Source organism: Lissotriton vulgaris, chromosome 1_1 (genome assembly GCF_964263255.1).
Source record: "Lissotriton vulgaris chromosome 1_1, aLisVul1.2, whole genome shotgun sequence".
Classification (NCBI taxonomy): Eukaryota; Metazoa; Chordata; class Amphibia; order Caudata; family Salamandridae; genus Lissotriton; species Lissotriton vulgaris.
In genome coordinates, this window is record NC_141685.1 from 146,550,840 (window position 1) to 147,127,555 (window position 576,716).

Sequence of the window (576,716 nt, forward strand, 5' to 3'; positions counted from 1 at the left end):
ACCCTCGTATCAGGTTTTATCTGGGGATTTCTTTTGTGGATATAACTGCTAATTACTGTGTACATTATCTCTTATTACCTCCCAATTTGACCTGCATCAGGTTGGGGTCGGTTTCTGTTCCTTCCGGACACCGAGAGTATTGGTGCTATTTACAATTGAGGGTGTCATGTCCCTGCTTTGATTGTGCAGAGGCTTATCTGCAGCAAAGCCGTGTTCTGATCTTATTTTGAGCTGGGCTGCTTTTCTTTTCTTTTGTGGGTTGGCAGAGGAACGTTAAGTACAGACTTCAATTAGTAGGTGGTGAATGAATCATTAAGGGGTATTTGAACTCATCTGCACACACTGTTTGGATACCTGATATACTTATTGATTATTCCACCTCGGAGGGGATGATGAAGAACCTTTGGTGAAGTAACCAGTATGTTCCTGGAGCTCATTTGTCTAGTCATTGGAGAAGAGTGATAGAAGACCATACAAGTAGTCTTCAGGGCATCCCAGTCTTCCACATTCTAATTAGGGTAGGTCTGCCCCCCATATACTCTCTAACTGATTTAATTACACCAATTGTGGAAGGGAATTCCAATAGTCATGTTCTCATTTATCTATCACATTAGGAAAACCTGGGGAATGAGAAGAAGCATATTCTATTGCTCTCTTACTTCTGTATTCCTGTTTTGTATTACAGGTGAGGAGTGTGGCTCAATGGTTAGAGCGGCAGACCCTGATGCAGAGTTCTGGCCCGGGACCAGGGTTCAATTCCCGCCTCGGTGGGTCTTGGGCTCAGTTTCCTCGGACCAGACAATTCTTGCCTCGGTGCCTATTCTAATCATGGGCCCCAAGCTGCAACTCTGGGCAATAGCTTGCTTAACGTCCACACCGGCCCCTACAGCGCTAGGATGCCTGGCTTCACCCTGGGGGTGCCCAGGAGTGGACACTTCACAGGGAAAGCCAGGAAGGGTTCCACAGCGGTATGAGTAATAGCGCCAGGAAACCGCTTGGTGACAGTGCGCTCTACAAATACCTTGACATTTACATTTACATTTACATTGTATAGCATATCGTTTGCATAGTATTATAGTACTAGGGTGCCAGTACCACTTATTTCGTGCTTTGTATATTTTCAGGTCTCCAGTTCCAGCCGCCCAGCTGTTCCCCTCCGGACCTATTTTTCCCCCGCTTGATCTCCTTAACAGTCTGTGAACACGATTGCCAGACTTGGGACGATCTAGAGGAGGGCCCCTTTTGTAGCATCAATACAATCCTGGGGATTAGCAACGGAAGACCTGACAGAATAATCGGCCCAAGAGTTCTTATCCTCCTGGTTGTATTGATTAAGGGATGGCCTCCATTGATGATGTGATGGCGGCCTTAGGCCTTGTACAGGCAGAACTCGCTGCCTCTCGTCAAGAAACGGCTGCACTTCAAGCTCGGGTTGATGCAATACAGCGAAACCCTTTTGATGTGGGAGCCCCCCAGCCTGCCTCAGTAGTGGTGGAAATGCCTTCCCCTGTTCCGTTAGCTCCCCCGGAACGTTTTCTAGGTGATAGGAAGAAGGTGCAGGTATTCATGACCCAGGTACTGTTGCATTTCACTTGTAAACCCAAATTCTTTCTAACTAATCAAGCAAGGCTTTCCTTTTTGATATCATATCTGGGCGGAGAGGCAGGACAGTGGGCAGTCCCTATAGTTAAGAGTAATGACCCCATCCTTTATGATTGGGATCTGTTTCGAGCAGGATTCAAAAAAACGTTTGACAGGAGAGCCGAAACCTTTTCAGCTGATAAGGAACTGCTCGTACTCAAACAGGAATCTTCCGATTTAGTCACATACTTGAATCACTTTCGGAGATTGATAGCGGAAACGGAATGGCCTGAAGCAAAACAAACAGTCTTGTTCTATCAGGGACTCACTGAGAATCTAAAAGACGTCATAGCTCAGGTCGAACCCCAACCTACAACTTGTGCTGCTCCTATCGATTTGGCATTGAGATTGGATCACAGATTACGAGAACGAAAGGGAGAGCAAGGAAGAAGAGATAGACCGCTAGCCCTGGGTGACAAACCGACCAGTGGGGAAAAACCGGAGGGAAAGATGGAACCGATGGAAATCGGAGCTGTAAGAGCATCTCTGACTCCTAGTGAAAGAGATCGCCGCAAATTTGGGCTTTGTCTTTATTGTGGGAAAAAAGGACACTTCTTGCGTGAATGCCCTGTAAAGCCTAAGGGAGGTCGCTATTATACAGGACAAGTGGCAGTGTCCTCAGTGGAAAAGGGGTCGGAAAACTCCAAAGCTTGAGCCTATTAGAAGGGAGTAACTCAAGCAAGCAATTCATCCCTTCAGTAACAAAAGAAGACTACGTGGGAAACCATCTGTTCTTTCTGGATATGGAATTGTGGATAGACCAAACACCAAAGAACATTAGAGCGATGGTGGACTCAGGTGCTACAGGCTGTTTTATGGATATAGAGGAAGCTCGTAGACTGGGAGTGACTCCTGTCACAAAACAAGTCCCTGAAGCGGTATTCGCTGTGGACGGACACGAATTGGAATCTGGCCCGATCAACCAACATACTCCTGAGTACGAGCTGTGGTATGGGGGTTACCATAAAGAATATCTTTCATTCAACCTTATTCATGCTCCTCATTATGGGGTGATCCTGGGACTCCCCTGGTTGAAGAAACATGAACCAACCATTCGGTGGACGGAACAGTCCTTGGATTTACTCTCCACTTATTGTCAAGAGCAATGCATCGGTGAACATCTCCCACCTTCCACGGTTCTGGCAACTACGCATTGCGTCTCTACTGCAGCAGAAAAGGAAGTGTCACTACCAAGTTGTTACCGGGAGTATGGGGAAGTCTTCAGTAAGAGCAAGGCCGAGGTGCTACCACCGCATCGGGAATATGATTGCCGTATCGAGCTGGTACCGGGGTCTGTGATTCCATGTAGTAGGATATACGCTCTCTCTCAACCCGAAACAGAGCATCTCCGGGAATACTTGGACAACCTCCTAAAGGTGGGATTCATTCGACCTTCACGGTCTCCCGCGGCCTCCCCGCTTTTTTTTATTCCTAAAGCAAACGGGGAGTTACGCTGTTGCATCGACTACAGGGCATTAAATGCCATAACCATCAAGAATCAATACCCGCTCCCCTTGATACCGGTGCTACTGGAACAAGTGCGAACCGCCAACATCTACACGAAATTGGACCTCAGAGGAGCATATCATTTAGTACATATGCGAAGAGTCGACGAGTGGAAAACCGCCTTTAAGACGAGGTACGGGCTCTTCGAATATCTTGTGATGCCCTTTGGGCTCTGTAATGCCCCAGCCTCCTTCCAGTTCTTCCTGAACGAGGTTTTACAGGACTTTTTAGACATCTTTGTAGTAGTCTACATAGATGATATCCTGATTTTTTCAACCGACGAACAGGAACACCAAGGACATGTGTATGCCAAGTCCTCCAAGCGCTACAACGGAATCATCTGTATTGCAAACGGACAAACTGTGAATTCCATGCCACCACAGTAGAGTTCTTAGGGGTCATGCTCACTCCATCAGGTTAAGTGATGGCAGAACGGAAGGTACGAGCAATTGTGGAGTGGCCTAGGCCTAACAGCATCAAAGACATTCAAAGCCTCCTCGGATTTGCAAACTTCTACAGGAGATTCATCTCACATTTCTCCGAAATGGTGACTCCGCTCACTAGGTTGACCAAGAAAAATATCCCATTTCTGTGGGACACAGCAGAACAAACCGCCTTTGACCGACTGAAAACCGCGTTCACTTCCGCACCAGTACTAACACATGCCGATCCGTAGCTCCCCTTTGTGGTGGAAGCCGATGCCTCAGAACTTGCAGTAGGGGCAGTCCTCTCACAAAGAAATGAGAGTATAGGTCATCTTCATCCCATTGCCTTCATGTCTCGCAAATTGAACGCTGCAGAGCAAAATTACACAATTGCTGAAAAAGAACTGTTAGCAATAAAGGAAGCATTCACCGAATGGAGGCATTGGTTGATGGCGCTTCTCATCAAATCACGATGTATTCCGACCATCGAAACTTACAGTTCATGCGAGCAGCCAGACATCTAACCCCAAGACAACTCCGCTGGATGTTGTTCTTTGCTGAATTTAATTTTATGGTCACTTTTCGTCCGGGATGTGAAAACAGGAAGGAGGATGCTCTAACTCGTCAAGAGAATAACCCCATTGTGACACTTGCTCCAGAGAAAAGCATCATTGAACCCAAGAAGGTGGTGGGAGTGATACACACCGAAGATTTCCTTCACATGATCAAGAGGGGTATACAAACTTTTACTTGGAAAACGTGGATCCGAATGCATCCAGAGTGGAGAATCAGACAAGGGTTTCCTAGGTAAAGGCCCACAGGTGCTCCTTCCTACGCTAGCTTTGCGAAAACAGGCTTTCCAATGGTGTCACGATCTTCCCTGTGCCGGACATACTGGAGGAAAGAAAACCCTAGAGAAAATGCTTCGAACATTCTGGTGGCCTACCATTCGGCCTGATGTGTTTGCGTGGGTACAAAGGTGTACCACTTGTTCTCAGGCCAAGAGCGATCATCGTCCTGCACAAGGGCTTCTGCAAAGTATGCCCACTCCTGTGAGTCCGTGGGAGAGCTTCTCTGTAGACTTTGTGGTGGGTCTCCCTAAAGATCAAGGAATGACAGCTATTATAGTGGTCGTGGACTACTTAACCAAGATGGGCCACTTCATTGCGTGTAAAGAGGTACCTACTGCTAGCCAGCTAGCCCATTTCTTGCTCCTTCATGTAGTCACGTTACATGGACTCCCAAGGGTCATAGTGTCAGACAGGGGGGCACAGTTCACAGCACGGTTTTGGAAGGCATGGTGTGACAAGTTAGGCATTGCTTCTTCCCTATCCACCAGCTTCCATCCCCAAACAGACGGCCAGACCGAAAGATTAAATCAAACCCTCAAGCAATAGCTAAGATGTTTTGTGGATACACTACTGAGGCATGGGTTGACTGGTTATGGGCCGCTGAGGTAGCGTATAACGATGCTATACATACCTCTACGCTGTACACCCCGTTTTTCTGTACCTATGGGTTTCACCCTAGGTTTGCCCCTTTGAGTGTCCCTTCCACTGAGGTTAAGATCCCTAAGTTGCGTTCCCGCTTGGTACATTTACGGAAAACTATGATACAAGCACGAAATAACCTAGAGAAAGCAAAACAGAAGTATAAGGCTCAGGCTGATACACATCGCAGATCATGTCCAGAGTACAGCAAAGGGAATTGGGTGTGGTTGTCAACTTGAAACATCCATTTCCGCAAGTATAGTGTATTCAACCCCAGGTTTATTGGCCCTTACAAAGTGATCAGACACATAAACCCCGTAGCTGTAAAATTGCGTCTTCCAGCACATTTCAAGATACATCCGGTGTTTCATGTGTCTCTGCTCAAGCCAGCGAAGTGTCCCCGTAGTAAAACCCCAAGGCCTGTTAGAGTGCATCAAGATGTGGAGTATGAAGTGCGATGCACGTAGAGTGCGTGGTAAGCTCCAATATTTGGTGTCATGGAAGGGTTATAGGCCGGTGGAGGACTCCTGGGAGCCTGTGGCAGCTGTCCATCCCCCCAGATTTGTGTGGAAGTTCCACCTCTCGCATCCTGGCAAACCTGGTGGCAGTCAGTGAATCTTGCAAAGGGGGGGTGTCCTGTCAGGATTCCCCGGCCGCTGGTAAATCAATGCCTGCGGTCCGAGTACTTTACGGGCTCTGAAAACTACAAATCCCATGATTCCTAGCCCGGCGCGTCGGTATGACGCTAGGCTACAGGAAACAGGATAATACGGCACTAACGGAGAGACGCGCTGCTGATTATTCTTAGTATCTGGCAAGCGCGTGTTGTTCTGTGTTCTTGGAATTGGCTAAACTGTGAGCGTGGGCTGAGGTTAAGTTCACGTCGTCTGTTCTTGGTGCCTTCCATACGGATTACTTGGTTGGGCTTCGGAAGCGCCCGTGGTGTTTCGGCAGGGTGCTTACCTCCGTGGAGCATTCGGTGGGACCCTGGATACACCCGCAGCGTTTCGAACTCTGTGCCTCCGGACTATTGGATTACTTGGTGGGGCTTCGGAAGCGCCCGCAGCACGTAAACAGAACCCTCGTATCAGGTTTTCTCCGGGGGTTTCTTTTGTGGATATAACTGCTAATTACTGTGTACATTATCTCTTATTACCTCCCAATTTGACCTGCATCAGGTTGGGGTCGGTTTCTGTTCCTTCCGGACACCGAGAGTATTGGTGCTATTTGCAATTGAGGGTGTCATGTCCCTGCTTTGATTGTGCAGAGGCTTATCTGCAGCAAAGCCGTGTTCTGATCTTATTTTGAGCTGGGCTGCTTTTCTTTTCTTTTGTGGGTTGGCAGAGGAACGTTAAGTACAGACTTCAATTAGTAGGTGGTGAATGAATCATTAAGGGGTATTTGAACTCATCTGCACACACTGTTTGGATACCTGATATACCTATTGATTATTCCACCTCGGAGGGGATGATGAAGAACCTTTGGTGAAGTAACCAGTACGTTCCTGGAGCTCATTTGTCTAGTCATTGGAGAAGAGTGATAGAAGACCATACAAGTAGTCTTCAGGGCATCCCAGTCTTCCTCATTCTAATTAGGGTAGGTCTGCCCCCCATATACTCTCTAACTGATTTAATTACACCAATTGTGGAAGGGAATTCCAATAGTCATGTTCTCATTTATCTATCACATTAGGAAAAGCTGGGGAATGAGAAGAAGCCTATTCTATTGCTCTCTTACTTCGGTATTCCTGTTTTGTATTACAGGTGAGGCATTGTATAGCATATCGTTTGTTTAGTATTATAGTACTAGGGTGCCAGTACCACTTATTTCGTGCTTTGTATATTTTCAGGTCTCCAGTTCCAGCCGCCCAGCTGTTCCCCTCCGGACCTATTTTTTCCCTCGCTTGATCTCCTTAACAGTCTGTGAACACGATTGCCAGACTTGGGACGATCTAGAGGAGGGCCCCTTTTATAGCATCTATACAATCCTGGGGATTAGCAACGGAAGACCTGACAATCTATGCCTTTCAATCTCTGTAGGGGCACGCGCCAGGGTTGCCCTCTATCACCTCTCTTGTTTACTTTGGCCCTCGAACCTCTGGCGACATGGATCCGCTGGGAGCCCTCGATGAGGGGTATTCGGTGGTCCCCGGACTATGAAGACCGGATCTCGTTTTACGCAGATGACATTCTGTTATATCTCACTTCTCCAAGGAAATCGTTGATTGTGCTGTGCGATGTGTTGACCTCCTTTGGCAGGAATTCGGCCGGATTATTAAATGGAACAGATCCTATTTGTATGTTCTCAGTGGGGATACTCCGATTCTCCCGCGCAATTGCCCCATCCAGATCGCTCTGGATGGGTTCAAGTATCTGGGTATCTGAATTTCTATGGATCCTTTAGTGCGGTATGAAAGGAATCTCCTCCCGCCCTTAAATCATTTGAAACGGGATGTTGCGGGTTGGATTTGGCTTCCTCTTTCGTTACTTGGGCGTGCTGCTCTTTTCAAGATGATGTCTCTTCCGCGTTTCTTGTATGCCCTTCAGAATACGCTGGATGTAGTTCCCGTTGGCTATTTCCGAGTGGTGGAGGATCTACAGCGGAAATTGTTGTGGGCTGGCAGGTCGCGAATTGCTCTCACTAAATTAATGATCCCCTGGTATGATGGGGGTATTGCTCTTCCAGACATGAAGAGATATTATTGGGTGTCTCAACTGGGGGCCATAAACCACGGTATTTATGGTCCGGCGTTGAATCCTGGTTTTGCGATGGACAGGTGGCAGCTCCCTGGCGGTAATTATTACAGGGCGCTGTACTCCAAATCGGTTTTGAAATCTTTGACGGGGCCGACGAAAGAAGCTGTGAGGATCTGGGGGGATGCGACTAAATCTTTGGGATGGAGGAACCGCTTGACCCTGGCGACCCCACTTTTCGGTTCCGACAGGCTCGGTAGCCTGTGGAACACTAAGGGGTTTGATAAGTGGGATCTAATTGGTATCTCTAAGGTGGGGGACCTCTGGGTCAAGGGGCAGGTGAAGTCATTTGCGGCCCTACAAACTGAGTTTGAGCTGGATGGATCAAAGTTTTTCCGTTATGTTCTGGTCCGACATGCCTTGAGGTCTGTTTTTTCGGAGGGGGAGGAAATACCGGAGTCCACTCCGTTGGAGGACCGAGTGTTAGATGGTCATATGCCAGATAGCACCATCTCATTGATTTACAAAAAACTGATCAATAATACGGCAGACCTTCTACTTCTTTTGCGGGATCAGTGGACCCGTGATGGCCTCAAACTTGATGATGAGGACTGGCAGTCGGCGATCTCCTCACCTAAGGAGGTGGCGATCCCAGCGAGGCTTAGGCTAGTTCAGCTTAAGATACTGCACAGGGTATATGTCACGGGTCCGCGTTTGGTTCATATGGGTCTGTCTGAGGAGGGACTGTGTAGACGGGGCTGTGGTCTATCGGGGACGTTTCTCCATATCGTTTGGGAATGTCGGGAGGTGGTTGATTATTGGAAAGAAATTCATGAGGTGATGCAGGAAGTGACTGGTGGGGCTCTTGCCCCGGAGGCCAGGCGCTGCTTGTTGAATTTTTGGGAACCTACAGATCATGATGTGTCCCAGACTCAATGGGTGACCTTGGGGACTGTGATTGTCAAGCGAAATATTGCTCAACTGTGGGGATCTCCGAGACCTCCTACTCTTGAGGTTTGAGGTTTGGGTTGAGAATATGGACTGGAGTATGTTTAGAGAGAAAACGGTATATCTAGCCAGGGGCCGTCCCAAAAAATGGCACAGGATATGGGGTCCTTGGAATCGCTATCGTGGGGACATCTGTGTACCACCTGAGATCTTAACTTTTGATATTCCACTTTGCCCCTGACCCTGCATTAGTGGCGATTTATTGTGATGCCCTTTTCCACACTCACCCCCCATCTAGGGATGTTTAGATCGAGGGATTGTGCCAATCAGTTTATTCCATCAAAGGTCACCAAATACTGAAGAAGCACAGGATCTGTTTAGCAACCTTAAAGCAGGGGCTAGTACAGGGAGGGCTACTACTGGTAATGTACCAGCCAAGAGTGTAGGGCTCAGGGACAAATTTTTGAAATTGGAGAACCTAAAAAAGCAAGAGCTTAACAAGTGGTGGGACGCGGCAACTCTCAAACAATATCTTACTCTGAATAGGAAACCAAGGGGTCTTAGATCCCAGATATGCCAATTTATGAGGACCTGGAGCCTGACTTACTTAGTAACTGGGAGAAAGAACTTACTTCTTCCTCCAGGAACCTCATGAATATACTAATAGAAAATGCGGAACGCAAGATTAAGAAGTTACTTGAGGAAATACAAAAAATAGAGGATGAAATTAAAGAAATGAACTTACCGGAGGCAACAATAAAAAATTATACCATTTTGGATAACTTCCTGGCAGACCTCCAAACAGATATAAAACGTAGGAAAGCCAGAAAACTTCAAAGAGATGAAAATGACTATAAAGCAGGTCGCGTGTTCACTTTTGCTAAGCAGTATGATTATCTGATGAAACAAACTAAAGGTCCCAGGACGCAAGTATCGACCACACCAAGCATGAGTGCCAGTGAGACTGATGCATCCTCTATAGTTAGTAGTGAGAATGAGGAGGTAGATGGCCAACCAGTGACCGGGGCTGGGATACAACAGAACAATTTTTTAGAGGAAATGAAATGATTGAGGATAGGCAACAGGGATTCTATGAACAGGGGCAGAGGAGGAGTAGGAACTGCAAAACAAGGAGAGGATTAAGAGGCAAGAGGACAACAAGGTGCGCAAAGGGGAATGAGACTGAGATCGTGGAAGGAGTGAATGTTACATGTGACAATACAGAAAATGAAATAGAGATTATCAACCTTTCTAGTGTGACATCAACACAAGACATGAATACTTTACTTAGAAAAGGTTTGGGATTTTGTCCAACTGCAGCACCAGACTGGTATATGGTGAAAATTGATATCTATAAATATGTTCGTCTCCTGAAATTGAAAAAGTTTTTTGTTCATGTACCAATAAAGTCAAAAACAGGAGATCATATGAAGAGTGTTAGTGATTTGACCATTGAGGAGGCAAATGCCACTAGATTGCTTTTGTCTTTAACAGAAAATGAGGGTGACCCAACTACTATGGCCAAGCTTTTGGATGATTTGGAAATTAACGGGTATCTAAGTGAGAGCAGTGGTCTGAAATTGAAATCTAAGTGGACCCCACAATTGAGTACTCGTAATACAATAGAGGCATTCTATAAGTCTGTAGAATTGGATATTGATAGGCTTATAGACAAGAGGTCTAGAGATGGATATCGTTTGAGGAGGGATAACTTAACCAATGAGGAGAGGCATGCCTTGAAGACACTGAAAGCAAACAACGATATAACCATCCGGGTCGCTGACAAGGGTGGAAATATCGTAGTGATGGATACGTCCAAATATAATGCTGAGATCATGACACAACTGAATGATGTGCGTTATTACGAACATCTATTGGGAAATCCATTAGAAAACTTAAAAATGACAATTAATGCAAGACTAAAACAGTGGTATGACCTATCATTATTGGATATTGATGAATATAACTATATGACCATATCTACACCTAGAGCTCCTTATCTGTACACACTACCTAAGATCCATAAAAATAGGGATAATCCACCAGGCAGACCGATTATTTCGGGAATTGGGGGACCCACGGAAAAAATATATTGACGTATTCATGAGACCCTTTGTTCAGAGTTTACCATCCCATATACAGGATACCAAGCATGTACTGAATATCATGTCTGATTTTACTTGGCAAGAGGGAATGTATTTGGTCACACTTGATGTTGTCTCCCTGTATTCTAATATTGATCATTATCTTTGCTTAGAAGCGGTTGAGACTTTTTTCAACAAAAGACCAGCAGAACTCCTTGAACATACCAGGATGTTGCTACAGATGACTAAGATGGTGTTACAGAACAATGTCTTTATATTTAACCGGAAATGGTACAGACAATGCCTGGGAACTGCGATGGGTTCCAGATTTGCTCCGTCTTTTGCGAACCTCTTTATGGGGTGGTTTGAGGCGGAGTGGATCTGGGGCCATCGTGGTAGGCGGTGGATAGAGCATATCCAATACTGGGGACGTTTTATAGACAATTGTCTTATGATCTGGACCGGTTCCTTGGATGAACTTCTGTCCTTTTTTGATTACCTGAATTCAAATGATGTGAACTTAAGGTTTACTACCCAATTTGACAATCAGAAAATTACTTTCCTTGATGTAGAGCTTTATATTAAAGATATGAAATTGTGCTCTAGAATGTTCAGAAAAGAGACTAGTTGCAATGCGATTCTGCATGCGAGCAGCAGTCATCCGAACTCTCAGATAAGATCGATACCATATGGTGAAATGGTTAGAGCTAGAAGAAACTGCTCTGAAAACGTAGAATTTCTAATGAATGTTGAAGATATGTCAAGGAGATTTGATGCTAGAGGCTATGGCAAGGATGTGATCGCTAAAGCAAAAAGTCGTGTTTGTATGCTACAAAGGCCACATACCTTAAAAGATAAGGTTAAAAAAGATGATAAGACACAGAAAATTAGACTTGTGACGAGTTACAACTCGGAATCCTCAAAATTGTTCAGCATTATTGATAAGCATTGGCATTTACTGAGGGCTGACAAGGACCTAGTTCCATTTATTGGAGAGAGACCTTCGATTTCATATAAGAGAGGGAGAACGCTGGCTAATGATTTGAGTCCGAGCTATCCGATAAGAGTGAAAAAACCTAGACTAGCCAGCGGCACTACAGGTTTTCACAAATGTGGCAGCTGTACTTCCTGCAGATGGGCCAGAAGAAAAGTGCAAAACATTAGTTATAATGGGTCGCAAACATATGAGATTGACTCTTTTATTAATTGTGAAACAACATTTGTGGTGTATGTTATATCCTGCATATGTGGACAAATATATGTTTGTAGTACTATCCGTAGGCTCAGAGACAGGATGATGGAGCACTTCAGAGCATGGAAAAACGGGGATACAAGATACCCTATAGCTGCGCATTTTGTGCAAAATGGTAGGGATTCTGCTCAGCACAGTTTTAGCTATCATGCAATAGATCACATTGCCCAAGACCCCAGAGGAGGTAATAGACTGTTGCGACTGAGGAGGAGAGAGGTACTCTGGATTATGAAGTTGAAAGCGGTGGGGAGAGGTCTGAATATTGATCATGAGTACCGATTTTACCTTGGTCAGGAATAGGAGATTGTAGTGTTAGAAGGTCTCAGTGATAGATGGAACAGACCCATATAATGATACAGTTATTATTATGTATGTATTAAGCTGATGGGATTTTTGATAAATGAATGTGACTTAATGCCAATGTAGCACACATACACAATGTTTTGATGAGACTTCAAAGCTGTGTTAGTAATAGCAATGATTATAATACTTTTTGCTCTGATCACGAATTGCAAATGATGTCTGGAAACCATGAAAGCAGTCTTTAAGATGTGTTAGTAATGGGAAGAGTGATAGAATGAGGAACAAAGAGGGTGAATTGAAATATGATGATTTATGTATAGCTATACATGTTGCTTTGATGGATTTGTGATAAACAATGTATTATATCTTAATTTGTGGTCACTTAGCACACGGTGAACTGGTGACTAGGAGCCTTCCTTTCTTTCTACTTTGCCTCGTTTTCTTCTCGATCTTTTACTCTCTAGTATATTAAGCTAGTACACTGCCGGAAGCGTGTGTGTACCGCCTCCCAGCAAGGAAAGGTATTTGGGAGGCAATTGGTAAAATCTGGAACCATATTATTTATGTCGAGTATTCTGGAAATTTTGTTTTTTAAATACGGAGCCGTAATTTACAAGATCGGCATGGGCTGCAGATCTAGGTTTTACGTGAGCATACCGGTTTGAACTAACTGCTTTAATCTTTTGTACGGTAACAGCACGCGGATAGTACCGTCTAAGACACGAATTTGGATAATATTTGACTTGATTGAGATGAATTAGTGTCACTTACTAATGGCGGTACCGGGATCTAAATAAGTGGAATGTCATAAACGAGCATGTTCCAATATGGCGGGCTCTCGTTGGTGTACAAAAAGCCACTTAGTAATGGCGGCGGTTCTGAACGCGAAGTACCGGACGCGTGAATAGCAGCAAGGATATTTGCTGCTACAGATAAGGTATGTTTACGTTTCCCTGGGTTAGCGAGTCCATGCGTGTGCTGTCCGTAATAGTATTCAGGACATTATTTTAAACGGGCAAACTTTGCGTTTATATTTCGTTATGCAGGTGATTGGAGAGCCCGTATATGCCAGCTTAAATACATTGGTGGTAAGTTATTTATTATTCCAAATAACTTGAATGTAGATACAGGCTGATGGGAGAGTTGACACCAAATAGTGTTTGTGTGTATATTTTCTTCAGAGATCCTTAACTTAGGAGACAGTTCTTTGGATGGGCCTCTCAAGAGAATAAATTCTTTGTGATGATATGGTGAGTCATGAGCAATTCTTTGAAAATATAATATATCAACATATGAGTTTATTGATCATATAATATTTCCTTTTTTTAGATAGGTAACCGGGATTAACATTGTATATTGGGTCTATGAACTTGAGGAACTTGGTGAAGAGACTATCAGGAATAAATACTGATGTAAGAATAGGGGTGAGTGGTACATTTTTAGTGATGTGTAACCAGAGTCATATACTAGAGTATGAGTAAGGTGACGATCTCATTATCTGTCTTCTACAGCATTTTTGTTTATTTTGAGATTCGGTGGAGTGACGAGTGATATTAACTACGTCACAATTGGTGAGTGTGTTTAGACTTAATGCACAGACCCGTGTTTGTGTTCGTGACTCTAAAACTATGAGAGTGATGTAGAGTATTCTTATTTTTTCAGTGGAAGTGGAACACCCACATATACGGCAGTAGATACAAGTGATTAGAATGGTTTGCCACTTGTTTTGATGAGTGTACCGGTTGATTCAATAAGATAATATTATGGACAGAGATATATATAGGTATAACCAAGGGATATTTAGGTTTGGATTTATTTCAAACATGGGATTGAGAATAGTGGGCATGAATATAAGTGTGACATAGGCTACTCCTGCGACGTGTGACGATCACGTGCTTCCCAGATAATTTAGAGTTAGAATGCACTTTAAGTTGTGAGTGCGGTTGACTTATTGGCTTTTCCTTGCAGGTACGCAAGCAGAGAGCAATTCTCATTTTAGAAAGTGAATAGAATATCCGAAAACAGATTTGCAAGGTGAAACTTATCACACTTATTACCTGTGATAATGACTTATTTCTTGATCTTTACTTTTATTTCATTTTCTTATTGGTTATGAGACTAATCTGTAATCACATCTTTGGTGACATATACTTGGAGTGGTATGACTATATAGCAATTTCTGACTTTTGCCCTGCTTTCTATACACTTGAGTGGTCAAACAATACTTTATAAAGATAGTGATTATAGACTACTTTTTTTTGAGTAAGAATATTTTTGTAACTCAAACCTATAGTAATTTTGGGCTTTGTTATATTTTGGTTTCAGCCCTGAAGAAGTCATAGTGTACAATATTACACGACAAAACACGTGTGGATGATGTACCAATGTCTGTGGAATACTGAAGTTGATGTACCAGTATTTGGTGATCTTTGATGGAATAAACTGATTGGCTGATGTACCAATGTCTGTGGAATATTGAAGCTGATATACCAGTATTTGATGACCTTTGATGGAATAAACTGATTTGATAACCTACTTGGATTTATGAACACTTGGAATTGTGGACGCCAGAGGCTATGGTGTACCCTTGCCTGTGGATGAATTAACACGGACTATACTGAACTTGCCTTTATAATTTTGTGTGCTCAGAGAACAAGGTTGTTGTAGTTATTCCCCCCAGGGGGTTTGTAGATGTGGGATACGCATCAGTTCTCTAGATGCACCATATGAGATAATTATTTGATACTACCCAGAATATTGCTGTGCGCTCAGTGTACTTGTATGTATCCAAGAAATTTGTTGGTGCCAGGTGTGTTTCTTGCAACATGGCAATATGAACCTGATGACGGTCCAAGTAAGCAAGGACATTCCGACCCTTACGAGCGTCGTTCAACCCTCTAATGTTCCAGTACATACATGCCAGTTGCAATTCTGTCACTGTCCCTGCCATAACTCGAAAGACAATGTATAACAGCAGCATGCCCTGTACGCATGTTCAATACATATTTCCTTCCAATGAAACTTGTACCTACATAGAACATGCAGCAATCCCACCCCCTGTGGAAAAAAAAATCCCATCAACAGTACACCTCCCCCTCCCACTGCGACACCCCAAACGTGCCAGCAACATCCTACCCCTCCCTCATCCCCCCAACCCAATGTAAGTTCGGAATGCCAAAGGGGTACACCCATTGAGGTAAACACCTAGCTGGTGCACAGAGACCCCATTGGCAAATTGAGACTCCCAAGGTCTGATAGAGTCCCAACGACAGCAGGGGTGTCCGACATAGTATATTAATATTGGCCTTGAACCCCTGAATCGTAGATAACCTTTGCATGCAAGCACCAACAGGCGCACAGCAGCCTATAATAAAACAGGAAAGTTAAACATTACAGTTTGATATCTACGAGAACTCCATCGTGTTGCATCGACTCTGCAGAGATCTGGAGGCATAACAACAGAGACAATCCGCAGTATAGCATCACAACCCCTTTTCACTCCACTCCAGATAGTGCCTCTTCATCAAGTTCCTCTAGATCATTCCGATTAGTAGAACATTTTTTCAATGTTTTGAGGAATTTGTCAACAGATTGCGGCGTGGTGTGGAATGTTTGTGTTCCCTGATGTGTGATACGTAGTTTCTCCGGATATAATAAGGCATAGTCCAATTGAGCCTGTCGCAGTTTCTGCTTCACCCCTGCACTTTGGCAGTGAAGTCAGGGAAGATGGTAAAGGACATGCCATCATCATGGAATTGTTGTTTCTCTTGGGCCACCCGGAGGACAGCATCGCGGTCTCGGTAGTTAAAGAGGTGTGCTATAATGGGTCTTGGAGGCATTCCAGGTTTTGGCCTCGGGCCCAGTGAGCGATGTGCCCGTTCAACTATAAATTGGGCGGAGAAGGCTCCCTCTCCAGCGATGGCCATAAGCAACTTCTCAACATAGATCTCCATCCGACCTGTGTTGGTGCTTTCTGGAATACCTAAAATGCGAACGTTGTTTCTTCGGCTACGCGCTTCTATGTCCTCGTTCTTAGCGTCTATGATGCGTAGCAGCTTGTCCATTTGAGTGACAGCTTTCTTGAGCTGATCATTGACATCTTCCGAGTCAGATATGCATTGTTCAGCCCCCTTAAGCCGCCCTTCGTGCACATCCAGTTTATGTGCTATATTATCCGTGCGGGACTTTAGTGTATCAACTTTATCTGCAATATTCGCAAATCCTTGTCGCATTTCAGTAATGATGGTGCGCAGGTCGGAGTCTGGGGCAGGTGATGACGCACCTGCTGACTCCGATGGTCTCTTTTCCTCCACCTCAGGCCCCTTTTTGACAGATCTTTTAGTTTCAAAGGTAATACGAGGCTGTCTGGGATCAGGCCTACCCATGTTGTCCTGTAAGTCCGAGTATTTGCAGAGCTGAGCACGCTGGGGCGTATTGAGCACTGGAAAGGGGAGCACAGTAGGCGGAGCAGAGCGGCCCAAAGACGCAATCCTCAGCGCACCACAGTTAGATTATCAATAACTCCGATCTGCTGTGTCACTCGAGCAGAGGCCTCGCAGTCTCCAACAACCTGCGCTAGTAGCAATCTAATTTAATTAATCAGCACTGTGCTGCCCCGGCCGCCATCTTGAGTTAGCCCGGTAGTGTAATCCAGTTCAATAGGCTATTGATTAGGAAAGCATCGACATTAAAAATCCTCCCAACTGCCAAGGAGCGAGCGACAATAAAGTCTGTCAATTTGTGCAACACTGTCTGCACCCGGCAGCGACCAATGGTTGAGCGTGAAGTTGTGACGGAAAAGCAAGCAGGGTTGCAGAATTAGCATCGTCGGCAAAGATGGGCTCAAGGTGCACTCTACAAGGCACCGATCAGTAGGTCAATAAAGAGTATTTACAGGCCGCATATATAGGCATGAAGGTATAGGGGCAGCATCCCGTAAGTAATCACAGGCTCGCAAACCTCAGCGCTGTCCGCCATTTTCGCTCCTCTCACCCCAGCCCGTCCAGGGTCCCCCTTCCTTACTTGATGAAGGATTATTGCAGACAGGTCATAAGGGTCAGCAATATAAAGAGCGCAATGTCATCCACCGCTCCGCAACCCTTCAGCTCCGCATTCCTGAGTCGCTAGGTCCCTCCGAGCTCAGGGCCCAAGTGACACGCGTGAGCTCTGTCACTTGCGTAAGGTCGGATGCAGCCGAGAAGCTCCGTCACCTCTGCCAATGCCAGCCGCTCTTCCCGTCGCCGACAGCCAGCAGGTCTATGAGCGAGCCGCAGCCATCCGCCTGCCCGCCCTCCGATGCATGCAGCAGGTTCTAAGGTAGCAGTTTACCGCTTGGACAGCGTTCAGCAGGGTCAATAAACCAGGATTAATGCAGGATGTTCAGCCGGACAGCGGGAGCCTCAGCAATCTGCGGCCATTCCGCTCGAGCGCCACCTAGCGCCCCCTAAGAAACATATATTTAACTTCTAAATGACACCTTCAATTAGGACCATTAGTAAATACGTTCATGCAGAATTTAAAAGACCCTAATTGTAAGGATATCTGTGCAGTCATCCCCATGACAGGAAAGAAGAAATGCAAATGAATGCATAAAATGCTTTAGGAGGCTAAGCATTCTTTTTTTTCTTTTTCTTTTTTTTTAAAACTCTTTTTATTGATTTTTCAAAAAGAAAACCATCACAAACAGAAGACAGAATAAGCAGGGAGGTCCTCCCTCACAACCTTGCAGGGCATCAGTCGGTCAGATCTTAATTACCCAATCATCCATTTGCTAGCTTTCTACCCCGTAGGGTATGTCTAGATATATCTAATACCTGGAATTCCACAGTTTCATAAACCAGTCCTTGTTTTTCAATTGACTTATTCCTTCACAGTAGAACTAGTCTGCGGTTGCGACAATAAGTAACATTGCAGCGGTGCTCAGATGTCCCTGGGCCTAGACGCAGCTGGTAGAAGTTTCACATAGGTCGACAACTGCTCCTGGCAATATATTAAATCCTTAAACAATATCTTAAACTCAGGCGCCCTACTGACCCGATGACCAACCCACCCAACCCTCTGCAGGACCCCCACACCCCTTGAACATCCTCAATGACTGGAACCCAATCTCCACTGAGGACACCATCCGTCTGATGAACTCTATCCACTCAGGATCCCCCACAGACCCATGCCCTCACCACATCTTTAACAAAGCAGACTCCATTATAGCACCGCACCTTCGAGACGTCATCAACTGCTCCCTCAACTCCGCAACCTTCCCGGAAAGTTGGAAGCATGCCGAACTCAGCGCCCTCCTGAAGAAACCCACAGCTGACCCCACCGAACTCAAAAACTACCGCCCTATCTCGCTCCTTCCATTCCCGGCCAAAGTCATCGAGAAAGCGGTCAACAACCAGCTCGCCGCCTTCCTCGAAACCAACAAATCCCTCGACTCCTCACAGTCCGGCTTCCGAGCCAAACACAGCACTGAAACCGCCCTCATCGCAGCAACAGACGACATTCGAACTCTTCTGGACAATGGAGACACAGTCGCCCTCATCCTCCTCGACCTCTCCGCAGCCTTCGACACAGTCTGCCATAGCACCCTTTTACAGCGCCTCAGAAACGTCGGAATCCAAGGAAAAGCACTGGAATGGATCACCTCGTTCCTCACCGGAAGAACCCAGAGAGTCCGCCTCCCACCATTCAAGTCAGAGGCCACTGAAGTCATCTGCGGCGTACCACAAGGATCTTCACTCAGCCCCACCCTCTTCAACGTATACATGAGCCCCCTTGCGGTCATCGCACGCCAACACAACCTCAACATCATCTCCTACGCCGATGACACTCAACTGATCCTATCACTCACCAGAGACCCTAACACTGCCAAAACCAACCTACATGAAGGAATGAAAGAAGTAGCCGACTGGATGAAACACAGCCGTCTGAAACTGAACTCAGACAAAACAGAAGTCCTCATCCTAGGCACCTCCCCCTCCGCCTGGGATGACTCTTGGTGGCCAGAGGCTCTTGGAAAAGCACCCATCCCGACGGACCACGCACGGAACCTGGGCGTCATCCTAGATTCCTCACTCTCGATGAATAGACAAGTCAACGCCGTTTCTTCATCTTGCTTCAACATTCTTCGCATGCTCAAAAAAACATTTCGCTGGATCCCCACCGAAACTAGAAAAACAGTCACCCACGCACTGGTCACGAGCCGCCTGGACTACGGAAACACCCTATACGCCGGTACCACCGCAAAACTCCAGAAAAAACTCCAACGCATCCAGAACACTTCAGCCAGGCTCATATTAGACATCCCGCGTAAAGAACACATCCCTGGTCACCTGAAAAACCTCCACTGGCTCCCCGTCAATAAGAGGATTACTTTCCGCCTCCTAACCCACGCACACAAAGCACTTTACGAAATTGGACCCGAATGCCTCAACACACGACTGTCCTTCTACACCCCCTCCCGCCAGCTACGATCCTCCAACCAAGCCCTTGCCACTGTACCTCGCATCAACAAAACCACCATGGGAGGCAGATCCTTCTCCTACCTGGCAGCTAAAACCTGGAACTCACTTCCCACTCACCTTCGCCTTACTCACAACCACCTAGCATTCAGAAAGCAACTTAAAACGTGGATATTCGACAAGTAATTCCCCACCCTTCTTCAAGCGCCTTGAGACCCTCTGGGTATGTAGCGCGCTATATAAATTTCTTGACTTGACTTGACTACCTCTCCCCATCGGCATGCTACTCTTCTTTTAGCCGGGAGCAGCGCTAAGGCAACAAAGTTACGATGTTCCGGCCGTTGCCTTTTCTACATATCCCAGCAAGGCCATCAGCGGCAACATATCAATCTGGTAATCTATCATAGTGGACAGTGCTTGGAAAACCTGCGTCCAATACTCATTCACCGCTGGGCAGCTCCATGCCACATGTAGGAAATCTGCGCCTTCAGCGTGACATCTATCACAAGAATCCGACTCCCGAAGTTTGTACCTATGCAGTCTGGCTGGTGTATAATACAATCTATGCAGGAATTTATAGTGGATAATCCGTAGCCTACTACTAGCTGAGATTCGTACAATCTGTAGTGAGCAGGACTCCCATTGTTTGTCCGTTAGTAGCATATTCAGTTCACTATCCCATCTCTCCCTTGCCCCTGAAGCTTTCTCAATTTTTTATGTATGTATTGCCTTATATAGTATAGACACCAGGCGTTTGGCTCCCTCGTTCTGCAGTGTCAGATGTAGTGGTATGAAAGTTGGTGTTCCGCAGGGAAATCAGGCGTTACAGAGCGAATTCCCTGCGGTAATCGAATGTACAGGAAGGTATCCAGTGGCGATCGTGTTATATTCTGGAATACATGTTCTACAGAGCAAAATTTGCCCTCGTGGTACATGTCTCCCCACGTCTGTATCCGAGTTAGTGCCTGAAACCTATGGAAGAGTATCTCCTGTAGTAGAGGCATGGTGGGGTGATACACTAATGGTAGAAGTGGCGAATAAAGCATAGGTGCATTCAGTATTGTACTTGCATGTAGGTGCATTCAGTATTGTACTTGCATGTGCCCAGGCAGGCACCGTGCAACTCAACGTAGTTGGCTCTTTATCCCGCGTTGGGACCGTTGTGTATACAGCCCCCTCAATAGGGATAGGTAAGGGTAGCCTATGTTCCGCAGCCACCTGGGGCATATAGCATGGTGGATGTATCCAGAAATGGGCATAATGTGCTTGCGCACTGTAATAATATAATTCAAAATTAGGTACTCTGAACCCTCCTTGCGAATATGGCCTTGTTAACACGTTCCATTGTAGTCTTGCGACTTTACCCCCCCACACTAGTCGTGTCAGTTCTGATCTCAGTTGTTTAAAAAAGAACATTCCCGGGTGGAAAGGTATATTAAGAAACAGGTAAAGTAACTGCGGCAATATGACCATCTTAATTCAAGACACTCGGCCCGCCATAGAAAGAGGGAGGGTGATCCATCTTGATATATTATCTGTGATGGGCATCAGACTAGTACCATAATTGAAATGCATCAATTCCTCTCTCTTCATCTTCACGCGAATACCCAAATACTTCAATTCGTCATCACACCATGCCATTGGGTAATCTAAGGGAAAGCGGCTTGTTGAGTCCGTAAGGGGAAAGATGCAGGATTTTCCCCAATTAATCTGGATTCCCGAGAGCCTACCAAACACTATGAATTCTCTAAGGGTGATATTCAGATTCTGTTGGGGGTCACGTATATAGAGTGTGATGTCATCCGCGTAAAGGGAAACTAAGATTTGCCTCATGTTACATTGCAGTGCCTTGTCCCTGTTGCAATTTAGCCGCCAGTGGTTCCATGGCTATCGCGAATAAGAGGGGCGATAAGGAGCAGCCCTGCCTAGTACCTCTTCTTATCGAGAAACTCTCTGAGGTTTTACCATTAATGACCACTTTAGCCGTGGGTGAACAATATAATAATCGTATCCAGGATAGGAATAGGATGGGGGAATTCCATACGGGACATTACGTCAAAAATGTAGTCTCATTTGATGGAGTCAAAAGCCTTTGTGGCATCCAGAAAAACCGCCGCTAAAGGCAACTCCGAAGATACATTATTCAAGATTGTGAATAGGGTCCTTAGGTTATGAGATGTTGCACGCCCAGGTACAAAGCCCGACTGGTCAGGCAATATTTAATGCTCCATGAGTAGACCAAGGCCAAAATTTTTACATCGCAGTTGAGCAGCGACAGGGGTCTATAGGAATCGCAATTGTGTGGCTCCTTCCCTGGCTCTAAAAGTGAAATGAAAATTGCTTCCCTCAGGGAGGGGGGAAGATGGCCTACTTCCAAGGCATCTTCATATACCTCGCGCAGTATGGGGGCCATCAAGTCGATATAAGTTTTATAAAACTCAACAGGGATACCATCCGATCCTGCAGCCTTACCCGCCTGCATATGCATGATGGCATCCCGGACTTCATCAAGTTCGAACGGGGCACACAGTAATTTCGCTCAGCCAACCCAGCGATACGTCCCCCAAATACTCATCTAGGTTAAGTGTCTCCGTTCTCGTGGTTGTATACAATGCCGTGTAGTGTGCAGTGAAGGTGTTGAGTATGTTGGCAGTGTCCCTGTACATGACGCCATCTAAACCCTCCAACTCCAGTATTATATTCGGACTGCGTAATCTCCTTATTGTCTCCGCCTATGCCTTCCCTGGTCTCTCCCCCTCGCCATAGCGGCGGGCTGTCCAATACCGCCCTCAGTATTTTGCCTCTCTATAAGCCTCTTCCGTATAAGCTGTGAGTTTGGTGTGGAATTGAGATTGAGTTAAGCCATCTGGTCTTATTGCCAATTTCTCCTCCAAAGTTTTGAGTTCGGACTCAAGCGTGTGGAGTGTATTCATAATATCTTTAAGTACCCCAGCTCCTTTCGCAATACAAAAGCCGCGCAACATCACCTTAAACGCCTCCCATACAATTTCCACACTGTCAACCGAGTCTTTGTTACGTAGTCTGTAATTTCCCCCCTAAGTTCTTCCTGGAACACTGTGTCTAACAATATAGTAGGCTGCAATCTCCACCTGTTCCTCGGGGGACCATAGTTTGCAGACGACAGGGTAAGCCGGACCGGCGAGTGGTCCGAGTAAGTCCTGGCCAGGTGTTTCACTTGCATAATAGCCGGACATAGCTCAATGCTCAGGAATATGTAGTCTAGCTGCGCCCATGTTGCTGCGTGCGAGGTAAAATGAGTACCCTCTAGGTCATTGGGGGGTAAGTGCCTCCACGCATCTGTCATATTGTGGTTAGTTAATATGGAGTGGAGCGTGGCGCGGGCCTTTGTATAATGGGGAGCAGGATGAGATCTATCAATGTACGGGGTACGCACAATGTTCAAGTCCCCACCCCATACGATATGGTTGGAGCCAATATCAACAATCTTTGCCCATACTTCCGTGAAGAATTGCGGGTCATCTACATTTGGACCATAGCAGCAGGCTAACATGACTGAGTCCGACCCCAGCCTGCCCCAGGCCAAACAGTATCTCCCCTAGTCATCCCATGTAGCTCCCACTAACGCAAATGGCGTGTTCTTTTTAATCAGAATCACCACTTCTCTAGCATAAGAGGAAAAGGAAGAGAAGATCCTGTGGGCCGCCCACTTACATGCAGACGTGTTGGGGCGCCTCGGGTAAAAGTGCGTCTCTAGCAGCATCGCCACATGAACCTGGTGCCTGTCAAGATAGGACAGTATGTGGCGTCTTTTACGCGGATCCCCCAGCCCCCATATGTTCCACATCAGAATATTCAATGTTGAGCTATTAATGGAGGACATGGGTCAGGCAGTTCATATACCTAAAGTAGTCTATTAGAAGGCAGCATTTCAGTTTCGAGCATGTAACCCATACCCTGTCAGCCTCTACAGTACCAATTCGACAAATAAATCGCATAGTGACAATGCATCGTGTATGTAATCTTAAAAACCAAACAAGAAGATCAATCAGAAACAAGGAAATTATTATTTTCTCCGAGTCGTGTATCGACACCCATGTGCACCAAATAACCCCTCCACCCACCCCCCCAGACAGCCCACCCACTGAAGCAACCCAATCTTGCCAGCATCCTGATCCCACCCCCCACGTCATCCCTCAACTTCAACATACCCCATCTCATCGTCCCCTCACCTATCGTGTGACATACTGCCGATGGGGAATACCCATTTGGGGACATTTCGAGATAGCAGCGCAATACCCCCTCCCCCCCCAATCCACTCTATGATGGTATGACAGGCCCTGGAATGGGGGGAAACGGAGCTTGGGACGTTCATAACATATGCAAATCAATTGGAAAGGTCTCACCGGTCTGCAGGTGGCTCGTGTATTGCAATAAATCTGCCCTCCAGAGGCATCCTGCATTATATAACCATAGTCCTAATCAACGTGATCATTCCACCTCTGCATTGTCTTCAACGTGATCCGGACTCTGCGGGGGTCCTTGGGCCCCTCCTCCTCTGTTCGTACGCCTCACAGTTCATAGGAAATCTTCAACCTGCTGGGGGTTTGTGAAGAATCTGTTTCCCTTGGTGCGTCACCCTGAGTTTTGCGAGTGCATAGTCTATCTGCGCTGTGCGTAGCTTCCTCTTGATGTCTAGAAACTTGCGTTGTTCCTCCTGCACAAGGGGTGTAAAATCAGGGTAGATGGAAAAGGTGTTTCCCTCATATGACTGCCTGCTTGTTGCGTGCCGCTCGGAGGACCACGTCTCGATCTCGGCAGTTTAATAATCTTGCAATAATGGGCCGTGGGGGGTTACCGGGTGTCGGCCTCGGTCCAAGTGACCTATGTGCTCTTTCTACAATGAACTGGGAGGAGAAAGCTTCCTGTCCAATGGTTGCCAGCAGTAATTTCTCTACATATTCCTCCATGCGACCAGTGTTTGTCGATTCCGGTATGCCTATGACGCGGATGTTATTGCGCCGGCTGCGCTCTTCCAAATCTTCGGTTTTGCCCGCTATCGTACGCAACAGATTATCCATTCTCGTGAGCTGCGTTGTGTGGCGGGCAGTGACATTATAAACGTCAGACATGCGGCGTTCCGCTTCTTTAAGCCTGTCTTCGTGCCCGTCCAGTTTATGCGCAATGGCGTCCATCCTGGACGACATGCGGTCCACCTTGTCCACCACTGTCGCAAACCCCTGCCGTATCTCCTGTAAGATATCATTCATGTCCGACGTCTGCGCGCCAGTACCGTCACTGCCATGCGCCATAGTTTCTTGTTCCGGCTCTTCCTGCGCAGTTTTTGTGCCTTTCTTTGTCCGCCTCAAAGTTCAATTTGGGTTCCCTGTTATCCGGTCTCCCCATATTGTAATGAAGATGTTTCTCCTATGGTCTACAGACGTGGTTCTCAGTAGGTCCTCTCCCCACTGGCTCTCGCGGTGTTGGCAGCCTCGAGCTTATGCAGAGACGTCCTGCACTCTTAGTATCTTACCAGCAACGTGGCCCATAATTCAAAGCGATATACCTTGGCGCATGTCGCTCTAGCCTTGTTGCTCACCGTCGCCACTGCTCTTCTGTCTCTCAGGCACATCCACTAACGTAGCTCCAGACTGATCAAGGTGCAGTGATCGTCTCTTGTCGTTTCACTGGGTCCCGCAATTGCCAGCTGTCCGGTCTGGAAGTCACCACTTCCCAAGGAGTTTCCTATAATGGACTACGGTGTAAGCTGCAGGGCTGGCCCCGTGCTCTCGCAAATATAGCGCCTCTTCGCGCCCCTGCAATGATATTCACACTGCCAGGCGGTGGGGGAGGAGGGGCGTGCGGCAACCTACCGTCTCCTGTGCACTGCTCCAGTGGCTTTCGCACTGCTGGCACCCTAACTCCCGATGGCAGCAAACTCTTGTCTGGAGGTGTTGCGCCTCTCTTATTCTGGCCACATAACGTCGCTCCTCTGCAGGGCCTGCCGCTTCCGTGGTGGGCACAATCCTGCCCTACTCCGGTCGTTCCAACACCGATGCTTCTGCTCCAACAACTCCTCCGGGTAGCGTACTGTTTTATAGTCGTTTGCCGGACGTGTGACCTAGCAGCCGCGTGTGTAGCCTTGGTGTCGCGCAGTTACCGTGGCCGAATTTCAGCCCCACTCTGCTTGCAGTCTCACCGGTCCCAGCTTCTGATGTCCGCTACACCCACAGCAATCTCCGATCTCCCTCAAACTTTCACCGAGTGTGCATGAAGACCAGTTCTTCCCGTCACTGAAGTTTCAGCTAACGTTGTGCACATTTGCATAGGATAGTTGGGGGATAATAGTCCCAAGAAGCAGGAGCCTCAACTCAGTGCAGCCATGCTGCTTGCGCGCCCTCTAGCGCCCCGAGGCTAAGCATTCTTACATAAAGAAATGAATGAAAGATAAGCCAGGAATAGAGAGAAACAGAAAAAGAAATAAGAAAGAGAAAAAAAAGAGTAAAATAAAGAAAATAAAAACAAGGGAAATAGAAAGTACGAAAGAAAGAAATGAGGCTCCCCTATACTATATTCAGTAGTGCTTGTAATATGGCGGCCAAGATATCCGTCACGTTTGTGTCCGAGTAACCAAGGCCAGCGAACTCTAAATCAGGCTCTTGACACTTTGAAATGTTACTGCTTTTAACTGTGCACCATTACTTCCTCAGAAGTCACGGGCAAGAGACACCTGGTCGCCTGTAACATACTTTTTATAATTAAAAGGGTGTGACAAGACCACATAACACCGCATAAACAACAAGTGCAAATTAAACCGCAGGGTTCAAATAAACCCACACACACACCGTAAGATTAAACCAGTATTTCAATCATAAGCCTAAGAACAGGTACATCATAGAAAGACTGTTGGACTTAATGAAGCGGACCTAGAGATACATGCATAGCACAGACAAGATAAAGGTCTTGATTTAGAGTTTGGTGAGCAGGGTACTCCTTCACAAGCGTGGTGGAGTATCCTGTCCAACTAACGGATGGTCTGCCTGTAAATACATTGGACGGCCCTTCCTCTTTAGATCAGGCTGTCTGTGGAGTAATTTCAGTCAGCTTACCTTCCCAGCCTAAACACTTGGTAGCCTCTCTCCACACCCTTACCACTGTTTAGGTATGAGTAGTTAGGGTTCACTCATACTTTCTTCGATACAGCACCGGGGTGGGGTAACCTCTCTTGCCCATGGCCAATCTATCTACCCAGTAAGCAGGTCCGCAAGAACGCAGTTGTTGACTGCCATCAGCTGTGTGGCCCAGTAGTACTTGAGAATGCTCCGGACCTCCAGTCCACCTTAAACTCCCCTCTGCACCTTACTCAGCACGAAGTGCCACCATCCCACAACAGGAGCTAATGTTCTCAGTCTACCCTTTGAAAGAAAAAGGACGTTTTCTGCACGATGTACAGGAGACCCTGGAGAGTCATCACTTTAAATAGGATCACCCGGCCCAGTAAGGACCGCAAGTGTGGGGCATCCCAGCAAAGCTGGTCTAATTTCGGAAGTATGTTCCTGCCTGTGGCTCTCTTGTAATAAACACGCCAAAATATTTAAAGCCATGTAGTGCCTCCTGAACTGTGCACGAAGCGTGCAGCTGCAGGGTCCCTACCTCCAGCAGGAATATTAAGGACTTCTTCCAATTGATCTTATATCCTGAATGATCTCTAAATATGTAAAAAATGTGTACGATTTGTTCACTTGAGAAGGCTGATTACATGTCCTACAGCAAAACGTCAGCGTAGAGGGAGATTCTTTCATCCCACTCCTGATCAACTGGAATACCCCATATGAGAGGTCCTGGCGAACCTACGCACGTGTAAAGAGCATAGGAGACAAGGAACATCCCTGCCGGACAGCAAAGACTCAGGAGACTGTATTATTGATGCATGCGCTAGAGGGGCCACATACAAGAGCTTGACAGCAGTGCCACTGGTTCAGCAAAGTAATCCCCTTTTGCATGTGGTACTCCATTAAGGTGTCAGAGATATAAGCGCGTTCCCTGGTGTGGCATAAAGGTCGATTGATCAGGATGATCCACTGTTGCAATTACTGTCTGCAGGCAGATCGCCAGGGCCTACACAAGGACCTTAGTCTCAAAATTAAGCAGGTAGAGAGGTCTATAAGACCCACACTCAGTTGCTGGTTCGTCCTTTTTTAGGATGACCACCACCTCAGACATTCTTTGGTCCTCTGGAAGACACCCATATTTTCAGGCAGTCTTAAACCTCTTCTGGAGGTACTCCCTGATTTTATCCATCATGCTTTTATATAATTCTATGGAGAGCTCATTAGGCCCCGTCGCTTGCCCTACTTGCAAGGTTCTTATTGTCTTATTTATTTAGTCTACTGTCAGGTCTTGCTCTAGTGCGTCTCGGTCCTCATTCATTAGCATTGGCAGGGTCAGGTCTTTCAGGAAGTCTCTCCCAGTATTTCTGTCCCCTTGTTGTCAGTGTTCTCAAGGATCACTGGCTTGAATTCATCCTATAGCACGCAAGCTGATTCAACAGGCTGCCCGTTCTCCTTAAAATAGAAGTCTGCTCCATCTCTCATATGAGCTTTGAACGTCTTGTCTTTTTTAAATATCACGGATCAACCCTTGGGGGTAGCATGAAGTCCACAACTAGACCTTCGAGTTGCACCTACACCAGCGAATGGTCTGAGATTCCCCCTGCTATGTGTGTAGCGGCTCTAAAATCATCTTTATGGACAGTCTGGGTGAAAAGACATGCCAGACTACCATGAGCTACAGACAGGTGCGTCCGGTTCTGATACCGTCTTCCCCTCTAGGGGCATTTAGGAGTATCATGAAAATAGTATAGGTTCAGTTATGTTACTCCAGTCATCCCAATGCGTTTATGCTCTGTCGTAAGCGTCTTACCCTTTCACAGGATGAGTCAGTCTTGTCTGGGTCTCTTTCCTGTTTCCCGCACTTGAATGGCACGCCTGAAGACTCGAGAGAGCAGTGACCCCCGGAGCAGGCTTTTGTGGAGCGCTTTTGTCCTGGATGTAGGGCTGCATTCAGTAGGACACCCACGGTGTCTTTTCATTGCAGGTGCCTGAAGATCAGCAGTCCCAAGGTAGCAGTCACACCTGGCCTGTCTGTAAGTGCATCCCCTCTGGAGGCCCGACCGTCAGCAATTGAGCCCACACTGTGGCTGGCTGGACCACAGGCATAAGGGCAGACAGGGTGTTCGACACTGGAGTAGTTGTAGTCCCTCATGGGCCTCTGACACAGAGTAGCCAGAAATTCAGCAGCTAAAAGCCCAACACAGGCTCTCCAGGAAGTCAGTAGATTCAGACCCTGATGTGTTAGGAATTTGGCAAATGCAACCTTGAACGGGCCTGTTGGCAGCACACACTCTCCTACTGGGCCTCAACAATCATGGTGTCGTAGAGTTTTATTTTCTGCCTTGAACTGCTGGGAGAGTCAGTTGTGGGGGGCGGGTGGGGGGGTCCCTCAGACTAGCTGGTAATGCTGGATGGCTGTCATATATATATATATATAACTACATATAACTGGGATGTGTCAGACCTTGCATCTTCCAGGACCGCCTTGCTGGATTGTCAAACTCCCTTCCCTTTCTTACCAGACAGGCAGGCTTCTAGGCAGACTTTTAGGTTCTTCAGGACAGGTACACAGCTACTCCATTAAGTAATTCAGTCTGCAGGTAATGTCCCTTCAACTTAGATAGGCACCTGAGTACTTTGTAGAGCACTTTATTCGTTGGTAACAGATGACTTTGAACTGGGGTATAAAAGAGGGATAGATGGTCCCACTTGTATACACAACTGGCAGACAGGAGATGCAGTTTACTCTGACGCACTTGCACATTGCATTTATGCTAAGCACTCCAACACCCTAAACACGCACTTGATGTTAGTGCAAAGTCTGGGCGCAGGTATAGAAATGGAGCATTCCATGGGTGTGTCAGTAGGAAGCCACTCCACTGACCATGATGCAAAGATCTCATCAGGCTATTGATCCTTACAACAGGGTGCATTGCCACCACCGCTCTATCTGGTAAACCCATGACAGTCCTCTGCCTTAAATAAAGGCACACTTGGTGTGACCCTCCAGGTCCAAGACCTCTCATAGTCCCGTGTTAGAAGTTGCATAGTACTCGGCTGGCAGAAAAATCTCATGTAATTGTTTTGTGGTAGATTTACCCCAGTAACGTCCAGTTACAAGTTTGACGCCATGGACTGGGGAGTTGCCACAAGGAACAGATTCTCCTGCCTGTCAAACCACATGCCATTCACTATTTCATAGTGTTTTTCTGCTTTTATTTACCACTTGTTTTAAGCAGGTGGTAGATATATGCATGTGGTTGGTTGGGGGGCGATGGGTGAAGCAGGGGAGGGAAGAGGAAAGCATTTTCTAACAGAGGGGAGAATTGCGTGTTTCTCCCAATTAGTAAAAAAACAGCACAAGTCTTGGCTGCTTCTGCTGCACCCAGAGTCTTGTGGGTCTTTTCAGTCTACTTTTTCTGTCTGGAAATAAATTGTGTGCTGTTTTTCTGCAACCGGTAAATCCAGGTGCAGAAAAGCCCAACAACTGATAATCAGGTGGAATAAAATGAACACATGAAAGTACGCCTTCATTTCATTGCCCTTGATTCATAATCTGGACCATAGTTGAGGGATATGTCTAGGCATAGTCCTTGCAATACAAAATAGATTTGCCTGCGGCAGAGGCCAGAACTCAAAAGTCAGGATACCAGATACAAGTAGGTGGTAACTCTGGGCAGGGGAAAACGCCTGTTGTCCATGGAGGGGAAATTCCCATCCCAGAAATCTACATTAAAAATTAATTAATAGTATTCTTTTTTAAATATCTGTTTGGTGCCAGTCCATATGACTTTAATTTCTGCCTTTGGGATTCTATGTTAGAAGTCCATAAGGTACATGTATCCTTTGTGAGCTTAATAAATTATACAAATCCTCACTCCTACATCCAAGTACTCTCAGGCTACCATTCTACAATCTGCTCTGTCTGAAGAACAGCTCAACATTTTCACAATTCTGCATTGATATGGTTTGTAAATTATTTTGGGGGAAATCTACATGTATTAACTATTTAATTTTAATATTATAGGTGATTGAAATTACGGTGAAGAAAGCAAGATTTATCACCAGGCAACTGAATGTCAGTGCCATAAGAAGGATTATTTTGAAAAACTGAAGCACATCCAGCATTCTAAGTTTAATCAATTTCCAAAACCTAGGTCTGGCGAGGAAGTGGGAGCTGAGGAAAGTATTATAACTGTAAGTGAAGTCTATAATTTTGCATTTCATTTACCCAGAGCAAAGCCATATCTGTGCACACAGCTTCGGAAATAATGCCAGAAAGACCAATCACAGCATCCTCATCTGAAATATTATCAGAAAGACAAATTGCCTCAGCATGACTGAATAACGTTCATCTAAAGCATCATGTCATTCTAGAGAGGAAGCACACACTGCATAAAAGAAAGTTATAACAAAAGATTTCTTCTGCAGACCATCAAAGAAAAGACGCTGAAAGAAGACTCCGAAGCTGACACGTTAACAACCAGAAGATTGGAAAATCACCTTTGTTCAACAACCGTTTTTAACCAGTTACGCAAGTTTGAGACTATCTGCCTCTGGATATAACACCACGACCCACTCTGCTCACTCTTGCGAAAACCTTAAAAATCCACCACTTTATTGTGTTCATGACCATCTCAGATTGTTTCCTTTTTATTGTGTACTGTTCTGTAATTCTATGTAAATCACCTCAACCTTATCTGTTGTGCAGGAGTGATATGTAAAACTGATTAAATTAGCACCGTTGCGCTATAGCTAATGTAAATAAATTCTCGTCTTCAGAACTACAAACCGTAACCTTACACCAACAAAGAAAGGGTAAAAGGAGCTGATGTTCTGCGACTAATGATCCACAATAGTTCTGTGCATGTTTTAATGTCCTCAGTTACTGCCATTACGTCAGTGCAAAAAGGGACTTCTCAGTTTAATCATTAAATATCAGACTAACACCTTATCACTGCATTGCTAAGAACCTATACAAATAGATTTGAGAAAAACTTCATTCACAAAATAAGTTGCTGCCGGAGAGGCTATAACCTAAAGACTATTATCTGCTACAAACATTTCGGCAGGTGTTACAGGGCTGCATCCAGACATATTTTGCTCAATTCAAGTGTTAAGAAGATTACTCACAATTTCTTTTAGAGATAAGTGCTGAACATTATCTAAACAAGCCCAACTCTAAAATTGGGTTCACTCTCACTGTGGCATATAAGCAAGCGAAACTAAATGTAACTCTAGGAATACACCTTATAAAAAGACGGGCTGTGAGAACAAATTCAGTGTTCAAACCCGCCCCAATCAAAGCAAAATAACCCAAGTTGCGAAAAAAGTTACCTGTTCCAAAAAAGATTCAGCCATAAATCTCATCTCACTGAATTTGAGAGAATGGACACTGGGAAAAACCTCTCTCAGTGCTCTGATTGCCTAAAAAGTTTCAGCCGTGAATCTCATCTCACTGAGCATATGAGGATCCACACTGGGGAAAAACCTTATCAGTGCTCTGAATGCCAGAAAAGGTTTTGTCACAAACAACATCTTTCTCAACATGTAATAACCCACTCTATGGAAAAACCTTACCAGTGCTCTGAATGCCAGAAATGTTTCAGTGACAAAAACAGGCTCACTCGGCATAGAAGTACCCACACTGGGCATAAATCTTATCAGTGCTCTGAATGCCAGAAATGTTTCAGTGTAAAAAGAGATTTCACACGACATACAAAGATCCACACTGGGGAAAAACCTTTTCAGTGCTCTGAATGCCAGAAATGTTTCAGTGAAAAAGGAGAACTCACACGACATACAAAGATCCACACTGGGGAAAAACCTTATCAGTGCTCTGAATGCCAGAAATGTTTCAGCAAAAAAATCCATCTCATTCATCATATAAGAACCCACACTGGGGAAAAACCTCATCAGTGCTCTGAATGCCCAAAAGATTTCAGACTTAAATCACTTCTAACTGCACATGTGAGATTCCACACTGGGGAAAAACCTTACCAGTGCTCTGAATGCCAGAAATGTTTCCGTGACAAAAGCAAACTCAGTAAACATACAAGGACCCACACTGGGGAAAAACCTTACCAGTGCTCTGAATGCCAGAAATGTTTCCGTGACAAATTCAATCTCACTCTGCATATAAGAACCCACACTGGGGAAAAACCTTATCAGTGCTCTGAATGCCACAAATGTTTCAGTGAAAAAATCAATCTCACTCAGCATATAGGAACCCACACTGGGGAAAAACCTTATCAGTGCTCTGAATGCAAGAAATGTTTCCGTCTAAAAAGCAGTCTCACTCTGCATATAAGAACCCACACTGGGGAAAAACCTTATGAGTGCTCTGAATGCCACAAATGTTTCAGTGACAAAAGCAGTCTCACTAAGCATATAAAAACCCACACTGGGGAAAAACCTTATCAGTGCTCTGAATGCCAGAAATGTTTCAGTGAAAGAAAGGCTCTCGCTAAGCATATAAGCATCCACAGAGAAAAACTTTATCAGTGCTCCGAATGCCAAAGGTGTTTCAGCCAAAAATATCAACTCAATTGTCATGTCAGAATCCATACTGGAGAAAAAAATGTATCAGTGCTCTAAATGTCAGAAAAGATTCAGAGGTAGAGATAGTTACAAGCGCCATAAGAGACAAACCATCAAAATAATTCAGTGCTCCGAATGCCAGAAAAGCATCAATTTTAAACGCAATCTCACTCTACGTGAGCAGACGCACACAAGGAAAAAATATCACCAATGCTCTGAATACCAGAAATTCCTGTTTGAGAGGCACAGCCTCACTAACCATAAGCGACTCCATACTGATGAAAACCTTATGAGTGCTCTGAATGCCAGAAAATCTGCAGAGAAAAACGCTATCTCACCATGAGAAACTCCACACTGGATAAAATCCTTATGCCATAAAAGCTTGAATCTTAAATGAGAATGTAAATGTGTGTATACTTGTAAAAGCGCACTGCCGCCCCATCTCTGGGCATCCTGGCGATGTATACCGCTGTGGAACCCTTCCTGGCTTTCCCTGTGAGATGCCCCCTCCTGATCACCCCCAAGGTGAAGCCAGGAATCCCAGCGCTGTTGGGGCCATTGTGGAGATTAAGCAAGCTATTGCCCAGAGTTGGAGAGTGGAGCCCATGATTAGAGTAGGCACCGAGGCGAGAATTATCGAGTCTGCGGACATTGAGTCCAAGAACCTGCCGCGTCGTGAATTGAACCCTGGAGCCACACTTCTAAAGACAGTGTTATGCTTCATGAGAGATCCCACTCTGGGGAAAAACCTTATGAGTGCTCGAAATGCAAGCAACATTTTGGTTACAAATTACTTCTCACTTGACATGAGCGAACTCACACAGGGAAAAAAAGCCTTATGTGTGATCTGAATGCCAGATTAGGTTTAGTCTTGAATACAATGTAATTTCACATGAGAGAATTCACACTGGACTAAAGCCTTATACAGGAGGGGAAAGCCACAAACGTTATACTCAGAAAGGAGATCTCACTAAACATGAGCAATGCATCCAAATGAGGTGAAAAGTAAGGAGTATCTTGAGTTGCAGAAAAGCTTCTAACAACCTTACTTTACATGAGAGCGCACATATTGTAGTTGCAATAGGATTCATCAAGAAAATCTTGCAGGATAACTTAGGCTGCCCGCATGCAACCGGCAAAGAAATTTCAGGCCTAAAATTTTTTTTAATTGCAACAGAATCCACAATTTCAGTATCTGAAAGTTACAAAACTCTGACGGTCTTACTTTACACAGGTCTTTTGCTCTTTCGATACTTGGGGGCATTTTTTACAAAACTTACCTGCTGTTTCCTTGGTCTCCCTCCGCCGCCGCAGCTCCTTCATACCGCAGCGCGGCCGCTGCGAGGGGGTGACTGGTAGTCCCGGGAGCCTTTGCCGCCAGAAGCTGCCACCGCACAGTCCGCGCCAGGAGGCGCTTAAAGCTGAGGAGAGCGGTCGCGGGAACACACGCGGGCAGTGCCAGACGAAGCCCGGGACAAAGGCGGGGCCATCTGCAGCCATCCGAGGCCAGAAGAGGCCGGGTCGGGCCACCCCCCCTTGGCTTTTAAACTGAAGACTTGGGACCAGCAATACTAGAGAGCTGAATCACTTATAAGCCATGAAATTGCTTTTGCTGAAAGGAGGCTATCTTTGGATCCATCAAAGTTACAAATATATAATGATGCCGGCGCACTGGCTCTTACAGACGCATCACATAAATCTGCGAGCGAGCTGACTACATTCCCTGTGCATATTGTAGAGCCCTACGCAGGGACATCCATTAATAAACAATAGAAATCAGTCGGAGTTAGACGCGTCTCTAATTTCTCTGATGGCAACTAGACAACGTGGGGCTAAACAAGGAATGCAGGAAAAAAGCAAACCAAAGTCTTCATTGCAAGGGAAAATAACCTACAATAAAAAGGGAGGTGTGGGAGGGACAAAGACGCGCCCCAAAAACAGGCAGAATTAAATGAGCATATGAGTCCTAGAAGTAGAACTTTTGGAACCTAAACCGAGATAATTTACCCCCCTGTTCCCAACGGAGCTGACAGTATGGTCGAAACATTAGAATCTACTGTTGCAGATATTTTTAAGTCTACCTTAGAATCAGTACAAGCGCAAATAAATAATCTCATGACCACCGGATTGAAGGACCTGGATGATAAAATTGATAACATAAACTAGATATTATGATCAAAGTGGGGAAAGACAATCTTGAGAATTGCGCCAAATTACTTGTTGATCAAATAACAAACTATGGTAAAAACCAAGAAGTGACCCCAAAAAGAAATTCCCTGACTCAGACAGGGTTAGTTACCATGTCTGAAACAGATACTGTAGGAGAGGGAGCCCAACCACCAAAAAGAAAAATAACTGCGGATTAACGTTCCTGGTTTAGGTGAAAGGATTGACCAGACTATAGGGAGGACAGACTACCTCAGTAATTGTAATTTAGCATTACCCACATCAAATCCTAACAAATTTAATGTAACCCCTAACAGTGATAACCTAGGATTGCCCCCAGCCGCGTGCCCCTATGTTTTAGTACTAACCGGTGTACCTGCTTTAAGGGGGAACCAATCTGAAACATGGTATAGTCTCAGGAATAAGGTGGTGGACTGGCTCCAGAAATATAAAGGATTCAATCCACAAAAAATAAATGAGATCATTATGGTGCGTAGGGTAAGCTGGGTGGGTGAACAGAGGAATGATATTGATGGGGACTGTATAGTTGTTCATTTTAAACGTCCCCATACTGGTCGTCATCCTCTGCGAATATGTGATGAGTCCCAGAAAGCCAATACGAATATTCAAGCCCTCCCATTGGGATACTTTTACAGACCCACTAGTGAGCGAAGGTATAGGAATCCCGAAACCCTCCTTCCTCTCCACACTTCTAATAGATTCCAAGAACTTTCAACTCTGGAGACGGTCGATTGACTATTGTTACCAACGGTCACAGGTGATGATTTGGAGATTGTGGGAGGCTCACTGGATGGGGGGGGGCTGTTTGGCTCTTCCCCTCCGGCGCCTCCGACTTAGGTATGGCAGGTGGTGGGCCTATTGTCAGCCCGAAAGAGTTTGAGGAAAAGGAGATGAATGTCCCACTAGCAACCCAACCACAAATTAATGTCCAGGAGATGGGAAACGATGAATTGGGAGCAGGGCTTATAGAGAGACAAATAACGCCATTGAATTCAGTTGATGAAGGAGTATTACTTGGAGCGGATATTTGTACTAATGATGTAATCATAGATGACCAACAAACAGTCAGTAGTGGAGGTACTCCCTTAAACCAATATCATGTAATATAGCGGGGCTATCGAAAAATCTAATCGACCCAGACTGGTGTAATTACATAGAAACAAGCAATATTTGTTTCCTACAAGAAACTTGGGCGCTAAGTACACCGCACAGAGTAGGATACAGGACCTATAATATTAAGGCAGGCCCTCGGGGGGACTCACAATATGGGTAAAAGCAACACTTGAGGTCCGCATTACAATATTAGATATCGATTCAGTTGATAAACTTGGTTTAAAAATTACTACGAACGAAGGAAGGGTGCTATATTTATTTAATGTTTACAATAGACCCTCCCGTTCGTCCAAGGAGTCAGTGACATTGGAAAAGCTGGATAGCTTCCTAAATAGTTTGGAGGAGAAACCAAGTATGATAAATTGTAATTACGAAACAAATATAGGCCTTGGTGATATCTTAAGGAGGATAGGGTTAATAATATTCCCCTACTGGATAGCATCGAGCCGGTGCATTGTACTGTATTGGCAGTTCAGATTAGGAGGCTCACTAAAATGGGCCCATATATTGGAGCAGGGAGAAGTGCTAGTATGTAATTATACACTCTTAGCTGACACTTTCTCAAGTTATAGAAGTACATCATTGAAGGGCAACACTTTCATCGACTTACACAATGGGTTTTTAAAATCCTTACTATCCTTGGTAACGAAAATGCCAAAAAAAAACGTCAAAAGACAAGTCTATTAAATAGCAAACCATGGTATGGTAAGGATTGCCGTACCAGTAAGGCTAACATTCTAGTGGCAATAAAAAGTAGAACTAACTGGGATGAGGAAAGTTGGTTGGATTTGTTAATGGCAGCTAAAAGCAAGGATCATGTTGGGTTCTGGAGACTGGTGACAAATGGGAATCACACCGGAAGAGTGGTCAAGGATGTGTTCCTTGACGAATTGACCTGAGTTGATCACTTCTCACAACTCTACAAAGCGCCTGAATGTTCAGGGGCATGGGAAAGGGATTCACCTTGGTTTATAATTAGTGAAAGTATGTTAGAGTTTGATATAGAGGAAACAGAGCTAGCAATTAATGCAGTAAAAAGCGTCAAGGCACCAGGCTTAGATAAAGTCCTAGGCGATTTATACAAACATGAAATTTGCGTCTGGGCGCCTTATATTAACCATTTGTGTAATATACTAGTAGTTGGTGCCGATTTTCCGGATAGTTGGAAGGTTGCGGAAATCGTTTTAATTTTTAAAAAGGGCGATAGGACTGAGCCTTCCAACTATAGTTTAATGGATATTTTACAAAAAATATCTGCGAGGCATATTTTAGCATGTATGAACTTATGGTTGGAAGAAAATTCTGTACTCACCAAGTTCCAATCTGGTTTTAGGCGCAGAGTAAGCCCTATTGATCAAGTTTTTAGATTCTGTTGCTTATGTTGGAAGTATGTACACATAAGGAAAGGGCATCTTTACGTAGCTTTTGTAGACCTCAGGGCCGCCTTTGATTTAGATTCACATGATCTTTTATGGGAATCTCTATATTCACAGGGGCTACCGGCCTGTCTGCTTCACCAGATTATAAGATTGCATGCAAATAATTTTGCAAAAGTGAGATGGGGACCAAATGGCGAACTAACAAAAGCTATCCCGATTGAGCGTGGAGTCCACCAAGGATGTGTGTTGGCTCCTACGCTATTTTCACTGTTCGTATACGATATCCCGTCTCACTTAGAGGGCTGTAATAATGATTCGCCCAAGTTAAACGAAGAAAGGGTTTCTGCCCTTTTATTCGCAGATGATACAATATTAATCTCACAGACGCCCGGAGGTCTACAAACCCTTTTAAACTCATTCCAATCATATTGCAATAGTAAGGGCCTAGAGATCAATACAAACAAGACTAAATGTATGGCCATAAACCCTCACAAAACATTTAGGGGGAATCTGCTTTTAAATGATCAAAAACTAGAATTAGAACAGAATTTTACCTACTTGGGAGTCTTGCTTGATTCAAAACTCTCATGGAAGACCCAAGCAGAGAAGAGTAAAATGATCCTTACTCAGAATATTTTACCGATCCTAAAAAAGGATGGGGCGAGCTCTAGTTAAGCTGTTTCCCCGGCACTGGAAGTTTTCAAGTTCAAAGCCCAGTCTGCGGCGTTATATGGGGCCGAAATATGGGGGCTACATCTAGGAATGCTTTCACAATTAGTGAAAATAATTTTTATAGGAGCCTTTTAAAGCTACCAAAAAGTACCCCACTGATACCCTTAATGTTTGATGTAAATATGAAGCGCTCAGATCACTATGCTATTCTACGACCATTATCTTTTTGGGTCAGACTCTGGTGTACACCAGAGTTATCAGACTAGAGAAACAGATTTCAAGAAATAATGAGTTTGGATTTGTATAACACCAATGTTTGGCTAAAACACGTGCTCACATGGTTAAATCGGATTGGGTTGTCCCAGTTTTGGGAAGACCCTTCAAGTGTGACGCTAAATTCAAAAAAATTGTTGAAAATGACCTTTTGGGGCTACATTGCACATAGCTTGTCCAATGACCGCACTGGCGGACCAATGAGAACGAATTTTTTGTAATTCAAGGATACTCGCCGTTTTGAGGCCTTTTTAGACAAGGTCCAACCACCCCTGGCTTAAAGTCTATACATGAAATTTTGATACGGAATGTTGAATAACAACACAACTCTAGCTAGGTGGTCCAGGTTGAGTGAAGCGAGGATTAGTAAGCTATGTACACTGTGCCAAAATTGTACAAAGGAAGATGAACAACATATCCTCTTTTTTTGCCCAGCTTATGAAATAGCAAGGAAAAAAATGGATAAAGCCAGTGTGCAATATTTTAGGAGTGCAATCATGCAGAGGCGTTTAGGATTATTAAGTCGGATACTAGACAAGTGATCGTCTTTGGTGTTAGCAGATTCTTATTTGCAATACGTTTTATACGTAAGAAGAAGGGCTTGAATTTATAAAAGTAATTTTACTGTGAATACTTTCTTTCCCCTGTACTGAATCTTATGTGCTGTACTCTGATCTCATTAACTGGTTGTGTATATCTATGAATTTTACAGTCTATTAGTATTTTTTTAATTGTTGTAAATATTTATTATATGCCTTTTTAACTAAATTATAGATTTTATTATCGATTTCCTAGCCGCACAATATACCTGTAAAATCATTTATTCCTCTATATACAAAATGTATTATGTATTTTTATGTATCTTTCATGGCGCTATTGTGCCGAAATAAAGATTAAATTGAATTGAACTTTACACAGAGAAGTGTTGGTGCTTGCAAACATCAACTAATTGGCAAAAAAATCACAATATTAATGTCTTATTTTTCTCTCAACCCAAAAGGTTTCTACTCACCCTTGTTTCTTAACATATTCACTGGAAACGTGCCACCTCATTCAATAGCAGCCAGACGCTTTACTATGTAAGCAGACTGGTGGTTTACAACTGCGCCTATGTTGGGGCACTACATGTTTTTTCCAGCATAGTCTGGTGTACTCCCCCTGTGTGAGATGATAGCACCCAATGGAAACTGCACCGTTGTGTAGTCTGGGACAGTGCACCTACCATGTAATTCTGAACTGGGCCTTTAAATACGGTACTATTTTGTGTGCCTATTTAATTCAGGTATACAAAGAATGTGGTACTACTTGTATACTAGGGTAGGACAACGAAGATTGAATTTCTAAGGTGGCAGAAATGTTTTGTCAAAGTCCTTTATGCCCTAAACACTCTCCCATAACCTGAACATAATGAGATTACGTAGAAAACACCTCTGCGTGCCTAAGGCTGCAATTTGCATTTCAAGACCAGTGATTAATGTGGCTTTATCAAGTTCAAAGCCGTTAGGCGTTCCCGACTTGTCTGATACTTGCATATGGAAAAGATGGGTCATTTGAACCTAAAGATAGATAAACATATTCTTGGTCACAATTTATGTCTGCATCTAAAATAAAACTGTAAATAAGTAGAGGTGATAAGTTAGAAGTTAAAAGGCAGCCGCTAATCGAGCTGCATTTGTACATAGGCCTTCCTATATTATGATATCTATTTCTGCTTCAGGCTTTAATTGTAATGAATACTTTAATACCCAGGCATGAAGTCATCGTCAAGCTGTTTAGATAATCAACCTGTCTCGCCACCTCTTTCCCACTGCATCCTTAACCAGTGGCCTAGCCAGTGTGCCCTGGGCCCCAAGGCAAGAAAGGAAATGTGACCTCTGCCGTTTATTTGAACTGTGGAAAACAGCAATAATCATTGTTCTGTGGGCCCCTCAGGCCTCTGTTTGAACTGTGACAAACAGCAGTTATCAGGGTTCAGTGGGCCTATAAGGCATCTGGGACCTGGTGCCACTGCACCTGCTGCACCAATGGGAAGCTAAGCCCCTGCCCTTAACAGCTTCTCTTCTAGCCCCACTGGAGAACCGAAACAGCCAAGTACTGATCTGGCCATATATGCAGGCATGCAGCTGCCTCTTCCATGGAAGGGATTTAGTCGCATGAAAGCAGCATGCGAGAAACAACCATTTTCTGAGGTAAAGTCAACCAACACCTCGTCTGTTCCAACCTGAATCCATTTAAAACCAGGGACGAAAAAACGGTTCATCGTCATCCCTTGCTTATCAGAAGGGTAAAACAGATTCATCTAACATTACAGTGTACCACATACAAAATTGTGATTCTGTGTACAAATTAAAACTAGCATGCATAAAGAAAGGGGAGCCTTTGGCCATAATAGCCATTTTCCCTACCCATACTTTTAACACATCCTATACAAAAAATGGTATTTACATTGTCATCCGGAAATAGTCATTAGCGCCTACTCATAACCAAATGCCACTTAGAATTGTCTTTCACTTCAGGCGTTCAAAAGTAAATTGATATAAAAGCAGTATTACATTTTTTGACATGTTGTACACTTACCAAAATTTAGAGCATCAATTTTATATGACACACCATAGAAAAAAGGAGTTGTGTATATATACTAAACCTCCAGAAACATTCAATTAACCAGTTATAAAGTCACGTCTAGCTTAGTTAGTTTATAGTCTTCTTTTTTTTTAATAGAAATTATTTCACATTGTTACTAAATCTGCATGGCTAAACACTTATAAGGTCCCAAAGGCGAGACCTATTGGCTATGACAATGCTTGTTATTGATTGAGTACATTGAGCGGCAGAACTTTTTATTAAGTCCTGAAGAATGCCGCAAACACCTCTTTGGAGGGTTAATAGGCTGAAACATGTTGACCTCTTATTGACACTAACAGTGCATATATATTTCTCCCACAGTGTCCTGCTTTTAATCCTGGCCCAGGGGCGTACAAATAATGGAAACCACATACCCTTTAAGTTTTAACTTTTACTCTGCTGTCCCCACTACCCTGAGCTCATTATTGTGGTATTTAGTATACCTTTCTCTATAACAAAATATGCCTAAACTCCCCCCTCTCAGTAAGGGGGTTGTTTCATGGTGCAAGGAGATTCCCAATAAGGAAGCATGCCAACTATGGTGGGTGAGGGAAATCGTCCCTTTAAAGGGATATTTCATCTTAGCTAGGTCTTCATTTGCAATAAGTAATCCTCAGAGATCCAAGGGTATCTTGATTGTGGTAGAAATGCATTTTTACCCCTTCATTGTACGTTCAAGCACACACCATTGCATGACTTGTTGTGATCTATGTAGGAAAAATAGTCTGAGCACTGAGAAAATGTGTTAAAATAACAGAAAGTTGATAAACGCATTTAATAACTTCTCATACCTGGATTTATCTAGAAGAGAAGTCTGTTAATTCTAGCAGATTTTTGATACCACAAGGTATAAGAAATTAGGGGATCTTTATCTGATATCTTTATTAGTAAATTATCTGAAATTATTGGACATAAAATTTTCCAAGTATTATTTATAAAGACTAAGGAAGTTCTATATTGGTCTTTTCTAAACTACAATAACCACCTCTCTCAAATCAATATTGTGCTTGTTTTAGTGAGAAAACTAAATGATCTAAGAGAAACCAGGAACTGGCATCAGTATTTTTTCTAGGAAGCTTCAAGTTAGAGAGTGAAAACACTTTTGAGAATGCCCCAAAATTTGTGGTAAAGATATTTCAATATGTTTGACTAAAAGAATAGGTAAATTTCATGACAATATTGAAATGGGAACTAACAGGAACAAATATTTACACAACATTACAAGAATATTAGAGACTACATTTCAGCAATATAGGAAATACTGAGGTTCATGTACTAATAATCCATTTGGTAAAAAGTGGTTGCTTGTAGAGTCAGCACACTACTTTGTCTGTGATAGCTTTTAAATAAAGTAGAACAGCCAACAATATCCCAACAGTTAATATTTGGTAGACTATTACATATGTATGTATAAAACATTACAAGAGCTAGAACAAAGGAGACTGGTATTCAATTGGTCTTGTGTAGTTAATCCTATTATATTTGGAAATGTATCATCATATTCATACAGTTAAAGCAGCACTGTATTAAGACAATTTTAGTGACAACCAAATACATACTTGGTGCTCATAAGTGTGTGAGTGAACAGTGGTGACGCAAGTGGTGGGGTAGACAGCGTGAGCGGCGCAATAAAAACAAAAGTGCAAGTATCATACAGTGGGTGGCTGAGTGAAGGGAACAAATCAAGTGACTTCTGTGTTCAATTCACAATTTAAGTAACAGCCACAGTAGAGAAATGCGCCAATTAATGTGCTGTAGAGTCAACGGCGTTTCGATCCTCAATGGTTTGGGATCATCATCAGGACATGGTTGTCATGGTTTGTAGTGCTGCGGGGCGAAAAGAACAAATCAGGGGGGTGAAAGGAAGAAGGAACGCGTCAAAGCGGGAGGATGTCAGGGGGCAGCCACCCACTGTATGATACTTGCACTCTTGTTTTTATTGCGCCGCTGGGTCTGTTAGAACTCTTTTAAAATATGACATTTAAATGTCAAAAAAATCAGGAATTTTAGTTTCAAGTCTGGTCAAACCTTATTGAATGCTACACCAAAAGATGCCCTTCTGTTCCTATATTTTATTGTGCACCATGATTCAGAAATGACATTTTTTTGCTTTCGGAGGTAAAATTCTAAACATATTTATTGTTGTTGCCAGTCGAAACATCACTATTTGGGAAGATAACAACAAGTGGTCTTATGATGCTTGCTGGAATGGGAAGTGTTTAATCAAAAAGTGTATGGAATTCAAGTTTAGGAGACCATTTTACAAAAGTGTATGGATTTGGTATATATTTCAAATTGTTGATCTCCAATATGGCCTAATTCAATACATTGAATTGAAATTCAGGTTTATCATTTGAATCCTATTGTTGGAAAATATGTGATTTTGAACCCCATGAGGCGGTTCCTTTCCAGAAAGCATTCAGGTTGTAATCATTAGTCAAATAATGCTGCGGAGTTTAAAATATTCAACTTGAATTCTAATTACATATGCATTGTTCATTGTTCAATATATTTCTCTTAGTATTTTAATCTGAGGACTTTATTGCTCAAGGAAAATAATTAGTATTTGTTTTTCTATATGTTGGAAGCATTACATTAATGAAATCACTGTATCCCACCTTCTTTGTTTCCTTTCCTGTTCTTTATGAACGTTTCTATTGTTGAACTTTAAAGATTGCCAGAAATTAGGAATTGTGCTCTACATAACTTTGCTGTGTTACAGTATGTTGACTTTTATGTACTACTTTTGTCTCTGATGTGTATGGCAACTGATGTTTTGTTTTGATTTAATAATCAGCTTATGTTTATTAGGTTTTATTAATCAATAAAATGTTTCAAACACAACAAATGGTTGTTGATATTTATTTACAACTGCAGCATTTTTATTGTATGGGCAGTTTCAAAGTGGCTAAAAATATGGTCTGTGGGATGACGGAGGACCACATTGGCATCAACAGGAAGAGGTTTGGACAGGTGATTAGGGGTACATGTAAGGTTGGAAGTAGGGGGAACAAAGCATGTACATTGTGTGGACTGTGACTCCTGGAGGTATTATGAGGGATACCATGCTACCCTGTAAATGAATCCCCTAGTGATTATTATCAACAAACTTTATTCGGTTTTATAAAAGAAAAACAACTTCCAAGTTACAGATTGACAAATATAATATGTACAAGTTAATCAGAACACAAGATAAAAATTCATGAATTACAGCAGTAGCATTTTCCGTCTGTGAGATCTCAATGAATGCCGTCATCAGAATCGGTAGCGGCTGGGGACAACACAGTGCATGGGCCATTACTGGTTCAAGCAAAGTATCAACATCCGTTGGCATGACTGATGGGATTGTGTGAGACATGTGTATAACACACATTCTTCTCCGCATAGCAGGCATCGTAAAACAGGTATGATGCAATCTTGCCAAATTGGTCTGAATGACAGAAACCGTGTGGTATTTAATTCTCTTGGACGAGGTAGTCCCAAAATGTGGACGATGCGCTCACGACACTTCATCGCCAGTAGAGTTGTCTCCATGGAGAACTGGGTGTCGTTTGTGAAATGACTTGCCATATCGCAGCAATAGGAGCAAAAATAGCATTCCTGCAGCGAGTTCCAAAATGAGAGGCAATCCGCCAAATACAGAGTGCACAAAGTTTGGAAATATTCCTAGGACTGCTTCAAAAGGTCAAAACAGTGCTTCAAAACAGTCTAGAAAATATGGTCTTAAATACATGTACAATACCACTCGTATCAGACATGTTTAAGATACGACTTAACATTTCTGAGAAATGTATAGGGCAATTTGTTGTTAGAAGGGCATGTTACTCTGCAGAAGTCCTTGCAACTGCAGATCATAGGTTTGTTTGGCCGAGGTTAGTGGCACAGTTTTTTGCAAAAGAATGGCTTTCATTCTGCTTAAAGTATCAATTCGTATAGAAGAGATGTTCAGTGAAAGCCAAAGTTGCGACTCCCGACTGTCTTGGTTTTAGGAAACAATACTTGCATACAGCACGTGACCTTGGCTGACACAGTTACTAGATATGGTATTCCTGGCAACATGCCACAGCAGCTGCGATCATTCAACATAAGGTAACTCCCATTCAAGAGTTGTCCAACATTGGATCAATCACCGCGGCTGGTAAACCTTTATTTTTATTTATTTTGTGTATTTTGTAAAGCGCGCAGCTACCCCAACGGGGTGTCCCGGCGCTAATTGAACAGACAGCAGATGGTCCAAAGCAGAGACTTACAGGCAGAAAAGTAAGGTTTTAAGGGATTTGCGGAATTCAAGCTCTGACTGGCTCATGCGGAGGTAAGGCGGAAGCTTGTTTCTGGGTGGCACACACTTCGAAACTTGCTTTTTTTAATCTAGGAGTAACTAGTAGCATTTTGTTGTTTGAATGGAGAACTCTGGAATTACTGTATGGGCCGAGACTTGACCTAAGATGGGCTGGTACTTTGCCTTTCATAGACCAATAGGCCAGGGTCATAGCTTTGAACTCAATTCTTTTAGAGATGGGGAGCCAGTGCAGTTTGTGAAGGTATGGGGAGATGTGTTGCCTAAGTGAGATGCCCCCGAACAAACGGGCAGCAGCATTTTGCACTGTCTGGAGTCTGTGGCACAGACCTGCTGTCAAGCCCAGATAAAGTCCGTTGGCATAGTCCAGATGCGAGGTTATAAGTGCGTGGACTATGGTTTTACGGTTATCGCTGGGCAGATAATTTATGAGTTTTTTTATGATTTTGATTTTAAAGAAGCAGGCATCCGAGACTGTTTGTACCTGATACACAAAGGATAAACGGTTGTCCCATCGGACCCCCAGATTTCTAACCGAGTCCTTAGGGAGAGGAGCTTGGCTCAGATCTTCCGGCCACCATAAATTGGAGTCTAATGTGGATGATTGGTTGAAGAACAGGACCTCGGTTTTTCCAGCGTTGAGTCTGAGAAAATTTAAATCCATCCATTTCGCAATATTCCTAAAGCATAACTTCAGGAGGTCGAAAGTGGTGGATGTTGGCTCATCAAAGGAAAAAAGGAGCTGAATATCGTCAGCATATGATGTAATTTTAATGCCCGATTGTGAGATCATTTCGGCCAGAGGGGTAAATACACATTAAAAAGGAGCTGACTCAGCGATGAGTCTTGAGGGACACCCCATTTAAGTGGCCTAACTGAGGAACCGTACCCTGGATACCAATGGATCTCAACCGTCTCAGCAGGATTGAATGAGAGACGGTGTCAAATGCTGCAGATAAATCCAGCAGCACTAACACCGCCTTCGAACCCCGTCAAGAGTCCACCGCACAGAATCTGCCATTTCAATCAGGGCCGACTCTGTGCAGTACCCCGAACAAAATCCAATGTGGAGAATCATGAAGGAGACCATGGGACTCTACAAAGCTGGCAAGATGAGACAGTTTTTCCAGGATCTTGGCCGGGGCTTGAAGAAGGGAGATTGGCCTAGTTTCCTGGGGTCTCTGGATCCGCATTGGCTTTTTTCCAAATAGGGACAAGAAATGCGTGTTTCCAAGCTTCTGGATACATGCCCGATCTCAGGGAGGCATTCCATATGGAGTTAAGATGGGGGTTGAGGAGTGCTGCTAGTGCTTTATATTGTTTTCCTGGCCCAGGGTCACTGGGAGAGCCGGATTTGCATTTGAGCAATTCCTGGAGGAAGGTGTCTTCAGATATTTTCGAGAATTCCGCGAGGATCGGAGCGAAGGTTTTATAAATCTTCTGTTCTTCCTCAATATCAGAGCTATCCTTTGTAGGAAAAGAAGCATAGATAAGAGCAATTTTCTCTTCAAAGAACTCACAGAGAGTTGAGTACAGAGAGACTGAGACACAGGCTGACGCCGATTCAAAGCCTGTGGATCAGTGAAGGATCGAACAATTTTGAAGATCTCTCTGGGGGCATTGCTAGCTTTATCAATTCTGTCTGATAGAAAACTTAGTTTGTGTTTTTTGATTAGTTTACGGTATTCTTTAAGGGCTTTCTGGTACTCAATTTTGCGTTCTGTGGAATACTTCAGTCTCCAGCAGCGTTCCAATATTTTGCAGGTGGACTTTTTCTGTCTCAATTCCTCCGAATCAAAGTCAAAGGAATATCCCTGGACTGACTTTTGAACAGTAATATTCACTCTATTCTTTCCTAATCGCACCATACTCAGTCATATACTCTTTACAAACTGGCCAAAAACTAAAATGTAACGTTTACATTCTTTTATTTAAAACAAAATTCAACTATCTTTTGTTAAAATTTCAGAAGAAATAATTTCTCTGAAAGCAGTTAATGTAAAGACATCTCATACATTGCAATAAGATATATAAAAACAATTGTAAACACAACCAAATTATACAGTAAATATAAAAAACATGTACCCTAGTCTAATAATCAAATGTAATGACACAATTCATTTTCAAGAATAAAAAGAGAAAGACAACAAAAAACCCCTATATTCAATCGATCAGATGATATTTCTACAGATTGATTAGATCCAATAGCCTTTACATGGAATTTATGTGGCTACCAGTATTCAAAATTGAAGTATGTCTGGTGCCCCCTAGGCTCTGCTTGGATTCAATATTACGTGGTGCGTCGACGCGTTTCGGTGTCAGGACCGTGGATATGGTTACACCTTCTTCAGGACAATTTTGAACGGGGTCATCAATTTCTTGTAACTGGTATCCTTCTGTGTATTAGAAAGATATCAATCAGTGCATAATAATGTCTACATTTAGAGATTGTCACGTGATGCTGACATAAACACCTAGTTAGTTAATTTAAACAAGGGGCCAAGGCCCAGTAGGCCTAATGTCTATCACATAAGAAATTCATTCCATTAATGTGCTAATGCACTTATAATCTATACAGTTTGGAAATCATTTTTACAGTAATTCATCTCACAAAGGAGTCTCAAAGGCCCTCCGTTACATTTTAGTTGGTAACCATGGGGAGAAAAAAACAGTCATACCACTCCACCTTTCTACTTTATTTACACTACTGACCTTTATTATTCCTGTTTGGTATTCAGGAGACTCAGTTGAAAGAAATCCTATCCTACTTTTATCCAAATTAGTGTAGGCGGCCACGTCACCTAATGATACAAGGTTCGTAGCTTTTCATATACAGTCTGGGGAGGATAAGAGACAACCGGTGAATGTCCGTTCTATATTTTGCCTCGTCTTTCCTTATATAACTCATAGTTAGGCCACTTCTTACCTTCTATTTCTATGTGTAGTCCCTCTGATCTTGGGTACTAATGGTTATTTCTTTTGTAGCGCAGATTTCTATTGTAGAAGGATAAGCATAGGGTATTTATTATGTGATATTATAGATATAGTCATGCCCCTATCTATCATCCTCCTCCAACGCACCTCTTACCTTCTGTCATAAACAGTGTTTCACTCACCGAGGTTGCACATATGGTGTTGACTGTCTGATGAGTCGTTCAGGGCACTTGTGGAACTGGATATGTTCTATGAGATAAATGACATACATTGATTTCATAATTCATCTAGCAGGACTGTAGGATCACCTATCCTGCCTCTCTTAGTTATATCTCATTGTTTCTCATGCGTTGTTTTGCCCACTCCTGTATGTGACTCTTCTTGGTCGTATTCAGCTGGAGGAGGATGATAGATAGGGGCATGACTATATCTATCTAATGACATAATAAATACCCTATGCGTATCCTTCTACAATAGAAATCTGCTCTACAAAATAAATAACCATTAGTACCCAAGATCAGAGGGACTACACATAGAAGTAGAAGGTCAAGAAACAGTATTTGTAGAAGGTAAGAAGTGGCCTAAACTATGAGTTATATAAGGAAAGACGAGGCAAAATATAGAACGGACATTCACCGGTTGTCTCTTATCCTCCCCAGACCGTATATGAAAACCTACGAACCTCGTATCATTAGGTGACGTGGCCGCCTACACTAATTTGGGTAAAAGTAGGATAGGATTTCTTTCACTGAGTCTCCTGAATACCAAACAGGAATAATAAAGGTCAGTAGTGTAAATAAAGTAGAAAGGTGGAGTGGCATGACTGTTTTTTTCTCCCCATGGTTACCAACTAAAATGTAACGGAGGGCCTTTGAGACTCCTTTGTGAGATGAATTACTGTACAAATGATTTCCAAACTGTGTAGATTATAAGTGCATTAGCACATTAATGGAATGAATTTCTTATGTGATAGACATTAGGCCTACTGGGCCTTGGCTCCTTGTTTAAATTAACTAACTAGGTGCTTATGTCAGCATCACGTGACGATCTCTAAATGTAGACATTATTATGCACTGATTGATATCTTTCTAATACACAGAAGGATACCAGTTACAAGAAACTGATGACCCCGTTCAAATTTGTCCTGAAGAAGGTGTAACCATATCCACGGTCCTGACACCGAAACGGGTCGACGCACCACGTAATATTGAATCCATGCAGAGCCTAGGGGGCACCAGACATACTTCAATTTTGAATACTGGTAGCCACATAAAATCCATGTTAAGGCTATTGGATCTAATCAATCTGTAGAAATATCATCTGATTGATTGAATATTGGGGGTTTTTGTTGTCTTTCTCTTTTTATTCTTGAAAATGAATTGTGTCATTACATTTGATTATTAGACTAGGGTACATGTTTTTTATATTTACTGTATAATTTGGTTGTGTTTACAATTGTTTTTATATATTTTATTGTAATCTATGAGATGTCTTTACATTAACTGCTTTCAGAGAAATTATTTCTTCAGAAATTTTAACGAAAGAAGGTTGAATTTTGTTTTAAATAAAAGAATGTAAATGTTACATTTTAGTTTTTGGCCAGTTTGTAAAGAGTATATGACTGAGTGAGGTGTGATTAGGAAAGAAGAAAGTGAATATTACTGTTCAAAAGTCAGTCCAGGGATATTCCTTTGACTTTGATTGTCTTTAGGACCCTGTTCCCTGGAACCCGTGTGGTCTTCTCTCTCACCGTGACTCAATTCCTCCGAATACCAGGGGGCTGCAGGTAAGGACCTGAAGGTTTTAATTGGTCTGAGAGGGGCTAGTGAGTCAACTGCCTTGCCCATCCAATCATTGAGGTTGGCAATACTTGAGTCCAGGTCAGAAGCTGGGGGCGGGCAGGAGTCTTTTAAATATTCTTGGAGGGATTCAGGGGAAATTTTGCTCCAGTTTCTACCGAATTCCCTAGGGGTTAAAAAGGGTCTATCATGATGGGTCATGTGAATAGAAAAGGGAATAAGATAGTGATCAGACCATATAACTGGTTGGGATCCTCAACCAGAATGTCAGGGAGATTTGAGCAAACTAAATCTAGCGTGTGACCACTCTGTATGTGGGGAGAGCTATTAGTTGGAAAAGATTACCGGCAGCCAATGTGGAGATGAAATTCGAACTGAGGGGACAAGTAGCATCTTCCACATGCAGGTTAAAGTTTCCTAGGACCGTGAAATTGGCATACCGCGTGCATGCTTGGATGATATAATCCGTCAGGGCTGGTAGATGGGAGGAGTCGGAGTGAGGGGGACGATACATCAAAGGGCCAGAACATGAAATAGAGGCCGACAATTTGATGCAGAAGGAAAGACCTTCAATGCAATCAATTTGATCGTAATGGGGAGAAGTAACCGTCCATTTAGATTTATAAATAACTGCCACCCCAACCCCTTGTTTACCATTTTGTCGATTAGCACATATAATACTGTGGCCTTCAGGAATGGCCAAAGTCAGGGCGGGGTTTGTCTCCTCACTTAACCAGGTTTCTGTCAAGAAAAGGAGGTCCCAATCATTATTCTTAAGGGACTGCAGACTATCTAGAGAAAGTTTTACCAGTGATCTGCAGTTTATAAGTGCAGCTTTAAGAGATATTGTCACCCTGGAGCCCAGGGGTAAGGATGAGCTGAGCAAAGATGGATGTCTATCCTGTGTGGTGTATCTGTTCAAGTTAAAACCACAACACTTACATGAGAGATCCAAGCTCTGGGTTGCAGATGTGTGGAGCAGGGCGTGGGGGCGCCAAGTAGGTCTAAGGGCAAGTATCTCCATCTGGCTATATGAAGTCCTATGGGTGATGTTAAATCAAGCAGCGTTTCCGGCCCTGGCCGCGTGCTGGACGCGGACGGGTGCAGGCGGGCTTCCCTTAGGCGCGCCCGCTGCGTGCGTCCGCTGCGCGTCCAGTTAGGTATAGCCATTTTATCCTGGTGAGGGCGGGAGAGGCCAACAACTAGATCTCCACCCCGAGACTTCCCCCAAAATGGCGGCTCTGTAGAGCACAGGTTGCTTGGCTTCCCGCGTCAGCGCCCAAATCGGCTGATGAGGGGAAGTGTGCAAAGCGTGCAGGAAGGTAGGAGCAAGTGCAAATAAGCTGGTGAAAAGAAGTTTAAAATACAATTAAAAATGAAACGCTTGACTATGTTCCCGGCTTCCGCCTCAGAAACTGCTATCAGTGCAATCTGCGCGCGTGAGCCCCAGCGCGTCTTTTATCCTGGTGAGGGCGGGAGAGGCCAACAACTAGACCTCCACCCGAGACTTCCCCCAAAATGGCGGCTCAGTAGAGCACAGGTTGCTTGGCTTCCTGCGTTAGCGCCCAAATCGGCTGATGAGGGGAAGTGTGCAAAGCGTGCAGGAAGGTAGGAGCAACAGCAAATAAGCTGGTGCAAAGAAGTTTAAAATACAATTAAAAACGAAACGCTTGACCTTGCAGGTGGCAGGATACGTTTTTTGAGGAACCATCGCAGGTCCCGTGTAAGTTTATACCCTGACATAGGAGAGAACCGCGTAGTGCGTTTTCACAGCTTTCCCCTCTAAGAAACACTTCACGGCCCCCCATCCAACATCTGTATGTGTACGGCTATTCCCAGTATGTCTTGATGTATTCTTTACCCAACCTTTTATATGTGCCTGCTGGTATATGTTGTAGGCAATATTGAAAATGGAAAATTGTAACAGGCAGAGTGATTGTTCCATGGATAATCCATTCCGTAGCTGGCTTTTCAGCGACAGTAAATGGCAATCTTTCCAGTTTTTCAATGCTCAGCACCGTATTGTCTGCTCCCCTTTGTGCCAATTTTATCTGTTTATCAGTGATATTGAATTCTGAAAACAGTGACATAGTATTGATTAAACGTCAAGACACATAGCCTGAACGAAGGTTTTGCAACGTCCAGCCTAATAGCATGATAGAACGTAATTGCGACTGACCATATTGCAACATGACCAAGTCCTGTTCCATGATGTCTGTGGCAGAAGACACTATGCTGTCTAAAGAATATATCCTGGACCACAGAGTCGTTAACCCATTGTCAACCACAGAGAGAGATTTCTCTAAATGAATATGATCAATTTCTCATATTCGTTCTGCAGTCTCTGCTTGCGTAATTTTCCATGCTTCATTATAAGCAGCATAGATACCGGTATATAGAAAACGTTTATGACGCGGTGTTCTTGGTCCTAGAAACAATTCCCTAAGATCAGGGCCATCTTTAAGTAAAGACAAGTGTTGCTTTACATCCTTAAGTGTAGATCTATGTAGCCAATCAGGGCAAAGTTTCCCTACACTATATGTTGTTACTATATCTGGATGCTGTCTTTGAACATATCTTGGTTCTGGCCTAATGAATGTGAACCCATTTGTTTTATTCAGGAATCTAGCTCGACAGTTGTTTGTGTCTGTGGGCCAGATCAACCATTTATTCCAATCTGGGTCTGTTCTGTTGTGATGCAAAATAATATGTACGTCGATTCCCCCCTCTGAAGTGTTATCACTAACAGGTGTAGGTGTAGGTATAGACGGATTGTTCAAGTCTTTTATCTTGGCTAACCCAAGACAAGACGTCTGTTGAACAGTGTCATTCAAAAACATAATTTTCTCAGGGATGATGCAGGTAAAGCTTCCATCACCTGCACTTGCTAATCTTTTGTGCCCCAGACAGTTTTTGTCTCAATGTTGTCTTTCCAAGATTCAAAACCTAGTCTAGACAGTTGAGCATAAAAGGCTGTAGAGTAAATTTGCTTGGTATTTGTTAACATACTTTTCAGTCCAGTTTTTGTTTACATTTTTAAAGTAAAATGATTCCGGATTGGATACATTGAACCCTGAAAAGTACGGAATTTTCAAAGAAATGTGTTTGAGCTACCCTTTGGTTGCGTAGGACAATGTTCCCATTGGTTACACATTAATACATTTGTAGGATTTGCAGATTTGTGCAAGAAATGATGACCATATTGATTATAACAATACATTTGTTCATAATCTGATGAATCTTCTAAGTATTCATGATGTAAATACGGCACACATTTCTAAGTCTGACATATTATTAACAGTCTCGAAGTCCCAATCATCAGAAAAGGTTCTAGATCAAACAAAGTCATTCAAGGAAATCTTGAACTGGTGTGGAATCTTCAACAGCTCTGACGGGCCAAAAATGTCATAATTAGTTCTGTCCCAAGCTATACCCCCTGGTATAGGAACGGCTGTGATATTCACTGATGACAAGTTCTTTCGAAGTTCTTTTTACTGGCGCAGTTTCAGGTTTGCTTGGATCCTCAGAAAACGTATAAAAGTTAATGAAATAGCCAGAGGCAGTTCTGTCAATTGTTGGGATTGCAACAAGATTCGTTGAAATCGCTGAAACCTCAGGATTACTAGTAACATTTGAGTAGTCAGATGCTACTTCATAGTAGACAGGCGTTTCTTGACAAACTGGTTTTTGGGTTTCAGGAGGAACAAGTTTCATAGCTTTGTTGATTAGTCCTTCATTTTGCACTGCAGATTCTTCAAAGGTGATGAGTCTCTCAGTTTGAACCTCTTGGATAGTAGCCAGAGCTGGACGTCTGCTACATTGGCGAAGTCCACTTGGCCTACTGCTTATGATCGGCCACATGATGTGGTTTGACCAGGTCGATAGACATGAACCGGTTCTCCTTTTTTCCAGTAAGGGCGGCAGTAATACTGTTCTTGATCTGTGGATTGCTAGGACAGGTACTGGTTGTCAGTAAATAGGCACACATTTCTTCTTGTCCGCGATCTTTTCTCTGACCACATCACCAAGCTTTGGGATCCAGACAGGCCTTGCTGGGACGGTCGGTTTCTCTTCAGTGGTGGTTGGCTTCAGGAGCGCGTTACTTTGTTTCGTTCTTATTTCATTTAAGTCCTGAAAGACAGCCAAACGATCTTTAATATCAAAGAGTTTTTGGTCTACCATTGAAGTCTGAAAATCGAAGTCCGCTACTAACATTCTGGTCTCAAAAAGGACTTCATATGGAGTGATACCCCCTAGAGAACTTCTTGGCAGATTGTTAAGACTACGTTGGACACTTATTAGACACTTATTAGATATTTGACCCACCAGTCACCCGAACTAATACCCTACCCTAGCTGTTATAGATTGCTTTATGTCCCGTTTTTTCCTCTCCACTACCAAATTTCCCTCAGTATGGAATGAACTAGAGTACCGCAATGCAACGCCCAGATTGGCCATGACCTCCTTGTAAGCTCGAGAGCTAAACGCAGGACTCTGGTCCGAATGTAGCATGCCAACTGTGTATGTGCCGATAAAGACTCGCAAATCTTTTATAACACTTCGAGCATCAGCCGAGCGCTGAGGCCACAGCCAAATGAATCTTGAACACAAATCCATTGCGATCATGATATATTTATAGTTGCCATCCCTCTGTAAGGGATTGCAGTGGTCCAGGTAAACGCAAGCTAATGGTTTATCTGAAATCAACAGGGGCGCAGGACGTTTCACAGTAGAGACTTTCATCTTTTGGCATATTTCACATTCCAAAACAAAATTTTTTGGTTTGTTTCCTCATGCGCGGCCACCAGTATCTCTGCTTTAATAATGACACTGTGGTGGAAACACCTGCATGTACAAAGGCGAGCCCTTCATGTGCTGCTGAAGATTAGTCCTAATCTATGTTTCATGTTTGAAATTACTCTATCCATCACTCCAGGGATTCGAGCAAATGGAACATTGTTCGCATCAGTTATGTATGAGTATTTGAGTGGAAACCCTTTTGGTAATGTTTTACCACTGTCTTTGCTTGAAGCATTGACAGCCAACATTATTTCAATGTTTATTTTTGCTTCTGAACGAGTGATTGCAGCTACGGAAGCCGTTTGCACAGATGCCTTTGTGGCTTCATCAGCCAATGAATTCCCTGCAATGTGAACGCCATCACGTTGATGACTCAGTGTATGTATCACGTGAGCCTTTTGTAGTTCTTGTCGTAACTGAACTACTTCCCCCGGCATACCTCTGTAATCATAGGCCGACAGTTTGGCGACACTTTTCGGTAGAGGGGCAAGCTCTATGATATGGCTATGAGATATTGCTTGGGGAAATAACTTATCCAGCTCTGCAGGAAGGTGTCATTGTGGGGGACAAACCTCCTCATAGGCACGTGAGGGTGTATAGTCGTGTTCTCTCTGGGATTGCATCTTTTTTAAGGGTGAGAGCACAATACATCCTAAGGTATATAAGTAGGCAGCCCCCTTGTTGGTGCTCCAAAATGGTGTTCCAGGCAGTAACCAATTTCAGGAGTGTGTGCTGCTTGCCTGCACCACACAAAAGTTTTAATTGGGCTTAGCCCTGTTTGTCTTACCGCCTCTGTGGTGTCAGGTGAGGGTTGGAGAGAGGAGGCACACAGCGGGAGTACGCTTCACCTCTCTTCAGCGGTACGTGCTGCCGGAGCACTGACTTATCTTCCATATCAATGCCATATTTGTCGGCCGAAAGACCCAGCTCAAACGGGGTTTATCCCTGGGCAGACTATAGCTACCAATATATTCGACACGTCCTGGCTATTATGGAGGCTGGTCACTATGACCAGGAGAACGCAACGGTATTTGCGGTTGATATTGAAAAGTCTTTCGATACCCTTGAATGGCACTATCTCTACGAGGCGATGCTGCTTATGGGACTGTGAGAGCAACTTGTGGTCTGGACGCAATTGCAGTATACCAGACCAAAAGCCAGAGTACGTACCAGCCGAACTATATCGGCGAGATACTTAGTGGAGAAAGCGATTAGTCAGGCGTGCCCCCTGTCTCCACTGCTCTTTGCTATTGCGATGGAACTTATGGCACCATGTGCAACAACTGTCAGGGCACTTAGGGGTCTCACAATGAGAGAAACTGCTTTTCATGACACAGAAGAGAATTTGATGGGGGCAAGAGACCTGTTGGAGGAATTTGGCCGGCTATCTGGGCTGGGGGTCAACTGGCAGAAATCCAAGCTCTTCCCCCTGGCACGGAGAGAACAACTTACAATTGAGCAGCGGAAACCCCGGTGCTTAACATACCTGTGGGTCAAGATCTACCACAACAGAGTTAATCTACTTGAGGATAATGTGGGATGCGTGATTGGAACCCCGAGGTCCTTCATGAACTTTTGGGGGGCACTTCCGCTTTCAGTGATGGGAAGGATAGCCCTTTTGAAGACAGTGGCTCTCCCCCGGTTCCTCGACATTTTTACTACCCTTTCCCGGTGGATACCAGGGGCGCAGTTCAGAGAACTGAAAACCCTGAGCAGAGTTTATTTGGGGATTAGGGCATCGGAGAGTGGCATTGGCCACCATGCAGCGCCAGACAGTGAAACGAGGCCTCGCAGTCTCTGATTTCTAGCAATATTACATATCGGCCCAACTACAGTGGCTGGTTCAGGGCATTGCACATAGATTATCAGAGATGACCCCTGGCTCCTTTGTACCACCACTCTGGGAGCTCCTTTGGGTTTTCCATGGAGTGCGGTGGTGAAACCTAGATGACTCCACTGAGTTCCGTACACTAGCAAAGTGCTGGAGAAGAAGTTTGCAACAAATATACACTAAGATCGCATAGTCTGCAGCGCCACCTATGGATTTCCTGCATGTACTTCCATACGGGGGATTGGGAGGGGCTGGCTGTATGGGTGGTAGCAGGGGCGATGAAGCTGGGGGACCTGTAGCAGAATTCAGAGCTGATTCAGTTTGAGGACTTTAGAGAAGAGTTCAACCACCCCCAGGGGCATTTTTTTCTTCACAGGGCACTCACATCGGCTACGATGAAACACTGGGGTGGGGGGGATACCAATATACAGCACTCTCAGCTGGTAACATAAGAACAGTTTCATGCCTTTAAAGAGCCCTTTGGATGGGCTTACAGCTGCCCCTACATGCGCTGCGAGCCAGATGGGAGGAGGGCCAGGTACCCCTATTAGGACAAAAGACTGGGACAAGATTATGGAACGGACGCCAAAGGTCTCTAGAAATGCACATTTAAACGTTAAATTATTATATGTTACATAGATCATACTGGACACCAGAACTCATTGGCAGGTACTTCCTAGTACCGGATGCAGCCTGTCCCCGATGAAGGGAATAAAGGGCCCACATTCTTCATATGTTCTGGGCCTGTCCATCAATTCATACTTTCTGCAAGGGAGTCCTACAGATGACTGAGGAGTGCATTGGAAAGGACCTCCCACGCATCCGGACATTGCTTACTGGATCGGATTCTTCGCCCTACCATAACAAAGTTAAGGAGATTTCAGGACTTAGCAAGATAGCTTGTAATTGGAAGGCAGCAAGGGGCCCATGACTATTGGTGTGGAAGAGGGAGCTGGTAAAGTGGGTGGGCTGAAAGGGGGGAGTCCTCCTGTGGGAAGCGCAGAGGGGCATAGGCAACATTCAGGGTGCCCAAGCTTGGGGCTGACAGCTTGACTGATCCAGGGCCAGACATTCCGGCAAGCTCCCCCACAGGATCGCCTTGACGACTTGTGTGACTGACTACAGGAGTCCCTCCCCGGGTCCGGTCCTACAAAAAGTGCGACTAGGACCTGCCTTGAACACGGAGTTTGGCACCCTCCAACAGGGAAGATTACCGGCTTTGCCAATTTATTATTCACACAATTGATTATGAAGAAAGTGGTGTACTGACTCACGGTTAGTTCATTTTAATGATGACTGAATGTACCAATCAGAATGTAAGCATTCATGCGGCCCCAAAGATACCCATGAGTTGTAATGTATACTCTGCTTATTCCTAAAAATTCAAAAAAATATGTTTAAAAAAAGACAAAAAAAGAGAACTGTTTGTTGACCAAAGAAAAGGAGCACCCAGAAGGTCGAATCTCAGAGAAGGAGGTCCCAGAATCCAATAAACATCTGACATCTGGTAAGTCGCTGGGCCCATGTGGGTTCCCAGCAGAGATCTGTAACTGCCTGGCCACTCCCCTAACACTGGCATTTACTTTTTCTTTTGAGGTTTTATAATTATTGCGGAAAAACATGAAATATATAAAATACAATCAGCCATTTCCACACATAAAGCATTTGTACCGTAACAACATTACGTGGATATTAGGGACACCCACAGCAATAATATGATTTCTTGCAATAAGATCTAGAAACAGTGAGCAAACTGATTCTGACCCCTAATGTATTCCTGGTGTCAAATCAAGAGGTGTCATATAACAGCTCCATAATTCATCACCTTCCAGAGGTCCCAGCTTTTGGCGTGCTTGTAAGAGCATCCCCTGGCCTCACAGATTGGCTGTTGTAGCATTCAAGAACAGTCCATTGGATGTGTCCGTTGTGTTACAGTGGGTGCAGTCGCATCGCTCCACTGTTGTGCTATGTCCCTCTTCCCCAAAAAGAGGCCTATTCTTATCAGAAGCTGTACTGCCCTTGTGAAACGCTCGTCCTTCAAGACGTTTGGCAGGGCTATCTTAGAACAGCACCTCTGTGGTCTCCTAAGGACTCTCATCAGTGCTCCAAATATTCCCTCCTAGAAAGGCTGGACCTAGGAAAACCATGTGATTAAAATAAATCTCTGGTGTGTGGCCACAATGCAAGTATTCCGGTCTTGATCCTTTGACGATTTTCGATAATCAGTAGGGGTCAACTATAACCTATATAAGTATATGAATTGCAGCCTCAAGAGAGGCCATCAGAGCAAACGTCCATTCCTCATCCTGCAACTGCCCAACATTTGCTTCCCAGGTGTCTCTAAGGCATGCACAAGTGTCAGGGGTATTTATCACCAGGGATCTGTATATTTATGCACAAGCTTCCCAACTATCAAATCCCTCTGATTGAGCAGCTGCCTCCAACAACATAGTGTAAACTGTACCTCCCGGCTTGCCACTGCGTCATTCACTCCTACTCAAGGATCATGACACAATAATCTAATCATAGCGTGTAGATAAACTCACAATGCAGTCTTTTCAGTTTATTAGATTAAGTCGCTCGACTGACAGAGACAAACGTGGCCACTAAATGAATAAATAGACATTAAGAGACATTTCCTCTCTTGAACATGTTTATTCACCTAGAAGGAAAAGTGTGAGACATTAATCCACTGTGGGTTTGTCAGACAGAATCCCTTTAGGGTCAAAAGCAGGACAGGGCATTACCAATCTGTTCGTGCAAGACGCAAACATAAATTTCACTTGAACGGCAACCAATTGTCAAACAGGTTGATCAATCTAAAATTGGGAAAATCTTCCGGGGCCTCTTTCTGAGGACCTTCCTCTTGACCAACAATAGGACCAGAGCTAGTGGTCGGATCCATTTGTTCCACCAAGTGGGTTTTCTCATGTAGAGTCAAACTCTTTTTCACGATTGACACTGCCTTGGAATTTGAGCACTGATACGTTTTTCTAGAGTGGAAGTTCTCTTTTGAAATAGGTGGATTATTTTATCTTCAGTGTTTCTGGCATTTCCAGCACTTTTAAGGATTTATTTTATATTAGCGTTTCTAGGTTTGATTTTCTTTGGCATACATGCCAAGACAGGATGCAGTTCTTTCGAGTCACCTTTACACCTGATTGGGCAGCTCGTCCATGTTCTCATATAAACTGTGTCTGTTTTGTTTGATATTTTATATTCAGTTGCAGCTGTGGGCATCTTTACATCTTCGGGATCTTATAGGCCCTGGAGGGAAGCCCACTGGACCAGCAGAGGCTATGGCCTTTACCCCCACATTAGGACAGTTCGCCACATTTTGTGAGCTCTACCACGGCTAGCAGCGATCTCTGTACCTTCAGTGGCGCCGCCATTCTAACGGCTCTGCTGAAGGCACTGGACCTTCACCAAGTGCGCATCTCATTTTAGTACCCGCTCTGCAAACTTTTTTGTTGGCAAGTAACAAATTCTCAGAACAGCAGTTAATTTCTTTTCCATTTACTTATATTTACACAGACACACCCACACATTTATACGTATGTATATGTGTGCATATATATTGTTTAAAGGCATATGTTGGTAAGAAGCACAGAAGGACATCAATTCTACAAAAACCGGTACATATTCTATAAAACAATACCAGAGCGATTAAAATGTCAGACATATGTGTAGAAACAATTATATTGTGAAACACCAGTCCATAGAACTTTCACGAGCGCTATCCCCGTGCAGTTCCTGTGACCACAAGCTTCTTTCTCCCCGGATCTGCTGCTCTGATCGGTGCCTGTCCTTTTATACACACAAGAGGCATGTGAACTCACATAGAAGCCCCCCATTTACCCCCCCCACACACACTAGCGGTGGTGCAAAAGCGCAAAAAAATCCACGAGGGTTATGGTGCTACCACACGCAGAAGTTACGTAGGAATTTACTTCAGTTAGGGGAAGTGCTAAGACAGAGCTTGAGCAGAGTAATCGAATATGAAAAATGATTATGTGAATTCTAATCCTATATTTGGCTGTGACTTTACTGTGGGTTAATTAGCAAGGGCATACCGAATGAAAGAGTCACGAGAATTGAGATCCCTTCGTAACGATTACGAATATATAATGGCCAAATTGATGCAGAAGGAGCTTTCGCCCCGGATGTAGGGGTCACTGCGTTTTCCTACACTGGACTGCCATAACTCCCCAGGCGATCTTGGGGAGGCAGAAAAAGTGAAGGTCATCACTTCCTACTGAGGGCAAGATGAATGCCATTTTCACCCAATGGCCCTGTTGAGCATGAACCAGCAGGTCAAAGGATTATGCCTGTGGTACAGCAGAAGCCCCGCCTATGTACACCCTGCTGAAAAACGACGGTGCTCCATCTCCAGCAAACACCAAATGACAACACTTGCGTCTTTGTGTGCATGTTATAGGGTAATATGACTGAAACCTCTAGAATTATATCTATGTTTATAAGTTTCTCCTTTATTGCCATGTCTGGTTTTCTGGTAAACGGCTATAAATTGGATTTGATGATTGATTGGAATATAATCTCTTTTCTTTACACAATTCCGTCTGGAGCATGATACCCCTGTGTGTTGGATACTGCAACGCTTCAATGTGTAAACTTTGTTGAAAAAATACTTCCGATAGTACAGAATTCTCACCAAATTTAGAGGACCAGAGCCTTGATACAGAATAACTGCATTTGCCTCCAATGGCATACAGAACAACATTTTAAATCCTCTGCACTGTCTTTAAAGTAAAGGGTAGACATGGACCTAAATGTCACCAGTCAATGAACCTGAACTATATTCCAAAGAGCAACCTGAAATCTTGTGATATAAATCGGATAGTTTATGCCAGGAACAACTGAAAAACCCTACGGTGGAAAAAAAACTGTTTTGGAATTCTCTGTATCCAAAACAGAAGAATATAACTAATCTTACAATGCATAAAAAAGTGAAAACAAGCCTATTGAAAGAAGCTTTCCTAGCCACCCAGGAAACTTTTGAGATTATCTCCGAACAGTGTGTATTCTTTCATGCTGAATGAGATTACCTATGTGATTGAAGCTTTTCAGGCACCGTTAAGGCTCTTCTCCAGAATACGTTTTCTCATGTCGAATAAGACTGGATTTGAGACTGAAACATTTCTGGCACTCCAAGCAGTGATAAGGCTTTTCTTCAGTATGTGTTCTCTCATGTTGAGTGAGAATGTATTTGCAGGTGAAAGTTTTCTGGCATTCCAAGCACTGATATGGCTTTTGTCCAGTGTGTGTTTTCTCCTGTCGAATGAGACTAATTTTGAGACTGAAGCTTTTCTGGCACTCCGAACACTGATACGGTTTTTGCCCAGTGTGTAGTCTTTCATGTTGAGTTAGACTGCTTTTGTGATTGAAGCTTTTCCGGCACTCCGAGCACTGATAAGTGTGTGTTCTCTCATGTTGAGTGAGATTGAATTTATGACTAAAACTTTTCTGGCACTCCGAGCATTGATATGGCTTTTGTCCAGTGTGTGTTTTCTAATGTCGAATGAAACAAATTTTGTGACTGAAGCTTTTCTGGCACTCCGAGCACTGATACGGTTTTTGCCCAGTGTGTATTCTTTCATGTTGAGTTAGATTGGCTTTTAAAATGAAGCTTTTCTGGCACTCAAAGCAGTGATAAGGCTTTTCTTCAGTATGTGTTCTCTCATGTTGAGTGAGAATGTATTTGCAGGTGAAAGTTTTCTGGCATTCCAAGCACTGATATGGCTTTTGTCCAGTGTGTGTTTTCTCCTGTCGAATGAGACTAATTTTGAGACTGAAGCTTTTCTGGCACTCCGAGCACTGATACGGTTTTTGCCCAGTGTGTATTCTTTCATGTTGAGTTAGATTGGCTTTGTGACTGAAGCTTTTCTGGCACTCTGAGCACTGATAAGGCTTTTCTCCAGTGTGTGTTCTCTGATGTTGAGTGAGATTGTATATCAAGACAAACACATGGTGTAAAAGAGTATATCTCTCTGGTTATCAATACGGATTTGGAAACAAATAATATTTTCTCAAAGCCCAAATGTCGCCTCTGTCATTAAGTCCTGTAGTCGCTGTATGATATTTCTCTATCAGTCTATCCTCTAATCTGTTTAGCTTAGTCTGTATAATTTCCTGAGTGTTGTTTTGAACTTTAATCAGTACTGTCCAACTGATATTGATCTCACTATGGCCAGGGCTCGAATAGTGCTCTACCAGTGAAGCTCCAATGATTTTGCACTTTATTCGAAATTTGTGTTGTAAAATGCGATTCTTTATCGGCTGTGTAGTTTGACCGATATAGTGCTTATTACATGGACAGGTGACACAATAAACAACATTCTTTGTGTTACAATTACTGAATGCTCTCCCGGTATGTCGTTGTCCATTAATCATCACTTCTTTAGAGTCTTTTGTCAATATACATGCCACACACTGTTGGCACCTGAAGTGACCCACCACTGGCGGGAGGCCGCATCATAAGCAGAGTCTTGTGCTAGAGGGTCCTCAGACCCCTCTCAGTCCTCCCCTTCCTCCGAAGTCGAACAGGCTCAAAATAAGGAGGACGGACATAGAGCACAAAAGGGTCCATCGGCGTCGGTATTGGCCAATAGGGCAAAGGGTCCGGGTCCGGGTCAGGGCTGAACCTGGGGACAACGTCATCCCAAGCAGGCGACATCAGAAGCTGTGCTGTGGAGATCAGCGCTGGTGGCGGTGTCACCAGGTCAACCGGCGTTGATTGGGGTCCGATTCCATATCCCTGGGGGGCTTGCGGCGTCGGGCCGGAGCAGCTGGCGACACAGGGGCTGGAGTCGCCACAGATGGTAAAGCAGGACCCCCCATCGGGCCTAATACTTAACTTACATTGCCTCCGGGATAAGCCTTCCTGCTCGTGTCACGTTACCTCGAACTCCTAAACATACTTATTGAGTAAAGTTACAGGCAATGAGGTATCATAACCATGAAATTGACCAAATGTTATGCATCATCACATTTAAGCATTTTCCTTATGGAGTGGGATGGCGATTGCCATTGGAAAGGCAAGGTTTGTGGCTATTCTCACATATTTTCCATGATTTTTCCTACACAATTTGAGCAGCTACACTTGATGCCAAAAATGACCGATGTAAGTGTGCTTATAAGAGGGAGGTATCCTGTTAGCAAGTAAGTGTAAAGGAACGAAAGTCTGGCAAATGAAGTGCCGTTTGGTACCGATTTGCGGGTTGATCAACCATCGCACAACTCTGCAGGTCATAAGAAACGAGACAAGTAGATGAATTATACGTCTTGTTTTCCTTCCATCTCTTTTAGATTGCTGGGATACTGAACCCCTTCGAGTCCATGGGGCACAGTTAGGTCCCACTACATGTATGTAAATATGTACGAGGGTGTGAGCAAGAGGAATGTCTGGTTTTGTCACAGCAAGGTGCCCATCACGTTTTTATGCATGAGAACTACCACGTTTTGTGCATGAAAACAATCACGTTTTTTACATATAAAAACGTCCTGTTGAGGACCACGGGAAATGTAATCACGTTTTCCACGTGCAATCCAAAATATGTATTATGTGTGTTCATGTTAGGGGTAACACCCCTTGACTTTTCAAGTTGTTCTTTGTCTTACAGGAACCTCGTGATTCAAATGAATACATAGGTACTATATGCATGCACTAAATGTCGATTGCAGCATTTTATTAAAAAACTCATTGCAGCGTTAAGGAGTGGCGAACACAGGGCTGGTCCCTGTGTAGTCCCGAAGAAGTGCTTGGGGTATGCACGAAACATGTTGACAGGAGTTGATAGGTACACCTTGACACATTACGTTTAGGTATCCTTTTTCCACCCCATATTTTAATGTTACCACCTGGAAGCAGGAATAAAGTTTATTGAAAGCTTACTGGTCAGGTATTTTTAAACACATCACGTAGACCACTCCACTATCACACCCGCACCACACATAGTCAATTATAAGTGCTCCTACGTAATTCGCAAGTCGCAGCACACCCCAGCCCGTAGAGGACTGGGATGGCCCCTATGATGAAGCATGTCACCATGGGGCAACCCTGGTGAGTGAGGGGACACCAAGAAAAAGAGCAATTCTCTTTTTCCATCTACTATACCTTCCAGGTGAACCCCAATGAGTGTTGTGAATGGAATTATAGGGACCGGCTAGGCTTTCAGGTTTCTGTTTTCAGAGATCTTATGTTGACTACAGTATTTGGAGGGTGAGCCTATGCCTTTTTCCTCCTTCTAACTCCCTTTCCTTTTGTACCGATGTAAGTGTGCACATTGGGTGTGAATAAGAAGGTGGAGATAAAAAACATTTCACGGTCTAATTCACGTTTGCGTCACAGTCTCTACGACAGACAATCCACGGAAGACAGTCTGGGACAAATGAACCAATCACCATAATCTACACATTTCATACACTCATACACTCATACACCCTGTTTCTTTAATTGAATCCCGCAAACAATCGGAAATGATATGGAACAGGCTGTCCTCCTAACTGTACGTGCACAGGCCTCTGTTTACCTTCTTTATATTTTTTTTAATGAAAGCTTCGTGAAACACAAATGCACATTTTCAAGCTATACAAGCACTATTCAAACATTGTCCACGCCTCGAAGTTAAAGGCCCATGTTGATAAACAGAGTCAGATTCTGAAAGAGGAGATTATGACAGGACTTTGAATAACTATTGTCTTAAAGACAGCAGCCTTCCCATGCAGACTTCTAATCACAGGTGTTGAAGGAAGAGCACGAGGTAAGAACACAGGATAGTATGGATTTTGCATAAGTCATATAAAGTACTACGTACTACGTCAAAACTATTTCCAATCTAATAGAACCTGCGGTTCAATGGTGGAAATTCCGGGCCCCTCCGATCAGCCACTGAGGTAATCGTCACAGGTCACATATGAACCGATTGACCATGGGAATGCAGCTGATCGCAGTTGTATCGATACTGCATTGTATGTTCAGTGGTAACATTGAAAACAACGTCACAATTGCACCACAACCGTTTATAAAATAAAAGGTTGACAGTGTTTTGTAGAACTGGTTTCAGCGCATCAGAAAGAAAAAACAATGACGTCAAAAGCATCATTCAGAAACAGCAGGGCAACATTCATACATAGAGCAATATGGGGACGTATGCGCTCCACAACGGAACACAGGCTCTGTGATGGGGCTGATGCATAGGTTAGTGTGGTACTGAAGAGTCCCTGCCTGAATATGCAGGAGGCAAGATGCACAAATATCCTAAATGTTTAGGTCTCGCCTACAGACAAAACAAGCATTGGCATAGCCAATAGGTCTTGCCTTTGGGAGCTTATAAGTGTTTAGTTATGCAGCACAATATCCTTGTTTTTAAGGCCCTTAGCATCACGCTGTTTGTTCATTTGCATCTCTCAGATGCTGCGAGCCAAGAGATTACAATCTTTACTGCAAGGCTCAAAGCACTTAATTAGCTTGTCCTGGTTTCCTTTCACAACTGGCGAAAACAAGTTAACATTTCACACTATACTAGACTTTTTTGTTTCCCTTTTCAGACATTATTTACAGTTGCGGGATAAAGCCGAACTGGCTGCGTGCACCTTGTATGGATGCGGGTGGAAGACACTGGAGCCGATTCTTTGTGCTTGTGAACATATGATCTGCTTCCCAAAGTGGGCCTAAGTCCACTGTGCTGCTTCATTAGCATATGTGAAATTGTTCTTCAGTCGTACTTTCTCGCATATTATTCTAGCAGCATCAATATTTGTATTTTAAGTTATGTTCGTGTTATAGTGTCCAATGGCGCAGCGCTTCAGGCTGTTTCATAGTTGTAACCTCTGCCTTGCTGAATTCGCAACGGATTTTGAAAAACTAAGGAGTTCGGCCCTTGTGGACACGTGGTTAGGCTGGACCCTACTTAAATGAGAAAAACACAAACATGCCCAGACCACCATTATTTTAGACAGAATTCGATAGGCCAAACCATCAATTGTCTAGTTTGATCAGGTAGTTTTATTTATACCAATCTTTTATATGTATTTTTTCAATTTTTTATGAAAACATTTTTAGCAAATAGGACCACTGCACATCCATGTATTTACACTGTTATACAATACAATTTACAAACAAATACTGACAAAACAGAAGATCATTGAATGAAATGAATACTGACATCCTACATAAAACACAAAACTAATACACAAAACCATGCATCATATAATCATATGCCTTGAAATTTGATACTTAAATCAATTCTAAACTAAAGGAGTTTTAGTCAATTAATGACCACTGTTTGGGCCAGCAAATGATGGAAAAAATGCTCCTTTTGTAAGTGCAGACGCGTTTCGATTCCAGGACACCAGTCCCTGGGATCTCTTCAGGGCGTTGTCGTTATATCTATGGAAGATACAAAGAAAACAATAAAGTTTTATTCACAATTTTCCATGCTCGCCTCCATTCAAATGAGACTCAGTATTTTAAAACATTTTGTGCGAACCTACCAAGTGATTTCCAAAGAGAGTGGGAACTACGGAATACATTCTTGTAATTAGACGAATCTTGTCGCGTGAGGGAGCAAACTTGAAAGTCTTCCTTGCTTGTTAGATGGTTGCCTCCGCCTTACATGCAAACTGCCATTCTGTTAAGAGAAATGGCTAATGTTGTTTCTGTGCAATTGCTGCTTTGTTGCTTCTAACATTTATAATACTTGCTATCTGACCTACCTTGTTGGGCCGATATATTCAGGTTTCAGCTGGTTAAATTCGTGGGCCTTTTTGTGAATTCCCAACGAATGGCACGCCATGAACCGTCTGCGTAAGGATAGCAGGGTGAGTTCATGTCTTAATTAAGTGAAGTAAATATACCATCACATCAAATGTCAGCAGCGAGCGTGAAACTCGCTGATCTTTTACATTTGTACGTCCACCTGCATACAACAAAGCATTCTTATTATAAGCGATGCTCATGTTATAGTGAACATCAGTTTAGCGCTTCTGGCTGTTTTATAGTTGTAACCTCTGTCCTTACCAATTTCCTATCAATGGCATGGCGGGTTGACGTCAGAATTAAGTGCCGTAAATATACGATCACACTTGATGTCAGCAGCGAGCGTGAAACTCGCTGATGTTTAAAATTGCACACGCATCTGCACAAAACAAAACTTAATTATTTTCAGCTATGCTTGTGTTATAGTGAACACGGGCTCAGCCCTTCAGGCTGTTTTATAGTTGTAACCTCTGGCCTTACGAATTCCCAACGAATAGCATTACATGTACCAACTGCGTAAGGATAGCAGGGTGAGTTGGTCAGTATTAAGTGCTGTAAATATACAATCGCACTTGATGTCAGCAGCGAGCGTGAAACTTGCTGATCTTTTACAATTGCACACACACCTGCATAAAGTAAAACATTCTCATATTAAGGTGTGCTTGTGTTATAGTGTACACGGGCTCAGCGCTTCAGGCTGTTTTATGGTTCTGACCTCTGGCCTTACTAATTCCTAACCAATTGCACGCCATGTATCAACTTCGTAAGGATAGCAGGGTGAGTTGATGTCAGCATTAAAGGGCAGATGCATCAAAGGGTTTTGCTCATTATGTTTCTATAGGAGAATGTGTTGATGCATATGGCCCTGTCAGGGTTTGTTTTTTTTAAAACATACATAAAATAAATTCTCATTTACAATGCAACATTTTAAGGTATTAGCATTATAAATGACAATGGCATTTCTTTATCTATTTTCAAAACTAACACATAGATAAAAACTTTACCATTTACAATGCTGATAGCTCTAACTTTTGCAAATGTGAGACCTATTGAATTGCCAAGGCTTGTTATACATGGAGTTGCAAATTTTCTTGATGCTATTAGTACTGACGCACCTGTCCTAGCTGTTAGAAAAATTCCAATAATGTTCGTGGACGACATGCTGATAATCTCAAAAACGCCTGGGGGCTTGCAGCGTGCCCTCCAGAGCTTTGAAGAGTTTTGTCTTCTGAGGGGTCTTAAAATTAATTTCCTAAGACAAAGTTTATGGCATTCAATTAGCATAGATCGTTTAAAGGGAGAATGATGATGGATGGGCTACCCCTGGAGCAGGTTGGTGCTTTTATTTATCTTGGCATCAAACTGCAGAAGGATATGAGGTGGAAGCCACACATTGAAGGCATGACACTAAAGCATCGGCAGCTCGCTGGAACCCTAAGAAAAGAATTTAAAACTACTTTTACTAAACCCCTAAGCCCGGTACTCCAAAGTTACAATACCAAAGTGGTGAGCTCAGTTCTCTACAGGGCCGAGCTGTGGAACTTTGGAAACCTGGCCCACCTTACAAAAGCGGAACACACGTTCTTCAGCGCAATTACTACTATGCCATAAAGTATACCGATGCTCCCTCTAAGGAATGACCTAGGAAGATAAGCTCTGAAGGACCTGGCCATACTACGCCCAATACTAGACTGGCATAGAATCTGGTGTACAAAGGAATTGGCCGTGTTCACACAGGGCCTAAGGTATATCGTAAACACGGACTGCTTCTGTGAAATTAGTTGGCTGCGCAAACTGAGAAGTTTGTTAAATAAAATGGGCCTGCAATACCTGTGGGATTCACCCCCCACCGAAACATTCCCAACAAAAAATTGTCTTAAAGAAGTTCATTGGGAAACAGTGGTGCACAATGAGTTTATGCGCCATGATACAACTTCTCTCTCTGGGCTTTTTCTTCAGACCAAGCCAAGCCCTGGCCTTGAGCCGTATTGGGACATTATTGGGAACCCTCTGGATCGCAAACTCTATTTCCAATTTAAATCTGGATCTCTTCCATTGAAGTATTTTACATCTAAATGGTCTGTTATTAGGGGCAACAAATGTCACTTATGCACTACACAGGTAGAATCATTTGCACATGTGCTCTTTGTTTGTCCTGCGTACGCTAGCCCACGTAAGGTTTGGCTGGTCCAGCTACGTAAGAACCTGGCTACAAGATCACATACTAAATTCCCGTCTGTCTGAGCATAGATCAGCCATACGTACGGGTGAACTGCAAGCCCCATTAGTCAAACACTACATCGAGGCAAAGCATAATCCAAATGATATACGTTGGTATATCTTGGAAAAAATACGCAAGTCATCGGGAACTCTAAGCACACAAGTGCGAAAATGCAGAGAAGTTTATTGGATCTTTACCTTGGATACATATATCAAAGGACTAAACAATGAGATACCTTTCTGCACACTTCAGCTATCATCCTCTGTGCAATTATCTCACATGTAGTGTTAATTTCATTCGATTAGTACCCCCTGCTTCTTTCTTCAACCCTAGTATTCAACACATCCCTCTGCACGTTGGCCCTCTCACATCAGGTCCTTCCCCCTTTTCTATTTCTAATTTTTATTTGTTACCTTTATTTCATCATCATGATCTGACATTCTCTGTAGACCTATACTGTTATGCATAACATCGCTACCGTGGAGATTTTGTTATCTCCCAGCGCTATCATTACTATTCACCTTCAGAATTTCTACCTTCAATATGTCATTTTCTATACATTTTTAAATCGCTCGCATTTATAAATATATGGCTGTACATTATACCGGCATTTTTGCAAATTAGATGGTCTGATAGATATTAACAAATTGCCCACTACAAATATCTCGCTGTGTATTTTATCACCATTTGTGTAAATGAGGTGGTGACACATGCACGCTTACATTGTCCGGAACACATCATTAACACGTTCCAAGATGTCGGACTAAAGATAAACAATAACCCGGCACCTCGGACTTTGCCCTTTTTCTCTTTCAATCACTCTCTTGAGGGACGTCCCCTTTCCATCCACAATGCGCGCCAAATGTGCATTGATAAACATCGCTCCACCCAACAACGCCCTCGGCTCATCGGGACTCATTTCCAAGGCGCAAGGCAGACTCCACTATAGGATCGACCGCGGGACCGTCAATACAGGTATTTTTCGGTCACCACCCCCACTGTGCCTAACAACCCAGCTCATTCCATCGGCAGGTTCGACGCGTGCCTAATTACACCTTGTCCCGTTTTCTCCTAGATAACGATAATACGGATCCCATACAGGCTGCAATCCTGGGACATTACATTTGGAACCCCGCATAGAATTATCAATAAGACCGCCTACCAGGTACTATTATAGGTGTCCACACGTTACGGCCCATAACCTAGGGTTTATTTGAAAATCTAGGTATAAGTTTTTAACGGAGATATCCATTCAAAACATTCCTATCTGTATATACGACCACTCTACCCACAGATACAAACAACCACAGAAGTTTCTCCACTCCCTACTCTGATAGCCTGTTCACACAGCTTTACCATCTCATCAGACTCCATCATTGGATTTTGAGACACATTCAGTGTGCAGGTACTCATTATTTTCAACAGCCCTATTTATTAATGATTATTTCATTCGACTATCCTTTGAAATGTCGAACCCTTTTCTATTCCTAATTTTAGTACGAGCCAAATTTTCACCTATATGAACGGTCTAGGAGGTCCCTAATCTCCTTACATAAGGTAATCTAAACTCTCTATCCTTTCTAGATACTTGGGCCCCTTAAAGGTTTAATCCTCATTTTTGCCTCACTGATATTCTATTCATTTCCCCCTTTTGCAGACTTTATTGCTTCCAACCTGTATACCACTTTCAAGCTGCCTTGATAATATTCACCCATTTTTAGGTACTTTTGCTTTCCTTTTTTCCTTCCCTACCCCTCCGTCTCTTTCTCCCGCTACCCCCGCACATATAAACCATCCTAACAAAACTTCCCTCTTTTCATCCCACCCGCCCGCACTGAACATACCTCCCCTACAATCCCCCTTCCCCTCCCCCCCGCTCCTTTCCAGTTTCCCTTAATTGTATCATTAGGTTGCAATACTAGTACTTATTTTCCCTTCCCCTTTTATTTGTATTCTTAGGTTGCAATACCAGTACCAATTCCCCCCCCCTTTTCTTTTTCTTTTCCCCCTCCCCCACCCCCACCCTCCCTCCCAAACGGGTTAGCCAGAATGCCCAAAAAGTTGCAGGAAATGTACTTTTGCACTCTTGTATGATAGCTTTTTTTATATGTATATGTAATAGTAAATCTGTACACATGTAAATAAGGTTATTGTGGTAGTTCTGTGCCCCACTTTTTGATATAACATCTGTAAATATTGTATATAGATAGACACTGTTAAGGTTTTATTGTAAAGTTTTTTGTATAGGATACTAGACTGACATTGTGATATGTATAAACTGACACTGATATATACTTTTGTATGTTTGTATATATATTTCCCCATATAGGTTCTCTGGAAATACTCATGGCTTCCTGATGAAGGCTCACATCCGAAACGCGCGTAGTACACTGTAACTTATAGCCATGTTTTAAACAACAACTGTAATGCATTATAAATACCCATGAATTGGAACTTACAGTATGTTATATATGTAGAAAGTTTGTAATTTATATATATTTAAAGTAGCCAAATATCATTGCTCTCCTCTCATTTTAAAAAACCAAATATGATTGAATAAAGAACACCAATTTTTGTACCAAAACTTTGGTTTAGATACATTCACTTTTGTCCGATGTCAGTCACAGTCCATAATTTAACCTGTTCCTAATTTACTGTATTAACAATTGTTACAAGATCACATACCACAGCCCTGCGTATCCTTTTCACTGATCCATCTCCCAGGTATGCAGTTCCGGTGGCAAAATATTTGAGGTGGATGTGGACTATACGCACTAAACAAATCAAGGATGAATAAAGTCCAGGATGAGGTCCCACTAGTGCGCAGGATTGAGCTTACGTCGTCCTGCGGGCTCTTCTACCCTTGCTGATGGGCTAACGATTGTTTTATGTGTGTTATTTTAACAATGTGTCTTTTTAATCTTCTTATTATTTTTTAACATAATGATGGTCCTGATTGCTTATTTGCACAATTGTTTAATTCAGATCTTAAATTTCTGTAATTATTGCTCTACTTCTTTTTAATTACAATGCTTTTATGACTTGCATAGGCGAATAAAGCTTTCTTGACTTGACATTTTACAGCTTTGGACTCACTGTGGCCTGTTACAGCTCGCTGCCAATTGATACATTTTACCGCTTGGGACCCCCTGTGACCTGTTACACCTCGCTGCGCATTGATTCATATTACAGCTTGGAACCCACTTCGGCCTGTAGCAGCTCGTTGCTCAATGATACACATTGCATTTTGGGACCCACTGAAACCTGGAACAGCTGAGCACCCATTAATAAATGATACAGCTGTTACAGCTTTCTTCTCATTGATTCATGTTACCTCTCGGAACCCACTGAGACCTGTTACAGTTCACTACCCATTGATACATGTTACCGCTCTGGACATACTGAGACCTGTTACAGCTCGCTGCCCATTTACACATACTTCACCTTGGGCCTGTTACAGCTCGCTGCCCATTGATTCATGTTACAGCTCGGGACCCACTGAGACCTGTTACAGCTCGCTGCCCATTGAAACATCTTACAGTGTGGGACCCACTGGGGCCTATTACAGGTTGCTGCCCATGGAAACATGTTACATTTTAAGACCCACTATGGCCTGTTACAGCACACTGCCCATTTATACATACTACAATTTGAGAACTTGAGAACAGTTACAGCTCGCTGCCCATTGATACATAATAAAGTCTGGTGACACGCTGAGAACAGTTACAGCTTGCTGCCCCTTGATACATAATAAAGTCTGGGACACGCTGAGAACAGCTACAGATCGCTGCTCATTGATACATACTAAAGTCTGGGACACACTGAGAACAGCTACAGATCGCTGACCATTGATACATAATGAAGTCTGGGACACACTGAGAACAGCTACAGATCGCTGACCATTGATACATAATAAAGTCGGGGACATGCTGAGAACAGTTACAGATCGCTGCCCCTTGATACATTATAAAGTCTGGGACACGCTGAGAACAGTTACAGATCGCTGCCCATTGAAACATAATAAAGTCTGGGACACGCTGAGAACAGTTACAGATCGCTGCCCATTGATACATAATAAAGTCTGGGACACGCTGAGAACAGTTACAGATCGCTGCCCATTGATACATAATAAAGTCTGGGACACGCTGAGAACAGTTACAGATCGCTGTCCATTGATACATAATAAAGTCTGGGACACGCTGAGAACAGTTACAGATCGCTGCCCATTGATACATAATAAAGTCTGGGACACGCTGAGAACAGTTACAGTTCACTACCCATTGATACATAATGAAGTCTGGGAAACGCTGAGAACAGTTACAGGCATAGCTGTTCATGCATAATAAATGAGTTATTGGAGAAATCAATAATCCTAGACTAGGGAAAGTCCCAATGGCTTAAGGGTCTGGTTTCTAAAAACTCGTGACGTTGGGGTGGACGGATGTAGGTGACCATGCCATATTTGAAGAGCATGGCTAATGCCTAAATAAGGGCTATGCAAAGTGTGCCTATATAAGGGCATGTTTTAGGATAGCCTATATACGGACATCTAAATCGAAACAACATCAGTGCTGTGCGGACACCGTATCAGAAATTCCATAACTTCAATCGACGATACTGTAGGGTATGGACATTCTATGATGCAGAATATTGCACTGCTTGGCATTTTCCTCCCAGCAAAGGTGAATTATAGCTGATGTCCACCTTTCTGCCCTGATTTTGTCAAGACTTTTCGGAAGTACAGAGTTGTTTTCCATGGACAAGTTCCACAAGGTTTTACCTGACCAAATCTGTCCATGAGTAACCCAGTGAGTGCAGTAGTGTTACTTTTTTTTTGCAACATCCCTTAGATCGGAAACTCCACTCAGTCATTATTTCAGCCTTCACCTAATAAGTGCACTTAGCCGGTACTAGACCCAGCCATTGAAATTCCAATCCAGGAGCTGGAGGAGCTGGAGGAGGAATTGGAGCAGGAGCTCACTGAGAGTGCATAAAATGCAGATAACGCAGAAAACCTTGAAGATAAAAAAGAGGCTCCGAGTGAGGCTTTCTTCTCACTCTCGGAGGGAGGGGAATGGTCGGATGAAGATGATGGCAGCTTGGATCGAGAGGATAGTGGCTCTGCCTCGGAAAGTGACCCTGATAAGGAAGAGGTCTTACCCTCAACATCAGTTGGAAAATCCAATATAGGGCCAGGAGTATGTGGTCAGAGGCGTGATCAGCCTCAGCGTAACCCCCTAGTGGAGAGCCCTGGAGGAGAGTTAGCACAGATGTCTCTGCTGGAGGTAATACATCAAGAAATACTGGCACACAGAGAAGAGGCCCGACAAGAGAGTCGTAAATCACAAGCTGCAGCTAGGAAAATACAAGGAGCGGTAAGAAAATTGGCTAGAGCATGTACGAACTTGGGAGAACGGGTGACCAATCTTGAAGAAAGAATTGTCACGACAGAGGCAGATACGACAGCTGCTTCACGTAAAGTGGATCAGCAAGGTGAACAGCTGATCGATGTGCAATGGAAACTTGAGGCGTTGGAAAACAGAGCAAGACAAAATAATCTCCGCATTCTTGGAATACCGGAGGGTTCAGAAAACACGGACACAAGAGCCTTCGTAATAAAACTTTTTGATCATGCTTTCACTGAACTGAAGGGCTGGGATTGGGCGAAAGAGATCCAGAGGGCACATCGTATCCCTGCCAAAATTCATAAGAATGCTAAAGAGGGAGACAAACCTAGAGCGATTTTAATTTTCCTTGGTAATTTTAACCTGAAACAGGCGATTTCAGAAAAAGCAAGACCGGATTTAAAAAAGAATATTGATGGCTTTTCTTTCTTTGTACGGCCGGATTTTTGTCATGTTACAGTGGAGAGACGTTGGAGACTCAGACAGATGATAAAACCGTTTCAGGACAAGGGCATGCAAGCATATCTAATTAATCCGGCTCAACTGAAAATAATTAATGGTGGGAGAACCTTGTATTTTTCCTCGGAAATCAAAGCAAAGGAGTATCTAGATTCTCAAAGCTCCTAGGTTATATTATGGATGTGACTGGATAGAGTTGTCCAGGGTGTTGGTGTAGGTGTAGGTGTGCATAGGTTTAAGGAGGCAAACGGGTCGAAGGGTCCATGATGGCTAATATTGAATCTCTTCAGTTAGCACTGCAAACCATCACATGCACAGACCGCTGGGTCTGAGCGCCTCTGAAAAGGGGAGGAAGGGGGGGAGAGGGGGGGCAGAGGGGTTGAAGGGGAGGAGGGGTGGAGTTGGGGGTGGAGGGGAGGGTAGGGGGATGGTGGTGGTGGGGTGTAAAAAGGGGGAAAAAAGTATTGAAAAAAGTATTGAGATGAAAAAGGGCCAAATATTGGTATGTGACAGATTTATGGATACAATCAGGATGGAGATAAAAAAAGACAATAATGTCAGACATTAGGATATGCACTATTAATGTAGGGGGCCTAAATGACTGGAAGAAGAGACAGATATTGAGTCAATTTGTGAAGTTTAACAATATTGATGTAGTTTGTATCCAAGAAACACATTTACCTTGGACTAAAAGGAACTTATTGAATATCCCCGGGTATAATTTGCTAGGCTGTTCGTCACAAACATCTACAATAAGGGGGGTTGCTATTATGGGGAGATGTAATCTGGGGGGAGTGAGACGCACCAAAACAGATGGCTCAGGTAGATGGGCCCTGGTTGAGTTAGAGCTTGGCATCACTTTAGGTGTAATATATGGCGCAAATGATGATGACCCAGAAGTTTTCGATTTGATGGAGGAGGAATTGGCTAATTGGGGTACTCCCTTGGTGTTATGTGGCGATTTAAACATTTCGGTAAATTGGAGGCAAATAGGCAAGTTTAAGGGACGAAAACAGAAGGTGTATAGAGCATTAAGCTCTCTCGTAAAGTCTCATGGTTTGTCTGATGTATGGTCGGAAAAAGTTACTGGAGACCCAGGATACACATATTTCTCATTTCCAGCTCAGAAATTCTCTAAGTTAGATTATTTTTTCGTCTCTACTAGTGAGTTATGTAAGGTTAAAATTACCAAATTACCAAGATTAGTCTCAGATCACAACCCCTTGATAATGACATACAGACTATGTAATTTAGCTAAAAAGACAAATAAATGGACTTTTGAAAGGAAACTTCTAAACGATGACAGATTTGTGAAACATATAAAACAGTGGGCAAAGGAGTTTTTTGAAATAAATAGATATAGCTCGTCCAGGAATGGGGTATGGGAAGCCTTTAAGGCAGCTTTAAGGGGAGAAACAATTAGCTGGTCCGCTAGATTAAGAAAGGAGGATAGAAAGAAGCTTGAAAGGCTCCTCTCAGAGCTAACAGAATCAGAGAATCGGCATACAGAAGAAATAGGACTAGGTAATGATGGGATGGAAACGGCTAAAAATATGGCGTTGATTAAAGGGGATATTCTAAGAATATTCACGCAAAAAGAGACTAGAGAATACCAGACTTCACGAGCTAAAAGATATGAGACAGGAGAGCAAGCTGGCAGAGCGCTTGCATTGCGCATACGACAAGATGTCAATAGGAATATTATAAAGAAGCTTGAAGAGAATGGAATAGTACATACTGAACCAAGAGAGATAATGGGGGTTTTCCAGAGATTTTACCAAAAATTATACGATCAAGAGGCCAGTCAGATACCATCTGGACAAGATTTTGGAATTTCCTATCCAGTATTAGAAGAAAAGGACAGAGAGCAGCTGGAGAAAGATATATCCCCAGAGGAGATCAGAATTGCACTACAAGAACTTGCAGCAGGCAAAGCTGCAGGCCCAGATGGGATACCTATTGAGGTATATAAAACTCTAGGGGAGGAAATATTGCCTATAATTCGTGATCTTTTTAATGGAATAGTATGTTCAGGGAGGATTCCAGAATCATGGAAACAGACTAACATCGTGGTCTTCCATAAAAAAGGTAAACCTGAATATAATCCGGGCACTTATAGGCCAATATCTTTGATAAATGCAGACACCAAACTGTATTCAAAGGTGTGGGCAAAGAGGATGGGGGGAGTCATTGGCCAACTTGTCTCCCCTTGGCAGCACAGGTTTGTCCCAGGAAGGGGTACGACAGACCACATCTCGCGGGCAATCTCACTGTTCGATGCGTCGGCTGCCATGGGGAGGGAGATGGCCATGATTCTCCTAGACGCTGAAAAAGCCTTCGACCGAGTGGTCTGGAAATTCTTATGGAAGGTTTTGGTCAATAGAGGGTTTGGAGGAAAATGTATGAAAGCTATCAAAGCAATGTATGAAGATCCAGTAGCCCGAATTACAACTATGGGACTACAGTCAGATGAAGTGGTTATTAGGAGAGGGACGCGTCTGGGGTGTCCCTGTTCCCCTATACTTTTCGCTCTGTACATAGACCCATTAATTAGAAGAATTTTGGATTCAGATCAAATCCCTCCGGTCATACTTAATGGTCACTCTACTAAAATACTGGCCTATGCAGATGACTTGGCAATAACAACTACCAACCCACAGATGGCCATAACAGAATTGATTCAATTAGCTAAAACTTTTGGGTCTCGATCGGGATACAAGCTAAATGAAGGAAAAACTATAATAATCAGCACTAAGAATATACATAAGGTTGATCGAAGCTACGTGGATTCAGCAGTTTATTTGGGGGTGAGGATTAATGCGAATGTGGGGAAAATTGTACAAGATAATTATGTACCCTTGATTACAACAATAGACAAAGACCTGAGAAGAATTGATGTCCTACACTTATCATTAATTGGTAGAGTGAATGTTTTGAAGATGTCTATGTTCCCAAAAATTTTGTATATTTTCCGGGCTATACCTTTACTAGTAGAAGAGAGTGTCTTTAGGAAATTGGAAGCGGTTTTCTCATAATTTTTATGGCAGTATGGGAAAATTCGAAGATCTCTAGCTCGACTATCAGCTCCATTGGAGGGTGGGGGGTTGACGGCACCAAACTTGAGATTATATCATTGGGCCTGCTTAATATTACAAATGAATGTTCTCTTTAAATACGATGATAGTGAGGTCTTAAATATAGTAGATAGAACTCCAACAATATATGAATTACTAGTTGGTAGAAAAGCAGTGGGTCTGTTTACTCGAGAAATAAACTGTAGATATTTCAAAAGGAGTGGGAGTAGACTAATGTTGAGTACTTGGGGTTTATGGAAAGCAATAATGAGATATTTGAAGATCCCGAAAATTAATTGTATCATAGATATCTGGCATGCAAATCCTTTTGAGCATCTGGGACAGAATAGAAATAGTAAGTTATGGAAGGAAGCAGGGATTAAGTGTTTGGGTGATGTTATGGTAGAGGATGAAATATTGGGCTTCGAGGTGATTCAACAAAAGTTTGGCATACCAGCAAACCAATGGTTCTTACATAAACATCTAGAAGAAACATTAAAGGCGCTTAGACCCAGGATTCGGATTCAGGAGCTCAACCCAATTCTGAAATATGTGAGGAATGGTGGAAAGAAGATAAAAATTGCTTATAGCTATCTTCTTCAGGGCTTGGGGGATGATATTGGTCGAGTTGAATCAGACTGGGCGGAAAGAATTAACGATCCAGATGTGGATATTGACTATGTCCTTGCAATGAATAAAAAGGTTTTAAGAGCTTCGAATTTAAAAGCACAGCATTATAAAACCATTTTTAATTTGTATTATACACCTGCCAAACTGTATAAATGGGGTAAGAGGGATAATGATAGATGCCCTAGATGTGACCAAGGACCAGCAGACTTACCACATATGTTTTATAGATGCCAGAATCTGAATCCTGTCCTTAGAGAAATTGAAAGATTTGTAACAGGGTTGTTAGAGGAACAGATCACCCTATCCTCTACTAGTGTTTTGATCGGTAGGGATGCTAGACTAACGTTAGAGTATGAAGCTGAAGCCTTTATTTTCATCTCCATGGCTGTTCTGAAGATTCTAATCTCGGCTGGGTGGAAAGATCCTGTAGCCCCCACTTTCCAGTTGTGGATGACTAAATTGCTGGGAATACACAATGTCGAGGAATGTTTGTATGAGTTCAAAGGAAGAAGGATGAGGGAATTTGGTTTGAAGATATGGGCTCCGCTCAAAAAGTGGAGAGAAAATAGATGAGTAAGAAAGGAAGGATCAAAGTGAAGAGATTGAATTTATTATTTATATGTTATTACATGTTTTATTGTCTGATTAGGTTGAATCTCTTTGAATGTGTTTATATTATGTTATTTTTTTGCAATTTTTAATACCTGAGTTGTATCTTGTTAAGCTATGTATGTATGCATGTTTTTTTTGTTTTTATGATGCCCGGAATCTTCTCAATAACAAAAAAAAAAAAAAAAAAAAAAAAGGGACAGGAACAGACTAATTTGCATGTAGCCAGGTTCTGAGCTGGGATGGTGCAGTGAACTAAAAAACGGTGATGGATCAAGCCCTGATCTTTGGACTGGGTAAGAGTGGTCTGCTTAATTCAGACACTCTGTTCATCACCACCCCCTTTTCTGAATCACAGCTACAGATCGCTGCTCATTGATACATACTAAAGTCTGGGACACGCTGAGAACAGTTACAGATCACTGACCATTGATACATAATGAAGTCTGGGAAACCCTGAGAACAGTTACAGATCGCTGCCCCTTAATACATAATAAAGTCAGGGACACGCTGGGAACAGTTACAGATCGCTGCCCCTTGATACATTATAAAGTCTGGGACACGCTGAGAACAGTTACAGATCGCTGCCCATTGATACATAATAAAGTCTGGGACACGCTGAGAACAGTTACAGATCGCTGCCCATTGATACATAATAAAGTCTGGGACACGCTGAGAACAGTTACAGATCACTGCCCATTGATACATAATAAAGTCTGGGACACGCTGAGAACAGTTACAGCTCGCTGCCCATTGATACATAATAAAGTCTGGGAGACGCTGAGAACAGTTACAGATCGCTGCCCATTAATACAAAATAAAGTCGGGGACACGCTGAGAACAGTTACAGATCGCTGCCCCTTGATACATTATAAAGTCTGGGACACGCTGAGAACAGTTACAGATCTCTGCCCATTGATACATAATAAAGTCTGGGATACGCTGGGAACAGTTGCAGATCGCTGCCCATTGATACATAATAAAGTCTGGGACACGCTGAGAACAGTTACAGATCGCTGCCCATTGATGCGTGTTACAGCTTCGGACCCACAGTGAATCACAGAAGCCAAAAGGTTAAGGACCACTGCTCTAAAATATCTGCTAAAAAATCTTGAATGTGTTCCTTCTTTATATTAGAACTTGGAATCTACATTTTCAATGAACACTGTACCTTCACCGACACCTCCCGTTCTTCATGTCTAATCCTCAATTTCCTTACGATTCATAAAAGTACTTCTTTTCTTTTCCATCCCTTTATTTTTTTAAATGTAGCTTTTGGTCCTAAATCTCCCCTTGCCAATCTTTCAGGGGGCTCATTACCCTTTTACTACATTAGTTTTCTTTTATTACTGTCAAATGCGTCCACAGTCATCCCCCTGAGCATATGCTCTCCCCTAGTACCCTCCATACTCCTCTGCTGCAAACGTTCTCCTATATGATGTAAATGAATATTCTTCTATTTCCTATGGGCCGTATTCATAGCTTCATTATAACAAAAGCCATTCATGACTTAAATTAAAATATGATTATTATAATCAAGGGAACACATGTGTAATTAAATATGAATACACTGGTCTTTTCTCGGTATATACTTACATACTGGAGCTAAAAAGAGCTCATTGATATTAACGAGGTGGCTTTGTGTGTTCCATGTAGCGGTAACACACAGTCCCTATATCATTCCATCCCCCAGGCACCATCCCATTCTCTCTTCCCCTCCATGTGATCAGTTGAACGGTCCGGACCTGTCCATCCTCTTCTTGGGTGGAGCAGTTGACTGGGAGAACCTTGTGAGTGTGCGATGGTTCATTGACTGGCTAATGCTATAATGTGCATGAACATGTGACAGCCGTGCTCTTGCACCATGACGCTGATCCCATAATGACCAGTGTAGTGTAGTTTCTCTTTCCCTAATAGGCTCTGCGCATTGGAATAATATACACTATAGTTTTGGCATAGGACTGAGGTCAGTATGTCTCTATCGAGTACATTAAACTCAATTACCTTGTGCGCCAGCTAACTCAGAGGCCACTAGAAACTCCTTGAAAAACAAGAAGGGAGTAGTTTCTGGCAACCGCATAAACATGACAACTTTGTTTTTCCCTTTGGAATCGGAATATGTCTGAGAATCGTGGAAAAAATAGATAACAGTTTCACTCAGTCAATCGTGCATGCTTAGTTTCTTTAGAATTACACAGAAAGAATAGACGGGCGTTCCAATAAAATGAATTTATTGAGCAGTCTTGTTTCTCGTGTAAGAGATATGACCTGTTACAATCGCAAGACAGTATGCAAGATATATTTTGTACAGCGTTAGCAGTAAGAAGAAATAATACTGCAATAGCATTGTCGTTTCGCTATGACACATATTCATATACATATACATAAATAAGACAGGCTAAAAAGTGGATACTCATCTGATGCTTCTAACTAGTTCTACCCCAGTGTACCTAACCTAAGTGTAGTACAAGGTAAGAAGTAGGTGCTGTATTCTATAGTATGGTAAGCTATAGTTTCGTATGCCAAGAGTCCCTCTAGGTTCTAGTCTGCTCCATACCTTAGAATGAGAGAGGTGGGAATCTCTTTCCAGGTCTCAAACTCTAACACCCCGCGAAGGGAGTCAGAACATTGGAAGCTGGATTCTCTGCGAGCAGGGATGACAGCATCTAGTCAGTGCGTCAGGCTGGGACATAAATTCTCCTGGAGTCGTGGTTTCTTCCGAACTTGCCGAGGCGAGCCAAGCCGTATCAAGCCGTGCAGCTGTAATTTCGCTTGGTATGGGAAGGTATATTTATACCTGGGAGGTGCCTTGGAATGTTAGCATTGACGTAAAGTCGGGCAGAGGAAGACATCATGAATGAACCATTAAGGCATAGCTGTTCATGCATAATAAATGAGTTATTGGAGAAATCAATAATCCTAAACAAGGGAAAGTCCCAATGGCTTAAGAGTCTGGTTTCTAAGAACTCGTGACGTTGGGGTGGACGGATGTAGGTGACCATGCCATATTTGGAGAGCATGGCTAATGCCTAAATAAGGGCTGGGATCTTGTGCCTAAATAAGGGTAATGCAAAGTGTGCCTATATAAGGGCATGTTTTAGGAAAACCTATATACAGACATCAAAATCGAAACAACATCAGTGCTGTGCGGACAACGTATCAGAAATTCCATAACTTCAATCGACGATACTGTAGGGTTTGAACATTCTATGATGCGGAATATTGCACTGCTTGGCATTTTCCTCCCAGCAAAGGTGAATTATAGCTGACGTCCACCTTTCTGCCCTGATTTTGTCAAGACTTTTCTGAAGTACAGAGCTGTTTTCCATGGACAAGTTCCACAAGGTTTTACCTGACCAAATCTGTCCATGAGTAACCCAGTGAGTGCAGTAGTGTAACTTTTTTTTGCAACATCCCTTAGATCGGAAACTCCAGTTTCAGCGCAAAAATCGAATGTACAAACTAGTAATGAAGGTGTTTGTGGTGTCACAATGAAGGCATGATGTAATGTTCAGGCCTTGCTCAAATGAAATTTGAGTTCTAAGATTGACGGTTCTATTTTGTAAAGGACGTTCTAAGTTTGGAATGAGAGTTCTAATTTGGAATGGAAAGAATTCCTTTAGAATGTAGATTGGAACAACGCTTCTAATTTGGAACACAAGAGCCATGTATGGAATGCAAATTCTACATTTGGAACGCCTCTTGCACAAAACAGAAATCTTTTTTTAGGTTGAAGCCGCAGCTATGTGTGATATCTTGATTTTTTGAGTAGAAAACAGGAGATTCCAAGACCACAGATTCATTGGGCACCGTGACCCCCCAGGGTATCCAGAGCTACCTTCTCTTGAATGAACGTGTGTGTGCAATGCTCTTGAAGCCGTGTATAGTTACACAAGAAGGAGTCTATGGGAGGCCAGGCCAGTAGAAAGGCTAACACAGACGAAGACTGAGAGCCCAGCCATAAGACCGCTGCCAGGCTCTGCTAATCAGTGCAGAAGACTGATGTAAGGTGTCTTCGAATCCTTAGGTCCCACCCTGACATTTGAATACCTGATCACACCTGTGAAGTGGGCAGAGCAGATATGAAGAAACAGAATGAAAAGCTGTGCATTCCTGTGCAGTGCACTAGGCCCATCTCACCATCGCCTTTACAGATTCTCTTACCATGGGTATGAAGGACATTCTTTTTGGCAGCAAAATTGATAGGAGATGACTTGTTAATTATTGACCATCGAGGCCACATCTGTAGGATAATCAATCAAGAGAGTGAGAAATTCTGAAACAAATCCTCTGACCCATTCTGTCTTTCTAGGCAGCTTAAAAATAGCAGTCGGTATGCAATAAAGAGAACACAGGAAACTGACTTCCTTCCCTCAATCTTCTGGTTCTGTGATGTTATGTGGCAGATGGGCCCACACCTACCAGCATAATGTATCACTGGTCCCCCCCAGACAGCCATGAGTGCTATCAGTATTTCCCATCAATCGCTTGTGATGTCATCAACTATATTACACCCTTGACCCTGGCTGGTTTGTGACATCATGTACTACATCACACCCTGGCCCTGCAGGCTTAATGACATCCTTCACCTCTTAGCTATATATAGAGGTGTAGTCGGGGATGCCTGCAGTGTGAGTGCAGTCTGTGGACTGGGCTATGAATGGTGTGAAAGAGGTGTGAATGGGGGATTCGGGGGCACCGAGCTAACATCAGACTCACAGGATGGCCGCAGCAGTTCTGCTTCTCGAGGCCTCTGCCATGTGTTGTTTGGCTGTGGTTCCAGCGTAGAGGGTGTTCCCGTAGTCCAGTCGGCTGGTGACGAGGGCCTGGGTGACCGTCTTCCTGGTTTCAGGTGGGGATCCACGGAAGATCTTTCGGAGCATGCGCAGGGTGTTGAAGCCGGATGACGAGACAGCGTTGACTTGCTTGGACATCGTGAGGGAGGAGTCCAGGATGAAGCCCAGGTTACGTGCCTAGTTCGTTGGCTTGGGGGCGGTGCCCAGGGCAGGAGGCCACTAGGAGTCGTCCCAGGCAGAGGGGGATGGTCCCCGGATGAGGACTTCCGTCTGTCGGAGTTCAGTTTCAGACGGCGGAGCTTCATCCATTCCGCGACGTCTTTCATTCCTTCCTGGAGGCTGGCTCTGGCGGTGGCGGGGTCGTTGGAGAGGGAGAGGATCAGCTGGGTGTCGTCGGCATAGGAGTCGGCTTTGTTAAAGATGTGGTGAGGACAGGGGTCAGTTGGGGAGCTGGAGTGGATGGTGTTCATCGTGCAGGTGGTGTCTTCGGTGGTGACCGGGGTCCAGTTGCAGAGGGTGGTGGTGGGGGGTGCTGGTTCGGTGGTTGGGTGCGTGGTCTGTGCACCGAAGCTGTTGTGTATGTTGGCGATCTTGCGGTGAAAGAATGAGGCGAGTGAGTCGCAGAGGTCTTGCAAGGGTGTGATGTCGTTGTTGCAGGCGCTGGGGTTGGAGAGCTCTTTAACGATGCTGAAGAGTTCCTTGCTGTTGTGGGTGTTGTTGTCCAGACGTTCTATGAATGTTGTCCTTTTGGTGGTGCGGATCAGCTGGTGGTGTTTGCGGGTGGCGTTCTTGAGGGCTGTCATGTTCTCTGTTGTCTGGTCGTGGCGCCAGGCTTTCTCGAGGGTGCGGCCGGTTTTCTTGGAGTTTTTGAGGTCGTTGGTGATCCACGAAGCTTTCTTGCTGCCGGGTCTGCTGGGAGGGTTCTTCAGTGACGCGAGGTCATCGGCGGAGATGGTGAGCCTCTGTGTGAGGTTGCGGGCTGCTTCGTTGTGGTCCCTCGTGTTGGTGGGAGGGTTTTGGCTGAGGGAGGTGGTGAGATGGTCGGCGGTGATCTTGCTCCAGATTCTGCGGGGAACCTGTTGCGGGTGGTGGTGGGTCGTGGTTCTCCTGAAGTTGAAGTGGACGCAGCTGTGATCTGTCCAGTGTAGTCCGGTGGAGTGGCTGAAGGAGATGTGCTTGCTGGAGGAGAAGATGGGGTCAAGCGTGTGACCCGCGTAGTGGGTGGGGGTGTTCACCAGTTGCTTGAGTCCGAGGTTGGCGAGGTTGTCCAGGAGGGCGGCGGTGTTGTTGTCATTGTTGTTCTCCAGGTGGAAGTTGAGGTCCCCTAGGAGGATGTAGTCTGAGGAGGTAAGGGCGTGCTGGCTGAGGAAGTCTGTGATGGTTTCGCTGAATTGTGTGCATGGTCCCGGGGATCTGTAGATGAGAGTGCCTCTGAGGGTGGACTTGGGGTCGGTGTGTATCTGAAAGTGGAGGTGCTCGGCGGCGGTGATGGTGTCGTCGGAGTTGGTCGTTATGCGGATGGGGTTTCTGTGGACGATGGCGATGCCTCCTCCGGTTTGGTTGACACGGTCCTTCCGGGTGATCTTGTAGCCCTCCGGGATGGCTATGGCGATGTCGGGGGCTGAGGAGGCGTTCATCCAGGTTTCTGTGAGGAAGGCGACGTCTGGTGATATTGTGTCGAGGAGGTTCCAGAGTTCGACGGCGTGTCTGTGGACGGAGCGGGTGTTGAGCAGGATGCACTTGAGGTGACTGTTGCTGGTGTCTGGCTTGGCGGGGAGTGGTGCAGGTTCGGAGGCAGGTGAATTTGCAGGATTGGCAGGTGAAGGGTCCGTGTGTGCGTTTCGGGTCTCTCGGTAGCAGGCGGGGCTCCTGGGAGAAAAGAGGCAGCACCTCGCAGACCGCCAGTAAGATGCATTTTGAGGTGGGGGCGAAGCCTTCCATATGTGTGGTAAGGCCTTATGAGGTTCCTTGTCGTTTCAGTAAACCGCTTTTAATAGCAATTCCTGGGGTTCTCTTAGCAGGCGAGTTGAATTTTGCCTTGAGCTCCAGGAACTCTGGCACCGCCCCTATCTGGAGCTGGGTGCGGAATGTCTGTGGGTCTGATGGGAAGCAAGGAAGTATGAATGAAGGTGTGAATGGTGTGAATGCCCAGTAGCAAAGGTCAAAACCTTGGCGTGGTGCTACTGCTCACAAGTTTACCCATGAACTTGTGCTAATTTGACCTGTTTTGGATGAAAGGGGTGTGCACTGTTTTCTTCCTGTTCTGTGCCTTGTTCCTGGATGCTTTATTCCTGTCTTTTCTCACCTGCTTCCTTGAGTGTTATCAGCATTTCCCAACAATCCCTTGTGATGTCATCTACTACATCACACCCTCGGTCCTGGCAGGCTTTATGGCATCATTCACCTCTCAGCTGTGTATAGAGGCATGGTCTGGGATGGCTGCAGGGTAAGTGCAGTCTGTGGACGGGGCTATGATGGTGGGAAAGAGGTATGAATGGGGGACCCAGGGCCACTGAGCTAACATCAGACTCGCAGGATGGCCGCAGCAGTTCTGCTTCTCGAGGCCTCTGCCATTTGCTTGTTTGATCGTTCAGTGGGAGAAACCAGGCAGCACCTCGCAGACCGCCACTGAGATGCACTTTGAGGTGGGGGCGGAGCTTCCATAAGGTGTGGTAAGGCCTTATGAGGTTCCTTGTTATTGTACCAAACAGCTTTTAATAGCAATTCCTGGGGTTCTCCTTCAGGCGAATTGAATTTTGCCTTCAGCTCCAGGAACTCTGGCGCCGCCCCTATCTGGAGCTGGGTGCGGAATGTCTGTGGGTCTGATGGGAAGCAAGGAAGTATGAATGAAGGTGTGAATGGTGTGAATGTTCAGTAGCAAAGGTCAAAACCTTGGCGTGGTGCTACTGCTCACAAGTTTACCCATGAACTTGTGCTAATTTGACCTGTCTTGAATGAAAGGGGCGTGCACTGTCTTTATCCTGTTCTGTGTCTTGGTCCTATCTGCTTTCTTCCTGCTTTTTTCTTTTGTCAGTTTTCAAATCTACATCTCACTTAATTCTCCTTACACTTTCTTTCATTCCTTCCATGTTTAATTCTTCTGTGGGCTTTGTGTTTCTTATTTTATTAGTCTTAATTTTGTTCTTGTATCTCATTGCCTTCCCAGGCTCCTCATTGCTTTTCTTCTTTCTAAAGTTGATTCTCGGACTTTCTCTTGTCCAGAATATCTTTTCTCATTCCTTCGTCCATACTTTATCTTTCTCTTTTGTTTCTTCGCCATTCTTTTCAATGTCTTTTTTTTTTTTTTTTTTTAAATTTTTGTCAACCTTTATTGTGCATAAAAAGGGAGGACAAATACGGGCCTACAACCGTCAGGCCGGCCACGAAACAATTAAGCACAAAAGCAAACAAGTTAAACCCCCCCTGCGGTATCAGGCAGTATAGCATCAAATAAAGCAGTTACCCAAAAGTGAATCATGCCGTCAAGGGGAAGGATCAGTGAAGGTTAATTTTAAAAATTATATCGAAACATAAATCGGTAAAAATTAAGACAAGGAGAACTGAGTCCATACAGTCCGCTTACAGCACGTGTAGGCAGCAATAAACATGGCAATAATGATAACACCCAACAGTTTGGCGGCACAATTCTAAACAACAGGAGCATCAGCCCGCATTAGCGTACCACCCACAGCGCTACCCACTCCATACAAACCCTCATTACAGACCCAGAACAAGGAAAGAAAAAATAATAAAAAGATCATAAATAGGTACCATAGAAATTACGAAACTAAAACATACCCCCCCACGCTACACACATGCAGAGGCTATGGCCTGCCCCCCCCCAGCAGAGTGTCGGTCGCCCCATAAACCCGAAATGCAGCAAGAAAGAGAAAAAGGGAAAGAGAAGAAGAAAAAGTAAAGTCCTAGATCGGAAAAAGTCAGAGAAGAAAAAGCGTCACATTCGACATATAGGGAGGAAGACAAGTATGTAAACTAGCCTATAACCCCCCAAAAATGAAAAGGGGTGGGGAGGAGCCAACAAATATCAGATCTCTACGCTAGCGAGCGAGACAGCAATTAGTATCCCAAACGGAGCTTCAGAATTAAGTGACCTCACAACAAATATAAACAAGTCGCCCTCCCCCAGGCCCCCACGCCGCCCAGTACCAGGATATCATCCACAAAGGCAACCCCCCGTGCAACCAAGCAATCAACCTCCAGACCTCCCACACCGCCCATAGCCGCCATATTGACTTCGGTAAAGCACCGATAGGGTGTTGTTACCACCACCTTCAAACAAAAGAAGCGTCCCCCCCAGCGCATTGAACAGAGCAAAAAACGTTCCAGGCCATGTCATCTCCAGTCAGTTGGCAAGTCATTGTGCAGAGGATCCTCAACCTTGACCAGAGCGCCGAAAGACATCCAGGCATGTCCACTGCCGTACACTCCCCTCCTGCTGGACAATGAAACAAAATGGCCACCTCCGAAACTGAGGGCAAGAAGGAGGAGGGGGTGAATACTCCCAATATTCGACACTATCCATATCTAGGTGGCAAGTCGCCCCCCCCGCCACAAGTTGATGCATGTTCCGCAGCCTCAGGGAAAAAGTCGAGATGGTAGAGGCAGGGAGGGGGACCAGCGCCCGGGGAGCCTCTGGGGAGTGCCACAGTGTCGGAGGGATAGCTACAGTTTCCAGCAGAATAACAGAAAGTGACTGTGTAGCAGTGTTCCCGTCAATAATAGAACTGACATCGGTACATCCAGGGGCCGGTCGCACGTCTCCGTGCGCGTGGTGGAGAGCAGTCTCTTGGACAGGGATAGGCAGTGGCAGCGGGGGGGGCAATCGAACCTAGTTCCGAGATATACGAGGCAGCTCTCACTATCTTTTGTTCCAGGATATGGGCTTGTTGCCGGCATGTCGCTCGCAATCCGAGTAGGGCAGTCAGGATGTCGCCATAGGTTGGCTCCCTTTGTGATGCTGGCTGGCGTACACCGCACGAACATTCCCCCGGGTCAACAGCCAGGTCCGCCATAGCAGAAGTACTGCCCGGTGAGAACAAAGAAGCCGCCATCTTCCTTCTACAGGGAAGGGGGCGTCATGGCAGACCAGCAAGAAGCTCGCTATGCAGAGGGGGGGGGGAATGGCGTTGCCGACAAGAACAGAAGGAGCGGGAGCCACCAACAAGCCAGCGGCACGCAGGTCTAGGGCAGGGCAGGGAGAGAGATTAATCTCCAGCCAGCGATGTAGATAGGCAGCGGTAAAGCAAGCACCCCAAGATGGACTCCGGGCAGCCTATATGCAGCAAGTCGGGACGTGGCCGTCGCGACTCAGGTCCAGTGTCTCTCGGAGGACGGGCAACCCAGCAAGAGCCTTACCGCTGAAAAGGTAGGCGATGGAGTCCGTTTCGATGATCAGAAGCGCCCCTGCCCCAGCCAGCGCCGCCGCGACGTGCCCGTCTCACAGCACCCAGCCGTGTCCAGTGGCAGGCATTCAGCTCCAGGTCCCGGGTCAGAGTCGGGGGCCGAAGAACGGCACCAGTACACCATGGAAATGAGCGGCGGAGGCCCCAAAAGAACGCCAGCAACCTCCGAGCTCACATATCTCCGTTTGAGCGAGAGATATTCAGGATTCGTGTCAGGATCACGGTGCAGGATCGGACGGCTCGCGGAGCTCAAAGCTTACGCGTCCGTCCCGATCGCCATCTTGGCTCCTCCTTCCTTTTCAATGTCTTTATTTAATTTTTTAATTTCTTTATCTTGCATTTTTACTTTCATCATCTTATTTTCCCTGCTCCTCATGTCTTTTCTTTTCCTCACTTTATTCGCTGCTGTTATTTGTTTCTCATCTTACTCTGCCATTCTTTTAATTCTTACTTGATTTTGTTTGTTGGTGCAATTCCCACGTTGTTTTATTTGCTCTCGATTTTAGTTTTTACAAAATGCACACATATGATGTGATAGGGCATTGGGCCATCCATAGTGACGCTGCGGCACCAGGAGGATGGGGGAAGGGGTGGGCCAGACCGTCATGCGCAGTAGCCTTTCTCCAACCCTTAGCTGTGCTGTACAGCCAGATGGAGAACCAACACAGACTCCCAGTTCCTGTCTGGGGGCCGAACCAGGAAATAGTATTCCCAGCGTGAAAAAAGCCCTGGGATTGTCATCTGGGATCCTGCCCAGTGGGCAGCAGTTTCTGACGTCAGGAAGAAGAGTTTCGGGAGCCCATGGGCAGCCGTCGGAGCAGGTAAGTGCAATTTTACATATTTTTAATTCTGCCTTCCGTGATGTTTTTGGTTTGTATTCGCCCTCTCCCGCTTCACCACTTTGCAATGGGAGCAGCCGCTACTTCGATATTCGAGTGCCTAGAAGTCCTTCAGCGTGTGTCATCAGTTCAATAGTTGTACTATATAAACATTTATTTGAAAGAAACACACATTTCAGACAACCCTCACATATCTCAGACCTACCACAAACCCAGAACTCATGGTTGTTGCATGAGGGAGTGGGTAGTACACATTACCTGTCCACAATAAGGTTTACAGCGTGTTTCTAAAGACTCCCAAATGGTTAACACTTTTAACAGAAGTGGGCGATACATTGATATCGCTGCTGGTGAGGCTGATGTAAAGGCAAGTGAAGAAGTGACCCAATGTTTGATGAGAAACCGTCTGTTGCAGGCGCTTTAACATAAGCTAGGCACTATATTTAGTTGATACCGGACACAAGCATATCTATAGGGTTATGCCTGAAATACTTCAAGCATTGGTCTTTACTAAAACTTTGCTGCTGAGACGTTTTTTGTATTTTTCTACAACTGGAGGGGTTTCCCTCTACACGTCATTCACCACAGAAGCACACCTTAAGCTAGACGCATAAAGTACCTTGCAGGCGTAACACAAACTGCTACCAAGCAACAACAGATATACATGGACGTCAATTCACCAAAATGCCAGGGGTAGCGGAAGTGACATTACACGCCCTTTGACACCCACTTTCATTCACACACACATACTTACATATTAGTGTGATAAAGAATTGACAGAAAATAAAGAGTTGAGCCCAAGCTGACCCTGTGTTCCTGGCACTGAATTTGCCACCTCTGAGGCCAGGGGTCGCAAAGGCAGTGCCAGGGGTAGCAAAGGGCGAGCCAGGGGTCGCAGCTTCGACCCTTAAATGACGTCCATGATGATATACAGTTTAATGGTGCATTGTGGGTGATTTTGGTGGGAGAAACGTTCCCTCTTTCCTGGCACGTTTGGTGACTGTTGCCCCTGGAGTGAAGGCCTGGAGGCCTGCAGGATACACGCGGCCTGCTGGTGGGGCATGTGTAGTGCCTGCTCCAGCTGTCAAGGTGCATTACATTGGCAACACATTTCATGTGTCTCTGAGTTCAGGAAATAGGAAAAAGAAACTGGGCAAAAGTAGCTAGGAAAGATCCTGTGCTCAAAAGGGGAGAAGCAGAGAGACACGGAAAGAAAGGCTCCGCTTTCATAAGATCAAAAAAATGTTGAAATCCCCGCACCTGTCCATAGAGGTGACAATCTCTGGGAGGAGCTTCTTGGCACTACAAGTACCTTAAACGTAAAAAGAGGACTGGGCAGTAAACCGTGGAGCTACACCCCCACCCACAACCCCAATGCCTCCCCCACGGATCAAATTATCCACATGGTCAATTAAGGTGATAAATGGGAGAAAACATGTCCCTGGAATTATAGATATCCATTTGCAGTAAAGTGCCTGGTAATTTCGTGTCTACGTCATCTTTCTCCATTCTGGAAACAGAGGCTAGTCATTGCATGTTGCAGGGGTGCCATACCCAGCTGGAATCAGTAATTTTACCAAGCAACACGTACCCAGGGACATGGTCTTCTGTGACGCTCATCTTGAGATCCACTGATGCCTATTCTAACTGGGGGTCCATTAATGCCTGTTAGAGCCTGTGGACCATTGATGCATATTATAGAATGAAGGGAATTGTTACCTGTTACACCTTGAGACCCATTGATGCTGATTACAGCTGGAATCACATTAATGTCTGGTACTACTTGGGGCTGATTGATGCCCAGAGCTGCTTGGAGCCAATGAGGCCTTTGAGCGTGTCACGGGCTCGGGGTTTAATAATGGCAATTACAGCTTGGGACCTACTGCAACCTGTTACAGATCGCTGCCCATTTGATTCATATTAAAGCTTCGGACCCGCTGAGGCCTGCCACAACTCGCTGCCCATTGACAGATACATGTTACATCTTGGGACCCACTCCGGCCTGTTACAAATCGTTGCCCTCAGATACATATTAAATAATGGGACCCACTTCGGCCTGCTGCAGCTCGCTGCCCACTGATAGATGTTACAGCTCGGGACCCCCTGTGACCTGTTACAGCCTGCTTCTCATTGATTCATGTTACCAGAAAGCTGGGTCTGGGGCTCAGTGGACTAATGCATCCACATCAGGGTCCTGTGTTCGACATCATGGTCACAGGTTCAAATCTTGGTGGGTCCACTCAGCCTTTCATCCATCTGAGGTCGATAAAATGAGTACTGTTGAGATGGGTAACAATAAACATCTGTTATTCAGTGCCAAGATACCTCTGGGTGAACATGCGCTTTACAAATACTCATGTAATGTTATGTTACCTCTTGGAACCCAGTGAGACCTGTTACAGCTCGCTGCCCATTTATACATACAACATCTTGGGACCCACTTCGGCCTGCTGCAGCTCGCTGCCCACTGATAGATGTTTCAGCTTGGGACCCCCTGTGACCTGTTACAGCCTGCTTCTCATTGATTCATGATACCAGAATTCTAATGCATCCACTTCAGGGTCCTGTGTTCGACCTCATGGTCACATGTTCAAATCTTGGTGGGTCCACTCAGCCTTGGTGAGTCCAAGCCTTTCATCCATCTGAGGTCGATAAAATTAGTACCATTGAGTTGGGTAACAATAAATATCTGTTATTCAGTACCAAGAAACCTCTGGGTGAACATGCGCTTTAAAAAAAAAAAAAAAAAAAAAAAAAAAAAGTTACCTCTTGGAACCCACTGAGACCGGTCACAGCTCGCTGTCCATTGATTCATGTTACCTCTGGGGACCCACTGAGACCGGTCACAGCTCGCTGTCCATTGATTCATGTTACCTCTGGGGACCCACTGAGACCGGTCACAGCTCGCTGTCCATTGATTCATGTTACCTCTGGGGACCCACTGAGACCTGTTTCAGCTCGCTGCCCATTTACACATACTACAACTTGGGCCCACTGCAGCCTGTTACAGCTCGCTGCCCATTGCTACATGATACATCTTGAGACCCACTGAGACGTTATATGTCGCTGCCCATTGATACATATTACAGTCTGGGATCCACTGAGACCTGTTACTGCTCGCTGTCCATTGATACATGTTACCTCTGGGGACCCACTGAGACCGGTCATAGCTCGCTGTCCATTGATTCATGTTACCTCTGGGGACCCACTGAGACCGGTCACAGCTCGCTGTCCATTGATTCATGTTACCTCTGGGGACCCACTGAGACCTGCACAGGTCGCTGTCCATTGATTCATGTTACCTCTGGGGACCCACTGAGACCTGCACAGGTCGCTGCCCATTGATTCATGTTACCTCTTGGAACCCAGTGAGACCTGTTACAGCTCGCTGCCCATTTATACATACAACAACTTGGGCCCACTGCAGCCTGTTACAGCTCGCTGCCCATTGCGACATGATACATCTTGAGACCCACTGAGACGTTATATGTCGCTGCCCATTGATACATATTACAGCCTGGGATCCACTGAGACCTGTTACTGCTCGCTGTCCATTGATACATATTACAGCCTGGGATCCACTGAGACCTGTTACTGCTCGCTGCCCATTGATACATATTACAGCCTGGGATCTACTGAGACCGGTTACAGCTCGCAGCCCATTGATACATATTACAGCCTGGGATCCACTGAGACCGGTTACAGCTCGCTGTCCATTGATACATATTACAGTCTGGGATCCACTGAGACCTGTTACTGCTCGCTGTCCATTGATACATATTACAGTCTGGGATCCACTGAGACCTGTTACTGCTCGCTGTCCATTGATACATATTACAGCCTGGGATCCACTGAGACCGGTTACAGCTCGCTGTCCATTGATACATATTACAGCTTCCTACACCGTGCAGCCTGTTTCAGCTCGCTGCCCACTGATATATATTACAGTCTGGGATCCACTGAGACTGGTTACAGCTCGCTGCCCATTGATACATATTACAGTCTGGGATCCATTGATACCGGTTACAGCTCGCACCCCATTGATATATATTATAGCCTGGGATCCACTGAGACCTGTTACTGCTCGCTGCGAATTGATATATATTGCAGCCTGGGATCCACTGAGACCGGTTACAGCTCGCTGCCCATTTATATATGCGACAGCTTCCTTGCGAGAGATACGGACATATACCAGGAGACGCACTATGCTTCCCGCCATCCTGTGATTGAGAACAGGCAGACCTCCATTATTAATATTATTCTGAGTTCAGGCATACTAAACTCAAATTTCTACTATGTTCCCTGAGTCGTTAGGAATGTAGACTGTAACAATTACGCAGCCCATTCTGGCCGATGAGAACAGGTAGCCTTACAATAGTGAAAAACGAAAATGGCTGTAATTCACTATTAGGACATGCCACACACATCAGGGCTTGTCCTACCTTATGCTTACAATGCACCCTGCCCTTGGGCCTACCATAGGGGTAACTAATATGAAGTTAAGGGAAGGTTTAGGGACTGGCAAGTGGGTGCACTTGCCCAATCAGCATGAGAGTACCAGACTGCACGCAGGTTCTGCAATGGCAGAACTTAGACACATTTTACACAGCTGCTTCTGTTTGTGGCGCAACCAGTGCTGCAGGCCCACTAGCAGCATTTGGATTTACATGCCCTAGGCACTCCTGGTTCACTTTACTGGGGTCTGACAGTAAACCAAATAAGTCAATCATGGAAACCAATCAACATATACACTTTATACAGGGAGCACTTGCACTGTGGCACTGATTGGCAGTGGCACAGTGCTCTGAGCAGCTAACACCAGCAAAACACATGAGGCAACAGCAGCAAAAATGGAAGTGAGACCCACGCCAATGGTGCCAGGTCTAACACGTGTCCCCTCCAGCTGAAATGTGGAGAGAACTACCCTACCCCAGGGAGTTCTCATCACTAAGGTGGAAAAATCTGGACAGACCGTCAGCATTGGCGTGATCTGTACCAGGGCGATGTTCCACCGTGAAATCCATACCCTGTAGGGAAATGGACCACCTCAACAGCTTTGGATTCTCACCCCTCATTTGTATCAACCATCTGAGGGGGCTGTGGTCTCAAGGGTCAGACTGATTTGCATATAGCCATGTCTGAACTGGGGTGGCAGAGTGGGCTAAAGAACGGTGATGGAATAAACCCAGATCTTTTGACTGGGTGTGAGTGTTTGATTGATTCAGATGCCCCGTCCATCACCACCCCCTTTTGTACCGCATCTGTGAGAGAACAGCCCCCACAGCATGCTCTGAAGCGTCTGTCTGCACAAGGAACTCTTTGGAGAAGTTGGTTGCCAGGAGCACGGGCGCCGTGCACATAACAGTTTTCAGGGTCTCAAACGCTTTCAGTTGTCAGTCCAAATCACTTGATTGGGCTGCTTCTTGGAAGTCAGCTCTGTCAAGGGTGCAACAATGTTGCCATAACCCTTGACAAACCTCCTGTAGTACCCTGTGAGTCCTAAAAAGGCCCTCACCTCTGTCTGGGTCGTTGGGGGTTCCCACGCCAGGATGGTTTCAATCTTGGGTTGGAGGGGCGTCACCTGGCCGCTCCCCACTTGATGTCCCAAGTACACCAGGGAACCCTGCCCGATCAGGCACTTACTCGCCTTGATCGTGAGGCCTGCCTTGCGCAGGGCCATAAACACTTCCCAGAGGTGGCGCAGATGTTCTTCCCCTGTGACACTGAACACTGCGATGTAATCCAGGTAGGCGGCACTGAACTCATCTTGGGTTGGAGGGGCGCCACCTGGCCGCTCCCCACTTGATGTCCCAAGTACACCAGGGAACCCTGCCCGATCAGGCACTTACTCGCCTTGATCGTGAGGCCTGCCTTGCGCAGGGCCATAAACACTTCCCAGAGGTGGCGCAGATGTTCTTCCCCTGTGACACTGAACACTGCGATGTAATCCAGGTAGGCGGCACTGAACTCATCTTGGGTTGGAGGGGCGCCACCTGGCCGCTCCCCACTTGATGTCCCAAGTACACCAGGGAACCCTGCCCGATCAGGCACTTACTCGCCTTGATCGTGAGGCCAGCCTTGCGCAGGGCCATAAACACTTCCCAGAGGTGGCGCAGATGTTCTTCCCATGTGACACTGAACACTGCGATGTCATCCAGGTAGGCGGCACTGAACTCATCCAGCCCAACCAACACCTGGTTGACCAACCTCTGAAAGGTGGCAGGGGCATTCTTCTTCCCAAATGGCATAACCTGGAACTGGAAATGCCCATCTGGTGTGGAGAATGCTGACCTCTCTTTGGCCCCATCAGTCAGGGCGATCTGCCGGTACCCAGACGTCAAGTCAAACGTGCTGAGGTACCGTGCAACCCCTAACCGATTGATGAGCTCATCAGCTCTGGAGATGGGGTGCGCGTCAGTCTTCGTGACTGAATTGAGTCCTCTGTAGTCCACACAGAACCGGAGTTCAGGTGTGGCACCCGGCGCTGCAGCCTTCAGGACCAAGACTACTGGACTGGCCCCAGGACTGATGGAGGACTCAATCACCCCAAGAGCAAGAATCTTTGAGACCTCCTCTTTGATGCAGACCCTGACCCTGTCAGTCACCCTGTAAGCCTTGTGCTTCACAGGTAAACTGTCTCCTGTATCCATGTTGGATTTGGCCTTTCTGGAAGGCTCACCACTGAACTTTTTGCGTTTTAATGTTACATCATTACAGTGATTTCTGGTCTTTGCGCACTTTAGCACTGTGGCGCAGTGTATAGTGCATGCGCTCTCTGAGTGCGTGTGTGAGATTGGCCTGCCCTCCCATAGAAATGCATGGAAGATATGTGTGTCCATGGTAATTCCTGATGCGTGGGGAGTGAAAGGCTGAGTTTGGTATGTGCGGACTCGTGTGATTAAATGCTGCACGATGATGTGTGCGGCCTTAATGTGTATAGTGTGGAAGTGCCACTTCTAGAAGTTGGCCTGCCTGTGCAGTAAATGTGAATTGAATGTCTGGCTTGGATTGGCTGGAGCCGGCTGGTGTGCCTGGCTCCAGAAGTCAGGATGGGTCTGCCCCGGGGGTGAATGGGGAGATCTGCATGTTGATGGCAGGGAGGGGCTGCACCTGGGACCTGAATAGGGCTGCGCTTTCCCTCCACAATGCTGGCTCCGCCCCCTGTGGTGCGACTGATGACCCTAGCCTGTCCTGTGCATGGGAAGAGGGGCTGAGCAAAAAAAAGTGCTCCAGAACCAGCTGGGTCTGGTTTTCCCCCACCCATCACCCTAGAGACAAAGGGATTTTGTGTATAAAATGAGGCTGTGACCTCATGTTCAATGTTCTTGTTTTCCTGACTAGAATCTACCAGGGTGTGCCGCTGCTGGGGCCCAGGGGAAGGCTTGCCTCCCTGGGCCCTGCCCAGCCCCTGGATTGCTGATGGACTTTGTGTGGACCCTTCTTCCTGGCCCTGGAAGCCTTTTCCTGTGATGTCCTGCATGTTGCTGGGCCCTTTTCTTTCCTGGGGGGGTCATTCCTTGCGGGCCTGGTGGGCTCTCTGGCCCCCCAGCACCTGGTGAGCGCTTTATTCTGCATTTATAGGCAGAGCGCTGTTGTATTCCCTCTGGGGGAAGCGCTCCTGCCCTTGTGTACCTCGCAGGTGCCCACCTTGTGTTTTGCCCGTATTTAAATTTAACTAAGCGCGGGTGCCACCCCGCTTATTTTTGTGGTTATCACCGCGGGTGCACCCCCGCTATTTACTTTTTCTACCGAGGGAGCCTACCCCTCATTATAGCCTCCGACACGAGAAGCTGCCGCTGCGGCAAACCCGGAAGCAGGCCCACGCCCGCCTGACTGTAGGCGGGGCCTGGATTGACTCACTTCCGCTTCCCCCCTGCCTGGTGGAAGCCATGCCTGCTTTGCCAGTCTCCCGTAGGGAGAAGGAGACCGGGGATGCTGCCCGCGAAGGAAAAGCTGCCCGGAGCCTCGCGGGCTCTACACGAAGTCCCGGCCCATGAGGAAAGAGGACCGGGTAAGGCATGGTGCCATTGGTATTTTTAAGAGCCCGTGGGGTTCCCGGGGGCCCGTGTCCCCCAGAGCCATGCGTGGCTCCAACGAGGGCCTCAATGATCTCAAAAGCCCCAGTGGGGTTCCCAAAGGCCAGAGGGGCCCATGTTCTTGCCCCTGAGGGCACCCGTTGTCCTAGAGCCAGAGGGGGGCCAGTTCTTTATCTGGATTGCGCATAATTAGTTTAGGAGCTCCAAAGGGCATAGCTGATTTCAGAGCCTAGAAGGCTCCACCGTATAGGCAACATGTATTTCTAGAGTCAGAGGGCTCCAACAGTTGGTGCAGTTTTGTTCTGAAGGGCTAGGGAGGGCCCCTGGCGCAGTTTTGAGATCCCAGCTGCCCAGCAAGTAGTGGGTAGCTGCACCGTTTAGGTTTTCCTTCCTAGGGACATGTACTTTGGACTCCGGAGTGAGTCTCACTCCTTCCCCCCCACTTTGGCCTTCACCAGCTGCGCAGCACTTAGTGCCAGCTGCAGCGTTTAGGTCCTGTTCTTGTCCTCAGCTGCCCAGCAAGTAGTGGGCAGCTGCTACGTTTAGGTTTTGGTGCAGTGGCGCAACCTGGACTTTAATGTGATTTCTGCGCTAAATGAGATTTATGTGCTTCTTAGGGTGCTAGGAAATGTACTGTGTGTAGGATGTTTTGCGCACCCTGTTCTGATACCTCTAGACATATGTTTATGCTTAGGAGGTTGTTTTACCAAGTATAGGTTCTACTAGGGAGTTCATGGTTGCCTGCGTGATATTTGCCTAAAGTGTTTAGGATTGCGTAGGTGGTACTTACCTTATACCAGTGGTTACTGGTTGTGTGCCACATTTGTTATTTGGTGCCACAGTTATTATATGTGCTAAGTGTTATTCCTACAAAGTGCTAATTCTACCAAGTGCTAGTTCTAAAAGTGCTTATTCCTGACACTGGCCCACGTGGCCCTGTCACATGTACATTTTTTTTTAGCATAGTGGTTTGAGTACCACTACAGAGTTATCAGTAGAGTCCAAAGCAGAGTGAGTCGTGCTCCCGTTGACATAATATCAGCTGAATCATCATACATTTTGTATTTTGTTGTATTACTAAACAAGTAAACGACCCCCTTAAAAAAACCCTGAAAAATCCCACCCTCCACCCGCAAAAATCCCCCCCGACACTCGTAGATCGTACTTGGCTGTACCCTTGGGTCCGTTCTTCCCAGTAATAGCACTCTATATAGTTAGTCATGGACAGCAGTAATTAAAGCACGGGGAATCCCGTGACATTGTCTTGTGTACCACCTGTGGTGCGGCACATGTGCGCCCAGTGTGGCAGGACTCAGTCCAGTGCTATGGCATCGACTCAACAGACTCCCCATCTCCCTCCGTTTCGAACATCCCCAATATAGCAAACCAATCCAGTGAAATCGGTGTTTTTCTGAGGCCCCTGCATTCTTCGCGCTGCAGCGCCACCCCCTCCGCTTTACCCCACCGTGACACCTCCTCCCTCCACCATTCGGGATCAGGTGGTTTGGGTGACTTCCACCTCATCGTAATTGCCCGTTTAGCCAGCAGTATGGCCATGTCAGTAAAGCGTGTCGCCACACTTCTAGTGCGCGCCGTGGGTCCCAGCCCCAGCAGCGCATACTCCAGAGTGAGCGGGTGTGGTAGGGCACCTGCACTGGTGAGGGATTCGTTGACAGTGGTCCAGTAGTAGCCCAGTTTGGGGCAGTCCCACAACATATGGATTAGTGAAGCATCATCTGCGGTGCATCGGGGGCAAGTGTCTACTGCATTAGGGAACATAGCATGTATGTGGTGAGGTGTTAGGTAAGCCCTATGGAGGAGCATGAGCTGGATGAACTTAAATTTGGGGTTTCTGGCTACCTTCTTGGGAAATTGGAGAATACGTTCCCATTCCTTGTCCCTTAGCGGTCTACCCACATCACCCTCCCACCTTACCCTGAGAGGTAGGAGCGGGATTGCTCTCCCCGTTCTGATGCTAGCAGTCAGCCAGTTAGTCAGGTGGCTCCCCGTCCCCATAAGATACAGCATCGACGGTAAGGGGTTCGTGGGCGGTTCCACCCCCTCGTGCGCCCATTTCCCAGCCACGTAATGGCGGAGGCCGGCATGTAGGAGGAAGGATCCCCCGGGGACACCATGTGCAGCCCTAAAGTCTCCGAAGGACAGCATTCGCCCTTCAGCAAAGAGGTCCCCTATAGTTGCCACCCCAGTATCGAGCCAAGGTGTGAGTGCGTGCGTTGTGAGCGGGCCCATCTCCAACAGGACACCTAGTAGCGGGATTGTAGGGGCATAGGATGTCGCCGGTGTTGTGTACTTCAACGCCTTCCGCCAGTATCAGACAGCAAGCCGGAGAAGCGGTGGAGTATTCCTTGGTAGGTCTGAGTGGGGCAAGACCAAGGCATGGATCTTCCCTCTGGAGTGGTCATCCTCCGTCATGTCAATTTCTTGTAGGTTCCGACCAGCTAGCCAGTATGCTAGCCATTGCAACTGATATGCGAAGTTGTAGGCCCTGAAGTCTGGCACTCCCATGCCTCCGGCTCCAGAAGTGAGCTGCAATTTGGCAAGGCCTATGCGCCGCCGTCCCGAGCCCCATATGAGCTCGGTGTCGATGCAGGGATCAGAAACGGCAAGTTGGTAAAATAGTAAATGAGGCGGAGGAGCATCACCATCTTGGAGATGGCTATTCTGCCGACCACCGATAGGGGCAAAGACAACCAAAATTGAACTTGCGATTTAAGCATTCTAATAGCACGGCCAATGTTGCCATCTAGCATGACATCGGCATCCCTGTAGATCTGTATCCCGAGATAGCGGAAGGCGGTATCTGCCATCTGAAAGGTATGCGGTGCGAAGGGTAGGGGTGCGAGCGGGCCAGGGGCGGCAAACGTGAACCCGTAGGACTTGGATTCGCTTATGGTGAGGCCCGACAAGTGTCTGAAGTCCTCGAATATTTGAGCTATAGGAGCCAGGTCTCCCCTCAGATCGCGGAGATATAGGATAATGTCATCGGCATAGGTGGACACCATGTGGGTAGTCGCGCCCCTTCGAATGCCGCAGCGGGGAGCCGCCGTCCTGAGTTTACAGAGTAGCGGTTCAATGGCTAGGATGAATAGGAGTGGGGAGAGCGGGCATCCCTGTCTGGTGCCCCTGGCTATGTCCACTGGCCCGGAGATGTATTTGGACGTGCGCACCCAGGCCGTAGGGCGGGTGTAGAGTAGTTTGACCCAGGCGACATATTCTGGTGGAATCCCAAATTTTACGAGCGCAGCAAACATGAAATCCCATCTGAGGGAATCAAAGGCCTGCTTCAGGTCCAACGAGATGCAGCCTTCAGAGCCCAAGTCTGCCGGGTCTCGCAGCATTAGTTGGGCGAGCCTTCTAAGGTTCATGGCCGTGCTCCTTCCCGGCACAAACCCGCATTGGTCGGGGTGTACCAGGTGCGGGATGAACTGCGCCAGGCGCATTGCTAATACCTTACTTAGAATTTTGGAGTCGGTGTTAAGGAGGGACAAAGGCCTGTAGTTATCTAGGTGCATGCCATCTTTACCCGGTTTTAAGAGAGAGGTTATTAAAGCTTGTAGAGAGGACTGTGGTAGCATGGCCGTCTGTAGTGCTTCCAGGTAGACAGCGTGTAGGCGTGGGGCTAGAAGGTCTATGAACGTAGCGTACAACTCAGCCGGTAGGCCATCCGTTCCAGGGGCTTTGCTCCTCGGGAGGGTGCGTATTGCCTGCCTAATCTCCGCGATAGTAATAGGTCGCTTCAGGTCCTCGCTTTGCCTAGTGGTGAGTTGGGGTAGGACTAATCCCCTCATAAAGTCTTCTAGCGCAGCCTCGGGGAGACACTGGTGGGGGCCATAGAGTGTAGTGTAATAGTCCCGGAATGCGGTATTTATCCCTATTTGGGTCGAAGCCAGTACACCGTCCTGATCGAGTATTTCTAAAATCGGAAGGTTCATTGGGGAGTCACGTATAATACGGGCTAGCAGGGGGCCTGACCTATCTGCCTGTGTGTGCTGTCTGTTAGTGTACTCCCTGTAATCTAGTAATCTCAAATCTACCAGCAGCTCAGCGTGTTTAGTGTGCGCCTCTTGCAATGGGGTGAAGTGTGTGTTCGTGCCCGCAGCTTCGCTCTCTAGCATTGCCAGTTTACCTTCCACTTCCTTTAAATCACCGATCACCTCCCTCCTCCTGCCCACCCTGGAGGCCATCGCTTCTCCTCTGATGCAGACCTTGAAGGCGTCCCACTCTATTCGCCTAGAGCTGGCGGTGTTAGTGTTTGTGTTAAAGTAGGTATCAACAGCGTCCGTCATGGACGACCTGAAGACCGAGTCCTCAAGCAGTTCCGTGGGTAATCTCCAAGTCGGGATAGGGGCAAGCACCCGGCCCCATTGCCAGGAGAGCTCAACAGGATTGTGATCCGAAAGGGTCTTCCCCATATGCTGGGCTTGGACGACTGACCCTAGTAGGAAGCGAGAGCAGAATATGCGATCTATTCTGGTGTGCAGTTGGTGTGGTGGGGAAAAGAAGGTATATTCCCTATCCAAAGGGTGTATGCTGCGCCATGCATCCGCCAAATCCCAACCCACCGCCCATTGCGCTAGTGCGTCCGCCCGCCTTCTGCTTTCCGTGGCATGTAGTGGGGGGTGGGACCTGTCAAGTGCAATATCTAAAACAGCGTTGAAATCCCCTCCAATCACCCATTGGTGATCTGCCCAATCCGCAAGCACCCTAGTGACTTCTACTAGGAAATCTAATTGGCCTGAATTCGGTGAATACACACAGCCCAAGACAACGGTGTCCCCATCCAACAGGCCCTTCACAAACACATATCTGCCCTCCTTGTCAAGTCTCTGCTCAAGCAGCTTAAAGGGAACAGAGTTGCAGAGCCAGATAGCGGCCCCCCTAGAGAATGCCGAGTAGGACGTGGCAAAGAGTTGACCCTTCCATTTCTTCCTCAGCTTCGTGCTTTCGGCGCAGTTCAGGTGCGTTTCCTGCAGGCAGGCTATCATCATTCCCCGGCGGTTGAGCTGGGCCAGTATCCTGTGTCTCTTATGGACCGAGCCCATGCCCCGCACGTTCCAGGTGCACAAGTTATAAACATTAAGCGGCCCCATGACTGAGCTTGTAGTACGGCCATGGTGGGACCGTGAGTGACCATGCCAAGTACTTCGTGCTGTAGGATAAGAGTGTCGTGCAAACAGTTAGCCCCTGAACATCGAGGTCCCCGTGCCAACGGGCTCGGGATCCAAACCGAAGTGCCCAACGTGGGCAGAGTTTAAACAGTTCTAAGTGCATACGATGGGGGAAGTGGACCACTCGTGCCTGACTTGTACTGGCTTGCGATGGTACGGCAGCCCACTGTAATGCAGCCTGCTAACAACCCCCCATTACATAAGGAGAGACACTGTTCATACATTGCCACCCGGGCTTCGTTCATAGTGCGAGCCGCCGACTCTAGAGGTCCTCTGCTGCCTGTGCCGTGATCTTGGGAAACAGTTGTAGGCTGTCCGCCGACCCGGACACTTCAGTGTGTGTATCAGAGTCGCTGGCCTGGCCCCTGGCTGTGTCCGCGTCGTGAGCGGCGAGGGCCTCCTCTGTCAGTTGCACCACCGACGATCGATCTGTCTGTGGGTCCGCTGCAGCCTGTCCCCTCGGAGGTGGGCGTGATGTGGTGGCTCGTCCAGCTTTGGAAGCGGGGCGACTCCGTCCCGAGGGATTCCGCTGTCTGCCGCTCCTGGTGTCCTCGAAGGGGTCCTGGGAGGTCGGCGGCGTTAGTGTCACCTCCATCCACTCCTCCGCCTCCTCTGGCGAGTCAAAGAAGTAGGATTTGTTCCCGTGTATAATCTTGAGGCGTGCGGGGAACAGGAGGGCGTATTTCAAGTCTCTCTCCCGTAACTTGCTCTTCACCCCCATGAAGGTGGACCTCGCTCGTTGCACTGTGGGCGTGAAGTCAGGATATATGGAGATGTTCTTGTCTTCATATCGGATTGGCGCTTTTTCTCGTGCCACTCTCAGCACTGTGTCACGGTCTTTATAGTGGAGGAGGCGCGCGATTAAGGGGCGCGGGGGTGCCCTGGTTGCAGAGGTCTTGATGGCATCCTATGCGCTCGCTCTACGCTATATAGCGCCGTGAGATCTTCCGGATCCACCATCTTCCTGATCCACTTTTCCGCAAATTCGGTAGGGTTCCTCCCCTTGCTGCGTTCCGGTACGCCCGTAGGTGGTACTTACCTTATACCAGTGGTTACTGGTTGTGTGCCACATTTGTTATTTGGTGCTACAGTTATTATATGTGCTAAGTGTTATTCCTACAAAGTGCTAATTCTACCAAGTGCTAGTTCTAAAAGTGCTTATTCCTGACAGTGGCCCACGTGGCCCTGTCCCATGTACATAATCCCCTGTAAATTCTGCCCGTGCCTATGGCACATTGTAAAGTGTGTTTTTCTTATCTAATGTGTTTGGTATAATACAAAGGCTATTTTTACATATAACCTTGTGTGGAGCTCCTTTTGTGGGGGGCCTGGGATGTTGTTGCTGGTGGGTGCGTGCGCAAATACTTAACTTACATTGCCTCCGGGATAAGCCTTCCTGCTCGTGTCACGTTACCTAGAACTCCTAAACATACTTATTGAGTAAAGTTACAGGCAATGAGGTATCATAACCATGAAATTGACCAAATGTTCTGCATCATCACATTTAAGCATTTTCCTTCTGGAGTGGGATGGTGATTGCCATTGGAAAGTAGCAAGCACTCAGCAAAGTTTGTGGCTATTCTCACATATTTTCCATGATTTTTCCTACGCAATTTGAGCAGCCCCACTTGATGCCAAAAATGGCTGATGTAAGTGTGCACATTGGGTGTGAAAAAGAAGGTGGAGATAAAAAACATTTCACGGTCTAATTCACGTTTGCGTCACAGTCTCTACGACAGACAATCCACGGAAGAAAGTCTGGGACAAATGAACCAATCACCATAATCTACACATTTCATACACTCATACACTCATACACCCTGTTTCTTTAAGTGAATCCCGCAAACAATCGGAAATGATATGGAACAGGCTGCCCTTCAAACTGTATGTTCACAGGCCTCTGTTTACCTTCTTTATATTTTTTTTAATGAAAGCTTCGTGAAACACAAATGCACATTTTCAAGCTATACAAGCACTATTCAAACATTGCCCACGCCTCGAAGTTAAAGGCACATGTTGATAAACAGAGTCAGATTGTGAAAGAGGAGATTATGACAGGACTTTGAATAACTATTGTCTTAAAGACAGCAGCCTTTCCATGCAGACTTCTAATCACAGGTGTTGAAGGAAGAGCACGAGGTAAGAACACAGGATAGTATGGATTTTGCATAAGTCATATAAAGTACTACGTACTACGTCAAAACTATTTCCAATCTAATAGATGGCATTGCCCCTTTATCAGCTCCTCCTCTGTATATTCTGTGAGAGAGCCTGTGCTGTTCCTGCTGCAGTTAAACCTAACGGTTAGAACCTGCGGTTCAATGGTGGAAATCCCGGGTCCCTCCGATCAGCCTTTGATGTAATCGTCACAGGTCACATATGAACCGATTGACCATGGGAATGCAGCTGATCGCAGTTGTATCGATAGTGCATTGTATGTTCAGAGGTAACATTGAAAACAACGTCACAATTGCACCACAACCGTTTATAAAATAAAAGGTTGACAGTGTTTTGTAGAACTGGTTTCAGTGCATCAGAAAGAAAAAACAATGACGTCAAAAGCATCATTCAGAAACAGCAGGGCAACATTCATACATAGAGCAATATGGGGACGTATGCGCTCCACAACGGAACACAGGCTCTGTGATGGGGCTGATGCATAGGTTAGTGTGGTACTGAAGAGTCCCTGCCTGAATATGCAGGAGGCAGGATGCACAAATATCCTAAATGCTTAGGTCTCGCCTACAGACAAAACAAGCATTGGCATAGCCAATAGGTCTCGCCTTTGGGACCTTATAAGTGTTTAGTCATGCAGCACAATATCCTTGTTTTTACGGCCCATAGCATCACACTGTTTGTTCATTTGCATCTCTCAGATGCTGCGAGCCAAGAGATTACAATCTTTACTGCAAGGCTCAAAGCACTTAATTAGCTTGTCCTGGTTTCCTTTCACAACTGGCAGAAACAAGTTAACATTTCACACTATACTAGACTTTCAGTCCGTCTTTTTTGTTTCCCTTTTCAGACATTATTTACAGTTGACGGATAAAGCCGAACTGGCTGCGTGCACCTTGTATGGATGCGGGTGGAAGACACTGGAGCCGATTCTTTGTGCTTGTGAACATATGATCTGCTTCCCAAAGTGGGCCTAAGTCCACTGCGCTGCATCATTAGCATACGTGAAATTGTTCTTCAGTCGTACTTTCGCGCATATTATTCTAGCAGCATCAATATTTGTATTTTAAGTTATGCTCGTGTTATAGTGTCCAATGGCGCAGCACTTCAGGCTGTTTTATAGTTGTAACCTCTGGCCTTGCTGAATTCCCAACGGATTTTGAAAAACTAAGGAGTTCGGCCCTTGTGGACACGTGGTTAGGCTGGGCCCTACTTAAATGAGAAAAACACAAACATGCCCAGACCACCATTATTTTAGACAGAATTCGATAGGACAAACCATCAAATGTCTAGTTTGATCAGGTAGTTTTATTTATACCAACTGTTTATATCTATTTTTTCAATTTTTTATGAAAACATTTTTGGGAAATAGGACCACTGTACATCCATGTATTTACACTGTTATACAATACAATTTACAAACAAATACTGACAAAACAAAAGATCATTGAATTAAATGAATACTGACATCCTACATAAAACACAAAACTAATACACAAAACCATGCATCATATAATCATATGCCTCGAAATTTGATACTTAAATCAATTCTTAACTAAAGGAGTTTTAGTCAATAAATGACCACTGTTTGGGCCAGCAAATGATGGAAAAAATGCTCCTTTTGTAAATGCAGACGCGTTTCGATTCCAGGACACCAGTCCCTGGGATCTCTTCAGGGCGTTGTCATTATATCTATGGAAGATACAAAGAAAACAATAAAGTTTTATTCACAATTTTCCATGCTCGCCTCCATTCAAATGAGACTCAGTATTTTAAAACATTTTGTGCGAACCTACCAAGTAATTTCCAAAGAGAGTGGGAACTACGGAATACATTCTTGTAATTACACGAATCTTGTCGCGTGAGGGAGCAAACATGAAAGTCTTACTTGCCTGTTAGATGGTTGCCTCCGCCTTACATGCAAACTGCCATTCTGTTAAGAGAAATGGCTAATGTTGTTTCTGTGCAATTGCTGCTTTGTTGCTTCTAAAATTTATAATACTTGCTATCTGACCTACCTTGTTGGGCCGATATATTCAGGTTTCAGCTGGTTAAATTCGTGGGCCTTTTTGTGAATTCCCAATGAATGGCATGCCATGAACCGACTGCGTAAGGATAGCAGGGTGAGTTCATGTCTTAATTAAGTGAAGTAAATATACCATCACCTCAAATGTCAGCAGTGAGCGTGAAACTCGCTGATCTTTTACATTTGTACGTCCACCTGCATACAACAAAGCATTCTTATTATAAGCGATGCTCATGTTATAGTGAACATCCGTTTAGCGCTTCTGGCTGTTTTTATAGTTGTAACCTCTGTCCTTACCAATTTCCTATCAACGTGATTTATGGGATCAAGTGTCCGTGTAATTTATTGTACATTGGCAAAACAAATCAGGAGATTCGATTGAGGATCCAACACACAGATCACAGATTAAAAGAAAGGGCTCCCTTGGTGAACCACTGGCAAATCAAAAACCATGAAGACAATGACTTACGATGGACGGTCATCATGAAAGTCGAGCCGGATCCAAGAGGTGGTGATCTAGAAGCAAAGCTTTCACAAAAAGAAGCAATGATGATTTTGAAATTTAATTCTGCTATTGAAGGGCTTAATGAACTGTCCGAAATATACAAGTTATAATGAGGCCACACCTCACCTTTTCCGTCCTCCCAAATTCAGGTAGGATCCAGCGATACAACCCCCACATGTAATCCTCTTCTAATCAAGACATCTGCCCAGTAACTCACACCTTTAAGTATATGGTATTTACAGCTAGTCCGACTTATACGTAAAGACCTTTTGCTCTGATTGGATTAAGAAAGTACAGATCCCCCAAGTATAGGTATTGATCCGGCGATCCTTTCTCCAAATAAGACAACCGTCCATCAAGGATATGGTATTGACACCCTGTCCGATTGATCTTATTGGATTAACAAAGTATAGATCCCCCAACATTTTGAATCTTTAGAGTACAGAATACATTTCTTAAAGGACTTCCCAATTGAAAGATGGCGCCCACATTCGAGAATTTAAGTATGAGATATGGTACAATAATATGTCTTTCACGCTAACACGTAATGAAAACTTGCGTCAAGGGAACGATTATAATATTGATTCGGAATTATCGCAAATGCGCAGTGTAAGGTTAAGAACCACATTCCCCAAAAAACTACTAAGATGGCGCCGAGGTTCGTGGATAATATCACGTGACACGAATATATGGACACGTGAATACGGAAGTTCACTGACCGGCCGGGACTGAGAGACCGGACCGTGGTACACGCAAGCAGCAGAACCAACGAGAGGTAAGAAGTCCTCAACTCGCCCTAAGAGAAAACGTGCTTCTGATAATTTTAGAGACAGCGAGTTCCAGACACGATATACCAATAATAGCAGAGCATCCAGGGTGATACAATTCCGTTTTCCTTTCCAGGCACTTGGCGGAAGTGTCCAGGGAGCAACTTCAAATAACTTCAACCCCCTCCCCCCTGCCCACAAACGATTATTTTTGGGGCACATATAAAGATCAAAGAGGTAAGAAAATACCCGTAGTGTCTAATGGAGTATGTATGCACGGGAAAGCCGGACCTTAATACTAAAACAACCCATTTGCTTTTCCCAACAGAGTGAGAACATCAGCAATACACATAAAGTGAGTAGGGTTTAAATCCTCTGAGTTTGGTGTGTTGTCTTTTGTGAATTCGCGGATGTTAAATTATGTGTTTACCATTTAGGTGGTTCTGCGCCGTGGTTGTTGGTGATGTAAGGACCCCCTAATCAAAGTGATTATTAGAGAGGTAAAATGCAGAAAGGTGGCTGTTGAGCCAAAAACAGCTTTGTAGGTTTTGATTTACAAACAACTAATAAGAGTCTCCCCTCTCTTTCCTTTACCCACAGTTTACGGTCCTGATGAGAACTCCGTAACAAAAGGGAGTTCGAAACGCGTAGACCTTATTATTTTTTGAACCATAAGAAAATCCGAAATAATATTTACATTACATTGATTTTTTTCGCAAACTGTATACTATGGTTCTTGTAGAAATTGTATATAAAATGTACATAAAAAATATTTTTGCTACTAGAATATAAGAGTGTGAATGCGTGTAGTGTGAGAATTTCAGAGAGAATGTGTATGAATGAATCAAAGGGGTATAATGTTGAACATGTATATGTATGTTGATTCTATGTTTTTCTGAAATGTTTTTCTTTTGAAATGTATAAAATCTGCTTGGACAAATGAAAAAATGAAAACTAAATGAAAATTAAATCAAAAAGATTAATTCACAAGGACTAAACTTTGCCTTCATAGTGTTTAAATCGTATGGTGGTGATAGAAACAGAGACTTTTGATTCATATTGGCAGCATTGGCAATTTTTTTTGTAGTATACATTAGGCAGGGTTTGGCCTTGCTGCTTGGGAGCCCATACCCAGTGACGTGTATCAAATTTCTTATCAATGGCATGGCGAGTTGACGTCAGAATTAAGTGCCGTAAATATACGATCACACTTGATGTCAGCAGCGAGCGTGAAACTCGCTGATGTTTAAAATTGCACACGCATCTGCACAAAACAAAACATTATTATTTTCAGCTATGCTTGTGTTATAGTGAACAGGGGCTCAGCCCTTCAGGCTGTTTTATAGTTGTAACCTCTGGCCTTACGAATCCCCAACGAATAGCATTACATGTACCAACTGCGTAAGGATAGCAGAGTGAGTTGGTCAGTATTAAGTGCCGTAAATATACAATCACACTTGATGTCAGCAGCGAGCGTGAAACTTGCTGATCTTTTACAATTGCACACGCACCTGCATAAAATAAAACATTCTTATATTAAGGTGTGCTCGTGTTATAGTGTACATGGGCTCAGCGCTTCAGGCTGTTTTATGGTTCTGACCTATGGCCTTACTAATTCTAACCAATTGCACGCCATGTATCAACTGCGTAAGCATAGCAGGGTGAGTTGATGTCAGCATTAAAGGGCAGATGCATCAAAGGGTTTTGCCCATTATGTTTCTATAGGAGAATGTGTTGATGCATATGGCCCTGTCAATGTTTTTTTTTTTTAAAACATACATAAAATACATTCTCATTTACAATGCAACATTTTAAGGTATTAGCATTATAAATGACAATGGCATTTCTTTATCTATTTTCAAAACTAACACATAGATAAAAACTTTACCATTTACAATGCTGATAGCTCTAACTTTTGCAAATGCGAGACCTATTGAATTGCCAAGGCTTGTTATAAATGGAGTTGCAAATTTTCTTGATGCAATTAGTACTGACGCACCTGTCCTAGCTGTTAGAAAAATTCCAATTTTAATGTTCGTGGACGACATGCTGATAATCTCAAAAATGCCAGGGGGCTTGCAGCGTGCCCTCCAGCGCTTTGAAGAGTTTTGTCTTCTGAGGGGTCATTAATTTCCTAAGACAAAGTTTATGGAATTCAATTAGCATAGATAGTTTAAAGGGAGAATGATGATGGATGGGCTACCCCTGGAGCAGGTTGGTGCTTTTATTTATCTTGGCATCAAACTGCAGAAGGATATGAGGTGGAAGCCACACATTGAAGGCATGACACTAAAGCATCGGCAGCTCGCTGGAACCCTAAGAAAAGAATTTAAAACTACTTTTCCTAAGCCCGGTACTCCAAAATTACAATACCAAAGTGGTGAGCTCAGTTCTCTACAGGGCCGAGCTGTGGAACTTTGGAAACCTGGCCCACCTTACAATAGCGGAACACACGTTCTTCAGCGCAATTACTACTATGCCATAAAGTATACCGATGCTCCCTCTAAGGAATGACCTAGGAAGATAAGCTCTGAAGGACCTGGCCATACTACGTTCAATACTAGACTGGTGTAGAATCTGTGTACAAAGGAATTGGCCGTGTTCACACAGGGCCAAAGGGATATCGTAAACACGGACTGCTTCTGTGAAATTAGTTGGCTGCGCAAACTGAGAAGTTTGTTAAATAGAATGGGCCTGCAATACCTGTGGGATTCATCCCCCACCGAAACATTCCCAACAAAAAATTGTCTTAAAGAAGTTCATTGGGAAACAGTGGTGCACAATGAGTTTATGCGCCATGATACAACTTCTCTCTCGGGGCTTTTTCTTCAGACCAAGCCATGCCCTGGCCTTGAGCTGTATTGGGACATTATTGGGAACCCTCTGGATCGCAAACTCTATTTCCAATTTAGATCTGGATCTCTTCCATTGAAGTATTTTACATCTAAATGGTCCGATATTAGGGGCAACAAATGTCACTTATGCACTACACAGGTAGAATCATTTGCACACGTGCTCTTTGTTTGTCCTGCGTACGCTAGCCCACGTAAGGTTTGGCTGGTCCAGCTACGTAAGAACCTGGCTACAAGATCACATACCGCAGCCCTGCGTATCCTTTTCACTGATCCATCTCCCAGGTATGCAGTTCCGGTGGCAAAATATTTGAGGTAGATGTGGATTATACGTACTAAACAAATCAAGGATGAATAAAGTGCAGGATGAGGTCCCACTAGTGCGCAGGATTGAGCTTACGTCGTCCTGCGGGCTCTTCTACCCTTGCTGATGGGCTAACGATTGTTTTATGTGTGTTATTTTAACAATGTGTCTTTTTAATCTTATTATTATTTTTTAACATAATGATGGTCCTGATTGCTTATTTTCACAATTGTTTAATTCAAATATTAAATTTCTGTAATTATTGTTCCACTTCTTTTTAATTACAATGCTTTTATGACTTGCATAGGCGAATAAAGCTTTCTTGACTTGACTTGACATTTTACAGCTTTGGACTCACTGTGGCCTGTTACAGCTCGCTGCCAATTGATACATTTTACCGCTTGGGACCCCCTGTGACCTGTTACACCTCGCTGTGCATTGATTCATATTACAGCTTGGAACCCACTTCGGCCTGTAGCAGCTCGTTGCTCATTGATACATATTGCATTTTGGGACCCACTGAAACCTGGAACAGCTGGGCACCCATTAATAAATGATACAGCTGTTACAGCTTTCTTCTAATTGATTCATGTTACCTCTCGGAACCCACTGAGACCTGTTACAGTTCACTACCCATTGTTACATGTTACCGCTCTGGACATACTGAGACCTGTTACAGCTCGCTGCCCATTTATACATACTTCACCTTGGGCCTGTTACAGCATACTACCCCTTGATATATGTTGCAGCTTTGGACCCATTGAGAACAGTTATAGCTCTCTTCCCATTGATACAGGTTACAGCTTCGGACCCACTGAGACCTGTTACAGCTCGCTGCCCATTGAAACATCTTACAGCATGGGACCCACTGGGGCCTATTACAGGGTGCTGCCCATTGAAACATGTTACATCTTAAGACCCACTATGGCCTGTTAGAACACTGCCCATGTATACATACTACAATTTGAGAAGTTGAGAACAGTTACAGCTCGCTGCCCATTGATACATAATAAAGTCTGGTGACACGCTGGGAACAGTTACAGCTCGCTGCCCATTGATACATAATAAAGTCTGGGACACGCTGAGAACAGTTACAGCTCGCTGCCCATTGATACATACTAAAGTCTGGGACACGCTGAGAACAGTTACAGATCGCTGCCCATTGATACATAATAAAGTCTGGGACACGCTGAGAACAGCTACAGATCCCTGCCCATTAATACATAATAAAGTCGGGGACACGCTGAGAACAGTTACAGCTCGCTGCCCATTGACACATAATAAAGTCTGGGACACGCTGAGAACAGTTACAGATTGCTGCCCATTGATACATATTAAAGTCTGGGACACGCTGAGAACAGTTGCAGATCGCTGCCCATTGATACATAATAAAGTCTGGGACACGCTGAGAACAGTTACAGATCGCTGCCCATTAATACATAATAAAGTCTGGGACACGCTGAGAACCGTTACAGTTCGCTGCCCGTTGATACATAATAAAGTCTGGGACACGCTGAGAACAGTTACAGATCGCTGCCCATTGATACATAGTAAAGTCTGGGACACGCTGAGAACCGTTACAGATCGCTGCCCATTGATGCATGTTACAGCTTCGGACCCACAGTGAATCACAGAAGCCAAAAGGTTAAGGACCACTGCTCTAAAATATCTGCTAAAAAATCTTGAATGTGTTCCTTCTATATATTAGAACTTGGAATCTACATTTTCAATGAACACTGTACCTTCACCAACACCTCCCGTTCTTCATGTCTAATCCTCACTTTTCCTTACGATTCATAAAAGTATTTCTTTTCTTTTCCATCCCTTTCTTTTTTTAAATGTAGCTTTTGGTCCTAAATCTCCCCTTGCCAATCTTTCAGGGGGGCTCATTACCCTTTTACTACATTAGTTTTCTTTTATTACTGTCAAATGCGTCCACAGTCATCCCCCTGAGCACATGCTCTCTCCTAGTACCCTCCATACTCCCCTGCTCCAACGTTCTCCTATATGATGTAAATGAATATTCTTCTATTTCCTATGGGCCGTATTCATAGCTTCATTATAACAAAAGCCATTCATGAGTTAAATTAAAATGTGATTATTATAATCAAGGGAACACATGTGCAATTAAATATGAATACACTGGTCTTTTCTGGGTATATACTTACATACTGGAGCTAAAAAGAGCTCATTGATATTAACGAGGTGGCTTTGTGTGTTCCATGTAGCGGTAACACACAGTCCCTATATCATTCCATTCCCCAGGCACCATCCCATTCTCTCTTCCCCTCCATGTGATCAGTTAAACGTTCCGGACCTGTCCATCCTCTTCTTGGGTGGAGCAGTTGACTGGGAGAACCTTGTGAGTGTGTGATGGTTCATTGACTGGCTAATGCTATAATGTGCATGAACATGTGACAGCCGTGCTCTTGCACCATGACGCTGATCCCATAGTGACCAGTGTAGTGTCGTTTCTCTTTCCCTAATAGGCTCTGCGCATTGGAATAATATACACTATAGTTTTGGCATAGGACTGAGGTCAGAATGCCTCTATCGAGTACATTAAACTCAATTACTTTGTGTGCCAGCTAACTCAGAGGCCACTAGAAACTCCTTGAAAAACAAGAAGGGAGTAGTTTCTGACAACCGCATAAACATGACAACTTTGTTTTTCCCTTTGGAATCGGAATATGTCTGAGAATCGTGGAAAAAATAGATAACAGTTTCACTCAGTCGATCGTGCATGCTTAGTTTCTTTAGAATTACACAGAAAGAATAGACGGGCGTTTCAATAAAAGGATTTATTGAACAGTCTTGTTTCTCGTGTAAGAGATATGAGCTGTTACAATCGCAAGACAGTATGCAAGATATATTACGTACAGCGTAAGCAGTAAGAAGAAATAATACTGCAATATCATTGTCGTTTCGCTATGACAAATATTCATATACATATACATAAATAAGACAGGCTAAAAAGTGGATACTCATCTGATGCTTCTAACTAGTTCTACCCCAGTGTACCTAACCTAAGTGTAGTACAAGGTAAGAAGTAGGTGCTGTATTCTATAGTATGGTAAGCTATAGTTTTGTATGCCAAGAGTCCCTCTAGGTTCTAATCTGCTCCATACCTTAGAATGAGAGAGGTGGGAATCTCTTTCCAGGTCTCAAACTCTAACACCCTGCGAAGGGAGTCAGAACACTGGAAGCTGGATTCTCTGCGAGCAGGGATGACAGCATCTAGTCAGTGCGTCCGGCTGGGACATAAATTCTCCTGGAGTCGTGGTTTCTTCCGAACTTGCCGAGGCGAGCCTAGGCGAATCAAGCCGTCCAGCCGTCGGGAAGGTATATTTATACCTGGTAGGTGCCTTGGAATGTTAGCATTGGCGTAAAGTCGGGCAGAGGAAGACATCATGAATGAACCATTAAGGCATAGCTGTTCATGCATAATAAATGAGTTATTGGAGAAATCAATAATCCTAGACTAGGGAAAGTCCCAATGGCTTAAGGGCCTGGTTTCTAAAAACTCGTGACGTTGGGGTGGATGGATGTAGGTGACCATGCCATATTTGGAGAGCATGGCTAATGCCTAAATAAGGGCTGGGATCTTGTGCCTACATAAGGGTAATGCAAAGTGTGCCTATATAAGGGCATGTTTTAGGAAAACCTATATACAGACATCTAAATCGAAACAACATCAGTGCTGTGCGGACACCGTATCAGAAATTCCATAACTTCAATCGACGATACTGTAGGGTTTGAACATTCTATGATGCGGAATATTGCACTGCTTGGCATTTTCCTCCCAGCAAAGGTGAATTATAGCAGACGTCCACCTTTCTGCCCTGATTTTGTCAAGACTTTTCGGAAGTACAGAGCTGTTTTCCATGGACAAGTTCCACAAGGTTTTACCTGACCAAATCTGTCCAGTGAGTTTAGTAGTGTTACTTTTTTTTTGCAACATCCCTTAGATCGGAAACTCCAGTTTCAGCGCAAAAATCGAATGTACAAACTTGTAATGAAGGTGTTTGTGGTGTCACAATGAAGGCACGAAGTAATGTTCAGGCCTTGCTCAAATGAAATTTGAGTTCTAGGATTGACAGTTCTATTTTGTAAAGGACGTTCTAAGGTTGGAATGAGAGTTCTAATTTGGAATGGAAAGAATTCCTTTAGAATGTAGATTGGAACAACGCTTCTAATTTGGAACGCAAGAGCTATGTATGGAATGAAAATTCTACATTTGGAACGCCTCTTGCACAAAACACAAATCTTTTTTAACCACATGGCTGCTAGGCGTTTTCCCGTCCTGCGCTGAAGCTCCAAAATAACCATTATTCATGACGAGCTGGCCTTGTCATCCGCGCACGGCAGGTAAGCGCCATGACGAGCCCAGCTCGTCATTAGCTTCGAAGGGGTTAAGGTTGAAGCCGCAGCTATGTGTGATCTCTTGATTTTTTGAGTAGAAAACAGGAGATTCCAAGACTACAGATTCATTGGGCACCTTGACCCCCAGGGTATCCAGAACTACCTTCTATTTCATGAACGTGTGCATTGCTCTTGAAGCTGTGCGTAGTCACACAAGAAGGAGTCCATGGCAGTCTTCACACAGACGAGGACTCAGAGCCCAGGCATACGACAGCTGCCAGGCTCTGCTAGTCAGTGCAGAAGAAAGATGTAGGGTGTCTTTGAATCCTTAGGTCCCACCCTGACATTTGAATACCTGATCACACCTGTGAAGTGGGCAGAGCAGACAGGAAGAAACAGAATGAAAAGCTGTGCATTCCTGTGCAGTGCACTAGGCCCATCTCTCCATCGCCTTTACAGATTCTGTTAACATGGGTATGAAGGACATTCTTTTTGACAGCAAAATTGATAGATGACTTGTTAATTATTGACCATCGAGGCCACATCTGTAGAATAATCAATCAAGAGAGTGAGAAATTCTGAAACAAATCCTCTGACCCATTCTGTCTTTCTAGGCAGCTTAAAAATAGCAGTCGGTATGCAATAAAGAGAACACAGGAAACTGACTTCCTTCCCTCAATCTTCTGGTTCTGTGATGTTATGTGGCAGATGGGCCCACACCTACCAGCATAATGTATCACTGGTCCCCCCCAGGCAGCCATGAGTGCTATCAGTATTTCCCATCAATCGCTTGTGATGTCATCAACCATATCACACCCTTGACCCTGGCCGGTTTGTGACATCATGTACTACATCACACCCTGGCCCTGCAGGCTTAATGACATCATTCACCTCTTAGCTATATATAGAGGTGTAGTCGGGGATGCCTGCAGTGTGAGTGCAGTCTGTGGACTGGGCTATGAATGGTGTGAAAGAGGTGTGAATGGGGGGTTTGGGGGCACCGAGCTAACATCAGACTCACAGGATGGCCGCAGCAGTTCTGCTTCTCGAGGCCTCTGCCATGTGTTGTTTGGCTGTGGTTCCAGCGTAGAGGGTGTTGCCGTAGTCCAGTCGGCTGGTGACGAGGGCCTGGGTGACCGTCTTCCTGGTTTCAGGTGGGGATCCACCGGAAGATCTTTCGGAGCATGCGCAGGGTGTTGAAGTCGGATGACGAGACAGCGTTGACTTGCTTGGACATCGTGAGGGAGGAGTCCAGGATGAAGCCCCCGTTGCGTGCCTGGTTCGTTGGCTTGGGGGCGGTGCCCAGGGCAGGAGGCCACTAGGAGTCGTCCCAGGCAGAGGGGGATGGTCCCAGGATGAGGACTTCTGTCTGTCGGAGTTCAGTTTCAGACGGCGGAGCTTCATCCATTCCGCGACGTCTTTCATTCCTTCCTGGAGGCTGGCTCTGGCGGTGGCGGGGTCGTTGGAGAGGGAGAGGATCAGCTGGGTGTCGTCGGCATAGGAGTCAGCTTTGTTGAAGATGTGATGAGGACAGGGGTCAGTTGGGGAGCTGGAGTGGATGGTGTTCATCATGCAGGTGGTGTCTTCGGTAGTGACCGGGGTCCAGTTGCAGAGGGTGGTGGTGGGGGGTGCTGGTTCGGTGGTTGGGTGCGTGGTCTGTGCGCCGAAGCTGTTGTGTATGTCGGCGATCTTGCGGTGAAAGAACGAGGCGAGTGAGTCGCAGAGGTCTTGCAAGGGTGTGATGTCGTTGTTGCAGGCGCTGGGGTTGGAGAGCTCTTTAACGATGCTGAAGAGTTCCTTGCTGTTGTGGGTGTTGTTGTCCAGACGTTCTATGAATGTTGTCCTTTTGGTGGTGCGGATCAGCTGGTGGTGTTTGCGGGTGGCGTTCTTGAGGGCTGTCATGTTCTCTGTTGTCTGGTCGTGGCGCCAGGCTTTCTCGAGGGTACGGCCGGTTTTCTTGGAGTTTTTGAGGTCGTTGGTGATCCACGAAGCTTTCTTGCTGCCGGGTCTGCTGGGAGGGTTCTTCACTGGCGCGACGTCATCGGCGGAGTTGGTGAGCTTCTGTGTGAGGTTGCGGGCTGCTTCGTTGTGGTCCCTCGTGTTGTTGGGAGGGTTCTGGCTGAGGGAGGTGGTGAGATGGTCGGCGGTGATCTTGCTCCAGATTCTGCGGGGAACCTGTTGCGGTTGGTGGTGGGTCGTGGTTCTCCTGAAGTTGAAGTGGACGCAGCTGTGATCTGTCCAGTGTAGTCCGGTGGAGTGGCTGAAGGAGATGTGCTTGCTGGAGGAGAAGATGGGGTCAAGCATGTGACCCGCGTAGTGGGTGGGGGTGTTCACCAGTTGCTTGAGTCCGAGGTTGGCGAGGTTGTCCAGGAGGGTGGCGGTGTTGTTGTCATTGTTGTTCTCCAGGTGGAAGTTGAGGTCCCCTAGGAGGATGTAGCCAGAGGAGGTAAGGGCGTGCTGGCTGAGGAAGTCTGTGATGGTTTCGCTGAATTGTGTGCGTGGTCCCGGGGATCTGTAGATGAGAGTGCCTCTGAGGGTGGACTTGGGGTCGGTGTGTATCTGAAAGTGGAGGTGCTCGGCGGCGGTGATGGTGTCGTCGGAGTTGGTCGTTATGCGGATGGGGTTTCTGTGGACGATGGCGATGCCTCCTCCGGTTTGGTTGACACGGTCCTTCCGGGTGATCTTGTAGCCCTCCGGGATGGCTATGGCGATGTCGGGGGCTGAGGAGGCGTTCATCCAGGTTTCTGTGAGGAAGGCGACGTCTGGTGATATTGTGTCGAGGAGGTTCCAGAGTTCGACGGCGTGTCTGTGGACGGAGCGGGTGTTGGGCAGGATGCACTTGAGGTGACTGTTGCTGGTGTCTGGCTTGGCGGGGAGTGGTGCAGGTTCGGAGGCAGGTGAATTTGCAGGATTGGCAGGTGAAGGGTTCATGGGTGCGTTTCGGGTGGCTCGGTAGCAGGCGGGGTTCCTGGGAGAAAAGAGGCAGCACCTCGCAGACCGCCAGTGAGATGCATTTTGAGGTGGGGGCGGAGCCTTCCATAAGGTGTGGTAAGGCCTTATGAGGTTCCTTGTCGTTTCAGTAAACCGCTTTTAATAGCAATTCCTGGGGTTCTCTTAGCAGGCGAATTGAATGTTGCCTTGAGCTCCAGGAACTCTGGCACCGCCCCTATCCGGAGCTGGGTGCGGAATGTCTGTGGGTCTGATGGGAAGCAAGGAAGTATGAATGAAGGTGTGAATGGTGTGAATGCCCAGTAGCAAAGGTCAAAACCTTGGCGTGGTGCTACTGCTCACAAGTTTACCCATGAACTTGTGCTAATTTGACCTGCCTTGGATGAAAGGGGCGTGCACTGTCTTTATCCTGTTCTGTGTCTTGTTCCTAGCTGCTTTCTTCCTGCTTTTTTCTTTTCTCAGTTTTAAAATCTACATCTCACTTAATTCTCCTTACACTTTCTTTCATTCCTTCCATGTTTAATTCTTCTGTGGGCTTTGTGTTTCTTATTTTATTAGTCTTAATTTTGTTCTTTTATCTCATTGCCTTCCCAGGCTCCTCATTGCTTTTCTTCTTTCTAAAGTTGATCCTCGGACTTTCTCTTGTCCAGAATATCTTTTCTCATTCCTTCGTCCATACTTTATCTTTCTCTTTTGTTTCTTCGCCATTCTTTGCAATGTCTTTATTTCATTTTTTAATTTCTTTATCTTGCATTTTTACTTTCATCATGTTATTTTCCCTGCTCCTCATGTCTTTTCTTTTCCTCACTTTATTCGCTGCTGTTTTGTTTCTCATCTTACTCTGCCATTCTTTTATTTCTTACTTGATTTTGCTGGGTGCAATTCCCAAGTTGTTTTATTTGCTCTCGATTTTAGTTTTTACAAAATGCACACAGATGATGTGATAGGGCATCGGGCATCCATAGTGACGCTGCAGCCCCAGGAGGATGGGGGACGGGGTGGGCCAGACCGTCATGCGCAGTAGCCTTTCTCCAACCCTTAGCTGTGTTGTACAGCCAGATGGAGAACCAACACAGGCTCCCAGTTCCTGTCTGGGGGCCGAACCAGGAAACAGTATTCCCAGCGTGAGAGAAGCCCTGGGATTGTCATCTGGGATCCTGCCCAGTGGGCAGCAGTTTCTGACGTCAGGAAGAAGAGGATCGGGAGCATGTGGGCAGCCATCGGAGCAGATAAGTGCAATTTTATATATTTTTGTTCTGTCTTCCGTGATGTTTTTGGTTTGTATTCGCCCTCTCCCGCTTCACCACTTTGCAATGGGAGCAGCCGCTACTTCGATATTCGAGTGCCTAGATTTCCTTTAGCGTGTCTCATCAGTTCAATAGTTGTACTAAATAAACATTTATTTGAAAGAAACACACATTTCAGACAACCCTCACATATCTCAGACCTACCACAAACCCAGAACTCATGGTTGTTGCATGAGGGAGTGGGTAGTACACATTACCTGTCCACAATAACGTTTACAACGTATTTCTAAAGGCTCCCAAATGGTTAACACTTTTAACAGAAGTGGGCGATACATTGATATCGCTGCTGGTGAGGCTGATGTAAAGGCAAGTGAGGAAGCGACCCAGTGTTTGATGAGAAACCGTCTGTTGCAGGCGCTTTAACATAAGCTAGGCACTATATTTAGTTGATACCGGACACAAGCATATCTATAGGGTTATGCCTGAAATACTTCATTGGTGTTTCCTAAAACTTTGCTGCTCTGACTTTTTTTGTATTTTTCTACAACTGGAGGGGTTTCCCTCTACACGTCATTCACCACAGAAGCACACCTTAAGCTAGACGCATAAAGTACCTTGCAGGCGTAACACAAACTGCTACCAAGCAACAACAGATATACATGGACGTCAATTCACCAAAATGCCAGGGGTAGCGGAAGTGACATTAAACGCCCTTTGACACCCACTTTCATTCACACACACATACTTACACATTAGTGTGATAAAGAATTGACAGAAAATAAAGAGTTGAGCCCAAGCTGACCCTGTGTTCCTGGCACTGAATTTGCCACCTCCGAGGCCAGGGGTCGCAAAGGCAGTGCCAGGGGTAGCAAAGGGCGAGCCAGGGGTCGCAGCTTCGACCCATAAATGACGTCCATGATGATATACAGTTTAATGGTGCATTGTGGGTGATTTTGGTGGGAGAAACGTTCCCTCTTTCCTGGTACTTTCAGTGGCTGTTGCCCCTGGGGTGAAGGCCTGGAGGCCTGCAGGATATACGCGGCTGCTGGTGGGGCATGTGTAGTGCCTGCTCCAGCTGTTAAGGTGCATTACACTGGCAACACATTTCATGTGTCTCTGAGTTCAGGAAATAGGAAAAGGAAACTGGGCAAAAGTAGCTAGGAAAGATCCTGTGCTCAAAAGGGGAGAAGCAGAGAGACACGGAAAGAAAGGTTCCGCTTTCATAAGATCAAAAAAATGTTGAAATCCCCGCACCTGTCCATAGAGGTGACAATCTCTGGGAGGAGCTTCTCGGCACTGCAAGTCCTGTAAACGTAAAAAGAGGCCTGGGCAGTAAACCGTGGAGCTACACCCCCACCCACAACCCCAATGCCTCCCCCACGGATCAAATTATCCACGTGGTCATTTAAGGTGATAAATGGGAGAAAAAATGTCCCTGGAATTATAGATATCCATTTGCAGTAAAGTGCCTGGTAATTTCGTGTCTACGTCATCTTTCTCCATTCTGGAAACACAAGCTCGTCATTGCATGTTGCAGGGTGCCATAACCAGCTGGAATCAGTAATTTTACCAAGCAACTGGTACCCAGGCACATGGTCTACTGTGACGCTCATCTTGAGATCCACTGATGCCTATTCTAGCTTGGGGTCCATTAATGCCTGTTAGAGCTTGGGGGCCATTAATGCCTGTTAGAGCCTGTGGACCATTGATGCATATTATAGGATGAAGGCAATTGTTACCTGTTACACCTTGAGACCCATTGATGCTGATTACAGCTGGAATCGCATTAATGTCTGTTGCTACTTGGGGCTGATTGATGCCCAGAGCTGCTTGGGGCCAATGAGGCCTTTGAGTGTGTCACGGGCTCGGGGCCTAATAACGTCAATTACAGCTTGGGACCTACTGCAACCTGTTACAGATCGCTGCCCATTTGATTCATATTAAAGCTTCGGACCCGCTGAGGCCTACCACAACTCACTGCCCATTGACAGATACAAGTTACATCTTGGAACTCACTCCGGCCTGCCACAGCTCGCTGCCCATTGATAGATACATGTTACAGCTCGGGGCCCACTTCAGCCTGATACAACTCACTGCCCATCGATAGATACATGTTACAGCTCGGGGCCCACTTCAGCCTGCCACAGCTCGCTGCCCGTTGATAGATACATGTTACAGCTCGGGCCCACTTCAGCCTGCTACAACTCACTGCCCATCGATAGATACATGTTACAGCTCGGGGACCACTCCGGCCTGCTACAACTCACTGCCCATTGATAGATACATGTTACAGCTCGGGGCCCATTTTAGCCTGCCACAGCTCGCTGCCCATCGATAGATACATGTTACAGCTCGGGCCCACTTCAGCCTGCTACAACTCACTGCCCATCGATAGATACATGTTATATCTTGGGACCCACTCCGACCTGCCACAGCTCGCTGCCCATTGATAGATACATGTTACAGCTCGGGGCCCACTTCAGCCTGCTACAACTCACTGCCCATCGATAGATACATGTTACAGCTCGGGGACCACTCCGGCCTGCCACAGCTCGCTGCCCATTGATAGATACATGTTACAGCTCGGGGCCCACTTCAGCCTGCCACAGCTCGCTGCCCATTGATAGATACATGTTACAGCTCGGGGCCCACTTCAGCCTGCCACAGCTCGCTGCCCATTGATAGATACATGTTACAGCTCGGGGCCCACTTCAGCCTGCCACAGCTCGCTGCCCATTGATAGATACATGTTACAGCTCGGGGCCCACTTCAGCCTGCTACAACTCACTGCCCATCGATAGATACATGTTACAGCTCGGGGACCACTCCGGCCTGCCACAGCTCGCTGCCCATTGATAGATACATGTTACAGCTCGGGGCCCACTTCAGCCTGCCACAGCTCGCTGCCCATTGATAGATACATGTTACAGCTCGGGGCCCACTTCAGCCTGCCACAGCTCGCTGCCCATTGATAGATACATGTTACAGCTCGGGCCCACTTCAGCCTGCTACAACTCACTGCCCATCGATAGATACATGTTACAGCTCGGGGCCCACTTCAGCCTGCTACAACTCACTGCCCATCGATAGATACATGTTACAGCTCGGGGCCCACTTCAGCCTGCTACAACTCACTGCCCATTGATACATACATGTTACAGCTCGGGCCCACTTCAGCCTGCCACAGCTCACTGCCCATTGATAGATACATGTTACAGCTCGGGGCCCACTTCAGCCTGCCACAGCTCGCTGCCCATTGATAGATACATGTTACAGCTCGGGGCCCACTTCAGCCTGCCACAGCTCGCTGCCCATCGATAGATACATGTTACAGCTCGGGGACCACTCCGGCCTGCCACAGCTCGCTGCCCATTGATAGATACATGTTACAGCTCGGGGCCCACTTCAGCCTGCTACAACTCACTGCCCATCGATAGATACATGTTACAGCTCGGGGACCACTCCGGCCTGCCACAGCTCGCTGCCCATTGATAGATACATGTTACAGCTCGGGGCCCACTTCAGCCTGCCACAGCTCGCTGCCCATCGATAGATACATGTTAGAGCTCGGGGCCCACTTCAGCCTGCCACAGCTCGCTGCCCATTGATAGATACATGTTACAGCTCGGGGCCCACTTCAGCCTGCCACAGCTCGCTGCCCATTGATAGATACATGTTACAGCTCGGGGCCCACTTCAGCCTGCCACAGCTCGCTGCCCATTGATAGATACATGTTACAGCTCGGGGCCCACTTCAGCCTGCTACAACTCACTGCCCATCGATAGATACATGTTACAGCTCGGGGCCCACTTCGGCCTGCCACAGCTCGCTGCCCATTCATAGATACATGTTACATCTTGGGACCCACTTCGGCCTGCTACAGATCGTTGCCCTCAGATACATATTACATCTCGGGACCCACTCTGGCCTGTTACAGATCGTTGCCCTCAGATACATATTACATCTTGGGACCCACTTCGGCCTGCTACAGATCGTTGCCCATTGATACATCTTACAGCTCGGGCCCACTTCAGCCTGCCACAGCTCGCTGCCCATTGATACATCTTACAGCTCGGGGCCCACTCCGGCCTGCCACAGCTCGCTGCCCATTGATAGATACATGTTACATCTTGGGACCCACTTCGGCCTGCCACAGCTCGCTGCCCATTGATACATCTTACAGCTCGGCGCCCACTTCAGCCTGCTACAACTCACTGCCCATCGATAGATACATGTTACAGCTCGGGGCCCACTTCGGCCTGCCACAGCTCGCTGCCCATTCATAGATACATGTTACATCTTGGGACCCACTTCGGCCTGCCACAGATCGTTGCCCTCAGATACATATTACATCTTGGGACCCACTTCGGCCTGCTACAGATTGTTGCCCTCAGATACATATTACATCTTGGGACCCACTTCGGCCTGCTACAGATCGTTGCCCATTGATACATCTTACAGCTCGGGGCCCACTCCGACCTGTTACAGATCATTGCCAGCGTCTTCCTTTGAGATTTTTTCTCATCCCGGTGGATTCTCCGATTTTCTCCTATCTGTGACACCTTACTGGGCATCCGGGTTGCCTGCGCCTGCTGTTGCCTCAAGGCCGTGGGGTTGCCTGAAGGAAGCTGCTCTGCGGATCGCTCCTAGCCCTGCTGTGTTGGTGTTAGCGGGTACCTCACGCGTGTCTGTTTTCTCTGAGGCGCTGTCACCATTCCACGCGGATAGCCTTTGTTGAGGACCCTGTTTTCGCTGTTCCTCCTATCCCGATGTCCGATGTGGTTGGTCGACCGGAGAGTGTTTCCTCATGAGTGTACTACTCCTGCTGTTTTCCAGGACATCCTAGCGTGCGAATCAACATCCGTCGAAGTGTCTATTAGGAGGAGTCCTCACCTCACTACTGTCCGGCGCTCCAGCCCCTCAGAACCGTACTACTGTGAAGAGCCCTGTGGGGTTCTCCATTCCAGTGACGCACCAGCTTTTCCAGCTCAGCTGAGTCACAGCAGGACGGCTGCCGGCGCACCAGCCTTTTACAGCACCGTTCCTTTCTTTAGGGCTGTGGTGGTCGCCTGTATGTTCGCTTTGCCTCAGTCTGTCGTCTCCAGGAGGCACCTCTTGAAAGCTGTGGTGAGTTGAACAAGCGTTGGTATCAGCAACCTTTGTTGTAACAAGTAAGCTTTCTTCGCTTGGTGTTTCAAGGGTTTTGTCTTTTTCACGGCTGCCTCTGACTTTTCTGCAGTTTGCCGAAAGTTCCAAGCCTCCACTTTTTGTCTTCTCACCAGACTGTTCCAGCCTTCTTGTTATTTTGCCTATTTTCCCTCCGGTTGAAGCACTCACTTACTCTGCCGCATCAAGTTTTTCCACGTTTCTTTTGACATTTGGCAGTCTATCAAGCACTCCATATCCTCTTGGTGGTCAAGATCTCCTGTCGGCGTGTCCTCCACGGTGATACGCACACCTTAAATCTCTTTATGTACGTTTACCCCACGGTAACGTGCACACCTCACATTCTGCATGTTAGATTTGGGGGTCTCTGTTTGGCACAGGTGAGTACTTGTGACAAGCAGGGACCCTCTTCTCTAGTCAGGGCAAGGGACTTACTCTTAAACTTCAGAGCGTTATGGGTTAAGCATTTATGACCACATACAGTAATTCAATGACACACCACAAATGGACACCAGTCTAGTTTTGCTTAAAAAATAAGTATCTTTATATAAGGCTTAGCACAAAACTCAAATAACGTTTGTAAAATGAGGCCACAATACTGTTTAGCAATAAAATGAGGATTCTGTTAAAAATGCGTAATTCTTGGTTCCTGTTCGTGTTGCGCACTCTTGTCAGACTCTTACCGTTGAAAAACAATGTCAAAAAGGTATTAAACAAGCGTTGCGGTCTCCGTGGTCCGTGGCGTACACCCTGTGGTACACGTTGAGTGACTACCTTTTCTGCGATGAGGAGTCTGGTTCGAATGCGGCGTCTGGGACGTGCAGGCAACACAAAGATGCTGGTGGCTCCTCTGCGAGGCGGGCCCCGGCTCTGGTAGGCGTCTCGGTGCAAGGCGTAAAGCAAGGGGGCCTCGAGGAGCGGGGCGGTCGATGCGGGTTGCCTCTGGCGTTCACGGCGTTCAAACCGTACCTTTGGTTCGTAGCTGCTGATTCAATGCGGGCAGGCGCGGCACGAGGGAGCAAGTATGAGGCGTATGGCCAGGCTCTCAGTGCGGCGCGGCCCCGGTGATCACGAGTGCGATGCGACGCAGCTGGTACGCTTCATGCGTAGGGGCCATCCTTGGCTTCGTGAGGCTTCCAGCGGTGGGGGCGACGAGGCGAGCAGTGTGGCTCGAAAAGGGGGGAAGAGTGAGGCAGAGTGCAGGCGGCCCAGCGGGATGGTGCAAGGAACGGCTCAAAGCAGAGCGGGCTCACACGGTGCGGGGGAGGCCAGGCACAAGCGTCACGGCAAAGGAGGGGACAAGGCGCACTGGGGATCGCAGCTCCAACGATAAGGAAGGCCAAAGTTCAGTAGATTTGTCAGCGAAGGTAGGAGGAGTCCAATAATCCTGGGACTCCGTTCAGGGGGCAAGCTCACCCACAAGCCCTTGGAGATTGTTTGAAGCACAAGTAGCAAAAGTCTCTTTCAGTCCTTTTTCTCTCCTTTCTCAGCAAGGCACACACTGCAGGCCAGTCCCCCAGGTCAGGGACAGTACACCTACTCACAGCTTCTTCCAGGTCCTTCTCGTCGGTCAGAGGTTCTTCTTGGTCAAACAGGATCTGATTTCCTAGGAGCAGGGCTTCTATACTTATACTGCATTTCTTTTGTTCTTTCAGGCCAGGGGGCCTTTTCCTAGTTAAGTCCAGTTTCTGAGCCCTTTGTTGATAGGAGGCAGGCTTCTGCTTTCAGTGTGCAGGGCAGAGACATCAGACGCTCCGCAGGAGGTGGAGCCAGCATTGTGGTGGCAGAGCGCAGCCCTATTCAGAACCTAGGTGCGCTCCTCCCACCCATCTGGCTGTCATCTTCCTATTCACCACCTGGCAGCCCAGCCTGTCTCCTGGAATTCCCCGCCCTGTCACTCACAGAAACCAAACAGCAGATACACATCAGAGCAGAGACGGGCTGAAATGGTTAGGCAAGCAAATACCAACTTTCTAAAAGTGGTATTTGCAAACACAGAACATTAAAATAAACTTTACTAAAATATGTATTTTATTATTCTGAGTTCAGGCATACTAAACTAACTCGAATTTCTACCATGTTCCCTGAGTCTGTTAGGAATGTAGAGTGTACCAATTGCAACAGCCTATTCTGGCCTATGAGAACAGGTAGCCTTACAATAGTGAAAAACGAAAATGGCTGTAATTCACTATTAGGACATGCCACACACATCAGGGCTTGTCCTACCTTATGCTTACAATGCACCCTGCCCTTGGACCTACCATAGGGGTAACTAATATGAAGTCAAGGAAATGTTTATGGACTGGCAAGTGGGTGCACTTGCCCAATCAGCATGACAGTACCAGACTGCATGCAGCTTTCTGCATTGGCAGACCTTTGACACATTTTACAGGGCTGCTTCTGTAGGTGGCACAACCAGCGTTGCAAGCCCACTAGCAGCATTTGGATTTACATGCCCTGGGCACTCCTGGTGCACTTTACTGCGGTCTGACAGTAAATCAAATAAGTCAATCATGGAAACAATCAACATATACACTTTATACAGGGAGCACTTGCACTGTGGCACTGATTGGCAGTAGCGCAATGCTCTGAGCAGCTAACATCAGCAAATGACGCAGCAGTAACAAAATTGGAAGGGAGACCCACGCCCATGGTACCAGGTCTAACAAGTGTCCCCTCCAGCTGAAATGTGGGGAGAACTACCCTACCCTAGGGAGTTCTCATCACTAAGGCGGAAAAATCTGTACAGACCGTCAGCATTGGCGTGATCTATGCCAGGGCGATGTTCCACCGTGAAGTCCATACCCTGTAGGCAAATGGATCACCTAAACAGCTTTAATTCTCACCCCTCATTTGCATCAAATATCTGAGGGGCCTGTGGTCTGCCTGAACCCGGAAGTGAGTCCCAAACAGGTAGGGTCTTAGCTTCTTCAGTGCCCAGACCACAGCAAAAGCCTCACGCTCAATTGCACTCCACCTCTGTTCCCTTGGAAGTAACCTCCTACTGATGAAGGCAACGGGTTGGTCAAAGCCCTCCTTAGTCACCTGTGAGGGAACAGCCCCTACACCATGCTCTGAAGTGTCTGTCTGCACAAGGAACTGTTTGGAGAAGTTAGGTGCCAGGAGCACGGGCGCCGTGCACATGGCAGTTTTCAGGGTCTGAAACGTTTTCTGACAGGTGTCAGTCCAAATCACTTTCATGGGCTGCTTCTTGGAAGTCAGCTCTGTCAAGGGTGCAACAATGTTGCCATAACCCTTGACAAACCTCCTTTAGTACTCTGTGAGTCCTAAAAAGGCCCTGATCTCTGTCTGGGTCTTTGGGGGTTCCCAAGCCAGGATGGTTTCAATCTTGGGTTGGAGGGGCGCCTCCTGGCCACTCCCCACTTGGTGTCCCAAATACACCACGGAACCCTGCCCGATCTGGCACTTAGTCACCTTGATCGTGAGGCCTGCCTTGCGCAGGGCCATCAATACTTCCCAGAGGTGGCGCAGATGTTCTTCCCATGTGACACTGAACACTGCGATGTCATCCAGGTAGGCGACACTGAACTCATCCAGCCCAACCAACACCTGGTTGACCAACCTCTGGAAGGTGGCAGGGGCATTCTTCATCCCAAATGGCATAACCCGGAACTGGAAATGCCCATCTGGTGTGTATAATGCTGACCTCTCTTTGGCCCCATCAGTCAGGGCGATCTGCCAGTACCCAGACGTGAAGTTAAACGTGCTGAGGTACCGTGCAGCCCCTAACCGATCGATGAGCTCATCAGCTCTAGAGATGGGGTGAGCGTCAGTCTTCGTGACTGAATTGAGTCCTCTGTAGTCCACACAGAACCGGAGTTCGGGTGTGGCACCCGGCGCTGCAGCCTTCGGGACCAAGACCACTGGGCTGCCCCAAGGACTGCTGCTTCATAGGTAAACTGTCTCCTGTATCCATGTTGGATTTGGCCTTTCTGGCAGGTTCACCCCGGAACTTTTTGCCTTTTAATGTTACATCATTGTAGTGATTTCTGGTCTTTGCGCACTTTAGCACTGGGGCGCAGTGTAAAGTGCGTGCGCTCTCTGAGTGCATGTGTGAGATTGGCCTGCCCTCCCATAGGAATGCAAGGGGGATATGTGTGTCCATGGTAATTCCTGATGCGTGGGGAGTGCAAGGTTGAGTTTGGTATGTGCGGACTCGTTTGATTAAATGCTGCACAATGATGTGTGCGGCTTTAATGTGTCTAGTGTGGAAGTGCCACTTCTAGAAGTTGGCCTGCCTGTGCAGTAATTGTGAATTGACTGGCTGTCTGGAGCTGGCTGGTGTGCCTGGCTCCAGAAGTCAGGATGGGTCTGCCCCGGTGGTGAATGGGGAGATCTGCATGTTGATGGCAGGAAGGGGCTGCACCTGGGACCTGAATAGGGCTGGGCTTTCTCTCCACAATGCTGGCTCTGCCCCCTGTGGTGCGACTGATGACGCTAGCCTGTCCTGTGAATGGGAAGAGGGGCTGAGCAAAACAAAGTACTCCAGAACCAGCTGCTTCTGGTTTTCCCCCACCCTGCACCCTAGAGACAAAAGGATTTTGTGTATAAAATGAGGCTGTGCCTTCATGTTCAATGTTCTTGTTTTCCTGACTAGAATCTACCCTTGAGCATGCTGCTGCTGGGGCCCAGGGGAAGGCTTGCCTCCCTGGGCCCTGTGTAGCCCCTGGATTGCTGATGGACTTCTTGTGGACCCTTCATCCTGGCACTGGAAGCCTTGTCCTGTGATGTCCTGCCTGTTGCTGGGCCCTTTTGTTTCCTGGGGGTCATTCCTTGGGGGCCTGGAGGTCTCTGTGCCCCCCAGCGCCTGGTGAGTGCTTTATTCTGCATTTATAGGCAGAGCGCTGTTGTATTCCCTCTGGGGGAAGCGCTCCTGCCCTTGTGTACCTCGCAGGTGCCCACACTGCGTTTTGCCCGTATTTAGATTTAACTAAGCGCGGGTGCCACCACGCTTATTTTTGTGATTATCACCGTGGGTGCCCACCCGCTATTGACTTTTTCTACCGAGGGAACCTACCCCTCATTATAGCACCCGACACGAGAAGCCGCCACCGTGGCAAAACCGGAAGTCAGGCCCGCGCCCGCCTGACTGTGGGCGGGGCCTGAATTGACTCACTTCCGCTTCCCCCCTGCCTGGGGGAAGCCATGCCCACTTTGCCAGTCTACCTTAGGGAGAGGGAGACCGGGGATGCTGCCCGCAAGGGAAAAGCTGCCCGGAGCCTCTAGGGCTCTACACGAAGTCCTGGCCCATGAGGAAAGAGGACAGGGTGGCGCCTTTGAGAAGGCGGGGCTCCCAGAAGCGAGGGAGAGCCCCGCAGGCGTCACCGTGGGTTCCAGAGAAGCGGAGGGGCTCGAGGCACATTGCCGGTGCCTGCCCCGCCGCCCGATGAAGAGAGCCTCCCCCCGCGCTGAGAGCCGGTAAGTTGAGACAGCTGGGGCGGGGGGGGGAGGCCACATGTGCTCCCCAGGTGCCAGAGTGGTGCCCTTCTTCAGTGCGGAGCCAGATGGCAGCAGGGCCGCTCCACCAATGGATCTTTGGTAGTTTCAAGGGCCCCGTGGGGGTCCCGGGGGCCCGTGTACCCCAGAGCCATGCAAGGCTCCAAAGATGGCCCCAATGATCCAAAAAGCCCCAGTGGGGGTCCCGAGGGCCAGAGGGGCCCGTGGTCTTGCCCCTGAGGCCCCCTTTGTCCTAGAGCCAGAGGGCTCCACCGTTGGGGGCCAGTTCTGTTTCTGGATTGCGCATAATTAGTTTAGGAGCCAGAGTGCTCCAAGGGGTATAGCTGATTTCAGAGCCTAGAGGGCTCCACCGTATGCGCAACATGTATTTCTAGAGTCAGAGGGCTCCAACAGTTGGCACAGTTTTGTTCTGAAGGGCGAAGGAGGGCCCCTGTCGCAGTTTTGAGATCCCAGCTCCCCAGCAAGTAGTGGGTAGCTGCACCGTTTAGGTTTTCCTTCCTTTGGACATGTACTTTGGACTCACGAGTGAGTCGCACTCCTTCGCTCCTACCTTGGCCTTCACCAGCTGCGCAGCACTAAGTGCCAGCTGCAGCGTTTAGGCCCTGTTCTTGTCCTCAGCTGCCCAGCAAGTAGTGGGCAGCTGCTAGATTTAGGTTTTGGCGCAGTGGCGCAACCTGGACTTTAATGTGATTTCTGCGCTAAATGTGATTTATGTGCTTCTTAGGGTGTTGGAAATGTACTGTGTAGGATGTTTTGCGCACCCTGTTCTGATACCTCTAGACATATGTTTATGCTTAGGAGGTTGTTTTACCTAGTATAGGTTCTACTAGGGAGTTCATGGTTTCCTGCGTGATATTTGCCTCAAGTGTTTAGGATTGCGTAGGTGGTACTTACCTTTTACCAGTGGTTACTGGTTGTGTGCCACATTTGTTATTTGGTGCTACAGTTATTATATGTGCTAAGTGTTATTCCTACAAAGTGCTCATTCTACCAAATGCTAGTTCTAAAAGTGCTTATTCCTGACAGTGGCCCACGTGGCCCTGTCCCATGTACATAATCCCCTGTAAATTCTGCCCGTGCCTATGGCACATTGTAAAGTGTGTGTTTCTTATCTAATGTGTTTGGTATAATACAAAGGCTATTTTTATATATAACCTTGTGTGGTGTTCCTTTTGTGGGGGGCCTGGGATGTTGTTGCTGGTGGGTGCGTGCGCAAATACTTAACTTACATTGCCTCCGGGATAAGCCTTCCTGCTCGTGTCTCGTTACCTAGGACTCCTAAACATACTTATTGAGTAAAGTTACAGGCAATGAGGTATCATAACCATGAAATTGACCAAATGTTCTGCATCATCACATTTAAGCATTTTCCTTATGCAGTGGGATGGCGATTGCCATTGGAAAGTAGCAAGCACTCAGCAAAGTTTGTGGCTATTCTCACATATTTTCCATAATTTTTCCTACGCAATTTGAGCACGTACACTTGATGCCAAAAATGGCTGATGTAAGTGCGCACATTGGGTGTGAAAAAGAAGGTGGAGATAAAAAACATTTCACGGTCTAATTCACGTTTGCGTCACAGTCTCTACGACAGACAATCCACGGAAGAAAGTCTGGGACAAATGAACCAATCACCATAATCTACACATTTCATTCACTCATACAGTCATACACCCTGTTTCTTTAAGTGAATCCCGCAAACAATCGGAAATGACATGGAACAGGCTGCCCTCCAAACTGTACGTGCACAGGCCTCTGTTTACCTTCTTTATATTTTTTTTAAAAGAAAGCTTCGTGAAACACAAATGCACATTTTCAAGCTATACAAGCACTATTCAAACATTGTCCACGCCTCAAATTTAAAGGCCCATGTTGATAAACAGAGTCAGATTCTGAAAGAGGAGATTATGACAGGACTTTGAATAACTATTGTCTTAAAGACAGCAGCCTTCCCATGCAGACTTCTAATCACAGGTGTTGAAGGAAGAGCACGAGGTAAGAACACAGGATAGTATGGATTTTGCATAAGTCATATAAAGTACTACGTACTACGTCAAAACTATTTCCAATCTCATAGAACCTCGGTACAAAGGTGGAAATTCCGGGCCCCTCCGATCAGCCACTGAGGTAATCGTCACAGGTCACATATGAACCGATTGACCATGGAATGAGGCTGATCGCTGTTGTATCGATACTGCATTGTATGTTCAGAGGTAACATTGAAAACAACGTCACCATTGCACCACAACCGTTTACAAAATAAAAGGTTGACAGTGTTTTGTAGAACTGGTTTCAGTGCATCAGAAAGAAAAAACAATGACGTCAAAAGCATCATTCAGAAACAGCAGGGCAACATTCATACATAGAGCAATATGGGGACGTATGCGCCCCACAACTCAACACAGGCTCTGTGATGGGGCTGATGCATAGGTTAGTTTGGTACTGAAGAGTCCCTGCCTGAATATGCAGGAGGCAGAATGCACAAATATCCTAAATGTTTAGGTCTCGCCTACAGACAAAGCAAGCATTGGCATAGCCAATAGGTCTCGCCTTTGGGACCTTATAAGTGTTTAGTTATGCAGCACAATATCCTTGTTTTTAAGGCCCTTAGCATCACGCTGTTTGTTCATTTGCATCTCTCAGATGCTGGGAACGAAGAGATTACAATCTTTACTGCAAGGCTCAAAGCACTTAATTAGCTTGTCCTGGTTTCCTTTCACAACTGGCAGAAACAAGTTAACATTTCACACTATACTAGACTTTCAGTCTGTCTTCTTTTGTTTCCCTTTTCAGATATTATTTACAGTTGAGGGATAAAGCCGAACTGGCTGCGTGCACCTTGTATGGATGCGGGTGGAAGACACTGGAGCCGATTCTTGTGGTTGTGAACATATGATCTGCTTCCCAAAGTGGGCATAAGTCCACTGCGCTGCATCATTAGCATACGTGAAATTGTTCTTCAGTCGTACTTTCTCGCATATTATTCTAGCAGCATCAATATTTGTATTTTAAGTTATGCTCGTGTTATAGTGTACAATGGCGCAGCGCTTCAGGCTGTTTTATAGTTGTAACCTCTGGCCTTGCTGAATTCCCAACGGATTTTGAAAAACTAAGGAGTTCGGCCCTTGTGGACACGTGGTGAGGCTGGACCCTTTTAAATGAGAAAAACACAAACATGCCCAGACCACCATTATTTTAGACAGAATTCGATAGGCCAAACCATCAATTGTCTAGTTTCAGGTAGTTTTATTTATACCAACTGTTTATATCTATTTTTTCAAATTTTTATGAAAACATTTTTAGCAAATAGGACCACTGTACATCCATGTATTTACACTGGTATACAATACAATTTACAAACAAATACTGACAAAACAGAAGATTGTTAGACGGGGACCCGGAGGGTCGGCCGAGGACAGGGGGAGAGGCCTCCAGTGAGGGCCGTCTCCAGCGATCGTACAGACGAGTAACTTCCCCCCCACAGATGGACACCACACAAGGCTGAGGTCAACACACTTTATATACGATTCTTGAAGCAAGGTTATCAGCGATACAGCGATATCTGGACACAAGGGTCCTCTCGATTCTAGTCTCTGTAGGGGAAGGGGTAGCGGGACAGTCTCGGTACCGGTCCGGTACAAGGGTGGCAGGAGGGAAGTTCACAATCCTCGAGCTTAGGGGTCTGCAAGGTCGGCCGCGGCAACGCCAGCAGGCTTGGATGATAGTTCTCGAAGGAGGGCCACGGCAGCGCCAGCAGGCTTGGATGATGGTTCTCGAAGGAGGGCCGCGGCAGCGCCAGCAGGCTTGGATGATGGTTCTCGAAGGAGGGCCGCGGCAGCGCCAGCAGGCTCGGATGAGGGTTCACGATGTAGAGGGCCGCGGCAGCGCCAGCAGGCTTCGGAGATGTTCACAAGGCAGGGCTGCGCCAGCGCCAGCAGTCCGTCAGGGATGAGTTCTTCAAGGTGTCTCTCGACTCCAGGATACAACTGCCTTCCTGCTCTGGAGCTGCCCCAGTTATAGGTCTGGCCTCCTTTGATGTCCGGACCCTCACACTTGGAGGTCGGGAGGTCCGGGATGAGGGAGTCCAGACACCCAGCAGGAGGGTGGAGCCAGCGCCCGGGGAGGCTGGGGCGATCGGCACCTGGCGGGGGAGAGCCATCGACACTCCTTTCTCCCATTGACCTGCCAAGTGGTCTCTTCACCTCCTGGGTGGATGGTGGTGCCTCGATGTCGGGGCCTGGCCAGGCCCAGGGTTGGGGTCGCACTGCAGCCACGCGGCCTCGTGGTGCAGTGTCCAAGATGGCGGCTGGGCCGGGGCAATGCTGCTGATGGGGGCCCGGGCCAGCCGATGTCGGGGTGTCTGGAGTAGGCGTCCCGTTGGGGACGGGTTGCCTCGGTGGGTTGCCGGGATGGTTCTTTCTGGGGATGCAGGGAGAGCCGGTGTCCGGGCCCTATCATGCGGGGGGAGCGGCCCTTCCACGAGGCCTGTCCAACATGCGTCCCCCCCAGCTGAAGGCAGGGAGAGTCACCCATCTTCTTGGGTACTCTCCTCGCCGAGGCGGAAAAAGCGTGACAGGCCGTCCGCGTTGGCGTGATCTTGGCCAGGACGATGCTCCACAGTGAAGTCCATCCCCTGCAAGGAGATGGACCAGCGTAACAGTTTTGGGTTTTCCCCCCGCATTTGCATCAGCCACTGCAGGGGTCGGTGGTCTGTCTGTACCCTAAAGTGAGTACCGAAGAGGTAAGGCCGGAGTTTCTTGAGGGCCCATACCACTGCGAAGGCCTCTCGCTCTATGGTGCTCCAGCGCTGTTCTCGTGCCAGCAGGCGTCGGCTGATGAAGGCCACCGGCTGATCGATTCCCTCGGCGTTGAGTTGAGAGAGAACTGCCCCAATGCCATGATCTGAGGCGTCCGTCTGGACTATGAACTCCCGGCTGTAGTCGGGGGCCTGGAGCACGGGGGCGGTGCACATGGCGGTCTTCAACTTCTCGAAGGCCGCTTGACAGTCCGGAGTCCAGTTGACTGTTTTGGGGTTTTTCTTGGATGTGAGTTCTGTGAGGGGCCCCACAATGCTGCCATAGTCCTTTACAAACCGCCGGTAGTATCCGGTGAGCCCCAGGAAGGCCCGGACCTCGGTTTGGGTGACAGGGGGTTGCCAGGACTGGATGGCAGCGATCTTGAGCTGAAGGGGTGCCACCAAACCGCTCCCCACTTGGTGTCCGAGGTAGGTCACGGACCCTTGGCCAACCTGGCATTTGCTGGCTTTTATGGTGAGGCCGGCCTGCCGGAGGGCGTGCAGGACTTCCCGGAGGTGGTGGAGGTGGTCTGCCCAGTGGCGACTGTACACAGCAATATCGTCCAGGTAGGCGGCGCTGAAGTCTTCAAGGCCCGCCAGTACCTGGTTCACAAGCCGTTGGAAGGTAGCTGGGGCGTTTTTCATGCCGAATGGCATCACTTTGAAGTGGTAGTGGCCATCCGGGGTAGAGAAGGCGGATCGTTCTTGGGCCCTGGGAGTGAGGCCGATTTGCCAGTAGCCCGCTGTTAAATCGAAGATGCTCAAGTAGCGGGCAGCCCCATGCGGTCAACTAGCTCATCTGCCCGGGGGATGGGGTGAGCGTCGGTTCTGGTAACGGCGTTCAGGCCCCGATAGTCCACACAGAACCGGAGCTCGGGGGCAACGCCCGGGGCGGTAGCCTTGGGGACCAGTACGACTGGGCTGGCCCAGGGGCTGTCGGATGGCTCGATCACTCCTAGCGCCAGCATCTTGGTGACTTCGTTCTGGAAGCAGGCGCGCACCCGATCTGGCACTCGGTACGCCCTGTGTCGAATAGGTGGACTATCCCCGGTATCCACGTCGTGAAGGCACCAGGGGGTGACCCCGGGGGTGAGGGAGAACAAGTTCGCAAATTGTAGCAGGAGAGCTCTACAGTCTTGGCGTTGCTCCGGGGTCAAGGCGCCGGAGAGTCTGACCCCTTCCACCGAGCCATCCTGTTCACGGGTTCTCAGTAGGTCAGGGAGGGGCTCGGAGTCTTCCTCCGTTCCACTGTCTGTTGCCATCAGTAGGCTGAGTTCCGAGCGTACGAAGTGGGGTTTGAGTCGGTTGGCGTGGAGGACTCGTAGGGGGTTCCGGGGAGACTCCATGTCGATCAGGTAGGTGACGGGGCCCTTGCGCTCTATCACCTTGAAGGGTCCTGTCCATTTGTCCTGTAGGGCACAGGGTTCGATCGGCGACATCACCCAGACTTGCTGTCCCGGTTCGAACTCGATGGAGGAAGCATGCTGATCGTACCATTTCTTCATGTCCTCTTGGCTGGCTTCAAGGTTGGTCTTGGCGAGCTCCTTGAATCGCCGGGTCTGGTTGCGGAGGGTCAGGAGATACTTATACACATCGGGAGGAGTTTTTTGGGGGGTCATCTCCCATCCTTCCTTGACCAGGCTGAGGGGACCCCGGACTGGGTGTCCGTACAGGAGCTCAAAGGGGCTGAAGCCGAGAGATTTCTGGGGGACTTCTCGATAGGCGAATAGGAGACACGGGAGCAGCACGTCCCATTGTCGACGTAGGGGCTCTTCCAGGCCCATGATCATTCCTTTGAGAGTGCGGTTAAACCGCTCGACCAGTCCATTTCCCTGTGGGTGATAAGGGGTCTTGAATCGGTAGGTGACCCCGCACTGTTGCCAGAGAGACCTCATGTACTTCGAGATAAAGTTTGTGCCCCTGTCGCTGACAACTTCCCGGGGGAAGCCCACTCGAGAGAAGATCCCCATCAGGGCTCGGCCTACCACAGGCGCTGTCACGGTCCGAAGAGGAATGGCCTCGGGATAGCGGGTGGCGTGGTCCACCAGGACCAGGATGAATCGGTGCCCCTGTGCTGTGCGGGGGTCCAGGGGCCCCACAATGTCTATTCCTACCCGTTCGAGCGGGGGGGTGACGACGGGAAAGGGTTGCAGGGGTGCTTTGATCTTTCGGCCGCTCTTCCCGCTGGCCTGGCAGGTGGGGCAGGCCCGGCAGTGGTTGGAGACATCGTTTCGCATTTTGGGCCAGTAAAAGTGAGTTACCAAGCGGTTGTACGTTTTATCTTGCCCCAGGTGTCCGGCAAGAGGCACATCGTGTGCCAAGTTCAAAAGGAAGTCTCTGAAGCGGAGGGGTACCACCAGTACCCGACTGGCCACCAGCTCAGCGATTCTTTGCTCACTGTAGAGCAGGTCATTGTCCCAATAAATCCAGTGGGCCCCTGAGGTGTCTCCTGCGCTCTGGGCGAGGGCTTGCTGCCGGAGTCCCTCGAGGGAGGGACAGGTTCTCTGTTCCTGGCGGAATTTTTCCGGGGTGGGACCACCCTCTTGACGCCACTGGGCCAATTCGGGACGTCTTGGAGTCGAACGGGCCCGTCTTCATTTCGTTCTGGGGGATTGGATCTCAGGGCGGCTCCCTCTCGGACGATCGGGGGAGGAGGCTCTGGCCATTCCGGTTCTTCAGAACTGGGGATGGCGCGGGTGGCCATGGACCGGGTCGTTATGCAGGCCCATTCAGGGAGGCCCAACATCCCCAGGTGCTCTCTTCTTTCAACGGCGGCCCTGGGGGAACTTTCGAGGTCGTTCCCCAGGAGGCAGTCCACAGGGGCATCATCGCGGACAGTCACTTTCAGCATTTCGGACACTCCTCCCCACTCGAAGGGGACGCAGGCCATCCGACACAGGCTTTCTGAGTTGTCGGCTGACCGGACGGGGCAAAGGATGTTTGGCAAGATCTGCTCCGGGGTCACCAGATGACAGCGGACTGCTGTCACACTGGCCCCGGTGTCGCGTAAGGCTTCAGCCCGGCGCCCATAAATGTTGACCCACTGGCTGTATTTCTGCGTGTTGGCGGGTAGGGGGGCCCGCGGGATCATGTCTCTTTCCCCTAGGCAGACCAGGGACATGGCGGCTGGTTCCCATTCGGGCTGGTCGGCCTCGTACTCCTCAGGGTCCTCTGGAGTTTGCTCTTCCCCCAGGGCGGCGGCAGCGACCTGGCGGGCATAGGGGTCTGGTTCTTCGGGCAACTAGGATCATTGGCGTAGTGGCCAGGTCGCTGGCATCGGTGGCAGGTAACGTTGGCTCGGAAACCTGGACGCATCGGGGGGTTTCCCCTGCCGGCCGGGGGCAGGGCGTTGCTGGCGGGAGCCACCAGGACGGCGTCTCTGCCCCGACCCTGGCCTCCTCCTCCCCTTCGCGGGCGATGGGGTCCTTGGGTGGTTCTGTTCGGTTCGCTGGGCCCGCTTCGGGCAACTCGGGTGCTTTCCCATCGGTCAGCTTCGGCGGCGAGTTGCCGAGGTTCAGTCAGTTTACTGTCGAGGAGGTGCTGCCTGAGCTCGACGAAACAATTGTTAGAGAGGTGCTCCCACACAATAAGGTCAAAGAGTTGCTCGTACATGGTCACCTTGCTGCCCTTGATCCACCCCTCGAAGGCTCGGCTGAAAAAGTTCACGTACTCCACCCAAGTCGTACCCGGGATCCGTTTGCAGTCGCGGAACCGCTGGCGGTACATCTCCGGTGTGAGTCCGTATCGAGTGAGGAGTGCGGCTTTCATGTGGTCGTAGGATGTCATCTGATGGTCCGGGAGTTGCAGCAGGGCGTCTCGCCCCTCGTTGACGAACCTCCCCCATAACCCGGCTCCCCAGTCGCTCCGGGGAATCCGGTGGGAGGTCATGGCTACCTCATAGGCTTTGAACCATTGCTGGATATCATCGTTCCGGTAATACTCTCTGACGACATCCTTGGGGATGTGGACTTTAGGGTCTGTAGTGGCAGGAGTGTTCGGGCGTTCAGGAACCCCGAGATCTTTGTTCTGTTTCCGAAGCTCTATTTCTTTTAGGTTGCGCTCATGTTCGTAGGCTTGCTTTTTCTCTTCCAACTCTCTTTGCCTTTGTTTCTCTTCCCGCTCCTCTCGGAGCCGCAGGTGTTCCAACGTTATTTTTTGTTCCACCAATTTCAGTTCTCCATCTAAGCGAAGTCGATCCAGTTCCAATTCGTGGAGCCTGCTTTTTTCCCGTTCTCGGATCTCCTCTGGGGAGAGACCCGATCTTCTCTCTTCCGTCGGAGGGGTGGTCGTTTCCGGTGTCTCGAGGCTTTGGTTTAGGGGTACGGCCGTACCCGTCCCTGCCCAAGATTCCAGGGCCTTTTTGAAGTCTTCTTTCGTGCTCAATCCTGTGGTAGCAATGCCTAGTTCTATGCAAAATTGTTTTAGTTCTCTGTGGTTGTACTCTTCTAGTTTCTCCATCTGGAAGTTTCCTGTGGTTCCGCTCTCTTTTGTTGTCATTGTGGTTGAGTCGTGGGGTGAGTTACTCTCTGTACGATTACGCGTTGGTTCGGATCGCGCCGCTGGCCACCAATGTTAGACGGGGACCCGGAGGGTCGGCCGAGGACAGGGGGAGAGGCCTCCAGTGAGGGCCGTCTCCAGCGATCGTACAGACGAGTAACTTCCCCCCCACAGATGGACACCACACAAGGCTGAGGTCAACACACTTTATATACGATTCTTGAAGCAAGGTTATCAGCGATACAGCGAGATCTGGACACGAGGGTCCTCTCGATTCTAGTCTCTGTAGAGGAAGGGGTAGCGGGACAGTCTCGGTACCGGTCCGGTACAAGGGTGGCAGGAGGGAAGTTCACAATCCTCGAGCTTAGGGGTCTGCAAGGTCGGGCCGCGGCAACGCCAGCAGGCTTGGATGATAGTTCTCGAAGGAGGGCCGCGGCAGCGCCAGCAGGCCTGGATGATAGTTCTCGAAGGAGGGTCGCGGCAGCGCCAGCAGGCTTGGATGATGGTTCTCGAAGGAGGGCCGCGGCAGCGCCAGCAGGCTTGGATGATGGTTCTCGAAGGAGGGCCGCGGCAGCGCCAGCAGGCTTGGAGGATGGTTCTCGGAGGAGGGCCGCAGAAGAGCCAGCAGGCTTGGATGAGGGTTCACGATGTAGAGGGCCGCGGCAGCACCAGCAGGCTTCGGAGATGTTCACAAGGCAGCGGCAGCGCCAGCAGTCCGTCAGGGATGTGTCTCTCGACTCCAGGATACAACTGCCTTCCTGCTCTGGAGCTGCCCCAGTTATAGGTCTGGCCTCCTTTGATGTCCGGACCCTCGCACTTGGAGGTCGGGAGGTCCGGGATGAGGGAGTCCAGACACCCAGCAGGGGGGTGGAGCCAGCGCCCGGGGAGGCTGGGGGCGATCGGCACCTGGCGGGGGAGAGCCATCGACACTCCTTTCCCCCATTGACCTGCCAAGTGGTCTCTTCACCTCCTGGGTGGATGGTGGTGCCTCGATGTCGGTGCCTGGCCAGGCCCAGGGTTGGGGTCGCGCTGCGGCCACGCGGCCTCGTGGTGCAGTGTCCAAGATGGCGGCTGGGCCGGGGCAATGCTGCTGATGGGGGCCCGGGCCAGCCGATGTCGGGGTGTTCGGGAGTAGGCGTCCCGTTGGGGACGGGTTGCGGGTTGCCTCGGTGGGTTGCCGGGATGGTTCTTTCTGGGGATGCAGGGAGAGCCGGTGTCCAGGCCCTATCATGCGGGGGGGAGCGGCCCTTCCACGAGGCCTGTCCAACAAAGATCATTGAATGAAATGAATACTGACATCCTACATAAAACACAAAACTAATACACAAAACCATGCATCATATAATCATATGCCTTGAAATTTGATACTTAAATCAATTCTTAACTAAAGGAGTTTAAGTCAATAAATGACCACTGTTTGGGCCAGAAAATGATGGAAAAAATGCTCCTTTTGTAAATGCAGACGCGTTTCGATTCCAGGACACCAGTCCCTGGGATCTCTTCAGGGCGTTGTCATTATATCTATGGAAGATACAAAGAAAACAATAAAGTTTTATTCACAATTTTCCATGCTCGCCTCCATTCAAATGAGACTCAGTATTTTAAAACATTTTGCGCGAATCTACCAAGTATTTTCCAAAGAGAGTGGGAACTACGGAATACATTCTTGTAATTAGACGAATCTTGTCGCGTGAGGGAGCAAACATGAAAGTCTTCCTTGCGAGTTAGATGGTTGCCTCCGCCTTACATGCAAACTGCAATTCTGTTAAGAGAAATGGCTAATGTTGTTTCTGTGCAATTGCTGCTTTGTTGCTTCTAAAATTTATAATACTTGCTATCTGATCTACCTTGTTGGGCCGATATATTCAGGTTTCAGCTGGTTAAATTCGTGGACCTTTTTGTGAATTCCCAACGAATGGCACGCCATGAACCGACTGCGTAAGGATAGCAGGGTGAGTTCATGTTTTAATTAAGTGAAGTAAATATACCATCACATCAAATGTCAGCAGCGAGCGTGAAACTCGCTGATCTTTTACATTTGTACGTCCACCTGCATACAACAAAGCATTCCTATTATAAGCGATGCTCATGTTATAGTGAACATCAGTTTAGCGCTTCTGGCTGTTTTATAGTTGTAACCTCTGTCCTTACCAATTTCCTATCAATGGCATGGCGAGTTGACGTCAGAATTAAGTGCCGTAAATATACGATCACACTTGATGTCAGCAGCTAGCGTGAAACTCGCTGATGTTTATAATTGCACACGCATCTGCACAAAACAAAACTTTATTATTTTCAGCTATGCTTGTGTTATAGTGAACACGGGCTCAGCCCTTCAGGCTGTTTTATAGTTGTAACCTCTGGCCTTACGAATTCCCAACGAATAGCATTACATGTACTAACTGCGTAAGGATAGCAGGGTGAGTTGGTCAGTATTAAGTGCCGTAAATATACAATCGCACTTGATGTCAGCAGCGAGCGTGAAACTTGCTGATCTTTTACAATTGCACACGCACCTGCATAAAGTAAAACATTCTTATATTAAGTTATGCTTGTGTTATAGTGTACACGGGCTCAGCGCGTCAGGCAGTTTTATGGTTCTGACCTCTGGCCTTACTAATTCCTAACCAATTGCACGCCATGTATCAACTTCGTAAGGATAGCAGAGTGAGTTGATGTCAGCATTAAAGGGCAGATGCATCAAAGGGTTTTGCTCATTATGTTTCTATAGGAGAATGTGGTGATGCATATGGCCCTGTCAGGGTTTGTTTTTTTTAAAACAAACATAAAATACATTCTCATTTACAATGCAACATTTTAAGGTATTAGCATTATAAATGACAATGGCATTTCTTTATCTATTTTCAAAACTAACACATAGATAAAAACTTTACCATTTACAATGCTGATAGCTCTAACTTTTGCAAATGCGAGACCTATTGAATTGCCAAGGCTTGATATAAATGGAGTTGCAAATTTTCTTGATGCTATTAGTACTGACGCACCTGTCCTAGCTGTTAGAAAAATTCCAATAATGTTCGTGGACGACATGCTGATAATCTCAAAAACGCCAGGGGGCTTGCAGCGTGCCCTCCAGCGCTTTGAAGAGTTTTGTCTTCTGAGGGGTCTTAAAATTAATTTCCTAAGACAAAGTTTATGGCATTCAATTAGCATAGATCGTTTAAAGGGAGAATGATGATGGATGGGCTACCCCTGGAGCAGGTTGGTGCTTTTATTTATCTTGGCATCAAACTGCAGAAGGATATGCGGTGGAAGCCACACATTGAAGGCATGACACTAAAGCATCGGCATTACATACGGGGTAACCCAAAACCAGTCCTAGGACCTGGGTATTCAATGGTACAGATATGGTGGTCCTAGACACAAATTTCACACACAATGTTTGATATTATTCCAAACGAATTTTCTCAATTCTTATTCCATGTGCGAAATCAATCCTGTATTGAAGAATTTGGAAACAAAAAGAAAGAAACATACAATAGCCCAAAAACGGGTGCTCAGTAAGCACACAAAAGAGATATTCAATTGTTTTAAAAGTAGAGGAGAGAAGACTCTACTGTTTATTTTCAATAAAATTCCTCCTCAACATTACCATACAAAAATAAAAATATGCCAATATTTCAATTCAAAAAAGGGGGTTACCAGGAAAAAGTAAAGTGCATAGTGTGAGAGGTTTTGTGCTCGTGTGAAAGAAAGAAAGGACCAAGAGGTCAAGGGGATATCGAGTTTCACAATTGTCTTTGAGTCCAAGGCTGAGATAGTCCTTGGTTTTGTTCAACCTGAGCCTGCCCTCAATAGTTTATGCAAAGAAAAGTCGATCTTTTTGTCTTTGCGGCGGTCAAATCGCTCGGAGCTTCGTATCTTCAGAGGGGGTGAGTGGGCAGGGGCATAGGAGATGCAGGCTCAATGCAGGGGAGATTGTCGACGTTTCGACCCAAGGATACGACGGGCAGTTTATATCCTCATGGACGGGTCTTCATCAGGACGGGAGGTGAAGGGAAGGGCTAAGTTACATTATAACCATGTAACCCCAGTAGTGTGGGCAGACAGATGGTGATTGATTAATCAGTAGAACTGCGTGGCCTATCAGTGGGGCTCTGTCTGTCGCCAACAGACAGAGCCCCACTGATAGGCCACGCAGTTCTACTGAGGAGACAAAGCGTGTATATCCTTCGACCGACTAATAAATCACCATCCGTCGCCCAACACAGCGAGGTACTCGAGAGCACGTCTGGACGGCTTTCATAAATCGAATTGATCCTTTCACATAGTGGCACACCATTAAAGGGTGTCTGCCCACACTACTGGGGTTACATGAGAATATATGTAACTTAGCCCTTCCCTTCACCTCCCGTCCTGATGAAGACCCGTCCATGAGGATATAAACTGCCCGTCGTATCCTTGGGTCGAAACGTCGACAATCTCCCCTACATTGAGCCTGCATCTCCTGTGCCGCGGCCCACTCACCCCCTCTAAAGACACGAATCTCCGAGCGAATTGACCGCCGCAAAGACAAAAAAGATTGACTTTTTCTTTGCATTAACCATTGAGGGCAGGCTCTTGTTGAACAAAACCAAGGACTATCTCAGCCTTGGACTCAAAGACAATTGTGAAACTCGATATCCCCTTGACCTCTTGGTCCTTTCTTTCTTTCACACGAGCACAAAACCTCTCACACTATGCACTTTACTTTTTCCTGGTAACCCCTTTTTTTGAATTGAAATATTGGCATATTTTTATTTTTGTATGGTAATGTTGAGGAGGAATTTTATTGAAAATAAACAGTAGAGTCTTCTCTCCTCTACTTTTAAAACAATTGAATATCTCTTTTGTGTGCTTACTGAACACCTGTTTTTGGGCTATTGTATGTTTCTTTCTTTTTGTTTCCAAATTCTTCAATACAGGATTGATTTCGCACATGGAATAAGAATTGAGAAAATTCGTTTGGAATAATATCAAACATTGTGTGTGAAATTTGTGTCTAGGACCACCATATCTGTACCACTAAAGCATCGGCAGCTCGCTGGAACCTTAAGAAAAGAATTTAAAACTACTTTTACTAAACCCCTAAGCCCGGTACTCCAAAGTTACAATACCAAAGTGGTGAGCTCAGTTCTCTACAGGGCCGAGCTGTGGAACTTTGGAAACCTGGCCCACCTTACAATAGCGGAACACACGTTCTTCAGCGCAATTACTACTATGCCATAAAGTATACCGATGCTCCCTCTAAGGAATGACCTAGGAAGATAAGCTCTGAAGGACCTGGCCATACTACGCCCAATACTAGACTGGCATAGAATCTGGTGTACAAAGGAATTGGCCGTGTTCACACAGGGCCTAAGGTATATCGTAAACACGGACTGCTTCTGTGAAATTAGTTGGCTGCGCAAACTGAGAAGTTTGTTAAATCAAATGGGCCTGCAATACCTGTGGGATTCACCCCCCACCGAAACATTCCCAACAAAAAATTGTCTTAAAGAAGTTCATTGGGAAACAGTGGTGCACAATGAGTTTATGCACCATGATACAACTTCTCTCTTGGGGCTTTTTCTTCAGACCAAGCCATGCCCTGGCCTTGAGCCGTATTGGGACATTATTGGGAACCCTCTGGATCGCAAACTCTATTTCCAATTTAAATCTGGATCTCTTCCATTGAAGTATTTTACATCTAAATGGTCTGTTATTAGGGGCAACAAATGTCACTTATGCACTACACAGGTAGAATCATTTGCACACGTGCTCTTTGTTTGTCCTGCGTACGCTAGCCCACGTAAGGTTTGGCTGGTCCAGCTACGTAAGAACCTGGCTACAAGATCACATACTAAATTCCCGTCTGTCTGAGCATAGATCAGCCATACGTACGGGTAAACTGCAAGCCCCATTAGTCAAACACTACATCGAGGCGAAGCATAATCCAAATGATATACGTTGGTATATCTTGGAAAAAATACACAAGTCATCGGGAACTCTAAGCACACAAGTGCGAAAATGCAGAGAAGTTTATTGGATCTTTACCTTGGATACATATATCAAAGGACTAAACAATGAGATACCCTGGGACCAGGTTATCAAATACAATTATGGTTGAACCACTCCTCTACCATCCTTGGTTCTTCAATACTTTTTCTGCACACTTCAGCTATCATCCCCTGTGCAATTATCTCACATGTAGTGTTAATTTCATTCGATTAGTACCCCCTGCTTCTTTCTTCAACCCTAGTATTCAACACATCCCTCCGCACGTTGGCCCTTTCACATCAGGTCCTTCCCCCTTTTCTATTTCTAATTTTTATTTGTTACCTTTATTTCATCATCATGATCTGACATTCTCTGTAGACCTATACTGTTATGCATAACATCGCTACCTTGGAGATTTTGTTATCTCCCAGCGCTATCATTACTATTCACCTTCAGAATTTCTACCTTCAATCTGTCATTTTCTATACATTTTTACATCGCTCGCATTTATAAATATATGGCTGTACATTATCCTGGCATTTTTGCAAATTAGATGGTCTGATAGATATTAACAAATTGCCCACTACAAATATCTTGCTGTGTATTTTATCACCATTTGTGTAAATGAGGTGGTGACACATGCACGCTTACATTGTCCGGAACACATCATTAACACGTTCCAAGATGTCGGACTAAAGATAAACAATAACCCGGCACCTCAGACTTTGCCCTTTTTCTCTTTCAATCACTCTCTTGAGGGTCGTCCCCTTTCCATCCACAATGCGCGCCAAATGTGCATTGATAAACATCGCTCCACCCAACAACGCCCTCGGCTCATCAGGACTCATTTCCGAGGCGCAAGGCAGACTCCACTATAGGATCGACCGCGGGACCGTCAATACAGGTATTTTTCGTTCACCACCCCCACTGTGCCTAACAACCCAGCTCATTCCATCGGCAGGTTCGACGCGTGCCTAATTACACCTTGTCCCGTTTTCTCCTAGATAACGATAATGCGGATCCCATGCAGGCTGCAATCCTGGGACATTACATTTGGAACCCCGCATAGAATTATCAATAAGACCGCCTACCAGGTACTATTATAGGTGTCCTCACGTTACCGCCCATAACCTAGGGTTTATTTGAAAATCTAGGTATAAGTTTTTAACTGAGATATCCATTCAAAACATTCATATCTGTATATACGACCACTCTACCCACAGATACAAACAACCACAGAAGTTTCTCCACTCCCTACTCTGATAGCCTGTTCACACAGCTTTACCATCTCATCAGACTCCATCATTGGATTTTGAGACACATTCAATGTGCAGGTACTCATTATTTTCAACAGCCCTATTTATTAATGATTATTTCATTTGACTATCCTTTGAAATGTCGAACCCTTTTCTATTCCTAATTTTAGTACGAGCCAAATTTTCACCTATATGAACGGTCTAGGAGGTCCCTAATCTCCTTACATAAGGTAATCTAAACTCTCTATCCTTTCTAGATACTTGGGCCCCTTAAAGGTTTAATCCTCGTTTTTGCCTCACTGATATTCTATTCATTTTCCCCTTTTGCAGACTTTAATGCTTCCAACCTGTATAGCACTTTCAAGCTGCCTTGATAATATTCACCCATTTTCAGGTACTTTTGCTTTCCTTTTTTCCTTCCCTACCCCTCCGTCTCTTTCTCCCGCTACTCCTGCACCTCCAAACCATCCTAACAAAACTTCCCCCTTTTCATCCCACCCGCCCGCACTGAACATACCTCCCCTACAATCCCCCTTCCCCTCCCCCCGCTCCTTTCCAGTTTCCCTTAATTGTATCCTTAGGTTCCAATACTAGTACTTATTTTCCCTTCCCCTTTTATTTGTATTCTTAGGTTGCAATACCAGTACCAATTCCCCCCCCCCCTTTTCTTTCTCTTTTCCCCCTCCCCCACTCCCACCCTCCCTCCCAAACGGGTTAGCCAGAATGCCCAAAAAGTTGCAGGAAATGTACTTTTGCACTCTTGTATGATGGCTTTTTTTATATGTATATGTAATAGTAAATCTGTACACAGGTAAATAAGGTTATTGTGGTAGTTCTGTGCCCCACTTTTTGATATAACATCTGTAAATATTGTATATAGATAGACACTGTTAAGGTTTTATTGTAAAGTTTTTTGTATAGGATAATAGACTGACATTGTGATATGTATAAACTGACACTGATATATACTTTTGTATGTTTGTGTATATATTTCCCCATATAGGTTCTCTGGAAATACTCATGGCGTCCTGATGAAGGCTCACAGCCGAAACGCGCGTAGTACACTGTAACTTATAGCCATGTTTTAAACAACAACTGTAATGCATTATAAATACCCATGAATTGGAACTTACAGTATGTTATATATGTAGAAAGTTTGTAATTTATATATATTTAAAGTAGCCAAATATCATTGCTCTCCTCTCTTTTTAAAAAACCAAATATGATTGAATAAAGAACACCAATTTTTGTACCAAAACTTTGGTTTAGATACATTCACTTTTGTCCGATGTCAGTCACAGTCCATAATTTAACCTGTTCCCAATTTACTGTATTAACAATTGTTACAAGATCACATACCACAGCCCTGCGTATCCTTTTCACTGATCCATCTCCCAGGTATGCAGCTCCGGTGGCAAAATATTTGAGGTGGATGTGGACTATACGCACTAAACAAATCAAGGATGAATAAAGTGCAGGATGAGGTCCCACTAGTGCGCAGGATTGAGCTTACGTCGTCCTGCGGGCTCTTCTACCCTTGCTGATGGGCTAACTATTGTTTTATGTGTGTTATTTTAACAATGTGTCTTTTTAATCTTCTTATTATTTTTTAACATAATGATGGTCCTGATTGCTTACTTGCACAATTGTTTAATTCAGATCTTAAATTTCTGTAATTATTGTTCTACTTCTTTTTAATTACAATGCTTTTATGACTTGCATAGGCGAATAAAGCTTTCTTGACTTGACATTTTACAGCTTTGGACTCACTGTGGCCTGTTACAGCTCGCTGCCAATTGATACATTTTACCGCTTGGGACCCCCTGTGACCTGTTACACCTCGCTGCGCATTGATTCATATTACAGCTTGGAACCCACTTCGGCCTGTAGCAGCTTGTTGCTCAATGATACACATTGCATTTTGGGACCCACTGAAACCTGGAACAGCTGGGCACCCATTAATAAATGATACAGCTGTTACAGCTTTCTTCTCATTGATTCATGTTACCTCTCGGAACCCACTGAGACCTGTTACAGTTCACTACCCATTGTTACATGTTACCGCTCTGGACATACTGAGACCTGTTACAGCTCGCTGCTCATTTATACATACTTCACCTTGGGCCTGTTACAGCATGCTACTCCTTGATATATGTTGCAGCTTTGGACCCATTGAGAACAGTTATAGCTCTCTTTCCATTGATACATGTTACAGCTTCGGACCCACTGAGACCTGTTACAGCTCGCTGCCCATTGAAACATCTTACAGCATGGGACCCACTGGGGCCTATTACAGGTTGCTGCCCATTGAAACATGTTACATTTTAAGACCCACTATGGCCTGTTACAGCACACTGCCCATTTATACATACTACAATTTGAGAACTTGGGAACAGTTACAGCTCGCTGCCCATTGATACATAATAAAGTCTGGGACACGCTGAGAACAGTTACAGATCGCTGCCCATTGATACATAATAAAGTCTGGGACACGCTGAGAACAGTTACAGATTGCTGTCCATTGATACATAATAAAGTCTGGGACACGCTGAGAACAGTTACAGCTGGCTGCCCCTTGATACATAATAAAGTCTGGGACACGCTGAGAACAGCTACAGATCGCTGCTCATTGATACATAATGAAGTCTGGGAAACGCTGAGAACAGTTACAGATCGCTGCCCCTTAATACATAATAAAGTCTGGGACACACTGAGAACAGCTACAGATCGCTGCTCATTGATACATAATGAATTCTGGGAAACGCTGAGAACAGTTACAGATCGCTGCCCCTTAATACATAATAAAGTCGGGGACATGCTGAGAACAGTTACAGATCGCTGCCCCTTGATACATTATAAAGCCTGGGACACGCTGAGAACAGTTACAGATCGCTGTCCATTTATACATAATAAAGTCTGGGACACGCTGAGAACAGTTACAGATCGCTGCCCATTGATACATAATAAAGTCTGGGACACGCTGAGAACAGTTACAGCTGGCTGCCCCTTGATACATAATAAAGTCTGTGACACGCTGAGAACAGCTACAGATCGCTGCTCATTGATACATAATGAAGTCTGGGAAACGCTGAGAACAGTTACAGATCGCTGCCCCTTAATACATAATAAAGTCGGGGACATGCTGAGAACAGCTACAGATCGCTGCCCCTTGATACATCTTACAGCATGGGACCCACTGGGGCCTATTACAGGTTGCTGCCCATTGAAACATGTTACATTTTAAGACCCACTATGGCCTGTTACAGCACACTGCCCATTTATACATACTACAATTTGAGAACTTGGGAACAGTTACAGCTCGCTGCCCATTGATACATAATAAAGTCTGGGACACGCTGAGAACAGTTACAGATCGCTGCCCATTGATACATAATAAAGTCTGGGACACGCTGAGAACAGTTACAGATTGCTGTCCATTGATACATAATAAAGTCTGGGACACGCTGAGAACAGTTACAGCTGGCTGCCCCTTGATACATAATAAAGTCTGGGACACGCTGAGAACAGCTACAGATCGCTGCTCATTGATACATAATGAAGTCTGGGAAACGCTGAGAACAGTTACAGATCGCTGCCCCTTAATACATAATAAAGTCTGGGACACACTGAGAACAGCTACAGATCGCTGCTCATTGATACATAATGAATTCTGGGAAACGCTGAGAACAGTTACAGATCGCTGCCCCTTAATACATAATAAAGTCGGGGACATGCTGAGAACAGTTACAGATCGCTGCCCCTTGATACATTATAAAGCCTGGGACACGCTGAGAACAGTTACAGATCGCTGTCCATTTATACATAATAAAGTCTGGGACACGCTGAGAACAGTTACAGATCGCTGCCCATTGATACATAATAAAGTCTGGGACACGCTGAGAACAGTTACAGCTGGCTGCCCCTTGATACATAATAAAGTCTGTGACACGCTGAGAACAGCTACAGATCGCTGCTCATTGATACATAATGAAGTCTGGGAAACGCTGAGAACAGTTACAGATCGCTGCCCCTTAATACATAATAAAGTCGGGGACATGCTGAGAACAGCTACAGATCGCTGCCCCTTGATACATAATAAAGTCTGGGACACGCTGAGAACAGCTACAGATCGCTGCTCATTGATACATATGAAGTCTGGGAAACGCTGAGAACAGTTACAGATCGCTGCCCCTTAATACATAATTAAGTCGAGGACATGCTGAGAACAGTTACAGATCGCTGCCCCTTGATACATTATAAAGTCTGGGACACGCTGAGAACAGTTACAGATCGCTGCCCATTGATACATAATAAAGTCTGGGACACGCTGAGAACAGTTACAGATCGCTGTCCATTGATACATAATAAAGTCTGGGACACGCTGAGAACAGTTACAGATCGCTGCCCATTGATACATAATAAAGTCTGGGACACGCTAAGAACAGTTACAGTTCACTACCCATTGATACATAATGAAGTCTGGGAAACGCTGAGAACAGTTACAGATCGCTGCCCCTTAATACATAATAAAGTCGGGGACACGCTGAGAACAGCTACAGATCGCTGCTCATTGATACATAATAAAGTCTAGGATACGCTGAGAACAGTTGCAGATCGCTGCCCATTGATACATAATAAAGTCTGGGACACGCTGAGAACAGTTACAGATCGCTGCCCATTGATGCATGTTACAGCTTCGGACCCACAGTGAATCACAGAAGCCAAAAGGTTAAGGACCACTGCTCTAAAATATCTGCTAAAAAATCTTGAATGTGTTCCTTCTTTATATTAGAACTTGGAATCTGCATTTTCAATGAACACTGTACCTTCACCGACACCTCCCGTTCTTCATGTCTAATCCTCACTTTTCCTTACGATTCATAAAAGTATTTCTTTTCTTTTCCATCCCTTTCTTTTTTTTAATGTAGCTTTTGATCCTAAATCTCCCCTTGCCAATCTTTCAGGGGGGCTCATTACCCTTTTATTACTGTCAAATGCGTCCACAGTCATCCCCCTGAGCATATGCTCTCTCCTAGTACCCTCCATACTCCTCTGCTGCAAACGTTCTCCTATACGATGTAAATGAATATTCTTCTATTTCCTATGGGCCGTATTCATAGCTTCATTATAACAAAAGCCATTCATGAGTTAAATTAAAATGTGATTATTATAATCAAGGGAACACATGTGTAATTAAATATGAATACACTGGTCTTTTCTGGGTATATACTTACATACTGGAGCTAAAAAGAGCTCATTGATATTAATGAGGTGGCTTTGTGTGTTCTAAGTAGCGGTAACACACAGTCTCTATATCATTCCATCCCCCAGGCACCATCCCATTCTCTCTTCCCCTCCATGTGATCAGTTGAACGCTCCGGACCTGTCCATCCTCTTCTTGGGTGAAACAGTTGACAGGGAGAACCTTGTGAGTGTGTGATGGTTCATTGACTGGCTAATGCTATAATGTGCATGAACATGAGACAGCCGTGCTCTTGCACCATGACGCTGATCCCATAATGACCAGTGTAGTGTAGTTTCTCTTTCCCTAATAGGCTCTGCGCATTGGAATAATATACACTATAATTTTGGCATAGGACTGAGGTCAGTATGCCTCTATCGAGTACATTAAACTCAATTACTTTGTGTGCCAGCTAACTCAGAGGCCACTAGAAACTCCTTGAAAAACAAGAAGGGAGTAGTTTCTGGCAACCGCATAAACATGACAACTTTGTTTTTCCCTTTGGAATCGGAATATGTCTGAGAATCGTGGAAAAAATAGATAACAGTTTCACTCAGTCAATCGTGCATGCTTAGTTTCTTCAGAGTTACACAGAAAGAATAGACGGGCGTTTCAATAAAAGGATTTATTGAACAGTCTTGTTTCTCGTGTAAGAGATATCAGCTGTTACAATCGCAAGACAGTATGCAAGATATATTACGTACAGCGTAAGCAGTAAGAAGAAATAATACTGCAATAGCATTGTCGTTTCGCTATGACACATATTCATATACATATACATAAATAAGACAGGCTAAAAAGTGGATACTCATCTGATGCTTCTCACTAGTTCTACCCCAGGGTACCTAACCTAAGTGTAGTACAAGGTAAGAAGTAGGTGCTGTATTCTATAGTATGGTAAGCTATAGTTTTGTATGCCAAGAGTCCCTCTAGGTTCTAGTCTGCTCCATACCTTAGAATGAGAGATGTGGGAATCTCTTTCCAGGTCTCAAACTCTTACACCCCGCGAAAGGAGTCAGAACACTGGAAGCTGGATTCTCTGCGAGCAGGGATGACAGCATCTAGTCAGTGCGTCAGGCTGGGACATAAATTCTCCTGGAGTTGTGGTTTCTTCCGAACTTGCCGAGGCGAGCCTAGGCGAATCAAGCCGTCCAGCCGTCTGAAAGGTATATTTATACCTGGTAGGTGCCTTGGAATGTTAGCATTGACGTAAAGTCGGGCAGAGGAAGACATCATGAATGAACCATTAAGGCATAGCTGTTCATGCATAATAAATGAGTTATTGGAGAAATCAATAATCCTAGACTAGGGAAAGTCCCAATGGCTTAAGGGCCTGGTTTCTAAAAACTCGTGACGTTGGGGTAGACGGATGTAGGTGACCATGCCATATTTGGAGAGCATGGCTAATGCCTAAATAAGGTCTGGGATCTTGTGCCTACATAAGGGTAATGCAAAGTGTGCCTATATAAGGGCATGTTTTAGGAAAACCTATATACGGACATCTAAATCGAAACAACATCAGTGCTGTGCGGACACCGTCTCAGAAATTCCATAACTTCAATCGACGATACTGTAGGGTTTGAACATTCTATGATGCGGAATATTGCCCTGCTTGGCATTTTCCTCCCAGCAAAGGTGAATTATAGCTGATGTCCACCTTTCTGCCCTGATTTTGTCAAGACTTTTCGGAAGTACAGAGCTGTTTTCCATGGACAAGTTCCACAAGGTTTTACCTGACCAAATCTGTCCATGAGTAACCCAGTGAGTGCAGTAGTGTTACTTTTTGTTTTTGGAACATCCCTTAGATCGGAAACTCCAGTTTCAGCGCAAAAATCGAACGTACAAAAATGTAATGAAGGTGTTTGTGGTGTCACAATGAAGGCATGATGTAATGTTCAGGCCTTGCTCAAATGAAATTTGAGTTCTAAGATTGACAGTTCTATTTTGTAAAGGACGTTCTAAGTTTGGAATGAGAGTTCTAATTTGGAATGGAAAGAATTCCTTTAGAATGTAGATTGGAACAACGCTTCTAATTTGGAACGCAAGAGCTATGTATGGAATGCAAATTCTACATTTGGAACGCCTCTTGCACAAAACATAAATCTTTTTTAAGGTTGAAGCCGCAGCTATGTGTGATATCTTGATTTTTTGAGTAGAAAACAGGAGATTCCAAGACTACAGATTCATTGGGCACCTTGACCCCCCAGGGTATCCAGAACTACCTTCTATTTCATGAACTTGTGCATTGCTCTTGAAGCTGTGCGTAGTCACTCAAGAAGGAGTCCATGGCAGTCTTCACACACATAAAAACTCAGAGCCCAGGCATACGACAGCTGCCAGGCTCTGCTAGTCAGTGCAGAAGAAAGATGTAGGGTGTCTTTGAATCCTTAGGTCCCACCCTGACATTTGAATACCTGATCACACCTGTGAAATGGGCAGAGCAGACAGGAAGAAACAGAAGGAAAAGCTGTGCATTCCTGTGCAGTGCACTAGGCCCATCTATCCATCGCCTTTACAGATTCTGTTAACATGGGTATGAAGGACATTCTTTTTGGCAGCAAAATTGATAGGAGATGACTTGTTAATTATTGACCATCGAGGCCACATCTGTAGAATAATCAATCAAGAGAGTGAGAAATTCTGAAACAAATCCTCTGACCCATTCTGTCTTTCTAGGCAGCTTAAAAATAGCAGTCGGTATGCAATAAAGAGAACACAGGAAACTGACTTCCTTCCCTCAATCTTCTGGTTCTGTGATGTTATGTTGCAGATGGGCCCACACCTACCAGCATAATGTATCACTGGTCCCCCCCAGACAGCCATGAGTGCTATCAGTATTTCCCATCAATCGCTTGTGATGTCATCCACTATATTACACCCTTGACCCTGGCCCTTTTGTGACATCATGTACTACATCACACCCTGGCCCTGCAGGCTTAATGACATCATTCACCTCTTAGCTATATATAGAGGTGTAGTCGGGGATGCCTGCAGTGTGAGTGCAGTCTGTGGACTGGGCTATGAATGGTGTGAAAGAGGTGTGAATGGGGGATTTGGGGGCACCGAGCTAACATCAGACTCACAGGATGGCCGCAGCAGTTCTGCTTCTCGAGGCCTCTGCCATGTGTTGTTTGGCTGTGGTTCCAGCGTAGAGGGTGTTCCCGTAGTCCAGTCGGCTGGTGACGAGGGCCTGGGTGATCCATTCCGCAACGTCTTTCATTCCTTCCTGGAGGCTGGCTCTAGCGGTGGTGGGGTCGTTGGAGAGGGAGAGGATCAGCTGGGTGTCGTCGGTGTAGGAGATGATGTTTAGGTTGTGTTGGCGTGCGATGGCTGCGAGGGGACTCTTGTAGAAGTTGAAGAGGGTGGGGCTGAGCGAGGATCCTTGCGGAACGCTGCAGATGACTTCGGTGGCCGCGGATCGGAACGGGGGGAGGCGGACTCTCTGGGTTCTTCCGGCGAGGAACGAGATGATCCATTCCAAGGCCGTTCCTTGGATTCCGGTGTTGCTGAGGTGTTGTATCAGGGTGCGGTGACATACAGTGTTGAAGGCTGCCGAGAGGTCCAGGAGGATGAGTGCTGCTGTTTCCCCGTTGTCGAGCAAGGACCTGATGTCGTAGGTAGCTGCGATGAGGGCGGTCTCAGTGCTGTGGTTTGCTCGGAAACCGGACTGCGAGGGGTCGAAGGATCAATATGTCTCGAGGAAGGCGGAGAGTTATTTGTTGACGATCTTCTTGATGACTTTGGCAAGAAAGGGGAGGAGTGAGATGGGGCGGAAGTTCTTGAGGTCCGTGGGGTCTGCGGTGGGTTTCTTCAGGAGGGCGCTGAGCTCAGCATGTTTCCAGCTCTCCGGGAAGGTGGCAGATGCAAAGGAGTCGTTAATGATGTCCCGGAGTTGGGGTGCGATGATGGAGTCGGCTTTGTTGAAGATGTGGTGAGGACAGGGGTCAGTTGGGGAGCCGGAGTGGATGGTGTTCATCGTGCAGGTGGTGTCTTCGGTGGTGACCGGGGTCCAGTTGCAGAGGGTGGTGGTGGGGGGTGCTGGTTCGGTGGTTGGGTGCGTGGTCTGTGCGCCGAAGCTGTTGTGTATTTCAGCAATCTTGCGGTGAAAGAACGAGGCGAGTGAGCCGCAGAGGTCTTGCGAGGGTGTGATGTCGTTGTTGCAGGCGCTGGGGTTGGAGAGCTCTTTAACGATGCTGAAGAGTTCCTTGCTGTTGTGGGTGTTGTTGTCCAGACGTTCTTTGAATGTTGTCCTTTTGGTGGTGTGGATCAGCTGGTGGTGTTTGTGGGTGGCGTTCTTGAGGGCTGTCATGTTCTCTGTTGTCTGGTCGTGGCGCCTGGCTTTCTCGAGGGTGCGGCCGGTTTTCTAGGAGTTTTTGAGGTCGTTGGTGATCCACGAAGCTTTCTTGCTGCCGGGTCTGCTGGGAGGGTTCTTCAGTGGCGTGAGGTCATCGGCGCAGTTGGTGAGCCACTGTGTGAGGTTGCGGGCTGCTTCGTTGTGGTCCCTCGTGTTGGTGGGAGGGTTCTGGCTGAGGGAGGTGGTGAGATGGTCGGCAGTGATCTTGCTCCAGATTCTGCGGCGAACGTGTTGCGGGTGGTGGTGGGTCGTGGTTCTCCTGAAGTTGAAGTGGACGCAGCTGTGATCTGTCCAGTGTAGTCCGGTGGAGTGGCTGAAGGAGATGTGCTTGCTGGAGGAGAAGATGGGGTCAAGCGTGTGACCCGCGTAGTGGGTGGGGGTGTTCACCAGTTGCTTGAGTCCGAGGTTGGTGAGGTTGTCCAGGAGGGCGGCGGTGTTGCTGTCATTGTTGTTCTCCAGGTGGAAGTTGAGGTCCCCTCTAGGAGGATGTAGTCTGAGGAGGTAAGGGCGTGCTGGCTGATGAAGTCTGCGATGGTTTCGCTGAATTGTGTGCGTGGTCCCGGGGATCTGTAGATGAGAGTGCCTCTGAGGGTGGACTTGGGGTCGGTGTGTATCTGAAAGTGGAGGTGCTCGGCGGCGGTGATGGTGTCGTCGGAGTTGATCGTTATTCGGATGGGGTTTCTGTGGACGATGGCGATGCCTCCTCCCGTTTGGTTGAAGCGGTCCTTCCGGGTGATCTTGTAGCCCTCCGGGATGGCTATGGCGATGTCGGGGCTGAGGAGGCGTTCATCCAGGTTTCTGTGAGGAAGGTGACGTCTGGTGATGTTGTGTCGAGGAGGTTCCAGAGTTCGACGGAGTGTCTGTGGACGGAGCGGGTGCTGAGCAGGATGCACTTGAGGTGACTGTTGCTGGTGTCTGGCTTGGCGGGGAGTGGTGCAGGTTCGGAGGCAGGTGAATTTGCAGGATTGGCAGGTGAAGGGTCCGTGGGTGCGTTTCGGGTGGCTCGGTAGCAGGCGGGGTTCCTGGGAGAAAAGAGGCAGCACCTCGCAGACCGCCAGTGAGATGCATTTTGAGGTGGGGGCGGAGCCTTCCATAAGTTGTGGTAAGGCCTTATGAGGTTCCTTGTCGTTTCAGTAAACCGCTTTTAATAGCAATTCCTGGGGTTCTCTTAGCAGGCGAATTGAATTTTGCCTTGAGCTCCAGGAACTCTGGCATAACCCCTATCTGGAGCTGGGTGCGGAATGTCTGTGGGTCTGATGGGAAGCAAGGTAGTATGAATGAAGGTGTGAATGGTGTGAATGCCCAGTAGCAAAGGTCAAAACCTTGGCGTGGTGCTACTGCTCACAAGTTTACCCATTAACTTGTGCTAATTTGACCTGTTTTGGATGAAAGGGGTGTGCACTGTTTTCTTCCTGTTCTGTGCCTTGTTCCTGGATGCTTTCTTCCTGTCTTTTCTCACCTGCTTCCTTGAGTGTTATCAGCATTTCCCAACAATCCCTTGTGATGTCATCCACTACATCACACCCTTGGTCCTGGCGGGCTTTATGACATCATTCACCTCTCAGCTGTGTATAGAGGCGTGGTCAGGGATGGCTGCAGGGTAAGTGCAGTCTGTGGACGGGGCTATGATGGTGGGAAAGAGGTGTGAATGAGGGACTTGGGGGCACCGAGCTAACATCAGACTCACAGGATGGCCGCAGCAGCTCTGCTTCTCGAGGCCTCTGCCATTTGCTTGTTTGATCGTTCAGTGGGAGAAACCAGGCAGCACCTCGCAGACCGCCAGTGAGATGCCCTTTGAGGTGGGGGCGGAGCTTCCCTAAGGTGTGGTAAGGCCTTATGAGGTTCCTTGTTATTGTACCAAACAGCTTTTAATAGCAATTTCTGGAGTTCTCCTTCAGGCGAATTGAATGTTGCCTTGAGCTCCAGGAACTCTGGCACGGCCCCTATCTGGAGCTGGGTGCGGAATGTCTGTGGGTCTGATGGCAAGCGAGGTAGTATGAATGAAGGTGTGAATGGTGTGAATGCCCAGTAGCAAAGGTCAAAACCTTGGCGTGGTGCTACTGCTCACAAGTTTACCCATGAACTTGTGCTAATTTGACCTGCCTTGGATGAAAGGAGCGTGCACTGTCTTTATCCTGTTCTGTGTCTTGTTCCTAGCTGCTTTCTTCCTGCTTTTTTCTTTTCTTAGTTTTAACATCTACATCTCACCTCATTCTCCTTACACTTTATTTCATTCCTTCCATGTTTAATTCTTCTGTGGGCTTTGTGTTTCTTATTTTATTAGTCTTAATTTTGTTCTTTTATCTCATTGCCTTCCCAGGCTCCTCATTGCTTTTCTTCTTTCTACAGTTCATTCTCGGACTTTCTCTTGTCCAGAATATCTTTTCTCATTCCTTCGTCCAAACTTTATCTTTCTCTTTTGTTTCTTCGCCATTCTTTACAATGTCTTTATTTCATTTTTTAATTTCTTTATCTTGCATTTTTACTTTCAGCATGTTATTTTCCCTGCTCCTTATGTCATTTTTTTCCGACATCGATTTTTCATGTCTTTTCTTTTCCTCACTTTATTCGTTGCTGTTTTGTTTCTCATCTTACTCTGCCATTCTTTTATTTCTTACTTGATTTTGTTTGTTGGTGCAATTCCCAAGTTGTTTTATTTGCTCTCGATTTTAGTTTTTACAAAATGCACACAGATGATATCGGGCATCGGGCCATCCATAGTGACGCTGCAGCCCCAGGAGGATGGGGGACAGGGTGGGCCAGACCGTTATGCGCAGGTAGCCTTTCTCCAACCCTTAGCTGTGCTGTACAGCCAGATGGAGAACCAACACAGGCTCCCAGTTCCTGTCTGGGGGCCGAACCAGGAAACAGTATTCCCAGCATGAGAAAAGCCCTGGGATTGTCATCTGGGATCCTGCCCATTGGCAGCAGTTTCTGACATCAGGAAGAAGAGTTTCAGGAGCACTTGAGCAGCAGTCAGAGCAGGTAAGTGCAATTTTATATATTTTTAGTTCTGTCTTCCGTGTTGTTTTTGGTTTGTATTTGCCCTCTCCCGCTTCACCACTTTGCAATGGGAGCTGCCGCTACTTCGATATTCGAGTGCCTAGAATTCCTTCAGCGTGTCTCATCAGTTCAATAGTTGTACTATATAAACATTTATTTGAAAGAAACACACATTTCAGACAACCCTCACATATCTCAGACCTACCACAAACCCAGAACTCATGGTTGTTGCATGAGGGAGTGGGTAGTACACATTACCTGTCCACAATAAGGTTTACAGCGTATTTCTAAAGACTCCCAAATGGTTAACACTTTTAACAGAAGTGGGCGATACATTGATATCGCTGCTGGTGAGGCTGATGTAAAATCAAGTGAGGAAGCGACCCAGTGTTTGATGGGAAACCGTCTGTTGCAGGCGCTTTAACATAAGCTAGGCACTATATTTAGTTGATACCGGACACAAGCATATCTATAGGGTTATGCCTGAAATACTTCAAGCATTGGTCTTTACTAAAACTTTGCTGCTGAGACGTTTTTTGTATTTTTCTACAACTGAAGGGGTTTCCCTATACACGTCATTCACCACAGAAGCACACCTTAAGCTAGATGCATAAAGTACCTTGCAGGCGTAACAGAAACTGCTACCAAGCAACAACAGATATACATGGATGTCAATTCACCAAAATGCCAGGGGTAGCGGAAGTGACATTACACGCCCTTTGACACCCACTTTCATTCACACACACATACTTACACATTAGTGTGATAAAGAATTGACAGAAAATAAAGAGTGGAGCCCAAGCTGACCCTGTGTTCCTGGCACTGAATTTGCCACCTCTGAGGCCAGGGGTCGCAAAGCCAGTGCCAGGGGTAGCAAAGGGCGAGCCAGGGGTCGCAGCTTCGACCCTTACATGACGTCTGTGATGATACACAGCTCAATGGTGCATTGTGGGTGATTTTGGTGGGAGAAACGTTCCCTCTTTCCTGGTACTTTCAGTGACTGTTGACCCTGGAGTGAAGGCCTGGAGACCTGCAGGATACACGCGGCTGCTGGTGGGGCATGTGTAGTGCCTGCTCCAGCTGCCAAGGTGCATTAATACCCTGGCAACACATTTCATGTGTCTCTGAGTTCAGGACATAGGAAAAAGAAACTGGGCAAAAGGATCTACGAAAGACCCTGCACTTAATAGGAGAGAAGCAGAGAGACACGGAAAGAAAGGCTCCGCTTTCATAAGATCAAAAAAATTTTGAAATCCCCGCACCTGTCCATAGAGGTGACAATCTCTGGGTGGAGCTTCTCGGCACTACAAGTACCTTAAACATAAAAAGAGGACTGGGCAGAAACCGTGGAGCTACACCCCACCCACAACCCCAATGCCTCCCCCACGGATCAAATTATCCACGTGGTCAATTAAGGTGATAAATGGGAGAAAAAATGTCCCTGGAATTATAGATATCCATTTGCAGTAAAGTGCCTGGTAATTTCGTGTCTACATCATCTTTCTCCATTCTGGAAACACAAGCTCGTCATTGCATGTTGCAGGGGTGCCATACCCAGCTGGAATCAGTAATTTTACCAAGCAACTGGTACCCAGGCACATGGTCTTCTGTGACTCTCATCTTGAGATCCACTGATGCCTATTCTAGCTTGGGGGCCATTAATGCCTGTTAGAGCCTGTGGACCATTAATGCCTGTTAGAGCCTGTGGACCATTGATGCATATTATAGAATGAAGGCAATTGTTACATGTTACACCTTGAGACCCATTGATGCTGATTACAAGTCAAGTCAAGTCAAAAAGCTTTATTTCGATAAAAGTCATTATCATAAAAGCAGATCAATGTACATAAAAAATTACAGTTTGAGTACAATTTTAAAAAAGGTTCTATATCTCTAATCCAAGCAATAGATTCAGAAAATATTTGCTCAGTTATACGTAGTCAGTTAGTTTGTTGAATAAAAAGATAAACAATTAAAACAGCATTTCCAGTTACCAGAGATTTTTCTAAAAAAGAATTAAACAGATTGTTTTAGCTTTTTAGCTCGAATAGCCCAGGCCCAGGATAGAAATTTGGCTAGGGCACAAGCATAGGGTACGTGACTGTCCGAAATTAGTATCCTAATTGCCACATCATGACTCCTAGTCCCCAGCTGCCGGCATAGGTTTTTCAGCCACACCCTCCTTGGATTAGCATACTCGCCGCAGACAAACAAAAAATGCGCTAGTGTCTCCGGTTTAGCAAGGCACGATGGACATAGATCAGATTTGTCTATACAAGATTTCCATCTTTTAGTGAAGGTGTTCAGTGGTAAAGTTCCCGTTCTGAATCTGAAATACAAGGCCCTATCAAAGGGTTTTCCAATTATATCCAGATAAAGTTCTCGCCTGGGACAGTCTTTGAACATCAGGAAGTCCTCTGTTAGCCTACCTAGAGATGTGCTAGAATGTCTTTGAGAGCAAATCCAGTCCCGATAGAACTTTTTAAGTATTTGCTTTGGGGGTGAAGTTCTACTTAGCCATGATTCGAGTTGGCCCAACTTGATCAATAGGGTTTTCATGTCTTTTAACCATTTGATTTTATACCAGCTTGGTGATGACATAATTTCTTTGAGGCCTCTGGCATATCCACTTAGTTCTTCTACCCGCCAAATACGGGCCCATAATAATAACGGGCGAAATCTCGCAATTTCGCTAATCTGGGTACAGCCAAGGTCCATAAAAAAAGGAAGTGTCGGGGTGCCTTGTGGGAGGGACATTATTTCTCTGCAAAATTTGTTCTCAGATCTTTGCAGAGCGTCAGTGGACGAAAAGCCCCAAAGTTCCGCTCCATAGAGGGCAGAACAGACACCTTTAGCTAAATAGATCTCCAGGGCTGTTCCTATAGGCCTTGTTGTACTGGAACGTTGCTCTCTCAAAAGGGCGCCTGTAATCCTTTTGTGGCTCAACAGCATTTTGTCTAGATGAGGCGTCCAGTCCATTTTGTCTGAAAGGCGTATCCCGACTTAATCAAAGACTTTCACCCTTTCCAGGAGCTCAGCGTTTAGGATGGGGGGACGCACATGTTGTTTCGGTGGATTGAGGACAAGGTACTTCGTTTTGTTGGTATTTATTATCAGGCCTCGATCAGAACAAAATGATTGAAAATTGTCCAAAAGTCTCTGGAGTCCCATTGGGGTTTTGGAGATTAAAAGCGTATCATCCGCGAAGAGGAGGGTCGGTATGCGTTCGCCAGCCAGGGATGGCTCGTCAGATGGATATTTGAGAAGATGCTCGACCACCCCATTGATGTAGAGAGAGAAAAGGGTGGGAGCCAGAACACATCCCTGGCGGACTCCTCTCTCGACCGGGATACTGCCCGTTTTCTCCCCTCCAGGGCCCCACCTGACCTGGGCAAAGCTGTCCTGGTGTAGTCTGACTAATAGGGATAGTAGATAGTGTGGTAGCCCCATGTCAGCCAGTACTTTCCATAATAGGTCCCTAGGTACGAGGTCAAAGGCAGTTTTTAGATCGATAAATGCGAGATAAAGACTGCCCTTGCCTATTACCACAACCTTCCAATATACCATCATGAGCCTGAATGCTTGCTCGATCGTTCCAGTGCCCACTCTGAAACCCGCTTGGAAGTCGGTAAGGATTTTATTTTCTTCTACCCAGTTGAGGATTCTGAGTAAGAGGACTTTACCAACAACTTTTTGGCTGATATCTAGCAAACTGATCGGCCTGTAGTTAGATGGGTCATCCCTCGAACCTTTCTTGTGAATGGGGACCACCTCCGCCCCCTTCCATGATGAGGGAATGGGGGCACCCCTACAGATGGCAACAAGGAGGGAGTGAATCAATTTACCCCATTTAGCGCTATCAGATTTTAGCAGATCCCCTGGAATCCCATCAGGTCCGGCCGCTTTTTGTGGAATAATAGAGCTTATTGCGTATTCCACTTCCTTAAGTGTAAAGTCGGAGTCGCTAGGGCAAAATATATAGTTAGTAGTAGGAGAGGATAAAACAGACCCTCTCCCGTTGGGGCCGTCGTGACAGGAGTAGAGTTTGGAGAAGTGGTCCTCCCACACCTGGCTTGGAATGTTGCAAGTTATGAGATCACTATCTGGTCTGTTACGTGCCCTTATAGTGTCCCAAAAACATTTGGAGTCTTTTTTCAGGCTTGCTTCTTTAAGGGTTAGCCAGTAGGCATCTTCCCACTCCCTTTTAGCTAACCACAAGACCTTTTTATGTTCTCTTCTAGCTGTTTGAATTGATAAGGGGGACTTCCCTTTAACTGCCTCAATTAAACGTGACTTGGCCTTTCTGCATGATGTAGAGTACCAGTCATGCCTGCCTTTGGGTTTGGTTAGAGGTTTGGGTTTCCCTGTAGTCCCTTTTACCCAAAAAAGGTCCCCTATAGTTTTTATGGCTACTTCATAGATAGTAGTTACCTTGTCTGCTGCCTTAATTAAGTCTATGGAGCCAATTTCATCTTGTGTCCCTTTAATCACCTCATCTATAGTGGCTAGTTTGTCAATATTACACAAGATTTTATTCCACTTAAGGCGTCTTCCACAAGAGGAGACAGTGATCTCTTGTGGGCAGCTCGGTGGTGCTGACGGTGCTCCAGTGGACCAAAAATTCATTAAAGTTAAGGAAAGTGAGTTATGATCACTCTCTATGGTAGGAATAACAACCATATCGATGACCGAACTCCAGAGCCCCCGGTCCAACAGAATATAGTCGATCCTTGTGGAGTAACCAATTCTGTTGAAAGTTGGGGCACCCAACTGGTCAGAACGTGTGCGGCCATTTGCTGCTCTTAATCCAAACTCTAAGGTAAGTGCATTGAGCTGTATTGCACTACGAGACCAGCGCTTGATGGGTGGAATAGAGAGGGTGGGAATACCCCACCTACTATCCTCTTCTCCTAAGTCAGGTATTCCTTCTAGGGGGAGTGGCTCATATGTGCAGTTAAAATCTCCTGCTATTATGGTATGGCCAGGTTCACTCTGGTCCCCAAGTTGGGCCTCAAGCTCTGCTACTGTTGGTGAAATGCACCCATTTTTAAATCCTCTAGCGTAGACATCGTAGAGATCTACAAGTAGTCCCCCACGTGGGCCCGATAGAGAGATACCAAGGATATCTGGGTTTCCTGTCTTCTTTATGGTTATCCGACAGTTAAGCGAAATGCTTACCCAGATGATGAGCCCCCCTGATGGCCGCCCCTTCCCTGCCTTAGGTTTTACAGCTGGTGTAAAAAATGTAACAAACCCGACACGATGCAGTGGCTCAGTGGTCCAGGTCTCTTGGAATACACAAATCTTGTGGGCGTCAACCAGGACGTTCCACTCCGGGAGGCCTAATTTCCTAGAGATCCCCGCAAGATTCCAGCTAAGGATTTTTATCTCGCCATGTGTTAGATCACCATCACGGATGACAGTTATTTGAGAATTTGGTGGGTCTACACTATCCCTAGTTAGTATGTGGGGAAGCGGTATTGGTAGTGTCACTGCTGGGTATTCGGGGCATATGGAGAAGGATGTGGCTGGCAGCACATCCTCCATATCATTATTGGTGGAAGCGGGATATATATCTAGACCTTCCATAGAACTAAGTCAATCTACCTCATCTAGCACACAGTACCTATTTGGATGGGCGAATTGTGAATATGAGGGGTCAAAAGAAGGGGGCAAATCCTGCCATGGCTGTTGCCACTGGTGGTTAGCAGGTAGTGGGGGCTGGAAGGATTGCTGCCACTGCTGAGGAGGCTGATATAGGGGTGGAGGGTGCTGAAAAGGTTGTTGCCACTGAAGGCGAGCATGGTGTGGGAATAAGGATGAGAAATGTGATGGCTGTTGCCAGTGTTTGTTAGCATGTAGCGGGGGATACGCAGGCCCTCTGTTGTTTGGGAAAGTAGGCCAATGGGGATTTGGTCTTGGCTGCATGGGGAGGAAGTAAGACAGGGGGAGTGGGTTGATTTGGGTGGCAGGACCACTGTTAGGTGTGTTGCATATGAAACTGGCTGCCCCTATATCCCTAAAGTTGACTGTAATTACATCCCCTGGTATTGTTTTCTTACTCCTGCCCACCCAGTCCCCTCTACGCACAGTAAGAATTTCCCCACTCATATTATTAGGTAAGGGTTTGTGTAATTGAAGCCACTGGGCACATTTGTTTCTTAGCTCTACAAAGGTTTCTTTTACTCCCTCCTTCAGTGGGGGAACAGCTGTCAGCACAACCACAAAAGGAGAGACTTCTGGTGGCAGGCTAATTAACTTAAAACGTGCCTGCTTTTGCTTAGAGCCTTCAGAATTGTTTGTAGAGTGAGAATCTGCAGAGTTAGTAGGCTTTCCTGTGAGATCTTTCGCTTGAGGGATGGTAGATTTATTACCACCAGCTGGTTGTTGCAAGGTCGAAATAACACTCACCGCCTTTGGAGTACATAGGAGTGGGGGTTGAGCAGAATTATTCCCTGGATGGGACAAGTGAAGTACGGCTGGATCCTTGGTGACTGATGGTATTTCCGCTTTGTTAGGTGCATCTTTAGGGAGCTTGACACAAGGTGGAGGCTTGGGAAGTGTTTCTTTAATCCCTTGTGGCTGGGCAGACCCAGGCCCATTCATCTTATTGGGCCATTTCGAATTTATTAGCGACGTGAGTCTGTCAAGTTTGGAGATTAGAGGCTTTATTTGTGCTGCTATTGTGGCCTCAAGGTCCTGTTTGAGGTCTGTTACCATGTTTTCAACCCAACAGGGTATACCTGGCGCCAGGTGCGGGGTAGGCGATACCAAGTTATGGTTCCTGGCTTTGGCTTTGGGTTTTTCCTTGGGCTTAGTCTTGGACGCTACCTTTGTTGGGATAATGATAACCTTTCCCCCAGAGTCAATAGGCACAGGAGGTGTTGCTTTATCCGTTTGCCCGTCCTGGCTTGGCTCCGTCTCTTCAGATGTCTGACAAGCTACTAGATCTGGGGTAGCTTCTAGATCAACAAAGGACGGATCCGAATCAGATTGAGTGACTGACAAATCGACAGCATTCGGTACTGTGACTGTGCCAGTGGTAGTCAAGGGTAGGGGTAGGGAACAATTTTTCAAGGCTTGTTGGGAGGGTGATTTTGCGTTCGCGAGAGAGCCCAGGGAAGAGCGCTTAGCATTCATGAGGTCCAGGGAGACTCTTTTTTCCAGCAATACAATACTTTTATCAATGGTCTCATTCACCCGTGATATGAAAAGATCAATAGGGCCAGTCACTTGTGCTACCCCCATAGCTTTTTTGGTGCAGCTTCTAGTTCTATTGCGCATAGTTGACATCTGTGGTGCTGGGCCAGATGCAAAATGGGGCCTCAAAAGAAGAGCGGTTGGAAATCAATGCCGCCTACCTTGCTGATGGATTCAGGGCGAAGATGCAGGGGTTCAGGGCCAGGGCCGTCCTCTGCCGTCCTTGAACGGCCTTAAACGGCCCGCACTTTGCCCGGTCTTCGCCCCGGTGGCCGCCCCGCGCGCGTCCCGCGTGCGCGTTGTTACCACAGCTTATCTAGGGAGAGGTCAAGTGAAGGGGGCGGGAAGAGGACCAGCTGCGGCCGATCCACGCCGCTAGGCACGCTGGTCCTCGCAGTCCCGTCTCTGACCTTGGTGAGCAGCTGCCGGTGTCAGGAAGCGCGTTGGTGCTCAGAAGCACGTCGAGGGACAGGAGACTCGGTCCACAACAAACAAGAGTCTTGCCTGCGAGCGGCTCCCGCGAAGCGGGGGCCGCGAGACGTGGCGAAGTGGCCGGAGAGCTACAGGAAACACGATCAGCACTCCAGGCAGTAAGGGACCCAAGGCACACTCACTCCCTGCAGATCTTTATGGGAGGAGGGGGCGGGAAGAGGACCAGCTGCGGCCGATCCACGCCGCTAGGCACGCTGGTCCTCGCAGTCCCGTCTCTGACCTTGGTGAGCAGCTGCCGGTGTCAGGAAGCGCGTTGGTGCTCAGAAGCACGTCGAGGGACAGGAGACTCGGTCCACAACAAACAAGAGTCTTGCCTGCGAGCGGCTCCCGCGAAGCGGGGGCCGCGAGGCGTGGCGAAGTGGCCGGAGAGCTACAGGAAACACGATCAGCACTCCAGGCAGTAAGGGACCCAAGGCACACTCACTCCCTGCAGATCTTTATGGGAGGAGGGGGCGGGAAGAGGACCAGCTGCGGCCGATCCACGCCGCTAGGCACGCTGGTCCTCGCAGTCCCGTCTCTGACCTTGGTGAGCAGCTGCCGGTGTCAGGAAGCGCGTTGGTGCTCAGAAGCACGTCGAGGGACAGGAGACTCGGTCCACAACAAACAAGAGTCTTGCCTGCGAGCGGCTCCCGCGAAGCGGGGGCCGCGAGGCATGGCGAAGTGGCCGGAGAGCTACAGGAAACACGATCAGCACTCCAGGCAGTAAGGGAGCCAAGGCACACTCACTCCCTGCAGATCTTTATGGGAGGAGGGGGCGGGAAGAGGACCAGCTGCGGCCGATCCACGCCGCTAGGCACGCTGGTCCTCGCAGTCCCGTCTCTGACCTTGGTGAGCAGCTGCCGGTGTCAGGAAGCGCGTTGGTGCTCAGAAGCACGTCGAGGGACAGGAGACTCGGTCCACAACAAACAAGAGTCTTGCCTGCGAGCGGCTCCCGCGAAGCGGGGGCCGCGAGGCGTGGCGAAGTGGCCGGAGAGCTACAGGAAACACGATCAGCACTCCAGGCAGTAAGGGACCCAAGGCAAACTCACTCCCTGCAGATCTTTATGGGAGGAGGGGGCGGGAAGAGGACCAGCTGCGGCCGATCCACGCCGCTAGGCACGCTGGTCCTCGCAGTCCCGTCTCTGACCTTGGTGAGCAGCTGCCGGTGTCAGGAAGCGCGTTGGTGCTCAGAAGCACGTCGAGGGACAGGAGACTCGGTCCACAACAAACAAGAGTCTTGCCTGCGAGCGGCTCCCGCGAAGCGGGGGCCGCGAGGCGTGGCGAAGTGGCCGGAGAGCTACAGGAAACACGATCAGCACTCCAGGCAGTAAGGGACCCAATGCTGGAATCACATTAATGTCTGGTACTACTTGGGGCTGATTGATGCCCAGAGCTGCTTGGGGCCAATGAGGCCTTTGAGCGTGTCACGGGCTCGGGGCCTAATAACGGCAATTACAGCTTGGGACCTACTGCAACCTGTTACAGATCGCTGCCCATTTGATTCATATTAAAGCTTCGGACCCACTGAGGCCTGCCACAACTCACTGCCCATCGATAGATACATGTTACATCTTGGGACCCACTTCGGCCTGCTGCAGCTCGCTGCCCACTGATAGATGTTACAGCTTGGGACCCCCTGTGACCTGTTACAGCCTGCTTCTCATTGATTCATGTTACCAGAAAGCTGGGTCTGGGGCTCAGTGGACTAATGCATCCACTTCAGGGTCCTGTGTTCGACCTCATGGTCACAGGTTCAAATCTTGGCGCGTCCACTCAGCCTTTCATCCATCTGAGGTCGATAAAATGAGTACCATTGAGATGGGTAACAATAAACATCTGGTATTCAGTGCCAAGATACCTCTGGGTGAACATGCGCTTTACAAATACTCATGTTATGTTATGTTACCTCTTGGAACCCAGTGAGACCTGTTACAGCTCGCTGCCCATTTATACGTACGACAACTTGTTACGACACGCTGCCCATTGATACATAATAAAGTTTGGGACACGCTGAGAACAGTTTCAGATCGCTGCCCATTGATACATAATAAAGTTTGGGACACACTGAGAACAGTTACAGATCGCTGCCCATTGATGCATAATAAAGTTTGGGACACACTGAGAACAGTTACAGATCGCTGCCCCTTGATACATAATAAAGTTTGGGACACACTGAGAACAGTTTCAGATCGCTGCCCATTGATACATAATAAAGTTTGGGACACACTGAGAACAGTTTCAGATCGCTGCCTATTGATACATAATAAAGTCTGGGACACACTGAGAGCAGTTACAGATCGCTGCCCATTGATACATAATAAAGTCTGGGACACGCTGAGAACAGTTACAGATCGCTGCCCATCGATACATAATAAAGTTTGGGACACGCTGAGAACAGTTACAGCTCGCTGCCCATTGATACATAATAAAGTTTGGGACACGCTGAGAACAGTTACAGATCGCTGCCCATTGATACATAATAAAGTTTGGGACACGCTGAGAACAGTTACAGATCGCTGCCCATTGATGCATAATAAAGTTTGGGACACGCTGAGAACAGTTTCAGATCGCTGCCCATTGATACATAATAAAGTTTGGGACACACTGAGAACAGTTACAGATCGCTGCCCATTAATACAAAATAAAGTTTGGGACACGCTGAGAACAGTTACAGATCGCTGCCCATTGATACATAATAAAGTTTGGGACACGCTGAGAACAGTTACAGATCGCTGCCCATTGATACATAATAAAGTTTGGGACACGCTGAGAACAGTTACAGATCGCTGCCCATTGATACATAATAAAGTTTGGGACACGCTGAGAACAGTTACAGATCGCTGCCCATTGATACATAATAAAGTCTGGGACACGCTGAGAACAGTTACAGATCGCTGCCTATTGTGTTACAGCTTCGGACCCACAGTGAATCGCAGAAGCCAAAAGGGTTAAGAACCATTGCTCTAAAATATCTGGTCAAAAATCTTGAATGTGTTCCTTCTACATATTAGAACAACTTAGAAGCTACATTTTCTATGAACTCAGTGTACTTTCACCGACACCTCCCGTTCTTTTTTATTTTTTTTATTTTTTGAAACCTTTATTGTGCATATTCAGCAAACAAATACGGGCCCACAACCACCTGGCCGGCCGCGAAACATTTGGAGCACTATTGCAAGTTAGACGATAATGCGGCAGTACAGCAACACCAAAAATCAATCTTTCAGAGTTACACTGGACCCAACCGTACTGCCGATATGCAGGAGGAATGAAGGTTAATTTTTAAGTTTTTGAAGGCATTTTTAAAGGTCGAAGAACAAGAAGAGCCATAGTCCAGTCAGTCCCACTACAGCACAAGTATGCAGCGGTCAACAGGTGAGTGCCATGAGACAAAGGGAAAGTCGGAGTCAGATTAACGGCATCTCGGAACACAAATCAGGATAGTTAATCACACCGTACGTCTAATGCCGACAAGTACCCACCTAGCTCCAAACCAAACTACAGCCCCAAAGACCAAAATGAGACGAGAAAAGAAGTTGGAGAAAGAAAAAGTAAGGCCCATAGAAACAAAAACCGGACATGTAAATCCCCCCACCCTACACGCATGCAGAGGCTATGGCCTATCCCCCCCCCTAGCAGTGTGTCTGTCGCCCATAAGAGTACCCGAAATATAGGAACAAAGACATGAGAAAGAAAACAAGGAAAGGGAAAAGGAAAAGGAAGAAAGAATACAGTTCACATAAGACCGGAGGAGGGCCAGTCAAGTGTATCCAACATTATTAGCATATATTACTCAGGCCGCCCTTACCCCGACCCCCAAACCAATACAATACCAATGTTCAATATCCCCGGCAGTCCGTCAGCAGCCCAGTAATACAAGAGAGACAGTCCTGACTCAGGAGGGGACACCCTCAACCTTGTCCCCTACGGTGCGGTGTAACGACACAATCCAGCTGCACGATAGACATCTTGGAAGGAGGGACTGAACAAAGGGACCATAGCTGAATGAGAGGACGGCCACCAAAGTCCATCCGAGACGTAACCATGTGGTCCACAATCGTAGAAGAAGATCCATAGCGCGACAGTGGTCCACCAAAGGCAGCTAGTCCACACGGTAGTAACCGCTTCAGGATGAGAAACAGAGGTCCGCCAGTAGTCCACGAAGAAGTCGCCAGGCGTGGTGTCCCGCGGCGTCTCCCAAGCCAGACCATTGCCCCAGAAAGTTTGTGCCCCTTTAAGGGTGCTTCTGCCAGTACCTCAGCAATGACGGGGTCTCGCGACCTCAGCGGTTCAATGGCGACCAGGGCGAATGAACCATAGGAATCAGCTACAGGGTGTGGTGCAGTGTCCCGCTCGCGGTCAGACTGGGGGGTTGCAAGCAGAGTAGCCTCCAGCCGAGCCCCCAATTCACAAGCAGCAGTACACATGGCAGACCTGAGGTCATCTAGGGCGCCCAATATGTCACCAAGTTCCAGTGGCGCCTCAAAGAACAAGGACGCAGCTCCTTCCTGTACTTGGGTAAGGCAGACGAGGGGCTGTCCCGATATCCGATAGTCATCACCCTCAGCAATCCTTCGAGCACCCTGCCGAGTCGAGGCACGATGGAAACAGTCTGGGGGCACAAGGGCAGTGTTTTCCATCCCGGCGCAGTGTTGAAGTGGCTTGGGCAGACGCCCGCGTCCGCACCGGCAGCCCTGGGTCCACGCTTGTAGGAGCCGATGGCAGGCAAGAAGATGGCGCCCACAGCGGCGCTAGGGTAGACAATGTTGCATAGGAGCCGTCTCGGGGCTGGAGAGTGGATACAATGTGTCCCCGGTAGCGGCGGTGCCCAGAATCTATGAAGCAGCTGAGCCAAGTGCAGCGATTTAAATGCAGCTGACAGAGTACAGCAGCCGGCTCCGTCCAACCTGTAATGGCCGCCGTCTTTGTGTGCAAGGCCGGTCGCTTCCGCGGAACAAAGACTCGGGCTGAGCCGATCGGCGTCTGGAGAAGGTGAGGGCGTTCCGGGGCTTCTACTGCCGGGATCGAAGAAAAAAGCACATCGGCATGACCGGGTTCGCCTCCCGGTTCCGCTGATGTAGCGCAGTGCTAGGATAGAAAGCAGGATGATGCGGAAAACGGGAGAGTGGCAAAAGGGTCAGCGGAGCCGAGGAGTCAGGCGGCCATCGTGGTTGCGAGCCAGGCTCCTCCCAATAGACACCTCCCGTTCTTGATGGCTAATCCTCACTTTTTCTTTCCATTCATTCAAGTACTTCTTTTCCATCACTTTCATATTTCAAATGTCGCTTTTGGTCCTAAATCTCCCCTTGCCAATCTTCCAGGGGAGCTCATTACCCTTTTTCTACCTTAGTTTTCTTGTATTACCGTCAAATGTGTCCACAGTCATCCCCCTGAGCATATGGTCTCTCCCAGTACCCTCCTTACACTTCTGTTGCATACGTTCTCCTATATGATGTAAATGAATATTATATTTCCTATGAGCCGCTTTCATAGCCTCTTTGTAGCAAAAGCCATTCACGACTTAAATTAAAATGTGATTATTATAATCAAGGGAACACATGTGTAATTAAATATGAACCAACTGGCCTTTCCTGGGTATATACTTACATACTGGAGCTGAAAAGAGCTCATTGATATTAACAAGGTGGCTTTGTGTGTTCCGTGTAGTTTTGTCTTTTTCACGGCTGCCTCTGACTTTTCTGCAGTTTGCCTATACTTCCAAGCCTCAACTTTTACTCTTCTCACCAGAATGCTCCAGCCTTCTTGTTATTTTGCCTATTTTCCCTCCGGTTGAGGCACTCACTTAATCTGCCGCATCAAGTTTTTCCAAGTTTCTTTTGCCATTTGGCAGTCTATCAAGCACTCCATATCCTCTTGGTGGTCAAGGTCTCCTGTCGTCGTGTCCTCCACGGTGATACACACACCTTAAATATCTTTATGTACGTTTACCCCATGGTGACGTGGACACCTGACATTCTGCATGTTAGATTTGGGGGTCTCTGGTTGGCACAGGTGAGTACTTGTGACACGCAGGGACCCTCTCCTCTAGTCAGGGCAAGGGACTTACTCTTTATAATAACCCCTGCTCACCCTCAAGGTTGCGTGGCGTGAGCAGACAAGGCTAAACTTCAGAGCATTATGGGTTAAGCATTTATGACCACATACACTAATTGCAGACGCCCTTCAGCTGGGCTAAGGAGTAGCTCTCTAGTCTCTCTTCTACCCATTCTATTCCTTCAATGTCAGAGTCTACAGATGCTGCCTTTTCTCCATTGACTGAATCAGGCATGACTTTTCTTTAAAAAAAAGGGAGATCTCTTGGCAAAAACAAAAATCAACAAGTATGTGGCTGCGTTATTGGTCTGAACTCATTACGTGGTGTTCACCAATTACTGTATATTAATCACAAATGCGAATTCGAAATCGTCACCGCTGCCTCCAATGTTAGATTTGGGGGTCTTTGGTTGGCACAGGTGAGTACTTGTGGCAAGCATTGACCCTCTCTCAGGGCAAGAGACTTAGGGGTAGATGTATCAAAATTCCATTTTGCGATTTCTTAATAGCGATTCATAAAGAATCGCTATTTAGAATTCGCAAAATGGAATGTATGTAAAAAATCGCTATTTTTTTGCGATTTCTTAGTCTTCCTTATTTGCGAATTCGCACTTTGCGAATTCGCAATTAAGGAAGAATTTCCCATGCATTCCTATGGGCCAGGAGGCCCATAGGAATGATTGAGAAATATTTCTCAATTTGCGAATCGCATTTTGCGAATTCGCAATTGAGAATAATTTCAAGGGTGCAGGGGTGTCTCAAATACACCCTGCTGCACCCCTGAAATGTACATGTGTGTGCATATGGCGCACATACATGCCCTATGGGCATGTATCTGCGTCACATGCCACCTTCACAAATGCCAAATAGGGCATTTTTAAATGAAATCGGAAATTACCACCAACTACAAGTTGGTGGTAATTTGCGATTTCCTAACCAAAATTTGCAATTTCAGAACCCCACATACATCGCATTTAAGGAATCGCTAAATTAGCGATTCCTTAAATGCTTAAGAAAAATAAGGAATCGCAAATTATTGTGATTCCTTATTTTGCGATTTTTTAATACATTCCCAGAAATGCAATGTGGGAGAGAGGTTAACTCCATCCACTAACCCATCTTGCTCTCTGGCCACCAGGAGGTCAGGAAGAGACTCAGTTTCCCCCTGCATCTGTTGCCAAGAGCATGCCCACTTTGTACCTCTCCAAGTGGGGCTTAAGGCGGTTGACATGCAGGACCCTCAAGGGGTTCCTGGGAGATTGCATGTCCACCAAATAGGTAACTGGACTCTTGCACTCTACAACCTCAAAGGGGCCTGTCCACTTATCCTGGAGTGCACAAGGCTCCACGGGGGCCAAGACCCACACCTTCTGCCCAGGCTGAAGCTCTACCAGAGTGGCATTCTGGTAATATCACCGCTTCATCTCCTCCTGGCTGGCTTCCAGATTTGCCTCAGCAAGTGCTCTGAAATGCCTAGTCTGGTTCCTGAAGGCCAGCATGTAGCTATATACATTCTGGGAGGGTTTCCTGGGAGATTGCTCCCAGCCTTCCTTGACCAGACTTAGAGGTCCTCTCACTGGGTGGCAATACAGGAGTTCAAAGGGGCTGGACCCTAGAGACTTCTGTGGAACCTCACGGTAAGCATAGAGCAGGCGTGGCAAGAGGACGTCCAACTTACGCCTCATAGGTTCTTCCAGACCTATAATCATGCCATTCAGAGTTCAGTTGAATCTCTCAACCAACCCGTTTCCTTGGGGGTGGTAAGGCGTGGTGAATTTGTAGGTTACGATTGGGAAACATCATTTAGTACGAAGCAAATAACGTGGAAGGGTATACTCAGATGTGAGTCCCTTGCTCATTGCACCATCAGGATTCAAGCAAGCCGGGCCGACGACGGCTGATATGCCAGAAACCGGTCCCCGGTAGCTTGTTTCCTTCCCAGTATAAGAATTGGCTTGGTAGTGCGGTTTGCCCTGTTCCCATCATGCACTGGGACAGGAACAGACTAATTTGCATATAGCCAGGTTCTGAGCTGGGATGGTGCAGTGAGCTAAAAAACGGTGATGGATCAAGCCCTGATCTTTGGACTGGGTAAGAGTGGTCTGCTTAATTCAGACACTCTGTTCATCACCACCCCCTTTTCTGAATCATTTTGTCCACCATAAGCGTGGAAGGGTATACTCAGATGTGAGTCCCTTGCTCATTGCACCATCAGGATTCAAGCAAGCCGGGCCGACGACGGATGAAATGCCAGAAACCGGTCCCCGGTAGCTTGTTTCCTTCCCAGTATAAGAATTGGCTTGGTAGTTTGGTTTGCCCTGTTCCCATCATGCACTGGGACAGGAACAGACTAATTTGCATATAGCCAGGTTCTGAGCTGGGATGGTGCAGTGAGCTAAAAAACTGTGATGGATCAAGCCCTGATCTCTGGACTGGGTAAGAGTGGTCTGCTTAATTCAGACACTGTTCATCACCACCCCCTTTTCTGAATCATTTTGTCCACCGTAAGCGTGGAAGGGTATACTCAGATTTTTTTTTTTTAAATTTGTTTTTATTGCAGAATTAGAACCCAGTACACATAATAGATTAACCAGTACACTCATGGTGTCCCATTGCATAGATAAAGTGAGCAGAATATCGTACACAGCCATTTAGCCCACAACCCGGAGGCCGGGCGGCGCATCAATCCGTACTTCTAGCAAGAACATCACAGTGATCATCCCATAGGGATATCTGGTCAATTGCATCATTCTGTATCTGCATTTTACCCCCCTAAACTCCCAACCCTCCCCCTACACCAGCCAGCATTCTCTAGCAATCCAACTGAGCGACTTCACACTTGTAATTCTGGTTCCATACCCATCTACCAATGGACGCCTATCGTGTCGACCTAGGGTGGTTCCACATCACCCTCGCAGCCTACCTGGGCCCTCTCGGTACTCTTGGAAACATATCTAACCCTAGGTTCAACTGCAGTGCCTCTCTAATCATGGCCACGGTGCCTAACACTTGCCCCAAACAACGCCCTTCCCCCCCCCCCCCCCCCCCTTGCAACCGCTGCTGATGTGGGCCTGGTTGTGATAACACTACTGTGGAGCTCGCTACATATCGAGTGATGTCTTTGCTCTTTCAAGCCTCATGGAGCCCCAGGTATACAATTAGTCTATTCTTCGTCCTCCACCATATAGTCACGTAACGCCTGGACTATCGTCTCCCACGCCCTTGACATTTCCAAGCTCTTTTTATTATCAATACTGACCGCCTGTCTCATCCGGAGCATACTCTCACATTCGGACCATTTCAGCAGTTCATTCACCCATCTCCTCACCGATGGTCCCTCCTTAGACTTCCAGTGCCAAGTAATTTCTCTTTGCGCCAAGATAAGCCCCAGATCAATGAATTTGCTCGTTACTTTTGTGTTCTTTGTGTGCGGGAACCAGAGCAATAGACACGCCGCCATGTCAAAATCCACCTCCCGATCAGTCACCACATTCAGGAGTGCCCCTACTTCTAGCCAATACGTTCCCAACTTTGGACAGCCCCACAGCAGGTGATCTATGTCAACCTCTGGTGCCAAGCACCTCGGGCACAGCGCTTCATGCACCCCGAAGTACCTTTTGATCTTTTCCGGGGTCAGGTAAGCCCTATGTAGGACGTAAAAGTGTAACTGTTGAAAACGTGCATTCCTTGTCCCCTTCCATGTTCGCTTCAGAATATGTCCCCACACCGTGTCTGGAATGGGCCTACCTATGCTATCCTCCCATTTTGATTTCAGACCCAGAAGCGGGTCCAACCCCTCATGTAACATCCTGTTATGTAGGCAGGTCACCGCTTTAAACGTACCCGCGGCCATCACTACATACTGGCAGGCCATGGTTGTTTCTGGCTCGAGGAGCCCTCCTTTCCAGTGTTTCTGTATCGCCGCCACCACCGCCGCATGCAAAAGGAAGCTCCCGTCCGGTAGACCAAACTGTTCCTGCAACGTCTGAAAGGGGACCAACATTCCATCCACATACAGATCTCCCACCATCTGTAAACCTAACTCCTCCCATTCCAACAGCGGAGACCAATCCCCTCGATGTGGTAGCGCAGTCAACATTCCCAGTGGTATCTCTGGGGCATAAGGCCGGGACTTCTTAGTCCTCTTCAAACTCCTGTGCCAAAACAACCTGAGCGTCTTTTCTTCTATAGTAAGGCCCCTCAACTCTAGTTTCTGTTGCATAACTATGTAAGCCAGGACGTGGCGTTGTATACCAGTCCCTCGTTCGTTTTCTGGCCCTCTAAATTCCCTGGCCACATGCTGCGTGAATATTTGAAGCTGCGCCGCCAAATAGTACAGCTCAAAATCGGGGACTGCCATCCCCCCTTCGAGCTTGGGTCTAAGCAAAGTATTCAATGCTACTCTGCGACATCCGTGACCCCAGAGGAAGTCCGTTATCAGCATCCTTAGTTCTTTAAAGATCCGCTGAGGATTGTGCTCCCTGCTCCTGTGATTCCTCCGGGCTGCTGCCAGAGAGATGCCCTGTTGTTTCTGCTGCATTGGCGCCGTGCATGGCGCCAGAGTGGCGTGTGCTGCTTCTGTGCTCCCTGATGGCACACATCCTGTACCCGGACTGGACGTCTATCTAGATGGGAGAGACAATGGTGACCGGCCTCGAGAGCTGCAACCCTATTACGAGCCCTGTGTGCAGAGACCCGCTGCCCGGTACACCTCTGCGGTACCACTGAGTGTAGGAGACATCATGCGGGCATTGAGCTCTTTCCGATCTGTAATGCTGGATAATGCCCGTGACTTAATGGATCGCCTTGATGTTAATGCCCCCTATGCTTCTCCGGTGGTCTTTGATGGCGCCCGTCTGCAGGACACTTCTCCACATCCTGCCCCCGATCACAATGGGGAGCCTACCCAGTTGTGTCCAGATAACTTGGGAGTGAGTGAGACTGGTGATGTTCCGGCGCAGATTGACATGAAGGAGCGGCTACCTGTGGACGGGGGTTCTGAGGTGTGGCTGGTGGGCCGTCCTCGGACGCCATGTTTGGTACTTCCTTCGTGTTCGGCTGGTGTCGATTGCAACTTTCTCCGGAGGCGGATGGCTTTGTTTTTTGCAGACTGATTTGAGTGCACTGAAACAACGTGGGGTCCCCCTTCCTATCATCGTTGCTCGCATGACTTTGGTGTGGACATGCTCTGTTGGGCGGCGTTATACCCTGCCGGGATCGCTCCGTCTATCTCTCCAGTTCAATATGGCCACTGTACAACCGGACTACGTCGGTGCCCCAGATCGCAGGGGCCAGGGCTGAAGATGCTCTTACTATCCTGATCTGCGGTAGAGTGTACTGTCGGGGTTGCAGGACATAAACTGTGGAGTTGGTTATTTGTGTTTCTCTGTGGTTCGGGGATCCGGGAATGGGTGGCCGAGGGTTCACAAGCTGGTTGTTTCTTTGATTGATCCTAGTTGTTGGGGTGGAGGTTCGGTGTGGGTTGGGGGGTCAGAGATTAAGTGGTATTGGCCCTCCTCCGGTCTTAGATGTTCTATGGGAGGTTTAGATTAGGATACCCTTTTCTTCCTCCCTTTATTTCAGGTATTACTGCACTTCTTTTCTTTTCTCTTCTCTCTTTCTTGTCCTATATTTTGGGTTTATTGGGCGACAGACACACTGCTGGGGGGGGGGGGGGGTGTAGGCCGTAGCCTCTGCATGCGTGTAGGGTGGGGGGTTGGGGGATGGGTTTTTAGTTTGTTTCAGTTTCTATGGTGCCTTGTTTCTCTTCGTTTCTTTTCGTCTTCTTTACTCTATCTTGGGTCCGTGGTTGGGAATGCTAACGGGCGGGTGGCGGTGGACATTGTCTAATATTTTGGATCTGATACCCTGTTACAAATACTTTGAGCCGCCATTCCGCCTGGGGGGACTAGACTTTTAGCTTGTTGCCTAGGTGGTGAATTTATCGCTACTGTCATGCTGTGTCTGCACGGACTCCGCCTTTTTAGTATATAGTTTATGTTTTAAAATGCAAAATGGGAAAGTCGAACTTAATAGTTGCAACAAAACATTGAAAATTAACCTTCATTGATCCTGGGACATGGTATCACGATGGCCTACAGTGTAACCTTTAAATGCTTGCCTATGTGATGATATGATATTGTGTCGCCGTATTGCGCGCTCTGGTGCTTCAACAGTATTCGTGGCCGGCCTGATGGTTGTGGGCCCGTATTTGTTCTTTTCTTAATGCACAATAAAGGTTTTCAAAATTAAAAAAAAAAAAATAAAGATCCGCTGAGGGATCCAGATGGGCAGTGTGCGGAAGTAATAGAGCAACCTCGGGAGCGCCACCATTTTCAGTAATGCCACTCGGCCCAACACTGACAAAGGAAGAGAGGCCCAGAAGGATATACAACCTCTCAATGCACGTATACAACGCCCTATGTTACCCTCCAACAGATTTGCGACCTCATGGTAGATGCGGACACCCAAATATGTGAAGCAAGATGGCTCCCAGATCACACCCAAATCACAAGGGGGACGCTGTGTGTCCGCCTTAAGCGGAAAGATACAAGTTTTATTCCAATTCACCTTAAGTCCCGACGACTGACCAAACCTAGACAACATGCCCATCGCCCCCACTAGAGCCTGTCCCACATCTGCCAGGTACACCAACAAATCGTCCGCATACAGGGATATGTAGTGTGATTGCTCACCCTGTTCGATCCCCTGATACATGTCTCCCGACCTGGCCCACGCCGCCAATGGTTCCACTGCTAGTGCAAACAGCAAAGGGGACAACGAACACCCCTGTCTCGTCCCTCTATGGACCGGATAATCCGAAGACACAATTGCGCCCAGGCGCACCCTTGCCGTTGCCGAAGAGTACAACACTCTCGTCCACCTACCAAACCCCTCACCAATACCAAACTTCCCCAGTACCTCTTCTAAGTAAGCCCATTCCAGGCTATCAAAAGCTTTTTCAATATCAACCGATAAGACCGCCGGTCTTCCGTCCGTGTCCGCGGCACCGTACAATATCCTAATCATTCGGCGTATGTTTAGCATCGTGTTCCTAGTAGGAATGAACCCTGCTTGGTCCCCGTGCACCAGTCTAGTCATGTGTGGAGCCAATCTGGTGGCCAGAATACGGCTTAATACTTGTAGTCCACAGTCAGCATGGACAGAGTCCTATAGGACGTTACATCAGAAGCCTCTCTACCGGGTTTCAGCAACGGTACTACCAGTGCCTCCCTCATTGATCTGGGCAGGTACCCCAATCTTCCAGCCTCCGCATACACCACCAATAGTCTGGGCGCCAAAATATCCATGTATTTCTGATAAAATTCGATCGGCAGGCCATCTACCCCAGGCGTTTTGTTCCTTGCCATTTGTTTAATGGCCACCCTAATTTCGGTTAGCATTATAGGCCCTCCCAACTCCTTCGCATCGTCGTCATCCAGCACTGGGAGCGGTACCAAATCCAGGTAAGCCCTGATTTCCGAGGCCTCCACTTCTAAGTGGCATTCATACAACTTCGTGTAATAAGACCGAAAACGCTCCATCACCGCTGCCTGCGAATAAACCATCTCCCCTGACTCAGTTTTTATGCTCATAATTGGGCAGCCTCTAATTTCCGGATTAGCAATCCTGGCTAGTAGCGTACCTACTTTATCCCTCTCGGCATGCGCTTTAATGGCGTATTGCTTATAATCATAACTCCGCAGCCGTTCCGTTTCAGTCGCCACTACCTCTTTGGCCTCTAATAACCGGGCTTGTAAGTCTGGTCGTTCAGGTCTACGCCGTTCCAAGTCCCTTAATACCTCCTCCGCTTTTGCAAGTGCATTCAAAACTGACGTTCGAGCATTCGAGAACCTGCCCATGCATACTCCTCTCACCACCACTTTCATTGCATCCTATTCTGTGGACCTAGTATTGGCTGAACCCTCATTTTCCTCAAAGTAGTGTTCTATGCCCTGTTGAACCGTGTCACTAAACACCGAATCTTCTAGGGTGTCAGGCCGAAGCCGCCATGTTGGAACTGCTGATCTCGCAGGTTGCCACTGCACTAATACCAGCAAGGGGTTATGATCTGAGATGGTCCTGGTCAGGTATTCTGTGTGGGTGACCATGGCAGCCAGGGAGCCACTACATAAAACTGAATTGATCCTAACGTGTAACGCATGGAGAGCCGAAAAAAAGGAATAGTCCCTACTATCAGGATGTTGCTCCCTCCATACATCTAGCAATCCCCACCTCTCTTGCCAGTCCTTCCTATGTGTGGCTAACCTGCGTACCGGGGAATCAGCCAGCGGCAGGTGCGACCTATCAAGCGCCACATTAGTAACCGAGTTGAAGTCACCTCCTAGGATCATGGGGCCTGCCAGGAAATAGGCCAGTGAGCTCGTGAGGCCATCAAAAAAGTGAGCCTGATCAACATTTGGTGCGTATATACTACATAAAACCCCATCCCTGACATATAACCTCCCCTCCACCACCACATATCTACCCTCAGGGTCCACCAACTGGTTCGCAACCTGGAACGGTATGCCCGCCCTTACCCATATCAGCACCCCTCTAGCAAACGCTGAATATGTGGTACCAAAGACCTGACCCCGCCACCTCTTCTGTAGTGCAGTGCATTCTTGCATATTTAAGTGAGTTTCCTGTAACATTGCAATCTGGACACCCCGCCTCACCAGATAAGCATGCACCTTGTGGCGTTTGACCATTGTTCGCAGTCCCCGGACATTCCACATTAAGCATTTCAAATTAGGTAACGTGCCCATGGTAATCATTACTGTACCAGTTCAATAGCAACCAGTTGCCGCCCACATCGTTGCAGTTGCTTCCCCCCAGCATAACTGTTGAAAAAACTCCCCAAACCCCACTCCCCAGGACAGAGCCTAATAACCCAGTTTCAGCCCTGTTCCAAACCTGTAACACAACACACATCAGTCTAATCTGTGGTCGCCACCACAGAAGGCCTTAAGGGCCGCCCCCGCCCACGCCTCCCATCCCACACTGCTTGTGCACCACCATACCAGCCGGCCCTTCAACCACTAGGAGAGCCTGCCCCCGTAGAAACAACGAAATCGGCAAGCCCAATCAATAGTCACTCATTAAAGAGACCATATGACGTCTGTGGGGTAACTGCTGGGCCCTTCGAACTCTCAGCCTCCGATAGTTCTTCTCCAGTTCTGCCTCCGTCCCCACCAGAGTCCGATTCAACCAACACCTTCTCCTGTTGCGACCTCGTGATACTAGCTGTGGCAGCCAGCGCCCCCTTGTTGTCCGCAGCCATCTGACCCTCCCGCTCCGCTCTCTTGAGCTTGTTTCGTGAGCGGATTCGTTGCGATTTTCGGATCTGGAGCGGTTTATGTCTCTCCCGTTGATTTACCAGTCCGGTCCGTGCCGGCTCGATACAACTCAAGCCACGACCACGCTTCATCCGGGGTCTGAAAAAATTGGGTGTTCCTATCCAGGATAACACGTAGTTTAGCCGGGAAGAGCAAGGAGTATTGAATGCCTTCCTCCCTCAGCTCCTTTTTCACCGCTAGGAAGGACGCTCTGTTCTTTTGGACCTCCTGTGTGTAGTCAGGGAAGACCGTAACCCGACTATTGTCCACCTGAAAGGGGCCCAATGTGCGAGCCCTCTGTATTAACAGGTCCCGATCTTTATAGTGCAGGAGTTTCACCACCATCGGCCTAGGTGGTCGGCCTAGCATCGGTGGGCGAGCTGGCACCCTGTGTGCCCGTTCCAGGGAGAAGAAGGGAGATAGACCTTCTGGCGCCACCACCGTTTTGAACCAGTTCTCCATATAGGCCACTGCGTCGTCCCCTTCAATTTTCTCCGGAAGGCCTACAACCCTCACGTTGTTCCTCCGATTACGACTTTCTGCATCCTCTGCTCGTCTCTCTAGTGTGTCCAGGTGGCTGAGGATATCCGTCAGTTTATGTTCTGCGGTCACCACCGCCGGCTTCAGTTCTTGCAGCAATTGTTCATGATCTTTTACTTTGTCCGATAGCTTGGCATGGTCCGCTCTCAGGAGACCCAGCCCTGTGGCGACCTGCGCAATGTCCTGATGCAAAGCCTCCTTAGTCGCAGTTATTGCATCCAAAATGTTGTCCAGTCGCTGGTTCAGCCTCTGTTCCTGCTCCGTCACCAACGGGGAGGCCCGGGCCTTGCCATCTCGGGTCAGCGCAGTCGAGTCGTCCCGGCCCTGTTCCACGACGGCGGCCCCCCCAGCAGCCGCCATCTTAGTTGCTTCGGGCGTCATCATACGGCCGCCGCAGGCCTTCCTCCTGGTCTCGTGATCCCCGTCTCGGGAGCCTTGCTCTCTTATGTCGGTCCTAGTGCAAACATCCCAACTGGGCTGCCGAGCCGTGACCCTCTCAGACGGTGCCGATAGCCCCTGGAAGCTGGGGCCGCCCGTCATACAATCACCAAGGCCGAGGCTGGGGGGTAGGGGAGGATAGAGGCCGACGTCGTGTCAGCCGTACCCCAGTCCAACGCGGGCCCCCGCACCTCCAAGCCCACTCCCTAGACCTGTTCAGGTGGGCCCTAGCTTCACCAGCCCTATTGAAAGAGGCTCACACTTCGTTTCGGTTCCGGTCCGCCTTGCCCCTTGAGCAGGGATCGCCGTCTCTCTACGCCGCCATTTTCTTCCCTCTCGGCGCAGCACCTCCGGCCTCCACCATCTGGTCTCAGCGTTATGATCGGTCTCCCGAAGGCCCCCAGCTGCTCTCCGATGTTTCCTCAACACTTTGCACAAAAAAATCGCCGTGCAGGGAACGCCAAAGGTGTAGTTTTCAGGAGAAATAGCGGGACCATGCGCGGAGCTGCAAGCTCACGCCGCCATCCCGATCGGCATCCAAGCCACGCCCCTGTCGCCAGTAGGTATATATAGTTAGGACCTAGTTTCCATAGGAAATCCGCAACATTCTATTGGGAATAACTTTGACGCCGGTTGATGAATCTTCGCGAATTTCTCAAAGAAGATGGCCCGCTCCGCTCCTTTCCTGAAAGTTTTTGGGGGATTCGTCAAGTGGGGGCTGAGAAAAAAGGGGGGTCCCAAAACGTGTTTTCCCCATGTTATTTTCCATTGGACGATTAGACACGGCTACAGCCTGAACGGCTGAACGGAATTACTAGAAATTTGGCAAAATGGTAGAGTCTGATTCGCAGATCACGCTTTTGCTTAAATGGTGTAAATCCCTCCAGTAGTTTCTGAGAAAATTAAAAGGAAAAAAAATTATATATCTGGGCGGAGCCTAACCACACATCTCATCGTGAAATCTGATTGGCTGTCAGCACTTCATCCAAGAAGTGTTGGCAGCCATCTTGGGACCAATATACATGAACGCACCTCATTAAAAAGCATTGCATTTAATAGAAGGTTTTAGGACTTTAGTTACATTATAAATCATTTGTTGATGGTACCATACTCATTTTAGGAATTGTGGTGTGTTCTAAGGTGATTTTACCATGTGAAAAAGCCTTCTGCTGGGATATCATGAATAATGTTTGAAAGAAAACTATTATCTTATGCTTTTCCCACAGTGGTAAATGCTAATTCCTAACTATATAAGGCCTGAAACCTATGGTTTTTTCAGTGAATATATATATATAATATATATTGCACGAAGGGCTTGTCCAAACTGTTGCTGCCTACCGAAATAAAGAACGGTGAAATCAAACAAAGTGAGTGGCATCTTCTCGCAGCGAGCAGCTTTCATTTGGAATATGTTGTGGTCCGCTCTGACCTCGAAGATGCCCCGCTGCTGACGGAGCAGATCCTAGTGCCTTGACTCTGAGACACTGTGTGAAACTTTGTACCGGTTCGAGTGGGCACAAAGAAGCAGCGGGCTGACCTTGCCCCTATCAGAATTTTAATTGTGTTTTTGGAGGAGTAGTGACAGCTCAAAACTCTACTACAGAGTAAACATGAACTACGGTATCCAGCATGTCAAGTAAAGACACGCCCACTGGGCGGAGTCTAAACACTAGAAAACACCTGTGCAATTAATGCGGATGTCGATCCCCACAACCGCCAAGCCATGACAAAGGAAGTGTTCCGAAACGCGTAGCAGTAATTGGCGTATATTTTGCACGAAGGGCTTGTCCAAACTGTTGCTGCCTACCGAAATAAAGAACGGTGAAATCAAACAAAGTGATTGGCATCTTCACGCAGCGAGCAGCTTTCATTTGGAACATGCTGTGGTCCGCTCTGACCTGACTCAGAGAGACCTTGACTCTGAGACATCGGTATTTACCGATTCGGTATTTACTGAATCCTCATTTACCGATTAGATATTTACCGAATCGGTAAATAACATGTGGGAAGCACTTTGAAGAGTGCTTCAGTGCTTTAAGGATTTGTTATTTACCACCAACTATTAGTTGGTGGTAAATAATGAATACCTCTGTAAATGCAAATCTGTGCATTTACACCAGTGCCATGTGGCAGACATACATGCCCTTAGGGCATGTATGTGTGCCACATGTGCACACAAGCACTATTCAAGGGTGCAACAGGGTGTCAATGTGTCACCCTGCCACCCTTGAATCTTTCCCTATTTTACCGAATCGGTATTTACCGATTCGATAATTGACATTCATTCCTATGGGCCTCCAGGCCCATAGGAATGAATGGCAATTACCGAATCGGTAAATACCGATTCGGTAAATACCGAATCTTAACGATTCGGTAATTTTTATTGAATATTTACCTACTTAGCATTTACCGATTCTAAAATACCAAATCGGTAAAATTTGGTATTTTAGAATCAGTAAATACTATTTACCTACATCTCGCCCTTAGAGTCTAATAACTTAAAGTATAAGTAAAAGATTCATATATTCATTAGAAGTTTCAAAACTTCATGTTCGATTTCTGAAGAACGAAAAAAATAATTGTGGCTTCTCTTCGCGCTTCTGGTTAACGAAACACGGCAGAGAAGACCTACAACATAAGCGGGATGCAGCTGGCAGCCCCAGCGTGTGCATGCACGTTTTTACAGTGTTTAAAGATGGCCAATCAGTTGGGTGGCGGTTTAGCTGCCGCTTGCTGTATGGTACAAGTGGGATGATACGAAGTATGCATCTCAGACTACCCAAGGTTACAGTCCTGTTTTTCAATCACAAACTTACTTCAAATGTTTAGTTTGATTTAAGTTATTCCTGTAACTGTTAAAAACAAAGAGATAGATCTTGAGAACACAATTTGTCACAAGGAGAGGCTGAAAAACAAATCTCCTGGTTTTATAGATTCCATCTTGTTTGTTACACAACGTGGATGTCACTGTCTGTGATGGTGGGACCGGGACTGTTCTAATCATGGAAATGCCACTGAGCGCGAGCTGCCCAGACCTTTAATAGAGAGTTCTCAACCACAATATTTTGGCAAAGAGGTCAAGCCAGGAATAAATGGGTGAGGTTTGTGGCTGCCCAACTCTGTGAACTAAACACCTTGTTGCGGGGTTCACAAAGATTTTTTAAAGCACTCTGTACTTTAACAGAGCCCGTTTCCAAACACTTTAAAGGAGATAGTGATGCCTAAGAATATATTTCATACCAATCAAGTTACAGCCTGTGTAAACTTGGCTCACCAAATGCAGCAATAACAGGCAGAAAAGGCTTACTTTAAGATCCATTACTGTCTAATCTATGTTTCGTCTAAACATTAGGGGATTCAACAAAATGTATCCGGTTTTATAAAACAAAAAAAACATAAAAGTCATACATATGATGTTTTTTTGCAGCAGACTGCTGGGGTTCTGGACAAGGAGATGGAATTGGCTATTAGACGATTATCTTGCTCACCTTCCCACCCTTCCCTAGTGGTTTCTTCTATTGCTCCATATGCTGGTTCCCATACTCTGCCTCAGTCCCCTCAAGTAGGCTTGGTGGACATACCTCAAGATATGCCTCAAGACCAGGCTGGGGGTATCGCCCCCCTTACACCAGTTGTTGTCACACGGGTCGGTGCCCAGTCGCCAATTTTTAGGTCAGCCCCTGACATGACCCCTGGCAAAGGGTTGGGCCCAGGAGGCGCTAAGAGGAAGCGCCCCTCAGCTGGGGGCCCTTGTAAACGCAGAAAGAACATTGGATCACAGTCATCTTCAGCAGTCCACCCAGTAGTGCCTAACCTGGATGCTATTTCGTTAGACATGCTCAAAGCGGCCTTGCTGTCAGCACTTGGAACTAAATTGGACCCCATCCTTCTACAACTTTCTGCACTGGAAAGCAACCTGTCTGCACTGATCGCCTCCTTGCAAGGGGACCAAGCCCTTATCTCCACAAGTATTCCTCCTACAAGGCCTACGATCTCGACCACCATTTCCAGTACCAGTGGTAGTGGCGCAGGGGCAGGATACAGAGCAGTGTCTATCACAAAGCAGCCCAGTCACAAGGTAGGATATACAACACCACCTATTATGCCCAGGACTGACCCTTAAGACCGTTCAGTCAACCGGAGGGGGGCGGGGGTCACCATGAACTCAGTATCTTTTCAGTCTCTGCAATCTCAGGGTTTCAAAGTGGGAAGGGCTGGAAGCCATGAAACCCCCGGGGACTTAAATAGCTATTCTCCTAGTTTGGCCTCTGTTAATCTCCTACCAGAGTCCACAACACTTGTTGTGGTGTGAGTACCATGCCTAAACCCTAGGACCAAGGAAGACTTTTACCAGCTGAACAATAAGGTGGTGCACTGGCTCAATTCCAACATTGCCCCTGGGCTTAGGGTGGAAAACAAAATTCTCATGGTGCGCTGGACACAGTGGGTTGGTAGCGCCAAGAAATCCAGGCTGGGGGACTGTATTATCATCAATTTTAACAATCCAGGGGCGTGGCTAGCAGCCAACGATGGCGGCCGCAGCTTAGGGAGGCTCCCGGGTAAAGGCGGCTTTCCGCATCAATCCGCACAATTATCCTGATCGACTCCGGCTCCAAAGGGTGAACCGGACCCAGAGACCGTGCAGCGAACGTCTCCAGAACTTTCCGGTGCGGCGACGGTCCAAACCAGCCCAGTGCCGCTGGCCGAAGACGGAGGAGGAGCCGGGCCTACACGCGACCACGAGACCGCGGAGCCGCAGTTTGGTCGAACCCAGCCGGAAGCGGCCTGAAGCCGGGGCCGAGGGACCGGAAGTGTCGGCTCATCGATTGCTTCCTTCCGAAGACCCGCGGACTCTCTCCGCAGCGACCAGAACTCGTGAGCCCACTCTACAATCACCTGTTGACCCTCTACGGGCGTAATAAGTGCTGCCGGAGACTCAGAAGGAGACAAGTCCTCTAGGTTCGTCGCCGCCATTACCCGGCGAAGACGACCGGGGAAATCACTGTGCCGCCTCGACAAGAACCGCACCATGTCGCACAGAGGCCCCAAAAACACAACAACCCAGGCCAAGCTGGATAAATTTGCGTACGACAGACGCTCACCCTCGCAAGACCAGCGCAAAACCGTTGGAGGGAAAATGGCGGAGGCCGAGGCGGTGAGGAAAGCCACACTGGACGATGTCCTGGCGGCGCTGGCGCAGGTACAAGAGACTGTGGGGGCCACGGCGACTGAAGTCACCTTAATCAGGGCAGATCTGCAGAAGATGAACGAACGGGTCAAACAAGTCGAAGTGGTCACGAAATCGTTGGTCGAAGATGTGTCCGAACTGCAAATTGCTATGGAGCGCCTGCAAACGGACAACAAACTACTCAGGGACAAACTGGACGACCAGGAAGGTCGCTCTCGCGCAATAATGTCCGTATTCTAGGCGTTCCGGAACCGGAAGACACGGGGGCCCTAGACCTATATGTGGAAGATCTGGTGAAGACTCGACTCCGGCCTAAAGGCCTATCGAACTCTTTCTCGGTCGAAAGAGCCCACCGTGTTCCGGGAGGGAAACCCAAGACCGGAGGCCCACCGCGTCCAATACTGGCGAGGTTGTTCAATTTCCGAGACAGAGACGCCATTTTGCAGGCTGCAAGAGTGGCGCCGGCCATTCAAATCCAGAACTCCAAAATCGCTTTCTTCCCGGACTACACGGCAGAGGTGTCGAGAAAGAGGAGAACGTTCCTGGAAGTTAAGAAAACCCTACGGGAGAAAGAGCTACCCTACTCAATGATATTCCCGGCGAGGCTACGGGTAGTAGCGGATAAAAAAGTATGGTTTTTCGATTCTCCCGACGCGGCCCGGGACTGGCTAGAGGGCTGGCACACCGTTGGACGACAGCGCAAGACGAACAGACCGGAGTTGGATCGCAGAGGAGGCAGCAGGAATGGCTCGCAGGCGTCAGGGCGTGTGGAGGGCGCAGAACGCTCGCCTTCCCATGGATTTGAAGGGGGAGGCGAAAATGAGTGACTCCGGCGACGGCCACTGAACTGAACGAGCTCGCCGATCACCGGCCTAACTTTGTATTTCACAGCTGCACGTTGACTCTGGCATGGCAACCCCGAGAGCCTACAGGGGAGCCGCCAACCCGGGGAGGCGCTCTCCCCCTTACACGCAAGTACTCTGGTTTTGGGAAGGGTAAAGCACTCTGCTCAGTTGGGGTGGCGGGCAGTTGAAGGTCCGTTAAGCAGGGGGGCAGGGAGGGGGGATTGTTTTGAACGGTTTCTGTTAGGAAGGTGCACAAGGGGTCGAGGACATTGTTTCAGGGCTTATGGAATTCGGGAGACATTGTTGAGAACAGACAGTGACACTATGCCCCCATGAGGATTCTGACCGCCTCGCTGCGCGACGACGCAGCCGACAGCCCAGTCTCATCTCTGGGGCGCAACAGCATGTGTCCCATACTCCCCGATGGCTAACAATACTGTACAGGCGGGGGGATTAAACCCCGCAAATGCACCATGCCCGCCACTGACCTTGATGTCCTGGAATGTGAGAGGCCTGGGGGATAAGGTAATGCGGGGATTGGTTTTAACTGCTATTAAGCGCCTGCGGCCTACTGTGGCCCTACTGCAAGAAACGCACCTGGTGGGGGGAGCTACTAAGGCCTTAGATAGGCGAGGTTACAAAATGTGGGCCCACTCTGCCTTCACGTCCGGCTCCAGGGAGTCCGGCGTTCTCGTGCAGAAGAACTCAAGATTCCTGCCCCTGTCCACAAAAACTGACGACCAGGGCTGCTTCACGGCCGTGCAGGGACAATGGGAGGGGAAACTCTTCAATCTAGTGTCAGTATATGTCCCACCGGCTTTGCACTCAGTCCACCTCCCGAGACTAGGGGACTTCCTCTTAACTCTCGCATAGATTACTTCCTGTCCCTAGGGGAGGCCCTTTGCCATGTGGACACCTCGGTGATTCACCCCCGAGGTATTTCCGACCACTCACCGCTCACACCGACACTTTCCCTACAGACGAGAGCACGTAGGCGCATTTACCCCTTGCACGCATCTTATCTTAAGGTTCCACAGGTTCGCAAGGCACTCAAACACGCCACGAAACACTACTTCCTCGAAAACACACAATCGGTGCGTTCCCCGGCAACACTTTGGGAGGCCTACAAAACTGTTCTGCGGGGCCAAGCCATTAACACCATAACCGGACATAAGAGACAGCAGTCACAAGAACTGGCCGACCTGGAGATCGCTTTGCAGGAACGGACCGAGGCTCATGAATCCCACCCTTCTCCCTCTACCCTGCACGCACTTACTCTCCAGCAACAGCTTTACAATGACCACCTACGGTTGGTAGTTAAGGGACACATCGCCGACACTCAGAACAGGGTCTACGAAGTGGGGGACAAGGCGGGGAAGATGCTGGCATGGCTCGACAAGCGTGAGGGCAGCTCCAGGGGGATCCAGCGTCTAAATGACGAGCAGGGGGTGCCGCACACTGATCCGAGACATATAACAGAACTACTTGCGACCTATTTTGAGCAAGTGTACACCCCAACACGTCAGTTTACACCTGAGGATGCCAGGGCACTCCTGGCGCCGATTGAGGTCCAGACCCTATCATCAGAGGCATCGAGCGAATTGGAGGCAGACATTACAGCCGACGAAATCCAGATGGCCATTGCGGCACTGAACCCGGGCAAGGCCTCTGGTCCGAACGGGATACCGGTAGAATGGTATCAGACGATGCCAGACACCCTCAGCACACACTTGTTGGGGATGTTCAAGGATTGTCTGGAGGGGGGCTCCCTTCCGCTAGATCAGCGTGTGGCGACTATTGTGACAATCCCCAAACCGGGCAAGCCACCGGAGGATTGCTCCTCATACCGACCCATTTCCCTCTTGAACGCGGAAGTGAAAATCCTGGCCAAGCTCCTGGCGCAGAGGATCCTGCCCCATCTGTCCTCGATTATACACCCGGATCAGTCTGGGTTTATGCCGCACAGGAACACAGCTCTGAATTTGCGGCGACTACATGGTGTCCTGGCTAGATCTGATACTATCAAAGAGCCGGCGGTGACCCTGGCGCTCGATGCCAAAATGGCATTTGACCTGGTGGAGTGGGAGTACCTTTTCGAAACGTTGAAGCGTATGGGGTTTGGGCCTCGCTTTCTGGCGTGGGTCAGACTGCTGTACACGGCCCCAGTGGCCCACGTAGTGGCGAATGGCCATATTTCGCGCACTTTCCCGCTGGGAAGGGGCACACGACAGGGTTGCCCTCTGTCACCGCTACTGTTTGCCATCTCGCTGGAGCCCCTGGCGACTCTCATACGAGCCTCTCCCCTCCTCAAAGGTATACCGGGGACCGGGGGTTGGGAAGACCGCCTGTCTCTATACGCAGATGACATGCTACTATATCTTACAGAACCCGAGGAGGGTATACCGGCCCTCTTGCGCATCTGCGACACATACGGCAGGATCTCCGGCTACACGCTGAACTGGTCCAAGTCGGAGTTATACGTCTTACGAGGTCCGGCTCCGACTCTAGACGATACTTGTCCACTATGACGGACGGGATCGTCCTTCAAATACCTAGGCATATACGTTACTAAAGACCCGACAGAGTTCACAGACAAAAATCTGAAGCCGCCCTTAGAAAGGCTCAAACGCGATGTTGAGTTCTGGTCCGGCCTGCCGCTGACGCTCCTAGGTCGGGCAGCCCTTTACAAGATGATGGCGCTACCGCGCTTCTTATATGTCCTCGAGAATTCACCCTACCCGGTGCCTCCCAAGTTTTTTCAGAAGGTGGCAGCACTGGTCTCCAACCTACTATGGGGCGCCCTCCCGGCAAGAGTGGCACAATCCAAGTTGCGCAGGGACTGGTATAGCGGAGGAACTGCGCTACCGGACCTAAAACTGTACTACTGGGCAGCCCACCTCAAACCCATTAATCAATGGATCCACGCACCACACACCGAACCGGCATTCCATTCAGACAGGGTACAGTTGGGCGCGGAAGGTCTGCTGGGTCCACTGTACGATCGCCGCAAGATACGGACTCTGGTCGGCCCCACCAAGTTGACAGTGCAGATATGGCACGCAGCGACGGCAGCTTTGGGCTGGAAAGGGACGATCACTAAGATGACACCACTGTGCGACTCCCGCGCACTGGGCAACCTGAGGAACACCAAAGGGTTCACACAATGGGACACGATAGGTATCTCTACGGTGGGCGATCTGTGGGAGAGGAATGAGGTGATCCCCTTTGCCCGCTTAAAAGAACTCTATGAGCTCAACGACAGGGAACTATATAGGTACATTCAGATCCGCCACGCCCTGCTTGCGGCCATCCCAGCCGACACACCACTGCCAGAATCCTCACCCTTGGAGGATCGCTTACTCACAGACTGCATGTTAGAGCGGGCGACGTCCCTCACTTATCGTAAATTACTTAATAACTCCCCCGAGCCCACATCTCACCTGAAAGAGAAATGGGAAGGGGAGATTGATGACATGGATGAACACGAATGGAACGAGGCACTTGGGTCCCCCAAAGAAGTAGGCATCTCAGCGCGCATGCGACTGGTGCAATTTAAGATCCTGCACAGGGTTTATTATACAAGGACAATGCTACACCGCATACACAGAGCGCCACATCCCTACTGTCTGCGAGGATGCGGGGAGGAGGGCACGTTCTTCCACACCATATGGGAATGCCCCAAGATCCAGGAATATTGGAAACAAATACTCCGTACACTCTCCCAGACACTGAATCAGTCTCTATTACCCAACCCAAGAAGGTGCTTACTGAACATTTGGGAGCCCACCGACTTGTCCCGTTATGAGCAACTCTGGGTCACGGTGGGGCTAATGGTGGCGAAACGGGACATAGCGCAGCGCTGGGGGGCGGTGGACCTCCCAACAAAATCCCAGTGGTGTTTGAACATGGATCGTGTGATGTTAACCGAACGGGCAGTGTACTCTAACCGAGCCTGCCCGGGGAAATGGAATAAAATATGGTTGAAATGGAACGAATACAGAGGGGACATCTGCGAGCCCTTACGGGAAGATGATCTGGAAGATTCCGAGGATGAGGGGGAGGAAGGGTAATTTGGACGGGTGGTAGGAGTGAGATGGAGGCCTTGATTGTGGCGGGAGGCAGCTTACTGGAACCTACACTGAGGATTCAAGGGGGGGGGTGGGCGTCCGTGGGACGCAGAGGCATGCATGTATTGACCGGGGAAGCCGAATCTCCATGCTCCCAAGGGACATCTGTAACCTGAAATGCACTGATTCATGCCAGACCGTATTGCCATTCCTACCTGTTGATGTTCTGTGTTTGTTGTTTTTCAAAAAAACGAAAAAACTCCATCAAAACCTCAATTCCTGCATTGAATAATTGCTCAACGTGCACTTTTATTGTTTCAGTACGCCTCATCATGACTTTAAAAGAACTATGATTTTCCGTTTTACTGGAAACATTTTATGCAATGATCCTTTGATAGCGGCCGGCCCGCAGGGTTGTAGGCATTCCGCTGTGTACTATACAAAGTGCAATAAAGGTTTTGAATTTTTTTTTTAACAATCCAGTCATGGTAAACCGAATATTAAGCAAGGTTGCCCAGTCTAACTACAGGTGTTGGAACTCCGCAATCTCGACACTTCTACAGACCCAATTATTACCAACTACGGTCCCTGCGCGAGCGGCTCCAAGAAGTGGGCCATAGGGGTTGTGCAGAGGGGATGATAGGGGTAAGCACAGCAAATAGGTTTACTCCTCTGAGCTCATTGGAAGATTGCGATTGACGATGTGTGGGTCTTTCGGACACTGTGGAACCAGCATCCGAGGGTAATGTATCGCCCCCAGAACAGGCATCGAGTGTGAATGGAGGGTGTTAATTTCTTTCTTGGAATACCGCGGGGCTGGAGAGCGAGATTGAGAACACCAAATGGTTGGCCCTTGTAAGGAGTTTTGATGTGATATGCCTCCAGGAAGCTTGGGCTGTAGACAATAATTATCACCTGGATGGCTATAATACCCTCTTCATTCCAGCTACCCCGTCCAGGTCAGGGAGAGCTAATGGGGGTCTTATCACCTTTGTTTCTCTAGCTGTGCTTGTCATCTCTGCTACATCACTAAACGCCTCTCCCAATTTACAAGTGATGTTGTTGTCCAGTGGAAAGAGCAAGCTACTTCTGGTAAACTTTTACAACGCGGGAGTTACACACCCGGATGAGGGCAATATAACTCTGCTGGGGTCTGTACTTCAGGATAGCATCTTGAAAGGTCAGAGTTATCACTACATTTTTCTAACGGAATTTTAACACTCATGTGTGGGGATATCAGGCAAGGAGGAGTGGAAGCTATGGGCTGTGCACGACAAGCAGGCTTACACATGGAACATACTCCCCAGGGTATTGAGCCTAACTCCATCTTGCTTGAATTTGATTCAACATCTGTAATGAAAAAGCTGCCTCCGGGGAAGACAGACATTACTCCCACCTTTATTGGGAGAGGGTGTGAGACCTTTATTGATTTCACCTTTGTATCTCCCCCCTTATTCTCTGGTTACCGAATTTCTGTGCAGGCGAGTGAAGGTAGTGACCACAACCCCATTTGTGTCTTAACAGGCTAGACCCGAACACTCGGACATAGCAAGGTGGGCGGCTGCTGGTGTCCCCCTTAAAGCGGTGGAAGTGGGAAGGAGCGTAAAGTGGGGGTGTATTGTCCCAGAGCTATTCCACGAGTCCCTTTTAACTCAGTGTCGGAGCAAGTTTGCAACCTGTCTCAATGATGAGGCAAGTGCTCCGGACATCATGGGTGTATTTTGATCCATGTCTACTGTCATAAGGAAGTTACTACAGCCTCGGGTGGGGGCTGTAAGTACCAGGTCTACGATGGTTCGGCATGCTCCCAGGCTTCCAGGAACCTGAGACAGGACTTGGGTGTTAAGCCCTGAGACCGGGTGGCGCTCAAAGGTCACGAAGAGCATATAAAGCTGCTCTGCAACTCGCGCGTATGTCCTGAAGATGGAGGCCTGGATCGATTTAGTGGAGGCGAGTACACTGCGTAATAGCTCAAAGTTCAGGGGCATTATTAACAGCCCATTTCTATATGGAAATAATGCTGATTTACTGGAAGCCCATATCACTGAGGACAATTGAGTACATTATTTCGAGGGTATCTTCCAATCAGATATCCCGCCAACTGAGGGGCAGGAAAGGGTGGAAGGCAAGTCGGAAGGATTAGTTACTTACCTGTAATCCTAGTTCTCATCCAGGGGTATACTCATCAAAGTCATAATCTATGGATAATCCCCGCCCCTGTGCGGGATCCCAGAGCATATAGAAAATACATATAAATATATATGTATATATATGTGAAAACATATATTTGCAGCCTAAAAACATTTCTTAACTGGCAAAAGTGCTGCAAAATTACATAAATTAGCATACATACAGTAGTACTCTTCCAAACCCTAAGGAAGAAAGAGAGCAGAAAACATTTGTATACAACAATGCTTTATTGCCATAGGAAAAACCTGTAATTGCAGGCATTTGCCAGTAGGCTGCAGTAGAGTATAAAGCAAACAAAGAAAACTGACACCTTGCCTTTAAGGCATTAGAGTAGGGGTACCGTGCCTTTAAGACCTGAAGGCAACCCCCTGCTCCCATGGTGCACCACAGGTGACAGTGGGGTCAGTTCTTTTTTCCGGCTCCTTCTGTGAGGATCCTGGAGCTTGAGCTCTTCAGTTTTCAACTGAAATTGCCTGGCCTCACAGCTGTTATCAATGCTGCAGTCCAGGTTGGCCGCCCAGATTCTTGGGCTTTATCGATTATAGTCCCGGTATTTAAAAAGGGAGATCGGTACAGTACCTATTGTTATAAGCTCATTTCTCTTCTGGACTCAGTGGTGGGCCGCATGGTACTTGACACACTTGTATCTTAGGTTGATGAAAACAACTTTTTATCCGATATCCAAAACTGCATTCGCCCAGGTCGTTCCACTGTGGAACAGTGTTTAAACCTGTACATGGTTCTGAACAAATACACTGTGGCTCGTTCCAGCCCCATATACCTAGCCTTCAAGGACCTGTCCTCAGCATTCCACTGTGTCAATAGGTCCAAGCTGTGGCAGTTGATGTCCTCCATTGGCATAGACAGTAACATAATTTTATTTCTGAGGGATCGTCACCGTGATTCAACCGTGGTTGTCCGCTATTCAAAGGATCTGAAAGTGTCCAGTCAGCTTGACATCAAGAGAGGGGTGTGTCAAGGGTGCATTTTAGCACCCTTTCTTTTTAATCTATATATTATTCCTTAGAGAAGGCCCTTTGATCACACATGCTGATTGTCCCCAGGTAGGCAAGCGTAACCTGCCAGTCCTCCTATACGCAGATGACGCAGTCCTTGGGCGAGGACAGCTAGGTGCCTACAAATTCTTCTGAATTCTTTTGCCCTTTTCATGAAGGACTTGGACCTTTCGTTTAATCATTCCAAGTCGTTCATTATGCAGGTGGGACCTCGTAAAGCTAAGCAGTTCACTTTTAAATTCGGACTTTCGTCAATACCGAAGACCAATGTTTTCTCCTATTTGGGAGTTGTGTTTGACGATTCCTTGAGTTGGTGCCCTTTGCTTACTTGGAAGAAAGGGGATGTAGTGAAAGGTTTTACAGCTGTTTTTAACTTTGCCAGCAGAGTGGGAGGGAAGCCAATAGGGTCTCTTTTGAAGACATATGAAGACAAATATATCTCAAAGGTTAGTTATGGGAGTGAGATATGGGGCCACATTGGGGTAGGGGCAGTGCAAAGTGCTGAAAACTCTTTCCTGTGATGGGCCCTTTCTGTCCCACAAAGCACCCCGGTTAATGTTGTGCACGAAGAGTTGGGGATGCCTTTCCTCTCAGTTGTACTGGATTTCCGTCCCCTGGCTTTGTGGCTTAATATTTGGGCTAATTAAGAAAATACACTTAGCAAAGATGTCCTACAGGAATGCCTTTCACTTGACCATGTCTCAAGCATCCGATGGCTCCAGTATAGAAGAGTTGGCCTCTCCAGGGTAGGTAGGAACTATTTGCTAAACCTGAGCGCATATGCAAGAGGGACCTTTCTCTGGTCAAAGAGTGTTTTTTAAAGAATGAGCTGCTGTGATAGAGACGGAAATGAGTGGTGTAAGCCTAGTGTGCGTAGGTACATTGTGTAAAAACTGTACCAACCACCGAACCTTATCTTCTAGGGCTTAAAAGCATTCATGATAGTTTTCTATTGATCCGGTTTCGGCTCAACATCTTCTATTACCTCATGGCACACCCTTGCGGCTTCCACAGAGGCCAGTGCCTCGTGCCCTGTGGCTGCAACGGTGACTCTCCTCAGGAAATGATTCACTTTTTTAATGTTTTGTAGTTTTTATGCTGTCCCTAGAAAGTTATTTATTATTCCAATTCTCAAAAAAGCGGGTTTTAGGCGGGTAAGACCAGCTCTTATCTTTTACAACTGCTCTCTAATGACACTGCTTTGCATACGCTTAACTTTTTATGGGTCGCTGTTAGACTCAGGTCAAGCTGCGATTAACTTCTGTACTGTAATTCATGAATTTTTATCTTGTGTTCTGATTAACTTGGACATAATATAATTGTCAATCTGTAACTTGGAAGATGTTTTATCATTTTATGTATGACTTTTATGATTTTCTTATTATGAAACCGAATAAATACAATAATCACTAGGGGATTCATTTAGAGGGTAGCATGGTATCCCTCACAATAACTCCAGGAGTCACAGTTCACACAATGTACATGTTTTGTTCCCCCTACTTCCAACCTTACATGTATCCCCAATCACCTGCCCAAACCTCTCCCTGCTGATGCCAATGTGGTCCTCCGTCATCCCGCAGACCATATTTTTGGCCCCTTTCAAAGTGCTCCTACAATAAAAATGCTGCAGTTGTAAATACATATCAACTACCATTTGTTGTGATTGAAACATTTTATTGAATAATAAAACCTAATAAACATAAGCTGATTATTAAAGCAAAACAAAGCATCAGTTGCCATACACATAAAAGACAAAAGTAGTACATAAAAATCAACATACTGTAACACAGCAAAGTTATGTAGAGCACAATTCCTAATTTCGGGCAATCTTTAAAGTTCAACGATAGAAACGTTCATAAAGAACAGGAAAGGAAAGAAGGTGGGATACGGTGATTTCATTAATGTAATGCTTCCTAAATATAGAAAAACAAATACTATTATTTTCCTTAAGCAATAAAGTCTGCACATTAAAATACTAAGAGAAAAATATTGAACAATGTACATTTCATGTGTAATTAGAATTCAATTTGAATATTGTAACCTCCTCAGCATTATTTGACTCATGATTACAACCTGAATGCTTTCTGGAAAGGAACCGCCTCATGGGGTTCAAAATCACATATTTTCCAACAACAGGATTCAAATGTTAAACTTGAATTTCAATTCAATTTATTGATTTAGGCCTTTTTGGAGATCAACAATTTTAAATATAAACAAAATCCACACGCTTTTGCAAAATTGTCACCTAAACTTTAATTCAATCCACTTTCTGATTAAACACTTCTCATTCCAGCAAGCATCACAGGACCACTTGTTGTTATCTTCCGAATTAGTAATAATGTTTCGGATGATTTTGAGGGAGGAGATTATCCCGGTCTGGCTAGAACTGTTTAATGGGATCTTAGAAGGTACATCTCGCCTGCCTGACTATTGGAGTGATGCAGTTATTGCCCTGATTTTAAAGCCAGGGAAGAACCCAACTCAATGTCTGGCTAGCATTTCCAGTGATGCCTTAAGGATGGGTTCAAAGGGCCCTTTCATCAGTTCTGTTAGGACTAAATTTAGGTTCCATGCCGGCTGCGGCATCCTTTTAGGTGGTGCGATCCTTTTCGCCCCCTCTAGAATCTCTTTACTGCTTGTGAGGTAAAGAAACTCCTTCCTGTCTCTCCTCTAGTGTAGGCCACTATCGCTGCTAGGTGTACCCTCAGCGAGGATGAACTCAGCTTTGCTTTCAGCAGGTGTGTGAGATACCTTAGCACCGTTGATTCCTTTGTTATCTTTCTGTGCAGTTTTTCCTTATTGCACCATAGTGTGAACCTCCTCCATTTTGCCATATAGCACTTTCGTGTTGTAGGTCTTCTCACCTCTCGTAGCACCTGCAGGGTGCTCTCTGGTAGTCTTAGATGTGCAAATTCTAAGTTTTCAGGAGCCATGCAGCTAGTCTGAGGCTCTCTGGCTCTGGGTGCAGTTCTTCTCCGTTCTGCATGAAGAGTAAGTCTTTTCTTTTCCCGAACTTGTGGGGTGGCCCCTGTGTCATTTCCATTATTTTTGAGTACCACGTCTGCCTTGCCCAGTGTGGTGCCACCAGGATCAGTGTCATGTTGCTGGTTCTACACTTGTTGAGTACCCTGGGTATCAGTGGTATCGGGGGGGAAAAGCGACAGCAAATCTTTTTGACCAGCTTATCCATAGGGCATTTCCCTGGGATTGTTCCCCTGGTTGCCTGGATGCGAAGTGTTGGCATTTTGCATTCCGGTGTGTTGCAAATAGGTCTATCGTCGGTGATCCCTACCTTCTGAATAGCCTTAGCGTTTCCTGTGCATTGAGCTCCCACTCATGGGATGCTGATGTCTGTCTGCTGAGCCAGTCTGCTTCCACATTGTCCTTCCGTGGTAGGTTTATGGCAAGCCGGTCTATCCTGAGTGGGATGGCCCATCTCCATATCTCATGTGCTAAGTTTGATAGTGGTGCTGATTGTGTTCCTCCCTGCTTGTTGATGTAGAACATCGTTGGTGTGTTGTCAGTTTTTATCAACACTCTCTGGTTGTACAGTTTTTTTTCTGGAAGGCCTTCAGGACAAGGGACACGGTCTTCAGTTCCAGGTAGTTGATGTGTTTGACCGCATCTGCTGGAGTCCACAGACCCCTCATCCTTAGCTTGTTCATGTGTGCCCCCATCCCTTCTGGGATGCGTCTATGGTGATGGTCACTGTTGGGGTTGGTGGTGTTAAAGGCTTCCCTCTTGTTATGTTCTCCTTGTTCCACCATGATATCTCCTCCTGCACTGCGTGTGTTACAACAACTAGATCTTTCCAACTTCCTGTAGCTTGTGATCATTGTTCTTGCAGTCATTCCTGGAACGGTCTCATGTGGAGCCGTACATCTCGGACTAGGTGTATGCAGGACGCCATCATCCCCATGATCTTGCTCGCTGTCCTCACTGTCAGAGCTCGCCCCTTCTGGTAGTGGTGTGTCTCCTTCAGCAGGGCCAGTGTTCTCTTGTCACTGGGGAACACTTTGCTCTGTATGGTGTCAATCTGTGCACTCAGGAAGATCTTCACTTGCTCTGGTTCCATTGAGGATTTCCCCCAGTGAATGGAGAAACCTAGGTTTGTCAGTGTTTCTGTCAGTGTTTCTGTCAACCGATGTGCGTGTTCCTTGCACGTCCTGTGTTGCCTTAAATAGCCAGTCGTCGAGGTAAGGGTATACGTGAATTCCTTCCCTCCGTAGGTGCGCTGCCAATGCTGCAAAGCATTTGGTGAAGACCCTTGGTGCAGATTTTAGTCCAAAAGCTAGGGCTGTGAACTGGTAGTGTTCTTTGTTGATGGTAAATCTTAGTAGATGCTTGTGCCACCTGTTCATGGGAATGTGCAGGTAGGCATCTTTGAGGTCTATGGTGGACATAAAGTCTCCGTCCCTTATCTGAGGGTTGACCTCTTGTAGGGACGTCATTTTTAATTTTTGTGCCTTCATGTACTTGTTTAGGAACCTTAGATCCAGGATGGGTCTTAGCGTTTGGTCCACTTTTGGTACTAAGAAATAGGTTGAGTACACTTGCTTGTTCCTTTCTCAGTATGGGACTAGTTCGATGGCCTCCTTCTGGAGGAGTTCTTTCGCTTCCTCTAGCTGTAGCGCTAGCTCTCTCCCTGAATACGCCTTTCTTTTTGGTTTTCTGTTTGACTGTCTCTTTTCCAGTTCTATGCAGTATCCGAACTGTATGATGTTGAGTATCCATTTGTCTGTGGTTATCTTCTTCCACTCCTGGAGGAAGTGACTTAGCCTGCCTCCTACTGGTGTTACATGATCTTTGATGTTTTGTCCGTGTAACCCTCTATTTGTCTTGTTTTGCCCCACCCTTGGAGGTGCTGTGTGGGTGGTCACGTCTTGCGTGACAGAGTCACTTTGAGGTGGGTTGTTGGTCCCCTCTTCTAGTTTGTCCGCGTCCATTCGCCCTCCCGCGAAAGGACTGGCCTCTAGGCTGGTACTGCCAGGTTTGCCTTTGCTGTCCCCGTTGTGCTTGGCTGTCTCCCTGGTGGGACTGCTGGAATGTCTGGTGTGACGTTCCTTGCTGGTTTCCCTCTCTTCCGTTCGGTCTCCGTGTCAGGGTACCCCTTCTCATCCCCCTGAATTGTAAGGCCCCCATGGACCTTGCAGTTTTGTTTTTTTTCTTCAGCTGGGTGAGCTTTTAATCCACCGGCGCCCCACACAGTGTCTCTCCATTGAAAGGGGTGCTCAGAATGCTGTGCTGTGCCTTTGGTTTGAAGCCTGAGATCCTGAGCCAGGCCTGCCTTCACTCCGTGATTCCCAACATCATCAGCCTGCTGGACGGGTCAGCCCCATCCAAGGCTGTTTTGAGGCAAGAATTCGCTATATTCTTTCCCTCCTCCACAGGTGTGAGGCTCTCTGTTGGTACTGGTCTGGGAGGTGCTTGAGCAGCTGTCCGATCTCATCCAGAATTTGGTACTGGTGCCTGTTAAGTAGGGCGTTTGAGTTAGCCATGCGTCAGTGCACCGCTGCATTTCTTCAATCAATCAATCAATCAATCAGAGTACTTGTAAAGCACGCTACTTACCTGTGAGGGTCTCAAGGCACTATGCGGAGGAGGGGTGCAGCTACTGCTCGAAGAGCCAGGTCTTGAGGAGTCTTCTGAAGGCGAGTAGGTCTTGGGTCTGCCATATGTGGGTAGGGAGGGTGTTCCAGGTCTTGGCGGCGAGGTAGGAGAAGGATCTGCTGCCGGAGGTCGTTCGTTGGATGCAGGGGACAGCGACGAGGGCGAGGCTGGCAGGGCGGAGCTGGCGGGTGGGGGTGTAGAAGCTGAGTCTGCTGTTCAGGTAGGCTGGTCCGGCATTGTGGAGTGCTTTGGGTGCATGGGTGAGGAGCTTGAAGGTGATCCTCTTGTCGACGGGGAGCCAGTGTAGGTCTATCCGGTGGGGGGGGATGTGGCTGCGGCGGGGGACGTTGACGATCAGTCGGGCGGAGGCGTTTTGGATGCGTTGTAGTCGACGTAGGTGTTTGGCTGGGATTCCTGCATAGAGTGCGTTGCCGTAGTCCAGTCTTGTTCTGACGAGGGACTGTGTCCCCGTTCTTCTTGTTTCGGTAGGGATCCACTTGTAGATTCTGCGGAGCATGCGGAGGGTGCTGTAGCAGGAGGAGGAGACGGCGCTGACCTGCTTAGACATGGAGAGGGAGGAGTCAAGGATGAATCCTAGGTTGCGTGCATGGTCAGTGGGTGTTGGTGCTGTTCTCAGTGTGGTCGCCCACAAGGAGTCATCCCAGGCTGAGGGGGTGGGTCCGAGGATGAGGACCTCCGTCTTGTCCGAGTTCAGCTTCAGACGGCTGCTCTTCATCCAGTCGGCGATGGCCTTCATTCCCTCATGGAGGTTGGTTTTGGCGGTGTGTAGGTCCTTGGTGAGAGAGAGGATGAGCTAGGTGTCGTCGGTATAGGAGATGATGTTGAGGTTGTGTTGGCGGGCCACTTGTGAGGGGGGCCATGTAGACGTTGAACAGCGTTGGGCTGAGAGATGAGCCCCGGGGGACGCCGCAGATGATGTCGGCGGCTTCGGATCAGAAGGGTGGGAGGCGGATGCTCTGGGTTCTGCCGGAGAGGAAGGACGTGGTCCAGTCAAGGGCCTTCTCTTGGATTCCGGTTTCTAGGAGGCGTGTCTTTAGAGTGCGATGGCAGACCGTGTTGAAGGCGGCTGACAGGTCCAGGAGGATAAGGGCTGATGTTTCCCCGTTGTCTAGTTGGTGCCGGATGTCGTCTGTGGCGGCGATGAGGGCTGTCTCGGTGCTGTGGTTTCGTCTGAATCCGGACTGGGACGGGCCCAAGATGTTGTTGTCTTCCAGGTGGCGGGCCAATTGCATGTTGACGATTTTCTCAATGACCTTTGCCGGGAACAGGAGCAGGGAGATGGGCCGGAAGTTCTTGAGGTCCTTGAGGTCCGCCTTGGGGTTCTTGAGGAGGGCGTTGATTTCGGCATGCTTCCAGCTTTCCGGGAATGTCGCTGTTTCAAATGAGATGTTGATGACCTTCCGTAGTTGGGGTGCGATGGCTGCGTCTGCTTTGTTGAATACGTGGTGTGGGCATGGGTCTGACGGAGGTCCTGAGTGGATGGAGTTCATGACCTTGCGTGTCTCGTCGTCATTGACGTTGGACCAGGAGATCAGGCGGTTGGCGCTGGAAGTGTTTACAGGGGAGGTGGAGTCTGGCATAGTCGGGGTGGTCGTGGTGTTGAAGCTGTCGTGGATGTCAGCGATCTTGCTGTGGAAGAAGATGGCTAGTGAGTCGAACAGTTCTTGTGAGGGCAGGATGTTGTTGGCACTGGGGTTGGAGAGTTCCTTTACGATGCTGAAGAGCTCCTTGCTGTCGTATGCGTTGTTATCCAAGCGGTCTTTGAAGGAGGATCTCTTGGCTAATCTGTAGAGGTGGTGATGTCTGCGGGTGGCGTGCTTGTGAGCTGCATGGTTGTCCGGTGTGTGTTCGTGGAGCCATATCTTCCCCAGTTTCCGGCATTTCTTTCTATCTTCCTCCCGGTTAGGTCGATCCTCCTGCTTTCTTTGTCTGGTGGTGGGCCTGATGTTGTCAGCACAGTTGCCCTTTTTCTAGTAGTTGCCGCAATAATGGAGTCTACTGTGACGGATCCTTGGATGTACGGGGTTCTTTGGAGGAGTGCTTGTACTTCTTCTCCGTCCTTGGCGTGACGGACCTGCATGTTACTGGGTCTTTGAAAGCCTCCCTCCTTTGGTCCACGACACTCTGAAGCATGGGGAGGAACTAGCTTCTGGTCTGAGTGGGGAGCAGGGTCTCCAAGAGGAAGTCTGCCTTTGGCTTTTCCTCCTCTAATCTGACTCCAAAACCTGTTGCCGCGTTCCTGATGACCATATTATTGGCTCCAATGTCATCTGGCGGCGAAGGCCTCGAAGGGCACATGTCCACGGCCTCTTGTGGCCTTTCAGTTGTGAGGTCCTGCCATTCCAGTTCCTGTGTCCCCGAGGATGCCGAGCCGAGGGTTGTCCGCTGGTCATCGTCCAGCTCCTCCTCGTAGTATAGGGCCTCCTCCTCTAGGTGTTCCTGGGGCTTGGGAGTTTTCGGAGGCCCTTCGGCGTCAAACTCCTCTTTTTCTTCTATTTTGACGATCAGCGTCTACGGCTTCGACAAAACCGTGAACCTCTTCATTTTTTTGTCAAACTCTTTTTTCCTTTGCAGGCGCTATCCATTTCAGCCTCGAGCCGTCTCTTCCTCCCCTGGAGCTCGGCGGCCTGTTCGGTGTCGACCGTTTCGGGCGATCTTTTCCTCGCCGCCATCAGCGTCGGCGTTGACCCGGTCTTCGGGTCATTCTCTCTCGACGTCGAGCGCTCTTTTTCGGGGACTTGCTTCGATGACCTTGGCATTTCGCCGGTCTTCGCCGCCTGGGAGTCCTTTTCGAAGGATCCGCTGGGCTGTTTGTCCTTGGATGCAGCTGCAGCCGTCGAGATTTTCGGCGCCAGTGCTCCCTTTGAGGACTTAAGACTCTGTTTTTGAGAGTCTGACTCAGACCTTCAAGGGTCTGTCAAGGGTTTGGGGGTCAATGACTCTCCTACCTCTTTAGAAGTGTTCTTATTGGACTCACCGACCGTGTAGTCATTGGCTTCACCGGTGACGTTATCCTCCTTATTGCTGGAGAGTCCCAGGTCCCGAAGCGACGGCGGTTTGCCCTTGCCTTGCATGTTGTAGTTGGCCCTTCTCTGTCTCTCTCTAACCCGGAGAGTCTTCGGTGAGAAGGCGGAGCAGGCGTTGCAGTCCTTGCTCTCATTGTCGACAGGCAGGCAAGGTTATAAACCAGGTGCTGCTCCTTCTGTGCGTATTTGTGGTAGCAGTTATGGCAGAATTTAAAGGGTGTCTTGTCCATTCCTGTGCTCAGGGGGCCCCCTGTGTGCGCATTCTCCGTTGGACGTCGAAGTTCTCCTTCATCGTCCCGGCTTGGTGGTCTAGTCCCTCGTTGACTTCTCCAAAATTTTCTCTTGAAAATTCGCCTTTTCTGCGTCTTCTTTCCTCCAAAAATTCTGGAGCTCCTAAGAGACGATCCAGACCCAACGGCGGAAAATAGAATCTGAAGATGGCGCCCAAAGGTGGGAGCTTCCGCAGGAAGCAGGCCGACGTCACAGGAAGTAACACCAGAAGGTGGGACGTCAGCGCCCACCTGGGCTACAAAAAAAAAAAAGAAAGAAAAGACTACGATTCCGGACCCAACCACTAGACCGCGGAATAATGCACAGCATAGTGAATCCAGAAAGATTCACTCTGCAAAAATTGTAGTTACCAGACAGCTCAAGAGCTCTAGAACGAGCCGAATCTACCCTCCAAGACTCTACATAAGAATAAAATGGAGTTAGAATAACCAAGTCCATTCCACCCTACCCCACAGCACTGCCACCAACTCCACCACAATAACCTTGAAAACCATAGCTCCTATCCCCAAAGCACCGTCATCTGTTCCCACAAAACACTGGCCCTTTCTGCTTGTCCTAAAGCTACTCCCCCACACTGCCACCTACCCTCAAAAGAATACATGGCTACACTGTCTGGATAGATGTGTTGCAGCAAAGTTTGTACCATGTTGTGACTTGGACACAGCCAATTGCTTTGGTCAGGCGATTGACATGAGTGTGGAACTTCGGTGCATTGCCTGGATTAGGTCTATATGCTTCTCTAAACATACCCAAGCATCGTTAATGGACAAGCTATTTGATGGCGCTCGCCTTTTAAGAAAGATAGTGGACTAGGCCCCAGACAGATTCCTTGGGTCTGTCTGCCTCCGCCACGCAATTTCATCACAAATCTCATCCCCTTTTGGCTACAGTAGGGTTTTTCAACTCTGCCAGCGACAGACCCTGCTACAAACCCAACAGGTCTCCCAGTTCTTTCATGGCCATGGCACACAAAGGCAACATCCAAGACATCATGCCACTGAGTGACCTGCTGCTACAACTGGTGCAGCTGCAAAACCTCTTGGTGTCCTTCCAGACACTGACTCACCCTATTGTAGGCAGTATCCAACATTTTCTTCAGTCAATTAGATTATGCCAGTGGCAGACCCCTTTCCCTATTCCACTCAGACTTAACAGTGGTGACGGATGTATCACTTCTGGGTTGGGAAGGTCATATGGGAGACAGAGATTAGGGAACCCTCGTCACCGACAGAGCCCCAACTCCACATCAAGCTGTTGGAGTAGGGAGAATTTCACTTGGCGATGCAGGTCTTCTGGCCCACCATCACAGGAGGGCTGGTGCAGCTTCTCACAGACAAGACTGTCAATGACGATGGTCTCATCAGGAAATGTCACACAAACGTGTTTGACAGCGAGCCGAGGATTCACTGGCTGCAGTTGTTTGGTCCGACGAACGGGCGCTGGAACTGCTTAGTTGAATTTGACTTCCTCCCAGGTACGCTGCCCGAAGATACAGAAGAATCCTTACTCTGTTGTATTGAATATAGTTGAGAAGCATATGGGAGAGACGGCGATCTACCATCCTGATGAGACCATGGTAATTAACTGGAACGGTCGAAACATTGACTATACAGGGATTATGTCTTCTGAGAATCGCCTTTGCTTAACTTGTATTGTACAATGGGAATTTACAGCCCTGCTTTTGTGTACAAAATGTGGATCGGACTGTTTTATCATCATATCACTTTCATCTTGAGCACTGCGCAGTCATCACTCAACAATTTATATATACACTTGCTGCTGAGAATACAATTAGAATTTTGGGAAATGAAAAGGCCTCATCTGAATTCTAATCATGATAAAAAAAGGTGTATTAATATCTGCCCAGGGCCTGCATATGTGATACAGACCTGTGAGATAATGAACTCATAGACCTCTATAGTTGTTCACAGTGCTCTGGGAAGTGCTTTTATGCGGTAACACTTGTCACTTCTGGAGCACAATGACGTCAACACTGAGCTGCATGATACCTCCTGCGTGCAGCAGGACTGCTTTAAAGTTTGAGGATTCAGTCTGGCGTGTGGGAAATATTCATAAGGTGAGGAATCTGCAGGTAAAGGAGTATCCACCAGAAAGAGCGTTACCGACGGCAAGTAACTGGTTTGTTATGTTTTCCTGCTGTTGTATTTTATCTAATTCCGGGTGGTGAACTCCGCTCGCAGAGATTTCCATACTCCGCGGAGCTTGCAGTGTTCCTAAATAATCCGTACCGTGAAGCGTAGCAAGGTTTTTTTCCACACCCGCGCTCTTCAACGTCATGTACTGGAGTAAGGAAAATCCACCTCCTGATGAGATTTTTCCTTGCTCGCGATTGCCAAGGTCTAGTTGGTGAGCAAAAGCATCTTCCTGGCGAGATTCGTCGTCGGATTTCTCAATGCAAGTGGTCGCCGCAGGTCACAACCACTCGCGTTGAGAAACTTTCCTTCGCATTGACAAAGCTGCCGCTCAAGTAGAAGCTCTTGCGCTACACATGGTGCCATTCACGATAAATTTTACAGTGCGGGACAAACAATCGGAGATTAAAATCACCACGAACGGCATGACCCTAACGCACTCCGCTGCTCGTAGAACTCCGCATAGTGCGGCGCAGTTTTTTGACACTTCGCAGAGTTCTTCATTGAGGACCACCACCTAGGCTTAATCTTATCATGAAAATCTAGATTTCAGTCATATGTTAAGAAACAAGGGTGAGTAGAAACCTTTTGGGTGGAGAAAATTTAAGACATTTATATTGTGAATTTTTTGGTAATTAGTTGATTTTTGCAAGTACTAACACTTCTCTTTGTAAAATAAATACCTTGAGATTTTTTAAACTTTCAGATACTCAAATTGTGGATTTTGTTGCAATTAAAACATTTTCGAGGCCTGAAATATCTTTGGAGGTTGCATGCTGGCAGCCTAAGTTATCCTGCAAGAGTTGCTTGATTAAACCTTATCTGACATTCAGAACACACATAAGGCTTTTTTCTCCCGTGTGAGTTCGCTCATGACAAGTGAGAAGTAATTTGTAAACAAAACTTTGCTTGCATTTCGAGCACTCATAAGGCTTTTCCCCAGAGTGGGATCTCTCATGAAGCATAACACTGTCTTTCGGATACAAGCTTTTATAGCATAAGGATTCTCTCCAGTGTGGAGTTTCTCATGGTAAGATAGCGTTTTTCTCTGCAGCTTTTCTGTCATTCAGAGCACTCATAAGGTTTTTCATCAGTATGGAGTCGCTTATGGTTAGCGAGGCTGTGCCTATCAAATAGGAATTTCTGGCATTCACAGCGTTGGTAATGTTTTTCCCTGTGTGCGTCTGCTCATGTAGTGTGAGATTGCATTTAAAATTGATGCTTTTCTGCCATTTGGAGCACTAAATTATTTTTGATGGTGAGTTTTCTTATGGTGCATGTAACCATCTCTACCTCTGAATCTTTTCTGACATTTAGAACACTGATAATGTTTTTCCCCAGTGTGGATTCTCACATGTGCAGTGAGATAATATTTTTGGCTGAAACATTTTTGGCATTCGGAGCACTGATAAGGTTTTTCCCCAGTGTGTGTTCTTATATGCTGAATGAGACGTCTTTTTTCACTGAAACATTTCTGGCATTCCGAGCACCTATAAGGTTTTTCCCCAGTGTGGGTTCTTACATGCTGAATGAGACGTCTTTTTTGACTGAAACATATCTGGCATTCAGAGCACCTAAAAGGTTTTTCCCCAGTGTGGGTTCTTATATGGTGATTGAGACTGATTTTTTCACTGAAACATTTGTGGCATTCAGAGCACTGATAAGGTTTTTCTCCAGTGTGGGTTCTTATATGCTGAGTGAGATAGCATTTTTCACTGAAACATTTGTCGCATTCAAAGCACTTATAAGGTTTTTCCCCAGTGTGGGTCCTTGTATGTTTAATGAGTCTTCTTTTCTCAGAGAAACATTTCTGGCATTCAGAGCACTGATAAGGTTTTTCCCCAGTGTGGAATCGCACATGTGCCATTAGAAGTGATTTAACTTTGAAATCTTTTGGGCATTCAGAGCACTGATAAGGTTTTTCCCCAGTGTGGAATCTCACATGTGCATTTAGAAGTGATTTAAGTTTGAAATCTTTTGGGCATTCAGAGCACTGATAAGGTTTTTCCCCAGTGTGGGTTCTTATATGCTGAGTGAGACTGAGTTTGTTTATGAAACATTTCTGACATTCAGAGCATGAATAAGGTTTTTCCCCAGTGTGGGATATTGTATGTCGAGAAAGTCTTCTTTTGTCACTGAAACATTTCTGGCATTCAGAGCACTGATAAGGGTTTTCCCCAGTGTGGTTTTTTATATGCAGCGTGAGATGTCTTTTTTCATTGAAACATTCCTGGCATTCAGAGCACTGATAAGGTTTTTCCCAAGTGTGGGTTCTTATGTGCTGTGTGAGACTACTTTTTACACTGAAACATTTCTGGCATTCAGAGCACTGATATGGGTGTTCCACAGAATGGGTTATTGCATGTCGAGAAAGACTTTGTTTGTGACAAAACCTTTCTTGGCATTCAGAGCACTGATAAGGTTTTTCTCCAGTGTGGATTCTCACATGTGCAGTTAGAACTGATTTAAATTTGAAATGCTTTGGGCATTCAGAGCACTGATAAGGCTTTTCCCCAGAGTGGATTCTTGTATGTTCAGTGAGTCTGCTTTTGTAAATAAAACATTTCTGGCATTCAGAGCACTGAAAAGGTTTTTCTCCATTGTGGGTTTTTCTATGATGAGTGAGATTGTTTTTGTCAATGAAACATTTCTGGCAATCCGTGCACTGATAAGGTTTATACCCAGTGTGGGTTCTTCTATGCCGAGTGAGACTGCTTTTGTCAATGAAACATTTCTGGCAATCCGTGCACTGATAAGGTTTTTCCCCAGTGTGGGTCCTTGTATGTATAGTAAGTCCTCTTTTGTTACTAAAATATTTCTGGCATTCCGAGCACTGGTAAGATTTTTCCACAGAGTGGGTTAATACATGTCGAGAAAGATTTTGTTTGTTACAAAACCTTTTCTGGCATTCAGAGCACTGATAAGGTTTTTCCCCAGAGTGGATTCTCATATGGTCAGTGAAATAAGATTTACGGCTGAAACTTTTTTGGCATTCAAAGCACTGGTAAGGGTTTTCCACAGAGTGGGTTAATACATGTCGAGAAAGACTTTGTTTGTTACAAAACCTTTTCTGGCATTCAGAGCACTGATGAGGTTTTTCCCCAGTGTGGATTCTCATATGCTCAGCGAGATAAGATTTACGCCTGAAACTTTTTTGGCATACTTTGCACGGAGAGTTTTTTCCCCCAGTGTGGATTCTCATATGCTCAGTGAGATAAGATTTACGCTTGAAACTTTTTTGGCATACTTTGCACTGAGACAGGTTTTTCCCAGTGTGCATTCTCTCAAATTTAGTGAGATGAGATTTATGGCTGAATCTTTCTTGGCACAGGTAACTTTTTTCCCCAACTTGGGTTATTTTGCTTTGATTGAGGTGGGTTTGAACACTGAATTTGTTCTCACAGCCCGTGTTTTTATAAGGTGTATTCATTGAGTTACATTTAATTTTCTCTTCCTTATATGCCACGGTAAGAGTGAACCCGATTTTAGAGTCGGGCTTGTTTAGATAATGTTCAGTATTTATCTCTAAAAGAAATTGTGTGTTTTACACTTGAATTGAGCAAAATATGTCTGGAAGCAGCCCTGTAACACCTGTCGAAATGTTTCTAGCAGATAATAGTCTTTTGGTTATAGCCTCTCCGGCAGCAACTTATTTTGTGACGGAAGTTTTTCTCAAATCTATTTGTATAGGTTCTTAGCAATACAGTAATAAGGTGTTAGTCTGATATTTAATTATTAAACTGAGAAGTACCTTTTTGCACTGATGTAAAGGCAGTAACCGAGAACATTAGAACATGCACAGTACTATTGTGGATCACCAGTCACAGAACATCAGTTCCTTTTACCCTTTTTATGTTTGGTGTAAGGTGTAGTTCTGAAGACGAGGATTTATTTACATTAGCTATAGCGCAACGGTGCTCATTTAATCAGTTTTTACACATCACTCCTGCACAGCAGATAATGTCGAGGCGATTTACATAGAATTACAGAACAGAATACATTAAAAAGGAAACATTCTGAGATGGTCATGAAAACAATAAAGTGGTGGATTTTTAAGGTTTTCGCCAGAGTGAGCAGAGTGGGTCGTGGTGTTCTATCCAGAGGCAGATAGTCTCAAACTTGCATAACTGGTTAAAAACGGTTGTTGAACAAATGTGATTTTCCAATCTTTTGATTGTTTGCTTGTCAGTTTTGGAGTCTTCTTTCAGCGTCTTTTCTTTGATGGTCTGCAGAAGAAACCTTTTGTTATAACTTTCTTTTATGCAGTGTCTGCTTCCCCTCTGGAATTAGATGATGCTTTAGATGAACGTTATTCTGTCATGCTGAGGCAATTTGTCTTTCTGATAATATTTCAGATGAGGATGCTGTGATTGGTCTTTCTGGCATTATTTCTGATGCTGTGTGCACAGATATGACTTTGCTCTGGGTTAATGAAATGCAAAATTAGAGACTTCACTTACAGGTATAGTACTTTCCTCAGCTTCCACTTCCTCGCCACACCTAGGTTTTGGAAATTGTTTAAACTTAGAATGCTGGATGTCCTTCAGTTTTTTAGAATAATCCTTCTTATGGCACTAACATTCAGTTGCCCGGTGCTAAATCTTGCTTTCTTCATGCGTAATTTCAATCACCTATAGTATTAAAATTAAATAGTTAATACATGTAGATTTTCCCAAAAATAATTTACAAGCCATATCAATGCAGAATTGCAGAATTTTGAAAATGTTGAGCTGTTCTTCAGACAGAGCAGAGTGTAGTATGGTAGCCTGAGAGTACTTGGATGTGTGAGGATTTGTAGAATGTATTAAGCTCACAAAGGATACATGTACCCTATGGACTTGTAACATTGAATCCCAAAGGCAGACATTAAAGTCATATGGACTGGCACCAAACAGATATTTAAAAAAGAATACTATTAATTAATTTTTAATGTAGATTTCTGGGATGGAAATTTCTCCTCCACGGACAACAGGCATTTGCCTCTGCCCTGAGTTACCACCTACTTGTATCTGATATCCTGACTTTTGAGTTCTGTCCTCTGCCGCACGCAAATCTATTGTGTATTGCGAGGACTATGCCTAGACCTATCCCTCAACTATGGTCCTTAGTATGAATCAAGGGCAATGAAATTAAGGCGTACTTTCATGTGTTCATTTTATTCCACCTGATTATCAGTTGTTAGCTTTTTCTGCACCTGAATGTACCGGGTGCAGAAAAACAGGACACCCTTTTTTTCCAGACAGAAAATTTTTACTGAAAAGACGCACCAGACTCTGGGTGCAGCAGAAGCAGCCAAGACTTATGCTGTTTTTTTACTAACTGGGGGAAACACACAATTCTTGCCTTTGTTAGAAAATGCTTTCCTCTTCCCTCCCCTGCTTCACCCATCTCCCCCCAACCAACCACATGCATATAAATATATACTACCTGCTTAAAACAAGTGGTAAATAAAAGTAGAAAAACACTATGAAATAGTGAATGACATGTGGTTTGACAGGCAGAAGAATCTGTTCCTCGTGGCAACTCCCCAGTCCATGGCGTCTAACTTGTAACTGGACGTTACTGGGATAAATCTACCACAAAACAATTACATGAGATTTTTCTGCCACTCCAGTAGTGTGCAACTTCTAACAAGGGACTATGAGAGGTCTTGGACTGGTCCTGTGACCTGGAGGGTCACATCAAGTGTGCCCTCGTTTAAGGCAGAGGACTGTCAAGGGTTTACCAGCTAGAGCGGTGGTGGCAATGCACCCTGTTGTAAGGATCAATAGCCTTATGATATCTTTGCATCATGGTCAGTGGAGTGGCGTCCTGCTGACACACTTATGTAATGCTCCATTTCTATGCCTGTGCCCAGACTTTGCACTAACATCAAGTGTGTGTTTAGGGTGTTGGTGTGCGTAGAATAAATGCAATGTGAGAGTGCGACAGGGTAAACCGCATCTCCTGCCTGCCAGTTGTGTATACAAGTGGGACCATCTATCCCTCTTTTATACCCTAGTTCAAAGTCCTCTGTTACCAAGGAATAATGTGCTCTACAAAGTACTCAGGTGCCTGCTGTGACACCAGGGATGGTGTCAGCCTGACAGTTTATCTAAGTTGAGGGGACATCACCTGCAGGCTGAATTACTTAATGGAGAAGCTGGGTACCTGTCCTGAAGAGCCTAGAAGTCTGCCTAGAACCTTGCCTGTCTGGTGAGAAAGGGAAGGGAGTTTGACTATCCAGCAGGAGGACAAGGCTGTCCTGGAAGAAGCAAGGTCCGACACATACCTGTTATCTGTAGGGCGGGCCGGAAAGCCATCCAGCAGGACCAGCTAGTCCCGCCAAGACTCTCCCAACAGTTCAAGGCAGAAAATAAAAGTCTACGACAACATGATTGTTGAGGCCCAGTAGGACGATTGTGTGCTGCCAACAGGCCTGTTCAAGGTTTCACTTGTCAAATTCCTAACACAACAGGGTCTGAATCTATTCACTTCCTGTAGAGCCTGTGTTGGGCTTTTAGCTGCTGGATTTCTGAATACTCTGTGTCAGAGGCCCATGAGGAACTACAAATACTCCAGTGTCGAACACCATGTCTGAGCTTACGCCTGTGGTCCAAGCGGCCACAGTGTGGGCTCAATTGCTGATGGTCGGGCCTCCAGAGGGGCTGCACTTACCGACAGGCCAGGTGTGACTGCGACCTTGGAACTGCTTATCTTCAGGCAACTGCAAAGAAAAGACAGAGTGGGTTCCCTACTGAATGCAGTCCTACATCCAGGACAAAAGCGCTCCACAAAAGCCTGCTGGTGGGTCACTGCCCTCTCGAGTCTTCGGGCGTGCCATTCAAGTGTCGGGAAACAGGAAAGAGACCCAGACAAGACTGACTCATCCTGTGAAAGGGTAAGACGCTTACGACAGAGCATACAAGCATCGGGGTGACTGGAGAGACAGACCTGCACCTATACTATATTCATGATACTCCTAAATGCCCCAGAGGGCAAGAGGGTATCAGAACCGGACGCACCTGTCTGCAGCACATGGTAGTCTGGCATGCCTGCACTATCTTTTCACCAAGACTGTCCATAAAGATGATTTCAGAGCCGCTACGCACATAGCAGTGGGAATCACAGACCATTCGCTGGTGGAGGTGCAACTCGATAGTCCGGTTGTGGACTTCATGCTACCCTCAAGGGTTGATCCATGATATTTAAAAGACAAGACGTTCAAAGCTCGTATGAGAGATCGAGCAGACTTCTATTTTAAGGGGAACAGGCGGCTTGTTGAATCAGCTTGCGTGCTATAGGATGAATTCAAGCCAGTGATCCTTGAGGACACTGACAACAAGGGGACGGAAATACTGGGAGAGACTTCCTGAAAGACCTGACCCTGCCAATGCTAACAAATGAGGACGGAGACGCACTAGACCAAGACCTGACAGTAGACTAAATAAATAAGACAATAGGAACCTTGCAAACAGGGCACGCGACGGGGCCTAATGAGCTTCCCTTAAAATTATATAAAAGCATGATGGATAAAATCAGGGAGTGCCTCCAGAAGAGGTTTCAGACTTCCTGAAAATAAGGGTGTCTCCCAGAGGACCAAAGAACGTCTGAGGTGGTGGTCATCCCAAAAAAGGACAAACCAGTAACTGAGTTTGGGTCTCATAGACCTACCTCCCTGCTTAATTTTGAGACTAAGGTCCTTGCGAACGCCCTGGAGATCTGCCTGCGGACAGTAGCTTTATGCCACACGAGGGAACGCGCTTAAATCTCCGACACCTTAATGGAGTACCACATGCAACAGGGAATTCCTTTGCTGAACCAGTGGTGCTGCTGTCAAGCTCTTGTATGTGGCCCCTCTAGCATGCATGCGCGTCAATAATACAGTCTCCCGAGTCTTTGCCGTCCGACAGGGATGTTCCTTGTCTCCTCTGCTCTTCACACATGCGTAGGTTCGCCAGGACCTCTCATATGGGGTATTCCAGTTGATCAAGAGTGGGATGAGAAAATCTCCCTCTACGCTGATGATTTGGTGTAGGATACGTAATCAGCCTTCTCGAGTGAACGAATCCTACAAATCTTTCACATATTTGGAGATTATTAAGAATATAGGATCAATTGGAAGACGTCCTTAATATTCCTGCTGGTGGCAGGGACCCTGCGGCTGGACTCTACGTGCACAGTTCAAGTGGCACTACATGGCTTTAAATATTTGGGCGTGTTCATTACAAGAGAGCCACAGGCAGGAACATACTCCTGAAATTAGACCGGCTTCGCTGGGATGCCCCACACTTGTGGGCGCTCCCGCTCTCCTTACTGGGCCGAGTGGCCCTATTTAAAGTGATGACCCTCCAGGGTTTCCTGTACATCGTGCAAAAAACGTCCTTTAAGATCCCACCAGACATTTTCTTTTAAAAGGTAGACTGAGAACTTCGCCTCCTGTTGTGGGATGGTGGCTCTTCAAGCTGAGTAAGGTGCAGAGGGGAGTTCAAGGTGAACCAGCGGTCCGGAGCATTCGCAAGTATTACTGGGCCACGCAGCTGGTGGCAGTCAACAACTGGGTTTTTGCGGACCGTGAGGATCCTGCTTACCGGGTAGATAGATTGGCCATGGGCAAGAGAGGTTACCCCACCCCGGTGCTGTATCGAAGAAAGTATGAGTGCACCCTACCTACTCATACCCAAACTTTGGTAAGGGTGTGGAGAGAGGCTACCAAGTGTTTAGGCTGAGAAGGTAAGCTGACTGAAATTACTCCACTGTATGATGGTGATCTTTTAAGTGCAGTGGGAGGATTGCAGGGCTTCACAAAATAGGGATTGATTAGCTTAGAACGCCGGGCGATGTGTGGAGGAGACAGGCGCTTGTGTCCTTCACAATCCTACAACAAAGGTATATTAGGTGACTAAAGACGGTTCTGACATTTGCAAGTGGGTCACGCTCTGCAAATGTAAATGTCAAGGTATTTGTAGAGCGCGCTGCCACCAAGCGGTTTCCTGGCGCTATTACTCATACCGCTGTGGAACCCCTCCTGGCTTTCCCTGTGAAGTGTCCACTCTTGGGCACCCCCAGGGTGAAGCCAGGCATCCTAGCGCTGTTGGGGCCGGTGGGGGCCGGTGTAGAGGTTAAGCAAGCTATTGCCCAGAGTTGCAGCGAGGGACCCATGATTAGACAAGGCACCGAGGCGAGAATTGTCAGGTCTGAGGAAATTGAGCCCAAGACCCGCCGAGGCGGGAATTGAACCCTGGTCCCGGGCCAGAACTCTGCATCAGGGTCTGCCGCTCTAACCATTGAGCCACACTCCTCCGAAAAAGCAATCTCAACCATCTATTGGAAGTTTATCTACAATTCTCTGGTTCCCTTGGGGATGTTTCAGGTGGCCATTCACCAACTTTTGTGTTTTTCAAAAACAAGCTTTCAAAGCTGGAGTTGATTTTTAAAAACCAATAACTAATCACCCTCACACCCTTGGAGCTTTCTCCCTGATTAATTTTCTCCCAGGAAGTGGGTTTCATTTAAAAACAAATTCTCATCACGACTGCCAGGTATTCCCTGGTGGTCCTGAATAAGAGAAAAATACATCAGACTGCTTGATCTAAAAAGGAATGGTCGTACGATGTATTTACAGGCAGACCATCCGTTTTATGGACAGGGTATTCCACCACGCTTGTGAAGGAGTACCCTGCTCACCAAACTATAAATCAAGACCTTTATCTTGTCTGTGCTATGCGTGTATCTCTAGGTCTGCTTCCTTATGTCCATCAGTCTTTGTATTAGTTACCTGTTATTGAGGCTTGTGTGTTTAGTACAGCGTAATCTTACGGTGTGTGTGTGGGTTTATAGGAACCCTGCGGTTTAATCTGCACCTGTTGTTTATGCGGTGTTATCACACCCTTGTAATTATAAAAAGTATGTTACAGGCGGCCAGGTGTCTCTTTCCCGTGACTTCTGCGGAAGTAATGGTGCACAGTTAACAGCAGCAACATTGCAAAGTGTCAAGAGCCTGATTTAGAGTTCGCTGGCAGGGTTAGTCTGACACAAACGTGACGGATATCCTGGCCGCCGTATTACAAGCACCACTGAATATAATATATGGGAGCCTCATTTCTTTCTTTCGTACTTTCTATTTCCCTTGTTTTTATCATCTTTACTAGCTGTACCCGGCCACGCGTTGCTGTGGCTCAGTCTGGTTAAATGGAAAAGAAAGAAAAGGACAAGCGCACGTTTCTAATATGTTTAATTTCACAATGCTTGTGGGTATACAATATTTTTTGTTGTTCCATTGTTTGTGCAGATGTAGAGATTGTCTGGTTTGCCGACTCTAGAACACGCAACATATAATTTTTTTTTTTAACTTTATTTTTGTTGCAGGTACATACACATATAGTCTCCGCCCGTGGGCTGCCTTTCCATAGTAGCAATCGTGTGCTGACCGAGTATATAGTTATGGACACGGCCCATCAGCCCACATCCCGGAGGCCGGGCGGCGCAACTGTAGTCAGTCAATCAGACATTACATAGCCATCATCAGTGCGTATCATCCATGTCGAGTCGGTACCTTGCATTTTTCATATAATAACCCCCCCTCCCTCAACTATGTTCAGTGCGACTGAACAACGCACCCCCAACAAGTTTGTTGACTCTTCATTTCCTTTGCCGCAGAACCATCGGTGTAATTTCCCTACCGCCACAATTGTACCCTCCACCACCTCCCCCCATCCTCACACTACCCACCCGCACAGAACCATTTCAGTCTTTGCTTCTAAAGTGTCGCCATGACGTTGCAGACCTCCCCACTCGTGCCTTTGCAGTTACGGGATCAATCCCACTCCTATTGTGGGCCCCCCATGTCCTGACCCAGCACACCTCACTGCCCTCCGTCCAAACCATGATACTGTCTCCATTTCACCCAGACCCTGTGAAACTTCTTGGGGCACCCCCTCGCCTTATACGTCACCCTTTCTGCCGCCATGTAGAGATCCAGGCCCCTTCTCCATTCCTCTATGTCCGGCGTCTCCGCGGCCCCCCAGTATTTTGCGTTGTCCCTCTTGGCCACCACTAGCGCCAGGACCAAAAATATAAGGTGGTTGCGTGGTAAATCAACGTCGTTGGTCATGCCCAGCAACGCCAGTTTCAGGTCGCACTCCAATTCTGTTCCTAGGACCTCCCCCAGTTCCGCGAAAATGTGTGTCCAGTATATGCTTATGTTATCACATGACCATATTGTGTGGTAGAAGTCACCTGGGTATTGTTGGCATCTAAGACATCGGGGTCCGTTATTTTCCCTGTTTTGACGAGACGCACTCTGTCGAAGTAAGTCCTGTGGAGTACGTTCAGCTGAATGAGTCGCAACCGTGACTTAATAGCTACTTCTCGTGGGTGCATCAAGACCATTTCCCAATCCAAGTCCTCCATCCCGCCTACCTCCGCCTCCCATACTCTTCTAAGTTTCGTTCATATTGTTAGTGAGTGTCTTGTATGTGAGCGAGACCGCCTGGTGAGTTATCTGTTCCTGCAGGAGCCTACCTTCCAGCGGAGCGTATTCTGGCAAATCTGCGGGTATGATGTTTTGGGTTCTCCATGCATGGGCTAATTGTGTATGTTTAAATAGTTGCGATCGGTGTAGTCCGTACTCCATTTGTAGCCTGTCAAACAACTTCAGTTCCCCCCTGTATACGACATCGCCGATATGTGAAATACCTATATCGTCCCATCGTTGGAAACCTTTCAGTTTTTCAAGTTCAGGCAGCCAATGGCATTGCCATAAGGGCGTCTGTCTGGTCGGTCTCTTATCCCACCCCATACGCTTTGTCGCTCTTGTCCACGCCTGTAGCGTGAGCAGTGTTGCCGGTAGTGATAGTGATATACACTGTGGGGTGACAATTTCTGTCGTTCCAGTGCGTATGTCGGATGGTCGGCCGGGGCATGGATCCACTCGTTGATTGGCGTCAGGTGCTCCGCCCAGTAGTACGCTTCTAGATTAGGCAAGGAAATCCCCCCACTGTACTGTTGCCGCTGGAGCATCTGAAGTGCAATGCGTGGTTGTTTCCCCAACAACAGAAAAGAGCGCAGGTCTGCGTGGACTCTAGGGAGCGTGGCAGCCGGTAGCGGGTAATATTCGTTTTAGAGGGCATAGAGGAACTTGGGGAGGGTAATCATTTTGTACATTGCGGCCCTCCCTAACAGGGTGAGTGGCAATTGTCTCCATCTATTCATGTCCTCTACCGCCTCCGTCATGACTCGTTCTATATTTCTGCGGAACAAGAGCGCCTTGACCAGAGTGATATATACTCCCAGGTATTGAAACCCCTCAGCAGTGGTAAGCAGTTGGTCAGGTAGGGTCCCCCACGTATCCGCTCCCCGTGGGTCATAGTGTATGGATATATTCCAATTTATTGTATGTCCCGCTCTTGCGCCAAAGCCCTCTAGTTCCCTGAATAACTCCGGGACCGAAGCCTCCGGTTCTGTTATGTATAGCAGCACATCGTCCGCGTACAACGATATTTTTTCCTCCGTTTCCCCGGCCGTTTCCCCAAAGAAGCCGCGTATTTCGGGGTTTTGCCTAATCTTGGCGGCCAGGACCTCGATCGTGAGCGTGAATAGTAAGGGGGACAATGAGCATCCCTGTCTCGTGCCTCTGGACACCCGAAATTCCCTGGACAGTCTGCCGTTGACGCGAACACGTGCTGTCGGGGCTGTATACATTAACACTATCCATCCCCGAAATTTTGGGCCAAGGCCGAACCGTTGCAGTGCTGCCAAGAGGAATGGCCAGTGTACAGCATTGAACGCTTTTTCTGCGTCCAGGGACAAAAACCAGTGGGGTTCTTTTCTGTCTCTGACTTCCTGCAACCAATTGTGCATGCGTCTCAAATTTAGTTTAGTTGCTCTGTCTGGCAGGAAACCTGACTGGTCTGCGTGAATGAGATCTGGGATTACCGACCGCAGGCGCGTCGCCAGTATTGTAGCCAGGATCTTCACCTCAATATTAAGGAGGGAAATGGGGCGGTATGAAGCACAGTCGTCAGGGGGTTTGCCCTGTTTGTGGATTGGTACTATGGTGGCCATGGCGAGGTCGGGTGGGAGTCGTCCCTCCTGATACGACTCAGTATAGAGGGCCTTCAGATGGCGCGTCAACAAATCTGCTGTATGTTTAAAAAATTCCGCGGGGAAACCGTTGGGACCCGGCGTTTTCCCTGTTTTGAGCTTAATTATGGCCTCGGAGATCCCATCTAACGAGATATCCGCCTCCAGAGCCGAACACCACCCTCCATATATTGCAGTGCATCTCCCACCGTCCCGAGGTCTCTCGCAGCATAAAAGTCTGCGTAGTGTGACGCAAAGGTATCAGCAATCCCGTGTTCGGTGCTCACAATGACGCCATCCGTCCGCCTAATCCGTTCCACCCATCTGGCCGCCCTCTCCTTCCTAAGCCATGCCAGGAGCTTGCCTGATTTATCGCCCACGTCATAGAGTCGATGTAGGGTGGCTAGCGCCTGTGTCCGCGCCTCATTCAATGCTATTTCTCTATACTCCTGTTGCTTGTCCAGCAAAAGCCGCAGAGTACCGTCCTCCCTACGTGCCTGATATTCTCTCTCTAGTTGTAGTATTTCGGCCTCCAGTCCTACTAACACTGCCTGCTGCTTCCTACGATCCTCCCGCAACCTACTCTGTGCCCTGTCTCTCAGAACCGTTTTCATCGCCTCCCAAAAGGTCACTCCAGAGGCCACCGAGCCTTCATTCTCTGCTATGTAGACTTTAATGTCCGCCCTGAGGCCTCTCATCAGGTCTGGCTTCTGGAGATCCCAGGCTGCCATACGCCACTGTGTGCCAGTCCTACCTCTGTCTGCCCCCACCTTAGCATACAATGGAGAGTGGTCCGAGATCCCGCGAGCCTTATACTCCGCCTCGTCACCAGTGGTGAGATATTGCCTGGCCACAAAAATATAGTCCAGTCTGGAGAACACTTTATGTGCCCCGGAGTAAAAGGAGTAGTCCTTATGCGTGGGGTGTCGCCATCTCCACACGTATGTGAGACCCAGGTTGGCCATGTGTCGTGAAAGTTTTTACCGATATCAATTTGATACATGTTTAAATCACATCACATCAGTTAATATAACAGAAACAAACAGTACAGATGGAAGCTTTTGGACGCATCCTTAATATATAACATGTAACAGAACCGCAGGTCGCAGTTGCATCCTGTTCTTTTAAATTATGTTGCAAACTGAACCAACTCCTCCCCCCTTCCTCCACCCACTTCACGGTCTGCCATCCTGACACCAACTGTCCATCCTAATATATGTAGACTATTGTCTCTATGTGTCCCTTGTAGTTGTTGCGCATCAACCAAATCAATAGGGTCTGTTCGGGCCTTCGATTAAAAACACGCACGTATTCGACACGCGTGTATTTGAATCCAACGTTGTGTATATAAAAACACACACGTTTTCAAATCCAACGTTGTGTCAAAATTTCAAAGCAATCGGTGGAGTACTCTCGGAGATTTTAGATTTTGAACAACGAACAGTTACATTTTTATTTATATAGATAGATTTTACTTTTTTTGTCCTCTTTCTTATTTCTTTTTCTGTTTCTCTCTATTCCTGGCTTATCTCTCATTCATTTCTTAATTTAAGAATGCTTAGCCTCCTAAAGCATTTTATTAATTCATTTGCATTTCTTCTTTCCTGTCATGGGGATGACTGCACAGATATCCTTACAAGTAGGATCTTTTGAATTCTGCATGAACCTGTTTACTAATGGTCCTAGTCGAAAGTGTCATTTAGAAGTTAATTATATGTTTCTTATGTGAGGGAGGGTGGGTATGTGTGAGAATGTGTGTGAGTGAGAGAGCGTGTGTGTCTGTGTGTCTATGTTATGTTATCTTATTTGTACTTGTAAAGCGCACTGCTACCCTAGGGTGTCCTGCCGCTGAGTACTGGTGACGTGGGGAGCATCAGCTGTTTAGTGGGAGAAGAATCATGTTTTCAAACCCTTGCGAAAAGAAAAAAGGTTTAGCGCATTTCTGAGATGGAACGGAAGTTCATTCCATGCTTTGGAGGCACAGTGGAGAAAACTTCTGCCTCCCCAATTAGTTTTCTTAAAGGTGGAGGTTTTGACTAATTTGGATCCGGAGGAACGTAGGAACATACCATGTAAGTCTGGTTTTAAGAAACTCCGGACCAATCCCATTAACCGCCTTAAAGACGACACAAAGTGCCTTGAAGCGTGATCTAAGTGGAACTGGGAGCCAATGCAGTTTCTTAAGTTCTCCTTTGACTGAAGCAAACCTACGGGTTCCCGTCAGCATTCTCTCTGCCGCGTTCTGGACCAGTTGCAACTTGTTCATATGTTGTTTCTGAACATTAAGATAGAGGCTGTTGCAATAGTCCAGATGGGACATAATGAGTGCAGTGACAACCGTCCTTAGGTTGTCTGCCGATAGGAAGAACTTGATTTTTTTGCTGAAGTTACCCGATTCACTAGGTACCCCATGGTGAATTTGTTATCCACCATGACTCCCAAATTCTTAGCTTTCCTAGAGAGTGTAGGGCACGATCCCAGATCCTCCGGCCACCAGTCTGGGGTCCAGACCCAGGGATTATTGCCAAATTTTAACACCTCAATTTTAGCTGAGTTTTAAACAGTTGGACGACATCCAGGTGGAAATAGAGCTCATGCAATTATAGAACCTCTCCCCCGCCTCCCTTTCCGCACCCTCCATCAGTGATAGCACAATGTGTGTGTCATCAGCGCGGAGGTGAGCTGGAAACCAAACGACTTGATGACACTGGCCAGGGGTACCACTTAGATGTTAAAAAGCGTAGGGCTCAACGCCGAGCCCTGTGGCACCCCGCAGGGAAGTGAGAAGGGTTCCTAAGTGTTGCCATCTAAATCTACTGTCTGAGCTCTGTCAGACAGGAAGGAATGTAGCAGTTTCCATATTGAGCCCTTCACACCAATATCAGAGAGCCTGTTCAGAAGGACCTTATGGTGGACCGCATCAAAGGCCGCGGATAGGTCCAGGAGGATTAAGATGGCATTACCTCCCCTATCCACGGCTTCTCTGATTTCCTCGGTTGGTTTTATTAAAGCCAGTTCCGTTCTGTGAAAAGCTCTAAACCCATATTGCGATGGGTCCAAGGAGTTATTGGCAGAGATAAAGTTGCTGATTTGGCTATTTATTTCTTTTTCCAGTAATTTGGCAGGTAGTGGAAGCCTAGAGATAGGACGATAATTATTCGGGTCCTTAGGGTCAAGAGATTACTTCTTTAGAAGAGGAAGCACACAGCCTTTTTCTAATGTTTGCGAAAAATTGCGGACTGTAAAACTGCATTAAGCAGGGGTGTGAGAGCCGTTCCAAAAGTTTCCGGAATTTGCTTAGCAATTCCAGCAGGACACGGATCACTAGGGCCACTCGATCTTAGCATAGACAACAATTTGACCAAATCTGCTTTCTCAATCGGGGTGAAATGCTCCAGTAGTTCTGCCGGGGCACCTAAGCTTCATGATTCTGTTAGATTGAAATCAGTGTGAGTATCATTGATTAGACCATTGAGTGAGGTAAAAATTGTTTCTACTTTGGTTTTAAAAAAGCCAGCTATTTTATTACAAAATTCTGCATCCCCCGGTTTCTTTGGAGCGGCAGGGTTAGCTAGTTTAGAAAAATCATTCCACTTTTAAAAAAGCCTTCAATTCAATTCAATTCAAATGATCTTTATTCGGAATTTAAAACATCCATAAAAGTACATACAGAATGAAGCATTAAAAACACATAAAAACATGTATAAAAATTAAAAGCAAGATACCAATTGGGTGTGAGCAACATATATGGCATAAAGTGCATAATACAAAAATAGGAAGACATTAATCTATTAACAAATGTAGTCATAGGTTTCAGTTTATCCAATCATTTTTTTTTTTTTAAATATATTTTTATTGCAGGAATCAGTAAAACAATACAGTAGCGACCAGCATTGTATTATTAACAACATATACAAAATAAAGCCCACCGACCCCCTTCCATAACGTTTGTATACAGCCAATCAGCCCATATCCCTGGGGTTGGGCGGCAAATGCAGCTGGGGTCAGTAGGATGCTGGAGCTGGTCCGGATAACACACTGTCCGTCATCTGCTTTTCTAAACAAACCCAAAACCCCTAAAATAAACCCCCCCCTCGAAATTCCCAGTAACTGTGAAACCCCCCCTCCCCCCCCCCCCCCCCCCCCCCCCCATCAGCGCCAGGGAGCTCATCAACATAGGATCCACTGCTTGACCCACGGGGAAGGTAATAGTGCTGTCAATGCTAATGTTTAACGGGACTCGGGGCGAGTTGTTTCTTCACTTTCGGAGTCGCTGGGGGTACAATAATCCCTGAGGGCCTGCACCAGCGTTTCCCACTCTAACGCGGCCTCCTGCGCCTTCTCATTACCCTGCCTCCAAGCCAGCTGATACCTTAGCGCGCTCTCACCCGCCGCCCATTTCAAAAGCTCACTGTGCCATCTGCTGCCTGCAGGACCAGCTCGTGCCTTCCAGTTCCTGGTCACCTCTCGCTTAGCAAGTAGGAGCCCCAGGTCGATAAATTTACTGGAGATTTTATTCCGGGGGGTATGGGGGAACCAGTGCAAGAGCCCTACCGCCACATCGAATGATAAGTGCCTCCCTGTCACCTCCTCCAAAGTCGTCGCCACCTCCTGCCAGTAGGACGTCAGTCCTGAACAGGCCCATAGCATGTGTAGGAGGTCCGCCTCCTGAGCCGGGCACCTAGGGCATTCCGCTGAAGCCGTGGCAAAATAACGCCTGATCTTTACCGGGGTCAGGTACGCTCTATGGAGAACATAATAGTGGACCAGTTGGAAACGGGCGCTACGTGTACCCTTCCAGGCACGCCTCACCAACTGGGACCAGGTCGTCTCCGGGATCTCCCTACCAATGTCCTCTTCCCAGCGGGACTTCAGTGTGGTGAGAGGAACCAACCCCTCGGTAATCAGCCTGCCGTAGAGGCAAGTGACCGCCTTCACCGTGCCCGCCGACATCATTACGTACTGGCACACCTGAGACAATTAAGGTTCCTCTAGCCCGTTCTGCCAGTGCGCCTGGATCGCTCGCACAATGGCCGAGTGCAGCAGAAAGTCGCCCCGGGGGATCCCGAAGCGGTCAATGAGATCCTGAAAGGACAGGAGCGCTTCGTCCTCGTACAGGTCCCCGACGAGCTGTAAACCGGAATCCTCCCAGTCCGCCAATCGTGACCAATCCCCTCCGTGGGGGAGGGCCGTCAGCATCCCCAACGGTATTTCAGGCGCATATGGCGTCCGTAGGTGGCCTCTGTTGTGAGCCCGATTCCAACATAGTCGGATAGTTCGCTCCTCCATCGACAAGTCCCGTAGGACCAAACGTTGTCGCAGCGCGATAAAGGAGAGGACGTGCCTGGCCATACCCGTCCCTCTACCGTCTTCCGGGCCTCTGAATTCCCTGGCTATCTCCTGGGTGTAGGTCTGGAGCTGCGCCGCCAGATAGTACTTCTCGAAGTCCGGCACAGCGAGCCCCCCCTCGTCCTTCGGCCTCATCAGGGTATTGAGGGCCACCCGCCGCCGGCCCGTTCCCCAGAGGAACCCGACCACCATAGAACGCAGGCGACGAAACGTGGCCGGTGGGACCCAGATCGGCAAAGTTCGGAAGTAATACAATAGTCGGGGGAGCGCCACCATTTTGAGCAGGGCGATGCGTCCCGCCACTGAGAGCGGCAGCGTGGCCCAAAAGTCCATGCAACCTCGGAGTGCTCGTACGCAACGGGCAATGTTCCCATCCAGGAGGTCGGGTTGGTCGTGGTACACAAATACCCCAAGGTATTTAAAGCAGTCGGGCTCCCATCTGATCTCCTTACTTAGCGCAGGAGTGGGGGTACCCCTACGCATCGGGAAGAGGCAGGTCTTAGACCAATTCACTTGGAGGCCCGAGACCGCTCCGAACTCCGTTAGCGCTAATTCCGCTCCCCGCAAAGCGTCGACCGGATCCTCCAGGAAGAGCAACAGGTCGTCCGCATAGAGCGAGACATAATGCGGGCCCGCCGCCGTCCATAAGCCCGTATAGTGGGCTCCCGAGCGAAGATGCATCGCCAGTGGCTCCACCGCTAGTGCAAAAAGAAGCGGGGATAAGGAACACCCCTGTCGCGTGCCACGCTCCACCGGATATCGCGATGAAATCAAAGGGCCCGATCTAACCCTGGCCGAAGCGGAAGCGTAGAGGACTGCAGTCCATTTGACAAATCCCTCCCCGAGGCCGAATTTCCGTAATACCGTGCATAGGTAGTCCCACTCTAGGCTATCAAAAGCCTTCTCCAGGTCCACCGACAAGACTACCGGGGACGGGGCATCCACGAATGGTTCCCCAAGCAAGCGGAACAACCTTCGGATGTTCATAGTCGTATTCCGCCGTGGGATGAAACCAGCTTGGTCCTCATGCACTAGGGAACTCATATGTCCCAGCAGCCTCGAGGCCAAGATGCTGCTCAATATTTTGTAGTCCACCGTCAACATTGAAAGGGGACGGTAGGACCCCGGGTCAGATGAGTCACGACCTGGTTTGAGGAGAGGAACCACCAACGCCTCACACATCGAGCCAGGGAGACGACCCAACCTCTTCGCCTCCCTGTAGACCACCAGTAATCGAGGGGCCAAGAGGTCAGCGTAAGCTGCATAGAACTCCACCGGAAGGCCATCTAGGCCCGGGGTCTTGTTCCTCGCCATCCGTTTGATGGCCCCGCGGATCTCCCCCAAGTCGATATCAGAACCCAGGGTTTCCGCCACTTCCTGTCCTACTGTGCGGAGTTCCAGTGGGCTAAGATAGTTATCAAGCCGGTCTGGGTCACGTGCGGAGCGACTGCGGTATAAGCTTTCGTAGTAATGTCGGAAGCAACTAAGAATTTCCGGTTGGGTGCACACCTCGGTCCCATCCGCCCTACGCATATTTGTCGTCGTTTGGGACTGGCGCGTAGGGTTGGCCAACCACGCCAGCAACGCACTCGACCTGTCTCCCTCCGCAATAGACCGGACCGTATAGGCCTTATAATCGAAACAGCGGAGCCGTTCGACCTCCACCGCTACCTTCTCCCTCGCCTCTACCGTTTGTGTTTGCAATTCCGGGTGTCCGGGGCGGCTAACTTCGAGCTCGCGGAGTGCCCGGTCCGCTGCGTCTAAATCAGCCAGGATAACACGCCGCATGCCCACCTTCTTAGAGATACAGTAGCCCCTCACCACCACCTTAAAAGCGTCCCATTCGAACGCCCTAATACTCGCGGAGCCGCCGTTGGACGCAAAATAATCCGTGATTCTCTCCCCTAGGTCCGCCTTGAAGACACTGTCCTCGAGGATCTCGGGGCGCATCTTCCAGGTGGGTACTGCCGGCGTCCCGGGGAACCAGCGAATGTCCAGCAGGAGGGGGTTATGGTCCGAGATGGTCCGCGATAAGTACTCTGATCGGACCGCTGCCGAAACTAGTTCGGACGAACCAAGAAAGCCATCTAGCCTGACATGCAGCTCATGAAGGCTCGAGAAGTATGAATAATCTCTAGACGCGGGGTGATGCGCCCTCCAAATGTCCGTCAAACCCCAGCGGGTCTGCCAATCTTGACGACCCTTAGCCGTCCGCCGGACCGGGGAATCGGGGAGCGGGGGATGCGAGCGGTCTATGTCCACATCCACTACGGAGTTAAAGTCTCCCCCCAGCAGGAGGGGCCCGGCGAAAAAGTGGGCTAGCGAGCCCGATAGCCTGGAAAGGAAGGCAGTCTGGTCTACATTAGGAGCATACACACAGCAAACGTTCAGGTCCCTCCCTCCTAGAGTGCCTGAGATGGCCACGAAACGCCCCTCTGGGTCCAACACTGTCCTCGTGACCTGGAAGGGGACTCCTGCCCTAATCCATATTAGCGCCCCCCTGGCATAAGCAGAGTACGCCGTGGAAAAGACCTGCCCTCGCCACCTACGTTGAAGCGCCGCCCCTTCCGCCTTGTTCAGATGCGTTTCCTGCAGCAGCGCCATTTGCACTCCCCTACGCACTAAATGAGCATGGACCTTGTGACGCCTGGACATAGTGTGAAGCCCCCTCACGTTCCAAGTAACACATTTCAAGTTAGCAACATCAGCCATTGTCCCAGAGTGTTCTTGCACAGTCTCCCCGTTCGGGTCCCCACAAAGAAAAAGCATCAATCCTCCCAGCGCTGATGGCGGCCATTTTCCCCAACCAGAACCAAACCACCCAAAAACCAACAAGGCCCCCCCCCAACCCCCCCAGAACAGGACCCAAACTGCACCATCTAGATCCCATCCAAACCTCGACGTATATCAACCCCAAAACCCCCACTAGTCCTACGGTCGCCACCGTAGGAAGGCCTTATGGGCCAGGTGCGGGCTGGGCGGAGGCAGTGGGCCCTCGTCGCCCAGGCTACCAGGACTATAGCAAGCCCCCCCCGGTGTCAAAACCTTCCGGGGCAAGAGCAGGAGCCCCCCAACCCTCTCTCCTTCGTTGTCAGCAATAAAGAACGGCAACCGCCTCCCCCCTGCCGGGCCCCCACCCAAACAAGGCAGCACACCCCGTTACCCTTGTCCGTCCAGAAGGTCCTCCACCGATTTCGGTGTGATCACCGGTGTATGGGTACTGTCTGCCACTGAATCCTCCGAGTCCGATGGTGCCCCCTGAGCACCCGGGTTTTCTTCCTCCTCCTCGATGACTTCGCCTCTTGCTCCCGACAGTTCCGACAGAACTTCCAACACTCCCCTCCGCTCCGATGATGTCTCCGCAGTCGAGGGCCCTCCCGTGCGGCCGCGGCGATTCCTGACCCTCTTGGATCGTCTCCTTTGTTCCGGCTCATCCGCCTGATGGGTCGAGGCGCCAAAACCATCTTTCCCTGTCCGATACAGTTCGAGCCAGTCACAGACCTCCTCCGGGGTGTCGAAGAACTGGGTTTTGTCGTCGACAATGACGCGGAGCCTTGCGGGAAATAGGAGTGAATATTGGATGCCCTCACTCCTGAGTTCACGCTTAACCGCCAGGAAGGAGAACCGCTTGCGCTGCGTCTCGTAGGTGTAGTCAGGGAAGATGTTCACCTGACTGTTCGCAACCTGGAACGGGCCATTGTGCCTGGCGGCATTTAGGATCAGGTCTCTGTCCCGAAAATGTAGCAACCGCGCCACCACCGGCCTTGGGGTACGTCCCTGCTGTGGGGGCCGTGCTGGGACTCTGTGGGCCCGTTCTAGAGTGTAAAAGGAGGACAGACCCTCCGGGACCACCGTGTCTCGGAGCCAGGTCTCCAAGTATCGCACCATATCGCCATCCTCGATTTTTTCCGGCAGGCCCACCACTCGAATGTTATTCCTCCTGTTGCGACCTTCCGCATCCTCCGCCCTCCGTTCGAGGGTCTCAATTCGGGATAAGGCATCCTTTATCGTCGCAGCCAGGGTTCTCTGCGCCGGTTCTAAAGTTTTCACTGTGCCCTCCACCTCCTTGACCCGGTCTGAGAGTTTACCATGGTCTGCCCTAAGGAGGCCCAGGCCCGTCGCCACCTGAGCAATGTCCTGTTGGAGGGCCGACCGAGTTGCCTCTATCGCCTCCAGTACACGGTCAAATTGTTGCTGCAGTGGTGCGCCACCAGGTCTTTTTGGGTCTCCATGCTCTTCCTTGTCCTGGGCTTCAGAGTCCGAGGTGGTCTGGTTGGATCCCTTGGCTCCTTTAGGTTTCCCCATGCTGCCAGGGGCTCTCCGTGAGGGTCCCGGAGTAGGCGTCTCCGTGTACAGGTGTCCAGCACAACCTTCTCGGGAGTTCGTTCTCACGTCGGGTATGGGCGATCTCCTTCTCCAGAGCCTGTGGAGACTCCGCCGCTTCGGCTCACGCCACCGCCACGGCGTCCGAGGGCACCGATGAGGGGGCGGAGACAACCGTCGCCGGGTTGGGCAGGCCCGTTCACCCACTATAGCTCCGGGGTGAGGGCCACCAACTCCCTCGGTTGATCTGTGGCGCCAGAGTGTCGCGCCTCCCATGTAGTTGGACTGGCCAGGAAATCGTAGCTAGTTGCGGAGTCGCGATGCAGACCACCGCCTGGATCAGAGGGCACCCGCACCCGGTGCCCTCTAGTGCGTGGGCACCCGCCCGGTCGTCTAATCGAGTATGAACCCGTCGCTGAAGGTCCGAGCCTGCCAATGTCCAATGTCTAAAACAACCGAGGATGGTGAAGCCGGGTGCCAGTCGACACCCGCGAGACCTCTTCAACTCCGTAGTTTCGATCAAGGGGACAAAGGAGTCCGGGCGCCATGTTGGGTCGCACTCCGCAACTCCGCAAACTTCGGCATTTCGTCGTAGCCACCCCCGTCCAAACTCCACCACGGCCCCCGGCAGGGTGTCGTCGCCTCGCTCAACCGAATGTGGGGTCTGGGGCGCCCCTCAGCCTCCGATGTTCAGGATAATCTCGGGCTTAGTCCCGGAGCCGAGCTCTCAGGCGACCATCGCCATCGGCGCCCAAGCCACGCCCCCAGTTTATCCAATCATATAGATCCAAACGTACATATAGTTGATTCTCTGTACAATTTATATCAGGAAGTTAAAGTGCAATGTGCATTCAGTGGCCATTATACATGTTCCATACTTGCCCTTGATCTCACACAGGCTTTTATAAAGCAACTTACAGTGTGTATAACCTCGTCTGTTAATAGCATTTGTAAAAATCTCAGTGCCAGATTAAAGTCCCTTAGGTTATATTTTCTGAAAATCGGCATTAGATATTGACGGGTATACAATTTATAGTGGCCACAGAAGAGAAAATAATGCAACAAACTTTGTTTCCCTCCTTCAGAGCAAGGGCAATCCAGCTCCTCTAAATTTTTGTTATAACCAAGGGGGAAACTTAGTAAATTGACAATACTTCCATCCCGGAACCTGAACAAAAGGCTCCGGTTCCATCTTCCTATGGGGATTGACAGGTATCTACAGGGCTTGTTTGGGTTATTATTACCTGAATCAGTTAGTGGAAAATATTTAATAATAGCAGGTTTCGTCAATTCAGATCTCATTCGTTCCTCCTTATATTTGTCAAACAATGCCCGTTTTACACTGTTCTTGTGGGCGAGGACAATGGTATTTGGAGAACTGAACAGAGAGTCATGTCCCACGCTCAACAGGCTATTCTTGACAGCATTTAGCCAAGGTCTATGGTGGGATCTTTCGTGCAATAGGCAACCTGAGATTATGCTGCGCATTAAGGAAGCCGCTGGATTTGTCCATATTTTTATCCAAAAAAGCGCGGGCCTTGACCTAATAAAATCAGCTATATAAGGCAACCTGAGTTCATGGTGACAAATAAATGTGGGCGCACAGGAAATTCCCCCCAGCACCTTCCTACAAAATCTATTTTCCTCCAACTGCAGGGACGTGCTGTTACAGTACCCCCACACTTCTGCTCCATATGTCCCAGTTGGTTGGCATTGGGTGCGATAAATGTTGAGCAGGGGGGTAATAACATCGGCCAGTTTCGGTTGACGGAGAGATAAAATTGAGTTGATTGACTTGCCCATTTTATTTCTCGCGTAGGCAGCATGAGGCTGCCATGAGCCAGTATTAGAGAATAGTAACCCTAGATAAGGGAAAGTGCTAGTGCATTTTAATACATTGTCACCTGATTTAATTGAGGTAGTGTTATACCTTTTAGGTCCACAATTCATGATAAAATTTTTTTTTAAATTGGTATTTAAACCCAGATCGGACATGAAAGCAACAAACCCTGTGATTAACGAACGTAAAGCATTTGGGGTGCGCCCCATTAATACTGCGTCATCCACATAAAGTAGGGTAGTAATGGGGGAACCATTTATAATTGGCACATCCTTAGTGTTCTTGCTCAAGGTGGAGCTCAACCCATTAATATATAGGATAAAAAGCAGTGGGGCGAGTACGCAGCCCTGTCTAACTCCTCTGCTAATAAAAATATCATCGGATAATTCGCCATCATTATTAATTCGTACTCTTGCCTTAAGATCCCTATGTAAATATGAAAGAAAATATACCAATGAGTCATCCAAACCATAATCAAGCAAAAGTGACCATAACCTAGAACGATTAACAAAATCAAAAGCGGAACTCAGATCCATGAAACCTAAATAAAGCGGGGACTTTTTAACGATAATGTATTTGGCCATAATCAAATTCAAATTAAGACACTGTTCGACAGTGCCCACATGGCTTCTAAATCCCAGTTGACTGCAGTGTAGCACATTATTATCCTCAGCCCAATTCCTTATCCTTTTAAAAATTACCCTACCAAGGACTTTTAGCGTGTTGTCGATCAGTGAGATCGGGCGGTAGCAGGCAGGGTCCGACCTGTCACCTTTCTTGAATATCGGTACGATGACACTGTTCGACCAGGATGTGGGGATTGAGCTGTCAGTCAAATTGTTAAATAAGTTACATAATTAAGGGGCCCAAAAATTAATTTCTGATTTAATCTGATCAATAGATAGGCCATCCGGGCCAGGAGCTTTATTACTAGCGCTCTCCAATATAGCATCCGCCACCTCAGATAATGAGAAGTTCAGTTGTTCAGCATTATTTAATAAGGAGGCAGAATCTAAAGAAATGGGTGGTATAGCATAAATTTTGGAAAAATGCTCGGCCCACGCCTCGCCAGTTATATTACAGTTAATTGGTTGGATGTTAGAACCAAGGGATCTGAGGGACTTGACTTCTCTCCAGAAACCTGTCGTGTCTTTTAATGAGGCAGTACGCGTGAGAGATTCCCAATGATTAATCACTAGGGCCTCAGATCTAGTCCGTAAGGCGGATTTGTATTTTAATCTTAATTCTCTCACGAGGTGAGTGTCCCTTGGATTTAATTTTAAGGCCGCCCTCAGTTCCCTATTGGCCTTAGAGCAGGCGGAGTCAAACCAGCGGGGGCCATGGTCTAGATTTGGCCTGGCTGGTTTAGAAGATTCTCTTTTAATAGCCCCGCAAAGATTACCAAATGCAACAACCACTTCATCGCCAGAGCTATTAAACGACAGACAAGTCTCTACTAACATGGGATGTTTTTTAATTACTCTGGCTAGGATATCCTTATTGTCCACCGCTTTCCATATTAATCTTAGTCTATCAGTGGATAATGCCAGATTTTGAGCCCCAGTCTCTACTCTCAGTACAGCCTTCATGGTCTGTGGATTGTCTAAGTATATTCTAAGCGGATAATGGTCACTATATGCGGAGCAGATAACTTCTGCTCTTAGAATTATATCACTCTAGGACGAACAAAGAAATATATAATCTATCGTGGAAGCACAGCCCTGACCTATATATGTAGGTATAGATATATTGTTTGCACTGGGACCAGCAATTTCTATAGCATTTACTAGATCACGGGAGGCTAGATGGTTTTTCAACTCTTCACCGTTTCTACATGGAGCACTAGTGCGGTACATATGAGCATTAAAATCCCCTCCGATGCAAATGCCATCAAAGGACCCATACTTCTGCCCCTCCACGATATCATCAATAAAATTAAACAATAACAAAAATTTCTCATTGGGACGGATAGCAAAATCATTATTATAAAAGTTAATTATGCATAAATTCATCCTGTTAATGTACTTCATAGCCATAAAACATTTGCCTGGTGTAGGGATCTGTTTGGTTTGTACCCCAGATTTTATTTTAGTCCAAATGGATAAACCCCCACTTGGGCGACCCATAGGTGAGGAAGAAGCCTTTAAATTATAGCAACAGAAACCCTCCATTATGGGAGTGGTTGTGCACCAAGTCTCTTGAAGCAACAATATGTCACAGTTGTTATTGACCCAGTCAGACCATTCTTTAATTTTCAGTTTAGAATTAAGACCCGCTATGTTCCAACTTACAAGAGATAGTTCAGAATCCAGAGGCAATAGACTTTTGTTCGTGGATTTACCTCTTACTGCAGTCCCTGTCAAGGGTTGTAGAACTTCCTGAGTTTCAGTGATTAAAGCCAGTGATGGATCATCTGGATTAATCGAAGAGGGTCAATCTAGCATGTCCAAATCTGACAAAGGTGCAAATCTATTGAATGTATTAAGTGGAAATGTAGCTGGCTGGAATTGCATAGGGGGTGGCTGAAAATGCATGGGTGGTGGTTGAAATTGCATTAAGGGTGGTCAGAATTGCATTGGAGGTTGTCTGTAAAAGTAACTCAAAGGTAACATGGTTGCAACCGTAGAGATAGCGGAACAGTTACTATTTCTATTGAGTAGGTGTCTTACAGTTCCAGGGTTTTTGAAATTGAGAACTATGCAGTCACCATCCTTGTCTTTGAGTGATGGTCCAACCCAAGACACCCTGCGAGCCGATATGATTTCTCTAGAGATGTCGTATCCGACGCCCTTGTGCTTACTTAGCCAGTCTATACATTTGTTCCGCAGTTGCACCCATGACTCCCCCTGATCCTCCCTCAACGGTGGTACTCCTGCAAGGACCAGGACAAAAGGACAGGCATCCGGTGGCAAATGTAAGGCAGGCCCTTGATGTTTAAAAGGCCTGCTTGACCCTGCTTGTCCAGTGCCTTTATTGTTAGCAGCAGTTGATATTATTGCTGTTGTGGGTTGAGTAGAGCCATTATTATGATTGGTGACATTTGTGTTAATAGTAGCTGGAGGGGCAGTTTTTCTAGGTGCAGGTGTTGGAGTAGATTTGGAAGATGAATTGGGTTTTGCCAACTTCACCCCAACATTAGCAGATCGGGGTTGAATTGTAGGTTGTACAATTAACGGTGGTAATATTCCAGGGTTACTCGTACCCCCACCCAATACGGTGCGAGCTTCCTGTTCCTTTAGTGTCAGAGTGTTGCTTAGGGATTCAAGTTCTTTTAAGAGACGGTCGGCTCTGATTTGGTCCAGGATAACAGTCCCCTTCCTTTTTACTTCTTCATTTTTAACCAGGTTATCTAGTCTATCAAGTCTTTTAAAAAAGTTATTAAACTGGTTGATCATTTGCTTCTCTAGTCGATTAAAAATAGTGTCAAATATGGTTTCAATAAGGTTCCCATTTTGTTTCGAGAGATGGTAGTTATCTCCCATTAATGTTGTTTGGGTCCATATCGTGTTTGAAATCCCAATTGAGTCAGTAGTGGTTCCGGCTGAAATATCATCATCCATAACCGCAGGATCTTTGTCCACAACATGAACGATTTGTGGCCCAGTTGGTTTTTGTCTATTCCACAAGCTCTGAGGCGTGGGCTGGTTCTTACTAGTTAAAGGTTGTTTTCTTTTGTTGGCACTTGGCTTAGCAATGCCTCTTTTGCGTTTTTCCCCTCCCTGTTTGTTACTAGTTTCCAAAGGTCCCGGGATAGTAGCATCATCCTGGGAAGCTATTGTAATAATAGGAGCAGTTTCAGACAACAGGGGTACGGGGGTGTTAATACTAGTGCCTGTTTTGTAATAACAACAGCTGGTGAAAGTGGGATACCAGGAATATTTGACAATGGTATCGGCTGTATAATGTTGTTAGTACGGCTCATGGACATTCTTCATTCGGTGTCAGCTATTTCATTTGATACCAAGTTCAATGCATTTTCAAGTAGGGATTTGAATGTGGCAGGGGGAAAAGGAAAGTCATCCTGTGTAGCAACAACATTGGCGGATTCCATATTGGGACAGGAGAGTGGACTCACCGCCAGCGGGTAAACGATGTTGGAGGGGTGGCCCGCCCGACCACTGCTGACCACTGACGGCCACAGACGGCCCGCCCTCTGACCGGGCTCCGCCCGGCGTCGCCCGCACCCGTCCCGCGACGCGGAGGGGTTGTCCCGCCTTTGTAGCACCTCCGGGCGCGAAGACAGCGGGAAACAGGAAGTCCACGCAAAGCCCGCTGGGAGCTGTAGTCTCCAGCCGCGTTGGGATGGTGATGGCAGCGAGACCTACAGCGTTCAAGACCCAGGGGCAAAGGCTGCGTGTGGCGTGCTGTCCAGAAGGTAAGTGTGCTGCCAGTAAACCCCCGCTCCACCGAGGGGTTGTGCCGCCTTTGTAGCACCTCCGGGCCCGAAGACAGCGGGAAACAGGAAGTCCACGCAAAGCCCGCTGGGAGCTGTAGTCTCAAGCCTTCCTTGGAGTCATCAGACCCGAATAACTTTCGTCTAATTTCCCAGCTTCCATTTCTGGCTAAGGTTACTGAGGCATATGTGAAGTCAGTCCTGGCACAATCTGTCGAGCATTTCAAGTGGTGGCACCACCGTTTCATTCTCACACACATGCTATTAAACACGGGGTTCCTCAGGGCTCTATATTGAGCCCTGCACTTTTTAACATCTTTGTACAGCCCCTAGTCCTGCTGGCAAAAAGCAAAGGGTTGTCATTGGTTTCATACGCCGATGACACCCAGCTAGTCATCACTTTTTTCGAGGAACTGCCAAGACAATCTCATCACATTGAAAGAGGACTTGGTAGTTATCTCTGACTGGATGGCAGCTAGTTGTTTACAGCTGAATGCTGCCAAGTCAGAAATTCTAGTGCTGGGTAGAGACAGCTCCCTCTGGTCAGAACAGTGGTGGCCTGTCAAACTTAAACCTGCACCCCAGCCAAAGAAGGCTGTAAAATATTTGGGCTTTTCGATCGATAGCGAACTTTCATTTGATGTGCAATCCAAGGCCCTGTCTGGATCCTGCTTTGGTCTCCTAAGAGGGTTGAGGCCCCTACTTGGCTATTTTGCACCAAAAGGTCGCCAAATCATCCTTCAGGCTACAATTTTGTCATGGCTGGACTATGGGAACTCCTAATATTTAGGCGTCAACAAGTCCTGTATTGTCCGCCTGCAGAGAATCCAGAACACAGCAGCTCGCGCCCTGCTAGCTTTGCCCAGATCTTGCTCAGTCTCGCACCTTCTGCCTAAATTGCACTGGCTACCGATAGCGAAAAGAATCCAGTTTAAGTCTTTGTGTGTGGCTCATAAAATATTGACTTACCAAGGACCGCAGATTTTGGCGAATCTGCTGGCCCATTATGTAAAGAACCGCCTTTTGCTTTTGGCTAATGCGGGCTTGGCTTACACTTCCCGTTTTCTCAGAGCTTGAGCGGGCGGTCGATCATTTAAAGTTCAGGCGGCACTCCTCTGGAACTCTCTTCCTACATCTATCAGAGGACTCCAGAACCATCTGGCCTTTCGTAAGGCGTTAAAAACCTGGCTCTTTCCAGCTTAGGCTCTTCTTTTTCCTTTGAAAGTTTTCAGCCTTGGCTTAGTTAGCGCTGGGACACCCCGTCACTGGGGCAGCTATGCGCTTTATAAAACTTAAAAACATTAAAAATAGTTCTAAACAATGCTTTGGAATTGGATTCGGCCATGGTATTTTGAAATGAGAAGTACTCTTTTTTTAGCTTCCAAAACAGCTTGCTTGTAACTGAAAATACAAGTTTTGTAATTCTCCTTCTCTGCTTTGTCATAAAATTTCACCTCTGCAGGAGAGGCCCGTTTGGGAGTCCATTTTTTGTGAGAAACAAGCTGATCACAGGCATCCAAAAGCCAATTATTATAAATGGCCGTGGCCTCCTCCACATCCAGCGGGAGCTGGTACATTGAGTTTTCCAAGACATTTCCCAGTCCCTCCACATCCAGCCTGTCTGAGTGTGAGTCTCAATATAGTATGCAAAAACAACAATTAATGGACAGAATGCAGAACAATGTCATACATTCACCCCAGTACAGAGATCTGGGCCTAAAACTATCGTTTTTTTGCACTCCACACCACCCCAGTTCAGACATGGCCATATGCAAATCGGTTTGACCCTGTGCCTCATGGGAACAGTCCAGCCCGAACTGCCAAGCCATGCCTTCCCTGGACCGGAAACAAGCTTCCGAGGACCGGTTTCTGGCATTTCAGCCGTCTTCAGCCAGGATAGCTTGACTACAGTGGTGTGGAGAGCATGGGACTCACGTCTGAGCATACCCATCCCTCTCGGGGAGACAAATGCAAATCTCAATATAGTATACCATAGTGTGCAGAGAGTCCAGTGGATCCCCAGAGATTTTACAGAGGTTAAAGTAGATAATACTAATGCTCTTTTGTGGTAGTGTGGAGGAGCAGTAAGACGTATACGAGGGTAGTTTTAAGCATTTGTTGTACACACAGTGGCAATAATGACACACACTGTTGTACACACAGTGGTAATAAATGACACACACTCAATGAATAAATCTGATATCAATTTATAAAATGATACTTGGTTAGATTTATGTTGCAGAACCACAGAATTTCATCTTGAATAAATATGTTTTGCAATAGAAGTACTGTCCAATATAAAAAGTGGATAATTCGTGCAATTTTCAGACTTTGCAATGTTAACCTATGCGGTGAAGAAAACATTCAACATACGTATAGGCAACATCCACTTACAAGACCATTCTTCGGAGGTTAAGGTCAGTATTGGACAAGGTTCAGTTCAGAACCAACAGTGCACCACCAGCGGCACGTGGGTGCCGGGGTGCAGTTGCAAGTTCAAGGTTGGAAACCCAATACAGGGGGACTAGGGCAATCGGACAGAGGCTGCTTACAGGTAAGTAACAGCGGCTTGGGGGAACTAGGTGGTCAGGAACTGAAGTTCATGGACTGGGGATGCCACCTAAAAACTTGATTTAAGGGCGTTACAAGGGAGTGACAGGTAGTGTCCAATGGGCCCTTTGCCTGTGGTGTCTACGCACTCTAACATGCCCACCTTCTGTGAGATCCGACTTAGCGGATGGGTGCAGGTTTGAGTGTTTGTTCTTTGGATTTGCCGTGGCTCTGCTCACTGAGATTGTTTCCAGAAGGAGCTGAATGAAGTATAGACTTGCCCCGTGTGAACTGGCATACGCAATTTGGGACATTTGAGTGGACGCCCTCATTTTTGAGGACGTGTACACCAGTACCCGTGTCCTGATGAAGCCTAAAGAAATATTTGGCGAAAGCGCGACCGCGACTGCGTCGACACCATTCTAAGGAGTCCCCTTATATGGATTTATTGTGTTTCGTTTCTGGCGCCTTCTTCTCTATATTTTTGTGTATAAAGAATTTACAACTTAGGCGCGGAGAGGATTTCCTTTATAGCTTTATATCATTTAAGGTTATAGTGAATACTGTTTATCCTAATTATTTTTCTTTCCTTTTGTAGGGTACACATTGTTTGTTTATATGTAATGTATATAATGTATTTGCATGATGTATATATTACCTACTGGCGGTCGCCAGTAGGTATATATAGTTAGGATTTTTTCTCTATGGGACTTTTGAAAATTCTATGTCTAATAACTTTGGCGTTTGTGGACGGAATCGGCTGAAACTTTCAGGAAAATGGCACATTTTGTTTCTGAGCAGCCCCTGAGAATTTGGGGGGGTTTCGTCAAGGGGGGGCCAAGAAAAAAGGGGGGTCCCAAAACGCGTTTTTCCCATTCATTTTTCCATAGGGCGTTTGGCCTCACTTTTAGCTTGAACGGCTGAATGGATTTACACGAAACTTGGCAAAATTGTAGGGACTGTTAGCCCGATGTGCCTTTGCTGGGTCTCAAAATATGTGCTCCAGTGGATTTTGAGAAATTAACGTTTTAAAAAACAGATATATCCGGATAGCGAACCAGTTCGCGTAGTTTTCGCGTAACGGAGCATTGCAAAGCGAAGCTGATTGGCTCTCCGGTGTCTGTCAACATTCTAAACAGTCCGTAGCGGCCGCCATCTTGTCTCTCGGTAGGATCAAGAGACAAGAGGAGGCCAAAACGAAGGGGCAAATGACCATAAGGGGGCATAGTAGATCCTCCCTGACCCCTTAGGTTTGATGTGGAGGCTTTAAAAGGGCCCCGCGGGGTTAAAAAAAAAAACGTTTTTTTTACGTGGGGGCGCGCACCCGAAAGCGGTCCAGGGAGCGTACTATAAGGAAACAAGAATGAAAGACTTTTTAACTATTGTATGTTTATTGATTGTTCGTTTTGTTGTTTTTTTTTGTTTTTTTTTATTTACGTAGCAACATGTAGGTACCAATGCAGAGTGTAAAAATAAATAAACGCTGTCTCCTTTGTAGATATCTTGCAAGTTGTTTCAGAAGTTATTGTGGTACATGGAATTCATACCATAGTCTGTCTGGAAAGCCGAAATAATATGGAGGCAGGAGATGATAAAGAGATGTTAAATACACATTGGAGATAATATAGTTTGAGAAAGGAAGTAACTATGAGGAAATTTACTACGTAACATAAACTAGTTGTACAGTATACTATAATTTTGACTTTACATTACAATCAATTTGGTACTAGTTTATGAATTACATATAAAAAAGATTAAAGACTCGAACAATTTTTGATTATTAAATATAAATTTATTCTTCTGATTTTTCTGATTTTTCAAAATTTAATAGACTGTCTAATATTTGACTGTCCGAAATGTCCTCTTGTTGAGTGAACATAACTTCCCACATTTTATCGTCCTCATAATGAAGTAACAAATCCACAGATTCTACACATTGTAGAAGTTCTTGGTCTCGTGATTCGTCCATGAATTTCAAGTCAATGCGTTCAATGATTTTCTCATTGTTCATCTCTAGGGCAATTTCAAAGGAATGTCACTGACCATGTCATGAATGATGTAATATGTGACATCATCAGCAGTGGATTGCGGGTGCGCGATATATAGTTATTGCAACTAACTATATATGCGAATTTCTATGGTTTTGTGCGAGTAAATTAAGGTTTTGTAAATGCTAATCCCTAACTATATATGGTCTATAACCTATGGTTTTTTCAGTGAATATATATATATATATATATTGTAAATATGTATAATCTATATATTATTTTTGCTGTTGTGCCACCTTGTCCTGTGATGCGTATATCTGTGTTTGTAAATTTGTGAAATCATATGCTTTACAAATAATTGTACATTACAAGGTAATTAAATATATCTTGTGTATAAAGTTTGTTGTCGAATTGATCCCTCTATACCCCCTTTGTTCTACTTTTTCATCCTTGTGACGTACCTAGCCCAGGTTTGGGAGGGTTACTTGGGCAGAACCCCTGCATAATTTTTTCACCTTCTGTGAGAGGACACAGTCCTAGCCCTAACTGGATAAGTTCCATCATCTTCAAGATGGTGGGCACTGAAAAGTGTACTTGACCTAGCCTCCAGCACCCGAGAGGTGGAGTTGGCAGAGTGGGGCTCATCTCCTCTTCTATCAAAGGTTTCCCACCTGTCCTGCTGCCAAAAAGGGGTGAGGAAGGATGGAGGCCAGCTCCTTCGAACAGGAGAGGCTAGGGTCGCATTACAAAGGAGGCAAGACCTTTGAAGCTCCCCACCACGGATGGCTCTTCCTGTCCAGGGGAGGCGTGAACACCTCCACCCAGGAAAGGCATTGTTCTCAGCCTCAGAGTGCGCAGGCACTCTCCCCTGAGGTCAGAACACAGTCTGGTGGTAGCAGGCTGGCTCAGGCCAATCAATGACCACACTAAGGATTGGTAGGTTTCAGGGGACCCCTCTAAGGGGCCCTCTGTGTGCAATTTTTAATAAAATCGACACAAATCAGTGCAGGTTTATTGTGTTGAGATGCTTGGTGCCAAACATCACATATTTCAGTGAGGCCATCATGGAGCTGCGAACTCATAATGACGAGTGTCCAGCCTATGTACTTACTATGACTTCCCTGGTCACTTACAATATCCAGGAATCGACTAGGATATTGCAGGGGCATCAGGGGCATTTCATGCAGATATGCCCTCACAGGGGGGAGAGGATGTGGTGCAGCAGCAAAAGTTGCCGACTCGGGAAATGGGGTTCCGGGCTCAAGTCTCTGCTTCAGCGCAACATCCTGTGAATCTGGGCAAATCACTGTATCTCCCAGTGCCCATAGACAGCGCCTGTAAACCCTCACAGGTGATGAGCTGCAATATATAAATCTGTGAACTTTAACTCACTGCCACTCAACTCAAGACACTCAGGCTGCTGTGGCAGTGTGCATGTGGTAGGTGAGTGACCCCTTAGGGTGGCATAATTTGTGCTGCAGCCCTTAGGGACCCTCTTTAACCACACAGCACTTGGTACCAGGGGTACCTTTTACAAAGAACTTATATGTGAGCTAAAGGGGTGCTAATGTGGAAATGACGGGAACAGTTTAGGGAAGGAGATCTGGCACAGGAGGCCTGGTTGGCAGGGGACTCTGTGCACTTCCAGTTGAAACCACAATATTTTCAAGGCAACACGTGGGGGCTTACTATGTCCAAAAGAGGCACGTGTATTCATGACACCCTCCCCCCCAAATGAAAGAGGATGAAACTAACCTTCCTCTATAGAGTCTTCATCGTCCTCTTGGTGGACAATGTGAGTAATGCAGGGATACAGGGCCTGGCCCTTAAGTGGCTTACGTCTTTCCAAGAGGATCGCACTCAAGCTGTACGCTGTGCCCAATTCTCTACCTCTAAAGTCAAATTGACTTGTGGAGTGCCGCATGGCTCCTCCCTGTCACCGCACCTTTTTAATCTGTATCTGTATCCTCTAATTCAATCCTTAGGCAAAAGGAAGGTATGTACTTTCAACTACGCAGACGATCATCAACTGATCTTGGAAATCGACAAGTCTGCAGCCTCTGTTAGTAACTTTCAAACTACCATGTGACATATTGGTAGCTGGATGAACAGTAACCACCTGCATTTAAACCCAGACAAAACTGGCCCTGGAACTCTAATGTTTGTCCGACTGTGTTGGGAAACCCACCCCTACCATCTAGATCAAGTAAAAGACTTGGCATCACAATTGCTGCGATTGGCTATGAAATCCAAGATTGGGACGGTGGTCTCTTTTTTCAGCTCCGGAAGATCAGGAAGATGAACAGAAGTTACTTACCTGTAAACCGTGGTTCTCCAGTATTGCTATCTTTTATAGATTCACATGCTTGAATCATTCCCCGTCGCCGAAGTGGGAGTCTTACGGTACATAGAATAAATAGCAATATAGCAATAGCATAGCGAAAGCATAGCTGAAAGAGCAGTAGGAAGTATTGTAACATAGAAGTTAATAGGAAAAAACGTGTCACTTTAATAACTTGTCCAAGTCATTAGATATGGTCCAAACTCCAGCCAATCAGGCAACAGCACCCTCTGGAACCTTCTCCTCAGAGGCTCAGGTTCTCCGATTTCTGAGCACAAGTGTGGCATAGGAGCCAAGGAGAAGAGGGGATTATGAAAAACAGGGTTAAACCCAATGAAGTCTAGAGGGACCTGGGTAATTATTGTTACAAAGGGAAGGGGTCCCAGACAAAAGACAGAATAATACACACTTATAACATTTGATAAATTCAAAGTACAAAGCTAGTGAATGCAAAAAAGTATTTATTCAGATTTGCATGAATACCTTCTACTGGTTAGAGTTCATATCATATTCAATTAAACACATTACAAATTGGTATTAGATATACGTGCCCACATTCACAATGGGGAGGGGGAAGAAAGTGAAGGAAGTGTCAAGGGCAGGGTAGGGTCAAAGGATATTCCGATTCATTCTGTGACAAGTTTTAATCACAATTCGGAAGATGAGTACAAGTAGTCCCTATAGCCAAAGGGCCACAGCATAAGGCTCTGAAAGAGTCCAAACTATGACAGATGCACCGAACCAAACTCCGCTTCAGCCGATAGGGTCTTGTTGGGGTAGGAGATTGGTCGTAGTTATATAGTCTATATAACTACGACCAATCTCCTACCCCAACAAGACCCTATCGGCTGAAGCGGAGTTTGGTTCGGTGCATTATGCTGTGCCCCTTTGGCTATAGGGACTACTTGTACTCATCTTCCGAACATGATATGAACTCTAACCAGTAGAAGGTATTCATGCAAATCTGAATAAATACTTTTTTGCATTCACTAGCTTTGTACTTTGAATTTATCAAATGTTATAAGTGTGTATTATTCTGTCTTTTGTCTGGGATCCTTTCCCTTTATAAGGAGAAGAGGGGAGCCTCTGAGGGGAGGGAGGTGGGTCACATGTGAATCTATGAAAGATACCAATACTGGAGAACCACAGTTTTCAGGTAAGTAACTTATGTTCTTCTCCAGTATTGGGGTATCTTTCATAGATTCACATGCTTGAATCAGAGTAGATAGCAGTAATTCGAGAATTGTGCATGGTAAGTCATAAGTAAATCGTAAACAGAGTACGATAGAATACATATACCTATATTACAGTATAGCAGTAAACATGGGCACATCTGCAAAAGCAGCAATATATACATTGTGTGCAGGAGGAGGTAAGAAATAGAGGCTCACCTTACTTAAAAAGATTACGTAGCATCGCTTGCCCCACAGCTGTGTCAGCATTGTTGGCAGCTTCCAGACAGTACTGCATGGTCGCAGCTCTGCAAATCTGATGAAGAGGCACACCAGCAAAGAGAGAAGTAGAAGAAGAGACTGCTCTAGTAGAGCGATTCAGAAAAGGGGGTGGTGATGAACAGAGTGTCTGAATTAAGCAGACCACTCTTACCCAGTCCAAAGATCAGGGCTTGATCCATCACCGTTTTTTAGCTCACTGCACCATCCCAGCTCAGAACCTGGCTACATGCAAATTAGTCTGACCCTGGCCCAGTGCATCATGGGAACAGGGCAGACCAAACTACCAAGCCAATTCTTATACTGGGAAGGAAACAAGCTTCCGGGGACCGGTTTCTGGCATTTCAGCCGTCTTCGGCCCGGCTTGCTTGAATCCTGATGGTGCAATAAGCAAGGGACTCACATCTGAGTATACCCTTCCACGCTTATGGTGGACAAAAACGTTTCAGAAAAGGGGGTGGTGATGAACAGAGTGTCTGAATTAAGCAGACCACTCTTACCCAGTCCAAAGATCAGGGCTTGATCCATCACCGTTTTTTAGCTCACTGCACCATCTCAGCTCAGAACCTGGCTACATGCAAATTAGTCTGACCCTGGCCCAGTGCATCATGGGAACAGGGCAGACCAAACTACCAAGCTAATTCTTATACTGGGAAGGAAACAAGCTTTCGGGGACCGGTTTCTGGCATTTCAGCCGTCTTCGGCCCGGCTTGCTTGAATCCTGATGGTGCAATGAGCAAGGGACTCACATCTGAGTATACCCTTCCACGCTTATGGTGGACAAAAACGATTCAGAAAAGGGGGTGGTGATGAACAGAGTGTCTGAATTAAGCAGACCACTCTTACCCAGTCCAAAGATCAGGGCTTGATCCATCACCGTTTTTTTAGCTCACTGCACCATCCCAGCTCAGAACCTGGCTACATTCAAATTAGTCTGACCCTGGCCCAGTGCATCATGGGAACAGGGCAGACCAAACTACGAAGCCAATTCTTATACTGGGAAGGAAACCAGTTTCTGGCATTTCAGCCGTCTTCGGCCCGGCTTGCTTGAATCCTGATGGTGCAATGAGCAAGGGACTCACATCTGAGTATACCCTTCCACGCTTATGGTGGAAGGGCATCACCAGGATTCAAGCAAGCCGGGCCGACGACGGCTGAAATGCCAGAAACCGGTCCCCGGAAGCTTGTCTCCTTTCCAGTGAAGAATTGGCTTGGTAGTTTGGTCTGCCCTGTTCCCATGAGGCATGGGGTCAGACTAATTTGCATATAAGCCAGGGTCTGAACTGGGGTGATGCAGTGAGCTAAAAAACGTTGATGGATCAAGCCCTGATCGATTGACTGGGTATGAGTGTCTTGATTAATTCAGATATTCTGTCCATCACCACCCTTTTTCTGAATCGTTTTTTGCCACTACAGGTGTGGCAGGGTATGCTCAGACATGAGTCCCTTGCTCACTGCATCACCAGGATTCAAGCAAGCCGGGCTGACGACGGCTGAAATGCCAGAAACCGGTCCCCGGAAGCTTGTCTTCTTTCCAGTGAAGAATTGGCTTGGTAGTTTGGTCTGCCCTGTTCCCATGAGGCATGGGGTCAGACTAATTTCCATATAGCCAGGTTCTGAACTGGGGTGATGCAGTGAGCTAAAAAACGGTGATGGATCAAGCCCTGATCTATTGACTGGGTATGAGTGTCTTGATTAATTCAGATATTCTGTCCATCACCACCCCCTTTTCTGAATCGTTTTTGGCCACTACAGGTGTGGCAGGGTATGCTCAGACATGAGTCCCTTGCTCACAGCATCACCAGGATTCAACCCAGCCAGGCGGACGACGGCTGAAATGCCAGAAACCGGTCCCCGGAAGCTTGTCTCCTTTCCAGTGAAGAATTGGCTTGGTAGTTTGGTCTGCCCTGTTCCCATGAGGCATGGGGTCAGACTAATTTGCATATAGCCAGGTTCTGAACTGGGGTGATGCAGTGAGCTAAAAAACGGTGATGGATCAAGCCCTGATCTATTGACTGGGTATGAGTGTCTTGATTAATTCAGATATTCTGTCCATCACCACCCCCTTTTCTGAATCGTTTTTGGCCACTACAGGTGTGGCAGGGTATGCTCAGACATGAGTCCCTTGCTCACTGCATCACCAGTATTCAAGCAAGCCGGGCCGACGACGGCTGAAATGCCAGAAACCGGTCCCCGGAAGCTTGTCTCCTTTCCAGTGAAGAATTGGCTTGGTAGTTTGGTCTGCCCTGTTCCCATGAGGCATGGGGTCAGACTAATTTGCATATAGCCAGGTTCTGAACTGGGGTGATGCAGTGAGCTAAAAAACGGTGATGGATCAAGCCCTGATCTATTGACTGGGTATGAGTGTCTTGATTAATTCAGATATTCTGTCCATCACCACCCCCTTTTCTGAATCGTTTTTGGCCACTACAGGTGTGGCAGGGTATGCTCAGACATGAGTCCCTTGCTCACTGCATCACCAGGATTCAAGCAAGCCGGGCCGACGACGGCTGAAATGCCAGAAACCGGTCCCCGGAAGCTTGTCTTCTTTCCAGTGAAGAATTGGCTTGGTAGTTTGGTCTGCCCTGTTCCCATGAGGCATGGGGTCAGACTAATTTGCATATAGCCAGTTTCTGAACTGGGGTGATGCAGTGAGCTAAAAAACGGTGATGGATCAAGCCCTGATCTATTGACTGGGTATGAGTGTCTTGATTAATTCAGATATTCTGTCCATCACCACCCCCTTTTCTGAATCGTTTTTGGCCACTACAGGTGTGGCAGGGTATGCTCAGACATGAGTCCCTTGCTCACTGCATCACCAGTATTCAAGCAAGCCGGGCCGACGACGGCTGAAATGCCAGAAACTGGTCCCCGGAAGCTTGTCTCCTTTCCAGTGAAGAATTGGCTTGGTAGTTTGGTCTGCCCTGTTCCCATGAGGCATGGGGTCAGACTAATTTGTATATAGCCAGGTTCTGAACTGGGGTGATGCAGTGAGCTAAAAAACGGTGATGGATCAAGCCCTGATCTATTGACTGGGTATGAGTGTCTTGATTAATTCAGATATTCTGTCCATCACCACCCCCTTTTCTGAATCGTTTTTGGCCACTACAGGTGTGGCAGGGTATGCTCAGACATGAGTCCCTTGCTCACTGCATCACCAGGATTCAAGCAAGCCGGGCCGACGACGGCTGAAATGCCAGAAACCGGTCCCCGGAAGCTTGTCTCCTTTCCAGTGAAGAATTGGCTTGGTAGTTTGGTCTGCCCTGTTCCCATGAGGCATGGGGTCAGACTAATTTGCATATAGCCAGTTTCTGAACTGGGGTGATGCAGTGAGCTAAAAAACGGTGATGGATCAAGCCCTGATCTATTGACTGGGTATGAGTGTCTTGATTAATTCAGATATTCTGTCCATCACCACCCCCTTTTCTGAATCGTTTTTGGCCACTACAGGTGTGGCAGGGTATGCTCAGACATGAGTCCCTTGCTCACTGCATCACCAGTATTCAAGCAAGCCGGACCGACGACGGCTGAAATGCCAGAAACTGGTCCCCGGAAGCTTGTCTCCTTTCCAGTGAAGAATTGGCTTGGTAGTTTGGTCTGCCCTGTTCCCATGAGGCATGGGGTCAGACTAATTTGTATATAGCCAGGTGGAGTTCTGGACTTTTTGGTTCCGTCCAGAGGTGTCAGGGTACAACACCCAAAGACCCCGGAGTCCCACCTGCCTTGGTGCACAAATGAACAGAAACACGGGCTTCTCGATGGTGGCGTCAAAGACCAAAGGTTTATTACTGCAGGGACACAGAAGTCACAGAATCTACACACGGGCAGAATCTAGGAGACTGTTCGATTTGTACATTGAGGGTTGCTCCTTATATACCAAAAATTGTGCTCTAGGCAAATATTTCACATGTCGGTACATTCCCAAACCTTTTGTGTCTCTAAACAATAAATATTTGGCGTTACACAGGAACTGTCGATAATATCTGATACCAAACATCATGAAGAGGGGTTCCCACCAGTCCATCACAATCCCTTGTCAATATTGCATTCAAGACCCGGACCGCCTCATCGTAAAGTTCGTTACCTCCCCCTAATAAAGGCCCAGAAGGAAAAGGAGCAGAGCCAGGTGCAGAAGATAGAAAACGGGATAAGAGATGTTTGTGGGTTGTAAATGGGCAAGGCTACCGGCTTCGGCCGCCTAATCATGATCAGGTACAATGGACAGGAAAACCAGTTCAGGTGGGCTGGCCTCGGGCAGAGGAGGCAGCCTTTGTCGAGTCATGCAGCTTCAGCGTGATCTGGTTTAAGGTGCACGTGTCATGTAAGAGGTGAATCTCCGGCTAAGGCTACGTGTCTTTAATCAAAGTGAAGTGAATGAAATGATCAGAGGCTATTGCATATGTGAGGGCAAGGAACCACAAAAATGGCGGCCACGATCTAAGATGGATGCCGTGTGTATATCAGAAATGTGTCAGTGGAAGGAGTGCTCTTGCTCGTAGCGTAGCGAAAACACTAGGATATACTAAATGGATCATTTGCGGTTCGCTGATACTAATTTTATGTATTTCCGACAAACTTGAAAACACGGGTTCAAGTCGTCACGGAACCGTCACGGAACCTCAGACCCTCCTTTTGCCCTTACATAGGCAATTACTCAATCTATGTCTGAATCTAGTTCTATGCTCATCAGGTCAGTGACATGTTGTTGTATCATCATCCTTTCTCGTGTCTTTTCTCCAAATGCAGGTGGTTTCCTAAAACAGGTTGTAGCACAAAGACTACACAGAGCAGGACCACACTGGATAATCAGACAACATGAGAATAGTAATATTAAGATGACACCAATGACCATTAGAACCTTCCATCCCCACGCTGAGATCAGAGTCCAAACCCACTCCATAAAGGACCAGTTTCCCTCATCTACATGTATGGAGTCCGAAATCTTGTGCAACTTAGAGATCGCCTCGTAAACTGTTGGAGCATTATTAGGAATAAAGACACAGCAGCTCGATTGGATCATTCTGCATACCCCACCTCGATCTGCAAGTATAACATCTAGAACCATACGGTTCTGCAATGTCATGAGCCTATCCGCCTGAAGCTCAGCTGTCAGATTGCTAAGGGCACCAGCAGTTTCGGTAATAGTAGATTCAACTACCCGTGTTAGCTGACGTATGTTTCTACTATTGGCCATAGGCCCCCAGAACGGAAGGAAGCCTTTGAAGAAGTCTCCAGCTTCCTGACCAGCGGTATCTTCCTTACTGAAAACACCTCTAGCTACTCTTATTCTGTGGTAATCCGGTGAAGCAGTGTATGTCGGAGGCAACAATCGAGCAATATAACATGAACCTGAAAAGTCAGCAGGCAACCATGTATAAGCTCTGTCTCGACAGATGAAGTAGGTACCCCTGGCAGTAAGGAAGGCAGGGGAAGAGTTAGCCGGAAACACATAAGTCTCTACGCACTCACTCCTCCCTAGCTGAGCTCTCGGATTTCTCCCATTACCTTGCAAACAGACCTGACCTCGGTGAGGTACGACCCAGATTGGAGTTGAGCTTTTACGCTTGCTTTCTCCTAAACTAAGGCGATACTCTGAAGTATTCCAACTTAAATATACTCGCAATTCGTCTCTAGGGTAAGATGGAGTATTATTGACGTCTTTGATCATGTCAATAATTCCCTGGACTAAAGCTTTGTTGGCAGAGTTATATTTAGTGGAGCGTGGTGGGCGTGGAGGATAGGTCTCAAGAGCATAAGCAAAGATGGTTTGAAGGGCCTGAAATGATCCATTGTAGCTGAAAGGCAAAACCAGATAGGGAATACCTTTATCCATAGTGTGGGGTATCAAGCCACACACCCAACAGTCTGTCGTGTTAACTACCAGTTGGTGTTGGTGCAAGAGCTGGACAAAAGTATTATTAATGAATTCTGAGCGTCGAGCTTGCTCATGTTCCGGAAACGAGTGAAAAGAGTGTATAGAAGAAACAGTAGAAATAGCAGGATCAAGGGGAGGTACTGTAGATACTGGCACAAAAATCAAATTTATGCTAAAGACAATTCCACCCACCAGTGTTGCTAAAACAATCAAAAATGTAATGGCACATTGCATCAAGAAACATTTGCTATGAAGAATTCTATTTAGTCTGTTTCTGCGAACGTAAATCACATTTTCTCGTTGCAGCGCAGGAAGTTCCATCTTCTACAATCCGCTCGCGACCACTGATGATGTGTACGTAGATGAAAATGCCTCTGTCAGCCCTGGGAGTTCCCAGTACTAACAGAAAGATCGACCTTGTGTCAGACCCCTGCAAATTCAAACTAGGCACACAGCCACGACCCTACGGCTACCCAGACGGCAAGGCAATTTATTAAAAACAATAAACAATAGCAAACTTCCTGGCTGAAAAGCAAAAAAGTCCAATGTATATAAATATCAAAATCACAATATGCAGTTGCCTGCTTTATTAGTTCGTTTTATGGCTTCTAAGGTTGTATCTTTTCCTTGCTGGTACTGTTTGATCGGAAAATAGTGTATCACTAGCAGCTGTTGCAGAGTTTACGTTCGCAGATGGCAAAGTTTCTTCTGATGCTGGAGACAAATGTTCAATGTTCAAAGTAGTCTTTTCAAGAGGAGAGTCACGTTTCAAAGTGTCAGAAATCAAATCGGCATCGCTGAAAGGGACAAATTTTGGAGTTATTTCAGATTCGGAGGCACCAATTCCCTTCTTCACCCAGTCGTCGTAGGGCAGCGGCAGTGGAACACGCTTTACGTGAGAAGCGTGGATCCAGTTCTTCCGGCCAGCAACACGTACAGCTGTCCTCGTTGCCAGCAGGATTTGGAAGGGGCCGATGTAGCGAGGCTGAAGATTCTTTGTCCTCGCGAAGTTCCGGACCACTATGAAGTCACCCGGTTTCAGTTGATGCCCTGGACTCTCCGGAGGCTTTGGCAAAGCATCAAAAACCTGTTGATGAATAAGACTTAATTTAGCAGTCAAGTCATAAAGATAGTCTATCAACATAGGATATTCAATGGAGCAGAATTGTTTAGGCCTTGGCACACCCCAGACATTTGCCGGGCGGCCAAATACAATCTCATATGGAGAAAGCCCTATTCTAGAATGCACTGTTGCTCTCGTTGATAACAAGGCCAAAGGAAGTGCGTCTGGCCAAGCCAAACCTGTGGATGCTTGAATTTTGGCTATTTTAAGCTTGAGGGTGCCATTGTAACCCTCGACTAAACCAGCAGACTGGGGATGGTTCGCACTATGAAATTTTTGTTTCAATCCTAGACCAGCACACACACTCTGCATAACTTTCCCTATAAACTCACTTCCGTTATCTGACCATACAATCCGTGGCATTCCATACCTAGGGAAAAATTCTTTGAGAAGAATTTTGGCAGTTGATAAAGCAGTGTTGTCCTTTAGTGGGTATGCTTCTATCCACCTGGAAAAAGCACAAACTACCACCAGGACGTATTTTAAATTGTTGCAGCGTTCCATGTGAATGAAGTCTAACTGTATTACTTCAAAGGGACAGGAAGGAGGAGCAAAATGACCAGCTGGAGTTGGAGTTCCCTTGCCAGGATTATGCATCAAGCACACCATACAATTTTTCACCACTCTCTCTGCACACTTACTGATTCCCTCATTCTTCCAAACCGGAGCTAACATCTTACATATCCCTTTAGAACTTATGTGCGCCACTCCATGCGCCATCGTCACTACTGCAAGCACATACGCATCAGGCAACATCCAACGCTGCTGTTCTGTCAAATCGATCCAACATCCATTCGAGTCCAATTTGCCCGTACTTTCTCTCCATACGCGTTTCTCTTCCTCAGTCGCTTCTTTCTGAATCTCTTTCACACTTTCCATTGTGTCCTCACACATTCCAGACTCAGCAATCCATCTTGCAGACGTAGCAACATACATTCTACTCATCATGTCTCTAGCTGTCTGTTTAGCGGTTTCATCAGCAAAGGCATTTCCCCGACCAACATCATCCGTGATTGCTTTATGAGCACTGCACTTCACAATCGCAACTTCAGTCGGTAAGGTTAGAGATTCTAACAAGTCGTTAACTAGCTGACCATGTTGAATCTTAGTCCCATGGGACGTAATGAAACCCCTTTCTCTCCACAACCGGCCAAAACTATGGGCCACGCCAAATGCGTACTGACTATCTGTAAACACATTCACTCTCTTTCCCTCAGCTAAAACACACGCTCTCGTAAGAGCTATTAACTCTGCAGCTTGGGCAGAATTCTGACTCACTCTTGCAGTCTCCACAATCGTCTTCAAAGTCGTTACCGCGTAGGCAGCAGTCACATCACCATTCTCCAATTTAAAACATGACCCGTCCACATACAGCGTACCATCTGGGTCGGATAGAGGAGTATCTCTCAAGTCGATACGACCTTTTGTCTCTTCCTCCGTTTTGAAATAACAGTCATGTGGCTCAGAATCACTCGACTCTTGATCAGTCGGCAACAATGTTGCTGGGTTCAATACATTGCATCTTTTGATCTGAATATGACTCGCTAATAACGTCAGCTCGTAACCAGATAATCTCGCACTAGTAAGGTGTTGTGTCTTCGTTCGGTTCATGAGTGTGTCCACTGCATGAGGAACCATGACCACTAGCATATTGTTCATCACCAAACCAGCAGATTGTCGAATGGAAGCTGCAGCTGCCGCTGTAGCCCTCAAACAACTAGGCAATGCTCTAGCTACCGGATCTAATGTTGATGAGAAATACGCACAAGGGCGTTGTTTATCACCAAACTTCTGTGTCAAGACACTCAACGCGCAACCTTCTCTTTCGTGAACGTAGAGCGTGAATGGCTTACTGTAATCAGGTGTGCCCAATACAGGAGCTGAACACAAAGCTTTTCGTAATTCAGCAAAACTCTTTTGACATTCATCAGACCATGGCACCGGACTCGGAACATTTTTCCCAGTCAAAGCTACCAATGGCTTTGCTAAAAGTGAAAAATTTGGGATCCATTGCCTACAGTAAGAGGTAATACCTAGAAAGGCACGTACTTCCCTCTGTGTGCGTGGAACACTCATCTGCGTAATTGCTTTTATTCTTTCTGGGGTCAACTTCCTTCCCTCCTTTGACAAGAGATGACCTAAGTAGGTTACTTCTTGGCAGCAATATTGCATTTTGGAAGGTGACACCTTATGATTCAAATTAGACAAATGATGCAATAGTGAAATTGTAGCTGCCTTGCAAGTTTCCTTGTCATCGGCAGCCACCAAAAGATCGTCTACGTACTGTACTAGGGCAGAACCTGGAGGAAGGACAAAAGAATCTAACTGGCTTTTTAAAGCTTGACTGTAAATAGATGGACTTTCACAGTAGCCTTGTGGAGCGCGTTTAAATCTGAAACTGCGACCTCCTAAACAGAAGCCAAAAATATCTCTGCTTTTCTCGGCTATCGGAATGCTGAAAAAGGCATTCTTCAAGTCGATGACTGAGAACCAATTGGCTGTAGCGGGAATCAATGTTAGCAAGGCAGTAATGTCTGGCACTACAGGAAACTGCGGAATTACAATCTTATTAACTTCTCTAAGGTCTATGACAAACCTATAGACTGGAGGCTTTGTAGGATCTGTTCGTTTCAAAATCGGCAATACAGGACTATTACAAACATTTCCTCGCGTTTCTTCAACCACACCTTTTTTAATCAAATCTTGCACAATCAATAAGAGTGCACGCTCACCTTCATTCGATATTTTATATTGAGGAATTCTTGGAAATTTCACATTCGCTTTCAAAGTTACTACATACGGTGGAATCTCTAGTAGACCTACATCATTGGGACCAGTCGCCCAAAGAGAATCAGGGAGTGAACGTAGCTCCGGCGGGAGTTTGTCCATTGACAAGTACATCGGAGAGGTGAGTCTTTTACCCAAAGTAAGCTGTACTCCTTCCGGAGAACAGTACAATGTCGCATATAGTCGTTTTAACAAATCTAAACCAAGCAGATTTTCATTACAACCTGTCGTCAAAATTAAGGGTGCTTTCAATTGACACGGTCCAACAGAAATAGACAAAGGACCAGATATCGGGTTGTACACAGGGGCGCCTGAAAAACCTACGGAAACATTTGTTGAGCCAGACAAAGGTGCGCCAGGGAGTTTCGCATGCATGATAGAACTTTTTGCGGCACCAGTATCCAACAGAAACGGTTCGACTACACCTGATGTTGCTACTGCGACATAAGGCCCACTCTGATCCACTGGAACTGATACTACTCCCTCTCTCTGTCCATGGCTGTCCTAGTACCCATTTTGTTGAAATCCCTCTTCAACTTCACAATAATCCTCAACAAGATATTGCTGAGATCTATTCTGTTGAGCTGACTGTACATTTTGTTGATCAAAGTGATTAGAAGGACGATCATTCGTTTGTGGAGGCATAGCACCTCGTCCCCGACCTCTAGAATTCTGTGCAAAACCACCACGACCTCTCTGAGCTGCTGCCGCATTATTTTGCGCTAAAATCTGACAATCATTTTTATAGTGACCCTCTTTCTTACAGTACGCACACTGATTCCACTGGTATTGAGGCCTGGTCGAATTATAATCTGTCTTTTGATACGAATTCTGTTGCATATTAGTCTGATTCGTGCGAGGCGGATACGCCTGCTGTAAAAGAACTTTAGTCTTTAAATCTTTCGTTTTCTTCTCTGATTTCTCCTTTTCCTCTTTATCCCTATTTTCATAGTACTGTGCAGTCGCAAGTATTTGCGCTGTCGTAGATACAGCCCACGCACTTTCTGAGTCTTTCAATTTATTGCATAATTCGGGTAACAAATTATGCACAAATTTATCGACAAACAATCTCTGTCCTCCTTCAGTGCTCATATCCTGACCACTATGGTCTACAAAAGTCTCTTCGAACCTCGTGAAGAAGTCGGAGACACTTTCGTCTTTCTTCTGCTTGCATGCGGATAATTTATCCCAATTAACACGCAATGCTGGCATCAGAGTCTTCATTAAATCTATTATTCTGCCAGGAAGATTAGCAATTAGGGGTTCGGGTTTCGCACCACCTGTTTGTTGAGCATCTGCTGCAGTGATAGCTGCCCAATCACCACCTAAAGCAGCCTGATGATCCTCTCTACGAATTTTAGCCCACACTGGTTGTGGAACTACATTACCAAACAACATATCAATGTCGGCTAAGTTCATTATACAAGCCTCAACTGTCTGTGTCAATTCCTTGTAATATCCGGCTGGATTCTTACGTGGATCTGGCAAGGCCTGTTTCACTGCTAACACTTCTGCTCGCTTCCACGGAATATGTATCCATACTCTTTGGAACTGTGCTGGAGCAGCTGCAATACCCGCATTATCATCACGTTGTACTGCCTCGCGCCAAATTGGAGGAACTTCCCTCATAGGATATTGGCGACTTGGCTTCATTCTACCTTTCTCTAAATCTCTCGGGGAACGAAGAGATGGATCAATCCTAAAACTCAAAATGAGTTCCATCGCTTCCTTTATATTATCGCCCACTATCATTCCAGCAGCAAACTCTTTTTGAATTTTAATTAAATCTTCCAAATCTGATTCGACATCGTCTTCTTCTATTTCCTCACGCAACAACGAGCACATCTCGTCGAAGACGTATCGCTGCGTTGGCTCTCCCCATTGCATAAATGTCTCTAACACATCTTTCGTACTATATCTTCTAACTTTTGTAATCCATCTGAGAGCTGTGGAGTCTAAAACTCCCCGTTCCTCAGTACTTGGAAGCTGACTCCGTCTCTGAACAGAGTCAGGAGTAGGAGTCTTAATCAAGGTTTTATATATAGGCGACAGCATATTAGTAACAGAATCAGTAATTCTTCGACGAACAGAAAGTGGAGTTAGTACACTCGCAGACATAGAGAACGCAGTAGAGGTAGGAATAGATAACGAAACAGTAGGAGTATCGAGGAAAATAGTTTGAGGACCAATAGGTACAGTGGTAGGTATAGGAGCGGGCAGTGCGGGAAGAGGAGGAGCTGTAGGAACATTTATATTCACCACAGGAGGTATAGGAACTTGATTCTGAGGAACAAGAACACCAGGTTGTCCAGCAACCGGCAATTGAACATCCGGTATAAGTGGAGCCGCAGCACCTTGTGCGTACGGTGGAGGCGACCGTAACAGATAAGATAGCAGAGGATCGTTTTCGGAATCCTCCAGTATCTTAGCCATTTTCGATGGCAAGGCAGGATAGCACTTGTCAATCGCTAAGTTACGCTCTCTAATGGCTACATCTATGGCTTTCTCACACTCGTCAGCCTGCAACTGCTTAGTCGCTTGCTCTAGAGTTAACTCTTCTAGTTCTTTTTGCTCTTTTTTCAACCTTTTCATTTCTCTCTGTTTGGATTCTTTCCGCCAATAACGAAAAGAGTCAAACATTGCCGGCCGGGCTTTCTTCCTAAACAATTTCGCTTCTAAATTGTCGAGAATCTCTTGTTCAAAACTACCATGCAGTGGCCAGCTAAGGACACCATCCTTCTTACAATAACGGACCCATATCTCATTATAAGTTATAGGACCCACACCATACTTACAATATAGGTCATATAGGGGAGTCCCAATCGGAGGAACCAGACAGGAATCCTCTAATTGTGAGTCACTGTTGCAACTAAAACAAGACAACATTTTCCGACTTACCATTCTCAGTCCGGAACACAAAACAAACAAACACGGAACAAATTGTGCACTTGAACCAAGAACTTAGGCCTACCAAAAACGAACTGATGTATCGATACCCAAAACTGAACCAAATAGATTATCGTAACCAGAACAACTAGTGATAATCTTACGAAACCAAACCAAACCAAGAACCGATCAAGGATTTTTAACAATCCTCACAAAAGTAACCAGCTAGCTATCACTAAATACTTAACTGAGTCACTGAAGACGTCACCAAGGAGAAACCCGTCACGTTTCGCTGTACTAAGGACTGCACCACTTCGGGTCCAAGACAGGGCGACGGTCAAGGCAACGGCCCACTGCAGCCGTCCTGAACGGGAACCCTCGTGGAAGAGAACTTCAGGGCCACTTTTGCGATATGCCGGGATCGATGAAGTGGGGCGCCTCCCTCAGGAATCTTCACACGAAGCTTCTCGAACTCTTCAGGCTTTTGGACCGGTACCGAATGACGTCGCCCCACGTTGGGCGCCAATTGGAGTTCTGGACTTTTTGGTTCCGTCCAGAGGTGTCAGGGTACAACACCCAAAGACCCCGGAGTCCCACCTGCCTTGGTGCACAAATGAACAGAAACACGGGCTTCTCGATGGTGGCGTCAAAGACCAAAGGTTTATTACTGCAGGGACACAGAAGTCACAGAATCTACACACGGGCAGAATCTAGGAGACTGTTCGATTTGTACATTGAGGGTTGCTCCTTATATACCAAAAATTGTGCTCTAGGCAAATATTTCACATGTCGGTACATTCCCAAACCTTTTGTGTCTCTAAACAATAAATATTTGGCGTTACACAGGAACTGTCGATAATATCTGATACCAAACATCATGAAGAGGGGTTCCCACCAGTCCATCACAATCCCTTGTCAATATTGCATTCAAGACCCGGACCGCCTCATCGTAAAGTTCGTTACCTCCCCCTAATAAAGGCCCAGAAGGAAAAGGAGCAGAGCCAGGTGCAGAAGATAGAAAACGGGATAAGAGATGTTTGTGGGTTGTAAATGGGCAAGGCTACCGGCTTCGGCCGCCTAATCATGATCAGGTACAATGGACAGGAAAACCAGTTCAGGTGGGCTGGCCTCGGGCAGAGGAGGCAGCCTTTGTCGAGTCATGCAGCTTCAGCGTGATCTGGTTTAAGGTGCACGTGTCATGTAAGAGGTGAATCTCCGGCTAAGGCTACGTGTCTTTAATCAAAGTGAAGTGAATGAAATGATCAGAGGCTATTGCATATGTGAGGGCAAGGAACCACAAAAATGGCGGCCACGATCTAAGATGGATGCCGTGTGTATATCAGAAATGTGTCAGTGGAAGGAGTGCTCTTGCTCGTAGCGTAGCGAAAACACTAGGATATACTAAATGGATCATTTGCGGTTCGCTGATACTAATTTTATGTATTTCCGACAAACTTGAAAACACGGGTTCAAGTCGTCACGGAACCGTCACGGAACCTCACAGGTTCTGAACTGGGGTGATGCAGTGAGCTAAAAAACGGTGATGGATCAAGCCCTGATCTATTGACTGGGTATGAGTGTCTTGATTAATTCAGATATTCTGTCCATCACCACCCCCTTTTCTGAATCGTTTTTGGCCACTACAGGTGTGGCAGGGTATGCTCAGACATGAGTCCCTTGCTCACTGCATCACCAGGATTCAAGCAAGCCGGGCCGACGACGGCTGAAATGCCAGAAACCGGTCCCCGGATGCTTGTCTCCTTTCCAGTGAAGAATTGGCTTGGTAGTTTGGTCTGCCCTGTTCCCATGAGGCATGGGGTCAGACTAATTTGCATATAGCCAGGTTCTGAACTGGGGGGATGCAGTGAGCTAAAAAACGGTGATGGATCAAGCCCTGATCTATTGACTGGGTATGAGTGTCTTGATTAATTCAGATATTCTGTCCAACACCACCCCCTTTTCTGAATCGTTTTTGGCCACTACAGGTGTGGCAGGGTATGCTCAGACATGAGTCCCTTGCTCACTGCATCACCAGGATTCAAGCAAGCCGGGCCGACGACGGCTGAAATGCCAGAAACCGGTCCCCGGAAGCTTGTCTCCTTTCCAGTGAAGAATTGGCTTGGTAGTTTGGTCTGCCCTGTTCCCATGAGGCATGGGGTCAGACTAATTTGCATATAGCCAGGTTCTGAACTGGGGTGATGCAGTGAGCTAAAAAACGGTGATGGATCAAGCCCTGATCTATTGGCTACGTATGAGTGTCTTGATTAATTCAGATATTCTTTCCATCACCACCCCCTTTTCTGAATCGTTTTTGGCCACTACAGGTGTGGCAGGGTATGCTCAGACATGAGTCCCTTGCTCACTGCATCACCAGGCTTCAAGCAAGCCGGGCCGACGACGGCTGAAATGCCAGAAACCGGTCCCCGGAAGCTTGTCTCCTTTCCAGTGAAGAATCGGCTTGGTAGTTTGGTCTGCCCTGTTCCCATGAGGCATGGGGTCAGACTAATTTGCATTTAGCCAGGTTCTGAACTGGGGTGATGCAGTGAGCTAAAAAACGGTGATGGATCAAGCCTTGATCTATTGACTGGGTATGAGTGTCTTGATTAATTCAGATATTCTGTCCATCACCACCCCCTTTTCTGAATCGTTTTTGGCCACTACAGGTGTGGCAGGGTATGCTCAGACATGAGTCCCTTGCTCACTGCATCACCAGGATTCAAGCAAGCCGGGCCGACGACGGCTGAAATGCCAGAAACCGGTCCCCGGAAGCTTGTCTAATTTCCAGTGAAGAATTGGCTTGGTAGTTTGGTCTGCCCTGTTCCCATGAGGCATGGGGTCAGACTAATTTGCATATAGCCAGGTTCTGAACTGGGGTGATGCAGTGAGCTAAAAAACGGTGATGGATCAAGCCCTGATCTATTGACTGGGTATGAGTGTCTTGATTAATTCAGATATTCTGTCCATCACCACCCCCTTTTCTGAATTGCTCTAGTAGAGTGCGCTTTAATCGTTGCATGAATTGTCTTGCCTGCTTGCTGATGGCAAAAGGAAATTGCTCTAGATATCCAACGCGCAATAGTCTATTTAGCAACTGGAGGTTCTTTACGCATCCTGGCGTAGGCTATGAAGAGCTGATCAGTTTTACGGATACTGGTTGCTCTTTGCAAATAAAATTTCAAACAACTCTTAACATCTAGAGAATGTAAAGTCTTTTCTGCTGGCAACTGTGGATTAGGGAAAAAAGGCTTTAAGATGACCGGTTCATTCAGGTGGAAATCAGACGGAACTTTAGGAATTAAGGCCTGATTAGTGCGCAGCACCACAGAGTCTTTGGTGAATTGAAGAAAAGGTGGTTTGATAGTAAAAGCTTGTATCTCGCTGACTCGAAGTAAGAGCTAAAAGCAGTGATGTCTGCCAGGAGATGAATTTAAGATCAGCCCTATGAATGGGCTCAAATGGGGACTTCATGAGTTGTGCCAACAAAATGTCCAGATGCCAAGGAGGAGGCGTGCGTTGAATTTTAGGGAACATCTGAAATAAGCCTTTGAAAAATTGTTTAATAATTCTTGAAGAATAAAGAGAATTGGCGCCATCCTGCCAGAATCTGGAAATTGCAGCCAGAAAAACCTTCAGGGTAGAGTGAGAGAGTCCGGATTTTGCTAATTGTAATAAAAAAGGCAGAAGCTGCTCTAGCATAGAGTGAACAGGGTGAACATTTATTTATTTATTTTATTTATCATGATTTGAAAAGCGCAACTGACACTCTACGGGTAACCTGGCGCTGTGATTCAGGCGGTTAGCTTAGGGCCGAGAGACTGTGTCCCCTGCCAGGAAGGAGTTAGCAGGATGCCAAGGAGCATACTCGAGGGTAGAGCCAGATTTTTAACCTTTTTCTAAACTGCAGGATGTTGTCTATTTGTCTCATATCAAATGGAAGAGTATTCCAAAGGCAGGACGCTGCCGCACTGAAGGCCCTACATCCTGATTTGACTTTCCTAACTCTAGGCACCCTCACCAGATTAGCCGACGAGGAGCGCAGCGCAGCGCTCGTGGAGGGACATACCATGTCAGTTTCTCCTGCAGAGATTTAGGCCCGTGACCATGTGGAGCCATAAATACTATACATAGTGCCTTAAATCGTATCCTCTGCGAGACTGGCAGCCAGTGTAAATCTGAGAGTGCCTGGGAGGCGGAGGAGCAGCGTGGTTGCACTAGAACCAATTTGGGCGCCATGGTCTGTACTCTCTGCAATCTCTCAATCAGCTATTGCGGGGATTCTAGTAACAGGGCATTACAATAGTCCCGCTTACTGAGGATGGTGCTCCGGACTATCAGCGCTCTGTTCTGTTAAAAGAACATCGGAAGGATTTTCCAAAATGCTCTGATCAGAGTAAAACAACTTCCAGCTGTTTTGTTGACATAGTTTTCTAATGTTAATTTCTTATCAACCATGACTCCCAGATTACGTACCACAATACTGGGAGCCAATGGAGTAGCAGGGGATGTTGGCCAAAACTCAAGCGAAAGTTTAAGAGGGTTTTACCTACTGCATCTCTGTCTGAGTTAAACTGAAGAATTTGAATTTGAAGCTTCACATCAAAGATAGAACCGTTTCCACTTGAGTTTGTAAGTTTTGATAGTGGAGGGTGGTCTAGCGTTAGTGAGGACCTCCCTGCAGTCCGGAGGAATAATCAAATTAGCAAACTCATAGTGCTCAGGCGCCAGGCTGCCAATCGCAGAGAAGTTGGATCCGGATGGCAGATCAGGCCGTGGTTCATAGTAAGAAGATTCGAAATTGGGCGCAGCCAAATTGAATTGCACTCCGACAGAAGGAGAAGCTCCGTAAACCAGAACTGGCGAGGCCATCTGGTGGCTATGAGAAGAATGCAGCAGGGGTTCTTTCCGCATTTTCCAAAGTACCCTTGCGACTAGAGGAATCAGTGGAAAAGCGTGAGTATATATTTTTGACGCATTCCCGCACGATTCTGAGTGGGGAAGCCAACTTGCATAGAATGTGCATTTGCGGTTCAGGTTGGTCGTGAATAAATCCAGATTGGGGTGTCCGCAAAGCTGAAAGATGCGGTTCAGTGTCGGCTGATGAAGTTCCCACTAGTGGTTTGACGAGACCGACCTGCTCAGGGAGTCCGCTAGAAGGTTGGACACCCCCGGAACATGGACTGCTGTTAAAGTGATCTGATGTTGATTCGCCCAATCCCAAATTTGCTGAGCTTGTAGGGATAGCAAAGTGGATCTTGTGCCCCCTTGTTTGTTCACATAATGCATGCTTGTTGTGTTGTCCGTTTCGGACCAACACTGAAGCTCCTTGAATGAGGGTGCAGGAGGACTTCAAAGCCAGGAATATCACCAGTAACTCAAAAAGGTTTATGTGCCAAGTTCATAGGTGGGTGTCCCATTTCTCCTTGACTGCGAGGGCTTAAAGAAGCGCTACCCACCCTTCAAGGAGGCGTCTGTCGAGAGGATGAAACTTGGAGTGTCCACTACAAACGAACTGCTGAGATGTTTGGTATGAGAGTCCACCATAGCAATGCTCTTCGTATCTGAGATGTGATGTTGATGACATCGTCGAAGGACTCTGAGACTTGTTGCAATTGATCGTCGAGTTCCTCCAGTCGGGTCCCATTTTGAGTCGACAGTTGGGAATTAGGGGAATACCGGAAGACAGCATCCCCAGAAGCGATTTGAACTGTCGAACAGAAACATAATTTTATGTGCCCAGGAGAGTTGCCAGTTTGGAAATCCGCTGTTGTCTTTCGTTTGAGACAGAAGCCCTTGTTTGCTGTGTGTCTATGATGGCCCCCAAGAAGGTCGTCACTTGAGAGGGGGTGAACTGAGACTTCTCCAGATTGATGGAAAGACACAGAGACAGGCATGACTGAGTGTGTCTGGTTGCGACTGCGAACGACTGCGCCTTTATAAGGCAGTCGTCGAGTTAGCAAAATATTTGGACACCATTTTAACCAAGATGTGCTGCCAACGGTGCCAAGACTTTGGTGAACATTCGGGTGCAGAGCGAAGGCCAGATGGAAGGACTTGGAATTGGAAATCTCTGCAGCCGCTCTGAAGCGCAGGAATTTTCTGTGTCTGGGTAGAATAGGGACATGAAAATAGGCATCTTGAAGGTCCAGCGTTGGCTTGTAATCCCCTTGAGACAGTAATTGAAGCACTTCTAGAAGAGACAACATCCGGAAAGTTTGCTTCTTGAGGGAACGAAGGTCCAAAATAGAATCTTGAATAGAAGTCTGCATCCCTTTGAAGATTCGGGACAGTTTGATCGCTCCTTTCTTTAACATGAGATTGATTTGGCATAAAAGTTACTCAGACGGGCAGGAGGAGGACCTCTGGGGGGAGAATTTGGAGGGAATTTCACAAATTCCAGAGTGTAGCCTCTGGACACCATGTCCAAAACCCATTGATCTGTAGTTATTGAGGACCAATTGGAGAAGAAATGGGAGATCCGCCCTCCAACTTTGGTCGGATCGATTCGAAGAGCGGTTGGCAGTTGGCAGTTGGCACTGCTTTTTTGAGGAATCTCTACCTCAGCAGGAGGATTTCCCTCTCTACTGCTTGTAAGAGGCAGCCTGGAGCTGTCAAAACGACTGCTGTTGCAGGGAGGAGGAGTAACGCGGTAGGTCCGGATAGGGATGGTACTGCTGGTATTGGTTGTAACCTCCCTGAAAGGAAGAGGTGGAGCCACGACCCCTCGAACCCCCAAAGGGCTGCCTTTTAAACTGTACAGTAGACACTACACACTACACACGGACCCGAGAGGCCTGGAATTTAGACTTTGACATTCCAATGGAAGATCAAGCCTGGCAGCGGGCCTGTGAACTAACATGCATGGTTTCTAGTAATGCCCATTTTCGACTGATACATTATAATTTTCTGCGAAGAACCTACTTAATGCCACAAGACCTTTATCGAATGGTCGTGTCTTGCCCAGATATATGCCTGTGCTGCAACACTGTGAGGGCTGATTTCTTACATTAACGATGGCCCTGCGATGCAATACACTCCTTCTGGCAACTAGCTGTCGAAGAAATGGTGCATGCCACACAACTAAGTATTGAGCTGACACCCAAATGATGTTTATATTGGTATTATATGTCTATGTATACTCTGAATGCCAGGTTGTATGTTAACAAAATTAATATAAAGTTCTAAAAAACAAAAGCCATTACATTGTGGGTGGTAGAGGGTAGTGAACCGGTAATTCACGCCACACTCCTTCGATATGTGTTTCAAGTAGCCAGACATTAAGTTGGTACCTCGGTATGACACCACCTCCTTAGGGAAGCCCACCCTGGTAAAGATGCTAATGAGGGCTCTAGCCACTGCAGCGGCAGTGGTAGTCCTGAGGGGAATAGCCTCGGAATACCTGGAGGCATGATCTACTACCAGCAGAACTGTTCCCTGATGCTGTAGGGGGTCAACAGGACCAACAATGTCAATCATTGCCCTTTTAAAGGGAACACCAACCACTGGAAGCGAGATTAAGGGGCCCTTTGGGTGCCCACCTGTTGTGCCACTGGCTTGACAGATGGGACCGGAGTTACAAATCTCCTTCACCTTCTGGCCAAGGTGTCCAGCTACGGGGATGCAGGTGGACCAGAGGTATATTTTTTGTTTTTACAGCCAGAGTCTTAAGGTCAGTGCCCAAGTGACCTACAGCCATGGCACCAAGCCTTCTTAGGATCCCAGTTCTTACCCTGGTACCCACCCTTTGAATGTCAAGAGTCTCTGGACCCACTCTCTTGAACAGGTTTTTTGGGGCCTGAAGTAGAATCTTTCTTTTCTGGGTTACCCCATTTCCCTAGGGTCGCTTTCTGGCCTCTTTCTTTTGGTCTCCCCCCCACCAGCAGGAGTCTTGGTCACCCTAGTTTTGACCCAGTGGTCTGCCTTCTTCCCCAACTCTTGAGGAGAAAGTGGACCAAGGTCTACCATGAATTGATGTAGCTTCCCTTGGTAACAATTACTTAAAAGATGCTCCTTCATTATCAAATGATAAAGCCCTTCAAGGGCATGCACATTCTTACCTACTAACCAACCTCCTACTGATTTCAGTGAATAGTCGACAAAATCTACCCAGGCCTGGCTTTGGGTTTTTCGAGCCTCCCTGAAACTGGTGCTATACTCCGTACTGAATCCAAAGCCCTCACTTAGGGTACCCTTCATGAGGTCATAGGATTGAGCCTCTTTCTCACCGAGTGTCAGGAGTCTATCCCTGCACTTTTCTGAGAATATTTCCCAAAGGATAGCACTCCACGGCTTCCTGTGGACCTGCCTGCTAAGACAGGCCTGCTCAAAAGCAATGAACCACTTGGTGATATCATCACCCTCAAATATTGTTGGGCCAATCCCTTTGGGGTTTTTAGGGTCAAAGGAATCTACTTTCTCCTTATTTATGATTGTGATGCCACCAAAGATGGGTCCTAGGCCAAACTCCTTTCTCTCTCTTCTGTAGCTAGGAGTTGGGCTTTTAGAGCTGCCCTCCTGGCTAGTCTTTGCAGAGTACGCGTTTCGTCTGAAGAGGATTCTTTGTCTTGGGGTGTCACACGGTCACTCCTACTGTCAGTATTTTGATCTGTAAGATCAGAGTCATCCTCTGGATGCTCTTTGTCATATTCCGCCAAAAGATCCTGGAGCTTTGCTTTGGTAGGGTTTGACCCAGTCCTGAGCCTATAGGTTTTACCCAAGCCTCTGAGCTATTTTATATTTAAAGACATAAGGTGTGAGGTCGATTCCCTCCACCTGTATCAGCTTTTCTGAGTGACTACTTCTAGCACTCATTGTCTTTACAAAGTTGGGAACCTTTTTGGGAAGGAAAAAACCCTAATACTGGTTTCCTAACTACAGCAAGAGTTTGACTTTTGAAACAGCTGTACTCAAGGGGACCGAACCAGGGCACTGACATATTTCAAAATTTGGAAAAAGAGTCAATTTGCAAAACTACAATTTAACGAAAGGCAATTTCTGGATTGAATCTTGTTGTCACTTATTGTCAGAGTGGTCCAGCAAACGCAAAGTTGTGTACCCCACCGCTGCGCCACCAGTGTAGGAAGCTGGCTCTCTATATACTATACCAAAAAGAGGTAGAGTGTGCCGTGTACCCTCCCGCTGCGCCACCAGTGTAGGAAGCTGGCTCTCTATATACTATACTAAAAAGAGGTAGAGTGTGCCGTGTACCCTCCCGCTGCGCCCCAGTGTAGGAAGCTGGCTCTCTATATACAATACCAAAAAGAGGTAGAGTGTGTCGTGTACCCTACCGCTGCGCCACCAGTGTAGGAAGCTGGCTCTCTATAAACTATACCAAAAAGAGGTAGAGTGTGCCGTGTACCCTCCCGCTGCGCCACCAGTGTAGGAAGCTGGCTCTCTATATACTATACTAAAAAGAGGTAGAGTGTGCCGTGTACCCTCCCGCTGCGCCACCAGTGTTGGAAGCTGGCTCTCTATATACTATACCAAAAAGAGGTAGAGTGTGTCGTGTACCCTCCCGCTGCGCCACCAGTGTAGGAAGCTGGCTCTCTATATACTATACCAAAAAGAGGTAGAGTGTGCCGTGTACCCTCCCGCTGCGCCACCAGTGTAGGAAGCTGGCTCTCTATATACTATACTAAAAAGAGGTAGAGTGTGCCGTGTACCCTCCCGCTGCGCCACCAGTGTAGGAAGCTGGCTCTCTATATACTATACCAAAAAGAGGTAGAGTGTGTCGTGTACCCTCCCGCTGCGCCACCAGTGTAGGAAGCTGGCTCTCTACATACTATACCAAAAAGAGGTAGAGTGTGTCGTGTACCCTCCCGCTGCGCCACCAGTGTAGGAAGCTGGCTCTCTATATACTATACTAAAAAGAGGTAGAGTGTGCCGTGTACCCTCCCGCTGAGCCACCAGTGTTGGAAGCTGGCTCTCTATATACTATACCAAAAAGAGGTAGAGTGTGCCGTGTACCCTCCCGCTGCGCCACCAGTGTAGGAAGCTGGCTCTCTATATACTATACTAAAAAGAGGTAGAGTGTGCCGTGTACCCTCCCGCTGCGCCACCAGTGTAGGAAGCTGGCTCTCTATATACTATACTAAAAAGAGGTAGAGCGTGCTGTGTACCCTCCCGCTGCGCCACCAGTGTAGGAAGCTGGCTCTCTATATACTATACCAAAAAGAGGTAGAGTGTGCCGTGTACCCTCCCGCTGCGCCACCAGTGTAGGAAGCTGGCTCTCTATATACTATACTAAAAAGAGGTAGAGTGTGCCGTGTACCCTCCCGCTGCGCCACCAGTGTAGGAAGCTGGCTCTCTATATACTACACCAAAAAGAGGTAGAGTGTGTCATGTACCCTACCGCTGCGCCACCAGTGTAGGAAGCTGGCTCCCTATATACTATACCAAAAAGAGGTAGAGTGTGTCGTGTACCCTCCCGCTGCGCCACCAGTGTAGGAAGCTGGCTCTCTATATACTATACCAAAAAGAGGTAGAGTGTGTCATGTACCCTACCGCTGCGCCACCAGTGTAGGAAGCTGGCTCTCTATATACTATACCAAAAAGAGGTAGAGTGTGTCGTGTACCCTCCCGCTGCGCCACCAGTGTAGGAAGCTGGCTCTCTATATACTATACCAAAAAGAGGTAGAGTGTGTCGTGTACCCTACCGCTGTGCCACCAGTGTAGGAAGCTGGCTCTCTATATACTATACCAAAAAGAGGTAGAGTGTGTTGTGTACCCTACCGCTGCGCCACCGGTGTAGGAAGCTGGCTCTCTATATACTATACCAAAAAGAGGTAGAGTGTGTCGTGTACCCTACCGCTGCCCCACCAGTGTAGGAAGCTGGCTCTCTATCTACTATACCAAAAAGAGGTAGAGTGTGTCGTGTACCCTACCGCTGCGCCACCGGTGTAGGAAGCTGGCTCTCTATATACTATACCAAAAAGAGGTAGAGTGTGTCATGTACCCTACCGCTGCGACACCAGTGTAGGAAGCTGGCTCTCAATATACTATACCAAAAAGAGGTAGAGTGTGTCGTGTACCCCACCGCTGCGCCCCCGATGTAGGAAGCTGGCTCTCTATATACTATACCAAAAAGAGGTAGAGTGTGTTGTGTACCCTACCGCTGCGACACCAGTGTAGGAAGCTGGCTCTCTATATACTATACCAAAAAGAGGTAGAGTGTGTCGTGTACCCTCCCGCTGCCCCACCAGTGTAGGAAGCTGGCTCTCTATATACTATTCCAAAAAGAGGTAGAGTGAGCAGAGAGTCCAGTGGATCCCCAAAGGCTTTACAGAGGCTCAAGTAGATAATACTAATGCTCTCTTTTGTGGGAGTGTGAAAGAGCAGTTAGGCTTATCCGAGGGTAGTCGTACGCATTTGTTGTACACACCGTGGCAATAAAAGAGACGCACACTCAATGATTAAATCTAAGACCAATTCATAAAAATGACACTTGGTTGGATTTATTTTGCAGAACCACAGAACTTTGTCTTAGGTAAATACATTTCGCAATATAAATAATAATATACATAATTTTCAATATAAAAAGTGGACACACTGCAATTTTCAGACTTTGCAATGTTAACCAATGGGAGGAAAAAACATTAAACATACGTATACGCAACATTGACTTACAAGACCAGTCTTCGGAAGTTAAGGTCAGTACAGGGCAAGGTTCAGTTCAGCACCAACAGTGCACCACAAGCGACAAAGGGGTGGGCGGGTACATGGTGAAAGTTCAAGGTCAGTCACTGAATACAAATTAAAGGGGACTGGGGCAATCAGACAGAGGCTGCTTACAGGTAAGAAGCAGCAGCCTGGAGGAACAGTCCCCGGGGCTGAGGCTAACACTGAGCAGGGGCCAAGACAGCACCAACACTACAACACTAGCGGCACAGGGGCGGCTGGATGCAGGGTGCCAACACAGCTTCGGGTGCCCAATGAAAAGCAATGGAGGCAGGCCAAATCTGAAAAAGGCTGCAGGCTCCAGCCAGGAACCCGATCGAAGGAAACCAAAAGCCATTGAGGTAAGTTATAATGCTCAGGAATGTAGGAACATCTTTTGTCCTCTTCAGCAAGGCCCAGGATGGACGGGTGAAGGGGTGCCTTTTGGTGTCAGAAATGGCTAACCAGTGCACGTCGCGGTTGAGGGGTCTTCTTGCAGAAGCTGCAGGCAACTTCTAGGAGTCCAGGAGAGGTCAGCTCATGGTGGAGTTGGGCTCTTGAGAGCAGGGGAACCTTGCTGAACAGGTGGGCCACTTGGACTCGGGCTGGTGGCATTGGGTGCAGAGGTAAAACCAGGGGGGCAGGCTGCGCAGTTCTTCAGGTCACAGAGTCTTTACTTTGAAGAGGGTTGCTTTGTGAATAGGTCTGCTTTTCTCTGGAGACCTTGGTCTTTATCGAAGGCAGGCAATCCTCCCAAGGTTCTGGAGGTCGCTGGGCTGCAAGACGAGTTGCCTTTTGGGTCAGGATCATCCAGGGATGCAGACAGGCAGTAGGGCTGGGACCATGTCCGGCTTTCGAGCTGGGTACTCGACAGATTCCGCGCTGCTTCTTGCCACTGAATCCTTCAGGCAATTTGTGGATGCAGGTCAAACGGTGGCCTTGATCCTGTTGGATCCAAGTGCCGCCTTTGACACTGTAGCCCATCACACGTTGGTAGTGTCTGAGGAAGGGTGGGGTGTCTGGCAATGCCCTGAATTGCCTCAAATCTTTCCTGTCGGGTCACTGCTTCCAGGTGAGACAGGGCAAACACTACTCCAGGGTCATCATGCTGAACCAGGGAGTGCGGCAGGGCTCGACCCTGAGCCCGACCGCGTTTAATCTCTATGTAGCTCCCGTAGAGGAGACTGCTGAGGGGTTCCGGATCAGGGTCGTATCCTATGCCGATTAAACGCACCTCGTGGTCTCCCTGACCCAGGCACAGGAGTCGGCTGCCTCCAACTTCATGGCATGCATGCAAGAATTGGCTGCATGGAGGGCTAAGAACTGCCTGAAGTTGAATAGCAACAAGACAGAGGTGCTTGTGGTGGGTAAGGCCCCACTGTGTTGTCATCGGCATGGTGGCCCCAGGACTTGGGGGGTCACCTACGCCCTGTGTGCAGGCAAAGAACTTGGGAGTTTGGTTAGATCCCAGTCTTTCCTGAGACTATCAAACAAGACGGGTGGCAGGTACCTGTTTTGGGATCCTGAAGGTCCTGCATAAAACCTTGGACCTACTCCCTGTGGCGGCTAGGAAGACTCTGGTTCATGCCCTGGTGACTATGGTAACATCCTTTATCTAAGCGCAACAACCAAGTGTATGCTCTGTCTGCAGGGAGTGCAGAATGCGGCAGCCCGCCTTATTTTGAGGCGTCCGAGAAGAGCATCGGCTAGGGAAACCCTGGCCGCATTACACTGGCTCCCGATTAAAGAAAGAGTCACTTTCAAGACACTTTGTGTCTGTCATCGGATCCTGCAGGGAAGGGCCCCTCAGTATCTGTCCGATCTCCTGACCCCCTATGTCCCCACACGCCAGCTGAGGTCAGGTGGAGTAGGATTGGTGTGCGTACCCAACATTAAGAAAGCCAGGATGGCAGGTCGGTCCTTCCGTCTATTGGCGGCCAAGCAATGGAATGCTCTCCCGATGGAGCTCCGGATGGAGGCCCAGGAGAGATGCTTCAGGATAAAACTAAAAACGTTTCTCTTTCCCCAAGTTTAGTAGGGTGAGGGTAGTGGGCATCTGATTACTGACTAACTCTACCGCAGCGCGGGAACACACTGGCATAAGTGTAACCATTGCGCTTTATAAGTGGCCCTTTTATTATTATAGTTCTCTACCGAGCCTCACCAGCAAAGAAGGCTGCTGTGCCCGGCTCTTCTTAGGTCGCCAGGAACTGAAATTCAGGGTCTGGGGATGCCACCTAAAATCTTGATTTACGGGTGAAACAAGGGAGTAAAAGGTAGTGGCCAGTGGGCCACTTTCTCGGGGTGTCTACACCCTCCTATCATGCCCACCTCCTGTGGGAAGGCGGACATAGTCCCAGCCCTGATTGAATAAGTCCCACCATCTTCAAGATGGTGGGCACTACAAAGTGTACTTCACCTCGCCTCCAGCACCTGAGGGGTGGAGTTGGCAGAGGGGACGGGGGGCGGGGGGCACACCTCCTATTCTATCTAAGGTTTTCCACCTGTCCTCGGCCAAAAAGGGGGTGAGGACAGGAAGATCGCTTGCTCCCTCTAACAGGAGAGGCTGGGGTCGCATTACAAAGGTGGCAAGTCCTTTGAAAATCCCTGCCACAGATAGCTCTTCCTGACCAGGGGAGAGTGAACACCTCCACCCAGGAAAGGCATTGTTCTCGACCTCAGAGTGCACAGGCACTCTACCCATGTGGTCAGTACACTGTCTGGTGGTAGCAGGCTGGCTCAGGACAGTCGATGATCACACTAAGGATTGGTAGATCTTAGGGGACCCCTCTAGGGGGCACTCTGTGTGCAATTTTTAATAAATCGGCCACTGCAATCAGCGCAAGTTTATTATGCTGAGATGTTTCGTACTAAATATCCTATATTTCAGTGAAACCTTCATGGAGCTGTGGAACTCATAATGACAAGTGTGCAGCCAATGTACTTGCTATAGAGCTTCCCTGGCCACTTGCAATATCCCAGAATCGACAATGATATTGCTGGGGCATATCTGCTCATGCAGATATGCCCTCACAGGAGATATCCCTAAAGCAGCGTGCACTATAAGGCCTGCTAGAGGGGTGTCTTACCTATATCTCAGACAGTCCCTATGGGCATCGCATACAGGGATGAGTGGCATGTCGACTCTTCAGTTTTGTCTGCACCAAGACACACTGCTGCAGTGGCAGTATGTATGTATGTATGTGCCTGGTGAGGGGTCCCTTAGCGTGGCATAATGTGTGCTGCAGCCTTTAGAGACCCTCTTTAACAACAAGGCCATTGGTACCAGAGGTATCTTTTACTAGGGACTTATATGTGAGCTAATGCAGTGCCAACCGTGGAAACAACTGGTACACTTAAGGGAAGGAGATCGGGCTCAGGGGACCTGGTTGGCAGGGACCCTGTGCCCTTCCAGTAAATACTATATCATTTTCCAGGTAAAAAGTGAAGGCTAAACATGTCCAAAACAGGCCCTTTCCTACATTGAGACATTTTTCCTAGGACAGCGGAAACTCTACAGCAGGTCTTGCTCACAGTCCTTATACAGTGACTGCCACTACTGAACATTAATCTTGAATTGTTAAAGCAGGGCCAGGATCTGGGCAGGAGCCAATGAACAGGGGGGCAACTCACCAGATAATAGAAGTCTTCTGTCTTCACACTCACTTAGAGAGAACAATGCCATCCCATGTATTGCATGACAAAGAGGCCACAACCCTCAGTGAAACACTCACCTCTCAGATGTGATTCAATAATAAGAATAAAATGAAAATAACGGGTCCCTGGGGACCCCACAGATACACCGTTCCTACCAGTACTATAAATGCCTGGGGTCCCAGTGCTACAAAGGGGCCCTACAGGTAAACCTTTCCTAACCCAGTGCTACAAATGCTATGTGCTCACTGCAGCAGGACTGGGTGCTCTAGGGGCGCAATTAAGGTGCTTGGCATTTATCTACCCTTAGGTAAGCCACGTGATAAATGCAGTAGATCAGGATGATTCTCCTCGATCAGAAGTAGCTCTCACTATCGAAAAGGTGAAGACCCTGGTATAAAACAAACGCAGACATGCGGTTAGGCTCTACCAGGACATGTAGTAAACTATTAATTTACATATCTGTAGGATTAGATTGCATTGCAAGTTAATTCTTATGTCACTATTTTCCGCACACAACATACAACATAGATTCCTCACGAGCGTCCCCTGATGAAGGGAGAACCCCCAAAATGAATTGGGTAGACTGAATTTAAATTTACTTGCGGAACAGTGGATTTTGAAAGTGATTCTATGAGAATAAATATGCTTAAACTGGAATACAAGTGGATTTGCTTCAAAGAGAAGGAGACATTGATGCACTTTTACGGGTACAAGCTATGGAGCAGGAGACACAGACCAGATCTAGTCTAGATCTATATAAACAACTGTAGCCAAATACATCTCCCTTCTGGCACGCCACGCGATGAGTGGATTTCATAAATACTACAATAATGAATGAAAAATACACAGCATGCATAGACAAGGTTTGCTATGTAACATCTGGACTCCTGTAAACCTAAACAAACACCAGTAATCAGACACTAGGGACATCACCTGAAGCTCATAAGATTTTCCTCTTGTTTGGTGTCTTGTTTTTGGTAGGTGGGTTTTTAGGATAAGCTATTTTTGGGTGCGTCTGGGGGTGGGGTGTGTCAGGTAGCCCCTGTCTTAGACGATGGGATAGAGGATAAGGAGTGCCATGCCATCCCTTTATATATTTCTCCCCTCCTATATTCACAGCCCCTTTTTACCAGTTGTCCGCTTTGCTGTCATCAAGAAGTGGAGAGAGGGAAATCGGCAGGCGGCCCCTTTAAGCCAGAGTTAAGGATGGACATCAGAGGATACACACTTGAAGAAGGCGGGGGCGGCGAGCATGTCAGGTTGGTCAGTAGTTGGTACAGCTACACGCGGAACGGGAACGCGGCGCGGAGAAACCAGGGGGGGGAAGACCGGAAAGACAGAAAAGGACTAACAGCCTTACGAGAGAGAGAACCGGAGCCCAGGGGAGGTCACAGCTTGTCGGCAGGCAGAACACCTGAACCTGGCGGAGGAGGGAAAGCCGAAGCAGATGACCAGACCTCACTGAAGGACGCGGAGTCACCACGCCATGGCCCCGGAGGGACGTGGCTCTTCCAGGTGCGTGGGCGTCTACGGGGTTTTTGGAAAGGGGCTGAGTAAGAGAGGGACGGGAGGGGAGGCTGAGGGGTGAAAGGGACCCAGGGAAAAGGAAATAAGTGAGACGGAAACAAAGAGAAGAGCAGAAATCATTGGCTACTCTTTTTCTTTTGGTTGCTCCAACCTCTACACCCTCCCTTCACATTTATTCATAGCTATTATTTATCCCTCACATCCTCCCTTGACAAAACCATAAAGCAAAAACACTTACCTGAGTCTTTTCCTTCTGTCCGAGGGACGACGGCGGCCGAGGCACACCTAAGGGACTGAAGAGGAAGACCCTGTGGGAAAGAAGACTATAACAGAGACAATCAATCATTGTGATTTCCTGTAATACTAATAAAAAGTGCATACAAAGAAATTATTCAATGCAGTGAGCTCCTTCTTGACTGACTCTTCTACAACGGGAAGCTACATACTCTCCCTACAGGGAATGGGAGAAAGAAACACAGAGACCAACAGACACACACAGACACACACACAGGGGAAAGCACAGTAGGAAAATGCTATATACCGTTTTTATATGCTTGCATATGTACATTGTTTTAGAAAGATGGTGGAACTATTTATTCTGTTCAATGTGCCTATTTTGCTAACTACTTTTATCTGCTTCTATTATCATTGCAGTTCGGACTGGACTGTTCCCATGAGGCACAGGGTCAAGACTGATTTGCATATGGCCAGGTCTAAACTGGGGTGGCATGGTGAGCAAAATAATGATGGATTTAACCCAGATCTCTTGACTGTGGGAGAATGTTTTGATTTATTCTGCGTTCCTTCCATCAATTGTGTGTCTTTTGCTCTATTATCATTGCAGCACATAAATTCTATACAAAAATTACGATGGTTAAATTAATAATGAAAATGCTAATGATATGTTATTTTAATTTGATATTGCACATGAATTGCCACTAAACAGAAACTACTTTAAGGAGAAATTTAGGATTGGTACGTAGAACCACTCTATCGTTGTGAAGTTGAAAGAAGGGCTCTTGTATAGTTAATGCCTGAAGTTCATCAACTCTCCTTAGTGGGTTTATCGTTTTGAGGAAAGCAACTTTCCATGCAGGAATTGTAACGGACATTTGTGCATTGGTTCAAAAGTCAGGCCAATTAGCCTTGGAAGAACTATGTTTAAGTTCCACTCTGGAGCAGGGGAAATATTTGGCGGTATAACCCTTTTTAATCCTTCCATGAAGACTTTAATCACTGGTACTCTGAAGAGAGATAGGTGTTGTCTATTTTGCAAGTGTGCAGCTATGATTCCCAGGTGTAAACAAATGGATGTGTAAGTTAATCCACATTACTGAAAATGCAACAGATAACAAATTATATTCTGCACAAACGCATCAAGATGATTGATATTGTTGTTGTTACAATAGGCAACAAAACGTTTCCATTTGTTGCATAACATGCTCTAGTAGTAGGCTTTCTGGCTTCCTTGAAAATATTCATACAGTCTGGTTGTAGTTGTAAATAACCAAACTCTATGACTTCAGAAGCCAAATCGCTAGGTTGAGTTCTCTGGGAATTGGATGTCTGATTTCTCCATGGCTCGGAGTGAGGAGACAAGATGTGATATGTAGCGTTTGATGTGGAACCACTGAGAGTTCTAAGGTTGAGAGTACCAAGGTTGACGAGAACATGTGGGGGCTATTAAGATCAGTGAGGGACATTTGTCTGAGCTTCCGAACTATAAATGTAATTAGCAGGAGAGGCGGAAAAGCGTAAGCTAACGCGTTTTCTCCATGTTAATTTCCATTGGAAATTTTGCGACAAGCTACAGCCCGAACTGCTGAACGGAATTACCCAAAATTTGGAAAAAAAGGTAGAGCTTGGTTCAGAACGCGACCTTTTTTAAAATGGTGTAAATCCGTTCAGTAGTTTTTGAGAAAATCAAAAAATAAGAGTAAAAAAATCAATTTCCCATAGGAAAATTTGTGCAAGGCTACAGCTGAAACTACTGAACGGAATTACCCCAAATTTGGCAAAAAGGTAGTGCTTCGGTCAGAAAGCGACCTTTTTAGGTCTCACCTGAGCCAGCGCATGCCCTGCACTGGCGAGACTTTAAGTAAGTGGGCTTCAGAAAATTCTACCACTGTGGCCTAGAGCTTGCGGTTACGCACTTGGGCGCGCGCTCACGAGCAGAGGAGCTATCTGGCTTTCCTCTCTCCTCATGCGTCATCAGCTTTCAAAATACGAGAGCTTTCTTTCACATTTCTGAAGTTGATAGCTTCCTCTTCATTTGCCTATGTATCCCTACCTCTCTACCTCTACTCTACCTCTCTTCTACCCCTCTACCTCTCTTCTACCCCTCTACTTCTCTTCTACCGCTCTACCTCTCTTCTACCCCTCTACCTCTCTTCTATCCCGCTACCTCTCCTCTATCCCCCTACCTCTCTTCTACCCCTCTACCTCTACTCTACCTCTCTTCTACCCCTCTACCTCTCATCTATCCCTCTTCCTCTCTTCTATCCCTCTACCTCTCCTCTACCCCTCTACCTCTCTTCTACTCTTCTATCGCTCTACCTCTCTTCTAGCCCTCTACCTCTCCTCTACTCCTCATCCTCTCTTCTACCCTTCTACCTCTACCTCTCTTCTACCCCTCTAACCCTCTGCTACCCCTCTACACCTCTACTACCCCTCTACCCCTCTAATATCCCTCTTCTACCCCTCTACACCACTTGTACCCCTCTACTACCCCTCTACCCTACTACCCCTCTATTACCCCTCTACCTCTCCTCTACCCCTCAACCTCTACTCTACCTCTCTTCTATCCCTCAACCTCTCTTCTACCCTTCTACCCCTCTATACCTCTATCCCTCTTATACCCCTCTATACCGCTACCCTTTTCTACCCCTCTACTACCCTTCTACCCCTCTTCTACCCCCTTCGACCCCCTTCTAAAGCTCTACCCCTCTTCTACCCCTCTATCCCTCTAATAACCCTCTATCCCTTTTCTACTCTTCTACCCCTCCTCTACCCCTCTACTACCTCTCTCCTACCTCTACCCTACCTCTCTTCTACCCCTCAACCTCTACTCTACTTTTCTTCTACCCCTCTACCTCTCTTCTACCCCTCTACCTCTCTTCAACCCCTCTACCTCTACTCTATCTCTCTTCTAACCCTATACCCCTCTTCTACCCCTCTACCTCTCTTCTACCCCTCTACCTCTCTTCTACCCCTCTACCCTTCTTCTACCCCTCTTCTACCCCTCTACTATACCTCAACCCCTCTACTACCCCTCTACCACCGCTCTCCTACCACTCTACCGCTCTACTACCCCTTCTCCTTTTCTACCCCTCTACCCCTCCTCTACCACTCTATTACCCCTCTACCCCACTACTACCCCTCGTCTACCCCTCTACTACTCTGCAACCCCTCTACTACTGCTCTATAACCATCTACTACCCCTCTGATACCCTTCTACCTCTCTACTACCCCTCTACCCTCTACTACCCCTCTTCTATCCCTCTACCCCTCTTATACCCCTCTACTATACCTCAACCCCTCTATTACCCCACTACCACTGCTCGCCTACCGCTCTACTACCTCTCTTCTACCGCTCTACCCCTTTTCTACCCCTGTACCACCTTCTACCCCTGTACCCCTCTTCTACCCCTCTACTACCCCTCTTTTACCCCTCTACTTCTCTTTTACCCCTCTACTTCTCTTCTACCCCTCTTCTACCCCACAACCTCTCTTCTACCACACTACCTCTCTTCTACCCCTCTACCTCTCTTCTACCCCTCTTACCTCTCTTCTACCCCTCTTACCTCTCTTCTACCTCTCTACCCCTCTTCTACCCCCTACACCTCTATACCTCTACCCCTCTACTACCCCTCAAACCTTCTACCCCTGTAACCTACTATCCCTCTAGTGCCCCTCTACCTCTCTTCTACCCCTCTACCTCTTCTCCCACTCTACCTCTATTCTACCTCTCTTCTACCACTCTACCTCTCTTCTATCCCTCTACCTCTCTTCTACCCCTCTACCTTTCTTCTATCCCTCTAGCTCTCTTCTATCCCTCAACATCTCTACTACCCTTCTACCTCTCTACCATCCCTCTTCTACCCCTCTACCACTTCTCTACCCCTCCTCTACCCCTACCCCTCTTTTACCCCTCTACTTCTCTTTTACCCCTCTACTTCTCTTCTACCCCACTATCTCTCTTCTACCACACTACCTCTCTTCTACCCCTCTACCTCTACTCTACCTCTCTTCTACCCCTCTACCTCTCTTCTATGCATCTACCTCTCTTCTACCCCTCTACCTCTACACTACCGCTCTTCTGCCCCTCTACCTCTCTTCTATACCTCTACCCCTCTTCTACACCTCTTCTACCCCTCTACAACCGCTCTATCCCTCTACTACCCCTCTTCTAACCCTCTACACCTCTTCCCTTTCTTCTACCCCTCTACCCCTCTATTACTCCTCTACAACCCCTCTACCTCTCTACTACCCTTCAACTCCTCTTCTACTGGATTCTATTAGGGCCCAGAACCATTTTATTTAGTGATGTCCATCTGCACACTTTCCTGCATCTTGTAGTAAATTGAATATTGACAAACAGAAGTGTTATTTCCACAAACAGTGAGTTCTGCAGCTTGTCTGTGTATCTTTTATCTGCACCTCACAGACTCCTCACATTCCTCTCGAGAGAAGATCCTGCCTCCTACTCATTAGTGTCGTTTCAGTAACTGTTTCTATCATGTGTTCATGTTTCATTGACTTGTATTAGGAGAAAAGTGTGTAAAAATACATTGTGTAGCATTAGCATTATATACTCAAATTGCTTTAGGGTGGATGCTCTCGTCCATTGCAAAGTCAATTGTGACTTGTTAGTTTGCTTGGCCTTTTGCTATTTTTGCATTAAATGTATTCAATGTAATCCGCCTGTTACTAAATGACTGACTTGAATTGTATCTTGCTGATGTGAGCTGCGGAATTGCTCGGTGTATTGTGTCTGCCATGATTTTGTTCCTCAATAAAGATTTTTGAAAACTTTAAAAAAAATATATATATATATATATTTTTTTTGCATTAAATGTATGATAGATTTGTTGGCCTCCTGGTGTGTTTTGTTTTATTTTACATATCACAAGAGAAGACGAGGAAAATGACAGTCCAGTATACACATTCTTCATATAAATCAACTCAAAGTACACTGTTCTGGAGGTTCAGTCCCACAGACATTATCTCTAACTGAACGCAGGCAACCTAGGAAGCATGTGCTTTTCAAACCAGTTGCCCTCTGATGCGGCACTATTGGATAAGTGAAAATTTCCTGAATTTTAGGAGGATTACCATATGTAGTGCACTCTGTTAGACAGCGCTCACCTGTGGTAGTAAGATGGTACTAGGCACCTTATCACCTATGCACGGTGCAGGGCTTTGAGTTACAGAGCTCCTCACGCTGTGGAGAAGATTAGGTCACATTTACTCATTTTCCCATATTTGGTCCTGATGAAATGCCAACAGATAACTCCATGACTACACAGGGCATGAACAAAGATGACCTGAAGTATAGACCCCAGCTTACCAGCAGGTCCATAAGTGATCGACACTTTCACACAGTGATAGGGGCCATTAGTGCCTCAATTTCTCTGCCACTGTTTTTAATCTCAACATGGACCAGGAAGATCACATTAACTATATTGCGGCAACTGGCCGATAGTTGATCTTATATTCAGACTTTCACCAATCTCACATCTTTATGACACAACATCCTCTGTCCTACTTTGCTCATTCCGAGTACTTAATAAAAGATTTCCGACAAAGTGCCCTCTTGTGGTGCCCGCCAGGCATTGTAGCGCCGGCCTGGTGAGGAGTATAGCCCAATGATGAAGCATGTCACCTTCAGGTGAGTGAACGCAACTTGTCTTAAAAGCACCTGCTTCCAAGGGTGTCTGGGTTCAGTTACAGATAATGCCTCTAGGACTGAACCTCTGGAACAGTATACTGTGATTTGATTGCCCTTCTGACCTACCGGCCATTTCCGCCTGCCCTTTGCTGCTCTGTGCTGCCCAGGGACCTGCTTGTTGTTTGTGGCTGCCTTCTTTGACGGACTTTGCCCCATCTACATCGCGGAGCGCGGGACTGCCGGAACTCCAGTTCCCAGGAGGCAGCGCGACATTCCCATCGGGACAACGAGGATAAATTAGCGTTGGGGCTCCCGCGGCCGCAGAACGAGCGCGGGCTCGCCAGGGCTAAGCCCGGGCCAAGGGCAGGACTGTCCTTGTCCGTCAAAGGCCGGAGGAGGCCGAGCAGGGCCACCCCCCTTGAGTCTGAAAACAGGACACCTCCCATAGGGACGGACGCTAGACCCAGAGTGGCAGTAAGTGAACCGCCGGATACACTCTTTTAAAAAAAAATTTTTTATTGAAGCCAAGGTTTGTCAACATAAACATTTGCATAAACCAGCATTATATCATAGCAAAAAGCCGAACAGCAAAAACAAATCTATTTGAACCAAAAGAATCACCATAAGTAGCGATCCCAGGTCACAAACTTGTTATACATTTCATAAAAGAGAGTTGATCAGGTATAAAAGTACAAATAATAAACCCATATAAAGGATGTAAACATTGACTCAACCTGAGAAAAGAAGAAATTTGATAAAGTGCACGGAATTGAGGCAAACAAAAAATTAAATAGCGGTAAAACAGACATCTTAATCAGAGCCACTCGTCCCATAATAGACAAAGGAAGTAAATTCCATCGGGAGAACAGCCCTTTAACTTTCTTTATTAGGGGATCAAAGTTTAATTTATATAGATCATCAATTAGATTTGAGAAAAATATTCCCAAATATCTCTTTGGATTCGAGTTAACAGAACCCCGGATATCAAGGTGTAGATTTATAGCGTCACTCCCACACTGAATAACTTCCGTCTTGCCCTTATTAATGCGGTATCCCCCTAAAGCTTCAAAGTGCTAAAACAACTTGAAGACCTTGGATTGCACCTCAACTGTGGGCTTAATTAAGAGCATGATGTCATGAGCATACAGCTTTATTTTGGGCATTGCTGTAATTGGAGGACAAATATCAACACAGTTACGAATAGCTGTTGCTAAGGGTTCAATAAAGAACGCGAATAGCACCGATGATAGAGGGCAACCTTGCCTCGTGCCTCGCTTAATTTTAATAGATCCTACCACTTCCAAATTGATGATTATATTGGCCATCGTGTTCTCCTTGGGATATTAAAAGAGTGTAAAATTAAAAATAATGTCTCCCAGACCACAAGGTCAAAGGCCTTTTCTGCATCTAATAATAAGATGAGAGACGGAATCTTCTGACCCTCAAAGTAATCCAGGGCTTCTGCGAGAAAGTGAGTGTTAGTAGACAATTGTCTACCAGCTAGAAACCCATTCCGGTCAGGGTGGATCAACTGTGCTGCAAATGTATTGAACCTACAAGATAAAAGTTTTGTAACGATTTTGTAGTCCGAGTTCAGCAGCGTGATCGGACGATAAGAGCTAGGATCCATCTTATCCTAACCTTTCTTTGGGAAACTTACAATGTTCCCCTGCCTAAAAGATTCCGGAACTGGCCCTCCTTCTAATAAAGAATTAATCAGGAATAAAAAAAATTCTGAAAGTGCTCCAAAAAGTCCTTAAAAAATTCTGCGGGTAGTCCATCTGGACCACAGGCCTTGCCATTCGCCAAACTTTTTACGACTTCCTTCAGTTCTGACAAAGAGAAAGTGCTCGCCATAGATTGATTATCTATTTCAGACAGGGTTGAGGATGGATTTTCTTGAAGGAATTTAGCAAGCAGTTGGCCATCAATCCTTTGTGATTTACCATAGATAGAGTTGTAGTGGGCCATCATAATGTCCCCTATTATCCCTCTTTCTTCTGTGGGAGCTGCTGTCAGGGGGCATTTTAATGCTTTAATTTGATTTGCTGCGGCCTGCTCTTTGGCCTGCCACGCCAATAGCCTACCAGTGAAATTACTTTCCTCATAAACCTTCTGTTGAAAGCGTTGAAAAAAGATCTCACTTTGGATATTATAGGCAGAGCAGAGCTCACGTTTGGCCTGATCAAGACGTTTTTTATTAGAAACAGTAGGATCTTTCAAAAATATCTCGTTTAGGGCATGGATCTTATCTTCATGCTGTAACTTTTCCAGCCTAGCTTTCTTGGACATGGCTGCATCTTCGCCTATTAATAGCCCCCGCACAAATGCTTTAAGTGAATCCCAAACTATATGTGGTTTAGCAGACATAGTGTTCTGATTCAAAAATTGTCTAATCTCTAACTCCATGGACTTTACCCAGTCTTCATCATTTAAGTACTGCTTATTAAAAGCCCACCGTTTTGGGAGTCTCAATCCTTCCCCCCGATGGATTTCCGATGTGAGCATTGCGTGATCTGAGAATGCATTAAAAAAAATTGTTGCGAAAACTCTAACCCCTGGGAGATCCTCCAGTGAATGAGTGGAAGTAGTAGCTGATTACATCAGTTTTAGCAGTTAGGGAGGCAGCGCCTTGTGCTTTGTGGACTCTATTTCATTTTTAGTGCCTTTCGTATTGTATGTAACATAGGACCTGACCATAGTTCTATAGCACATCTGCGCTGTAACCGGTGGGAGTATCGAACACCACTCAGTAAGCGGAAGGTGAATCCTGGGGTAGGGGGCGGGGTTAAGGGGACCCTTGATGCATTTCTTCAAAGAGCAGAATCACTATTAGTCCACGAAATTCAGCTCACAGAAAAAAGATTGTCGCTAGATACACTGCTCGAACATAAGCGATCATCAATGGGCCCCATAGCAAGGTCTAAAACACCAAGTAAAAGTATCCTCCAAGGTCCATCAAAGCAAGATAGAGGCAGCATCACTAGTGCTATGGCTCATGGTCCCCATATGACACAGGAGGGTGGCTCCATAGCAAGGTCTAAAACACCAAGTAAAAGTATCCTCCAAGGTCAATCAAAGCAAGATAGAGGCAGCATCACTAGTGCTATGGCTCATGTTCCCCATATGACACAGGAGGGTGGCTCCATAGCAAGGTCTAAAACACCAAGTAAAAGTATCCTCCAAGGTCCATCAAAGCAGGATCGAGGCAGCATCACTAGTGCTATGGCTCATGTTCCCCATATGACACAGGAGGGTGGCTCCATAGCAAGGTCTAAAACACCAAGTAAAAGTATCCTCCAAGGTCCATCAAAGCAGGATAGAGGCAGCATCACTAGTGCTATGGCTCATGGTCCCATATGACACAGGAGGGTGGCTCCATAGCAAGGTCTAAAACACCAAGTAAAAGTATCCTCCAAGGTCCATCAAAGCAGGATAGAGGCAGCATCACTAGTGCTATGGCTCATGTTCCTCATATGACACAGGAGGGTGGCTCCATAGCAAGGTCTAAAACACCAAGTAAAAGTATCCTCCAAGGTCCATCAAAGCAGGATAGAGGCAGCATCACTAGTGCTATGGCTCATGGTTCCCATATGACACAGGAGGGTGGCTCCACAGCAAGGTCTAAAACACCAAGTAAAAGTATCCTCCAAGGTCCATCAAAGCAGGATAGTGGCAGCATCACTAGTGCTATGGCTCATGTTCTCATATGACACAGGAGGGTGGCTCCACAGCAAGGTCTAAAACACCAAGTAAAAGTATCCTCCAAGGTCCATCAAAGCAGGATAGAGGCAGCATCACTAGTGCTATGGCTCATGATCCCATATGACACAGGAGGGTGGCTCCACAGCAAGGTCTAAAACACCAAGTAAAAGTATCCTCCAAGGTCCATCAAAGCAGGATAGAGGCAGCATCACTAGTGCTATGGCTCATGTTCCCCATATGACACAGGAGGGTGGCCCCATAGCAAGGTCTAAAACACCAAGTAAAAGTATCCTCCAAGGTCAATCAAAGCAGGATAGAGGCAGCATCACTAGTGCTATGGCTCATGTTCCCCATATGACACAGGAGGGCGGCTCCATAGCAAGGTCTAAAACACCAAGTAAAAGTATCCTCCAAGGTCCATCAAAGCAGGATAGAGGCAGCATCACTAGTGCTATGGTTCATGGTCCCCATATGACACAGGAGGGTGGCTCCATAGCGAGGTCTAAAACACCAAGTAAAAGTATCCTCCAAGGTCAATCAAAGCAGGATAGAGGCAGCATCACTAGTGCTATGGCTCATGGTCCCCATATGACACGGGAGGGTGGCTCCATAGCAAGGTCTAAAACACCAAGTAAAAGTATCCTCCAAGGTCCATCAAAGCAAGATAGAGGCAGCATCACTAGTGCTATGGTTCATGGTCCCATATGACACAGGAGGGTGGCTCCATAGCAAGGTCTAAAACACCAAGTAAAAGTATCCTCCAAGGTCCATCAAAACAGGATAGTGGCAGCATCACTAGTGCTATGGTTCATGTTCCCCATATGACACAGGAGGGTGGCCCCATAGCAAGGTCTAAAACACCAAGTAAAAGTATCCTCCAAGGTCCATCAAAGCAGGATCGAGGCAGCATCACTAGTGCTATGGCTCATGGTCCCCATATGACACAGGAGGGTGGCTCCATAGCAAGGTCTAAAACACCAAGTAAAAGTATCCTCCAAGGTCCATCAAAGCAGGATCGAGGCAGCATCACTAGTGCTATGGTTCATGTTCCTCATATGACACAGGAGGGTGGCTCCATAGCAAGGTCTAAAACACCAAGTAAAAGTATCCTCCAAGGTCAATCAAAGCAGGATAGAGGCAGCATCACTAGTGCTATGGCTCATGTTCCTCATATGACACAGGAGGGTGGCTCCATAGCAAGGTCTAAAACACCAAGTAAAAGTATCCTCCAAGGTCAATCAAAGCAGGATAGAGGCAGCATCACTAGTGCTATGGCTCATGTCCCCATATGACACAGGAGGGTGGCTCCATAGCAAGGTCTAAAACACCAAGTAAAAGTATCCTCCAAGGTCAATCAAAGCAGGATAGAGGCAGCATCACTGGTGCTACGGCTCATGTTCCCCATATGACACAGGAGGGTGGCTCCATAGCAAGGTCTAAAACACCAAGTAAAAGTATCCTCCAAGGTCAATCAAAGCAGGATAGAGGCAGCATCACTAGTGCTATGGCTCATGTTCCTAATATGACACAGGAGGGTGGCCCCATAGCAAGGTCTAAAACACCAAGTAAAAGTATCCTCCAAGGTCCATCAAAGCAGGATAGAGGCAGCATCACTGGTGCTACGGCTCATGTTCCCCATATGACACAGGAGGGTGGCTCCATAGCGAGGTCTAAAACACCAAGTAAAAGTATCCTCCAAGGTCAATCAAAGCAGGATAGAGGCAGCATCACTAGTGCTATGGCTCATGGTCCCCATATGACACAGGAGGGTGGCTCCATAGAGAGGTCAATCAAAGCAGGATAGAGGCAGCATCACTAGTGCTATGGCTCATGTTCCTCATATGACACAGGAGGGTGGCTCCATAGCAAGGTCTAAAACACCAAGTAAAAGTATCCTCCAAGGTCCATCAAAGCAGGATAGAGGCCGCATCACTAGTGCTATGGCTCATGGTCCCCATATGACACAGGAGGGTGGCCCCATAGCAAGGTCTAAAACACCAAGTAAAAGTATCCTCCAAGGTCCATCAAAGCAGGATAGAGGCAGCATCACTAGTGCTATGGCTCATGGTCCCCATATGACACAGGAGGGTGGCTCCATAGCAAGGTCTAAAACACCAAGTAAAAGTATCCTCCAAGGTCCATCAAAGCAGGATAGAGGCAGCATCACTAGTGCTATGGCTCATGTTCCCCATATGACACAGGAGGGTGGCTCCATAGCAAGGTCTAAAACACCAAGTAAAAGTATCCTCCAAGGTCCATCAAAGCAGGATAGAGGCAGCATCACTAGTGCTATGGCTCATGTCCCCATATGACACAGGAGGGTGGCCCCATAGCAAGGTCTAAAACACCAAGTAAAAGTATCCTCCAAGGTCCATCAAAGCAGGATAGAGGCAGCATCACTAGTGCTATGGTTCATGTTCCCCATATGACACAGGAGGGTGGCTCCATAGCAAGGTCTAAAACACCAAGTAAAAGTATCCTCCAAGGTCAATCAAAGCAGGATAGAGGCAGCATCACTAGTGCTATGGTTCATGTTCCTAATATGACACAGGAGGGTGGCCCCATAGCAAGGTCTAAAACACCAAGTAAAAGTATCCTCCAAGGTCAATCAAAGCAGGATAGAGGCAGCATCACTAGTGCTATGGCTCATGGTCCCCATATGACACAGGAGGGTGGCTCCATAGCAAGGTCTAAAACACCAAGTAAAAGTATCCTCCAAGGTCAATCAAAGCAGGATAGAGGCAGCATCACTAGTGCTATGGCTCATGGTCCCCATATGACACAGGAGGGTGGCCCCATAGCAAGGTCTAAAACACCAAGTAAAAGTATCCTCCAAGGTCAATCAAAGCAGGATAGAGGCAGCATCACTAGTGCTATGGCTCATGGTCCCCATATGACACAGGAGGGCGGCTCCACAGCAAGGTCTAAAACACCAAGTAAAAGTATCCTCCAAGGTCCATCAAAGCAGGATAGAGGCAGCATCACTGGTGCTATGGCTCATGGTCCCCATATGACACAGGAGGGCGGCTCCACAGCAAGGTCTAAAACACCAAGTAAAAGTATCCTCCAAGGTCAATCAAAGCAGGATAGAGGCAGCATCACTGGTGCTATGGCTCATGGTCCCCATATGACACAGGAGGGCGGCTCCACAGCAAGGTCTAAAACACCAAGTAAAAGTATCCTCCAAGGTCCATCAAAGCAGGATAGAGGCAGCATCACTAGTGCTATGGCTCATGTTCCCCATATGACACAGGAGGGTGGCTCCACAGCAAGGTCTAAAACACCAAGTAAAAGTATCCTCCAAGGTCCATCAAAGCAGGATAGAGGCAGCATCACTAGTGCTACGGCTCATGTTCCCCATATGACACAGGAGGGCGGCTCCATAGCAAGGTCTAAAACACCAAGTAAAAGTATCCTCCAAGGTCCATCAAAGCAGGATAGAGGCAGCATCACTAGTGCTACGGCTCATGTTCCCCATATGACACAGGAGGGCGGCACCATAGCAAGGTCTAAAGCACCAAGTAAAAGTATCCTCCAAGGTCCATCAAAGCAGGATAGAGGCAGCATCACTAGTGCTATGGCTCATGGTCCCCATATGACACGGGAGGGTGGCTCCATAGCAAGGTCTAAAACACCAAGTAAAAGTATCCTCCAAGGTCCATCAAAGCAAGATAGAGGCAGCATCACTAGTGCTATGGTTCATGGTCCCATATGACACAGGAGGGTGGCTCCATAGCAAGGTCTAAAACACCAAGTAAAAGTATCCTCCAAGGTCCATCAAAACAGGATAGTGGCAGCATCACTAGTGCTATGGCTCATGGTCCCCATATGACACAGGAGGGTGGCTCCATAGCAAGGTCTAAAACACCAAGTAAAAGTATCCTCCAAGGTCCATCAAAGCAGGATAGAGGCAGCATCACTAGTGCTATGGCTCATGTTCCTAATATGACACAGGAGGGTGGCCCCATAGCAAGGTCTAAAACACCAAGTAAAAGTATCCTCCAAGGTCCATCAAAGCAGGATAGAGGCAGCATCACTAGTGCTACGGCTCATGTTCCCCATATGACACAGGAGGGTGGCTCCACAGCAAGGTCTAAAACACCAAGTAAAAGTATCCTCCAAGGTCCATCAAAGCAGGATAGAGGCAGCATCACTAGTGCTATGGCTCATGTTCCCCATATGACACAGGAGGGCGGCTCCATAGCAAGGTCTAAAACACCAAGTAAAAGTATCCTCCAAGGTCAATCAAAGCAAGATAGAGGCAGCATCACTAGTGCTATGGTTCATGTTCCCCATATGACACAGGAGGGAGGCTCCATAGCAAGGTCTAAAACACCAAGTAAAAGTATCCTCCAAGGTCCATCAAAGCAGGATCGAGGCAGCATCACTAGTGCTATGGCTCATGTTCTCATATGACACAGGAGGGTGGCTCCATAGCAAGGTCTAAAACACCAAGTAAAAGTATCCTCCAAGGTCCATCAAAGCAGGATAGTGGCAGCATCACTAGTGCTATGGTTCATGGTCCCATATGACACAGGAGGGTGGCACCATAGCAAGGTCTAAAACACCAAGTAAAAGTATCCTCCAAGGTCCATCAAAGCAGGATAGAGGCAGCATCACTAGTGCTATGGTTCATGTTCCCCATATGACACAGGAGGGTGGCCCCATAGCAAGGTCTAAAACACCAAGTAAAAGTATCCTCCAAGGTCCATCAAAGCAGGATAGAGGCAGCATCACTGGTGCTACGGCTCATGTTCCCCATATGACACAGGAGGGTGGCTCCATAGCAAGGTCTAAAACACCAAGTAAAAGTATCCTCCAAGGTCAATCAAAGCAGGATAGAGGCAGCATCACTAGTGCTATGGCTCATGTTCCTAATATGACACAGGAGGGTGGCTCCATAGCAAGGTCTAAAACACCAAGTAAAAGTATCCTCCAAGGTCCATCAAAGCAGGATAGAGGCAGCATCACTGGTGCTACGGCTCATGTTCCCCATATGACACAGGAGGGTGGCTCCATAGCAAGGTCTAAAACACCAAGTAAAAGTATCCTCCAAGGTCCATCAAAGCAGGATAGAGGCAGCATCACTAGTGCTATGGCTCATGTTCCCCATATGACACAGGAGGGTGGCTCCATAGCAAGGTCTAAAACACCAAGTAAAAGTATCCTCCAAGGTCCATCAAAGCAGGATCGAGGCAGCATCACTTGTGCTATGGCTCATGTTCCTAATATGACACAGGAGGGTGGCCCCATAGCAAGGTCTAAAACACCAAGTAAAAGTATCCTCCAAGGTCAATCAAAGCAGGATAGAGGCAGCATCACTAGTGCTATGGCTCATGGTCCCCATATGACACAGGAGGGTGGCTCCATAGAGAGGTCAATCAAAGCAGGATAGAGGCAGCATCACTAGTGCTACGGCTCATGTTCCCCATATGACACAGGAGGGTGGCTCCATAGCAAGGTCTAAAACACCAAGTAAAAGTATCCTCCAAGGTCCATCAAAGCAGGATAGAGGCAGCATCACTAGTGCTATGGCTCATGTTCCCCATATGACACAGGAGGGTGGCTCCATAGCAAGGTCTAAAACACCAAGTAAAAGTATCCTCCAAGGTCAATCAAAGCAGGATAGAGGCAGCATCACTAGTGCTATGGCTCATGTTCCTAATATGACACAGGAGGGTGGCCCCATAGCAAGGTCTAAAACACCAAGTAAAAGTATCCTCCAAGGTCCATCAAAGCAGGATAGAGGCAGCATCACTGGTGCTACGGCTCATGTTCCCCATATGACACAGGAGGGTGGCTCCATAGCAAGGTCTAAAACACCAAGTAAAAGTATCCTCCAAGGTCCATCAAAGCAGGATAGAGGCAGCATCACTAGTGCTATGGTTCATGGTCCCCATATGACACAGGAGGGCGGCTCCATAGCAAGGTCTAAAACACCAAGTAAAAGTATCCTCCAAGGTCAATCAAAGCAGGATCGAGGCAGCATCACTAGTGCTATGGCTCATGGTCCCCATATGACACAGGAGGGTGGCTCCATAGCGAGGTCTAAAACACCAAGTAAAAGTATCCTCCAAGGTCCATCAAAGCAGGATAGAGGCAGCATCACTAGTGCTATGGCTCATGGTCCCCATATGACACAGGAGGGTGGCTCCATAGCAAGGTCTAAAACACCAAGTAAAAGTATCCTCCAAGGTCCATCAAAGCAGGATAGAGGCAGCATCACTAGTGCTATGGCTCATGTCCCCATAGGACACAGGAGGGTGGCTCCATAGCAAGGTCTAAAACACCAAGTAAAGTATCCTCCAAGGTCAATCAAAGCAGGATAGAGGCAGCATCACTAGTGCTATGGTTCATGTCCCCCATATGACACAGGAGGGTGGCTCCATAGCAAGGTCTAAAACACCAAGTAAAAGTATCCTCCAAGGTCCATCAAAGCAGGATAGAGGCAGCATCACTAGTGCTATGGGTCATGTCCCCCATATGACACAGGAGGGTGGCTCCATAGCAAGGTCTAAAACACCAAGTAAAAGTATCCTCCAGGGTCAATCAAAGCAGGATAGAGGCAGCATCACTAGTGCTATGGTTCATGTCCCCATATGACACAGGAGGGTGGCTCCATAGCAAGGTCTAAAACACCAAGTAAAAGTATCCTCCAAGGTCCATCAAAGCAGGATAGAGGCAGCATCACTAGTGCTATGGCTCATGTCCCCATAGGACACAGGAGGGTGGCTCCACAGCAAGGTCTAAAACACCAAGTAAAAGTATCCTCCAAGGTCCATCAAAGCAGGATAGTGGCAGCATCACTAGTGCTATGGCTCATGTTCCCCATATGACACAGGAGGGCGGCTCCATAGCAAGGTCTAAAACACCAAGTAAAAGTATCCTCCAAGGTCCATCAAAGCAGGATAGAGGCAGCATCACTAGTGCTATGGCTCATGTCCCCATAGGACACAGGAGGGTGGCTCCATAGCAAGGTCTAAAACACCAAGTAAAAGTATCCTCCAAGGTCCATCAAAGCAGGATAGAGGCAGCATCACTAGTGCTACGGTTCATGTTCCTCATATGACACAGGAGGGTGGCTCCATAGCAAGGTCTAAAACACCAAGTAAAAGTATCCTCCAAGGTCAATCAAAGCAGGATAGAGGCAGCATCACTAGTGCTATGGCTCATGTCCCCATATGACACAGGAGGGTGGCTCCATAGCAAGGCCTAAAACACCAAGTAAAAGTATGCTCCAAGGTCAATCAAAGCAGATAGAGGCAGCATCACTAGTGCTATGGCTCATGTCCCCATAGGACACAGGAGGGTGGCTCCATAGCGAGGTCTAAAACACCAAGTAAAAGTATCCTCCAAGGTCAATCAAAGCAGGATAGAGGCCGCATCACTAGTGCTATGGCTCATGGTCCCCATATGACACAGGAGGGTGGCTCCATAGCAAGGTCTAAAACACCAAGTAAAAGTATCCTCCAAGGTCCATCAAAGCAGGATAGAGGCAGCATCACTAGTGCTATGGCTCATGTTCCCCATATGACACAGGAGGGTGGCTCCATAGCAAGGTCTAAAACACCAAGTAAAAGTATCCTCCAAGGTCCATCAAAGCAGGATAGTGGCAGCATCACTAGTGCTATGGCTCATGGTCCCCATATGACACAGGAGGGTGGCTCCATAGCAAGGTCTAAAACACCAAGTAAAAGTATCCTCCAAGGTCCATCAAAGCAGGATAGAGGCAGCATCACTAGTGCTATGGCTCATGTTCCCCATATGACACAGGAGGGTGGCTCCATAGTAAGGTCTAAAACACCAAGTAAAAGTATCCTCCAAGGTCCATCAAAGCAGGATCGAGGCAGCATCACTTGTGCTATGGTTCATGTCCCCATATGACACAGGAGGGTGGCTCCATAGCAAGGTCTAAAACACCAAGTAAAAGTATCCTCCAGGGTCAATCAAAGCAGGATAGAGGCAGCATCACTAGTGCTATGGTTCATGGTCCCCATATGACACAGGAGGGTGGCTCCATAGCAAGGTCTAAAACACCAAGTAAAAGTATCCTCCAAGGTCCATCAAAGCAGGATCGAGGCAGCATCACTTGTGCTATGGTTCATGTCCCCATAGGACACAGGAGGGTGGCTCCATAGCAAGGTCTAAAACACCAAGTAAAAGTATCCTCCAAGGTCCATCAAAGCAGGATAGAGGCAGCATCACTAGTGCTATGGCTCATGTCCCCATATGACACAGGAGGGTGGCTCCATAGCAAGGTCTAAAACACCAAGTAAAAGTATCCTCCAGGGTCAATCAAAGCAGGATAGAGGCAGCATCACTAGTGCTATGGTTCATGGTCCCCATATGACACAGGAGGGTGGCTCCATAGCAAGGTCTAAAACACCAAGTAAAAGTATCCTCCAAGGTCCATCAAAGCAGGATAGAGGCAGCATCACTAGTGCTGTGGTTCATGGTCCCCATATGACACAGGAGGGCGGCTCCATAGCAAGGTCTAAAACACCAAGTAAAAGTATCCTCCAAGGTCCATCAAAGCAGGATAGAGGCAGCATCACTAGTGCTATGGTTCATGTTCCCCATATGACACAGGAGGGTGGCTCACTTATGTACCCTGAAGACCCACTTATAACGGATTCTGACCCTGACCGGTCTCACATTAGTATTGAAGAGGTGGAGAAGAATTCCAGCGCGTCCACTCCAGTGATTGACAGGCCAGAACAAGGGCCATCAGAGTTGGTAGCCTCTAGGGCCAACTCAGGTATAGGAACCATAGTAAGGGGGGCGGAGAAGTGATCACAAGATCAAAAGGAGATGGGGGGAGCAGAAGCCACATCATACTCAAAGCTCACAACTAGTTATGAGGGTCAAGGAGGGGGCACCGCGAAGGCGGGCAGTTGGGCAAAGACAGTGAGGGCACCAACAAGAGTGCCTTGGCGGGTAAAACGAACGGGACTACCCTAAGCATAAACAGAATGGGGCCACCTAATACGCTTTTGTCCTGACACAGCCCAGAGGGGCTCGGAGGGAAGAAGGGCAATAGTTAGTGATGAGGAGTTAACAATAGCGGACGCTGTGCAGAGCGCTAGGGGTTTACCGACATTGGATCTCCCCCCAGCCTCAACCCCCTACAAGGTGGTCCTTGTAGGGGTTCCTACTAACGGGGATGAGAGGGAGGAATCCCAGCGCACTCTAATTAACAAGACAGCACATTGGCTAGTCAAAAGCACAGGTTTCAATATCACACAACACAGACATATTCTGATGGCAAGGAGGGTGGCTTGGATCGGAAGTAGCAGAAAGAGCTTTGCGGGTGATTGTGTGATTTTGAATTTCAGATATCCAGAGTTAGTCAATGAGCTCCTCCATAGTCAATCCAGCGGTCAATACCAAGGGGATGGAGGGTCCAGTATCAGACTGCTCCCCTTGGCTTTTTTCTATAGGGATATGGCCCATAGGAATATGCAGGAAGGAATAGGATTGCATCAGACGGGGGGGACCAGCTAGTTTCACTCATTAACAGATTTGCACCTCTCGACTGTGCTTCAACCCTAGATGAAATAGATTGACAGGTGGGGGAATTGAAAGACGAGAATAGCACGAGGGGGGAGGGGTCACTCATAATAGGAGACAATGAAGGTCCAGGGCGCACACAGTCAGATGATTCCAATGCCAATGTGAGAGTTATAGAGCCCGATGGGAGAAATGTGGAGAAAGATGCAGGGAATTTGGGTGAGGTTCCTGTAATGCCCACTAACCCTACAACTGTCACGGCAGGCAGTCAAATAGTGGGAGAGATTAAGATCATATCCTGGAATGTAGCGGGCTTAGCCTCAAAAATCAAAACTCACAAATGGCTAACGTATATTAAGAAACATCAAATAATCCTCCTACAAGAAAGATGTGAGTACATAGTAACACCCAGGCAATAGAAGGCTAGAAAAATGTTTTTCGTCCCAGCATGTAAGTCAGCGCCGGGGAGGGCAAAGGGGGGTCTGACTATTTATGTCGATCTCAGACTCTCAGGAAGGTGGAGTGAACTTAGATGGGCCTCGGACTGCACACTGGGACTCACATATCGTAATAAGGGTTTTAATTTAACTGTTGTAAATTTCTATAATGCCATTACTCTAGGACAAACTCTCCAAAGCCTAAATGAATTAGGGGCTCGGCGGGCAGGCATGGAGGAGCAAGGGGCACTGTGCTCCCAGCTAGTATTAGCAGGGGAGTTCAATTGTCACCCATGCCCCTTCCTAAGAATGAATGAGGGGAACTGGTAAGCTTGCCCGATTGTAGAGGGGTGGCACCTGAATCACACACGGGAAGGAGGAGCGCTGAATAAGATCCTGGGCAGGCATGCCCTAACATATACCATGGATTTGATTGGTGGGGAGGGCAATAGCACGATCACCTCTACTTTCAAAGGCAGGGCGAAGGGCACTATAATTGATTTTATTTTCGTTACACCCATGTTAAAGTGTCAAGTTACAAAGTTTGAGATAGAGGTTAGCATTTTCAGTGACCATAACCCGCTTCTCCTGTGCATCATAGATCCAAATGCGGTACTTCTATCACAACGTAGGGGGGCCGCAGGTTTGATTATAGCCACTGACCAAGGTAGGAGACTAAGGTGGGTCAACACGGACAGTGAGGCATTTTACAGAATCTTACTGACACAGGCCGAGTCCAACGTTTGGAAGTGTTTGGACTTGGAGGTTGGGGGTGCAGACCTGATCAAGGCATTTGAGGGAGCGGCCAACCAAACAGGTGGCTTACTTAGGGGCAGGAAGATTAACAAGAAACACAGTGCACCAAGGTGGTTCGAGCATGACTGCACCCTCGCCTTGAGGGATCTGAAATCGGCTCTGAAATGCATACCTAGGGACAGAGGGAAGGTATCAAGCTGCAGGGCTAGGTACAATAAAACATTAAGATGCCGCAGAACCGTATTGCAGTACCAGGCATGGGAAAACTTGAGAGAAGCGGCCGAGACAAAGGACTCGACTGCTTTTTGGAGAGTTGTTAATGAACCATGCTTTCATGATTCAAATAAACCCAAGCTGGCCTGCCACATCCTCCCAGAAACCTGGCTTGAGCATTACAAGGGCCTGTATAACCATGTTAGCATTGAGAACTGGAAAGTGTGAACCCACCCCAGATTACCTTTTCCTTGGGAGAAATAAAGGTGGGGATTGAGGGGCTAACCCGTAATAAGGCGCCAGGACCTGATGGGATTCCACCAGATCTCCTCTTAAGCCAGAAAGAACTCTGGGTGCCCATACTCACCAGAGTAATAAATACCGCAGTGCAAACAATGATGCCAATATCCTGGTCTACGGCTACAATAGTCCCCATATTTAAAAAAGGGGACAGAAATAGCCCTCAATGCTATAGGCCTATTTCATTAATTGATGTTACAGTGAAAGTGCTAGGTAGGGCCATTCTTAACCGATTGATTGATTGGGCGGAGGAACATAAGATCATTACGGATACCCAGTATGGGTTTAGGTACGGCCGATCCACCACAGATCAATGCCTTAATTTATATCTCCTGGCAGCCAAGTACACCGTAGCCAGTGAGGGGACGGAGTACATGGCTTTCATGGACCTCACCGCGGAATTTAATCGAGTAAATAGGAAGACATTGTGGGGACTATTGGGGGCCTTGGGAGTTGACCCTGGTCTGGTAAATATATTATGGACACTGCATCAGAATACTTCTGCCCAGGTCAGATATGATAAGGAGGGAAAAGTCACAGACCACGTCCCATGCTCAAGGGGAGTGAGGCAGGGATGTATTTTGGCCCCCTTCCTCTTTACTTTATATATAAATGGTTTGACCCAGGCGCTGGTAGCTCTAGGGGTGGACTGCCCGCAGATGGGTAGGAGAGGGATACCGGTGTTACTGTATTCAGATGACGCAGTACTCTTGGCCCGCACTGCGTGTGGACTGCAGCGCCTCATAGATGGCTTTGTCCATTTTATGGATAGCTTAGATTTGTCACCGAACCTCACCAAATCATATGTTATGGAGGTAGGGTAAGGACCATCCAGCAAAACTAAGTATACAATAGGCACACAGGGACTGGAAAAGGTCAAGTCATTTTCATATCTGGGGATCATGTTCGACAGTCGCCTTAGTTTTAAAGCCCTTGTGGAGGAGAAATGCAATAAACTAATTAACTCAACAGGGGCAACTATGAATTTTGCAAAGAGGCTAGGCCGATGGTCTCCGGAACAAATCCTGAACCTCTACAGTTCTGTAAGCTGTGCCAAAGTTTTATATGGGAGTGAGGTCCTTGGCTTTATAGACCCGCTTAAGTTACAAATAGAAGGAAACAAATATTTGAGGCGGGTACTGAAAGTCCCACAAAGCATTTCCTCTTACATGGTTCATGAGGAACTGGGTATAACCCATCTGTGTGATAGGCTGCAATGGAAGCCCCTCTCCTGCTGGATTAAGGTATAGACAAACCCAGAGGCGGCGTTAAGTCAACAAATAATTTCAGACTGCATTGCACGAGCACAGGGTTACAATATTCCTTGGATTAGACACATCAAGGAAAACCTGTTAGCCATGGGTTGTGTTGAATATTTTACCCACCCGACCAAATTGCTATCTAAGGATAAGGGCCGTATTAGGTCAGAATTTTTAAACAGAGCCAAGTCAAATAGGGAAGCAAGAGAGCTGACTAAGCCATCAGTAAGAACTCATCAGTTAACAAAGTCGTGCCTGGGCATGGAACCTTATTTGTGTCTTATTTACAATCCTCAAGACAGATTTCTCATGACCCGTTTCAGGCTAGATTTGTTACACCATACTTTGGCAGTTCCGGCAGGGTATACAAAGCATTTGGAGAGTAAGGGCTCCTGTGGCTGCGACCAACGGTCTCCACAGGATACGCTCCATTTGGTCCTACTAGGCCCATTTTACGCTTACCCTAGGCGACTATTTTTAAAAGGTATTTTAAGGAAGGCCAAGTTCAAACAAGCTAAGGTGGCCCTACTGTTTCTGAAATTGTCAGTAGAACCTTTAAAAACTTTTCTGTGTAGTAAATTTTCTAAGATTAGCGATGAAACTCAGAACCAGTAGAGGGGAGGAATAATGGTCCTGTGCGTTCAATATTTGCTCTGATTTGCACTATACTATGGATGAAACATTTTTAACCGGGTACCTCCTTGTCATTTCTATAAGATGATCCCTGTGCCGAATCATTTATATTTTATGTATTGTTGTTAAACAGGTTTTTAGTATGGTTTTTATGATGTATGAGATATTGTTTTTTAACACTGTACTTTTATGGTATTAGTTTATGCCGAATAAAGTATATTTTGATTGACTTGATTGTGTTTTATTTTAACGAATGTACATAGCAGATATTGGTGCTTGCTTGTTTCACAAAAATAATCGGATACCTGCCTCGGAGCGCACTTCTTACAGACGAGTATTGTAATTGTAATTGTAATTTATATTTATATAGAGCATTATCACCAACGGTCTCTAAGCCCTTGCTTTGGGAACCCGTCCTGGTTTTTCCCTGTGAGATAACCCGTACTGGGCACCCCCAAGGTGAAAGCCAGGCATCCCGCCGCGGGGGGCCATAGTGGAGATTAAGCAAGCTATTGCCCGGAGTTGCAGAGTGTGAACCCGTGATTCGAGCAGGCACCGAAGCGAGAATTATCGAGTCCGTGGACATTTTGGGCTCAAGACCCTGCCGCGTCGGGAATTGAACCCTGGTCCCGGGTCTGACCTCTGCTTCATGGTCAGCCTCTTCTAACCATTGAGCCACACTTCTCCACTCCAGTATGAGGTTATCATGTTGCTGCTACAAGCTCCTTACCTGTGTGAGTTATCGGGAATGATGCAGGGGGTAGACCCAAACCAGCCACACATGGAGATCAATGACAAATACTGAAGAATTAACTGAGCTTCCAAGCTGGTGAACATTACTTAATTGACCTAGAAAATAAAAGACACGTTTTTAGTATCCTGGTGACTCATGACCATAGAAAACAAAGATTATAAATTCAATATTGTGTCAAATACTTAAAAAATGGAACCGGATGTGCTGAATCCGATGTTGTCCTAGGTCATGCGTAACACCTTACACCACTATTGCTTATGGGACTTGTAGTTTTGTTTTCCTCATTAAAAGGATGGGCTCTAAAGTCCCAGTGTTCTAAGCGATGTTGGTTAAAATCAGAGGCCTGAAGGAGGGTGAAGTATGACATGGCTCTGCTTAGCAGTGAGATGAATGACAGTTCCCCAGCCCTTCCATTCTTTGACAGACATAGGCTCGTTGGCTGTTCATATTTTTTGGCAACAACAAAGAAACTTTTATTGTAGCTTCTGTCAACTGAAGAGATAAAACCCCTGGGCATGTTTAATTAACTACTGACAAACATGAACAATCAAGAACATGTGTTTCTGGAAAACTATCAAGCACCCAATCAGAATCAGTCGCCCATCACACCCAGGAATTCTTGAGGCTTGGCTTTGGAGAGGATGAATTGCACGTGGTATAAGCAGTGGCGGTTGGTGCATAGGGGCGAATAGGGCGTTGCCCCACTAGCCTCGGGAGTCGGGACGGGGAGGAAGACAAGAGAGACACGTACAACACGCATGCAATGCAGCAGCGTCAAATCAATGAACTGCTCATTGCCCCGTGTGTCGCAAATTAAATTCAGTCAGTCTGACTCTGACTGTTTTTTTTTTTTTTCGTCAAGGGATGGACGATGACGAGGGCACAGCAGGTCAGAGACCTCCTGCGCATGTGCTGGCCGGAGCGAGGAATATTGCTCGCCCCGGAAGCACATGCGGAAAGAGTGATGTCACCGTGAAGGGAGTGGGGTAATAAAGGGGAAAATGCCTAGTTTCAAATGGGTACAAAAAGGGGTGGTGATGGACGGAGCATCTGAACCAATCAAACACTCACACCCAGTCAACAGATCTGGGTTTAATCCATCACCGTTCTTTAGCCCACTCTGCCACCCCAGTTCAGACATGGCCATATGCAAATCAGTCTGACCCTGTGCCTCATGGGAACAGTACAGCCCGAACTACCAAGCCATGCTTTCCCTGGACCGGAAACAAGCTTCCTAGGACCGGTTTCTGGCATTTCAGCTGAACAAAGCGGTCCATCACCACCCCCTTTTGTACCGCTTTGTTCGCCATAAGTTGGCAGGGTATGCTCGGATGTGAGTCCCTTGCTCACTTTGCCACTGGATTCCAGCAAGCCTGGCTGAAGACGACTGAAATGCCAGAAACCGGTCCTAGGAAGCTTGTATTTGGAGCGGAGACACCCGCGAGTAGCAGGTTAACAGCAGCAGCATGTGCGCACTTCTCTTCTGCTGCATTGTTTTCCTGCCCCGAGGAAAGGGGTGGGTTACTTAATTTAACTACAGTAGATGCGGCTTCATTTTGCATACGTTTTGCCACTTGATTGGTTAAAGAAAGAAATGAAATACATCTTTTTCAAATGTTGGCAGGTGTAGCTGTGACGTTAAATGGGAGCTGTGTTGATGTGTCTGACTGTTTTTGTATCAATACATCTGTCTCCCATTCCATGTTTGCATTGAGTAAAAGACAGCCTGTTTCTGTTTACCAATCTATGTACAAGCTTTTGTAATGCAATATGTCTCGCAATTACACAAGTTTAAGCTGATTGTATTGTAAATGACAATGCCTTTTATTTATGTTTAAAAATCGAATAAAAAATAAAAGGCATTGTTATTTGTAATGTCAATAGCTCAAACTTGTGTAAATGCGAGACCTATTGCATTGCAAATGATTGTTTTTATAAAAGCGCCCCATACTGCTCTTTCACTTTAATGGCGACCCACCCCTTTCTTTAGACACGGCTCGTCTAAGAAAAGGGGCCCGGCCAACATTAAAGTTAATGCGCTGCATGGGCGTATTTACAAACAGGCATTTGCAATGCAATAGGTGTCGCATTTACGAAACTCTGGTAAACACGAGACCTATTGCATTGCAAATGCTAGTTTCAATTTACCATGAGCAATATCGACCTTTTTAAAACAAACTCTTTTCCATGTGCACCTTTTGCATTTTCGTGCTAAAGCAACACATATATTTTTGATAAAACAAAGAGGGTGGCACATAACTCAGCAGGCCACAGGTTGGTCATTTAGACTCAAATGTGCAAATGGCAGGTCAATACACATGTCCAGCGCTTACAAATCCAAGGGCGCGAACACACATCTTTCTCGGGGTTGGGGCAATGCACCAGTGAGGAAAGACCAGGTAGAATGTACTACTTTTCACAGTTCTCCCATTAGAATCTAAATAATGTTGATAACTATGCAGTGTAGGCATCTTGTAGAGTTAAGCACTTAAAGGAAATAGGCCCCAGAGCTGTGAACACTTCACAACTAATGTGCTTGCACCATTTGCTTTGTGGAAACATCGAACTGTAAGAAATAACATCAGAATCAGTTCCTATTGTAAACATTTTGTTACATTGAGCAGAAAAAATGAGAAGACAGAATGCACTCAACTATACCTCGAACAAGAAGCCAGGTGCTTTGAAATTCCATTTAACTGTATCCACTCTTCAAACACCCGCCATGGGGCCCCCTGAGGAACTAGAAGCCTTGACACCTTGTCCCAGACCCACCTGGACACCCAGTGACCTGTCAATGGCGCCTGTGCCAAACATACTATCGGCGCAGCCTAGAGGCTTTGCCTTAACTGCGCATGCGCTGAGGACTGACATGGCTGAAGACTGCCTATGATTAACAACTGCGCCTGCGCGGGGGACTTACACTACGTTCCCACTGCGCAGCACCCGAGCGAGGGTTACTGATGGTCTGTTTGGATGCACACCTGCGCATGCGGTGAGGACAGACACGGCCGCGAGTGCGGGTTAAAGATTGTCTAATGATTAACAATTGCGCATGCGCCGAGGACTGACACTACGTTTCCACTGCGCAGCACCCGAGGAAGGGGTATGGGGGTCTGTTGGGTGAACAGCTGCGCATGCGCGGAGGACAGACACTGCTCTCAGGCCTTATATTAACAACTGCGCATGCGTGGAGGACAGACACTGCCCCGTATCGGAGCACGAGAAGTCATCGAATGAAGTGCATTGGAAGAAATAAATATCAGAAATTTCTATATTTTGAACAATGAGAAGCTCTAAACATATTTTGAAAATAATGGGAAACGACTGAAATGAAAGGTCACTAACATACAACCTCTTTCTAATATAACTACATTTTTAAACTAATTGCGGCATAGAAGACACAAGAGAAGGAAGTTTGATGGGGCTGAGAGACACTTGCTTAGCTTGACAAGACCTCACTCATGGGTCAACACTGTGCAACAGACAAAAAGGAAGTTTTAGAGGCCAGTGCGTCAAGAAATGTAGACAGGCCAGTTACTCTGAATCACTTTTGCAAATGTGCGCTCTGTACAATTATTCAAATCTCAATCTCAGCTGCACGGAGAGTGTATTATTGGTGCAGAAAAGAATGATGCTTCATTTCAACCGCGCTGTTCTAAAACACAGACTCTTATTTCCTCTGCAAACTACGTAATAATTAATTGCCCGTCAATTGTCAAGGTACGAAATTGTGGCTAACATGAGGCTTTACCAACAAGCATTTACAATGAGCTATTGACATTGCTAAATATTGCAACTGCAACAAAAGTCTATAAATTGTAGGCCCAAAAAAATGTGTGTTTATTTTTGTAGCATTGGAATGCTGCGCTTTAGATGAATATGTTTAACCCCTTCGATGCTGATGACTGCCCCCAGCCGTCATGCATCACGGGGCTCGTGTGCTGATGTCGGCTGGGGGCCGTCATAATCCCGCCTACTTCGAAAAACGCTGCACAGGTGCAGAATCGCGGCCGCATGCAAGGGGTTAAAAGTAAAGTGCACCATACTGCGATTGCTACAATAGTTAATTGTGGATGCGTTCACAATTGATGTGTGCACTGATGGCTGGTGGTGTATGTGCCTGTAGAAATTGTGCACTGATGGCTGGTGGTGGGTGCCTGGTGGAAGCGTGCACTGTCAGCTGGTGTTGTGTGTGTGCCTGGTGGAAGCGTGCACTGACGGCTGGTGGTGTGTGTGCCTAGTAAAAGCGTGCACTGACGGCTGGTGGTGTGTGTCCGATGAATGCATGCACTGACGGATGGTGGTGTGTGTGTGTGCCTGGTGAAAGCGTGCACTGACGGCTGGTGGTGTTTGTGCCCTGTGAAAGCATGCACTGATGACTGATGGTGTCTGTGCTTGGTGAAAGTGTGCACTGACGGTGTGGTTCTGTTTGTGGTTGTGTGTGTGTGGTTGTTTGTGGTTGTATTTGTGGTTGTATGTGTGGTTGTGTGTGTGGTTATATGTGTGGTTGTGGTTGTGTGTGTATGTGTGGTTGTGTGTGTGTGGTGGTGTGTGGTTGTGTATGTGGCTGTGTGTGTGTGGCTGTGTGTGTGTGTGGTTGTGTGTGTGTGGCTGTGTGTCTGGGGCGGGTGAGGGGGCAGATAAGCGTAATGTTGTCAGCTCTGAGGAGCACACAGTTTATACTCATATTCTGAAGCATGTGCTTCCAGACTCCCTGCTCCCCCTTCACGGTCTGTCCGAGTTATACCTTGCACTGCTGTTAAGCCTCAATAAATCCCAGGCACACTTCCGCTTTGCATCTATCGCCACAGGGAAGAAGCAGTGTACCAGTGCATTGATTAATTGGCCGGCTGATGAGACCCTCCTGTGAAATCTAAAGCATTTAATAAAATAACGCTCTTGTTAGCTCTTAACCCCTTCGGGGCTGATGACGAGCTGGGCTCGTCATGGCGTAGCCTCCTCGCACGCTGATGACGAGCCCAGCTCGTCACGTAACATGCGATTTGAAAAATCTCAGCGTACGAGCGGAATTCTGCTCGCACGCATGTGGTTAAAGTGACCCTCATAATATATCCTTAAATTACCTTCACGTGAGATAATAAAGTGACCCCCCGGTGAGACCCGAGAGTTAGCCTTTGAGATCCAAGGGTGATTATACCTGAGACGCCAAAAGAAACTGCTGTGACATGTCCAGGAGCCACCTAAATTACCCAACTGTATTTACAACAAGCCATGTAAGGAATATCGCGAATGGATGTTTGTGACGGACCCTCGCAAAGTTTGCTTACTGTGCCTGGCGGCGGAGCACAGTTCTAGGGCTGCATCGACTGCGCTCAGTTGAATCTGAAGGTCATGCAGTTTGCTTACTGTGCCTGGCGGCGGAGCACAGTTCTAGGGCTGCATCGACTGCGCTCAGTTGAATCTGAAGGTCATGCAGTTTACTTACTGTGCCTGGTGGCGGAGCACAATTCTAGGGCTGCATCGACTGCGCTCACTTGAATCTGAAGGTCATGCAGTTTGCTTACTGTGCCTGGCGGCGGAGCACAGTTCTAGGGCTGCATCGACTGCGCTCAGTTGAATCTGAAGGTCATGCAGTTTGCTTACTGTGCCTGGCGGCGGAGCACAGTTCTAGGGCTGCATCGACTGCGCTCAGTTGAATCTGAAGGTCATGCAGTTTGCTTACTGTGCCTGGTGGCGGAGCACAGTTCTAGGGCTGCATCGACTGCGCTCAGTTGAATCTGAAGGTCATGCAGTTTGCTTACTGTGCCTGGCGGCGGAGCACAGTTCTAGGGCTGCATCGACTGCGCTCAGTTGAATCTGAAGGTCATGCAGGACTGTGAGCTGAAGTTCCATGTCACCAAATATTGGAACCCTTCACACCATGACATGTCGGAGCGTTGTGACACCACCTACCGGTGCGCAAGAGTCCTGCATTAAAGTTTCCAGATACAGTCTCACACTTGGGGAACATTCCTTTGGTGAGTAAACTGTGGGTAGAAGTATCCATCAGAAACAGGCCACGTTGATAACAGGAGAAATGACACCTGATAACAGTGACAAAACAGACCGAGAAGGGAGGAGGCCGGAGACAAATAGGGAACTGACAGAAGCACAGAACAGACGTATGTAACATGGGAAAGGAGATTAAAGTCACCTGGGACAGAGAGAGACTGGGCTAAGTGACAAAGAAGAGACTGTGAAACTAAGGGACACATAATCCAAAAGAACAGCTACACCAGGAGACCTACAATAGACGCAGAGAGACAGAAGGGGTCAGAGAGAGGGAGATCATACCGTGGTGCAGAAGAGAACACAATGCGACATGGGACACACATGGAAAAAGAGACAAAGAAGAGACTGAAACTAAGGGACACATAATCCAAAAGAACAGCTACACCAGGAGACCTACAATAGACGCAGAGAGACAGAAGGGGTCAGAGAGAGGGAGGTCATACCGTGGTGCAGAAGAGACACAATGCGACATGGGACACACATGGAAAAGAGACAAAGAAGAGACTGTGAAACTAAGGGACACATAATCCAAAAGAACAGCTACACCAGGAGACCTACAATAGACGCAGAGAGACAGAAGGGGTCAGAGAGAGGGAGGTCATACCGTGGTGCAGAAGAGACACAATGCGACATGGGACACACATGGAAAAGAGACAAAGAAGAGACTGTGAAACTAAGGGACACATAATCCAAAAGAACAGCTACACCAGGAGACCTACAATAGACGCAGAGACAGAAGGGGTCAGAGAGAGGCCGATCATACCGTGGAGCAGAAGAGAACACAATGCGACACGGGACACACATGGAAAAAGAGACAAAGAAGAGACTGTGAAACTAAGGGACACATAATCCAAAAGAACAGCTACACCAGGAGACCTACAATAGACGCAGAGAGACAGAAGGGGTCAGAGAGAGGGAGATCATACCGTGGTGCAGAAGAGAACACAATGCGACATGGGACACACATGGAAAAAGAGACAAAGAAGAGACTGAAACTAAGGGACACATAATCCAAAAGAACAGCTACACCAGGAGACCTACAATAGACGCAGAGAGACAGAAGGGGTCAGAGAGAGGGAGATCATACCGTGGTGCAGAAGAGAACACAATGCGACATGGGACACACATGAAAAAAGAGACAAAGAAGAGACTGAAACTAAGGGACACATAATCCAAAAGAACAGCTACACCAGGAGACCTACAATAGACGCAGAGAGACAGAAGGGGTCAGAGAGAGGGAGATCATACCGTGGTGCAGAAGAGAACACAATGCGACATGGGACACACATAGAAAAAGAGACAAAGAAGAGACTGTGAAACTAAGGGACACATAATCCAAAAGAACAGCTACACCAGGAGACCTACAATAGACGCAGAGAGACAGAAGGGGTCAGAGAGAGGGAGATCATACCGTGGAGCCGAAGAGAACACAATGCGACACGGGACACACATGGAAAAAGAGACAAAGAAGAGACTGAAACTAAGGGACACATAATCCAAAAGAACAGCTACACCAGGAGACCTACAATAGACGCAGAGAGACAGAAGGGGTCAGAGAGAGGGAGATCATACCGTGGTGCAGAAGAGAACACAATGCGACATGGGACACACATGGAAAAAGAGACAAAGAAGAGACTGTGAAACGAAGGGACACATAATCCAAAAGAACAGCTACACCAGGAGACCTTCAATAGACGCAGAGAGACAGAAGGGGTCAGAGAGAGGGAGATCATACCGTGGAGCAGAAGAGAACACAATGCGACATGGGACACACATGGAAAAAGAGACAAAGAAGAGACTGTGAAACTAAGGGACACATAATCCAAAAGAACAGCTACACCAGGAGACCTACAATAGACGCAGAGAGACAGAAGGGGTCAGAGAGAGGGAGATCATACCGTGGTGCAGAAGAGAACACAATGCGACATGGGACACACATGGAAAAAGAGACAAAGAAGAGACTGTGAAACTAAGGGACACATAATCCAAAAGAACAGCTACACCAGGAGACCTACAATAGACGCAGAGAGACAGAAGGGGTCAGAGAGAGGGAGATCATACCGTGGTGCAGAAGAGAACACAATGCGACATGGGACACACATGGAAAAAGAGACAAAGAAGAGACTGTGAAACTAAGGGACACATAATCCAAAAGAACAGCTACACCAGGAGACCTACAATAGACGCAGAGAGACAGAAGGGGTCAGAGAGAGGGAGATCATACCGTGGAGCAGAAGAGAACACAATGCGACATGGGACACACATGGAAAAAGAGACAAAGAAGAGACTGAAACTAAGGGACACATAATCCAAAAGAACAGCTACACCAGGAGACCTACAATAGACGCAGAGAGACAGAAGGGGTCAGAGAGAGGGAGATCATACCGTGGTGCAGAAGAGAACACAATGCGACATGGGACACACATGGAAAAAGAGACAAAGAAGAGACTGTGAAATGAAGGGACACATAATCCAAAAGAACAGCTACACCAGGAGACCTACAATAGACGCAGAGAGAGAGAAGGGGTCAGAGAGAGGGAGATCATACCGTGGTGCAGAAGAGAACACAATGCGACATGGGACACACATGGAAAAAGAGACAAAGAAGAGACTGTGAAACTAAGGGACACATAATCCAAAAGAACAGCTACACCAGGAGACCTTCAATAGACACAGAGAGACAGAAGGGGTCAGAGAGAGGGAGATCATACCGTGGAGCAGAAGAGAACACAATGCGACATGGGACACACATGGAAAAAGAGACAAAGAAGAGACTGAAACTAAGGGACACATAATCCAAAAGAACAGCTACAACAGGAGACCTACAATAGACGCAGAGAGACAGAAGGGGTCAGAGAGAGGGAGATCATACCGTGGAGCAGAAGAGAACACAATGCGACATGGGACACACATGGAAAAAGAGACAAAGAAGAGACTGAAACTAAGGGACACATAATCCAAAAGAACAGCTACACCAGGAGACCTTCAATAGACGCAGAGACAGAAGGGGTCAGAGAGAGGGAGATCATACCGTGGAGCAGAAGAGAACACAATGCGACATGGGACACACATGGAAAAAGAGACAAAGAAGAGACTGAAACTAAGGGACACATAATCCAAAAGAACAGCTACACCAGGAGACCTACAATAGACGCAGAGAGACAGAAGGGGTCAGAGAGAGGGAGATCATACCGTGGTGCAGAAGAGAACACAATGCGACATGGGACACACATGGAAAAAGAGACAAAGAAGAGACTGAAACTAAGGGACACATAATCCAAAAGAACAGCTACACCAGGAGACCTACAATAGACGCAGAGAGACAGAAGGGGTCAGAGAGAGGGAGATCACACCACCGTGGTGCAGAAGAGAACACAATGCGACATGGGACACACATGGAAAAAGAGACAAAGAAGAGACTGAAACTAAGGGACACATAATCCAAAAGAACAGCTACACCAGGAGACCTACAAAAGACGCAGAGAGACAGAAGGGGTCAGAGAGAGGGAGATCATACCGTGGAGCAGAAGAGAACACAATGCGACATGGGACACACATGGAAAAAGAGACAAAGAAGAGACTGTGAAACTAAGGGACACATAATCCATAAGAACAGCTACACCAGGAGACCTACAATAGACGCAGAGAGGCAGAAGGGGTCAGAGAGAGGGAGATCATACCGTGGAGCAGAAGAGAACACAATGCGACATGGGACACACATGGAAAAAGAGACAAAGAAGAGACTGTGAAACTAAGGGACACATAATCCAAAAGAACAGCTACACCAGGAGACCTACAATAGACGCAGAGAGACAGAAGGGGTCAGAGAGAGGGATATCATACCGCGGTGCAGAAGAGAACACAATGCGACATGGGACACACATGGAAAAAGAGACAAAGAAGAGACTGTGAAACTAAGGGACACATAATCCAAAAGAACAGCTACACCGGTAGACCTACAATAGACGCAGAGAGACAGAAGGGGTCAGAGAGAGGGAGATCATACCGTGGTGCAGAAGAGAACACAATGCGACATGGGACACACATGGAAAAAGAGACAAAGAAGAGACTGAAACTAAGGGACACATAATCCAAAAGAACAGCTACACCAGGAGACCTACAATAGACGCAGAGAGACAGAAGGGGTCAGAGAGAGGGAGATCATACCGTGGAGCAGAAGAGAACACAATGCGACATGGGACACACATGGAAAAAGAGACAAAGAAGAGACTGTGAAACTAAGGGACACATAATCCAAAAGAACAGCTACACCAGGAGACCTACAATAGACGCAGAGAGACGGAAGGGGTCAGAGAGAGGGAGATCATACCGTGGTGCAGAAGAGAACACAATGCGACATGGGACACACATGGAAAAAGAGACAAAGAAGAGACTGAAACTAAGGGACACATAATCCAAAAGAACAGCTACACCAGGAGACCTACAATAGACGCAGAGAGACAGAAGGGGTCAGAGAGAGGGAGATCATACCGTGGTGCAGAAGAGAACACAATGCGACATGGGACACACATGGAAAAAGAGACAAAGAAGAGACTGAAACTAAGGGACACATAATCCAAAAGAACAGCTACACCAGGAGACCTACAATAGACGCAGAGAGACAGAAGGGGTCAGAGAGAGGGAGATCATACCGTGGTGCAGAAGAGAACACAATGCGACAAGGGACACACATGGAAAAAGAGACAAAGAAGAGACTGTGAAACTAAGGGACACATAATCCAAAAGAACAGCTACACCAGGAGACCTTCAATAGACGCAGAGAGACAGAAGGGGTCAGAGAGAGGGAGATCATACCGTGGTGCAGAAGAGAACACAATGCGACATGGGACACACATGGAAAAAGAGACAAAGAAGAGACTGAAACTAAGGGACACATAATCCAAAAGAACAGCTACACCAGGAGACCTACAATAGACGCAGAGAGACAGAAGGGGTCAGAGAGAGGGAGATCATACCGTGGTGCAGAAGAGACACAATGCGACATGGGACACACATGGAAAAAGAGACAAAGAAGAGACTGTGAAACTAAGGGACACATAATCCAAAAGAACAGCTACACCAGGAGACCTACAATAGACGCAGAGAGACAGAAGGGGTCAGAGAGAGGAAGATCATACCGTGGTGCAGAAGAGAACACAATGCGACATGGGACACACATGGAAAAAGAGACAAAGAAGAGACTGTGAAACTAAGGGACACATAATCCAAAAGAACAGCTACACCAGGAGACCTACAATAGACGCAGAGAGACAGAAGGGGTCAGAGAGAGGGAGATCATACCGTGGTGCAGAAGAGACACAATGCGACATGGGACACACATGGAAAAAGAGACAAAGAAGAGACTGAAACTAAGGGACACATAATCCAAAAGAACAGCTACACCAGGAGACCTACAATAGACGCAGAGAGACAGAAGGGGTCAGAGAGAGGCCGATCATACCGTGGTGCAGAAGAGAACACAATGCGACATGGGACACACATGGAAAAAGAGACAAAGAAGAGACTGTGAAACTAAGGGACACATAATCCAAAAGAACAGCTACACCAGGAGACCTACAATAGACGCAGAGAGACGGAAGGGGTCAGAGAGAGGGAGATCATACTGTGGTGCAGAAGAGACACAATGCGACATGGGACACACATGGAAAAAGTGACGAAGAAGAGACGGGGACATCTTGGTATACAGACTGGCAGAGAGTAGAGACACTCAGAAGAGAGACACACCAGGGGTCGGACACAGGGAATACAATCAGAGACATCTTGACAGAAGCAGAGATTAGCACACACAGTGACAACATACTCAGGAAATAGAGAAATGAACAAACTAATCGGCAGGCCGGTGCCTCCAAGGCCAGTCGAATCTTCGCTCATGCCCTGGCCTAGGGAGGTCATATGCACCTTTGCACTTCAGTGCGGCTCATAAAGGGCACTGGATTGCTCGGCGCCTATACAGGGCACGGCAGAACACGGACCCAGGCAGATCTATGCACCTGTATGCAGCACATAAAGGACACGGGGCAATCACCCAGGCCCTGGCCCAGGGAGGGGATATGGACCTGTGCACTTCAGTGCGGGTCAAATGGCAATGGAGGGCTCAGAGCTTATACAGGGCACTGCAGAACAGAACACTACAAAATGTAGTTTGAAAACAGTAATTTGTAAGCACTAACATGCATAATGTACAGCAAGATGTACTGCCTACCAATTCATTGGTTAACTGTAACATCTTTTGTTGCAGCGCTTTCAAGTCGTAAGTGTAGTTTACCGTGCATAAAACAAATTATTTCTCTCTCACACACACTTTTCATATATTTTGGATTCTGGAACTGTTGCCACATTCCTTTAACCATCTGCTGATATTTCGAATCAGTTTTCTCGGATTTTCTCACTGTAGACTTGCTGCTACTTTTATGTATGTGTGTTGCACACACTCATGTCAGCATCAGCTCCACCACTAACGTAGCTTCCTGCTGCTGCTGCGGTGTCTGTTCATACTTTCGTTTTAGTGTTTTCTGGCACTTACCCTCAGGAGCCTGCAGCTGATTGTCATTTTAATTTCTGCTACATCATTTCCGTGTCTGCAGTGCTGATACTTTCCACTCTGTATTTATCCAATTTCAATGATATTGATTATAATTAATTTCAATTCTGTGTATGTGGATAGCCTCCTTTCAGCATTTAATAAACTTTTATTTCCTTGTTTATTCCTGTTTTTATTTCAGTGTCTGCTGACACGGGTTATTCCTCTTAATACCGCAGCGTTCACTTCAGTGTGCACTGACAACTTGCCGCCAGTGTCTGCAATCACTAAATATATATATTTTTATATGTTGGATTGCTCGGTGTGCAATTTCTTAAAAGCGCTTCTTAAAACTCCGCGCAAACCCCGAGAAAAGGACTCTGGCTGAGGGTGTCCTATGTTAGCATTTAGGGGAAAGCAGTCGATTATGTTAAGGGGCTAAGCTTAATTTGTAGTTCTGTGAACAGTTATTGTATGTTTTTATTCTGATTATTATATTTCTATTCTGATTCTTCGTATGTGGGAAGAGGTGTGGCGCCGTGGCCAGGGCGACTGACGTTGGGCGCTGGGATCACGGTTGGATCCCTGGCTCCGGCGGCCGGGGTCTGTCCAGCACCATGTGACTCTGGGCAATAGCTCGCTTAATCTTCCCAACGGCCCCCAGCGCCGAGATACCCCTTCGGGGGTGATTTGTGCTCTATGCAAGTACTGGATTTATTTTATTTTATGTGACTTGAGTTTGTGAAAAAAACTATTTGTATGTCACACTGCCTGTCAGATAATGGACAGGCCCGATTCTGTTGCATTCATTAAAAGTTGTTTTGCGTGCAGTACGGAGCAAAACGTGAATGATAAATATTTGCTTCTGCGCGTGAGAGTACGCCTTGAAGAAGCAGCTGTTTTGTTTCGAGGCGCCCACGGCGGCCCGAAGGGGTGAGCCACGAGCTCCTCACAGGATGTCGTTTGGACTGACTATCCTTGGCCCTAGTGAGTGTGTGATCATAGTGTGGTCTGCAGGGCATGAGTGAGGCGGGGCCCTTCACGAGAGAGTGAGTGTGTGATCATAGTGGGGTCTGTGGGGCATGAGTGAGGCAGGGGCCCTTCACGAGAGGGTGAGTGTGTGATCATAGTGTGGTCTGTAGGGCATGAGTGAGGCAGGGGCCCTTCACGAGAGGGTGAGTGTGTGATCATAGTGTGGTCTGTGGGGCATGAGTGAGGCAGGGGCCCTTCACGAGAGGGTGGATGTGTGATCATAGTGTGGTCTGTGGGGCATGAGTGAGGCAGGGGCCCTTCACGAGAGGGTGAGTGTGTGATCATAGTGTGGTCTGTGGGGCATGAGTGAGACAGGGGCCCTTCACGAGAGGGTGAGTGTGTGATCATAGTGTGGTCTGTGGGGCATGAGTGAGGCGGGGGCCCTTCATGAGAGGGTGAGTGTGTGATCATAGTGTGGTCTGTAGGGCATGAGTGAGGCAGGGGCCCTTCACGAGAGGGTGAGTGTGTGATCATAGTGTGGTCTGTGGGGCATGAGTGAGGCAGGGGCCCTTCACGAGAGGGTGGATGTGTGATCATAGTGTGGTCTGTGGGGCATGAGTGAGGCAGGGGCCCTTCACGAGAGGGTGAGTGTGTGATCATAGTATGGTCTGTGGGGCATGAGTGAGGCAGGGGCCCTTCACGAGAGGGTGAGTGTCTGATCATAGTGTGGTCTGTGGGGCATGAGTGAGGTGGGGGCCCTCCACGAGAGGGTGAGTGTGTGATCATAGTGTGGTCTGTGGGGCATGAGTGAGGCGGGGGCCCTTCACGAGAGGGTGAGTGTGTGATCATAGTGTGGTCTGTGGGGCATGAGTGAGGCGGGGGCCCTTCATGAGAGGGTGAGTGTGTGATCATAGTGTGGTCTGTGGGGCATGAGTGAGGCGGGGGCCCTTCATGAGAGGGTGAGTGTGTGATTATAGTGTGGTCTGTGGGGCATGAGTGAGGCGGGCCCTTCACGAGAGGGTGAGTGGGCGAGCACCTCGGGTTCATGACTGTTTCACATTACGGTGACTCTGACTAGACATTTGTGAGGGCACGTGAATGAGCAAGGACCAGATTTACTTTCCAATGAACTGGCACCTCAGTCTTACGGTACCTGTTCCCTCCCGCAATTGGTCAGCGGTTCCATCACGGAGTATAGTCGGATATTGACTGCTCCCACAGCAGGAGAGAGCGAGACACAGGACATGTATGACACCTCAAAACCTCAAAGAGCTTCATTTTCTAAAGCCCCTCACTTTTTTCACTATGTTTATTTTTTTCCTTTTGTACGTTTTATTACAGTGAGGTGTATGCCTTTTTGGTGTAATGTAATTTGTAAAGATCGTGACTCCAGGGCCCAGCGGATGAGTTTCCTTGAACTTTGAGGTGCCTTCGCACCCCACGAGAATTTCGGCAATCCCCACAGTCCCGCACAAGAATCTCTGCTACCACCGATTCCCCCCCACCTCATCCCCACAAGATTATTGGCTTTCTTCTCCTACCCATCCCCCCAAGAATTCTGATAACCCCTTCCCTCCTCGCCAAATTCCTCAGGGCTCTGTTGAACTATTTGTAAATGTACCGTGTGGGAGTAAAGGGAAGCCAGGAGTGCGAGCCGGGCAAGTGCTTGTAACTGGTGTAGCGCTTAGTGAGGTGTGTGTCAACAGCGGCGCTGTGTGTGTGTCGGAATGCAGTGTGTGCTCCAGTGAAGTGAATCCAAGCCCAGGGTGCGCCTGTGATTAGCGGCTGGGGCACAAGCTCACACTCTCTCGTGTGAGGATTATCCCAGCTCATTAGTTACCCTGGAGTGGGAGAGGCTGATGGGTAGGTGAGATGTCTGTATCCGCTTACACGACACTGGAGATCTGTGAAAGACCTGCACCCTTTTCTACATTTTTAGCCCAGGGTTGTGCATACGATGCCCTTCGAGGTTCCTTTGTATCGGACGTATACATGAAACCTCTTTTTTTCAGTATATGCTTTGTGGTACAAATGAAAAATGTCACGAAACGTGCAAGATCTACAGACGACCCACTTATTGTCATTTGCGTTTGAAAAGCCAATAAAAACATTCGAACAGTCATGTTACTGTATGTACCTTGTGACGCCTCCAAAAGAGAACCATACGCCACTGTTAAATGTCTTTTCTGCCTCAAACCAAGGGAAAGGAAAATGATCCCCAGAGTGAGGAGAGGTGAACTGGACCTGACGCAAAAGTAAAACAAATGTAGCAACGAATCCTGCTATTTAAAAGGAATTGCGCAGTAACTTGAAATAAGATAATCAGGAGCGCAGTGGTGTCTGGTGGCAGCTGTGTGAAGATAGCTAGACCACCTATGTTTTCGGCAGACCAGTCCATTAGATCGCAAATACAAGTGTCAGGAAAGGAGAAGGTTACATTATCAGAAAAGTTGTATAGGTACGCAAAAAAAAAGGAAATGACGCTCTGGCGGCGGCCCCGTTATTTCCCTGCTATTTTCAAAATAAAGACGAAGGCGAAAACAGTGGACACAACTCACGTGGCAATCCCCACCCTTGCAACACGTAAGCACGAACCACTCCTAGTAGAAATGAGCAGCACAAACCCTCCCCGATCTTCTGTCGCCTCCCTCCATTCAGACAGCACTGACAGCGATCGCGGGATCGCTATTGTAACAAGTCAAAATGACTGCACACTATTTAAAATAAGCGTTACAATACTGTAGTTAGGCAGTGCTGCTTCCGGAATAGCCGGAAGTTACCTACTGGCTAAAGAGCCAATAATAAGGCTGCTAACAAATAAAAAGCCAAAGTTAACCAATGGCAAGCAGCAAGAAATAACAAAGCAGTAGGCGGAGTTTCAGCACACTTATAGACTACCAGATGTCTCGGAGAGACAGCGCATGCGCGCTGCCAAACCGAGACCTAAAAATTTACATTGCCGTGGAATATATGCTAAGTAAGGGATTTTTGCACATAGTTCAGGTGGGCTGAGGGATTTCCTGACACTTTAAATCACCGGCGGTCAAAGTTAGTTTATGCGATTGTTATTTACGAGTGGGAGGCCAAGGGGGGGAGTCAGAAGCACCTCTGCTGTGTGACTGTGTGTAAGTGCTAAAGTAGAGTAAGTGAGGAGAGAGCGTGCTGGATGCGGAGGGCGGACGGCAGCGTTTAACCCCTCACCTGCTGGTGACGGAACCGCTCCATCACCAGCCACGAACGCGCTGTGCTGATGACGGAGCGGTTCCGTCACGGCCCGCTCGGCGTGCCTGTGCGGTTTCCGCGCCTGCGCTGGACGTTCTGTTGGCCCAGAGATCTTCTTCTATATAATATACATATTCCTACCAGGGGAGGGTGGTCTAGGCGCTATAGCCGTAATATCCACTGGTCAATCAGAATGATTTCCCCCTTCTTATTTTATGGTATTGTAACTTTGATCATTGTTTTTATCTTATGTATTATTCTGCTGGTGATAGCTCATTTACTGCATTATTGAACAACGCACAGTTTGTTAGTTGAAAAATAAACGTTTTAAACTTTACATAGACTCTGCATTATTTGGTGTGGACAAGCACGGGTGAGTGAGCAAAAGGGTGTGCAATGCATTGCTACAGCGACTGAGAGGTCGGGAGGTCCGTGTTCTGGCTTTGTCTAAGCATTAGGTATCTTCGGAAGGTCTGCTGAGCTAATGAGACACTGTAGCTAGTCGGTCTAGGGATTGTGGGTTCTTCGGTGTAAGTGCGGTACAACCAAACTTGCACTAAAGGCCTATTTTCTTGTGCATAGTTCTGTATGTGCAGAATCTCCACAACAAAACCATTCAAGTGCAGTGACTGTGGAAGTAGTTTTAGTTCCTCTTTAGGATTAATGTATCATCAACAAACACACACAGGGGAAAAACCATTCCAGTGCAATGAATGTGGAAGGTTTTAGTGACTCATCAACATTAAAGGTTCATCAGCAAAAACACACTGGAGAAAAACCATATCATTGCAGTGAATGTGGAAGTAGTTTTATGGAATCATCTAAACTCATGAGTCATCAGCGAAGGCACACTAGAGTAAAACCATACCATTGCAGGGAATGTGAAAGTTGTTTTAGTCCCTCTTCAGGATTAATGTATCATCAACAAACACACACAGGGACATAACCATTCCAGTGCAATGAATGTGGGAAGAGATTTTGCCGCTTATCAGTCCTTCATGGACATCAGCGAACCCACACTGGAGAAAACCATTTCAGTGCAATGAATGTGGGAAGAGATTTTGCCGCTTATCAGTCCTACATGGACGTCAGCAAACACACACTGGAGAAAAACCATACCATTGCAGGGAATGTGGAAGTAGCTTACGTGATTCTTCAATATTAACCCCTTCCATGCTCATGACGAGCTCAGCTCGTCATGGAGTGGCCATTCATTTCAATGGAAATTACACATAAATCCTTGAAGTGCCGTAGCATCCAAGTGGTTAAGGATTCATCAGCGAAGACACACAGGAGAAAATACATATATTGGCAGTGAACGTGCAAAAAGCTTTTGTCAATCTTCAAACCTAAAAATAAATCAGCGAGTACTCCACCATCACCATCAATGAAAGTGTCTATTCTCTGCTATTGTTTATTTCCGTACAGCTAGGAAAAACATGAAATATCACGAAACCCATTGGGAGACTAGCACAAAGTGGACTAAAAGTAAAGAAACATTGTTGATTTTTATTCTGTGAGAGTTTTAACTAAAGAAATCCAAGCGCACCAGACCATGCTACCTGTAAAATCAACACTGAGAACAATGCTTGGATTGAAAAGGGTATTTTCAGCTTATTTTAGAGATTAGTACTAAACATATAAACCCAACACACTCAAAACAATTTAACAAGCACAAACTGAAGATTCTTCAGAGCTGACTGTGGTTTTGGTCATTTTATGCATCATTAATGGTTCTGTGACAGCGGCCAGAGAACTGCGTAGAAAAGAAGAAGTGAAAGCAGGAGAATGTGAGCTGCAGCTTTCTGGGTTAACACTCGCAGTTCATGACATTTACCTCTGAAACAGGAGAATGTGAGCTGCAGCTCTCCGGGTTAACCCTTACAGTGCTGACATTTACCTCTGTAGCAGGAGAATGTGAGCTGCAGCTCTCTGGGTTAACCCTCGCAGTGCATGACATTTACCTCTGAAGCAGGAGAATGTGAGCTGCAGCTCTCTGGGTTAACACTCGCAGTTCATGACATTTACCTCTGAAACAGGAGAATGTGAGCTGCAGCTCTCCGGGTTAACCCTTACAGTGCTGACATTTACCTCTGTAGCAGGAGAATGTCAGCTGCAGCTCTCTGGGTGAACCCTCGCAGTGCATGACATTTACCTCTGAAGCAGGAGAATGTGAGCTGCAGCTCTCTGGGTTAACACTCGCAGTTCATGACATTTACCTCTGAAACAGGAGAATGTGAGCTGCAGCTCTCCGGGTTAACCCTCGCAGTGCATGACATTTACCTCTGAAGCAGGAGAATGTGAGCTGAAGCTCTCTCGGTTAACCCTCGCAGTGCATGACATTTACCTCTGAAGCAGGAGAACATGAGCTGCAGCTCTCTGGGTTAACCCTTGCAGTGCAAGACATTTACCTCTGAAGCAGGAGAATGTGAGCTGCAGCTCTCTGGGTTAACCCTCGCAGTGCATGACATTTACCTCTGAAGCAGGATAATGTGAGCCGCAGCTTTCCGGGTTAACCCTTGCAGTGCATGACATTTACCTCTGAAGCAGGAGGATGTGAGCTGCAGCTCTCTGGGTTAACCCTCGCAGTGCATGACATTTACCTCTGTAGCAGGAGAATGTGAGCTGCAGCTCTCTGGGTTAACCCTCGCAGTGCATGACATTTACCTCTGAAGCAGGAGAATGTGAGCTGCAGCTCTCTGGGTTAACCCTCGCAGTGCATGACATTTACCTCTGTAGCAGGAGAATGTGAGCTGCAGCTCTCTGGGATAACCCTCACAGTGCATGACATTTACCTCTGAAGCAGGAGAATGTGAGCTGGAGCTCCCCGGGTTAACCCTCGCAGTGCATGACATTTACCTCTGAAGCAGGAGAATGTGAGCCGCAGCTCTGGGTTAACCCTCGCAGTGCATGACATTTACCTCTGAAGCAGGAGAATGTGAGCCGCAGCTCTGGGTTAACCCTCGCAGTGCATGACATTTACCTCTGAAGCAGGAGAATGTGATCTGCAGCTCTCTGGGTTAACCCTCGCAGTGCATGACAATTACCTCTGAAGCAGGAGAATGTGAGCTGCAGCTCTCTCGGTTAACCCTTGCAGTGATTGACATTTACCTCTGAAGCAGGAGGATGTGAGCTGCAGCTCTCTGGGTTAACCCTCGCAGTGCATGACATTTACCTCTGAAGCAGGAGAATGTGAGCTGCAGCTCTCTGGGTTAACCCTCGCAGTGCATGACATTTACCTCAGTAGCAAGAGAATGTGAGTTGCAGCTCTCTGGGTGAACCCTCGCAGTGCATGACATTTACCTCTGAAGCAGGAGAATGTGAGCTGCAGCTCTCTGGGTTAACCCTTGCAGTGCAAGACATTTACCTCTGAAGCAGGAGAATGTGAGCTGCAGCTCTCTGGGTTAACCCTCGCAGTGCATGACATTTACCTCAGTAGCAAGAGAATGTGAGCTGCAGCTCTCTGGGTGAACCCTCGCAGTGCATGGCATTTACTTCTGAAGCAGGAGAATGTGAGCTGCAGCTCTCTGGGTTAACCCTTGCAGTGCAAGACATTTACCTCTGAAGCAGGAGAATGTGAGCTGCAGCTCTCTGGGTTAACCCTCGCAGTGCATGACATTTACCTCTGAAGCAGGAGGATGTGAGCTGCAGCTCTCTGGGTTAACCCTCGCAGTGCATGACATTTACCTCTGTAGCAGGAGAATGTGAGCTGCAGCTCTCTGGGTTAACCCTCGCAGTTCATGACATTTACCTCTGAAGCAGGAGAATGTGAGCCGCAGCTCTCCGGGTTAACCCTCGCAGTGCATGACATTTACCTCTGTAGCAGGAGAATGTGAGCTGCAGCTCTCTGGGTTAACCCTCGCAGTGCTGACATTTACCTCTGAAGCAGGAGAATGTGATCTGCAGCTCTCCGGGTTAACCCTTGCAGTGCATGACATTTACCTCTGAAGCAGGAGAATGTGAGCTGCAGCTCTCTGGGTTAACCCTCGCAGTTCATGACATTTACCTCTGAAGCAGGAGAATGTGAGCTGCAGCTCTCTAGGATAACCCTCACAGTGCATGACATTTACCTCTGAAGCAGGAGAATGTGAGCCGCAGCTCTGGGTTAACCCTCGCAGTGCATGACATTTACCTCTGAAGCAGGAGAATGTGATCTGCAGCTCTCTGGGTTAACCCTCGCAGTGCATGACAATTACCTCTGAAGCAGGAGAATGTGAGCTGCAGCTCTCTCGGTTAACCCTCGCAGTGCATGACATTTACCTCTGAAGCAGGAGAATTTGAGCTGCAGCTCTCTGGGTGAACCCTCGCAGTGCATGGCATTTACCTCTGAAGCAGGAGAATGTGAGCTGCAGCTCTCTGGGTTAACCCTTGCAGTGCTGACATTTACCTCTGAAGCAGGAGAATGTGAGCTGCAGCTCTCCGGGTTAACCCTTGCAGTTCATGACATTTACCTCTGAAGCAGGAGAATGTGAGCTGCAGCTCTCTGGGTTAACCCTCACAGTGCATGACATTTACCTCTGAAGCAGGAGAATGTGAGCTGCAGCTCTCTGGGTTAACCCTCGCAGTGCATGACATTTACCTCAGTAGCAAGAGAATGTGAGCTGCAGCTCTCTGGGTGAACCCTCGCAGTGCATGGCATTTACCTCTGAAGCAGGAGAATGTGAGCTGCAGCTCTCTGGGTTAACCCTTGCAGTGCTGACATTTACCTCTGAAGCAGGAGAATGTGAGCTGCAGCTCTCCGGGTTAACCCTCGCAGTTCATGACATTTACCTCTGAAGCAGGAGAATGTGAGCTGCAGCTCTCCAGGTTAACCCTCGCAGTTCATGACATTTTCCTCTGAAGCAGGAGAATGTGAGCTGCAGCTGTCTGGGTTAACCCTCGCAGTTCATGACATTTACCTCTGAAGCAGGAGAATGTGAGCTGGAGCTCCCCGGGTTAACCCTCGCAGTGCATGACATTTACCTCTGAAGCAGGAGAATGTGAGCCGCAGCTCTGGGTTAACCCTCGCAGTGCATGACATTTACCTCTGAAGCAGGAGAATGTGAGCCGCAGCTCTGGGTTAACCCTCGCAGTGCATGACATTTACCTCTGAAGCAGGAGAATGTGATCTGCAGCTCTCTGGGTTAACCCTCGCAGTGCATGACAATTACCTCTGAAGCAGGAGAATGTGAGCTGCAGCTCTCTCGGTTAACCCTTGCAGTGATTGACATTTACCTCTGAAGCAGGAGGATGTGAGCTGCAGCTCTCTGGGTTAACCCTCGCAGTGCATGACATTTACCTCTGAAGCAGGAGAATGTGAGCTGCAGCTCTCTGGGTTAACCCTCGCAGTGCATGACATTTACCTCAGTAGCAAGAGAATGTGAGCTGCAGCTCTCTGCAGCTCTCTGGGTTAACCCTTGCAGTGCAAGACATTTACCTCTGAAGCAGGAGAATGTGAGCTGCAGCTCTCTGGGTTAACCCTCGCAGTGCATGACATTTACCTCAGTAGCAAGAGAATGTGAGCTGCAGCTCTCTGGGTGAACCCTCGCAGTGCATGGCATTTACTTCTGAAGCAGGAGAATGTGAGCTGCAGCTCTCTGGGTTAACCCTTGCAGTGCAAGACATTTACCTCTGAAGCAGGAGAATGTGAGCTGCAGCTCTCTGGGTTAACCCTCGCAGTGCATGACATTTACCTCTGAAGCAGGAGGATGTGAGCTGCAGCTCTCTGGGTTAACCCTCGCAGTGCATGACATTTACCTCTGTAGCAGGAGAATGTGAGCTGCAGCTCTCTGGGTTAACCCTCGCAGTTCATGACATTTACCTCTGAAGCAGGAGAATGTGAGCTGCAGCTCTCCGGGTTAACCCTCGCAGTGCATGACATTTACCTCTGTAGCAGGAGAATGTGAGCTGCAGCTCTCTGGGTTAACCCTCGCAGTGCTGACATTTACCTCTGAAGCAGGAGAATGTGATCTGCAGCTCTCCGGGTTAACCCTTGCAGTGCATGACATTTACCTCTGAAGCAGGAGAATGTGAGCTGCAGCTCTCTGGGTTAACCCTCGCAGTTCATGACATTTACCTCTGAAGCAGGAGAATGTGAGCTGCAGCTCTCTAGGATAACCCTCACAGTGCATGACATTTACCTCTGAAGCAGGAGAATGTGAGCCGCAGCTCTCGGTTAACCCTCGCAGTGCATGACATTTACCTCTGAAGCAGGAGAATGTGATCTGCAGCTCTCTGGGTGAACCCTCGCAGTGCATGACAATTACCTCTGAAGCAGGAGAATGTGAGCTGCAGCTCTCTCGGTTAACCCTCGCAGTGCATGACATTTACCTCTGAAGCAGGAGAATTTGAGCTGCAGCTCTCTGGGTGAACCCTCGCAGTGCATGGCATTTACCTCTGAAGCAGGAGAATGTGAGCTGCAGCTCTCTGGGTTAACCCTTGCAGTGCTGACATTTACCTCTGAAGCAGGAGAATGTGAGCTGCAGCTCTCCGGGTTAACCCTTGCAGTTCATGACATTTACCTCTGAAGCAGGAGAATGTGAGCTGCAGCTCTCTGGGTTAACCCTCGCAGTGCATGACATTTACCTCTGAAGCAGGAGAATGTGAGCTGCAGCTCTCTGGGTTAACCCTCGCAGTGCATGACATTTACCTCAGTAGCAAGAGAATGTGAGCTGCAGCTCTCTGGGTGAACCCTCGCAGTGCATGGCATTTACCTCTGAAGCAGGAGAATGTGAGCTGCAGCTCTCTGGGTTAACCCTTGCAGTGCTGACATTTACCTCTGAAGCAGGAGAATGTGAGCTGCAGCTCTCCGGGTTAACCCTCGCAGTTCATGACATTTACCTCTGAAGCAGGAGAATGTGAGCTGCAGCTCTCCAGGTTAACCCTCGCAGTTCATGACATTTTCCTCTGAAGCAGGAGAATGTGAGCTGCAGCTGTCTGGGTTAACCCTCGCAGTTCATGACATTTACCTCTGAAGCAGGAGAATGTGAGCTGCAGCTCTCTGGGTGAACCCTTGCAGTGCATGACGTTTCCCTCAGAAGCTCTGATGTAGAACAAATGAGGACACGAAATTCTTTAGCCATGAAAATTATGATTACGTTTTAACTGTGAAACTATGTGACAACAATTGAATTGATGTTACTCTTTTGGTCTGTCCTTACGATGTAGCAACTCTTATACAATTACTAGCAGCCCGTCCCGACGTTGTCCGGGTATGAATTGCTGCCGGCAATTCATACCCGGTATAGTATAGTAGTATATCGTTTCGTAGGATTTCATTTATCTGTGACAGGCCTGTGAAACGCTCCGATTCACAGTGCACTGCTGATGCACTTAAGAGTGTGCGTTCAGTATTGTGTGAACTCGAGTTTCCCTACTTTATTTTCCTTGCAATATTATATAGCGCAAACTCGACAACATGGCATGAGCACAATTTACATTACAGAAGAACACATTGATTTGTGGTAGGCACGGGGAGACAAAGCGATTTGCCTGGAATCACAGGATGTTGAGCTGATGCCGAGATTCTAACGTAGCTCCCCATCTCTAAAGTTCGCAATTCTAGAACTTGTGGTGGGAGGTGTGTCTAAAAGTGTATGTCGGTGCTGGGCATCAATGAGAGAGACCTGTGCATTTTTCCAATTGGTGGTGAAAAAATATGAGTATGTTGCTGGAGATGTGGGCCGCCGTGCCACCAATGTACTTACGGGGGAGGGTAAACACCCATTATTCCGCAAATTTCTTTTCGCATACCATCACTCTGCATACTTTCATTACGAAAGTACCATGACTCCGCAATGCCATTATAACGCATGGCATTACATTTTATATGCTTTTACCACGCATACATTTACAACAAAATTCGTTGTAAATGCATGAATGGTAAAAGCATGTTTTTTTAAAATGTTTGGATAAGGAAAGTATGGGTATAGGGGTATATGTTTTGGGGTACTGAGGTATATGTTTTGGGGTGTTTGGGTATTTTAATGGTTCAGATATAGTTTGGGGTTATGGGGTACAGGGGTATTTTTAGGGTTCAGGGCTAGGTTTGGGTTTTGGGGTATAGGGGTATTTTTAGGGTTCAGGGGTAGGTTTGGTTTTTGGGGTACAGGGGTATTTTAAGGGTTCAGGGCTAGGTTTGGGTTATGGGGTACAGGGGTATTTTTAGGGTTCAGGGCTAGGTTTGGGTTTTGGGATACAGGGATATTTTAGGGTTCAGGGGTATGTTTGGGTTTTGAGGTACAGGGGTATTTATAGGGTTCAGGGCTAGGTTTTGGTTTTGGGGTACAGGGGTATTTATAGGGTTCAGGGCTAGGTTTTGGTTTTGGGGTACAGGGGTATTTTTAGGGTTTAGGGATAGGTTTGGGTTTTGGGGTACAGGGTATATTTATAGGGTTAAGATGGGTTAGTGTTTAAGGGTGTTGGGGTATTTTATAGAGTAAGGGTGGGTTATGATTATGGGGTGCAGGGGTATTTAAAGTAGGGGTGGGCGGAATTGGCGCGAACTTGGTACAATAAATCCGCAATATTTCGTTTCGTCAGATTTCCAATTATTAAAACAGAAACCTCATATATTCAAGGTAAAATAACAAGTATTTCTACATGCTAAAATGCATATAGTCATTTCACAAAAGTGAAATTAGCTTCCAGCAAGAACTGAGAGAGGTGATGATTTTGAGATCAAGCCCCTGCAAACCATTATGGGACGAGATTAGCAGTGGGAAGTGAATATTATAGTATCCAAATAATTCTACAAAGAGCTGCAGTTCACCTCGTTCTCCCCAGTTGTCCCCAAGAGGCAAATGCCATAGCATTAAAATATTATACATCAAGCTGCAGTTCACCTCATGGTCCCTAGATGTTCCTGATGAGCAAATGCAATAGCATTTAAAATATTACACATCAAGCTGCAGTTCACCTCATGTCCCTAGATGTCCCTGATGATGCAAATGCAATAGCATTTAAAATATTATATATCAAGCTGCAGTTCACCTCGCCGTCCCTAGATGTCCCTGATGAGGCAAATGCAATAGCATTTAAAATATTATATATCAAGCTGCAGTTCACCTCGCCGTCCCTAGATGACCCTGATGTGTAAAATTCAAAAACATTGAAACCCTTTCATGAATGCTAAAAATTATGCTAAGCTTATCCCATAATGCTTTGCAGGGCCTTTTAGTTGTATTTTTGCGCATAACTGTGCTTGGGGTGGTTCTAAGAGAATGGGACCTCCACTGAATTACTATTTAAAGGGAGCAGGAATGTGTAGAACCTGGGAAGAAAAAACAACACTCGTGACGGAATGCCCCCAGCGATTGTCACGCCCCCAGCACACACCCACAGCACAATGCAGACACGCCCACAAGGGACTACTTTGCTGGCACGGTTCTTTTACATTTTAAATGTATATGGTGGGCGTCTGCATAGCCTATGTCCTTCTGCTGCAACTGCCCTTTCCAACGCTGTATTGGGTGTTGTGATTGGTGCTGTGGTTCCCGAGTTTACCTGGCCAAAAGGTGCAAGTTCTCTCTTTATAATAGTAGTATAGATGTTAAAAATGAGACAGTGCATCTATATTTATTTATTTATTTTTACAATTTATATAGCGCGAACAAATGCCCGAAGGCGTCTCGGCGCTAGCAGCAGTGCGTAGAGTTCCGACAGAGGCTAAATCGGCAGCTATTCTTGACCAAACAGCCAGGCCTTTATTTTTCTGCGAAATTGCATCAGGGACGGGCTCTCTCTGATGGCTACTGGCAGAGAATTCCACAATCTGGGAGCAGCCACCAAGAAGCGCCTATCGCCCCAAGTGACTGTTTTGGTTCGCGGCACCAGCAGAAGATGGAGGTTATTAGATCTAAGCGATCTTGTGGAGAAGTGGAACCTAAGATGGGCTTTCAGGAAATGCGGGCCATGATTGTGCAGAGCTTTGTACACTATGCATAAGGCTTTGAACTTAATCCTATTCCGGATCTTAAGCCAATGAAGATTTTTTATGGTCTCCGAAATTGGCATAAACTTCGGGATTCGAGACAGGAGACGAGCTGCAGCGTTCTGGATTGTCTGCAGTCTATTGGTCACTCTGGCCTGGGCATTAATAAATAAGCCATTGCAGTAATCGAGGGAAGACAACACCAGGGAGCTTACCAGTGTCTTTCCTGCTGCAACTGGCAGGAACGGTATGATTTTCTTAATCAGCCTGAGTTTATGGTGGGCGGTGGCTGCTGTTTTGTTTGCATGGGCCATGAAATTCAGGTTATCGTCAAAAGTCACTCCAAGATTTCTGACAGTGGGGACCGGTTTAGGGGGGGTCCCATACGTAGGCGGCCACCAAGTAGTTGACCAACTAGGTGAGAGATGTCCGAAAATGACCACCTCTGTTTTTTCGGAGTTTAGTTTTAGGCAGTTGGAGGCCATCCAATCTCCAATCGCCCGCATGCCCCCTTGAAAATTTTATGCTACCATCTCTCCATCACCATTAATGGCCAGCACAAGTTGGGTGTCATCTGCATAGGAGGTGAGGCTCATCCCATGGTCCTTGATGAAGGAAGCCAGGTCCGACACATACACATTAAATAGTGTCGGACTTAGGGATGAGCCTTGGGGTATACCACACGGCAGTGACAGTTTGTCTGATTGAAATTGGCCCAATGTGACCACCTGCGTTCTCTCAGCCAAGAAGGAAGAAAACAAGTTCTTTGCCAGGTGGCGAATGCCCATCTTTCCGACACGGTCTACCAGAATCTTGTGGTCGACCGTGTCGAAAGCTGCGGATAGATCGAGCAATACCAGTATTGCTGTTCCTCTCTGGTCCCGGATCACTCGTATATCCTCAGTGGCTTTGATTAGGGCAGTCTCGGTACCATGGTATTTACGAAAGCCGAATTTGGTGTTGTCCAATAGTTGGTGCTTCTCTACAAACTCTGAGAGTTGTGTATTCATAGCTTTCTCAACTACCTTGGCTAAAAAAGGTAGGCTGGCTATGGGGCGGTAGTTTTTTAATTGCTCCTTGTCCAGGTTGGCTTTCTTCAAAAGAGGCTTGACCAGTGTATTCTTCAGTGAGTCCGGGTATATCCCAGGTCTGAACATTGTATTACAGATTGAGGCGATGTCAGGAGCTAAACAATCCATATCTATATAGAAAAAGCATCTGGATGAATGTGGAAGTATGCCTGTATATCTTCAGTAGGGACCATGTACCAACTATGTGCTGAATATTGATCATCTCCTTCGCAATTGCATTGCAAATGCTTTTTTGATAAACGGTTGGTGCAAATAAACATATATTTTTGATAACTCATTATACTTGGTTGTTCACAATTTGTCTTTTCCTAATTCAAAGGTCCACTTTGTTATTAAATTTCCTAAATGGTTTTTTCACACCTGAAGAACAAATGATGAACATAGTCCGAATTTCTGTCTACGAGCCGTACTCGTCAGCACATAACACAACCTCGCATTTCATTAGCGACAAAAAAGTTAAAATCTCAAAGAAACCTGGTTCTACGCTTGGCTACGAAAAACCCAGGCAACAACTCGTCTCTGGACAGGTCGGGTAGGATCTCCGTTTACGCCGATGATATTCTCCTGTACCTGGCCAACCCTCGATCCTCAATTCACAGGTTATTGCATAATCTTGCTGTCTTTCGTCAGTACTCGGGTTATATAATTAACTGAGACAAGTCATTGATTTATGTCCTCAGTGGAGAGCCCGCAAGTCTTCCCCCGGGCTGCAGCGCCGATATAATCATGGGCGGTTTCCGCTATCTGGGCATTTATGTCACGAGGAACGATGACGCTTTCTATCATAAGAATCTCCTGCCTCCCCTGCATCGCCTCCAGGCTGACGTGCAGCACTGGAAGACACTGCCCCTTACTCTATTGGATAGAGCTGCCCTTTTTAAAATGAAGGCACTCCCCTGTTTCCTTAATGCCCTGCAGAACACACCATATCCCGTCCCTGCCCACTAATTCCAGACGGTTGATTCTGAGGTCCACTCGCTATTATGGAATGGCAGCACGCCCGAAGTGCCCGGACCAAACTTACACAAAGTTGGTATGATGGGGTATTGCTCTCCCGGCGATTAAAGCACATTACTAGGCCTCACAATTAGTGGTCCTCAATCACTGGGCCCACCGTCCTCTTATGGATCCAGCATACAGGATGGACAGGCTTAATATATCTGCGGGCAATTACCTACGAGCATTGTATGGAGGGCTCGGACATCTACCGACCTCTACCACAGTTTCGACCTGGCATGCGGCAACCGCCACGCTGGGTTGGAAGGGGAAAAGGTTACTTAATTGCTGGAATTGTGCCAATTGGGTATGCTCTCGAGTCATCCAGGGTTTGAAAAATGGGATTTGATTGGTCTCTCCATGGTTGGGGACCTGTGGGCAAAAGGTGCTGTGGTTCCATTTGGCGAGCTACAATCAAAATACCAACTGCTTGAGGGGGAAATGTTTTGTTATCTTCAGGCATGTAGTGCATTGTGTAAGGCAATTCCCAAGGGCTCCAATCTACCTGTCTCCTCGACTCTGGAAGATAGGCTTCTAGACGATTATCTCCCAGATAAGGCCATCGCTCTGACCTACCGTAAAATACTTAATAATTCACTGGAGACTCTCGGCAAACTACACACAAAATGGTGCGATGACGTGCAAGACTTATGTGATGAAGATTGGAGGGAGGCCCTGGCTTCTCCCCGGGAGGTGGCTGTCTGTTCCCGCTTCAAGCTCATACAGCTTAAAATAGTTCACAGGGCCTATTATACCAGCGCGGTACTTGTTAAAATGGGTCTCTCTGATTCCCCACTCTGTCCCAGAGGCTGGGGTTCCACGGGCACCTTCTTACATCATTTAATATTGATAACGAGACACTTTAAGGTTTAATACCAGTATGTGACCGAAATATTATCAGTGACGCTTCTTTCTATTATATTGATTATCGGTACCTTGTGTTTATTTCACGTGATTTGACCATCTTGACAACTGCTCTCTTTTTATGTTTTTATATTCTTTTTATATTGTTTTTTGTTGTTTCTCTCAATAAAAAAGATTTATCAAAAACAAAATAATGAAGGTCGTAGAGGTGCAGCCCTGTGCACGCAGCTTTATTTCAGAAGAGTGCAGGATCAATAAGGAAGTAGCAGCTGTGTGATAGCCAGGCCGAGCTCACTTCAGAAGAGTGCAGGATCAATAATGAAGGTCGCAGAGCTGCAGCTGTGTGATACCAGGCCGAGTACACTTCAGGAGAGTGAAGGATCAATAATGAAGGTCGCAGAGCTGCAGCTGTGTGATAGCCAGGCCGAGCACACTCCAGAAGAGTGCAGGATCAATAATGAAGCTCATAGAGCTGCAGCTGTGTGATAGCCAGGCCGAGCACACTTCAGAAGAGTGCAGGATCAATAATGAAGGCCACAGAGCTGCAGCTGTGTGATAGCCAGGCCGAGCACACTTCAGAAGAGTGCAGGATCAATAATGAAGGCCACAGAGCTGCAGCTGTGTGATAGCCAGGCCGAGCACACTTCAGAAGAGTGCAGGATCAATAATGAAGGCCACAGAGCTGCAGCTGTGTGATAGCCAGGCCGAGCACATTTCAGAAGAGTGCAGGATCAATAATGAAGGCCACAGAGCTGCAGCTGTGTGATAGCCAGGCCGAGCACATTTCAGAAGAGTGCAGGATCAATAATGAAGGTCACAGAGCTGCCGCTGTGTGATAGCCAGGCCGAGCACACTCTAGAAGAGTGCAGGATCAATAATGAAGGTCACGGAGCTGCAGCTGTGTGATAGCCAGGCCGAGCACACTTCAGAAGAGTACAGGATCAATAATGAAGGTCGCAGAGCTGCCGCAGCTGTGTGATAGCCAGGCCGAGCACACTTCAGAAGAGTGCAGGATCAATAATGAAGCTCATAGAGCTGCAGCTGTGTGATAGCCAGGCCGAGCACACTTCAGAAGAGTACAGGATCAATAATGAAGGTCACGGAGCTGCAGCTGTGTGATAGCCAGGCCGAGCACACTTCAGAAGAGTGCAGGATCAACAATGAGGGTCTCAGAGCTGCAGCTGTGTGATAGCCAGGCCGAGCACACTTCAGAAGAGTGCAGGATCAGCAATGAAGGTCTCAGAGCTGCAGCTGTGTGATAGCCAGGCCGAGCACACTTCAGAAGAGTGCAGGATCAACAATGAGGGTCTCAGAGCTGCAGCTGTGTGATAGCCAGGCCGAGCTCACTTCAGAAGAGTGAAGGATCAATAATGAAGGTCGCAGAGCTGCCGCAGCTGTGTGATAGCCAGGCCGAGCACACTTCAGAAGAGTGCAGGATCAATAATGAGGGTCACAGAGCTGCAGCTGTGTGATAGCCAGGCCGAGCACACTTCAGAAGAGTGCAGGATCAATAATGAAGCTCATAGAGCTGCAGCTGTGTGATAGCCAGGCCGAGCACACTTCAGAAGAGTACAGGATCAATAATGAAGGTCACGGAGCTGCAGCTGTGTGATAGCCAGGCCGAGCTCACTTCAGAAGAGTGCAGGATCAATAATGAAGGTCGCAGAGCTGCCGCAGCTGTGTGATAGCCAGGCTGAGCTCACTTCAGAAGAGTGCAGGATCAATAATGAAGGTCGCAGAGCTGCCGCAGCTGTGTGATAGCCAGGCCGAGCACATTTCAGAAGAGTGCAGGATCAATAATGAAGGTCACAGAGCTGCCGCTGTGTGATAGCCAGGCCGAGCACACTCTAGAAGAGTGCAGGATCAATAATGAAGGTCACAGAGCTGCCGCTGTGTGATAGCCAGGCCGAGCACACTCTAGAAGAGTGCAGGATCAATAATGAAGGTCGCAGAGCTGCCGCTGTGTGATAGCCAGGCCGAGCACACTCTAGAAGAGTGCAGGATCAATAATGAAGGTCACAGAGCTGCCGCTGTGTGATAGCCAGGCCGAGCACACTCTAGAAGAGTGCAGGATCAATAATGAAGGTCACAGAGCTGCAGCTGTGTGATAGCCAGGCCGAGCTCACTTCAGAAGAGTGCAGGATCAATAATGAAGGTCGCAGAGCTGCAGCTGTGTGAAAGCCAGGCCGAGCACACTTCAGAAGAGTGCAGGATCAATAATGAAGGTCGCAGAGCTGCAGCTGTGTGAAAGCCAGGCCGAGCTCACTTCAGAAGAGTGCAGGATCAATAATGAAGGTCGCAGAGCTGCAGCTGTGTGACAGCCAGGCCGAGCTCACTTCAGAAGAGTGCAGGATCAATAATGAAGGTCACAGAGCTGCAGCTGTGTGAAAGCCAGGCCGAGCACACTTCAGAAGAGTGTAGGATCAATAATGAAGGACACAGAGCTGCAGCTGTGTGATCGCCAGGCCGAGCACACTTCAGAAGAGTGCAGGATCAATAATGAAGGTCACGGAGCTGCAGCCGTGTGATAGCCAGACCGAGCACACTTCAGAAGAGTGCAGGATTAATAATGAAGGTCACGGAGCTGCAGATTTTTGATAGCCAGACCAAGCACACTTCAGAAGAGTGCAGGATCAATAATGAAGGTCACGGAGCTGCAGCCGTGTGATAGCCAGACCGAGCACACTTCAGAAGAGTGCAGGATCAATAATGAAGGTCACGGAGCTGCAGATTTTTGATAGCCCGGACGAGCACACTCAGAAGAGAGCAGGATTGATAATGAAGGTCACAGAGCTGAAGCTGTGTGATTGCCAGGCCGAGCACAAGGCTTTACTTCAGAAGAGTGCAGGATCAATACTGAAGGTCACAGAGCTGCTGCAGCTGTGTGATGCCAGGCAGACTTCTGGTCACCATAGATGAATTATTAACGAAGTCTTCGACCCACATGCTGTGTGATTGCCGGGCTGAGCACAGGGCTTCTCTGCAGAAAAGTGACGGATCATTAACAAAAGCCCCAGAGCCTCCCAATGTCCGATAGCAAGGCCGAGCACAGGGCTTCTCTGCAGAAGAGTGACGGATCATTAACAAACGTCACAGAGCCTCCCAATGTCTGATAGCAAGGCCGAGCACAGGGCTTCTCTGCAGAAGAGTGACGGATCATTAACAAAAGTCACAGAGCCTCCCAATGTCTGATAGCAAGGCCGAGCACAGGGCTTCTCTGCAGAAGAGTGACGGATCATTAACAAAAGCCCCAGAGCCTCCCAATGTCCGATAGCAAGGCCGAGCACAGGGCTTCTCTGCAGAAGAGTGACGGAACATTAACAAAAGTCACAGAGCCTCCCAATGTCTGATAGCAAGGCCGAGCTCAGGGCTTCTCTGCAGAAGAGCGACGGATCATTAACAAACGTCACAGAGCCTCCCAATGTCCGATAGCAAGGCCGAGCACAGGGCTTCTCTGTAGAAGAGTGACGGATCATTAACAAAAGTCACAGAGCCTCCCAATGTCTGATAGCAAGGCCGAGCACAGGGCTTCTATGCAGAAGAGTGTCGGATCATTAACAAACGTCACAGAGCCTCCCAATGTCTGATAGCAAGGCCGAGCACAGGGCTTCTCTGCAGAAGAGTGACGGATCATTAACAAAAGTCACAGAGCCTCCCAATGTCTGATAGCAAGGCCGAGCACAGGGCTTCTCTGCAGAAGAGTGACGGATCATTAACAAAAGTCACAGAGCCTCCCAATGTCTGATAGCAAGGCCGAACACAGGGCTTCTCTGCAGAAGAGTGACGGATCATTAACAAAAGTCACAGAGCCTCCCAATGTCTGATAGCAAGGCCGAGCACAGGGCTTCTCTGCAGAAGAGTGACGGATCATTAACAAAAGTCACAGAGCCTCCCAATGTCTGATAGCAAGGCCGAGCACAGGGCTTCTCTGCAGAAGAGTGATGGATCATTAACAAAAGTCACAGAGCCTCCCAATGTCTGATAGCAAGGCCGAGGACAGGGCTTCTCTGCAGAAGAGTGACGGATCATTAACAAAAGTCACAGAGCCTCCCAATGTCCGATAGCAAGGCCGAACACAGGGCTTCTCTGCAGAAGAGTGACGGATCATTAACAAAAGTCACAGAGCCTCCCAATGTCTGATAGCAAGGCCGAGGACAGGGCTTCTCTGCAGAAGAGTGACGGATCATTAACAAAAGTCACAGAGCCTCCCAATGTCCGATAGCAAGGCCGAACACAGGGCTTCTCTGCAGAAGAGTGACGGATCATTAACAAAAGTCACAGAGCCTCCCAATGTCCGATAGCAAGGCCGAACACAGGGCTTCTCTGCAGAAGAGTGACGGATCATTAACAAAAGTCACAGAGCCTCCCAATGTCTGATAGCAAGGCCGAGGACAGGGCTTCTCTGCAGAAGAGTGACGGATCATTAACAAAAGCCCCAGAGCCTCCCAATGTCCGATAGCAAGGCCGAGCACAGGGCTTCTCTGCAGAAGAGTGACGGATCATTAACAAAAGTCACAGAGCCTCCCAATGTCTGATAGCAAGGCCGAGCACAGGGCTTCTCTGCAGAAGAGTGATGGATCATTAACAAAAGTCACAGAGCCTCCCAATGTCTGATAGCAAGGCCGAGGACAGGGCTTCTCTGCAGAAGAGTGACGGATCATTAACAAAAGTCACAGAGCCTCCCAATGTCCGATAGCAAGGCCGAACACAGGGCTTCTCTGCAGAAGAGTGACGGATCATTAACAAAAGTCACAGAGCCTCCCAATGTCCGATAGCAAGGCCGAACACAGGGCTTCTCTGCAGAAGAGTGACGGATCATTAACAAAAGTCACAGAGCCTCCCAATGTCTGATAGCAAGGCCGAGGACAGGGCTTCTCTGCAGAAGAGTGACGGATCATTAACAAAAGCCCCAGAGCCTTCCAATGTCTGATAGCAAGACCGAGCTCAGGGCTTCCCTGTAGAAGAGTGACGGATCATTAACAAAAGCCCCAGAGCCTCCCAATGTCTGATAGCAAGACCGAGCACAGGGCTTCTCTGCAGAAGAGTGACGGATCATTAACAAAAGTCACAGAGCCTCCCAATGTCTGATAGCAAGGCCGAGCACAAAGTGAACAAAATCACTATTGTACATTTGTGGGTGACAATGGTAGATGGCAGATGGCTGATGGAGCTGCATTTTGAAATGATTGTTCTTAAAGGAAATTAAAGGAAGCATTGGCATAGCCAATAGGTCTTGCCTTTGGGACCTTATAAATGTTTAGCCACGCAACAGTTGAAGTGTTGCACCAAGGATATTGTGCTGCATATCTAAACACGTAAGGCGAGACCTATTGGCTATGCAATTGGATGCAATTAATTGATTACTGAAACCCACGGATTAATAAGTATTATAAACATCCATTTTACATAAATGCACATCCTGGATAAACAGAAATGCGGCAGCGAACATGATATGTCAGTGCTATGTTTGCCAGAGGCTGGAGTTTGGGTGTAATGGGGTCCATGCACAGCTTCGTGGTACGGACACATTGCACCTGACATTATCTGTTTACTTGTGTTTACAGTATGTTGTACTTCAGAGAGCCAGCCTGCCTTCACGCTTCTGTCATGCCTACATAGTCACATTTTTCATTCAAGGCCAAACTCCCCTCATGAAGCACAGCACACTTCAACAAGTACGTTTTTAGAAGAGGAAATCACAAAATCCCACGTGTGTAATGAGTTCTGGAAATCTAAAATGTTGCTAGCAATTGTTCCCCCTTGACAAAAAATAAAGAAAAAGAATGCTAAAATCCATCACCCGCATTAAAGATAATCGCAAGGCTGCATTGCTGGTGGTGATATTTTAAACACACTATGGCCAACCAGCATCTTTCCAGTTCCTACTTATAGAAAGTAGATTTATTTCAAGAAAACACTTCCAGGCTGTGTTTATCGGAAGCATTGCTAAGTGCTATATGCTTAGAGCATTTTCAAGCTGTGAACAGGCCCCAGACGTGAAGGAAGAGGGAGCAAGTGTGAACCGGAGGAGGCACAAGAGATGTGGGTGGAGAGAAAGGAAAGGGAGTGCAATAGAGGAGAAGGGAAGTGGAAGACAGGATGAGAGGGAGAGTGTGGATGAGTGACATCTGGGCACACACCTAGCGCCTCAAAGCCAGCTACAGCGCAGTGCTTGGTGATGGCTGCACTCCCACGAGTGCTCAGCTGATACAGTGTGCTGTACGTGTGCTGCCTCTAGACACTATATCTAGTGAGTGTTGCAGCTTCCATTGCACACCGTGGTAGTGAGGCTTTGTGCAGCGCCAAGAGAGCAGCAGTTATTACTGCAAGGCGATGTCCAAATCTCAGTGGGGTCTGTGAGAGGATGCCGCGAAGACTGCCTTCTATGCACTGCATGACTTTAACCGATGCCAGCATAGTGCGCTCTGCTGCAGCCTTTGTGCACGTGAACACACATGACCTCCACTGACGCTCTTCACAGGTCGCCCGCTGTTCTTTAACTCCAAAGACTGTGTAGATACATTCTCACACACAGCAAGAGTTAGAAAGACCGCACCGACTCGGCCCTCGCAGCGTTACAGGCTGGCGGCCTGATTCCGAGTTTGCTGGAGGCGGGTCATGCGCCAAGCAGCAGTGACTGGGCTTTTGGGCACTATACATAGAGCAGACAGGACGTCCGCTGCCGTTTGGCAGACACCTAGGTCCCTGCTTTCTGCAGTGTCCTCATGGAAGACAGACCGGGGCTTTCTAAAGTTTATACCATAGAGGAAAGGGGAACAGCCCGACGCTCAGTGTTCTGCTGAATCCAGAGAGACATAAAACAATGGAGAAGAGAACAATGAAGGAGAACTAGGAAGAGGGAGAATAAATAGTAGATGGAACAAGCAATAGCCGCGTGGCCGTGAAAGTGACACGGCCGCGCAACCTGACAGGGAAATGAAGAGCTGCTGAGGAGGGAGAGGGAGGGGGTAGGCAGCCGCGCGGCGCAAAAGTGAAAGGTAAATGAACAGCTGACAAAGAGGGAGTGGGATGGGGAGGGGTTAGGCGGCCGCTTGAAAGTGAAAGGGAAATGTAGAGCTGACGAGGAGGGGGGGTAGGGGAGGGGAATCACACACGCACTGTAAGGCTTAATGACCCATTACAGAAAGCCACATGGCAGCTGTGCACGCTTGTGTGTGTGACAGCAAGCTGGTGGCTGACAAAAGTAACACTTTTAAAAGCCAGCTTCTAAATGTCTCGCTGACAGCGCATGTGAGCTGGGTCAGCGAGACCTAAAAAGAGATTGATTGCACCATACTATTATATAGTTGGAACTAATCATGATACTATAGAATGTACATAATAATTACTAGATTTTACATGGTAAAAAAATTGTATAATTTTGGCTATGTAATAAAACAAAAAAATATTTGGATTTATAGTATTTGACTGCTGATTGTAAAGAAGGAGACTGCTCCCCTACACGATCAAGATCCTTTGTGCTGTTTGCAGGGAGTCTACCGAAGACACACAAATGATGGAGAGAATGCAGAACAAATCAAACATTCATCCACAGTCAGGAGATCTGATTGAAATCAATCTTTCTTTTGCTCATCATGCCATCCCAGTTTAGATCCAGCCATATGCAAATCTGTCTTGACCCTGCTCCTCCTTGGGAACAGTCCAACCCGAACTGCCTAACCAGGTCCTCCCTGGACCATAAATGAGCATCCTGAGAATGGTTTCGGCGTATACCCACTCATCAGCCAGGTCAGGTTCAATTCATTGGCACAGTGAGCCCGGGACTCATGTCTGGCTTTACCAGGAGCACTTAGCGCAAGAAAGCAAAAGACACACAAATGATGGACAGAATGATCAAACATTCACCCACAGTCAAGCGATCTGGGTTCAATCCATCCTTCTTTAGCTCACCATGCTATCCAAGATTAGACCCAGCCATATGCAAAGTAGTCTTGACCCGGCTCCTCATGGGAACAGTCCATCTCGAACTGCCAAGCAAGGTCGGTCCTCCCTGGACTAGAAACAAACATCCTAGAACCAGTTTTGTGGTATCACCCGCCGTCAGCCAGGCTAGCTTGAAACAGTGGCACAGTGAGCCCGGGACCCAAATCTGGGCATACCCGGCGCACCTAGAGCGAGAAAGCAAAAGACACAAAAATGCTGGATGGAATGAGGAACAAATCAAACATTGACCCCCAGTCAAGAGATCTGGGTTTAATCCATTGTTCTTTTGCTCACCATGCCACCCCAATTTAGAGCCAGCTGTATGCAAATCAGCCTTGACCCTGCTCCTCATGGAAGCAATCCAGCCCTAGCTTCCAAGACAGGTCCTCCCTGGACTAGAAACTGGCATCCTAGGATCAGTTTCGAGGTATCACTCCTCATCAGCCAGGCTAGCTTGAATACTGTGGCACAGTGAGCCTGAGACCAATATCTGTGCATAGCCGCCATAATTAGGGTGAGTCTGGCACAGATGGCAGTTGAAGGGGGTCCAACTTGACAGTGTGTCCCTGGACTGACAAGGTTTCTTTGGTAGGGATGGTACTAGCTCTCCTGTGTTGCTGGAAAGAGAAGTGCTACTGGTAATACAGAATCTGTACTACAATACTTTTAATTCAGTCATTGTTACCCAACCAATGGATTATTTTTTAGGAACGCTAACAATATGCCTGTTTCCTGGCAATCCCCTAGTTAATAATCCATATAAATGACACAAAATGTTCAGTACTTGAATATATTTTGCTACAAGAGGGATGTAAACATACATTTGTCATATTAAAAAATACTTCTTTTATATACTGGGTGTTCGATCGTGATACAGCCAGACCAACGATACTGTGATGGATGTGGAATGAAGGAGCCGAGTACAAAGAGTTTCTCGGAAAGCTCTGAGCACCTTGGAAGGGTGAACAGTTATAAAGCTAAGGTTATTTAAGGGTTGGGTTTCATATCTAGAATGTCAGTCTACCCATACTTATCGGGTATTTTAAACTTTTTTCTTAGCATGTAAGGCTGTTTTTCAAAGCCCTTGTGAGAACATACAGTGCTAAAAGTCAAGCAAAAGCTATCATGACGCGCTCAACTGGTGTTTCTGAGTAGAACCTGCTTGCGCTTCTGTTGAATAGAAAATTCTGTGGGTTGCTCTGGGGGTTAATATTTCCATAGTCGAATGGGAGCTTAACTTTAAATGTTTATTGACTAGAATGGAACTAAGAGCCCTCCTGGGCTGGGCCAAGATAAGGGTATGTAAGTAGTCCATACTGAAGTATGTCTTTGTTACTGACGAGATCTGCTGATAAAAAGTTTTGGCGGCAATATAGGATTATTGACCATCTGCAGAGAAACCCAATAGATTATTCAGTTTACTTATGACGTATTGCCTTTTATGATTTTTTTAAAGTTAATTTGTTGCGGGATAACTGATCTAAAACAAGCTTGGCAGTGTTGTATGATATTTTTATCCCTATACTGGCACTATTTCATATGTAATATCTTTTTATTAAATTATTGTAAATGTTTTATGTACTTTTATGCAAAATAAAGTATTAAATTGATTGAGAGAGGGAGGTGGCCAACAAAGTAACAAACAAAGAGACAGTCCCAAGTATCAATGCCTGACAGAGGCCGCAAACGTAATATTATATGAGGCCATTGTGCTCTTAAACCAGAAACTCTAAAGCTAATTTGGGCCACAATTTCAATCTTGTTCGAAGATGTAAAACCATATTAAATATAAGGAATTTCCCACAGACATAGGACCACTAGCAAGCAGTCCTTAAAATGTTTGCTTTCACACATGAACTATGCCACACACTTTATTTGATCTAGTGTTTAAAACTGTGTGGTATTTTTCTCTGTTTACTTTGCTATGAACCGCGCTGTGCATTTGAAAACCCAATAAAGTTCTTAAACATTGCACCACTGACCAATATTCTCATTTATTCCATGAAATACAATCTGTCACTTCCAGTTGTCATCTTTCTGTAAATACTTTTAGTTCTTGATATCAGGTTTTGGAAGATGCTCATGTGAAGTGAAGCTATTAACACTTTTCTACAGCAGCAACCAAGTGTGAGGCCTTCACTTGAATGAGCGTATCTTAAAAACATCCACAGAGCTGCCAAGGTTTCTGATTGCTATGTGCGACATTTTCATAATATCAGTGTAATTATGAGTGACATTTCAACAACTATGAGCGACACTTTTTCACAAGGAAAATCAAGCAATGAAACATATAGGGAACATAAATATCAGAAATTACACCCATTTGAGCAACGAGAAACTCAAAGAAGTCACTGAAGACACAACATTCATCTCATATTTTCCATGCATGTTTCATTCACTCTTTGTGGATGGAACAAGTTAACATACATACTTAACATTTTTGGCCGTTTCAAATGAGTGCGATATAAATTAGGAAAACTATGCCTATGTCTCATTTTGGTGTAAACTAATTGGAATTACGGCCTACGACTGTTACAACATCTGCCTGCAGCGGTCAGAGTGAACTTCAGTACAGACTTAGGGCTCGATTCACAAATGTAAACTGAGACGAACGTCTAACTTTACGACTTTCGGTATTCACAAAGGGCATTTACGAGTAGTAAAGTTAGACTTTTTCTCAGTTTAACTTAAGTTTGCACTCAGTTAGACTTAAGACCAAAACTTAAATTAAACTGAGACAAAAGTCTGACTTTACTACACGTAAATGCCCTTTGTGAATACCGAAAGTCGCAAAGTTAGACTTTCGTCTCAGAATACACATTGTGAATCAAGTCAAGTCAAGTCAAATGATTTATATAGCGCTCTACATACCCAGAGGGTCTCAAGGTGCTTGAAGAAGGGTGGTGGATTACTTGTCAAATAACCAAGTTTTAAGTTGCTTTCTGAATGCTAGGTGGTTCTGAGTGAGGCGAAGGTGAGTGGGAAGAGAGTTCCAGGTTTTAGCTGCCAGGTAGGAGAAGGATCTACCTCCCATGGTTGTTTTGTTGATGCGAGGTACAGTAGCAAGGGCTTGGTTGAGGGATCGTAGCTGGCGGGAGGGGGTGTAGAAGGAAAGTCGTGTGTTGAGGCATTCGGGTCCGAGTTCGTAGAGTGCTTTGTGTGCGTGGGTTAGGAGGCGGAAAGTAATCCTCTTATTGACGGGGAGCCAGTGGAGGTTTCTCATGTGACCAGTGATGTGGTCTTTACGCGGAATGTCTAGTATGAGTCTGGCTGAAGCGTTCTGGATACGTTGGAGTTTTCTCTGGAGTTTTGCGGTGGTACCAGCGTATAGGGTGTTTCCATAGTCCAGGCGGCTCGTGACCAGTGCGTGGGTGACCGTCTTCCTAGTCTCGGGGGGGACCCAGCGGAATGTTTTTTTGAGCATGCGAAAAATGTTGAAGCAAGATGATGAAACTGCGTTGGCTTGTCTGTCCATAGAGAGTGTGGAGTCCAGGATGACGCCCAGGTTCCGCGCGTGGTACGTCGGGATGGGTGCTTTTCCAAGGGCCTCTGGCCACCAAGAGTCATCCCAGGCGGAGGGGGAGGTGCCCAGGATAAGGACTTCTGTCTTGTCTGAATTCAGTTTCAGACGGCTATGTTTCATCCACTCGGCTACTTCTTTCATTCCTTCATGTAGGTTGGTTTTGGCAGTGTTAGGGTCTCTGGTAAGTGATAGGATCAGTTGAGTGTCATCAGCGTAGGAGATGATGTTGAGGTTGTGTTGGCGTGCGATGGCCGCGAGGGGGCTCATGTATACGTTGAAGAGAGTGGGGCTGAGTGAGGATCCTTGTGGTACGCCCCAGATGACTTCAGAGGCCTCTGACTTGAATGGTGGGAGGCGGACTCTCTGGGTTCTTCCAGTAAGGAACGAGGTGATCCATTCCAGTGCTTTTCCTTGGATTCTGATGTTTCTGAGGCGTTGTATCAGGATGCTGTGACAGACTGTGTCGAAGGCTGCGGAGAGGTCGAGGAGGACATGTGCGTGGGGGAGTGTGTCTGCCCATCGGAGCGCTTCACTGGTGACGTGGCAGTGGCGCTTTTGCTGAGGCCCCGGCTCAGGGCTGCTGTAAGTCCACCTGCATGAGAGTCTGCTGGCTGCAGGCACGAAGCCGTCCGAGTTGTCCCTCTGATATCTGGCGCTATGTTGCAGCAGACCGACTGCTCTCTTGAGCTGACTATGGCAGGCTCGAGCACTCCAGGAAAGAGTACATTCACTGCTGCTGCCTGATGCAAAGCTAGTGGCTCTTTGGGGAGGTGCTGGAATGTCTGCCTTGCTGCAATTATGAGTAAGCGTGGCAAGTCTTGCCAGAACAAAACAAGAGGTGCAGCCTCATGGATCCATGTGTGCCTGGTGCTGTCTGCAGGTAATGGCAGTTATGTTATCAACATTTGAGGAGCAGCTACGCACACCGATAAGACACGGTCTGACTCGGCTACTAATAATGATTTAGGACTTTTCTTTGCCTGCGCCAGAACCCAGACCCGAGTAAAATCGACAACATAATGGAAGCGCCCCCCCCTCCTTCCCTGGATTGGGACTGTAGGACATAAATACTGGTTGTGGCAGGCACTATTGTGACAGAGCGAGCCACGGCCCGACTGGAAACCGAAAATGGCCCTGGCAAACAGCTCAGCATTGGGCAAATCATTGCAATCTCACGTGACGGATTGGAGTGCCATGACTGAATGTAACTGAACCAGAACCCCTAAAAGTGCGTTGCCAGCTTTGCTCAGTTTTACTTCTAATTATTATAGCATCGCTCCAGCACTTGACAGTTTAGAAAGCTATAAAAATGTGTGACTGTGCATTTCAGTGTGGTGATGCGGATCACCACATTTAAATGCGTTTGTCTAACCTGTGATGCGTGGTACTTGGCAGGCCTGCTTCCCTCAACGCAGGCACCCTTGCACTATGGTGCAAGGCTGCCTGCATTGGTGCTCAGAAGCTAAATTTAGCACCAGCACAGGAAGAAACACAGGGCTGCACTATATTCTTGTAAATACTGTGCACCCCTGCATTTCAGAAGTGGAGAGTGCGGCGTTAAGCCAAGGAGGCTAATGCCATACTCTTCCAATTGCTTGTAAATATGCCCCTTAATGACAACAGCCTGACCGATTTTATCAAGAGGAGGAAAATCCTCTCCTTTCAGAAGATGCACCTCCTTGATGAAGCATTGCTCCAGGAAGCACACCTGCACCTATTGAACATGATGAACTGAGAAGGGGTTGGATGAGTACATGACAGCAGGATCCAGACTACCCTTACACACCCATCTACTGCTTTGGAACAGGGGGAGAGTGGGTTGAACATCTTATTTCACAAATTTCTGTGGGTTTGCACACAGCGGACATGGCAGGTCCCCCCTTGACAGGTATATAACTTTGTCAAGGTTCAGATACCCATTAAATCTTTGTGTGTGGGCTCTATCTATGCCCCGGCGGCTGACCAAACTCCTGCTCTCCTTTGGACAGCCAGGGTATTCATGAGGGGGGTGCTGGAATATGGCACCTTGACAAGTCCAGAAACCATACGACCAGGCAGCCCCAGACCGGTTCATCCTCTCTGACATTATTGATGATCGTGCCTTGATGGATCCATGGTGGTTGACGCACCTGAGGGACAAAGACTATACTTTCACCTCCTGCGTCCATTGTAAACGTTTACGCCTTGATCCTCCCAAGCAGTACCTCTGATCATGATCTTCCGCTACTCGACCATAAACTTTGACTGTTGCAAACCCCTATGCGTTGTAACGGTATTCGTTGTAAATACCGCGTTGTAAAGGTATGCGTGGTAACAGTATGCGGTGTCACGTCATACATCCGGCCCAGACATCGGTACCCTGGTTGTACAGTGCCTGTGGAAGGCCATTTGGCCCGGGAGCCCTGTCTGAGGAGCTTTTAATTATAATATGTGCTGTTCTAGTAGTCAGAGCTTCTGATGCCTTTGATGCCTGTTGGAAGGGCACCGCCCGCTAGGGCAAGGATTTATCAGTTGCTAATTGCATCCAAGTGGCCATGTCTGGGTTGCTCTGATGTCCCGCCGGATGTTGTGCCAGGGGAAAGCTGTAGTTTACTTAGGTTGATTGGAGGAACCAATTTTAAGGGTTCTTCCAATAGGCCTGCTTCCTTATCAGGCACTTTGAAGTGGGCTGTTAGAAAGGTTGCCCATTCATCTTTCGGAGGATTAGCGCTACTTTGACCTCCTTCGCTGTTTATTCTCCCATTCACAAGGAACCAAAAGGTCTTTGAGTTATGGTTTTTACTTGCATGGACTAATCTTAACCAGAACTGGTCAGAGCGTTTTTGTGTCTCTAGGAGTATTGCTTGCCCGAGTACTTTTTGGGCTTGTTTATAGATGTTAATTAGTTGGTCCTTCCCCTGGCCCCTCCGTACATGTCTCAATTCTGAGTTACGTAGAATGTTTAATTTCCTCATTTCAGCAGATGTAGTGGTTGAGTTGCATCTTTTAGTTTTTTGTGAGGAGTACACATTTTTTTCTAAGCAGTTGGCTAGAAAAGATCTCCCATGATGTAGAGAGCGGGGTATCATCAATGCTCCTTGTTGCTAACTGGGCTTCGCATGCTGTCATTATTGTTGCTATCAAAGGATCTGACCATTTTAACTTTTTAAGGTTCTCTGTAAAGATTCCTTTTGTTGTCAGACTTGTAATGCCGAGCTATACTAAGTGGCAAGGTGATTACTTGGGGTCGATGGTCGCTATCACCTCGTGCGCAATGATGTAATTTGTTTTCGATCAGTGGGAGCAACTCCTTATTGCATATAGTGCAGTCTATAGAATAAGTGCAGCCATTTGTTCTTAACCAGTTTGAAGGGTTGTCCATGGGGAAACGACCATTCAAAGTTATATAGCCCAGAATGTTGAGCTGTGGTTCTACGTATTCGCCAAGTTTACTGTATTTGTTGCTGGTAGGCTTTGTTTGTTCCATAATGGGAGGACTTATTGTGTCACGCTTGTCTGGAGAGTCTTGAAAGAGGTTTGTGTATTGTAATCACCAGTTGTCAGACATTCATACTCACTTCATAGGTTACACATGATCCGGAGCAGGTGATCAAACTTGAGCCTTTTCTCCCTGGCTCTTGGTGAAATATCTACGTTGATCAAGAGCATTAATCCATACTTCTTCAAATTGTAGCTGGCCGATGTTCATGTTTAACTTGCCAGTGCCAGGTGCTGAGGAGGTGAATCCTGTCCAAGGGATGCAGAGAAGGTGAGGCCTGCCCAGGGGTGCATAGGAGGTCAGGCCTGCCCGGGGGTGCAGAGGAGGTGAGGCCTGTCCAGGGGTGCAGAGGAGGTCAGGCCTGCCCGGGGGTGCAGAGGAGGTGAGGCCTGTCCAGGGGTGCAGAGGAGGTGAGGCCTGTCCAGGGGGGCAGGGGCGGAGAGGTCTGCCCAGGGGTGCAGAGGAGGTGAGGCCTGTCCAGGGGGGTGCAGAGGAAGTGAGGTCTGTCCTGTGTTTGGCGTGAGTTGGAGATGAGGCTGTCCTGTGCTTGGAGGTTGCAAAGGAGATTGAGCCTGTCCATGTGGTGCAGAGGAGATTGAGCGTGTCCATGGGGTGCAGAGGAGGTTAGGCCTGTCCTGTGCTTGGCGGGGGTTTAGGAGATGGAGCCTGTCCCAGGGGCTGTAGAAGAGGTGAGGCCTGTCCAGCTGATACAGAGCAGAGGTGAGGCTTGTCCTCTGCTGGGGTGAAACCTGGCCTGAAGGGGTAGACAGTGACTCTGCATGATATACTATATGGTAATACTTCCTTGAAATTTTGCTCATTTTGCCCCTCCTTCGGTCCATATGAAACCAGTGTGCGCCCTCACCCACCCTCTTGACCAGAGAGTTCCCCGGATCCAGTTATTACCTGCTCACCTGTGAAGAGAACTGACAGACAGAATAGGAAATTTCCTGCTGGTGGACACTGAACGCTTCCTGTTAGTCTCTCCATCAAGTGCAGTCCCACGGTGATGGATCAAACCCAGATCTGTTGACTGGGTGTGAGTGTTTGATTGGTTCAGATGCTCCGTCCATCACCACCCCTTTTGTACCGTGGCTGCACAGAAGCAAAGCCCTCAGGTACATTCCCTATCCTCACCTGTCAGAATGTCAGGAGCACCCCCAATATCTTATCCCACATGACTGCCCTTGAGTGCTGTAATCGTCCCCAAATCAGTGAGATCGCCCTCCAAACAAACATCTCTCCATCAAAAATATGTTCCATCTCAAAAATTTCACCAGGTTCATCTAAAAGATGAGAGGTGAGCAGTGCATATTCGAACAGCCTCCTCGTATCCGTCAGGACACACCAAAGTTGCTCCAATTTATGAAAGACTTGAAGGCGCATCTCGTTAAAGAACCCTACATCACTAGTGCATTAACCGTCCACAAACCCGATATGTCTCCTATCAAGCCTTAACTTTATGATTGTCTTTGACCATATACAGTGCTCCGTTGCGTCTCGGCTGGGTTTGTGCTATAGTAATACCATATACATACATACATTCATCCATATTAGCATGACCAGTGTGCCCTTGTACAGCTTCCCTGTCCGCTTATATGCCTGCATGTTCCGGTGCTGAGAGGCCGTGCTGCCCTCCAGTCACAGTTGCCGGCCATGGACCACGGAATGGGTGCCCTCCCATCGTACACAGCATTGCTTCACTCCCTGCCCTTCCAGGGCAGTGGTCACTGATTGCAAATCGTCATCCAATCTGCGTCTTTTTCACTTGCTCACAGGCTGCCTGGTTTCCTAGACAATGGAGGGACTTCAGTTCCTGCCATCTCGAATGTCCCTCACTGACTTGCTGACCCCGGTATCGCCCACCAGCCATTTGGCTCACATGTTATTGGTGACGTGTCCCCTGCTGCCGCCACCAGTCTTCAGTGCCCTTTGGGGTGGGTCGCCTTCCTTCCACTCCTTGGATGCATTGATGCCTTGTTGCGCTGTTTGTCAGGATTTGTTTGCACGCTGCATCAGCTTGAACTTGAAATGCATGGTTTCTGTAAGTCTAAGAGTGGTTCACTCATTTATGGAGGGTGGGCAGAATTATGTACAGGGACTTTAACATGACATTTGTCAACCAGATTGATTTAATTTGTATGTTTTATGGGTTCTCAATGGAAAAATGGGGTTATGAAGAAGCAGGCTTAGATGTTCGGACCTGCTCTCTGAGACTGTGTGTGGGCTGTATGTTGACTCAGACCTTGTTCAGCCTGTGGGTGCGCTGTATGTTGACTCAGACCTTGTTCAGCCTGTGGGTGCGCTGTATGTTCACTCAGACCTTGTTCAGCCTGTGTGTGGGCTCTATGTTCACTCAGACCTTGTTCAGCCTGTGTGTGGGCTGTATGTTGACTCAGACCTTGTTCAGCCTGTGTGTGGGCTCTATGTTGACTCAGATCTTGTTCAGCCTGTGTGTGGGCTGTATGTTGACTCAGACCTTGTTCAGCCTGTGGGTGCGCTTTATGTTGACTCAGACCTTGTTTAGCCTATGGGTGCACTGTATGCTGACTCAGACCTTGTTCAACTTGTACGTGCGCTGTATGTTCATTCAGACCTTATTCAGCCTGTGGGTGGGCTGTATGTTCACTCAGACCTTGTTCAGGCTGTGGGAGCGCTGTATGTTGAATCAGACCTTGTTCAGGGTGTGGCTACGGTGTATGTTGACTCAGACCTTGTTCAACCTGTATGTGCGCTGTATGTTCACTCAGACCTTGCTCAGCCTGTGGGTGGGCTGTAGGTTGACTCAGAATTTGTCTAACCTGTAGGTGTGCTGTATGTTGACTCAGAGCTTGTTCAGCCTGTGGGTGCACTATATGTTCACTCTGACCTTGTTCAGCCTGTGTGTGGGCTATATGTTCTCTCAGACCTTGTTCAGCCTGTGTGTAAGCTGTATGTGTACTTAGACCTTGTTAAGCCTGGTGGTGCGTTGTCTCTTCACTCAAACTTTGTTCAGTCTGTGGGTGTGCTGTGTGTTCACTCAGACCTTGTTAAGCCTGGTGGTGGGCTGTATGTTGACTCAGACCTTGTTCAACCTGTAGGTGTGCTGTATTTTGACTCAGACCTTGTTCAGCAAGTGATCATGGTTCATTGTGTGTCCATTGTAGTGGGTGAACAGAAATAATATCGAGTTGGAAATATCGAGTAGCAGAAATATTGAGTCCAAAATCTCGGACTACAAAAATATCGACATTCAGAATATCGTTGTCAAGAATATCGAGTTGAATCCGACTAAAAACTGATGCCACAAAGCCCAAGACTGACTTTTGAAGAAGCATCGAACCACTGTGCCTCTCTGTGAACTGCACTCTGCCGGCTGTACGGCAAAACTAGCTGAATACGGCGAAAACAGAGACGGAAACAAACCCGGCCGCGGGAATCAAGATGGCGGTGGCGCGCTAAGTACCTGGATTCTGCCCGGAGAAGGAGAGCTGATCGGGCCGATACATAGGCAAAGGAACAACAGCCGAGCACCTCCGGCGGCCTACAAGATCATCGTGGCTGTGAGAAAGTGACCGGCGCCCATAGACAAGACGCTCCTGGAGTTACCGGTATTTGGCGGCGGATCCCGGCCGAGACCACTACACCCTCTCCTGAAAGGCTACGGGGACGCCGACGCCAGACTGAGCCCGGCCGCGGCGCGGGTGCGGGAGGAGTGGAGACGGTGCCCGCTGAGAGGGGAAGACCGCACCCGCGACGACCGGCGCGGCACTCACGGGACCCTGCAGTATCACTGGCTGCCGGGAGGTAGGGAGAGCTCCTGAGCCTCTAAAACAACGCGAGCGCCTGGCTCGCAAACATACGCTCAGCATTGTGGGACCCCGCTGGGAGCCCCCGCGGGCCTAATAAGACTTGGCAGATTGAGCGGGCCTGCCACACGCCCCCCTGCGGAGCGGTGTTGGTTCTCCCCCCCTACCCCCTGGCCATTGGAACTGGAATCTGGTGGTGACGCGGAGAGGATTACGAGACCTGGGCCTCACTGCGCCCACGGAATAGAGTCTGGAGGTGGGCTGATCTTTATGGGCCAGAGGTGGAGGCCTAGTCTGTGAGAACCTGGGGGTGGCAGTGCTTGAGTGGCCCTCGATCAACAGGCTACGTCCGCCGCTGGGCACTACAGGACCGGTAAGAAGGGACAGGACAAGGTGGGGGAGAGGCACGATATAACGAGGAGCTACGCGCACACACAGCGCTTCATCCAAATATACCACAGGGGAGTGTGTACCATACCTTCTTTGTAGAAGGCGGCAAGAAGACAGTGGACTGCGGGCAGAGGTCGGGACCCAGGACGAGGCGCGGACCGGGACTGAGGATACGAGCTACGAGGTACAAGTCTCAAGCCCGCAGACCTGCGACACAGGTGGAGATAGACATCGGCTCCGCGCGAAAGGCATTGCTGGGCTTCACCAACCATGGGGAAGAAAGATACACTCCCCAAAACTGCCAAACAGGGCCCCATGGATAACTTCGCTGCGCCACGGTCAAACACCGAGGCCGCGCCCACGACAAACGGCCCGCGCTCAGACACAGACCTCTTGATGGCCGCCATCCAGGCGTCCAGGGCCGACATTCAGGAATCCAGGACAGCATTGGAGGTTGAAATTGGCGAAGTGGGGTCGGAGGTGACACTACTTCGACAAGACTTCATGAAGTTGACGGACCGGGTGACTACGGCGGAGACACGAATAGGGGAGGCGGAAGACTCGATCTCCACGCTGAGGAAGGATATGGCAGAGCTCCAGGCCTCGCATCGTCAGCTACTGTGGAAGGTTGACGATGCAGAAAATAGGGCGCGACGCAACAACCTGCGCTTTGTTGGATTTAGAGAAGGAATTGAAGAGATGGACATGGTGGCCTTTCTTCACTCTTGGCTGACGACGACCATCCCAGCGACGCAGTTGTCAACCTGTTTCATCATCGAAAGGGCCCATAGAGACCTGTTGGCACGACCACCTGAGGGAGCGAAACCCAGACCCGTCATTGCGCGCTTCCTCAACTTCGCAGACCAAGACCTGATACTGCGAGAGTCCAGAAAGCTAGGGGAAATCCGCATGGAGAACGCAACTATTATGATCTTCCCTGACTATAGCTAGGAAGTGCAAAAGCAACGCCGTTCCATTGACGCAGTCAAAGCAAAGCTGAGAGACATGAACATTACCTATATGCTGCTTTTCCCGGCGAAATTGAAGGTGATCTACAAAGACAAAGCGCACTTCTTTACCCATCCGGAGGATGCCTGGCAATGGCTGGAGGAGCGTTCCATATTCCACAGACAGGAAAACAATAGAGGGGGCGGACCAGATAGGCCGACTCCTCACAGGCCACAGTGGGAACGGCCGAAGGCCCAGCGACAAAAGACACAAAGGAATAGGAGACAGACACAGACTACGCCCTACCCGGGATGGACCCAGGTGAACAGACAAAAAGGACAATCGGCATCACCCGGAGGGAGAGGCACAACGGGATCTGGATTCAGTCATCTAAGCAGGACCTCCCGATCGGAAGGAGAAGAGAGAGAAGACTCCGAAGCCCGCTCATCGGGGGAGGAAGAGGGAGGAGCGAACTTCGTCCATCCACTGGAAAAGGCGATTCGTGAGCTAGAACAAGACGCCTCAGGGCAAGCCTCAGGGCAAGCGACGGACCCCCGTCCAGACACGCAGGACTCGCAATCCTGAACAAGGGCGATAGACCTTCTCCTACTGACAGTTCTGCCTTGCAGAGGGATGGGACTGAAAGGGGAGGGAGGTGGGGTGGGGGGAAGGTGGGGGAATTCAGATATGTTGAAGCAGCAGGTTGGGGACAGTGCAAGGGGGGAGGGCGAGGGAGTTGGGGGGACTTGGGGGTGAGGGGGGAGTGAGGCACTCCATCTGAGTGTCACGACCATATGTCGGGCAGACACACGCGACAGCCAACATATCCCGTCAAAACACGTCAGAGGCTACCTAACACTAATTAGCACATCACGTCGACCATTGACTTCTGCTCCACACTGGACACCGTCACAGGAGATACAGGGTTTACCACTAACTCACCACCAGCATGACTATGGGGGATCATGAGAGGGGAGCTGACCACGAGGAGGGCATTAAGGTGATGCCCTGGAATGTTAACGGCTTAGGCTGTAGGATTAAACGAGGCTTGGTAAACAATTACATCAAGAGGTCTGGGGCTGGGGCAGACGTTGTACTCCTTCAGGAAACACACCTACAAGGCAATAGATGCTCCTTCTTGGCAAGGGGACAGTACAATGTTTTGGCACACGCAGGGTTTTCCTCGGGGTCTAGAGGGACTGCAATACTCATTAAAAAGAACCCACCGATGAGAGTGACACAAATCTGGACTGATAGACAGGGCACCTATGTATGGGTGCGGGGGTCATGGAGACATATGCCCCGCCTAAAGTAAAGGCAGACACTATAAAGGGGATATCAGACATAATTCTCAATACATCAGATACGATCCAAATCCTTGGGGGAGACTTTAATGATGTGATGAGCTCTTCCGCAGACCGGACAGGTGAGCGAGATAGATCCCAAAATATGACCCCCCTAGCTAAATCTATGGAGATACTAGGCCTCATAGATGTGTGGTGTTGGCTACATCCAGACATACGGGCGTTCTCCTTCTTCTCTGGGGCACACAAAGTCTATTCTCGCCTGGACTATATCTTCATGGCACGACAGGCGCTGCAAGTATCTGACTCGGCAGAACACTATGCTCGAGGGATGTCTGACCACTCCCCCCTAGCGATTCAGATTGGTAAACGGAAGAGGAGGGGTCCCACGACCCTTCGACTCTCGGCCTGGGATTTACAAAACCCAGATATTAGGAAGGGACTTAGGGCCGACGTGAAGGTGTTCTTGAGGGAAAACGTGGGATCTGTAGACTCGCGAGTAGTCCTGTGGGTGGCACTCAACGTAGTGCTTCATGATAAGGCCCACTGTAGACTAGTGGAGGCTAGAAGAAAGAACCAGACTGAGGTACAGACCCTAGAAGTACAAATACTACAACTAGAGCAGGAACATTTACTCACTAGAGACATAGGGACGCAACAACGCCTTACAGATACTCAGGCGCAATATAGACAGCTAGTGACGGGAGAGGCCAGGACGCAAGCGCTGGCTACCTTACACCGCATTTATGATGTGGGTGATAAATTGGGGAGACTATTGGCCTGGCTCAGTAGGAATGAGAGAGACGAACGCTGGGTAGAGAAAATAAGGTTGGGCCCTGACTCTTGGGTCGGCACCGACGATAAGATAGCTGAAGCTTTTGCCGAATGTTATGAAAATCTATATATGGCCCTAGATCTAGGCACCAAAACAGAGGCGTTGCAATATATGGCGCCCATCACCCTCCCGGTACTTGAGGAGACCGATTGTGCGCACCTAGAGTCCGACGTCACGGAAGAGGAAGTCCGAGCAGCGCTGGCCAAACTTCACACAGGGAAGGCCGCAGGTCCTAACGGCTTCCCTGCGGAACTCTTCAAGAACATGGCCGACCTCCTGACACAACATTTACTGGGCATGTTCCAGGATGCAGAAGAGGAGGGACAATTCCCCCTTGACATTAGACAGGCCACGATTGTCCCGATCCACAAACCTGGGAAACCACCAGAGGACTGCGCCTCGTACCGTCCCATTTCCCTACTAAATGTGGAGGCCAAGATATATGCAACCATATTGGCTCTGCGCATGAGAAGAGTCATCCCAGGCCTGATACATATGGATCAGACAGGGTTCATTCCCGAATGGGCTACCAGATATAATTTAAGGAGGACACATAACTGGCCACATGTGGTAAAAGATAGAGCAGAGCCACATTGGTTCATGTTCCTAGACGCAGAAAAGGCGTTTGACGCTGTTCATTGGCCCTTCTTAGAGGGAGTACTAGAACGAATGGGTTTCGGACCCAAATACAGGAGGAAAATGAGTCTACTATATGCAGGCCCTAGAGCCCGTGTAAGGGTCAATGGGGTGGCGTCCAGGACTTTTCCCATACAACGGGGAACCCGACAGGGATGCCCCCTGTCACCCCTGCTATTCGCCATGACAATAGAGGTAATGGGCTCCGCGGTCAGACAAAACGAGAGGATCACGGGGTTCTGTATAAGCCAAGCGGACACGCAAGATGAAAAATTATCCCTCTACGCCGATGACGTCCTCCTCTATGTCACGCGGCCAGAAAGCACAATACCGGCGCTGTTTGATGAACTGGCAAAATACGGCACGAGGTCAGAATACCAGATTAACTGGCACAAATCGACACTCTATGACCCCCAAGGGTGTAAGGAATGACCTCAACTGCCGCAAAATCTATAGACAACCGAAGAAGGCTTCCAGTACCTGGGATATTTATCACTGCTGACAGAGACGCCTCGTATGATCGTAATATCGCCCGGATCATACATGATTTCAAAGCTGACGCAGGTAGGTGGCAGTCCCTCCCCTTGACAATACTTGGTAGGGCAGCGATGTTCAAAATGATGGGCCGATTTTAAGTCTCAATCCTAAACTTACTACTATTTTGGTATTCACAGAATGCACTTACTACTTTTGGTATTCGTAGAATGAACTTACTACTTTTGTTATTCACAGAAGTTAGGATTTTGTCTTAAGTTTGTCTTAAGTCAGTCTTAAGTCTGTCTTAAGTTTGTCTTAAGACAAACTTAAGACAAAATTCTTACTTCTGTGAATACCAAAAGTAATAAGTTCAATCTGTGAATGCCAAAAGTAGTAAGTGTTTTCTGTGAATACCAAAATAGTAGTAAGTGTAGGATTGAGTCTTAAGTTCATTCTGTGAATCGGGCCCGATATCTCTCCCAAAATTCCTTTATGCCTTCCAAAATGAATATTTCCCGATACCGCCCAAGACCTTCCGAGACATACATGCGGACCTCTGGTCATTCCTATGGTTGGGGAAACACCCCAGAGTCGCACTGGCAACGCTGCAGAGACTCAAATATGACGGGGGGATCTCACTTCCTGACCTAGAGACCTACTATTGGGCAGAACACCTAGCCCCCATTAATGACTGGCCACGCACCTGCAACTCACCCCACATATGCCTTAGAAAGATACCAAATGGGTACACACTCAAGCCTACACTACATATATGGTGGGAAGGGGCAGGCTGGATTACTGATGGCCACGAAGATTACACTGGGGGCATGGAACAGAGCCACGACTGTCACCGGATGGGCACACAGGGCTATGAAGCAAACACCACTATGGGAGTGCTCCTGGCTCAAGGAGATAAGCAAATTGAAAGGGTTCCAGGGATGGGACGACATCAGCATCTCTACACTAGGGGACTTCATCAAAAATGGAGCACTAAAACCCTTTGCCTTGTTACAGACCGAATTTGGGCTACAGTGCTCTCAATTCTTTAACTACATGCAACTGAGGCATGCTTACTTGGCGGAAGGGGCGCTGCGAGAGCCGCTCCCCAAATACGCACAGCTAGAGGGCCGTCTGTTGCAAGAAAAGATCCCAGGGAAAGCGGTCTCCCTGACCTACAAAACGATTATCAATAATAGACCGAATACACTGGCGGGCCTCCGAGACAAATGGGAACAGGAAGTGGGTGAGATGGATGAGGTAGATTGGGGGGGGACTGATGCACCCTAGAGAAGTACCAATCAAGTCACGCTTACGCCTAATCCAGTTTAAGATCTTACATAAAGTATATTATGACAGAGTGAGGCTATGTAAAATGGGGAGGGTGTCAGACCCCAGCTGCCTACGCTGCAGACACGAGAATGGGACTCTCCTACACATAATATGGTCATGCCAAATATACAGGCCTATTGGAGCGCAATCACCACGGAACTGAGTAAAATACTGGAGATAGACATACCACTGGAACCAAAGCTGGTACTGTTGGGAATGACCAATGATATAGATCTGGCCCGCCCACTACTAATCTTTTTAGTGCTAGCTTTGGTGGTGGCCAAGAGAGACATAGCTAGGAAGTGAGGAGCGTCCGACACGCCCCAGCTAGGGGAATGGAGGAGGGGACTAGACATCTACATGGCAGCGGAAAGGGTTACATATAAAGCAAGAGGCTGTCTGAGGAAATTCCGTAAAGTGTGGGGTAGATTGAGACGTTATCATGGCCTAGACGGGGGTCTCTGAAGGGACCCAAAACAATTACGAGTTGGCCAGCAGAAGTGGGGAAAGCCGTGAGAATCAAGATGATGGGTGGGAAATACAGGGAGAACTGTGATGGATGAACATTTGGACTGTGATGATGGGAATTTGCACTTTGACGGAGGAGGGCGGGATGTGGGGTTAGGGGCGCGGGGTTGCTACCTGATGATGACATGCATGTTCTATGTACTGCCTTGTGGAAAAAACAATAAAAATGTTTTTTTTTAAAGAATATCGAGTTGAAGATAAGTAATATGGTTTTTCAAAATATCGAAGTAATGAATATCATTAGCAAAAATATTGTTGTTAAAAATATTGTTAGTGTGTATTTTACATGTATGTGTTTTATTTTGTTGTGTAAGTATTGCATTTGTTTTTTAATATGCGTGTTACATTTTTAGAAGTTATTCATTTTTTTTAAAGTACATTTTGTGTTTTAGTTCCATAGCGGGTTGTGGGTTTATAGGGGAATAGGATGGGAAGTTATTTAATTATAATTAATTAATAAATAATGTTGATCAATTAAATATTTATGTATTTAATATTTATATTGTTAATTGTGGTTATTAATTAATTATTAATTAGTTATTATTTGGTTGTTTATTATTAATAATTATTTTTTAAATATCTTAATTGTGTTATTTTTTTAGGAGCGGGTTGTGGGTTTATAGGGGAATAGGGTGGGAAGTACTTTAATTGTAATTCATTAATTAATATTTTTTATTAATTCATATCTATGTATTTAATATTTTATGTTGTGAATTGTGATAATTAATTTATTATTCATTAGTTATTATTTGATTGTTAATTATTAATAATTAAAGGTAAATATCTTAATTGTGTTATTTTTTTAGGAGCAGGTTGTGGGTTTATAGGTGAATAGGGTGGGAAGTAATTTAAGTATAATTAAATAACTAACATTTTGTATTACTTAATAATTAAGTTTTTAAGATTTTATATTGTTAATGTGGTAAATAATTTATTATTAAATAGTTATTTGATCGTTATTTATTAATAATTAATTAGTAAATATCTTAGTTGTGTTTTTTTAGGAGAAGGTTGTGGGTTTATAGGGGAATAGGGTGGGACGTAATTTATTTATAATTAAATAATTCATATTTTGTATTACTTAATAATTAAGTATTTAAGATTTTAAATTGTTAATTGTGGTGAATAATTTATTATTAAATAGTTAATTGATTGGTAATTACTAATAATTACTTGGTAAATATGTTGATTGTGTTCTTTTTTTAGGAGTGGGTTGTGGGTTTATAGGAAGGTAGAGTGGGAAATAATTGTATAAATATTATTTAATTTATATTTTTTATTATTTGATATTTATGTATTTAAAATGTTATACTGTTAATTATGATGTATAATTTATTGTTAATTATTTAATTGGTCATTACAAATTATTTATGAATTATTCATTATGTTATTTGTGTCATTTTTTTTAAGAGTGGGTTATAGGTTGATAGTGGGAGGTAATTTTTGAAATTATTTATTGATTTGTTAATTAATTTTAAATATTTTGCGTGAGTGGGAATAGTAAATTATTCACCTCCTCTATTCAATACTTTCACAACTGTTGCACTCGCTGGAGTGGGTATAGTAAATTATTCCCCTCCGCTATTCAACACTTTCCCTACAGATCTAAATGCTGGAGTGGGAATAGTAAATGATTCCCTTCCGATATTCAACACTTTCCCTACTGTTGTACTTGCTGGAGTGGGAATCGTAAATTATTCCCCTTCGCTATTAAACACTTTCCCTACTGCTGTACTTGCTGGAGTGGGAATAGTCATTTTATCTACTCTGCTATCTAACACTTTCCTTAATGTTGCACTCCCTGGAGTGTAAATTATTCTCCTCCGATATCCAACACTTTCTCTACTGTTGCACTCCCTGGAGTGGGAATAGCAAATGATTTCCCTCCGCTATCCAACACTTTCCCTACTTTTGCACTCTCTGGAGTGGGAATAGCAATTTTATCCCCTCCGCTATTCAACTCTTTCACAACTGTTGCACTCGCTGGAGTGTGAATACTAAAATATTCCCCTTCGCTATCCAAAACTTTCCCAACTGTTGCACTCGCTGGAGTGGAAATAGTGAATTAGTCCCCTCTGATATCCAACACTTTCTGTTGCACTCCCTGGAGTGGGAATAGTAAATTATTCCCCTCTGCTATCCAACACTTTCCGTACTGTTGTTCTTGCTGGAGTGGGAATAGTAAATTATTCCCCTCCGCTATCCAACACTTTCTCTACTGCTGTACTTACTGGAGTGGGAATAGTAATTTTATCTACTCTGCTATCCAACACTTTCCTTAATGTTGTACTCCCTGGAGTGGAAATAGTAAATTATTCCCCTCCGACATCCAACACTTTCTCTACTGTTGCACTTCCTGGAGTGGGAATAGTAAATTATTCCCCTCCTCTATCCAACACTTTCCCTACAGTTCTACCTGCTGGAGTGGGAATAGTAAATTATTCCCCTCCGCTATCCAACACTTTCACTACTGTTGTTCTTGCCGGAGTGTGAATAGTACATTATTCCCCTCCATTATCCAACACTTTCCCTACTGTTGCACTCTCTGGAGTGGGAATAGTGATTGTTACCCCTCCAATATCCAACCCTTTCTCTACTGTTGCACTCCCCGGAGTGGGAAAAGTGAATTATTCCCCTCCGTTATCCATCATTTGCTGCAGTGGAAATAGTAATTTTATCCACTCTGCTATCCAACACGTTCCCTCCTGTTGCACTCTTTGGAGTGGGAATAGCAAATTTTTCCCCTCCGCTATCCGACACTTTCCTTACTGTTGTACCTGCTGGAGTGGGAATAGTAAATTATTCCCTTCCGCTATCCAATACTTTCCCTACTGTTGCACTCTCTGGAGTGGATATGGTAATATTTGCCCCTTTGCTATCCAACACTTTCCCTGATGTTGCTCTCCCTGAATTGGGAATAGTACATTATTCCCCTAGGCTATCCAACAGTTTCCCTACTGTTTTACTTTCTGGAGAGGGAATAATAAATTATTCACCTCGGCTATCCAACACTTTCCCTACTGTTGCACTCCCTGAAGTGAGAATAGTAATTTTATCCCCTCCCCTATCCAACATTTTCCCTACTGTTGCTGTTAATGTAGTGTCAAATGTAATTGTAAAAGATTAAAAATATTTAATATTTTAAATTATTAAATATATATATATATATATTATTTTATTTTACTGGTATATGTATGTATATGTATTTATTATGTTTAATATGTTTCTGGCATTTTTATAATTTATTATATTAATTATTTATTAATATTAAGTAAAATATTATATTTTATATATATGTATGTATAATTTTTGTTAACATTATATTTATTATTTATAATTTTAAACATTTTCTAACTATGTTTTTTAAATTATATGAATTATTTACTTTAGTTTAAATTATTTTTTACACATTTTAAAGAAAAGATATTTTTTACATCATTTTTTTCCCAATATTTTTGTACTTACCATTATGTAGATAGGACTTCGATATTTTGGACAACAATATTTTTGTCACAATATTTTTGTACCTCGATATTCTTGTTGTCGATATTCTGTCAGTGATCCATTGTAGTGCAAGGTTTAAATCTTGAGGATGTTGAGTGTTTTGTGTTTGGTCATAGATACCAGACGAGTAAAAAGGTTTTAAAAAATATTCTATTATTCATAGACCAAAGGTGCTTTATAATGGTTTTGTAGAGAACAAGAGTTTGTTTTCCTTTGTAAGTGAAGGACAGTTGTTTTGGAAGATGAGATGAAGTGTGATTCATGTTTGATGCAAATAAACTCTTGGTTGAAGCGTCTCTTTCCTTCCTTTCAAGGTATTCTGGGATGGACCAGGTGGTGTGACTGCCTCCCTCGGAGAAATAAACAAGATAACTGTCAGGTAACGTTTCCTAGTGCCTTCTGTTTCCTTTTCTACTATTTCTTCTCAAGTCTCTCTGTGTCGTTGTTTTTTATCTCTCTTCAGCTTTAAGAATTTGACTCCCTCTCCAGACCATTCTCTAGCTATATAGCTTATGATCTTAAAAAATAAAATAAAATAAAACAAATACATGGCTTTTACGTAGTAGGCAGGATCATTCTAAATAGAATGCAGGACTGGCTAGAAGAGCAAGAGGTGGTCTCCAATCTGCAATACGGGTTCAGGAGAGGCAAAGGGACTATCGAGCAAGGACTAAACCTAGCCATCATAACTGCAAAGTATGTCCACACCAAAAACCGAAACCTTTTCTTAACCTATGTGATCCTTAGCTCCGCATTTGATTGCGTTGACCATGGCATACTTTGGCAAACACTAACTGATATAGGCCTGGATAACCAAATCCTTATGTTCATCAAAGAACTCTACCATGGGGCGGGTGTACGTGTTAGATTTGGCAGGCTGGGCGAGTGCTCTAATATGTTCCAAATTCGTAGAGGAGTAAGACAGGGGTGCATTTTAGTGCCCCTGCTCTTTACTCTTTATATAAATAAGGTTGGATCCATCTTGACCGAAGTCTACCATGATTACCCCACAGTAAATGGGACACCAATACCCATACTTCTCTACTCAGATGATGCGGCAATTATGTCCCAGACTATTGTTGGTTTACAAAAAGTGGTGTCAAAATTCTCAGAATTTATGAGATCTAGAGGCCTTTGTGTGAACGTCTCTAAAATGTTCACCATGTCTTGTGGAATTAAGAATCGTAGGACACCCTGCCCAATCTTCCTGGATGGCAAAAAGATAGAACTTACTGATACATTTTGCTATCTAGGCATAAGCTTTGAAAGAAGGGGCTCATGGAAACCAGCCGTAACAGCCAGGGGCCTTGCGTTCACTAGAGCTACTGGTGCCCTGGTAAACTTTGCTAAAAAGTTAGGTGGAAGACCAGTAAAAGACCTCCTACATATTTTTAACACCTTGGCTGCTAGGGGTTTTCCCCTCCTGTGCTGAAATTGCTTGAATACTATAGTTTCATGACAAGGTCAGCTCGTCATAAGCACAGCTCAACCGTGCCTCATGACGAGCTGACCTTGTCATGAGCATGGAAGGGGTTAAGGCCAAATGTATCTCCACCGGGACATATGGGGCTGGCCTCTGGGGGATGGAGTCGGTGGAATCCATTCAACGCGTCGAAAACCGATTTCTTCGCTATCTACTGGCCACCCCAAAGAGTACAGCAACATATGTCGCTCACACGTAAGTGGGACTGTCATATGTTACAGATATCATTAAATCCTCTCCAGTCCTGCTTTGGCACAATGTGTGGGCCAAAACAGAAACCACCTTAAAAAGAGAGATATTAAAGGCCTGCCTGGAAACAGATGGAGCCGGCAACATCAAATGGTGTTGCTACGTCAGGGACCTGCTGAAAGAAATTGGGCACCCTGAATTCTTTTTCAAACCTGATAGTATGATGAACGTGTCTAGAGCTGCCCTTAAAAAACTTCTCTCGCAACATCTAGAGAGTAAAAGATGGCGGGGTGAAAAACATAAGAGGACAGTCATGGATCACCACATGATTACAGTTACTGAAGGGGCACAGCTGTACCTGCTGATTGAACAGCCCCCCTTTAACCGTATGCTCCTGACTCATTTCCGGCTAGATACATTTTTCAGGTTAATAACCTTCCCACAGTGCAATGACTGGTCCAAGGAAAAAAGAACGTGCCCCTGTGACGATGTCTCCTACCAGTCCAACATTCATTGCATCCTCTTTTGCACTTTTTATTTCTATCCCAGGAAAAACCTGTTGAAACCTTTCCTTCTATCATGGGGCCTGCGAACTTGTAGAGGGTCATAAGATAAATTAAAATCTCTAGAAAATGAGAGAACCATTGAAACTGTAAATTCCTTCCTAAAGGCAATTGTAAGGCACAGAAACTCGATGTAAATTTAACATGTTCTTCATCATGCCAAGCCCATGGTAACTGTAAAAATCAAAAATCAAAATGAATTCTCTAACAGAGTCCCGGATTTATATTATGAAATCTTTGTTTTAATGTTTTTAACAAACTGTGCATTCCTTTTAATTATCTACTGTAAGTCTAGTAACTCAACATGTATAGTACTTACAGTCTTTTAATGCGTATTTTTATCTGTATGCTTTTATGACGTTGTTTTTACAATTCGAATAAAGCTTTTTGAATTTTAATTCATTTTTAATATGTTTCTAGCATTTTATAATTTATTATATTCATTATTTATTAATATTAAGTAAAATATTATATTTTATATATATATCTATGTATACTTTTTGTTAACATTATTTTTAAGAATTATAACTTTAAACATGTTCTAATAATTCTAACTATGTTTTTTAAATTATATGTATTATTTACTTTAGTTTACATTATTTTTTACACATTTTAAAAAAACGATATTTTTAACATCATTTTTTTCCCAATATTTTTGTACCTACCATTATGTAGATAGGACTTCGATATTTTGGACAACAATATTTTTGTACCTCAATATTCTTGTTGTCGATATTCTGTCAGTGATCCATTGTAGTGCAAGGTTTAAATCTTGAGGATGTTGAGTGTTGTGTGTTTGGTCATAGATACCAGATGAGTAAAAAGGTTTTAAAAAATATTCTATTATTCATAGACCAAAGGTGCTTTATAATGGTTTTGTAGAGAACAAGAGTTTGTTTTTCTTTGTAAGTGAAGGACAGTTGTTTTGGAAGATGAGATGAAGTGTGATTCATGTTTGATGCAAATAAACTCTTGGTTGAAGCGTCTCTTTACTTCCTTTCAAGGTATTCTGGGATGGACCAGGTGGTGTGACTGCCTCCCTCGGAAAAATAAACAAGATAACTGTCAGGTAACGTTTCCTAGTGCCTTCTGTTTCCTTTTCTTCTATTTCTTCTCAAGTCTCTCTGTGTCGCTGTTTTTTATCTCTCTTCAGCTTCAAGAATTTGACTGCCTCTCCAGAGCATTCTCTAGCTATATAGCTTATGATCTTAAAAAAATAAAATAAAATAAAACAAATACATGGCTTTTACGTAGTCCTCTTCCTGATTTGTTTTTATGCTAGCTGTTTTAAGCGTGTTTCCTTTAAAATGTTGGTATACTTCAGGGTCAAGTTAATTATCTCCAGTTTCATAAATTGTGTGATGTTTTTGTTATAATTGGTACAACCCTCCATTCCCCCTTGGTCCTGCCACATTTGGAATGATCTATTATCTGTTGGCCTGAAGGTATGGAAGCTCAATCGATCAATCAATCAGGGGCTTGTAAAGCATGCTACTTACCTGTGACGGTCTCATGGGGTGGGAAGTGTAGCTCCGGGTCAGCCGAAAGGCAAGGTCTTGAGGCTCTTCCTAAGGTTGTGAAGGGTAGGGGAGCAGCTGATGTTGACTGGGAGCTCGTTCCAGGCCTTGCCTGCGATGTAGGCGAAGGCTCTTCCACCTGCTCTGGTTCTGAGGATGCCCGGGGTCTCTGCTAGGGCAAGGTCAGCGGAGAGGAGAGAAATTCTTTCGGTGTGCTATTTGGGTCCAATGTTCTGGAGGGATTTATAGGTATGGGTGTTTAGCTTGAAGGTAACTCTCTTCTCGACCGGGAGCCAGTGGAGGTCTCGCAGTGTTGGGTGGTGCCGAGGATGAGTCTGGCTGCGGTGTTCTGGATGGTCTGGACTTTGTGTAGCAGGGATTTTTTTATTCCAGTGTAGAAGACGTTTCCGTCGTCCAGTCAGCTCATTATGAGTGCGTGGGTGACTGTCTTTCTGGCTTCTGGGGGGATCTACTTGAAGGTCTTGAAGGATGTGGAGGGAGTTGAAACAGGTGGAGGTGACGCCGTTGATCTGGTGATTCATGGTGATGGAGGAGTCTAGAATGATGCTGAGGTTTCGGGTGTGGTTCGTCGGGGTGGGTGGGTTTTTGGGGGCAGAGGGCCATCAGGTGTTGGCCCAAGTAGAGGGGGAGTGTCCAAGGATGAGGACCTCAGTCTTCTCTGAGTTGAGCTTTAGGCAGCAGTTGCTCATCCAGGTTGCAACGTCTTTCATTCTTCCTGGAAGCTGAGTCTGGTGTCTTCGGGGTTCTCCATGAGGGAGAGGATGAGCTGGGTGCCGTCAGTGTAGGTTACTATGTGAGCCCGTATGATGATGGCTGTGAGGCGGGCCATGTAGATGTTGAAGAGCGTGGTGCTGAGCGATGATCCTTGGGGTACGCCGCAGTTGATCTCTGTGGGTTCGGAGAGGAAGGGTTCGAGTCTAATCCTTTGGGTTTTGCCTGCGAGAAAGGAGTGGATCCAGTCAAGGGCGGTTCCCCGTATGCCGGCTTCGTGGAGTCTGGCTGCAAGAGTACAGTGGGAGACGGTGTCAAAGGCTGCTGGGAGGTCTAGCAGGATGAGGGCCGCGGTGTTGCCCTGGTCGAGCAGCCTGCGGGTTTCACCGGTAGCAGCGAGGGTGGCGGTCTCGGTGCTGTAGTTGCTGTGGAATCTGGACTGGGAGGAGTCTAGGATGGCGTTCTCGTTGATGAAGGATGTCAGTTTGGCCTTGACAAATTTCTTGGTGACTTTGGCAGTGAAGGGAAGGAGAGAGGTGAGCCAGTAGTTTTTCAGGTCAGTCGGGTCCACAGAGGATTTCTTGAGGAGGGGCTTGACCTCAGCCCGCTTCCAGCCATTGGGGAAGATGCCGGATTTGAAAGTGGCGTTGATTGTGCGACGTAGTTCGGGTGCAATGGCGGTGGCGACTCTGTGGAAGATGTGCAGTAGTCAAGGGTCCTTGGGGGCTCCTGAGTGAGTGCTCTTCATGATCCTGGTGGTGTCTTCGATGGTGACCGTTGTCCAGGCGGTGATGGTGGGCTAGATGTCGTTGCTGGAGGGGAGGGGAGTTTATGCAGTCCATTAGCTGAAGTTGTCGTAGAGTGCCTTAATTTTTTTTTTTTCAAAATTCTTTTTATTGTTGCATCAGAAGGCTCACACATGCAAAGGATCAGCACTCGGTAGAGCGTCAACATTCCGCTCTAGCCGACAGCACGCAACTTTTCTGGTGTCGTTAGACATATCACCCCTTATTAGAACTCTTGCTTTTGAAACAGCCACTGAAAAAAAGGAACAATAAACTAGAAACATCCCATAAAACAGCAGGTCTCTACCCTCTCCCTCCCATCGCCCCCTACCCGGTCTCCTCTCCCCCCCGCTCAAGCGTTCCTGTCCGTCCCTAGCACAGGAACTGGTCAGTATGGTATACAGTTATCAAGCATGCAATCCCGGCGTCTAGACTATTCAGGCTAGGGTTCCATAGGCTTCAGGATTGCAGTTCACAATGTCTCATTCTAGTCCGTGATAGTGCCTCCACTTGGCCCAAACCCTCCGGAACTTTTTGGGGCAACCCCTTGCTTTGTAGGTCACTCTCTCCGCCGCCATGTACAGATCCAATCCACGCCTCCATTCCTCTAAGTCTGGTTTTTCAGGGGCCCCCCAGCGCCGTGCAATGTCTCGTTTCGCCACCACTAGTGCTAATACCAGAAAGATGATCAAGGGGCGGGGTAGGTCTACTTCTGTAGTCGTGCCCAACAGTGCCAATTTGGGATCCCGTGGAAGGTCCACTCCCAGCACCTCCCCCAGTTCCAGGAACACACTCTCCCAGTAGTCCTGGATGACTGCACAGCCCCAGATTATGTGGAAGAAATCCGCACTCTGCTGGCGGCACCTAAGGCATGTCGTGTCAGGTACTCTGCCCATTCTAAAGAGCCTCACCCTGTCAAAGTATGATCTGTGCAACACCTTAAATTGAATAAGGCGGAGCCTCGATTTGATGGCCACCTCCCGGGAGAGCGCCACTCTCGGCTGTTTCCCCAGCCACAAGAAGGCTCGCAGGTCAGCGTGGATTGTGTCCAGGGTCTTGTTCGGCAATGGATAGTACTCATTCTGGAGCGCGTAGAGGAACTTAGGGAGGATGATCATTTTATATAGTGCAGCACGCCCCAGTAAGGTGAGCGGGAGCTGTCTCCACCTGTCCATCTCAGCCGTGGCCTCCAGCATAATGCGGGATAAATTGGTAGTGAAGGAGCGCGTCCTATCTAGTGTTATAAAGACTCCCAGGTATTGGAAGCCGTCGTTAGTATGTATCAGTGACTCTGGCAGGCAGGCCCCCCTCTCCATGCCTTGTGGATCATAGAGGATTGATTTGTGCCAGTTTATTTTGTGGCCTGCTCGCGCCCCAAAGTCGTCAAGCTCTCTGAATAGTGCCGGGATAGTCGTGTCTGGGTCTGTCACGAACAGTAGTACGTCGTCGGCATACAGGGATATTTTTTCCTGTGTGGCAACTGAGCCCCCCCATGTAAACCCTTTGACTGTCTGGTTCTGCCTGATTCGTATCGGGAGGATCTCGATGGTGAGGGTGAACAGGAGGGGGGACAGTGGACAGCCCTGTCGCGTGCCCCGCCCGATAGGGAACTCGCGAGATAGCTTCCCATTGACTCGTACTCTCGCTCTCGGGCCCGAGTAGAGGAGCTGTACCCATTTTAAGTACTTGGGCCCAAACCCAAACCTTCGGAGGGTCCCCAACAGGAAAGGCCAGTGGACTGCGTCGAATGCCTTCTCCGCAACCAAGGAGAGGAACCAATGGGGTTCACTTCTCTTGGAGACCTCCTGTAACCAATTGTGGGTGCGACGGAGGTTTAGTTTAGTGGCCCTATCCGGAAGAAAGCCGGACTGGTCCATATGCACTAACTCAGTGATGACCTGTCGCATGCGACGAGCCAGGACTGTGGCCAGAATTTTTGTCTCTATATTTAGCAATGAGATTGGGCGGTAGGATGAGCAGTCATCTCTAGGTTTCCCCTCTTTGTAGATTGGCACAATGATAGCCAGGTCCAGGTCCGGAGGGAGGCTCCCCGCCCGGTATGATTCAAGTCAAGTCAAGTCATAAGATTTGTTTAGCGCACTACATACCCAGAGGGTTTCAAGGCGCTTAGGAAGGGGAGGAGGATTATTTGTCAAATATCCAAGTTTTAAGCTGCTTTCTGAACGCTAGGTGATTCTGGGTGAGGCGAAGGTAAGCGGGGAGTGAGTTCCATGTTTTGGCAGCCAGGTATGAAAAGGATCTGCCTCCCATGGTGGACTTGTTGATGCGAGGTACAGTGGCGAAGGCTTGGCTGGAAGAGCGAAGTTGGCGGGAGGGGGTGTAGAAGGACAGTCGAGAGTTGAGGCAATCTGGTCCGATGTCGTAGAGTGATTTGTGTGCGTGGGTGAGCAGTCGGAAAGTGATCCTCTTATTGACGGGTAGCCAGTGGAGGTCTTTAAGGTGACCAGAGATGTGTTCGTTGCGTGGGATGTCTAATATGAGCCTGGCTGAGGCGTTTTGGATTCGTTGTAGTTTCTTCTGGAGTTTAGCGGTGGTACCTGCGTAGAGGGTGTTTCCGTAGTCCAGTCGGCTCGTGACTAGAGCGTGGGTGACTGTTTTCCTTGTTTCGGAGGGGATCCAGCGAAATGTTTTTCTGAGCATGCGAAGAATGTTAAAGCAGGAAGAGGATACGGCGCTGACTTGTCTGTTCATTGAGAGTGAAGAATCCAGGATGACGCCAAGGTTCCGTGCGTGGTCTGTCGGGATGGGTGCTTTTCCAAGGGCTTCCGGCCACCAAGAGTCGTCCCATGCAGAGGGGGATGTACCTAAGATGAGGACTTCTGTTTTGTCTGAGTTCAGTTTCAGACGGCTTTGTTTCATCCATTCGGCAACTTCTTTCATTCCTTCGTGTAGGTTAGTTTTGGCGGTGCTGGGGTCCTTGGTGAGAGATAGGATCAGTTGAGTGTCATCCGCGTAAGAGATGATGTTGAGGTTGTGTTGGCGGGCGATGGCCGCGAGGGGGCTCATGTATACGTTGAAGAGGGTGGGGCTGAGTGAGGATCCTTGTGGTACGCCGCAGATGATTTCAGAGGCCTCGGACTTGAAAGGTGGGAGGCGGACTCTCTGGGTTCTTCCGGTGAGGAACGAGGTGATCCATTCCAGTGCTTTTCCTTGGATTCCGATGTTTCTGAGGCGTTGTAAGAGGGTGCTGTGGCAGACTGTGTCGAATGCTGCAGAGAGGTCGAGGAGGATGAGGGCGACTGTGTCTCCATTGTCCAGTAGAGTTCGAATGTCGTCTGTTGCTGCGATGAGGGCGGTCTCAGTGCTGTGTTTGGCTCGGAAGCCAGATTGTGAGGGGTCGAGTGATTTGTTGGTTTCGAGGAAGGCGGCGAGCTGGTTGTTGACAGCTTTCTCGATGACTTTGGCCGGGAATGGAAGAAGCGAGATGGGGCGGTAGTTTTTGAGTTCGGTGGGGTCTGCTGTTGGTTTTTTCAGAAGGGCGGTGAGTTCAGCGTGTTTCCAGTCTTCTGGGAAGGTAGCGGAGTTGAAGGAGCAGTTGATGACGTCTCGGAGGTGCGGAGCTATGACAGAGTCTGCTTTGTTGAAGATGTGGTGAGGGCATGGGTCTGTGGGGGATCCAGAGTGGATGGAATTCATCAGGCGGATGGTGTCCTCAGTGGAGATTGGGTTCCAGGCGTTAAGGGTGTTAACGGGGGGAAGATGGTCAGCAGATGGTAGGGTGGATTGGCTTCTGTGTTGGTTGTCAAAGCTGTTGTGGATGTCAGCAATCTTGTTGTGGAAAAAAGAGGCTAGGGAGTCGCAGAGGGTTTGAGAGGGGTTGATGTCGTTGGAGTTGGCCGAGGGGTTGGAAAATTCCTTGACGATGTTGAAAAGTTCCTTGCTGTTGTGGGCGTTGTTGTCAAGTCGATCCTTGAATGCTGTTTTCTTGGCTTTTCGGATCAGTTGGTGGTGAGTGCGGATGACGCTTTTGAAGGCGTCCTTGTTGCTGGTGGATGGGTCTTTTTTCCAGGCCTTTTCAAGGGAGCGGCACAGTTTCTTGGACTTCTTGAGGTCATCGTTGAACCATGAAGCCTTCTTGTTGCCAAGTTTGTGTTGACGTTTTTTCAGTGGTGCTAAGGTGTCGGCGGTGTTGGATAGCCAAAGGGTGAGGTTGGAAGCGGCTTCGTTGGCGTTAGAAGAGAGGGCTGGGGAGGTTTGAAGGAGCGATGTGGAGATCTGCTCCGTGGTGATTTTGTTCCAGTTTCTTTGTAGAGTTGGTTGGAGGTGGATGGTGGGTTTCGGCTTGTTGTAGGTGAAGTGAACGCAGCTGTGGTCAGTCCAGAGGAGATCCGTAGTGTGGCTGAAGGAGACATGGTTGCTGGAGGTGAAGATGGGGTCGAGTGTGTGACCTGCGATGTGGGTGGGGGAAGTGACCAGTTGTTTAAGTCCGAGGTTGTCTAAGAGGGTGGCGGTGTTGCGGTCGTTGATCTTTTCAAGGTGGAAGTTGAGGTCTCCCAGAAGGATGTAGTTTTTGGAGGGGAGCGCGTGTGGGGTGATGAAGTCCGTGATGTCTTCACTGAATTTTGCGCGGGGTCCTGGTGGTCTGTAGAGGAGGGTGCCTCTAAGGGTTGTCTTGGGGTCGATGTGGATCTGGAAGTGAAGGTGTTCGGAGTTAGCGAGGTTGGCGTCGGAGCTGGTAGTGATGCGGATGAATTTCTTATGGACGATAGCGATTCCTCCTCCTGTATGGTCGGTGCGGTCCTTGCGTGTGATCTTATAGTCATCAGGGATAGCGATGGCGATGTCAGGGGCGGAGGAAGCGTTCATCCAAGTTTCCGTTAGGAAGGCGACGTCAGGAGAGATGGTGTCTAGTAGGTTCCAAAGGTCAATGGCGTGCCTGTGGACCGAGCGGGTGTTGAGAAGGATGCATTCTAGGTGGTTGGAGTCGGGAATCTGTGTTGTGGTCGTAGCGGAGATGTTGTCGGTGCCGCTAAATTTGCAGGAGAAGCAGGAGAACGGTCCATGGGTGCGTCCAGGAGCGGCATGGACGCAGTTGGGGGCGCGACCGGGGTTAAGGGCTAGGAGGGTGGCGGCATCGTAGGTAACGCGGGGGGCTGGGCAGCGCGAGGGGCAGGGGGTCTGGCGCTGGGCGCGGTCCAGGCGCGGACGGGCGTAGACGGGCTTACCTTTGGCGCACCTTCGGCGCGGGTTGGGCGCGGTCGCTGCGCGTGAACGCTGGCGCGGGAAGAACTGTCATATATGGATGGTGGAGGGGGAGGGGCGAGGGCGTCTCAGCTGGGAGGCGGGTCGGGCACACGAGGAGGACAACAAATAAACAAAATGGAGGCGGGGGGAGGAGCAGAGCGGAGCGCTATTGGCAAACGCGCAGACAATGTCAATAAATAGCCAAATGATTTAATTTCAGAGAGCAGCGCTACGATCCCACGGAGCAGCCTAGCAATGTCTTTAAACAGCCAAATGAATCAATTTCAGCGGAGCAGCGCTACGATATCACGGAGCAGCCTAGCAATGTCAATAAACAGCCAAATGAGTAAATTTCAGCAGAGCAGCGCTACGATACCACGGAGCAGCCTAGCAGTGTCAATAAACAGCCAAATGAGTCAATTTCAGCAGAGCAGCGCTACGATACCACGGAGCAGCCAGGAGCACAGGGAGCGACCACTCTATCCGTGAGGAGGAGCGAGTCACAGCTTGTGCATCACAGCAGCGCTGTATTAACTTAGTGGGAGGGCGTCTCAGCTGGGAGGCGGGTCGGGCACACGAGGAGGACAACAAATAAACAAAATGGAGGCGGGGGAGGAGCAGAGCGGAGCGCTATTGGCAAATGCGCAGACAATGTCAATAAATAGCCAAATGATTTAATTTCAGCAGAGCAGCGCTACGATCCCACGGAGTAGCCTAGCAATGTCTTTAAACAGCCAAATGAATCAATTTCAGCGGAGCAGCGCTACGATATCACGGAGCAGCCTAGCAATGTCAATAAACAGCCAAATGAGTCAATTTCAGCAGAGCAGCGCTACGATACCACGGAGCAGCCTAGCAGTGTCAATAAACAGCCAAATGAGTCAATTTCAGCAGAGCAGCGCTACGATACCACGGAGCAGCCAGGAGCACAGGGAGCGACCACTCTATCCGTGAGGATAAAGAGGGCCTTCATGTGCCGCTGCAATAAGTCCGCAGTCCGTTTAAAGAACTCCGCCGGGAAACCATTCGGCCCCGGAGCCTTCCCCGGCTTCATTGCCTCCGATAACTCCTCAAGGGTTAAGTCCGCCTCTAAGGTGGCACTAGCTTCTGTGGACAGGGTAGGCACCTCCATGTCGCCCATGTATCGTTGGGCGTCCTCACTGTCCCCCAGGTCCCTGGCCCTGTAGAAGTCCTCATAATAGGATGCAAAGGCTTCCGCTATACCCTCATCAGTGGTCACCCTCCTGTCCCCAGTCAACTGGACCTGATCCACCCAGCGCGACGTACGCTCCTTTCTGCTCAGCCAGGCCAAAAGTTTGCCCGACTTGTCGCCCACATCGTAGAGCCTGTGGAGAGTCGCCAGAGCCTGGGTGCGAGCTTCGTCTGTGGCCAACTCCCTATAGTGCCTCTGCGCGTCAAGCAGCCGTCTAAGGCTCACCTCTTCATTCTGCTGGAGGTACTCCGTAGAGTGCCTTAATTTTTAGGTCAAAGTAAGAGCCAAGCTTTTTCCAGAGGCCCTGGGACAGTGCGATGTTTGTGGCTTCGCTGGAGGGTTTGGTGAACTGCTGGATGATGTTGAAGAGTTCCTTTGGGTTGCTGTCGTTGATGAGGATTTTGTTCCGGATGAAGGTCCTCTTGGTGGCTCTTAAGAGTTGGTGGTATTCTGTCATGGCTAGCTTGTAAGTGGTCTGGTCTTCGGTGTTTCTGCTGTTTCTCCAGAGTTCCTCGAGACGTCTGCAGGCGCGTCTGGCTTCTTGGAGGTCGGTGGTGAACCAGGCAGCCTTCAGGGGGCGTTGTCTGTCAGTGTGGCGGAGGGGTGCAAGTTTATCTGCGCAGTTGGTGATCCAACGGTGTAGTTCAGTGGCTGCAGAGTTGGTATCTGTTGTGGCAGCGGGGGGGTTGAGGATGAGGGCGGAGTTGAGGTGCTCGTCTGTGACCTTGCTCCAGTTCCTCCGAGCTGGGCATGGGGCCGGCTTGTGTGCGGTGGTGCTGCTGAAAGAGAAGTGTATGCAATGGTGATCTGTCCAGAGAGGTTGCAACATGTGACTGAAGTGGAAGTTGGTCCCACCTGCGAAGATGGGGTTGAGGGTGTGTACTATCTTTTGGGTGGGGGTGGTGAGCAGCTGCTTCAGTCCGAGGTTGGCGAGGTTGTCCAGGAGGGCGGTGGAGTCGGGGTAGCTGCGGTTATCGAGTTGGAAGTTCAGGACTCCGATTAGTATGTAGTCCATGGAAGCGATGGCGTGGGGTGCCATGAGTTCGGCAATGGCTGTGGTGAAAGGAGTGCGAGGCCCAGGGGGTCTGTAAGTGAGGGTGCCACGTAGCATGGTACTGGGGATGGTCAGGATCTGGAAGTGGAGGTGTTTGGTGTTGGAGAGGGAGTCGCTCGTGCTGGATGTAGAGAGTTGGAGAGAGCTCTTGTGTGCGAGGTTGACCGGCCGTCCGGCGTGGGTGCGGAGGCAGTGGGTGTGATGTGGATGATGAAGGAATGTCGGCGGTGTTAGCGGGACAATTGGCTGTGGGTGGTGTTTGGCGACGACAGCTGACAGCTGACAGTTGTTGTTCCTTCCGAGATTGAGTGCGAGGAGGGCAGCTGGCACATAGCGGTGAAAGGTGGGAGATTCAGGGTCCCTGGTGCTGGTCCCGGTAGGGGCGCAGATGGATGCAGATGGGCTTGCCTTTGGCGTGCCAGCGGCATGCCCGCTGCGCACAACAGCCATTAAATAGGGGAAGGGGAGGAAAGTGCAGATGGGAGTCGGGAGCGAGAAAAGAGGCGGGGGCAGCAGGGCAGCAGGGGGGAAGAACGGGCGTGAACAGGAACGGAGGCGGGGAAGATCAGGGGCCAGAAAGCGTAAAGGCAGCAGAAGGCTATGAGCAAGAAATGAGGAAACTCGAAATGAAGCAGAATAAGAATTAAGGCAAAAAAAAGGCGAGTAATAGCTAATAAAGAACTGTTGGACTCTGCCAGTGTATTCTCTTCATAACAGTTTTCTTCTTTGTGCCTCTTACTTTAGGGCTCTTATAAATTCTAAGGTTTATCTGGCAAAGCGTGCCGCCACATATGGTCATTGTAGCAGTGGCCAGCCACCCCATGTTCCCGCAAACCTCCCCCATCAATTTCTGAGATTTCAATAACCCTGGCACCCATCTGATGTAGCCACATTCCTCAAGGAATATGAATGTGGTGGGATCCTAGCGCAGGTCTAGTCCCCTCTCAGGTTGGGAAGCACTGGGCCATGAGCACGCTTCCGTCCCGTGTTCACCAGCAGTCCCCTGACTGTCTACATAGTTGTTTCCTCTATACCATGTGATTCTATCCTCCCCGCAGTCTGTTCATTCTTCGTCCCTCCTCTCTGGATCTGACTTCCACCTCTTTGCTTCCTCCCAACCTACCCTTTCCAGTCCTGTTTGTCACCTCCAATGCCACAATGGGTCTCTTTAAAGAAGAGTGTAAGAAAGCCTCTATTTCCTTATTCCTCTGGTTTTCTAAAGTGTTTGCCTTTTTTTCTTATGCAATTTTAGTTTCCTTTCCTGTTATGCTGCTTTTTTCCTTTTACAGGTTTTGCAGTGTCTGCGTCCTGTCAAAGGAGTGTGACAAGTTCTGTACCACCAGGTAAGTACTTATCTTCCACACAATTTGAAATGGTGAATTCCACTGAGCTAACTGGACACAGCCTCAGTCTACGGTGGTGATCAAGGGGAAGAGGTGTAAAATTTATGAGCTCAAACATAGGTTACCCACCACATCGTAAACTCAATCCTCAGCAACACAATTCACAATAACACAGAGTTTGGCCAATAGAAACTCTACAATTCATTCACAATCATAAGGTCCTCCGTTTGAGCTAATAGGGACTCAGATAACTAGAGATGGAAAGTCACTCCTCTATGAGGACCTGTAATAAAGAAGTGCCTAGCTAATAATATTCACACAATATTAATAAAATCACCAATAAGTAGGGACAAACACATGGAATAGTTATCAAGTTATCTTTATCTAAACTTCAAGATTGAATGGTCAAAGTACTAACACACATTAGAATAATTCAATAATGGTTATTCTTTTGTATACAGGTATATCACAGCACATCACAGCTCAGGCCAAATACATAGTCAAATAACACCTTTTGGGGAAGGAAGAGAGAAAAAGAGAGAAAACACATTGCAAAATAGAATTTACAATTTGGAATCATAGAACCCAAGAATCTGTTGTAGATTTATCAGAACCAGGACACGAGATGGACCCAGTAGAATGCTAGAGCACAGCATGCAATATCTGGAGTCATACATTCCTCAGCTGAAAGATTTTACCTGCTCAACTTCACCAGCCGGTAAAGTGCGGAGGTAATCAGGAGATGTCAGTTCAGGGAATAATCAGAGTTCAGACCGACAGCATGTGAGGCCCAGGACTTGCAAGGGAAAATAGTAGCATGCTGTCCTTTTCCCAAGGGGCAATTGTACCGCCAAACGTTTTCAGTTCCTGCCAACAAAATAACTTTTACACAGTTTGCATGATTGCCATTTGTCAAAATCCATGGTGCAACCGTTGTGTTATCGTTCTCTAACCCAATTCATCCGTAACCCATACGTTATACCTTTGTTCAGTGTTCACTGTTCTTTAACCCCTTCTGTAAGTCACGGTGGGCATGTGCGCTTGACGGCCAGTGCCGTCCGAGCCACGCCTGTGATTGGAATGTCCAGCACCGCAGCGGAATTCGCGCAGCAGCCAAGGTGTTAAGAATGTGCAATATCACTTCCCTTCGGAAATAAGAAATACATTTGCAATTCGACGTGTCCACTCCACACTCTCTCTTCTGAGCTTGCAACAAAGTCAATAGAGTTTTATTCTGACAGAAAGGATGTCCATTTTTCAAACAGTAGGACAGAAACTTCAGCGATAATACTCGTAGCTACAGTGCAATCAGGACAACATTTTTAGTTTATTTGAAGGTAACATTAAAAGACAAAATACATTTTTGAGGCCTACAAGGAAAACCACTAAATCACTATTTTCTGAAGAAAAAATTTGCTAATATTGAAAACAGTAAAGAAATAGAGATGCATAAGAAATAATTTAAAAACACCATTTCATTATACTTATAAGCATAGCCTAATTACGTTTCATTAAGAAACATGCAAGCACTTTCTATCGGAATTACATCTCAAGAAAACATAAGCAGGACTCATTTTACTTGAGCATTTTCATAATCATATTTTGTTTTAAAACTACAGACTGCATTATTACCTTTCACATTATTTTCATAGCACATTAGTAGGTTTCTCTCTCTGTCATGAATGACTTAATCTCAAACCAGTTTGTGACCCTTCTGCATGCTTTAACGATGCAGTTTTAAACTCTCACATGTTTCACGAGGCACACTGTTAGTCATGTTTCTTAAGTATGTATTATGTACAGTATCACACCCAATGGAATTGATCGTCCAAAACACTCTTAATAAAATAATCACGCTCCACCAGTGGCATTTAAAGCAGCGATTACAACAAGGCAGATTCCTTTGTTTAATTAAATGTCCCTTCATGGATCCCTGAAATAAGAAATAGAAGAGTCATTTAAATGGGCAGGGGAGTACAGATCATCTGATGATTCATTAAAGGAGGTACACATACCTTACTGTGATGCCAGTCATCATCACAGAAAGAGTAAGTTGTTGGTGTTGGATGCTTCTGAGAATCTGTGTCATGATGCATGTGTAACTTGTGTTTCTTTCTACAGTATTCACTACTTTTGCTCTCACGACATTGAGTTTCGGTGGTGCCAAGTTCCCTGTCTATGCAGTATCCATAAACTGTTTCACCCCCCTTGGAGTTCAACTCATTTATAATTTCTAACTCTATTTTTACAGGTCACTGAAGCAGCAAAAAGAAAAAGAATGTTGTAATGTTGGAAACATTTTTAAAAAGGGTTATTTTGAGGAAAGTAGAAACATTCTAGATCTCTAAAGAAGAAACTAGTTCTATGCACCAGGAATGGTGAGGAATTTGGTGCAGAAGAAACTGCTGAATGTGAAAGTGATTTATCGACTTTCTTACAATCCTTATTTGTTGTCAAACCTTGAAGTACAATGACCAGGAACATTTACCAAGTGTCAGTTATTGGGATTGAATAACCTCTGAAATAATAACTGTACCTGCAAGTAAATTGAAAATCTACTGCAGCTACTAAATATAAGAATATTTTCACTTAAAGGAAACATTTCACGATTGGTTGATCAAAGAACATAGGCAACAATTGATCCTCACACAGTGCACTTAGGAATAATCAGTGTTGCAAATTCTTTCTGATGGTTTATGAGAAATTCCTTAGAGACCTAAGCCTCTCTCAGCAAATCAGTATGAGTAGACGTGATGTGATGTGACAGAACTGTCAGGAAGGCTAATAACCTCAGTTTACAAGAGCAAGCTTTTGTCTCCAACTCCTGTGATTCAGAGGAGAGAAAACATTGTATTTCAAAAATAACTGAAAATGTTCTTCTCAGATATCATTACAGCAAAGACACTGGATTAACATCGACAATATAGAAAGATTTTTCCCACCAACTCTGTCTCTTGGGTTGATCTATGTTGTTTCTAAGTGTGCCAGACCTCCAAAGTTAATGGTGTACCTTTATGGGCTTTACCGGAATAGGAAGCTTAAAAAGGGCCAGTGTTACACTACAGATAATTCATAAACTACCCTAGCATGTTTTAATCCCTTCTTAATTAGTTGTATAAAAAATGTACCTCACTTATAAGTGCGAATCCCCAAAGTCCCTATCACTGTTTTTAAAACTCCTAAATTAAATGCGATTAACTACAGTTAGAATGAGCTTAATTCTACTTGAGAGAATCCTTGTGGGCATAACTTGGAGAAAATGAATCCTTGAAGGGCATCTTAATAAAAAGTTTATACGTTAGCTAGGCTGACTTCAAAGGTAAGACCATTGATCTCCAAATAAAAGCTATAATTAGTTAAATACAAATGTGAAGAGGAGCTTCGGCAGTGTAGTTTAGAAGTTAATGTTAAGTTTTAACATAAACAAGTACAGACTCTGGAATCAGATTCAGTCTTAAGATGGCATGTATCCAGGAACAACCCCAACTTGGAGATACAAACTACTCGAATAAGAGCAATGAATGTGAGAACAGCTTTAGTTATCAATCCCACCTCACTAAACACAAGAGAACTCACACTGGACAAAAACCGTATCAGTGTCCTGAATGCCAGAAAGGCTTCAGTCGGAAAAGCGATCTCATTCAACATGAGAGAATCCACACTGGGCAAAAACCTTATCTGTGCACTAAGTGCTGTAAGTGCTTTAGTCAAAAAGACCAACTCATTCAACACGAGGGAACTCATACTGAGCTCAAACCGTATCAGTGTTGTGAATGCTGTAAAAATTTCAGTCAGAAATCCAGCCTTACTTTACATGAAAGGATCCACACAGAGCATAAACCGTATCAGTGCTCTGAATGCTGGAAAAGCTTCAGTCGGAAATTCAGCCTTACTTTACATGAAAGGATCCACAGGGGGCATAAACCGTATCAGTGTTCTGAATGCTAGAAAAGCTTCAGTCGGAAAATAACTCTCACTCACCATGAGAGCACTCACACTGGACATAAACTGTATCAGTGCTCTGAATGCCAGAAAAGCTTCAGCGAGAGAACCAAATTAATTCAACATGAGAGAACTCACACTGGGCAAAAACCTTTTCAGTGCTCTGAATGCAGGGAAAGCTTTAGTCAGAAATCTGGTCTCGCTCACCATGAGAGAACTCACACTGGACTAAAACCAAATAAGTGCTCTGAATGCTGGAAAAGCTTCAGTCAGAAAGGTAATCTCACTCAACATGAAAGAACTCACACTTGACTAAAACGGTATCAGTGCTCTGAATGCTGGAAAGGGTTCAAATTGAAACAAAGTCTCACTAGACATGAAAGAACTCACACTGGAGAAAGACCTTATCAGTGCTCTGAATTCTGGAAAAGCTTCAGTCAGAAAGGTAATCTCACTCAACATGAAAGTACTCACACTGGACTAAAACCGTATCAGTGCTCTGAATGCCGGAAAAGCTTCAGTCATAAAGGAAATCTCACTCAACATGAAAGTATTCACACTGGACTAAAACCATATCAGTGCTCTAAATGCCAGAAAAGGTTCAAATTGAAACAAAGTCTCACTAGACATGGAACAATTCACACTGGAGAAAGACCATATCAGTGCTCTGAATGCTGGAAAAGCTTCAGTCTCAAATGTGATCTCACTCGTCATGAGAAAACTCACATTGGACTAAAACTGTATCAGTGCTCTGAATGCCAGAAAAGGTTCAAATTGAAACAAAGTCTCACTAGACATGAAAGAACTCACATTGGAGAACGACCTTAGAAGTGCTCTGAATGCCAAAAAAGCTTCAGTGGGAAATCCATTTTAATTCAATATGAGAGAATCCATACTGGGAAGAACCCATTTCAGTGCTCTGAATGCAGGAAAAGTTTCCAATTGAAATAAAGTCTCACTAAACGTGAGAGAACTCACACTGGAGAAAGACCTTATCAGTGCTCTGAATTCTGGAAAAGCTTGTCAGTAATCTGGTCTCACTCAACATGAGAAAACTCACACTGGGCAAAACCTTGTCATTGGAGTAAATGCCAGGGAAGCATCTGCTGGAGACTCAGTTTGATTCAACATGAGAAAATCCACAGAGAGAAAATAAATTATCAGTCCTCTCAGTGTGACAAAAACTTCACTTATAAAAGTAACCTCTCTAAATGACAGAGACAATGAGGGAGAGTAAAAGCTTCTCACTGTAAACTCTGAGGAGGAGCTTTCAGCATCACACAACCTTTACATGAGCAGCCACAAAGACATCAATCAATTTATCGTTCACTCTATAAATTGTCCAACAAACCTTTTACTGAGAAAAGCGTACAGCGAGGGATAGAAAATTGTGAATTAACCTAATTCCTTAGTTGCTATTTGTGGCCTCATTCCATTTAGTGTATTTTGCTCCCTGGGTGTTAATAAGCCATAGCTCCAAGCCACAAAGTCCATTGGATCCTGAACTTTGAGGTCACGCCCCCAAGGATCCGGAATCCAAGTAACCTCAGACTGTTTCCAGCCTTAATGAGCCTCACCAAGGAGCTGCAGCAGGAGTCCCTTTCTTGTAAGTCTCTATGGGACCAACGTCTGCCCATGCCTGTGCAATTTGCGACTGATTATTGAAAAAAAACTAAAAGTGATGGAAGGACTGGTCATTAATCTCAGCAACATTCCACCACATCATTCTCCAGTCTCTGTGCCACTAAAGACAAGGCCAACCATATGTAAACCCTTCCTGGCCCCACCCTAAGTAGTCCTAATGACTTCAGTTCCAAGGGGACACGGCCACGTATTACAAAGATCCACTTAAGCTGCCTCTTTCCATGTCCTTTTTTGCTAAAAATGGAACCTGCTTCTCATCTGCTGAGGACAGTTTCATGAGCTTTAGAATCACATCAGATACATCCAAGAGAGTCTCACAGATAATCTGAGTTGTACCTTTTTAGTACTACTAAAGAACTACAAAATGCGATTCACAAACTACGTATGGTCGTTCTGCCTCTCCTATCTTTTTCTGTGTGGAGTTGTCTGACCCTACTTCACAGTTTCCGTACACGTTAGTATAGTTTTTAGTAGTAAATGTGGTAGGGATAGAGGGTGTGGCTGTAAAATGGGAAATACTTATGAATAAAGGGGGGGGGTTAAGGCAGGAGTAAGGAGGCATATACGGAGGGGTTTAGGGAAGGACAGGCACTCACCCACTAAAGATTAAGCCCATTGCTGTTTACAAACCACAACTCTAAAGTCACTAAGCCATAATGTACCTAAAACAATCGTAAATGTACTTGTGCTCAGAGCGGGAGTAAGTCCAACATCACACATGTCCATCCACTCGAACTGCAGTACACACCCATAAATAATAATGGCGGTAGGGACGTAAAATAAAACCTCATAGGAAATGTTGCTAAATTAAATATTTAAAACTAGTTTAAAGAAATCTAAATAAATGTCATTTAATGATAAAAAATATCTAAAAGAAAACAGTTCATTGTTTTTATAACTTTTTAAAATGTAAACACTAATATAACATTTGTTATTAGTAAAGTCTAATTACATGTGTTAAAATTAATTCTCTACAGCACATTTAATAATTATTAATACATACTCAAAATTTTACTTTAGGTGGGAAACCTTTAACTTAATCTTAAGAAAAAATATAATCTTTAATATGTTCAACTAGGTTGGAGCTCTCCCTGTATAAAAATATATGGACTATTTTGAATGTTTTTTAAACTTAAAAAAGAAATCTTTTTAAGTAAATATTATTGTAAACTAATTGTATATACTTTAACTGTAGAACAAAATGCTTCAACACTATTAACTTGTATTTTAATTAAATATTTAATTGATTTTAAATGTGTTAAAACTTTTTTTTTAAAGATTTGTTAAAAAATCCCACCAAAAGTAAAATCACTGTATTTTCTTATTATGTACTAAATTGCCCTATTTACCTCTATTCATATGAGACACAGACTTCCAAACATTTTTGTATAGAATTAATTGATTTTTTAAAAAAAGACAAAATACGTAATTTATGTTTATTTCATATGAGGTTCTAATTTTGGGTCTCAGGTAGACAGTGCTTGCGCTGTCTCAAAGAGACATGTTTATCTCCTTTATGGGCTTCAGCCCACGCACAGACATACCATTTGCTGGCTCCACCATTGATCTGATCTTATTTATCCCCATTTGTCCATTGCATGCATTCGTTTATCTTTACCTGCGTTTAGCCCTCCCTGAGAGCATGGCCCAATTACTACTATCCAACCCCAGCTGCCATTTTAACATTTGTTATCAGTGCTACTTTTTCCTTTCATTTAGAGCACTTTAGTCGAGCGCTCGTGGTTTATGGAACACCACTGCAAACAGGGATGAAAATCTTGTTCTTATCTCATAACATTTGCTGTCCATTCAAACATCGAGATCAAATGTCAGATGCTGTCTTATCTGCTAACTGCTCTCAAATACAATGGCTCCGCCCTGTGTTCTGCCCCTGTCCCTCTTAATAATAATACTGAAGTTTGTATAGCGCAAACTGCTACCTCACAAGGAAGTGTACCGGCGCAATTTTAAGTATCAAGATAAACTGAGTAGTAAAAAAAGCTACTAAAAAAAAGATTACTTATTAAAAAGCCATGTCTTTAGCTGTTTCCTAAAGACGGGCTCTGAATTTGCATTGCAAATAGAAAGTGGTAGGGCATTCCACAGTTTTGCAGTTCTTGCCGAAAAGGCTCTACCCCCAAGGCGAGACTTTGCGAATCGGGGACAGAAAGCAGGTTCAGAGTATTTGAGCGCAGTGACCGTACCTGCCTACAGCAGGGAAATCTTAATTTAAGATAATTATGTCCCTTACACCGTTTTCTGCGCCCCACCCCCATGCCATCAGTGTATTTGCTCCTCACAATGCGCATAAAAACTGAAGACTGAGATCAATAGTCCGATGCTGTCTCATCTGCTGACTACTTTACCCTAAACGAAGTGCAGCACGAGGAAAACAAAGGAACAAAGATTGTGCAGCTCTCCCCAGCACAGCGAAAGAAACACTGCTACCATACTTACTACTTTCTCAGAAAATCGCCCCATAATGCCTTTTCAGGCCTTGCTGTTTAAACACTTTTTGGCCCATCTCTACTTGTGGTGGTCCCAGGATGACGGGACCAGCACCAAAAAGTCAACACAACGCAGCCTTTCTTTTAAAGGTACTGTCAGAGTCCTCACCCTAAGTTAGCAGGACTCCAAAATGATTACCTTCCCTGGATTTTCGTTTCTTTTTGAGCTCTCCCACAGCTGTAGCTTTTACTCTACAGCCAGTAGTGTTTCAACCTCTAGGGGCCACATGTATGGTAATTTAGCATTGCAGCTTTGATATCAAACCCATGAAAGAATACACAAACACAAGATTAATTACTGATACATTCTTAATGGGGTTACTATTATGATTGCAAATGTTTTATTACTTATCACAGTAATGTTAATGATGTTTGCAAAAGGTATGTGTTTATTACAAAACAAATGATTGAATAAATGTGAGATGTTTGAGTGACCCTCTAAGGGGTCCCCAGGGATTACGCAATGGCATCTAAGGTATATTCCATTTGCCAATGTACATATTTGTAAACTATTGTGTAGTATTTAGTAGTGTGTGTAATAAATGTACTTCTCCTTATTCTAAAGAAAATGTACTGACTGGACAATCAGTTATTGGGTGTTGTCATTGCGTGCCAGTGATTGGTGATTACTGGCCCACACCACCTCCCTTGAGTAGGCCTTGGACTGCACCGCATAGCTAACCTGTGAGAGTCAAGCACTACGATGCGGTGTTTGGTTCCCACTTAAGACAATTGTGGACAAATCTTTAGATAAGCCTGACTGCTCTGTGCCAAGCTACCAGAGGTTGAGCAGTGTGTATCTAGCTTACCCTTTAGAGAGCAGTGGTTCCTGCCTGGCCTGGGTGCATACCTCAGCCAAACAAGAATCCCATTTCTAACATTCTATCAACCATCTTATATCAGCTATTTAGGGTCAACGAGCCTCTTACAAATCATTTCATATAACATGAATATCAACATTTCAGAGCAGGCTGAAGACTCACCAGCAGGTCTTTGAGCACAGCAACATCATAGCAAGTGAACATTACATGGTCTTTGAGTCAGTGATCTCACATAACCTATGACCATGTGACATCGCAGCAATTCAAATCGTATGGTGTTTCTTAAACATTTCAGTCCCTTATTGCATGTGGTCTGTAATTGGTGAGCTATGTATAGTACCAAATAAAATACAACTCAACTGAAACAGAATTTGTGAAGTGTTATAAATACCATCCAGTGTGAAGATTGTTTCATACCATGTTTGTTACACACATTTTCAAATCAGGAGAAGGTGAAAAATCCTTAGCTAAAAGCCACTCACATTGAAACGCCTGTATCTGTTGAATTGCTGAGACCTATTGGATTTGTCAATGCTTGTTAGGTCTCTGCCTCCATTATTTTCTAAGGGAGGGCGTTGCATTACCAGTGGTTGGTCATGTGTGGTGCTGCATTTTCTATTGCTCCACTTTGGCTGCAGTAAGTTACATTTGTAAATTTGATTCCACCTCTTTTTAAGCGTCTGCAGACGTGCAAGTTCACACTTTTGAATAGGGGAGACCGAATCACGAAGCCCTGAACCCTGCTGCTGGCCCCTGGCCCATAATGAACTCTGCATTTTATTGAGAGTCCCTGGAGGGGCTTTAAAAGCATTGCGATGGTCCAGCTGAGTGGGAGACCGAATCACGGCGCCATGAACCCTGCTGCTGGCCCCTGGCCCATTACGCACGTGGGGCGTGCCCGGGCTCAGTCCGGGCTAGGACCGGGCCAAGACGGGCCCGTCTTCACCCGTCATAGACCGTCAGAGGCCGGGCTGGGCCACCCCCCTAAGGTTGGACTCCTATTTTCTTTTATCGGATTGTGTTTGGGGATCTTGACTTTCCTTTCTGTTTGCTAGGACACAGTAAAATAATGGGTAAAAGGAAGACAGGCTTTGCACCCACTATCGCCCCAAGAGTGGGAGGACAAAAATCCTTGATGACCTATTTGACTGGTGCAATGGGGACCATTGAGGAACAAATAAATACAGTTAAATAGACTCTTACCCAAGGCAGGTTGGGTATGCTAACAGCAAGTAATACACCTGTTAGTTCCGCATATAAATCTCTTACTGCAGTATGTGATGGGCAAGCTGTCCGGGGTGTTGAGAATGGGTGCATACAGGAGACATCAGATTATATATATGAGAGTGACCTAGAGGATGATCCCCAACAGTCCTCGAAACGTAGTAAGAACCCTGATGTATCTGTGGGGATACATCAGTAAACCATGCTGGGAAGTGTCCTGTGAGCCTAAGTAAAATGTCGTTATCTAAGAAAAGGAAAAATACTGGTAAACAATTAAAAACAGGCGTACCTAGAAGGTCTGTTAGCTCAGGGAGACCCACCGTGAACATGCTAATTGAGGGTCAAACGCTTTAAATTGATAAAATTAGGAAGAAAATTGATGATTTATATAATTATGTGGTTGGTGTTTTAGGGAAGAGAGGTGCTGTTATAGAGGGATGTTTAAGCAGAGACAATAGGGTTACCGCTGGGGGAGTGAATACACAATGTAATGCTAACCATCCCCGTAGCTTTATCCCACATGTAGGGAACCTTTCCCTCAGTATTGTACCCGAAGAAACCTCGAGCACAGATCCCAGGTCTGGTACAACAAGATTGGCCACACATTGATCAACCCTCCTTGTAATAAATCGCAAGTTAATAATGATGCTAAAACGCCAATAATACGGAAGAAAGGAGTTAATAACTGAACAGGGAGACACCCAAAGAGGACGAGGGAATCCCCAGAGAACCTAGGATATAATCATCTTCATTTACCACCCGCTGCCATACCATACATAGTTATCCTAGCCAATGTTCCTTCACTGCATACATCAGTGTATGAAACGTGGGAGGGTCTTCAAAATAAATCTCTTTATAGGCTTGGTAAGTAAAAAGGTCTTACTGATGAATTATTTGAAAAATTCAAAATGGTTAGACGGGTTACATGGGTGGAAATGGCTGTAATTGTTTTCAGGGTGAATGTATTGTTTTGACTTTTAGCGACCCTATGTTAGTGCATGCAGCTCTCACAAGGGCAGGGAATGTACGTTTTAATTATACAGAAATTAACGTCTTACCTCTAGGCGCTTTCTATCAGCCCCTAGTTGTGAAGCATTTTAAAAGCCATGTAAGGGATCCCTATGTTGACACAACGAGCTCATGCAATGTCCCGCTGTACAATCGTTTTGATTTGATGACCACACTTGAAGATAAAGATTGACCAAGGGTACAGCATATGAGAGGGGATGGCCAAACTAGGCTGGAATATCTACCATCCCCTGGTGATACCTCACAGGAGCAGCTCCCTGGTCAAGGGTACAGCATATGAGAGGGGATGGCCAAACTAGGCTGGAATATCTACCATCCCCTGGTGATACCTCACAGGAGCAGCTCCCTGGTCAAGGGTACAGCATATGAGAGGGGATGGCCAAACTAGGCTGGAATATCTACCATCCCTGGTGACACCTCACAGGAGCAGCTCCTTGGTCAAGGGTACAGCATATGAGAGGGGATGGCCAAACTAGGCTGGAATATCTACCATCCCTGGTGACACCTCACAGGAGCGGCTCCCTGGTCAAGGGTACAGCATATGAGAGGGGATGGCCAAACTAGGCTGGAATATCTACCATCCCCTGGTGATACCTCACAGGAGCGGCTCCTTGGTCAAGGGTACAGCATATGAGAGGGGATGGCCAAACTAGGCTGGAATATCTACCATCCCCTGGTGACACCTCACAGGAGCAGCTCCCTGGTCAAGGGTACAGCATATGAGAGGGGATGGTCAAACTAGGCTGGAATATCTACCATCCCCTGGTGACACCTCACAGGAGCAGCTCCCTGGTCAAGGGTACAGCATATGAGAGGGGATGGCCAAACTAGGCTGGAATATCTACCATCCCCTGGTGACATCTCACAGGAGCAGCTCCCTGGTCAAGGGTACAGCATATGAGAGGGGATGGCCAAACTAGGCTGGAATATCTACCATCCCCTGGAGACACCTCACAGGAGCAGCTCCCTGGTCAAGGGTACAGCATATGAGAGGGGATGGCCAAACTAGGCTGGAATATCTACCCTCCCCTGGTGACACCTCACAGGAGCAGCTCCCTGGTCAAGGGTACAGCATATGAGAGGGGATGGCCAAACTAGGCTGGAATATCTACCATCCCCTGGTGATACCTCACAGGAGCAGCTCCCTGGTCAAGGGTACAGCATTTGAGAGGGGATGGCCAAACTAGGCTGGAATATCTACCCTCCCCTGGAGACACCTCACAGGAGCAGCTCCCTGGTCAAGGGTACAGCATATGAGAGGGGATGGCCAAACTAGGCTGGAATATCTACCATCCCCTGGTGACATCTCACAGGAGCAGCTCCCTGGTCAAGGGTACAGCATATGAGAGGGGATGGCCAAACTAGGCTGGAATATCTACCCTCCCCTGGAGACACCTCACAGGAGCAGCTCCCTGGTCAAGGGTACAGCATATGAGAGGGGATGGCCAAACTAGGCTGGAATATCTACCCTCCCCTGGAGACACCTCACAGGAGCAGCTCCCTGGTCAAGGGTACAGCATTTGAGAGGGGATGGCCAAACTAGGCTGGAATATCTACCCTCCCCTGGTGATACCTCACAGGAGCAGCTCCCTGGTCAAGGGTACAGCATATGAGAGGGGATGGCCAAACTAGGCTGTAATATCTACCCTCCCCTGGAGACACCTCACAGGAGCAGCTCCCTGGTCAAGGGTACAGCATATGAGAGGGGATGGCCAAACTAGGCTGGAATATCTACCCTCCCCTGGTGACACCTCACAGGAGCAGCTCCCTGGTCAAGGGTACAGCATATGAGAGGGGATGGCCAAACTAGGCTGGAATATCTACCCTCCCCTGGAGACACCTCACAGGAGCAGCTCCCTGGTCAAGGGTACAGCATATGAGAGGGGATGGCCAAACTAGGCTGGAACATCTACCCTCCCCTGGGGACACCTCACAGGAGCAGCTCCCTGGTCAAGGGTACAGCATATGAGAGGGGATGGCCAAACTAGGCTGGAATATCTACCCTCCCCTGGAGACACCTCACAGGAGCAGCTCCCTGGTCAAGGGTACAGCATATGAGAGGGGATGGCCAAACTAGGCTGGAATATCTACCCTCCCCTGGTGATACCTCACAGGAGCAGCTCCCTGGTCAAGGGTACAGCATTTGAGAGGGGATGGCCAAACTAGGCTGGAATATCTACCCTCCCCTGGTGATACCTCACAGGAGCAGCTCCCTGGTCAAGGGTACAGCATATGAGAGGGGATGGCCAAACTAGGCTGGAATATCTACCCTCCCCTGGAGACACCTCACAGGAGCAGCTCCCTGGTCAAGGGTACAGCATATGAGAGGGGATGGCCAAACTAGGCTGGAATATCTACCATCCCCTGGAGACACCTCACAGGAGCAGCTCCCTGGTCAAGGGTACAGCATATGAGAGGGGATGGACAAACTAGGCTGGAATATCTACCATCCCCTGGTGATACCTCACAGGAGCAGCTCCCTGGTCAAGGGTCCAGCATATGAGAGGGGATGGCCAAACTAGGCTGGAATATCTACCATCCCCTGGTGATACCTCACAGGAGCAGCTCCCTGGTCAAGGGTACAGCATATGAGAGGGGATGGCCAACCTAGGCTGGAATATCAACCATCCCCTGGAGACACCTCACAGGAGCAGCTCCTTGACCAAGGGTACAGCATATGAGAGGGGATGGCCAAACTAGGCTGGTGACACCTCACAGGAGCAGCTCCCTGGTTAAGGGTACAGCATATGAGAGGGGATGGCCAAACTAGGCTGGAATATCTACCATCCCCTGGTGATACCTCACAGGAGCAGCTCCCTGGTCAAGGGTACAGCATATGAGAGGGGATGGCCAAACTAGGCTGGAATATCTACCCTCCCCTGGAGACACCTCACAGGAGCAGCTCCCTGGTCAAGGGTACAGCATATGAGAGGGGATGGCCAAACTAGGCTGGAATATCTACCATTCCCTGGTGACACCTCACAGGAGCAGCTCCTTGGTCAAGGGTACAGCATATGAGAGGGGATGGCCAAACTAGGATGGAATATCTACCATCCCCTGGAGACACCTCACAGGAGCAGCTCCTTGACCAAGGGTACAGCATATGAGAGGGGATGGCCAAACTAGGCTGGAATATCTACCATCCCTGGTGACACCTCACAGGAGCAGCTCCCTGGTCAAGGGTACAGCATATGAGAGGGGATGGCCAAACTAGGCTGGAATATCTACCATTCCCTGGTGACACCTCACAGGAGCAGCTCCCTGGTCAAGGGTACAGCATATGAGAGGGGATGGCCAAACTAGGCTGGAATATCTACCATACCCTGGTGATATCTCACAGGAGCAGCTCCCTGGTCAAGGGTACAGCATATGAGAGGGGATGGCCAAACTAGGCTGGAATATCTACCATCCCCTGGTGATACCTCACAGGAGCAGCTCCCTGGTCAAGGGTACAGCATATGAGAGGGGATGGCCAAACTAGGCTGGAATATCTACCATCCCCTGGTGATACCTCACAGGAGCAGCTCCCTGGACAAGGGTACAGCATATGAGAGGGGATGGCCAAACTAGGCTGGAATATCTACCATCCCCTGGTGATACCTCACAGGAGCAGCTCCCTGACCAAGGGTACAGCATATGAGAGGGGATGGCCAAACTAGGCTGGAATATCTACCATCCCCTGGTTACACCTCACAGGAGCAGCTCCCTGGTCAAGGGTACAGCATATGAGAGGGGATGGCCAAACTAGGCTGGAATATCTACCATCCCCTGGTAATACCTCACAGGACCAGCTCCCTGGTCAAGCGTTCAGCATATGAGAGGGGATGGCCAAACTAGGCTGGAATATCTACCATTCCCTGGTGACACCTCACAGGAGCAGCTCCCTGGTCAAGGGTACAGCATATGAGAGGGGATGGCCAAACTAGGCTGGAATATCTACCCTCCCCTGGAGACACCTCACAGGAGCAGCTCCCTGGTCAAGGGTACAGCATATGAGAGGGGATGGCCAAACTAGGCTGGAATATCTACCATCCCCTGGTGACATCTCACAGGAGCAGCTCCCTGGTCAAGGGTACAGCATATGAGAGGGGATGGCCAAACTAGGCTGAATATCTACCATCCCCTGGTGATACCTCACAGGAGCAGCTCCCTGGTCAAGGGTACAGCATATGAGAGGGGATGGCCAAACTAGGCTGGAATATCTACCATCCCCTGGTGACACCTCACAGGAGCAGCTCCCTGGTCAAGGGTACAGCATATGAGAGGGGATAGCCAAACTAGGCTGAACTATCTACCATCCCCTGGTGACACCTCACAGGAGCAGCTCCCTGGTCAAGGGTACAGCATATGAGAGGGGATGGCCAAACTAGGCTGGAATATCTACCATCCCCTGGTGACACCTCACAGGAGCAGCTCCCTGGTCAAGGGTACAGCATATGAGAGGGGATAGCCAAACTAGGCTGGACTATCTACCATCCCCTGGTGACACCTCACAGGAGCAGCTCCCTGGTCAAGGGTACAGCATATGAGAGGGGACGGCCAAACTAGGCTGGAATATCTACCATCCCCTGGTGACACCTCACAGGAGCAGCTCCCTGGTCAAGGGTACAGCATATGAGAGGGGATGGCCAAACTAGGCTGGAATATCTACCATCCCTGGTGACACCTCACAGGAGCAGCTCCCTGGTCAAGGGTACAGCATATGAGAGGGGATGGCCAAACTAGGCTGGAATATCTACCATCCCCTGGTGATACCTCACAGGAGCTGGGTCCTTGGTCAAGGGTACAGCATATGAGAGGGGATGGCCAAACTAGGCTGGAATATCTACCATCCCCTGGTGACACCTCACAGGAGCAGCTCCCTGGTCAAGGGTACAGCATATGAGAGGGGATGGCCAAACAAGGCTTGAATATCTACCATCCCCTGGAGACACCTCACAGGAGCAGCTCCCTGGTCAAGGGTACAGCATATGAGAGGGGATGGCCAAACTAGGCTGGAATATCTACCATCCCCTGGTGACACCTCACAGGAGCAGCTCCCTGGTCAAGGGTACAGCATATCAGAGGGGACGGCCAAACTAGGCTGGAATATCTACCATCCCCTGGCGATACCTCACAGGAGCAGCTCCCTGGTCAAGGGTACAGCATATGAGAGGGGATGGCCAAACTAGGCTGAATATCTACCATCCCCTGGTGATACCTCACAGGAGCAGCTCCTTGGTCAAGGGTACAGCATATGAGAGGGGATGGCCATACTAGGCTGGAATATCTACCATCCCCTGGTGACACCTCACAGGAGCAGCTCCCTGGTCAAGGGTACAGCATATGAGAGGGGATGGCCAAACTAGGCTGGACTATCTACCATCCCCTGGAGACACCTCACAGGAGCAGCTCCCTGGTCAAGGGTACAGCATATGAGAGGGGATGGCCAAACTAGGCTGGACTATCTACCATCCCCTGGAGACACCTCACAGGAGCAGCTCCCTGGTCAAGGGTACAGCATATGAGAGGGGATGGCCAAACTAGGCTGGAATATCTACCATCCCTGGTGACACCTCACAGGAGCAGCTCCCTGGTCAAGGGTACAGCATATGAGAGGGGATGGCCAAACTAGGCTGGAATATCTACCATCCCCTGGTGACACCTCACAGGAGCAGCTCCCTGGTCAAGGGTACAGCATATGAGAGGGGATGGCCAAACTAGGCTGGAATATCTACCATCCCCCGGTGATACCTCACAGGAGCAGCTCCCTGGTCAAGGGTACAGCATATGAGAGGGGATGGCCAAACTAGGCTGGAATATCTACCATCCCCTGGTGATACCTCACAGGAGCAGCTCCCTGGTCAAGGGTACAGCATATCAGAGGGGACGGCCAAACTAGGCTGGAATATCTACCATCCCCTGGTGACACCTCACAGGAGCAGCTCCCTGGTCAAGGGTACAGCATATGAGAGGAGATGGCCAAACTAGGCTGGAATATCTACCATCCCCTGGTGACACCTCACAGGAGCAGCTCCCTGGTCAAGGGTACAGCATATGAGAGGGGATGGCCAAACTAGGCTGGAATATCTAACATCCCCTGGTGAACCCTCACAGGAGCAGCTCCCTGGTCAAGGGTACAGCATATGAGAGGGGATGGCCAAACTAGGCTGGAATATCTACCATCCCCTGGTGATACCTCTCAGGAGCTGCTCCTTGGTCAAGGGTACAGCATATGAGAGGGGATGGCCAAACTAGGCTGGAATATCTACCATCCCCTGGTGAACCCTCACAGGAGCAGCTCCCTGGTCAAGGGTACAGCATATGAGAGGGGATGGCCAAACTAGGCTGGAATATCTACCCTCCCCTGGAGACACCTCACAGGAGCAGCTCCCTGGTCAAGGGTACAGCATATGAGAGGGGATGGCCAAACTAGGCTGGAATATCTACCATCCCCTGGAGACACCTCACAGGAGCAGCTCCCTGGTCAAGGGTACAGCATATGAGAGGGGATGGACAAACTAGGCTGGAATATCTACCATCCCCTGGTGATACCTCACAGGAGCAGCTCCCTGGTCAAGGGTCCAGCATATGAGAGGGGATGGCCAAACTAGGCTGGAATATCTACCATCCCCTGGTGATACCTCACAGGAGCAGCTCCCTGGTCAAGGGTACAGCATATGAGAGGGGATGGCCAACCTAGGCTGGAATATCAACCATCCCCTGGAGACACCTCACAGGAGCAGCTCCTTGACCAAGGGTACAGCATATGAGAGGGGATGGCCAAACTAGGCTGGTGACACCTCACAGGAGCAGCTCCCTGGTTAAGGGTACAGCATATGAGAGGGGATGGCCAAACTAGGCTGGAATATCTACCATCCCCTGGTGATACCTCACAGGAGCAGCTCCCTGGTCAAGGGTACAGCATATGAGAGGGGATGGCCAAACTAGGCTGGAATATCTACCCTCCCCTGGAGACACCTCACAGGAGCAGCTCCCTGGTCAAGGGTACAGCATATGAGAGGGGATGGCCAAACTAGGCTGGAATATCTACCATTCCCTGGTGACACCTCACAGGAGCAGCTCCTTGGTCAAGGGTACAGCATATGAGAGGGGATGGCCAAACTAGGATGGAATATCTACCATCCCCTGGAGACACCTCACAGGAGCAGCTCCTTGACCAAGGGTACAGCATATGAGAGGGGATGGCCAAACTAGGCTGGAATATCTACCATCCCTGGTGACACCTCACAGGAGCAGCTCCCTGGTCAAGGGTACAGCATATGAGAGGGGATGGCCAAACTAGGCTGGAATATCTACCATTCCCTGGTGACACCTCACAGGAGCAGCTCCCTGGTCAAGGGTACAGCATATGAGAGGGGATGGCCAAACTAGGCTGGAATATCTACCATACCCTGGTGATATCTCACAGGAGCAGCTCCCTGGTCAAGGGTACAGCATATGAGAGGGGATGGCCAAACTAGGCTGGAATATCTACCATCCCCTGGTGATACCTCACAGGAGCAGCTCCCTGGTCAAGGGTACAGCATATGAGAGGGGATGGCCAAACTAGGCTGGAATATCTACCATCCCCTGGTGATACCTCACAGGAGCAGCTCCCTGGACAAGGGTACAGCATATGAGAGGGGATGGCCAAACTAGGCTGGAATATCTACCATCCCCTGGTGATACCTCACAGGAGCAGCTCCCTGACCAAGGGTACAGCATATGAGAGGGGATGGCCAAACTAGGCTGGAATATCTACCATCCCCTGGTTACACCTCACAGGAGCAGCTCCCTGGTCAAGGGTACAGCATATGAGAGGGGATGGCCAAACTAGGCTGGAATATCTACCATCCCCTGGTAATACCTCACAGGACCAGCTCCCTGGTCAAGCGTTCAGCATATGAGAGGGGATGGCCAAACTAGGCTGGAATATCTACCATTCCCTGGTGACACCTCACAGGAGCAGCTCCCTGGTCAAGGGTACAGCATATGAGAGGGGATGGCCAAACTAGGCTGGAATATCTACCCTCCCCTGGAGACACCTCACAGGAGCAGCTCCCTGGTCAAGGGTACAGCATATGAGAGGGGATGGCCAAACTAGGCTGGAATATCTACCATCCCCTGGTGACATCTCACAGGAGCAGCTCCCTGGTCAAGGGTACAGCATATGAGAGGGGATGGCCAAACTAGGCTGAATATCTACCATCCCCTGGTGATACCTCACAGGAGCAGCTCCCTGGTCAAGGGTACAGCATATGAGAGGGGATGGCCAAACTAGGCTGGAATATCTACCATCCCCTGGTGACACCTCACAGGAGCAGCTCCCTGGTCAAGGGTACAGCATATGAGAGGGGATAGCCAAACTAGGCTGAACTATCTACCATCCCCTGGTGACACCTCACAGGAGCAGCTCCCTGGTCAAGGGTACAGCATATGAGAGGGGATGGCCAAACTAGGCTGGAATATCTACCATCCCCTGGTGACACCTCACAGGAGCAGCTCCCTGGTCAAGGGTACAGCATATGAGAGGGGATAGCCAAACTAGGCTGGACTATCTACCATCCCCTGGTGACACCTCACAGGAGCAGCTCCCTGGTCAAGGGTACAGCATATGAGAGGGGACGGCCAAACTAGGCTGGAATATCTACCATCCCCTGGTGACACCTCACAGGAGCAGCTCCCTGGTCAAGGGTACAGCATATGAGAGGGGATGGCCAAACTAGGCTGGAATATCTACCATCCCTGGTGACACCTCACAGGAGCAGCTCCCTGGTCAAGGGTACAGCATATGAGAGGGGATGGCCAAACTAGGCTGGAATATCTACCATCCCCTGGTGATACCTCACAGGAGCTGGGTCCTTGGTCAAGGGTACAGCATATGAGAGGGGATGGCCAAACTAGGCTGGAATATCTACCATCCCCTGGTGACACCTCACAGGAGCAGCTCCCTGGTCAAGGGTACAGCATATGAGAGGGGATGGCCAAACAAGGCTTGAATATCTACCATCCCCTGGAGACACCTCACAGGAGCAGCTCCCTGGTCAAGGGTACAGCATATGAGAGGGGATGGCCAAACTAGGCTGGAATATCTACCATCCCCTGGTGACACCTCACAGGAGCAGCTCCCTGGTCAAGGGTACAGCATATCAGAGGGGACGGCCAAACTAGGCTGGAATATCTACCATCCCCTGGCGATACCTCACAGGAGCAGCTCCCTGGTCAAGGGTACAGCATATGAGAGGGGATGGCCAAACTAGGCTGAATATCTACCATCCCCTGGTGATACCTCACAGGAGCAGCTCCTTGGTCAAGGGTACAGCATATGAGAGGGGATGGCCATACTAGGCTGGAATATCTACCATCCCCTGGTGACACCTCACAGGAGCAGCTCCCTGGTCAAGGGTACAGCATATGAGAGGGGATGGCCAAACTAGGCTGGACTATCTACCATCCCCTGGAGACACCTCACAGGAGCAGCTCCCTGGTCAAGGGTACAGCATATGAGAGGGGATGGCCAAACTAGGCTGGACTATCTACCATCCCCTGGAGACACCTCACAGGAGCAGCTCCCTGGTCAAGGGTACAGCATATGAGAGGGGATGGCCAAACTAGGCTGGAATATCTACCATCCCTGGTGACACCTCACAGGAGCAGCTCCCTGGTCAAGGGTACAGCATATGAGAGGGGATGGCCAAACTAGGCTGGAATATCTACCATCCCCTGGTGACACCTCACAGGAGCAGCTCCCTGGTCAAGGGTACAGCATATGAGAGGGGATGGCCAAACTAGGCTGGAATATCTACCATCCCCCGGTGATACCTCACAGGAGCAGCTCCCTGGTCAAGGGTACAGCATATGAGAGGGGATGGCCAAACTAGGCTGGAATATCTACCATCCCCTGGTGATACCTCACAGGAGCAGCTCCCTGGTCAAGGGTACAGCATATCAGAGGGGACGGCCAAACTAGGCTGGAATATCTACCATCCCCTGGTGACACCTCACAGGAGCAGCTCCCTGGTCAAGGGTACAGCATATGAGAGGAGATGGCCAAACTAGGCTGGAATATCTACCATCCCCTGGTGACACCTCACAGGAGCAGCTCCCTGGTCAAGGGTACAGCATATGAGAGGGGATGGCCAAACTAGGCTGGAATATCTAACATCCCCTGGTGAACCCTCACAGGAGCAGCTCCCTGGTCAAGGGTACAGCATATGAGAGGGGATGGCCAAACTAGGCTGGAATATCTACCATCCCCTGGTGATACCTCTCAGGAGCTGCTCCTTGGTCAAGGGTACAGCATATGAGAGGGGATGGCCAAGCTAGGCTGGAATATCTACCATCCCCTAGAGACACCTCACAGGAGCAGCTCCCTGGTCAAGGTTACAGCATATGAGAGGGGATGGCCAAACTAGGCTGGAATATCTACCAGCCCCTGGAGACACCTCACAGGAGCAGCTCCCTGGTCAAGGGTACAGCATATGAGAGGGGATGGCCAAACTAGGCTGGAATATCTACCATCCCCTGGTGACACCTCACAGGAGCAGCTCCCTGGTCAAGGGTACAGCATATGAGAGGGGATGGCCAAACTAGGCTGGAATATCTACCATCCCCTGGTGATACCTCACAGGAGCAGCTCCCTGGTCAAGGGTACAGCATATGAGAGGGGATGGCCAAACTAGGCTGGAATATCTACCATCCCCTGGTGATACCTCACAGGAGCAGCTCCCTGGTCAAGGGTACAGCATATGAGAGGGGATGGCCAAACTAGGCTGGAATATCTACCATCCCCCGGTGATACCTCACAGGAGCAGCTCCCTGGTCAAGGGTACAGCATATGAGAGGAGATGGCCAAACTAGGCTGGAATATCTACCATCCCCTGGTGACACCTCACAGGAGCAGCTCCCTGGTCAAGGGTACAGCATATGAGAGGGGATGGCCAAACTAGGCTGGAATATCTACCATCCCCTGGTGAACCCTCACAGGAGCAGCTCCCTGGTCAAGGGTACAGCATATGAGAGGGGATGGCCAAACTAGGCTGGAATATCTACCATCCCCTGGTGATACCTCTCAGGAGCTGCTCCTTGGTCAAGGGTACAGCATATGAGAGGGGATGGCCAAACTAGGCTGGAATATCTACCATCCCCTGGAGACACCTCACAGGAGCAGCTCCCTGGTCAAGGGTACAGCATATGAGAGGGGATGGCCAAACTAGGCTGGAATATCTACCATCCCCTGGAGACACCTCACAGGAGCAGCTCCCTGGTCAAGGGTACAGCATATGAGAGGGGATGGCCAAACTAGGCTGGAATATCTACCAGCCCCTGGAGACACCTTACAGGAGCAGCTCCCTGGTCAAGGGTACAGCATATGAGAGGGGATGGCCAAACTAGGCTGGAATATCTACCGTCCCCTGGTGACACCTCACAGGAGCAGCTCCCTGGTCAAGGGTACAGCATATGAGAGGGGATGGCCAAGCTATGCTGGAATATCTACCGTCCCTGGTGATACCTCACAGGAGCAGCTCCCTGGTCAAGGGTACAGCATATGAGAGGGGATGGCCAAGCTAGGCTGGAATATCTACCATCCTCTGGTGACACCTCACAGGAGCAGCTCCCTGGTCAAGGGTACAGCATATGAGAGGGGATGGCCAAGCTAGGCTGGAATATCTACCATCCCCTGGTGACACCTCACAGGAGCAGCTCCCTGGTCAAGGGTACAGCATATGAGAGGGGATGGCCAAACTAGGCTGGAATATCTACCATCCCCTGGTGATACCTCACAGGAGCAGCTCCCTGGTCAAGGGTACAGCATATCAGAGGGGACGGCCAAACTAGGCTGGAATATCTACCATCCCCTGGTGACACCTCACAGGAGCAGCTCCCTGGTCAAGGGTACAGCATATGAGAGGGGATGGCCAAACTAGGCTGGAATATCTACCATCCCCTGGTGATACCTCACAGGAGCTGCTCCTTGGTCAAGGGTACAGCATATGAGAGGGGACGGCCAAACTAGGCTGGAATATCTACCAGCCCCTGGTGATACCTCACAGGAGCAGCTCCCTGGTCAAGGGTACAGCATATGAGAGGGGATGGCCAAACTAGGCTGGAATATCTACCATCCCCTGGTGACACCTCACAGGAGCAGCTCCCCGGTCAAGGGTACAGCATATGAGAGGGGATGGCCAAACTAGGCTGGAATATCTACCATCCCCTGGTGATACCTCACAGGAGCAGCTCCCCGGTCAAGGGTACAGCATATGAGAGGGGATGGCCAAACTAGGCTGGAATATCTACCATCCCCTGGAGACACCTCACAGGAGCAGCTCCCTGGTCAAGGGTACAGCATATGAGAGGGGATGGCCAAACTAGGCTGGTGATACCTCACAGGAGCAGCTCCCTGGTCAAGGGTACAGCATATGAGAGGGGATGGCCAAACTAGGCTGGAATATCTAGCATCCCCTGGTGATACCTCACAGGAGCAGCTCCCTGGTCAAGGGTACAGCATATGAGAGGGGATGGCCAAACTAGGCTGGAATATCTACCATCCCCTGGTGATACCTCACAGGAGCAGCTCCCTGGTCAAGGGTACAGCATATGAGAGGGGATGGCCAAACTAGGCTGGAATATCTACCATCCCCTGGAGACACCTCACAGGAGCAGCTCCCTGGTCAAGGGTACAGCATATGAGAGGGGATGGCCAAACTAGGCTGGAATATCTACCGTCCCCTGGTGACACCTCACAGGAGAAGCTCCCTGGTCAAGGGTACAGCATATGAGAGGGGATGGCCAAGCTATGCTGGAATATCTACCATCCCCTGGTGATACCTCACAGGAGCAGCTCCCTGGTCAAGGGTACAGCATATGAGAGGGGATGGCCAAACTAGGCTGGAATATCTACCATCCCCTGGTGACACCTCACAGGAGCAGCTCCTTGGTCAAGGGTACAGCATATGAGAGGGGATGGCCAAACTAGGCTGGAATATCTACCATCCCCTGGTGACACCTCACAGGAGCAGCTCCCTGGTCAAGGGTACAGCATATGAGAGGGGATGGCCAAACTAGGCTGGAATATCTACCATCCCCTGGTGACACCTCACAGGAGCAGCTCCCTGGTCAAGGGTACAGCATATGAGAGGGGATGGCCAAACTAGGCTGGAATATCTACCATCCCCTGGTGATACCTCACAGGAGCAGCTCCCTGGTCAAGGTTACAGCATATGAGAGGGGATGGCCAAACTAGGCTGGAATATCTACCATCCCCTGGTGACACCTCACAGGAGCAGCTCCCTGGTCAAGGGTACAGCATATGAGAGGAGATGGCCAAACTAGGCTGGAATATCTACCATCCCCTGGTGACACCTCACAGGAGCAGCTCCCTGGTCAAGGGTACAGCATATGAGAGGGGATGGCCAAACTAGGCTGGAATATCTACCATCCCCTGGTGACACCTCACAGGAGCAGCTCCCTGGTCAAGGGTACAGCATATGAGAGGGGATAGCCAAACTAGGCTGAACTATCTACCATCCCCTGGTGACACCTCACAGGAGCAGCTCCCTGGTCAAGGGTACAGCATATGAGAGGGGATGGCCAAACTAGGCTGGAATATCTACCATCCCCTGGTGACACCTCACAGGAGCAGCTCCCTGGTCAAGGGTACAGCATATGAGAGGGGATAGCCAAACTAGGCTGGACTATCTACCATCCCCTGGTGACACCTCACAGGAGCAGCTCCCTGGTCAAGGGTACAGCATATGAGAGGGGACGGCCAAACTAGGCTGGAATATCTACCATCCCCTGGTGACACCTCACAGGAGCAGCTCCCTGGTCAAGGGTACAGCATATGAGAGGGGATGGCCAAACTAGGCTGGAATATCTACCATCCCTGGTGACACCTCACAGGAGCAGCTCCCTGGTCAAGGGTACAGCATATGAGAGGGGATGGCCAAACTAGGCTGGAATATCTACCATCCCCTGGTGATACCTCACAGGAGCTGGGTCCTTGGTCAAGGGTACAGCATATGAGAGGGGATGGCCAAACTAGGCTGGAATATCTACCATCCCCTGGTGACACCTCACAGGAGCAGCTCCCTGGTCAAGGGTACAGCATATGAGAGGGGATGGCCAAACAAGGCTTGAATATCTACCATCCCCTGGAGACACCTCACAGGAGCAGCTCCCTGGTCAAGGGTACAGCATATGAGAGGGGATGGCCAAACTAGGCTGGAATATCTACCATCCCCTGGTGACACCTCACAGGAGCAGCTCCCTGGTCAAGGGTACAGCATATCAGAGGGGACGGCCAAACTAGGCTGGAATATCTACCATCCCCTGGCGATACCTCACAGGAGCAGCTCCCTGGTCAAGGGTACAGCATATGAGAGGGGATGGCCAAACTAGGCTGAATATCTACCATCCCCTGGTGATACCTCACAGGAGCAGCTCCTTGGTCAAGGGTACAGCATATGAGAGGGGATGGCCATACTAGGCTGGAATATCTACCATCCCCTGGTGACACCTCACAGGAGCAGCTCCCTGGTCAAGGGTACAGCATATGAGAGGGGATGGCCAAACTAGGCTGGACTATCTACCATCCCCTGGAGACACCTCACAGGAGCAGCTCCCTGGTCAAGGGTACAGCATATGAGAGGGGATGGCCAAACTAGGCTGGACTATCTACCATCCCCTGGTGACACCTCACAGGAGCAGCTCCCTGGTCAAGGGTACAGCATATGAGAGGGGATGGCCAAACTAGGCTGGAATATCTACCATCCCTGGTGACACCTCACAGGAGCAGCTCCCTGGTCAAGGGTACAGCATATGAGAGGGGATGGCCAAACTAGGCTGGAATATCTACCATCCCCTGGTGACACCTCACAGGAGCAGCTCCCTGGTCAAGGGTACAGCATATGAGAGGGGATGGCCAAACTAGGCTGGAATATCTACCATCCCCTGGTGACACCTCACAGGAGCAGCTCCCCGGTCAAGGGTACAGCATATGAGAGGGGATGGCCAAACTAGGCTGGAATATCTACCATCCCCTGGTGATACCTCACAGGAGCAGCTCCCCGGTCAAGGGTACAGCATATGAGAGGGGATGGCCAAACTAGGCTGGAATATCTACCATCCCCTGGAGACACCTCACAGGAGCAGCTCCCTGGTCAAGGGTACAGCATATGAGAGGGGATGGCCAAACTAGGCTGGTGATACCTCACAGGAGCAGCTCCCTGGTCAAGGGTACAGCATATGAGAGGGGATGGCCAAACTAGGCTGGAATATCTAGCATCCCCTGGTGATACCTCACAGGAGCAGCTCCCTGGTCAAGGGTACAGCATATGAGAGGGGATGGCCAAACTAGGCTGGAATATCTACCATCCCCTGGTGATACCTCACAGGAGCAGCTCCCTGGTCAAGGGTACAGCATATGAGAGGGGATGGCCAAACTAGGCTGGAATATCTACCATCCCCTGGAGACACCTCACAGGAGCAGCTCCCTGGTCAAGGGTACAGCATATGAGAGGGGATGGCCAAACTAGGCTGGAATATCTACCGTCCCCTGGTGACACCTCACAGGAGAAGCTCCCTGGTCAAGGGTACAGCATATGAGAGGGGATGGCCAAGCTATGCTGGAATATCTACCATCCCCTGGTGATACCTCACAGGAGCAGCTCCCTGGTCAAGGGTACAGCATATGAGAGGGGATGGCCAAACTAGGCTGGAATATCTACCATCCCCTGGTGACACCTCACAGGAGCAGCTCCTTGGTCAAGGGTACAGCATATGAGAGGGGATGGCCAAACTAGGCTGGAATATCTACCATCCCCTGGTGACACCTCACAGGAGCAGCTCCCTGGTCAAGGGTACAGCATATGAGAGGGGATGGCCAAACTAGGCTGGAATATCTACCATCCCCTGGTGACACCTCACAGGAGCAGCTCCCTGGTCAAGGGTACAGCATATGAGAGGGGATGGCCAAACTAGGCTGGAATATCTACCATCCCCTGGTGATACCTCACAGGAGCAGCTCCCTGGTCAAGGTTACAGCATATGAGAGGGGATGGCCAAACTAGGCTGGAATATCTACCATCCCCTGGTGACACCTCACAGGAGCAGCTCCCTGGTCAAGGGTACAGCATATGAGAGGGGATGGCCAAACTAGGCTGGAATATCTACCATCCCCTGGTGATACCTCACAGGAGCAGCTCCTTGGTCAAGGGTACAGCATATGAGAGGGGATGGCCAAACTAGGCTGGAATATCTACCATCCCCTGGTGACACCTCACAGGAGCAGCTCCCTGGTCAAGGGTACAGCATATGAGAGGGGATGGCCAAACTAGGCTGGAATATCTACCATCCCCTGGTGATACCTCACAGGAGCAGCTCCTTGGTCAAGGGTACAGCATATGAGAGGGGATGGCCAAACTAGGCTGGAATATCTACCATCCCCTGGTGACACCTCGCAGGAGCAGCTCCCTGGTCAAGGGTACAGCATATGAGAGGGGATGGCCAAACTAGGCTGGAATATCTACCATCCCCTGGAGATACCTCGCAGGAGCAGCTCCCTGGTCAAGGGTACAGCATATGAGAGGGGATGGCCAAACTAGGCTGGAATATCTACCATCCCCTGGTGACACCTCACAGGAGCAGCTCCCTGGTCAAGGGTACAGCATATGAGAGGGGATGGCCAAACTAGGCTGGAATATCTACCATCCCCTGGTGACACCTCACAGGAGCAGCTCCCTGGTCAAGGGTACAGCATATGAGAGGGGATGGCCAAACTAGGCTGGAATATCTACCATCCCCTGGTGACACCTCACAGGAGCAGCTCCCTGGTCAAGGGTACAGCATATGAGAGGGGATGGCCAAACTAGGCTGGAATATCTACCATCCCCTGGTGATACCTCACAGGAGCAGCTCCCTGGTCAAGGGTACAGCATATGAGAGGGGATGGCCAAACTAGGCTGGAATATCTACCATCCCCTGGTGACACCTCACAGGAGAAGCTCCCTGGTCAAGGGTACAGCATATGAGAGGGGATGGCCAAACTAGGCTGGAATATCTACCATCCCCTGGAGACACCTCGCAGGAGCAGCTCCTTGGTCAAGGGATTGCGTTTGTTACTGGGATAGATCGCAATTTGAAAATAGATGAAAAAAATGAGGGTGTGGACACTGACATAAACAAAATTAACTCCGAAATAAATACTGAAATGTGTCCTAAACATAAAGTACCATCAATAATAGGTGGGGACAACCCCAACGGCGAAGTGAACACTAAGATCCCAGGAGGGGGACAGGAAAAGGAAGACACAGGTAAGGCACGCAAAATACTTTTTTGGAATATTGCTGGGTTATCCACAAAAGTGAGAGACCCTCCATGGTTACCCTATGTAGAAGAATATTCTATAATCTGTCTACAAGAAACCTGGACAGTTAAGGAAAAACATATCCATGGCTATCAAACTTTTCATACACCGGCAGTCATCAGTGAGACGGGGCGTAACAAAGGTGGATTATGTACTTATGTCTCTAACACTGTGGGGGTGACCAACTTGAAACTTACAATTGAGACTGATTATTACCAGATCCTAGAAATGAATATGGTAGGAGGGCCCTGTTCAGTGTTAATCAACTTCTATAATAATATCCCCAAAATTCAGACAATGAGCGTGCTAATGAATTTACGTCAAGCATTGAGTAATTTGGAAGACAAGATGTCTGGTGATATGTGTATTATATGGGGGCGGGTGCTTATGAATGCTTCTTGTGCCAACATAGTCAAAGGGGTATTTGTGGCCTAAGAAAAGCCAAAGAAGATACGCTGGCCAATTTTTCACATATAACACTGGAGGATTTGTTAAATGAAATTTTTTTTCAGTTTGACTTGGGATATATTACAACGAGTTGTGTACTCCCTTAGTTCCTTTTGAGCCTACCTTTAATGGTAGAGGTTGTAATTCAATTATTGACTTAGTTCTAGTGTCAAATAGGTAATCCAGAAATGTCCGTACTTTTGAAACCCATGGTATTATAATGAGTGATCATTATCAAATCAGTATTGTTTTCGATCTAGAGAGTTCTTTTATTTTATTTTTTATTTTTAAATATTTTTATTTGCTTTTTACAGTGCATAAATACAACTAGCATGTCACAATAGATCATCAACACCACCCTTTGTCCCCACCCTCTTCCCCCCTCCCCTAAAATCATTCTACACTCCTCCGCTCCATCAGGTTGTACATTGCTGCTCCACGAACCCCAGAATACTAAGGTACAAGTCCAGATATAGTGTTTTCCTCTAACCAGGGTAGGTGAGCCCCTCACCCCCTCCCCCCCGCCCCCCCAGTTCACAGTCCTCCATCCAGGCCATCGTAACGGCGCGATTTGCCCCACACTCTATTGAGCTTCTTAGGACATCCCTTGCCTTGTATGTGACCCTCTCTGCTGCAATATATACGTCCATGCCCCTTCTCCACTCCTCCAGCCGTGGCAGAGTAGAGGCCACCCACATCTTCGCCATGTACCTCTTAGCTACCACCAGGGCCAAAACTAGAAAGATCAGAAGTGGGCGGCTCAGGTCGACATCATTCGTCATTCCCAGCAGGACCAGTTTGAGGTCCAGCGGCAGGGTGACCTCTAGGACCTCCCCGAGCTCCCTCAATACCTCCGTCCAGTAATTCTGTATTTCGGGGCACCGCCAAATAATGTGGTAGAAATCCCCCCTCTCCTGGTCACACCTGAGGCACCGAGAGTCACTGGCCCTCCACGTGCATTGAAGGCGTACCCTATCATAATAGACCCTGTGCAGTATTTTATACTGAATAAGTCGTAGGCGGGACTTGATGGCAACTTCCCTCGGGTGCATCAGGGCTTTGTCCCAGTTCACCGTATTCATCTCCCCTACATCCTTCACCCAGGTTCCTCTAAGTTTCACTAGTCCATCCGGTGTGTTGTTAATCAGTGTTTTATACATCAGGGAGACTGCCTTACCCGGGATATGTTCCTGCAACAGGCGTCCCGCCAGTGGTGCATACTCTGGCATGGTCCCAGTCAGTGCCTCCTCCGCCCTCCAGGCATGTTGCAGCTGCGCATATTTATAATACTGTGTGTGGTGCAACCCATATTCCGCCAGCAGAGCCTGGAATGACTTTAGTTCCCCTCTTTTCATCAGATCCCCCAGTACCGAGATACCTATGCTGTCCCACCTATGGAATCCCCGCAGTTTGCGTAGCTCCTTCAACCAGGCGCAGTGCCATATTGGCATCTGTTTCGTCGGTGTGTGCGTCCACCCTATTGCCCTAGTTGCCCTCTCCCATATCCCCAGGGTAACTCTAGTGGCGGAATGCAATTGCTCCTTCCCGTTGCCTCCATAAAGGTAGTAGAGGCAAGTGCGCCGCGCCATGGTACTCCATTCCAGATCATAAGTGAGATGCATTGCCGGGTAATGCAACCATTCATTGATAGGTACGAGATGCTCCGCCCAATATTAGGCTTCGATGTTTGGCAGAGAAATTCCACCATTATATTGATGGCGCTGTAGGGTTCCCAATGCCACCCGGGACTGTTTCCCCAGCCACAACAAGGATCTCAGCTCTGCGTTTATGTCATGAAACACCCGACGAGGAAGCAGGAAGTACTCGTTCTGTGGGGCGTACAAAAACTGCGGCAGTGCCATCATTTTAAACATGGCTGCGCAGCCCAAGATCGTGATCGGGAGCGCCTTCCACCTAGTCGCATCTTCAGCAAAGTTATTCAACACCCGTTTGACGTTCTTCGCATATGAGAGGTTACTGTCTATTGTCAAATACACCCCCAGGTACAAAAAACCCTCATCCATCGTCCTTAGCCTCCCGGGCAAGTATGACCAATCCTCACCCCCTCGGGGATCGTAGAGAATTGACTTATGCCAATTAATCTGATAGCCCGCGTGAGCTCCATAACGGTCTAGCTCCGAGAACAGCGCAGGGACCGTGGTGGCGGGGTGGGTGATGTACAGAAGGACATCGTCCGCATACATTGATATTTTTTCTTCATGGGAGTCAGACTGATCAATTCTAAAGCCCCCTAATATCCCCATTCTGCCGGACCGCGCATGCTACTACTTATATGGTAAGAGCAAAAAGCAGTGGAGACTGGGGGCACTCTTGTCGGGTCCCCCTTCTTATGGTGAAATCCTCAGACACCACCCTGTTGACCTTAACTATAGCTCTAGGATCTATATATAACAACCGCAAGGCCGAATATGGACAACCCCCTTCAAGAAAAGGCCAGTGTACCGCGTCAAACACCTTTTCGGCGTCCAGGGATAAAAACAAATGGGGACCCGCTGCGCACTCACCTCCATCAACCAATTGTGGGTCCTTCTAAGGTTCAATCCGGTGGCCCTATCCGGAAGAAAGCCAGTTTGGTCCAGATGGACTAGATCCGGGATCACCCGCCGTAATCGAAGAGCTAAGATTGTTGCTAGTAGTTTTACCTCTACGTTCAGAAGGGATATGGGGCGATACGGCGCGCATTCCTCCACGGGTTTACCCTCCTTATATATCGGAATAATTTTGGCCATCCGTAGGTCAGGCGGCAGCATACCCTCCTGTGCCGCCCCCTCAAACAGAGCCAGGAGGTGGCGTGCAAGGGTCTATCCAAGTCTACGCAACCACAAAGGGAAGAGTCTTCTTAATCAAGTACTCTGTATGGCCCCTGTACCTACTGGTTAGTTTCGACGTCGAGTCTCTCTACACTTGCATCCCGCAACAAGAGACTTTGGACTGCATAAGGAATCTCTTAGAGACGAAACCACTGGATACTATCACTCCAATACCCTTCATCATGGAGTGTGCCAGATTGGCCATGATGGAGAACTTCTTTCAATACCAGGACGACCTCTACCTTCAAGTCTCCGGAACATCAATGGGGAGTGTCTTTGCCCCAAGTCTTGCTAATTTGTATATGCACCAGTTCGAGCAAGACCATGTTCTTAACCACAGTAACCCTTTCTTTGGACAGGTGTTACTGTGGCGAAGATACATTGATGACATTATTGTCATATGGAGAGGCACTAACATTGAGGTCACCAACTTCCACACTTGGTTGAATTCTAGAAATCAATACCTTCATTTCACGATGGAATACAGCAAAGAGCAGCTACCCTTCTTAGATCTCCTCATCTTTCCTGGAGAGGGAGGCCTGCAAAGTCGACTTTACAAGAAACCCATGGCTCGGAATTCATTGTTATCGTACCGGAGCTTTCAACCACAGTCACTGTGCGACAATCTACCGGTAGGTCAATTTCTGAGGGTTCGGAGAAATTGTTCCACTAACATCTTGTATGAACAACACGCCAAAGAGCTATCCTCGAACCTTAAGGAACGTCACTACCCCAAACACCTGATACGTCGGGCACACAAAAGAGCATTTAACAACAATCGAGAGGCACTGATTGAACATCAACACAGTAAGACGCCCTCTGATAGGATTACGATGGTACATACTTTCAGTACCCTATCCAATACGGTCAAAAAAACGGTGCTGAAACACTGGAAGATCTTGAACACAGCATCTGGTGCAATACCTAGGCCCTTGTTTGCCTTTAAAAGAGGGCCCAGCATCAGAGACAGTCTGGTTCATACCAGACCTAAGACACAGAGAAGAGATACCATTACCACTCTCGACACCATTTGGAATACTGCGCCAGTCCAGGGGCACTACCCTTGCGGTGGCTGTACCGTCTGCCCCCAGACTCAGAAAACCATCTCCATTGACATCAGCACATCCAGACCATGGAAGCTGACCAACCATACGAACTGCAACTCTGAGAAATTGATCTACATGATCACATGCCCTTGTGGTCTAGCATACATTGGACACACCACCAGGAAAGTCAAATTGCGTATCAGTGAACACAAGAGCACGATACGGTGCAATAAACAGTCTACCTGCCTAACAAATCACTTCTTAGCTAAGAAACATAAAGCAGATGAGTTGAGGTGGGTGGTCCTTGAACAACCTTTCATCCCTAGACACATTACAGATATCTCACGGTTCTTGTTCATCAAAGAACAACGTTGGATTTTCAAATTGAAGACTGATGTGACAGGTTTGAATGACAACATCCCATGGGTGTCCATATGATCAGCTCATTCATCTTCTAGAGCACTGACCATCATGCACTGTAATACTATAATCTGTGCTTCTCCTACACAGCTAGACGCCCTCACCCTGTTTGGGACCCTCTAGGCAAACTGTGCAATTTATAGCCAGTTGAATATAACATCTTCTCTATGTCAGCCTTATCCTCAGAATGGACTATGGCTAATACTATATACACACAAGTTGGTCCAATCGTCCTCAAGTCCAAGGCTTTGCCTGTTCGTATAACATATGGACATTGTACATCATGGTGGCTCCTCCATATTACCTGCGTTCTAACTCACATAATTAGTTATTCGTGTAGTGCCCCTCATTGATATGTCATTTGCCTATATTAACAAGCTTAGATATGCTTTTTTCCACATCTTGACGATGACATTGTAATACATTCCTGTATTACACGGCTTAGGAGCGCAATTAGTTCTTTAGCAGCCCGGTCGCCCTGTTTGTACTACTAAATATGCAGTCCAATGTGAGCTCATCATGTCCTTCAACTACTAGATATGTCATTTGCATATATTAATAAGCTTAGATATGCTTTTGTCTACATCTTGACGATGACATTGTAATACATTCCTGTACTATACGACTTAGGAGCGCAATTAGTTCTTTAGCAGCCCGGTCGCCCTGTTTGTACTACCAAATACGCAGTCCAATGTGAGCTCGTCATGCCCTTCGACCACTATTTAATGTTTCCGGACTGCAGCACGAGCGCAGATATTCCCTTGTTCATAACATCGTTCATACAGCTCAGCCAAAACACAGCGGATTGAGCATGCGCATACCACGTACATTCAGCACGCAGGCGCCCCTGTAACAAACATTTACATCCTGATTCTGCGCATCAATCATACCGCTATAACGAGTGGCTTACTGGCGCGCATGCGCTTTCATGACATCCTACGCATCGCCATACCGACATCAGCCTATCAGCTGAACGGAATATACGCTACCTCCACCAATCAAGGAGGGTATATTAACGCATTACTCACCTCTCCTCGTTGCCTCCCCTTCGGCTTTGGATTTAGCCGAGAGGTACCGACGGAGAGGTGAGTTGGTACGCTGCGGTGCGCTACACGCTAGCCCCATTACGCTCTTCCAGGGGATATTGATGTAGAGGAGGCTCATGTTTCCAGCTGTATCTCTAATTTTATGGAGACATCGAACTATCTGGAACCTAATCAAGCTGGTTTCCGCCCAGGCCACTCAACTGAGGCGGTGATTTTGGCGGTGCAGGACACACTCAGGGCCAATGCAGATGCAGACGTACAGCAGGCTCTGATACTGCTCGACTTGTCGGCCGCGTTCGACACGGTTGACTATAACATCTTACTCAACCGTGTCGAACAGGCCGGCCTTAGGGGTTCTGCTCTGAGGTGGATCGCATCCTTTATTGATGGCCGAACCCAAGCAGTACAACTGGGAACATTCACGGCTACCAGACATCACTCCATCTGTGGGGTCCCGCAGGGCTCATCACTTTCCCCCCTGCTATTTAATTTGTATCTCCGTCCCCTTTTATTCTCTCTCAAAAAATTCAAAGTCACAGCGTACAATTACGCTGATGACTTACAATTGGTATTCACTCTCAATACACCCGATGCAGTGACTGAATTTCAGAAGACCATGAGGCATATCCAAGGTTGGATGAATGATAACCACCTTAAGCTGAACCCTGGCAAGACGGAACTACTCTTGCCCGGGAAAAGCGAACCCAGCTGGGGCCCCCATTTTTGGCCCACCGATATGGGAACTCCTCCTGTTAGTTCTGCCTCAGTAAAAAGCTTGGGGTCACTTTAAGATCAGATCTATCGCTGCACTCTCAAGTAGGTGCAGTGGTGTCAGCAAGTTTTTTTCAGCTCCGCAAAATAAAAAAAATCGCTCAGTTCCTTACACACTCTGCCCTCATTCAAGTCACTATAGCCCTGGTGCTGTCCCGTCTAGACTTTTCAAACAGCATTTATTTAGGCTTACCATTGGGACTCTTGAAAAGACTCCAATTGGTCCAGAACCAAGCAGCCAGACTCATAACTAAAACACCCAAGAGGCACTCAATCGAATCAGGCATGAAGGAGTTACACTGGTTACCTGTGGCCCAGAGAATAGCTTTTAAAACCTGCTGTATAACCTTCAGAGCCTTAAATAATTGTGGACCAATTTTTATTAAAAACCTAGTGACAAAATATGTCCCCACACGACACCTTCGTTCTGCCCAGAAAACACTAGTGGTGGTGTCTCGATTCAAAAGGAAACGACAAGGGGGCAGCTGCTTTCACCACCTCGCTGCCACCCTTTGGAATTCGTTACCTCTGCCACTCAGACATAGTAAAGATCTGCTCACGTTTAGACATGCCTTGAAGACCTGGCTGTTTGAGCAAGCCTATTTATAGTAGTCTTCACAGCAACATGTATTACTTCTTCCTTCCGATAGCGCCATGAAGCCCACGGGCGTACGAGCGCTTTAAAAATGGCTTATAACATAACATAACATAACATAGAATGACGCTGTTTACTCGGCCGTTTCGGCGGTCTAGCACTGTAAATCCTGGCTAGAGGGGAATATGATATTTACTCATTTGCACTACTAGCTATGGTAGAGGCTGTATTCTTCCTTAGGAATAGGGTGTAATACACATGCAGCTGAGCCTTCCCTCTCATTGTAATGAACACTACACTGCATTACAAACTGAAATTTTTGATTGCTCTCAGATCTGAAATATTTATCAATATGTTGAGGGGAGCAATGCCATGAACACATCATCTTCCCTGGCAGTCATTACCTTCATTAGTTTACACTTGATGCTACTCCTTCCCTAATTTTCTCCATAGGCTTGTGATTACTGTTGGCAACTTACAACCAGTCGTTTGCATGCACAATTTTTAATATATAATACTGATTGAGGATACTTATTAGATCCCTACAGTCTTTATATCTGTATGTTTATATACATTTTTTGTGCATAGAGCGGGGCCTCAATCTCCGAGCCGTTGCCGGGTGAGGTGAGGCTTGACTCCCACACATTGCTGGGTAAGTCTATTCATCTTCTTAAATTGTATTCAGAATTTCCTGTGGTTTACCTTATGTGCAACCAATAACTAATTAAGTGGCCGTCTTAAGTTGGACCGGCCTAGCTGAGTCTTGTTTGGTCTCCATGTCTGGATATGATAGCTTTTGCAGGGTTAAACGTCCCTGAGAGTCTGTCATCTTCAGAGAACACTAAAAAGTATTTTCTCCTGTGTCTTTGTTTAGAGGACTGCATCCTCTATCATCACATGGTCCATGAGGATACAGTAGGATTGTCGAATTGACCACATTGTATTTCTAACGGACTGATCTTGGTCTGTTATTTCACCTTGTTTTGCACTATTACCAGAGTGTATCTTTGCAGTAGCAACTTCCATACTAGTGGCCCTGAAGAATGCCGGTGTAGTTTCACCTGTTGGCAGAAACATGTTGGCCTTATCAATCACACAGCAAAGTAGACAGTGATTTTTTCACACTGTTATGCACCTTCTTTTAATCTGACGTCCAGGTGAATAATAATAAAGGGATCTTGCTTTTTTTGCCTTGACCGTCATTTTATAATCACTCACTCACTTTTTTCACTGCACTGCACTGTACAAGCACCGCCAGTGGCGTGGACACTTCCATCTTGTGAATCATAATTGCGTGATATCTAGCCAATTCATCTGGGCATGGACACACCAATTTGGTTCTAGATGTCCTACATGACGAGGCTCCGCCAAGAGGGTGGGCTGATAGGATCTCTACTTTACACTTAGTGTCTATCGACCACTTTGGTCTAGTTCAGTGCAATCCAAGTGCGTAGTCTTCATTGAGGACCCTGAGGACTCAGCTTTCTTGTATCCAGACCTTCTAGTTCTTCTTTTTTTCTGTATAGTTCTAATAGGGGTTTTCTGAGCTTAGATGGTCTTTAAACTTATTCCCCTTGACCCTCCCTAAATAGTTGTTTCTTCCCTGTACCAGGAAGCCACACTTGGTGCCCTGAAGATGTGTTTCCTGCAACAGGACTATATCTGGCCCCACCCGTTTTACATAGGCTTGCACTAGACCTTGTTTAACTTCACGGCCCAGGCCATTCACGTTCCATGTTAGAATTTTAGTCCCCCTCTGAGCCGGGACTGCCGCCTCATGACCGTCTGTCAGTGTACAAGGCATCGTAGTATATGTCTCTCAATTGCGGTGGAAGTAGGGCTCCTGGCTCCCAGGTGTGAATGACAATCCTCATCATGACATGCTGAAACATTCCCCTCCTCCCCCAACAAACAACCCCAACCAGAACGTTGACTCTTGTAATTCCACCCCTCTCGTAGCCCCAAAAAAGGAACAACTTCCCCCCCGTAACTCCCCCTCCCCACCTCCTTCCCCCAACCAGTCCCATCACTGTACAAGACAGAGCATAGGACTTCCAGGTGAAGAAGGTCTGTCACCCTCCCAAATTTCCCCACTAGAAACCCACTTCAGAACCTCTAACTCTAACTAAAAAACATACAGAGTTATACTCGCAAGCAGTTACAGACAATAGAAAACATTTAACCAAGAAAGAACAGAGCAAAATTGTAGGGGGTAATTAAACTTGCGTGCTCCCCGACCACTGAGTCCATATTTGGTCTGTCCAGCGAGTTCCTGCTTCACGAATTGGAGTCCGGAATGTCCCCTTGTGAAGCTCCCGCCTCCTGAGCCGATTCTTGCTCCAGGTCATTAATCGCAACCACCAGTGGATGCCATGACTGCTCCTCCGCTTCATCATCGATCTAGAAAGTTCTGATATAATAAGGGTTTACACTATAATTTTAATATCAATCTACCCAGCACAAACCGGTATTCTTTAAATTGGTCAAAAGTGGCTGCTATGGTTTTTATTATGCAACTTGTAAAAAGGTCCAGAGAAAATCTTGAAGCTTGTCTCTCCGAGGAGAGGGATGATGAAGATGTTCTAAATGCCTTCCTTAAAATTTCCGGAGAGGTACAGAAATGATTAATTAGGGAGCAGAAACGGGGAACGCACTAGACACAGGGCTGGTTTGATAGGGAATGTAGTAAGGCGCACATCCATTTGAAGAAAGTATTGCATAGGGAAATTAGAAATAGGGAGGAAATAAGACAGGCTAGAATTACATATCGGCATGCGATAAAAAAGCGAAAGGTAGAATTAAGATTGGAGGCGTGGCAGACGCTATACCAGGCATGTTTAAGGAAAGATAATAATAGCTTTTGGAAAGCGGTTAATGCACCATTTTTTGCTAACAGGGATACTGACATTGTAGATATTGCCATTACTGAGGGTAAATGGGTCCAGTATTTTCCTGGTCTCTATAATGATGAGATCAACAGATATGATGAGGCATCCTCAGTAGTTACGGTGACTGATGATAGTGTACAGACTACAGTATTTCCCATAGATATTTGTTTTTCTTTAGAGGAAGTAACTAGGGCCATAAATGAGAGCGCATCTGGTAAAGCACCGGGCCGGATGGCGTCCCTGTGGATGTATATAAAACTAATATTGAGCTGTGGGCCTCACTTTTAACTAATGTTTTAGCTAGATATAGTTGACACGTTCCATTCTCACATGGTCGGACGCAATAGTGATCCCCATTTTCAAAAAAGGGAGATAGAAACGAACCAAGGTGCTATTGTCTAATTTCCCTGTTAGATTCCCTCTTGAAGGTAGTAGGGAGGATAATTCTAAATAAACTACAATTATGGCCCGATGAGACAGGAGTGTTATCTAATCTGCAATATGGGTTCTGAGCGGGGCTTGGCACGATAGAGCAAGGACTCAATTGTACCCTGCTTATAAGTAAATATACATTAGCAAAGGAGGGGACACTATTTTTGTCATTCCTTGACTTTAGTTCACCGTTTGACTGCGTAAAACATGAAATGTTATGGGGTGTTCTTAAAGGGATGGAAGTTGATCCACCTTTGCTTTTATTTATAAAGGAATTGTACAGGGAGGCAGGGGCAAGTGTTTGATTTGGGAGGCAGGAGGAGTGTTCAGCTAAGTTTCAAATGAGAAAGGGAGTGAGGTAAGGCTGTGTACTTGCCCAATTTCTTTTCTCATTATATATTAATAGTCTTGGCCAATATTTGATTGGACACCGGCAGGACTGTCCGATCATTAAAAATACACCTGACCCATTTTACTTTATGCGGACGACGTGGTTATAATGGCGCGGATGCAAATAGGGTTGCGGAGAACTGTCACTAATTTTGTTAATTTTATGCAAGATAGGGGTCTAAATGTGAATATCAGTAAGACTTACACAATGAATTGTGGAATAAAATGACTACAAAATTGGAAATTTGTATTAATAATAATAAAAGTGAAAGCACTGACAAATTCTCCTACCTGCGGATTAACTTTTATCGGACAGGGTCTTGGACTACCGCTATTCAGGCAAGAAAACTAATGTTTTCCAGAGAAATAGGTGCAGTGAATAATTTTTCTAGGAAATTAGGCTGCAGAGTTACTAGCTATTTACAAATCCAAATGTCTATCAACAGCTATGCACGGGGCAGGTATATGGGGATTGGCTACTATACCTTGATTTGGTTATATTAAAAAAATGGCGAACTAAATCGGCCATCCTGAATTCTTTGAAACACCGGAGACCATGGTAACAATCCCTAGAAAAACCGTTAAAGCAAATTGTTTGACATACCTAGAGAATAAGCGATGGCTTCAAGAAAGAGATTTTTAAAATGTCATGGATAACCATTTGATGACAATTCGCCCAGGTAAACAACCCTATTTGGAACAGGTACAGGGAAGCTTTGTTCGCATGCTTTTTTCGCTTTCGTTTTTGGACTTTCCATAGATTGATTACCTTTCCAGAAATTAATGAATTAATGACTGGTCGAGAAACCTACTCCCATGTCCATGTGATGACATTTCAACCCAAACCACAATGCCTAGTATTTTATTTATTTTGTAAATGTATACATTTCCTAGGAAAATGTTTTTATTACCAATTTTGAAGAGTATGGATTTAAGACAATGCAGAATAGCTTACCTGAAGTTACAAGCTTTAGAAAATCAGTTGATTATAATGGCTATTTCCTTCTATTCTGTATTCACACATTGACTGTCTTTGTTTTGGACCATGTACAGAGCTCTGATGCCTTCCAGTGATAGTCATGGTATGTTAATAAGACATATATATATATATATATATATATATATATATATATATATATATATATATATATATATATATATATATATATATATATATATATTACCTACTGGCGGTCGCCAGTAGGTATATATAGTTAGGATTTTTTCTCTATGGGGCTTTTGAAAATTCTATGTCTAATAACTTTGGCGTTTGTGGACGGAATCGGCTGAAATTTTCAGGAAAATGGCACATTTTGTTTCTGAGCAGCCCCTGAAAATTTGGGGGGGTTTCGTTAAGGGGGGGCCGAGAAAAAAGGGAGGTCTTAAAACGCGTTTTTCCCATTCATTTTTCCATAGGGCGTTTGGCCTCACTTTTAGCTCGAACGGCTGAATGGATTTGCACGAAACTTGGCAAAATTGTAGGGACTGGTAGCCCGATGTGCCTTTGCTGGGTCTCAATATATGTGCTCCAGTGGATTTTGAGAAATTAACGTTTAAAAAAATTTATATATCTGTGACAGCGTCCCGGGTAGCGATCCTGTTCGCATACTTTTCGCGTTACGGAACTTTGCGTAGCGAAGCTGATTGGCTCTCCGGTGTCTGTCAACATTCTAAACAGTCCGGAGCGGCCGCCATCTTGTCTCTCGGTAGGATCGAGAGACAAGAGGAGTAGAAAAACGAACGGGGAATTTAATGAAAGGGGGAAGGTAGACCCCTCTTGACCCCCTAGGAATGATGTTGGGGTTATTAAAGGGTCCCGTGGGGCAAATCAAAAAAATTAGATTTTTCGCGGTAGAAGCGTTTCCTGGTTCGCGAACCGGGTCGCGAACTGGTAGCGAAACGGGAATTCGCCATTTTGTGTTTCGATTTAATTAAATTACAAGATGGAGGAAAAATAATGTGAGAAATGGGTATAAGGGGGTACGGGAGACGTATCCTGACCCCCTATGTTTTCTGAGGGTGGTTGAGGAGGCTCATATATGTTGATACTTGTCTTCCAGCGGCTGCGCGTGAGCATTTTTTTTTTTTTTTGCTGCGTGACGTCATCCTGTAATAACCCGTCAAGTTTCTGCTTCAGGCTGCCCTCCCAAGCGCTGGGTTCAGAGAGAGACATAGTCATTGTTTGCTCGTCGTGTATAGGCACCATATTCAAACCCTTTTTCTCATCCCATCGGCCGTTAAGTCACCATTTTTCCGTACTTTAATCGACGTTCCGAAGTGACCTGCAGAAAAGAGGGAAAAAGAAGGGGCGGGGGCAGCGTTTAAAACACATCAGCGCGCATAAACCTGAAAAGGCTTTTACTTACTACATACTCGGCCTATCTCCACAGGATGCAGTCCCTACCATCTCGGCGTTTAAGCCCAGGAGGGACCGGTAATGTGGGAGAGATAATTATCGGAGGCCTGTGGATAGCATAGGTCGCCCAAGTGTGGCATTACGGATCGTGTGCAGGGGAGGGTCAAAACAAAGGGCAGTCGGTGTAAAGTGGGGGCGAGCTCGTGCTCTCCTTTGAGGAAGAGAGATAACCTACAGTGGTACGGGGTCGTTTTCGTTCGTACTGGGGGGCCAGGTGACATTCCTTCGGGGAGGCTTAGGGGCATTTAAAACAACTTCCCTGACACAGGTAGCATATAAAGTAGAGGCTAAATACCAGGATCTTTATCGATTGCTTTATGCTGTACAAAAATGAAAAACACATACAACAAACCTGGACCATTCATATTTGCAATGTTTCTGCGTACTATACTTTTTAACCCTTAACTAATCGAGCTGCTTCATTTCACCTGCTTTTTTTTTTTTTTTTTTAAATCGGAAACAGTGACCATTTATTCAAAACTTACCAATCTACGCGTTACAACTACGTTTGCTTTTTCAAAAACCTTTAATAAAAATGTTGGTGCACAAATACGGGCCTACAACCCCGTGGGCCTGCCACGGAGCAGGCTGGAACTGTAAATGGGTGGGGGGGGGGGTATTTATTTGTGGAAAACATAACAGTCAGTGGTCGTTGATTTCATAGTAAAAAGTGCGACAAGTGCAACAAAATCATATCGATAATTCATTGTGAGCAAGTACCAAAAGTGTCGACAATTCGAACCTTCAATAAATACAGTAATCAATGATGCATTAGAACTTAATATCAATTCATTGTCCGAACGTGTAATCAGTACCCGTCCCATGTCAATTCATTGTTCGAATGTATAATCAATACCCATCCCGGATCAATTCATTGTCCGAACATATAATCAGTCTTATCCCATATCAATTCATGTGCTAAAAACTGCATACATATCTCATGATATCAAGGCTGAGCAATCGGGGCACAACAAGGAGTTGAGAGTTTCATTTGTACCGGCGCCATTTTGGGTGAGGTCAGGAAGGTCCAAGTATAGTCAAAATGTCTCCACCAACTCGTGGTTGGACCGGGACTTCTTTCGGCAGTCCAAAAGTTTTCGTTGTAGGGTAGCAGAGGGGACTGGCGACATGAACCATCAGTCAAAGTGGGGTGGGAGGCAACAATCTCTCCTACCGGGTCATACTGGTGTCCCACCGGAACTGATCAAGTTGGTAGTCTTGCAGGATTTTGGTCATTTCAAGTCTGAGGCCGGCGCCGGCATGAGCGCGCCGACGTCCCACGGCTACGTCGTGGTCGTTCCGTGGGTGATCATGGCAGTCATTCCCCATCGGGGGTGTCTGCGGGGGTCGGGGGCCCCCGTGGCTCTTATAGAATCTTCAAAGTTGAGGAGAACGTTTCTGGACGCCGGACTCATTTTCTAGCTGAACTCAGAAGCACCGTTGCACCGCAACAGTGGACGAGACCCCCGCTGGGTGAGCGGAGCATCATTGCCTCGCAATAGTGGACGTGACCTTTTGTTGGGTGAGTGGAGCATTGGGGGTGCAGCTGAGGGGCCCCCACCTGTGGGGGTGGGAGAGGCTCGTTCGCGCCGCCTCTCCCTCCCAGCGCACCCCACGCCGACACTTGGCGTTGATATCCGTGATGTCCGGACCAGGCGATAAGAGGGGGGGGGTCGGAGGCAGAGGCAAGACATCCCCCCCCGTGGCCTGCAGGGCGCCACTTCAGGACCGAACGGGGAGCTCATACCAAGCCGGGGCCAGACCAGGAGATACGAGGGGAGGGGGGGGTCGGTGGCATGTGCAAGACATCCCCCCCGTTGTCGCAGCCATTATTGAAGAAAGAAGAGGGATCCCGTCGGCCTCGGCTCCTCTCCTGGTCCACCTTACGCGACGACCCTTTTGTTGGGTGAGTAGAGCGTTGGGGGTGCAGCTGAGGGGCCCCCACCTGTGGGGGTGGGAGAGGCTCGTTCGCGCCGCCTCTCCCTCCCAGCGCACCCCACGCCGACACCTGGCGTTGATATCCGTGATGTCCGGACCAGGCGATAAGAGGGGGGGGGGGGTCGGAGGCAGAGGCAAGACATCCCCCCCGTGGCCTGCAGGGCGCCGCTTCAGGACCAAACGGGGAGCTCATACCAAGCCGGGGCCAGACCAGGAGATACGAGGGGCGGGGGGGGGGGGGGGTCGGTGGCATGTGCAAGACATCCCCCCCAGCGTTGTCGCAGCCATTATTGAAGAAAGAAGAGGGATCCCGTCGGCCTCGGCTCCTCTCCTGGCCCACCTTACGAGATGACCTCCCCGGCCGACGGCTGCCAGCAGGACCCGCCCTACACGTGCCGAAGGCCTCGTCTTCCGGATGGGTGTAGCCGCGAACCTGTTGCACTTCGGGAGTTTCCGGAATGGGGGTAGGTATCTGCTGATTTGTATCTATTTCATGTTACCGTTATTGGGCGTGGCGGGCGGTGGGACAGACATGCTTGGAGCAGTGGGGGGGGGGGGGGGTGGCGGAGCCTAGCTACCTCGTGGCTGCCGTAACGTCAAGCTTGGCTTCTCTCACCACTTTCATGTTTCTTATTTCTAGCGAAGTCAAAAACTCATCAGTGGCCTACTGATTTTGTTCGATTTCTTTCCCTTCCTTTTCAAGTGTGTTTCATGCTAAAGTTTCTGTTTAACAGGATACAGTGATTACTTCGTATTTTACATATGTCTTCTTTATTAGGGGTACCCTCCGGTTGAGCCAGATGATGTACCTCTAATAAATGGTCCGGGTGGAACTAGTTTCTCAATCAGTGGGGAGTAGATGGGCATGACAGATTACAACGGGGGACAAAGGTCTGCATTACCCACCCTTCACTACTTGCAAAGACTAGACAGAATATTTCTATTCCACGTTATTTGCAAACAGAGAATACCTCGAAAGAACTATTCCTTGAACAATAAATGTCCAGCCAATCAATCAATCAGTGGGGAGAAAAACAGGCATGACGGATTACAACGGGGGACAAAAGTCCGCATTACCTATCCTTCACTATCTGCAAAGGGAGACAGAATATTCCTATTCTTCTCTGTTTGTAGACAGGGAATATCTCAAAGAGCAATAATCGATAAAAAATTAGTAGGATTATAACACTTTAATAACTTATAAATATATACATCGCAACAAAAACAGTAAACACCTTAAAACATTTTTTATTAAAACAGAAGCAACAATGACAACTAACAGTAGTGATATCCTGGGCGGGTGATGGAACTGGGATTGTTAATGGAAAAACATCTACAGAGAAAGCTATTGGTGAATTATACTTCTCCGGAAATGTAAAACTCACAAATGTTTCATTTGTGTAATCGTTTCATAAACATGTACATTTAAAAACTAAATACGCTCCACTGTTTTAGAAAATCTTTACAGCTTGCTATATCACCCTTTAAAGTTACAACTACGAAAACCTACTTACTTAAGCTGTTGAATTCGGCTTCAAATGTAAAGCATAAGTTCAAGCTAGCATATCATATGTCTAAAAGGTTTAACATAATTGATATGCAAATTTAAATACTACCCTTTCTTAATGGTGACACCTTATCTCTCCTATATCCCACAATTTCCATGAGCAAAGCAAAAGAAATTCTGAGGCCCTGAAGAAATAAGGCTTACTGTGGGGTTCAACTCAATCTGGTGTTTGGGCGCTTCCATGTTTTAGGGTGATATTCTGTGACAGGGTGCAGGCACCAGAAGAATTTTAGCCTAGTTCATCACATTGGAGAATGATGGTCTGGGTAAATATCTAATCCGGTGAAGAACCATCCCTTCTTTAAACCCCATGGTGACTAACTATAGTTTATTCTCTATTTCGTTCCCTTGCCATAACAAAATAAAAGTCTTGGGTTATTTATGGAAGGGAATACTTTTTGTTTCTTCCAATTTTTAAAAGAAAAGAGGAGGGGGGGCAGCGTTCAAAGCACATCAGCGTGCATAAATACGAAAATGTTTTTACCTACCACGTACTTGACATTTTACAGCTTTTCATATTTGCTATTAAAAAACCATTGAAATTCACTGAAAAAACCATAGGTTAGAGACCATATATAGTTAGGAATTAGCATTTACAAAACCTTAATTTACTCGCACAAAACCATTGAAATTCGCATATATAGTTAGTTGCGCTAACTATATATCGCGCACCCGCAATCCACTGCTGATGATGTCACATATTACATCATTCATGACATGGTCAGTGACATCACTGATGACATCACTGATGACAACCCAAGTGACATCACTGATGACATCACTGATGACATCAATCATGTGATAATACGATCAACCTCTTCAGACTCTAATATAACCTTAGATACATTCAGAGTAAACGGACACTCACAGACTATCACTCATCCATGGAGTTACTCACACACCTAGTCAGTCATGCACTGAATCAATCACACCTCCATTTCCTCAACTATACAGGTATACACACCATACTTATTGAAACATATTCTAACACATATTTACTCTCTTATACAATCACTGATACAAGTTCACAATGATCCATACAGCCACTCACACATTCAGTGGCTCTTATGCATAGTTATTTATATATGTCAACTCTCACATGGACTGTGTTTTACATATGTACTTACTTTGACATGTAGCACTGAGATATCAATTCACTCACCAATACACTCATGCACACAGTCAACCACCCATACAGCTGTTTCCACATGCACTTTTGAAGCCATACATCTAGTGAATCAACTGCTCACACTTCTATGCACAGAGTCACACACCTCCCAGCCACCCACACACACACACTCAGTCTCCCATACAAATACTTGGGCAACCAATCAATAACCCATATAGTTACTCATATTGCTACTGATCAACACATGCAGCAGTTTACAGAACAACAGATATAATGATGCACAAATTAAGACAGTTCAGTCACTAACCCATGCACTCAGTGAGACACATTTAATCATTCTCTCATACAGTCAGTCATGCACCTACTAAATCCTTCATCCAGACACTTACACATCCACTCATTCTTCAATATGTAAGACATATTTTAACTTTACAGAAACATACAGTCACTGGATGATGTCATCAGTGATGTCATCAGTGATGTCACTGACCATGTCATGAATGATGTAATATGTGACATCATCAGCAGTGGATTGCGGGTGCGCGATATATAGTTAGCGCAACTAACTATATATGCGAATTTCAATGGTTTTGTGCGAGTAAATTAAGGTTTTGTAAATGCTAATTCCTAACTATATATGGTCTCTAACCTATGGTTTTTTCAGTGAATATATATATATATATATATATATATATATATATATATATATATATATATATATATATATATATATATATATATATATATATATATCCAAAACGGGTCTTCACCAAGGCACTCAAAGCTTCATTTAGCCGCGCTACCTCGAAGAAAAACAGCAGGACCAGGTATTCCGTGAGTTGGTATTTTTATTAAGCAACAAACGGCAGCATAACGTTTCGGCCTCTCACAGGCCTTGATCACATGAATATATATATATATATATGTATATATATATATATATATGTATATATATATAGATATGAGGTGGAACTTGTTCACACTTGAGTAGCTCTCAACCCTCTTACATTGTGATGTGAGGAGCTGCGTTCAGTATACTGGTTTCCATTTGTAATTCAATGTTGTGACCGGAACTCTGGCAGGGGAGGCCTGGACAATTGGTATCCTGTCACAGGGAGGTGGTACACCACCCCAGACAGAAGATAGTGGATTGTAGCAGGGAGGGTTGAATGAAACTAGACACTGCCTGGGGAGCACAAGGCTTCCCATGCATAGTCCAGTTCAAACCCGTGCTGGGACACTCCAGTCTCAGCTCTGGTGCAAAACTGGACAAAGGGAAAGGGGTGTAACCACCCCCTTCCTGGGTTCCACCAATAGGAGGGACCTAGCAGGTAATCCAGCACCTTGATTTGGAATAAAGGTAGGAGCTATGCCCAGGAGCATTAGATTATCCTGAACGAAACTTTGATACAGAACTCTGGACCCTTCGACATCCCACTCGACGTGGAAGACTGAAGAATCTCGCTTGTGGTCAAGGAGTGACCACCCTGTGCAAACAGGCACCATCCAGCGCCCAACTGTTTGCTTTGTTGCAGTTCCCGCCGGAACTCGAACAACAGAGATCAACAAGACCCAGCTTCCCTGACTTCTAACAGCCCGATCCACAGTCCCAGAGAATCTGAGACTCGTGGAGGCAACGTGAAGTGTGGAGCTGGCCATCTTGGAAAGACTACGAAGTGCTGACCGTGTAGCTCCCGAGGCACCCTCGAAGCTGTGCATTGGGGTTTGAGAAGCCCCGGCCCGAACAGCTTGTGCACCAAAGAACTCCCCTCCACACTCATCGAGTACTGCGTGGGGCCCTTTTGCATTTTCCTGCTCGACGCGTTGGTCCGGTCGCTTGCCCGTTGGCTAGTGGCCCCAGAACCAACGAACCTTGAAATTTACACTACTAGTCTGGTTGCTCCAGACTGGCCCTCGCTCCCCTAAAAAGGAGCCACCGCTCTGACCTTACTGGTCCTAGTAAGAATCGATCTTCCAATCCTGCGTGGGTTGCATTTGCCAACGCCTGTTAACTCCGATCCAGAAGCCGACACCGCCAACAGCGAGAGCCTTCGTGGGACAGCTCGTGCTCCACTCCTGGTCATCGTCGATGCCCCAGAGTCCACGTGGCAGCGGAGACAAGCTTCACGACAACCACCTGATTGCGCCCGACATCGCCTGGTTCCTTCTTGGTTCCATCCTGGACACTGGCTAGTGACCCAGACTCTGTCCCCTCTGCTTTCAGGTACTCTACATCTTCGATCCACCCTTCGATCCAACTGGACTCTTCTCTCCTGGCCGCCTGCAGCATCTTCATCTCCAGGCTCCATAGATCTCCACGACGAAACCCGACACACTTTGGCACCTATGCACCCGCTTCCTGTGGGTGAGGTAACAAACTAACACCGGTGCTCCTGTAGTGGTTTACACCTCTAGTGTCCTAGTTTAAAGTGGGGTAATTCTATTCCCGTCGGAAGACTTCCAAAACAGTAACTCTTTAACTTTTACGTGCCATTGACTTTGCATTGATGCATGCGTGTGCTTTAGGCACTGCACCCGTGTCCCGCGGGCCTCTCTGGACTTCATCACTGTTAGTCCCGAGTAGTCCCAGCAATTCACAACCCCCTAGGCCTTACCAATATTCGAGAGGTGGTACTTATACCACTATTTTAGTATACAGTTTGAGTGGCCACCGGGCCTATCCAAAATTGTGCAACTTTTGAATGTTTAACTGTGCTTTTGTTTAAACGCTTGTGCCTCTGCACTCATAAAGAGTACAGAGGATTATTCTAGTAATAAATACATATATTTTTATAATATATAACTTGTGTGGTGTCCTTCATTTGATATTACAGGATTGCATATGGTAAAACAGCTGGCGTCACATGCCCTCTTGAGTTTAGCCTAAGACTGCTTAGTCCATGCTACCCCTAGGATAGCTTGTCTATAAGGTTGACTTTACAACCACCACCATAAGGGATTGTTTGGACTGGTACAGGGTGCCCACAGAACTGTGGACATCATACATCAGGCCAACTTCTCACAATGCGCCTTTTATTGTGGGTGGGAAAGCATAGTCAAGTGATGCTTGCAAAGTTCAAACTTTCAAGGATGAAAGTGTCACAATCTTGCCCTCACCTTATGACCGGCAAGGGTTGGATTTCAAACCCCCAGGTGCAATAAAACCACTTTGAACTGTGACCCATACACCACCCACTGAGCAGTACTGTGCAGGAAGTGTTTTCGGGTTATCAGTCCCACTAGGTGAGGTTAGCGACAAAATGAGACTCCAAAACCTCTTTCATAAGTGAATAACAGGCTCAAAATTGCAATAAGCTGAGACGAGCTGCGCAATGCTGTTTTTGTTGTATATACTAATTTTCCAGAAATCACGATTAGAAGTATGCATTGTCACATTTATCCATCAAAATGTATCCTCCTGGCTAATGCCCGATATATATCATGTAACTCAATAAAATATATTGTTAAAAAAAATTGCAATAAGAAACATGGGATATGCTTAAGAATGTTTACTTCTAAAACCCAAGCTTAGTGTATTTAATATGAACAGTAACTAAACAGAATGTGAAAATAAATGCAGTAGTGCATGACATGGTCAGTTAAAACAAAATGAACATTTCTAACAATATTTGCAGGTTCTATCATCCCGCTACCCTAACTCTGTTTCCAAGCTCTATGCTAAAACTTAGTTCAAGCAGTAACTAGAAAGCTGTAAATCGAGTTTCTTAAGATCGATCGCACAGCATATCTTCTCTCGGTGTTTAGCTATTCTCTCTCACAGCTTTGCCCCTGTATGATAACAGTTTCTTAAGATCGATCGCACTGCATAATTTCTCTCTGTTTAGCTATTCTATATCACAGCTTTACTCAGGTATGCTAACAGTTTCTTGTGATGGATCGCACACCGTACCTTCTCTCGATGTTTAGCTATTCCCTATCACAGCTTTGCAAACAGTTTCTTGTGATGGATTGCACAGCGTACCTTCTATCTGTGTGAAGCTATTCTCTATCACAGCTTTGCCCCAGTATGACAACAGTTTCCTAAGATGGATCACACAACGTACCTTCTCTCTCTGTTTGGCTATTCTCTATCACTGCTTTACCCCAGTATGATAACAGTTTCTTAATATGGATCGCACAGCCTACCTTCCCTCTGGGTTTAGCTTTCTCTATCACAGCTTTGCCCCAGTATGATAACAGTTGCTTAAGATGGATCGCACAGCGTACCTTCTCTGTCTTTTTAGCTATTCTCTGTCACAGCTTTGCCCCAGTATGATAACAGTTGCTTGAGGTGGATCGCACAGCGTACCTTCTCTCTCTTTTTAGCTATTCTCTGTCACAGCTTTGCCACAGTATGATAAGTTTCTTAAGATGGATCGCACAGCGTACCTTCTATAGGTGTTTAGCTATTCTCTATCACAGCCTTGCCCTGATATGCTAACAGTTTCTTGCGATGGATCGCACAGCGTACATTCTCTCGGTGTTTAGCTATTCTCTATCACAGCTTTGCCCCAGTATGATAACAGTTTGTTTAGATCCATCACACAGGGTACCTTCTCTCTCTGTTTAGCTATTCTCTATCACAACTTTGCCCCAGAATGATAACAGTTTCTTAAGATGGATCGCAAAGCGTACCTTCTTGCTCTGGTGTTTAGCTATTCTCTGTCACAGCTTGATTCCAGTATGATAACATTTTCTTAAGATGGATCGCACAGCATACTTCTCTCGGTGTTTAGCTATTATGTATCACAACTTTGCCCAGGGCAAAGCTGAAGGCCACTCCCAGAGCCCGTCTCCCACAAACTGAGGTGACTTCTAATACAATAGTTCCATTGAGAAGCCTGTCTAGTATTGGGGTTCATGGTGTGTCTCGCCTGAGACTCATTACGTACAGGAGCAAATGGCCCCACAAGTGTATTGCCAAATTGAGGGGGTGCAAGTTGTATATAGTCTGATCCTCCCCCATACAGAGCTGAAGGGAACAATAATTGGCATTGTCACCTTAAAGGGACAAATGATGTGTCTTGTCTTATCCTCACTCCGAACCGAAACTACGGGCACAAAAAGTATAGTGCACCATCATTAAGGGAATCCAGGATAAATGTAGCCTCGCACAACCAACTGAGCATTCCTGCAGGTATGGTACTTGATGTCAAACGTTTATTGTCAGCAGTTTATGCCATAGCAATAAAAACATTGATAATTACAGCACATGAATGGTGCATAAGCACAGTTCATATAAAAACTACTACACTTTGCGAATCATCCATGATCTGACGTAAAATGCAAGTGCAAACGAATGACATACATCCCTATTAAAGCCAATCAATTAGATAGAGCGTCATTAGATCTTACAAAGCGTACCAGCTAACAAGCACGTACCTAGATGCAGATACCGGCGTCTACGTCTGCTTGTTGCCTACTCAGAGCAAGTAAACCTGCTAGTAAGCCTGACAGGATTCTTATAAACAACAGAAATAAAAGAATAGCACAAGCCTGTCCAGGGTGGTGCAGAGGACTTGAGGCCTGTCCAGGGGTGCAGAGGACTTGAGGCCTGTCCAGGGGTGCAGAGGAGGTGAGGCCTGTCCAGGGTGGTGCAAAGGAGGTGTGGCCTGTCCAGGGTGGTGCAGAGGACGTGAGGCCTGTCCAGGGGTTGCAGAGGAGGTGAGGCCTATCCAGAATGGTGCAGTGGAGGTGAGGCCTGTCCAAGGGGTGCAGATGAGGTGAGTCCAGTCTAGGGGATGCAGAGGAGGTGAGTCCTGCCAGGGGGTGCAGAGGAGGTGAGTCCAGTCTAGGGTTTGCAGAGGAAGGAGTAGTTTCTTACCTGTAACTCCAGTTCTGTAGTAGGGGTATCTCTGTTACAGTCATAACCTAGTGAAAAGTCCCGCTCATTTGAGGGGACCCCGGAGCAATAATAAATAATCTCTTAAGTTGTCTTTATGTGCAGTCCTGCATAGACACTTAAGAGAAAATTTAAAGACAAATAATGCAGCCTATACTTATCAGGTTACACTGTCCAGTACTTCAACTAGATATTCCACCAAAATGAAATACAGCACAGCCTGCCACGTTTCTCTAATAGAAAAACTTATAGATAGAGAGGAAGGGGTGGACAGACAAGCCCCATAGGCTGCCATTATGTGGCTCAAAAAGGGATACTGTGCCTTTAAGGAAACTTTCTAGAACTCTCAGTATCCCAGAATGCACAGCAGCTCCCCTCCACTTTCAGTTCTTTTTGGAGGTATATAAAGCTAGACCTGTAGCATTCAGTACATGAACATCTTTGTCCACCGGGGAGGAGGGCGGGCGCTTATGACTATAACATAGATACCCCTCCTACAGAACTGGAGTTACAGGACAGAAACTACTCCTTCTGTAGTAGGGGATCTCTGTGTATAGTCATAATCTAGTGAATAGAATGGCAAGCCCATCCCCAACACCAAAGCGGCGGTGGAAAAGCAGAAATACAACACCACTACTGTGCGAACAGATTTTGCAACGAAGCCTGCCCAACCTGAGCATCTGCCTTGGCATCAGAGTCCAGACAGTAATGCTTAGCAAAGGTATGGACCGACTTCCAAGTGGCAGCCCTGCAGATCTCTGCAATGGGAACATTACGGAGCAAAGCTGTCGTGGCCGCATTGCCCCTGGTGGAATGAGCCTAAGGCTTAACCCCTAAGGTCTTATTAGCCTTTTGATAGCACAATTGTATACAGGACACAATCTACCTCGAGATGGACTGTTTAGAGGTAGCAAGACCAGTCCTGACTGACCCATAGTTGATAAACAATTGGTCTGACCTACGAATATCCTTGGTTTTATCCAGATCAAATTTTAACACCCTTCTGACATCCAGGGAATGAAGAGATCTTTCCGCTGGAGTGGAAGGATTCTGAAAAAATGTAGGTAACATTATAGTCTGGGTAACATGGAAATCAGAAATAACCTGAGGAAGAAACTTAGGGTGAGTACGCATTACAACCTAAGCAGCATGAAATACAGTATAAGGTTCTTGGCAACACAATGCCTGAATTTCACTCACCCTGCGGGCCGATCTAATGGCCACAAGGAACGCCGCCTTCCAGGACAGGTGCTGCAGCGAAGCCTTATGAATAGGTTCAAAAGGCTCCTTCATCAATCTGGACATCACCACATTCAATTCCCATGAAGGCGAGGGAAGACTAACAGGAGGAAACACTTTCTTCGAGCCTTCCAAAAACTCCTTTATCACAGAAATTTGAAAAAAGGAAGTCTGTGAAGGGCATATCCTGTAGGCAGTCAGCGCAGCTAGATGGACCTTAATGGAATGGAAGTTAAGGCCAGACTGCGCCAAATGAAAAAGGTATGGCAGGATGACATCTTCCTTACATGTCGTCGGATCATAGTTCTCGGACTTGCACCAGATGCAGAATCTCTTCCAATTGTAAGCATTAGAAGTCCTAGTGGAAGATCTCTTAGCCTCCTTCAGTATGTCCATACAATCTGCAGGGAGATTCAAATGGCCATATATCTCAGGAGCCATGCCGCCAAACTCAAAGACGAGAGGTTGGGGTGTACCATCTGTCCCCCAAACTTCGTGAGAAGGTCCGGCCGGCACGGCAGCCGTATGTCAGGAAGAAGAGACCGGTGAAGCACCACTGTCTGGGCCATTCCGGGGCAATTAGGATCATCTGCACCCTGGACTGGGACAGTTTGATGAGCACCGCCGGAATCAGGGGAATGGGTGGAAAAGCGTACAGAAAGCTGTTCGACCAGTTGATCCATAGCGCATTCCCCAGCGTCCCCTGCTGGTAATACCTGGACGCGAAGTCTCGGCATTTGCTGTTTTCGGCGGTGGCGAACAGATCCACGTCTGGAGTGCCCCACCTGGCGAAGACGTCTCTGAGTACTCCGTCGTTTATGACCCATTCGTGGTTTTCCTGAATCAGTCTGCTCAGCGCGTCCGCCTGAACATTCTGCACACCTGGCAGATGGGTAGCCGTTATCGTCAGTCCTCTGGCCAGCAGCCAGTGCCAGATCGCCTGCGCCTCTTGCGACAGAAGGCGCGATCTCGAACACCCCTGCTTGTTGAGGTAATACATCGTGCTCGTATTGTCCGTCTGTACAAGCAGAGAGTTGGTCTGAAAGGACGGATGAAAGGCCTTCAGTGCCAAGTGAACCGCTCTGAGTTCCAGGAAATTGATATGTTACGTGGACTCCGTCGGGGACCACGTTCCTTGTATCTGTAACTCTCCGGAATGCGCTCCCCAGCCGTGGAGAGAAGCATTCGTCACGATCGTCTGAGTGGGAATGTCCTTGTGGAAGGGAACCCCTTTGAGGAGGTTCTCCGCTGAACACCACCATTTCAGAGACTGCAGAGCATGCAGAGACAGTCGTATTTTGTTGTCCCACTTCAATCGCCTCTGGTCCCACGGATTCTCCAGACACTCTTGCAGCGGTCTCATGTGCAGACGTGCGTGAGGCGTGAGGAAGATACAGGAGGCTATCGACCCAAGTAGAGAAGACACCATCCTCACTGTTGTAGATGGAACGGTCATAAGAGCCTGAGCCTTCTGAAGGAGTGATAAACGTCTCTCCTCTGAAGGAGACACGCTTGCTGACAGCGTATTGATGGAGGCTCCCAAGTACTGGAGGCACTGGACCGCCGTCGGGACAGACTTGGACATGTTGATGTGTAACCCCAGCTTGTTCAAGAGAACGGACGTCTTCTGGAAGTGTGATTGAGCTTCCGCGAAGGAGGATGCCTTGATCAACCAATCGTCCAGATACGGGTAGACAAACACCTTGTTCTTTCTCAGGTGTGCCGCTACCACTGCCATGCATTTTGAAAAGGTCCTGGGCGCAGATTCAGCCCGAAGGGTAGTACTAGTAGTGTGTATTAATAATGATTGGCGCCGACTTGGAATCGCAGGAACTTCCGGTATTTCTGTGCAATGGGCACATGAAAGTATGCATCCTGTAGGTCTATCGCGCACAGCCAGTCTCCCCTTTGCAGCTGAGGGTAAATCTTGTGCAAAGACAGCATGCGAAACTGTTGGACAGGCCACATGGAAGGCCCGCTCCCCCTCTGCCCGACCAGGCCCGAGCCCGGTCCCTCAAGTGTCACACACCACCCCTTCACGTTTTCCGTCCCCTCCGGGACCCCTGCCTCTGAACATATCGACCTCGTGGGCCTGATCCACTACTGGCCCGCGCGCCCAACCTGGGCGCCATCTTGGACACTACACCACGAGGCCGCGTGGCCTCCGATCGACCCTAACCCTGGGCCTGGCCAGGCCTCAGACATCCCGGCACCACCATCCACCCAGGAGGTGAGCGGACTACTTGGCAGGTCAATGGGAGAAAGAGGTGTCGATGGCTCTCCCCCGCCAGGTACCGCTCGCCCCCAACCTCCCCGGGCGCTGGCTCCACCCCCCTGCTGGGTGTCTGAACTCCCTCATCCCGGACCTCCCGACCTCCAAGTGCGAGGGCCCGGACATCAAAGGGCATCAGCCCTATAACTGGGGCAGCTCCAGAGCCGGAAGGCAGTTGTATCTTGGAGTCGAGAGACGCAGAGAAGAACTCACCCTTGACGGACTACTGGCGCTGCCGTAGCTCTGCCTTGCGAACTATCGTCCTGCCTGCTGGCGCTGCCGCAACCTTCGTAACCTTCATCGTCGTCGGGACCTGCTGGCGTGGCCGCGGACCGTTTGTAACTACCATCTTCATCGGGACCTGCAGGCTCCGCCGCGGACCGTCGCTTCCTTCATCCATCTCGGGACCTGCTGGCTCCGCCGCGGCCCGTCCATCTAGAACGCCGAGCTCGAGGATTGAGAGCTATTTCATCTATTGGTAACAAGACTGTCCCGCTACCCTTTTCCCAATCCAGAGACCAGAATCGAGGGGACCCCTGAGTCCAGACCTCCTTGTATCATTTGACCGTACTTGAAGAATTGCCTATAAAGTATCGTTGAACCTTAACCTTGTGTGGTGTACGTCTGTGGGGGGGAAGTTACTTGTCTGTACGATCGCTGGAGGCGGATCTCCCCGGAGACCTCTCCCCTTATCCTCGGCCGACCCTCCCGGTCCGTCTAACATTGGTGGCCAGCGGCGCGATCCGAATCACCGCATAATCGTACAGAGAGTAGCTCACCCCACGACGAAATCACGATGACAACCAAAGAAAGCGGATCCACCGAGAAATTTCAGATGGAGAAATTGGAAGAATACAGCCATCGTGAATTAAAACAATTCTGCATCGAACTAGGTATCGCTACCACCGGTCTGAGTACCAAAGATGATTTTAAGCAGGCCCTGGAGTCCTGGGCAGAAAACGGGACCGTCAGACCCCCGGACCAAAATATCGCAGCCGTAGAAAAAGACACCACGGCCCCCGAGGAGCGAAGAACGGGTCTCTCGCAAGACGAGATCCAGGAACGAGAAAGAACACGACTACATGAACTAGAAATGGCCCGGCTCAAAATGGATGGGGAACTTAAGTTGGCCGAACAGAAACTGAGCTTAGAGCATCTGCGTCTCCGAGAAGAAAGAGAGGAAAAACAGAGACAAAGGGAGCTTGAGGAAAAAAGACTGGCATATGAACACGAGCGCAAATTGGCTGAGATAGACTTACGCAAACAGAACACAGAATTAGGGGTGCCCGAGCAACCCCGCACCCCAGGGACAACAGATAAGAAGGTGCACATCCCCAAGGATGTCGTTCGAGAATACTTCCGAGAGGACGACATCCAGCAATGGTTCAAGGCCTACGAAATCGCTATGACCGCTCACCGGATCGATCGAAGCGACTGGGGAGCCGGTCTATGGGGGAGATTCCTCAATGAGGGCCGCGATGCCCTGCTACAGCTCCCGGACCATCTGATGACCTCCTATGACCACATGAAAGCTGCCCTCCTCACCCGCTATGGGCTCACACCCGAGATGTACCGTCAGAGGTTCCGAGACTGCACCCGCATCCCGGGTACAACTTGGGTGGACTACGTGAACCATTTTAGTCGAGCCGTCGAGGGCTGGATCAAAGGAAGCAATGTCACAACTTACGAACAACTCTTCAATCTCATGGTGTGGGAGCATCTATCAAACAATTGCTTCATTGAGCTCCGGCAGCACCTCCTCGACAGCAAATTGACTGATCCACGGCAGCTCGCAGCCGAGGCTGACCGATGGGAAATCACCAGAGTGGGCCGAAATGGATCCTATGAACAGAACCGGAACAACCACGGTCAGCACCGTCCCCGAGGAGGAGGAGGGGGCCAAGGACGAGGAAGAGACAACGCTCCGGCCGCCCCCGCTACCAGCACCACCCCCCCGGCCAACCGGGGCGGCACCCCGGCACGACCGGGATACAGAGCCAATGTCACGTGTCACCGATGCCAACGAGTCGGCCACTATGCAAACGACCCAAATTGCCCACAGTACCAGAGCCCAAGACCCCGCCAGGTGGCTGCTGCTGCCCTGGGGGAGGAACAGATCTCCGAGGAGCAGGAAGAATATGAGCAAGAGCATCAAGAATGGGAGCCAGCCGCCATGGCTCTAGCATGCTTAGGGGGGAAAGAAATGGTCCCGCGGGTACCCCTACCCGCTAACACCCGGAAGTACAGCCAATGGGTGAGCATCAATGGACGCCAGGCCGAAGCCCTCCGTGACACCGGGGCCAGTGTAACAGCCGTCCGCTGTCACCTGGTGACCCCAGAACAGTTCCTACCAAACATTCTCTGCCCTGTCCGTTCAGCCGATAACTCGGAGAGTCTGTGTCGGATGGCCTGCGTCCCTTTCGAATGGGGCGGGGTCTCCGGCATGTTGAAGGTGACGGTCCGAGATGATGCCCCCGTAGACTGCCTCCTGGGAAATGACCTTGAAAGCTCTCCGTGGGCAGCCGTAGAACGAAGAGAACACCTGGGGATGTTAGGCATCCCGGACTGGGCGTGCGTCACCACCCGGTCCATGGCCCCCCGGGCCAATCCCCGACCCGAGGAACCCGAATGGCCGGCGCCTCCTCCCCCGGTCGCTCCAGTCGAAGACACCGACCGTGCCGTCCCCCCAGAACCAGCTCAGCCTCCGGACCTCGCTGGCCTCGACCAGTGGCATCAAGAGGGGGGGCCCACACAGGAACAGTTTCGCCAAGAGCAGAAGACCTGTCCCTCCCTCGAGGGACTCCGCCAACAAGCCCTCGCCCAGAGCGCAGGGGATACCTCCGGAACACATTGGATCTATTGGGACAATGATCTGCTATACAGTGAACAAAGGATTGCGGAGCTGGGGGCCAGCCGAGTGCTAGTGGTGCCCCTCCGTTTTAGAGACTTCTTGCTAAATCTGGCCCACGATGTCCCCCTGGCTGGACACCTGGGTCAGGATAAAACTTACAGCCGCCTAGTGACCCACTTCTTCTGGCCTAAAATGAGGAATGATGTACTCCAGCATTGCCGATCTTGCCCCACGTGCCAAGCCAGTGGAAAGAGCGGCCGCAAACTAAAAGCCCCCCTGCAACCATTTCCAGTGGTCACCACCCCGTTCGAGAGGGTCGGGATAGACATTGTGGGGCCCCTGGACCCCCGCACAGCACAAGGACATCGGTTCATCCTGGTACTGGTGGACCACGCCACCCGCTACCCCGAGGCTGTGCCCCTGCGAACTGTGACAGCCCCGGTAGTCGGCCGGGCCCTGATGGGGGATCTTCTCCCGTGTGGGCTTCCCCCGAGAAGTCGTCAGCGACAGAGGCACGAACTTTATTTCCAAATATATGAAGTCCCTCTGGCAACAGTGTGGGGTCACCTACCGATTCACGACCCCCTATCACCCTCAAGGAAACGGACTCGTTGAGCGGTTCAACCGCACGCTCAAAGGGATGATTGGGGGGTTGGAAGAGCCCCTCCGTCGCCAGTGGGATGTGCTGCTGCCGTGCCTCCTCTTCGCATATCGAGAGGTCCCCCAGAAGTCCCTCGGCTTCAGCCCGTTTGAACTATTGTATGGACACCCTGTACGGGGGCCACTCAGTCTAGTCAAGGAAGGCTGGGAGATGCCCCCTCTGAAGAACCCTCCAGATGTCTTCAAATACCTCCTAACCCTCCGCAACCAGACCCGACGGTTCAGAGAGCTGGCAAAAGCAAACTTGGAGGCCAGTCAAGAGGACATGAAAAAGTGGTATGACCAAAATGCCTCCTCCATCGAATTTGAACCCGGCCAACAAGTATGGGTAATGTCCCCCACCGAACCCTGCGCCCTGCAAGACAAGTGGACGGGGCCCTTCAAAGTAGTCGAACGCAAGGGCCCTGTCACCTATCTCATCGACATGGAGTCTTCACGGAACCCCCTCCGGGTCCTCCACGCTAATAGGCTGAAACCCCATTTCGTGCGTTCAGAACTCAGCCTCCTGATGGCCACAGACAATGGAGCCGAAGAAGACTCCGAACCCCTCCCTGACCTCCTACGGACTCGGGAGAAAGACGGCTCCGTGGACGGGGTCCGACTCTCGGAGGCCCTCACCCTGGAACAACGCCAAGAATGTCGTGACCTTCTGTTGCAGTTCGCCAGCCTGTTTTCACTCACCCCAGGTGTCACCTCCTGGTGTGTGCACGACGTGGACACGGGGGACAGCCCCCCTATCCGCCACCGGGCCTACCGCGTACCAGATCGAGTACGGGCCTGCATCCAGGAAGAAGTAACCAAAATGCTCACGCTCGGGGTCATTGAGCCCTCAGACAGCCCCTGGGCCAGCCCAGTAGTACTGGTCCCCAAAGCAGCCACTCCCGGCACCACACCGGAACTCCGGTTCTGCGTCGACTACCGGGGCTTGAATGCGGTCACCAGGACAGACGCGCACCCCATCCCCCGGGCAGACGAGCTAATCGACCGCATGGGAGCTGCCCGCTACCTCAGCATTTTCGACCTGACGGCGGGCTACTGGCAAATCGGCCTCACATCCCGGGCCCAAGAACGGTCTGCATTTTCCACTCCTGACGGCCATTATCATTTCAAGGTCATGCCCTTCGGCATGAAGAATGCCCCAGCAACGTTTCAGCGACTCGTTAATCAGGTCTTGGCCGGGCTCGAAGGATTCAGCGCCGCCTACCTAGACGACATCGCTGTATACAGCCACCACTGGTCCGACCACCTCCACCACCTCCGAGCGGTGCTACAGGCCCTTCAGCGAGCCGGCCTCACGATCAAGGCCAGCAAATGCCAGATTGGGCAGGGGTCCGTAACCTACCTCGGACACCAGGTGGGAAGCGGCCTGGTGGCTCCTCTGCAGCTCAAGATCGCCGCCATCCAGTCCTGGCAGCCCCCCATCACCCAGACCGAGGTACGCGCCTTTCTGGGACTCACGGGCTATTACCGACGGTTCGTGAAGGACTATGGTACCATAGTGGGGCCCCTCACAGAACTCACGTCCAAAAATCAACCAAAGAAGGTCAACTGGACCCCAGATTGTCAAACAGCCTTCGAACAACTGAAGGCCGCCATGTGCTCCGCCCCCGTGCTCCAGGCCCCCGACTACAGCCGGGAATTCGTCGTCCAGACGGATGCCTCCGACCACGGCATTGGAGCGGTCCTGTCTCAATTGAACCCCGAAGGCCTTGATCAGCCAGTGGCCTTCATCAGCAGGCGACTCCTACCTCGAGAACAACGCTGGAGCACCATCGAGAGGGAGGCCTTCGCCGTGGTCTGGGCCCTCAAAAAGCTCCGGCCCTATCTCTTTGGCACACACTTCCGGGTACAGACCGATCATCGACCCCTGCAGTGGCTGATGCAGATGCGGGGGGGAGAACCCAAAACTACTACGTTGGTCCATCTCCCTACAAGGGATGGACTTCACTGTGGAACATCGGCCTGGACCAGACCACGCCAATGCGGATGGCCTGTCACGCTTTTTCCGCCTCGACGAGGAGAGTCCCTAAGAGGATGGGTGACTCTCCCCGCCTTCAGCTGGGGGGGACGCATGTTGGACAGGCCACATGGAAGGCCCGCTCCCCCTCTGCCCGAACAGGCCCGAGCCCGGTCCCTCAAGTGTCACACACCACCCCTTCACGTTTTCCTTCCCCTCCGGGACCCCTGCCTCTGAACATATCGACCTCGTGGGCCTGATCCACTACTGGCCCGCGCGCCCAACCTGGGCGCCATCTTGGACACTACACCACGAGGCCGCGTGGCCTCCGATCGACCCTAACCCTGGGCCTGGCCAGGCCTCAGACATCCCGGCACCACCATCCACCCAGGAGGTGAGCGGACTACTTGGCAGGTCAATGGGAGAAAGAGGTGTCGATGGCTCTCCCCCGCCAGGTACCGCTCGCCCCCAACCTCCCCGGGCGCTGGCTCCACCCCCCTGCTGGGTGTCTGAACTCCCTCATCCCGGACCTCCCGACCTCCAAGTGCGAGGGTCCGGACATCAAAGGGCATCAGCCCTATAACTGGGGCAGCTCCAGAGCCGGAAGGCAGTTGTATCTTGGAGTCGAGAGACGCAGAGAAGAACTCACCCTTGACGGACTACTGGCGCTGCCGTAGCTCTGCCTTGCGAACTATCGTCCTGCCTGCTGGCGCTGCCGCAACCTTCGTAACCTTCATCGTCGTCGGGACCTGCTGGCGTGGCCGCGGACCGTTTGTAACTACCATCTTCATCGGGACCTGCAGGCTCCGCCGCGGACCGTCGCTTCCTTCATCCATCTCGGGACCTGCTGGCTCCGCAGCGGCCCGTCCATCTAGAACGCCGAGCTCGAGGATTGAGAGCTATTTCATCTATTGGTAACAAGACTGTCCCGCTACCCTTTTCCCAATCCAGAGACCAGAATCGAGGGGACCCCTGAGTCCAGACCTCCTTGTATCATTTGACCGTACTTGAAGAATTGCCTATAAAGTATCGTTGAACCTTAACCTTGTGTGGTGTACGTCTGTGGGGGGGAAGTTACTTGTCTGTACGATCGCTGGAGGCGGATCTCCCCGGAGACCTCTCCCCTTATCCTCGGCCGACCCTCCCGGTCCGTCTAACAGAAACCTTTCCCTGCGAATCTATTTGTTTGCTTGCTGCAAATCCAGAATGGGCCTGAACTCGTTCTTGTCTTTCTTGCATACCAGAAAGAACCGTGAGTAAAGACCTCTTCCCCTTTGAGACAGAGGGACGTCTTCTATTGCCCTTTTTCTTAACAGGGTATTGGCCTCCGCCTGTAGCTCACGTAGCTGAAACTGCGAGCAAACAGGTGGAATTGCGGGAGGCGGGCTGATGAACCGAAGACTGTATCCATTGGAAACAATATTCAGCACCCACTTGTCCTGAGTAATTTTTCTCCACTCTGCCAGTTAGTATTGGACGCTTCCCCCCACCAGAGTGGGTAACGGAGGACGGGGAAGTAACAGCTCAGGGCCTAGACCCAGCCGGGCCCTTGGTCGTGGTGGCAGATGCTGCCCACCCCGGCCCTTCTGACGTTTTTGGAAGGGCCTCCTCTGGAACTGCTGTTGTTGTTGCTGTCCACTTTGCTGGCCTCGCCTCCTTCCCTGCGCCCCGTACCGTCTCTGGAACGGGCGGTAGGTCTTCTTTTGTTCCTTGGGCTTCTCCAACTCGACAGCCGTCAGGGTTTCAGCCTCAGCCTTCATCTGGGCCATTTCATCGTCAGTGTGCTTTCCAAAGAGGGTAAGTTGGCCACCCTCTGTTGGGCCTCAGGTTTCAAGGACGTAAGCCGCAACCAGGCATGACGTCTCTGGTTGACTCCATGGCAGTACCCGTGGGCTGCCAGGAGCGATGAATCCGCAGCTGTGCTGATCAGTTGATTAGAGACCAGCAGCCCCTCGTTCAGGATCTCCCATGAAATCCTCCCTCTTCTCCTTGGGAAGGAGGTCAGGGAACTGTTGGAGGGACTCCCACAGAGCCCGATCGTACCTTCCCAACAACGCCGATGCACTTACGGCCTTCATGGAGGTGGCGGATGTCCCGCAGATCTTTCTGCCTGCCAAATCCATCCAGCGGCTCTCCTTGTCTGGAGGCACTGTAGATGACGGGGTGGTGGCATGTTGTTTCCGCGCCGCCGTCACTATCACCGAATCCGGTGCTGAATCCATCCTGAGAAATGCTGGGTCCGAGTCAGGAGCCCTGTACTTCTTTTGGAGCCTGGAGGGGGCTGATTTCGTAGTCGCAGGAGTGAGGAACAACTCCATGGCGGGCTCCTCCAATCCCGGGACTAACGACAACAGAGGTCGAGACAATTGCTTCTTATGAAGGGTCTCAAAAATGACTGAGGTCGTCGGTGTGGGCACAGTAAGCGTTATGCCCAGCTTGCTCGCCCCTCTCAGCAGTACATCCTGGAAGGATATAATGTCGTCCACAGGCGACACCCTCGTCCAAGGGGACCCCGACAGAGTAGGAGAGTAGCCCCTGGCGCTGGACGAATTCGTACGAGATCTAGACCTGTCCCTCCTGTGGCACGTCTAGATCTAGTAGACGAACAACGGCGACTCCTGGATCTCCCTCTCCGGCCGGAGCGGAATCTAGACCTCCTCAGCCTTGGTCGTTCCACTGGTCTCAGAAGCGGAAGTTGTGGCGGCCTGACCGGAAGCCTCGGAAGAAGAGGCCTTGCAGGCAGAGTCGGAAAGCGTGGCAACGAGGTCGACCTCGGTGGAGCAGGTGGCCGCCCATGAGCTGGCAGAAGTGGATTCGGTGGCAGCCCATGAGGCGGCGGAGGAGGAGGGTGCTGAGGAGGTGGTGGCGGCGGAATCCGAGGGGGCGGATCCTCTGGCAACGGAGGCGGTGGTGAAGGCGACCTCGGTTTAGGGGGCGAGTATACCACAGAGTACACAGAGCCTGGAGACTTCTCTCTCCTTTTCTTCCTAGCCTGACCTGACTGGGGAGACCAAGAGGCCATGCCCCCTGTCGGTGAACGACCTCGTCGCTTTGCCCCCGATGATCTGGAGGAGCTTCTGGCGTCAGAACGTCTCCTGGAGGACGAAGCCTTCCTCTTAGGCGCCGAGCGCCTCTTCGGCGTCGACGAACGCCTTCTCGACGCCGACGAATGGCACCTGGACGTCGATGATCTATGTCTCGACGTCGGACTTCTCCTTCTCGACGTCGAAGATCTCCGTGACCTTGACGCTCTTCATCTCGACGCCGATGATCTTCTCGACGTCGACGATCTCCTCTTCGACATCGAACGCCTAGTCGATGTCGACGTCGAACGGCGGTGTCGCCTCAATGGTGAGCGCCGGCGCCGTCGTGACTTCTTTCGACGTCGATGACTTAACAATGACAATGAATCTGTACCCGACGTCAACATCTACGGAGGTCTCGACGTCAGTCCCCTCGATGCCGAACGCCGACGCCGCTTCGACCCAGAGCCCTGGGGAGACGGGGAACAGACCGTGGTCATTCCTCTCGACGCCGACGTCGAGGATATCGATGTCGACGGAGACTGGTGGCGTTTTCTGGCTTTCTTCTCACGGGGGAGCCCCCCAGAGGCCTCAGCACGGGCAGATGAAGCAGATCCAGCATTCTCAGACCCACCTTGACCTTGATGTTTTCTTTGCTCCAGTCCTTGGAGCCTGATCTTCTGTCTGTCCTTCAGGGTCCTGGAGGTGAAAGTCTGGCAGATCTCACACTCTTCAGGAACATGGGCAGAAGGGAGACACAGGACACACACCTCGTGTGGATCGGACTTGGCCTTCTTCTTCCTAGAGCACTCTATCAAATAAGGCAGGCATATTTGATAAATGAGGGCTCAGAATTACCAGAAAAACACCAGTAATTAAAGAAGGCTCAAAAACACGTCGAGTGAACACACTCTAACACTTTAAAAGTGCAAAAAAAAAATTGAAATAAACCCTAAAAAGGGAGAGCTCAATGACCCAGGGTCCTGCTAGCAGGAGCCGGAACAAAGAACTGAAAGTGGAGGGGAGCTGCTGTGCATTCTGGGATACTGAGAGTCCTAGAAAGTTTCCTTAAAGGCACAGTATCCCTTTTTGAGCCACATAATTGCAGCCTATGGGGCTTGTCTGTTCACCCCTTCCTCTCTATCTTCCAGAGGCTTTCTTGGTAAAAAGGGGAAGTTTATCTATGAGAGAAACTTGGCAGGCTGTGCTGCATTTAATTTTGGTGGAATATCTAGTTGAAGTACTGGACAGTGTAACCTGATAAGTATAGGCTGCATTATTTGTCTTTAAATTCTCTCTTAAGTATCTATGCAGGACTGCACAGAAAGACAACTTAAGAGATTGTTTTTGATTGCTCCGGGGTCCCCGCACATGAGCGGGACTATTCACTAGATTATGACTATACACAGAGATCCCCTACTACAGAAGAGAGGCATGTCCAAGGGTGCAGATGAGATGAGGCCTGTCTAGGGGGTGCAGAGGAGCTGAGGCTTGTCCAGTAGGTGCAGAGGAGGTGAAGCCTGTCCAGGAGGGTGCAGAGGAGGTGAGGCCTTTCAAATGAGTGCAAAGGAGGCAAGGCATACCCCGGGGGTGTAGAGAAGGTAGGTCCAGTCTAGGGGTTGCAGAGGAGGTGAGTCCAGTCTAGGGGGTGTAGAGGAGACGAGGCCTGTCCTGGGGGTGCAGAGGAAGTAATGACTGTCCTGTGCTGGGGGTGCAGAGAGGGTGACACCTCTCTGGGGATTTAGGGGGTCAGAGGAGGTAATACCAGTCCAGGGGCCGCAGTGGAGGTGAGGCCAGTCCAGGGGGTGCGGAGGAGGTGAGGCCTGTCCAGATGGTGCAAAGGAGGTGAGGCCTATCCAGGGGTTCAGAGAAGGTGAGGCCTGTCCAGGGGTGCAGAGGAGAGGCCTCTCCAGGGGGTGCGGAAGAAGTGAGGCCTGTCCAGGGGGGTGCAGAGGAAGTAAGGCTTGTCCTGTGCTGGGAGTTGCAGAGGAGGTCAGGCCTGTGAGAAGTTGACCTGGTAGCTGATGTTCACTATTCTAGTGAGCACCTTGCACCAGTCCAAACAACCCTTATGGTGATGGTTGTAAAGTCAACCTTATAGACCAGCTATCCTAGGGGTAGCATGGACAAAAGCAGTCTTAGGCTAAACTCAAGAGGGCCTGTGAAGCCAGCTGTTTTACCATATGCAATCCTTTTGATACCAAATGAAAGGACACCACATAGGTTATATATTCAAAATATATATATGTATTTATTTCTAAATCAATCCCCTGAACTCTTTATGAGCACAGAAGCACAAGCGCATAACAGGTAACTCAATAGAACATACAATAAGTTGCACAAAATGGATAGGCCCTGGTGGCGCGCTAAACCATATACTAAAATAGTGGTATAAGAACCACGTCACAAACAATGGAAAGGCCTAGGGCCTTGGCAATCGCTGGGACTACACTAGACTAACAGTAGTTAGGAAGCAGGAGGCCCACGGGATGCAGGTGCAGAGTCTAAATGCACACGCGTGCACACTTAGAAGTCAATGAGTGCATAAAGTTAGAAAGTTAAAGATTTAGGAGTCTTCTGACTGGACTAGAAGCTAACCACTTGAAACTAGGAAACTAGTTAATCTTCACAGGAGCACTGCAGTACTCGCGTTACCTCACCCACAGGAAGCGGGTGCATAGGTCCCAAAGTGTGTTGGGTTTTGTCGTGGAGTTCTATGGAGCCTTGGAGAAAAGATGCTGCAGGTGACCAGGATAGAAGAGTCTGGTTGGATTCAAGGGTGGATCGAGGATGAAAAGTACCTGAAAGCAGAGGGGACAGAGTCTGGGTCACTAGCCAGTGACCAGGACGGAACCAGGAAGGAACCAGGCGATGTCGGGGAGCAATCAGGTGATGTTGCGAAGCTTGTCTCTGCTGCCACGTGGACCAGGAGGTGTCGACGATGACCAGGAGCTGGGAACGGACTGTCCCACAAAGGCTCTGCTGTCGGCGGTGTCGGCTTCTGGATTGGAGTCAACAAGCCTTGGCAAAGGCAACCTACGCAGGATTCGAAGAGGGCTTCTTACTCAGGCCAGCAAGGACTGAGGGGCTTCTCCTTCGCAGGGAAGCAAGGGCCAGTCTGGAGCAACCAGACCAGTGGTGTAGATTTCAGGTTTTGTTGTCACAGAGGTCACTAGCCAACTGGCAAGTGACCAGACAGACGCGTCGAGCAGGAAAATGCAAAAGGGCCCCACGCAGCACTCGGTGAGTGTGGAGAGGTGATCTTTGGTGCAGTGAATGCTCGGGCTGGGGCTTCTCAATCCCCAATGCACAACTTCGAGGGTGCTTCAGAAGCTGCACGGAAAGCTTCTCACTGGCTTTACAAGATGGCCGGTCCCACGTCTCTCCGAGCCTCCATGGGTCTCAGCTTTGCTGTGGCCGTGGATCGGGCTGTTGGATGTCTGGAAGTCCAGGTCTTGTCAGGCTCTGTGTTCGGTCTCCGGCGGGAGCAACGACAAAGCAAACCATTGAGTGCTTGATGGTGCCTGCTTGCACAGGGTGGTCACTCCTTGACCACAAGGGAGATTCTTCAGTCTTCTTCGTCGAGTAGGATGTCGAAGGTCCAGAGTTTCGTTTCAGAGTTTCAGTCAGGAAAAAATCTAAAGTCTTGGGACTCAGCTCCTACCTATATACCAAATCTAGGGGCTGGATTACCTGCTAGGTCCCTCCTATGGGTGGGACCCAGGAAGGGGGTGGTTACACCCCTTTCCCTTTGTCCAGTTTTGCGCCAGAGCTGGGGCTGGAGTGCCCCAGCACCGGTTTGAACTGGACTATGCATGGGACACCTTCTGTGCCCCAGGCAGTGTCTCATTTCATTCAGCCCTCCCTGCCCCAATACACTATAGCCTGTCTGGGGTGGTGCTAGCACCTCCCTGTGACAGGAAACCTATTGTTCAAGCCTCCCTCGCTGGAAGGACTCCCAGCAGCAGGAGGTCAGACTTGTGTCTGTGGCAGCAGCATCCATTTTGTGATGCTGAGGCTCTGGTTAACTTTAACCGGGATTAATGGAAGTAACATTTCTTCTCCCTCTAGAAGGGTGGAATGCTACCCCTGTCACCAGAATTGGCGAGGGGGTAGTATTCCAAAGCGTATGACACCTTACACGACATGTTTTGATAAAGCCAAACCAAAGTTAGCATCTGACCGCGAGGTTCATAATGCACTTAAGAGTATATGGTATGGCAATATCCTAGAACAGCTATAAGGACATGGTTCCGAAAGCTGCAGACAGGCTCAGCTCATGCTAGAGCACCATCTCACATAAAACCAAGCACTCTCCCTTCAGGATTGTTAAGGCCTGTCATAGGAGTGACTTATAGGTGTATATGTGTCTAGATATAAGGTTAGACATTGGAATACCATATCTAAGCAAGGGGTGATTACACGACCTTGCCCCAGCCGAGTGATCAGCCAGTTGTGTCAGTTTCAGTTTGGATGGCCAGCCAGGGGTGGCAAAAGATATGCTGCAGCCCCTGGTAGGCCTTGGGTGCACCTATGCCCTGGGTACCTATAGTACACTGTACAGGGACTCATAAGAGTGACCCAAATCCCAATTGGTGATGTACCTAAAGTACATGGTGTGAATTTAGAGAGAGAACAGCAGGGCTGTGGGTCTGATTAGCAGGCCCACAGCCACATTAAGTCAAAAACCAGTGAAGCAAAAAGCAAAAAAAATGGGGTGTCCATAGGAAAACAGACCCTACTCTCCTAAAAGGCCTGTCCTGTGTTTGGCTGCAGTGGGAGGGAGGTGAGGTCAGTCCAGGGGGTGCAGATGCCATAAGTCCGGTCGAGGGGTGCAGAGTAGGTGAGGCCTGCCAGGGAGTGCAGATTAGGTGAGGCCTGTACAAGGGATGCAGAGCAGTTGAGGCCTGTCTTCTTCTTGGGCGGGGGAGGGGGGGGGGTGCAGAGGAGATGAGCACTGTTCATGGGGATGCATAAGAGGTGAGGCCTGTGTCCAGGAATAAATCCAGTATTTGAAAAGCGCGAACAATTGCCCAAGGGCGTCAAGGTGCTGGGGCCGTCAGGAAAATTAAGCAAGCTATTGCGCAGAGTCACATGGTGCTGAGCCCTGGCCGGTACTCCACACCTCTTCCAAAGGGTGCAGGGGAGAAGATACCTGTCCAGGCGGTGCAGAAGAGGTGAGGCCTGTCCAGGGGTGCAGAAAAGGTGTGACCTGTCGAGGGGAAGGCAGATGAAGTGAATCCTGTCCAGGGGGTGAGGAGGAGATGAGGCCTGTCCAAGGGGTGCATCAGAGGGGGCAAGGCTTGTCCTTAGCGATGAAGAGGAGCTTGTCCAGAAGGGGCAGAGCAGCTGAAACCTATTCTGTGCTTGAGGGGGTGCACGAAGTTAGGCCTGTCCGGGGGGGTGCAGAGGAGGTGAGGCCTGTCGAGGGGGTGAGGAAGAGATGAGGCCTGTCCTATGCTTCAGGGTACAGAGATGAGGCCTGTCCAGCGGTGTGCAGAGAAGTAAAACATGTCCTGTGCTGGGGGTCCAGATGAGAAGAGTCCTGTCCAGGGGGTGCAGAGGAGATAAGGCCTCTCCAAAGGGGTGCCACGGTGGTGTCCACAGGGTGCAGAAGAGGTGAGGCCTGTCGTGTAGGTTGCAGTGGAGGTGAGGCCTGTTTAAGGGGTGCAGAGGAAGTGAGGCCTGTCCTGTGTTTTTGGGATGCAGAGGGGATGAGGCATGTCCAGGAGGGATGCAGAGGAGTGAGGACTGTCCTGTCCAGGGGGTGCAGAGGAGGTGAGGCCGAACCAATGGGTGGGAAGAGCTGAAGCCTGTCCAGGGGGATGCAGTGGAGGTGAGGCCTGTCCAAGGGATGCAGAGGAGGTGAGGCCTGTCCTGTCCAGGGGTGGTGCAGAGAAGGTGAGGACTGTCCAGGGGTGGTTTAGATTAAGTCAGGCCTGTCTTGTGCTGGGGGTGCAGAGGTGAGGACTGTCCAGGGGGTGCAGAGGATGTGAGGCTTGTCAAGTAGGGGTCCAGAGAAGGTAAGGCCTGCCCAGGGGGTGCAGAAAAGGTGAGGCCTGTCCAGAGGGTGCAGAGGAAGTAAGGCCTGTCATGTGCTGGGGGTTTCAGAGGAGTTTAGGTCTGTCCACTGTTTTGCTGTGGGGTGGGGGGGTGAGAGAAGGTGAGGCCTCTCCGGGGGTTTAGGCGGATTGGGTCAGAGGAGGCAAGGCCTGTCCAGGGGTGCAGAGGAGGAGAGGCCTGTCAGGGGTGCAGAGGAGGAGAGGCCTGTCCAGGGGTGCAGAGGAGGAGAGGCCTGTCAGAGGTGCAGAGGAGGAGAGGCCTGTCCAGGGGTGCAGAGGAGGAGGGGCCTGTGCAGGAGTGCAGAGGAGGTGAGGCCTGTCCAAAGGTGCAGAGGAGGTGAGGCCTGTCCAAAGGTGCAGAGGAGGTGAGGCCTGTCCAGGGTTGCAGAAAAGGTGTGGCCTGTCCAGGGGGGTGCAGATGAGGTGAAAAATGTCCAGAGGGGTGCAGAGGAGGTGAGACCTGTCCTGTGCTTCGGAGTGCAGAGGAAGTGAGGCTTGTCCAAATGGTGCGGAGGAGGTGAGGCTTGTCATGTGCTGGGGTGCAAAGGAGGTGAGGCCTGTCCTGTGCTTTTGGGGTGCAGAGGGTGTGAGAACTGTCCAGGAGGGTTGCCTGTCCTGATAGGGGTGAACAGAAGGTGAGCCCTGTCTAAGAAAGGTGCAGAGTAAGTAAGTTCTGTCCATCAGTGTAGAGAGGAGGTTAGACTTGTTCAGGTGGAGCAGCGGAGGCAGGGTTGTCCTTAATGATGAAGAAGAGGTAAGGCCTGTCCAGAGTGGGCAGAGTAGCTGAGGCCTGTCCTGTGCTTGAGGGGTGCAGAAGAGGTTAGGCCTGTCAAGTTGGGGTGCAGAGGAGGTGAGGCATCTCCAGGGGGGTGCAGAGGAAGTAAGGCCGGTCCACGGGGTGCAGAAGAAGTAAGACCGGTCCACAGGGTGCGGAAAAAGTGAGGCATGTCCAGGGGTGCAGAGGAGGTGAGGCTTTTCCTAGGGATGCAGAGAAGGTGAGGCCTGTCCAGGGGGTGCAGAGGAGGTGAGTCCTGTCCAGGGGATTCAGATTAGGCGAGGCCTTTCCTAGGGAAGCAGAGGAGTTGAGGCCTGCCCAGGGGTTGTTATCTGCAGAGAATCACAGGATGTCTGTGTTTCCATTGTTAGGTCGAGGTGGTGTAGCAGTGCGAAGCACTGCGTCCAGCAAAGCATCTATTGTTGTCGGGTTGCCGTATTCTTGGAACACAGTATCTCTCCAGGCGCGCAGGTGCCTCTCCACGAGCTCGTCAGCTCAAAGCGGCTCGAGGGAGCCTTTAAGTAATAACGACGAGCTGACGAGCTCGTGGAGAGGCAACTGCGCGCCTGGAGAGATACTACGTTCCAAGGATACGGCAGCCTGCTCATCAACCCCAAATAATGCCTAATCTCTGCTGATGACAGATAATAATCTAGAAACACGTGTCCAGAGATGGCCAGCACTAATCTGCACCCACCTGGTGAAACACTCTAAAGACTTTGCAAATGTACTCGCTTGTCGGACTACATCTACCATGATGCTTAGGGGCGACCCTGCTGGGAGGTGAAGCAGTGTGCTCCCACACCAATTTTCTACTTGAAGGCTCCCTCGAGCCGCTGTGGGCTGACGAGCTCGTGGCGAGGCACCTGCGCACCTGGAGAGATACTACGTTCCAAGGATACGGCATCCTGCTCAGCAACCCCAAATAATGCCTAATCTCTGCTGATGACAGATAATAATCTAGAAACACGTGTCCAGAGATGGCCAGCACTAATCTGCACCCACCTGGTGAAACACTCTAAAGACTTTGCAAGTGTACTTGCTTGTCGGACTACATCTACCATGATGCTTAGGGGTGACCCTGCTGGGAGGTGAAACAGTGTGCTCCCACACCAATTTTCTACTTGAAGGCTCCCTCGAGCCGCTGTGGGCTGACGAGCTCGTGGAGAGGCACCTGCGCGCCTGGAGAGATACTACGTTCCAAGGATGCGACAGCCTGATCAGCAACCCCAAATAATGCCTAATCTCTGCTGATGACAGATAATAATCTAGAAACACGTGTCCAGAGATGGCCAGCACTAATCTGCACCCACCTGGTGAAACACTCTAAAGACTTTGCAAGTGTACTCGCTTGTCGGACTACATCTTCCATGATGCGTAGGGGTGACCCTGCTGGGAGGTGAAGCAGTGTGCTCCCACACCAATTTTCTAATATTGAATAGGTGGATCGCACACGCACAAACATACCCCCCTCTCCCCTCCCAATAACGGGCTCACGCACACACACACAGCCACGCTCGCACCCCCCACCACTCACGGGCTCACGTGCACACACAGCCACACTCGCACCCCCCCCCACCACTCACGGGCTCACGCGCACACACAGCCACACTCGCACCCCCCACCACTCACAGGCTCACGCGCACACACACAGCCACGCACACACCCCCCACTCACGTGCTCACACATAGCCATGCACGCACACGGCCCCCCACCCCACTCACGGGCTCACGTGCACACACACAGCCCCCCCACACTACTCACCGGGTCTCTCAGGCTCCTCTCGTCCCGCAGTGGTGGCGGCTGCACGGGCTTGGAAGGCGGTGGAGCAGGCACCGGTAATGTGCCTCGAGCCCCCTCTGCTTCTCTCCCCATGCTCCTGGCGGCAGCGGTCCAACCCAGCAGCAGACGGGGCTCTCCCTTAGCACTGGAGCCCCGCTGGTGTAACACGCTGGCTCCCTCCTCGTCACAGGAGCGCGGGGCAGGCTCCCATACGCTTCCTGTCTGTGCTGGTGGCCCCACCCTCAAGCAGGAAGTCCCGGGCAGTCCTGCCTGGCTTCCTGTGTCTCGTCTCGAAAGGCAGAGTCCCCCTTGTTGATAAATGTCCTGCTTTTTGTTTTTTAAAATATGGTCACCCTAATTATAGATTTGTTTCATTGCATTCCTTGGGATTGTCGGCTATTAAGTACATATCAGACTTTCCTAACAGGGTCCCCCTCGATCCTCCTCTGGAGTGAATATGTCACAGGCATGAGGGGCGTGACGTCAAGGTGCCATGACGTCATGTTCACAAGAGTGATGGAGACCTGGCGCTTCTCCCACTGGCTCCAGGAGGCCTCGAGAGAGTGCACCTTCACGGGCCCTCGTGGACCACAGGACAGGAGTAAACCTGCTGAAGGGGCACCGGGGCCTCCACTCCACCACAGGATGCCACCAGCCAGAAGCGGCGTGTGCCGCGTTTCTTTGCTCTAATTGCTGACGGGATTATTCGACTCTAAATATTTGTGAGCCGCGCATCGTGGATTTGATTAAAGAAAATTCTACGAAAAAAATGCAGTTCTGGAAACTGCAGGAAAGCTCATATTTGGCTGTTTTCGTCTCCTGATGCGAGGGACGCAGTAATTTGCCGCATTATTATTTTCCGAATGGTTTTTGGTTCCAATGTGGGTTCGTTTAATGTTTGAGCCGCAGCCAGGGTTTGCAGACTGAGGCCCACCGAGAGCACATGTAACCTCCGAGGCAGGATCAGTGCAAGGCACGGGCCTCAGACACGAGGCGATGGCAAGGGAGGGCTGCACGTGTGCACTGCATGCACCATTGCACATCACGTGACACGCCCCAGACTCCTGGAGGTACTCAGTACACCCTCAAACACCCCTCTCCACAAGCAGCTGTGCACATCTGCAGGCCGCTTACAGAGCACTGAAAGTAAGCGTGCACTGGCTAAACTGTGTAAATGCACGTGTGCATTGCACGCACCATTGCACAGCACGTGACACGCCCCAGACTCCTGGGGGTACTCAGCAGTACACCCTCAAACACCCCTCGCCAGAGGTAGGTGCACACATCTGCGGGCTGCTTACAAAGCACTGAAAGTAAGCGTGCACTGGCTAAACTGTGTAAATGCACATGTGCATTGCACACACCATTGCACAGCACGTTACATGCCCCAGACTCCTGGAGGGACTCAGTACATCCTAAAACACCCCTCTCTACAGGTAGGTGCGCACATCTGCAGGCCGCTTACAGAGCACTGAGAGAAAGTGTGCACTGGCTAAACTCTTAAAATGCACGGACCACTGCACAGTCACCATGCACTGCTTAAGAGAAATTACCAGTAGAGGCCGACTGTGGGGAGAAAACCATGCTCCCTGCTGTATCTTCCGGAAACATCAACAGTTTATCCTGTTACACAACGGGTTGTTTTCTTTCTTCAAGGACAGCTGTGCCACTCCTCCCCACCCAGTGGTCATCTCCACATGTCACGGAATTAACCCTCTTATTGACCTCTGCTCACCAGGGCCATTTGCTCAAAAAATAGCAATTGCGATTTTTACCGATTCACAATTAAGAAATCGTAATTCCTAGTGTAAGAAAACGTACAGACATTCCTAGTGGGGCCGCACTAATAGACCTATCTCATGAATATTAATGAGGTGGGTCGCAATTTGTGACCCATTAGAGATTGCAGTCACCACAGGGATGGTGGTCTGCTGGGGTCAGGAGACCACCATGGTTGTGATTGCTTTTTAATAAAACATTCTTATCTTTCTTCTTTTTAGGCCGAGCCTAGACAGTGCTAGGTCCATACACACCACAACTTCGCCTTGCTTTATTGTATTTTTGCATAGTTAATGTTCACATTTGTTTGCAATTCGCCATGTGCCTTTTGTTTCTGTCTCACTCTCTCCTACCCCTTCACTATCTTGGCCTCTCCACTCTTCCTCTATTTCTGTCTCATTCTCTCCTGCCCCTTCACTGTCTTGGCCTCTCCCCTCTTCCTATATTTCTGTCTCACTCTCTCCTGCCCCTTCACTGTCTTGGCCTCTCCCCTCTTCCTATATTTCTGTCTCACTCTCTCCTGCCCCTTCACTGTCTTGGCCTCTCCACTCTGTCTCAGTTTCCGTCTCACTCTCTCCTGCCCCTTCACTGTCTTGACCTCTCCACTCTTCCTCTATTTCTGTCTCACTCTCTCCTGCCCCTTCCCTGTCTTGGCCTCTCCACTCTTCCTCTATTTCTGTCTCACTCTCTCCTGCCCCTTCGCTGTCTTGGCCTTTCCACTCTTCCTCCATCCCTCGCCCACCCTCTATCCCTCGCCCTCCCTCTATCTCTCGCCCTCCCTCTATCTCTCGCCCTCTCTCTATCTCTCTCTTGCCCTCCCTCTATCTCTTGCCCTCCGTCTATCTCTCGCCCCCCTCTATCTATCTCTCGCCCTCCCTCTAACTCTCGATCTCCCTCTATCTATCTTTCGCCATCCCTCTATCTATCTTTCGCCCTCCCTCTATCTATCTTTCGCCCTCCCTCTATCTATCTTTCGCCCTCCCTCTATCTATCTATCACCCTCACTATCTATCGCATCACCACAGCATCACTCGACACCACCACAGCATCACTCAGGGGCACCACAACATCACTATGCGCTACTACAGCATCACTGAACGCCACAGCATCATTTGTCGCCGCTACAACATCATTCAGAGCCACCACAGCATCAATCTGTGCAACCATTCAACAACAACTGATTCAAATATGTTCTCTCAATGTTTCAAGCTTTATTACAAATGTCACAAAAAGATGTTGATATTTCACTTATGTTCTTGGATTTTCTCGCAATAAAATACACTGAACGTAATCTTCACAAAAGTTATTTACAAAAGTTTAAGCTATTGCCATTATAAAATACCACACCTTTTATTTAAGTTTTAATTATTTAAAAAAATTAAAAGCCATTGTTATTTGTAATATCAATACATCTAAGTCACGTAAATACAACACATATTGCATTACAAATGCTATAGGTGTCACATTTGCGAAAGTTAAAACTATTGGCATTGTAAATGACAAAGCTATTATTTCGCTATTTTCAAAACCAACACATAAGTAAAAAATTTGTCATTTACAATACCAATAGTTCAGACTTTCCTGATGCGAGACCTATTGCATTGCAAATGCTTGCTTTTAGGTTTGGACTCCGTATTTGCAACCCCTGTCCGTGTGCTTTTCATCATGGGGTCAGTCCTCCGGCTTTTCCTGGGGTATGTCCTCTATCCACCATGATTTGAGACGTCTTCCGGGCGCACGGCTGTGTTTCACCTCACATGGGATCTACAGTTTGCAAAGCTATTCTTCAGTCACTGCTGGGTCTGTCTGCTGGGGCGAGACATTTTCAACATTAGGAACCACCAGGATAATAGTGTATGTCTTTCCAATCACCCCTCCTATCACGGGTGCCTTAATTCTTGAAATGCTGTGAATAGCGCTGTTTTACACTAATGTTCTACGAACACTACACATTGCGACAAAGACTGCTCCTGACTCGTGCCCTGTGCCCTGGAGACATTGATTTTAAGTCTTGCCCGTGGTAAGGGACACAGGGGTGTCAGATATAAGGTCCCAGGTGTTTGGATCTCCCCAACTCTGCAATCAACTATTTCAAATGCCAATATCTGCCATCATGTGCGCAGTAAAACATATATGTAGATGTCGGGGTAGTTGAAACACAGTGTTGGAATACTTTGGCCTCCTGCATGATTGTTTCAGATCCAAGCAGACCTCTGAGTTTCTCACATCCATGTATGTACAGTCAGGTGAGCCTGGGCTTTGTAGTCATATTTATCAGAATATAAAACTGGCCCTATAGGTACAGAATACAGTGGGAAACCGGACCAGGCAAAGGAAAAAGGTCTGACGTTGCCCGCCAGCCTTCTGACTTTGTCTCTGCTCGTTTTGAACCTTCATGTCTTTTGCAAAACTTTACTGTTAGCAGAAGCTTTTTCGTTCTTGTGCGCCTACAACAAATAACTAAGAGCTAGGATTTGTTTTGTTCTCAGATAGCACACTTGCTATAGCAGTTACTGAAAGGAACTACGCAGTCTCGCAATGTCTTCCTTATGAAAGTAAGACCGGGGTCACTTTGAAGTTAGTCATTGAGCTGACTGACCCTCTGACCATGCTCTAGGCTGCACTGGGTGGGGCACAAATGTAAATGACACAACAGGCCAGTGGAAGAAGAGGCCTGCATGAACGTCCTTGCAATTTACGTCTATTGCATGAATACTTTTAGGGAAATCCCCAACACCTGGGCTGAATAACCTAGAAAAGATTTTTTTCTTGAAGCTCATTCGGTCTCCTCTTTCTCCTCTCTCTACCCTTTATTCCCTTTTTCCCTTCTACTTTTGTCACTTTCCTCTCGATTTTGTTTCATCACAATTTCGTTATTCCTACCATGTTTCACACTCTACCTTTCTATATCGTTTTTAATCTACATAACAGAGCTCCTTTTTAGGTGAAAGCCTGCCGAACAGCGCAGTTGTCTGGTTTGCAGAAAACATCTTGGGGAGATTCAGAAAACTGACCTAGGAATGCATTCACCCTTTGCTTACCTTTGGCTTTGTGGTTTGTAAATCACTTTTTCTGGCTTTCTATTTGCTGGCTTGATTTTGCTTTAGGCTGTCCAGCACAAGTTCGCGCCTCCTGTTGTCCAAACCTTGTTTACTGTATTCTTACCAATTTGCCATCTGCTAACAGGCTTTTAAATATTGTTCTTATCTTATCACATTTGCTGTGCATTCAAAAGACAGAGGTCAAATGTCAGGCCTTCTCTTTCAAGGAGATTGGTGTTCATTTTTCTTTTTCTGACTTCACAGAACGAGCATTTATGTGACAGTCCTGCTAAGTACCCATGTAAGAGGAGAGTTTGTTGGTCGTTTTGCTTCCTAGCACACTACAAAAATGAACTACGCTGATGTAGTACAAATTTTCTTTTATTTTTTATTCTGAAGTGTGGTGGAAACAAATATTTTAATGTGACACATCAATACACTAGGTGATGACATTAGCACACATTATCGGTTTTATGCAGTAACGCCATATTTCGGTGCACATGTAATGGTCCTTTCAATTGAAAATGTGTTGTCTGTAATGGCAGTGGGCTACCACACCATACATTCTCTACACGATGCCACACCACTGTAAGACACTTCAATCTGTCAGACTCCACTCACCCCACTGCACTCCTCCCCACTCCACTGCACACCAACATTCACAGTTTGCAACAATATACCCCACTCAGTCCACCCTGTCCCACACCACTCCAACCCAATCTGTCACAATCTACTCACTTTGATCAAATCTACCCTACTCCCCTCCAATCTACTCCACTCCAATCTAACCCAATCAACCCCACCCAACTGTACCACATCCCACTTCTGTCTACCACACTCCACAGAAGATTACCACACTCTGCTCCAGCCTACTCCAATCCAACCCACTGTACTCCAATCCAACCCACTGTACTCCAATTTAACTCACTGTACTCCAATATATCCCAGTCCAGTTTTCCACACTTCATTCCAATATTCCACTCCAAACTCCACTGCAACCTACCCCACGCCATATCAATCCACTCCACTCCAATTGACCCCACTCTAGTCTAGCACGCTGTACTCCATTCTAGCACGCTGCACCCCAGTCCAGTCCACTCTACCCTATTCCAGTCTACCACACTCCACTCAAATCTACCCCAATCCAGTGTAACAGAATCTGCCCTATTCACTCCAATCCAGCCTTTCCCCCTGTAATGTACTCAACCCCCACTCCACCCTAATGTACCACTCTACACTCCAATCTACTGCACTCTACCTCACTCCACTCCAATCTCGATTCCATTCCAATTTATCCAACTCCACTCCCCCACTCTACCCCATCCACTGCCCTCACTCTTCCCCAATATAGCCCACTCTACCACACTCCAATCTACTACACCCCAGTCTACTCTAATCTACACCACTCCAATCTACCCCATTCTACCTCTTGCACTCTACCACACTTCACTCTACTCAAATCTACCCCACTCCACTTAACTCCAATCGACCACACGCTACTCAAATGTACCCAAACTACCTCACTCCAATCTCCCCAGCTCCACTCCAGTTTACCCCACTTTGCCCCAGTCTATCCCACTTCACTCCACTGCAAACTAGCCACAGTGCATTGAAGGAAGCCATTGTACATTGAAGTTAACCACTGTACACTGTTTATTTCTGTAAGAAGGTGATTGATTCAGAGCATCATGTGAACAAAAGTAAGGCGCACACAACTAGAGAGCATCAAGCATTGGCAAAGCCAATAGGCCTCGCCTATGCGAGAGCCATTGGCTTTGGCAATGCGTTTTAGCCCTGTTGTACATCAGTGTGGCAGCTGCTCAGCATGGCTAAAAGTTGGTGGCGTGGGGTGGGTTATATTGGGGTAGAGTGGAGCGGGATAGATTGGCCTAGAGTGGACTGCAGGTAGAGATGGGTGGATAGGAGGTGATAGAGTGGAGTTGGATAGATTGGAGTGGAGTCAACATTAAAAGGGGAAGAGTGGCGTGGGGTAGAATAGAGTACGGTATATTAGAATAGAGGGGAGTAGATTGGAATGGAGTCGATATTGAAAGGGGATGAGTGTGTGGGGTAGAATAGAGTACGGTATATTAGAATGGAGGGGAGTAGATTGGAATGGAGTCGATATTGAAAGGGGAAGGGTGCGTGGGGTAGAATAGAGTACGGTATATTAGAATGGAGGGGAGTAGATTGGAGTGGAGTCAACATTAAAAGGGGAAGAGTGGCGTGGGGTAGAATAGAGTACGGTATATTAGAATGGAGGGGAGTAGATTGGAATGGAGTCGATATTGAAAGGGGAAGAGTGCGTGGGGTTGAATAGAGTACAGTATATTAGAATGGAGGGGAGTAGATTGGAATGGAGTCGATATTGAAAGGGGATGAGTGTGTGGGGTAGAATAGAGTACGGTATATTAGAATGGAGGGGAGTAGATTGGAATGGAGTCGATATTGAAAGGGGAAGGGTGCGTGGGGTAGAATAGAGTACGGTATATTAGAATGGAGGGGAGTAGATTGGAGTGGAGTCAACATTAAAAGGGGAAGAGTGGCGTGGGGTAGAATAGAGTACGGTATATTAGAATGGAGGGGAGTAGATTGGAATGGAGTCGATATTGAAAGGGGAAGAGTGCGTGGGGTTGAATAGAGTACAGTATATTAGAATGGAGGGGAGTAGATTGGAATGGAGTCGATATTGAAAGGGGAAGAGTGCGTGGGGTAGAATAGAGTACGGTATATTAGAATGGAGGGCAGTAGATTGAAATGGAGTCGATATTGAAAGGGGAAGAGTGTGTGGGGTAGAATAGAGTACGGTATATTAGAATGGAGGGGAGTAGATTGGAATGGAGTCGATATTGAAAGGGGAAGGGTGCGTGGGGTAGAATAGAGTACGGTATAATAGAATGGAGGGGAGTAGATTGGAATGGAGTCGATATTGAAAGGGGAAGAGTGCGTGGGGTAGAATAGAGTTCTGTATATTAGAATGGAGGGGGGTAGATTGCAGTGGGGTGAAGTGGGATAGACTGGGGCAAAGTGGGGTAAACTGGAGTGGAGCTGGGGAGATTGGAGTGAGGTAGTTTGCGTACATTTGAGTAGCGTGTGGTCGATTGGAGTTAAGTGGAGTGGGGTAGATTTGAGTAGAGTGGGGTGTGGTAAAGTGCAAGAGGTAGAATAGGGTAGATTGGAGTGGTGTAGATTAGAGTAGGCTGGGGTATGGTAGATTGGAGTGTGGTAGAGTACGATATATTGGGGAAGAGTGAGGGCAGTGGATGGGGTAGAGTGGGGGAGTGGAGTTGGATAAATTGGAATGGAATCAAGATTGGAGTGGAGTGAGGTAGAGTGCAGTAGATTGGAGTGCAGAGTGGTACATTAGGGTTGAGTGGGGGTTGAGTACATTGCGGGGGAAGGCTGGATTGGAGTGAATAGGGCAGATTGGGGTGCAGTGGATTGGGGTAGATTTGAGTGGAGTGTGGTAGACTGGAATGGGGTAGATTTGGGTAGAGTGGAGTGGACTGGGGTACAATGTGCTAGAATGGAGTACATCGGGGAAGGGTAGAGTTGGGTAGAGTCGAGTAGACTGGGGTACAATGTGCTTGAATGGAGTACATTGTGCTAGACTGGAGTGGGGTCAATTGGAGAGGAGTAGATTGATACGGCATGGGATAGATTGCAGTGGAGTTTAGAGTGGAATATTGGAATGAAGTGTGGAAAACTGGATTGGGTTATATTGGGGTAGACTGGAGTACAATGGGTTGGATTGGAGTAGACTGGGGTAGATTGGAGTACAATGGGTTGGATTGGAGTAGACTGGGGTAGATTTTAGTACAATGGGTTGGATTGGAGTAGACTGGGGTAGATTGGAGTACAATGGGTTGGATTGGAGTAGACTGGGGTAGATTGGAGTACAATGGGTTGGATTGGAGTAGACTGGGGTAGATTGGAGTACAATGGGTTGGATTGGAGTAGACTGGGGTAGATTGGAGTACAATGGGTTGGATTGGAGTAGACTGGGGTATATTTTAGTACAATGGGTTGGATTGGAGTAGACTGGGGTAAATTGGAGTACAATGGGTTGGATTGGAGTAGACTGGGGTAGATTGGAGTACAATGGGTTGGATTGTTGTGACTGGGGTAGATTGGAGTACAATGGGTTGGATTGGAGTAGACTGGGGTAGATTGGAGTACAATGGGTTGGATTGGAGTAGACTAGGTAGATTGGAGTACAATGGGTTGGATTGGAGTAGACTGGGTAGATTGGAGTACAATGGGTTGGATTGGAGTAGATTGGGTTAGATTGGAGTACAATGGGTTGGATTGGAGTAGACTGGGGTAGATTGGAGTACAATGGGTTGGATTGGAGTAGACTGGGTAGATTGGAGTGCAATGGGTTGGATTGGAGTAGACTGGGGTAGATTGGAGTACAGTGGGTTGGATTGGAGTACAATGGTTTGGATTGGAGTAGACTGTAGCAGAGTGTGGTAATCTTTTGTGGATTGTGGTAGATAGAAGTGGGATGTGGTACATTGGGGAGTGGTCGATAGGGTTAGGTGAGAGTGGAGTAGATTGGAGTGGAGTAGGGTAGATTTGGACGGCATAGATTGAGTGGTGTATATTGCTGTAAACTGAAGGGGGTGGGGTATATTGGTGTGCAGTGGAGTGGGGAGGAGTGCAGTGGGGTGAGTGGAGTGTGATAGATCGGAGTGTCTTACAATGGAGTGGCCTAGTGTGGAGTATCTCTCACCAAATACTCCTGGAAAGACTCCAGGACATCGGGTTTCAAGGGGTCACTCTAAAAGGGTTGACAGACTTTCTAACAGATAGAACGCAGTCAATTTGTGTACTTTCAGATCTAAGACCACCAAAGTCACCAAGGGAGTACCCCAATGCTCTTGCTTGAGCCCTACCCTCTTTAACATTTATGTCACTCCCTTGGCAAATCTGATGAGAACCCTGGGATTCAGTCCCATCTCTTATACAGACGACACCCAGCTCCTACCCACCTTCGACAAATCCAATTCCAATATACAATTCTCCTTCTTGGAGGGCATAAAGACCATCGCTGCCTGGATGAGAGCAAAATACCAACAACTTAATGCTGAAAAGTTAGAGTTCATGTTGTTTGGAGGTGCAGCAATAAGCTGGACTCCCAGCTGGTGGCCGGAGGAACTGGGATCTGCTCCCACTCCAAAAGGAGTAGTCAAGAACCAAGGTGTCCGGATCAACAAGAATCTTACCCTTGAAGCACACACCACTACCACCGCTGGTACCTGCTATCACACACTCAGCCTTCATGGAGGAGTGTATCCCATGCTACCTTCCTCCACAAGAAAAACCATGATGCAGGCTCTTGTTCTTAGCCATCTGGACTATGTTATGTTATGTTAAATGTTCATTTGTAGAGCGCACAACTACTCAATTGAGTGTCCCGGCACTGAAGCAGGATGAAGGCCAAGCCAGGTGGGGAAAACCAAGCTCTGGAATTTTTACAGCTGAAACAACCACGTTTTTAGAGATTTTCTGAACACAAGGAGATCATGTGTCAACCTTAAATCCACTGGTACATTGTTCCACAATTGCACCTGGAAGGAATGACCCCTGATACGTGCCCGAAGGTATCTGGGGGTCCAAGCCAGTTGCAGTGCTGCAGACCTGAGTACACGGTATGGGTGGTAAAATTGGACTCTCTTTGTGATGTACCCAGCCCCTAAACCGTGGAGAGCCTTAAAAGCCGAAACCATGGCTTTGAAATGGATCATTTTGCGGACCGGGAGCCAGTGTAGGGATTTCAGCTGTGTGGACATGCGGGCTCTGGGGCCAAGCATGAGTATGGTTCTTGCTGCAGCGTTCTGGGTCACCTGCAGTCTAGTCGGTACATACTCAGGCAGCCCCAGATAGAGTACATTCACGTAGTCCAACCTGGAGATTATTAATGCCTGAACCACCGTTTTTCTGTGGGTGACAGACAGGAGGGGCAGGAACTGTTTCAGCATTTTGAGCAGGCCAACGCAAGAACCAGCCACCGATTGGATCTGTGCCTGCATGGAAAGACATGGGGTATAAGTTTATGAGCTGGAACATGAGGGGGATAGGCACATGCAGTAAGAGATATAGGGTCCTGTCCTTCCTTTGCAGACATAGGGTTTCCATTGTGTGCCTCCAGGAGACCCACCTTGCAGATGACGGAGCCCAAAAATTGAGGAAAAAGTGGCGGGTCAGGTGTTCCGCTCTTCGTTTTCCACATATGCCAGAGGGCTCCTGATATGGGTGGCACCCGGGGTCCCGTTTGCTATCCAATATGTGGAGGTGGACATACTCAGAAGTTACCTGCTCCTCCAGGAGAAACTGGATGGCAGGGATGTCACCATACTGAACTCATACGCACCCAACACAGATGACCCTGTCTTTTTCCAGACCCTTCAGGAAGTCCTAATTCCTGACCTGGAGGCGCCGGTGCTTTGGTTCGGGTATTTTAACTATGTCCTTGATCCCGCACTGGATAGGTTTCCGCCCCGAGCTGGCACAAAGCCACGTATGACTGCGAAGCTTACGGAGGTCATGGGGAATATAGGAGCTCTTGATGTTTGGCGCCAGAGAATCCCGACACAGAAAGTGTACACCTGCTTTTCCCCCACTCACAACACACATAGTTGCTTGGATAGGGTACTAGTGGCAAACACAGAGTCAAATATGTCCCTTGAGGTTACCCCTCAGGCTCGTTTCTTATCTGATCACTCCCCAGTGGCGTGCGTGGTGCATTGGGGAGCTCCGTTTTCCCGCACCCGGACTTGGAGGTTGCCGGCAGATATCCTTCAGGACCAGGTGGGGAAAGGTCTTAACGAATACGTGGACCTTAACTGGGAGGGGGGGGCTTCCCTTAGCCACTAGGTGGGATGCGCTGAAAGCGGTGGTGAGAGGGGCGTGCATAGGTCTCACCTATGGCGTTCGGAGACAGCTCAACCAGGACCTACGGAAGGCGAAGGATAATCTCTTAAACCTCGACGACCCCTGATGCCTTACAGCAGGAGGAGGAACAGACTGCTTGGTCTCGCGTACATGACATCCTCGATCGGCTTGACAAATATACCCTCGGCTAATATAGACAGCGCCTTCACAGGGAGGGCGATAAATCATGTCACCTTTTGGCTTAAATCCTTCGGCGGGAGCAGGCCCTGGAGCGTATTGTAGCCCTGAGGGACCCTACAGGGGCCATGGTTCACTCAAAAGTGGGCATCCTCCGAGTTCTCCAGTCCCACTTACGACAGGTATATGCCGCAGACCCCGCTATCACCGAAGCCTATTATCTCCCTTACCTCCAGAGGTTGACCCTGCAGGCCCTTCCCAAGGTGGCACAGGAGGAGTTAGATGAGGCCCTAACGCTGAGTGAGGTGCGTGCAGCATTGGGCCGCTTGCCGCGTGCTAAGTCCCCGGGGAGCAATGGGTTCCCTCCTGAATTTTATCAGGCATTCGAGGGTACACTTTCCCACCTCGTCTTGCAAGTATTTCTCGAGGTGTTTGAGCAAGAAACTCTCCAGCTGAGTATGACATAGGGGGAAATCTGTATGATCCTGAAGCCGGGGGGGGAACAAGCATGACCCTTCTTCGTATCGTCCGATCACGATGATCAACACAGACGTGAAGATCTTGACCAAGCTATTAGCCACGCGCCTGGCGCCGTATATGTCCCACCTGGTACATGCAGACCAGTGCGGGTTTATTCCAGGGTGCAACACGGCCATGAACCTGTGGCGATTAAATCACATTATGCATGAGGTGCGTGGCGGGGAGGAGCAGATGGTTCTGGTGTCGATCGACCTCGCTAAAGCGTTTGATACAGTCGATTGGGGGTATCTACTGGAGGTCCTCCAGGCAGAGGGGTTGGGCCCCAACTTTTGTAGCTGGATTTGCATCCTATATATGGCCCTTCGCGCCAGGACAAGACTTGGAGCTGCACGGTTGGAGGAGTGGTGACTAGGATGGGGGACACGCCAGGAGTGTCCCCTCTCACCACTCCTGTTTGCCCTGGCCACAGAGCCCTTTGCTGTTCGAGTCCGAACAGAGATGGCACAGTGGGGCATCGAGGTGGGAGACGCATGCAGTGTCATCTCTTTATATGTGGATGACGCCTTGTTTTATTTGACAGCTCCAAGAGAGGCACTGCCGATATTGCTGCACCACCTGGATCAGTTCGGTGAGGCGTCGGGACTGAAACTCAACTGCGGCAAGTCTTTGATTTTCCTGCTGGCGGGCTTTGACTCGGTGCCACTAGAAGACTTGCCAAATCTCGGGCTGCGATGGGAACGGGAGGGATTCCATTATCTCGGTCGGTATTCAGGTGGCCCCGGTGGACTCACAGTTGCTGGCCCGTAATATCGATCGGATACTTAAGTCCCTAGGCAATCGATGTCCTTTTGGAATTCCTTGCCGCTTTCTTTAATGGAATGGCTAGCCGTCGCCAAGATGGTAATGCTTACCAGGACGCTATACGTCCTCCAGAATTCGCTGTGTCCTTTGCCCCCACGAGTCTTTCACACTCTCAACGTGCTGCTCACGTCCCTGCTTTGGACGGGTCGGTGCAGCAGGGTAGCTCTCCACACTGTCGTGAGTAACTATGAAGAGGGAGGCCTGGAGGCACCGCGCTTCGACTTATATTATTACGCGGCACAACTACAGCCTGCGGCCAGGTGGTTCGCAGACGCGGATAAATGGGAGCGTGCCTTTTGGCGGGCAGAGCGACCGTACAGGAGCTACAGGTCGCATTGATGCAGAGAAGGGGAGCGGACGAAACTCTGCCTTATGTTGTGCGTCACACGGCGGGCATCTGGCAGTGGTTTGGAGAGAGAGTCTTGCAGCTGGCGCCCTTCCATAGGGAGCTACCGGTCTGGATACTGGCCCCTTTTGTTGCTATGGAAAAACATATGTCCTTTCACACTGGCGGGAGGGGGGATGCGAGGTTCTGGCTGCTCTCTACCTCAACAAGTCCTTCCTGACCTATGAGCAGGCGGAGGAGGCCTTCGGCCTAGGAAGAGGGCAGTACCTGCACTATCGGGGACTGCAAGATGTGGTAAAGGTGACCTGGCCTCAGTGCCCGGATGCCCCACCAATGACACACAACTTCAACATTCTTCTTTCCTGCGGCAGGGGGCGTAGACTAATCTCTCTGCTATATGCGGCTATGAAACAGGACTCCACCTCACTGGTGCCGCAGTCCTGGGCGGCATGGGAGGCAGATAATGGTGCTCCACTGGAACAGGGGCAGCGGAAGCGAATAGGGTCCCTCACACGCAAAGTATCGAGCAATGCACGATTCAAATTGATACACTTTAATTTCCTGCACGCACCTACCTAACCCCGATCTCGTTGAGGCGCTTGTCTAGAGACAGGGGGACAGCTGCCCCAGATGTAGTGCAGGGGGAGCGGGCTTCCTGCGTTTAGCCTGGGACTGCCCTTTGATCAGGAGTTTCTGGGCGGGCGTGGTAGATCACATAGTCACCACTACAGGCCTTCAGATAGCAATAAATCCCTTGCATTGTTTACTGGCGTTAGTCCCCAAGCCCAAGAAAAGGAAACTCTCCTATAAACTATTGCAACAGATGTTGGTGGTGATTACTTGGATGGGACAGAGGGCCCCAGAGGTGCCCACTTGGCTTAGAGATGTGAGAGAGTGGTCCCTGGCTTAGGAAACTCATACGCAGCTCACTCGGAGGGATGAGAAACTGCAGGAAGATTTACTTGCCTGGCGAAGCATGTGTACCTCGGGACTGGTGGAGAGAGGGCGGTCTTCCCAGGGCGAGTCTGATGGGGCAAGTGACGAATTGTTGTCGCCAATAGGGTCGGGGTCTGATGGGGAGGGAGGGGGGTTTCCTAGTGTTTATTTATTACAGGGAGTTGTGCGTGGCCTGGCTGCTTCCTCATAATGGTATTTATATGCCTGCTAAACTGTTATTCCTCATGTGTCCGTACCTATCCAGGCAAAGCCTATATCCCCAAGTGCCATAATGCATAATGAGAGGGTCGAACTGTGTACATGTGTTGTCATGATGCAAATTGAGGGTTTTTTTTGTATCTGTTACATAAACTGAAAAAATAAAGTAAAAAAAAAAAAGATTTTTGGAGGCAGGAAGCAATTTGTACTGGTGAGATCTGTGAAGGATCCCAATGTGAATGTAGCACCTAACAAAAACAGGCCAAGGTTGGTGCCAGTTGTTTAAACAAGTGCCCCTGGCAAGAATTGGTTTTCAATTTACTATTATGAAGCTCCGCCTCATGTGTGAGCTTCGTTGTCATGACCCACTTTTATTAGGATCTCAATATAGGAATTTTGCCTGTCTCTAAGCTGGGATTGTTAGTCTTATTGTAAGTTGTTTCCATTAATAAAGAAAACATTTGCAAAAAAAAAAAAAAAATTATGTCAAACCATATTAAATATTAGGAATTTTCCACAGACATAGGAAAACTAGCAATCTTTCCTTAAAATGTTTGCTTTGACACATGAACTATGCCACACACTTTATTTGATCTAGTGCATAAACCTGTGTGGTATTTTTCTCTGTTTGCTTTGCTATGTTCCACACTGTGTATTTGAAAAAACCTGATAAAGGTCTTAAAAATTGCACCACTGACCTATATTCTCATTTATCCGATGAAATACAATCTGTCACTTCCAGATGTCAACTTTCTGTATAGACTCTTAGTTCTCAATATCAGGTTTTGAAGATGCTCACGTGAAGTGAAGCGATAACTACTTTTCTAGCAGCAACCAAGTGTGAGGCCTGCACTCGAATGAGCGTATCTTGGAAACATCCACAGAGCTGCCAAGGTTTCAGATTGCTATGTGCGACATTTTCATAATTTCAGTGTAATTATGAGTGACATTTCAATGATTATGAGTGACACTTTTTCGCAAGGAAAATCAGGCAATGAAACATATAGGGAACATAAATATCAGAAATGAGACCCATTTGAGCAAAGACAAACTCTAAGACGTCCCTGAAGACACAACATCCATCTCATATTTTTCGTGCATGTTTCCTTCACTCTTGCATAACATTTTTGTCCATTTCAAATGAGTGAGATATAAATGAAGAAAACTATGCCTCTGTCTCATTTTGGTGTAAACTGATTGGAATTACGGCCTACCACTGTTAAAACATATGCCTGCAGCGGTCAGAGTGAACTTCAGTACAGACTCCGGGCCTGATTCACAAAGGGAAACTGAGGCAAAGGTCTAACTTTACGACTTTCGGTATTCACAAAGGGGATTTACGAGTAGTATACATAGACTTTCGTCTCAGTTTACATTTGTGAATTGGGCCCTATTGCAGGACTTCCCCAGGCTGTCAGTTCACAAGTGCGTGGGGTAGCGTGTCTGCCCATCGGAGCGCTTCACTGGTGATGTGGCAGTGGTGCTCGTGCTGAGACCCAGGCTCAGGGCTGCTGTAAGTCCACCTGAATGCGAGTCTGCTAGCTGCAGACATTAATTCGTCCGAGTTGTCACTGATATCTGGCGCTAGGATGCTGCAGACCGACTGCTCTCTTGACCTGACCATGGCAGGCTCCAGCACACCAGGAAAGAGTATATTCACTGCTGATGCCTGCTGCTAAGCTAGTGGGCCTTTGGGGAGGTGCTGGAATGTCTGCCTCCTTTGCTTACTTGGAAGAAAGGGGATCTAGTGAAAGCTTTTGCAGCTGTTTTTAACTTTGCCAGCAGAGTGGGAGGAAAGCCAATAGGGGCTCTTTTGAAGACATATGAAGACAAATATATCTCAAAGGTTTGTTATGGGAGTGAGATATGGGGCCACATTGGGGTAGGGGCAGTGCAAAGTGCTGAAAACTCTTTCCTGCGATGGGCCCTTTCTGTCCCACAAAGCACCCCGTTTTATGTCGTGCACGAAGAGTTGGGGATGCCTTTCCTCTCAGATGTACTGGCTTTCCATCCCCTGGCTTTGTGACTTAATATTTGGGCTACGTAAGAAAATACACTTCGCAAAGACGCACTACGGGAATGCCTTTCACTTGACCATGTCTCAAGCATCCAATGGCTCCAGTATATAAGAGTTGGCCTCTCCAGGGTAGGTAGGAACTATTTGCTAACCCTGAGCGCATATGTGAGAGGGACCTTTCTCTGGTCCAAGAGTGTTTTTTAAAGAATGACTTGCTGTGATAGAGAGGGAAATGAGCTGTGTAAGCCTAGTGTGCGTAAGTACATTGTGTTAAAAACTGCACCAACCACCTAACCTTATCTGCTAGGGCTTAAAAGCATCCATGATCGTTTTCTATTGACCCGGTTTCGGCTCAGCCTCTTCCATTACCTCTTGGCACACCCTTGCAGCTTCCACAGAGGCCAGTGCCTCATGCCCTGTCGCTGCAACGGTGAGTCTCCTCAGGACATGATGCACTTTTTTAATGTTTTGTAGTTTTTATGCTGTCCCTAGAAAGTTATTTATTATTCCCATTCTCAAAATAGCGGGTTTTTGGCGGGTGAGACTCCTCTCTAATGACACTGTTTTGCATACGCTTAACTTTTTACAGTTCGCTGTTAGACTCAGGTCAAGCTGCGATTAACTTCTGTACTGTAATTCATGAATTTTTATCTTGTGTTCTGATTAACTAGGACATATTATATTTGTCAATCTGTAACTTGGAAGATGTTTTATCATTTTATGTATGACTTTTATGGTTTTCTTTTATAAAACTGAATAAAGTTTGTTGATAATAATCACTAGGGGATTCATTTACAGGGTAGCATAGTATCCCTCACAATAACTCCAGGAGTCACAGTCCACACAATGTACATGCTTTGTTCCCCCTACTTCCAACTTTACATGTATCCCCAATCACCTGCCCAAACCTCTCCCTCCTGATGCCAATGTGGTACTCCGTCATCCCACAGACCATATTTTTGGCCCCTTTGAAAGTGCCCATACAATAAAAATTCTGCAGTTGTAAATACATATCAACTACCATTTGTTGTGTTTGAAACATTTTATTGAATAATAAAACCTAATAAACATAAGCTGATTATTAAAGCAAAACAGAACATCAGTTGCCCTACACATAAGAGACAATAGTTGTACATACAAATCTATGTCGAGCACAATTCTTAATTTCAGGCAATCTTTAAAGTTTAACAATAGAAACATTAATAAAGAACAGGAAAGGAGAGAAATAAGGTGGGATACAGTAGTTTCATTAATGTAATGCTTCCTGCATATAGAAAAACAAACACTAATTATTTTCCTTAAGCAATAAAGTCCTCACATTAAAATACTAAGAGAAATATATTGAACAATGAACATTTCATGTGTAATTAGAATTCAATTTGAATATTTTAACCTCCTCGGCATTATTTGACTCATGATTACAACTTGAATGCTTTCGGGAAAGGAACCGCCTCATGGGGTTCAAAATCACATCTTTTCCAACAATAGGATTAAAGTGATAAACTTGAATTTCAATTCAATTTATTGATTTAGGCCTTTTTGGAATCAACAATTTTAAATATATACAAAATCTATACACTTTTGTAAAATGGTCACCTAAACTTGAATTCAATCCACCTTTTGATTAAACGCTTCCCATTCCAGCAAGCATCACAGGACCACTTGTTGTTATCTTCCCAATTAGTGATAATGTTTCAGATGGCAAAAACAATAGATATGTTTAGTATTTTACTTCCGAAAGCAAAAACATGCCATTTCTGAATCATGGTGCACAATAAAATGTAGGAACAGAAGGGCATCTGTAGGTATAGCATTCATTGAGGTTTGACCAGGCTTGAAACTAGAATTCCTGAACTTTTGGACATTTAAATGTCACATTTTAAAAGAATTCAAACAGACCCACGATGAGCTCCATGAAAAATTGAAGATGAGTGAATTGTACTTAGACAACATGTGCTGATAAGCAATCTATTGATGTTTAATACAGTGGTCAGGCAATGCTTGTGGATCTAATCTATTCAGATTTTAACTCCATAGTTTGTTCAATAAATTGACTAGGCATAATACTTGAAGGTAAATCTCTCAAATCCTTTCTATTACTGTTTTATTTGCGATAACACTAATAGAGATCAATGATAAATAGATTTTAAAAGCCATGGGTGGAATTGATCCTTGGTCTAAATCTAGATTATTGTCTGCAACAGAAACCAGTGCAAACAGATCACATATAAAAGCATTGAATATGTTTATTATAGTGGTTTAGAGTAAACATAGATGACACACATTGTTCCTGAAACTCAGAAATTGATTACATCCTATTTTATGTCCAGAGACCGGTTTAGATGCTTTCCTGTTTAAGTGACAACATTTGCAAATATATTGAACAAAACATTAAAGCTGGATGTCAGAAATTCTGTCTTTAAGCGTTGTGTAAGAGTCATGTGTGATGGTTTTTATTTGATCTGAAGTAACACTAACACTAAATAGGTACGTGCACCGGTTATCATTCAACTAACATTATTAGCAAACTTAATTTGGAGGGAATTGAGAAAAATTTACCCTTGTACCAAGGGTTTTATTGTTCAAAAATCCACTGGTTCGGTAATTCACGAAGTTTGCAAATGCTAACCCCCTTTTTGAAATGTACTAAGCCCATTTAACAATTAAGAATTTGGAAGGGGAATGTTAATAGTGTCCCTTCTCAATACTTAATACATCCTTAAGGTATGTATTAAGCTTTGAAACCATACGTGGGCTGATAAACAGTAACAGGAGGTAGTAACCCAGGGGGACATTTGTGAATCTGAAAGTAAAATGGAGTGCATTAAAAATGCCTTGATTTAAAAGCAATCACAGACAGAGTAGTGTGCTGACTCTACAAGCAACCACTTTTACCAAATGGATTATTAATACATGAACCTCAGTATTTCCTATATATTGCTGAAATGTAGTCTCTAATATTTTTGTCATGTGGTGTAAATATTTGTTTCTAATATTTTATTTCCCATTGCAATATTGTCAGGAAATGTACCTATTCTTTTTGTCAAACATATTGAAATATCTTTATCACAATTTTTGGGGCATTCTAAAAAGTGTTTTCACTCTCTAACTTAAAGCTTCCTCAGAAAAATACTGACGCGCAGTCCTGCTTTCTCCTAGATCATTTAGCTTTCTCACTAAACCAAGCACAATATTGATTTGAGAGAGGTGGTTATTGTAGTCATACGCACTGGGGTTAGTTTAGAAAAGACAAATATAGAACTTCCTTTATCTTTAGAAATAATACTTGCAAAAGTTTATGTCCAATAATTTCAGATAATTTACTGATAAAGATATCAGATAAAGATCCCCTAATTTCTTATACCTTGTGGTATCAAAAATCAAAAATTAATTTCTACCACAATCAAGAAACCCTTGAGTCTATGAGGATTACTGTTGCAAATGAAGACCTAGCTAAGATGAAATATCCCTTTAAAGTGAAGATTTCCTTCACCCACCATAGTAGGCATGCTTCCTCATTCGGAATCTCCTCCCACCGTTATAACTAGTCACAGTACAGGGTACAGCCCCCTCACTGAGACGGAGGAGTTCAGGCATGTTTTGTTATAGAGAAAGGTATACTAAATACCACAAAAATTAGCTCAGGGTAGTGGGGGCAGCCGAGTGAAAGTTAATAAGAGGTCAACATGTTTCAGCCTATTAACCCTCCAAGGAGGTGTTTGCGGTTTTCTTCAGGACCTAATCAAAAGTGCTGCTGCTCATTGTCAATAACAAGCATTAGCATAGCCAATAGGCTCACCTTTGGGACCTTATAAGTGTTTAGCCATGCAGATCCAGTAGCAATGTGAAAGAATTTCTCTTAAAAAAGAAGACTATAAACTAACGAAGCTAGACGTGACTTTATAACTGGTTAATCTAATGCTTCTGGAGGTTTAGTAAATGTATAGAAGTCCTGTTTTCTATGGCGTGTCATATAAAATTGATGCTCTAAATTTTGGTAAGACTACACAATGTCATAAAAATTCAAAACTGCTTTTATATCATTTTACTTTTGAAAGCTTGAAGTGAAAGTGAATTCTAAATGTCATTTGCTTATGAGTAGGCGCTAATGACTATTTCCGGATGAAAATGTAGTTAGCATTTTTTTGTATAAGATGCGTTAGAAGTATGGGTAGGGAAAATGGCTATTTTGGCCAAAGGCTCCCCTTTCTTTATGCATGCTAGTTTTAATTTGTACACAGAATCACAATTTTTTTATGTGGTACACTCTAGTGTTAGATGAATCTGTTTTACACTTTTGATAAGCAAGAGATGAGGATGAACAGTTTTTTCGTCCCTGGTTTTAAATGGATTCAGGTTGGTTGACTGCCTCAGAAATAGTTGTTTCCCGCATGCTTCTTTCATGTGACTTAAATCCCTTCAGTCGAAGAGGCGGCTGCAGCTTGCAGATATGGCCAGAGAAGTACTTGGCTGGTTCAGTTCACCAGTGGGGCTAGAATAGAAGCTGTTAAGGGCAGGGGATTAGCTACCCATTGGTGCAGCAGGTGCAGTGGCACCAGGTCCCAGACGCCTTAAAGGCCCACTAAACCCAGATAACTGCAGTTTGTCACAGTTCAAACAAAGGCATGAGGGGCCCACAGAACAATTATTGCTGTTTTCCACAGTCCAAACAGAGGGCAGGTGTCACATTTCCTTTCTTGCCTTAGGGCCCAGGGCACACTGGCTAGGCCACTGGTTAAGGATGCATTGGGGAAGAGGTGGGGAGACAGGTGGATATTTAAACAGCTCGACAATGACTTCATGCCTGGGTATTAAAGTATTCATTGCAATTAAGGGCTGAAGCAGGAATAGATCTCATAATATCGGGAGGCCTACTTACAAATGCAACTCGATACGCGGCTGCCTTTTAACATCTCACTTATCACCTCTCCTAATTTTCAGTTTTATTTTAGATGCAGACTTAAATTGTGACCTATGAATATGTTTATCTATCTTTAGGTTCCAAATGGTCCATCTTTTCCATATGCAAGTATCAGACAGGTCGGGAACACCCAATGGCATTGAACTTCATAAAGCCACATTAATCACTGGTCTTGAAATGCAAGTGGCAGCATTAGGCACACAGGGGTGTAATCTACGTAATCTCATTATGTACCTTAGTATACAAGTAGTACCACATTCTTTGTATACCTGAATTAAAAGGCACACAAAATAGTACCGTATTTCAAGGCCCAGTTTAGAATTACAGGGAAGGTGCACTGTCCCAGACTACACAACGGTGCAGTCTTCAGTGGGTGCTGTCATTTCACACAGGGGAAGTACACCAGATTATGCTGGAAAAAGCATGTGGTGCCCCAACGTAGGTACAGTTGTAAACCACCAGTCTGCTTACAAAGTAAAGCGTCTGGCAGCTATTAAACGAGGTGGCATGTTTCCCCTGCAGTTGGTTGGGGTCTGTCACCATCCTGTCAGGTGGTGGTATACAATCAGTGCGCCTCCTAACTGCTTGTTTGCCCTTTCGCCCGTGTCAATAATACAGTGCAGTCGCAAGACAAAAGGTATTACCACATTTGAATGTGGTCATGCCCAATACAAAGGAAAGCATGCCCGCTGAGAATCTCTCCTACGTGATCCAAGCTACATAAAGGGCTATGGAAGTGTCTGCAGCCTCTTCTGTAGAACAAAAGCCAAAATGCCCATGGGACGCAGAAAGAGGGTGCACTCTGATGCTTCATCATGTACGAAGCCTTTGGCGTTCGTCTGTACTAAGCTAGTGATAGAGTAAAATGAGTGTTTATTGCCCTCTATGTCACTCTACTTCCAAGCACCTACTACAGCTTGTACATTGGTTACTGTAATCTGTTCACCTACATTATGCTTAATATAAATAGTGCACAATTTCGGCGTTTGTGTCTGCCTACAATGTGGACATTATACAAACAACAGTACCTACTGTAGTGTAGTTCCTATATTCCCAATAGGCTCTGCGCACTGGAATAACAAACAATAGTTTAGACGTAGGACTGAAGTCAACTAGGTCACTATTGAATATGTTAGACTTGATTGTGAATGCCAGCTAGCTCAGAGGTCACTAGAAACTTTCTCGAATTCACAAGAAAGGATTAGTTTCTGACAACCGCATAAACATGACAACTTTGTTCCCCAAGAATAAGAAATATATCTCTAGAGTCGCAGAAACAATACATTGCGATTTCACTCAGTCAATTGTGCATGCTTCGTTTCACCAGGATTTGCAGGTTTCTAAGCCATAAAATACATAAAAAGGATAAAATACATACAATGATAAATAACGACTAAAAGTACTCAACTGGTGCTTCTAAAATACGCCTACCCAGGTGTACCTAACCTAAGTCTAGTACGAGGGAAGAAGTAAGTGAGGTATAGCTTAAATTCAGTATTTTTTGCCAAGAATCTATCCAAAATTTCTCTATGGGTCTAATGAGCTCCATACCTTGGTTTTAGAATGAAGGAGGTCTCAGGACTCAATCTCCCAGTAACCCGCAAGGGTAGCAGGGAAACACTGGAGCTGGATTTCTCGGCAGGAGAAAAGACAGCGTCTTTCTCAGTGCATCAGCTGGAAGGTCGGCTTCCTTCGTCACTCGCTACAGCAGGGTATCGGGAAAGCAGTTAGTCGATCAGCTCCAAACCACCGTGTGTTTGCTAGGGCAGATGTGGGTATATTTATACCTGGAAGGTGCAGAGTTCGACGTAAGATTGGACATAATAACCTCACTAAGAACTCGCAGTTCTTTGAAAACTCCATGAGTTCTTGGACAAATCAATACTTAAGCAGGGGGAAGTCCCGGACTGCTGAAGTTTAGTTTCTCCAAGAATTCGTTGTGGATTCTAGGAACTTGTGGAAGTAGCCATGTCGTATTTGGACTGCATTGGCTATGTCTAAATATGGTTATGATTCTTATGCCTATATAAGGATATAATAAGTTATATCTATATAAGGGCATGAATCGGGAAAATTACACTAGGGTCCTAGATTCGTCTACAACACTACTAGGTGGATGTTACAATTCAACAAGAGTCTAAAATACTTCAGCACAACTGACTTTGCATCAATATTACGGGGCATCAGTCTTGATGGCAAGCCAACTTTGTATACATTATTATCAGAGACTATACTTGCCACTTGGATACAACTTTACAAGAGAATTTCATAAATTTTAATACAGTTGTATTTATATAATAAAACAACCTACCCACAATAATTCATCTATCTATTCATCTTTTTGGGTTCTGGAGTAGCATGCTACTCGCTGAAAAGCGCTTCAACACTTCATCAGGGGTAGCAAGCGCTATATAAATGCAAAACCTTCCCTCATCTATCCGTCCAGTCTCTTTTTCAACCTAACTAACAGACCAACATGTCCATCTCTCAAATACATTTTATATTTCCCTACACTAATTCACCACTAATCATTTTGGGATCCTGGAGTAGCGTGCCACTCCCCGAAAAAGCGGTTCAAATTGACCCTAACGCACTCTGCTGCTCGCCGAACTCTGCATTGAGCGGTTGAGTTTTTTTGACACTTTGCCGAGTTCTTCATTGAGAAACACCGCCTAGACCTATTCTTAGCATGAAAATCTAGATTTCAGTCATATGTTAAGAAACAAGTGTGAGTAGAAACCTTTTGGGTGGAGAAAATTTAAGACATTAATATTGTGAATTTTTTGTTAATTAGTTGATGTTTGCAAGTACTAACACTTCTCTGTGTCAAGTAAAGACCTTGAGAGTTTTGTAACTTTCAGATACTCAAATTGTGGATTTTGTTGCAATTACAACATTTTCAAGGCCTGAAATTTCTTTGGAGGTTGCATGTGGGCAGCCTAAGTTATCCTGCAAGAATTTCTTGATTAATCCTATTGCAACTGCAATAAGTGTTTTCTCATGTAAAGTCAGGTTGTTAGAAGATTTTCTGCAACTTAAGATACACCTTACTTTTTACCTGGTGCGGGTGCATTTCTCATGTTTAGTGAGATCTCCTTTCTGAGTAGAACGTTTCTGGCTTTCCCCTCCTGTATAAGGCTTTAATCCAGTGTGAATTCTCTCATGTGAAGTGACATTGTATTCAAGACTAAACCTTATCTGACATTCAGAACACACCCGTGTGAGTTTGCTCATGACAAGTGAGACGTAATTTGTGACCAAAACTTTGCTTGCATTTCGAGCACTCATAAGGTTTTTCCCCAGAGTGGGATCTCTCATGAAGCATAACTGTCTTTCAGATTCAAGCTTTTATGGCATAAGGATTTTCTTCAGTGTGGAGTTTCTCATGGTGAGATAGCGTTTTTCTCTGCAGCTTTTCTGGCATTCAGAGCACTCATAAGGTTTTCATCAGTATGGAGTGGATTATGGTTAGTGAGGCTGTGCCTATCAAAAAATAGGAATTTCTGTCATTCACAGCATAGGTAATGTTTTTTCCCTGTGTGCGTCTGCTCATGTAGGTGAGATTGCATTTAAAATGGATGCTTTTCTGGCACTTGGAGCACTGAAGTATTTTTGATGGTGTGTTTTCTTATGATGCATGTAGCCATCACTACCTCTGAATCTTTTCTGAGATTTAGAGCACTGGTGTTTTTCCCCCAGTGTGGATTCTCAAATGTACAGTGAGATCAGATTTACGGCTGAAACATTTTTGGCATTCAGAGCACTGATAAGGTTTTTCCCCAGTGTGCGTTCTTATATGGTGAGTGAGATTGATTTTTTCACTGAAACATTTGTGGCATTCAATGCAATAAGGTTTTTCCCCAATGTGGGTTCTTGTATGCCGAGTGAGTATTCTTTTTTCATTGAAACATTTCTGATATTCAGAGCATGGATAAGGTTTTTCCCCAGTGTGGGTCCTTGTATGTGTAGTGAGTATTCTTTTTTCACTGAAACATTTCTGGCATTCAGAGCACTGATAAGGTTTTTTCCCCAGTGTGGGTCCTTGTATGTGTAGTGAGTATTCTTTTTTCACTGAAACATTTCTGGCATTCAGAGCACTGATAAGGTTTCTTCCCCAGAGTGGAATCTCACATTTCAGTCAGGTCAGTATAGCTCTAAGCTGGCGCTGTACGCGGACGACTTGATTTTATATACGGGTGATCCAGGTACAGCTATTCCTCGGATCGAGGAACTGACAGCAGAGTTTCGGGCATTATCAGGATACAAGGTGAACAGATCCAAGACTGAGGTCATGTGTTGGAACGTAGATCAATGGTATGGCACTGAGAGTCGGGAGTTTAGATATCTGGGAATATATATTGTGAGGGAATTGGATCGAATTCCTAAGTTAAATCTGGACAGAACAACTAGGGAAATGGACCATTTGTTTAGCAGATGGAAGAACCTCCCATTGTCAATCTATGGGAAAGTGAATCTAGTGAAAATGGTCATTCTCCCCAAGCTCTCCTACCTGTTTTCCACAATACCGCTAACATTCCCTAAGAAAGACATAAATAAGATACAGAACAAAATAGGTTGTTTTCTGTGGGGGGACAAAGGGATGCGCCTGACCTGGAAGAAACTCAGAAGAAGGTTATTAAAAGGTGGGTAAGCTCTCCCCGATATTAGTCTATATGTAGTGGCATTCCAGTTTAAGAGCCTACGCATGCTACTTACTAAGCCAGGCGACTCATCCTGGGGCAGATTGCTGGAAGAGATGGTGAGAGCAGAAGGGGGAAGCGATGCCTTTATGTATAAATTTGGATCTCCTAGATTCTTCAAGTGGGTTTGTTTGAAGATACTAAAAACTGCCCTAGAAACATGGTACAGGGTAAGGGTAAGCAGTGGGATTGGGTACTATTCAGACTCAGCTCCAGTTTGGGATTCACCTGGTACCCCTGACTGCTTGAACGATGCCTTGGCATACCTATAAAAAGGGCTGGGATTACGAAATGGAAAGAGTTAATGGATGAGGAAGGGATATACCCTTGGGTGTACTTGAGGGCAAAGGTAGGGACAGATTTATCAAGATTTAAATATCTTCAATTGCTGTCTTGGCATACAGCGGAACGTGAGGAGATAAAAAGTAATGAGGAAATAGAAAGGCTAAGTCAATCCTTCACACCCATTATAAAAGAAATCTCGGTATGGTATCAACATCTACTAATGGGATAGCTTCGGAAGAGGGGGTTTGGAACAATTTCTCCATGGCACCACAGGCAGAGGGCATGCTTGAACCATCCTTGAAGACACTATACAAACATATAAAGCCTGCCTGTCTGAAAAAGAACCATTTTTTCGTGGTCAATAGGCTTTACTACACTCCTTATAAAATCAGGAAATGCGCCCCCTCACCGCCACCAAAATGCCCGAGATGTCAGGAATTGCAGGCAGATGACATCCACATGTTTTTCGAATGTTTTTGAAACATTTCTGACATTCAGAGCATGGATGGATAATGTTTTTCCCCAGTGTGGGTTAGTGTATGTCGAGAAAGACTTCTTTTGTCACTGAAACATTTCTGGCATTCAGAGCACTGATAAGGTTTTTCCCCAGTGTGGAATCTCACATGTGCAGTTAGAAGTGATTTACGGTTGAAATGTTTTAGGCATTCAGAGCACCTCTAAGGTTTTTCCCCAGTGTGGGTTTTTATATGCAGTGTGAGATGTCTTTTTTCACTGAAACATTTGTGGCATTCAATGCACTGATAAGGTTTTTCCCCAGTGTGGATTCTTATGTGCCGTGTGAGACTACTTTTTAAACTGAAACATTTCTGGCATTCAGAGCACTGATAAGGTTGTCCCACAGAATGGGTCACTGCATGATTAGAAAGACTTTGTTTATTACAAAACCTTTTCTGGCATTCAGAGCACTGATAAGGTTTTTCCCCAGTGTGGAATCTCACATGTGCAGTTAGAAGTGATTTACTGTTGAAATGTTTTGGGCACTCAGAGCACTGATAAGGGGTTTCCCCAGTGTGGATTCTTATGTGCTGTGTGAGACTATATTTTAAACTGAAACATTTCTGGCATTCAGAGCACTGATAAGGTTTTTCCCCAGTGTGGGTTCTTACATGCACCGTGAGATTGCGTTTTTCATTGAAACATTTCTGGCATTCAGAGCACTGATAAGGTTGTTCCACAAAATGGGTCACTGCATGATTAGAAAGACTTTGTTTGTTACAAAACCTTTTCTGGCATTTAGAGCACTGATATGGTTTTTCCCCCGTGTGGATTCTTGTATGTTTAGTGAGTCTGATTTTTACACTGAAACATTTCTGGCATTCAGAGCACTGAAAAGGTTTCTCCCCAGTGTGTGTTCTTATATGATGAGTGAGACTGTTTTTGTCAATGAAACATTTCTGGCATTCCGGGCACTGATAAGGTTTCTCTCCAGTGTGGGTTCTTCTATGCCGAGCGAGATCAGGTTGGGTATTGAAACATTTCTGGCAATCCGTGCACTGATAAGGTTTTTCTCCAGTGTGGGTCCTTATATGTATAATAAGTCCTATTTTTCTAATGAAATATTTCTGACATTCAGGGCACTGGTAAGGTTTTTCCCCAGTGTGGGTTAATACATGTAGAGAAAGACTTTGTTTTTTACAAAACCTTTTCTGGCATTCAGAGCACTGATAAGGTTTTTCCCCAGTGTGGGTCCTTGTATGTACAGTAAGGTCTCTTTTTTTACTGAAATATTTCTGGCATTCAGAGCACTGGTAAGGTTTTTCCCCAGTGTGGCTTAATACATGTAGAGAAAGACTTTGTTTTTTACAAAACCTTTTCTGGCATTCAGAGCACTGATAAGGTTTTTCCCCAGTGTGGGTCCTTGTATGTACAGTAAGGCCTCTTTTTTCACTGAAATATTTCTGGCATTCAGAGCACTGGTAAGGTTTTTCCACAGAGTGGGTTATTACATGTCGAGAAAGACTTTGCTTGTTATAAAACCTTTCTTGGCATTCAGAGCACTGATAAGGTTTGTCCCCAGTGTGGGTTATTGCATGTCGAGAAAGACTTTCTTTGTTACCAAACCTTTCCTGGCATTCAGAGCACTGAAAAGGTTTATCCCCAGTGTGGGTTCTTCTATGCTGAGTGAGACTGGATTTTTGACTGAAACATTTCTGGCATTCAGAGCACTGGTAAGGTTTTTCGCCAGAGTGGGTTATTACATGTCGAGAAAGACGTTGTTTGTTATAAAACCTTTCCTGGCATTCAGAGCACTGATAAGGTTTTTCCCCAGTGTGGATTCTTATATGTTCAGTGAGATAATATTTACTCCTGAAACTTTTTTGGCATTCAGAGCACTGATAAGGGTTTTCCTCAGAGTGGGTTAATGCATGTCGATAAAGTTGCGATTTGAAACTAAACCTTTTCTGGCATTCAGAGCACTGATAAGGTTTTTCCCCAGTGTGGATTCTCATATGCGTAGTGAGATTAGATTTACTGCTGAAACTTTTTTGGCACTCTGAGCACTGAGAGAGGATTTTCCCAGTGTGCATTCTCTCAAATTCAGTGAGATGAGATTTATGGCTGAATCTTTTTTGGCACAGGTAACTTTTTCCCCAACTTGGGTTATTTTGCTTTGATTGAGGCGGGTTTGAACACTGGAATTGTTCTCACAGCCCGTGTTTTTAAAATGTGTATTACTAGAGTTAATATCTCTACATTTAGTTTTCTCTTGCTTATATGCCACGGTAAGAGTGAACCTGATTTTAGAGTCGGGCTTGTTTAGATAATGTTCAGCATTTATCTCTAAAAGATATTGTGTGTAATCTTCTTAACACTTGAATTGAGCAAAATATGTCTGGATGCAGCCCTGTAACACCGGTCGAAATGTTTGTAGCAGATAACAGTCTTTTGGTTATAGCCTATCCGGCAGCAACTTATTTTGTGACTGAATTTTTTCTCAAATCTATTTGTATAGGTTCTTAGCAATGCAGTGATAAGGTGTTAGTCTGATATTTAATGATTAAACTGAGAAGTACCTTTTTGCACTGGCATAATGGCAGTAACTGAGAACATTAGAACATGCACAGTAATATTGTGGCTCATCAGTCGCAGAACATCAGTTCCTTTTACCCGTTCTGTGTTTGGTGTAAGGTTAAGGATTGTAGTTCTGAAGACAAGGATTTATTTACATTAGCTAGCGCAACGGTGCTCATTTAATCCATTTTGATATTTAACAGTTTTAAATATCACTCCTGCACAACAGATAAGGTTGAGGTGATTTACATAGAATTACAGAACAGTACACAATAAAAAGGAAACAATCTGAGATGGTCATGAACAACACAATAAAGTGGTGAATTTTTAACGTTTTCGCCAGAGTGAGCAGAGTGGGTCGAGGTGTTATATCCCGAGGCAGATAGTCTCAAACTTGCGTAACTGGTTAAAAACAGTTGTTGAACAAAGGTGATTTTCCAATCTTTTGGTTGTTAGCGTGTCAGCTTCGGAGTCTTCTTTCAGTGTCTTTTTTTTGATGGTTTGCAGAAGAAACCTTTTGTTATATCTTTCTTTTATGCAGTGTGTGCTTCCTCTCTTGAATTACATGATGCTTTAGATCATGCGTGCTTTAGATGAACGTTATTCTGTCATGCTGAGGCAATTTGTCTTTCTGGTAATATTTCAGATGAGGACGTTGTGATTGGTCTTTCTGGCACTATTTCTGATGCTGTGTGGACAGATATGCCTTTGCTCTGGGTTAATGAAATGCAAAATTAGAGACTTCACTTACAGGTATAGTACTTTCCTCAGCTCCCACTTCCTCGCCACACCTAGATTTTGGAAATTGTTTAAACTTAGAATGCTGGATGTCCTTCAGTTTTTCAAAATAATCCTTCTTATGGCACTAACATTCAGTTGGCTGGTGCTAAATCTTGCTTTCTTCGTCCGTAATTTCAATCACCTATAGTATTAAAATTAAATAGTTAATACATGTAAATATCCCCAAAAATAATTTACAAGCCATATCAAAGCAGAGTTGCAAAATTTTGAAAGTGTTGAGCTGTTCTTCAGACCGAGCAGAGTGTAGAATGGTAGCCTGAGAGTACTTGGATCTAGGAGTGAGGATTTGTAGAATTTCCAACATTTTATTAAGCTCAGAAAGGATACATGTACCCTATGGACTTGTAACATAGAATCCCAAAAGCAGACATTAAAGTCATATGGACTGGCACCAAAAAGATATTGAAAATAGAATACTATTAATTAATTTTTAATGTAGATTTCTAGGATGGGAATTTCCCCTCCACGGACAACAGGCGTTTCCCGCTGCCCTGAGTTACCACCTACTTGTATCTGGTATCCTGACTTTTGAGCTCTGGCCTCTGCCGCACGCAAATCTATTGTGTGTTGCGAGGACTATGCCTAGACCTATCTCTCAACTATGGTCCAGAGTATGAATCAAGGGCAATGAAATTAAGGAGTACTTTCATGTGTTCATTTTATTCCACCTGATTATCAGTCGTTAGGCTTTTCTGCACCTGGATTTAGAGAAACAGGACACCATTTTTTTCCAGACAGAAAAATTAGACTGAAAAGACCCACAAGACTCGGTGCAGCAGAAGCAGCCAAGACTCATGCTGTTTTTTTACAAACTGGGGGAAACACACAATTCTCCCCTCTGTTAGAAATATCTTTCCCCTTCCCTCCCCTGCTTCGCCCATCTCCCCCCCCCCCAACCAACCACATGCATATATCTACCTCCTGCTTAAAACAAGTGGTAAATGAAAGCAGAAAAACAGTATGAAATAGTGAATGGCATGTGGTTTGAAAGGCAGAAGAATCTGTTCCTCGTGGCAACTCCCCAGTACATTGCGTCAAAACTGTAACTGCACGTTACTGGGATAAATCTACCACAAAACAATTACATGAGATTTTTCTGCCACCCCAGTACTGTGCAACTTCTAACAAGGGGCTATAAGAGATCTTGGACCGGTCCTGTGACCTGGAGGGTCACACCAAGTGTGCCCTCATTTAAGGCAGAAGACTGTCATGTGTTTAACAGCTAGAGCGGTGGTGGCAATGCACCCTGTTGTAAGGATCAATAGCCTGATTAGATCTTTGCATCATGGTCAGTGGAGTGGCTTTCTACTGACACACCCATGTAATGCTCCATTTCTATACCTGTGCCCAGACTTTGCAATAACATCAAGTGCATGTTTACGGTGTTGGTGTGCGTAGCATAAATGCAATGTGAGAGTGTGACAGAGTAAACACCATCTCCTGTCTGCCAGTTGTGTATACAAGTGGGACCATCTTTCCCTCATTTATACCAGAGTTCAAAGTCCTCTGTTACCAAGGAATAATGTGCTCTACAAAGTAAGCAGGTGCCTGCTGTGGCACCAGGGATGGTGTCAGCCTGACAGTTTATCTAAATTGAATGGACATCACCTGTAGGCTGAATTACTTAATGGAAAAGCTGTGTAACTGTCCACAAGAGCCTAGAAGTCTGCCTAGAAGCCTGCCTGTCTGGTAAGAAAAGGAAGGGAGTTTCACTATCCAGCAGGAGGACAAGGCTGTCCTGGAAAAAGCAAGGTCCGACACATCCTCGTTATCTGTAGGGCGAGCCGGAAAGCCATCCAGCAAGACCAGCTAGTCTGAGGGATGCCAAGACTCTCCCAACAGTTCAAGGTAGAAAATAAAACTCTACGACAACATGATTGTTGAGGCCCAGTAGGACGATTGTGTGCTGCCAACAGGCCCATTCAAGGTTGCATTTGCCAAATTCCTAACACAACAAAGTCTGAATCTACTGACTTGAATGTGGGCTCAATTGCTGATGGTCAGGCCTCCAGAGGGGGCTGCACTTACAGACAGGCCAGGTGTGACTTGCTACCTTGGGACTGCTGATCTACAGGCAACTGCAAAGAAAAGAGAGTGGGTGCCCTACTGAATGCAGCACTATATCCAGGACAAAAGCGCTCCACAAAACCTGCTGGTGGGTCACTGCTCTCGCGAGTCTTCGGAGGTGCCATTCAAATGTCGGGAAACAGGAAAGAGACCCAGACAAGACTGACTCATCCTGTGAAAGGGTAAGACACTTACGACAGAGCATACACGCATTGGGGGTAACTGGAGTGACAGAACTGACCCTATACTATATTCATGATACTCATAAATGCCCCTAGAGCGCAAGAGGGTATCAGAACTGGACGCACCTGTCTGCAGCACATGGTAGTCTGGCATGCCTGCACTATCTTTTCACCCGGACTGTCCATAAAGATGACTTTAGGGCCGCTACACACATAGCAGGGGGAATCTCAGACCATTTGCTGGTGGAGGTGCAACTCGATGGTCCGGTTGGTATGAATTAGGCGACTAAAAACGGTTCTGACATTTGCAGGTGGGTCACGCTCTGCAGGGTAACATCTGGGAAGGGGGGGGGAAGTTGCCTGAGGCATCCCCACTGGAGGACCAGCTGCTAACTAATCCCCTGACCGAAAAAGCAATCTCAACCATCTATAGGAAGTTGATCTACAATTCTCTGGATCCCTTGGGACTATGCTGTTACCACCTTGCATACAATTGTAGAAACAGCACGCATTAGGAAGAATTCAGCCCAAGCAGCTGAATTGATAGCTCTGACTAGAGCTTGTGTATTGGCTAAAGGAAAAAGAGTGAATGTGTTCACAGATAGCCAATACGCATTCGGGGTAGTCAATAGTTTTGGCCGCCTCTGGAAGGAAAGAGGATTCTTTACCTCACACGGTACTAAAATACAGCATGGCCAGCTAGTAAATGACCTCTTAGAATCACTTGCCTTGCCCACTCAGATAGCGATTGTGAAGTGTAGTGCACATAAGAGGATCACTGATGACGTAGGTGAAGGAAATGCTTTCGCGGATCAGATAGCAAAAGAGACAGCTAGAGATGTGACAAGTCGTATGTATTTTGCTGGACCTGCCAGATGGGTCAGTCAAGGAGGAATGTGTGAGGACACAATAGAAAGTGTGAAAATGATTCAGGAAGAGGCTACAGAGAAAGAATTAAGTAAGTGGAAACATGGTACGGGAATGTTAGATGTGACGGGGTGTTGGATAGAATTGTCGGAACATCAGCGTTGGCTGCTAACAGACGCCTCTGTACTTCCAGTAGTGACTATGGCGCATGGTCCAGCCCACATCAGTGTGAAAGGAATATGCAAGCTTTTGGCTACGGTATGGCAGAATGCGGGAATCCCTAAATGTGCAGACAATCTAGTTAAGCATTGCATTGTTTAATGCATAACCCAGGAAGAGGGACATCAACTCCAGCAGGCCATTTTGCTCCCCCAACATATCCTTTTGAGGTGTTTTGCAGATAGACTACATTCATATGGAGAGATGCAATAACCTAAAGGATGTCCTTGTGGTGGTGTGCGCCTTTTTCTAGATGGATAGAGGCCTACCCCTAAAGGATAATACTGCTTTGTCTACAGCAAAGGTCCTTCTGAAGGAATACTTCCAGAGGTTTGGTTTACCTCGAATTGTCTGGAGTGACAATAGAAGTGAATTTGTGGGCCAAATCATGCAGAAAGTATGTACAGGTCTTGGTATTAAGCAGAAATTCCATGCGGCAAATGACCCTCAGTCAGCGGGTTTGGTAGAGTGCTATAATGGCACTCTCAAGCTTAAACTTGCAAAGATACAGGCCAGCACGGGTCTTGCCTGGGCCGATGCTTTACCTTTGGCTCTCTTGTCCACCCGAACAGCTGTTCATTCTCGTGTGGGACTTAGCCAATATGAAATTGTGTTCAGATGCCAGGCTAATGTCTGGGGTGTCCCTAGGCCCAAAAAGTACTCGGATATAGAGTATCCAATGTTGGTTGATTATTTGCATGACATCACCACTAAATTGCGTGTTCTCCATCAGCAGGTACAAGACGCTTTTGCCTCAGGCCTCTTCCGATCCCGGGCACACCATCCAACCTGGGGACTGGGTGTGTCTGAAGAATTTCCAAAGAAAAAAGAATCTGGAGCTCGCTGGGGACCGCCAAGACAGGTCCTGCTGACGACACGTACAGCCGTGAAGGTTGTTGGGAAAAAGAACTGAATGCATTCATGGTGTGCACTGCAAAAATGTACCCTTGCCTTTGCCTTTTGACCAGTGGGTCCGCAAACGTATAGGTGATTTTGAAGGAGAAAGGGTCCCCCGGTTTGTACCTTGAATGAACTCGGACTGAGAAGGAAGACGATGATGTTTTGCAAGAAGCTGTACCATCGCATCTCAAAATAGATACAACTGATCCAGAGACACTTTTTCAGGACCAGACTGCGCCGAACAAAAACAAATACAATCTTTGGCCTAGAAAGACAAGAGACATTTGAAAACGTTTCCTTTTTCTGAACTTACATTTCAAATTTTGAATTGCATATATATTTTTTTCTCTCCTTTCCTGTGTGATACTGGAATCATCCAATTTAAGTTGCAGGGTCGTGGTAGGAGACTTGGTTTGTGACCTGAGTAGTGGCAATAGGCGTGCAGGACCTGTAGTGTCAGAGGACGGCTAATAACCACAACTAAGTGAGATAGGAAGATTGCCACGAGCAACACTTTAGAGGATGAATTCTGGTGAATCGGAAAATGATAAAAGAGCAGAAATGAAAAAGAAATATTGTAAATTATTGTTTAGTAGATGTGGCGTAGTATTATGTGTTTTGATTTTTCTATGTGCTTTATTAGCTTGTGTGGGTTGGGTTACTCACACTTTGCAGCCAATACCTGTACCTACACCCACCTCTCACCCTATATGTTTTCACACTACTGTCTCCCCGCACCAGCTACATACCCTCTCTGAACATGAACAGACCAGGAGAACGGAATACTTTAACAATTCATTCATACAGTTGTTGCATCAGCATCAACTGGTCACTAACACCACCGATTGTTGGGTCTGTGGGCTCATGCCTCACAGCACGGATAAGGGGATGCTATTTTTAGTCTTGCCGTTTTCTTATGAAGGATCCTCCTGGGCATTTCTGGCCATGTTTTCCAACGCATATGAGCACCAACCTCGATACCCTGTTAATACTGATGTTTGGTCACAAACCCTTGATGAAGGGAATAGTAGCCATGACAAAGAATACTGGTGAAGGTGGGAAGATCCCACCTGACGAGAAGCAAGCATATGATGGTTGGAACTTGACCCGATACAAAAACAGCCTTACAGATAGGGCTGGACGAAAAAGATCTCCACCCGTTTGGACTCTACCCTGTCGAGGCCATTACTGTTTGCAAGGGAATGGTCAGAATGTCAAAGCCCAATTAGGAAAGAGCACTTGTAACCATACTTATACTTTTTCATCTCAGACTTCTCCTCTGTTAATACCAGCTCAAGGTACATATTTTGTCTGTCACATGGTTGCTGATAAATTTTTCGGGATCGTGTTATGTGGCTTTCCTCCTTCCTCCAACATATACAGCCCCACACGGCAGGACAAGAGGGAGGGGACTTTATCAAAGGACTCCTCCAATTTTGGGGGCCTATGGCTAATAGCAGAGACATCAGACACCTTATTCGCGTTGTCGAGGCTACAGTAAACAATACGGTGGGGGCATTGAGACCTCACCGCTGAGCTTCAGGCGGACTGTCTCGTAACTTTACAGAACAGAATGGTGTTGGATGTTATTCTTGCAGATAGAGGCGGAGTATGCAAATTGATTGGGCCTAGCTGTTGTATTTACATACCAGACAACGCCCCTACAGTATACCAAGCCACTTTGTGAATAGGTCTGCTTTTCCCTGGAGACCTTGGTTTTGATCGAAGGCAGGCAGTCCTCCCAAGGTTCTGGAGGTAGCTGGGCTGCAAGACGAGTTGACTTTTGGTTCAGGATCATCCAGGGATGCAGACAGGCCAGTAGGGCTGGGACCATGTCCGGCTTTCGAGCTGGGTACTCGACAGAATCCGCGCTGCTTCTTGCCACTGAATCCATCAGGCAATTTGTGGATGCAGGTCAAACGGTGGCCTTGATCCTGTTGGATCTAAGTGCCGCCTTTGACACTGTAGCCCATCACACGTTGGTAGTGTCTGAGGAAGGGTGGGGTATCTGGCAATGCCCTGAATTGCCTACAATCTTTTCTGTCGGGTCACTGCTTCCAGGTGAGACCGGGCAAACGCTACTCCAGGGTCATCATGCTGAACCAGGGAGTGCTGCAGGGCTCGACCCTGAGCCCGACCCCGTTTAATCTCTATGTAGCTCCCGTAGCGGAGACTGCTGAGGGGTCGGGATCAGGGTCGTATCCTATGCCGATTAAACGCACCTGGTGGTCTCCCTGACCCAGGCACAGGAGTTGGCTGCCTCCAACTTCATGGCATGCATGCAAGAATTGGCTGCATGGATAGCTAAGAACTGCCTGAAGTTGAATAGCAACAAGACAGAGGTGCTTGTGGTGGGTAAGGCCCCGACTGTGTTGTCATCGGCATGGTGGCCCCCAGGACTTGGGGGGTCACCTACGCCCTGTGTGCAGGCAAAGAACTTGGGAGTTTGGTTAGATCCCAGTCTTTCCTAAGACTATCAAACAAGACGGGTAGCAGGCGCCTGTTTTGGGATCCTGAAGGTCCTGCGTTAAACCTTGGACCTACTCCCTGTAGCGTCTAGGAAGACTCTGGTTCATGCCCTGGTGACGTCGCGCCAGGACTATGGTAATGTCCTTTATCTAGGCGCAACAACCAAGTGTATGCTCCGTCTGTAGGGAGTGCAGAATGTGGCAGCCCGCCTTATTTTGAGGCGTCCGAGAAGGGCATCGGCTAGGGCAGCCCTGGCCGCGTTACACTGACTCCCAATTAAAGAAAGAGTCACTTTCAAGGCACTTTGTGTCTGTCATCGGATCCTGCAGGAAAGGGCCCCTCCGTCGCGGTCGGATCTCCTGACCCCCCTATGTCCCCACACGTCAGCTGAGGTCAGGTGGGGTAGGATTGGTGTGCGTACCCGCCATTAAGAAAGCCAGTAGTGTACTGCCAGTGTCAATGGAACAAGCAAAGAAAAAACGGTGCAGAAAACCACAATAAGTGTAAATAATGCACGAGTAGTGTACTGCCAGTGTCAATGGAACAAGCTAAGAAAAAACGGTGCAAAAAAGGCTGGCGACGAGTAGACGGACCATGTCGCGGGAATAGAGGCCAACGCTATCGGAACGAGAACGGAGATTCAAGCAGCCAAGATCAAAGGCAATCAGACCGGGAATGTTCACAGCGGACAGAAGTGGACGACCTCGCCCACGGATAAAACTGGAAAGCGGGCCGATCAATAGACACCCAAACATAGATAACGCTGCAGACGCGCCGGCTTTGGACACTGGGCTGATGCGGGCTATGGAGGGAAGGGAAGGTCTGCGCTTCTCCATGGACTTTCTACCCCCTTCACGCAAGTACACTGTTCTGGGTTGGGATGAAGCCGTCTGCTGAGTTGGGGTAGCGGGAAGTTCAGAGTCCGTCGGGCAGGGAGGCAGGGTGGGAGGGTTTGACAAGGGGTTGGGAAGTATGGGTTCCGAGTTTTTTTGTTCTAATTTGTAACGGCAATGATAACATGGTGGAATATCCCCTGGCTGACAGGTTTCCACATAACATGGTTGGATTACGGCTCACGCTCATTAACTACCGCATCACACACCCCAGTTGATTGTACCCAGGACACAGCCCCTGAAGCTGAGGTGACCCCCGTCACACTACTCACTTGGAATGTACACAGGCTAGGAGACAAGATTAAGAGAGGACTGGTGCTACAGGCCCTGAAACGACAAGCTCCCACATTGGCACTCCTGCAGGAAACACACCTCACAGTCACTGAGTGTAAGGCATTAGATAGATGGGGTATAAGATGGTGGTACACTCGGAGTTCTCGTCGGGCTCCAGGGGAACGGGTATCCTGGTGCGGAAAAACTCTTCCTTCATAGTAATCCAAACCAGAAAAGATGATCAGGGGAGATTTGCAGCAATACAGGGTCAATGGGAAGGTAAGCTTATTAATGTGATATCAGTATACATCCCCCCGGCGCTCCACACAGTGGCATTCCCAGCTCTTAGTGAATTTCTGCTTACCCTGCCGGAAGGAGACCTTATTATCGGGGGGGGGGAGTTTAATGACACAATGAATGCTAACTTAGACAGATATCCAATGGTGACGCAGGCACCTGGAGTCTCTCGCTTGTAGAGTTTCGCAGAGGCACTGGGGCTGGTTGACGTTTGGAGGCATACCCATCACACAACGCGACAATACACGTTTCATTCAAATGTACACATCAGTCTATCTAGAATAGACTATTTTTGGACATCGGAACCAGTCCGCAGAAAGTTGATGACATTACGATCAAACCCAGAGGTATATCAGACCACTCACCAGTAGTGTTAACCTTCTCCTACCACCACATGTCCCGTAAGAGGCTTTACTTTATCTACCCCGGATACTTACAAGTCCCGAAAATTTTAAAAGAAATCCGCAAAGCCACGAAATACTTCTTTGGGGAAAACACTGCATCTGTTGGTTCCCCGTCAGTTTTATGGGAAGCTTACAAGACTGTAATTAGGGGGCAGGCAATAGTCTCCAATACGGGACACAAACGAGAAAAAAAGAAAGAACTAATGGATCTAGAGCTAGAATTACACTCAGCCGAAACAGACCACTCGACGGACCCCACACCTGACTCGACGCACACTCTGCACCTCAAACAACAACAGTATAGGGATCATCTGCGAAGAGAGACGATGTCCAACCTCACAGCAACCAGACATAAGGTATATGATGTAGGGGACAAGGACGGGAAGCTCCTGGCTTGGCTTGATCGGTGAGAGCAGAGCACTAAGGGAATAGCGCAACTACAGGCAGCAGAGGGACAGTTCACAACAGACCCGTGGGCCATTAAACACACATTGGCAGGGCATTTCCGAGATGTTTATATATCGGCATCGGGCATGTCCGAGGCCGAGGCAGCAGCCTCCATAAAAGGTATAGAAATGCATAAAACTAACTCAGGAGGCTTCCTTGAAGCTGGAGGCGGATCTCACAGAGGACGAGTTGCAAGCCGCAATCTTCTCGCTGCAGTCAGGCAAAGCGCTGGGACCCAAAGGGATCCCGATAGAATTATATAAACAGATGGCGGACACTATCAGTTCACACTTACTGCAAATGTACACCGACAGCTTAGATAGAGGCAAACTGCCGCTTGACCAGCGACTGGCCACAATAGTGGCTATCCAGAAACCTGGTAAACCTCTGTCAGAGTGTACCTCTTATCGCCCAATATACCTGCTCAATGCGGAGGCAAAAATGTTTGCTAAAGTACTGGCAAACAGACTGATGGCACACCTCCCGCATTTAGTTCACCCGGACCAATCAGGCTTCATGCCAAATAGAAACACTGCGCTAAACCTCAGACGCTTGCATGGAGCGATGGCTCAAGCACCAGCCCTGTCAGAGCCGGCGGTTGTCATATCCCTAAATGCGAGGATGGCTTTTGATATGGTGGAGTGGAGTTACCTTTTCACTGTCCTTCCTCATTTGGGATTTGTCCCTAAGTTTTGTGTGTGGATCCGCCTCCTGTACACCGGACCACTGGCGTATGTAACGGACAATGGGCACATATCGGACGCTAGACCACTGGCGAGAGGAGACCTGCCGGAAGGAGACCTTATTATCGGGGGGATTTAATACCACAATGGATGCTAAGTTAGACAGATATTCGGTGAGGACGCAGGCACCTGGATTCTCTCGCTTGCAGAGTTTCGCGGAGGCACTGGGGCTGGTTGAATTTGGAGGCATACCCATCACACAACACAACAATACACGTTTCATTCAAATGCACACAACAGTCTATCTAGAATAGACTATTTTTTGACATCGGAAACCAGTCTGCAGAACGTTGATGACATTACGATCAAACCCAGAGGTATATCAGACCACTCACCAGTAGTGTTAACCTACTCCTACCACCAAATGTCCCGTAAGAGGCTTTACCCTATTTACCCCAGATACTTACAAGTCCCGTAAATTTGAAAGGAAATCCACAAAGCCTCAAAATACTTCTTTGCGGAAAACACTGCATCTGTTGGTTCCCCGTCAGTTTTATGGGAAGCTTACAAGACGGTCATTACTTTGGCACCGCATCGTGTACATTGGGAGTTTGTTGCATCTTTTGAGTTTCACTCACGCTTGTTAAGCGGCACTGCAGAATTCCAACACCGACGAACGTCCATGGCAACCGAGTCTTGGCAATGATTTCAGCGTGTTGATCTTCGTCGAGACGTTACACAAGTCAGCGCGTTGATCTTCGTCAGGACATAGCACGCTTACGTCTGATGTCATCAGCGGGCATTTTTATCACCGGGGCAACTGTTCTTAAACAAAACACGAACAAATACGGTGATTTACATCTAAAGACTACACGACATTAAATGCTTCGTTTTTCTTGTTTTCTACAGTTTAACACTACGCAGCAATTTATTCTTCATTTTCTGGTAAACTACAAATAAACACTACGCAACCATTTATTCCTCAAAGTTAGCCAGCTTCTCTTCCTGGTGTTCTACGAAGAAATACTAGACGGTGATTACTCTTCATTTCAACGCAAAGGACAACTAATGTGGTGTTTCTTTACAATGTGGTATTTAATTTTTTTTTTTAAATGATAGGGTATTTTAAAATGATATTAATATGTTAAGAGTCATAGTATAACAATTATCATTCTATTATCACACAATATATAGTTACACATTTAAAACTTAGTTGATGCATATATACTGTATTTAATTCTGCTAGTTACATTTTCTTAATACAACGTGTAACTATGCAATTTGACCCCCAGCAAAGTTTTTGCAGTCCAAGGGTGATCCTCCCATGCCTTGGGCGAGATGGAAGGAAGAATTTATCACAAACATGAAGGCTATAGATGGCGAACACATGGGGGCAGAAAGAAAGAAAAGTATTTTTTTGCATTGTTTAGGTTCGGAGGGCAAGTTATTTTTAGATCATTGCCTCAAATTACTTCCCAGAGCTATGGAAGCGGTGATAATTTGAATGTGTATAATGAGGCTTTATTAAGAACAGAAAAAAGATTTAAGCCTGTTACAAGTATTGCTTTAAACAGATTCAAGTTCTATACTAGAGAGCAAAAATATGATGAAAGTTTCGATGACTTCCTCACAGGATTGAGATCTTTATCTTTGCATTGTAATTTTGGGTTGTTAACGGATGAAATGATAAGAGATCAAATCATAGTACATGTTAAAAATAAAACAATACAGGAAAGATTATGGGTTTTAGGAAATCCTAGTTTGGCTGAGGCAATTTCAGAAGCAAAGGCATTAGAACAGTCGGAAAAATGGATGGAGGTTGTCAAAGACAATGCAAATAAAAAATGGCAGAGGAGGAGGTTTGTTATATTAAACCAAAAAATGAGAACCAAATGCAACGACAACCCACACGTTTCCAACACAACTATCGAGGAAGTTCGAACACTAATATGTACAGGAATGTTCAAGGGTCAACACGGAACAATGCGGTTTGTTTTAGATGTGGCAATAAGTCTCATTTAGCATCATTTCCGGGTTGTCCTGCAATCAACAAGGAATGTAGGAACTGTGGTAGAGTAGGGCACTTCACAAGTGTATGTCGGGACATTAGACATAATGTCACACCCTCCAGAGGTGCAGTGTCATGTGTTGCGAATAATGAAGTAAACAGGCCTAATCTTGTACATGAAACAGACAAAGTAGATAGATGTTTTGTTGTTTCTATTATTGATGGAGTTCCTGATTATATTAGGAAATAACCTAATGGTGATTTTAGAGTTTGTGGAGTGAACATAGTGTTAATGGTAGATTCAGGGTCCCAGTGGACAATTATCACACATCAATATTTTGTAGAGCAGTTGAACAATTGTGTTTAGAGAATTTAGTACCATCTGACTTTTTGGCTGAAAGTTTTGAAGGCAATCAGATTGAAGTTGAGGGTTACTTTGGAGTGAGAATCTGTTTTAAGCATAGGAGTACTGATATTAAACTGTACATTGCAAGGAAAGGGGTTAATGTCCTGGGATGGCGTGATCAATATAAACTAGGAATTATATTGAATCCAAGAGCAAAAGAACCAGTCACTTTATAGTTCAAGTTCAGGAATTTGTATAGCGCACTACTCACCCAGAGGGTCTCAAGGCGCTTGAGGGAGGGTGGGTGCATTACTTATCGAATAGACAGGTTTTAAGCTGCTTTCTGAAGGAGAGGTGGTTCTGTGTAAGGCGGAGGTGAGTGGGGAGGGAATTCCAGGTTTTGGCCGCTAAGTAGGAGAAGGATCTTCCTCCAGCGGTGGATCTATGGACGCGCGGAATTACGGCGAGGGCTTGATTGGATGATCGTAGTTGGCGGGTGGGTGTGTAGAAGGACAGTCTTGTGTTGAGGCATTCGGGTCCTAGGTCCTAGAGGGCCTTGTGTGCGTGGGTGAGGAGACGGAACATTATTCTCTTGTTGACGGGGAGCCAGTGGAGGTCTTTCAGGTGACCGGAAATGTGAGCTTGACGGGGGATGTCCAGTATGAGTCTGGCTGAGGCGTTTTGGATGCGTTGGAGTTTTTTCTGTAGTTTGGCTGTGGTTCCGGCGTAAAGGGTATTTCCATAATCCAGTCGGCTAGTGACCAGTGCGTGGGTGACTGTCTTTCTTGTTTCGGTGGGGATCCAACGGAAGATTTTTTTGAGCATGCGTAGGATGTTGAAGCATGAAGATGAGACGGCGTTGACTTGTCTGGTCATCGAGAGGGAGGAGTCTAGTATGAAGCCCAGGTTACGTGCGTGATCTGTAGGTGTGGGTGCTGTGCCCAGGGCCGGTGGCCACCATAAGTCGTCCCAGGAAGAGGGGGATGATCCTAAAATGAGTACTTCTGTTTTGTCCGAGTTTAGTTTTAAACGGCTGTTCTTCATCCATTCGGCTACTTCGTGTAGATTGGATTTGGCGGTGTTTGGGTCTTTGGTGAGGGAGAGGATCAGCTGGGTGTCGTCTGCGTAGGAGATGATGTTGAGGTTGTGTTGTCGCGCGATGGATGTTGGACTCATGTAAACGTTGAAGAGGGTGGGACTGAGAGATGATCCTTGTGGAACGCCGCAGATGACTTCGGTGGCCTCTGATTTGAATGGGGGGAGGCGTACTCTCTGAGTCCTTCCGGCGAGGAACGAGATGATCCAGTCCAGAGCTTTTCCTTGTATTCCGACATTGCTGAGGCGTTGTATGAGGGTGCTATGACAGACTGTGTCGAAGGCGGCGGAGAGGTCGAGTAGGATGAGGGCAACTGTTTCTCCGTTGTCCAGTAGCGTTCGGATGTTGTCTGTAGCTGCGATGAGGGCGGTTTCGGTACTGTGATTGGCTCGGAAGCCAGACTGTGAGGGGTCGAGGGAATTGTTGGATTCAAGGAAGGCGGCGAGCTGATTATTGACGGCTTTCTCAATGACTTTGGCAGGGAATGGAGGAGTGAGATGGGGCGGTAGTTCTTTACGTTCTTTATGTGATGATACACTATATAATCAGATTGCCACCATTGGTAACAACGATAACTGTAATGATAAAGAGAAGAAATTGGTAAACAGTTACAAGAATGTGTTTTGTGACAAGTTAGGGAAATTAAAGTATTTCTCTCATAGAATAGTTTTAAAGGAAAATGCCACACCTATCAAACAAAAAATTAGGGGAGTTCCAATTAGTGTAGGACAAGAATTGAAGGATATGTTAAAGAATTATCAGATGAGGGGATTATTGAAACTATTGAATCGGCTGAGTGGGTTTCCCCCATAGTTTTGGTCCGCAAACCGGATCAAAAATGGAGAGTATGTGTTGACCTTAGAGCTCTCAACTCTAATATTGTCACCCAATGCCAAATATTAACGAAGTTGTATCAATGTTTGAGGGAGCCCAGATATTTGCAATGTTAGATTTGCGATCAGCATACCACCAAATAGAACTTGAGGAGGAGTCAAAGAAACTCACAGCGTTAATTACGCCTTTTGGCCTATACCAATATACGAGAATGCCATTTGGCCTGGCGTCGGCGGCGTCAGTGTTCCAAAGAGTGATGTTCCAGATATTTAGAGATTTGGATGAATTTGTCAAATGCTTCCAGGATGATATTTTAATTTTCTCAAGGAACGAAACTCAGCATGTATTTCATTTAGATGAAGTGTTGCAAAAGGTTAGAGAGCCATGGTCTCACATTGAGGGCACACAAATGTTATCTTTTCAAACGTACAGTCGAGTATTTGGGTCACGCATTGTCTGGAAATGGAATTGTTCCAAAGACGACTAATGTAGATGCAATTGTTAAAGCCCCATAATCTATTAATAAGGATCAGTTGTTATCGTTCACGGGTATGTGTGAATATTACAGTAAGTTTGTGGAAAATTTTGCGACTAAAATGGAACCATTGCGGGTTTTATTAAGACAAAATGTGTGGTCAAATGAACAACAGGAGGCTTTTGAATGTATAAAGATGGATATAATTAATGCTCCTACATTGAAACCCATTAGAATGAAGAAAGAGTGCATAATCACGGTGGATGCCAGTTTATATGGTTTAGGGGGCATTCTGTTCCAAAGAGAAGGAAAAGAGGAGTTGTGCGTGGCTTTTGCCTCACCCACATTGAACGAGTGTGAACGGAAATATGCAGCAATTGAGAGAGATCTCTCGCGTGTGTGTGGGCGGTGGAACATTTCAGGTTATATGTGTGGGGTTGTAGATTTATCCTTAGGACAGACCATAAACCGCTAGTTAATATATTGTCCACAGGTGGCGGTTGGCATTCTTCTGCCAGGATTGCGAGGTTATCATCAAGATTGCAGGAGTACAATTTTAGCACAGAGTATGTTCCAGGAAAGAAAAATGTCACTGCCGATTTTCTATCTCGTCTGCTGAGTGAACAGGACAAGGTGGATGTGGTTAAGGAAGGAGAATTTATTGTGACTATAGCTGATGTGATGGGTGACCATTTTCAAGAGATTACAGAGGAGAAGTGGGACAGTTGTGTCAGGATAGAGGATAGGTGGAGTACTCTTAAAAAATATATAATGGAAGGATGGCCTAAAAAAAATTAATTAAAGAAGAGCTCTCACCATTTGCAAGGGTGGCGGATGAATTGGAATGGGAAAATGGTTTTTTGTTTAAGTCAGGGCAAATGTGTTCCACCACAAGGTATACAGGATGTCATACTCAAGTTGTCTCATAAGACACATCCCGGTATATCTTCTATGAAGAGGTTGATTAGGAGTTTCTTTTGGTGGCCTGGAATGGATGCATTTATAGATAGGACAGTAAGAGAATGTAAGAGTGTGTGTCGAGTGAGAAAATGCTAAAAACTAATGTTCCACCTTTAAAGGTTGTTAAGTGGCCAGACATGCCGTGGCAAAAGTTAGCCTTTAATATTTCAGGCCCATTTAAGAATTTACCAGAAAATTCACAATATGCGCTAGTGTTGATTGATTTCCACTTAAAATGGCCACAAGTAAAATTTGTACCCAATGCCACTACCAATGCGGTGATTGTTTTTTTAAAGAGAGTTTAGTTACGGTCAATGGGGTGCAATTGAAATCATTAGAAATGGAGAATTTCTTAAAGGAACATGGTATTACGCACAAGTGTACATCATTATATGAACCACATGAGAATGGCCAGGTGGAACGGTTTAATAGGGTGTTGAAGTCTTATATAACAGATGTGGTGAGAACGCGTGGTGAATGGATGAATGAGTTAAGAGAGAGATTGTGGGTGTATCAAATTACACCCCATACAACAACAGAGCTTAGTCCATTTAAACTACTCAAAGGAAGAGATCCAGCTTCAAAAATGTCTCAATGGTGGTTTAAGAATAAGTGTCAAGGTAAACTGGACATTAAAGAATGTGTACATGATACAGCTAAGAGAGTAGAAGCAACGCAACACAAGACCATGAGTTGGTACAGTAAACAATGGAAGGTCAAAACTCATAATTTTGTTGTGGGTGATTGGATAAGGATTATGAGACCAGGTCTGATGATGAAAGGGTCATGTAAGTTTGGTAAACCTATACAAATCAAAAAAGTGTTTAGTAATTCTGTAATTACTCAAGATGGAAAATTGTGGAATGTAAGAAGAATTGCTAAGTGTAATAATGTTGTTTCTGATTCTAGTTATAGATATAAACCCAAAACAGATGTATATATACAGATATAAACCCAAAACAGATGTATATATACAGATATAAACCCAACACAGATGTTTTGGCAATTTAAATACCTCAAACACTAATAATGTGCAGAATAAGAGATGATCCATGCGATGTTTGCAGGAACCTGGGAAACTGAAACATGAATCAGACGGCACACAATGGGATGTCACAGTCAATGGTCCCAGCCCAACTGGCCTTTGTGACGAGCATGCAGAATCAAAGGCAGATCAATTGGAACATGCCTTCAGTCCTGATGGCCCCACAGCCCAATACAGAATAGAATGCCAGATTCTCAACAAATTCAGGATTTCAACAAAATTCTTCAGTGATTAATAGGGATTTTTCACAACTTGCATCTACACTTGGAGTTTTTACTGGACTGAATCGGACACAATGACGGTGCCTGAGACGGGAGAAGGATTACATGCTTGGTGCAGTCCTAGAGGTCACCCAGAGTGGCCCTTTTGTGTTGAAGAAGTAAATGGGAATCCAGCATCTCTTTTAATCAATAAATGTCCTACACGTTCCACAGTCAGACTGACGGGAGCTCCCAACCCGCCCCTCTTGGGAAAGTAGTGCAGGTTTAATTTGATTTGATTTGATTTATTATTTTATAGAGCGGGCGAATGCCTGAGGGCATCTTGGCGCTAAGACAGAAGAAGGTTTTCTGGCCTGATCAAGCCCTCTAGCAGGCTACCGTGAAAAGCCAGGTTTTCACTGCTTTTCTAAAAGAAAGCAGGGATGGACTGTTTTTTATAGAAATTGGAAGCAGGTTCCAAATTTTTGCTGTATGTAGAAGGAAACTTCTGCCTCTGCTTTTGAATCTGGGCACCAGGATCAATTTGGCTTGACTGGAAAAAAAGAAGCCTGGAGGGTTCATACTGTTTCAGACGGGTCTTTAAGAACTAAGCGCCAGACCCCTGGAGCGCCTCGCAGGACAGACACAGCGATTTAAATTGAATCCTTTTGACGATAGGGAGCCAGTGCAGGGATTTTAATTTATGGGTAATTGGCTCATGTTTAGGAATGTCTAGCACCAGCCTTGCAGCTGCATTCTGCAGGCGCTGAAGTTTTGATAGAATTTGCAGCTTAGCTCCGGCATACAGGGCATTCCCATAGTCTATCCTAGACAGGACAAGGGCAGTTACCATCTTTTTCCTGGCATCCTTTGGGATGAAGGGCAATAGTTTTTTAATCATTTTTAAAATGAACCAGACTGCCGAAGCCAATTTACTGGCCTGGGCGTCGAAGGAAAGATTGATATCTAAGGTCATACCCAGATTTTTGACCTTCTCTGCTGGAACCGAACAGCTGCCCAGGCTATCAGGCCACCACTCCGGGGACCAGATGTTTGGATCACCCCCTAGCACCAGAACCTCACTTTTATCCCCATTCAATTTCAGACAATTGGTGAGCATCCATTGTCTGACTTGTACCATGCAGGATCTGAATTTCTCCGCTGTCTCTTTCACATCCTTGCTAATAGACACCACAATCTGGGTGTCGTCGGCATAAGACACCAGTGTGAAGCCAGCTGCCCTAATGATTTCAGCTAATGGGGCTACATACAAATTAAAAAGGGTTGGACTTAAAGAGGACCCCTGGGGCACTCCGCAAGGGGAACTGAAAGTTTTTGAACTAGCTTCCCCCAGCTCGACTGAAAAAATTCTGTTGCACAGATACGAGGCTAGCAGAGCCTGTGCCGAGCTGTTAACTCTAGCCTCGGTTATTTCTAATAAACAACTAATGAGCTGTCAGCAAATGTTCCCGTACAAATTGGGTCAATTATGAATGGCCAGAAACTTAAACTGTGATTAAGATCCAGTTATTATGTTAGGGAATAACCTTGTAAAATGACTTGTGGCTTTTAGGGGAAAAGTCACAATTAATTATTCATTTTGTAGGTGTGGTTTACTTAACTACATTTTGTTGTGCCATGTTTTCATGAACATTCATTGGTTGCTGTCATTTTTACCTCATCATGAACCATGTCAATAATGTGTTCTCTCTGTCTTAAAACTTATAAAATGTACTGTTTTGGGATATTTCCTGGAATTGTTTTATTTTACAGTTTTCCTATAGTCAAACTACATGTCAGTCCTCTTACTGATTTTGTACTTAAGAACTTTTCCTTGATTTTTGCTATTTGATATTATAGAAACAGTTTTTCTTATTTCTTAGCACACATTTGTTGTGGTGGTCTGTCTATTGACTTTACAGATAGAGTTATTTCTGATTCTGGCTTTTGATATACTTTAGCAGTTACCTTTATGTGATTCTCCTGCAAATATTATGGTAATTATTTCTCTGACTGAGTAACCATGTTTATGCTTTCAGTAATTATTTGAAACCTTTAATATAGCTTTGAAGCTTGTTGTAGCTCCAAAGGCAATGGCCTTTATCAAGGGAGCGATCCTTTAATGGGCAGTATTGCCTGCTACGGCTAACTATAAGGTCATTACACTGTTTGCCCCATGAGGGCAGAATGTGTTCATTAATAAAACAACGGTGTCCCAGAGACCGAGGGGGTTGAAACACCTCCGGTACTCTGAAACCTTTGTTTCACAGCTGTTGCTGTGAATGTTCAACAGTTAACAGCTGCATGCAGGACCATGGCGGTTAATTGTTGAAAATTTACAGCAATAGCTGTGAAAAGAGGCTGAAGTAAGCCCCTGGCTCTCCCTGGGCTCGGCTAAACTGCTTTTCATCATTCAGGTGAGCCGGAGAGATGCAAGAGATGAGCAGAACCCCACCTCCTTCCTAGACGCCAGTGACACTGCGAGGAGGAAGGGGGGGGGAGGCTCCTGTGTGCCCTGCTGCAGGCTCTATCCTCTGCCTTCTCCTGCCCAATCCATATATTTTGGAGAGGCAGGGGAAAGAGAAAGGCAGAGGCTGTGTTTTAGGACATTGTGATGTTGAGAGCAGCGGGCCTATATCCGTTTTTAGAGGCTGCTGCTGCTCCGTTGACTTCAATGGAGGTCTCAACATTTCAATATTCTAAGCTTTGTCTTGCGAAGGATTTATTCCAAATTATAGTCCTTGGGTCGCCGTCCTGTAGGGCTCACAAGACACTGACCCTCCGCATCACACCTTTAAATAATTTATAAATTCAAAGCGCCAACACATTGATGCCTTGTTGCTCCCATTGGTCAGCATTCAGTGAGCCACTACTCGCACATAAACGTTGTGATGAATTAGCAAATTATTTTGCTACTAAAGTGGCCAAAATCTACTCCTTGTTTCAGCAGGTTGACCCGGTACCACTCCTCCCTCCCCCTCTTGTGATGACTAGGCTTGAGGAGTTTAATCCGCTCGACTGCTCGACACTGCAGTTACTGCAGGGAAATCTTAAGTCCGGGTCCCCCGCCGATGCTGCTCCCCGTACCATTCTTAAGAGGGTATCAGAGACGGTGGCGCCAGTCATTCAGGAGGTAATTCATTCTTCCATGGCATCGGGTCTTGTTCCACCTCCTTGGAAGCAGGCGAGTGGAAGGCTATTTTAAAAAAAAAACGAATCTAGACCCGGAGGACTGGACAAATTATCGCCCCATTTCCTTGCTGCAGGGCATTAGTAAGCTGGTGGAAAAACATGCGAACGCTATACTTTCCACCTTCCTGGAAAACCACAAATCCTTACACCCCACCCAGACGGGCTTTAGGCGCAAACAGGGCACAGAGACCGCCCTCATTGCAGTGGTCGAAGAAGCCAAGAAAATTGTGGATGCTGGAAGCTGTGCAGCCATCATCCTATTAGACCTAAGCGCAGCCTTCGACACTGTCAATCATACAGTCATGATTCAAACGTTAAGTGACATAGGGGTATCTGGTGTGGCCCTGAAATTGCTTCATTCCTTTCTCACGGACAGAACTTTTGCTATCTTTGAGGAGGAGGTAATTTCAACCCAGATGCCCCTGCACTGCGGCGTCCCCCAGGGATCCTCCCTCAGTCCCACCATGTTTAACATCTACATGAGGCCGTTGGCTGAGGTGGTTTTGCCCAGGGGGGTGCAACTGGTCACTTATGCCGATGACACCCAGTTAGTAATTTCACTCTGGTCAGGGCTCTGCTTGTAATAATCTCTCTGCATGCCTAAGTGAAGTACTCGATTGGATGGACGAGTCCTTCCTGAAGCTTATGGTACAAAAACCGAGGTAATGATGTTGGGGCACAATGCACCCACTACTGTGGATGCTTGGTGGCCTAGCAGCTTTGGCCAGCCCCCTTCCCACAAGAAACAAATTAAGAGTTTAGGTGTCTGGCTAAACCCAACTCTTAGTTTCCTGGTTCAATCTCGTAAGGTGGCAACCACCTGTTACGCCCTAATAAGATTAATAAGAAAGATTCTTAAGCTCCTCCCGTTTGAAGCCAGGCGCCTCCTGGTGCAGGCCCTGATCCTATTGCGGCTTGATTACGCGAATGCAGTTTATCTGGGTGCCCCTCAGGGAACGATAAAAATCCTGCAGACAGTCCAAAACTGTGCGGCTCGTCTGCTGTTGGACATCCCTAGGAGGAGCTTGACTAAGCCAGCATTACGTCAACTGCACTGGTTGCCAGTGCAACAAAGGATTTGGTTCAAGGCTATGACTATTGTGCATAAGTCGATGATAGATTCCGGACCTGCCTTGATACAACCTATGTCCAAACTCCACGGACTTTAAGGTCCAGCAATAAGAAATTTCTGAATGTCCCTAGGATCAAAAGGACCCGTATGGGTGGCAGACGTTTTTCCCTACAGGCTGCGAAATTTTGGAACCAGCTTCCCGATGCCATCCGATTGGAAGTTAACCATCTGAGGTTCAGGAAACTTTTAAAGACCTTTTTGTTTTCCTGAACCGTTGAGTAATGACTAGGTTGTCTAATGCGCTGGGATGCCTCCGGGTAGTCATGCGCTATATAAGTGCGTATTCATTCATTCATTCATTCATTCATTCATTCATTCATTCATTCATTCATTCATTCGAACTCTGCATCAGCTTGAGCTTGAATTGCAGTTGCTCAGAGAACATGGTTTGGAAAAATCTAAGAGTCTGGTTGAATTATTTATGAATGGTGGACAGAATTATGTACAAGGACTTTAACATGCCTTTTGTGAACCAGATTGTTTTGATTTGGAAGTTTCATGGGATCTAAATGGAAAAATGGGGGTTATGAAGACGTGGACTGGGCTGTTAGGGTTTGTTCTCTGAGACTGTGGGTGCACTCCATATTCACAGAGACATTTCCCAGCAAAGGATCGTGGTTCTTGAACCAAAAAAAGTATTTATTCATAACCAGAGTTGCTTGGCAATGGCTTCGAGAGAACAAGAGATTCTTTTGTTTTGGAAGTTCAGGACGGTTATTTGGAAGATGGGATGAAATGTGATCGTCTGAAGCAAAACTATTTGTTTACTTCCTTTCAAGATATTCTGGTGATGACCAGGCAGTGCAGCGTGGCTGCCACCCTCGGAGGAACAAAATACAATATAACTGTCAGGTAAGGATTCCTATAACTCTAAGTTTCCTTTTCCCCTGTTTCTTCCTTCTCTATTCCCTTTCTTAATCTCAGTTTTTTTTGTCTCTTCAACTTCAACATTTGACTCCCTCTGTGCACTATTCTTGTTGTTATCAAACTTCTGATAATCACCTGATGGAGCAACATTCCTCCTGGAACATGTTGGGAGTGTAGTGCAGGTCCTGTTCCTTTTTAGGTCTTGCTGAGCTAACGCACATGCGTTGCTCTGTGAGAGTTTAGTAAGGGGTTTTCAAAAGTGCTCCCAAAGGCTGCAGGCGGATGAGATACAGTGCATGTGCGCTGGGCGCGTGCACTATTTGTCAGCCTGCAGCCATTGGGAGCACTTTCGCGGCCGCTTTGTTGTTCTCAGTGAGCCGCGTGGCACTGAGAACATCAAAGTGGCCGCGACAGTGCTCACCATTTGCCACCCCCTCCCTTATACCACTTCCTGCTTGTGCTGTTCTCGTCTCTGTCCTCGTATGCTGTTCCTTCACAACCCTTTTTCGACGATCCCTCCCTTCCGAATGAACTGACCGTTTCTTTCACCCTCGCCAGCCCCTTTTCTCGCTCGTTTCTGTGCTTCTCCCTCCTTCCTCACCAGCATATTTCCTCTTGTGGCCTGCCGCCCCTCTGCCCTCCTTCCTCGTATTCTGTTACCCGTCCTTCCCTCATCCATTGTTACTCTGCCCCGCTTTCTTATGATGCCCTGGTACGCCTCTTAGGATTTCGATCAGCGCTGGGCTTTTTTCAACAGCCGAGTTCACATCTCTTAAGACCCATCTTCTACGGCACTCTCTTTCTGCACCCCAAGCTGTCATGTTCTTATCTAGGTCCCTAATCTAAATTGCCCGATTCATGCCCGATAACGGATTCAATCATTCAAACCCCTATGTGGACATTAGAATCAAGCCCATATAAGAGTAAGAGTCGACGCACTCCTTACATGGCGTTTCCTCTTCCACCAAGCCCCTAGAAAGTACAAAACTGGCTCTGAGACAAAATCAGCCCACTGTAAGTCCCGGGGGATTTTACCCACATCTTCAGTATTGATTTGTACCCGACCCATGGAGGGATAGACGCACTTTGTGCATATAGTGACGTTAATATGCCCACCCTTGACATTAATATGTCTACCTTGATGTTAACCTGTCTACATTGACGTTAACATGTCTGCATTGTCGATAACTTGCCCACCTCTTGACATCAAGCCAGGCACCTGTACAGTATAAATATGCCCAGGTTTTTCCAGTAAAACACACGGTGGTATTCATGGAGCAGATCGACCGTCTTCACGCCCGATGTCCTACTGAAGCTGAAGGAAGGCGACCCTCCTGTCCGACGCACTGGGATAGACGCTGTCTTTTCTCCAGCCGAGAAATCCAGCTCCGGTGTTTCCCGACTGCTCTCGCGGGAAGCCGGGAGATCGAGTTCCGAGTGAGATACAAGTCCTCTCGCATTCTAGATAAGGTTTGGAGCTGATTAGACGCTGAGAGAATTCTTGGTTTTATAAATTTTTAGCAAAACGATTTAACTTAAAGTACTTCTCACTTACTTCAACCCAGTACTAGACTTAGGTTAGGTACACCGGGGTAGGCGTAACTTAGAAGCACCAGTTGAGGAAGTTTCGTATTTTATTACAGTATATATTTTAAACCGTCTTAGATGCATCTTATGGCTTAGAAACTATATTATGCTTTTACAATATTATTTTATGCTACTCTTTGTACTGTACGCACTTTACTTTATGACAAGTATTGCGATCGTAGCAATTCACTTCTCATGTACGAGTAAACAGACTGTTTAATAAATACCATCTTTTATTGAAAACGCCCGTCTCTCTTTCTCTAATATTCTGGTGAAACTAAGCATGCACAAACTTACTGAGTGAAACATCCCCTCTATTGTTTTTCACGACTCTGGAGATTCCCTCCTAACTCATGGAGATGCAAAGTTGTCATGTTGTATGGTTGTCAGAAACTAATCCCTTCTTGTCTAAGTAGGAGGCGTAAAACACTCTTGCACATTCGAGAAAGTGTCTAGTGACCTCTGAGCTAGCTGGTAAACACTTAAGTCTAATATAGTCATCAGAGACCTAGGTGACCTCAGTTCCAGGTCTACACTGGTGTCTATATTATTCCAATGCGCAGATGCCTATTGGGAATATAGGAACTACACTACAAAGCTACCCACGTAGTGTTATTTAGCAGTCCCTCCTCTGCCCACTAGTCTGTGGGCTACCAGCATTCCACCGCCCTCCGTAGGCGGGGCTGTCTCTGTGCCCGACTCTCTCTACTGCTGCCAGTTTCTCTGGTATTTTGTGGCCACAGGGCGTGTACGCCGCTTCCCAGTGAGCTGTCTCTGTGCTTGGCAGTCTGTCCCTCAAACCCCTCTTAACTCTGCCTCTTCGTGGTCGCGGGATTGTTTACCCTCTCCAACCGTCCGGTCTCCGTCTCTAACTATCTCTAAAAGCCCCGCCTCCCCCTCCGCTTTCATGCTACCCACAGTTGGGACATTATTCATGTCCAGGACGCTTGGCTGAAATATCCCCCCTCGTGACATCAGCGTGTTCTGTTCTTCAACCCGCCCCCTCCCGAAACACACACAGTCCCTTTCACACTCCTCCCACACCAATCCCCTCCCGTGGTATTGGAATAGATAAAGAAGCCCCACCTCTAAAGCCTCCTGTAAAAAGAAATTACATTTGCTATGCGTGACTGCGTTGTTACCCAGCTCTTATTCCAAATTATATGACGTTGAGTGGAATCGTGTGGCATTGTGTAGTATGGATTGGACTTGCATTACTTTAGGCGGGCAAGGGTCCATTGGACTGCCTGGATTAGTGGTAAGCACCTCTTGCCGAATGTACCTGCTGTAGGAGGGATGAAATGGAACCGTGTGAATTGGGCTGATTGTTCCACTAGATTTGTTAGGTGTGAGAGAGCCTGGGCTGCGTTATCTGGGTGGTGACTTTTAAAGGAATCATAAACTTAGGATACCTTGTTGACAAAGAGTTCACCCAATGTGTTACGACGTTGCTTCCGAACTATTGTTTCCAATTTTTGATAGTTTTTTTTACAGTGGCAAAGAGAGCTTTACTAGAATTTTTTGACTCATTGATTTTTTGCACAAAGTATTTGCTTTTTTCCGTCATTGTTAATTTTTTATAGCTGGCTAGGACTGCTTTATATTCCTGTTTGAGCTTGGTGTCGTAATTGGTTCTCCACGTTTTCTCTGCCCTTCTGCACGTCTGTTTCTGTGCCTTCAGTGCTTCTGAGAACCATGGATGTGAGGGGGTTTTCCCTTTGAAAGTCACTCTCCTTTGTGGGAAGTGACCTGAACTGGGGCATCCAACCACCCATTAAATTGCTTACAGGCTGTATTGCTGTCCGCATCAAGAACTGGGTAGGATGAGCGGAGTGTGTCAAGAAGAGCCTGAGGGTTGACTTTTGACCAGTCGGGATATGTAGTGTTCCTAAGAATTTCAGCGGGCCTCCCTGTGTCTTCTTTAATTTCTAATAAGAAGAAGACCAGCTTGTGGTCTGACCATGGAACCGGGAGAGTGCCAATTTTCTTTAGGCTCTGACATGAGGTGAAAATACCATCTAAGGTATGGCCAGCACAATGAGTGTCGGGGTATACCTTTTGGTCCAAGGCAAAGTTTGCCAATGCATCCTTGAATGAAGCTACCTTGCGATCAGACGTTTTCTCCAAGTGTAGGTTAAAGTCTCCTAGAATTGTGTAGTCAGGGCCTATCACACTAGATTCTAAGAACGGACTTAGTAGCTCAATTAGAGGCGTTTTGGCACTGGGTGGTCTGTAAATTAATAGGCCATTGAACGTGTAATTGTTTGTGATCTTAATCTGAAAGATCAGGGTTTCACAGTCCGGGTTACTCCCTTTTTCTGAACTCTTGATCCTAAGCCCCTCTTTTGCTATGATTGCTAAACCTCCCCCGCGTTTCATTTTCCTGTCGGCTCTATAAATGGAGAAGCCCTCTGGGATAGCCACGGTCAGATCGGCATCCGAGGCTTCATCTGCCCAGGTTTCCGTAACAAATAGTAGGTCAATTTTTTGGCTTTCAATCAGTTCCGCTGTGTGGATGTTGTGTTTAACCAAGAACCTGACATTGATTAAGCTAGCCTTGATAGTGTTGTTTCTATGATTTGGTATCTTGGACTGGCTTTGGGGCAGGTTTGGGTCCCCGGTAGATGCGAATGCAAAAGCGCGCAAGCAGGATGGACAGTTTTTACCTTCCTTCTGTAACTCGATAATGGGACATGTAGCTCTGGGTCTTAGCGATAGGAGCTCCTGGCTTGAGTAACTCAGCTGCCCTCTGTCAGGAAGATTTTGGGCAGGGAGTGTGGCCCTGGGCCCGGACGGGCGCAGACGGGCTTGCCTTAGGCGCACCCGCTGCGAGCGTCCGCTGCGCGGTCGAGAGTGTGATGTCATTTTATGCTGTCCGGGGGTGGGATCGTCCGGCCAAATGCACCGTCACCCAGCACCTTCCATAAGATGGCGGCAAAACTATCAATCAGTTTCCCCTCCCAGCGCCTGATCAGCTGCACAGGGCAAGGCCACTAAATTAAATGGGTATGGGTAAGTGGGATGTGCAAAATGAGCAATGTGAGCTGCTCCCGGCTTCCGCCTCAGGAGACAAGCGCTCTGTCAATGAAATGCGCTGCTGAGGAGGCGCCTTAAGTACTGACTGGGGGTGGAATCGTCTGGCCAAATGCACCGTCACCCAGCGCCTTCCCTAAGATGGCGGCAAAACTAGCAACTAGCATAATGATGGATTCAACTCAGATCTCTTGACTGGGGGTGAATGTTTTGATTTGTTCTGCATTCCGTCCACCGATTGTGTGTCTTTTGCTCTATTATCATTGCAGCACATAAATTCTATACAAGAATTCCGATGGTTCAATTAATAGTGAAACTGCTAATGGTGTGTTATTTTAATTTGATATCGTACACAAGTTACCCCTAAGCAGAAACTACTTTAAGGAGAAATTTAGGATTGGTACGTAGAACCCCTCTGTCTTTGTGAAGTTGAAAGAAAGGCTCTTGTATAGGTAATGCCTGAAGTTAATCAACTCTTCTTAGTGAGGTTATCGTTATGAGGAAAGCAAATTTCCATGATAGGAATTGTAAAGGACATTTGTGCATTGGTTCAAAAGGCGGGCCCATTAGCCTTGGAAGAACTATGTTTAAGTTCCACTCTGGAGCAGGGGGAATACATGGCGGTATGACCCTCTTTAATCCTTCCATGAAGGCTTTAATCACTGGTACTCTGAAGAGAGATAGGTGTTGTCTAATTTGCAAGTATGCAGCTACGACTCCCATAGGGCATTGGCTTTGGATGCTGGGTGTGGGAACCTGGATGCAGAGTTTGGGCCTTTTGCGTTGTTCACTGGAAAACCTCAGTTTTGAAAGTAGGGAAGAAGAAATTGGGGATGAAGTTTGTGAGAAGTTAGCCTTGTTGTGTTCTATCTAGGACCCCGATCAATATTGTGACCTCATGCCCCTATAGGGCTATAATCAATACATATCCCTATAATGGCATAAACGATCAGAGCCATATTTCAGTAACTCGTCTCTGCAGCTCATGACAGTCCATGACACAGCAGAAGCCACTTCCTTAGATTCCTAGATAACACACCAAGTTCTTTCGACATCTCAAACCCCCCAGCAACCTGGGAAAGCCCCGCTTGCTTTGTTTTGATTAGAAATAGAACTCCTGCAAGCACTGTAAGAACGACCAGTTCTTAATGACATCTTTATTAACGTCTTATGTCCAAAAGCTTACGTCAAACTCGGCACCTTTCAGGTATAAATATACCTATGTTGCCTTAAGCAAGCACAAGGTGGTGGTGAATACTGGAGCAGAACAGCTGTCCCTTGCAGAGCCAAGCAGATGCGAGAAGCCCACGGACGCTGCCCCTCCTCCTCCTTGATGCGCTGAGAAAGACGCTGTCTTTTCTCCTGCCGAGAAAATCCAGCTCCGGCGTTTCCAGCCTACCCTTGCGGGTAACTGGGATATCGGGTCCTGAGAGGAGACACCAGACCTCCTGCATTCTATTCCAGAGGTACGGTGCTGACTAAACCCTTAGAGAGAATTCTTGAAACAAACTCTTGGCAAAACCAACTTAACTTAAACTGCTGTTTACTTACTCCCTCCCATGTATTAGGCTTAGGTCAGGTACACCGGGGCAGGCATAGTTAGAAGCACCAGTTGAGGTCGTTAGCTAATGTATATATGAATGTATATATTTTATTCATTTTAACCATCTTATGGCTAAGAAACCATATCAATGCTTTTACAGTATTATTTCGTAATACTCCTTTTACTGTATGCACTTTTCATAATAACAAGTTTTGCAATTGTGGCAATTCATTTCTCTTGCATGAGAAGGAAGACTGCTCAAAAAATTATATATTTTATTGAATAACTCCCGTATCTTTATTCTCTGCATCCTGGTGAAAGTAAAATCTGCACAACTGACTGAGTGAGATAGCTGTCTATTGTTTCACACGACTCTAGAGATTGACTCTTATTCTGAGGAGCAAAGTTGTCATGTTTATGCGGTTGCCGGAAGCTGAATCCCTTCTTGTCTGAGCCAGGGAAGCTGATCACTTCCTATTCAGTCAAGAAAGTTTCCAGTGACCTCTGAGCAAACCTAAATTAAGTCTAACATAGTCAGTAGAGACCTAGAAGACCGCAGTCCTATGTCTACACTGCTGTTTATGTTATTCCAATGCGCAAGGCCTATAGGGAAAATAGGAACTACACTACATGGCACCCAACGTTTGGTAAGGCAATAAAACTAACGCAAGACGTTAGAGTAACTCAGTCGTGCTTTTTCACACAGACCCTTTCTCCCGTAAATACTCCAATAGACGTCTGGAGCGGGTGAAAGGTTAAAATCCGCCGGAACTTAGTAGGAAGAGATTCCTATGTAAAGTTTCTGGTTTAGTCAACGTTGAAGGATACAGTGTTCCAAAATATTGTGCACTGTAAAGCTGGCGACCTTACCCATCGGGAATGGTGGAGCCCAACCTCAACTGATCTGTCGTTTCCGGCTTCTCCACAGGATCACGAGTGGGTACACGGAAACGAGACTGCTAGTGAGTACGAAGACAACGGGCCCTTTAAGTGGGCGTCGTCATACGAGGGTGAAGCCCCGACCCTCCGTGACGTCCCTGACTCTGGATTGGTTAAAACAGGGGAAGTCCTGTACACCGGGTGTGAAGACAACGCGAGGAGGAAGGCGGAACCGGAGGAGACGGAGAAGCGGAGTACGTCGGGAGCAGAGACCGGAAGGACCGAAGTAGGAGCCTATGGAGGAGCCAGCGGAGAAGCTGAACCACAAGGCGAGCCAGGAGGCCAACGACCCTGCGGACCGCCGTGCCACACTCCCGAGGGAGGAGTGTGGCTGACACAGGTACGGCGGCGTTTGGCGGCTTGGCTATGAAAGCGTAATGCTAGCGTGTAGAGCGCAGCTGTGTATGATTCGTTCCCCCCCCACTGAAACCGACCTTCCAACCTATCTTCCTTTCCCCTCACCCTACCCTTTCTTACCGCTACCCCACTTGCACTGAGCACTGTAGTTACCAATAGATACACCGGGTGTAAACCACACACTCCCTGGGTCCCCATGGTGCAATCCCTATAGAGGACTGTGACCTAACGGCTTTCCGCCCTGTTGGTCTTCTTTCTTACATGTGGAGAGACTCCTGACGCCCGAAGAAAGAACTCAACTTCCTGGGGAACGCCTATAGACGAGCAGCGCCACGGACTCCAGTACCTTCGCCCGGGAAAGACTAACTTTCAGGACACGAAAGACGTTGGTTAATAAGCCCATAAGAACTCTCAAAATAAAACCTTCCTTAAACCCTACAGTTGGTGTCACGGTCGTCCCTTCACCCACGTCCACATGCACCTAATCTTTGTTTCCTTGGAAACCTGCTCTGCAAACCTTCATTAATACAATGCCAGAAAATGGCAATAACAACGGAACCAAGGAAGTCGCAGTAGGCGCGAATCAACAGGGTCCCGATGTTACAGGGATTAATTAACCGGGCGCGATTATCATCCCGGCAAACATAAGAAAATCTATAACTTGAAAACTTATAGAAAATGGACTGACATCACAAGGTGGTACATTCATTTTCGTGATAGAGGCACACGAATATCGGCAGACAGAGGTATTCTATTCTTGGATAAACTTTCCAGCGGCAAACGCTACAACACACGAGTTTCACTATTACAAAATAGAGGAACCACCGGAAGAGTACGCTCCTTTCGAGGAGATTGAAATCCCATTAAAATACCAAGAGCATCTGCTCTGGTTTAAAGGCGCCCTAAAACATAATGATCACATCACCAGGCTCGTTCCACTAGGTAGACCAGGAGCAACGTGGCCGATTCTAGCCTGCTACACACCACATCCAGACATTGAAAAAATGTCAAGAGAAGAACTTTTAGCACAGCTAAAATTACTGATTAAAATACATAGACAGTTAGTCCAAAATGTAATGCGGACTGCAACAGTCCAAACAGCTGTTAATGTTCCACAGCTGACCCCTCATCAGGGGAACACAAAAATAATTACACCACAAAACATACAATCATGTCTTGGAAAAACTCCCGCAAAACGGAAACAAATTTCTTTCAGGTTAGCACAGAAAATTACTCAAATAGAGGCAGTATTTCTGAATACTACCCCTATTGAGAAACACAGAATTCTGACCATCTGCCTTCCGATGGGGGTCGCACCACATGTGGAGGACTGTGACACTTGGGGTACAGTCTTTGCTTCCATTTACACAAAAACACATGGTGTTCCGTCCATGGTGGTAATACCGGATGTGCTAAAACAAATTCAGAATGAATACGGTCCAGAACCTGCTTTAACTCTTGGTATGAAATTACTGAAAGACTTCAAGCAGGTCTCGGCTATATTACTAGCCAATATAAAAGGAGAAGCAGCATCTGTGGCGATCTGGCAGAAATTGAAAGAAACAGATATAACAGATCAACCAATTGAGCTTGCCAGAATCATAAAAAAATGCTATGAAGAATTAGGTCGAGATAGTTTGGATGGGAAACCAGTAAAACCCCAACTACTCGAAAATCCTGAAAAATTATTTATTAAAAATAATCTAAACACTCCTAAAAAGAGCTGGGATGGAAATAAACAGTCCACTCTCAAAGAAAAAGTTTTACAGTCCAGAGGAAGGTCTCCTCGACGGAGGGAAAGAACTCCGACTCGAGAACACCAGTCTCCCCAGAGGGAGCACTCTGAGAAAAGATATAACCTTAGAAATAGGGATAACTTGAAAAAGCCTGATAGATATCAAAGTATTGATACACGTCCCTCTCGATCTTTTTCGCAGAAATCGGAAAGAAGAGGACGGTTAGACCCAAGGGAAGAGCACACCAAGTCCAAAGACAAGGAACCTGCTCGAAGTAAAAAATTACAATTCCCAAGGAAGAAGGTAGCAGTATTAAAGTAATCAAACATGCCGAGAATACTGAGGACACAGCTGAAAAATGGAGAGTGGGCACAGACAATGCTAGACAGTGCAGCAGAAATCACCATAGCTCGCAAGATCCTGATGAGTCATCTGGAGACAGTGGACACGAATGAATACATTCAGGTAGAAACTGCAGACACCAGAGTTAGCGAACTTCATAAGATATACGAAATAACACTGCGTATAGAGGGAGATAAGACTAGAAAAATAAGGGGTCTATTTTGGGATAACCTCTCAAAAGGTTATGATATCCTGTTAGCCGAGAAAGATTGGCCCCAGAGCTTGTCAGGGAGTGCCCTCATGGCAAAGAAATGATTATGCCTGCCTTCTCAAATCACATTCCAATTCACACTAAATATATATATGCAAGGAAATGGGCAGTAGCCCAGGCACCAGCATTATACAAAAATCATGTAGGATGGGATGAGGACTCTCCTCCTCACAAAATCCAGTTAAAAAGTCAACCGACTGCACAAAGGCAGTATCCCATTAAGCAAGAAGCTAAAAAACAAGTCAGGGAGATCTTAGATCAACTTGAATACCAAGGGGTAATTGAAACATGCACCTCTCAAATGAACAATCCTTTGTTTCCCGTCTCCAAACCAGACGATTCATATCGTCTAGTCTTGGACTACAGACACCTTAACTCATGTTGCAAAACATTTGCAGTACAAAATTCCCACAGTGCGGCACTAATGAATAACATAGTTCGCAAAAAATACAAAACGACACACATATCTAATGGGTTCTTTTGCCAAATCATTGCACCAGAAAGCAGATACTTGACCTCTTTCTCAATAATGGGATCACAGAAAAATTTCTGTAGGCTCCCACAGGGGTTCAAGAACAGCCCAGGACTATTCTCAGCCAGAGTAACAGAGTTACTACAAATCTATGATGATGAGGCATTATCTTATGTCGATGAGATCTATCTCACAGACGACGACTTGGATACTCACTTGAAAAGGGTGAACACCATAATACTTGTGTTCGCAGCAGAGCGTTACAAATTCAACTTTAAAAAGTCGAGAATTGCCCATCTAACAGTCTTATTCTTAGGATACAAATTACCAAGTGAAGGAAAAAGCCTAGCGGACAACTTCTTAGAGAAGTGCGCTGTACTCCAAGCACCAAAAACGCTGAAGAACTTACAATCGATTCTAGGCTTCCTGAATTTCGGAAGAACTTACATTCTAAACTACGCAGAGAGGATTAAACCTCTCTACGAATTAATTAAACCTGATTTTAAACCAATCAACTGGACTCAAAAACACACGGAAATTTAGAGATCACTGCAAACAGACATGTTAGCGAAAACAAAATTAGAAACACGTGACAATACACGCAACCTTGTAATCAGAGTCTTCCCAGGAAGATGCGTATTCACGTACCTGACCTCTAATTAGGGAGAAACAGTACCAATAGCTTACAAATCACATTTGTACACACAAGCAGAAAAAACATTCAGTCTCACAGAAAATACTGTAAAGGCAGTGCAAACTGCTATAGCGAAAGAACGCGCACTAGCACAAGGCAAAAGGATCACTGTTCTCACAGCAGAATCCGCCTTCCAGGCACTATTCAGCCCAGTAAACCTGCCTACAGTGTCACTGGATCCGAAATGGATACAGTGGGAAAATTCTCTTGCTGTAGAGGACATGAAATACTATTTTGCCCCGCACATGAAAAAACTGAATGATTTAAAATATGAAAAAGAATATCCTCGGCCAATCGAAATTCTCCCTCTAGAACAGTACTCCTGTATAATCTATACAGACAGATTTGTACAGCATTACAATGTAGAAGATAAATCCTACGATGCAGCCTGCATCGACCGCTTCTCAAGGCCGGGTCACCCCCTTGCTCCCCACGCCTGCTAATCACCTGCCTCTCCGCATCCTTGCCAGCCTCCCTGACGCCGTCGCCCCCCCCAGACCCCCGAGCGGCCCAGCCACTGCAGAGTCGGCCGCTTGCCACTTTTTCCCGCTGCTAGCCCCCTGTGGCCCCGCCCACCACCGGCCCATTGGCCCTGACGCGAGCCCAGCCCAGCTGACCCGCCCTCCCGTCCCCCTCTTATGTCGCCCCCTCAGCGACCGCGCAGCTGACGCGCGCAGCGGGAGCACCGACTGAGCGCCGAAGGTGCGCCAAAGGTGAGCCCGTCTGCGCCCGTCCGTGCCTGGACCACGCCCAGCGCCAGGACCCCTGGCCCCCGAGGACACCAGCCCACCCGCCGGACGTACACCGCCGCCACCCTCAACGCGCTCAACACCGGCCGAGTCCCGAGATGCTGCCGAGCCACCCCGAGACGCACCCACGGACCCTTCAGCTGCCACGCCTGCAAGTTCACCCGAATCCGGACCTGCCTCGCACCAGCACCCGCCAAGCCGAACACCAGCAGCAACCACCTCAAGTGCATCCTGCTCAACACCCGCTCCGTCCACAGACACGCCATCGAACTCTGGAACCTCCTCGACACCACAGCTCCTGACGTTGCCTTCCTCATGGAAACCTGGATGAACGACTCCTCAGCGCCCGACATCGCCATCGCCATCCCAGAGGGATACAAGATCACCCGGAGAGATCGCGACATCCAGACTGGAGGAGGCATCGCCATCATCCACAGGGACACCATCCACATCACGACCAACACCGACGACACCCTGACTACCGCCGAACACCTACACTTCCAGATCCACACCGACCCGAAGACCACCCTCAGAGGCACCCTGATCTACCGACCCCCGGGACCACGCACACAATTCAGCGAGGACATCGCCGACTTCGTCAGCCCGCATGCCCTCCCCTCCGCTGACTACATCCTCCTGGGGGACATCAACTTCCACCTGGAGAACAACAACGACCGCAACACCATCACCCTGCTCGACAACCTCGCCAACCTCGGACTCAAGCAGCTGGTGTCCACCCCCACCCACCTCGCCGGACACACACTCGACGCCGTCTTCTCATCCAGCAAAGACATCGCCTTCAGCCACGCCACCGGACTCCTCTGGACGGACCACAGCTGCATCCACTTCTCCTTCAGAAAAACGACGATCCACCACCACCAGCAACAGGTTGCTCGAAGAAGCTGGAACAAGATCACAGCCGACCAGCTCGCCGCTTCCCTGAGCCAGCACCCTCCCGCCAGCTCAGCGAACCCCAGCCAGGCCGCCGACAACCTCACGAAGTGGATCAGCAACTGCGCGGACGAACTCGCCCCACTGAGGACCCTGCCCAGCAGACCCGGCAGCAAGAAGGCCCCATGGTTCACCGACGAACTCAAGAGCTCCAATAAGAACTGCCGAGCCCTCGAGAAAGCCTGGAGAAGGGAACCAACACCGGACAACATGACCACCCTCAAGCTTGCCACCCGGAAGCACCACCAACTGATCCGCGCCACCAAGAAAACTGCATTCAAGGACCGGCTGGACAACAACGCACACAACTGCAAGGAACTCTTCAACATCGTGAAAGAGCTCTCCAACCCCAACGCCGGAAACAACGACATCACCCCATCGCAAGACCTCTGAAACTCCCTCGCCTCCTACTTCCACAACAAGATAGCGGACATACACAACAGCTTCAGCACTCAACCGACGCACGCCACGACCGAACCACCGCCCCCCACCACCACCCTCTGCGCCTGGACTCCGATCAGCACCGAAGACACCGTCCGCATGATGAACTCCATCCACTCCGGATCTCCAACCGACCCCTGCCCTCACCACGTCTTCAACAAGGCCGACGCTGTCATCGCACCCCACCTGCGGGACATCATCAACACCTCCTTCGACACCGCCACCTTCCCGGAGAGCTGGAAGCACGCCGAACTCAGCGCTCTACTAAAGAAACCAAAAGCGGACCCCACCGAACTCAAGAATTACCGCCCCATCTCGCTCCTCCCGTTTCCAGCCAAAGTCATCGAGAAGACCGTCAACAAACAGCTGGCCGCCTTCCTCGAGACGAATGGATCCCTCGACCCCTCAGTCTGGCTTCCGAGCCAACCACAGCACCGAGACCGCCCTCATCGCTGCCACCGATGACATCCGAGCCCTGATGGACAACGGAGAAACAGCGGCCCTCATCCTCCTAGACCTCTCCGTGGCATTCAACACTGTCTGCCACCGCACCCTAGTGCAGCGCCTCAGCAACGTCGGAATCCAGGAGAAGGCACTGGAATGGATCATCTCCTTCCTCGACGGAAGGACACAGAGAGTCCGTCTACCACCGTACAAGTCAGAGGCCACCGAAGTCATCTGCGGCGTCCCTCAAGGATCCTCGCTGAGCCCCACCCTCTTCAACGTCTACATGAGCCCCCTCGCGGCCATCGCACGCCAACACAACCTCAACATCATCTCCTACGCTGACGACACCCAGCTGATCCTCTCCCTGACCAACGACCCCGCCGCCGCCAGAGCCAACCTTCACGAAGGGATGAAAGACGTAGCCGAGTGGATGACGACCAGCCGCCTGAAACTGAACTCAGACAAGACGGAAGTCCTCATCCTGGGCTCCTCGCCCTCCGCCTGGGACGACTCCTGGTGGCCCCCCGCCCTGGGCACCGCACCCAAACCGACAGACCACGCACGCAACCTGGGCTTCATCCTGGACTCCTCCCTCTCCATGACCAGACAAGTCAACGCCGTCTCCTCGTCGTGCTTCAACATCCTGCGCATGCTACGGAAGATCTTCCGGTGGATCCCCACCGAGACCAGGAAGACGGTCACCCAGGCCCTCGTCACCAGCCGACTGGACTACGGCAACGCCCTCTACGCCGGAACCACCGCCAAGCTCCAGAAGAGACTCCAGCGGATCCAGAACACCTCAGCCAGACTCATCCTCGACATCCCATGACACAGCCACATCTCCGGACATCTGAGAGACCTGCATTGGCTCCCCGTCAACAAAAGAATCACCTTCCGTCTCCTCACCCACGCACACAAAGCCCTACACGATCAAGGCCCGAGCTACCTCAACAACCGCATCAACTTCTACGCTCCCAAACGCCACCTCCGATCAGCCAGTCACGCCCTCGCCGCCGTCCCCCGCATCGAAGAACGACAACAGGAGGAAGGTCCTTCTCCTACCTGGCCGCCAAGACCTGGAACTCCCTCCCTCCCGACCTGCGCCTGACCCAAGACCACCTCTCCTTCAGGAAGAAGCTCAAGACCTGGCTGTTCGAGCAGTAGCAGCCCCCCCCCCCCCCCCCCAAGCGCCTTGAGACCCTCCGGGTAAGTAGTGCGCTCTATAAATGTCTCTGATTGATTGATTGATTGATTGATTGCGCGATTATTAAAGGTCGCTGGCTCTGCGGTAAATTCAGACAGAAAATAACAAAAACTGAATCACTGAGAAAATGTTCGGCTCAGCGAGCTGAAATCAGATCTTTAAAGATGGCGCTTGAAAATGCCGAACGTGAATTCCCGACACTAATCGTGTGCGATTAGCATTTTTGCGTCAACTCCTACAATAATGATTTGCAGAGCTGGGTTCAAAATGATTACAAGGATGACACAGGTGCCACAATCAAGCATAAGATGCTTTGGAAACAAGTAGTTCTTTTACAGAAAGAACTACAAAAGACTCACGTGATACACACTCTGAGTCATCGACGTGATGGCGTTCACGTTGCAGGGAATTCATTGGCTAATACAGCCATAGCGGAAGCAAGTAAACCGGCTTCCATAGCCACAAAAAAGCGTTCAGAAAAATACATAGATGGGGAAACCATGCTGGCAGTTAAAGCGTTTTCAAAAGGCAACTGTGCAGCATTACCTGTGAACTATCCACTCAATTATACATACGTAATTGATGCAAACTCCATTCCTTTTGCTCGAATCCCTGGAGTGGGGGATAGGGTAATTCCAAACACGAATCGGAGAAAGTTATTAATAGCAGACGCACACATGGGTGAAGGTCCAAGGCACAAACAGATGAAGGAATCTCTGGCCGAATTACAATCAGTATACTGGTGGCCGGGGATGAGCCTGCACCATTATGAATTTGTAAAGAACTGCCCAGACTGCGACAGAGACCGCAGTAACGAGTCAAGCGGAGTAATGCCATGGCCATGTATGAAGGTAGCATAGAGCTATCTACACATGCAATCCAGCGTCCTATTCAATGTTCCCTCAATGTTCCCTCCTCTGTGTGTGTGCAGCGCTAAATATCCCTTCAAACGTTTGCTTAAAAACTGAAAAGACTGTGCATTTCCACACATATTAGTCAGTTATTTGGAGTGAGAAAGATAGCGGAAGGATAGAAGGGGAAGAAAGGTTTGCATTCATATAGCACCTGTTACCCCTAAAGGATGTTGAAGCACTTTTCTGGCAAATAGCACGCTACTCCGGAACCCATAAAGTATTAGTGTTGAAAATAAGTATAGTGAAATATGAAGTAATTCGAGTGGTGGAAATGTTATTCAGTTATTTGGATTGAAAAGGGTAGGTGGCGGGATAGAAAAGGGAAAGAGGTTTGTATTAAAGCGCTACTCTGGAACCCTTAAGGATTAATTTTGAATTAGTATAGTGAAATAGGAACGTAATTTGAGTGTTTCTATGTTAGTCAGTTATTTGGATTGATAAATCTATTATATTTAATAACTGCTGGGGGGATACAGTGATGAGATGTCTGTCTGAAAATTCTGCTTCACAGAGCCGGTGCTGTAGCCAAGCAGTCTCTCCCTTCCCTTCTTTGTACATTTTGGGGTTAGGGTCTCTGTGGAGAAGTGTGGCTCAATGGTTAGAGCGGCAGACCCTGATGCGAAGGTCTAGCCCGGGACCAGGGTTCAATTCCCCGCCTCGGCGGGTCTTGGGCTCAAAATTCCACGGACATGATAATTCTCGCCTCGGTGCCCATTCCAATCATGGAGTCACACTCTGCAACTCTGGGCAATAGCTTGCTTAATCTCCACCACGGCCCCCACAACGCTAAGGATGCCTGGCCTCCACCTTGGGGGTGCCCAGGAGTGGACACCTCACAGGGAAAGCCAGGATGGGTTCCACAGCGGTATTCGTACAAGCGCCTTGAGACCCTTGTGGGTGAGTAGTGTGCTATACAAGTATCAATTTACAGGCATTTACCTTGCATGGATGGAGTGTGTGCTTCTTGTTCACTTATTTATGGATCCTTTTTGACTTTAGTAAGTGTGGCATATAGATGGGGGCATCACTCACTTTCTGTAATAACATCCATCCCCGCCTTTTTTGCGAGGGGCGCTTTTTATTTAGTACGACCACTCCATTGACATTACATTAGACATGCTGCGCATGCCTAGTGTTGTGCAGGAGTCTGCAGATAGGCTCCTGCTCGGTGCGTGACATACAGTCACCCCATGCCCTGTCAAATGGCAGGATATCGCCCCCAGTTGCATCCAGTCCTACTATTTGTCACTTGGACTCGGAGACGTGATGTGACGCGGGACCGGCGGAGGAGATGCCTCATCCTGGTAAGTTTAGTTTTACTTTATCTGTTTTTATTGTATTTAATTACCCCCGCCCCCCCCCCGAGTATAGCAAGTCATGCAGGCCACGAGAGGGACCTGTAAATTTGATGCCATCTCACGCACTTAGATTAATGGAATTTTTAAAGTACTTTACTTTGGCCCTTTGGGATAATAATAATGTATTAAAAGTACAACATGCAAGATTGTGTTAAGATTTTAGGTATATTGGTGTCGATTCACTAGGGAGTATGGGAAGTGCTACTACGCAAATACTTTTTGAGGAACTGTTACATGCGTTTGCGACTCTGCCCTGAAACGTCTAAATCCATTCCCTAAAAAGTAAAAAACAGGGACCGCCTTTTCTATTATTCCTAAATGTATATGAACACGGTCCAAATATTCTCGTATTTTAGATTGGGCCAGTTCACAGAAGCTCGCAAGAGTACCCCTGCACTTTTACTCAAATGCTTTTGTGAGTCGCCCCCATAGATGAAATGCTGATTTTAAAATGCTGGTGAAATTGCTCTGAGGTGTGTCTAGTCGGAAAAGAATGCAGCATTTAAGTAACTAGTCATCTTTGTTCAAGAATATAAATATCACATAAACAAAACGGGCCTTGCACGGTCATGACTGTCCTCCACCCTTTCCATTCACTGCATTAACGCCCTGTTTCCTGCCTGCCATTAAAACAATGTTTAGAACTGGCAGGAAAGCGCAGGCAAGGTTTATTTAATACCCACAGCGGAAACATGTGACCTCTGCATATCTACAATGATGTATACACTGCTCATTGGGACCTCATTAAAATCATTTTAGAGTTTGTACACCATCACCTTTCACATGGATAACAGCGATCTCTTCTATACTCCTCTTTTCCACCTGCTCTTCAGACTCTCGGTTGCTTACTGCCCTGTAGCTCACAGATGCCAATTTCACAGGAAAGCATGATGGAGTAGGGTGTAAAGAGAAGGAACGGGCCTGGACAAAAAACTAATTTTTCTAAACCTTTTGTATCTATATGGAAATATTAACAAATAAAAGTGAAAACAAGCATTCCAATGGGAAAATCGTGTATGTGCACAGAAAGAAATACAGGGATGGTTGACCACTTATCTAAGCGCATTATCAACAGTAAAACACTTTCTAGAAGTCGCAGCGCAGGGGCCAGGGATTGAATGAGAGTGTAATCAGTAGCTTCCTTTCAGGCGCAACACAGTCCCTCCTCTAGAAGACACGCAGAGAAGAAGTATGCTCTACAGCCTTCATTGTGAGTGATTCATGGAGCACAGAGGCCCGTATTCCTGTGAAAAAAGTTATGTGCAGGATCATCAGCAAACTTAGCCTCCCCACCCCCGCCGCTCACCTTTGTTTCAATGCTGCCAGCAGAGCGTGTTTCAAGAAAGGCTGAACAAACACGCATTGAGATAGGGAAAAGCTACAAGCATGGCCAGAGGAAGGGAACCTGTAGGGAATTGAGCGGGATGGGAGGGGAGAGGGCAACACAGGGAAAATAATGTTTTGCCCCAAAGAAATGACCCGCTGGAGTTACGTGCAGAGTGCAAGAAATTTTACCTCAACACCCCCTCTCAGCTATTTTCCTAATGCTGACAACAGAGCATGTTTCTAGAAAGGCCGACCAAGCAAGCAATTAGAGGGGGTGGGAGGGGGGCTAATTTTTCCAGCAGTAGGAGGTGTCGAGCTGCAGGGGCCTTAAGAAGGAGTGAAACTCATCAAAGCCTCATTAACGTGCAAATGGTCTTTCAAAGACCCATGAAGTGCTCGGATGCGGCTGGGAAGCTGTCTCAGCCCGGGGGTCCACACACGACGGGGGTGAGGTGGGGGGATGGTTGAAGCAGAAGCCCTTTGACCACAAAGGGCTTTGCGCACCTGCAACAGCATGTTCTTCCTCTGCCTCCAGCCTGGAATTCGCGCCGCTCGCGTTTTAAAAGCGGCGGCGCGAATAGTCTCGTAGAGTTTCATAGAGTGCGTGCTGAATTCAGGACACTGCGCGCTCTAGGAGACCATCGTGCGCACGCGCCCACGCGCACGGCTTGGTGGGAACAGTGGTCCTATTAATTGTTTAAGACTACATTCACTTTAAAAATGTGGCCCCAGCGCTCGGCTGACGCCAAAACTGTTACAAAAGATTTGCGAGTCTTTATCGGCACATACGCAATTGCCATGCTTCATTCTGATCAGGGTCCTGCTTTTAGGTCTCGAGCTTATAAGGAGGCATGGGCATTGGATTGCGATTCTCTTGTCCATTTCATCCTGAGGGAAATAGTGTAGTGGAAAGAAAAAACCGAGACATAAAGCAATCTATAACAGCAAAGGTATTAGGTTCGGGTGTTGGGTGGGTCAAACATTTAATAAGTGTCCAACGTAGTCTTAACAACCTGCCAAGAAATTCTCTAAAAGGTTTCAGCCCGTACGAACTATTGTTCGGAACTAGAATGCATGTTCAGGACTTAGATAGTCTTGCTTCAGTGGTAGAAGATAAGAATAAAGACTTTGATATCAAAGATCGTGTGGCTGTTTTACAGGACTTAAATGAAACAAGAAAAGCCCTGAGCAACATAAAGTTAAAGCAACAGCCAGCTACCACTGACGAGGCACCACCAGCCCCAGCAAGGCCTGTCTGGATTCCAAAGATTGGGGATCTGGTCAGAGAGAAAATAGCGGTGAAGAAGGAATTTGGGCCTTCTTACAGAAAAGCAGTACCTGTCTTAGCAATCAACGGAATAAGATCAGTAGTACTACCGCCCCTTGCTGGTAAAAAGGAGAACAGAGTTGTATCAATCGACCTGGTAAAACCACAATCATGTGGCCTATAATCAATAGTAGGCCCAGTGGACTCCCAAGAAGTAACAGAATACCCAAATTTGCGAGTATCCAAGAGGTTCAAACTGAAAGACTAATCACATTTGATAAACCTGCAGTGAATAAAAAAGGACTATGCAGAAATGCAATGGAACTTGTGCCTCTTGAAACACAGATTGAAACAGTTCGTCATGAAACACCAGTCTACAATGATGTAGCATCAGAATGCGCTAATGAAAGACAAATTGAGAAAACAATTCCAACAATTGACAGAACTGCATCTGGCTACTTCATCAATTTCGATAACATTTCTGAAGATCAAAGCGACCCTGAAGTGACGCCAGAAACAAAGACTTTTAAAGAAAAAGCAACAGAACTCTTTCATCAAGTCAAAGAAGCATATCTAAATGCACCATTGATTGAGCATTGGATTGTATCAGGGGTACTTATACTCCTACTATGCCTAATTTTAGTTTTAATTTTAGGAAAATTTATTACAGTTCAATGGACACAGCAAGTCAGAACATCAACTTAGTTCTGAAACCACACAGATCATCTCACGTGGAGAAAAGAGAACTATCATCAGTAAATGTCAAGGCCATTCCAATACCCGGCGGGGTCGTTTGGGACAAGACAGACTATGAAATATATGGCTCGGTCGAGATCTTGAAATATCCTCACCAGTTCAAGGTTTCATTAAGTGACTTTGTAAAACCGAGTACATTCTCTGATGATTGGGACTTTAAAAGTATAAATGATATGATGTCAGATTTGGTACTGTCAGCAAAATTTACAGAACATGATTATTTACAAGGTTCATCTAATTATGAACAGATGTACTGTTTTTAACATTACGCAGACCACTACTTACATAAATCTGCCTAACCTAGAAATGTTTTTAAATATAACCAATGGGAACATTGTGCTACTCCACCTAAAAGCAGTTCAAAAACATTCTATGAGAAATTCCAATACTTCTCAGGGTTTAACACAAGTAATGCAGAAACATTTTATTATAAACTGTTGGATAAAACAGGGACGAAAACCATGCTGACAAATACTAAATTGATATATTCAGAAGCATTTTATGAAAAACTGATTACATTTGGTTTTGATTTCTGGAAAAATAACATTGAAACAAAAACCATCTGGGGTACAAAAGATTGGCAGGTACAAGGCCTAGAAGCATTATTTCGAGCCTGCATGATCCCTGAACAAATAATGTTCTTGAATGACACAATTCAACAAGCAACCTGTCTTGGCCTAGCTAAGATTAAAGACCTTAATAAACCGTCTATTCCAAAGCCAATACCTGATAATGCAACCACAGATATTGAAAAAGACGTATCCCAAATTTTAAATGAAAACAGAACACATCCTGATTGGAAAAAGTGGTTAATCTGGCCTACAGACACAAATAACTGTCAAGATAGATTCCTGAACAAATCACAGGGGTTGAAAATGTCCAGACCAGACCCTCGATACTTCCAGAGACAACATCCAGGGATAGTAACAACATACAGTGTAAGGAAACTCTGCCTTGAATGGCTACAAACATCCACACTGGCACAAATTAAGCAACACTTGTCTTTACTTAAAGATGGTGCTGACTTGCGCGATTTCATTATGGGACCACTCAAACAGCGTCAAAAATGTTTCATAGCGGCCAGCATATATGCGGCATACAACGAGGCTTGGAAAGAAACTCAAATTGAAACAGCCGAGAAAATACGAGAAATTGATCGTATTAATTTGGAAAAATCACTTTCTGTTGTGGACAATGGGTTAATAACTCTGTCCTCCTGAATATATTCACTGGACAGTATGGTATCATCTGCTATTGATATAATAGACCAGGACTTGCTAATGTTATAACATGGCCAGTCCCAATTACGTTCTATTGTACAGCTAGGATGGACGTTGCAAAATCTCCGTTCGGGCTATGTGCAATGGCATTTAATCAACACAACGTCATTGTTTTCCATCTTTAACCTTACTGATAAACAAATCAGTTTGGCACAGAAAGGAGCAGACTATACAATCCTGAGCATCAAAAAACTTGAGAGATTACCATTGACAATGTCAGAAAGACCTGTCATTGAATGGATAATACACGGGATTATCAAAATTCTGATAACAACTTTCCAATTTAAAAATTGCCTTGAATATATACCGGCAGGCCATTAAGTCACCATGGAAATTACCTTATACACACACATGTTATAGTGAGAACAACAAAAATGTATTTCTTAGTGGTAATAAGTGTAAACATTCACTAAGCGGTATACTTTTGTGCCAAGGTGTTAACTTACATGGGGATTGTGAGGGTACTTCAAACAACCTTTCATGCCACCAGCATGGCACACCTGCAGCACAAATAGAGCCATTCTTTAGGCAACTTTCTAACGGGAGTTACGTTCTAATAACGGATCACAGCTGTTGTGGCTTGGTGCCAGGGAAAGCATATCTCTTAAGTGTGAGTTCCATGGTCACTTGCTGTATGCAAGCATTGTATCCAAACGGCCCCGGAGACTCAGTGACTCCGATTTGGCCTAATTTGAAAGTCTCTTCTATACAAATTGATACTTTAAGCAGAATGAAGTCTGTACTTTTGCAGACAACAGTGCCCATCACGTCATCAAAAGAGATGTATGATCTCCAAGTTGCAAGGATGGCGGCAGAGATACATGCACTTTTATCAACAAATTGCCCGGTGCATTTCAAAGAAATGCTCAGCCAAAAACTAAATATGTCGAATGCCAGTGGTATCTCGAATGTATTTAAGACAGTTTTTTTCGGGACTGTTAACACCATTTGAAGCGGTCCTGGGTATCTTTCCAAATTATGTACATTCGATTTTTGGCGGCGTACCACTACTTTTGGGACTCGTAGCAGGTATTTTATTTTTTACTCTCCTGCTCCGATATGGCAAACCAAAACGCAGACATGACTCCTGCATGGATGGAAGAAACGATCCTAGCAATACGCTACCGGGACCGCATAACTAGAGTCCTTGAGATAGCTCTGCTACGAGATCTGAATTTGACCTGGTTTCTTTCATTCAGACCTATATGGCAGACCTGCATCTTACCTGAGCTTCGATGTATGCTATGCGGAGAGGAATGCGTGTTAGACACCTGTCTTGCACTACCATCAGCAATACCAATGGACGTCGGTACTTTGCTAAGTCCAGTAACGGCTCACGCATCGTGTTGTCCCCAGCGCTTACCAATCCTGATGACGGCATTCGTTGAGACTCCTGCACTACGACTAGGTGGTGGCAGTGAAGCAAGAAATGAAAGCAGCATCACCCAGGTACGACCTTCTGTGAGCATTGATGATCCTGAAATCGATGATAGCAATCATTCTCACAACTGCCAAGTTACAGCATTATCGAACTTGGTCGAACTGTCACCTGAATATATAGACCAATTCTTTGCGAGCCTGTCTGAAATGATGTTCTCTCCTGAACAGAAACAGTAACTTTTTGGGAAAACAATCTGGCACACAGCGTTCCCATGAACTCTGAATTCGGCCTTCAGCTTTGAACAACAAAAGCTACTGAAAAACGTTTTGAACTATTTTTTCCCCGCTCACCATGAAATTAATTTTTCCAAAATATTTACCTTTTTTCCTGGCACACGTCCTTTGCTTAAAGTAGAACTATTCATAAAGAAAAGAGCTTCTATTTTTAGTAGATCTAGAGACAAAATTTTAACTCAGCCTCTAGCACATTTTTAATGCAATAGTATTTAATATGTGATGAAATAGTCTCGCCCTTCTTTTCTGTATTTAGAGACTTTTTCATGTGTAAATCTTCGCAGAATCGTTCAAATAATTACATATGCAATATTTTTGAATGATTACTATGCTTGATAACGTACAGTACCAATTCATTTCCATGTATTTTAAGTACACCATTTCAAATGCAAAATGTATTTTGGGGTGGGTATGAATACACGTGCTTCTTATTGCTTTCGTTTTAGTAATTTGATGGACATAAATTCGTGGAGTGGGTGTTGTGTTCTATCTAGGACCCCGATCAATATTGTGACCTCATGCCCCTATACGGCTATAATCAATACATATCCCTATAATGGCATAAACGATCAGAGCCATATTTCAGTAACTCGTCTCTGCAGCTCATGACAGTCCATGACACAGCAGAAGCCACTTCCTTAGATTCCTAGATAACACACTGAGTTCTTTCGACATCTCAAACCCCCCAGCAACCTGGGAAAGCCCCGCTTGTTTTGTTTTGATTAGTAATAGAACTCCTGCGAGCACTGTAAGAACGACCAGTTCTTAATGACATCTTTATTGACGTCTTATGTCCAAAAACTTACGTCAAACTCGGCACCTTTCAGGTATAAATATACCAATGCTGCCTTAAGCAAGCACACAGTGGTGGTGAATACTGGAGCAGAACAGCTGTCCCTTGCAGAGCCCAGCAGATGCAAGAAGCCCACGGACTCTGCCCCTCCTCCTCCTTGACGCGCTGAGAAAGACGCTGTCTTTTCTCCTGCCGAGAAAATCCAGCTCGGCGTTTCCAGCCTACCCTTGCGGGTAACTGGGATATCGGGTCCTGAGCGGGGATACCAGACCTCCTGCATTCTATTCCAGAGGTACGGTGCTGACTAAACCCTTAGAGAGAATTCTTGAAACAAACTCTTAGCAAAACCAACTTAACTTAAACTGCTACTTACTTACTCCCTCCCATGTATTAGGCTTAGGTCAGGTACACCGGGGTAGGCATAGTTAGAAGTACCAGCTGAGGTCGTTAGCTAATGTATATATGAATGTATATATTTTATTCATTTTAACCATCTTATGGCTAAGAAACCATATCAATGCTTTTACAGTATTATTTCGTAACACTCCTTTTACTGTACGCACTTTTCATAATAACAAGTTTTGCAATTGTGGCAATTCATTTCTCTTGCATGAGAAGGAAGACTGCTCAATAAATAATATCTTTTATTGAAAAACGCCTGTCTCTCTATTCTCTGCATCCTGGTGAAAGTAAAATTTGCACAACTGACTGAGTGAAATAGCGGTCTATTGCTTCACACGACTCTAGAGATTGACTCTTATTTTGAGGAGCAAAGTTGTCATGTTTATGCAGTTGTCGGAAGCTGAATCCCTTCTTGTCTGAGCCAGGGAAGCTGATCACTTCCTATTCAGTCAAGAAAGTTTCCAGTGACCTCTGAGCAAACCTAAATTAAGTCTAACATAGTCAGTAGAGACCTAGAAGACTGCAGTCCTATGTCTACACTGCTGTTTATGTTATTCCAATGTGCAGGGCCTATAGAGAAAATAGGAACTACACTACAGCCTGGCATATGATGTCCACTAGTTCTAGTGGGCACCATGCACCAGTCTAATCGACCCTTATTGATGGTGGTTGTAAAGTCAACCTTATAGACAAGCTATCCTAGTGGTAGCATGGACCAGCAGTCGTCAGGCTAAGACTTAGAGGCGAGTTAAGCACGTTGTTTTACCTTTTATAATACCTTGAATACCAAATGAAAGGACACCACACAAGGTATATATCAAATATATATTTATTTATTCCAAACACAACCCCTCTGCACTCTTTATGAGGTCAGATGTAAAAGCACAATACAAGTTACTTAATTAGCATACGATAAGTTGCACAAATACAGTTATGCCCTAGGGGCCTCACAAACTATACACTAAAATATTGGTATAAGAACCAGTTCTGGAATAGAAAGCAGGCCTATAGCCTGTGGAATCGCTGGGGCTACTCTAAACAACCAACGGTTAGGATGCAGGAGGACCACGGGAGACGAGTGCAGTGACTAAACACAGGCGCAGGTTACCATTGACTTTCTATGGGAAACGAAGAAGTTACAAAGTTACAGATTAAGGCCACACGGGAGTGAACTACGATGGAGCCCTTTTAGACTAGGAGAGTCAATACCCGCAGGAGCACCAGAGTACTCGAGTTACCTCACCCAGGGAAGCCGGGTGCGTAGGTGTCTTTTCGTGTCGGGTTTCTTCGTCGATTCCAATGGAGAGCTGCGAAGAAGTGCAGAAGGCGACCAGAGGAAAAGTGTCCAGGTGGATCCAAGAGTGGATTGAAGATCTGAAGAACCTGAAAGCAGAAGGGACAGAGTCTGGGTCACTAGCCAGTGACCAGGAAGGAACCAGGAAGGAACCAGGCGATTTCGGGTGATTTCAGGTGAAGAAGTGAGGCTTGTCTCTGCAGCCACGAGGACCAGGAGCCGTCGACGATGACCAGGAGCTGGATTCGAGCTGTCCCACGAAGGATCTAGTGGACTTCGGTGTCGGTATCTGGATTGGACCCAACAAGCCTTGGCAAACGCAATCTAAGCAGGAGATGAAGATTGGCTTCGGAGCAGACAGGCAAGGTCTGAGGAGCTTATCCTTTGTAGGGAAGCTGGAGCAAGCCTGGAGCAACCAGGAAAGTGAGTTAGTTTTAAAAGAAAGTCTTCCAGGGGCTCACTAGCCAAAGGGCAAGGAACCGCGAAGACGCGTCGAGCTGAAATGCAGGAGCGGGCCTCACGGGACACTCATAGAGTGTGGAGGCCTGTGCGTCGGTGCAAATGTGGCTCGGGTCTGGGGCTTCAAGCACCCCAAAGCACAACTTCCAAATACCTCGGGAAGCAGATGCAGCTTGCAAAATGCAGGATGTCCAGGAGTTCCGGTCCCACGTATCTCGTGTCCGCCACGGGTCTCAGCTTTGCTGGGAACGTCGAGCAGCGTCAGAGATGTCTGGAAGTCTGTGTCCTGTGTCACAGAGTCTTCAGGATCCGGCGGGAGCCTCTACAATGCAGACCGGCAAGATGCTTCTTGGTGCCTGTTTGAACAGGCACCAAGGGAGATGTCTTCCGTCTTCCTTCGTCTTCCAGTATTTTTAGACACAGTCACAAAGTGGAAGGGGTACCCTGGGGACCCCTTCGAAATTGCGACTGCATTACCACCCTCTTGAAGAGGGTGGAAATTTGCAAGTGTTTTGCGACCGCAATTGTGGTCACAAAACATTCACACATAGCATTGCGGACGCAATTAGGAAGGGAATGCCCCTTCCTAATTGCGACTTGCAATTCTTAAATAGAGAGTCGTAAATAAACTGTGACTTGCTATTTTGGAATTGTACACGGCCAACAGTGATTTTGCATGCGCAAACGGGTTCGCAAACCTGGCCCACTGTGATTGATTCCACTGACTCGCTAGACATTGTTGCAGAGGACACATGTGAAGCCTTGCATGAGGTACGATTGCAACGCAGGATGCCATCATTCCCAGCAGATGCATGAAGACTTTGGCGGGTAATGATTGGTTGAGTTGAAATTGTAATAGTGTGGCCTGGATATTGTGAATCCTGGCTATATTGGGAGTGGCTAGAGCTTTGAGAGTGTTGATGGAAGCTCCCAGATAAGATTGCACTTGTGCCGGAAACAGGTGAGATTTTTTTGCAATTATTGTAAACCCCAACTGGTGAAGTAGATGTACTGTTGTCCGATTGTGTAGTGTCCTTGGTGAGAGAGAGGATGACCTGGGTGTCGTGGGGGTAGGATACTATACTGAGTCTGTGCTGTTTGATGATGGTGACGAGGAGGGCCATGTAGATGTTGAAGAGCGTGTGGCAGAGCAACGATTCTTGTGGTACTCCGCAGTTGATTTCTGTGGGTTTGGAGAGGAAGGGTGGCAGTCTGATTCTTTGGGTTCTCCGGTGAGGAAGGAGCGGATACAGTCAAGTGCGGTTCCCTGTATGCCGGCGTCGTGGAGTCTGCCGGTGGGTGTGCGGTGTTGAATGCCGCAGAGAGATCAAGTAGGATCAGAGCTGCAGTGTGCCCTTGGTCGAGCAGGGTGTGGATGTTGTCTATGGCAGCGAGGAGAGCGGTCTTGGTGCTGTGGTTGCTGCGGAATTCGGATTAGGAGGGGTTGAGATGGGAGTTTTCTTCGATGAATTTTGTTAGCTGGGTATGGACGATCTTCTCTGTGACTTTGGAGGGAGATGGGTCGATAGTTCTTGAGGTCGGTGGGGGTGCTGAGGGCCTCTTGAGCAGGGGTCTGCCTTTGGAATTGTTTCCTCTATACCCTCCTCTGTAGAAACCTCTAGAGGAAAAGGATTGGATGTTACCTTTGCAAGAGGAAGCATTTTAGTCTGAGGATGTTGTTTCGGACCCTGCTATGTAAAACGAGCGGCGAAAGGAGCCTCTATTGGATGGGGACTGGAGTGCTCCAATGGATTTTGCTACTTCAGTGTCCTTTTTCTTCTTTTCTAAGGATTGGTCAACTACAGGACCAACCAGGTGTTCTTTGTCAAAGGGAGTGTTCAAAACGGGCTGTTGAACCTCAGGAAACCCTGAGATCCTAAGCCATGCACGCCTTCGGAGGAGAATGCTGGTATTGATCTCCCTAGCTGAGACCCGCCTAAGCCATGCACGCCTTCTGAGGAGAATGCTAGTATTGATCTTCCGAGCTGACATCCTAAGCCATGCACGCCTTCTGAGGAGAATGCTGGAATTGATCTCCCGAGCTGAGACCCTAAGCCATGCACGCCTTCTGAGGAGAATGCTGGAATTGATCTCCCGAGCTAAGATCCTAAGCCATGTACGCCTTCTAAGGAGAATGCTGGTATTGATCTCCCGAGCGGAGACCCTAAGCCATGCACGCCTTCTGAGGGGAATGCTGGAATTGATCTCCCGAACTGCGGTGTCTGCTGCGTCTAAAGCACATCTCATTGAGGACTTAGAAATGAGTCTCCCCTCTTCAACTAACTGCTGTGCCTTAGTTTTGTGTTCGCCTGGGAGATATTGGAGCAGTTGCTCCATCTCATCCCAGTGTGCCCTGCCGTACCTAGCTAGTAGGTCCTGTGTGTTTGTGATGCGTCAGTGGTTAGGGGCTTGAACAGCTACTCGTTTCCCCGAGGCATCTGTAAGTTTGGATTCTTTATCTGGGGGAGGTGCATCCCCACAGGTTTGCGAGTTAGCGCTTTTGCGAGCGTTGGACACTACTAGAGAGCCAAGAGGTAATTGTCCCTTAATAAACGCAGGATCTGACGGTGAGGGTTTTATTTTTTATCTACCCTTGGAGTTAAAATACATGCTCTGACAGGATCTTTAAAGAGATCATCTGCATGCCTCATCATGCCTTCAAGCATAGGAAGTGTTTGACTTGACCTGTGCGTAGACTCAAGTGTTTCAAATAAAAAGTCCTCCTCTAATGTCTCTTTATGTATGGTACCCCCATGATACTCTGCTGCTCAAGAAATGAGCTGATCATAAGCCGTATTATCATCTGGTGGTGATGGCTTTGCTGGGTAAAGGTCTGGTTCATTGCCTACTGGAGGTCAATGATGTAATCATTCCATGGGTCTGCAGGCAAATGAGTATCATCATCACCTTGTCCATATCTGGATCTGGATGTGGAGATCCCAGAGGTGTTATGTGTAAGGGCACTTCAATTATTAACTGTGGAAAAGAAGGTGGAGGTAGGGAGGGTTGTGGAGCAGAATAAACATGGCTAGTAGCCATCTCCTTTTTCTTTAAGGGAATCTTCTCAGAAGTGTCCTCTCCAGGATGCTTGTGCTTCGCTGGATTTATGTCCAGTATCAGGATTCATTACAAATGTATTTTGTATGGGATCCAATTTGGCCTTAAGGACGTCTAAAATTGGTTCTGGAGGCTCAAGAACATTGTCCTCGGTAGTCGGCTAGTCTTTAGAATGTTTCGGCTCAGAAGCGAGATTGTGTTTCGAAGCAGAGGGTTTTGGCTCCGAAGCATGTTTGTGTTTCGCGGCGGAGGGTTTAGGCTCCAAACCAGATTTGTCCTGGAGCCTGATGATTTCGGATCCGAAGGTAATTTCTTCTGCCTCGATCCGGAGCTGGAAGGCTTGACGGTTTGTTTTGGTGCCGAGGGACGTGGCGTTGGAAACATTGTCTCGGTGCCGACTTTGACCAGAAGGCAGAGGTGGTGCCGTAGCCTTATGAGTTTTAGAAGAGGATTTAGGGGGCAAGGGTTCTTCGGTACTCACTGTACCATGTGCCGAAGGCACATCTTGGGACTCCAGATAGATTTCGAGCTTGGAATCAGACTCTGGAATCGAGAGGGCCTCTTCTTCTACGGAGGATGCTTCTATCTCTTCTTGGTCCGATTCTTCTGCAAAGATATCCAGTGTGTTGAATGCTTTGGCGCTGCCTCTCTCGTCATCGAGCCTGATGATCGGGTAGAGTCCTCTTGGACCGCAACGACTTACAAGCGTCGCAGTCTTCCTCCTTGTGCTCCGGAGAGAGGCATAAGTTACAAACTTGATGTAGGTCGGTGTGAGGGTACTTGGTGTGGTACCAAGGAAAGAAATGGAATGGAGTCCGTTCCATTTGTAAAAGGCTGGCCCTACGTAGCCCGACGGTTGCCCGCAAGGTTTTCTATCGAAAATGGATAGTTTGTTGATTGATCTGAAACGCAGAGAACAAAGAAATGCATACTGAAACAATACTGTCGAGGGTAAAGTGGACTGCGCACCGAAGGGAACCTGAAGAACGGTTTCGGAGCGCAGCAATACACATCCAAACCCGTTGGGGGTAAAAAAACTATCTAACAATGGAGTCAATGCCCATGTGCACTATCACCGAAAGGAGGAGTCACCTTACCTCGTGACTGGAAAGACCTCTTCAAAGAAAAACAACTTGCAAACATCCGGACCCAACACAAGATGGCAGGAGTATGAAAAGCATGTGCATCTACAGCACACATGCCTCAAACATAGGATTAATGGCCCCGAATCCCTGCCGTGGTATCTGGTCATGTTGTGGCTGAGTGTGCCATGTGATGTGGCAGGCTATAGTGCTTGGTGTGATTTGGTCATTTTTGACAAGGTGAAGTGCTGAACGGTTAGGGACATTTAGCAGCTACACAGGCCTTGGGCATTGATCCTATTGAGGATAATATGTGACGGGCACTGGTGACTGGAGCTGGCTAGCAGCAACGCTGGCCTCTGGTATTCATTACAAGCAGGGTAACAATGCATGTCAATATTGACTGGAACTGGTTGGTAGTAGAGTTGACCTCTGGTTTTGAATATTTGCAGGATTTAAGGTACAGGGGTCACTACTGACTGGAGTTACTTAGCAGGATACTAGGTCTCAGGGAGCCAATACGACTGAAGCTGGTTAGTATGATCACTAGTCCCAAGGTGCTACTAATGACTCAAGTTGGCTAGAATGATAACAGGTCCCAGGGGCCAGTACTAACAGGAGCTGGATAGGAGGCTTGCATACGGGCCCGAGGGGCCACTACTGACTGGAGCTGGCTAAAAGAATAACAGGCCCAAGGGTGGTGGGTGCGAGTGGCACCAGTGACCGGAGTTGGTAGAAGCATTGACAACCTTTGGTATTGATTACATGCAGGATTCCAGGTCACAGGAGGCACTGCTGAATACGGCTGGCTAGCAGCAGTGGTGGCCTCCAGGAAGAAGGAATTGAGAAAGCATAACTGGATATACTGGTTTCTTTAATACCGATAATTGGTTACACATGAATGCCACAACGTGCATTGATATATTACATTACCAAATTACAATATTCTTCTATTAATTTGATGTGTCTGTTCGCCTTAATATGCCTGAAAAGTTACATGATTCTAGTAGGGCCAGAACCATTTTATTTAGTGAAGTCCATCTGCACACTTTCCAGCATCTTGTAGTAAATTGAACATTGACAAACAGAAGTGTTATTTCCAGAAACAGTGAATTCTGCAGCTTGTCTGTATCTTTTATCTGCACCTCACAGACTCCTCACATTCCTCTCGAGAGGAGATCCTGCCTCCTACTCATTAGTGTTGTTTTAGTAACTGTTTCTATCACGTGTTCATGTTTCATTGACTTGTATTAGGAGAGAAGTGTATAAAAATACAATTGTGTAGCATTAGCATTATATACTCCAACTTGCTATAGGGTGGATGCTCTCGTCCATTGCAAAGACAATTGTCACTTGTTAGTTTGCTTGGCCTTTTGCTATTTTTGCATTAAATGTAAGATAGATGTGTTGGCCTCCCGGTGTGTTGTATATTATTTTACATAGCACAAGAGATGACGAGGAAAATGGCAGTCCAGTATACACATTCTTCATATAAATCAACTCACAGTATACTGTTCTGGAGGTTCAGTCCCACAGACATTATCTCTAACTGAACACCCTGGGAAGCATGTGCTTTTCAAACCAGTTGCCCTCTGATGCGGCATCCTCGCTATTGGATAAGTCAGTTTGTCTTGAATTTTAGGGTGGTTACCGTATCTAGTGCACTCTGTTAGGCAGCGCTCAACTGTGGTAGCAAGATGGTAATAGGCACCTTATCACCTATGCACGGTGCAAGGCTTTGAGTTACAGAGCTCCTCACGCTGTGGAGAAGATTAGGTCACATTTACCCATTTTCCCATATTTGGTCCTGATGAAATGACAACAGATTGCTCCATGACTACACAGGGCATGAAAAAGGTTGACCTGAAGTATAGACCCCAGCTTACCAGCAGGTCCATAGGTGATCAATACTTTCACACAGTGATAGGGGCCATTAGTTCCTCATGTTCTCTGCCACTGTTTTTAATCTCAACATGGACCAGGAAGATCACATTAACTATATTGTGGCAACTGGTCGATAGTTGATCTTATATTCAGACTTCACCAATCTCACATCTTATGACACAACATCCTCTGTCCTACTATGCTCATCCGGCGTACTTAATAAAAGATCTCCGACAAAGTGCCCTCTTGTGGTGCCTGCCAGGCATTGTAGCGCTGGCCTGGTGAGGAGTATAGCCCAATGATGAAGCATGTCACCTTCAGGTGAGTGAACGCAACTTGACTTAAGAGCACATGCTTCCTAGGGTGCCTGCGTTCAGTTACAGATAATGTCTCTGGGACTGAACCTCCGGAACAGTATACTGTGATTTGATTGTTTTATTTTAACAAATGTACATAGCAGATATTTGCCCTTCCTTGTTTCACAAACATGATCGGATACCTGCCTCGGAGCGCACTTCTTACAGACGAGTATGGGGTTATCATGTTGCTACTACAAGGTCCTTACCTGTGTGAGTTATCGGGAAAGATGCAGGGGCAGACCCAAACCAGGCACACGAGGAGATCAATGACAAACACTGAAGAATTAACAGAGCTTCCAAGTGACCATTACTTATTTGACCTTGAGAATAAAAGACACGTTTTTAGTATTCTGGTGACTCATGACCATAAAAAACAAAGGTTATAAATTCAATATTGTCTCAAATACTTAAAAAATGGAACTGGATGTGCTGAATCGGATGTTGTCCCAGGTCATGCGTGACACCTTCTACCACTATTGCTTATGGGACTTGTAGTTTTGTTTTTCTCATTAAAAGGATGGGCTCTAAAGTCCCAGTCGCCAAAATCAGAGGCCTGAGTGAGGATGAAGCATGACATGGCTCTGCTTAGCAGTGAGATGAATGACAGTTTCCCAGCCCTTCCATTCTTTGACCTACAGAGGCTCGTTGGCCGTTCATATTTTTTTGCAACAACAAAGAAACATTTATTGCAGCTTGGGTCACTGAAGAGATAAGACCCCTGGGCGTGTTTAATTAACTACGGACAAACATGAACAATCAAGAACATGAGTTTGTGGAAAACTATCAAGCACCCAATCAGAATCAGCCACCTTCACACCCAGGAATTCTTGAGGCTTTGGAGAGGGTAAATTGCACTTTGTATAAGAGGAACACTACACTGACTCAAAGCTCACTTCTCAGAGATGTACAGAAATGCCAGCCTCAGGGCACACTTAGCCAGATCTTCACCTCCTCAAACTGATGACCAGCTATCAGGGCAAATGAGCCTGCAGCAAAGCATCGCTGGCTTGGTTCCACACCGGGCCAGGCAAGGAGGTCAACTCCATACTCCTCCAAGTCAGCAAGCACTCTGGTCGAGCCAGTCCTAACCCCACATGAATGTTCCCCATCACAACTATTTTAATGGTACTAAGTTATGTTTCTGCCAAATGACGGAGTCAAAAAATGAAAGGCTTTACATGAAGTGCTGAAACAGAAATCATGACGTTTTTCAATATTTCTGAGTCTGCCACAGTACACAGGAGCATTATTTCTCTACAGCAGCAAATCATGTATGTGCCCTGTAGAAAGCACGTTTGAATGAAACATGGAAGGCATTGCAGCCAACAATCTATGCAACATCATAGCAGAGTGCAAGATAACTTGTGTTATTATTCCAGCAGAACAAAATGCCATTCCTAATGTGTACGTCATTTTAAAGACGGTGGCAGGAAATGTATGGTCAGTGTTGTTCTTCTGCCAGTTAAAAGACTATCACCATTAATGTGCCAGGAAATAAAACACTTTAAGAAATCCTACTCTATGGCAGGGTGCTGCCTGCCACTATATTGCAGGTTACTTCCAACATAATCAGATTTATACATACATACTCCAGGGTGCTGCCAGCTATCGGGTCTACACACAGCAGTCTGGAGCCACTCAGGAAGGAGGTAAGCTCTTCATTTCATCTTAAGCCCTTAGATTACATTCACAGCCTGATACGTCCGGATAACTTTATCTTTGCTCTAACTGTGCCGAGCAGATATACGTATCCATCACAGACTGTGCTGTGTGCTGGGTGATGCCTGGCATCATATTATCGTTGGCGGGAGGATGAAGCTCTGATAGGAGCTACTACAAGGAGAGCAGAGAAACAGGACCACAGATCGCCACAGAACGACAACTGCCCAGAAGCTTATGAAAGAACTCTTGAACAGCAAACCTCCTGCACCCTGGAGATTCTCCAGGGTAAGCAAATGATGGTAATAACATGCAAACTGCAGCATTGAGGTCACACACTACAACATCTTTCCCTTTAAACCAAAGGTAACAGCCTACAAGAAAAAACTAAACAAAAAGCATCACAACTAGAAAATGCATTTTCAAAAGCTGCAAAAGAGGAACAGTTAATACAAATGAAAAACATGAATCTTTGTTCGTACCTTAGTAATGTGCTTACTTCTGGGCTTCACTCCATCTGCAGCAATAACGCTCTGAAAGGAGAAATTACTGCTGTGAGTCTCAGAGTCTTCAGTGTTACTGGTCTCAGTCACGAAGACTGTGGCGTCAGACGATAACTTTCTCTTATTTGGCTTTATAGATCCACAAGTCACGCCATCGCTTTTAGCAGACACGCTACAGTCGGCAGCATCATAACTTCAGGCAGACCAGCAATGCGGATCTCACCACTCACACTGGGTGAATATTCAACAAGCACGGTCTCGGCTTACCAAGCAGCACAAAAGAATCGGGTCTCACAACCATACCCAGAGTCACAGCTAGCCCTGCCGCCACTTGAGAACACCCAAACATCTCAGCGCTTACACACCAGTCCCAGGGGAGACCATCTGTGAAGTCCTTGTTAACTTGCACCACTCCGGGGTCAGCACAAGCAGCATCATGGACAGAGTCTAACACCGCTGCCACAAACATTCATCAACATCCAAATCCTCGTCACCCAAACTACCCAAAAGTGGCTTTCTAGATAAGCAGCCAGCCCTGTAGTGTCTGTCTCTGTGCACATATTTGATGCCAAAGTTGTAATTTTAAAAACAGCCATAGCAGCCTTACAGGGGCCTGACTGACGCCATTATTGGGCATTCTGAAGATTAAAACATCACCCTCTTAGCTTGCAATAATGTCCATGTTTCGCCAAACACTGGCAGCATGGAAGAATGGCAACAACTGTCGTCGCACTCGAGTTTGATTTTTAAAGTCACGCCTCAATGGGCGTATGAGCGCTAAGCATTGTGGTTCGTGCAGTTCAGCCTTTTCACAACCAAAGTGAATGGCGCTCATACTTCCCAAAATTAAATTGTTAGAAAAGTTAATTAAGCAGTTTTTGTAGGTGATGTTAAGCTCTGCATTATTTTTCGCCTCACCCAAAACGCACCTTTCAAGTTTCTAGGCGCGGGCCTGCATGTTTGCAGTGGGGCGCCTTCCTGGCCGGAGCAGACCATATATATTCCACAAGAAGGTGCTCAAAAGTGAAGGGGCCACACACGACGTTGGTTTATCCTTTTATTGGGCAGACTGCAGATTAAAACACCATCCTCTTAGCTTGCAATATTGTCCATGTTTCGCCAAACGCGTTTCGGGTAAGTACCCTTGACCTCTGTGTGTGCTGCTGTCTGCCATTAAAAGGTTAAATTGGAAGTTTGGGCTCTTATCGCCCATTAGCACTCCTCAACACTGACTACAAAGTTTTTGCATCACTATTGGCAAGGCGTCTATCTCCCGCAGTGAAAACCTTGGTACACCCTGATCAAAACGGGTTTGTTCCAGCCCGGTGCATTTCTCTTAATATTCGTAGATTTTTTAGAATACAGCAATATGCAACGCATAGTTGGCCTAGGTCGGGTTGCTTAGTTCTTGACCTGGAGAAAGCCTTTGACTCTCTGGAATGGCCTTATCTGGCGGCAGTCTTAGGCACATTTGAACTGGGAGATCACTTTTTAAATATGGTTCACCTATTGTATCAGCGCCACACTGACCGAGTCCGCACCTGTAGGTTGATCTCGGACCCAATCAGGGTGAGACGTGGGACACGCCAGGGCTGTCCCTTGTTCCCGTTGCTATTCTCCCTAGCAATGGAACCACTGGTGATGATGCTCCGAGGAGATGGGGAGGCATGAGGCATTCCGTTAGGGGATGGGCTACATACTATTTCCCTGTGCGCGGATGACCTATTATTATATCTTCGGAATATCACTGCGATCCCGACGTCCATTGCAGATATACTGAGAGCTTTTGAGGAAATGTCTGGACTCCGGGTTAACTGGACCAAGTCGGAGATGTATCCCTTCAGCACAGCAGAGGAAGCTGTAATCTTACATGGCTCACCTCTCACATGGTACCCCACCACGTTTAGATACCTTGGGATCTTTGTATATCGGATGCCTGACGACCTGTTTGAGGGTAACCTGATGAGAGCAATCTCGGCACTCCGGGCTCAGGTGCGCTTCTGGAAGACACTTCCCCTAAACGTTATGAGTCGTAATGCGCTGTTGAAAATTATTGTGTTGCCTAAGCTGCTGTATTATTTTTCAAATCCCCCGCTCTATGTTCCGCCCAAGCTATCGAGAGTTAGAATAGCTCCTCCGGGATTTCATATGGAATAATGGGAGGCCGCGAGTGGCTCTGTGGAAATTGCATGCTCACACTGGTTGGGGAGGACTGGCTGTCCCTCATATGGAACTGTATTATTTGGCTGCCCAACTCCAATGGGCAACAAAATGGCTTGCTGGTCAGAATCTGGAGGACACGGCGGCCATGGCACAGCCCTGGACACACTCTCAGATCTGCCATCTGTTTCACCCCGTTGCGAAACTTCCAAGGCCAAAACAACTACATCTCGGATTGGCAATACAATGTTATAGAAGAAGCTTATATATCACCCATGCGACCCTCCCATATGCCCCTATATTTCCACTGCTCGGTACGCGACGTGGCAGGCTGGGTACATCAGAAACAGCTCTGATGATCTGGCACGCTGCAGGTTTGACCACGCTGGGTGATCTTTACAGCGACGGTGGGCTATTGCCGTTTGCGACACTAGCTGAAGACGCTGAGTTGCCGGCAGGTCAATTCCATTTACACGCCTCCATTCTGAAAGCACTATTAGCTGTCTGGGGGGACTTAACGGTGGAACCACCGACACACTTGCTACTTCAATACCTGCATGTAAAGGCTCCCATGTGGTGCACTGGTTAGTGGAAGCGCTCCTCATGCACACACTCAAGCCCATGTTGCGACTTCGTGTTAGTTGGGAAACAGATAGATGTCGGCCATGGACTGATAAGGAATGGGATGCTGTGTTAGCAAGCTCCAGGCACATACCAAGAAACTCCAGATTCAAACTTATACAGACGTTTATCTTCCAGAGGGCGTATCTCTCGTCTGATAAGATAAATAGATATTTCCACATTGCCACCTCTGCATGTCCACGCTGCTAACAACCATACGCGGATTTACTACACATGCTTTGTGCCTGCCCATCCCGGCAGCAATATTGGCGGGGTAGTTACTACACTAGTTTTATGCACAGGCACGCCCTTACCGCTGTCTTGGGAGATTTGCCTTTTAGGACCCTATGCCAGATCAAAACACAATAAAATCACCTCAAGTTTCCGGGATCTGGGTTTAATTGCGGCAAAAAGACTAATAACCAAAAAATGGAAACATGCGGAGAGATGGTTGACTGGAAAAGTTCACTTGTAACATGGGCACAGGTGGAGAGCACGGCGCTACACAGGAAGGAAACGGCAGGGCTTCGTAAATACCCTATAGCGCAGGACTGGGGCTCTATGCTAGCTGCCCTTCGAAGCGGTGCCGCGGTGAACGATGAAGGTGTGCAACCTGTTGATCTGGAATAGACATGATAGTACCCAGTGTCATGATTACAGGACGATGTTGCGCCCAGAAAGGCATACAATCACGTATTCATAGGATCCCTGGTACATCAGAAGTAACCATCAAGATCCGGCACACTTTTGGGAGGGGAGGTGCTAGCCGTTATCTTTATGGCTGTACTTAGGCACATGCCTTTGTTTAGCCCCTGCATAGGCGAGCCATAAGATAATAAGGTGCAGATAATTAATCATTATGCTCAGATATGAAACGGCGACCCGACTTACATAGTTTAGATGGCAGTTAGTAGTATTGTATGTTTCAGTTTTTATTATATGCTTATTGGATGTACAGGTCTTATTGGTATCCACGAGTGACTACCTACTGCGAAATGCCAATCTATAAGTGTGGCTCACTGGTTAGAGGAGGCAGACCTGGAAGCAGAGGTCAGCCCGGGACCAGGGTTCAATTCCCGGCTCGCCGGGGTGTTGGGTCCTAAAAATGTCCAAGGAGTCGACAATTCTCGCTCCAGTGCCTACTTGATTCACGGGTTCACACTCTGCGACTCTGGGCAATAGCTTGCTTAATCTCCACAACGGCCCCTCGCGGCGGGATGCCTGGCTTTCACCTCGCGAATACCCTGCCGGGGTTATATCACAGGGGAATACCAGGACGGGTTCCCTAAGCAAGCGCTTAGAAACCGCTCGGTGATTTGTGCTATATAAATTCCTGTACATTTACATTTACATTGTATGTTTCAGTTTTGATTATATGCTTATTGGAGGTACAGGTCTTATTGGTATCCACGAGTGACTACCTACTGCGAAATGCCAATCTATAAGTGTGGCTCACTGGTTAGAGGAGGCAGACCTGGAAGCAGAGGTCAGCCCGGGACCAGGGTTCAATTCCCGGCTCGCCGGGGTGTTGGGTCCTAAAAATGTCCAAGGAGTCGACAATTCCCGCTCCAGTGCCTACTTGATTCACGGGTTCACACTCTGCGACTCTGGGCAATAGCTTGCTTAATCTCCACAACGGCCCCTCGCGGCGGGATGCCTGGCTTTCACCTCGCGAATACCCTGCCGGGGTTATATCACAGGGGAATACCAGGACGGGTTCCCTAAGCAAGCGCTTAGAAACCGCTCGGTGATTTGCGCTATATAAATTCCTGTACATTTACATTTACATTGTATGTTTCAGTTTTGATTATATGCTTATTGGAGGTACAGGTCTTATTGGTATCCACGAGTGACTACCCACTGCGAAATGCCAATCTATATTATTTCCCTTATATTGTTGTTCAAGTCCGAACAACAGGTTATTTTTGTGTGTTAGACTAGAATGTGCATCAGATATTGTAGTACTGGCCCCGATACAATATGTAATGATTATGCTATGTATGACCTTGTTTCTGATTCATAGACCATGAAGTAGCAGCACCGGCGAGTAATAGCACATTGAGATTTTTCCATATGTGTCCAACATAATGTATGTACTGGCAGCAGGACTGCAGTGTTGGTTTTATGTTCTCATTGTTGACACTTGCACTATTGAATGTCACAGGGGTTATATAATTTTGCGGTGGGCAACAGAAAGTACTGTATAACACTATGATGCCAGGTATGATGAAATCAGAAAATACCAATAAAGATATTTAAACAAAAATAAGCATATAATAAAGCCACTTTCATCAGGACCCGCAGATTATCACACAAAAAAGTTCTCAAACACCCTGGGAAGACCTGGAAAAAACATGTATGGAAACGTCCATCGGTTACTAGCCCAAGGCGACACAAACTCTTTATATATAGACATTGATTGGACCGAACACATGCATAGAGTGATACAGTACACACGTGCCACCTTATACCCAGAAAAGATAGTGTCGTCAAACATCAAGGTCATCCTAATGTGTTCATCCTATAAGGCTCACTAAGGCACAAAATAAAACACAACATTTTAATCTGTGCCACCATAATCCCTAGAGTTATAAAAAAGCAAAGGGGGGAAAACCAAGAGCATACTCCATTTGTCCTCAGATACTCACTGTAATGTATCATGTATCAAAGAGCACACTGCTCATCACTTAAAGGTTAGTGTGCCCCAATACTCTGTAAACGTTCAAAGGTCTGCCTGGTTCCTAGCAGGGAGAAGAGCACACTGCTCATCACTTAAAGGTTAGTGTGCCCCAATACTCTGTAAACGTTCAAAGGTCTGCCTGGTTCCTAGCAGGGAGAAGAGCACACTGCTCATCACTTAAAGGTTAGTGTGCCCCAATACTCTGTAAACGTTCAAAGGTCTGCCTGGTTCCTAGCAGGGAGAAGAGCACACTGCTCATCACTTAAAGGTTAGTGTGCCCCAATACTCTGTAAACGTTCAAAGGTCTGCCTGGCTCCTAGCAGGGAGAAGGAGGTGATCTATCACGGTCAGATAATTTTAAACCTACTTATAACCCATCTCACCCATCAATAGACAGCTTTCTTACAAACAATATTATATTTCTTTTCCCATAGGTCCTTTGATATGAGTTTGGCACCTACGGAACACCCTGTCGTACCATCGGGTTTCCGCCTAGAAAACGACAACTTGTCCGAGGATTTTATTAGACTAAGGCATCCTTTTATAGAGTGGTTAAAAGGATTCCCATTTAAGGACTTAGGGCAGGACAAAATACCTTGAATAAATGGAGGTACTCCCAACAGGAAGATCTTCTAAGAATAGCGTCTCTGTGTACACACACAGCCGGAGGTCCAGAGTCTTGGCTCCTTTTGTAACTTAGTTTTGATACTGTCAAAGAAAATAAAAATAAAAGAGGAGGAAAGTAATATCTAACCAAGCTTGGGACCCAGTCGCATACCAAAATACACTAAGATCTAGGACTCAGGCTTTTAAATGTAAACCAGCCCTTCAGATATTCCTATATGTCTACTGCTCCTATAGCAAGACTGAATCAATAATAATGTTTGTCATCCCACTGTCTCAAACTGCATAGTGGTTAACCCATCCAGCAGGTATGTCGTAGACTGGTTACCCATATTAAACCACCAAATAGGTGGTAGTGTTTGATAACATCCTCAAGACCCTAGTATATTTCTTATAAGGAACATGTCCCACGGGTTTTAAAAGGCAAGCTAGTAATATCTGCCCTCCATGCCGGTAGTAATTTGCGAGAGTTTACTATCCTCCGCTAGACTGTACATACGGGCTGGACTCCCATAGATTTTGCCCCGGTCGTACCGCTTCCCATTTTTTATTCATACAACACATTTGCCTGTTTTACCTCTGACTGCCCCCACCTTACACGGAGCATTCATGAAACCCCCCAAAAAATGTGATACCGAAACTGACTGGATAACCCACTTCAAAAACTCACCTTCAACAACGACATGTGTCTCATCCAAAATAGCGTGGCAGGTCTGGGGGGGGGCAGATCTGGGATCTGAGGGGGGCAGATCTGGGGTCTGAGGGGGGCAGATCTGGGATCTGAGGGGGGCGGATCTGGAGTCTGAAGGGGGCAGATCTGGAGTCTGAGGGGGGCAGATCTGGAGTCTGAAGGGGGGCAGATCTGGGGTCTGAAGGGGGCAGATCTGGGGTCTGAGGGGGGCAGATCTGGGGTCTGAGGGGGGGCAGATCTGAGGTCTGAGGGGAGCAGATCTGGGGCCTGAGGGGCAAATCTGGGGTCTGGGGGGGGCAGATCTGGGGGGGCAGATCTGGGGTCTGAAAGGGGTAGATCTGGGGTCTGAAGGGGGGCAGATCTGGTGTCTGAGGGGGGCAGATCTGGTGTCTGAGGGGGGCAGATCTGGGGTCTGAAGGGGGGCAGATCTGGGGTCTGGGGGAGGGGGCAGACCCAGGGTCTGGGGGGGCAGATCTGGGGTCTGAGGGGGGCAGATCTGGGGTCTGAAGGGGGCAGATCTAGGGTCTGAAGGGGGGAAGATCTGGAGTCTGAAGGGGGCAGATCTGGGGGGCAGATCGGGGATCTGGGGGGCAGATCTGGGGTCTGAGGGGGGGCAGATCTGGTTCTGAGGGGGGCCGATCTGGAGTCTGAGGGGGCAGATCTGGGGTCTGAGGGGCAAATCTGGAGTCTGGGGGCAGGGGGAGATCTGGGGGGGCAGTTCTGGGGGGTCTGTGGGGTCTGAAGATGAAGGTAACTGCCCAGACAGACAGGGCTCCTTCCTCCTCTGCAGCAGGCTGGACACACCAGGAGAGGCCGGAAGTGATGTCAGCAGCGCTGCTAGTGCTGTCTCTGCCACCGCTGACCTCCTGAATGTCATGGATGTTCCGTGGCAGAAGGTAAAAAAAAATGAACACATTGCTGGTATTTCACTGAGGGAGGGGAATGAGCTGGCATGAGGGGCTGAATCTGAGACTCCTCAAGAGCACACCAAGCAAGGGTGAGGCCTGTCCTTGGACTGTGAGTGTCTTAAAAACACCCATGTCTTTGTCTTTACAGGCGCCATTGCTTGTTTCCCTGCCGGTGCCTGGAGGCGGCGGTTCCGTCAGCGGCCACCAGAGGGCGCACCTCTCCTGCAGATGAACCCACCTGAACTGCGCAGGGGATGGGAGAAGAAGGGTTTCCTCTTCCGGGTCAGCAGTGCCAGATACAGCACCAGCAGCGGTGCTGACATAACTTCCGGCCTCTCCTGGTGTGTGCAGCCTGCTGCAGAGGAGGAAGGAGCCCTGTCTGGTGGGCAGATACCTCCATCTTCATACCCCAACAGACCCCCCAGAACTGCCCCCCTAGATCTCCACCTGCCCCTAGACCCCAGATTTGCCCCTCAGGCCCCAGATCTGCTCCCCTCAGACCTCAGATCTGCCCCCCCTCAGACCCCAGATCTGCCCCCCTCAGACCTCAGATCTGCCCCCTTCAGACCCCAGATCTGCCCCCCTCAGACCCCAGATCTGCCCCCTTCAGACCCCAGATCTGCCCCCCCCCCCCCCAGACCCCAGATCTGCCCCCTTCAGACCCCAGATCTGCCGCGCTATTTTGGATGAGACACAAGTCGTTGTTGAAGGTGAGTTTGGGACGTGGGTTATCCAGTCAGTTTCGGTATCGCATTTTTTGGGGGGGTTTCATGAATGCTCCGTGTAACTTGGAGGCAGTCAGAGGTAAAACAGGCAAATGTGTTGTATGAATAAAAAATGGGAAGCGGTACGACAGGGGCAAAATCTATGGGGGTCCAGCCCGTATGTACAGTCTAGCGGAGGATAGTAAACTGTTACAAATCACTACCGGCATGGAGGGCAGATATTACTAGCTTGCCTTTTAAAACCCGTGGGACATGTTCCTTATAAGAAATATACGAGAGTCTTGAGGATGTGTTAACCACTATGCAGTTTGAGACAGTGGGATGACAAACATTATTATTGGTTCAGTCTTGCTATAGGAGTAGTAGACGTATAGGAATATCTGAAGGGCTGGTTTACATTTCAATGCCTGAGTCCTAGATCTTAGTGTATTTTGGTATGCGACTGGGTCCCAAGCTTGGTTAGATATTACTTTCCTCCTCTTTTATTTTTATTTTCTTTGACAGTGTCAAAACTAAGTTACAAAAGGAGCCAAGATTCTGGACCTCCGGCTGTGTGTGTACAAAAGAGACGCTATTCTTAGAAGATCTTCCTGTTGGGAGTACCTCCATTTATTCAAGGTATTTTGTCCTGCCCTAAGTCCTTAAATGGGAATCCTTTTAACCACTCTATAAAAGGATGCCTTAGTCTAATAAAATCCTCGGACAAGTTGTCGTTTTCTAGGCGGAAACCCGATGGTACGACAGGGTGTTCCGTAGGTGTCAAACTCATATCAAAGGAACTATGGAAAAAGAAATATAATATTGTTGGTAAGAAAGCTGTCTATTGATGCGTGAGATGGGTTATAAGTAGGGTTGAAATTATCTGACAGTGATAGATCACCTCCTTCTCTCTGCTAGGAACCAGGCAGACCTTTTGAACGTTTACAGAGTATTGGGGCACACTAACCTTTAAGTGATGAGCAGTGTGCTCTTCTCCCTGCTAGGAACCAGGCAGACCTTTGAACGTTTACAGAGTATTGGGGCACACTAACCTTTAAGTGATGAGCAGTATGCTCTTCTCCCTGCTAGGAACCAGGCAGACCTTTGAACGTTTACAGAGTATTGGGGCACACTAACCTTTAAGTGATGAGCAGTGTGCTCTTCTCCCTGCTAGGAACCAGGCAGACCTTTGAACGTTTACAGAGCATTGGGGCACACTAACCTTTGGGTGATGAGCAGTGTGCTCTTCTCCCTGCTAGGAACCAGGCAGACCTTTGAACGTTTACAGAGTATTGGGGCACACTAACCTTTAAGTGATGGCTGATGAGCAGTGTGCTCTTCTCCCTGCTAGGAACCAGGCAGACCTTTGAACGTTTACAGAGTATTGGGGCACACTAACCTTTGGGTGATGAGCAGTGTGCTCTTCTCCCTGCTAGGAACCAGGCAGACCTTTGAACGTTTACAGAGTATTGGGGCACACTAACCTTTAAGTGATGAGCAGTGTGCTCTTCTCCCTGCTAGGAACCAGGCAGACCTTTGAACGTTTACAGAGTATTGGGGCACACTAACCTTTAAGTGATGAGCAGTGTGCTCTTCTCCCTGCTAGGAACCAGGCAGACCTTTTGAACGTTTACAGAGTATTGGGGCACACTAACCTTTAAGTGATGAGCAGTGTGCTCTTCTCCCTGTAAGGAACCAGGCAGACCTTTTGAACGTTTACAGAGTATTGGGGCACACTAACCTTTGGGTGATGAGCAGTGTGCTCTTCTCCCTGCTAGGAACCAGGCAGAGCTTTGAACGTTTACAGAGTATTGGGGCACACTAACCTTTAAGTGATGAGCAGTGTGCTCTTCTCCCTGCTAGGAACCAGGCAGACCTTTGAACGTTTACAGAGTATTGGGGCACACTAACCTTTAAGTGATGAGCAGTGTGCTCTTCTCCCTGCTAGGAACCAGGCAGACCTTTGAACGTTTACAGAGTATTGGGGCACACTAACCTTTAAGTGATGAGCAGTGTGCTCTTCTCCCTGCTAGGAACCAGGCAGACCTTTGAACATTTACAGAGTATTGGGGCACACTAACCTTTGGGTGATGAGCAGTGTGCTCTTCTCCCTGCTAGGAACCAGATAGACTCTTTGAACGGTTACAGAGTATTGGGGCACACTATCCTTTAAGTGATGAGCAGTGTGCTCTTCTCCCTGCTAGGAACCAGGCAGACCTTTGAACGTTTACAGAGTATTGATTGGGGCACACTAACCTTTAAGTGATGAGCAGTGTGCTCTTCTCCCTGCTAGGAACCAGGCAGACCTTTGAACGTTTACAGAGTATTGGGGCACACTAACCTGTAAGTGATGAGCAGTGTGCTCTTCTCCCTGCTAGGAACCAGGCAGACCTTTTGAACGTTTACAGAGTATTGGGGCACACTAACCTTTAAGTGATGAGCAGTGTGCTCTTTGATACATAATACATTACAGTAAGTATCTGAGGACAAATGGAGTATCAAAACTAAGTTACAAAAGGAGCCAAGACTCTGGACCTCCGGCTGTGTGTGTACACAGAGACGCTATTCTTAGAAGATCTTCCTGTTGGGAGTACCTCCATTTATTCAAGGTATTTTGTCCTGCCCTAAGTCCTTAAATGGGAATCCTTTTAACCACTCTATAAAAGGATGCCTTAGTCTAATAAAATCCTCGGACAAGTTGTCGTTTTCTAGGCGGAAACCCGATGGTACGACAGGGTGTTCCGTAGGTGTCAAACTCATATCAAAGGAACTATGGAAAAAGAAATATAATATTGTTGGTAAGAAAGCTGTCTATTGATGCGTGAGATGGGTTATAAGTAGGGTTGAAATTATCTGACAGTGATAGATCACCTCCTTCTCTCTGCTAGGAACCAGGCAGACCTTTTGAACGTTTACAGAGTATTGGGGCACACTAACCTTTAAGTGATGAGCAGTGTGCTCTTCTCCCTGCTAGGAACCAGGCAGACCTTTGAACGTTTACAGAGTATTGGGGCACACTAACCTTTAAGTGATGAGCAGTATGCTCTTCTCCCTGCTAGGAACCAGGCAGACCTTTGAACGTTTACAGAGTATTGGGGCACACTAACCTTTAAGTGATGAGCAGTGTGCTCTTCTCCCTGCTAGGAACCAGGCAGACCTTTGAACGTTTACAGAGCATTGGGGCACACTAACCTTTGGGTGATGAGCACTGTGCTCTTCTCCCTGCTAGGAACCAGGCAGACCTTTGAACGTTTACAGAGTATTGGGGCACACTAACCTTTAAGTGATGGCTGATGAGCAGTGTGCTCTTCTCCCTGCTAGGAACCAGGCAGACCTTTGAACGTTTACAGAGTATTGGGGCACACTAACCTTTGGGTGATGAGCAGTGTGCTCTTCTCCCTGCTAGGAACCAGGCAGACCTTTGAACGTTTACAGAGTATTGGGGCACACTAACCTTTAAGTGATGAGCAGTGTGCTCTTCTCCCTGCTAGGAACCAGGCAGACCTTTGAACGTTTACAGAGTATTGGGGCACACTAACCTTTAAGTGATGAGCAGTGTGCTCTTCTCCCTGCTAGGAACCAGGCAGACCTTTTGAACGTTTACAGAGTATTGGGGCACACTAACCTTTAAGTGATGAGCAGTGTGCTCTTCTCCCTGTAAGGAACCAGGCAGACCTTTTGAACGTTTACAGAGTATTGGGGCACACTAACCTTTGGGTGATGAGCAGTGTGCTCTTCTCCCTGCTAGGAACCAGGCAGAGCTTTGAACGTTTACAGAGTATTGGGGCACACTAACCTTTAAGTGATGAGCAGTGTGCTCTTCTCCCTGCTAGGAACCAGGCAGACCTTTGAACGTTTACAGAGTATTGGGGCACACTAACCTTTAAGTGATGAGCAGTGTGCTCTTCTCCCTGCTAGGAACCAGGCAGACCTTTGAACGTTTACAGAGTATTGGGGCACACTAACCTTTAAGTGATGAGCAGTGTGCTCTTCTCCCTGCTAGGAACCAGGCAGACCTTTGAACGTTTACAGAGTATTGGGGCACACTAACCTTTAAGTGATGAGCAGTGTGCTCTTCTCCCTGCTCGGAACCAGATAGACTCTTTGAACGGTTACAGAGTATTGGGGCACACTATCCTTTAAGTGATGAGGAGTGCGCTCTTCTCCCTGCTAGGAACCAGATAGACTATTTGAACGTTTACAGAGTATTGGGGCACACTAACCTTTAGGTGATGAGCAGTGTGCTCTTCTCCCTGCTAGGAACAAGGCAGGCCTTTTGAACGTTTACAGAGTATTGGGGCACACTAACCTTTAAGTGATGAGCCGTGCGCTCTTCTCCCAGCTAGGAACCAGGCAGACCTTTGAACGTTTACAGAGTATTGGGGCACACTAACCTTTAAGTGATGAGCAGTGCGCTCTTCTCCCTGCTAGGAACCAGGCAGACCTTTTGTACGTTTACAGAGTATTGGGGCACACTAACCTGTAAGTGATGAGCAGTGTGCTCTTCTCCCTGCTAGGAACCAGGCAGACCTTTGAACGTTTACAGAGTATGGGGGCACACTAACCTTTAAATGATGAGCAGTGGGCTCTTCTCCCTGCTAGGAACCAGGCAGACCTTTTGTACGTTTACAGAGTATTGGGGCACACTAACCTTTAAGTGATGAGCAGTGTGCTCTTTTCCCAGCTAGGAACCAGGCAGACCTTTGAACGTTTACAGAGTATTGGGGCACACTAACCTTTAAGTGATGAGCAGTGTGCTCTTCTCCCTGCAAGGAGCCAGGCAGACCTTTGAACGTTTACAGAGTATTGGGGCACACTAACCTTTAAGTGATGAGCAGTGTGCTCTTCTCCCTGATAGGAACCAGGCAGACCTTTGAACGTTTACAGAGTATTGGGGCACACTAACCTTTAAGTGATGAGCAGTGCGCTCTTCTCCCTGCTAGGAACCAGGCAGACCTTTGAACATTTACAGAGTATTGGGGCACACTAACCTTTAAGTGATGAGCAGTGTGCTCTTCTCCCTGCTAGGAACCAGGCAGACCTTTGAACGTTTACAGAGTATTGGGGCACACTAACCTTTAAGTGATGAGCAGTGTGCTCTTCTCCCTGCTAGGAACCAGGCAGACCTTTGAACGTTTACAGAGTATTGGGGCACACTAACCTTTAAGTGATGAGCAGTGTGCTCTTCTCCCTGCTAGGAACCAGGCAGACCTTTGAACATTTACAGAGTATTGCGGCACACTAACCTTTAAGTGATGAGCAGTGTGCTCTTCTCCCTGCTAGGAACCAGGCAGACCTTTGAACGTTTACAGAGTATTGGGGCACACTAACCTGTAAGTGATGAGCAGTGTGCTCTTCTCCCTGCTAGGAACCAGGCAGACCTTTTGAACGTTTACAGAGTATTGGGGCACACTAACCTTTAAGTGATGAGCAGTGTGCTCTTCTCCCTGCTAGGAACCAGGCAGACCTTTGAACGTTTACAGAGTATTGGGGCACACTAACCTTTAAATGATGAGCAGTGTGCTCTTCTCCCTGCTCGGAACCAGATAGACTCTTTGAACGTTTAGAGAGTATTGGGGCACACTAACCTTTAAGTGATGAGCAGTGTGCTCTTCTCCCTGCTAGGAACCAGGCAGACCTTTGAACGTTTACAGAGTATTGGGGCACACTAACCTTTAAGTGATGAGCAGTGTGCTCTTCTCCCTGCTAGGAACCAGGCAGACCTTTTGAACGTTTACAGAGTATTGGGGCACACTAACCTTTAAGTGATGAGCAGTGTGCTCTTCTCCCTGCTAGGAACCAGGCAGACCTATGAACGTTTACAGAGTATTGGGGCACACTAACCTTTAAAGTGATGAGCAGTGTGCTCTTCTCCCTGCTAGGAACCAGGCAGACCTTTGAACGTTTACAGAGTATTGGGGCACACTAACCTTTAAGTGATGAGCAGTGTGCTCTTCTCCCTGCTAGGAACCAGGCAGACCTTTGAACGTTTACAGAGTATTGGGGCACACTAACCTTTGGGTGATGAGCAGTGTGCTCTTCTCCCTGCTAGGAACCAGGCAGACCTTTGAACATTTACAGAGTATTGGGGCACACTAACCTTTAAGTGATGAGCAGTGTGCTGTTCTCCCTGCTAGGAACCAGGCAGACCTTTGAACATTTACAGAGTATTGGGGCACACTAACCTTTGGGTGATGAGCAGTGTGCTCTTCTCCCTGCTAGGAACCAGGCAGACCTTTGAACGTTTACAGAGTATTGGGGCACACTAACCTTTAAGTGATGAGCAGTGTGCTCTTCTCCCTGCTAGGAACCAGGCAGACCTTTGAACGTTTACAGAGTATTGATTGGGGCACACTAACCTTTAAGTGATGAGCAGTGTGCTCTTCTCCCTGCTAGGAACCAGGCAGACCTTTGAACGTTTACAGAGTATTGGGGCACACTAACCTTTAAGTGATGAGCAGTGTGCTCTTCTCCCTGCTAGGAACCAGGCAGACCTTTGAACGTTTACAGAGTATTGATTGGGGCACACTAACCTTTAAGTGATGAGCAGTGTGCTCTTCTCCCTGCTAGGAACCAGGCAGACCTTTGAACGTTTACAGAGTATTGGGGCACACTAACCTGTAAGTGATGAGCAGTGTGCTCTTCTCCCTGCTAGGAACCAGGCAGACCTTTTGAACGTTTACAGAGTATTGGGGCACACTAACCTTTAAGTGATGAGCAGTGTGCTCTTTGATACATAATACATTACAGTAAGTATCTGAGGACAAATGGAGTATCAAAACTAAGTTACAAAAGGAGCCAAGACTCTGGACCTCCGGCTGTGTGTGTACACAGAGACGCTATTCTTAGAAGATCTTCCTGTTGGGAGTACCTCCATTTATTCAAGGTATTTTGTCCTGCCCTAAGTCCTTAAATGGGAATCCTTATAACCACTCTATAAAAGGATGCCTTAGTCTAATAAAATCCTCGGACAAGTTGTCGTTTTCTAGGCGGAAACCCGATGGTCCGTAGGTGTCAAACTCATATCAAAGGAACTATGGAAAAAGAAATATAATATTGTTGGTAAGAAAGCTGTCTATTGATGCGTGAGATGGGTTATAAGTAGGGTTGAAATTATCCGACAGTGATAGATCACCTCCTTCTCCCTGCTAGGAACCAGGCAGACCTTTTGAACGTTTACAGAGTATTGGGGCACACTAACCTTTAAGTGATGAGCAGTGTGCTCTACTCCCTGCTAGGAACCAGGCAGACCTTTGAATGTTTACAGAGTATTGGGGCACACTAACCTGTAAGTGATGAGCAGTGTGCTCTTCTCCCTGCTCGGAACCAGATAGACTCTTTGAACGTTTACAGAGTATTGGGGCACACTATCTTTTAAGTGATGAGGAGTGCGCTCTTCTCCCTGCTAGGAACCAGATAGACTCTTTGAACGTTTACAGAGTATTGGGGCACACTAACCTTTAGGTGATGAGCAGTGCGCTCTTCTCCCTGCTAGGAACCAGATAGACTCTTTGAACGTTTACAGAGTATTGGGGCACACTAACCTTTAAGTGATGAGCAGTGTGCTCTTCTCCCTGCTAGGAACCAGGCAGACCTTTGAACGTTTACAGAGTATTGGGGCACACTAACCTTTAGGTGATGAGCAGTGTGCTCTTCTCCCTGCTAGGAACCAGGCAGACCTTTGAACGTTTACAGAGTATTGGGGCACACTAACCTTTAAGTGATGAGCAGTGTGCTCTTCTCCCTGCTAGGAACCAGGCAGACCTTTGAACGTTTACAGAGTATTGGGGCACACTAACCTTTAAGTGATGAGCAGTGCGCTCTTCTCCCTGCTAGGAACCAGGCAGACCTTTGAACGTTTACAGAGTATTGGGGCACACTAACCTTTAAGTGATGAGCAGTGTGCTCTTCTCCCTGCTAGGAACCAGGCAGACCTTTGAACGTTTACAGAGTATTGGGGCACACTAACCTTTAAGTGATGAGCAGTGTGCTCTTCTCCCTGCTAGGAACCAGGCAGACCTTTGAACGTTTACAGAGTATTGGGGCACACTAACCTGTAAGTGATGAGCAGTGTGCTCTTCTCCCTGCTAGGAACCAGGCAGACCTTTTGAACGTTTACAGAGTATTGGGGCACACTAACCTTTAGGTGATGAGCAGTGTGCTCTTCTCCCTGCTAGGAACCAGGCAGACCTTTGAACGTTTACAGAGTATTAGGGCACACTAACCTTTAAGTGATGGCAGATGAGCAGTGTGCTCTTCTCCCAGCTAGGAACCAGGCAGACCTTTGAACGTTTACAGAGTATTGGGGCACACTAACCTTTAAGTGATGAGCAGTGTGCTCTTCTCCCTGCTAGGAACCAGGCAGACCTTTGAACGTTTACAGAGTATTGGGGCACACTAACCTGTAAGTGATGAGCAGTGTGCTCTTCTCCCTGCTAGGAACCAGGCAGACCTTTGAACGTTTACAGAGTATTGGGGCACACTAACCTTTAAGTGATGAGCAGTGTGCTCTTCTCCCTGCTAGGAACCAGGCAGACCTTTGAACGTTTACAGAGCATTGGAGCACACTAACCTTTGGGTGATGAGCAGTGTGCTCTTCTCCCTGCTAGGAACCAGGCAGACCTTTTGAACGTTTACAGAGTATTGGGGCACACTAACCTTTAAGTGATGAGCAGTGCGCTCTTCTCCCTGCTAGGAACCAGGCAGACCTTTGAACGTTTACAGAGTATTGGGGCACACTAACCTTAAGTGATGAGCAGTGTGCTCTTCTCCCTGCTAGGAACCAGGCAGACCTTTGAACGTTTACAGAGTATTGGGGCACACTAACCTTTAAGTGTAGAGCAGTGCGCTCTTCTCCCTGCTAGGAACCAGGCAGGCCTTTTGAACGCTTACAGAGTATTGGGGCACACTAACCTTTAAGTGATGAGCAGTGTGCTCTTCTCCCTGCTAGGAACCAGGCAGACCTTTGAACGTTTACAGAGTATTGGGGCACACTAACCTTTAGGTGATGAGCAGTGTGCTCTTCTCCCTGCTAGGAACAAGGCAGGCCTTTTGAACGTTTACAGAGTATTGGGGCAAACTAACCTTTAAGTGATGGCTGATGAGCAGTGTGCTCTTCTCCCAGCTAGGAACCAGGCAGACCTTTGAACGTTTACAGAGTATTGGGGCACACTAACCTTTAAGTGATGAGCAGTGTGCTCTTCTCCCTGCTAGGAACCAGGCAGACCTTTGAACGTTTACAGAGTATTGGGGCACACTAACCTTTAAGTGATGAGCAGTGTGCTCTTCTCCCTGCTAGGAACCAGGCAGACCTGTGAATGTTTACAGAGTATTGGGGCACACTATCCTTTAAGTGATGAGGAGTGCGCTCTTCTCCCTGCTAGGAACCAGGCAGACCTTTGAACGTCTACAGAGTATTGGGGCACACTAACCTTTAAGTGATGAGCAGTGTGCTCTTCTCCCTGCTAGGAACCAGGCAGACCTTTGAACGTTTACAGAGTATTGGGGCACACTAACCTTTAAGTGATGAGCAGTGTGCTCTTCTCCCTGCTAGGAACCAGGCAGACCTTTGAACGTTTACAGAGTATTGGGGCACACTAACCTTTAAGTGATGAGCAGTGTGCTCTTCTCCCTGCTAGGAGCCAGGCAGACCTTTGAACGTTTACAGAGTATTGGGGCACACTAACCTTTAAGTGATGAGCAGTGTGCTCTTCTCCCTGCTAGGAACCAGGCAGACCTTTGAACGTTTACAGAGTATTGGGGCACACTAACCTTTAAGTGATGAGCAGTGTGCTCTTCTCCCTGCTAGGAACCAGGCAGACCTTTGAACGTTTACAGAGTATTGGGGCACACTAACCTTTAAGTGATGAGCAGTGTGCTCTTCTCCATGCTAGGAACCAGGCAGACCTTTGAACATTTACAGAGTATTGGGGCACACTAACCTTTAAGTGATGAGCAGTGTGCTCTTCTCCCTGCTAGGAACCAGGCAGACCTTTGAACGTTTACAGAGTATTGATTGGGGCACACTAACCTTTAAGTGATGAGCAGTGTGCTCTTCTCCCTGCTAGGAACCAGGCAGACCTTTGACCTTTTACAGAGTATTGGGGCACACTAACCTGTAAGTGATGAGCAGTGTGCTCTTCTCCCTGCTAGGAACCAGGCAGACCTTTTGAACGTTTACAGAGTATTGGGGCACACTAACCTTTAAGTGATGAGCAGTGTGCTCTTTGATACATAATACATTACAGTAAGTATCTGAGGACAAATGGAGTATCAAAACTAAGTTACAAAAGGAGCCAAGACTCTGGACCTCCGGCTGTGTGTGTACACAGAGACGCTATTCTTAGAAGATCTTCCTGTTGGGAGTACCTCCATTTATTCAAGGTATTTTGTCCTGCCCTAAGTCCTTAAATGGGAATCCTTTTAACCACTCTATAAAAGGATGCCTTAGTCTAATAAAATCCTCGGACAAGTTGTCGTTTTCTAGGCGGAAACCCGATGGTACGACAGGGTGTTCCGTAGGTGTCAAACTCATATCAAAGGAACTATGGAAAAAGAAATATAATATTGTTGGTAAGAAAGCTGTCTATTGATGCGTGAGATGGGTTATAAGTAGGGTTGAAATTATCTGACAGTGATAGATAACCTCCTTCTCCCTGCTAGGAACCAGGCAGACCTTTTGAACGTTTACAGAGTATTGGGGCACACTAACCTTTAAGTGATGAGCAGTGTGCTCTACTCCCTGCTAGGAACCAGGCAGACCTTTGAATGTTTACAGAGTATTGGGGCACACTAACCTTTAAGTGATGAGCAGTGTGCTCTTCTCCCTGCTCGGAACCAGATAGACTCTTTGAACGTTTACAGAGTATTGGGGCACACTATCCTTTAAGTGATGAGGAGTGTGCTCTTCTCCCTGCTAGGAACCAGATAGACTCTTTGAACGTTTACAGAGTATTGGGGCACACTATCCTTTAAGTGATGAGGAGTGCGCTCTTCTCCCTGCTAGGAACCAGATAGACTCTTTGAACGTTTACAGAGTATTGGGGCACACTAACCTTTAGGTGATGAGCAGTGTGCTCTTCTCCCTGCTCGGAACCAGATAGACTCTTTGAACGTTTACAGAGTATTGGGGCACACTATCCTTTAAGTGATGAGGAGTGCGCTCTTCTCCCTGCTAGGAACCAGATAGACTCTTTGAACGTTTACAGAGTATTGGGGCACACTAACCTTTAAGTGATGAGCAGTGTGCTCTTCTCCCTGCTAGGAACCAGGCAGACCTTTGAACGTTTACAGAGTATTGGGGCACACTAACCTTTAAGTGATGAGCAGTGTGCTCTTCTCCCTGCTAGGAACCAGGCAGACCTTTGAACGTTTACAGAGTATTGAGGCACACTAACCTTTAAGTGATGAGCAGTGTGCTCTTCTCCCTGCTAGGAACCAGGCAGACCTTTGAACGTTTACAGAGTATTGGTGCACACTAACCTTTAAGTGATGAGCAGTGTGCTCTTCTCCCTGCTAGGAACAAGGCAGGCCTTTTGAACGTTTACAGAGTATTGGGGCACACTAACCTTTAAGTGATGGCTGATGAGCAGTGTGCTCTTCTCCCAGCTAGGAACCAGGCAGACCTTTGAACGTTTACAGAGTATTGGGGCACACTAACCTTTAAGTGATGAGCAGTGCGCTCTTCTCCCTGCTAGGAACCAGGCAGACCTTTGAACGTTTACAGAGTATTGGGGCACACTAACCTTTAAGTGATGAGCAGTGTGCTCTTCTCCCTGCTAGGAACCAGGCAGACCTTTTGTACGTTTACAGAGTATTGGGGCACACTAACCTTTAAGTGATGAGCAGTGTGCTCTTCTCCCTGATAGGGACCAGGCAGACCTTTGAACGTTTACAGAGTATTGGGGCACACTAACCTTTAAGTGATGAGCAGTATGCTCTTCTCCCTGCTAGGAACCAGGCAGACCTTTGAACGTTTACAGAGTATTGGGGCACACTAACCTTTAAGTGATGGCAGATGAGCAGTGTGCTCTTCTCCCAGCTAGGAACCAGGCAGACCTTTGAACGTTTACAGAGTATTGGGGCACACTAACCTTTAAGTGATGAGCAGTGCGCTCTTCTCCCTGCTAGGAACCAGGCAGACCTTTGAACGTTTACAGAGTATTGGGGCACACTAACCTTTAAGTGATGAGCAGTGTGCTTTTCTCCCTGCTAGGAACCAGGCAGACCTTTGAACGTTTACAGAGTATTGGGGCACACTAACCTTTAAGTGATGAGCAGTGTGCTCTTCTCCCTGCTAGGAACCAGGCAGACCTTTGAACCTTTACAGAGTATTGGGGCACACTAACCTGTAAGTGATGAGCAGTGTGCTCTTCTCCCTGCTAGGAACCAGGCAGACCTTTTGAACGTTTACAGAGTATTGGGGCACACTAACCTTTAGGTGATGAGAAGTGTGCTCTTCTCCCTGCTAGGAACCAGGCAGACCTTTGAACGTTTACAGAGTATTGGGGCACACTAACCTTTAAGTGATGGCAGATGAGCAGTGTGCTCTTCTCCCAGCTAGGAACCAGGCAGACCTTTGAACGTTTACAGAGTATTGGGGCACACTAACCTTTAAGTGATGAGCAGTGTGCTCTTCTCCCTGCTAGGAACCAGGCAGACCTTTGAACGTTTACAGAGTATTGGGGCACACTAACCTTTAAGTGATGAGCAGTGTGCTCTTCTCCCTGCTAGGAACCAGGCAGACCTTTGAACGTTTACAGAGTATTGGGGCACACTAACCTTTAAGTGATGAGCAGTGTGCTCTTCTCCCTGCTAGGAACCAGGCAGACCTTTGAACGTTTACAGAGTATTGGGGCACACTAACCTGTAAGTGATGAGCAGTGTGCTCTTCTCCCTGCTAGGAACCAGGCAGACCTTTGAACGTTTACAGAGTATTGGGGCACACTAACCTTTAAGTGATGAGCAGTGTGCTCTTTGATACATAATACATTACAGTAAGTATCTGAGGACAAATGGAGTATCAAAACTAAGTTACAAAAGGAGCCAAGACTCTGGACCTCCGGCTGTGTGTGTACACAGAGACGCTATTCTTAGAAGATCTTCCTGTTGGGAGTACCTCCATTTATTCAAGGTATTTTGTCCTGCCCTAAGTCCTTAAATGGGAATCCTTTTAACCACTCTATAAAAGGATGCCTTAGTCTAATAAAATCCTCGGACAAGTTGTCGTTTTCTAGGCGGAAACCCGATGGTACGACAGGGTGTTCCGTAGGTGTCAAACTCATATCAAAGGAACTATGGAAAAAGAAATATAATATTGTTGGTAAGAAAGCTGTCTATTGATGCGTGAGATGGGTTATAAGTAGGGTTGAAATTATCTGACAGTGATAGATAACCTCCTTCTCCCTGCTAGGAACCAGGCAGACCTTTTGAACGTTTACAGAGTATTGGGGCACACTAACCTTTAAGTGATGAGCAGTGTGCTCTACTCCCTGCTAGGAACCAGGCAGACCTTTGAATGTTTACAGAGTATTGGGGCACACTAACCTTTAAGTGATGAGCAGTGTGCTCTTCTCCCTGCTCGGAACCAGATAGACTCTTTGAACGTTTACAGAGTATTGGGGCACACTATCCTTTAAGTGATGAGGAGTGTGCTCTTCTCCCTGCTAGGAACCAGATAGACTCTTTGAACGTTTACAGAGTATTGGGGCACACTATCCTTTAAGTGATGAGGAGTGCGCTCTTCTCCCTGCTAGGAACCAGATAGACTCTTTGAACGTTTACAGAGTATTGGGGCACACTAACCTTTAGGTGATGAGCAGTGTGCTCTTCTCCCTGCTCGGAACCAGATAGACTCTTTGAACGTTTACAGAGTATTGGGGCACACTATCCTTTAAGTGATGAGGAGTGCGCTCTTCTCCCTGCTAGGAACCAGATAGACTCTTTGAACGTTTACAGAGTATTGGGGCACACTAACCTTTAAGTGATGAGCAGTGTGCTCTTCTCCCTGCTAGGAACCAGGCAGACCTTTGAACGTTTACAGAGTATTGGGGCACACTAACCTTTAGGTGATGAGCAGTGTGCTCTTCTCCCTGCTAGGAACCAGGCAGACCTTTGAACGTTTACAGAGTATTGGGGCACACTAACCTTTAAGTGATGAGCAGTGTGCTCTTCTCCCTGCTAGGAACCAGGCAGACCTTTGAACGTTTACAGAGTATTGAGGCACACTAACCTTTAAGTGATGAGCAGTGTGCTCTTCTCCCTGCTAGGAACCAGGCAGACCTTTGAACGTTTACAGAGTATTGGTGCACACTAACCTTTAAGTGATGAGCAGTGTGCTCTTCTCCCTGCTAGGAACAAGGCAGGCCTTTTGAACGTTTACAGAGTATTGGGGCACACTAACCTTTAAGTGATGGCTGATGAGCAGTGTGCTCTTCTCCCAGCTAGGAACCAGGCAGACCTTTGAACGTTTACAGAGTATTGGGGCACACTAACCTTTAAGTGATGAGCAGTGCGCTCTTCTCCCTGCTAGGAACCAGGCAGACCTTTGAACGTTTACAGAGTATTGGGGCACACTAACCTTTAAGTGATGAGCAGTGTGCTCTTCTCCCTGCTAGGAACCAGGCAGACCTTTTGTACGTTTACAGAGTATTGGGGCACACTAACCTTTAAGTGATGAGCAGTGTGCTCTTCTCCCTGATAGGGACCAGGCCGACCTTTGAACGTTTACAGAGTATTGGGGCACACTAACCTTTAAGTGATGAGCAGTATGCTCTTCTCCCTGCTAGGAACCAGGCAGACCTTTGAACGTTTACAGAGTATTGGGGCACACTAACCTTTAAGTGATGGCAGATGAGCAGTGTGCTCTTCTCCCAGCTAGGAACCAGGCAGACCTTTGAACGTTTACAGAGTATTGGGGCACACTAACCTTTAAGTGATGAGCAGTGCGCTCTTCTCCCTGCTAGGAACCAGGCAGACCTTTGAACGTTTACAGAGTATTGGGGCACACTAACCTTTAAGTGATGAGCAGTGTGCTCTTCTCCCTGCTAGGAACCAGGCAGACCTTTGAACGTTTACAGAGTATTGGGGCACACTAACCTTTAAGTGATGAGCAGTGTGCTCTTCTCCCTGCTAGGAACCAGGCAGACCTTTGAACCTTTACAGAGTATTGGGGCACACTAACCTGTAAGTGATGAGCAGTGTGCTCTTCTCCCTGCTAGGAACCAGGCAGACCTTTTGAACGTTTACAGAGTATTGGGGCACACTAACCTTTAGGTGATGAGAAGTGTGCTCTTCTCCCTGCTAGGAACCAGGCAGACCTTTGAACGTTTACAGAGTATTGGGGCACACTAACCTTTAAGTGATGGCAGATGAGCAGTGTGCTCTTCTCCCAGCTAGGAACCAGGCAGACCTTTGAACGTTTACAGAGTATTGGGGCACACTAACCTTTAAGTGATGAGCAGTGTGCTCTTCTCCCTGCTAGGAACCAGGCAGACCTTTGAACGTTTACAGAGTATTGGGGCACACTAACCTTTAAGTGATGAGCAGTGTGCTCTTCTCCCTGCTAGGAACCAGGCAGACCTTTGAACGTTTACAGAGTATTGGGGCACACTAACCTTTAAGTGATGAGCAGTGTGCTCTTCTCCCTGCTAGGAACCAGGCAGACCTTTGAACGTTTACAGAGTATTGGGGCACACTAACCTGTAAGTGATGAGCAGTGTGCTCTTCTCCCTGCTAGGAACCAGGCAGACCTTTGAACGTTTACAGAGTATTGGGGCACACTAACCTTTAAGTGATGGCAGATGAATAGTGTGCTCTTCTCCCAGCTAGGAACCAGGCAGACCTTTGAACGTTTACAGAGTATTGGGGCACACTAACCCTTTAAGTGATGAGCAGTGTGCTCTTCTCCCTGCTAGGAACCAGGCAGACCTTTGAACGTTTACAGAGTATTGGGGCACACTAACCTTTAAGTGATGAGCAGTGTGCTCTTCTCCCTGCTAGGAACCAGAAAGACCTTTGAACGTTTACAGAGCATTGGAGCACACTAACCTTTGGGTGATGAGCAGTGTGCTCTTCTCCCTGCTAGGAACCAGGCAGACCTTTTGAACGTTTACAGAGTATTGGGGCACACTAACCTTTAAGTGATGAGCAGTGCGCTCTTCTCCCTGCTAGGAACCAGGCAGACCTTTGAACGTTTACAGAGTATTGGGGCACACTAACCTTTAAGTGATGAGCAGTGTGCTCTTCTCCCTGCTAGGAACAAGGCAGGCCTTTGAACGTTTACAGAGTATTGGGGCACACTAACCTTTAAGTGATGGCTGATGAGCAGTGTGCTCTTCTCCCAGCTAGGAACCAGGCAGACCTTTGAACGTTTACAGAGTATTGGGGCACACTAACCTTTAAGTGATGAGCAGTGTGCTCTTCTCCCTGCTAGGAACCAGGCAGATCTTTGAACGTTTACAGAGTATTGGGGCACACTAACCTTTAAGTGATGAGCAGTGTGCTCTTCTCCCTGCTAGGAACCAGGCAGACCTTTGAACGTTTACAGAGTATTGGGGCACACTAACCTTTAAGTGATGAGCAGTGTGCTCGTCTCCCTGCTAGGAACCAGGCAGACCTTTGAACGTCTACAGAGTATCGGGGCACACTAACCTTTAAGTGATGAGCAGTGTGCTCTTCTCCCTGCTAGGAGCCAGGCAGACCTTTGAACGTTTACAGAGTATTGGGGCACACTAACCTTTAAGTGATGAGCAGTGTGCTCTTCTCCCTGCTAGGAACCAGGCAGACCTTTGAACGTTTACAGAGTATTGGGGCACACTAACCTTTAAGTGATGGCTGATGAGCAGTGTGCTCTTCTCCCAGCTAGGAACCAGGCAGACCTTTGAACATTTACAGAGTATTGGGGCACACTAACCTTTAAGTGATGAGCAGTGTGCTCTTCTCCCTGCTAGGAACCAGGCAGACCTTTGAACGTTTACAGAGTATTGGGGCACACTAACCTTTAAGTGATGAGCAGTGCGCTCTTCTCCCTGCTAGGAACCAGGCAGACCTTTGAACGTTTACAGAGTATTGGGGCACACTAACCTTTAAGTGATGGCAGATGAGCAGTGTGCTCTTCTCCCAGCTAGGAACCAGGCAGACCTTTGAACGTTTACAGAGTATTGGGGCACACTAACCTTTAAGTGATGAGCAGTGTGCTCTTCTCCCTGCTAGGAACCAGGCAGACCTTTGAACGTTTACAGAGTATTGGGGCACACTAACCTTTAAGTGATGAGCAGTGTGCTCTTCTCCCTGCTAGGAACCAGGCAGACCTTTTGAACGTTTACAGAGTATTGGGCCACACTAACCTTTAAGTGATGAGCAGTGTGCTCTTCTCCCTGCTAGGAACCAGGCAGACCTTTGAACGTTTACAGAGTATTGGGGCACACTAACCTTAAAGTGATGAGCAGTGTGCTCTTCTCCCTGCTAGGAACCAGGCAGACCTTTGAACGTTTACAGAGTATTGGGGCACACTAACCTTTAAGTGATGAGCAGTGTGCTCTTCTCCCTGCTAGGAACCAGGCAGACCTTTGAACGTTTACAGAGTATTGGGGCACACTAGCCTGTAAGTGATGAGCAGTGTGCTCTTCTCCCTGCTAGGAACCAGGCAGACCTTTTGAACGTTTACAGAGTATTGAGGCACACTAACCTTTAAGTGATGAGCAGTGTGCTCTTTGATACATAATACATTACAGTAAGTATCTGAGGACAAATGGAGTATCAAAACTAAGTTACAAAAGGAGCCAAGACTCTGGACCTCCGGCTGTGTGTGTACACAGAGACGCTATTCTTAGAAGATCTTCCTGTTGGGAGTACCTCCATTTATTCAAGGTATTTTGTCCTGCCCTAAGTCCTTAAATGGGAATCCTTTTAACCACTCTATAAAAGGATGCCTTAGTCTAATAAAATCCTCGGACAAGTTGTCGTTTTCTAGGCGGAAACCCGATGGTACGACAGGGTGTTCCGTAGGTGTCAAACTCATATCAAAGGAACTATGGAAAAAGAAATATAATATTGTTGGTAAGAAAGCTGTCTATTGATGCGTGAGATGGGTTATAAGTAGGGTTGAAATTATCTGACAGTGATAGATCACCTCCTTCTCCCTGCTAGGAACCAGGCAGACCTTTTGAACGTTTACAGAGTATTGGGGCACACTAACCTTTAAGTGATGAGCAGTGTGCTCTTCTCCCTGCTAGGAACCAGGCAGACCTTTGAACGTTTACAGAGTATTGGGGCACACTAACCTTTAAGTGATGGCAGATGAGCAGTGTGCTCTTCTCCCAGCTAGGAACCAGGCAGACCTTTGAACGTTTACAGAGTATTGGGGCACACTAACCTCTGGGTGATGAGCAGTGTGCTCTTCTCCCTGCTAGGAACCAGGCAGACCTTTGAACGTTTACAGAGTATTGAGGCACACTAACCTTTAAGTGATGAGCAGTGTGCTCTTCTCCCTGCTAGGAACCAGGCAGACCTTTGAACGTTTACAGAGTATTGGGGCACACTAACCTTTAAGTGATGAGCAGTGTGCTCTTCTCCCTGCTAGGAACCAGGCAGACCTTTGAACGTTTACAGAGTATTGGGGCACACTAACCTTTAAGTGATGAGCAGTGCGCTCTTCTCCCTGCTAGGAACCAGGCAGACCTTTGAACGTTTACAGAGTATTGGGGCACACTAACCTTTAAGTGATGAGCAGTGTGCTCTTCTCCCTGCTAGGAACCAGGCAGACCTTTGAACGTTTACAGAGTATTGGGGCACACTAACCTTTAAGTGATGAGCAGTGTGCTCTTCTCCCTGCTAGGAACCAGGCAGACCTTTGAACGTTTACAGAGTATTGGGGCACACTAACCTGTAAGTGATGAGCAGTGTGCTCTTCTCCCTGCTAGGAACCAGGCAGACCTTTTGAACGTATACAGAGTATTGGGGCTCACTAACCTTTAGGTGATGAGCAGTGTGCTCTTCTCCCTGCTAGGAACCAGGCAGACCTTTGAACGTTTACAGAGTATTAGGGCACACTAACCTTTAAGTGATGGCAGATGAGCAGTGTGCTCTTCTCCCAGCTAGGAACCAGGCAGACCTTTGAACGTTTACAGAGTATTGGGGCACACTAACCTTTAAGTGATGAGCAGTGTGCTCTTCTCCCTGCTAGGAACCAGGCAGACCTTTGAACGTTTACAGAGTATTGGGGCACACTAACCTGTAAGTGAGGAGCAGTGTGCTCTTCTCCCTGCTAGGAACCAGGCAGACCTTTGAACGTTTACAGAGTATTGGGGCACACTAACCTTTAAGTGATGAGCAGTGTGCTCTTCTCCCTGCTAGGAACCAGGCAGACCTTTGAACGTTTACAGAGCATTGGAGCACACTAACCTTTGGGTGATTGTTGGACAGGCCACATGAAGGGCCGCTCTCCCCCGGCCCAACCAGGCCCGAGCCCGGTCACGCAAGTACCACACACCACCATTGCACGTCCTCCGTCCCCTCAGGGACCCCTGCCCTCGAGCATGTCGACCTCGTGGGTCCGATCCACTGCCGGCCCACGCGCCCATCCTGGGGCGCCATCTTGGACACTCCACCACGAGGCCGCCTGGCCCCCGATCGACCTCAACCCTGGGCCTGGCCCGGCCTCAGACATCCCGGCACCACCATCCACCCAGGAGGTGAGCGGGCTACTTGGCAAGTCAATGGGAGAAAGAGGTGTCGATGGCTCTCCCCCGCCAAGTGCCGCTCGCCCATCGCCTCCCTGGGCGCTGGCTCCACCCCCCTGCTGGGTGTCTGGACTCCCTCATCCCGGACCTCCCGACCTCCAAGTGCGAGGGTCCGGACATCAAAGCACACCAGCCCTATAACTGGGGCAGCTCCAGAGCAGGAAGGCAGTTGTATCTTGGAGTCGAGAGACGCAAAGAGGAACTCATCCTAGACGGACTACTGGCGCTGCCATAGCTCTGTCTTGTGCACCATCGTCTTGCCTGCTGGCGCTGCCGCAACCTTCGCAACCTTCATATCCTTCATCGTCGTCGGGACCTGCTGGCGTGGCCGCGGACCGTTTGTAACCGTCATCTTCACCGGGACCTGCTGGCTCCGCCGCGGACCGTCGTTTCCTTCGTCCATCTCGGGATCTGCTGGCTCCGCCGCGGCCCGATCATCTAGCACGCCGAGCTCGAGGATTGAGAGCTATATCCATCTTTTGGTAACAAGACTGTCCCGCTACCCCTTTCCCCAAACCAGAGACCAGAATCGAGGGGACCCCTGAGTCCAGACCTCCTTGTATCATTTCATCGTAACCTAAAGAATTGCCTATAAAGTCTCGTTGAACTTTAACCTTGTGTGGTGTCCGTCTGTGGGGGGGGCAGTTACTTGTCTGTACGATCGCTGGAGACGGCTCTCCCCGGAGACCTCTCCCCTTACTCTCGGCCGACCCTCCCGGTCCGTCTAACATTGGTGGCCAGCGGCGCGATCCGAATCACCGCATAAACGTACAGAGAGTAGCTCACCCCACGACGAAATCACAATGACAACTAAAGAAAGCGGATCAACCGAGAAGTTCCAGATGGAGAAATTGGATGAGTACAGCCATCGTGAACTAAAACAATTCTGCATCGAACTAGGTATCGCTACCACCGGACTAAGTACCAAAGACGATTTTAAGCATGCCCTAGAGTCTTGGGCAGAAACAGGGGCCGCCGGAACCCCCGATCAAAGCACCGCAGCAAAAACCACCACGGCCCCTGAAGAGCGAAGAACGGGTCTCTCGCAAGACGAGATCCAGGAAAGAGAAAAAACCCGACTACACGAGCTGGAAATGGCCCGACTCAAAATGGACGTTGAGCTTAAATTGGCCGAACAAAAAATCAACTTAGAGCACCTGCGTCTCCGAGAAGAAAGAGAGGAGAAACAGAGACAAAGGGAGCTCGAGGAAAAGAAACTGGCGTACGAACACAAGCGGAACCTAGCTGAGATCAACCTACGCAAGCAGAATAAAGGAGTAGGGGTGCCCGAGCAACCCCACACCCCAGGGGCAACAGAGAAAAAGGTACACATCCCCAAGGATGTCGTTCGAGAATACTTCCGAGAGGACGACATCCAGCAATGGTTTAAGGCCTATGAAATCGCTATGACTGCACACCGGATCGATAGAAGCGATTGGGGAGCCGGTCTATGGGGGAGATTCCTCAATGAGGGCCGCGATGCCCTGCTACAGCTCCCGGACCACCAGATGACCTCCTATGACCATATGAAAGCTGCACTCCTCACCCGCTATGGCCTCACACCCGAGATGTACCGCCAGAGGTTCCGAGACTGCACCCGCATCCCGGGTACAACTTGGGTGGACTATGTAAACTACTTTAGCCGAGCCTTCGAGGGCTGGATCAAAGGAAGCAACGTCACAACCTACGAACAACTGTTTAATCTTATGGTATGGGAGCATCTGTCGAACAATTGCTTCATTGAACTCCGCCAGCACCTCCTCGACAGCAAGTTAACGGATCCCCGGCAGCTCGCAGCCGAAGCTGACCGGTGGGAGATCACCAGAGTGGGCCGGAATGGGTCCTACGAACAGAACCGGAACAACAATGGTCAGCACCGTCCCCGAGGAGGAGGAGGGGGCCAAGGACGAGGAAGAGACAACGCCCCGGTCGCCCCCGCTACCAGCACCACCCCCCCGGCCAACCGGGGCAGCACCCCGGCGCGACCGGGTTACCGAGCCAATGTTACGTGCCATCGATGCCAACGAGTCGGCCACTATGCAAACGACCCAAACTGCCCCCAGTACCAGAGCCCCAGACCCCGCCAAGTAGCCGCTGCTGCTCTAGGGGAGGAACAGATCACAGAGGAACAAGAGGAATATGAACAAGAGCATCAAGAATGGGAGCCAGCCGCCATGGCTCTAGCATGCTTAGGGGGGAAAGACATGGTTCCGCGGGTCCCCCTACCCGCTAACACCCAGAAGTACAGCCAATGGGTGAGCATCAATGGACGCCGGGCCGAAGCCCTTCGTGACACCGGGGCCAGTGTAACAGCCGTCCGCTGTCACCTGGTGACCCCAGAACAGTATCTACCGAACATTCTCTGCCCGGTACGTTCAGCCGATAACTCAGAAAGTCTGTGTCGGATGGCCTGCGTCCCTTTCGAATGGGGAGGGGTCTCCGGCATGTTGAAAGTAACGGTCCGAGACGATGCCCCCGTAGACTGCCTCCTGGGGAATGACCTTGAAAGCTCTCCGTGGGCAGCCGTAGAACGAAGAGAACACCTGGGGATGTTAGGCGTCCCAGACTGGGCGTGCGTCACCACCCGGTCCATGGCCGCCCGTGCCAACCACCGCCCAGAAGAACCCGAATGGCCGGCGCCACCGCCTCCGGTCGCCCCAGCCGAAACCACCGACCGTGACGTCCCCCCCGAACCAGCTCAACCTTCCGACCTCGCTAACCTCGACCAGTGGCCTCAAGAGGGGGGGCCCACGCAAGAACAATTTCGCCAGGAACAGAAGACCTGTCCCTCCCTCGAGGGACTCCGCCAGCAAGCGCTCGCCCAAAGCGCAGGGGATACCTCCGGAACTCACTGGGTCTACTGGGACAATGATCTGCTGTACAGTGAGCAAAGAATCGCAGAGCTGGGGGCCAGCCGAGTACTAGTGGTGCCACTCCGTTTTAGAGACTTTCTGCTAAACCTGGCCCACGATGTCCCCCTGGCAGGACACCTGGGACAAGATAAAACCTACAGTCGCCTAGTGACCCACTTCTTCTGGCCCAAAATGAGAAACGATGTACACCAGCATTGCCGATCTTGCCCCACGTGCCAAGCCAGTGGAAAGAGCGGCCGCAAACTAAAGGCCCCCCTGCAACCTTTTCCCGTGGTCACCACCCCGTTCGAGAGGGTCGGGATAGACCTCGTGGGGCCCCTGGACCCGCGTACAAAACAAGGCCATCGATTCATCTTGGTGCTAGTGGACCACGCCACCCGCTACCCTGAGGCTGTTCCCCTGCGGACTGTGACAGCCCCGGTAGTCGGCCGGGCTCTGATGGGGATCTTCTCCCGTGTGGGCTTCCCCCGAGAAGTCGTCAGCGACAGAGGCACGAACTTTATTTCTAAATATATGAAATCCCTCTGGCAACAGTGCGGGGTTACCTACCGATTCACGACCCCCTATCACCCTCAAGGGAACGGACTCGTTGAGCGGTTCAACCGCACGCTAAAAGGGATGATCGGGGGGTTGGAAGAGCCCCTCCGTCGCCAGTGGGATGTGCTGCTGCCGTGCCTCCTCTTCGCCTATCGGGAGGTCCCCCAGAAATCCCTGGGCTTCAGCCCGTTTGAACTGCTATATGGACACCCAGTGCGGGGGCCGCTCAGCCTAGTCAAAGAAGGCTGGGAGATGCCTCCGCTAAAGAACCCTCCAGATGTCTTCCGGTACCTCCTAACCCTCCGCAACCAGACCCGGCGGTTCAGGGAGCTGGCAAAAGCTAACCTAGAGGCCAGTCAAGAGGACATGAAAAAGTGGTATGACCGGAATGCCTCATCCATTGAATTTGAACCTGGCCAACAGGTATGGGTGATGTCCCCCACCGAGCCATGCGCCCTGCAAGACAAATGGACGGGGCCCTTCAAAGTAGTCGAGCGCAAGGGCCCTGCCACCTATCTCATCGACATGGAATCTTCCCGGAACCCCCTCCGGGTCCTCCACGCTAACAGACTGAAGCCCCACTTTGTGCATACAGAACTCAGCCTCCTGATGGCCACAGACAATGGGGCTGAAGAAGACTCCGAGCCCCTCCCTGACCTCCTACGGACTCGGGAGCAAGACGGCTCCGTGGATGGGGTCCGACTCTCGGAGGCCCTCACCAGAGAACAACGCCAGGAGTGTCGAGTCCTCCTGTCACAGTTCGCCAGCCTGTTCTCCCTCACCCCAGGTGTCACTTCCTGGTGTGTGCACGATGTGGACACGGGGGACAGCCCCCCTATCCGCCACCGGGCCTACCGCGTGCCAGATCGGGTACGGGCCTGCATCCAGGAAGAAGTAGCCAAGATGCTCACGCTTGGGGTCATCGAGCCCTCAGACAGCCCCTGGGCCAGCCCTGTAGTACTGGTCCCCAAAGCAGCTGCCCCCGGCACCACACCAGAGCTCCGGTTCTGCGTCGACTACCGGGGCTTGAATGCGGTCACCAGAACAGACGCACATCCCATCCCCCGGGCAGATGAACTAATCGACCGCATGGGAGCTGCCCGCTACCTCAGTATCTTCGACCTGACGGCGGGCTACTGGCAAATCGGCCTCACAACCCGGGCGCAAGAACGTTCTGCCTTTTCCACCCCCGATGGCCATTACCATTTCACAGTCATGCCCTTCGGCATGAAGAATGCCCCAGCAACATTCCAACGGCTCGTCAATCAAGTCCTGGCGGGGCTCGAAGGATTCAGCGCCGCCTACCTAGACGACATAGCTGTATACAGCCACCATTGGTCCGAGCACCTCCACCACCTCCGAGCAGTGCTGCAAGCCCTTCAGCGAGCTGGCCTCACGATCAAGGCCAGCAAGTGTCAAATTGGGCAAGGGTCTGTAACCTACCTCGGACACCAGGTGGGAAGCGGCCTGGTGGCCCCTCTGCAGCTAAAAATTGCCGCCATCCAGTCCTGGCAGCCCCCCATCACCCAGACCGAGGTACGAGCCTTCCTGGGCCTCACGGGCTATTACCGAAGGTTCGTGAAAGACTATGGTACTATAGTGGGGCCCCTCACAGAACTCACGTCAAAGAATCAGCCCAAGAAAGTCAACTGGACCCCAGAGTGTCAAGCTGCATTTGAACAATTGAAAGCCGCCATGTGTTCCGCCCCTGTGCTCCAGGCCCCCGACTACAGCCGGGAATTCGTCGTCCAGACGGATGCCTCCGACCATGGCATTGGGGCGGTCCTGTCTCAAGTGAACACCGAAGGCCTTGATCAACCGGTGGCCTTCATCAGCCGGCGACTCCTACCACGGGAACAACGCTGGAGCACCATAGAGAGGGAGGCCTTCGCGGTGGTATGGGCCCTCAAGAAGCTCCGGCCCTACCTTTTTGGCACACACTTTCGGGTGCAGACCGACCACCGACCCCTGCAGTGGCTGATGCAGATGCGGGGGGAAAACCCAAAGTTACTACGCTGGTCCATCTCCCTACAAGGTATGGACTTCACAGTTGAACACCGGCCTGGGCCAGATCACGCCAACGCGGATGGCCTGTCCCGGTTCTTCCGCCTCGACGAGGAGAGTCCCCAAGAGGATGGGTAACTCTCCCCGCCTTCAGCTGGGGGGGACGCATGTTGGACAGGCCACATGAAGGGCCGCTCTCCCCCGGCCCAACCAGGCCCGAGCCCGGTCACGCAAGTACCACACACCACCATTGCACGTCCTCCGTCCCCTCAGGGACCCCTGCCCTCGAGCATGTCGACCTCGTGGGTCCGATCCACTGCCGGCCCACGCGCCCATCCTGGGGCGCCATCTTGGACACTCCACCACGAGGCCGCCTGGCCCCCGATCGACCTCAACCCTGGGCCTGGCCCGGCCTCAGACATCCCGGCACCACCATCCACCCAGGAGGTGAGCGGGCTACTTGGCAAGTCAATGGGAGAAAGAGGTGTCGATGGCTCTCCCCCGCCAAGTGCCGCTCGCCCATCGCCTCCCCGGGCGCTGGCTCCACCCCCCTGCTGGGTGTCTGGACTCCCTCATCCCGGACCTCCCGACCTCCAAGTGCGAGGGTCCGGACATCAAAGCACACCAGCCCTATAACTGGGGCAGCTCCAGAGCAGGAAGGCAGTTGTATCTTGGAGTCGAGAGACGCAAAGAGGAACTCATCCTAGACGGACTACTGGCGCTGCCATAGCTCTGTCTTGTGCACCATCGTCTTGCCTGCTGGCGCTGCCGCAACCTTCGCAACCTTCATATCCTTCATCGTCGTCGGGACCTGCTGGCGTGGCCGCGGACCGTTTGTAACCGTCATCTTCACCGGGACCTGCTGGCTCCGCCGCGGACCGTCGTTTCCTTCGTCCATCTCGGGATCTGCTGGCTCCGCCGCGGCCCGATCATCTAGCACGCCGAGCTCGAGGATTGAGAGCTATATCCATCTTTTGGTAACAAGACTGTCCCGCTACCCCTTTCCCCAAACCAGAGACCAGAATCGAGGGGACCCCTGAGTCCAGACCTCCTTGTATCATTTCATCGTAACCTAAAGAATTGCCTATAAAGTCTCGTTGAACTTTAACCTTGTGTGGTGTCCGTCTGTGGGGGGGGCAGTTACTTGTCTGTACGATCGCTGGAGACGGCTCTCCCCGGAGACCTCTCCCCTTACTCTCGGCCGACCCTCCCGGTCCGTCTAACAGTGATGAGCAGTGTGCTCTTCTCCCTGCTAGGAACCAGGCAGACCTTTTGAACGTTTACAGAGTATTGGGGCACACTAACCTTTAAGTGATGAGCAGTGCGCTCTTCTCCCTGCTAGGAACCAGGCAGACCTTTGAACGTTTACAGAGTATTGGGGCACACTAACCTTAAGTGATGAGCAGTGTGCTCTTCTCCCTGCTAGGAACCAGGCAGACCTTTGAACGTTTACAGAGTATTGGGGCACACTAACCTTTAAGTGTAGAGCAGTGCGCTCTTCTCCCTGCTAGGAACCAGGCAGGCCTTTTGAACGTTTACAGAGTATTGGGGCACACTAACCTTTAAGTGATGAGCAGTGTGCTCTTCTCCCTGCTAGGAACCAGGCAGACCTTTGAACGTTTACAGAGTATTGGGGCACACTAACCTTTAGGTGATGAGCAGTGTGCTCTTCTCCCTGCTAGGAACAAGGCAGGCCTTTTGAACGTTTACAGAGTATTGGGGCAAACTAACCTTTAAGTGATGGCTGATGAGCAGTGTGCTCTTCTCCCAGCTAGGAACCAGGCAGACCTTTGAACGTTTACAGAGTATTGGGGCACACTAACCTTTAAGTGATGAGCAGTGTGCTCTTCTCCCTGCTAGGAACCAGGCAGACCTTTGAACGTTTACAGAGTATTGGGGCACACTAACCTTTAAGTGATGAGCAGTGTGCTCTTCTCCCTGCTAGGAACCAGGCAGACCTGTGAATGTTTACAGAGTATTGGGGCACACTATCCTTTAAGTGATGAGGAGTGCGCTCTTCTCCCTGCTAGGAACCAGGCAGACCTTTGAACGTCTACAGAGTATTGGGGCACACTAACCTTTAAGTGATGAGCAGTGTGCTCTTCTCCCTGCTAGGAACCAGGCAGACCTTTGAACGTTTACAGAGTATTGGGGCACACTAACCTTTAAGTGATGAGCAGTGTGCTCTTCTCCCTGCTAGGAACCAGGCAGACCTTTGAACGTTTACAGAGTATTGGGGCACACTAACCTTTAAGTGATGAGCAGTGTGCTCTTCTCCCTGCTAGGAGCCAGGCAGACCTTTGAACGTTTACAGAGTATTGGGGCACACTAACCTTTAAGTGATGAGCAGTGTGCTCTTCTCCCTGCTAGGAACCAGGCAGACCTTTGAACGTTTACAGAGTATTGGGGCACACTAACCTTTAAGTGATGAGCAGTGTGCTCTTCTCCCTGCTAGGAACCAGGCAGACCTTTGAACGTTTACAGAGTATTGGGGCACACTAACCTTTAAGTGATGAGCAGTGTGCTCTTCTCCCTGCTAGGAACCAGGCAGACCTTTGAACATTTACAGAGTATTGGGGCACACTAACCTTTAAGTGATGAGCAGTGTGCTCTTCTCCCTGCTAGGAACCAGGCAGACCTTTGAACGTTTACAGAGTATTGATTGGGGCACACTAACCTTTAAGTGATGAGCAGTGTGCTCTTCTCCCAGCTAGGAACCAGGCAGACCTTTGAACTTTTACAGAGTATTGGGGCACACTAACCTGTAAGTGATGAGCAGTGTGCTCTTCTCCCTGCTAGGAACCAGGCAGACCTTTTGAACGTTTACAGAGTATTGGGGCACACTAACCTTTAAGTGATGAGCAGTGTGCTCTTTGATACATAATACATTACAGTAAGTATCTGAGGACAAATGGAGTATCAAAACTAAGTTACAAAAGGAGCCAAGACTCTGGACCTCCGGCTGTGTGTGTACACAGAGACGCTATTCTTAGAAGATCTTCCTGTTGGGAGTACCTCCATTTATTCAAGGTATTTTGTCCTGCCCTAAGTCCTTAAATGGGAATCCTTTTAACCACTCTATAAAAGGATGCCTTAGTCTAATAAAATCCTCGGACAAGTTGTCGTTTTCTAGGCGGAAACCCGATGGTACGACAGGGTGTTCCGTAGGTGTCAAACTCATATCAAAGGAACTATGGAAAAAGAAATATAATATTGTTGGTAAGAAAGCTGTCTATTGATGCGTGAGATGGGTTATAAGTAGGGTTGAAATTATCTGACAGTGATAGATAACCTCCTTCTCCCTGCTAGGAACCAGGCAGACCTTTTGAACGTTTACAGAGTATTGGGGCACACTAACCTTTAAGTGATGAGCAGTGTGCTCTACTCCCTGCTAGGAACCAGGCAGACCTTTGAATGTTTACAGAGTATTGGGGCACACTAACCTTTAAGTGATGAGCAGTGTGCTCTTCTCCCTGCTCGGAACCAGATAGACTCTTTGAACGTTTACAGAGTATTGGGGCACACTATCCTTTAAGTGATGAGGAGTGTGCTCTTCTCCCTGCTAGGAACCAGATAGACTCTTTGAACGTTTACAGAGTATTGGGGCACACTATCCTTTAAGTGATGAGGAGTGCGCTCTTCTCCCTGCTAGGAACCAGATAGACTCTTTGAACGTTTACAGAGTATTGGGGCACACTAACCTTTAGGTGATGAGCAGTGTGCTCTTCTCCCTGCTCGGAACCAGATAGACTCTTTGAACGTTTACAGAGTATTGGGGCACACTATCCTTTAAGTGATGAGGAGTGCGCTCTTCTCCCTGCTAGGAACCAGGCAGACCTTTGAACGTTTACAGAGTATTGGGGCACACTAATCTTTAAGTGATGAGCAGTGCGCTCTTCTCCCTGCTAGGAACCAGGCAGACCTTTGAACGTTTACAGAGTATTGGGGCACACTAACCTTTAAGTGATGAGCAGTGCGCTCTTCTCCCTGCTAGGAACCAGGCAGACCTTTGAACGTTTACAGAGTATTGGGGCACACTAACCTTTAAGTGATGGCAGATGAGCAGTGTGCTCTTCTCCCAGCTAGGAACCAGGCAGACCTTTGAACGTTTACAGAGTATTGGGGCACACTAACCTTTAAGTGATGAGCAGTGTGCTCTTCTCCCTGCTAGGAACCAGGCAGACCTTTGAACGTTTACAGAGTATTGGGGCACACTAACCTTTAAGTGATGAGCAGTGTGCTCTTCTCCCTGCTAGGAACCAGGCAGACCTTTTGAACGTTTACAGAGTATTGGGCCACACTAACCTTTAAGTGATGAGCAGTGTGCTCTTCTCCCTGCTAGGAACCAGGCAGACCTTTGAACGTTTACAGAGTATTGGGGCACACTAACCTTAAAGTGATGAGCAGTGTGCTCTTCTCCCTGCTAGGAACCAGGCAGACCTTTGAACGTTTACAGAGTATTGGGGCACACTAACCTTTAAGTGATGAGCAGTGTGCTCTTCTCCCTGCTAGGAACCAGGCAGACCTTTGAACGTTTACAGAGTATTGGGGCACACTAACCTGTAAGTGATGAGCAGTGTGCTCTTCTCCCTGCTAGGAACCAGGCAGACCTTTTGAACGTTTACAGAGTATTGAGGCACACTAACCTTTAAGTGATGAGCAGTGTGCTCTTTGATACATAATACATTACAATAAGTATCTGAGGACAAATGGAGTATCAAAACTAAGTTACAAAAGGAGCCAAGACTCTGGACCTCCGGCTGTGTGTGTACACAGAGACGCTATTCTTAGAAGATCTTCCTGTTGGGAGTACCTCCATTTATTCAAGGTATTTTGTCCTGCCCTAAGTCCTTAAATGGGAATCCTTTTAACCACTCTATAAAAGGATGCCTTAGTCTAATAAAATCCTCGGACAAGTTGTCGTTTTCTAGGCGGAAACCCGATGGTACGACAGGGTGTTCCGTAGGTGTCAAACTCATATCAAAGGAACTATGGAAAAAGAAATATAATATTGTTGGTAAGAAAGCTGTCTATTGATGCGTGAGATGGGTTATAAGTAGGGTTGAAATTATCTGACAGTGATAGATCACCTCCTTCTCCCTGCTAGGAACCAGGCAGACCTTTTGAACGTTTACAGAGTATTGGGGCACACTAACCTTTAAGTGATGAGCAGTGTGCTCTTCTCCCTGCTAGGAACCAGGCAGACCTTTGAACGTTTACAGAGTATTGGGGCACACTAACCTTTAAGTGATGGCAGATGAGCAGTGTGCTCTTCTCCCAGCTAGGAACCAGGCAGACCTTTGAACGTTTACAGAGTATTGGGGCACACTAACCTCTGGGTGATGAGCAGTGTGCTCTTCTCCCTGCTAGGAACCAGGCAGACCTTTGAACGTTTACAGAGTATTGAGGCACACTAACCTTTAAGTGATGAGCAGTGTGCTCTTCTCCCTGCTAGGAACCAGGCAGACCTTTGAACGTTTACAGAGCATTGGAGCACACTAACCTTTGGGTGATGAGCAGTGTGCTCTTCTCCCTGCTAGGAACCAGGCAGACCTTTTGAACGTTTACAGAGTATTGGGGCACACTAACCTTTAAGTGATGAGCAGTGCGCTCTTCTCCCTGCTAGGAACCAGGCAGACCTTTGAACGTTTACAGAGTATTGGGGCACACTAACCTTAAGTGATGAGCAGTGTGCTCTTCTCCCTGCTAGGAACCAGGCAGACCTTTGAACGTTTACAGAGTATTGGGGCACACTAACCTTTAAGTGTAGAGCAGTGCGCTCTTCTCCCTGCTAGGAACCAGGCAGGCCTTTTGAACGTTTACAGAGTATTGGGGCACACTAACCTTTAAGTGATGAGCAGTGTGCTCTTCTCCCTGCTAGGAACCAGGCAGACCTTTGAACGTTTACAGAGTATTGGGGCACACTAACCTTTAGGTGATGAGCAGTGTGCTCTTCTCCCTGCTAGGAACAAGGCAGGCCTTTTGAACGTTTACAGAGTATTGGGGCAAACTAACCTTTAAGTGATGGCTGATGAGCAGTGTGCTCTTCTCCCAGCTAGGAACCAGGCAGACCTTTGAACGTTTACAGAGTATTGGGGCACACTAACCTTTAAGTGATGAGCAGTGTGCTCTTCTCCCTGCTAGGAACCAGGCAGACCTTTGAACGTTTACAGAGTATTGGGGCACACTAACCTTTAAGTGATGAGCAGTGTGCTCTTCTCCCTGCTAGGAACCAGGCAGACCTGTGAATGTTTACAGAGTATTGGGGCACACTATCCTTTAAGTGATGAGGAGTGCGCTCTTCTCCCTGCTAGGAACCAGGCAGACCTTTGAACGTCTACAGAGTATTGGGGCACACTAACCTTTAAGTGATGAGCAGTGCGCTCTTCTCCCTGCTAGGAACCAGGCAGACCTTTGAACGTTTACAGAGTATTGGGGCACACTAACCTTTAAGTGATGAGCAGTGTGCTCTTCTCCCTGCTAGGAACCAGGCAGACCTTTGAACGTTTACAGAGTATTGGGGCACACTAACCTTTAAGTGATGAGCAGTGTGCTCTTCTCCCTGCTAGGAGCCAGGCAGACCTTTGAACGTTTACAGAGTATTGGGGCACACTAACCTTTAAGTGATGAGCAGTGTGCTCTTCTCCCTGCTAGGAACCAGGCAGACCTTTGAACGTTTACAGAGTATTGGGGCACACTAACCTTTAAGTGATGAGCAGTGTGCTCTTCTCCCTGCTAGGAACCAGGCAGACCTTTGAACGTTTACAGAGTATTGGGGCACACTAACCTTTAAGTGATGAGCAGTGTGCTCTTCTCCCTGCTAGGAACCAGGCAGACCTTTGAACATTTACAGAGTATTGGGGCACACTAACCTTTAAGTGATGAGCAGTGTGCTCTTCTCCCTGCTAGGAACCAGGCAGACCTTTGAACGTTTACAGAGTATTGATTGGGGCACACTAACCTTTAAGTGATGAGCAGTGTGCTCTTCTCCCTGCTAGGAACCAGGCAGACCTTTGAACTTTTACAGAGTATTGGGGCACACTAACCTGTAAGTGATGAGCAGTGTGCTCTTCTCCCTGCTAGCAACCAGGCAGACCTTTTGAACGTTTACAGAGTATTGGGGCACACTAACCTTTAAGTGATGAGCAGTGTGCTCTTTGATACATAATACATTACAGTAAGTATCTGAGGACAAATGGAGTATCAAAACTAAGTTACAAAAGGAGCCAAGACTCTGGACCTCCGGCTGTGTGTGTACACAGAGACGCTATTCTTAGAAGATCTTCCTGTTGGGAGTACCTCCATTTATTCAAGGTATTTTGTCCTGCCCTAAGTCCTTAAATGGGAATCCTTTTAACCACTCTATAAAAGGATGCCTTAGTCTAATAAAATCCTCGGACAAGTTGTCGTTTTCTAGGCGGAAACCCGATGGTACGACAGGGTGTTCCGTAGGTGTCAAACTCATATCAAAGGAACTATGGAAAAAGAAATATAATATTGTTGGTAAGAAAGCTGTCTATTGATGCGTGAGATGGGTTATAAGTAGGGTTGAAATTATCTGACAGTGATAGATAACCTCCTTCTCCCTGCTAGGAACCAGGCAGACCTTTTGAACGTTTACAGAGTATTGGGGCACACTAACCTTTAAGTGATGAGCAGTGTGCTCTACTCCCTGCTAGGAACCAGGCAGACCTTTGAATGTTTACAGAGTATTGGGGCACACTAACCTTTAAGTGATGAGCAGTGTGCTCTTCTCCCTGCTCGGAACCAGATAGACTCTTTGAACGTTTACAGAGTATTGGGGCACACTATCCTTTAAGTGATGAGGAGTGTGCTCTTCTCCCTGCTAGGAACCAGATAGACTCTTTGAACGTTTACAGAGTATTGGGGCACACTATCCTTTAAGTGATGAGGAGTGCGCTCTTCTCCCTGCTAGGAACCAGATAGACTCTTTGAACGTTTACAGAGTATTGGGGCACACTAACCTTTAGGTGATGAGCAGTGTGCTCTTCTCCCTGCTCGGAACCAGATAGACTCTTTGAACGTTTACAGAGTATTGGGGCACACTATCCTTTAAGTGATGAGGAGTGCGCTCTTCTCCCTGCTAGGAACCAGATAGACTCTTTGAACGTTTACAGAGTATTGGGGCACACTAACCTTTAAGTGATGAGCAGTGTGCTCTTCTCCCTGCTAGGAACCAGGCAGACCTTTGAACGTTTACAGAGTATTGGGGCACACTAACCTTTAGGTGATGAGAAGTGTGCTCTTCTCCCTGCTAGGAACCAGGCAGACCTTTGAAGGTTTCAGAGTATTGGGGCACACTAACCTTTAAGTGATGAGCAGTGTGCTCTTCTCCCTGCTAGGAACCAGGCAGACCTTTGAACGTTTACAGAGTATTGAGGCACACTAACCTTTAAGTGATGAGCAGTGTGCTCTTCTCCCTGCTAGGAACCAGGCAGACCTTTGAACGTTTACAGAGTATTGGTGCACACTAACCTTTAAGTGATGAGCAGTGTGCTCTTCTCCCTGCTAGGAACCAGGCAGACCTTTTGAACGTTTACAGAGTATTGAGGCACACTAACCTTTAAGTGATGAGCAGTGTGCTCTTTGATACATAATACATTACAGTAAGTATCTGAGGACAAATGGAGTATCAAAACTAAGTTACAAAAGGAGCCAAGACTCTGGACCTCCGGCTGTGTGTGTACACAGAGACGCTATTCTTAGAAGATCTTCCTGTTGGGAGTACCTCCATTTATTCAAGGTATTTTGTCCTGCCCTAAGTCCTTAAATGGGAATCCTTTTAACCACTCTATAAAAGGATGCCTTAGTCTAATAAAATCCTCGGACAAGTTGTCGTTTTCTAGGCGGAAACCCGATGGTACGACAGGGTGTTCCGTAGGTGTCAAACTCATATCAAAGGAACTATGGAAAAAGAAATATAATATTGTTGGTAAGAAAGCTGTCTATTGATGCGTGAGATGGGTTATAAGTAGGGTTGAAATTATCTGACAGTGATAGATCACCTCCTTCTCCCTGCTAGGAACCAGGCAGACCTTTTGAACGTTTACAGAGTATTGGGGCACACTAACCTTTAAGTGATGAGCAGTGTGCTCTTCTCCCTGCTAGGAACCAGGCAGACCTTTGAACGTTTACAGAGTATTGGGGCACACTAACCTTTAAGTGATGGCAGATGAGCAGTGTGCTCTTCTCCCAGCTAGGAACCAGGCAGACCTTTGAACGTTTACAGAGTATTGGGGCACACTAACCTCTGGGTGATGAGCAGTGTGCTCTTCTCCCTGCTAGGAACCAGGCAGACCTTTGAACGTTTACAGAGTATTGAGGCACACTAACCTTTAAGTGATGAGCAGTGTGCTCTTCTCCCTGCTAGGAACCAGGCAGACCTTTGAACTTTTACAGAGTATTGGGGCACACTAACCTTTAAGTGATGAGCAGTGTGCTCTTCTCCCTGCTAGGAACCAGGCAGACCTTTGAACGTTTACAGAGTATTGGGGCACACTAACCTTTAAGTGATGAGCAGTGCGCTCTTCTCCCTGCTAGGAACCAGGCAGACCTTTGAACGTTTACAGAGTATTGGGGCACACTAACCTTTAAGTGATGAGCAGTGTGCTCTTCTCCCTGCTAGGAACCAGGCAGACCTTTGAACGTTTACAGAGTATTGGGGCACACTAACCTTTAAGTGATGAGCAGTGTGCTCTTCTCCCTGCTAGGAACCAGGCAGACCTTTGAACGTTTACAGAGTATTGGGGCACACTAACCTGTAAGTGATGAGCAGTGTGCTCTTCTCCCTGCTAGGAACCAGGCAGACCTTTTGAACGTTTACAGAGTATTGGGGCACACTAACCTTTAGGTGATGAGCAGTGTGCTCTTCTCCCTGCTAGGAACCAGGCAGACCTTTGAACGTTTACAGAGTATTAGGGCACACTAACCTTTAAGTGATGGCAGATGAGCAGTGTGCTCTTCTCCCAGCTAGGAACCAGGCAGACCTTTGAACGTTTACAGAGTATTGGGGCACACTAACCTTTAAGTGATGAGCAGTGTGCTCTTCTCCCTGCTAGGAACCAGGCAGACCTTTGAACGTTTACAGAGTATTGGGGCACACTAACCTGTAAGTGATGAGCAGTGTGCTCTTCTCCCTGCTAGGAACCAGGCAGACCTTTGAACGTTTACAGAGTATTGGGGCACACTAACCTTTAAGTGATGAGCAGTGTGCTCTTCTCCCTGCTAGGAACCAGGCAG

At 47.2% G+C, this 576,716-nt stretch overlaps 3 protein-coding genes and 1 long non-coding RNA gene across 4 annotated transcripts; 1 reads left to right on the forward strand and 3 right to left on the reverse strand.

Annotated features, from left to right (window-relative positions):
* Nucleotides 1-26,369: 26,369 nt before the first annotated feature.
* On the forward strand, nucleotides 26,370-377,610 carry LOC147737861 (uncharacterized). The gene is given in 8 exon segments (XM_086924987.1): nucleotides 26,370-26,404; nucleotides 32,242-33,472; nucleotides 58,748-58,847; nucleotides 75,340-76,095; nucleotides 78,048-78,166; nucleotides 192,858-193,525; nucleotides 345,213-345,287; nucleotides 376,287-377,610. Coding segments are annotated over 8 exon segments (4,308 nt in total).
* Nucleotides 211,450-213,498, reverse strand: LOC147737862 (uncharacterized). The gene is made up of 2 exons (XM_086947813.1): nucleotides 211,778-213,498; nucleotides 211,450-211,693 (listed from the first exon to the last, which is right to left on the reverse strand). The coding sequence occupies exons 1-2, from the start codon at nucleotides 213,481-213,483 to the stop codon at nucleotides 211,450-211,452; spliced, it is 1,950 nt and encodes a 649-aa protein (XP_086803939.1). The 5' UTR covers nucleotides 213,484-213,498.
* Nucleotides 377,611-449,213: 71,603 nt separating the features above from the next.
* Nucleotides 449,214-486,743, reverse strand: LOC147737863 (uncharacterized). Its single transcript, XR_015303466.1, has 3 exons — nucleotides 486,566-486,743; nucleotides 476,177-476,347; nucleotides 449,214-449,321 (listed from the first exon to the last, which is right to left on the reverse strand). It is a non-coding gene; the product is annotated as an uncharacterized LOC147737863 (long non-coding RNA).
* Nucleotides 472,926-475,276, reverse strand: LOC147737864 (uncharacterized). The gene has a single exon (XM_086947812.1). The coding sequence runs from the start codon at nucleotides 474,939-474,941 to the stop codon at nucleotides 473,070-473,072; it is 1,872 nt and encodes a 623-aa protein (XP_086803938.1). The 5' UTR covers nucleotides 474,942-475,276; the 3' UTR covers nucleotides 472,926-473,069.
* Nucleotides 486,744-576,716: the final 89,973 nt, after the last annotated feature.

What these genes read in the sequence shown, in the direction of transcription:
- LOC147737864 (XM_086947812.1), bottom strand. Translation starts at nt 474,941, where the DNA reads ATGCACACTGGGAAAATCCTCTCTCAGTGCTCAGAGTGCCAAAAAAGT.
- LOC147737862 (XM_086947813.1), bottom strand. Translation starts at nt 213,483, where the DNA reads ATGCACACTGGGAAAAACCTGTCTCAGTGCAAAGTATGCCAAAAAAGT. An exon ending in ACTGGGGAAAAACCTTTTAG is followed by an intron (nt 211,694 to 211,777) that starts GTGCTCTGAATG and finishes AAAACCTTATAG; the next exon opens with GTGCTCGGAATGCCAGAAAT.